This window comes from Oryctolagus cuniculus, chromosome 10 (genome assembly GCF_051225735.1).
Source record: "Oryctolagus cuniculus isolate XC-2025 breed Fujian yellow rabbit chromosome 10, ASM5122573v1, whole genome shotgun sequence".
Lineage (NCBI taxonomy): Eukaryota > Metazoa > Chordata > Mammalia > Lagomorpha > Leporidae > Oryctolagus > Oryctolagus cuniculus.
In genome coordinates this window covers 23,420,559-23,997,274 of record NC_142876.1, presented here as the reverse complement: position 1 = coordinate 23,997,274, position 576,716 = coordinate 23,420,559, and the positions used below count along the sequence as shown (strand labels likewise).

The 576,716-nt window shown below is 39.4% G+C and overlaps 6 protein-coding genes across 17 annotated transcripts; 5 read left to right on the top strand and 1 right to left on the bottom strand.

The window, feature by feature from the left end:
* Positions 1–36,473: 36,473 nt before the first annotated feature.
* On the top strand, positions 36,474–58,798 carry LOC103349386 (uncharacterized). Its single transcript, XM_089304905.1, has 5 exons — positions 36,474–36,599; positions 40,152–40,316; positions 45,322–52,933; positions 53,075–53,926; positions 56,251–58,798. Exons 1-5 carry the CDS (start codon positions 36,543–36,545, stop codon positions 56,592–56,594), a joined length of 9,030 nt encoding a protein of 3,009 aa, XP_089161031.1. The 5' UTR covers positions 36,474–36,542; the 3' UTR covers positions 56,595–58,798.
* Positions 58,799–88,711: 29,913 nt separating this feature from the next.
* LOC100346538 (uncharacterized) lies at positions 88,712–101,508 on the top strand. The gene is made up of 3 exons (XM_089305118.1): positions 88,712–89,378; positions 92,640–92,804; positions 98,110–101,508. The coding sequence occupies exons 1-3, from the start codon at positions 89,229–89,231 to the stop codon at positions 98,596–98,598; spliced, it is 804 nt and encodes a 267-aa protein (XP_089161244.1). The 5' UTR covers positions 88,712–89,228; the 3' UTR covers positions 98,599–101,508.
* Positions 101,509–131,513: 30,005 nt separating this feature from the next.
* LOC108177176 (uncharacterized) lies at positions 131,514–138,965 on the top strand. 3 transcript variants are annotated; one of them, XM_089305105.1, is made up of 4 exons: positions 131,514–131,648; positions 132,181–132,279; positions 134,944–135,015; positions 135,855–138,965. In XM_089305105.1, exons 2-4 carry the CDS (start codon positions 132,223–132,225, stop codon positions 136,236–136,238), a joined length of 513 nt encoding a protein of 170 aa, XP_089161231.1. In that variant the 5' UTR covers positions 131,514–131,648; positions 132,181–132,222; the 3' UTR covers positions 136,239–138,965. The 3 variants fall into 3 exon arrangements, with proteins under 3 accessions (XP_089161231.1, XP_089161230.1, XP_089161229.1); XM_089305104.1 differs by having other exon boundaries at positions 132,181–132,288; XM_089305103.1 differs by lacking the exon at positions 131,514–131,648 and having other exon boundaries at positions 131,670–132,288.
* An 89,028-nt stretch (positions 138,966–227,993) lies between these two features.
* RAB27B (RAB27B, member RAS oncogene family) lies at positions 227,994–418,161 on the top strand. Of its 7 annotated transcripts, XM_070050167.2 has the most exons (8): positions 228,001–228,070; positions 228,203–228,277; positions 274,185–274,251; positions 401,569–401,740; positions 403,454–403,539; positions 407,812–407,915; positions 410,674–410,797; positions 411,770–418,161. In XM_070050167.2, the coding sequence occupies exons 4-8, from the start codon at positions 401,588–401,590 to the stop codon at positions 411,957–411,959; spliced, it is 657 nt and encodes a 218-aa protein (XP_069906268.1). In that variant the 5' UTR covers positions 228,001–228,070; positions 228,203–228,277; positions 274,185–274,251; positions 401,569–401,587; the 3' UTR covers positions 411,960–418,161. The 7 variants fall into 7 exon arrangements, with proteins under 7 accessions (XP_051707156.2, XP_069906268.1, XP_008259554.3 ...); XM_051851196.3 differs by lacking the exon at positions 274,185–274,251 and having other exon boundaries at positions 227,994–228,070; XM_008261332.5 differs by lacking the exons at positions 228,001–228,070; positions 228,203–228,277; positions 274,185–274,251 and adding an exon at positions 346,451–346,772.
* Positions 418,162–420,762: 2,601 nt separating this feature from the next.
* On the bottom strand, positions 420,763–471,567 carry CCDC68 (coiled-coil domain containing 68). 4 transcript variants are annotated; one of them, XM_017344193.4, is made up of 14 exons: positions 471,398–471,527; positions 468,420–468,549; positions 462,683–462,770; positions 462,313–462,408; positions 460,255–460,388; positions 458,710–458,796; positions 455,024–455,164; positions 454,179–454,304; positions 451,923–452,051; positions 447,377–447,459; positions 434,355–434,460; positions 432,987–433,070; positions 426,594–426,670; positions 420,763–423,783 (listed from the first exon to the last, which is right to left on the bottom strand). In XM_017344193.4, exons 4-14 carry the CDS (start codon positions 462,392–462,394, stop codon positions 423,726–423,728), a joined length of 1,107 nt encoding a protein of 368 aa, XP_017199682.4. In that variant the 5' UTR covers positions 462,395–462,408; positions 462,683–462,770; positions 468,420–468,549; positions 471,398–471,527; the 3' UTR covers positions 420,763–423,725. The 4 variants fall into 4 exon arrangements, 3 of the variants coding, with proteins under 3 accessions (XP_017199682.4, XP_008259557.4, XP_008259556.4); XM_008261335.5 differs by lacking the exon at positions 468,420–468,549 and having other exon boundaries at positions 471,433–471,567; XM_008261334.5 differs by lacking the exon at positions 468,420–468,549 and having other exon boundaries at positions 471,398–471,542.
* Positions 471,568–550,217: 78,650 nt separating this feature from the next.
* Positions 550,218–560,484, top strand: LOC100347058 (large ribosomal subunit protein uL13-like). The gene is made up of 5 exons (XM_089304904.1): positions 550,218–550,647; positions 550,921–551,078; positions 552,178–552,208; positions 556,186–556,248; positions 560,351–560,484. The coding sequence occupies exons 1-5, from the start codon at positions 550,218–550,220 to the stop codon at positions 560,482–560,484; spliced, it is 816 nt and encodes a 271-aa protein (XP_089161030.1).
* The last annotated feature ends 16,232 nt before the right edge of the window (positions 560,485–576,716 follow it).

Here is a 576,716-nt window from a genome sequence, read left to right as displayed (position 1 = left end):
CAGGTCATCAAAGAAGGAGGTACCTTTCTCTGAAGGGAGGAGAGAACTTCCATTTTGACTATGACCTTGTCTAAATATGATCAGAGTCAGTGAACTCAAAAGGCTTCCATAGCCTTGGCAACTCATGACAAGAGCCTAGGGTGATTACTGACACTATAAACAAGAGTGTCAATTTGTTAAGTCAACAACAGGAGTCACTGTGCACTTACTCCTCATGTAGGATCTTTGTCCTTAGTGTGCTGTACATTGAGATTTAATGCTATAACTAGTGCTCAAACAGTATATTTCACTTTGTGTTGCTATGTGGGTGCAAACTGTTGAAATCTTTACTTAATATATACTAAACTGATCTTCTGCATATAAAGAGAATTGAAAATGAATCTTGATATGAATGGAAGGGGAGAGGGAGCAGGAAAGGGGAGGGTTGTGGGTGGGAGGGAAGTTATGGGGGGGAAGCCATTGTAACCCATAAGCTGTACTTTGGAAATTTATATTCATTAAATAAAAGTTAAAAAAATAAAAAAACAAGTTGTATTGTTAAATATTTGATACATATTCAATTTTTTTTGGTTAAAATAATCTACTTGTTTACCTTTTACATTTGTGTATTTATAGAAAAATACTGAAAGACAGCCTATAAAATATTGGAATTGCAGGGTGGACCTTGTAACACAGTGGGCTAAGTTGCTTCTTGAGACACCTACAACCCATAGCAGAATGCCTGGATTGGGACCTGGCTACTTTGCATCTAATCCAAGTTCTTGTTTATACACATTCTGGAAAGTACAGGTGATGGCTCAGGTCTTGGCTTCCTGTCACCCATGTGACAGACTTAGATGGAGAGCCAGGTGCCTGACTTCAGACTCCCAACCCCAGCTGTTTGTACATTTGGGGAGTGAACCACTTGGTAGATAATATCTCTTTCTGTCCCTATTGCTCTGCCTTTCAAAGAAATAAAATAAATATTAAATAAAAATTACATAAATATTAAAATACATGAATTTATAGTATAAATAATATTTACCTGGCATTCTGTGTGTGTGTGTGTGTGTGTGTGTGTGTCTTTCCCCAAATTTCAAATTTTTAGGGACATATCATATTGGATTAAAAGATCACTCTATTCCAATACAGCCTCATCCTAAGGTCTGTAACATTATTAATAATATTCACTTTAGAATATTAATGGATGACAATTTATAATGAGAAGATCTTTATTTTACCTTATACTATTCTTCATTGTTTTGATACTATTTTCTACATTAAAGGAGAAGGCTTTAAAATCATTTATTTTTATTTATTTGAAAGACATAGAGACAAAGGGAAAGAGAGTGACAGAGACAAAGATCAAAACAAAGAAAGAGATCTTACATCCACTGGTTCACTCCCCAGATGGCTTTAACAGCCAGGGATGGGTCATGCTGAAGCCAAGAGTCGCAAGTTCAATAGGACCTCCCTTGCAAGTGGTAGGGACTTAAGTACTGGAGCCATCGTCTGTGCCTCCTAGGGGGCACATTAGCAGGGAGCCAGAATGTGAAACAGAGCTGCGACCTGAACTCAGGCACTACAATATGGGATGTGAGCATCCCAAGAGGTATGTTAACTATTGCGCCAAACATCTGCCCCAAGACTTTCAGTTTAATGTAAAAAGTAAAGTGGAAGTTCAATGTAAAGAAGGATAAAAAAGAAAATTAATAAGTATTCCCGAGTCACCCAGTTCATAATGGCAGAGCTGTAGTTCCAGTTCCATCCCTGTGACTCCAAAGTTGTTGGTCTTCTCCCTGATTCCACTTTCTGGCATCTACAACATGATTGAACAATGGCACTGCTTTTCCTCCATCACATGCATGTGTACATATTTGGAATTTTGTTTTTCTTGTGAATTATGTAACACAACTTGCTAACAAGGAGATGGAGTCTTTATTTTCCAGCTTGTTATCTTTTAAAATTTTTTCCAGCTTATTTTAATTTGCAAATTGTTGTCAGAATTTGACCCTGCAGTGGCATGAGACAGTGCGATGCTTTTTAATGAAGGCTGAATGATTTTGCTTCTTCTTTAGGTACACTTGGGTAAAGGCAAGTTTATAGATCTTTAATAAGCACTTACGTGGGCCTTAAGTTAATTTGCAGTCATTTAATTTGGGTAATGATTGTTACCATTACTTCTTCACAAAAACAAAAGCAATAGTTTTATAGAATATTAAAATAAAAGTGACAGCTATTACCCTACAGTGAAGAATACTGGCTGTGATGGACTGAGTTTTTTGGGCTTCACCTCACTTTCATGCTAGTTTGTATGTTGAAATCCTAAACCTCAGGAATCTCAGAATGTGATTTTAGCTGGAAATGGGGTCACTGCTCATGGAGTCAATGAAGTCAGGATGAGGCCATACTCATGGGTGAGCCTCCAATCCAATATGACCCATGTCCCTATTAAAAAGGGATGTCTGGGGGTAGACACATGTGCACTGGGAAAGCTCCATGTAGAAATGAAGGCAGAGGTTTGATTGATGCCTCCAGAAGCAAAACAACACCAGCTCCGAGGGCACCCACACTGCTGACACCTTCATCTTCTGTTTTGAGCCTTCTCAGTTTGTGGCACTGTCACAAAAGCTTTAGCACACTGTTACACTGGGTGTCAGAGTAAGCTGTGAGAGAAGCCAATGGAGTGGAGCTGAGGGGTCCAGGCAGGGTGATGATGGAAATTTCTTAAGAGCTGACAGTAACTGTCAGTGAGGGAAGGGGCAGGATTAAAACTTGCCAGTCAAGGAGAGAGAACCAGTGGAACAGAAATGTCTTTGCTCTCCTTGTCTTCTCTCCTCACAGAGAGGAACAGGGAGAAAAAGCAGGTGCAGACCTCAACTACTGTCTGTCATCCTGAGAGACCTAATCCTGACCCCCATAATCCCAATGCTCAAATCTTGAAAGATCAAAATTCCTTTAAGTCTATAATCCTGAAAATCACAATCCTTAAAGATTAAAATTCCAAATGTTGAAATGCTGAATGCCAAAATTTGAAAATCCTTATCTCCCATGAATGAAAAAAAAAAAAGGTTATTTAGGAGGAGTAAAAGGGGAAGGGTTTGGTCACATGATGCAGTGAAGATGAAAACTTCAGTTTAAAAATGCATCATTTGTCTGCATTGGCATTTCTTCCAGCCAATATTCCAGGAGCTTTTGATTAATTAAAGTCACATTTACCTGAAGAAGCCAGAGAAGTTACTAACTGGTTATGTGCATGGAAAGGTAAGAAGACGCTTAGGCATTTGGGCAATAGCATTGTTTGATCACCAGTATCATTTCCATTAAATCTGTGGTCTGAATGAGCACATGTGGAAGGCATTTCCTCGTATCCCAAACAACATAAGAGGATAGCACAGAATGTGGGAAGATTGACGAGGAAATGCTTGTGTCAGCATACATCAGATCATTGAAGACTTTCACGAAGAGCAGCACCAAGGAGAAAATGAATGTGAACCTGTTCTCTGAGAAGAGTCATGCCCTGGAATAAAGCAAGCCACCGTTCATCATGATGCAAGACTTCAAAGCAGAGTTCATGATCTTGAAAGTCTGCCAGCTCCTCTGGACTACCCTGCAATTGCCCTTAATCTGTCTGTAATGCACTTTTTCACATATTCACGTATTTTCTTCTATTTTTGTTAAAGTTTTTTCCCATGATTTTAAATTGTCTCCATTATGTTTTATAATTCCATGCTCTCTCTCTTATTCTTGTCTCATTTCTAATACTTGAGGTACACACTTTGTAGACTTTCAGGCAATTCTAATTTGCTTTGTGTTTTTTTTTTTTTTTTTTGCAAATTTGAATTTGAGAAAGTGCATTACAGTGTTTACTTTGTGAGTATTGTGGTATACCTAAAAATGTTGAAATTTCCTCCATAAATGAAGAGATGGCTTTTTTGTGCACTTGTATTTGTACAAGATAAATTGTCTCAAGATTGTGGCTCTTAGGCAACTGCACAAGTTGGGACAACTCATTTCAATTTTTGATTGATCCCATCAAAAGAGAGGTTGTTGTCATGGAATTTCAGATGAAATTATAAAGCTGGGTGCACATAATTATCAACCATAGTGATATGTGTTTATTCACTTCACTCTTTGAACCATTTCTTTGTGAATGTAGCTCATCCATTCAAAGCTGTTAAAACCCATGATTTTCATGACTGTTGTTAGCATATTTGTGTCCATGCTTGCAAAAATGTGTTACTATTGCCTACTTTATTATATAAAGCAGCTAATGTTGTGTTTTTATGTTTCTCAAATAAATTCCCTTAAGAATGTAAATAAATTTGAAGAATTTTAAAAATTATTTTTCTAGGATTATATTTTTGGGATATTGAACTTTCAGGATTCCAACATTCGGGATTTGGGCCCAAACCTGGTCTCACCCACTTCCATCTATGGCAGTCTTCCTGCTATAGCCAGTTTTGTCTGGGACAGGAAAGGGATTCAACCTTGTATCATGTTTAGAGTTCATTATATGTGACTGCGTATTCTGATTGCTGAATTGGAATATTATTTTAAAAAATAGTATTTTAAAAAATACTTATTTTTAATTTTACTTAAAGGGCTTAGAGACAGACACACACATACATACACACACACACTGACAGAGATTTTCTATCTGACAAATTCATTCCCCAAATGCCCACAAGAGCCAGAACTGGACCACGCTACAACCAGGAGCCCAGAACTCAGCTGAGTGTATCCTACGCTCCTGTACCGAAAGGAACCCAGTACGTGAGCCTTCACCTGCTGCCTCTTAGGATGTCTATCCGCAGGAAGCTGGAATCAGAAGCAGAACCAGGATTTGAACCCAGACACTGCAATAGAGTATGCAGGCATCCCAAGAAGGTCTTAACTGCCGTGCCAAATGTCTGTCCCTGGAACAGTATTTAGAGCCAACTTCAAGTGACTCTGTGATATTTTATTAATTAAAAGAGTGATTACAGAAAACCATAGTACTGCCTTAGCTATCATGTAAGTGCAGAAGAAGAACTATATCACTCCCAAGATAAGTTACAGGCAGGGGGATGCAAAATAAGATTGTGTTACAGTTGTAACCTGGAACATGTGCTTATTTGATACACCTATCTTATTATGCAAAGACTTTGAACTGAATGTCCTCCGACAGCTCTAGATATTACAATATATTATTATTAGTGACTTGCCATTAGAATTCTAAGCCAACTCAAAAAATTTGCTAATCATTTAGCCTTTGCCCAACTTCTATTCATGAATACCATGAATACTAGAAGGTTCTCTGAAGCTTTGAAAATTAGACTAGAATACCCATATTACAAGGTGTACACATTTGAAGCAGTATTTAACCATGGGGTAGGGAGAGTATGACATTTCAAATCTTTTCTTTCTGGATAGTGAAGAAAGAAGTCATGTCCCTAAATAGCTCTTAGAGTAAGAAAGTACAACTAACAGGCCCATTGTTTAGGGACGTGTCCAGTACAATGACTGCTAGTCTACTTTATCTCTTTAGAATTCATGTATGCTTAGATGCTGTGTTACAGTTGACATCCAATTGAGTGTTCCCTTCCGCTAATTGAACCCTATAAATTTGAGTGGAAAAGGACAAGTGCTGGAGTTGCTTTCAGCATATTCAGGACCTGAGTGTGGACAAGAAATATAGACATCAGTGAAGAGCAACTGAAAAGATTGCTAGTAAATTTTTTGAAGAAATATTTACATTTCTTATGTACCTATTACAGTTTACTTCTCTGGTTTTCAGTATTTCCTTTCTCCCTTCTTGTCTTTCTTTGGTTTTCCTTTCTACTTTACCAATTTGATGGAATGAAATAAATAATGCAGCTCCTTTTTTTCACACAAATGACTACCTGACAGGTAGTGATAAAAGTATTTTGAAGTGGTCACAAATATTAATAGAGCTTTGCATATTATTTTAGTGTTGACACAGCTGTCTTCATAGTACACTAATTGTTAAAATAATGAAACATTTATGGCCATATTTTGAAAAAAAAAAAAAAAACCAAAGTATTTTAAAGACCTTAATCATTAAGTGTTAGTAGGTGAAATGAAGTCATTGGTTATCTGATTAAATAAAATTATATAGTATTAACAAATACAGGCTTTATAATCTCATATATTTGGTATAAATCCCAAGATTATCAATCATTCAGAGAGGAAGTTCCTCAATCTTTCTCTTCCCTATTTTCCTTATCTATCACAATTTGATAAGGAAACCTATTCAATGAAAAGCAAGCTAAATAATGTACATAAAGAAATTAGTGCAGGGTACATAATGTGTACTTAATCAGTGATAACTGTGTTATCATTACATGCTAGCTAAGCAGGAACAAATAAAGTCTCCACACACTGAATACTCAAAATATTGCTACACCTAGACCACACACACACACACACACACAGCAAAAGCAAAAACAAAAACTCTGTATTTCTTATCTGCTCTCCACTGTTGGTCTTTTCTGTCAGCTCATCCCCTTTCTATGGTCTGCCATTCACTCCTTTCCCAAAATGTCCACCTATGCTTCCTCTTCCTAGAAATGAGTTTCCTATCCTCTCTCTTATGCCAGTTTTATACCAGAATTATAGTGTCATCAGTAATAAGCAAAAACCCTGTGGGTTAGAAGGGATAAGGAAGAAAAACTTTCTTTCATTTCAATTCAGGAGCTTTAGGTTCTTGGAGATATGGGAACATCGTGACATTAAATATTGATGTTGACCTTGTGTTAACAACAAATGAGACAACCATTAAAGTGGATCACAGTAGATAATTAATGGCTCTTGTGATTCTGACTACAAGGTTGAACCTAGGCCATGTAATTTCCTGGGAAGGAATTGTTCTAGGAAGTTTTAACACATTGTACTTCAATAAAATGTTAATCTTGTAGGGTATATAAGAATTCCTTTAAATTTTTCTCCTATTCTCCCTCCTTTCTTTGGCACTTACTGTTTTTGTGCTGGTTTCTACTAGTTCAGAGAGCTTGTCCAGGGCCCTTGCTTTATTAGTATTCCCATCATGGAAACTTGCCCATAGATTTTGTTGAGCAATTGAAATTAATTTTTAGAGATGAATCAATGCCATGGTAATAGTGATTTTTTCTGGATGAGTGTTATTCATAAAGGATAACACAGTTCCTTGGAATAAGATGTATAGTATCATATATATATGTGTATATAATATACAGATATATAGAAAAAGATAAAAAGATAGATGTAGGTCAGTGTCCTTAAAATCTACTGACTCACATCCTTCACCTTCTTTACATTAGGCATTACCTTCATGTGTCTTCCAGAATGACCAACCCATTTGGTTTGTGATCTCCCTGCTGGCTGTCCTCAAACACCTTCCTGCTCTTCCCCTTGGCCTCTTCCCACTGGAGTGCTCAGAGTTGAGCCTTTAGTCTTCTTTCTCATTGAAATTCATACTTGTGGTGCTCTCATCTGGGTTGTTAAAAAAGGTGTTGGTGAGATAGAGAGAGAGAGAGAGAGAGAGAGACCCATCTGTTGTTTCATTCCTCAAATGTCTGCAATGGTTAGTGTGGGGTGGGTGGGGATGTGAAACCATGAACCAAGACCTCAAACCAGGTCTCCCATATGGATAACAGGAACCTAGTTCCTTCAACTATCACTGCTGTCTTGCAGGGTCTACATGAGAAGGTTATTGGGGGAAAAGCTGCTATAATCCAAAAGTTGTACTTTGGAAATTTATATTTGTTAAATAAGTTGAAAAACAGTATATATATTTATTATATATAATAAAATTCAATATATATATATATAAATATAAGAAGGATGCTGGAGTTGGAATCGCAGCTGAGTATCAAATACAGGTACTATATATGGTTCATAGGTGTCTTTTTTTTTTTTTGACAGTCAGAGTGGACAGTGAGAGAGAGACAGAGAGAAAGGTCTTCCTTTGCCGTTGGTTCACCCTCCAATGGCCGCTGCGGCCGGCGTGCTGTGGCTGGCGCACTGCACTGATCCGATGGCAGGAGCCAGGTGCTTCTCCTGGTCTCCCATGGGGTGCAGGGCCCAAGGACTTGGGCCATCCTCCACTGCACTCCCTGGCCACAGCAGAGAGCTGGCCTGGAAGAGGGGCAGCTGGGACAGAATCCAGCACCCCAACTGGGACTAGAACCCGGTGTGCCAGCGCTGCAAGGCAGAGGATTAGCCTAGTGAGCCGCGGCGCTGGCCTCATAGGTGTCTTAATGGGAGTCCTAACCAATAGGCTAAATACTTGCCCTTTCATGTGGTTTTCTTTCTTTCTTTTTTTTTTTTTGACAGATAAGAGTTAGACAGTGAGAGAGAGAGAGAGAGAGAGAGAGACAGAGAGAAAGGTCTTCCTTCCATTGGTTCACCCCCAAAATGGCTGCCACGGCCAGAGCTACACCGATTCGAAGCCAGGAACCAGGTGCTTCTTCCTGGTCTTCCACGCGGGTGCAGGCACCCAAGCACTTGGGCCATCCTCCACTGCCTTCCCGGGTCACAACAGAGAGCTGGACTGGAAGAGGAGCAACCAGGACTAGAACCTGGTGCCCATATGGGATGCCAGTGCTGCAGGTGGAGGATTAACCAAGTGAGCCACGGTGCCAGCCCCTGGTTTTATTTCTTAAAAGTCCATCTAGAGGGGCTGCCATGGTGGTAAAGCTGCTTCCTGGGACACTGGCATCTCATTTGGGCATTGAATTGTGTCCTGGTTGCTCCATTTCCAATCCAGGTCCCTGCTAATGGCCTGGGAAAAGCAGTAGAAGATATTCTGAGTGCTTGGGTCCTTGCTGCCCAGGTTGGGAGACCTAGATGAAGCTCTTGGCTTCTGGCTTCAGCTTGGATCAGCCCCGACCATTGTGGCCACCTGGGGAGTGAACCAGCAGATGGAAGATTCTCTCTCTCTCTCTCTGGAACTCTGACTTTAAAAATAAATAAACAAATCTTTAAAAAATTTATCTAGAGGACAATAATTATTAAATTTATATCTCTAGGCTAACCTCTCTCAAATTCCAGACTCATTTTTCTCACTACACACTCTGCATTTTTACTTGGATGGCTCACAGAGTTATTATTTTTTTTTGAAAAAGATTTATTTTATTTATTTGAAAGGCAGTTACACAGAGAGAGGGAGAGACGCAGAGAGAGGTCTTCCATCCACTGGCTCACTCTCTGAAATGGCTTCAATGGCTGGGGCTGGGCAGGTCTGAAGCTAGGAGCCAGGAGTTTCTTCCACGTCTCCCACATGGGTGCAGGGGCCCAAGCACTTGGACCATCCTCCACTGCTTTCCCAGGCACAGTAGCAGGGAGTTGGATTAGAAATAGAGCAACCAGACACAAGCCGGTGCCCATATAGGATGTTAGCGTTGCAGGTAGTGGTTTAACCTGCCACACCACAGTGCTGGGTCCCAACAGAGATCTTAAATTCAGCATGTCTCCAAAGTAAAGTCTTACAACTCTGTGCTCAGGAAAGGGAGGATGTAGGTGAGAGGACTTCAGAGACTAGTGCCCAGAGTCAGAGCAAGAACAGGTGAGGGGAAGGCTGGGAGTGGTGAAATCTGTCCTTTCCAGTGATTGGCTGAAGCAAGTCAGGAGTGAGAGATATGAACTGGTGAGAATGTCAAATATGCTTAGAATATCTCAAGGAAAAGCAGTTAGTACCACAAAATCAATAAATATACGAATTTCTTTGCGTCACCAATTTGTATTTGTGACAATTTGGTCACGAGGTTTCTTCTGTAGTACTTGATCATGGTAGCGATCTTCATACCATGTGGTATACCAGTATAGAGCAGTACAATTTCACATCAATTTCATGGCTTAGAACTTTTCATCAACAAATTATTAAAGTGCCAAAAGTTGTTGTGCAGCAATGTCCCAAACAAGCACAACTGAAACAAATTCATCAGTCTGCATTCTTAAAACAAAAACAAAAAACAACACCTCTTCTAAACTCAGAGTCACCAAACCTGTCAAAACTGAATCAAGGAAATGTGATCATAGTAATTAATAGTAGTAAAAATCATAAAACCATAAACAAATCAAGCTTTACAGTACCACAAGTGCTATTTTGAGTGCTTTGCCTATATTAGTCATGTGATACTCGTTCCATGAAGGAGGCACTGTTCTCACCCCACATCACAGATGAGAAGTCTTAGGTATGGATTAGCTCTGGAGTTTTCCCACCAACGTCATACATGGAGTAAGTAGTAGAGATTTGAGCTTAGGCTGTGGGATTCTAGAATTCACATTCTTATCCACGATGAGGGGACATGATGGGTTTCGGACCTGTTTGGGAAGATTTGTCTCTGATTAGAGGACTGGCCCGAGAAGCCTGAATGGAGGTTTTGATGTTGATATTTTTGCTGTATTCGCTGTACACTTTGAAGAGGATGCTCCTTCTCTTCACTGAGCCTCAGATTTTCTTTCTCCAAATAGGCGTAACTTTTCCTTTTCACCTAATATGGATTTAGTGAAGCGATTTAGAAATAAAACATGATGGGATAATTTAACATGAAAGGGGAAGAAGGCCACTATTTTAGGAGAAATAGCTCAAAGGTTTTAAGCCTGTGATTCTTGAAATTAGCCCATTTTCGAAAACACATTTATTTCCTGTAGAAGACAGAGAATGCCTGGCTGGCATGAAGTCTTTTTGGCTTATCTACTTGCATATATACCACCATGGAGTAAGAATTCTAGTGGGAATTTCTAGCTCATGGTAGAAGAAACTATGTTCCTTTATAACAATTGATCAAACATCACCAATTGCTTTTACTGTAACAACATCACAGAAATTGCGATCACAGACAAAGTAGCCAAAGACCTCACTTCAAGGGCTACTACTAGTAAGGCCTGAAGCCCATGCAAACTCTGTTTCAGCAGCCTCTCATAAACACAGTTTCTATTGAGGATATCCCATCTTCTGCAACCAGTAACACTCATCCTGTCTCCCAGAGATCAGCAGTTCTCTTCAAAATCTAACTTCCATCACCTAACACTTGTCCAGTTCTCCCTGTACCCCATCACTAGCACCAGCAACAGAGCAGCCAGGACACCATCTACCATTCAATGGGAGACATGAAAATGAAGTTAGATTACAACTACAAGGGAAGGGCTCACAATATCTATTGCTAGCATGTTTGTGAATTAAAGTCAGACTGTACCTTTTAAAAAAAAAAAAAACACCACCAATGAATAAGCAAGTCACTATTTCTTCTAAAGGAAAAGAAAAATTGGCTAATATGATTAATCCCCATATAACACTAAGGGAATCATCTCTAGCCTCTATTAGTGACTCCATTGCAACAACAAACCCAATAAAAATACCTGATGGGGTCACATCAAGTACAGCAAAGACTGACAGAGAAATGCACCCAAAACTGTCATTTCAGAAGTCCACACCACCCTCTATCACATTAATACTCCATCACCTTTGCTAACAAATGAAACCAAATTAAAAAGCATAACCATTATGGAATATATACTCCTTACGACCTTGATGAGACATATGTGTCCTCTGGTGCATCACTGCCAACCAGAAGTATTGCAGCCTGCACCTCAGTCTCCATTCAGTGGATGCTTCCAGAAAGGTTTGCCACAATAGCAAATGGAGCCTCTAAGATAACAGCAATATTAGTCACTACTCTGGCCACTGTGTTTCTTCCTTCAAATGTGACCAGTCCTCTAACAACCTCTAACACTGGTAACAAAAATATCACAGGTTTGGCTATTGGCACTAAAAACATGCTATCAAGCCTAATCTTTCAATAAAGTCAGAGGCAGCCAGTGTATCTCTGATTTCTGGCTCCAGTACTGCAAAGGAATTCCAACAACAGCAGCAGAAGGTCTCATTTCAGGTCCTGCTCAGGGGGCTATGGGAACTGTGCTCACCTCCAACATGGAAGCCTCTACTCTCTCATCTCCTAGTGAAACCACACCAATGTCCCAAATAAGCACAACTGAAACAAATTCATCAGTCTGCATTCTTGAAAAAAAAAACAAACCTCTTCTAAACTCAGAGTTAACAAACTTGTCATCTCTTACATCACTTACTAGTAGTAACACACCTACTAGTACAGTGTTGACCATTACGCAGATCTCTACTGAAAAGTCCACCATGACTACAGAAACACCTATAACAGGCACTATTACAGTCACAAAAAGTTACAATTATTCTTTTGAGTACTTTATGTAAGATACATTTTGTTGTTTGTGATTTTGTGTGCCTAAGACATGATATGGAAGACACTGCTTTAGAATGGGAAAATATGAATATGTGCAGGTCACCTGGGCAGTTTTGACATAGACCCCAGTATTTCCAAAGCACATGACATAGGCATTTGAACCTCATTAAACCAAACCCAAAGTTGAAACTATTAGGCTGCAAAGGAAGTTTCAAAAATTAAAAAAATCAGTACTACATCGACAATGCTAATGACCACAATGTAACAAAATAGGAAATAAAAAATATAAACAAAGTTTAAAACAACTCCCACAAGATGGAAACAAAATAAAATACTCATATAATGCTTGGGTTAATCATAGGTGAAATCACAGAATATTGAGATGGGAAAGGTTATAAAACACAACATATTGAAATTGTGGGAGCAAGTAGAGTAGCACTTAAAGGGGGATTTATGCAATCAAGGTACTTATCAAATATAAGAAATAATGAAAACAAATATAGTAAGCATTAAAATTAAGAAGTTGTAAGGTTGGAAAAGATGCAACAGGGTGAACCCAAAGAAATAAGAAGGAAGTAAATAAAAATTGGGTAGAGCAGATTTAAATGAAATAGCAAATAATTATTTAACTGGCAAGGTTAATGAAATAGAAGTTGAGTGTTGTAAATGATTAGATAGATATGTTCAGGACAGAGGGACCAAGAGAAAAGATGTAAATGACAATTCAGATTCAAGGGAATACCAGTAAGTGCTCATTAGTGGTAAAAAGAATAATAAAGAGAAATTATGAATAACTCTAAACCTATGTAGTGGATAACACAGAGTTTTGGAGAAACACAGAGTGCTGAAACTGGCTCAAATAAGCCACACTTGAGTTGCCCACTATTACTACAGAGGTTGACAATATAATCAAAGATCTCCCCTAAAAGTCTTGGACCAAGTTAAATTTACCAAATTTTCAAAAAATACATAATTACAATTAAATTTATTTCAAAAAACAAAAGCATAAGAAATGGTGCCCAATTCAATTTTTGGCAATCTTGATTCATACCCAGTAAGGGCAATATCTGCAAATAAAATATTTTTTCAACCCATTTATGAAAGAAAACCCAAAAGCTGAAATAAAACAAGTGAATCAAATAGTATATTATACTAAAAATAATGTATCATGATAAAGTTGAATTTATTCAAGGAACACAAGAATACTTGCACTTTGATAATTTGTAAACTGTGGCATAAATGCTTTCTCTCTGTCTCTCTCTCTCACTGTCCACTCTGCCTGTCAAAAAAAAAAAAAAAAAAAACTGTGGCATAAATGTAAAACTTTCAAATTTCTATAGGTGAAAATGGAAGTAATGGAAGTTGTTTAAATATGTACATGCCTGTATAAAATTACAGGGAGCAGCAGGGCTATAAATACTATGAAAATCATAGTAGGGGTTACATGGAGGCAGGAGGTATACCCGTGATCTAGAAAGCATGTGAAAGGTGCCTATGATTCCAGTAAATTCTTATATTTCAGCTTGGGTTGTGATGAGGTGGGTGTTAATTTTACCATTCTTTGTTAACATAACCTGTATACTTAATGCATTTCTATGTGTGTATATTGTATTTTTTAAGAAGGTAATTAAATTTAAAACTTTTTAAGACAAAAAACAAGCAAATAATCTCAAGGTAGAAATATTTGGATTCCAAGAAGTTTATTTGGTAAAAACAAAAAAGTTGTTAATGGACTTGAAAACCAAGTCACTCACACTCAGCAGCAAGTGTTTACTGAGGGCCTTTATCTTCTGGGTATTTTTCTAGAACTTGAGATGCTTTAGGAACAGAGCTAACAAAGACCCCAGCCTGTGGATTCCAGGGGTGGGAAGAGAAACACAGCAGACCAGTTTCACGCCTCTCCTGTGATGTTTAGTACTAAAGAGGGAGGGATCAGGGCATCTAATTCCTTTATAGAGACACCTATAAGACATCGGGTTTGGTTTATATGAGACTTATAATCAAAGGGGTAGCTTTCAATCCCTTCTGTTTTAAGAATGATAAAGTTAATGAGCAAAAAATCACTATAATAATAAGAGGAAGCATCAACTTCTGAGAACATCTTCAGAAGTTCATCTCAGAAAGAACTTGGCAATGAAACAAAGGACATGCAAATCAGAAACTGAAAAAGTACCTCCAGCTTTGGTATTCTTTCATAAAACATAATCCAGAGCTCTAGCAGAAGCACAAAAGATACTTGTGCTAGGAATACAGGAAATAAAGGAGAAAATGCTGCAGGGGAAGAGAAACTGAATTTCAGATGTGTTTCAGGGGATATCAGATGGACAGTGTGGGTCCCTGCTTGGTCTGCTAGGATCTGGGTTCCGCGGGCTGGCTGGTATCCCACAGAGTAGAGTTATAGGAGACTCCTTCCCCAGGTGCTCCAGCCTTCCTTAGTGCATCTCCCTCCACAAGCAGCTCACAGCTGAAGGGCTCTCCCGAAACCATCACCCAGCAATTCATTAAAAGAGTCATCAAAGAAAAGATTTCATCCAAGTTGTTTAGTGGCTTAGAGGCAATTCAGGGCACTGAGAGGAAGCCATACCAGTGGGGCAGAAGACAGAGCACATTAGTGATTCCAGATCCAAGGTAAGCCTGAAAATTCAGCTTCATCTTTCAGAACCCACTGGCTCATTCTTTCATTTTAAATTATGATCTCTCATTATGTATGCTGTGCCCAAAGATCATGATGTGCTGAACAGAGCTCCAGATGATGTCTTCTTTCATGGTAAATTGCTTTTAGCAGAGTCTGGCTGTAAATCACAGTCCATCAGATATCCAAATATGTGCTCAAGGAGGGTGTGCTATAGATTTTAAGATTTTATAAGTCTTAGGGTAGGCATTTTGCCTAGCAGTAGGAATACCTGTTTAGACACCATTATCCCACATCAGAGTACCTGGGTTAAACACTTAGTTTTGGCTCCTGGCTCCAGTTTTCTGCAACGCAGCCTTGGAAGGTGGCAGTGGAAGCTCAAGAAATTTGGTTCTTGTACTCCATATGGGAGACCTAGATTGAGTTCCTAGCTTCACTGGGGGCATTTGAGGAGTGAACCGGAGATGGAAATGCTTTTTTGTGCTTTCCCTCTCCATCTCTCTCTCCCCCTCTCTCCTCAAGTAAATAAATACAATTAAAAAAAAATTAAGTCTTACTCTTATCCTTAATGTATTTACAGGTTAGTTAGGGAGCCAATATATTCATATATGTGTACAATAACTAAAAACAACAACAGAATCTATAGCAATTAAGTGTTAATTTTGTGATACACACTGGGACAGGGAGATCACAGAGAGTTGAAGCTGGTGAAGAGGGCTTCATGGAAGTTTGAACTTGCACCTGGATCATGAGCGTGGATTTGCAGGTAGTGTTTAAGGAAAGATGAGGGGCAGGTATTCTAAGAAGAGCAATGCTCAGAAAGGAGCAAACACCTGACATGCAGGTATGGAGCAGTGAGCTCCGAGGGACACACAGCAGCTCAGCTAACCGGTTTCTTTGATGATGATGCCAATGCTTATTATTTTGTTTGCTCAGAGAAAATTAAATTCTTGTTCTGAACACATTAAACTGTTGTGTTCCTGGAGTCTAAGTTTTTTTTTTTTGAGGCTAATTTCATTTTAAGAATAGTCCAGAATACTTTTTTTCTGGAAGCCTATCTCCTCTGGTGTGCAGAATAATTCCACTACTATTCTTTGTTTTTTTTTTTTTTCTTCCTGAAGTTTTTCTTGAGCTCAAGTAATCAGAGTAGTCAAGCACAGAAAATGCCTTGCTAGTATATGGAAAGCATAAAACCAATTCTAAAAGTATTAATTCTGCTCAGTCAGAATTGTCGGTCACAGAACTCTAGGGGTATAGGTAATGTGATTTTCTCTGTTCGTCTTCTAGTCCTGTCATGATCCTCTTTGAAATTATTTTTATTTTAAAATATCATATATTTATTGATTTGGCTTGGGCATACCAATTTATAAAATGTTAATAGCTGAGTTTCATTAAAGACACATAGTAAGTTAGTAATTACAGAATATTAGTTTAAGGAATGAATTAATGTAAAAATATTGTTTTGTGAACTAGTTTATTTAAAAATCTAGCATTTTCTATGGAAGAAAAACAAAGGGAATTTTTTTTACCTGTTCCTCTTTATAAAAATTGCATATCTTAAAATCTGTCAGCAAACATCATGCTGAGTGAATTAAGCCAGTCCCAAAGGGACAAATATATGTTCTCCCTGATCGGTGACAACTAACCAACCACAAAAAAAAGGAAACCTGTTGAAGTGAAAGGGACACTATGAGAAACAGTGACTTGGTCAGCCCTTGTCCTGGCTGTTGATGTACAATTTAATACTTTATCTCTTTTAGTATTTTTTTTCTAGTTAATACTATTGGTTGAACTCTGTAATTAACACACATTTATTCTTAGGTGTTGAAATTTAACTGAAAAGTGATCCCTGTTAAATATAAGAGTGTGAATAAGAGAGGGAGTAGATGTACAGTTTGACACATGCTCACTTGGACTTACCCCTAATCATAGAGCTAGAAATGTGCCAGGAGATTCCAATTTAATCCCATCAAGCTGGCATGTACCAATGCCATCTTACTTGTTAAAGTGATCAGTTTAAGTTCATAATTGATTGAAAAGATAGGATTAAGTCTCAAAGAGATTACATAAATAAGACCAGTGTCTGCAAATAATAATTGATAGAATTAAAAAGGAGAGAATGATCCTGCCTGGGAAGCAGGATACACAGCAGATTCATAGAATGGCAAATGCCCTAAATAGCACTCTGTCCTCAGAATCAGCCCTTAAGGTATTCGGATCTGGGTAAAAAGCTGATGAGAGTATTTTAGGCATGGAAAGCCAAGACACTGTGACAAAAAACCAAACCAAAACAAAAAAAACAACCTAAATGAAAGATCTCTGTGAGTGAGATCCCAGTGGAAAGAACGGGCCATCAAAGAAGGAGGTACCTTTCTCTGAAAGGAGGAGAGAACTTCCACTTTGAATATGGCCTTGTCTAAATAAGATCGGAGTTGGTGAACTCAAGAGGCTTCCAAAGCCTTGGCAGCTCATGACAAGAGCCTCGGGTGACTACTGACATCATAAATGAGTGTCAATTGATCGAATATTTACTTCAGTTCCTTCCAGTCAATAGGAAATTGTTGGCACTGGTTATTGTGAATCTCTTAGCATGCCTGAGTCCAGTAACCATAGAGGTGAGGATGGTGCCTGTAGTGATAGTGGAAGAAGAAACACAAATCTCTGTGCTCTTGCCTCCGTCTCATCTGGTGAGGTTGTGGGATACGGCAGCCAGCTTGAGCCTGTTATTGGGGAAACAAGGGACTACTGTGACAGTGAATGGACTCAACACTTAACATTGAAGCTGTAACTGCCATTCTCCAATTAGTCATTGCTGTTGCCACTGACACTCAAAGAGCCCTTTTTTCGGGGTAGATATTTAGCTTAGTGGTTAAAATGTCTGCGTCTTACATCAAATTGCCTGGAATTGATTTCTGCCTTCTGCCACTGAATTTGGAATCCTACAAAGGAAGGTCCTGGGACAAAGCAGTGATGGCTCATGTGATTGGGTTCCTGTTACTCATGTGGGAGACCTAGGTTAAGTTCACAGCTCCTGGCTTCATCCTGGCTCAGCCTCAGTCATTTCAGTCATTTGGGGAATCAACCAGCATATGGGAGCCCACCCCCTCTCTGTCTGCCTGCCTCTCAAATAAATATATTTGTTTTAAAAATCCTTTTTTTAAATATTTCTATTATAGCTTTTTTTAAAACTTTTATTTAATGAATATAAATTTCCAAAGTACGATTTATGGATTACAATGGCTTCCCCCCCATACTGTCCCTCCCACCCACAACCCTCCCCTTTCCCACTCCCTCTCCCCTTCCATTCACATGAGGATTCATTTTCGATTATCTTAATATACAGAAGATCAGCTTAGTATACATTAAGTAAGGATTTCAACAGTTTGCTCCCACACAGAAACATAAAGTGAAAAATAATAGATGATTTTTTTAAATGATGATGAAATCAGATCAGACCTATTGTCATGTTTAATCCCAGTGAGAGTCAAGTTGGGAGTTGATAATTTCTTTTTTTTTTTTTTTTTTTTTTTACAGAGGATCAGTTTAGTATGCATTAAGTAAAGATTTCAACAGTTTGCACCCCCATAGAAACACAAAGTGAAATATATTGTTTGAGTACTCGTTATAGCATTAAATCTCAATGCACAGCACATTAAGGACAGAGATCCTACATGAGGAGTAAGTGCACAGTGACTCCTGTTGTTGACTTTACCAATTGACACTCCTGTCTATGGCATCAGTAATCTCCCTATGCTCCAGTCATGAGTTTCCAAGGCTATGGAAGCCCTCTGAGTTCTCTGACTCTTATCTTGTTTAGACAAGGTCATAGTCAAAGTGGAGGTTCTCTCCTCCCTTCAGAGAAAGGCACCTCCTTCTTTGAAGGCCAGTTCTTTCCACTGGGATCTCACTCACAGAGATCTTTTGCCAGAGTGTCTTGGCTTTCCATGCCTGAAATACTCTCATGGGCTTTTCAGCCAGATCCAAATGCCTTTAGGGCTGATTCTGAGGCCAGAGTGCTATTTAGGACATCTGCCATTCTATGAGTCTGCTGAGTATCTCACTTCCCATGTTGGATCACTCTCCCCTTTATTTATTCCATCGGTTAGTGTTAGCAGGTACTAGACTTGTTTATGTGCTCCCTTTGACTCTTAGTCCTTTCATTATGATCAATTGTGAACTGAAATTGATCACTTGGAATAGTGAGATGGCATTGGTACATGCCACGTTGATGGGATTGAATTGGAATCCCCTGGTATGCTTCCAACTCCACCACTTGGGGCAAGTCAGCCTGAGCATGTCCCAAATTATACATCTCTTCCCTCTCTTATTCTCACTCATGTTTAACAGGGATCACATTTCAGTTAATTTTCAACACTTAAGAATAACTGTGCATCAATTACAGAATTAAACCAGTCATATTAAGTAGAACAGACAAAAAAAACTACTAAGAGGGATAATGTATTAAGTTGTTCATTAACAGTCAGGGCTATGCTGATCAAGTCACCGTTTCCCATAGTGTCCATTTCACTTCAACAGGTTTCCTTTTTGGTGTTCAGTCAGTTGTCACCGATCAGGGAGAACATATGGTATTTGTCCCTTTGGGACTGGGTTATTTCACTCAGCATGATGTGTTCCAGATTCCTCCATTTTGTTGCAAATGACTGGATTTCGTTGTTTCTTACTGCGGTATAGTATTCTAAAGAGTACATATCCCATAATTTCTTTATCCAGTCTACCGTTGATGGGCATTTAGGTTGGTTCCAGGTCTTAGCCATTGTGAATTGAGCTGCAATAAACATTAGGGTGCAGACTGATTTTTTGTTTGCCAATTTAAATTCCTTTGGGTAAATTCCAAGGAGTGGGATGGCTGGGTCGAACGGTAGGGTTATCTTCAGGTTTCTGAGGAATCTCCAGACTGACTTCCATAGTGGCTTGACCAGTTTGCATTCCCACCAACAGTGGGTTAGTGTCCCTTTTTCCCCACATCCTCGCCAGCATCTGTTGTTGGTAGATTTCTGCATGTGAGCCATTCTAACAGGGATGAGGTGAAACCTCATTGTGGTTTTGATTTGCATTTCCCTGATTGCTAATGACCTTGAACATTTTTTCATGTGCCTGTTGGCCATTTGGATTTCCTCTTTTGAAAAATGTCTATTGAGGTCCTTGGCCCATCTCTTAAGTGGGTTGTTGGTTTTGTTTTTGTGGAGTTTCTTGATCTCTTTGTAGATTCTGGCTATTAACCCTTTATCTGCTGCATCGTTTGCAAATATTTTTTCCCATTCTGTCGGTTGTCTCTTCACTCTCCTGACTGTTTCTTTTGCAGTACAGAAACTTCTCAATTTGATGCAATCCCAATAGTTGATTTTGGCTTTGACTGCCTGTGCCTCCCGGGTCTTTTCCAGAAATTCTTTGCCTGTGCCAATATCTTGAAGGGTTTCTCCAATGTTCTCTAGTAACTTGATGGTGTCAGGTCGTAGATTTAGGTCTTTAATCCATGATGAGTGGATTTTTGTGTAAGGTGTAAGGTAGGAGTCTTGCTTCATGATTCTGCATGTGGAAATCCAATTTTCCCAGCACCATTTATTGAATAGACTGTCCTTGCTCCAGGAATTAGTTTTAGATCCTTGATCAAATATAAGTTGGCTGTAGATGTTTGGGTTGATTTCTGGTGTTTCAATTCTGTTCCATTGGTCTATCCATCTGTTTCTGTACCATGCTGTTTTGATTACAACTGCCCTGTAGTATGTCCTGAAATCTGGTATTGTGATGCCTCCGGCTTTGTTTTTGTTGTACAAGATTGCTTTAGCTATTCGAGGTCTCCTGTGCCTCTATATAAATTTCAGCACCATTTTTTCCAGATCTAAGAAGAATGTCTTTGGTATCTTGATTGGTATTGCATTGAATCTATAAATTGCTTTTGGGAGAATGGACATTTTGATGATATTGATTCTACCAATCCATGAGCATGGAAGATTTTTCCATTTCTTGGTATCCTCTTCTATTTCTTTCTTTAAGGTTTTGTAATTTTCATCGTAGAGATCTTGAACGTCCTTGGTTAAGTTTATTCCAAGGTATTTGATTGTTTTTGTAGCTATTGTGAATGGGATTGATCTTAGAAGTTCTTCCTCAGCCATGGCATTGTCTGTGTATACAAAGGCTGTTGAAAATCCTTTTGTTTTTTAAAGATTGGCTTTATTATTTGAAAGGCAAAGTTACAGAATGAGAGAGAGAGAGAGAGGAGAGAGAAAAGAGAGAGAGAGAGAGAGAGAGAGAGAGAGAGAAAGATACACACAGAGAAGAGAGAGATCTTTCATCTGCTGGAATGGCCAAATGACCACAACCAGCCAGGCCAAAGCCAGGAACCAGATGCTTCTTTGAGTCTCCACTGGGTGCAGGGGCCCAAGCACTTGGGCAGTCCTTTGCTGTTTTCCCAGGCACATAAGCAGGGAACTGGATCAGAAGTCGAGCAGCTGGGACACTAATTGGCATCCATTTGGGATGCTGGTACTGCTGGCAGTGGCTTAATACACTACACCCCAGTGCCTGCTCAAAAAATCCTTTCAACATTCTGAAAAGTTTTTATGGATCCAACAGGTGGTTTTTTTTTTGTTTTTTTTTGTTTTTTTTTGTTTTTTTGCTAATGACTACAATTTTATAAAAATGGTTTATTTATTTTTTTTAGTGGAAAAGCAGAGTGATAGAGTGAGAGACAGAGGGAGAAGGAGAAGGGAAGGGGAAGGAAGAGAGAGATAGAGGGAGAGAGGAAAAGGGAGGGAGGGAGAGAGAGAAAGTCTTCCATCCTCTGGTTCACTCCCCAGATGGCTGCAATGACAGGTGATGTGTCAGGTTGAAGTCAGGAGGCTGGAACTATATCTGGGTTTCCCAAGTGAGTTGCAGGGGCCTATATACTTGGGGCCATTTTCTGTTGCTTTCCCAGGTGTGTTACCAGGGAGCTGTATCAGAAGTGAAGCAGGTACTTCAACCTGAACTCTGATATGGGATGCTGGCATTGCATGTGCCGGCTTAACCTGCTGCACTGTCCCCATTTCCATATTTTTTTTAACATTTCCCTAAACACAAAATAAGGAAATAGTCATTAATTACAATGTTTTTCATGTAAACCTACAAGTCTTATTCAGAAAATGAAATATTCTTAAAAGTTTGGAAAATTTTGATTTTCTTTCATTTTGATGAATTTTATGGTTAGTGAATGGAAAGACTAATAAAAGAGTTATCATAGTCACAGCCAAATACTAGACACAGCCTAATCGTTATAACTGAACAAATTATCAACAAATTCATGAATAGTATTTACTAAATTGACTTTTTTCCGAGAAGAAACTGTTTAACAATAGACTCACAACCTCACTCTTAATTTGAGGGATGAAAATTGTTACTGAACTTGGTTTCAGGAGTTTGATTGCTAGAGTCTAAAATTTCTCGTGAGTGTAATACAAAATAGTTAATGTTTACCTCAATTACAGTTAAGATAAACTTGATTTTATCAAATAATTATTCATTTTTATTTTGGAGAAGAAAAATTGTGAGCTATACTTCTATGATTCATGGGTTTGATATTCTTCCTCTGTGGGGATTGGGGACTTATACCTCAGTAGAAGTTGTTTGATTGACCTTTTTCCCATTTTCCCATAATCTTCTACCCCATACCTTATGTTAAAAAACTCAGTGTTGAAAACTTTCAATTTTTCTTCTAATTCCAAAGTTGAGATCGAAAAGTGGGACAGAGGAGCCATACTTTATAGAAGTGTCTAATTTCTCCATCCACTATGAATTCATAGAATTATCCATTAGGAATATGATTGCAATATCTTGACATGTTCTTGGAGTTACCTTTGTGAGTCTGGGATCATAAACATCCAAAGTGTGATATATCAGAAGAAAATTATGAGTCAAAGTCCTGTCCTTTCAGTGTATGCTTTAGATATTCTCAGCAATTATATTTCTAGCAGTTTATGTAGCAGATCCAAGAAACTGTTTCAGAGAATTAAAAAAGCACCCCCTTCCCCCATACAGTTTAACTTGGGGCTCTTTGGCCTTTGTCTCTCAGAAGAACTCCAGGCAGAAGGGAAGCTGAAGAAGGAATTCTCAGATTCATCAACTTGGCTGCACATTGAAATCATCTGGAGACTTTAAATATCCTGATTCCCTGAGTTTTGCCTTCATAGGTACTTAGGTGGCAGGGGTAGGATGTAGTCCAGTGTTGGAGTTTTTGGAGCCATATCTCAGACATTGCTGTAGATCTTTGGATTTTCTTTGTATTGGTGGGTAATATATTACTTAGCACAACACCTTAGAGCACAGTTGGAGAACCAAGAAATGTCTCATTTATTGCACTGTCTCCATGCAACCTAAAGAATTTGCACCCTGAACAGAATCTCTGTGCATGTCCCCAAACCAGTTTCAGATGGTGTGAATATTCAAAGCCCAGATTAGCTGCTGGGCAACATGGAGGAAGATAAGATCTTGTCCTTGCCAGTTCACTTGTAAACAGGCAGAGTTCTTTACCTGGCAGCTACTTGCAGAGTTCTGTAACGTGCTGGGGCAGGGACAGTAATTGACTCCATTGGCTGTCAGTCAGTGATGACAGAGGAGCTTCCACCGTAACAGCTGCAAGGCACATCGCTCAGTGATTGGCATCAGCCAGCTGGCAAGCGCAGACAGCTAGCCAGCCAAGAGAGTGCTTACCAACAGAGGCACCGAGCAGTTGCTCCTCCTGGGTCTGCTGGTGCTGGGTGGTGATAGAGGAAGCATCACTTGGGTAAGGAGGAGATGGATTCCAGAGAGGATTTAGAAAACCAAAGCGTTGTGCGTTGAGATAGGTGTCCTAATCACACTATCCCTGAAGCTAGCGGAGATTGTCCCTCCATCCTGGTGTTCCATATTTCTGTCGGAAGTATTTTCCCCTTTTTTAAGTTCATATCTGATCATAATTTTAACTTGCTTTAACCAGGTAAACGTTCAGGAGAACAGTTAATTAACAAAGGAAGTTATGTTTATCGTGAGTTACCCAAGAAAAAAGCAAATTAAAACAATAATACAATACTTTACACCCCAGCTTCTTTACCCTGGCTGTGTTTTAGAATCAGCTGGGAAGGTTTTAAAATCTAGCACCCATGTCCCACACTGTGGGGTGAAGATCTAAATAGTCAGGGTGGGGCTTGGGCATGGGTTTTATTTAAAAGTTTCTTAGGTGTTTTTCCAAGGATGGCACAACAAGAATTGAAATCTTATTGCACTGGAAAAAAAAAGATTGTGAAGCTGGATGAATGCTGTCCATGTTGATGACGGGTCTGGAATCATCTGCTTGGTCAAATTTTAAGGCTACAGGAGCCAGTGCTGTGGCATAGTAGGCTAAGCCTCTGCCTGCAGAGCCAGCATGCCATATGGGCCCCGCTTCATGTCCTGGCTGCTCCTCTTCAGATCCAGCTCTCTGCTATGGCCTGGAAAAACAGTAGAAGATGGCCCAAGTACTTGGACTCCTGCATCCACGTGGGAAACATAGAAAAAGCTCCTGGCTCCTGGCTTTGGATGGGCCCAGATCCAGCCATTGGGGCCATTTGGAGAGTGAACCAGCAGATGGAAGACCTATCTCTCTGTCTTTCCCTCTCTCTAATTCTGCCTCTCAAATGAATAAATAAAATTAAAAAAAAAAAAACAAAGTAAGACTACATATATGGCCAAGTAATTCTGAATTTTAGGCTTTTTGAAAATTTCCTGAAAAAATTGATTTAAAGGATAAACTTATTTTGGTGCCAAAAATTGAAATCCGTGCGTTGATTCTGTAGTGCCATATTGATGGGTCTTACAAGCATAGCAAAAACAGCTGGAATAAATATGTCATTCTCATTTTGTATAACCACATAGAAAACAAATTAGTATGTAAGGTAGAGTGAAAAGGAGAAAAATGTGAAGATAAAGGTGAAAATAATATCAAAGAAGAGTCTTGCAAAGATGAGACTGTGTTTTGGACTAAGGGTTAGATTCACTCAGTCCTCTGCTTGATTTAAAAGAAAAGAAGCAGCAAAATAAATGTGTGGGGACAGCAAGGAGTGATGAGGAAAGCAAAAGGATTGAGAAGGGAGCCCTCAAGGTGATGTGAACTTAGGGCAGTCCAGTGGAGATCAAATGCAGGATGTACTTTGGGGGGGAGACTGGAGTATCTTGCTCCCAGCAGGAGCTCAAACTTCCAGTCAAGTTTATCTGCATGCAAGGGAGAACTCTGCCAGCCTTAAATTCAGAATTGAGGTGGAAGAGACTTTGAGAGCAGGCTTCAGAGGGGAGACCCTCACATTGGGTCAGTCTTCAATAGATAGAAAAGGAAGGCCATCCCAAGCGGTGCAAAGGAGCACTGTATTGGAATGCACACAAGGAGGACTAAGGGCGGGTTTCCAGGCAGCACTGAAGGGATGGGCTTGGCTTGGTTGAGCGACACATAGAGTAGGAAAGGGAAGTCATCAAAAACACAATCGACCAGAGGAGCTGGGATCACCGGTCATTGAAAGGCAGGAAGAGATATTGGAACTCAACCCATTGAGAAGTAGAAAAATTGTTGATGAAGCATGAACCATGAAGACCATTGTATGCAAAAAGGTTTGGCAAGGAAATAATTAATAGTTGACTTGGGGGGAGATAGATTGGTAGCTGGGAGGCTCCTGAGGTAGCTGCTGGAAACTGAGAAAGAGGGACTTTCTTGAGCTGGGACATGGGCAGGGGTAAAATAGCGGGATGGGGCCCTTTTACAGGACCTGTTGGACAGGCTAGACTGAAAGCATCATTGAAAGTGATAGCAGTGTTTGATGAATTTGGGACACTATCGTAATATGAAAACATTACGCTGTATGAAGATAGGATGCAATATGAAATTATGGTTAAAATAAATGGACTCTGAAATCAAAGGGATTTGGTGCAATTTTTACCTTGCTGCTTCCTAGCTGTGTGACTTAAGTGAGATGCTTAATTTCTTTGTGCCTCAGGTTCTTTGTAAAGTCAGGAAAATAATTCCTTGGACTGTTAGGATTAAATGAGCTAATATTCATAAAGGGTTTAGAAGACTTGCCTGATGTATAGTAAGTGCTATTTATGAGTTAAAGCAATGTAAAGAAGTGATTCTCTTTCTCTAGGTGTGGATACAAGTTCCTTCTGATCCCACTTGATGACTGTTGCAGGAGAGGTCCTGTTCTAGTAGGGGGTGTCCATTCCTAAGCATTGTGGGGTAGGTGACACAGTTTCTGTCTCCCTTTTGGATATGGGGTCCAAAGTGTCTCCAAGACTGAGTCTTATTTCTAGGACCTGAAGCTCAAACACCCAAACCTGTGGTAATTCTCATGTCCTGGAATTTTATCCCTGCCAAGCTCCTCCCTTAATCCCTGGGAGCAAGTTCTTTTTGTGTGACTGCCCTAGGTTGTGTGGCAAGTGGGCTTACTGGAGAAAGTGTGCAGCTCCACCCTCTGAGATGACAAGCATCTGGGTGGCCCTGAGGGTGGTGTGGGCATGGGGTGTGGCAGCAGCTCATGCATGGAACCTGTTCTTGGAGGAGAAGGGGAGTCATGACCTGAGCTCCTTGCACGGTGCTGTAGGTGAAGAGCACTTTGTCTCCTGCCAAATTTTAACTGTGTTCCTTTTCCACATGTAATTAAAGCCTGAATCATTTTTTTTTTATTTGACAGGTAGAGTTATAGACAGTGAGAGAGAGAGAGATAAAGGTCTTCCTTCGATTGGTTCACTCCCCAAATGGCCACCACTGCCGGCGCTGCATTGATCCAAAGCCAGGAGCCAGGTGCTTCTTCCTGGTCTCCCATGTGGGTGCAGGGGCTTGAGCACTTGGGCCATCCTCCAATGCCCTCCCGGGGCACAGCAGAGAGCTAGACTGGAAGAGGAGCAACCAGGACTAGAACCCGTGGCCCATATGGGATGCCAGTGCCCCAGGCGGAGGATTAACCAAGTGAGCCACGGTGCCAGCCCTGGCCTGAATCATTCTTACCCAAAGTGCCAGAGAAAAAAAAAAGAAAACTTCCTCTATTATATTTCCTGGATGTCAGTAAGTGTGTCATCCACCTTCATCTTCAGCTTACTATTTTTTTTTTTGCTAATAAATAATGGTGTAAAAATACACAATTTTGTTACCATTTCTCTCCTTGAGGAACTTAAATTTTAGAAAGGACAGATCCAAAAAGAGACACCCAGAAATGGCTGATCCAGAAGCCATTCGGAGGCAATACTGAAGGCATAGAGAGCGAGAAGACAGAGGCAGTGCTGTCTGAGGCTGGTGCAGAGGCCACACTGAGGAGCAGCACTCAAGGTGGGTTTTGATGCAGGGGTAGAAGTTTGCTAGGAGGAAAACTGATTCCCAGTTCCTCCCTTGCTGTGTGATCTTGGGTGGATTCTTAGATCTCAGAAACTCAGTTTCCTTGTGTATGAAATGGAAACACTGGCATTACCTGCTTATAAATGCAGTGCTGAGGATTAAATGAGAAAATGCTTATGAGATATTTTACACAGGCATGGCACGAAGAAGCCTCAGGAAATACTGGTTGAATGTGTGCATGCACGAATGAATGTGTGTGCAGGTGCCCAGTCATGAAAGTTCAAAGAAAAGCTGTGACACTTTTATCCAGTTCTCTTAATTTAAAAATGTTTGTCATGAAGAATCTCTGCACTCAAAGGTCATAATTGAAAAATACTCAGATTCTTTTTTGCCCTGTATTCTAAGTGCTTTTTATGGATTAGAATTGGAGTTTTAACTTGATCAATTTGGATGCAGGTTTGGATGCTGTACTCATTGGGTCTCAGTCAGTTCTGGAAAATGTTGAAAGTGAGCTGTGGAACTTCTTTAGAAGTTCTTCAGTAGCTTTAAAGGCACCAGCTTTTATGGACAGTGTTATTCACTGAGAAGGATTAACTGTCAGTAAGCGTTACCCCAGATGAGGCAGGTGTTTGGTCTAATGGTTAAAACGTGAATGGGGAAACACACATTCCATATCATACATTTTATTCAATAAACTTTTTTTTTTTTGAGAGGCAGAGTGGACAGTGAGAGAGAGAGACAGAGAGAAAGGTCTTGCTTTGCCGTTGGTTCACCCTCCAACGGCCGCCGCGGCTGGCGTGCTGTGGCTGGCGTGCTGTGGCTGGCGCACCGCGCTGATCCGATGGCAGGAGCCAGGTGCTTCTCCTGGTCTCCCATGGGGTGCAGGGCCCAAGTACTTGGGCCATCCTCCACTGCACTCCCTGGCCACAGCAGAGAGCTGGCCTGGAAGAGGGGCAACCGGGACAGAATCCGGCGCCCCGACCGGGACTAGAACCCGGTGTGCTGGCGCTGCAAGGTGGAGGATTAGTCTAGTGAGCCGCGGTGCCGTCGTCAATAAACTCTTGTAGTGTGTCCACTATGTAATGCGTGCTGGGAATAAAGTGATGATAAAAAAAGTGACCCAGTCCTCACCTTTGTGAAAATTTAGATACAGAACAGATAATGGATATTAACAAACAACCACAAAATGATTATTGAATTGCCAACTGAAATAAGTCCTAAGAAAATACTTAGTCCTGGGCAGGTTATGAAAGTAGAAGAACTCGGTAAATTGGAGAGTAAGACTTAAACTGAGACTTGAATGATGGAGTCTGCATTTTCTGTGGCTACTATAACAAGTGCCACAAACTTAGTGACTTACAGAAATACAAGTTTATGATCTTATAGTTCTGATTATAAATCCTATTCAGAGTCTTTCTGGGATAAAACATATTAGTTGAGCTATGTTCCTTCTAGAGACTCTAGGAGAGAACTGCTTTCTTGCTTTGTCCAGCTTCTGGGTTCCACCCACACTCCTTAGCTCATGACCCTCTTCTTCCTTCTTTGAAATCAGCAAAAATGCAATCTCTGACCATTTTAGTTACATCCCTTTCTGTGACTCACTCTTCCTTCCTCTTCCAGTTTTAAGGATTCTATAATTACATTGGTTCCATTTGCATAATCTAGGATAATCTCCCTATTTTAAGGTCAGCTAAATAGCAACCTCAATTCCACCTGTAATGTTAATTCCTCTTTGCCATATACCTAGTATGTCTGTGAGTACTACTAGGTGAACACCTTTGGGAGGGTCATTATTTTGTCCAGATGGATAGGAATGACCCTGGGGAAGGTAGACTAGAAGAGGGGAAGAAATCTCAATCAGAAGAACATAGACATGCAGATATTTTGAGACAGGTTTTTTTGTGGAATATATGAAAAGCTGGTGAATGAGGGAGTAGTGGTACGAGCTAAAGCTCTACAGATAGTGCAGGCCAGATTTTTTTTTCTTTTGGCCTCTGTGAAAGGTGTGGGATTTTATTTACTTTTCCTGAATGCATTAGGAATCCATTAAGTACTGAGCAAGATCATGGGATGAGTTTAAAGATCACTCAGTGCCCTTGGAAGGGAATAGGTGAGAGAGTTCAGTAATGAGGCTGGTGTAGATAAGAGTAAGAGGTCATAAGAATCTCTAATACAGGGCCTGGTGTTAGGAGGAATGTCGCTCCCCCTCTTCGTGGAGGAGCAACACAGGACCCTGCGCTGTTCTTTCGTCTGCTCGGCCCTCCCCGGGTTTGCTGCTGGTTCTTCCCGGGTTGGCTACTATCCCTTCCACCTCCGTGGAAGGGCAGTTCCCCCTGGCCACATTCCCCACTTCCGCAGGGGAGCGGCACACCGCCGGCCGGCTCTTCTCGGGGGCTGCACAGGTGTTCCTTCAGCTAGATGTTCCCCTTAGATGTTCCCCATAGATGTTCCTGGTGCATGCCGTCTCTCTCCTCCTTTATAGTCCTCCTCCGCCAATCCTAACTCGGCTGCCCACATGCCGAGTACGCTGCTCTCCTCCAATCAGGAGCAAGTCCTACAGTTTATTGGTTGAACTGGAGGCAGCTGTGCGGAAGCTGTTTACTTCTCTCCCAGCGCCATATTGTGGGAGAGCAGATGCATAGAATAAGTCTTAATTCCAGTAACTCAGTCTAGTCCGGTTTGCTCCCCACAGAGGAAGTCTCATGTCTATAGCTTTAAAAACAAAGGTGCTTTTCACTATTTCTATCACCAACACACATTATTTTTCACACTTTAATTCTCTCTCCAAGGCTTTCTTTTTAAGTGATGCCTGCCTTTTCTCTCTTTTCCCAACACTTATTTTCCTTTAAGATCTGATCTGAGAGGACAGCACTGTGGTACAGCAGGTTAAGCCACAGCCTATAGTGCTGGCATCCCATATGGGCTCTGGTTCATGCCTTGGGTGCTCACTTCCCATCCAGCTCCTTGCTAATGAGCCTGGGAAAGCATAGGAGGATGGCCTATGGGAGGATGGCCCACGTGCTTGGGGCCTGCACACATGTGAAAGACCCAGAAGAAGCTCCTGGCTTTGGCTTGGCCCAGCTCTGGTTTGGAGAGTGAACCAGCGGATGGAGGATGTCTATTTCTCTGTCTCTCCATCTCTCTCCCTGTAACTCTGACTTTCAAATAGATAAATAATTAAATCTTTAAAAAAAAAGATCTGGCTCAAGATTCACACCCTCCAATAAGCCTTCAGTGACTGGCTTTATTCCCCATTAGTCACTGTCTTGGCTCTGTGTCTATACAAAACAACTCCACTTCCAACATGTTTAGTCATTTTCAACATATTCTTTCTTTCTTTTTTTTTTAAAGATTCATTTTATTTATTTGAAAGGCAGAGTTACAGAGAGAGAGGGAGAGACAGAGAAAAAAAGATTTTCTCCCCAGATGACTACAACAGCTGGGGCTGGGCCAAGCCAAAGCCAGGTGCCAGGAGCTTCTTCTGGGTCTCCCACATGGTTGCAGGTGCCCAAGCACTTGGTTGTGCTTTCCCAGGCACATTAACAGTGAGCTGGATAGGAAGTGGAGAAGCTGGGACTTGAACCAGCATCCATGTGGGATGCTAGAGCTGCAGGAGGTGGGTGGCTTAACCCCCTATACCACAACACCAGTCCACACCATATTCTTTGTATCTAAGTCTATTCCAGCACCCCACAGTGCTTACGCCCTGCCCAAATTCCAAAGTCACCATGGCTCAGAAAAATTAACTTAATAGTTCAAGTCCCAAATTCGAATATTGAAGGGCAGAGGTTTCTATCAGCTACTATGCCCTGATACTCATGTTGCAGGCTTGAGGTGCTGAGGTCTGATGTCTCATTGCTGACCACTTGGGTCACTGTGTTAGTCTGGATTGACTGGTTTTTGCTGCACTAATAAACATCACGAAGGGGCCAGCGCTGTGGCGCAGTGGGCTAAAGTCCCGGCCTGAAGCGCTGGCATTCCATATGGGTGCAGGTTCTGGTCCCAGCTGCTCTTCCAATCCAGCTCTCTGCTATGGCCTGGGATAGCAGTAGAATACGGCCCAGGTTCTTGAGCCCCTGCACCCATGTGGGAGACCCATAAAAAACTCCTGGCTTTGGACAGGCGCAGCTCCAGCCATTGCAGCCATTTTGGGAGTGAACCAGCAGATGGAAGACCTCTCTTCTGTCTCTACCTTTCTCTTTAACTCTGTCTTTCAAATAAATAAAATAAATCTTTAAAAAAATAAGCATCATGAAGATTACAATGACTTATGACAACAAAGGTCTATTTTTTGCGCATGCTACATGCTCATTCTACTGGTCACTAATGTGCTTGACCCCATATATGTAATGAAACACAGTGAATGTAGTAGAAATTTAATAACCAGTTCTTGGGTGAATGAATTGGTAGCCACAAACTTATCTTGGGACTCATAAGTTATCACTAAATACTTTGGTATTTCATCAGGAAAACAGGCTAATGATACTTAATGAAGAAGGAATTAGTAGGATTAGATATGATCAGTGTGGTATGCATCAAATGTGGTAGGTATCATTCAGAGAAATATCAATGATATTAATGCCAAGATGCAAATTAGTCAGAGGCCAGTGTGGAGAGCACCCACGTAGTGTGCCCTAGTGACATTCTTCAGCACAGGATGCAGGTTTTGTTTTCCTTCCTCTCACCTGCACATGAACTGTCCTCCTGTAGCCTTCTTTTTATGTCAAGAAAAAGTAATACCCTAGTTTACTGAAGTCATGTTTTGTTTCTTACTGTACAGAAGCCTTTGAGATCTGGTATCTATTTGGTTACCACTTAATCATTCAACACAACATGATGAAATATAATAATGCTCTGGCCTAAAAGGCTGCTGAAGATGAGAGAGTTGGAGCTGTCATTTTGGTTCTCATCACCTTAAAAGACCAAAGCAGAGATACAAAGATGTTTTGATTACTCTGAGGTCATGGTGAAATTTCAGCCATGGAAATGTTTGATGTGGGTAATATGATCAATAAATTAATTTTTTGTCATCTTTAAAGCTATAGTGTGATTCACTTTATAATGATCGATGACTTATATTAACAGACTCTGTGTTCTTTTTGCTAAAAAATGATGTATTGTTAAGGGATTTTCAAACATTTTCAACCATTATAGACTTCCAAATTCTTTTGGCTTCAAACTCTGTAGTTATAAAAAACTTTCCTAGGAGATATTCAGCATTCCAGTGAAAGCTCTCTCTGTTTCCTTTGCACATTGTAATAACACAGGTGTGCTTTGCTCTAGCTGCTGGCCTGGAATGTAATAAGTGCACAAAAACATTCCTTAGAAAAATAACGCTTGAATTTTATATGAGAAATTTAAGTACATGGTAATTTACTTTTCAGTCTTGCTTTAACTATTACAGCAGTTAATCAGTCAATGACAGTGAAGGTGGGATTTTGATATTGTTTTGCCAATGACAGAACTGTACACACACACATTCCATGTATTATTTAAAGAATGGCACATATTGGTGGAATTTCACTTACTTCATAGTTATGGAACTGCAGTGCAAAACTGAAATGTGTGTTTCAGTACCATGCTATATTAGATTTTTGAAAATTTCAAGAGAAATATATATTCAACAGAAGCATGTATTCAGTAGAAATACTAAGTTTATTTACAATTCATGGTCTCATCTATTGGTCATGGTTAGTACTAGTGAATTTTCAAATTCATGTGGGTTCCAGCTGAGTGGCCACATGTCCTGGTTTGCATGGAATACTGTTGTCATTATAAAATTATTGGTGCTACCTCCTTTTGCTCTCTTTTGTATGGGTGGTAAATGGTATGATCACACTAGGTATACAGTCCCAGAGGCCTTTTCATTGGCTTAGTTTAACATGAGGGGGAGGGGGTGCTGTGGCACAGCGGGTTAATGCCCTGGCCTGAAGCACCAGCGTCCCACATGGGTGCTGTTTCAAGACCTGGCTGCTCCACTTCCGATCCAGCTCTCTGCTGTAACCTGGGAAAGCAGTAGAAGATGGTCCAAGTCCTTGGGCCTCTGCACCCATGTGGGAGACCTGGAAGAAGCTCCTGGCTCCTGGCTTTGGATCAGCACAGCTCCGGCCATTGTAGCCATTTGGGGAGTGAACCATCGGATGGAAGACCTCTCTCTCTCTCTGCCTCTCCTCTGTGTAACTCTGAATTTCAAATAATTCAATAAATCTTAAAATAATAACATGAAGGGGAAGACATTATCTCTGATAATTCCTTGGAAGAAGTCTCTTCTATAGCTTTTTCATATGCATTTTATGTTCTGTAGACCCAGAGCTATTTTATTTCACTTTCACTGGATTACAATGGAAATTTTTATCTAAAGAGTACATTTAAAAGAGGATTTTAGGGGCTGGTGTTGTGGCACAGCTGTTGTCTATGATGCTGGCATCCCAAAAAGTGGAGTGCCAGGTTGGGGCCTGGCTGCTCACCTTCTGATCCAGGTTCCTCCAAATGCATTGGGCAATGCAGCAGATGATGGCCCAAGTCTTTGGGCTCCTGTCACCTGTGGGGAAACCTGGTTGGAGTTTTTAGCTCCTGGATTTAGTCTATCTCAGCTCTGGCTGTTGAGGCCCTTTAGGGAGGGAACCAGTGTATGGAAGAGGTCTTTCTCTCTCTGTCTCTCTGCTTTTCAAATCAATGAAAATTATCTTTAATAAGAGAACCTGGGGGCCAGCATTGTGGTGTAGCAGATAAAACTGCTGTCTGCAGCCGGAATCAAATATGGACACTTATTTGTATCCTTGCTGCTCTACTTCCAATCGAGCTTCCTCTAATGTCCTGAGAAAAGCAGTGGAAGATGGCCTATGTGTTTGGGCTCCTGCCACCCATTTGAGAGAGCTGGATAAAGCTCCTGGCTTCTGCCTGACCCAACCCTGGCAGTGCGGTCATCTGGGGATGACCCTTTCTCTGGAACTTTGACTTTCAAAGCCTTCAAAAATAAAATAGAAAGAGCTGTTTAGATGGGGTAAAACCATTTAATACATACTATGTATTTACCATGCTCCAGGAGGGCAGGAATCTTGACTCTGATTCATCATCCTTTACACTCTCAGCACCTTGTATGATATTTGGGTCTGATGAATGCTCCATAGGTGCTTTTTAAATTAATAAGCAATTAAAAACTTAACCATGTTTTTTAATTTTTTTAAAATTTTATTTAAGTTATACAAGTTTCATATATTTCATATATACAGATTTAGGAACTCCTCCCAAACTCCTTCCTGCCCTTGCTACAAACCTTCTTCTACCTCCCTCCCCCATTCTGACTTCTAACTTTTACAAAGATCTATTTTTAGTTTACTTAATGATCCTAACGTTAACCCTACACTAAGTAAAAGAGTTCAACAAATACAATGAAGAAAAAAAATAACATTGTTCCTTAGTGGAAGAGACAAGAACTGTAAACAATCATCAAATCTCAAAATGTCCATTTTAGTCCAATATGTTACATTTTAGATACTCTGTTAGTTACCTCAAACCAGGAAAAACATATTATATCTGTTTTTTTGGGACTGGCTTATTTCACTAAGTATATTGGTTTCCATTTATGTCCATATTTTTGCAAAAGATGAGATTTCATTTTTTTCTACAGCTGAGTAGTACTCCATACTGTATATATGCCATAATTTCTTTATCCAGTCAACAGTTGATCCACATCTGGGTTGATTCCATATAATACCTATTGTGAATTGTGCTGCAATGAACATGGGGGTACAGAAAACTCTTTCAGATGCTGATTTCTTTTGGTTTGGGTAAATTCTCAGGAGTGGGATGGCTGGATCATATGGTAGGTCTATATTCATATTTATGAAGTATCTCCATACTGTCTTCCTCAGTGGCTACACCAGTTAACCATGTTTTAACTCGAGAAAATTTAGGTATCTTTACATACACAATTTTCTTCCGAAAGATATTAAGGTATTCTACAACCGTCCTTGGAATCATTGATGAGTAAAACATATCTCAAGCTTTGAGTAAGAATTACCTGGCAGTGGGACACCAAAATCAGGCTCTCAGATCCTACTCCTAAGAGTGATTCAGTCTCAGGTGACACCAGATATTAGGAATCCCATGTGGGATCCCTTCTACAGCCATATCTTTGAAACGTTTGTCTCAATTTTCCCTTGATCTCACCAGTATATAAGGTAGTTGGGGGAGAAGACATTTGAATGAGCAAGAGCCAAATTCCACCATACAACTAATTTTTGTTGCTTCCGCTCTCTCTGGGCACAAATTTTCTTGTTTTTAAAATTAGATGATTGAATTGCAAGATCTCTTATCATTCTCTTTGAAGTCTGATAGAAATCTGGTCAGATAGTGATAAATGAGACATTTTCCTCAGAAAGCCATACATATTTGCTTCTTGCTGGTTCATTTGCAGGAAATTATTTTTGGGCTAATTACTACTAAAGAGATATTTTTACACTTTTAGGTTATTTAAGCACCATTCTTTACATACACTTTTCTGCAACAATTTTATTTAGGATTTCCAGATGAAAGTGTTGGGAGCCAACTAATAACTTCATTTCGCAGGTTAAAAGTCCTCTCATAATTCTTGCCAGTTATCTTTGAGAACTTGCCAAATTTCTATGGGTAAGAGAAAAGTCTTTTGCTTTAGAAAATAATTTGCAGAAGTTGGAAGAGCTCTGCCTGAATTAGTGCACTGATACTAGACAGCAAGCACGATCAGGAGTACTCATCTGGGCAGCCATGCACGCTAGCCCACGGGACAACCGGTGAAAGGGGCCTTGGCAAATGCATTCACAGAGACTTGATTATCATATTAACTATCTAATTGGCTTGGGGTTTGAGAAAGCCTCAACCAAGTAAGATTTTTTTTTTCCAGAAGCAGAGAGGATAGACAGGAAAAGTTTCAGACCATGAGAAAGAACCCAAGAAGTCATGAATTCTAGAAGTTTCTGCCCATCCAGGAAAAGATGGTCATGTCTGGATGTCTGGTTGGAAAAGAACCAACAACATTCACTTAGTTCAGAATGCTGTCCTGGCCTGTTTTTGATGATAGAAGGAAAGGGAGAATTGCATATCATTGCAGAGTTGTTGTTTTTTTTTTTTTTTTTTAAACTACGAGGTAGGCCACCAGGTAGAATACCATTGAGAGCATAGTCACAGAGATGGCATTGGTTTTCTTCTATCTACGCAATTGCTTAACATCCACTTCTTCCTGTAAGGTGGATCCCATATAAAGAATAATTATTTATTATTTAACCTAATCCACACTGGGACTGATGTCTCATACTAGATTTAATATTAATCAACTTAATTATTTCTCAAGTTTGCAGGTATAAAGGGCAATGAACAGGCTGAAAAATGTTTCTGGAGTTAAGCTGGTGACACTGACAGCTCAAGAATGCACAGTAAACAAGGGAAATACGTAGTGAATATTGAACACCCTGAAAATCAGCCAGTGAGTACTGGGGGCACCAGTTTGGTATTTCTGATAGTTTTGAGTCTAATTTTCAATATTTATGGATATTTATGCAACTTTAATACTTCTTTACAATATACTTTATTCTAAAAAGGAATTTTAATCAATTTTACATGGAAACAATTTTATCTATTTTATGACTGCTAATTAAGAAAATTCATATTTTTATATATTGATATATGCATGGCTGAGGTTTGTATTTTCAATATTAATTAATTGAAGGAATTAGCAATTTTGGGGGTGATAATTTACAAATCTATTCAAATACTGCTTTATAGGTATCATAATTCAAGCATAAACCAAGAAATCTGATTTTGATTGCATTAAAAATTGTTTTGAAAATATGATAGCTGGATTTGTGTGTTAATTTTCTATGTTTGTAGTGTAATGTCTAGAGTTCTCATAACTCAGATTTCTACATATTGTTAAAAATTAGAAGTCACTTTGTGAGTGAAGTTCTGGCCTCGGAAGCAAATTACTTAGCAAATCCTTTAGACTGACCTCTATATTATCACTTATTAATTCTTTTGTGGTAAAGAATTGCATTGAGAACTTAGAGTTTAATTCAACTGGCAATGTCAATATCCACGTAGGATTGAGTGTAATTAATATGTAACACATTTTATGTAAGACATTTATAAACCCATATTAAGTATACAGTTTGATGAATTTTTGCACAAATTCCCATACATACGTATATCTATCATGTGGATACTTGTATAACCACTACCCATTTCAAGAACGAACACATTTATAGCACGCAAGAAGATCTCCTTGTGCCTGCCCCGGGTCAGTACCAGCAGTAACCACTCTTCTCATGTGTATCTCCATGATTTCATTCTACATTTTCTTGAACTTCACATATACATAGGATTATACAGTATGTGTTCTTTTGTGTGTGGCTTATGCTGCTCATTCTTATATCCATAATCAAAGCAGGAGAAATCTTTCTATTCCACATCACTGCCAGTCTTAGTGCTTTGTCTTTTTAATTCATTTTTGTGTGTGTTTTGGTGTCTCATTATGGTTTTAATTTGTGTTCTTCTGGTGAGTAATGATGTTGAGATAGGTTTTCAAATGATCATTGAAAATTTTAAAATCATTTTTGGTATAGGTCTTAAGTTTTAAGGCCTTTTAAAATAGGGTTGTTTGGATTTTGCTTAATAATTTTTAGTAGCTCTTCATTTAATGGGTATGAGTCCATATTTATAGTGACTATTTCTTCCACTGAATGGATAACTTTTTCATTTTCTTAAAGAATGTTGTTTTGATGATAAAGTATGTTCTTTATTTTTAAAAAGATTTATTTATTTATTTGAAAGATTCAGAGAGAGAGAGAGAGAGAGAGAGAGAGAGGAGAGAGAGAATCTTCTGTCTGCTGGTTCATTCTCCAAATGGCCACAATCGCTGGAGCTGAGTCAGGCTGAAGCCAGGAGCCAGGAGCCAGGGTCCGGGGTCCAGGAACTTCTTAGAGGTCTCCAATATGGGTGCAGGGGCCCAAGCACTTGAGCAATTTTCCGCTGCTTTCCCAGGCCATCAACAGGGAGCTGGATTGGAAACAGAGCAACCAGGACTTGAATCAGTGCCCATATTGGATGCTGGCACTGCAGATGGTGGCTTAAACCTCTGGGCCACAGAGCTGTCCCCAAGTGTGTTCTTAATTTTAATGAATTTTATTTATTATTTTTTTCTTTTATTATTAGGCTTTCAGTGTTATATTTAACAAATATTTTCCTACCAGAAGGAATGATGATATTCCACATTTTTATCTGGAAGTTTGATTGTTTTACTTACACATTTAGGTCTATGACATTTGAAATTTATCCCTGCGTTAATTACTCCAGCTTTATCATTAGTATTGAAATCTGATAGTTCTTCTCCAGTATTTTTTCCTTTAAGATATTCTTTGTTACTCAAGGTCGTTTTGCAAGTATTTGTAAGTATTTGGTCTTTATAAGTATTTGGAATCAATTCTTTTTATCTACAGAAATATTTTTGGAACTTTGGGAGAGTTTTGAGTTTGCATATCAATTTGTGAGAATTGAACTCTTGTACTATCTAACTTCTATCTATAATGTGGTTTTATTTCTCCATTCATGTTTGTCTTCTTTAACTTTCATTAACAATGACTAGAGGTTTCAATATAGAGATAAAATATATTCCTCTTTATACTTATTCCTGATAGTTTTGGTGATGTTTTAAATGATATTAAACTTAATTTCAAATATTTATTTAATTTTTATTATTTTATTTTAATATTTAATTTCAAAATATTCCTTTATTACTATATGAAAATCCAATTAATTTTTACAGATTAATCTTGTATCTGATGGTTTCATTAATTCTATTATTCATTTCAATATCTTGAAAAACAGTTGTGGATATTTATTGAGTACAATATGATGTTTTGATATATATTTTATTGTGGGATGATTAAACCATGCTAGTTAGCAAATCTATCATTTCACAGGCTTACAATATTGTTAGTGAAAATATTTAAAATCTTTTCAGCAATTTTGAAATGTCCAATGTATTATTATTTATTATAATCAACATTCGGTGCTATATATCATTAAACATTGTTCTTTCATCTAAGTTACTGTTTATCCTTTCACTATCTACTATTTTGTTTACAGATTCTATTTTTTAATAGATTTACTTACTAGGGTTGGAGCATGGATGAGAGGGAGGGTAAGGTGGGAAGTAATACCATGCTTCTAAATCTGTATATATGAAATACATGAAACTTGAATAACTTAAATAAAATTAAAAACCAACAAAAATATGCAGAGACTTCAGAGTTCCTGTAAAATGGGATTAGAAGTATAGATTTATTTTGGATTAAAAAAATTTGAAACCTGTGCATTCTTTTTTCATAATAAACATTTCCCACAATATTATGAAAAATATACCAAAACAAAGTCATACTTTTAATTTCACATTTTCACATTATCTGAAGTATTTTCATGTATGATGATTATTGTCAGAGTGGTTCAAAAGGTAGCAATGTAGCTCATTACATTAACATATGAAAGAGAGAAATCATCAAATAAAGATTTAATTATTTATTTGAAAGGCAGACTGACATAGAGGGAGAGACAGATCTTCCATCCTCTGGTTCACTCCTCAAATGCCTAAGAGAGCCGATCCTGGTCCAGGGCAAAGTAATGAACTATAAAGAGAACATATTTCATGTATTTCATAGATATAATTCCAAGAAGATAACCATACTTCAGCAGTTTGCAACATAATTATACTTAACAAATGTATTAAATATGATTTTAATGTAAATACTTAAATAAAATAATTAAGAGCAATTTATGATGACCAAATGGATTTCCTTTTTTTTCTTTTGAGAAGATTTACTCCTTCAGTCTCCTTTAGTCATATAATCAAATGATCTTCATGTTTCATCAAAACAGACCCATGATGTGTCACAGTCTGACTTAGGTTTGTGAGGATTATATTACTTTAGAAGTAATATTCAGTACCTTCCTATTTTTCTTATCTTTTTTTTCTTTTGGTCTTCAGCCATTCCTGAATCCAACCATCTACAGAACTCACAACTCAGCATATCAGTTTTCTACATCAACGGCTGCAACTGGTGATACTGGTACCAATTTAACTGATGTCTGCACCAACACAGGGTCCCTTGGACACTCCGAATTTCCAAACAGAGAATTCCTACATGGTCAGGTAATATTTGGGGGTAATGCTGTTTCCCTGGTTTAAGATGTAATCCACATGAAAATACTCTTGATCCAGTGTATGTCAGTGGAAAAATGATCAACATTAACAATTTCATTTTTTTTATTTTTTTTATTTTTTTTTAATTAATTTATTTTTTTTTTTGACAGGCAGAGTGGACAGTGAGAGAGAGAGACAGAGAGAAAGGTCTTCCTTTGCCGTTGGTTCACCCTCCAATGGCCGCCGCGGCCGGCGCGCTGCGGCCGGCGCACCGCGCTGATCCGATGGCAGGAGCCAGGAGCCAGGTGCTTTTCCTGGTCTCCCACGGGGTGCAGGGCCCAAGCACCTGGGCCATCCTCCACTGCACTCCCTGGCCACAGCAGAGGGCTGGCCTGGAAGAGGGGCAACCGGGACAGAATCCGGCGCCCCGACCGGGACTAGAACCCGGTGTGCCGGCGCCGCTAGGCGGAGGATTAGCCTAGTGAGCCGCGGCGCCGGCCAACATTAACAATTTCATTTTAAAGATCTATGATATCGTCTGAAGTTCATGAAGGGAAATACACGAGAGGTAGAAGATTGTAGGAGCTCTTTTTTTGAGGAGTTAATTATCTTTATTTAAATATTTGTATGGAGTTTAGAGAAAATACATGAGAGTTACAGGAAGCAAAGAAATCTGGTGTTCTTTTTGGAGTAGTGAACAGGTGAGAACCCTGCCAGTATATAGACAGTGAATGGCGTTTAGGTAAACCCCGCTCAGGTGTTAAGCTGCTGGCCCTAATCTGTGGGCATGATCTGTCACACTCTGCTTCCCTGACTGCCTCGGACCCTCACGGTGGCCCTTCCTTTAATCTCCTGGCTCACAACTCACGAACTTTCAACCTTGACTTGGAAACTGCCCATTCTCTGTGTCTTCTACCTTGATTTGATACCAGAAACAGATATCTTGTATTGCTGACCCTGCTTCTTGTTTTATTGCATTCTCCTCACCTTACAGCCTGATCTCCCAGTCTTCCTCTAGACTTGATAGTGCTCTGCAGTTCACTTCAGTGCTTCTGGTCTGGAATATAACCTTCCTCCAAGGAAGCCTGCTATAGAGTCAGTGTGAAGAGATTCTGAAAAGCTAAGTGAATAAAACTCTATTATGTAAAGAGGTAATGTGGAAGAATGCTTTTCACTGATAGGGATTATTTAGAAAATATGTTTCTGATGACTTCAAAGAATCAGACTGATCAGAGAGCTGAAATTAATAGCTCTTCTTTTAAAATATTTTGAAAATTATATATTTGAAAGACAGCCAGCCAGCCAGACACACACACACACACACACACATACACACACACACACCCTATCTGATGGTTCACTTCCCAAATTCTTGCATCAGCTGGAGCTGAGCTAAGGTCAAAGATGGGAAAAAAGGAACAGCAATCCAGGTCTCCCACAGTTGGTGGCAGGAACTCAGTTACTTGAACCTTCCCTGATGCTTCCCAGGGTCCACATTAGCAAGAAGCTCGGATCAAGAGCTAGAGCATGACTGGGGATAGAACCCAAGCTCTGCAGTGCAGGACCTAGACACTCTAACGGACTTCTTAACTGCTAGGCCAAATGCTTACCCTATACATTGTTTTCTTTTGTACTATTATTTACAAAAACTTTATGAAATAGGTGATATTCATGTGAGGAAATTGAGGCTTTGCAAACTAATGCAAATTACCAAATATCATCATACATCTAGTGAAAGGAAGAGTCAAAATGTAAACCCTGGGGGTGGGCCTTGGCATAAGGAGTTAAGATGCCACGTGGGATGTGCACATTCAGTTCTGGAGTGTCTGAGTTCCAGTCCTGACTGCTCCGATTCTAGCTTCTTGCTGAGGCACACCCTGTGAAACCTCAGGAGGTGGAATAAGTACTTGGGTCCCTGACAACCACATGATGAGGTTCAAATGGAGTTCCAGGAGCTGGCTCTGGCTTAAATAATTCTGGATGTTGCAGATATTTGGGGAGTGAGCCAGCAGATGGATGTTTCAAACAAAAATAAATTAATTAATAAATAAAAATATAAATAACCATACCCTCTGTATTTATAAAAATAAAATATAAATTTTTTTTAACTTTTATTTAATGAATATAAATTTCCAAAGTACAGCTTATGGATTACAATGGCTTCCACCCCCCCCATAACGTCCCTCCCACCCGCAACCCTCCCCTTTCCCACTCCCTCTCCCCTTCCATTCACATCAAGAGTCATTTTCGTTTCTCTTTATATACAGAAGATCAGTTTATCATACATTAAGTAAAGATTTCAACAGTTTGCTCCCACACAGAAACATAAAGTGAAAAATACTGTTTGAGTACTAGTTATAGCATTAAATCTCAATGTACAGCACACTAAGGACAAAGATCCTACATGAGGAGTAAGTGCACAGTGACTTCTGTTGTTGACTTAACAAATTGACACTCTTGTTTATGGCATCAGTAATCACCCTAGGCTCTTGTCATGAGCTGCCAAGGCTATGGAAGCCCCCTGAGTTCACTGACTCTGATCATATTTAGACAAGGCCATGGTCAAAGTGGAAGTTCTCTCCTCCCTTCAGAGAAAGGTACCTCCTTCTTTGATGACCTGTTCTTTCCACTGGGATCTCACTCGCGGAGATCTTTCATTTAGTTTTTTTTTTTTTTTTTTTTTTTTTTTTTTCCCCCAGAGTGTCTTGGCTTTCCATGCCTGAAATACTCTCATGGGCTTTTCAGCCGGATCCAAATGCCTTAAGGGCTGATTCTGAGGCCAGAGTGCTGTTTAGGACATCTGCCATTCTATGGGTCTGCTATGTATCTCCCTTCCCATGAAATATAAACCTTAAAGTCGTTAGGCTCTAAAATTCATGGTATTAGCTGTTATGTTTTACTGTCTTACGTAAACATTTAATTATGGAGGACACTTCTTATTAACTAGGTTTCTCAATAGTACTTTCAGGTAGATATTACTAGCTCCACCACTGACATAAGGCAAGTTAAGAATTAGACAAACTGAGGAATTTGTTCAGAATAATACTCATTGATAGAGGATTGAAATTCAAGACTCTCAAATCCTAAGACTTACGTGTTACATACTATGCAATACTTCTTCTCATATAACACTAACAAATAATACAAATCTTAGCATAATACTTTAGAGTTTACAAAGTAATTTTACTCACACTAATCCTTATTCAAATCTTATCATAGTCTTTAATGGATGAAAGAATAGTATCCAAGAGGCAAGCATCTTACCTAATGAAAATCATTGGTGGGGGCATAAGCTGGATTTCAGCAAATTTTTCAGACTCCAAATTTCATGGTGCCAAATGATAAATTGAGAGAAAGGTTAGCTAGAAAATTTGAGAAGTCATTAATTAATGTAATTAAAATGAAAAGCTCGAAAGTAGTAGGTTGAGGGTAGAATTACTGATAATTAACTGGCCTAAGAGGGAGAAAAATTTAATTAGACAACCCTTTGAGTAACTCAAATTGCTATCTGCAACCATCACTAAATATGTGCAGATACTTCTTTTGAAAGTTGGAGGTATGTTGATAGATGGAGTTGATAGATGGAGGTATGTTTCTAAGAAAACATGGGGCCGGAGCTGTGGTGTAGCAGGTAAAGCCACTGCCTATAGTGCCAGCATCCCATGTGGGCACCAGTTTGTGTCCCAGCTCCTCCACTTCTGATCCAGATCTCTGCTATGGCCTGGGAAAGCAGTACAAGATGTGTCAAATCCTTGGACACCTGCATCCACATGGGAGACCTGGAGGAAGCTCCTGGCTCCTGGTTCAGACGGGTGCAGCTCGTGCTGTTGTAGCCTTCTGGGGAATGAACTAGTGGATGTAAGACCTCTCTCTCTTTGTGCCTCTGTCTCTTTGTAACTCTGCCTTTCAAATAAATAAATAAAGGTGATACTCGTGTGAGGAAATTGAGGCTTTGCAAACTAATACAAATTACCAAATATCATCATACATCTAGTAAAAGGAAGAGTCAAAATGTAAACCCTGGGGGTGGGCCTTGGCATAAGGAGTTAAGATGCCATGTGGGATGCGCACATTCAATTCTGGAGTGATATAGACACATGAAGATATATATACACATGAAGATATGTAGAGATATAGACACATGAATCAGAAAAATGAGAGGTCAGTGGAATTTTCTTTTTGCTCTAATTGTAGGGAAAACACAAGGAAAATGTTTTTCCTAAGAAAAACTAAAATTTGAGCTCAGCAGTTATTATTGAAGGGTAATTATTATAGTCCTTGTTCTTATACTTTCTAGTTTAATTTAATTTGAAAGGCAAAGGGCAGGAGAAGAGAGAGAGAAAAATGGAGAGAAAGCTTTCATCCATTGGTTCAATCCTCAAATGCCTCCTAAAGCCAGGGCTGTGCCAGGTAGAAGCCAGGAGCCCAGGGACTCAAGCACTTGAGCTATCATCTGCTTTCTCTGAGCACACATTAGCAAGAAAGTAGATTGGAAGTGAAATAGCTGGGGCTCAAGCTAGGCATCCTGATATGGGATGTAGGCATCTCAAGCACAGACTTAATTGCTGTGCTCACTGTTCCTGTTTATACAATTTATTTAAATGAAGTAATTTCTTTCAAAATCAACTACAAACCGATAATAACCAAATAATGATGGTACTTGCATTAAAAAAGGTAATAGACCAATTGGGTAGAATACGGTCCAGAAATCCATCCCTGCACTTATAGTCAATTGATTTTCAACAAATGTGTCAGGAACACACAATGGGAGAAAGGACAGTTTCTTCAACAAATGACTTTGGGGAAACTGGCTGTACACATGCAGCAGAATAAAATTGAGCCTTTTTTGTATGTATCAGGAAACATACAAAAACCAACTCCAAATAGTTAAAGACAACCTTAAGCAGTGAGAGATCAAAATTACCAGAACAAAATATAGAAGTGTAATAAATGGCATTAATTTTTCTTTAAACTTTTTTTTGTCTTTTGGTAATAATATTAACATACTTTCCAGGTAACACAACATTTCTACAATGGTTGGTCTTTATGGAAAATCTTCCTAGCTTGTCTCTTAGCTGGTGTGATAACAACAGCATTTGGAGTACTCATAATGTCCTTGGTGTACAATGGGAGAAATAACAATACTTCCATTGTTATTCAAGTTCCTCAAAGCCAAGGGACATCCTCATCTACTACTGGAACATCTACAAGTTCAAAACCTGTAGCCACCACTACATCTACCTCAACATCCACTTCAACTCAGCCTACTAGCACAATAACAATGGCAGGTGGCTCAACAGAACCTACCAGCAGAGCAACCACCACTAATACTACAACTGAAACTACCACAGCAGCAGCCACCACTTCCACAAAAGAAACAAGCAGCCAAAACAATTCAGGCACTACAACAAGCACAAGCACATCTACAACCACAGAGGCCAGCACTACTGCTTCAACTGGGCCTACTACAACATCTGCTTCTGGCAGCACTGCTTCTACTGCACTATCTAGTACTGCAACTCCTGAGACAACAGCAACTACAGTCACTTCACCTGAAACTACAACATCTACTTCCAGCACCACTGCTTCTACTGCACCATCTAGTACTGTAACTCCTCAGACAACAGCAACTACAGAGACAACAGCAACTACAGTCACTTCACCTGAAACTAAAACTTCTGCTTCCAGCAGCACTTCTTCTACTGTACTCTCAAGTACAGCCACTCCAGAGACTACAGCAACTACAGTCACTTCACCTATAACTACATTTGCTTCCAGAACCACTACTTCTACTGCACCATCTAGTACTGCAACTCCTGAGACAACAGCAACTCCAGAGACAACAGGAACTCCAGAGACAACAGCAACTACAGTCACTTCACCTATAACTACACTTGCTTCCAGCACCACTGCTTCTACTGCACCATCTAGTACTGCAACTCCAGGCACAACAGCAACTACAGAGACTAAGGCAACGACAGTCACTTCACCTGAAACTACAATAAATGCTTCCAGCAGCACTGCTTCTACTGTGCCCTCAAGTACAGCAACTTCAGAGACTACGGCAACTACACTCACTTCACCTATAACTACCACATCTACTTCCAGCACCACTGCTTCTACTGCACCATCTAGTACTGCAACTCCTCAGACAACAGCAACTACAGAGACAACAGCAACTACAGTCACTTCACCTATAACTACTTTTGCTTCCAGCACCACTGCTTCTCTTGCACCATCCAGTACTGCTACTCCTGAGACAACAGCAACTACAGTCACTTCACCTGAAACTACAACATCTACTTCCAGCAGTACTGCTTCTACTGTGCCCTCAAGTACTGCAACTCCAGAGACAACAGCAACTACAGTCATTTCACCTATAACTACACTTGCTTCCAGCACCACTGCTTCTCTTGCACCATCTAGTACAGCAAATACAGACACAACAGCAACTACAGAGACAACAGGAACTACAGTCAGTTCACCTGAAACTACAACGTCTTCTTCCAGCAGCACTACTTCTACTGTTCTCTCAAGTACAGCAACTTCAGAGACTACGGCAACTACACTCACTTCACCTGAAACTGCCACATCTACTTCCAGCACCGCTGCTTCTACTGCACCATCTAGTACTGCAACTCCTGAGACAACAGCAACTACAGAGACAACAGGAACTACAGTCACTTCACCTGAAACTACCACATCTACTTCCAGCACCACTGCTTCTACTATGCCCTCAAGTACTGCAACTCCAGAGACAACAGGAACTCCAGAGACAACAGCAACTACAGTCACTTCACCTATAACTACACTTGCTTCCAGCACCACTGCTTCTACTGCACCATCTAGTACTGCAACTCCAGAGACAACAGGAACTACAGAGACAGCAGGAACTACAGTCACTTCACCTATAACTACACTTGCTTCCAGCACCACTGCTTCTACTGCACCATCTAGTACTGCAACTCCAGGCACAACAGCAACTACAGAGACTAAGGCAACGACAGTCACTTCACCTGAAACTACAATAAATGCTTCCAGCAGCACTGCTTCTACTGTGCCCTCAAGTACAGCAACTTCAGAGACTACGGCAACTACACTCACTTCACCTGAAACTGCCACATCTACTTCCAGCACCGCTGCTTCTACTGCACCATCTAGTACTGCAACTCCTCAGACAACAGCAACTACAGAGACAACAGCAACTACAGTCACTTCACCTATAACTACTTTTGCTTCCAGCACCACTGCTTCTCTTGCACCATCCAGTACTGCTACTCCTGAGACAACAGCAACTACAGTCACTTCACCTGAAACTACAACATCTACTTCCAGCAGTACTGCTTCTACTGTGCCCTCAAGTACTGCAACTCCAGAGACAACAGCAACTACAGTCACTTCACCTATAACTACACTTGCTTCCAGCACCACTGCTTCTCTTGCACCATCTAGTACAGCAAATACAGACACAACAGCAACTACAGAGACAACAGGAACTACAGTCAGTTCACCTGAAACTACAACGTCTTCTTCCAGGAGCACTACTTCTACTGTTCTCTCAAGTACAGCAACTTCAGAGACTACGGCAACTACACTCACTTCACCTGAAACTGCCACATCTACTTCCAGCACCACTGCTTCTACTGCACCATCTAGTACTGCAACTCCTGAGACAACAGCAACTACAGAGACAACAGGAACTACAGTCACTTCACCTGAAACTACCACATCTACTTCCAGCACCACTGCTTCTACTATGCCCTCAAGTACTGCAACTCCAGAGACAACAGGAACTCCAGAGACAACAGCAACTACAGTCACTTCACCTATAACTACACTTGCTTCCAGCACCACTGCTTCTACTGCACCATCTAGTACTGCAACTCCAGGCACAACAGGAACTACAGAGACTAAGGCAACGACAGTCACTTCACCTGAAACTACAATAAATGCTTCCAGCAGCACTGCTTCTACTGTGCCCTCAAGTACAGCAACTTCAGAGACTACGGCAACTACACTCACTTCACCTGAAACTGCCACATCTACTTCCAGCACCACTGCTTCTACTATGCCCTCAAGTACTGCAACTCCAGAGACAACAGGAACTACAGAGACAACAGCAACTACAGTCACTTCACATATAACTACACTTGCTTCCAGCACCACTGCTTCTACTGCACCATCTAGTACTGCAACTCCTCAGACAACAGCAACTACAGAGACAACAGCAACTACAGTCACTTCACCTATAACTACTTTTGCTTCCAGCACCACTGCTTCTCTTGCACCATCCAGTACTGCTACTCCTGAGACAACAGCAACTACAGTCACTTCACCTGAAACTACAACATCTACTTCCAGCAGTACTGCTTCTACTGTGCCCTCAAGTACTGCAACTCCAGAGACAACAGCAACTACAGTCACTTCACCTATAACTACACTTGCTTCCAGCACCACTGCTTCTCTTGCACCATCTAGTACAGCAAATACAGACACAACAGCAACTACAGAGACAACAGGAACTACAGTCAGTTCACCTGAAACTACAACGTCTTCTTCCAGGAGCACTACTTCTACTGTTCTCTCAAGTACAGCAACTTCAGAGACTACGGCAACTACACTCACTTCACCTGAAACTGCCACATCTACTTCCAGCACCACTGCTTCTACTATGCCCTCAAGTACTGCAACTCCAGAGACAACAGGAACTCCAGAGACAACAGCAACTACAGTCACTTCACCTATAACTACACTTGCTTCCAGCACCACTGCTTCTACTGCACCATCTAGTACTGCAACTCCAGGCACAACAGCAACTACAGAGACTAAGGCAACGACAGTCACTTCACCTGAAACTACAATAAATGCTTCCAGCAGCACTGCTTCTACTGTGCCCTCAAGTACAGCAACTTCAGAGACTACGGCAACTACACTCACTTCACCTGAAACTGCCACATCTACTTCCAGCACCGCTGCTTCCACTGCACCATCTAGTACTGCAACTCCTCAGACAACAGCAACTACAGAGACAACAGCAACTACAGTCACTTCACCTATAACTACTTTTGCTTCCAGCACCACTGCTTCTACTGCACCATCTAGTACTGCTACTCCTGAGACAACAGCAACTACAGAGACTAAGGTAACTACAGTCACTTCACCTGAAACTAAAACTTCTGCTTCCAGCAGCACTTCTTCTACTGTACTCTCAAGTACAGCCACTCCAGAGACTACAGCAACTACAGTCACTTCACCTATAACTACATTTGCTTCCAGAACGACTACTTCTACTGCACCATCTAGTGCTGCAACTCCTGAGACAACAGCAACTACAGAGACAACAGGAACTACAGTCACTTCATCTGAAACTACAACGTCTTCTTCCAGCAGCACTACTTCTACTGTTCTCTCAAGTACAGCAACTTCAGAGACTACGGCAACTACACTCATTTCACCTGAAACTGCCACATCTACTTCCAGCACCACTGCTTCTACTGCACCATCTAGTACTGCAACTCCTCAGACAACAGCAACTACAGAGACAACAGGAACTACAGTCACTTCACCTGAAACTACCACATCTACTTCCAGCACCACTGCTTCTACTATGCCCTCAAGTACTGCAACTCCAGAGACAACAGGAACTCCAGAGACAACAGCAACTACAGTCACTTCACCTATAACTACACTTGCTTCCAGCACCACTGCTTCTACTGCACCATCTAGTACTGCAACTCCAGGCACAACAGGAACTACAGAGACTAAGGCAACGACAGTCACTTCACCTGAAACTACAATAAATGCTTCCAGCAGCACTGCTTCTACTGTGCCCTCAAGTACAGCAACTTCAGAGACTACGGCAACTACACTCACTTCACCTGAAACTGCCACATCTACTTCCAGCACCGCTGCTTCCACTGCACCATCTAGTACTGCAACTCCTCAGACAACAGCAACTACAGAGACAACAGCAACTACAGTCACTTCACCTATAACTACTTTTGCTTCCAGCACCACTGCTTCTACTGCACCATCTAGTACTGCTACTCCTGAGACAACAGCAACTACAGAGACTAAGGTAACTACAGTCACTTCACCTGAAACTAAAACTTCTGCTTCCAGCAGCACTTCTTCTACTGTACTCTCAAGTACAGCCACTCCAGAGACTACAGCAACTACAGTCACTTCACCTATAACTACATTTGCTTCCAGCACCACTGCTTCTACTGCACCATCTAGTGCTGCAACTCCTGAGACAACAGCAACTACAGAGACAACAGGAACTACAGTCACTTCACCTGAAACTACAACGTCTTCTTCCAGCAGCACTACTTCTACTGTTCTCTCAAGTACAGCAACTTCAGAGACTACGGCAACTACACTCACTTCACCTGAAACTGCCACATCTACTTCCAGCACCACTGCTTCTACTGCACCATCTAGTACTGCAACTCCTCAGACAACAGCAACTACAGAGACAACAGGAACTACAGTCACTTCACCTGAAACTACCACATCTACTTCCAGCACCACTGCTTCTACTATGCCCTCAAGTACTGCAACTCCAGAGACAACAGGAACTACAGAGACAACAGCAACTACAGTCACTTCACCTATAACTACACTTGCTTCCAGCACCACTGCTTCTACTGCACCATCTAGTACTGCAACTCCAGGCACAACAGCAACTACAGAGACTAAGGCAACGACAGTCACTTCACCTGAAACTACAATAAATGCTTCCAGCAGCACTGCTTCTACTGTGCCCTCAAGTACAGCAACTTCAGAGACTACGGCAACTACACTCACTTCACCTGAAACTGCCACATCTACTTCCAGCACCACTGCTTCTACTATGCCCTCAAGTACTGCAACTCCTCAGACAACAGCAACTACAGAGACAACAGCAACTACAGTCACTTCACCTATAACTACTTTTGCTTCCAGCACCACTGCTTCTCTTGCACCATCTAGTACTGCTACTCCTGAGACAACAGCAACAACAGAGACTACGACAACTACAGTCACTTCACCTATAACTACATTTGCTTCCAGAACCACTACTTCTACTGCACCATCTAGTACTGTAACTCTTGATACAACAGCAACTACAGAGACAACAGGAACTACAGTCACTTCATCTGAAACTACAACGTCTGCTTCCAGTAGCACTGCTTCTACTATGCCCCCAAGTACTGCAACTCCAGAGACAACAGGAACTCCAGAGACAACAGCAACTACAGTCACTTCACCTATAACTACACTTGCTTCCAGCACCACTGCTTCTACTGAACCATCTAGTATTGCAACTCCAGGCACAACAGCAACTACAGAGACTAAGGCAACGACAGTCACTTCACCTATAACTACTTTTGCTTCCAGCACCACTGCTTCTCTTGCACCATCCAGTACTGCTACTCCTGAGACAACAGCAACTACAGTCACTTCACCTGAAACTACAACATCTACTTCCAGCAGTACTGCTTCTACTGTGCCCTCAAGTACTGCAACTCCAGAGACAACAGCAACTACAGTCACTTCACCTATAACTACACTTGCTTCCAGCACCACTGCTTCTCTTGCACCATCTAGTACTGCAACTCCAGACACAACAGCAACTACAGAGACAACAGGAACTACAGTCACTTCACCTGAAACTACAACGTCTTCTTCCAGCAGCACTACTTCTACTGTTCTCTCAAGTACAGCAACTTCAGAGACTATGGCAACTACAGTCACTTCACCTGAAACTACAACATTTACTTCCAGCACCACTGCTTCTACTGCACCATCTAGTACTGCAACTCCTGAGACAACAGGAACTACAGTCACTTCACCTGAAACTACCACATCTACTTCCAGCACCACTGCTTCTACTGCACCATCTAGTACTGCAACTCCTGAGACAACAGCAACTACAGAGACAACAGGAACTACAGTCACTTCATCTGAAACTACAACGTCTGCTTCCAGTAGCACTGCTTCTACTATGCCCCCAAGTACTGCAACTCCAGAGACAACAGGAACTACAGAGACAACAGCAACTACAGTCACTTCACCTATAACTACACTTGCTTCCAGCACCACTGCTTCTACTGCACCATCTAGTACTGCAACTCCAGACACAACAGCAACTACAGAGACAGCAGGAACTACAGTAACTACACCTGAAACTACAACATCTGTTTCCAGCAGCACAACTTCTACTGTTCTCTCAAGTACAGCAACTTCAGAGACTACGGTAACTACAGTCACTTCACCTGAAACTACAACATCTACTTCCAGCACCACTGCTTCTACTATGCCCTCAAGTACTGCAACTCCTGAGACAACAGCAACTACAGAGACAACAGCAACTACAGTCACTTCACCTGAAACTACAACATCTACTTCCAGCACCACTGCTTCTACTATGCCCTCAAGTACTGCAACTCTTGGGACAACAGCAACTACAGAGACTAAGGCAACTACAGTCACTTCACCTGAAACTACAATAAATGCTTCCAGCAGCACTGCTTCTACTGTGTCCTCAAGTACAGCAACTTCAGAGACAACAGCAACTACAGTCACTTCACCTATAACTACAACATCTACTTCCAGCAGTACTGCTTCTACTGTGCCCTCAAGTACTGCAACTCCAGAGACAACAGCAACTACAGTCACTTCACCTATAACTACACTTGCTTCCAGCACCACTGCTTCTACTGCACTATCTAGTACTGTAACTCCTGAGAAAACAGCAACTACAGAGACAACATGAACTACAGTCACTTCACCTGAAACTACCACATCTACTTCTAGCACCACTGCTTCTACTTCACCATCTAGTACTGCAACTCCAGAGACAACAGCAACTACAGTCACTTCACCTATAACTACATTTGCTTCCAGCAACACTGCTTCTACTGCACCATCTAGTACCGCAACTACAGAGACAACAGTGACTACAGTCACTTCACCTGAAACTACAACATCTACTTCCAGCACCACTGCTTCTACTGTGCTCTCAAGTACAGCAACTTCAGAGACTACGGCAACTACAGTCACTTCACCTATAACTACAACATCTACTTCCAGCAGTACTGCTTCTACCGAGCCCTCAAGTACTGCAACTCCAGAGACAGCAGCAACTACAGTCACTTCACCTATAACTACACTTGCTTCCAGCACCACTGCTTCTCTTGCACCATCTAGTGCTGCAACTCCAGACACAACAGCAACTACAGAGACAACAGGAACTACAGTCACTACACTTGAAACTACAACGTCTGTTTCCAGCAGCACTGCTTCTACTGTTCTCTCAAGTACAGCAACTTCAGAGACTACGGTAACTACAGTCACTTCACCTGAAACTACCACATACACTTCCAGCACCACTGCTTCTACTATGCCCTCAAGTACTGCAACTCCTGGGACAACAGCAACTACAGAGACAACAGGAACTACAGTCACTTCACCTGAAACTACAACATCTACTTCCAGCACCACTGCTTCTACTGTGCCCTCAAGTACTGCAACTCCAGACATAACAGGAACTCCAGAGACAACAGCAACTACAGTCACTTCACCTGAAACTACAACATCTACTTCCAGCACCACTGCTTCTACTGTTCTCTCAAGTACATAACTTCAGAGACAATAGGAACTACCGTCACTTCACCTGAAACTACAACATCTACTTCCAGCACCGCTGATTCTACTGCACCATCTAGTACTGCAACTCCTGAGACTACGGCAACTACAGTCACTTCACCTATAACTACATTTGCTTCTAGCATTACTGCTTCTCTTGCACCATCTAGTACTGCAACTCCAGACACAACAGCAACTACAGTCACTTCACCTGAAACTACAACATCTACTTCCAGCACCACTGCTTCTACTGCACCATCTAGTACTGCAACTCCTGAGACAACAGCAACTACTGAGACAACAGGAACTACAGTCACTTCACCTGAAACTACAACATCTACTTCCAGCACCACTGCTTCTACTGTTCTCTCAAGTACATAACTTCAGAGACAATAGGAACTACCGTCACTTCACCTGAAACTACAACATCTACTTCCAGCACCACTGCTTCTACTGCACCATCTAGTACTGCAACTCCTTAGACAACACCAACTACAGAGACAACAGGAACTACAGTTACTTCACCTGAAACTACAACATCTACTTCCAGCACCACTGCTTCTACTATGTCCTCAAGTACTGCAACCCCAGACACAACAGCAACTACAGAGACAACAGCAACTACAGTCACTTCACCTGAAACTAAAACGTCTGCTTCCAGCAGCACTGCTTCTACTGCACCATCTAGTACTGCAATTCCAGAGAGAATACCAACTGCAGTTACTTCTCCTGAAACTACAACATCGACATACAGCCCTACTAATGTGCCCTCAAGTACAGTTTCTCCAGAGACAACAGCAACTACAGTCACTTCACTTGAAAGTAGAATGCCTTTCAGCACCACTGCTTCTACAGCCTCCTCAAGTCAGCAATTCTAGAGACAACACCAACTACAGTCACTTCAGCTGAAACTACATTTGCTTCCAGCACCCCTGCTTCTACTGTAGCATCTAGTACTGCAACTTACAACATCTTCCAGCACCAATACTTCTACAGCCTCCTCAAGTACAGCATCTCTAGAGACAATGGCAACTACAGAGAAAACAGCAACTGCAGTCACTTCACCTGAAAGTACAGTGGCTTCCAGCACCACTGCTTCTACAGCCTCCTCAAGTACTGCAACCCCAGAGACAACAGCAACTACAGTCACCTCACCTGAAACTATAGCATCTGCTTCCAGCAGCACTGCTTCTACTGTTCTTTCAAGTACAGCAACTCCATAGACAACAGTAACTACAGTCACTTCATCTGAAACTACAACATCTGCTTTCAGCACCACTGCTTTTACTGTTCTCTCAAGTATAGCAGCTTAGAGATAACAGTAATGACAGTAACTTCACCTGAAATTATAACATCTGCTTCCAGCACTACTGTTTCTCTGTACACTCAGGTACAGCAGTACCAACCACTTCAGCCACAGTGACAACAGCAACTACAGTCACTTCACCTATAAGTACAGCATCTGCTTCCAGCAGCACTGCTTCTACAGTGCCCTCAATTACAGCAACTGAAGAGACAATAGCAGCTACAGTCACTTCACTTATAACTACAACATTGTCTTCCAGCACCACTGCTTCTATGTGCCCTCAAGTGCAGCAGCACTGACCACTTCAGCCACAGTGACAACAGAAACTACAATATCTGCTTCCGGCTGTACTGCTTCTACTGTGCCATCTAGTGTAGTAGCACCAACCGCTTCAGTTCCAGTACAACAGCAACTACAGTCCTTTCTGTATATACAATCAATGTGGCCAGCAGTTACCCATCTAGTGTGCCCTCAAGTTCAGCAGTGGCCACTACTTGAGATCCAGTGACAAGATCAACTATAGTAACTTCCCCTCAATCTATATCCACTGTGGTCTCTGTACTGCATCTATTGTGTCCTAAATACAACAGGTGCCACTTCTTTATCTTGAAACTATAGCAACTGCTTTCATTTTCCCTGAATCTAAAACCACTTTGGCCAACACTATCACTTCTAATGTTCTTAGAATCACCACTACAGCTCTTACTGCTACTCCCCTAAGACAACATCTGGTGATACTTCCTTAGAATCTGCATATGCTGTGACCAGCAGTACTACTTCTACTCCTTCAACAAAAACAGCACCATCTTCTGTTTGAACTTTGCTATCTATAACAATTGAAGGCACTTCCAGTAATCCTCAACCACTGTGTTTACTAACCTATTTTCTAGTCAATCTACAACAACAGGAGCAGTCACCACTCTACCTCAGCCAATATCTGTATTTGTAGTCATTTCAATCTTTCTGTAAGTATAGTATTTCTCAGTATCCCTACTACTTAACACACAACCATAACAATGGACACTACTTCATTAGGACTGACTACTACACCTACTAGTGGCACTTTAACTGGTACCACTGTCTCTTCTACTGTGCCCATAATCAGATCAGCAGTCATCTCTTCAATTCCATTGACTCTAAGAACTGCAGGTGGTTCTGCTGAGCCTATAGCAATAGTTACTATTGCTAATGTTTCTACTGAATCTGTAACAGTCAGCACCACAACAGAACCAAATACCTCAACTGCATATTCTTCCATTGAAACTACAACCACAATGCCCACCACTATATTTTCTACTGAATATCCCATAGGCCAGTCACCATTTTTTTTACACCATCTGTCAGATTGACTGTGGGCACATACAATTATGCATCATCTACATCACCCCCATTACTGCTTCTCTTCAATCTAGACCCATAAGTGCAACCACTCCTTGACCACCACAGTGATTGAAAGCACTTCCACTGAGGCTGAACTCACTGCAGTCAACAGTTGTACTTTTGCTTAGCCCACTACTACAATAGAAGTGACCATTTTCATTGAACTGAGCACACCACAACTGTCAGTAGTTCTGAAGCTACTACAACTTGTACTACAACAAATTTTCCTTAATCTACAACCAGAGTAGTAGCCACTCCTCAACTGAGAAGTCATAACTACTGTTTCTATTGAACTGACAACTACAGTAGATAGTATCACTTCAACTTAGTGGATACCACACCAATCACTGTAGGTTGTTGAGCCAACAGTCACAGTGGTCACCAGAATCCTTTTAATAAACCTGCATGGCCACCATTTTAATGGTGCTTACTGCAAAAATCAAAGCTGGCTTGTAACTGCAATTGCTAGGATTGTATCCTGTAACTACAATTATTAAGATTATTGCTTCAGTAGAACCAACTACTGATAGCAGCCATTCTTCAACTTAACCACAATCACTTGATTTGCCAGCACAAATTCATCTTTAGCAGAGTTTGTATGCAAAACTGGTAATTCTAGCATTTTAAATGAACTAATAACACAGCAACAGCCTCTTCTTCACTGAGCTTACTACCAGCACCAGCAGCACTTCATTTGAACCTATCTACACAATTGTGAGCACAATCTTTTAATCTCAATTTACTACCATAACTCCAAATGTTGCTCCTTCAACTGAATGCATCACAACAACTGCAATAATCTTTCAACTGGGCCTGCAGCCATGACCACAAGATTCATGTTAACTGATTCCATGAGAACCATAACATTTCCTGTGTTACTATCATGAGAGTACAGTAGCATTTCAACTGATTGGTATGCACAGTCATCAGAAGATCTACTTCCGTTGGAGTTCCAAACATAGATTAATCAACAGCTTTACCTCAAACATGAATTATGCCTATTTCTAATCAATCTACAGCTTTTTACCACTTTAACAGAATCTCCAAGCACTAGTATACACCCTTTAACTGAATTTACACATCCCATAATAGCTATCTCATCTCAGTAACTGGTTCTATTCTGTTTCTAACACAATTAAAACTCATCTTTACAACTCAACCACCAGCTCTTCAACTAGAAATAAATCCAACATGTGTACTACTAAATCATGACTCTTCAAGAACAATATAACAATGCTTTAATTTTTAATCACCATAACCATAAATACCTGTTAATAGAAAATGCAAACACAACCTCCATACACTGTACCATACTGCCAACACATCTGCTTCCCCTACAGATATGTCTGTAACCATAATATCACAGTAACAAAATGTGCTACCACCATAGTTCCTACTGAAATTTCATAATAGGACCCACCATGTCAATTTATCTTACAGTGATACCATCATTTATACTGCAACATCATTTATATAATATCATCATTTTTATATACATACCTCAATAATAGGCAAAACCTCACTAAATCATTCCATAACCTATTATGCAAATCTATAAATAGTACAACCATAATTATTTACATCTTATTTAAAGCCATCCAATACCTATTCATAAACAAAATGCTGTCACTATTTCTAATAAATGTGGTAAGTCATACCACCACTATTTGACAAAAGTTACAGCTTTGTAATAACCTCTCCATTCAACTGTAGTTAGAATACCTGAAAATTAAGCTTATCTGCTAGTTACACACCAGCACTTGGCATACAAGAACTGTCAGTACCATATATGAGTGTATAGCCAATATCACAGTCAATATATAACCCCAGCAAATAGCAAATAATCAATTCTAAAATAAGATTCATATTGAATTCTACTATCTCCATAATAACAATGAATTTTACCCACAAAACTACATTTAAATTTAAAAATACTACTTCATATATGTGAACATTTAATGTGGAGTTTCTCTTTTTGTGAAATTTTAGAGAATATAATGTAGGTGTAAAGTAAATCTTGGGCACTTGTTCTGATTACACAAATAGACAAATACACTAGATGTGGGTATAATCTTTTATTATTCTGAAGTTTTGGCATTTAATACATAAATTCCCATGTAATAAAGACATTCTATATTATAAGTGTATGTTAAATAAATTTATGTAGTACCAATTTTTTTTTCAGATTGGTGGAATTATTTCTATACCATAATTTTCTCTTTAAATTATTTCACTAAATAGTATTTATAAATATGTTTTCACAATTTTCAGTCTTTAAAATATTTTATGCTACTTTCCAGTAATCTTATAAAGATACTTAAATATTTTGTTATTACTATGTGCCTACTATCTGCTGAAATACTGAAGAAAATTCAGAAAAAGAAAAATATCAATGCAGATAACAGTAAAAATGTACAAATCTGGATGCTGTTGTTTAGAATCCTTGTTAACTGACGGGTTTATGTTAATGTTGATGGTACATGGATTCCTCTACAGTCCTAACTGAAACAGAACCAACAAGCTTAGACAGAACTCTGTGTTTTTTAGAAAGGTGCTTCCAGGGCTCATAACCTCCAGTTGAAGCTTTGAACTCAAAAGGACGTAGTGACAGTGGGCATTTGTGGAACAAGTTAAGTAGTCACTTGGGATACCTACATCTTCTATTGTAGTACCTGGGATCAAATCTTACCTCTGTTTCTGATCAGCTTATGCTACTGTGCATGCTGAGAGACAGCAGTGATGACTCAAAGCACTTGAATCCATGTCATTCATGTGCAAGATGTGGATTGAATTCCAGGTCCCTAGCTTCAGTCTGGCTCAGCCCTGGCTGTTGTGGACATTTTGAGAGTAAACCACCAAATAGAAGCAGGCACTCTCTTTCTCCCTACCACCCTTCTCACCCTTCCTCTGTCTCTCCCCCTTCAAATAAATCAAAAATAAACAAATTTTTTTAAAAAGTAGTGTAATTTGTCATATTTTCTTGCATAGTGTTGATGATATTGATACAAAGCAACTGATACTTTTTTTCAGAATCAAACAAGTACCATTTGTTGGTGTTAGTTCTATATATAAAGGATTGTTGTATGGTGTATAGGCATTTGAGCACATTGTTGCGGGGTGAGAATTCAAATGTTTACTTGACAAATGTAAAAATGTGTTTTGAAGCAATTTAAAACAAATAATTTTATGGCCACTGTGCTAACTAGAGACCATTTTAAACTACCCGTGGTGGAATGAGAAGGGCATGTCAAGCTAACTGCTGACAAGCGAGCGTGTTACTCAGGAATGGCTTCAGAAACCACCCAGGAAACCACCTGGCAATGGAGCCTGCTTGGCAACAGACTGTGATTGGTTAGGGCATAAACCACCTCTTGACTGGATTGGCTGCCTCGGCTATATAAGCTGCTGTACCAACTGAAATAAATGAGTCTGTGGGCTGCCCGCCTCTGGCCTGCTTTCACCTGATTCCCAGTGTCTGTGTGGTGACTGCACGCCTCTTGCCCCCACTGTGCTCCTCCTCTCAGAACGAATCCAAAGCAACATCTTTCCATGTCAATATTTTTTTAAAGATTTGTTTGTTTATTTGAAAAGTTACACAGAGAGAAGGAATGGGGAAAAGAGAGAGAGATCCTTCTGCTGCTTCACTCCCCAGACAACCACAATGGCCAGGGATGAGCTGGGCCAAAGCCAGGAGCCAGTAGTTTCTTGCACATCTCATGTGGCTGGCAGGGGCCCAAGTACTTGGGCCATCATCCACTGCTTTTCCAAGGCCATTAGCAGGGATCTGGATGAGAAATAGAACAGCTGGGATGCAAACTGATGCCTATATGGGACACTGACCCATAGGCAGCAGCTTTACCTGCTGTGCCACAATGCTGGCCCCTCCATGTCAATCTTACAGAAGTATTTTCCCCTCATTTTGCTAGCCTGGATACTATTAATTATAGGCAATTTATATAATATAATAGCATTAAAATACTTTGATTCTATTTAATTCACTCCTACATTTTATTTTCAACCAGTAATGATTTGTATTACAAATTATGACTGACTGGACTTTTCTCTCTGTGTTAAAGAAGATGTAGCTTTCACTATTTTCCAGTTATTCTACATTCTTGCTTCTAATTGTACCCATCCTTTCTAATTGGGATGGGAATGTTATGGAGTAAAGAAATATGTGTTTGTTTAAAGGATGAGAGGTTTTCCACCAATCAATTTATTTTTCCAGTTTAACATTATTTTCTTAATAGATATTTATTTTTCATATGTCTATCCAGTGGACTCTACATAATTTATTTTATTTTAATTTTACAATCATTAAGGAAACTGAAAATAGATCTTTGTAAAGATTAGGAGTGGGAATAGGAGAGGGAGAAGGAAGAAGGATTGGAACATGAGTGGGAGGGAGGTTAGGGTGGGAAGTATCACTATGTTCCTAAATCTGTATATTTGAAACACAAGAAACTTGTATAGCTTAAATAAAATTTTAAAAATATGGTTAAGTTTTTAATTACTTATTATTTTAAAAAGCACCTATGGGGCTTTCATCAGACCCAAATATCATACACATACTGAGAGTTTGAAAGATAATGAATCAACCTTTAAATCAACCAATTAAATATATTTATTTATTTATTTATTTTGAAAGTCAGAGTAAGAGAGAGGAAGAGACTATCAACTCGCTGGTTACACTCCCCAGATACTCGAAATGGCCAGGGCTGGGCAAGGCCAAAGCCAGGAACCAGGAGCTTCATCTGAGTCTCCTATATAATTGCAAAGGGCATAAGCACTTGGACCATCTTCTGCTGCTATCTCAGGCCATTAGTAGGGAGCTAGATTGGAAGTGGAGCAGTCAGACACAAATCAGCACCCATATGGGATTCTGGCATTGCCTGTGGTGGCTTTAAACTATGCCACAACACCAATCCCTACATCATTTATTTTAAATTGTATCCTGCCCCACTTCTCTGGGGATGTCTCCTTGTTATGAATCATGTGTTCCTACCTTTCAACAGAGAAACTTGTCTTCTTTTATCTTTAATTAATTAATTGATTAATTATTTCTATGTGTAACCAATGCCCCATCTGTGCTGTTACTCCATCTCTAACACAGGTACCCTTTTCTCCCCATTCAAACTACAAGATCTAATGTGGGTTGTTTCTCATGTCCTGCTCACCCTCTTCAGCCTAGTGGTTTCATATGCTATCAGAGTAAATGCATGCCTTGTTCTGTTCCACTTACTGGGATAGAAGTACTCAAGGGAGGACAAGGAAGGAAGAGAAAGAGCAATAGAGAAAGAGTGCTTGATATATTTTGATGTTTTGTAGTTTTCTCCATTCAAAGTTGACTTCAAACTTTTCCTTTTGACAAGGAAATTTCCATAACTGTTCCTGATTTGAAAGAAACATATCTCCATGTGGTAGAGATTTACTTATGTTAATGTGGTTATCTATCTTTTATTGATTCATATTTCAATGCTCTTGAATCATTGGCTTAATGTTCCTTATTATTTAGTTTGAAAAATATTAAACCCTTCTATTTTGAAATATTGCTCTGTTTATTCTCTCATCCTTCTTTTTAAAGATTTATTTATTTGAAAGAGTTACACCGAGAGAAGAGAGGCAGAGAGAGAGAGAGAGAGAGAGAGAGAGAGAGAGTCTTCCATCCAGTGGTTCATTCCCCAATTGGCTGCAACAGCAGGAGCTGCGCCAATCCGAAGCTGGGAGCCAGGAGTTTTTCCAGGTCTCCCACATGGGTGCAGGGGCCCAAGTACATGGGCCATCTTCTGCTTTCCCGGGCCAGATCAGAAGTGGATCAGAAGTGGATCAGAAGTGGAGCAGCCAGGTCTCGAACAGTGCCCATGTGAAATGTCGGCACTTCAGACCAGAGTGTTAAACCACTGTGCCAGAGCTCCAGCCCCTCTCATCCCTCTTTTGAGAGGACTATGTTTACATCTTGTCCATTTATACTATTATTGCTTATCCTTTTTGTCTTTCTGTAACTTTTCCTTTTTTGAACAGTTTTCTTTTTAAAGATTTGTTTTATTTATTTGAAAGACAAAGATACAGAGAGAGGTAAAGCCAGAGAGAGAGAGAGAGGTCTTCCATTCCACTGGTTCACTCCCCAAATGACCACAATGGCTGGAGCTGAGCTGCTCCAAAGCCAGAAGCAAGGAGCTTCTTCCAGGTCTCCCACATGGGTGCAGGGGACAAGGACTTGGGCCATCTTCTACTGCTTTCCCAGGCTATATCAAAGAGCTGGATTGGAAGAAAAGCAGCCAGGACTCCAACTGATGCCTATCTGGGATGCCGGAGCTGCAGTCTGGGGCTTTAACCCACTGTGCCATAGCGTCAGCCCCCTCTCTGTATCTTTCTGATATATCTTTTAGTTCATTTAGTTCATTAATAACTCTCTAGCTGTATCTAATTTGCCAATGAAAGCATCCATTGAATTCTTAAAGTCAAATTTTTTCAGCTTTATATTTTAAAATGTTTTATAGTTTCAGGTTTCTGTCAAATTTATTTTTGTTCTTAATATCTTGACAATGGTAATGGAAATCATAGAAGTTTTTAGGGTCTATATTTGAAAAATCATCAGAATGGTCATACTACCCAAAGCAATTTAAAGATTCCTGATCAAAATATCAAGGATCTTCTTCTCAGATCTAGAAAAAATAATGTTTAAAGTTCATATGGAAATGCAAGAGACACTGAATAGCTTAAGACTTAAGCAAGCAAAAAGCTGGAGGCATCACAATACCAAATTTCAAGACATACTTCATAACCATTGTAATCAAAACAACTGGTACTAGCACAAAAATAGACATACAGATCAATGGAACAGAATAGAAACACCAGAAATTAATCCACACATCTACAAACAGCTAATCTTTGATTAATGAGCTAAAATCAATCCCTGGATAAAGAAGTCTCTTCAACAAGTGGTGCTGGTAAAATTGACCTACACATAAAGAAGTATGAAACAAGACCCTTACTTTATACAAAAATCCACTCAAAATGGATCAAGCATCTAAATCTATGACCTGATACCATCAAATTACTAGAGGAAAACACCAGAGAAACTCTGCCTGAGCAACAAATTCTTGGAAAAGACCCCAGAAGAACAGACAATAAAAGCAAAACTAGACACATAAGAAAAAGTAGATATATGAAGCTAAGAAGCTTCTGCACTTCAGTGAAAACACTCAACAAAGTAAAGAGGCAACTGACAAAATGGGATAAAATATTTGCAAGTTGTACAATTGATAAAGGATTATTCTGAAGGATCTATAAAAAAGTCAAGAAACTCCACAACAACAAAACACAGTCCAGTTAAGAAATGGGCAAAAGACTCGAACAGGCATTTTTCAAAGGATGAAATTCAAATGGCCAACAGGCATATGAAAAAAAATGCTCAAGATCACTATGCATCAAGGAAGTACAAACAGAAACTACAATGTGTTTTCACCTAATCCCAATTAGAATGGCTATCATCCAAAAACCAAAAGACAATACATACTGATGAGGAGATGGGGGAAAAGGTATACTAACACACTATTGATCATAATGTAAACTAGTACAACCATTCGGGAATAGAGTCTGAAGATTCCTCAGAAATCGAAAATAGATCTACTCTATGACTCAGCAATCCCACTCCAGGGGATTTACCCAAAGGAAATGAAATCAGCATATGAGAGTTTGCTATGCCTTCATGTTTATAGCAGTTCAACTCACAATAGCTAAGGTAAGGAATCAGCTCATATGTCCATCAACTGATGATTGAATAAAGAAAATGGGATATATATATATATGTATATATATAAATATATATATGAAATGGAATATATATATTTAAAATGGGATATATATATATTTTTTTTTTTTTTGACAGGCAGAGTGGACAGTGAGAGAGAGAGACAGAGAGAGAAAGGTCTTCCTTTGCCGCTGGTTCACCCTCCAATGGCCGCCGCTGCAGCCGGCGCACCGCGCTGATCCTGGCAGGAGCCAGGAGCCAGGTGCTTTTCCTGGTCTCCCATGGGGTGCAGGGCCCAAGCACCTGGGCCATCCTCCACTGCACTCCCTGGCCATAGCAGAGAGCTGGCCTGGAAGAGGGGCAACCGGGACAGAATCCGGCGCCCCAACCGGGACTAGAACCCGGTGTGCCGGCGCCGCAAGGTGGAGGATTAGCCTATTGAGCCACGGCGCCGGCTCGAAATGGGATATATATTTAATGGGATATATATACATATACATATGTAGCAGGAAACCATTATGCTTATTGAAATGAACCAGTGTCAATGAGATGAATATCATATGTTTTCTCTGATATGTGGCAGTTAATACAGAATACAAAAAATGTATAGGAGTGAAATGGACACCTTGTGATATGATCATCATTTTCAGCCCTTGTTTATACTCCTGTGGAATTGTGGTCTTCCTACTTTTTACTTGCTGAATATTATGGCTAGTGGTGGATTAAGCCTGTGATTATAGATTTGATTAAAATTATGTTTTGGCAAAGACTAATGAGAAAAAAAGAAGGAAGGGAAGGAGGGAGTTGGGGGAAGGAGAGGGTAAGGGAGCTAACTATGGTTATCTTCATAGAACTTTAAAATACATGAAATCAGTTCTCTTTGTTAATTAAAAATGCTTATCAAAAATTTGATATGTCATCAAGACATGGGGATAATAACCTCACCTCTTAGAGGGACTGTGATCTTAGAGAGGCACTCCTACCAATAAAATAGGCACCTTTCCATAGAAGATGCCCATAATAGTACCTACTGGAGAGCTGAAAGTGCAGCAGATGCTGTCTGGGAGCTAACACTGTTAGGAGAGTGCAACGACATTTCCCAACAACAGATGGTGCTATTTGTTTTCTTATGTCTCCTCCATTATCCATAATTATCAGACTTATGTAATTAATATTCAAATAGTTAATTTTTATTCCTTAAGCAGTTGTTTTTTAAAATTTTGAATAATAAGGAGTATGTTTGTGATGCTAAAGTAATTAAGAACTACTTTTTGGAAGAACAATTTGGTCTGTTTTGTGTGTCATACTAGAAAAGAGAACCAGGCTAAATAGGTTGGAGTTACTAAGATGGCTTTGACTTAAAGTATAGAATATGATCAAGCAGTGAGAGTTACTCTAAAGGAAATGCTGAACCCTAAAATATGGATAGACTCATGGTCATGTCAATTACATATAGCGACCCTTACGTATAGTAAGGGTTCTCTTTCACTCATTGGAATCTAATCTTGGGGCTGGAACTGTGGCATAGTGGGTAAAGCCGCCACCTGAAATGATGGCATCGCGTTCGAACCCGGTGCTCCACTTCCAATCCAGCTCTCTGCTATGGCCTGGGAAAGCAGTAGAAGATGGCCCAAGTCCTTGGGTCCCTGCACCCTTGTGGGAGTCTCAGAAGAAGATCCTGGCTCCTGATTTCGGATTGGTACAGCTCTGGCTGATGCAGCCATCTGGGGAGTGAACCAGCAGATGGAAAACTCTCTCTCTCTCTCTCTTTCTCTCTAACTCTGACTTTCAAGTAAATAAATAAATCTTTATTAAAAAAAGCAATCTCATCTTAACGTTTAGCATACTTTTAAAACATGATTCATGGGGGCTGGTGTCGTGGCGCAATAGGTTAATTCTCCACCTACGGCGCCAGCAGCCCATATGGGCACCTGTTCTAGTCCCGGCTGCCCCTCTTCCAGTCTAGCTCTCTGCTATGGCCTAGGAAAGCAGTGGAGGATGGCTCAAGTGTTTGGGCCCCTGCAACCGCAAGGGAGACCAGGAGGAAGTAACTGGCTCCTGGCTTCAGATTGGCTCAGCTCCGGCCATTACAGCCATCTGGGTAGTGAACCAACGGAAGGAGGACCTTTGTCTCTGTCTCTCCCTCTCACTGTCTGTAACTCTACCTCTCAAATAAATAAATAAAATCTTTTTTAAAAAAGACATGATTTTTACATTTTTATATGCAAGAAATGAGTATTATTAATAATGAAACACTATTTTAGGACATTTGCCATTCTATGGGTCTGCTGTGTATCTCACTTCCCATGTTGGACCATTCTCTCCCTTTTTTATTCTATCAGCTAGTATTTGCAGACACTATTCTTGTTGATGTGATCCCTTTGGTTCTTAGTCCTATCATTATGATCAATTGTGAACAGAAATTGATCACTGGGACTAGTGAGATGGCATTGGTACATGCCACTTTGATGGGATTGAATTCGAATCCCCTGGTATGTTTCTAACTCTTCTGTTTGAGGTAAGTCAGCTTGAGCATGTCCCGAATTGCACATCTCTTCCCTCTCTTATTCCCACTCTTATATTTAACAGCGATCACTTTTCAGTTAAGTTTCAGCACTTAAGAAGAATTGTGTATTGATTACAGTATTCAACCAAAAGTATTAATTAGAACAAACAAACAAAAATACTAAGAGGGATAACATATTAATCTGCTCATCAACAGTCAGGTTGAAGGCTGATCAAGTCACCGTTTCTCATAGTGTTCATTTCACTTTAACAGGTTTCCTTTAAACTTTTAAAAATTGTATTTATTTATCTTATACTAGCCTTTTTATTTCAGAATACTTTTAAAATCTACAAAACAGAACTTATAAAGTAGTACAAAAAGTTCCTTTCTATGCCACACCTATCTTCACCTATTATTAACATCTTAAGTTAGTATAATAAATTTTTCACACTTGATAAACCATATCCAGCTTCCTTTATTATCTCATATTAGTGTATTTTCCACAATTATTGAACCATACTCAATTTCCTCTCTTTTTTTTTAAACCAAGCTCCCTCTGTCCATTTCACCCCTCCCAGCCTTTAGTAATCACTATTTCTGTGTTCATACTGAGTTTTTTTTTTTTCTGCCACATATGAGGGAGAACATATGGTATTTGTCTCTCTGTGTGTCTGGATTATTTCACTTAACATGATGTCTGTCCTTTTTTTTTTTACTACCAAAGATAGGTTTTCATTATTTTTTTCTAACTGAATAGTACTCTCTCAAGCACAGATGCCATATTTTCTTTATCCATTTATCTCATTCATATTATGATGGACACTTTGAATGATTTTGTATCTTGGCTATTGTGAACAGTGCTACAACAAACATGTTGGAGTAGGTATATCTTTGATATAATGATCTCATGTCTTTTGAATATGTACCCAGTAATGGGATTGCTGGATCATATGGCAGTTCTATTTCCAGATTGTGAAAAATTTCCTTACTCTTTTCCATAGTGACTGCATTAATTTATGTTGCCACCAACAGTGTATGAGAGTTCCCCTTTCTCCACATCCTCACCAACACTTGTTACTTTCTGTCTTTTTGATAGTGGCCCTGCTGACTGGTGATGTCAGTGGTTTTGGTTTGTATTTCCTTGATGGCTAGTGATATTGAGCATTTTTTCATATATTCATCTGGCCATTTATAGTCATTCTTACAAGAAATGTCTATTCAGTTCCTTTGGCCATTTCTTAACTCCATTGTTTTCTTTTTGTTGTTGAGTTTTCTGAGTTCCTGTAATATTGTGGATATTAACCCTTTGTCAGGTAAGTAGCTTGCAAATATTTTCTCTGATTCTTTCAGATTCCTCTTTACACTACTGATTGTTTGTTTATTACTTAGTTTATACTTACACTGATATATTGGAGTTGATAACATGGTAACATCAATCAACTCAATTGTTTTTCAAGATTCCAGGTGAAAATGGCAATGCTAAAACTGAAAATTATTCCTGGAGTGGAATGTGAGGTAGCGTTTTTTCAAGAATGAAAAAACACAGGCACATCTAATGAATATCAACCCTTCTGAAACATAACCAGTAAGTTGATTTTTCCTTATCAATTGCTTTCTTAGGTAAGTCTTATATTCATTCTTTACAGAAAATTTTGACAAGTTGTTAAACTCCAAATCAGAGATGCATATCCACTGTTATTAAGGAAAGTCAATTATGGCCGGTGCCATGGCTCACTTGGCTAATCCTCCACCTGCAGCGCCATCATTCCAGGTTCTAGTCCCAGTTGGGGTGCTGGGTACTAGTCCTGGTTGCTCCTCTTCCAGTCCAGCTCTCTGCTGTGGTCTGGGAGGGCAGTAGAGGATGGCCCAAGTGCTTGGGTCCCTGCACCCACATGGGAGACCGGGAGGAAGTACCTGGCTCCTGGCTTCATAGCGGCCATTAGGGGAGTGAACCAATGGAAGGAAGACCTTTCTCTCTCTCTCTCTCTCACTGTCTAAATCTGCCTGGCCAAAAAAAAAAAAAAAAGGAAAGTCAATTATTAACTTTTCAGCTACTAATTTTCAATCACAAATTCTTTAAGTAATATCAGTACTTGAATAATAAAATATTTGTAATATTTCTTAATCTAAAATAGGTGCAATTTTCTTGTAAAATAATTTAATAAAATTTAAGATAGATGGCTATGGTCATAATTCACAATAACTATGCAATTCTGACTTAGTTGCTTCAAATAATTTAATTGCTTTAAAAAGTTTCATGTCTAGATTTTATTATATAATGCCTAGTTGTTGTTTTCTGGTACAAATTTCAGATCAGAATACAAATATTTCCAAATCACTGAAAATCAGAAGCTAATCCTTGATATGGTCCCCAGATCTATGAATATTCTTGTCTCACTATCTTGTTTTAATTATATGAAACTTGTTTAGATGACTATATTCTTATACCAGAGTTAACATCAACTACTTAGTATTTATGACTACACTTTTGGCAAACCTAATCAATTTTCTCCCTAAGTTGTAAAAAGTATAAATATTATACACATATGTGAAATAATAAAAATGCACTTGAAAATGTACAGTCCAAGTACACTTAAAATATGTGTTGTATGATATAGTTTCTGATCCAAGAGACAGACAAACAAAGCTATGCTTTTTCTCAACACCATCAACTAGAAAAATTCCAAGTCATACCATCATAACTCCATGACTGTCTGCACATTTTTGGTACTTTTAATTTTTCTTTTAGGTCAGTTGGCATCCTCCTCTGGTTGCCTTTTGTGTCTTGTTGACAGAATTCTACCAGTCTGACAGATCCTTTGCTGAAAGAGGGAATCTCCTAGGATTGTCTTCTTCTACTTCCTGGGCTTTGGAATTAGAATCAGCTACTTCTCCAAATACCCTTATTTTCTTTAGACAAGAATGATAGAAGGGCTAGTGTTATGATATACCAGGTTAAGCTGTGGCTTGTGACACCAGCATCCCGTATGAGTGCCAGTTCAAGTCTTGGCTGTTCTACTTCTGATCCAGCTCCCTGCTAATGCACCTGGGAAAGCAGTGGAAGTTGTACATGTACATGGCTCAGGTACATATGTCCCTGCCTCAAACATAGGAGACCTGGGTGGAGCTCAAGGCTCCTGCCTTCAGCTTGGCCAAAGCCCAACGATTGTAATATTTGGAGAGTGAACCACCAGATTGAAAATATCTCTGTCTCTCTCTTCTCTCTGTCTCTCTGCTTTTCAAATAAGTGAAATGAATCTTAATGAAGGTGAAAATAAATAAACAAAAAATAAATTAAAGGAAAAAAACCCTCTCCTCTGAGCCCTTAACCCTAAAATTAAAGAAAAGATAAAAAGGATGATCAAGATCCAGTCCTTTTCTAGACTTTATGATCCTAACCATGATGTTTTAAAACTTATTTCTCAGCCGGCGCCATGGCTCAATAGGCTAATCCTCTGCCTGCGGCGCTGGCACACCAGGTTCTAGTCCCGGTTGGGGCGCCGGATTCTGTCCTGGTTGCCCCTCTTCCAGGCCAGCTCTCTGCTGTGGCCAGGGAGTGCAGTGGAGGATGGCCCAAGTACTTGGGCCCTGCACCTCATGGGAGACCAGGATAAGTACCTGGCTCCTGCCATCGGATCAGCGCGGTGCACCGGCCATAGCACACGGGCTGCAGTGGCCTTTGGAGGGTGAACCAACCGCAAAGGAAGACCTTTCTCTCTGTCTCTCTCTCTCACTGCCCACTCTGCCTGTCAAAAAATAAAAAAAAAACTTATTTCTCTGTGTTTTCCACTTTGTTTTGTTCCTCAGATTCAGTTCTCTCACATTTCTGAACTTCTGTTAGTTCTTATATTCATTTCATCTGATAACATGATCCCTAAGCCTTCAGCCCTGGCAGAAAATTGGCATTGCTTGCTAGATGGCCTGCTTGGCAATTTATTGGATTATTCTGGATCTGAATCCATCTTTCTTCTGTTCTGGACAGTTGTGGAACGTTTTTTGGAGGGTCTCAGTCCTGGTCTTTGATAGAAAATCATAAAATATCAACTGTAGCAGAATGGAGGCAATGTGAAAGGAGGGATGAGCCTAAAGAGAAGTAGAAGCAATGTTCACATTGCTGCATTGTTTGTGAATACAATAAAATATCTAAATTTCCATAAGGAAAGTGATTTTAGATACCATATAATTCAACCTCTTTATTTAATAACTGGGAAAAAAATCCCTTGAGGAGGTTGAAGTTTTTGCTAGAGATTATACACTCTAGTTTGAGTATTCCCTAATCCAAAAAAACCCAAATCTGAAGTATTTCAAACTCTAAAAGTTTTTGAGCACTTACATGACACCACAGGTGGAAAATTCTGTACTCAACTGCATACATAAAATAATCCTTAAGAAACTGGACACGAAGGATAAATACTGTGTACCCCTGAGTGGTGTAGGCTATCCTGATTGCTTCTGGGCTCTGATGGAGACTAGTGCCTGATCATTGGACACCAAGTGACTATCTGACCTGAGCTGTCTGTGATGAACTGACCTACCATGTCATGGACACGAGTGTCCAAATCTTCAAAGTACTGTAGCCATCCAAGTCTTCAGTGAAAGCAAATATTCTCTTACCCCTTGTGACCTAGAGGATCCAATGGGGCTTCAGGAGATTGTAGAAGGCTAAAATGTAGAATGTAAGCTCTGGTAAGACCCAATCAAAGAACCACAAGAGTTTTGGAATAAACTATGTCCTATTCTGCAAGCAACTCCCCAGTATATGGGACAGCTGCAGTAATATCTATCTTACAAGTGTGCACTGCCTCACCTGCCAAACTTCAATGACTTGGTAGATGAGATAACAGCTATTCAATCTGGCAGTCTAATGATTTAATTTACTTGATAAATTAGCACTCTAGTTAGGATGTTTAATGTCTCCCAAGGGATCATCTGTTAAAGGCTTGAATCCCACAGCAGAGTTCTTGGGATGTGGTGAAACATTTAGGAGGAGAGACCTAGTGGAGGGGCCTTATGTCACTAGAGTATATTCTCTGAAGGTAGTTTTCATGGAACTGCTTGGCACGTCTCATAAGAGGATTGTTATAAATGCCTGAATTTGCTACCACCTCCTCTCTTTCCTAATTCACAATGTGATCCTTACTCCATGTGGGTTCAGCCATTTGCTATTGAGCTTTAATCAGAGCAGGTATCATCCCATTTGGACTACCAGTTTCCACAACTAATTAAACCTCTTATTCCTACATAAAGATTGTCTCAAGTCTTTCAATGTAGTTACAAAAAACACCAATACAAATGCTTAAAGAAACACATTAAAATAGTCTATGCTAAATTCAAAATTCAAAAAGGTCCACCAAGAAACATACTACTGACTAGTGGAAGTAGTGAAAGGTTTAAACTAAAGCATCTTTTTTTTATTGACAGGCAGAGTGGACAGTGAGAGAGAGAGACAGAGAGAAAGGTCTTCCTTTTCTGTTGGTTCACCCCTCAATGGCTGCTACTGCCAGTGCACCGCGCTGATCTGAAGCCAGGAGCCAGGTGCTTCCCCTGGTCTCCCATGTGGGTACAGGGCCCAGGGACTTGGGCCATCCTCCACTGCACTCCCGGGCCACAGCAGAGAGCTGGACTAGAAGAGGAGCAACCAGGACAGAATCTGGCACCCCGACTGGAACTAGAACCTGGTGTGCCAGCGCCGCAGGCGGAGGATTAGCCTATTGAGCCGCGGCGCCGGCCAAACTAAAGCATCTTGACTTTTCCCTGTAGACTGCTGTCACCTGTGCATTTACTCAGCCCACAGAGCTTTGCAGGGACAGTGCTGCTACCCTCACTAATGGCATTTCTCACTGCTTGATGAAGGGCTTTTTTTCTGGGTCTCCCAAGAGAAGTAATGATGGCGTGGGTGAGAGACTCACTCATAACAAATCCAGTGAAAAATATTTATTCCTAAACTTTTGGCTTATGTTATATCAAAGAAGTTGCATCATTTCATCTCCATTAAATGTAATCACCACTATCCAGATTTTATCTAACTGAACAAGCTAGTCTGAGCTCTAACATATTGAATCCAGAATTTTGAGAAAATCTACCCATATGAACATATTTTACCCAATTCAGTGTATTGGAACCCTCAGAATATGTATGTCCTATGCTGATGTTTGTATTATTTAGTAAAATATTGAAAATATTTTATTGTGGTTCAGGTTCATATTTCTCCTTTTGAAGCACGCTGGAATTGGACTGTATTTTGAGGCCTGCAGGGAATTATGATGATACTTCAATTCTTAGGGCTAACTGGTGCATTAGGATTATCCAGAGAAACAGAACAAGTACATATTTCAAATATATATATATATATATATATATATATGAGAGAGAGAGAGAGAGAGAGAAGGAAGGAAATTTATCACAAGGAATTGGCCTCTGACACTTGCAATTGGCAGTCTGGAGTTGTAGGAGAGCTGATGGTAGAGTTCCAGTTCAAAGGCTGGTAGCCCTGAGAGTCAGGAAGAGCTGGTGTTCATATTGAGTTCAAAGGCAGAAACAAAAGGATACATCAGTTCAAAGGTAGTTGGACTGGAGGAATCTCTCTTGTTTGGTGAAGGGTCAGCAACTTTTGCAATACAAGCCTTCAGCTGATTGGATGCGTGCCAGTAATATCAGGGAGGGCAATCTGCTTTTCCTAGTCTATTCATCTAAATGGTAAACTCACCCAAAAACATTCCCATAGAAACACAAGAAATAATGTCTGACTATATATCTGGGCTCCTGTGACCCAATGAAGTTATCACAAAATTTGCAACAACTGGCACGGATATGAATTTAGACTTGTAATTTCACACACGAAGGATCAGAATTTCAGTTATAGAATAAGTCTTGCAGCTATGGGTTATAACAACATTTTTTAGGGCAAATACAATAGCTTGTGCAGGGTTAGGCCTTTGGTTGATTGTTAATATGCCTATGACCCATAGCAGAGCAGCTGGGCTTAATATCTGGCCCTGTTCCTGACTCAAGATTCCTGTTAATGCAGGCCCAGGGAGGCAGAGGTGATAGCTTCAGTAATTGGGTTCTTGCCACCTATGTGGGACACCTGGATTAAGTTCCAAGTTTCTGGCTTAGTCCTTTCTGAGAATGAATAAGCAGAAGGAATCTCTCCCCCAACCCCTTATGAAATAAATACCTTGAGACTTACTCCTTTCTTTATGTTCTCTTGTGCATTCAGAAAGAACCAGCCAAATCCACAGTCTTGGAAGTCAATTTTTTTAACACCCTTGAAGTATATCTTATGTTCTTTTTGGTCTTCCAAAGCCTCTATGTTCATGGACTTAAAGTTTCCTGTTCTCAGTTGAGAATAAGATCATCAGGCTTCAGACTCAACAAATTCAGACAGATGATCAGTCCAAGATTCTCATCTTCAAAGATCCGTTTTCTAGAACCACTCTGTTTTACTAGGTACCTTTTAGGGAAGTGGAAATAAGTTTAGGGAATACAAGCAGAGAGGAATGTAGTTATTATTTAATCAGAAAGAAATACAGCTTTCAATGACCTCAATTATTGGGAGTCCTGGAAGAGTAAAAAAGAGAGGGTTATCTCTGGGCTTTCCCTAGCCTGTCATGTGGTGCGACAGAGCAGGAAACAAAGTCACACACAGGTTCCTTGGGGGTCAAAGCCATAGACAGAAAGATAGAGTCCAGTTGGACACCGTAAAAGCTACTGTCTGTTGAAGGCTGCAAGTGTCAGATATCCCCTGAAGGCAGAGGGACTTCCATTTCCCTTTGACTATACAAATTGAATATATCTCATTGGCCAAATCTGGGCGCTCTTGGAATATAATTTCTAGGATTTCAGCTGTTGGAGTATAAAGGCTTGCTAAGAAAAGACTGAGGATTAAATAACTAGCATATTCTCTAGGGGCAAACATTACTTAGAACCTAGTAGTATACTAGGCAAAAGCACACAAAATATGACTATTTACCATATTATAGGAATATGCCTACAGTTAATAATAAAAATAAAAATGTACTCTCTTTTTAATTAGTATCATATTTCATATTTTACTTAACAGTGCTAATCTTGTGTTAAACATGTGCTGTCAATATTTTTGGCAAATGAAATTTTACAGCATTTTGGAGAGCAGTTTGTATTTAGGGTGATGAAATGTCTATACCTTTTGGCTGTGTAATCTCACATTTTGAGAATTAGTCGTTGAAAAATAGGCCAAAATATAGACTATAACACCCTCTGGTATTACTCATAATTGAAGACACACAACATCCTGGAAAGGCATATTAGGGTACAGATTAGCTCAACTATGTCACACCCTGAGTGATATAATTGCATTGGCATTAAATACATTGTCTTTTAAAAGATTTAAAATTATTGGGACAAGTGCATATATTAAAATGCTAAGTGAAAAAAGAGGTATTCTATGCTTTTCTTTATGTGTATAATATAGTAAATAGAGAGAGAGAGAGAGAGAGAGAGAGAGAGGAAGTTCCTATCCACTGGGTTCATTTGGTTGCACTCCCCAAATGCCTGCAGAACAAGTCTTCCATAAGGATGGCAGGGACTGAACCATCACCTGTTGTCACCCGTAATCTAGCAGGAGCCAGAGCTGGCACTTGAATCCAGCAATGACAATATAGGATATGGGAATCCCAAATGGCGGCCTAACTGCCAGGCTTAATAGATGCACTTATGTGCAGCTATAACACAATAACTTTCTGAATGTATACAAAATTATGACAGCTTTCTCATTTCTGTACCATGAAAACAACTACCTAGTTCTGAATCTCCTCACATTTATTTTTTATTTTCAATTAACTTTATTTTTCCCCAGAAACCTTTTATTTAAGGAATACATACTTCATGCATCTCCTAAGTACACAGTGATTCCTCCCGTTGTACTCCTCTGCTTCTGATTCAGCTTCCTGCTTATGCATCCTGGGAGGCAGTGGTGATGGCTCAAAGGCTCGAGACCCTGCCTGCCACTCAAGGGGAGACCCAGATGGAAATCCAGGCACCTTCTTTTAACCTAGCCTGACCCTGGTTGTTGCAGGCATTTGAGGAGTGAAACAATGGTTAGAGATCTCGCTGTCTGTCTCTCTTTGCCTTTCAAGTAGTAGATTTAAAAGCAAATCTTCAGGGCCAGCATTGTGGTGTAGTGGGTTAAGCCACTGCCCGTGACACCAGCATCCCACATTGGTGTTGTTTCTTGTCCTGGCTGCTCTACTTCTGATCCCGCTCCCTGTTCATGCACGTGGGAAAGTAACAGAAAATGGCCCAAGTACTTTGGCCCCTGCTAGCTGCATGGGAGACCCAGATAAAGCTCCTGGCTTTGGTCTGGCCCAATTCTGGCTGTTGCAGCCATTTGGGGAGTGAACTAGTGGATAGAAGATTCTCTCTCTCTAACTCTGACTTTGAAATAAGTGAATAAATCTTAAAAAATAGGAAATCATAAAATTAACAAACTAATAAAAAAGAAGCCCTACAAGTTCCAGCTTATGTGTAATCAGGATGAAAAAGAGAGAAACAAGGAAGATACTTTTTAGACTATACGCATTAGTAAAATTAAAAATTTGGTAATATTGCTAGTACTTATGAAAATATGAATACTCTTACAAGAGTGAATATTCATATAACTTTGGAAAACATTTTTGGAAGTACAGAACAAAGCTGGAAAAACACACATTTGGTGATCCAGGAAATTCAGTGCTACTTAGACACCTAGAAATATTTTAAAATACATCTCTTGGGACCAGTGTTGTGGAATGGTGCGTAAAACCACTGTTTGCAATGCCAGTACCATAAGGATGCAGGTTAATGTTCTGGCTGCTCCATATAGAATTTAGCTCCCTGCTACTAGCTTGGGAAAAGCAGCAGAGGGTGGAACAAATCTTTGAACCCTTGCCACTTGTATGGGAAACCTGTATGAATTTCTTGGTTCCTGGCTTTGGCCTGGCCCAGGCTTGGCCATTGCAGCCATCTGGGGAGTGAACCAGTGGATGGAAGACCTCTCTCTCTGTCCATATATATGTAGATAGATATAGATAGATATAGATGTATAGTTACATCCGTCTGTCTCTGTAACTCTTTCAAAATAAGTAAATAAATGTTTAAAAATAAATTTCTGCAAGGACATAAGCTACGACATTCATGGCATCTTGTTCATAATAGTTAAAATGAAACCAATCTTATTAACAGGTGAATCAAGGTATAACTTTTAGCTAGTCAATCAATGAAATACCATTAGACAGTGAAAATGAAGCAAATAGAATTAGAAGTGTCCAAGTAGTTGAAACTCTGGGTAAAAGAAATCCCCCTATAGTGCAAAAATACAATATCACAAGATTTATTTAAATGTTAACACATGCAAACCTATATTTCTATAATATATTTAAAATGGGGAATGTATCAAGCTAGAGAGAATTAGGGAGAGTGACAGCTTCTAGTAGGAAGGGAGACAAAAGCAGAAGCTTATTTGTTCAAAAACAAATATAGATATGGCTATAAGTGTACATATAAGAAGGTTCTTTTTCCTCTCAGTAATGCAAATTTTATCATTTATCAGGTTTTTTTTATGCCTTTCTGTGTATTTGAACTGTTTATTAACACATTTTTAAACTGTGAATCTGGGTACAGTGTGTGATGTGTACACAGTGCAGAATGAGAATCCAGAGACAGAGACCAGAAAATTCTGACACTTGTAGGCCATAGAAAGGGTTTGGGATTTTATTAAGGGGATTTAGATGCCATTTAGGGGTTTCGAGGAGGACAGTAGAATGAGCAGGTTGACACTTTGGAAAAGTCTTCTACTTTGTGAAAAACGATTTGGAGGCCGGCCAGTGTGGAGGCTGGGACACCAGCTCTGTTTCAGTCCCTGCAGGAGTGATGGGGGGAATCCCTGCTTGTACTTCAGTACCTGCTCAGAGCAGGGGATAAAAAGGCAGCTCAATACAGACAGCGGTATTATCATCAGAATTCATAATATTCATAATCTTTCTCTTTTAAAAATATTATTTACTAATTTGAGAGGGAGTGTGCACACTCCCATCCATTGGTCAAGTTTCCAAATGTCCAAAATGGTCCCTTGACCCCAGGCCCTCCAATATGGGATGCAGGTGTCTCAGATGGCATCTTCACCTCCATGCCAAACAGCTGCCTCAAAATGCTTTATTTTACTGACAAAGTGGCTGCATGCTTAGTTATCCCAAATATAATTTTCATTTATTTTCTTGCCCCAAAGACTACTATTTTGTTCATTTTTTTGATCTGTACTTTGAGGTTCACAATCTAACATTTACATCACTGTGATCTAATTAATACCTTTCTGGTATTCCAGCCTCACAGTACATCCAGACGACTCTTCCTACGTTCCCTCAAGGCTATGCCTCTGTCTGTCTGTCCTTGTTTGTCTCTTAGCTCTCTTCCACAATCCCCCGCCCCCTTCCTCCTATCTACCCATATGCGTGCATTAAGGATCTTTAAGCTGTGAATCTGAATTTGCAGATTCCAAACCATGACTGTCCCAAAAGATTACCTCCTTAGGTGTCCTAATGTTTTGAGCATCTCCCTCAGTGGGTTTTTCTCATTTTATCTCACTTGCTCATCTGCCCCCACCTCCAGCATCTCCCCGAAGCTGCATTTGCTTCAGCTCTCTTGGATACTGTTTCAGACCCGTCATTGTCCCAGAGCCAAACCCTACCCAGTAGGGAGTTCTAGGAGCTACCCCACCCCCATAAGAGCTCAGTATTTACCACCCTACCCTCCACCTCAGGAAAGGATGAGAAATTAAGCGAAGTTCCAACTTGAATGTTAAGACTCTTGGGTCTGCCCTGTCGAGTACTGCAGGCTGAGTCAGGCTGTAGTGTTCTACCATTCAGCTTTGGATATCACCCTAGACCTGGGTGCAGAGTTGATCCCAATCTGGGTCCAAGATCAGATATCCATTTATGGTTCTGGACATCACAAGCCTCCATTTCTCTCTGCTCTGCCTTATGGAACCGAAAATTTCTTAAACTTCCATCTGAGTTCCCATTCTAATAATCAGTCTATTTGCTGCAATTTTTAAGTGACGCCTGGGTCCTTGCCTTATTCTTTTGTGTCCCAGCTGTTGTCTTCTTGGAAGGTGAGCCTCAGTTCACACTGGACTTTGTGCATATCCTCACATTTGTCAGATGCTTGGGCAGAACTTTCAAGGTAGGAAGGTTGTTGAGTCATTTCTCCACCCTGGTTGTTACTAAGTTTTTGCTGTTTTTTGGCACCTGAATTCTAGCAATCCCTGTCCTTCAGGTCTAATTCCAGGTGGCAGCACTACCCTGGCCTTGCTTCTAGTAAAATCTGTACTTCCTTGATTATTCTTGACATCCATGCTCAGAGAGTCTCTGAAGTTTCTATAGAGGTATGGTCTTTACAATGGCTTCAAACTCTAAGCTGTCTGTCATCTTTTTCCCTCACCCTTCCTAGGCCATAGGGTGACTCAATTAGACAGTTAATAAATAAGTGACTATAAATGATAGATGGACAGCCTAAAAGCCACATACTCTGATCTTAATTTAGGGGTTATAAAGTCATTGGAAGCATGCATGTGTCATCAGGAAAATGGGGATAATAATAGTTAATTCTTGTAGTTATTAGAAGGATTAAGTAAGCAGTGTGGTACACCCACTGGAATTGGCATAAAAATCTATATAATGTCAATAACATTATGTTAATCAAATCTTATGTCAGAGGCTGCCCTTGCTACTAATTATTCAACAATTTAACCATTTAACAATGGTTAAAACTATTTTTTAAAATAGACTTTATTTTTAGGGCAGTTTTATATGTGTATCAAAGTTGAGTGGAAAGGATAGAGCAGAAAAATATGCTTTGATGCCCCCATACATGTACTGTATCTCTCACTGTTAACATCCACAATAAGACTGGTATACTTCTTGCATTTGACGAACCCACATTCTATTCCTCTTATCCACATTGAAAACATGTCAGTCATCAGAGTTAGTTTATGAAATAGAGTTTCAGATGAATAAAAATGAAAAAAAGGAATAATTGTCTTTAAAAAACTGGAAGATTTCTGGGGCCAGAACCATGGAACAGTGGGTTAATCCTCTGCCTGCGGTGCCGACATCCCATATGGGCATGGGTTCTAGTCCCGGCTGTTCCTCTTTCAATTCAGCTCTCTGTTATGGCCTGGGAAGGCAGTAGAAGATGGCCCACGTGTTTGGGGTCCTGCACCCGTGTGGGGGACCAGGAAGAGGCTCCTGGCTCCTGGCTTTGGATCAGTGCAGTTCCGGCCATTGCAGCCATCTGAGGAGTAAACCAATGGAAGGAAGACCTTTCTCTCTGTCTCGCCCTCTCATTGTCTGTAACTCTACCTCTCAAATAAATAAATAAAAATCTAAAAAAAAAACCTAGAGGATTTCTCTAAACCCACAATCTCTCATATGAAAGTCTTGGGTCAGGTAGATTCAACAATGTAGTTTTTAAAAAAAAATTATAAAGGTAGTAATGTGGACATATAATCTACACATATAATCTACCTAGTAGTTTGTAATGTATATCAGCAGTTTTGTAATTGAACATATGAATTAGCAAGTTAAATTTATTAAATACTAAAAATAGCCTATTTGATTAACTTTCACTGCCAAATAAAGTGTGGCAAACAAAAATAATTTTCAGTTTTCAAAGCCTTTCTGGTATTGGAATTTTGCATAAGACACTGAAGACCTGTATTATGAAGAAAAAATGGTTTTCTTTTGGGGTATGCCCAGGTTGCAGGAGCAGGAGCTAAGTCAGCAGAGGAAACAATCTGGCTTAGCAGGAAAAGGCACTTTCACATGTTGAATGTCATCCTACGTGGGAAATCACACCATAAAAAAGTCATAAGTTCCCAGGCACCATAATTTATGCAGTTCTCCCTTATTCTATAGAATTTGACATATATTTATGATTATAATCCTTCCTCCATATTTCCCTAACATATAGAAAACATCTATCTTTAAATTATGCTACAAAAGAAGTTTCTCCTTGATTATGCAAAAACATTACATTTTAAATAAATTTGAAATTTAAAATAAAAAACCCAAACATTCAATAAATATAGATGAGAGTATAAGCAGGGGTCTTCACTGTCTTTACTGATATCTTTTACATATCACATGATATATGCTCATTTGCTAGCGAGGTTCCAGAAAAATTAACTGTTACGTTCACACTGAGCAATTGGGAATAAATAATAAAAGACATGTCAACATGATCCTATTTAAAACAAACAAGTAGACTTTAAATTTGGAATTAGGAAATTCAATAATATTCATCAAAACATGTTTTTCCTCCTGAAGCTTCTGAGTTGAGATAATTATTCTTATCTATTATACTGCTTAAACACTCGTAGGTTACTATTGATTTAGGGAAGGAATACCTGCATATAGATATTGGCTCAATTTTATTAAGGAATAAAGGACACCCTGATAGTGTTACAATATCACATATGTAAATTTGTAGAATGTTTCAGTTTTCATTTTACATTTGACTTTTCATTATTCCTTTGATAATTTTGATACAGGCCGGCGCTGCGGCTCACTAGGCTAATCCTCCGTCTTGTGGCACCGGCACACCAGGTTCTAGTCCCGGTCGGGGCGCCGGATTCTGTCCCAGTTGCCCCTCTTCCAGGCCAGCTCTCTGCTGTGGCCAGGGAGTGCAGTGGAGGATGGCCCAAGTACTTGGGCCCTGCACCCCATGGGAGACCAGGAGAAGTACCTGGCTCCTCCCATCGGATCAGCGCGGTGCGCCGGCCACAACGCGCAGGCTGCAGCGGCCATTGGAGGGTGAACCAATGGCAAAGGAAGACCTTTCTCTCTGTTTCTCTCTCTCACTGTCCACTCTGCCTGTTAAAAAATAAAAAAACAAGAATAGTGTCTGCAAATACTAGCTGATAGAATCAAAAAGGGAGAGAATGATCCAACATGGGAAGTGAGATACACAGCAGACCCATAGAATGGCAGATGTCCTAAACAGCACTCTGGCCTAAGAATCAGCTCTTAAGGCATGCGGATCCGGCTGAAAAGCCCATGAGAGTATTTCAGGCATGGAAAGCCAAGACACTGGAAAAAAAAAACAAAAAACACCTAAATGAAAAATCTCGGCGAGTGAGATCCCAGTGGAAAGAATGGGTCATCAAAGAAGGAGGTACCTTTCTCTGAAGGGAGGAGAGAACTTCCACTTTGACCATGACCTTGTCTAAATATGATCAGAGTCAGTGAACTCAGGGGGCTTCCATAGCCTTGGCAACTCATGACAAGAGCCTAGGGTGATTACTGATGCCATAAACAAGAGTGTCAATTTGTTAAGTCAACAACAGGAGTCACTGTGCACTTACTCCTCATGTAGGATCTTTGTCCTTAGTGTGCTGTACATTGAGATTTAATGCTATAACTAGTACTGAAACAGTATTTTTCACTTTATGTTTCTGTGTGGGTGTAAACTGTTGAAATCTTTACTTAATGTATGCTAAACTGATCTTCTGTATATAAAGAGAATCGAAAATGAATCTTGATGTGAATGGAAGGGGAGAGGGAGTGGGAAAGGGGAGGGTAGTGGGTGGGAGGGACGGTATGTGGGGGAAGCCATTGTAATCCATAAGCTGTACTTTGGAAATCTATATTCATTAAATAAAAGTTTAAAAAAAATTTTGATTACAGACATAGGAAATTTTTCAGTTTCTGGTCTTGTTTTGTAAGGTTCATTCATGCATTTGAATTAATTGTGTTGAGTTTCGGTATTTTACTGGGCTTTGAAATTCTGCATTTGGTTCTTTGGTTATAAATTCAATAACACAATGAAAAATGAAGTATAATAATTTCTTCGCATAGAATGTTATCTGTGCTGAAGTGGTTGCATTGGGTTTCAGATTATTAATAAGCGAAGGACATAAAAATCAGGGCATATTAAAGTTTCATGCAAGGACAAAACCTCAGATTTGCCCTTTCCTTTGAGATAATCATGCAATCTGCTTCTCCATTAGATCACTGAGAAACAGTCTCCCCAGTTTTCCACTCCCAAACTCTCCAAAGAATGTTAGCTATCAACAAGTTCTCTCAGCCACCGGCAAGTCAACAAGACACTCTGATTTCTTTCTGGCAACAGGTGCTGGTCAGATTGAAGATCTAAGATTCTGATAAGATAATGATGGTGCTCATGCTCAGTGCTCATTAGAACAACGTCACTGTATCTGATTTTCCTCTAACCTTTGGATTGAAACATTCACAGAATTGTTCATAATAGACGCTGCAGAGTTACTCTTTGCAAAGTAAAGAAACATTTTCTTGCAAAGTAAAATCTGATTTTTATGTGATAAATTCAACCCTAGAGTAATGTATTTTATTTTATTACTGTTTTTCATTTTACTTATTTTCCCTCTTCTTCCAAATGTTTTGAATGAATTGACCACTGTGTGATGAATTAGAGATTGTGATGTTGAGACTCAAGAGACGAGTAATCTCTCTTTATGCCATTGATGTGTTGCATGGATGCAGTCAAAAGTGATGTGGTTTTACTTAACACCATGGCTTTGTTACCTTAGTGCCAAACTAAAATAAACATCACTCCAGAATAAAATTAGAGCAATGTTTTAAATAAAGTAAAGCTAAATTTACATCAGTTTTGATGATATATCATTCTGGTTTTCAAATAAATCAGCTTTATTTGAAGGTTATGTTTAATGTTTTTGATAGCTTCAGCCCATGCCTGCTGTATGTATCTTATGGCCATACTCTTAGGATGGTGACCTTGGCTGTGTTTCAACAGCAGTAAATCACTGTATTATTTTTCCAATCCTGTTTTTATTGTAACAAAATTCACATGATAAAATTTATGATCATAACCATTTTAAGTGTGCAGTTAAGTAGTACTAAAAATAAAGTCATAGAGTTGTGCAATCACCACTGCTGCCATCTCTACAACTTTTCATCTTACAAAGCTGAAACTATGTACTCACTGAGCAGTAATTCCTCATTCCCTGCTCCTCCCATCCTCTGGAAACCACCATTCTACTTTCTGTCTCTGTGAATGTGAAAGACTTAGGTGCCTTGTAAGTGAAATCATGCAATAGTTGCCTTTCTGTGACTGGCTTATTTTACTCAGTACAATATCCTCAAGGTTCATTCATGTTGCAACAAGTCATCATGTATTTAACTCCTCTTTAGAACAAATGCCATCCCAGCTTCCTAATTCTTCACCAGTTTGTTTATGTTCTTTCTGTTCTAAGGCTTGAGGCCATTTCACTTCAGTTGATCCATTAAAACTCCTCACACTGAAAGCGTTGAATGCATTAATATGAGATATTTTAAGGGATCAAACTTTTGAAAAATAATTCTGACTTCCAAAGTGTCAAGAACAAAGAGGATAGAGGTATGGTCTGTTTCACTTCTTGCTGATTTTTTTGCACTAAGAAAAATTTCCTGACACATTTTAGAAACTCAATCATCCTATCCATTGAGTGACCAGTATAAGACAAATTTCAATTTAAGGTCAAACATATGAAAAAATAGTCAGAATCACTAGCCATCAGGGAAATGCAAATCAAAACCATGATGAAGTTTCACCTCACCCCCATTAGAATGGCTTTCATACAGAAATCAATAAACAACAAATGCTGGCAAGGATGTGAGAAAAGATATCCTAATCTATTATTGGTGAAATGTAAACTGGTACAGCCACTGTGGAATACAGTATGGAGATACCTCAGAAATATGAATATAGACCTACCATATGACCCAGCCATCCCACTCCTGGAAATTTACCCAAGGGAGATGAAATCAACATATGAAAGATTATTTGTACCCTCATATTTATTGCAGCTCTAAGACATGGAGTTAGCCCAAATGCAACTGAAGACTGGAAAGAAATTATGGGATATGTACACCATGGGGTAAAAAAAAATGAAATCCTGTCACTTGCAACAAAATGGATAAAACTGGAAGACATCATACTTAGTGAAATAAGCCAGTCCCAAAAGGAAAAATACTATATGCTTGCCTTATCTGTGATAACCAATAGAGCACCTAAAAGGTTAACCTATAGAAGTGAAATTGACACTTTGAGCACTTGTCTCAACTGTTGAGGAACAGTGTTTTTTTTTTTCATACTATTTGTTGAACTCTTTACTTAGTGTAGAATTAATCGTATGGGTATAAAGTTAATTGAAAATAGATTTTAGTAAAAAATAAGAATAGGAATAGGAAAGGTGGGAGAAGGGTGGGAGTGGGAGTGGGAGGGTGGGTACAGTGGGAAGAATCACTATGTTCCTAAAGTTATGGAATGCATAATGTTTGTATTCCTTAAATAACAGGTTTCTGGGAAAAATGTGTTATTGCCAGGGCAGGAATTTGGCCTAGTGGTTAGGATAGCATTTGGAATGCCCACATTCCATATCAGAGTACCTGATTCAAGCTTGACTCCTCCACTTACAATCCTGCTTCCTACTAATGCACACTCTTGGAAAGGAAGCATGTGATGGCTCAAATAATTGAGTCTCTGCTACCCACGTGGGAGACAAGATTGAGCTCCAGGCTCCTGGCTTTGTCCTGACCAAGCTCTGGCTGTTGTAGGCATTTGGAGTATGAACCAGAGGATGGAAGGTATCTCTCTGTCTCTCTCAAATGAAGTGAAAATAACTTAGAATTTTTTGTTCTAGTACTATTGGTTGAACTCTGTAATTAACACACAATTATTCTTAGGTGTTTAAATTTTAACTGAGAAGTGATCACTGTTAGGAATCTGGAAAACATTATGCTGAGTGAAATAACCCAGTCCCAAAGGGACAAATATCATATGTTTTCCCTGATCGGTGACAACTAACTGAGCACCAAAAAGGAAACCTGTTAAAGTGAAATGAACACTATGAGAAACAGTGACTTGAACAGCCCTTGCCCTGACTGTTGATGAACAACTTTTTTTTTTAACTTTTATTGAATGAATATAAATTTCCAAAATACAGCTTATGGATTACAATGGCTTCCACCCCCCCATAACTTCCCTCCCACCCACAACCCTCCCCTTTCCCACTCCCTCTCCCCTTCCATTCACATCAAGATTCATTTTAATTTCTCTTTATATACAGAAGATCAGTATAGCATACATTAAGTAAAGATTTCAACAGTTTGCTCCCACACAGAAACATAAAGTGAAAAATACTGTTTGAGTACTAGTTATAGCATTAAATCTCAATGTACAGCACACTAAGGACAGAGATCCTACATGAGGAGTAAGTGCACAGTGACTCCTGTTGTTGACTTAACAAATTGACACTCTTGTTTATGGCCTCAGTAATCACCCTAGGCTCTTGTCATGAGTTGCCAAGGCTATGGAAGCCCCCTGAGTTCACTGACTCTGATCATATTTAGACAAGGCCATGGTCAAAGTGGAAGTTCTCTGTGGGGAGCAACTCGGACTAGACTAAGTTACTGAAATTAAGACTTATTCTATGCATCTGCTCTCCCACAATATGGCGCTGGGAGAGGAGGAAACAGTTTCTACACAGCTGCCTCTTGCCAACTTGACAAGCTGCAGGAGCTGCTCCTGATTGGAGGAGAGCAGCATACTCGGTGTGTGGGTAGCAGAGTTGGGATTGGTGGAAGAGGACTATAAAGGAGGAGAGAGACAACATGCACCAGGAACATCTAAGGGGAACACCTGAGGAACATCTGAGCAGCCCCCGAGAGAGCCGGTTGGCGGTGTGCCGCTCCCCCGCGGAAGTGGGGAAAGTGGCAGGGGGAACTGCCCTGCCACGGAGGTGGAAGGGATGGTAGCCAACCCAGGAAGAACCAGCAGCAAACCCGGGGAGGGCCGAGCAGACAAAAGAACAGCGCAGGGTCCTGTGTCGTTCCTCCGTGAAGAAGGGAATGACAGTTCTCTCCTCCCTTCAGAGAAAGGTACCTCCTTCTTTGATGACCTGTTCTTTTCACTAGGATCTCACCTGTGGGGATCTTTCATTTAGGTTTTTCTTTTCTTTTCTTTTTTTTTTTTTTTCCCCAGAGTGTCTTGGCTTTCCATGCCTGTAATACTCTCATGGGCTTTTCAGCCGGATCTGCATGCCTTAAGGGCTGATTCTGAGGCCAGAATGCTGTTTAGGACATCTGCCATTCTATGGGTCTGCTATGTATCTCACTTCCCATGTTGGATCATTCTCTCCCTTTTTTATTCTATCAACTAGTATTTGCAGATACTATTCTTGTTTATATGATCCCTTTGGTTCTTAGTCCTATCATTATGATCAATTGTGAACAGAAATTGATCACTGGGACTAGTGAGATGGCATTGGTACATGCCACCTTGATGGGATTGAATTGGAATCCCCTGGTATGTTTCTAACTCTACCGTTTGAGGTAAGTCAGCTTGAGCATGTCCTGAATTGCACATCTCTTCCCTCTCTTATTCCCACTCTTATGTGCTGCTACACAGCAGACCCATAGAATGGCAGATATCCTGAACAGCACTCTGGCCTCGGAATCAGCCCTTAAGGCACATGGATCTGGATGAAAAGCCCATGAGAGTATTACAGGCATGGAAAGCCAAAACACTCTGGCAAAACAAACAAACAAACAAACAAAAAAACCCAAAAAACCAAAACCTAAATGAAAGATCCCCGTGAGTGAGATCCCAGTGGAAAGAACGGGTCATCAAAGAAGGAGGTATCTTTCTCTGAAGGGAGGAGAGAACTTCCACTTTGACTATGACCTTGTCTAAATATGATCAGAGTCAGTGAACTCAGGGGGCTTCCATAGCCTTGGCAACTCATGACAAGAGCCTAGGGTGATTACTGATGCCATAAACAAGAGTGTCAATTTGTTAAGTCAACAACAGGAGTCACTGTGCACTTACTCCTCATGTAGGATCTCTGTCCTTAGTGTGCTGTACATTGTGATTTAATGCTATAACTAGTATCAAACAGTATTTTTCACTTTATGTTTCTGTGTGGGTGTAAACTGTTGAAATTTTTACTTAATGTATGCTAAACTGATCTTCTGTATATAAAGAGAAATTAAAATGAATCTTGATGTGAATGGAAGGGGAGAGGGAGAGGGAAAGGGGAGGGTTGCAGGTGGGAGGGAAGTTATGGGGGGGTGGAAGCCATTGTAATCCATAAGCTGTATTTTGGAAATTTATATTCATTCAACAAAAGTTAAAAAATATTTCAAAGTAAGACAAATGATTTTTCAGTAAAAATATAGATCTAAAACTTTTCAATATTCTATCCTACTTTTGCAATATTGCCTAGGAAATAGATTTGAATCATTTTTAACATGCATGAATTGCCTGAGCAACTGACCAAGTACATTTCAGTGACCCACACAGGGACTAAAAAGCAGTGTCTGTAAGGCCATGAGTGCCTGAAATGTGGCCCAACATTGTGAGATAATGCATTTTCATCCTTGAAGAGAGAAAAAGAAACAGCAAATGTCTACCTCAAAAATGTTTTCTTGGGTTGATCCTAAAACAGAAGGCAGGTGTCTAAAAGAAGGGAAGGAAAAATGATCAAACTTTTCAGGTTTTTTGTGTCAGGAGGTTGCTGTGAGGGCAGTCGTGATAGTTCTGAGACTGAGTAGATTTTCTGTGTCTTTCTGTAGCTAACACCTCATTTCCTTTTCCAAGGTGGTTCCCATTCATAGTGAATAATTATTTCCCATTTAGGTTAATCCATACCTGTACTGTTGCATCACTGTTGATTTTCTACCAGATGTTTTAATTATTTCTCATGGTTGCAGATATAAAGGGCATTGAACAAATGGGAAAATTATTCTTGGTGGTAAATTTGTGATATTGACATCTCAAGAATGGACAGAAAGTATGGAAAATACATATTGAATGTGGAACACTCTGACAACCCGCCGGTGAGTACTGGTGCTCCATTTTAATATTTTTTTTTTATCTCGCAGTTTCATTGTCAGCATTTGAACCCTATCTAGTATGCTTACTATTATGGAGTCAAGATCATAATTTTACATTCTCCCAAAGCAAGAGTATTCCTGTAGCTTTTTTGCTTCAAATTTCATTATATATTTTGCTATAATATAGACACTATGAACCATTTTTATAGGTGTAAATATTAGGAATGTTTCTATGTGTATACATACAAATCACCATCATAGCAAATAAAACTACAAGGGTGTCCTTGGTTTATTTATTAAGTTATGTTTTTACAATTTGATGGTTAGACTTCTATCTATAATTTCCAGATCTGCTAGAACTCTAAAGATTTATAAATATGCTGACCAGATTTTAATCCTAGAAATTGTCTTTATGACTAAGAAAGAAATCCTATAAAAATACCTGCTTCTTATAAAACATATGCTCATTTTTGTCTTTTTTTTTAATTTACACCAACAACCAAACGTTTGCTCTGTAGTTACCATAAGTACTTTGATGTATATGGTTATATCTTACCAAATAACCTTTGATATGAAAACAAAAGAAGGTCATAGGATGGAGATTAAAATGGTGAGTTAAAATTCATTTCCTGAAGAGCAAATGGAAGTCATATGACGTGTTTTGCCTTCTCAATATGGAATGGTGGCAATCAGCCTATATTAATCACCTACAAAGTAAAGCAAAATAGAAAGTCTTGTTTCTTAGTAAATCTTGGTTGAGTAAAAGAATTCCATAGAGGATTCCTGGTTCACCAGAAAAAGGGAGTTTGTATTTCTCAGTCATCATTGGATCCTCCTGAAGACATTCTCTTGGTCACCTTGGAATGACTCTCAATATCTGAATCCTCAAGATGCCCAAATACTCAGTTGGAAATAGAAATTCATTTTAGGCAGGCATTAATCATCTGCATTATTTATGTAGGTTAATAACAAACTTGAAAACATTTACAAGTATTATTTTACTGCATTATATCTGATTGAACAAAGGTTTTCCTTTATTATAGATACTTAGGCATGATTACAAAAAACATTTTTCTTGAGACCAAACTCAATAATGAAACTTAAAAATTATTTGAAGATTATGAAAACACAAAAATATTTTTAAAGTTTTTTTAAAAATGTAGTTTTTAACAGATTCAGTGTGCTTTGTAGATAAAATTCTAAGAACATAATATTCTCTTCCTCTCTCCCTGCCTGCCACCTCTCCATCCGTACCTCCTTCCTTCCTTCTCCCTTTCTTTTTTTAAAAAAAATTTGAGATAACATTTTAAATTTATGATATAAAAGAAAGGCTTAATACTTCAGTGAATGAGAAGCTTAACAAATTAAAAGCAAAATAAGAAATTTAACAAGTAAAAACTAAACAGACCCGAATTTAGTGGGAATATAGACAACAGCTATGAACAGCAATTTCATGGAAAAATGACCATTTCATATCGACCCAAATACAGTAAAGTTTAAAGTAGCCACAGATCATTAAAAGTATAGTAACATAACGATCTTAACCATTGGTTTGACAAAGGCATAAAACAAAGTTTTACAAAACTCCATTTGCAGCAATACTGATACACACAGGCATTTCTTTCTTTTTTCTTTCCTTATTTTTCTTCTAGAAACACATGAGATTTAAGTTAATCCTTGTAGAGTTAGGAGAAACAAATCCTGTCAGACTTTCTTTGGTAAATAAAGCTGATACACTTCATTTGCCAAAGCCATTATTAGCTAACACTGATGACCTGATGAAACATTATTAATAGTTCTCTAACTATCCCCATTTTGTACAGAAACGTAAAGACTCCCCTAAGAGCCAGAAAAACAGCACAGTCAAGTTACTACTTAGGTTGCAATAGCACTTCAAAGCCGGACCCGGATGACAGGTTCTCTATGGGTATAGGCCCACTCATCATCAGCTGAAAAGGTTAGGATCCCAACAGGGTCAGATAATTCTGGAAAACTGGCTTGCCAAGTTTACTTTGTTTACAAGGTAAGTTAAAATATCCAAGTTCTTCAGTCACAGGCAACTGGATATAAATGAAAAAAAAAGGACTCAGCACTAAGGAAAAATATGCAAGGTGTTAATAAAGGTAAGTACAACTTTCCCCAAAAGTGCCTAGCAAAAAACAGTTAGGATTTGGTATAATTTTTCAAATAAAACACTTGTTATTATTCTTAAGTATTATACTCACATAAACATTTAACTTAATTATTTTACTGCTAAGGGTATTCTATCTTATCTATATTTAATGACAATTGTATTTTCTGTGTATTTTTAATGATAACTCTTAATGGGCCAATGGCTACATGCAATTGTAGTTTGATAAGTTTTTGGTTGCCTTATTTCTGTTTTATTTCTTGCAACTGCACATGAATCTATAGTTACTTCAAAATAGTTTTTTCAAAAATGTTTTACTGATATATTACTTGTATCCCTTTATGGGGCACAGTGTAACATATCAACATATGCATACAGTATAAGTTTGATAGTTTTAATAGAACACACTGGTAGCATGGCCATCATCTTTGATAGTTATTTAGCAATGGGTTATGAAATCAACATGTTCAAAGACAACTACTAGTACAGGCAGCAGTAATAAAAATTCTAAAACCACGACTAACAATAATGATTATTAACACTTACTGAGTGCATACTAGGTGATAAAGATTTCTGTAAACATTTTGAAGTTAGTGACTCAGTGGTCATCCCAGAAAATCTACAAGTGTGTCATTTTTGTGTCCCCCTTTTTCAGAGGAGCAAAGAGCACCACATGCCTTTGTTCACAGCTAGAAAGTAAGCGTTATTATCCTATGAGATGAAGAGCCTAGATAATTCCACATTATTTTTGAGATGTAGCAAGCTTTTTCCAAGATCCATACATTATTAAACCTATTTCTTTTTTTTTAAAGATTTATTTTATTTATTTGAATGAGTTACAGAGAGAGGGACACAGAAAGAGGTCTTCTATCTGCTGGTTCACTCCCCAGGTGGGTGCAATGGCTGGAGCTGCGCTGATCCGAAGCCAGGAGCCAGGAGCCTCCCCCGGGTCTCCCTTGTGGGTGCAGGGGCCCAAGGACTTAGGCCATCTTGTACTGCTTTCCCAGGCCATAGCAGAGAGCTGGATTGGAAGAGGAGCAGCCAGGACTAGAACCGGCACCCATATGGGATGCTGATGATTCAGGCCAGGGTGTTAACCCAGTACACCACAGTGCAGGTCCCTATTAAACCTATTTCCTTCTTCTTTTTACTTTATTTTATTCTTCCCCTTCTTTTAACAACTGTTTCCCACAGTCTTTTCCACTGAACCCACTCTTTTTCAATCCTTATACGTCCATTTTTTCTCAGTAATGTTGTATAAGGATTGCATTATTTGATAATTATATATAAATTATCTTTTATCTCACTTGAAGCAAATATGTTCCTTGAGTACTTATTGTTCTGAAATGTTTTTCCCCTGCTCTACGCCTGAGAGAAACCCTGCAAAGAACTCTTACAAAGTGGAAAAATGATGACTTTTGTGTCCCTGTCATGGAATCACAGATTCTGTTGTATTGATCATGATATAAATTATGGAAAGGAGTCACTCTAGGAAGTTTTTATGAGCATAGTATAGTATAATACACTATTACATATAGGACATTGGCATGGTATATCCTAACAGTATATTTATATGCAGTGTAGTGCAGGGTAAAGAACAGTGGCCTTAGCATTGGGTGGTCTGGGCTCAATGGCTTGCTGTTATATCATTTAAAAAGTCATATTCTTATTGTTTTTGACAGTTTTATTTTAGAAATTTAACAGTATGATGTACTATTCACTTACATTTCATCTCTGTAGCCCAACACATGTCCACATGACCAGGAGGCTCACAGATCTGCATGTTGCTGTCCACCTTCAAATGATGTAACCACTGATGTCTCTTCCAACTTACCTGGGGTCTGGGTGAGCCCAAGAATCTGTGCACATTCAGCATGCTCACGTGCAGAATTACCCGATGTGGAGGTAATGTCTGGTGTAGTAGCTTTTGCCAGGTTCTATGAGGGGTCTGCTTGGTCTATTCTTTCCTGGAATATGTAATTAATTACTCAATTGATCTATATTCATGTTAAGCATTTGCCCTATTCTTAATTCTGTTACAAGTCACTGACAGCAATTCACAAGGAGAAGATTTGACAGTTTCTGTTTTCAAAGAGCTAACGTTCTAGTTTAGGGTTCCAGTATTTACAATAGAGAACATAAAATGAAAGGATGAGTGTGAGGTGTGAAGGCAAGGTTTGGGAGGGGGCAGGGGAAGAGATATGTTGGCAAAGGGGGTTTAATTAACTACTTAGACTCTGATGGGAAAATATCGCATTCAGAGCTGCATGAATCTTACTCTGTGGGTGATAAGCTTATTTGCTAACACTGTTGAAGATTCTGAACCTGCACACGGCAGTTTCTTTAGCTCTCGTGTGCTTGTGTCTTGAGATAGAAATGTAACTCTTCTCTGGAACTTCTTTAGCTTTGGACACCTGACTCAGCTCTCCTCGCTTCCTGACCTCATGTCCTTGGCTCATGATTGTGTCTTTAAGTCTTCAGCCCTTGTGTAGAAAATTGGCCTTGACTACAAATTACTGATGTGGTTTGGCAGCTGGGTTGGGTTCCTCAGTCGCTGGAATTCCTGACCTTCACTGCTTCATCTTGCTGTGGAAGCTCAGAAGAAAAATTGAGCCTTGTTTCTTGATTTGGTAGAAAATATAAACTATATTGTTTCTGGCAGCAAAATGAACGAATGAATGGGGCTCCATCGAATGGAGTTAGAGAACATTTCTTATTTGTAGAGGTAAAGTGAATCACATCTATCTAGTTGAAAGAGACATTGGATGACATGTAGTCTACTGACTCTTAACCCCTGTGCACTTTGGAATTACCAGGAGACTAAGACACACAGGAACCAATAGCTGAGCCCCATGTTTAACCAATCAAATCAGGAACTCTGGGAGTGAGACACATGCAATAATAGTTTTTAAAGGCTATCCAGATGTATCTAAAGTGCAACTAGTGATGAGAAAGACTGATGTAGTTCTATTCCAAAATTAAATTTTTCAAAAATCTCTTAGAAAATGGAATTTAAAAAATAAATTTAATTTTGTGCCCAACATTTTTGAAGTTCATGCATACACATATGACTAAGGGAAGCCCAGAGATTTTTTTACAGAACTCATGTAGCTTTTGCCAGAAGGATCTAAAGCAGCAGGAGCACTTAGGTTCCTGGATGTGTGGCTATGCACTTTATTTCTGTAAGGTGCTCCTCTTAAGTTTCTGTAAGTTTCTATTATAGACTCCTCCAAGGTGTACATGAGCATTTCTGCCACTTTCTTTTCTTTGGCCTCCTTTTTTTTAAAATTTATTTGACAGGTAGAGTTATAGACAGTGAGAGAGAGAGAGAGACAGAGAGAAAGGTCTTCCTTCCCTTGCTTCACTCCCCAAATGGCCACTACGGCTGGCGCTGTGCTGATCTGAAGCCAGGAGCTAGGTACTTCTTCCTGGTTTCCCATGCAGGTACAGGGGCCCAAGCACTTGGGCCATCTTCCACTGCCCTCCTGGGCAACAGCAGAGAGCTGGACTGGAATAGGAGCAACTGAGATTAGAACCCAGTGCCCATATAGGATGCCGGCACCACAGGTGGAGGATTAACCAACTGAGCCATGGCGCTGGCCCCTGGCCTCTTTTCAATAACACCACCAGCCAACATAGAGATGTTTTTTTATCTGAGAACTAACTTGATCTTAGTGGCCCTTTTTCCTTCTTCTTGGTGACCATTGCCCTCATTCGGCTCCTGTCTTGGTGCCACCACCATTTATATGAAATCCTGGCCTTTCAACAAATACTGTAACTCATATTTTATAATATTTAAGACCTACTCTAATCTACCTGGAAGACTGACATTTTGAATGCATTCTTTAAAGATCTTGATCTTATTTAGGTGATAATGAAATAATCTGTTGGACTAAAAAGCACTTGTTACTAATTTCTACATTTCACTAAATCCAAAATAAAGATATTACTTTGGAAACCTTGTGACTTTATATATATTATTACTAATATCCTTAACGAGAATTTGAGATAGATATTGTTAACTCTATATTTCAAGGCAAGGAAACTTGAGACTCAAATAAAGAAAATTGTGTAAGATTTGACGTTGTGAAACCTATATATGCCTTTCTTATTAAAAAGATTGTCTCTTTTTATTTCATATAATCTAAGAATAGTGACACCAAATATCTGTGAAACCACCTTAAAATGAACAAAGCAATTCAATTTGGCAACCCTTGAGGCAATCCAGTAAGTCATAAGCCATTTTTGTCACCAGTTCACAGATTATGAAATAGGAACTCAAAGATGTTAAGCAATTTTCCTATAGATTCCAATGCAGGGTTTTGAATTCCTCATTTCATTTTTGTTCTTTTAAACCATGCTGGCAAATAACCTAATCTATGATAAGATGGTTAAAAATGAGCAGGATTTTGACTTACCTTGTGAAAATGCACATCACTAGAAAAGTTTTACAGAACTCTTTTTGTTGTACAATTTCAAATTGTAAGCCTGGGAAGGAAGTAACACATGCAAGTGGATTCTCTGGCTCTTCTGATTTTATTAGGTCTCGGGAAGCTACCTACATGTGGAATGGTAGGAAGTTACAGTGGGTAACTATCAGGAGTTGACTCATCACCAGATGATCAACATTACTTAAGGAATTGACCACTCATGGAATAATTATGAAAACTATCATGGTAACTCATTTCTATGCTGAGAACATAATTACTGATCAATACTCAGATAGAGGGGCAAAGATAGTACTTGCAGAGACCATGCTGTACTGAAAGTGAAACATGCAGTGTTCTGGGTGTTCAATGCAAGCTAGAAAAGGCATTCTTAAGTGGCAGAACTATTTACACCAAAGTCCTGTTTTAAAATAGGCCTGGTGCACTGAAGAAAACGAGTGGAGGCCAGTTTGCTCTGAGGCTATTACTCAAGTTCAAGACTGAGACTGAATTTCATGACAGTGAAATTGGCCAAAATGGAATAAAGTTCACAGTATTGAAAAAAAAAAGAAAAATGCTTAAGATAAATTTTAAAGACCTTCATTTGGGAATTTATCCAAAGGAAATGAAATCAGCATACGAAAGAGATATCTGTACCCCATATCCCAGATGTCCATCAACTCCTGACTGGGATATGCAATCAGAAATACTACTCAGCCATAAAAAAGAATGAGATCATGTTTTTCGGAGAGTTCAAATCTCATTTTTTTTCCATGAGGCTATTGAAGTGCCTTTGTATGATTTCCAAATTTGAAAATATTTACTATCTTATCCTTTACAAAAAACCTAAAGACCTAAAGTGAAAGGAGACCAGAGATTGGGAATATCAGCAATAAAGGTTGGAAGTGAATAGTGAGCCTTCAAAGAAAAGAAGATTCTGGGGAACTGTGGAGCCAATGAGAGTAGACGCTCACAGAAGAGAAGGAAGGAGACGGTTCAGAAGACAGGCGGAGGAATAGTATCCAGCAGCATAAGTGGCCGAAGGATTCAGTAAGACGCAAGCAGACGTCAATTAGATTTTAATGAATAAATGCAAAGGTTGCTTTTTCAGTGGTATGGCAGGTGCAGAAGTCAAGTTGGACTGGATTGAAGAATGTGTAAATGTAGACATTGCATTTAGACAACTCTCAAGAAATTTCAATTTTCAGAAAGAGAGAGGGGATTTAGTATCAAGAGATGTTTTATGTAAGTTGGGTGAGAATTGAATGTGTCTAAATGAGGATCATAGTGCAGTATTTAGCCTGAAAGTAAATGTAACAAAAAGAGAAAAGTTGTTAGGAAAGGCAAACAGGATGGGATCCAAAAGATTAGCTTCACACAGAAGCAGTGATAGCTCTTCGTATGCCAGTTAGGAAGGAAGAGGGGTTGTGTACAGGCATGTTTGGGTTTACAGGTTTGGATGCTGGTCTCTACTAAAGAGTTTTAATATGATGGCTTCAAGTATTCTAGTGAAGTAGGAAGAAAGTGAAATAATCATTTGCTGGCAGTGAGGAAGGACAATTTGTGTGTGCATATTGCTGGAAAAACCTAGGATTGAGGATTGAGAAGGTTGGAAAAAATTTTTAAATGAGGGGGTAACAATCTGAGATACATACTAGGGTGGTGGAGAAATGTAGAAACTCCACTTGAGGAAGATGATGCTACAATTATATTGTTTCTAGTCTGTCCAAATATTTAATGTTCTTCTACACTGTGGCTGCTCCAGAGACACTCCAGAGAAAGAACATAGTCATTAGGAGATGAGAAGAGGGAAACGCAAGAAATGTTAGGGAATTAGCAAGAGTGTTGAAATAATCGGCCATATCCACAAAAAGTGGATAAGGAGGAACATAAGCAAAGTAAGAGCTGCTGAAACAAAAGTTTCAGTAAAATTGATAAAGGTCATCATGGAATCAATGAAGAAATAAGCTAGGAGGAGAGAATATCATAGTCAGAGGACAGAATTCTAGAACAGTGATTTTTCAAAGTGGAACATTTTGAGGTAATGACATTGTATAGTGGCAGATCCAGTGGGGGAGGAGGGAAGTATAGTTATCTTAGAATTGTATCTATGAAATATATGAAACCTACTCTGCATATTAATAAAGATAAAATAAAACAAAAAGAATTTTCCATTTAAATGTTTTCCTTTGCTTTCATGAAAATAAAGAAGATAGAGAGAGAGGGAACAACAAATGGAAACCAGAGGATTTTTAAGGCAGTAAAACGACCCTGTATGATACTATAATGGTAGATACATATACATGAGTACACATTTGTCCAAATACATAGAATATAAAATACTAAGGGTGAACCCCAAATTAAACTGTGGACTCTGGGTAATAGTGGTATGTCAATGTACACTCAACAACTGTAATAGAGGTACCACTCCAGTGGGGGAATGTTGCTAACATGGGAGGTTGTATGTATATGGGGACAGAATGTACAAACGCTAAATCTATATATTCCACTCAGTTTTGCTGTAAACCTAAAACTACTCTAAAATTTGAAGCCTATTAGAGAGAAATAGAATAAGAGAAAGTAAGACACTGGCATATTTGTCTTTTTCTAATATTAGCAAAAGTATGAAATAACTTCCACCAGGGCGAAAACCTGGACTTGAAGTTTAAACATCAGTGATATATAGTTTTAAATAATGATAGTACAATGTTATAAATAATACAAAAGATCTGATAAATCACAAGTTTTTTTCATTACTGAGTTTTTATTTATGCTCTTTTTAGTTGAATGAAAATTGCTGCAGTGACTGGTCTCTGTGGAAAGTTTTCCTGGCCTGTCTCTTGGCCTGTGCTATAACCACAGCTATTGGAGTACTCATACTGAGCCTGGTGAATATTAAGGGAAATAATTCCTCCATTGTTATCCAGCTACCCACAAACAGTGGACAGCCCACAGTTATTGTACCTGGAACAACCTCTACTACTTCTCAATCTACAGCAACTACCACTTCAGCTGCACCTACAACCACTGCGACAGCTTCAACCATCACTTCAACTAACTCTACAGGCTCTACTGCTTCCACTCCACCTGCCACCACATCAGCCACCTCTCCCTCTTTAAGTGAAACCACAGCTGCCGCTACTGCAGCAGCATCTACGACCACGGCTACTACCACGCAGTCCTCAGCTGCAACACGCGCAGCCACTTCAACTGACCCTGCAGGCTCCTCTTCTGCTTCTATAACGGGTACAACGGCCACCTCTAGAAAGTGAAATCACAATTGCAACTGTTTCAACAGCATCTGCGACTACTGCTACTTCCATTTAATCTGTAACCACAAGAGCCACTTCTCTCTGAAACAGTGCAGTCACAACTACATGGCCCTGAGGATTCTATTTGAATGACACCAAATACTTCTACAAGTTAAATTAGCTGACAATTGAAATAATCACCAAAACTACAACCACTACCCCTTCCCCTTACCATACAACTACTGTAGCTTCCACTTAGCTCACAATAACAACAGTAATCATGCTCCTTCAATGTATAATCTTCACCTATTCATCCTGCAACAAAAATGACTCCATTACCCCCTAATCTTAATATGACTATCATCAATCATCAAGTTAACCTTTAGATACCACCTCAAAAATTAACTTACAACTAATCCACACACTGACTTTTCCCCCAGTTGAAACTGTAGCTATCTCATCTATATTTGCTAAGTCTATATCATTGCCAGTCTTATGTTATACCATATCAATTACTGTGATGCCACTAAAAGAAAGATAATTTGGACCATGAATAATGATAAAATTACTACAGTTTTCACAAATACCAACACTTAGGACTTTTATAACCAACAGAAATCTTTTCATTTTTTAAAATGAACTAAACATTTAAACTAAAAAAATCTGCCATTGGTTCTATTATTTAAAACAATGTAATTTTATATAGAGAATCCATTTTTATTTAGAAAATCTTTAAGAAATTTTATATTAATTATATAATAAGATTAGACATTTAGATTTTAATATGGATTGGTTGGTGTTTACAATATTGCATTCCTCTGAACACAAATTATATGCATAAAGGACAGAGATTTTTATATGGGAGATATTTGGATGAATTTATGTACAAAAATATGGAATTTATAATTGTTTCCTCTACAGTAAAATTTGTTTTTTTCTCCTATTCCTTAGATTATAATTGCCTTTAAAGTAACATTTCATTCACACTAATATTATTAAAGTACATTTGAATCTGTGTTTTTGCAAACTTTTACTTCAGAATAGCTTGAAATTTACAAAACAATGTTGCTGATGTAGGGTAAAGATTTTCCATATATTCCATATGAAGCTTCCCCTATTATTAACATTTTATATTAGTATGAGACTTTTTTAAGATTTATTTTATTTATTTGAAAGGCAGACTTACAGAGAGAGAGGTCTTCCATCCTGGTTCATTCCCCAAGTGGGCACAACTGCCAGAGCCGAGCCAATCTGGAGCCAGGAGCTTTTTCCAGGTCTCCCACATGGGTTCAAGGGCCCAAGGACTTAAGCCTTCTTCTACTGCTTTCCCAGGCCATAGCAGAGAGCTGGATCGGAACAGAGTAGCCAGGACTTGACCCAGCACCCTTATGGGATGCCAGTGCTTCAGATTAGGGCTTTAACACACTATGCCACAGTGTCAGCCCCTAATATGATACCATTTTCACAATCAATAAACCACATCTAGCTTCCTCTAGTTTTTTAATAGATAATCTGTTTGTTTCTCCTACCTTCCCTTTCTCTAGCAATCAGCGTTCTGTTGAGATGTTTTCCCCCCTGCTTGTTTGTGTGTTTTTAGCTCCTACATAAGAGAGGGAACAAGCAGTATTTGGCTTTTTGTATCTGTCTTATTCCACTTATCAATCTGTATTTTAAAATAAAATAATTTGCTACAGTGTTATAAGTTATTCAACTAAATGGTATTCCTTCAGTCTCAATTGTGTGCTAAAATACTAAACAAGGCACATCAGAAGAAAATAGCCATACAAATTACCAATTGAGTTTACTGATTTAGAGTCTGTTATTTTTAATTCTTAAATGATTCTGACAGGCTTAAATTACAATTGAAGATGCTTCACCTTGCTAAATCAGGATATTCAGATTGGAACTACTCTTATACTGTAATCTGTAATTTAAAAGATCTGCAGCTGTTGGTGATGTCCAGGAAGATTGGAGAATCATGGGTTCAAAGGTTATAGTTCAATGACACCAGAATGATAAAAATTATAATTACAAATCTTGAAAATTAAAATCATACATAAGGCATTTAAGAAAAAAACTTATGCAGGTGGGAGGGAGGTTATGGGGGGGAAAACCACTGTAATCCAAAAGCTGTACTTTGGAAATTTATATTTATTAAATACACATTAAAAACAAAACAAAACAAAACAAAACAAAACAAAACAAAAACTTATAGGCATAGCTATGAACACAAACTTATTTAACCAGTCATATATAATATTGAAGGGTAATGTTTCACTCACCAATTGGTAAAGAAATATTTTCAACAAAAACTGTGAAATTAAAGTTTTTGTGCAACTTTTAAATGATTTCATCTATTGAATTTGGACCTAAAGAAATACTCACTGTTTAGTTTTACTAGCTGAGTCATTTTAATTCTATTTGCTTGTAGTAATGATTCAGGAAACATTAATTTGGATTTCTAATAATGTATGTTGATCTATTCTTCCTTGCCTGGTATTTTGATTAAGAATATTTTATGAGACATTTAAAACATCACTGCTGAAACCACTCAATTTCTGATTTGAGGTTAACATTTTCAAATTTCTCCACAGCCCCACTAGTCATCAGAATTATAAATGACCTGAAGTTTACCCATACTCATAAATGAATACATGTATAACTTATTATATAGAGTGATGATTCCCTTAGTCTGTGACATAATTGGTGCTTAAGAAAAACACATTGAATAAATGAGTAATTTGTAGGTAATTTATCCAGTATCAGATTCATAAGAATAAAACCTCCTTATCACTTATTATTGTAAACATCTAGCATATAGTAAATGGCAACACATATCCTTGAAATGAACGATAATTTTTAAGGAATGATTCTACAAGAAAAGTCTATTTAACCTCTTTAATGGTAGCAGTAATAAAGCATTTTAGCCCATTTTTGTTTAGGTTGAATTCTTTCTTTAACCTTTTTCACAACTTATTTTCTGTCTTTTAATAATGTACTTGATTATTTTGTGACTCCTCAGCGGTTTAAAAAATTTGGAGTTCATAAATTCTCATAGTACACAATTAAAGCTTTGGATCACTGTTGTTCACTGGAAAAGGAGCTACGGTGGTGTCAGTTATGGTAGGAAACAACAGTGATTTAAAATTAACTACCAAATATCAGCCAGGATTATAGGAATATTAATACATTTGGATCATATATTTTCTTTTTTTTTTTTTTTTTTGACAGGCAGAGTGGATAGTGAGAGAGAGAGACAGAGAGAAAGGTCTTCCTTTTGCCGTTGGTTCACCCTCCAATGGCTGACACGGCTGGCGCGCTGCGGCCAGCGCACCGCGCTGATCCGAAGCCAGGAGCCAGGTGCTTCTCCTTGTCTCCCATGGGGTGCAGGGCCCAAGCACTTGGGCCATCCTCCACTGCCTTCCAGGGCCACAGCAGAGAGCTGTCCTGGAAGAGGGGCAACTGGGACAGAATCCGGCGCCCCGACCGGGACTAGAACCCGGTGTGCCAGCGCTGCAAGGTGGAGGATTAGCCTATTGAGCCGCGGCACCGGCCCATATATTTTCCATAGTGTAATTTTTACCATATTGTCAATTTTTGACTCACTTTTTGTCTCAATACCCATCCCCCATTTTAGTAAATGTCAAACAACTAAGGAGATTTCTATTACAAGCTTCTGCAATTTTCTTCTTAACTTTAATATATTTAATGAACATAATATAGAAGTTTTCTCCTTATTTAAACTATTTGGAAATGGTTGTTTTGATTTATAATCTTATAATTCCTAAATTGATCTAATAGAAAGGTGCAATGGGTGTTACAGAATGAGAACAGTGTCTTCAGCAAATAGGAGAAAATAACTTATATCTACTTTTAAATCACCTGATAATTTAGAGAAGTTAATCTTATTTGTCATCCTTTATTTAGGTGAATCAATGGTGTTGTTTAAATGATGAACTGGCAGACAATTCACCACTCAAATTAAGGTTATAGTTTATGTTTTACAATCAACTCCATGCAAAGAGCATGATATGTATTCCCTTTAGTTGCATTTAAATAACTGAGTATTTCTGATCAAATAATTTTAGATCTCAAAGTGAAAATAGAAGAGTATTAAATAATTAGGTCCAATTGAAATAGAGTATTTATGCACCATCTGAAAAGTTGGTCCAATGCTTTTTATTCTGTTCAATGAAGATCTATGATTATTAATAAATACTTACATGAGTAACTAAGGAGCAAACCAATAAAGAATATCATGTTGCTTCATAAACAGTTATTGAAATAATTAATCTCAAAGAAGACACTTTAGTCTCCAAAGCAAAGACTGTATTTGTGACTCCCATACAGCCTACCTTCATCAGTGGAAAGATCATCCAGACAAAAGCGTCAACAAGAAAGCCTCGGGGCCAGCATTGTGGTGCAGTGGGTTAAAGCCCTGGCCTGACGTGCCGGCACCCCATATGGGCATTGGTTCGAGACATGGCTGCTACACTTCCAATCCAGCTTCTGCTATGGCCTGGGAAAGAAGTAGAAGATGGAAGTCATGGGCCACTGCACCCACATGCGAGACCTGGAGGAGGTTCCTGGCTCCTGGCTTCAGGTCGGCATAGCTCTGGCCTCTGTGGCCAATTGGGGAGTGAACCATCAGATGGAAGACATCTCTCTCTCTCTCTCTCTCTCTTTGCTTCTCCTCTTTCTGTGTAACTCTGACTTTCAAATAAATAAATAAGTCTTTTAAGAAAAAAGAAAGCCTCAAAGTTGAATATATAATAGACCAAATGGACCTAAAGGATATTTAGAGAACATTACATCTAATAGCTGTAATATACACAGTCTTTGCATCTATCTCTGGGATAGATCCTGTATATAAGGTCACAAAACAAATATTTATAATTTAAAAAGTAGTAACCATATTAGGAATCTTTTTGACCACAATGGAATGAAACTTGAAATTGACAAAAAAATTAACTGTAAAAATTATACAAATATATTGACAAGAATAGCAAGATCCTGAGATAAAATTGATCATTGAAGAAATCAAAAGGGAAATTTAAAAATTCCTTGAAATACAGAGAAAAGTAAACACAATATGCCAACCTTATGGATACAGAGGTGAATTGAGAACAATAAGCACATACATTAAAAAATAGAAAGATATCAAATAAACAACCTAACTATGCATCTCAAAGACATAGAAAAGTAAAAACAAACCATACCCAATATTAAAATAAAGAAAGGAATAATAAAGTTAAGAAGTAAATGAAATAGAAACTAAAAAAATACAAAAGATCAATGGAATAAAGAGCTGATTTTTTTGAAAAGATAAATGAAATTGATAAGTATTTAGACGGACTAAGAAAAAAAGACACATAGATGAAATGAGAGATTTAAAAGGAGGTATTACAAATGATATGACAGAAATATAAAGGATAATTAGAGTTTATTATGAAAAATTATATAACAACAAATTGGAAAACCTAGAAGAAATGCATAAATTTCTTTATTGAAATGACATAAAGATTGAATCACAAAGACAGAAGACCTTATCAAATCAATAAGGAGTAATGCAATTGAATCAGTAATCAAAACTCCCTTCACAAAGAAAAACCCAGGGCTTTCCATAGAGGGAGAACTAATACCAATTGCTCTCACACTATTCTAAAAAATAGGAGGGAATATTTCCAAGTTCATTCAATTAGGCCAGCATTTACTTTCATCCAAATCTAGACAAGGAGGTAACTGACAAAGGAAGCCATAGACAAATATTCATCATGCAGACAAATTCCTCACAAAAATAGTAGCAAATTGAATCTAACATCACATCAAAAAGATCATTCATCATTATCAAGTGGGATTTACCCCAAGGATGCAAAGATGATTTAACATTCATGAATCATTAAATATAATTCACTACATCAGCAGAATGAAGGGTAAAAATCACATGATCATCTCAATAGATACAGACAAAGCATTTCATAATACACAGCATTCCTTCAGGATGAAAATGTTGAACAAAATAAATCTGGAGGAAACATGCTTCAGAATAATAAAAGCTGTGTATGATAAACACACATCCAACATCATATTGAGTAAGGAAAGGATGAAAACATTTCCTCTAACACTGGGAACATAACAAGGACACCTGCTCTTATTTTTCTGAAAAAGCAAAGAGTAACAGCCTTACAAACAGGAAAAGAGGAAGTCAAATTATCATTTTTTGCAAGATAATATAATTTTATATGTGGAGAATACTAGATTCCACCAAGGGACTTCAGTTATGATAAGCAAATTAAATAAAGTTGCAGGTGACAATATGAACCCTCAAAAATCAGTTGCATTTTTATATCAAAGCATTGGGGAAGAAATTATAAGAGCAATAACATTCACAATAGCCACACACAAAAAATAAAATGCCTTGGAAAGAATTGAGTGTGAAAGATCTCTGCAAAGAGAAATACACACACTAATCAGGAAATTTGTAAAAGATATTAAAAATGGAATGATTTCACATATTTATGGATTGAAGAATTAATATGATTAAAATGCCTATACTATCCAAAGCAATTTACAGATTCAATGCAATCTCCCTCAAAATATCAATAACATTTTTCACAGAAGTAGAAAAAACCCTAAAATTCATATGGAATTATAAAAGCCCCTGAATAGACAAAACAATCTTGGAGAAATATAACAAAGTTAAAGCATCACTATTCTAGATTTCAAGACATACTACAGAAGTATTAAAATCAAAAAAACATGGTGTTGGCATAAAAACAAATAGATTTAATGGAACATAATATGTAGTCCAGAAATGAATCCATACCTTTACAGCCTACTGATTTTTTATAAAGATGCCAAAACCATGGCAATGGAGAAAATAATCTCTTTAAAAATTATGTCAGATATGTACTACATTTTCTTTATACAGTAATCATTTGATGAACATCTGGGTTGATTCCATATTTTAGCAACTGTGAACTGAGCTGTTTTAAACATGAGGGTACAGATAACTCTTATGCTGATTTCATTTACCTTGAGTATATTCCCAAGAGTGGGATGTCTGGATCATATCACAGATCTATTTTCAATTTTCTGAGGAATCTCCAGACTGTTTTCCACAATGATTGTACTAGTTTACATTCCCATCAACAGTATATGAGGGTATCTTTTTCTCTACATCCTCACTAGCAATTGTTATTTTTAAATTTTTGTATGATAGCCATTTTAACTGAGGTGAGGTAAAGTCTCATTGTAGCTTTTATTTGCATTTCCCCGATGGATAGTGATCCTAAGCAATTTTCATGTGGCTAGTTGTATCTAATCCTTTGAAAAAATTGCCTGTTCATGTCCTTTGCCCATTCCTGATACTGTATTGTTTGTTTTGTTTTTGTTGAGTTTCTTGAGCTCCTTATGTATTCTGGATATTAATCCTTTATCTGTTGTACAGTTTACAAAAAATTTCTCTCATTCTGTTGGTTGCTCCCTCACTTTGTTGAGTGTTTCCTTTGCCATACAGAAGCTTCTTATATGATAGCATTTCATTTGTCTATTTTGGCTTTAATTGCCTGTGCTTCTGAGGACTTTCCCCATGCCAATGACTTGGAGTGTTTAATCTATGTTTTCTCTAGTAATTTAATGGTTTGGGGTCTCTGATTTAGGTCATTTATTCATAGTGAGTTTATTTTTGTATATAGTGTAAGGTAGGGGTCTTATTTCATACTTCTGCATGTGGAGATCACGATGGAATATTATGGAGCCATAAAAATGAATGAAATCCTATCTTTTGCAAAAAATGGGTGAAACTGGAGATCATTATGCCTAGTGAAATAAGTCAGACCCCAAAAGACAAATACCATGTTTCCTCTGGTTGTAGCTAGCATATGGAGTACAAAAACCCCATAATATATATATTAAACCAAACTGACATCTTGTGATTTCATTATTTTCTATGACACTGTGGAACAATGGTCTGTCTACCTTTTACTTGTAGAGCTCTTTGTTTAGAGGAACATTGAGCCTGTAATTATGAAGTGAATTAATACATGTTATTACAAAAAATTAAAAGAAAAAAGGAAAGAAAAGATGGGAGATGAAGGGAGGGAGGAAAGTCTCATTGTAGTCTTGGAATAATATTTATGAAATTAATGAAATATGTTCTCTATATATTAAATAAGTAAAAAATTGAAGCAGTCAAAATATTATGCTGGAAAAACTGGCTATCCACATTGAGAAGACTGAAACTTTACCACTGACTCTCACCCAAAACAAAAATAAACTTAAAATGGATAGACACACAAGACTTGAAACTATGAAATTACTACAAGAAAACAATGAAACACTATGAGACATTAGCATAGACAATGTCTTTTTAGATAAGACCCCAAAAATATAGGCTCCCGTGGCAAAAGCAAATAAACGGGGCTATATCAAACTAAGAACTTTCCACACAAAATAGGAAACAATCAACAGAGTGAAGAGACAGCCAACAGAATGGGATAAAAATTTACAAACTATTCATATGCCAGAGGATTACTATCTTGAATATATGAGAAACTCAGAAAACTCAACAACACCATAAACAATCTAGTTAGTAATTGGGCAAAGGATCTGAATAGACATTTTTCAAAAGAAAAAATATAAATTACAAGAAAATATGTGAAAAATGTTCAACGTCATTAGCCATCAAGAAAATGCATAGGAAAATCATTAGACACCGTCTTCACATGAGTACTAATTAAGCAATAAAACATCAAGTTGCTATACCTCACTGAAACTAAATGTGATCACTTGGTGAGGATAACTTCTTCAGACTTCATCATTGTAAATGTGCATTTGATCATTTATTTTAGAAAATGTCTGTTTAGGGGCTGGTTTAGCAGGTAAAGCCATCACCTGCAGGGCTGGCATCCCATATGGGCACTCGTTTGAGTCCCAGCTACACCACTTCTGATCCAGCTCTCTGCTATGGCCTGGGAAAGCAGTAGAAGATGGCCCAAGTCTTTGGGTCTCTGCATCTGTGTGAGAGAACTGGAAGAAACTCCTGGCTCCTGATTTTTGATCGGCCCACCTCCGGCCATTGCAGCCATTTGAAGAGTGAGCCAGTGGATGGAAGATCTCTCTCTCTCTCTCTGCCTCTGCCTCTCTCTAACTAAGCCTTTCAAATAAATAAATATATTTAAAAAGATTAAAAATATCTGTATAGTGATATTTTGGTATCATCATATACACTCTTCCCTTTCAACTTTTCACCTAATGATTTTAGTATCAAGTAATGATCTTTGAATTTATTATTTCAATGTAATTGGGAAATGATATTTTCTACCTTTCCTTCTGTGTTTATTGTTTTTTCGTGCTATGCATTTAAAATCACAAATATTTTTCTATAGTGTGCATTTTTCAATGTCATACATTTAAGATACAGCAGTTAAGACAGTTACTGGAACATGTTACTTCACATGAAGAGGGGAGCAACTCCAGTTTCTCAGAATGTCAAAAGAAACACAAGAGAAACAAAAGCATAAAAAAAACCAAGAAAGACAAGAAAAAAAAGGAAGCATAAGTTTTCCAAATGAGAGTTCATCATCTGAGTGACAAGATGCTAGCTTGTTCAAGATTCTCTTCTCAGCAGCACACGCTGCAACCAAAGAACAGAGGGAGTTGCCATCTGAGAGTATAACAGGACAGACACCCAAGAGAAGAGAGATGTGAATTCTTAGCCCCATCCAGAGAAGCTCTGACGTTCAGGAGGGTGAGTTGTCATCTTTCATGATATCAAACCAATCATGGCAGTCCTCTTCCTCAGTGCTTATTTCTGGGTCTTAGGGATCAGCTAGAGGTTATAGGGGTCACACTATGATTCCCAGGTGACTTTAGGCTCCAAGGTCATTGTCTCCCCTAAACAGGTCCCAGGCCTGAGCTTACAGTTACTGAGCTCACTCAAGGGTCGTGTTCTTGCACTTGGTCTGGCTCTTGGTGCACATACTTCCTCCTCATGGTTATCTTTTCATTGGAGCCTTTGTAACCCTTCACTGTCTCCACAGCAGCAAGGCTATTAGGGGTAATTCCTCACTCGTGGGTCATGGCCTAGTTGCTATTACATGGATCTCCTCAGAAAAGCTCCAATCACAAGGGACTCCTTTTTCCACCAGACTTGACTGTACCAGCTTGGTAGGAATTTGACGGTTATTTTCAAGGTTAGTCATGGAGGGCATATTCATTCATGCATGTTTCACCAGCATTGGCCCCTGGTGCCACAGTGTCAGCCACTGGCTCAGCCACAGGCTCTCCCACAATGTCATTTGGCTCTAGGATCTTCAGCATTGGCATCCAGTTCCTAAGACTCACCCTTCCATTCCCAGGTTTAATCCATTGCACAATTCCTCCTCCAAATCCTACTGAAGTGAGGAGAGTGTAGAGTTTAATTTTTATTCCAGTCCTTGCCTTCTGCTTGGAGAAGCATTCTAAGTACCAGCATGTACATGGTGCAGAATTCAATAAAATTCCTTTAAAATGTGAAGATGCAAACACACATATGGGTATAGGTGAGGACTGAGTGGGACAGAAGGAGAAAAGGAAGGAAAATAGAGAGGGCACCTTCAACCTTCTTGTCCAGGTCTACAGAGAGTGAACAGGAAAAGAGGAGGGGCTATACATATGGCACCTGCCCCCAAGATCCCAGGTGAAGGAAAATATATCCTGGGAAGGGGTCAGTTTGATTTACAAGTAGGTGTGTAGAATTACCCTTCAACTCCTGGTCCCTTATCCCATATCACCATGAATAGCAACCCCCCCAACAAGTCATCATAATCCCCTAGCCAGGGTAGCATCTTGGGCAGCCAAGCCTCCCACACAGGCTCCTGGAGTCAACCCTGGCTTCCCAGGTGTCTGACACCAGCTTCCGGTCACATCAAACACAGCACACATGGCAGATTTTTGAAGGAGGCTCCAAAAATCTTGTATTGCACTGGATTCCTATATTCACTTTGGTTTCAGTAAGGTCCCACTAGAAGTGATTGGAATTGTGGTGTGGGAGACAGGAAAAAGGGCCTTCTCTCCAGGAGCAATTCAGCTGCTTTCATCCTCATCATCCCCACTCCTAGCGCCTTAGCCCTTGAGTGGCTCCTTCTCTTCTTGTCCCAAGTTGTCCCACGGCTTGATTCTCTCACCGTCCAGCTCCTGTCACACCGTCACCTGGTCCATTTTGGCTCTGTTGCAACCCAACTGGATGAGTAACTGAAATGCAGGCTGTAGTCACTGAGCAGGAAAAATGACTTGTCTTTCAAAAAGTGCCCTTCATGGACACTTCATAATATACAACAGGGATCCTCCTCTTCTTCCTCTCCAAAAGAAGACTTGTCCACTTAGTGCTCCCCTTCAGAGTCCTCACCCCGAGAATCTCAATCAGGCCATGTACAAATATATTCCTTTTTCAAGGCACATTGGACACTGTGTGCACTCTGGTTTTAGTAAACACCTTCTTGACGAGCTTCAAAGAGTGTCTGGCCCCTGATAGGACTTTCTTAGAAAATCAGTCGAGGTTTTTGAGGCACCAAGAGCATATCCTCCTCCTCTTCTTGGAGGGACCCCTCTTCCAGATACACCCACGACTCCCACTCCCAGGACTCTTCTTATCAAAGCTCTCCACCGCAGATGCTTCTGCCTACCTTCTCCCCTCTTCCGATTCTTTAGATCATAACACATTTATTGTGAAGGGTTTGCCTTCAACTATGAAATAATCTTGCTAAAAATGTTTACCCTAAATATAATCAATTTTAGACCCAATTCACAGGAATCCATGGAACAAGTTATATATCCCAGTTTACAGGAAATGGTAGAGCAAGTTATGTAACCTAATGAGAAAATAGACATGTATGGATGGTGGTCAACTAACTTGACTTCCTACAAAAGTGAATGACACTTAAAAAATAATGAAAAGTGAGAGAAGGTATACTATTTAAATATCAAAGCAATTAAAGAAATTTAAGAATCAAATGCAATGTGTAAATCATATTGTTTTGCCAATGAAAAATCACTCATTCAGTCAATCCTCACATGAATCAAGACATTAGGTCAGCTCATTTGCTTTTAATTAGGATACTGGCAGGCAAATGAGAAGTTTGCTCTCTCTCTTTTTAAAGCAGGTGTGAGCTGACATATTTTATCCACACAATGTTTTGGAGTTGTGAGTTTTTGGGAGGAAAACTAGCACGGAAAGAGGTTCTGGCAGTTGCCAGTAGAATTTCTAATACAGTAAATCTTTAAGAGAGAAAACCTCCAAGTTAACTTTATTTCTCAAAGGTGTCTAAAGTTGCATTTTATTTTTTTTAAATCTTGAAGAATTACAATTTATGTTTTTTTAAAAAATTCATCATACATTTCACATTGTTTTTGTACTTGATATATTAGCTACAACTAACTGGAGAAAATGTATTTTTGTTTTGGGGGTTCTGACTTACTCCATACAGTAATTATACCAAAGGGCTTGGAATTTTTCTAAAACAAATGGTCTATCTCTTTATTTTTCATTAAAATATTTTATTAGTAATGATTATACACATTTACACTTTACAGTGTGATATTTCCTTTTCTCTTTGGGTTCTTAGAAGCACTCTTTCTTTCTTTTTTATTTTTATTAATATAAAGAGAACAGATTCCATGTATTTCATAGGTATGGTTCTAAGAAGATAAGCATGCTTCCCTCTCTTCCCCTCTCCTTCAACCACATCCCCTCCTTCTCATCTTTCTTTTCTTTTAATTAATTTTTACAAAGTCATAATTTTAATCTAATATATAACCATAGGCTTAATTCACCACTAACCATAATACTTAAGAAATAAAAAGTAAGAAGACCACAGTTCCACAGGAGTATAAACAAGGGCTAAAAACCACAATCATATTACAAGATTTCTGTTTCATTAATTTTGTTGTATTCTATATTGACTGACACATATCAGAGAAAACATAATATTTGTGTTTTTCAGATGGGCTTATTTCATTAAGCAAAATGGTTTCCAGTTGCATCAGTTTGGTTACAAAAGACAGGATTCCATTCTTTTTTATGGCTAGGTAATATTCCATAGTGTATATATACCACATTTGCTTTATCCAGTCATCAGTTAATGGACATCTGGGTTGATTCCATATCTTAGATACTGTGAATTGAGCTGTTTTGAACATAGGGGTACAGATAACTTTTATGTCATTTTCATTTCCTTTGAGTATATTCCAGGAGGAGGATATTTGAATCATACGGCAGATCTCTTTTCAGATTTCTAAGGAATCTCCAGAATGTCTTGTAGTTTACATTCCCATCAACAGTGTGTTAGGGTACCTTTTTCTCCACATCCTTGCTATCAGTTACTATTAATTTTTGGATAATAGCCATTATAATTGGAGTGAGGTGGTTTTTATTTGCGTTTCCCTGATGGCTAGTGATCTTGAGCATTTTTTTCATGTGTGTTACTTATTTGTATTTCATCCTTTGACAAATGCCTGTTCATGTCCTTTCCCCATTTCTTAACTTATTAGTTTGTTTTGTTGTTGAGTTTGTTGAGCTCTTTATAGATCCTGGATATTAATCCTTTATCAGTTACATTGTTTGCAAATTTTTTTTCTCATTCTGTTGGTTGTTTTGTCACTTTGTTGAGTGTTTCCTTTGTAGTGCACAAGCTTCTTAGCTTGATTTAATTCCATTTGTCTATTTTTGTTTTTATTGCTCTTGTTTCTGGAGACTTTTCTAAGAACTTTGCTTATGCCAATCTTTTTCAGAGTTTCCCTGATGTTTACCTCTAGTAATTTGATGGTATCAGATGGTAGATTTAGATCCTTGAACTATTTCATTTTTGTATGAGGTGTAAAGTAGGGGTCTTGTTTCACACTTCTGCATTCTTTGATCCAATGATTGGCATCTGGTGTTGAAGAGACTGTCCTTTCCCCAGGGTTTGATTTTCGCTCATTTGTAGAAGAATACTTGGTTGTAGATGTGTGAATTAATTTCTGGGATTTCTATGCTGTTCTATTCATACTACTATATTGATAGGAGAAATTTTACAGTCAATTTATTGCTTGGGAGACCCATAAGAAAGTACCTATATATTATACCAGTAAAATTGTTTGACAGAAAATATATGCTTCAAAGGTTTAGCCTATAATAAATCATAATTATTGAATTGTATCCACCCCTGGATAGATATATCATACTTAAGTTAGTGTGAATTAAATCTACTACTTTCTGAAATTAGCAGCTATAAAAGGTGTTGCACAAAATGACAAATATTGGCCAGCGCCATGTCTCACTAGGCTAAGCCTCCACCTGTGGCGCTGGCACCCCAGGTTCTAGTCCCGGCTGGGGCTCTGGTTCTGTCCCAGTTGCTCCTCTTCCAGTCCAGCTCTCTGCTGTGTCCCAGGAGTGCAGTGGAGGATGGCCCAAGTGCTTGGGCCCTGCACCCGCATGGGAGACCAGAAGGAAGCACCTGGCTCCTGGCTTCAGATCAGCACAGCGGCTGAGGTGAACCAATGGAAGGAAGCCCTTTCTCTCTGTCTCTCTCTCTCACTGTCTACCTCTGCCTGTCAAAAAAACAAATAACAAAAAATGACAAATATTTCTAACAAGTGGACTTATGAAGTTGGTTTTCCAGGAATGAAAGGACAATTTAGGTCATATGCTACACAAGTTGAACAAAATTTCACATCTAAACAATGGGTAGTGTATGTATTTTTTTGATTTCAAAGATAGAGTTAGTGAGAGAGAGAGACACAGAGAAAAGTCTTCCTTGCATTGGTTCACCCCCCAAATGGCTGCTACGGCCGGAGATATGCCAATATGAAGCCAGGAGCCAGGCACTTCCTCCTGGTCTCCCACCTGGGTGCAAGTGCCCAAGCATCTGGGCCAACCTCCACTGCCTTCCCAGGCCACAGCAGAGAGCTGGACTGGAAGAGGAATAACCCGGACTAGAACCCGGTGCCCATATGGGATGCAGGAGCTGCAGGTGGAGGATTAACCAATTGAGCCACGGTGCCAGCCCTCAAATGTATGTATTTCTAAGTCTTACTTTTAGCTTATCTTTGAGCTTTCTACCTCTCATGAAATCTTTCTATTGGTATATTAACATACTTTATAATCATTGTTTTTTTTTAATTAATCTTAAAATAGGCAAAATGTCATATTATCAGAAATGCCAATGCATTTCTGATCTGTGACCTATAGGTGGTCATCATTTAGATATATTATATGATGATAATGTTCTATTTCAACCGTTCAAGAGAACACTTTATTTAGGATACAGATTCAATGCCACATTTCCACAATATTCAGTATGTGAACACAATCAGGCTTGATTATATGTATTTTTAATGAATAATTTCCAGAAAGTTCTTCAGGGCATAGCTAAATTCTTACATGATGCTTTCAAATTGAATATATTTTTACAGCCTAAACAGAAAATCTACCAAGAAATGATTGGCTTATTTCAAATGGTGCCACATATTTTATACATATATTATAAACATATTACAAAACACGACTGAATTTTCTAGGCTATTTTTTTCTGCAGGAATACTTAGGATCTCCATATAAACCACTCAGGAAAGACATTAACGTGGCAATGGAGGGAGCCTTATCCTGGAGTTGAAGTAAGATATGTGAAAAGCAATTCACTCAGTGTTAGTGTATTATTGGTGGATGTCTTATCCCCTTTGTAGCTGCTTAGGTGAGTTAAACTTCAACAGGACAGGAAGAATTTTCAAAGCTGCTGACCGGGAGAGATTGAGGGGTTTTAATGTGTGTGTGTGTGTGTGTGTGTGTGTTTGTGTGTGTGTGTATGATGTGAAATATTTCTGATATTTTCAGTTTCTAACCTTGGATGAGTTCAATAATATCTAAATATTGTCGATAAAGTAAAGTATATAGAGAGAATGGCTATTATGTTTAGTGAGTATGTTGGAGTTATAAGATAGCTGTGCTCATAGTTTTAAGGCCCAGATACAAAAATGTTTAATCCATAGGGCTTAGTGTATTGCTGAGCTCAGAGCATATGGTTAGGAAATCTTTTCCAAATATGCTGAATTAGACTTCGACTCATTCTATCAACATCTCACAATTTGGAGTCCTAAGAAATCAGGCCCTGACTTGTAAGGCACTGAAACTGTTTTAGAGTGTTCCTCTGAACCTTAAGATCTGCAAATTCCACTGTGTTGGGATCCAGGTGAAGCCCTTGTCACCAAAAACCTTTAATCTAACTCCCATATCCACCTTGCTCTCTACTTCCTCTTCCCAGCCTTCACTTATTTTCCTTTTCCCTAATCTTTTCGACTGTGCCCCATGAAATCTCTACTACCAAGTAAAACAATCTCAGTGCCTTCATTCTCTATAAACAATGTTTCCATTATTTTGTGCCCTAATGGAAGCTATCTTTTTCCCATGAAATGTTTCCTTTTGTCTTCTTTGTGACAATTTTTCTCATTGATCTATATCATTTGTTGCATATTTTATTCATATCAAGATTGGCAGTGGGGAGTAAAGGGGAAAATAAATTTTCTAGTTCCCATTGTTGCTAACAAAACATTACTCATCTTTGCTCATTAAAAATGCATTATTTGTGGCTCTTGCTATTCGATTCTTCCACCTTCTACCCTTCTTTGTTGCAGCCGCCTTTCAGTTGTAGTCACACAATACACTCTCACATTCGTGGCTTCCAAATAAATTTTTTAATAAAAGAATGTTTTTGAAGTTTTCTCTTCCAAAATTGATAATCTGCATTAGTTTTCAAGTCCAGCATGGTCTGCAACCTGCATGCATTTCCAGTCTCCCTTCCTCCTCGCCTCCTCCCTTTCCGTTCCCTGTGCCTTACTACTCTGTCCCAGTGGCTTTCTACCACTTCCCAGGTATCACATGTCTTCTCCTATCACTCTTCTATAACACATGGGCTCCCACCAACTTCAAGTCCACTTCTCCACCATCTTCTCTTGAATAATTCCTAGCTACCTTGCCTTATGTTTAACCCCAAAGAGTATCATAGCATACAATGATGCAAATATTAGTCCAATACCTCTACATACAGAAAGTCTCCTACTGACAGCTAAAATGAGAGCAATTGTCTAATTATTAATTTGATATATTGACTTTTAAAAACTTTCTTTGCCATTAGTAATATCTTATATCAAGAACCTTGACAGGACTATTAAATTTGGGAAAACAACTCCATTTAGTACAATAATCTTTTAAGAATTTTCATTATTGCACAATTTTCCAATGTGACAAAGGAAACAAAAAGTAAGCTTCTTTCCTCCAAGAGAGAAATTCAGGCATGCGTGTAAAAATAATGAATAAAGACAATATTTATAAACTCTTAGTCTATGGATAAACAAAGTTCTGGGAGTTGCAAAGAAGGGATTGCATTATTTACATTGGATGGCCTCATCTGTACTTTCTCTCTGAAGTCATTATCTTGCCCCAGTGGCTGAAAGTACTGAATGTTTCCTGAAGGAAACTGTGAGAAGGTCAAATTGATCCCCACTCAGTCCACAACACTTCCATCAGTCCGCATCATGTCTGGATGTGCCACCTTTGAAAGAGCTAACACACTTTCTGAATCTCCTATAGCAATCCACACACAGACCCGTCCTGTGGCTACTCTCTAAGCCACGTTCCATTTGGAATAGAGCCACCACACCCACATGGAACATCAAAACAGGAAAAGCTCTGTCACTAGAAAATCACCTGGCACTTTGGTTTCACCTATAGAGGGTAACATAAGGACCCACCAAAGCAGCTGATTTTATGACAATAATTGCCCCCATTTAGCACAATATCCACACAGAAGCCTGCCTCTCAGGAAAGATGGCCATGATAAATGATCTAGGACAGTCATTAGTACACCTAAACCTGGGGCAGCTACTGTCCTGAACACATATGCTGAACAATAATGGGACAACTTATTGATATATTCTTTGAAACATGTTGCACTTACTTTTTGTACCAACCATCACTTTTCTTCACCTAAGTGGCTAGACTAAGTCATTTTTGACACAATCATTGTGGTTGAAGCTGAACCCATCGTCCTTATTGTCATTATTTCAGCTACATCCCTGTCTATTGGAATTTCCACCTGTGTGTCAAATTTTTGACTCATAAAGAATCCTGCCCTCCCCTCCCAAACAGCACAGTACAATCAGCACACTGAGTCAGCTAGAGGGTCACATTGCTGAACAGGGCAGGAACTTATGAACAGCCCAAGTCCACAAATCACTGAAAGCCAGTTTGCTAAGTCATCAATTCATGAAAAGACTCATCATTCAAGTTTTTTTTTTTAGTTATTTGTAACTTTCAGTTATTTGTGACTTTGTTCTTGTGTCTCTTTATAAAGAATTTATCTTACTGCTATATACTGGTTGCTTATGTCCCACCCCACTCCCCCAATCCATATCTTGAAACCTAGCCTCTCTGTGGTAGCATTAGAAGGTATGTGTGGGGGTTTTTGGAAGGTGAATAGAGTATGACGGTGGAGCCCTAATGAATGGGATTAGTATCCTTACAAAAAAAAAAAATACTCCAGGGAGGTCCCTTTGCCCCTAAAAACATGTAAAGACCCAGAAAGAAGGCAGCACCTGTTGACCAGGAAATGGGCCTTCATCAGATACTGAATCTTTCAGTACTATAATCTTGGACTTCCCAGCTATCAAAACTGTGAGATAAATTTCTGTTATGTATGAGACATCCAGTTTATAGTATTTTGTTACAGCAGCCTGAATGAATTAACAGTCTTTTCCCTTTGTTTCTGCTCAAAACTTAATTTGCTTTAGTATATTTGTTTCTGTTAAATTCATAATTTATTTATCTAGTCCTTGACTTTGCTAACATATGCTTTTTGGTAGATTTAATCCTTCTGTGAATGGTCCTTTTGCCTCAAGATTACTCTCTAGCATTCCGAGTCCTCACTCTTATCTCCCTGACTTTCTCCAGTCTTGGCTAGTCTCAATGGCCTGTGATGCCTTAGAGAGTCCTAGCGAGGTGTGCCCTAAGTCTTTCTATGGGGCCCACCCCACCATATGACCACAGCAGCCATCACCACATCCAAATTCCACTCCCTCTGATCACAGCACCAGGGAAGTCACAGGGCTGAACCCGCAGTTTCTATAATATATACCACCGCTTGCTCCTGGGCTTTGAGCACTCCTTACCCCCACTCTCTTTTTAGGGAGGGGAATTCTGAAGTCACAGGACATAATTAAGAGTCATTTTTTAAAAATTACTGGTGGGTTGAGATTTCACCCTAACTGTGACTTTTTTAAAATTTTTTTTAAAACCAGAGTGATACCTGGGACTACTCATAATTTATTTCTCACATCCCCCTTCTCTGGGTGCTCCTTTTGGTGTCTTATTCCATTTATGTCAGAATAACAGGTTTCAGGACCCATGCTACTCTTATATTAAAGCTGCTTGGATCAGCTCTGTAGCTTCATTCTTAGATCTCTGTGGACTTTCTTCTTCTCTCCCTCTCCTCCTTCCCTCTTCCCCTTTAGATTTCCCACCTTTCTCTCTCCCATCTTCCTCTCCCTGTCTCTCCTCTGTCTCTCCATTTGGTGAGAGTGGTGAGTGCCTCTTCTCCAACCATTCAACATCAGTGTTTTCAGAGGAGGACGAGGTGTCCATGAAAGCGACAGAGAAGGAGTTGTTAACGAGGTAGGATGAGCAATTTAGAGCCGGTGGTAGGATGAAAACAGGGAAAGCCTCAGAAAGGAGTCTTCAGTATTATCAGATCACCAAAAGGGCACATACTAATAAGGGATAAATGCTATTAGATTTAGCAATGAGGCAGTGATTAAGAAAATAACAGAGCAGGGTGGAGGCTTGCTGGGAGGAGAAGGCAGTCCCAGGGTGGAAGAGCAGGTAAGAGGCGAAGTAGAGGACATAGCACACTCAGTACCTTTATAAAATCCCAGGTTACAAAAGTTGGAAAGAGATAGAACAACTAAAGGGAGATGCAGCGCTATTGTAGTCTTTGTTTTTGTTTCTTTGTTTCAGATGGCAGAAACTTGAGTATGTTTGTAGACTTGGATGAAGGAATGAATTGGAATATTTTTGCATTTATAGGCTTTGTATGGCATGGCCATCAGTGAAGTCTTTGTACAGAGGAAATTGATCCTAATCAGCCTTTAAAGCTATAGGTCATGAAGTAAATAACCAATGGTTACTTATTATATGATTGTCAACCATCATACAACCTAACAAAAAAGTAAGTAAAAGAAAGCCACTGATTGTCCATTGAGGATAAGTGCTACGGGGAAAAATCAAATAAATAAAATGAAGGGATTTCAGAGTGCGAATAAGTGCTATTTTACATAGAATTTTTTGTAAGGGGAGATCTATATGAAGGGACAACCATGTAGGTAAATGTGGAGAGTGTTCTCCTTAGAGCCAACAGCAAGTGCAAAGAGCAGTGTGGCTATAGCAGTGACTGACAGGGACAGTGAAAGGGGTGAAAGTCAAAGAATAGGTGGTGGAGAGGTAGACTATGTTTTGTTTTTTTTTTTAATAAGGACTAACTTCTTTTCTAAGTGAAATGGGAATCCATTTGGAAAATTTTTCGCAGCGCAGTAATGTGCAATCAAGTGAATGGCCTGCAAAGGGGCAAGACTAGACGCAAGAGGACTAGTTAGGAGGAACTAAAATAAATCATGTGAGAGATGGTTAAGATCAGCAGTGCAGATGATGAGAGGTGAAGAAAAAACCATCAGACTTCACTCCTGGATTGGTTAAGAAAGAGGATGATGTCATATGCTTTGTTTTGTTCAACAAAACAAATACAGTTGTCATTTAGTAAAATGAGTGAATATATTAAAACTACCCTAAAGTCTTTTGTGATGTTTGGCTGCTGACAGTTTTTAAGCACCACCATTTCCCCTCTTCCTTCTGGTCCACATCTAGGCAAACTGATGCGAGAGCCCTAGTGCTTCATCCTCTGGCACCAACACGAACTTCAAGCCAAGGTCACAGCCTGTACCCAGAAACCCTCACTTCCACCACACCCTCTAACCACAGTATAAGCCAAACATTTCTCCTTTCTCTCTCTTCCAAGCTATTTTTAGAACTACTTGCAACCCTGCCTTAATCTCTCCAGAAAGTCTCCTTGTGGAGATTTAAGTTCTTGTGGTGTTTGTGTGCTATTATCAGTCCTGGCATCCAGTGCAGAGGTACCCCCAACCTGCACAAAAATCTGCAAGAAGAACAAATATGTTTTGTGGGATGGGGGAAATGGATGATAGAGGAATAAAGAATTCATTTATAAGCATATAAATTTGAATTGCCTGCTAGACGTGAGTGACATTGTTGGGCAGATAGACATAAAGATCTTCAGTTTCAAAGATAATTCTAAGCTTTACATAGGAATTTGGGAGTCATGAATGTGTGTATGGTGTAATCACATCATAGACTTGATGAGATCACCCAAGGTATGAAAGTATTGCTAGGAGATAGTCCAAGAACTGAAACCTGGCATTCCAATAATTAGAGGGTGTGCAGATGAGGATGAACTGGCAAAGCCATTAGAGAAAGGGTGTTTGTCTTGTGACATCAAAAGGGCAAGAAAAATATTGACCATGAAAGTCAAGGAAATATGTTGTATGTTGAAGAGAAAAGCAATTAACAGGATCGAACAATGTTACCAGGTCATTGTGACCTCTTTCCAGACAGATTTATTCAGTAGGAAAATAAAACTCAAGCCATGGGAAATGCATTTTGTCATGAATAAATTTAAGACAGCCAAGCACAGCATTTTGAAGGATCTCTCTCTCTCTCTCTCTCTCTCTCTCTCTCTTTTGACAGGCAGAGTTAGACAGTGAGAGAGAGAGAGAGAGACAGAGAGAAGGTCTTCCTTCCATTGGTTCACCCTACAAATGGCCACTATGGCCGGCACGCTGTGCCGATCCAAAGCCAGGAGCCATGTGCTTCCTCCTGGTCTCCCATGCGGGTGCAGGGCCCAAGCACTTGGGCCATCCTCCACTGCACTCCCGGGCCACAGCAGAGAGCTGGACTGGAAGAGGAGCAACTGGGACAGAACCGGCGCCCCAACTGGGATTAGAACCCGGGGTGCCAGAGCTGCAGACGGAGGATTAGCCTAGTGAGCTGCAGCGCTGGCCGGATTTTTCTCTTATCACGCTATCGCTTTCCATTACTTTATCTAGTCTAGTGACACTTATTGATATCCAATAAGGTACTCTGGCTCTGAATTTTCTGTTCTTGTCTGTTTGTTTCTTTAAATAATAGAAACCTTCTGTGCATGTCACCAATTTGGCTTAAGAGCATGGCCTGAAAATGGTTGGTTGGTGATACATTGCTGCTTTGGGCTCCCAAGACATCTTTCTATGCTCAAGTTCAGCTGACTCCCAGGGCTGTCCTTCAGGTTAGGATGTGAGTGCATAGCTATGACTGTGGTTTCCCTATGGATGGTGGTGGAAGAGACAGTTCTTTTTCCTGAGTTGTCTGACTGCTGGGTGGTATAGTAGCTCCTCTGGGTGACTCTGTTGGTAGCCATGATTATCCTTGGCTGTCTAGGTTTCTAGTTCCCAGGCTAACAAAAGAGCTCCTATCTCTTGTCTATCCCAGGCTCTGGGATACCAGACCCCTGTTTTCTTCAGGTAATACTACATCTTCTCTATTTTATTTCATACTTCAGAGAGGTTTCTGTAAGAGCCTAAGTGACTCAGCCCTTTCTGATGTTACCTGGAAAGGCCCAGGACAAAGCTCTAGGGTGGAGTGGAGAATGAGGAACAGATCTGGTGGGATACATACACCCTCTTCCTGTCCCCACCTGTATTCATTTTGTTTTTTCTGCCAAACAAGGTCTTTGAAGGGGGAAGCCTTCCTTCCCAATTGATGATATTAAGAATAGGCAATTAAAGAGAGGCAGAATGATTTATTCTTCTCACTAAAAACCATAGTCCACAGTCGTGTCTTCAATCCTGTATTTTGTCACTCCTTTCTTTGTGCTGCAATCATTGCTCTCTTGCATGTATATTGTAAACTTTGACAATTCTGAGGATGTATTCATTCATTCACCTCTTCAACTATCTATGAAATAAACACTTTTCAAGACAAGAACTTTTTGTATATTAGTCCATTTTAAGTGTCAGATAAACAGGAGTCATCAAGACTCAGGGTATTCCTTTCGAGGGAGACAGATGATTCAAATATCAGAGACTGCATTGAAAGAAGTGAATTTGCCAAGAAAACAGCAGAGCCATTACATTAGCTTTTGTCTATTTCCTTTTCAGTAAAATGTAAAGCCATGGAATGGTTTTAGAAACAGTTACCTTTGAGTCTTGAGATAACAGCATTAGCTTCCTTGTGAAGATACTTAATAACTATAATTCAAGCTCAATTTATTTCAAATGGAGAGTTACAGAGAGAGAGAGAAAGAGAGAGAGACCTTCCAATCTTCCATCCAATGGTATAACTCTCCAAATGCCTGTAATGGCCAGGGCTGGGCCAGGAGCCAGGGCTTCATCTGGGTCTCTCACATGGGTGGCAGAGGCCCATGTACTTGGGTCATCTTTCATTGCTTTCCCATGTGCATTAGCAGAGAGCTAGATTAGAAATGAAGCAGCCGGCACTGGAACAGCACCCATATGGGATCCTGGTGCCTCAAGTAGAGCTTAACCTGCTATGCTACAGTACCAGCACCATTGTAAATGTATATTTCAATCTTGTGAACTGATAAAGGTCAAATTCTTATTGCCTAGTTTTATTTAACGTCAGATTGTTTGGGTTTCTCTGATTTGGTTAATTAAAAATCTGAAGAAGGAATCTTCAGCAAATGTCTATTTAGTATAATTCATGCTGACATGCCTCTTCTTTAATTGAAAGTAGATTCCTAATCCTACGTCAACTCTTCCTAAGCCTCCTAATTGTATTTTTCAGAAGAAACTAGACATATTTTCAAAGACATTTGGGGGGGCTGCACATTACTGTATAATAAATATTAAAATAGGGTAATGTATTGCAAACACTGAGGAACCAGTCAGTAATTTTTAGGGTCTGACTTAAATAGGAATTTTTGTCCTAAAAGGAGCCTATTCTTTCTGGTCCACCTGATTAATCAGCAAATATTAACTGATTGCTAATAATTACAAGGCATGATATCATGTTTTAATGTGAACTATTCCTAATATCATTCCCTCTATTCCACTAACACTAGTTAGCTATCTGCTACTTGCCTAACATTGTGCTAAAGGCTGATATTCTAAGAAAAATGTGATTGGAGGAATCAACTATTTTAAAACTGAATGATAAAGGCCATGCTAGATGTAAGCCCAGGATGCTACAGAAACATGCAAAAGAGCTGCAGCTAACTGTGAAGTAGATACTCACTTTTAATTCTGCTATGTCTAGAAACAAATGCTCTTCATCCTAGTAACATTAGTAAGGTACTTTTCCCTGTTAGGTTAAGACCTCACGTGATCATTATGGGAGGTTGAATTATGATGTCCATGTTCCGATTCCAGGGATCTATAATGTAATGACAAGTGCTTTTATAAAAGAGAGGTGTAAGAGTCAGAGTTAGTAGTAGGTGAGATGATGGAAGAAGATAGTGATGTGTGGAAGGGGCCATGAGCCAAGGTATGCAGGAGTTCTCTAGTAGGGTCTAAAGAAGGCAAGGGAATGGATTGTCCTCCATAGCCTACAAAAGGAACACAGCGATCCCAAAATCTGAACTTCATCCCACTGAAACTGACTTTGGATCCCTGACTTTCAAAACTGGACAACACATTTGTGTTTTCTTAAGCCACTACATTTGTAGTAATTTGCTACAGCAGTAATGGAAACTAATACAGCAAGATGTATAGCAGTCATGGCCATGATAAACATTTTCTTGACTAGCTAAGAACAAGGAGGGCAGGACAAGAGGCAGAATGTGGGAGTTTCTTTTTTGAAGTGGATCTCACAACTATGAGAAGAGGGTAGGAATAATAGTGCAATTCTTTGGGAACTCTTGCAGCCCACACATGCCCACATTTTGTTTCTATAAAGCCTATAAACTGTCATTTTTGTTGTTGACCGAGTGAGTTACCCAGAATGTAATCTTGTATTTTTACATAAACTTCAAAGTCATGAGAGAAAAAGTTTGAATAGAACAGTTTATGTAATGGTACGCAGTATATGTCAGCAATATATAATAATAATTAAAATGTATTTGCTTGAGATGGGTAATTCAGGGAACACAAAAACAAATCTATTATTGATTCTGCTCCTAAGGGATTTAAAATTGCCAAATGGAAATTTTGTGTGTTCATAATTGAATTTCATTGAAAGTAAGATAAGCTGAAGTAGACTTGTTGAAAACAGAGACTGCTAATGAAGGAATCTGGCTTTTTTTTTTTTTTTTTTTTTTTTTGCAAATGGGAGTCCACTGAGTCTTCACACCTGTATTTAGGGCCATTATCCTAAAAGCAGTTAAAAGAATGGATTGGTGAGCAACAAGAGAGCAGATGAGCAGATGGAGAGAATCATTAAGAGCATACTGACATCACTCAGAGCCATGGTGGTGGAAATGGAAAGGAGAGCACACGCAGCTTCAATGTCAGGGAGTCTGTGACTCAGGCAACTCACAAATAAAACAAAATCCAAATGCAACACACCAAATCCTTTGGCTGGTGTTAGTCAAAGTAACTATTTGAAATAGATGTCAGGTGTATGAGATAGAAGAAAAAAGAGCACATTTGTAAAAGATAAAGACCTTAGCTCACCATACTCTATTATGTATTTTATGAATGTCTGGAAGAAAGCAGCTTAAAGTGGGCATAATGCAGTGATGGGGAAATAGAACTGTTGATTTCCCTGATTTGATCAGAACATCTTCTTTACTGTAATTAATGTCAATTTTATTGTGTATATTTAAAGTTTATATAATGTGATGTTCTGGGATCCATGTAGATAATATAGTAAGTCAAATTAACATATATAACATCTTACATAATCACTTTTTTGTGAAACAGCAGCTAAAATCTACTTATTTAACAAAAATCCCAAATACCATATATTTTATTAACTATAATTCTCATTAGAGACATGTGCCATTATTGTGTATCAGTAACTAATCCGTTTGATCATTACACATTGTGTACATATAAAGTGTCACACTGTACCCCACAAAATGCAGCAAAATGGATGGGACTGAAGATCATTATTCTAAGAGAAATAAGACAGACACAGAAAGACAGATATCACATGTTTTTTCTTATATGCCGAAGTTAATTTATAGAGTATAAAAAGTGTGTATGTTATATTATTTGCTATAGAGACAGTCATAAATACTATCTTCATCAACATGATAATATACCCTTCTTTCTACCTTCTTTCTACCCTTCATCTACATGATAATATACCCTTCTTTCCTCACTGTGTTATCATTGCCATAAACCCCATATTTATGATATTAATATCCATGTTTTCAAGAAAAAATCTAATATATATGTATGTATATAATATCTATATATTACATGAATATGACAAAAATAGAAACTTAAAAATAAATTCTTGGGTCGGTGCCGTGGCTCAATAGGCTAATCCTCCACCTAGCGGCGCCGGCACACCGGGTTCTAGTCCCAGTCGGGGTGCCAGATTCTGTCCTGGTTGCCCCTCTTCCAGGCCAGCTCTCTGCTGTGGCCCGGGAAGGCAGTGGAGGATGGCCCAAGTGCTTGGGCCCTGCACCCCATGGGAGACCAGGAGAAGCACCTGGCTGCTGCCTTTGGATCAGCGTGGTGCCCCGGCCGCAGCGCACCAGCCGTGGCAGCCATTGTAGGGTGAACCAACGGCAAAAGGAAGACCTTTCTCTCTGTCTCTCTCTCTCACTATCCACTCTGTCTGTCAAAAAAATAAAAAATAAATAAAAATAAATTCTTAAAATTAAAAATAAATGAACAAATAATTAAAACCAAAATAAATTTAATTGTCAACCATTTAAATGTCAAGTGAGATGTTTCACAATTAAATAAAAAAGTGATAAAAGAAACAAGACAGTAAGTTAGGGTCAGTGAATAATAGAAACCAAAGTACACAGAATGATGACTGTAGTCTCATGTGTGGATAGTTTGATTCAAGTAACATCACTTGGTCTCTAAGCCTGGACTCTTACTGATACTTTATCCTCACTTCACATTCCTGAATTTATTTTTATTTTTTATTCCTATCTCATTGGCATAGCCATTTAGCACCTGTTGAGCATTCTACTCTTTTTCTTGTCCTGGTTTCTGCCATGCCACTCTTTCCTACTCCTCTTACCTCCTTGTATACATTTCTCCTTGTATTTCTTAATTGCCACTTAACCATGCCCATGCATTACTGTTATTTCTTAGCCTCTGCTCTTTGCCTCAATTCTCTTCCACCTCTATGTGCCCCTTTGAGACCAACTTACTGACTTTTCCTATCCTTAAGAGTGAGGAGCATCTATTCTCTCACCCTATTCATGGCTCTAATAATGTAATCACAAGCTGGGAAATAATTGTTGAGATTTGTGAATTATTGTGAATGATCAGATCCACAGCTCAACTCAACCAGATGTAGTAATTATTAGAGCAATTCAGGATGTTTTGCAATGTCTCTTAGGAATTATAACCATCAAGATTGGCTTTTCCTGAGACCTTTGGCCATTGAGGCCTCCTGCTTCGTGCTCTAAGGAAATATAAATGGCCAGGGCTGGCATTGTGCCATAGTGCGTAAAGCCACTGCCTGTAGCACTGGCATCCCATGTGAACACTGGTTCTAGTCCAGGCTACTCCACTTTTGTTCTAGCTCTCCGCTAATGCACTTGGAAAGCAATGATGGATGGCACAATTGCTTGGACTCCTGCACCTACATGGGAGACCTGGATGAAGCTCCTGACTCATATCTTTGACCTGGCCTAACCCTGGCCACTGCAGCCATTTGTGTAGTGAACTGGCAGATGGAAGATCTCTCTCTCTTCCTCCTTCTCTCTCTCTCTATAACTCTGCCTTTCAAATATATATATATATATATAGCCAATTAACATCTCATACTGAGACAGACTTATTAATTGCTGGAGCAGTACAAATTTCTCAGTCACACTGAGAAAGTTTACATCTACTAGATTACAAAAATATGCTTTAAAAGTCTGAAAATCTGAAACATTGACAGTGATGTAGAACAGTAGACATTCTTATGCACTACGCTTAGGAGTGCAGAATAGTATAAACAGGACCATATTTAGGAATTTTCAGTAAATTTGAAATATGCATACCCTGAAACACTGAGACTCTATTCCTAGACATTCATATCTTAGAGAAGTGCCAGGAAACATGTACAAGACGTTTATAGTACCATTATCTCATCAAAAATAAATAAAGAAATAAAGCAAAGTCCAGAGGCATACAGCTTGATATCTGTATCACTATTTCATATATATATATATGAATGATTATCAGTGTTGGTTATTTTTGGGCAGTTGTGGGGGAGGCTATTACTTGGGAAGTAGTTACTTGGACTTCAATTGTAACAGTAATGTCTGTTTATTGTGATAGGCAGTAGATACACAGTGTCTTATTATTCTTATAGCTCTATTGTTTGATTTTTGATGAGTACCTAAAAATATAATTAGCAAATATAATTACCCTCCTGCATTCTCCAACTCATGCATTCATATGAAAATGGGTTGGTTGAGTCATTTTGCATGGGCGATTTTAAAATTTAATGGTAGCTATGGGAACAAGGGTCACAAAATTTCTAGGTTCCATTGTCAGGGGTACGTTGTTCCTTGCTATTGATCAGCCAGAAGCACTGATAGCCATATGAGAGGATGCAAGATTGAAAACTATCAATACAGGGGAAATGAGAGCTTGACAGCTGTACTTTAATGAAAAATGTTATGGGATGGATATCAGAATTTAAAAAATGACACCCAATATTTGCAGGCACTAATTAACTGTGTACTCCAAGTCTCTTGGCTGTCATGTAGTCTCAGAAGAGAGATTGTTTATAATTATCATAAACCACATATTTTTGCAACTTTGTAACCCTGAACCAGTAATTTATCAGTTAGTCAACCAGTATTAATTAAGTTCTTGTAAATTGTGTGGTTGGTTACTGACCACTCAGGAAATTCTTTTCAAATAATAGGCTCCACTCTAGAGGAACTAATATTATAGTATTTTAATTATAATTGCTTATGTTCAATCCTATGGCATAGCTAACCTGAGACTTAATTATCTACAGAGAGAACTGAGAGTCAGAGGATAAAAATGAAGAAATGCAGATGGTAATTGAAGTGAGGACACATATTCAGAAAAGGTCAGTGTGAAAAGAATGGACACTCATCAAAAGTTATGGGTCTACCTTGTTTAACACAAATCAAGAAAATTATTGTGGGAAATAGAGGGCAATCAGATAAATAATCAATTAATAAACTATAAGATAGATATATAAATTGATTCCCTAAGTCTCAAAGTTTAGATATTCATGTAAAATCTGTCAAAATATTTTCTGTGAATGAAAATATTTATTCACTGTATATAATAATCAAAATGTCCAAGAAACAACTTTTAATTGTCTTATGCACCTGATCAAATAATTAAATTATTCATCATCAGGATAAATCATTTATGAAAACTTGACTAAATAATGTACAACTGAAAAACTATTAACAAATTGACAGGAAAAGTTACAAGGTAAATATTCTGAGAAAATTTGATAAATATTTTGGGGAAAAAGAAATTGATTTCAATTGCATTGACAATTTTATTGACAAAAATAAAATATAAAAATAAGAGATAATCTAATGTCCTAAGTGCTTAAAACATCTATAATTTAAAAAATTCTAAAAACAAAAATCTAGGAAAAGGGGCCTGAGTTGTGGTACAACAGATTAAGCCACTGTCTGTGATACCAGTATCCCATATCAGAGTGCTGGTTCCAGTCCTGGATACTCTGTTGTGATCTAACTTCCACCTAATTCACTTGGGAAAACACAGAAGTTGGCTCAAGCACTTGGGTTCCTGCCACCCATGTGGGAGACCTGGTTGGAGTTTCTGGCTCCTGTCTTCAGATCTAGCTGTTATAGCCATTTAGGGGGGAAATCAGCAGATGGAATCTCTCTCTCTCTCTCCCTCTCTCTCTCTCCCTCTCTCTCTCTCCTTCCCTCCCTCCCTCCCTCTCCCTCTCTCTCTGTTTGTCCCTCTTATTGTTCTTTAAATGAATAAATAAACCTTTGAAATTTTTTAAAACTCTATGGAAAATGTTTATAGCACATAAGGTATCTTGATGCACAAAATGTTCATTAGAAAAAAAGGAAACTGGGGACTGTGGCGTAGTGGGTAACGCTACCATCTGCAGTGCTGGCATCCCATATGAGCTCTGGTTCAAGTCCCAGCTGCTCTACTTCCAACCAAACTCCCTGCTAATGCACCTGGGAAAGCAGTGGAAGACGGTCCAAGTCCTTGGATCCCTGCACCCAAGTGGGAGACCCAGAAGAAACTCCTGGCTCTGGCTTCAGATTGGCCCAACTCCAGCTGTTTGGCCATCCGGAAAGTGAATCCACGGATGGAAGATTTCTCTATCTCTGCCTCTCTGCCTCTGCCTATCAAATAAATAAATCTTTACCAAAAAAAATAAATAAAGACAAGAAACTTTTTAAAAAAAGAAAACGAGGACAATGAATAGTAACAAACTTCAATAAAATATAATATGGACATACAAAATTGAATACATTAGTAAGCATGGGTATTCCATTCAATGTAGAAGGAGTCATATTTTCGTATGTATTATATAATTTAAAAAATAATTTATTTTAGGGTGTTTTTACTCTTATTAATTGACATAATTTTTATTCCTCATTCTACTGAGCTTCCATGTAATTTACTAAAACTTCTATATTTATCTAATAGAGATTTCATTACCAAGCCAACATAACAATAAGAGAGTATAAGAAATTGATCTTCTTTCTTTGACTTCCATCTGATCATCAGAGCCACAATAGAAATCCAATTATTAAGGAAGATGAACATTTATTTAATGCAGGAACATAAGAGTATAAGGCATGAGAACTTATGCCAGGCTTATGTGTAGTATTCAGGTTCAAGGTAGAGGATTTATAAGAATTGGTATACTTACTGAACCAACAAAGAAAACAAAGTGAGATTTGCACATAAGATAAAGATTATACAATGAATGATATGAAGAATATGAGTCCCCAAACTTTGTCCACTACTGGGAGACACTAAAGTGTTGTCAGCACTTTTTACAAGGGAGACTCCTGGATTAGAAGCCATCGAGGCTGGTGTTGAGCGAGGGTCAATCATCAGTCAGATACGAATCCTAGTTTTCTTAAAGCAATGGTACTTTTTTCCAGGCCACATATTTATCATCTAGTTTATTTTGTATTTTATCTCTTGACGTGTTATCAAACTTTAAAAATGGAGGTTTCAGTGTAATAAGCCTTATAAATGAATGCACAAGACAAATAAGTGGAAAGATATCCATATTCATGTATTGGAAAAATTAATATTGTTTAAAGTTCACACTAGTCAAGTAATAAAAATCTCCAAATTTGTTTGGGATCATGAAAGATTCCACATCACCACCAACACAGTGGTGAGGAAAAAAAAGCAAGAGGCTTTGTTGCCTTACTTCCAAATTTACTACAAAATTGTTATAAAGAAGGCAGTCTTGCACTGGGGTAAAAACAATGACATTTGTCATTTTATCCCAATTGAATGGGATAAAAAAAACCACAGAAATTCATACTCAAAACTCATAAACTTATCGTCAATTGATTTCTGAAAAATGTGCCAAGACCCACAATGAGGAAAGCATAACTTATTCAATAAATAGTGCTGGGATAAGTGGTATACTCATACATAAAATGAAAATGGGCCCTTATATCACCTGATGTACAAGAATCAACTCAGAATGGATTAAAGATTTAAATGTAAGACTCAAACCTGTAAAACTACTAGAAGAAAATATAAGAGAAAACTCCAGAACACTGGTCTTGGCAATGATTTCTTAGAATGGCCTGAATAGAACAGGCAACACAAACAGAAATATGCAAATAGGATTGTATCAAATTAAAAAGCTTCTGCATAGGAAAGTTAACAACTGACAGAGTGAAGAAACAGCCCACACACTGGGAGGAAATGTTGCCAAATCATACATCTAACAAGGGAAATATATCTAATACACACAAGAACTCAAAAACTGAATAAGAAAATAGTAAACAAACCTATTTTTTTAAAAAATGTGCAAAGGTCCTGAATAGACATTTCTTAAAAGATATACAAATGGGTCATATATCTGAAAAAAGTTCAGCATTATTAATCATCAGGGAAATACAAATTAGAACCATGATGAGAAAATACCTCACACCTGTTGAAATAGTTATTATCAAAAAGAAAATAAAAGATATCAAGTGTTGGCAAGGATACAGAGAAAAGACAGAACACTTATGCATCTTAGTGGTGATGTAAATTAATACATGTCATAGGCATTTCATAAGGCACTGTGGAAATTCCTAAAACTAAAATAGTATTATCACGTGATCCAGTCATCCCAATTCTGAGTATATATTCAAATCAGTAGGTTGAAGTACTATCTGCACTCTTAAGAAGACATATCAGACTTGCATTTGGATATGAGTGTAAGTCCATTAATGCTTTGGAAATGCACATCACTAGCATTCTCAAAAGTGGTTGGTCTATAAGAAATGCATGAATGAGAAGAGTCCTTACAGTCATTTTTTCCTTTATTGTCTTCTACATTGCCACTCTGGCAAAGGGTATCAACAATCAGACTGATAGGAAATCTCACCACAATTCTGCCTGATTTATCATGCACACTTTCCTTTGCGAGAAGCGGAAAAGTACCAAGGGCATTGTCCCCTGGTGTCCCTCCCTGATTCTTGCTGATCCAAAAGATTAGGAGCTGTGAGAAACAGTACAATAATTACATGGTTTAAAAGAAGATATCACAACATAAGAAGCAGACAAGACTTACTTTGGATAACCCTTGATTCATATAATCAAGAGCTACCGAATTGTACAGATTTTTTTCTTATCTTTAACTCCAGGTAAAACAATTTTCATTTTTTTCCTTGTACATCTCAAAACAACCAGCCTTCAGCAGTACAGTAGCCTTTACTCATCATTCATGATAATTTACCCTAATCTAGTAATCACAATATTTTCTAATTTTGGGACAGTTTTGAAATTAGTCATCACCATAATCCTTCTATTTGCTTAGCCATAGAATTTCGCAATATTCATAATCAAGGAGTGGCTTTGTATGCTTTTAAGAAGTGAAAATTAAATCCTTAACCTATGAGAAATCAGATTGAAACAATTTTAAGTAAGTTGCTTGAAATAAGGAGGGCAGGAGCTTATACCTGCTCATAATTCTGGAGTTATTCCTACAGATGAGATTATATTCTCTGTGCCATTTATGAAGGGAGCACATATTTCCTTTTCTCAACCTATCATAAGTTGTACAATTCAGATTGAATAGAAACTTTTCTGCAGTTTTCATAGTCCACATTTAATAAACACACAATTATTAACATAGCATAAACATAGGATTTCTTCACTTCTAACCCATAAATTCAGTAACAGTTTTGGAGTTGTGCTTGCAATACCAGCTTTCTTAGTATGAATGGAAAACAACGGCGGTATACTCTGGATACTGAACAAAACGAGGCTGAGCTTGTGAGTATGGTAAATACCTTTTCATTGTTTTCATGTCTAATTTGTTGCTATTGACCTCTGACATTTAACCCTTCAAGACAAGAAAGTTGCATTTGGTATGATATTTGTTATAACAGAATGAATGGAATCTTGAATGTCATAAGTAATCATAAGGTTGAAGGAATTGTTTAATATATAAAATAGTGCTTTCACATCACTTAAGGGCCATGTGTTAGACTTGTGGTTTAAATTTTGATATTTCAGAAACCTACTGTAAGGTACAACTAGACAAAATGTTGGTAGATGATTTGAAATGTCATGTTTATAGCAAATATTAAAAATACTACTTTTTTATGTATTTGAGTCAAACGAAAATGTTTATGATAGTTTGTTCCTCAGTAACTGTGGCCTACTTATATGAACAAAATATCCCAAAGTGGGGGAACTTGTGCTTATAATGTGTTATTCTACCAAAATACAAATACATATTTTAGGACCCTAATGACACAGTTGTAAAGGTCACAATTCTCATTCAGATGAATTACTTCATTTTACACATGAGTAATTTAGAATATTAGGAGCCTACATAGCTGGTAGCCAAGTCAGAAACTGGATGCAGGTTTCTCATGTATAATCTTCTTGTTATAAAAAATTATTTTTCCAAAGTCTTGATTATATGCTTTTAGCAAAGAAAAATAAATTCTATGATTAACTCGAGGTTATAGACAAAATAAAACAAACAGGATTTTATATAAGAATTATTTTCCAACTTGAAGTTTGTATCTCTGGTCAGTTTGAAGATTCAGTAACTAGACTACAACCACTTCATTTATATCTGTTTCATATTCCATGAAAGCTACAAAAAGTCCTTATTTTAATGACATATGTCCATCGTCATATTTACTTCTCTTTTTGCTAATGTATTAGCTATCATTTATGGTGTTTGCCTACAAAAACAAAATATTTGTGGATTCAGTACAATAAGTATAATAATAAGTTAATTATGCTAAACAGTAAGATGAACTTCTGAGATTATAAAGAAAAGGAAAGGAATGATAAGATCTTCCCATTTTTTAGTAACCTGACAACCTATAATCTCTGTTTATCTCCCAAAACTAGGTGCAGATTTCCTTTGTGCAAATATCAGATGAATGTTATGTGCTATTTTAGAACACTTGGAAAATATGGAAAAATGCATAGAATAAAAACACTCATCATCTTGTCCAGAGAAAATTCCTGCTAATATCCATCTGTACCACATGTAATATAATTTTAGCCTTTGGGTTACTTTATTTTGCCATATGAAGTTCTTATCTAATTACCTAAGCTTTTCCTCCAAAATGTCTGTGAGAATCTTAATTAGAAGTTAGGGAATTGATAGATTATAATACTGAAATTTTTATGAGAATATTTATCCAAGTTCCCTTTTTGTTGTTCTGAAAAGTTGTATTATTTTCTTTATACAAGTCCTGTGACATGTATATACTTTATTACTACTGCAAAGCAATACGCATGCCCATACACACACACAAAACATCTGCTGTTATATGTTCGTTGATAATTTTATAACTTGCCAACTTAATGAATTATTGTTTTCTTTTTCTTTTTTTTTTTGACAGATAGAGTTAGACAGTAAGAGAGAGACAGAGAGAAAGGTCTTCTTTCCATTAGTCCCAAATGGCTGCTGCAGCTGGCGCTGCACTGATCCAAAGCCAGGAGCCAGGTGCTTCTTCCTGGTCTCCCATATGGGTGCAGGCGCCCAAGCACTTGGGCCATCCTCCCCTGCTTCCTGGGCCACAGCAGAGAGCCGGACTGGAAGAGGAGCAACCGCGACTAGAACCCGGTGCCCATATGGGATGCCGGCACTGCAGGCAGAGGATTAGCCTAGTGAGCCACGGCGCCGGCCCCGAGTTATTGTTTTCAATAGATAATATGGTTGAGTCTTAGTTTCTGACGGTACACTATAGTATAACTTGCATTTAATAATAATTTTGTCTTCATATTTTCGTTGTTCATACGTACAATAACACTTCAAAAAGTTAGTGAAAAACTGGACTTGTAAGTTCATTTTGGTACAAAACCTTTTTGAAAACCATGCATAAATTTTTCATCATAGACATTTTCCACAAGCATTTTGAATATACCTTAGATGCATAGAATTCAAAATGTTCACACCAAAAGTATTTTAATTTCATTTCCATGATCTTTTGAAGTAGCCTGCTATTATCCAATAATGATTATAGGAGAAATTCTTCACTCTTTCTGTGTGTAACAACTTATTTTTGTGCTGTATATAATGTTGGTCTTCCTTCTGAAGTAAACATTCTTTACAGGAATTATTCATTTACTTTTATTGAGGTTTATTTTGTTTTTTTTTTTTTGTTTTTTTTTTTTTTTTTTTGCTTTTGAATGCTGAAATACATTAAATGATACTTGGGTAACCATTAAGATGATTATTTTATTTTCCATATTGGATCATTTCATATGAAAATTATAATGTATAGTTCATATCATTAAACCATTATTACAGTTGCAAATTCTCCTAGAATTTGATTACTTCTTTGTTTTATGTGTACTGGATTTACATTATTTTATATTCTTATGTTCCTGCATAAGATAAATGTTCATCATCCTTAATAATTGGATTTCTATTGTTTATTTATTTATCTACTTATTTCACTTCAGTTACCCAGAAATCCATACAGCTCAAATGGAGGGACACACTGTGGTTGCAGAGTGACAATCCAGCCACAATTGGTAAGGTTTGGGGACAGAGCAGGGGAAGGGATGGCTTTCATTCTTTGAAATAATGGTGGAAATAGGCCAGGCGCATCTTCTCCGTCAACCCCTCTGCAGGGCTTGAGTTGCTACCATGTGATCGCTAACCTGGGACCCAAGATCCCTAACAGTGCATCAGTTCTGGATTCTATTCCTTGAAGATTCTTTCTACTCCACAACAGAGCTAATTGCTTTTTTCTGTTTTGATATATTTTTCAAACTCAATTAAATTCCCTTGATTTGTGTTTAATGGATAAAACGTATTTAATAAAAACTGTTCCAATTACAAACTTTCAACTTGTAATTCAAAAATTGAAATAACATAATGAGCAAAACAAAACCAAACCCTGACATTTTCCATTACCCAAATATGACCAATCTAAATGTCTTGATATGCCTTCCCATTATTTTTCTACCCACTTACACTAGTTAGATAATTTAATTTATATTGAGATGTTAGTAGCTGATAATAACTTAATGTAATATATTCCCGAGGCAATCTATTTATATTCAAAAATGAAGACTTCTTGTGGTATAAGAGGATAACAAAGGAGATATTTTGTCCCCAAGATGCATATGCATCTTTGTGTCTACATGTCCTGAACATCCACACTCTTGTGTTTGTATATGTGGGTGTGTGTATGAGAGAGTTAGAGAGAGAGAGAGAATGCGAAAGAGAAGGAAACAGCTGAAAACTTTGTTTTAAATAACAGCATTTGAATTAATAAAAAATGTTATTTTTATTGCAATTGAAAACAGTTACCTAAGTCACTACAATGGAATGTGATGAAGCATCCACTTTTTATAAATCTTTGCAGGTTACAGAAAATCCGTGGTCACTCTTGAAAACATTCCTAGTGTGTCTGTTGGCCTGTCTAATCTCCACAACACTTGTGGTTCTTGTAGTGTATTTTGTCCACTTCGGCAGGCCCACCAGCAACACCACCATCATCATTCAGCCAGATGGGAAGTCCAGTCAAGTGACTTTCACCCCTGCTTCTACCCCATCTGCTGCCTCCTCACCTCCACCTGCTGCTTCTACCCCATCTGCTGCCTCCTCACCTCCACCTGGGTCTCAGAGCACCCCGCCTTCTACTCCCGTGACCAGCCAGAGCTCCTCTACCACCGCAGCCCCATCTACCCTGGAGTCAACTAAAACCACAACAGTGGACCACGAAGTTATCATTGACTATGACAAATGACATGTTTGCACAGTCACCCTGCTCAAGCCGGTCAATGCCCTCACCCTGAAGAAGACACGCCCAAACGTCTCTCTTCCCTGTCCTGACATTCTAAAGAATTTGGCTTTGTGAGATACTGCCCATTCTGCTCAGTTCTTTGCTTGTTCCCCGTAGGATGATGACTCAGTCTTGGGCACGGTAATGTTCAAATAATTGGAACAGAAAAAATTCAGTGGAGCCTGGGAAACTGATCAAAGCTAAGGCACAAAGTATTCTCTTCCTCTGTCCTGTCCAACCAACTTGTTCTCACTAATGAGGACTTCTCTTGATGCAGAGGCTGCCAGGCGGGCCCTGCTCTACTCAGCTCCCTCTGTGCTGGCCCCAAAGCCAGTGGTTACCATGAGGCTACTATGGATTCTCTTTCAGTCTCATGTACTTCACTGTTTTTAGTATTTGCATGCCGGAAGGGAAAGAAACAAATGTTCAATTTAAGCAATTAAATAGCATGATTTATTCTCATACTTTCTAGTCATTATAGAATGTTTCCCTCTATCAGAGAATTCAGAAACAGGAAGCCAGTATGGGTAGAAATATTCAAGGAGGATTTCAGAGAATGTTTACCTTGGGAGAAAGGTTGAAGGCTCAGTTTTATATAGAAATCATTAGAACAGAAAAGAAGAGTGCCAAGGTTTTTAATAGAATTGAAAGCAAAAGCTCTCTCAGAAAATGGTCAAATGGTAGCAAGTGACACATTTATATGTATCTGTACCTTCTCACGTATATTGTCATATTATTTTCCATATTCTATATTTGGCTTAATCTCTAAACTGCTACTTAGAATTTTCTTTTTATTTTATTTTGTTAATTTTTTTTTTACAGGCAGAGTTAGAGAGAGAGAGAGACAGAGATAAAGGTCTTCCTTTTCCGTTGGTTCACCCCCCAGATGGCCACTACATCCAGCGCACTGCACCGATCCAAAGCCAGGAGCCAGGTGCTTCCTCCTGGTCTCCCATGGGGTGCAGGGCCCAAGTACTTGGGCCATCCTCCACTGCACTCCCGGGCCACAGCAGAGAGCTGGACTGGAAGAGGAGCAACCAGGACAGAATCCGGCGCCCCAACCAGGACTAGAACCTGGGGTGCCAGCACCGCAGGCAGATGATTAGCCTAGTGAGCCACAGTGCTGGCCAGAATTTTCTAACATTTAAATTATTTTAGGCTTCATACTGTAACGTTGGGACTACTTTGCTCATAATTTCTTGTGAAACACAAAACTTATTCAATGTTACTTACATTCTTCTGACTGTGTAATACTTAGTAGAAGCATGTACTTTCCAATGTGGAAAAGAGTTTAGAAATAAAGAAACCTTCCTGTCCTCCCGTCCATCTCTCAACTCTACAGAAGGGGAAGATTGTTCCAGAGAAGTGGTGCCCCAAGCCAAAGGCCCAGCCTCCATGAGTCCATACTAGAATCCACATTTCCTGTTTAGACCTTCTGATTCTCTTGTCTACCCCCTTAGAGGTCCAACACAGGTTCCAAACGCATTGTTTTGTTATTCAGGATTTCCCAGAGCAAAAGATGTTGTGTTCTATAAGTACTAGATTGGCTTGCTACAGTCACTACCAGGCCACTTAACGTAGACCTTGAGGTCTCACTGAGTAATTAGGCTTTGCAAAAGAAAGATGAGCAGTGAGTTCATTCTTTAAATAGTTGTTATTTGTGGGCAGCTATTTTATTTCTTAGACATTGGTAAATAGAAAAATTTGAGTCTTAGAAGAATAATTCTCTAGGTCACTATTATAGCAGAATTTAAGAAAGATGAGAAGTATTATATAAGTTTTAGAAATCTCATTAAGCTTTAGATAAAATTAGTAAAGCTCCAGATGAGAATTAATAAAGCACAGTGGCATAAGAGCATGTGCATTTTTCCTGAGCCATTTTAAAACAATTTATTTTATTGTGCTATGTACGTCCTCATGAGGAAGAAAGCTTACATTCTCTGTGTTCAAATGTACTTCCTTATATAGGTTAAATGTTTTAGTATGATATGAGTCAAAAAAAGTTTTATTAAAAGGTCCTAAATGTATTCCTATTAAAGAGGCATTTTGTGTTCGAGTAGCTATTCCAGATAACCAGATGCTGTGGTAAGAGCTGTTCCCATCCCTTACTTTCAGCTGTCAGGCAGCATGCAGGAGGGTAATGCAGAAGCCGACTGTCAGAGGAGCATCAGGTCCCAACAATCCATCTGCAAGGTCAAATGCTGGGTTGCAGGAGACTGTGATTAAGCTTATCTGCGATGATCAGGCTTCCTGCGTTTTATTAAATGGAAATGTGAAATCGCTCTTGAATCCTCTTTGTTTCACTTTAGGGTTTATAGTCTAATAAAATAATACAATAGTTGACAGAGTTGTGGAAAATGTCTTCCAGGTTAGAAACTCATAACTTGAATGAACATTTTACAAACTATTATGAAAATTCTAAGTGACACGCACATATTCAGTAGATAAGTAACTACCCAGTTCTAATGCTTTATTCAGTAAATATTAAAACCATTATATTCTAACATTTATTATTACAATGTTTTTCACTGAACCTGAATGGAAATAATATGTCTTATATTTGTATTGAAAATATCTTTTATGGGCACTGTTTTGAGTCATCATTTGTTTTTAGATACAAGAGCTTTGTTTCAGATATTCAATTTTTGTATACATCTACATCAAATAAAAGTGTAATTCCTGTCTTTACAAGCTTTATTGAAAAAAGTTCTGTTAGGCATTTGTTTCAAAAATTGATCCATTTTGCTACAATGAAAATCTGCTGTAACAGGTACTCCTGGTCTACAATGATGTTCACAAATATTTTAGGTAAAACCTCTTGCCTGGTATATTAATCTAAGCCACTCACTTTGGTACTGTATATTTTCAAAAGATTTTTTAACCATCTGTATTTTGTAACAAGTTATAATTTGTGGACTTTCATCTGCTTAGTCTTTAAGTTTTTCTATAACTTCCGAACATTTGATTAATTACCAGTGTAGTGAGAGACATTCCCCATTGTGTCCTTCTCATTTTGTCACATCTCTTGCTGACTTTGCCATAGCATCATGAGGCCATTTACCAAATATTGCAGTAGTTTTCTTTTGTCATTAAAAATGGTCACCATCATAAAGCATTTATTCTTAAAACCACTTGCAACATTTATAATTTTCCCACCATTTTGAATATTTTAATTATTTCCTCTCTTTGCATTTACATCAAATACACTTTCCTCATCCTATTGCTCTTATGCTAATAAAAAAGACGAGTTTTTAAATGCTTATAAGGAGAAACGAAAATGACTATGCACAACAGTTCATATCTGACTTTCCTCAGCAGAAAAGTGCCCTGAAGTGTAGTTTGGATCACAGAGATTCTCTTAAGCATAGCTTATAATATATCTGTTGTATTTGCTTCTACACTTTCATCTGTATTAAACAGAAAACATAAGTTTATTTTTTCCATAGAACAAGAAACTTCAAACCATTGCTTACTCCTTACTGTGCCAAGGACACTTGTTTCAGTTAAGAAATAATCAACTGTAATTCACAGATGTTCCTAAATGATAGTGAAGGTGCAAAAGTTATTGAAAAAATAACCATACGGAGGCTTCTCTCACATTCATGTTAAAAGACTGAAGGTGGCTGTCACTTGGTTGAAGAAAGTACTTTCACAATTGTCAGAATCCTGAATTTCTTTATCTTATTGCACCACAAACCCTGACATGGTTTCTTTTTTATGGTTCGAAACTGCTGCAGAAGCTCCAGTCATTATGTCTGTATTCCAGTCAGCAGAAAGGAAGAGGGCAAAGGGCTTGATCCTTTGCTTTAAGACTACTTCTCAGAAGTTGCATACAACAAACCCCAATGTATACCATTGCTAGGCATTAGTCAAACAGCCACACCTCACTGCAAGAAAAGCTGGGAGTTCTTCTGGATGTGTCCAGAGTTCTATTTATGGGGAAGGCACAGAAAATTGATACTAGGGGACAATCAAGGGTTCCTGCCATAATAATTATATCAAAAACATTTTCAAGGAAGAAATAAGCATTTAACTCCAAATTTCTAATCCCTTCATGAGCCACAGGTCCTCTTTAATACTCTTTTATAAACATGCTGCCAGTTGCAAAATCCTAACAGTGTCTAATAATCATGAGTCAATCATAGTGTCCAAGTGAGCTGGCACCTGACCTACCTCAGCTGCCAATGTCACTGGCAGCTGTGGATTCATGGCTCCAGGAGATTCACCTGGCACAGGTGAGCATCAAGGGCCACTCCCAGGAGTGGATTATACCTTCTGCTTTTGTGTACCCCCACAGAGCTCAGCCCTCAGCCTGGCAGGAAGAAAGGACAAAGCCAGCCTTTTGTGTCATCAGGGCATCAGGAACACCACAGAAGCGTCACACAGGAAGATCTCGGAGTCTATCCAGCCCAGTAGTTTCATTTTAAATGAAGGGAATAGAACAACTTTTGGCAAGACCTGGGTATATAAAGCATAGCATAAAGTTCTTTAATCCTGGATGATTCTGAGGCCAGAGTGTTGGTAGAGCAGGCGGGACTCGAATCGGTGTCCCTATGCGATGCTGGCACCGCAAACGGGGGATTAACATACTGCGCCACAGTGCCAGCTCCTAAGTTTTTTTTTTTTTTTTTTAAAGTATGTGTAAAAAGATCTTGCAATGATTGTCAGTGAAGTGTGAGTGGGAGATCTTTTCTCCTGCAAGAGAAGCAAAGTAACAGTATCATGCACTAAGTGCTTACCTGGTGCCTGTAGTTGTCAAGTATCATTAAGGTTTTCTTTTTTTTCACTTTTTTTTCACCTTTTACTTAATAAATATAAATTTCCAAAGTACAACTTTTGAATTATATTGGCTTTTCCCCCCATAACCTCCCTCCCACCCTCAACCATCCCATCTCCCACTCCCTCTCCCATCCATTAAGGTTTTCATTTTAAATGCCAGAGCTGTAATTTTGCCTTAGGTCTCCTCCACAACAAAATTGTGGGAAAGATGAAATTTGTTTTCAGTGCTACTTCACCTTTCTAAAGTCCCTTTTCCTTTTGATTGCACTCTACTAGATGTGCCGCTGTTCTAACCTGACGCACTTGCTCCCCGAGACATCTCTCCTTGGATGGGGCTAGAGTGCTTTGCCATGGCAGCAAGGGATGCTGTGGACAAGTCTGACATCAAGGTGACCTCCTCTTAGAGTACATTATCTCTGGTCTTTTGAGTAGACTAAGACAAGCCCAATACATTTGAATGTAAAAGAAATTTTCAAGGTTTTCACTGATTTGCAAATGCTTATAAATTATTTTCCCAGGAAAATATTAGAGTTATCCCTGTACCCTGAGGTTGTCTGCTTCTCTTTAGGTCACTATCTACTGAATCTCTTTAAGGAAGAAATCATTATTTATGATTCTGCCTAATACACAGTTTGAATTGACCTCTTGGTCATTTCTCATCACCCGCAACCCATATTGATCTCCTATCTTCCATGTCTCCTGGCTAAGTCAACTTTGCTTTTTAGGAGGAGAGGCGTCTTTGTTCTCCTTATGTGACATCTACAAGCAGGTTATTAATCTCTATTTTATCCATCTAATGAATAAGAGATTTCAAAGGAAGACTTTTTCAAGCAGTTACTGGACTATGGGAGGTTAGCAGCTGAAGAAGAAACTACAGCATTGGGGAACTGGAACAAATTAGTAATGAAAGAGGCACAACACTCTGGGGCAGAGCATCGCCATGGAGGCCTCCATGAAGCCTTGGAATCCCACAAAATCAGCCATCTGGGACTTTGTCCATCACTCTATACTTGAGGCAAAAATTGCTAATTTCCCATAAACTTCCAAAATGTTAAGAAACCATAGGAAATGGGGACTAAAACATGAATTGGGAGATGTAATTTGCTACCATGCTCTGGTTGGTGAGTCCTCTACAATAAGCAGCGGAGACTGGAACACAACCACAGCCTGTTTATGTAGATGTGTTAATTTCCCTCCATGAAATTCCTATCAGTGGCTCTGATACAGATTATCATTTCAAGCTCAGCAGCCTACATATAAGGGCTCTTCATGATTCAGCCTACATATAAGTGTTCTGCAGAAAATTGAATTAAATATAATTTTATTTGGGTCCAAAAAATGAAATCTGTGCATAGTTTTTTCTTTTCTTTTCTTTTCTTTTTTCGACAGAGTGGACACTGAGAGAGAGAAAGAGAGAGAGAAAGGTCTTCCTTTACCATTGGTTCACACTCCAATGGCCACTGCAGCCAGCAAGATGCGGCCGGCGCAACACGCTGATCCGAAGCCAGGAGCCAGGTGCTTCTCCTGGTCTCCCATGTGGGTGCAGGGCCCAAGGACTTGGGCCATCCTCCACTGCACTCCCGGGCCAAGGCAGAGAGCTGGCCTGGAAGAGGAGCGACCGGGACAGAATCCGGCACCCCGACAGGGACTAGAACTCGGTGTGCCGGAGCTGCAGGCGGAGGATTAGCCTATTGAGCCACGGCGCCGCCTAGTTTTTTCTTAATAACTGTTTTCTATAAATTTTTTGAACAACTCTATTACTTCTTGAGGTAGAAGTGATATTCTTGCTGAGGGGTTTATAAAATAAAGATTATCCTGTTTGATTCTCAGCCTTCTGGAATTTGCAGAATTACATGATGAAGACAGAAGTTAGTTCCTAAACCCCAGTGAAGCATCTTCTTATTGTAGCCAGTACCTTTGAAATAAAAATAAATATTCAATAAACACTTTTGACAGATGAATATGTCCAATGCCTGTCCCTTGCCTTCAATCAGGAGGCATGTTTTGGAGTCCAATGAAGATGCTCTAGGAACAATATGAGGGCATTTTCAATTTACTACATTAAGAAATCTGGTGAAGTGGAATGGATACTATGAGAAACAGTGACCTGATCAGCCCTTGTAATCACTGTTGATGTACAATTTAATACCTTATCCCTTTTAGTATTTTTTTGTTCTACTTAATACTATTGGTTGAACTCTGTAATTAACACACAATTATTCTTAGGTGTTTAAAGTTAACTGAAAAGTGATCTCTGTTAAATATAAGAGAGGGAATAAGAGAGGGAGGAGATGTACAATTTGGAACATGCTCAAGCTGACTTGCCCCAAATGGTGGAGTTAGAAATGTGCCAGTGGATTCCAATTCAATTCCATACAGGTGGCATGTACCAATGTCATCTCACTAGTCCAAGTGATCAATTTCAGGTAACAATAGATCATACTGATAGGTCTAAGAGTCAAAGGGATCACATAAACAAGACTAGTGTCTGCTAATGCTAACTGATAGAATTAAAAAGGGAGAGAATGATCCAACATGGGAAGCAGGATACACAGCAGACTCATAGAATGGCAGATGTCCTAAACAGCAATCTGGCCTCAGAATCAGCCTTTAAGGCATTCGGATATGGCTGAAGAGCCCATGAGAGTATTTTAGGCATGGAAGCCAAGACACTCTGGCCAAAAAAAAAAAAAAAAAAAAAAAAAAAAAAAAGAAAAACAAACAAACCTAAATGAAAGATCTCTCTGAGTGAGTCCCAGTAGAAAGAACGGGCCATCAAAGAAGGAGGTACCTTTCTCTGAAGGGAGGAGAGAACTTTCACTTTGACTATGGCCTTTTCGAAGTAAGATCAAAGTTGGTGAGCTCAGGGAACTTCCATGGCATTGGCAACTCAACTAGAGCCTGGGGAGATTGCTGACGCCTTAAACAAGAGTGTCAATTTGTTAAGTCAGCTGGGAGCCAAGATGGCGGAATAGTGAGGGCGCGCACCGATAGTCTGGGAAAATTTAGTTTAATAAAAGGGGAGTTACGGTAGCCTCAGAAAAAAGAACCAGGAAAATATTGCAGACAAAACTCTTCTGGATCCAGTGGATGTGAATCGGAGGACCTACTGGGAGAACAAGGTCGCCCACCGCGCACGAAAGCCGAGCCGCAGGACCGAGCCGCGGGACTGAGCCGCGGAAGCCGAGCCGCGGGACTGAGCTGCGCAAGCTGCAGGGTCTTCGCGCAAGTGCTCGAAGGGGAGTGCAACAGCGGGGAGACTTGGGACGTCCAGGGCTCCGAGTCCACACATCGGCGCTGGAAGGGGAGCAGACCTGCGTGGAGAGCGTGGGAGCCCACAGTTCGGGACATCAGCGGCAGACTCAACACACCAGCGCTGGAACGCGAGGTGAGCCGAACCTCAATAACCCGAGACACCGGCAGGCAAGCGGAGAGAGGAGACTAGAGGGAACGACCCCCGGGGCGGGGGGGACTTCACCAAGCTAACTGGAAGAGAGAGAGAGGGAAAAAAAAAAAGGTGACTGGTACGGACACGGGTTTCTCTCTCTCCGCTCACCTCTCAAGGGCGAGCAAGACAAAGAGCAGGCGCCATCTTGGACATACGTCATAAGCAGAGCGACCTCAGGTCTGCACCGGCCCTGAGCCTAGCAGTAAAACCTGACTCTGGGTGGGGCGAATTAACAGGAGATTAGGACTTAGTAAATTTATGGTGCTACTGAACTGAGACTGTGAAAAAAGAGACGGTGGGGGAGAGAACTCACGGAATTCACGTGAGCACTCTCCAGAGACGCTACAATTCCATAACTTTGGCAACCCAGTGGGAGACTGAAGGAGAATTTGAGCCCACTCTAAGGGCCGAACAGATTCCCTGTGTAGTCCTTGGGAAAGAGCTTCTGATCTCTGGCTCCTGTGGGTATATCATTTGCCTGCTAACTACCTCCAACTTTGTTCAGCTGTGCAGAATAACGTCCCTTTTGAATCAAAAAAAGAGAGAGAGAGAGAGAGAGAGAGAGAGGTTTACCACGCCTAACCTGGGAGTGTCACCTTTGGCACACCAAACAGAGCTCTCAGGCCACACCCATCTCAAGCCCTAAGGCTCCATCAAAAACAGATAGTCCACTTAATCTAGAGTCATAGTATAACAAGAAAAAGCACCACAGTGAAGAAACCAAATATCTCCAATATGCCAAATAACAAACGCAAAAACCAAGGTAATAAAAACAAGGAAGTCACCATGAAGCCCTCAAATGAAAAAGACACCCCAATTCAAGATTATGAGGATGATGACATAGAAGAAATGCAAGAAGCAGATCTCAAAAAATTGATAAGAACATTAAGAAGTTCTCAAAAACAAATTCTTGAACTACAGAAATCCTTAATGGACAAGATAGAAAATCTCTCTCGTGAAAATGAAATATTAAGGAGGAATCAAAATGAAACGAAACAACTAGTACAACAGGAAACTGGGATAGTGACTGAAGTGAAGAATTCAATAGATCAAATGAAAAACACAATAGAGAGCCTTACAAACAGAATGGGAGAAGCAGAAGAGAGAATATCGGACTTAGAAGACAGAGAACAGGAAAGGATACAGTCAGACCAAAGAAAAGACGAGGAAATTAGAAATCTAAAACATATTGTCAGGAATCTTCAGGATACTATTAAAAAACCCAACATTCGGGTTCTAGGAGTTCCTGAAGGCATGGAGAGGGAGAAAGGATTAGAAGGCCTTTTTAGTGAGATATTAGCAGAAAATTTCCCAGGTTTGGAGAAGGACAGAGAAATCCTAGTACAGGAAGCTCACAGAACCCCTAATAAACACGACCAAAAGAGACCCTCACCACGACACGTTGTAATTAAACTCTCCACAGTGAAACATAAAGAAAAGATCCTAAAATGTGCAAGAGAGAAACGTCAGATTACTCTCAGAGGATCTCCAATCAGACTCACAGCTGACTTCTCATCAGAAACTCTACAAGCTAGGAGGGAATGGCAAGATATAGCTCAGGTACTAAGAGAGAACAACTGCCAGCCCAGAATATTATATCCTGCAAAGCTATCATTTGTGAATGAAGGTGAAATAAAGACCTTTCATAACAAACAGAAATTGAAAGAATTTGTTGCCACTCGTCCAGCCCTGCAAAAGATGCTTAAAGATGTGTTACACACAGAAACAAAGAAACACGGTCATCAATATGAAAGAAGGTAAAGGAAGGAAACCAAGGAAGGAAAGCTCACAGCAAAAGATCACAGGGAATTCAAAGCATATATTAGAACTTATCTTTGGCAAATGGCAGGGCAAAGTTACCACTTATCATTAGTCACATTGAACGTGAATGGCCTGAACTGTCCAGATAAAAGACACCGTTTGGCTGATTGGGTTAAAAAACAAAACCCATCTATTTGCTGCTTACAAGAAACACATCTTTCCAACAAAGATCCATACAGACTGAAAGTGAAAGGCTGGAAAAAGATATACCATGCCAACAGAAATGAAAAAAGAGCAGGCGTAGCCATCTTAATATCAGACACCATAAACTTTACCACAAAAACCGTTAAGAGAGACAAAGAGGGACACTACATAATGATTAAGGGATCAATTCAACAGGAAGATATAACAATTATCAATGTATATGCACCTAACTACAGGGCACCGGTTTATCTAAAAGATTTGTTAACGGACTTAAAGGGAGACTTAGACCCCAATACAATAGTACTGGGGGACTTCAATACTCCACTCTCAGAAATAGACAGATCAATAGGACAGAAGATCAACAAGGATACAGTAGATTTAAACGACACTATAGCCCAAATGGATCTAACAGATATATACAGAACTTTCAATCCTACAGCTAAAGATTATACATTCTTCTCAGCAGTACATGGAACCTTCTCTAGGATTGACCACATACTAGGCCATAAAGCAAGTCTCAGCAAATTCAAAAGAATTAGAATCATACCATGCAGCTTCTCAGACCATAAAGGAATGAAGTTGGAAATGAACAACTCAGGAATCCCTAGAGCATACGCAAACACATGGAGATTGAACAACATGCTCCTGAATGAACAATGGGTCATAGAAGAAATCAAAAGAGAAATCAAAAACTTTCTGGAAGTAAATGAGGATAACAGCACAACATACCAAAACTTATGGGATGCAGCAAAAGCAGTGTTAAGAGAAAAGTTTATATCAATAGGTGCCTACATCAAGAAATTGGAAAGGCACCAAATAGATGAGCTTTCTATTCACCTCAAGGATCTAGAAAACCTACAGCAAACCAGACCCAAATCTAGTAGGAGAAGAGAAATAATTAAAATCAGAGAAGAAATCAACAGGATTGAATCCAGAAAAACATTACAAAAAATCAGCCAAACGAGGAGCTGGTTTTTTGAAAAAATAAACAAAATTGACACCCCATTGGCCCAACTAACTAAAAAAAGAAAAGACCCAAATCAATAAAATCAGAGATGAAAAAGGAAATGTAACAACAGACACCACAGAAATAAAAAGAATCATCAGAAATTACTACAAGGACTTGTATGCCAGCAAACAGGGAAACCTATCAGAAATGGATAGATTCCTGGACACATGCAACCTACCTAAATTGAACCAGGAAGACATCGAAAACCTGAACAGACCCATAACTGAGACAGAAATTGAAACAGTAATAAAGGCCCTCCCAACAAAGAAAAGCCCAGGACCAGATGGATTCACTGCTGAATTCTACCAGACATTTAAAGAAGAACTAACTCCAATTCTTCTCAAACTATTCAGAACAATTGAAGAAGAGGGAATCCTCCCAAATTCTTTCTATGAAGCCAGCATCACCTTAATTCCTAAGCCGGGAAAAGATGCAGCACTGAAAGAGAATTACAGACCAATATCCCTGATGAACATAGATGCAAAAATCCTCAATAAAATTCTCGCCAATAGAATGCAACAACACATCAGAAAGATCATCCACCCAGACCAAGTGGGATTTATCCCTGGTATGCAGGGATGGTTTAATGTGCGCAAGACAATCAATGTGATACACCACATTAACAGACTGCAGAAGAAAAACCATATGATTATCTCAATAGATGCCGAGAAAGCATTTGATAAAATACAACACCCGTTCATGATGAAAACTCTAAGCAAACTAGGTTTGGAAGGAACATTCCTCAATACAATCAAAGCAATCTATGAAAAACCCACAGCCAACATCCTATTGAATGGGGAAAAGTTGGAAGCATTTCCACTGAGATCTGGGACCAGACAGGGATGTCCACTATCACCACTGCTATTCAATATAGTTCTGGAGGTTCTAGCCAGAGCTATTAGGCAAGAAAAAGAAATTAAAGGGATACAAATTGGGAAGGAAGAACTCAAACTATCCCTCTTTGCAGATGACATGATTCTTTATTTAGGGGACCCAAAGAACTCTACCAAGAGACTATTGGAACTCATAGAAGAGTTTGGCAAAGTAGCAGGGTATAAAATCAATGCACAAAAATCAACAGCCTTTGTATACACAGACAATGCCATGGCTGAGGAAGAACTTCTAAGATCAATCCCATTCACAATAGCTACAAAAACAATCAAATACCTTGGAATAAACTTAACCAAGGACGTTAAAGATCTCTACGATGAAAATTACAAAACCTTAAAGAAAGAAATAGAAGAGGATACCAAGAAATGGAAAAATCTTCCATGCTCATGGATTGGAAGAATCAATATCATCAAAATGTCCATTCTCCCAAAAGCAATTTATAGATTCAATGCAATACCAATCAAGATACCGAAGACATTCTTCTCAGATCTGGAAAAATTGGTGCTGAAATTTATATGGAGGCACAAGAGACCTCGAATAGCCAAAGCAATCTTGTACAACAAAAACAAAGCCGGAGGCATCACAATACCAGATTTCAGGACATACTACAGGGCAGTTGTAATCAAAACAGTATGGTACTGGTACAGAAACAGAAGGATAGACCAATGGAACAGAATTGAAATACCAGAAATCAACCCAAACATCTACAGCCAACTTATATTTGATCAAGGATCTAAAACTAATTCCTTGAGCAAGGACAGTCTGTTCAATAAATGGTGCTGGGAAAATTGGATTTCCACGTGCAGAATCATGAAGCAAGACCCCTACCTTACACCTTACACAAAAATCCACTCAACATGGATTAAAGACCTAAATCTACGACCTGACACCATCAAGTTACTAGAGAACATTGGAGAAACCCTTCAAGATATTGGCACAGGCAATGAGTTTCTGGAAAAGACCCGGGAGGCACAGGCAGTCAAAGCCAAAATTAACTATTGGGATTGCATCAAATTGAGAAGTTTCTGTACTGCAAAAGAAACAGTCAGGAGAGTGAAGAGACAACCGTCAGAATGGGAAAAAATATTTGCAAACTATGCAACAGATAAAGGGTTAATAACCAGAATCTACAAAGAGATCAAGAAACTCCACAAAAACAAAACCAACAACCCACTTAAGAGATGGGCCAAGGACCTCAATAGACATTTTTCAAAAGAGGAAATCCAAATGGCCAACAGGCACATGAAAAAATGTTCAAGGTCATTAGCAATCAGAGAAATGCAAATCAAAACCACAATGAGGTTTCACCTCACCCCGGTTAGAATGGCTCACATTCAGAAATCTACCAACAACAGATGCTGGCGAGGATGTGGGGAAAAAGGGACACTAACCCACTGTTGGTGGGAATGCAAACTGGTCAAGCCACTATGGAAATCAGTCTGGAGATTCCTCAGAAACCTGAAGATAACCCTACCGTTCGACCCAGCCATCCCACTCCTTGGGATTTACCCAAAGGAATTTAAATTGGCAAACAAAAAAGCGGTCTGCACCCTAATGTTTATTGCAGCTCAATTCACAATAGCTAAGACCTGGAACCAACCTAAATGCCCATCAACGGTAGACTGGATAAAGAAATTATGGGATATGTACTCTTTAGAATACTATACCGCAGTAAGAAACAACGAAATCCAGTCATTTGCAACAAAATGGAGGAATCTGGAACACATCATGCTGAGTACTCCACAAAAACAAAACCAACAACCCACTTAAGAGATGGGCCAAGGACCTCAATAGACATTTTTCAAAAGAGGAAATCCAAATGGCCAACAGGCACATGAAAAAATGTTCAAGGTCATTAGCAATCAGGGAAATGCAAATCAAAACCACAATGAGGTTTCACCTCACCCCGGTCAGAATGGCTCACATACAGAAATCTACCAACAACAGATGCTGGCGAGGATGTGGGGAAAAAGGGACACTAACCCACTGTTGGTGGGAATGCAAACTGGTCAAGCCACTATGGAAGTCAGTCTGGAGATTCCTCAGAAACCTGAAGATAACCCTACCGTTCGACCCAGCCATCCCACTCCTTGGAATTTACCCAAAGGAATTTAAATTGGCAAACAAAAAAGCGGTCTGCACCCTAATGTTTATTGCAGCTCAATTCACAATAGCTAAGATCTGGATCCAACCTAAATGCCCATCGATGATAGACTGGATAAAGAAATTATGGGATATGTACTCTTTAGAATACTATACCGCAGTAAGAAACAACGAAATCCAGTCATTTGCAACAAAATGGAGGAATCTGGAACACATCATGCTGAGTGAACTAAGCCAGTCCCAAAGGGACAAATACCATATGTTCTCCCTGATCGGTGACGACTGACTGAACACCAAGAGGGAAACCTGTTGGAGTGAGGTGGACACTATGGGAAATGGTGACTTGATCAGCATAGCCCTGACTGTTAATGAACAACTAAATACATTATCCCTCTTAGTAGTTTTTTTATCTGTTCTACTTAATATGACTGGTTTAGATCTGTAATTGATGCACAGTTATTCTTAAGTGTTGAAAATTAACTGAAATGTGATCCCTGTTGAACATGGTGGTGGGAATGGGAGAGGGAAGAGAAGTATAATTTGGGACATGCTCAGGCTGACTTGCCCCAAGTGGTGGAGTTGGAAGCATACCAGGGGATTCCAATTCAATCCCATCGAGGTGGCATGTACCAATGCCATCTCACTGTTCCAGGTGATCAGTTTCAGATCACAGTTGGTCATGGTGAAGGGACTGGGAGTCAAAGGGAGCACATAGACAAGTCTAGTACCTGCTAACGCTAACTGATGGAGTAAATAAAGGGGAGAGTGATCCAACATGGGAAGTGAGATACTCAGCAGACTCATAGAATGGCGGATGTCCTAAATAGCACTCTGGCCTCAGAATCAGCCCTAAAGGCATTCGGAGCTGGCTGAAAAGCTCATGAGAGTATTTCAGGCATGGAAAGCCAAGACACTCTGGCAAAAGATCTCTGCGAGTGAGATCCCAGTGGAAAGAACAGGTCATCAAAGAAGGAGGTACCTTTCTCTGAAGGGAGGAGAGAACCTCCACTTTGACTATGACCTTGTCTAAACAAGATAAGAGTCGGAGAACTCAGAGGGCTTCCATAGCCTTGGAAACTCATGACTGGAGCATAGGGAGATTACTGATGCCATAGACAGGAGTGTCAATTTGTAAAGTCAACAACAGGAGTCACTGTGCACTTACTCCTCATGTAGGATCTCTATCCTTAATGTGCTGTACATTGAGATTTAATGCTATAACGAGTACTCAAACAATATATTTCACTTTGTGTTTCTATGTGGGTGCAAACTGTTGAAATCCTTACTTAATGCATACTAAACTGATCCTCTGTAAAAAAAAAAAAAAAAAAAAAAAAGAAATTATCAATTCCCAACTTGACTCTCACTGGGATTAAACATGACAATAGGTCTGCTCTGATTTCATCATCATTTAAAAAAATCATCTATTATTTTTCACTTTATGTTTCTGTGTGGGAGCAAACTGTTGAAATCCATACTTAATGTATGCTAAACTGATCTTCTGTATATTAAGAGAATCGAAAATGAATCTTGATGTGAATGGAAGGGGAGAGGGAGTGGGAAAGGGGAGGGTTGTGGGTGGGAGGGACGGTATGGGGGGAAGCCATTGTAATCCATAAGTCGTACTTTGGAAATTTATATGCATTAAATAAAAGTTTAAAAAAAAATTTGTTAAGTCAACAACAGGAGTCACTGTGTACTTACTCCTCATGTAGGATCTCTGTCCTTAATGTGTAGTTCAATGTGAATTAATGCTATGACTAGTGCTCAAACAGTATTTTGCACTTTGTGTTCTGTGTGGGGGCAAACTGATGAAATTTTTACTTAATATATACTAAATTGATCTTCTGTATATAAAGATAATTGAAAATGAATCTTGATGTGAATGGAATGGGAGAGGGAGCAGGAGATGGGAGGGTTGCAGGTGGGAGGGAATTTATGGGTAGGGAAGCCATTGTAATCCATAAACTGTTTTGGAAATTTATATCTACTAAATAAAAGTTAAAAAAAGAAAAACAACAACAACAAAAAAAGAAATATGTATACTAGGCTAGCAGGAATATTTTACATAAGGAGAAGCTTATGCAGCCTGGCCTAATGCCTCATTACAGCTCATTTCCTTTTAGGTAATTAGTTTCACTTCTCATTAAACATCCATCATTCATGCATTCAAATAAAATTTCTTTGCTTCACTCAAGTTGCATTAATGAATACAAAGGTGGAATGTGTGGTTTTCTAAATCGTATGATCTTAGAAAGCCCTGTAAGCCCTAAAATATTCCCCTCTGAAGACACTAACTTTAACGAAATTATGTCTTATGAAAACTAAGTCAAAGCTTGTCTTTAAGTTTATTTCCTAACTGAAAAGACAAAAGCAGAGAGTTACTGAGAGCTCGGGGGGTCAGCAGCTGGTGAGAGAGATTGGGCAGCTAAGTCAGAGTTCTACAGCCTAGAGCCTAGAAAAAGGAGAGACCCTAGCTTTGAATTTACATCAAGTAATTTGAGTAGGAAAGAGGGAATCAAAAGAGATCAGTGCTAGTATAGGACTTATAAAGAGAGCAGGGCAAAGCATAAAACCAAACTAGAATGCAAGAGACATTATGCTTTCAGAATAAGCAAGCAGGTTATCAGGAGGTCTAGCTTCATAATAAATAATTAGTGGAATTTTCCCCCTCTAAGCTGGTGGTTAACAAAGCAGGGGACCTCCTTATCAGCAGCACCACTGACTTCTCAAACTTGCAAGAAATGCCACTACTGGGGATCCATCCTAGAGCCACTAAATCAGGATCTCTGGGCGAACATCCCAGCACTGTTTTCCAAGTGCTCCTCCTGATTCTGGTGCCTTCTGCTCTACATCACCCAGAAGAGTCAGTAACTCATGGGCTTCAGCCCTTTTCTTCTTAAAAATATCTTCCTTCCTGAAAGTAGACCAAATTTTACATTTTCTCTACCTGGTTTCCAATCAGTTCTCAAATGTTAGAAGTCAATTTTGTAGAAAAAGAGAGTTCTTAGCTTCCAGAACCTACTGACTCCTTAGTGCTGGTTGTAGTTTCAATTACTTCTGTTAAGGAGGCTCAGAATTACAGAACACCTAGGAAAGAATGTTCAGGTTACAATAGAGAGAGGCAAGGGGACTAGAGCAAGAATTCCTGATCAAATATAGATTGGAGGTGGGAATTTGACTTATTGGCAATGTGGGGCAAGAACTGCCTGATGGAGAACACTACTGTTTATTATTTTTTATAAACTTTTTGTTATTATTATTATTATTTTTTTTCGAAATGTCATCTTCATGTTTTTCTTTTTTTTTTATCTTTTATTTAATGAATATAAATTTCCAAAGTACGACTCATGGGTTACAATGGCTTCCCACCCCATACCGACCCTCCCACCCACAACCCTCCCCTTTCCCACTCCCTCTCCCCTTCCATTCACATCAAGATTCATTTTCGATTCTCTTAATATACAGAAGATCAGCTTAGTATACCTTAAGTAAGGATTTCAACAGTTTGCTCCCACACAGAAACATAAAGTGAAAAATAATAGATGATTTTTTTTAAATGATGATGAAATCAGATCAGACCTATTGTCATGTTTAATCCCAGTGAGAGTCAAGTTGGGAATTGATAATTTCTTTTTTTTTTTTTTTACAGAAGATCAGTTTAGTGTACATTAAGTAAAGATTTCAATCGTTTGCACCCCCATAGAAACACAAAGTGAAATATATTGTTTGAGTACTCGTTATAGCATTAAGCCTCAGTGTACAGCACATTAAGGACAGAGATCCTACATGAGGAGTAAGTGCACAGTGACTCCTGTTGTTGACTTTACAAATTGACACTCCTGTCTATGGCATCAGTAATCTCCCTATGCACCAGTCATGAGTTTCCAAGGCTATGGAAGCCCCTTGAGTTCTCTGACTCTTATCTTGTTTAGACACGGTCATAGTCAAAGTGGAGGTTCTCTCCTCCCTTCAGAGAAAGGCACCTCCCTCTTTGAAGACCTGTTCTTTCCACTGGGATCTCACTCGCAGAGATCTTTTGCCAGAGTGTCTTGGCTTTCCATGCCTGAAATACTCTCATGGGCTTTTCAGCCAGATCCGAATGCCTTTAGGGCTGATTCTGAGGCCAGAGTGCTATTTAGGACATCCGCCATTCTATGAGTCAGCTGAGTATCTCACTTCCCATGTTGGATCACTCTCCCCTTTATTTATTCTATCGGTTAGTGTTAGCAGATACTAGACTTGTTTATGTGCTCCCTTTGACTCTTAGTCCTTTCATTATGATCAATTGTGAACTGAAATTGATCACTTGGAATAGTGAGATGGCATTGGCACATGCCACCTTGATGGGATTGAATTGGAATCCCCTGGTATGTTTCCAACTCTACCAATTGGGGCAAGTCAGCCCGAGCATGCCCCAAATTATACATCTCTTCCCTCTCTTATTCCCACTCTTATGTTTAACAGGGATCACATTTCAGTTAATTTTCAACACTTAAGAATAACTGTGCATCAATTACAGAATTAAACCAGTCATATTAAGTAGAACAGACAAAAAAAAATACTATGAGGGATAATGTATTAAGTTGTCCATTAGCAGTCAGGGCTATGCTGATCAAGTCACCATTTCCCATAGTGTCCATTTCACTTCAGGAGGTTTCCTTTTTGGTGTTCAGTCAGTTGTCACTGATCAGGGAGAACATATGGTATTTGTCCCTTTGGGACTGGCTTAGTTCACTCAGCATGATGTGTTCCAGATTCCTCCATTTTGTTGCAAATGACTGGATTTCGTTGTTTCTTACTGCGGTATAGTATTCTAAAGAATACATATCCCATAATTTCTTTATCCAGTCTACCATTGATGGGCATTTAGGTTGGTTCCAGGTCTTGGCTATTGTGAATTGTGCTGCAATAAACATTAGGGTGCAGACCGCTTTTTTCTTTATCAATTTAAACTCCTTTGGGTAAATTCCAAGGAGTGGGATGGCTGGGTCGAACGGTAGGGTTATCTTCAGGTTTCTGAGGAATCTCCAGACTGATTTCCATAGTGGCTTGACCAGTTTGCATTCCCACCAACAGTGGGTTAGTGTCCCTTTTTCCCCACATCCTCGCCAGCATCTGTTGTTGGTAGATTTCTGAATGTGAGCCATTCTAACCGGGGTGAGGTGAAACCTCATTGTGGTTTTGATTTGCATTTCCCTGATTGCTAGTGACCTTGAACATTTTTTCATGTGCCTGTTGGCCATTTGGATTTCCTCTTTTGAAAAATGTCTATTGAGGTCCTTGGCCCATCTCTTAAGTGGGTTGTTGGTTTTGTTTTTGTGGAGTTTCTTGATCTCTTTGTAGATTCTGGTTATTAACCCTTTATCTGTTGCATAGTTTGCAAATATTTTTTCCCATTCTGTCGGTTGTCTCTTCACTCTCCTGACTGTTTCTTTTGCAGTACAGAAACTTCTCAATTTGATGCAATCCCAATAGTTGATTTTGGCTTTGACTGTCTGTGCCTCCCGGGTCTTTTCCAGAAATTCTTTGCCTGTGCCAATATCTTGAAGGGTTTCTCCAATGTTCTCTAATAACTTAATGGTGTCAGGACGTAGATTTAGGTCTTTAATCCACGTTGAGTGGATTTTTGTGTAAGGTGTAAGGTAGGGGTCTTGCTTCATGCTTCTGCACGTGGAAATCCAGTTTTCCCAGCACCACTTATTGAATAGACTGTCCTTGCTCCAGGAATTAGTTTTAGATCCTTGATCAAATATAAGTTGGCTGTAGATGTTTGGATTGATTTCTGGTGTTTCAATTCTGTTCCATTGGTCTATCCATCTGTTTCTGTACCAGTACCATACTGTTTTGATTACAACTGCCCTGTAGTATGTCCTGAAATCTGGTATTGTGATGCCTCCGGCTTTGTTTTTGTTGTACAAGATTGCTTTGGCTATTCGAGGTCTCTTGTGCCTCCATATGAATTTCAGCATAATTTTTTCTAGATCTGCGAAGAATGTCTTTGGTATCTTGCTTGGGATTGCATTGAATCTATAAATTGCTTTTGGGAGAATGGACATTTTGATGATGTTGATTCTTCCAATCCATGAGCATGGAAGATTTTTCCATTTCTTGGTATCCTCTTCTATTTCTTTCTTTAAGGTTTTGTAATTTTCATCGTAGAGATCTTTAACGTCCTTGGTTAATTTTATTCCAAGGTATTTGATTGTTTTTGTAGCTATTGTGAATGGGATTGATCTTAGCAGTTCTTTCTCAGTCATGGCATTGCTTGTGTATGCAAAGGCTGTTGATTTTTGTGCATTGATTTTATACCCTGCCACTTTGCCAAACTCCTCTATGAGTTCCAATAGTCTCTTAGTAGAGTTCTTTGGATCCTCTAAGTACAGAATCATATCGTCTGCAAAGAGGGATAGTTTGACTTCTTCCTTCTTGATTTGTATTCCTTTGATTTCTTTTTCTTGTCTGATGGCTCTGGCTAAAACTTCCAGAACTATGTTAAATAGCAGTGGTGAGAGTGGGCATCCCTGCCAGGTGCCAGATTTCAGTGGAAATGCTTCCAACTTTTCCCCATTCAATAGGATGCTGGCTGTGGGTTTTTTATAAATTGCTTTGATTATATTGAGGAATGTTCCTTCTATACCCAATTTGCTTAGAGTTTTCATCATGAAAGGGTGTTGAATTTTATCAAATGCTTTCTCTGCATCAATTGAGATAACCATATGGTTTTTCTTCTGCAGTCTGTTAATGTGGTGAATCACATTGATTGATTTGCGAATGTTGAACCATCCCTGCATACCAGGGATGAATCCCACTCGGTCTGGGTGGATGATTTTCCTGATGTGTTGTTGTATTCTATTGGCCAGAATTTTATTGAGGATTTTTGCATCTATGTTCATCAGGGATATTGGTCTGTAATTTTCTTTCAGTGCTGCATCTTTCTCTGGCTTAGGGATTAAGGTGATGCTGGCTTCATAGAAAGAATTTGGGAGGATTCCCTCTTTTTCGATTGTTCTGAATAGTTTGAGAAGAAATGGGATTAGTTCTTTAAATGTCTGGTAGAATTCAGCAGTGAATCCATCTGGTCCTGGGCTTTTCTTTTTTGGGAGGGCCTTTATTACTGTTTCAATTTCTGTTTCAGTTATGGGTCTATTTAGGTTTTCGATGTCTTCCTGGTTCAATTTAGGTAGGTTGCATGTGTCCAGGAATCTATCCATTTCTGATAGGTTTTCCTGTTTGCTGGCATACAGGTCCTTGTAGTAATTTCTGATGATTCTTTTTATTTCTGTGGGGTCTGTTGTTACGTTTCCTTTTTCATCTCTGATTTTATTGATTTGGGTCTTTTCTCTTCTTTTTTTAGTTAGTTGGGCCAATGGGGTGTCAATTTTGTTTATTTTTTCAAAAAACCAGCTTCTCACTTGGCTGATTTTTTGTAATGTTTTTTTGGATTCAATCCTGTTAATTTCTTCTCTGGTTTTAATTATTTCTCTTCTCCTACTAGATTTGGGTTTGGTTTGCTGCAGTTTTTCTAGGTCCTTGAGGTGCGCTGAAAGCTCATTTATTTGGTACCTTTCCAATTTCTTGATATAGGCACCTATTGCTATAAATTTGCCTCTCAATACTGCTTTTGCTGTATCCCATAAGTTTTGATATGTTGTGTTGTTGTCTTCATTTACTTCCAGAAAGTTTTTGATTTCTCTTTTGATTTCTTGAATGACCCAGTGTTCATTCAGGAGCATGTTGTTCAATCTCCATGTGTTTGCATACTTTCTGGGGTTTCCTGAGTTGCTAATTTCCAGCTTCATCCCGCTGTGGTCTGAGAAGCTGCATGGTATGATTCTAATTCTTTTAAATTTGCTGAGACTTGCTTTATGGCCTAGTATGTGATCAATCCTAGAGAAGGTTCCATGCGCTGCTGAGAAGAATGTGAAGTCTGTAGATGTAGGGTTGAAAGTTCTGTAGATATCTGTTAGATCCATTTGGGCAATAGTGTCAATTAAATCTGCTGTTTCCTTGTTGATCTTCTGTCCTATTGATCTGTCTATTTCTGAGAGTGGAGTATTGAAGTCCCCCAGTACTATTGTATTGGAATCTAAATCTCCCTTTAAGTCCCTTAACATATCTTTTAAATAGACCGGTGCCCTGTAATTAGGTGCATATACATTTATAATAGTTACATCTTCCTGTTGAATTGAACCCTTAATCATTATATAGTGTCCCTCTTTGTCTCTCTTAACAGTTTTTGTATTAAAGTTTATTTTGTCTGATATTAATATGGCTACACCTGCTTTTTTTTGGTTTCTGTTGGCATGGAATATCTTTTTCCAATCTTTCACTTTCAGTCTGCATGCCTCTTTGTTAGAGAGATGTGTTTCTTGTAGGCAACAAATAGTTGGGTTGTGTTCTGTGAGCCAGTCAGCCAAACGGTGTCTTTTAACTGAAGAATTCAGACCATTAATGTTCAATGTGACTATTGATATGTAGTGACTTTGCCCTGCCATTTTCCCGGAAATATTTTCTAGTATATGCTTTGAGCTTCCCATGCTCTTTTACTGGTAGGTGTTCTTCCTTTCCCTTCTTTCATATTGATGGCCGTGTTTCTGTGTTTCTGAGTGTAGCACATCTTTAAGTATCTTTTGCAGGGCCGGACGAGTGGCAACAAAGTCTTTCAATTTCTGTTTGCTATGAAAGGTCTTTATTTCACCTTCATTCACAAATGAGAGCTTGGCAGGATATAATATTCTGGGCTGGCAATTTTTCTCTCTTAGCACCTGTGCTATGTCTCGCCATTCCCTCCTAGCTTGTAGGGTTTCTGATGAGAAGTCAGCTGTGAGTCTGATTGGAGATCCTCTGAGAGTAATCTGACGTTTCTCTCTTGCACATTTTAGGATCTTTTCTTTATGTTTCACTGTGGTAAGTTTAATTACCACGTGTCGTGGTGAGGATCTCTTTTGGTCATGTTTATTGGGGGTTCTATGAGCTTCCTGTACTAGGATATCTCTGTCCTTCTCCAAACCTGGAAAGTTCTCTGCTAGTATCTCACTAAAAAGGCCTTCCAATCCTTTCTCTCTCTCCATGCCTTCAGGAACTCCTAGAACTCGAATGTTGGTTTTTTTAATAGTATCCTGTAGATTCCCAACAATATTTTTTAGATTTCTAATTTCCTCTTCTTTTCTTTGGTTTGACTGTATGTTTTCCTGTGCTCTATCTTCTAAGTCCGATATTCTCTCTTCTGCTTCACCCATTCTGTTTTTAAGGCTTTCTAATGTGTTTGTCATTTGATCTATTGAGCTCTTCATTTCATTTTGATTTCTCTTCACTATTACACTTTCCTGTTCTACTAGTTTCTGAGTTTCATTTTGACTCTTCCTTAAAATTTCATTTTCACGAGAGAGATTTTCAATCTTGTCCATTAAGGATTTCTGTAGTTCAAGGATTTGCTTTTGAAAACTTCTAAATTTTCTTATCATAAATTTTTTGAAATCCGTATCTTGCATTTCTTCTATCTCATCATCTTCATACTCTTGGCTTGGGGTGTTTTGCTTATTTGGAGGCATCATAGTGTCATCGTTGATCTTGCTCCCTCTATTTCTGTGTTTGTTACTCGGCATAGTTAATTCTTCTTGAGTCACTGTGCGTTTTTTTTTTTTTTTTTTAATACTGTGTCCGTGTTAAGTGGACTGCCTGCTGTTGGAGGAGCCTTGGAGGCTTGAGATGGGTGCGGCCTGAGAGCTCTGCCTGGTTCTTCCTGGTTAAGGGTGTGCAAAGGTGACACCCTCAGGTTATGCGTGGTAAATCTCTCTCTTATTATTTATTTATTTATTTATTTTATTTATTCAGGGGGTAAGTAACACCTCAGGGCAGGGCTGTGCAGAATTGATGGTATTTAGCTTCCAGTCTTTGGTTCCTCTGGACTCCCACTGGGTTGCCTAGGCTACTGAATTGTAGTGACTCAGTTCCTTAGCTCTCCCCCATTGATATGTAAATCCAGAGAGGAGGCCTGCTCTTTGTCTCATGGGAATTCTTCAAGCCTTGCAGCCTTGTAACCTTTGCAAGGTTAGGGGGAAGAGAAACCCCAAAGCTTTTTTTTTTCCTTCTTTCCGGTAGTGAGTTTGCTGCACTTTCCAGCCCCCCTCTAGATTCTGACCCCCGTTTCCCCACCAACGTCTCGGGTTATTGAGCTCACCTCCCCTTCCAGCGCCGATGTGTGGACTCGGAGCCCTGAGCGTCCCAAGTCTCCCCGCTGTTGTCTGTGTGGCATGCACTCCCCTTGGAGCACTGTCGCGCAGACCCTGGGGCTTCTGCGGCTGGGTCCCGCGACTTGGCTTCCGCGCAGTGGGCGACCTTGTTCTCCCAGTAGGTCCTCCAATTCAAGGCTGCTCCATCCAGAAGGGTTTCCCCTGCAATTTTTTTTTGGTTCTTTTTTCTGCGGCTACCGTAACTCCCCTTTTATTAAACTAAATTTTCCAGGACTATCGGTGCGCGCCCTCACTATTCCGCCATCTTGGCTCCGCCCCCTATTATTATTATTTTTTGACAGACAGAGTGGACAGTGAGAGAGAGAGACAGAGAGAAAGGTCTTCCTTGTCCATTGGTTCACTCTCCAATGGCCGCTGTGGTCGGTGCACTGCGCTGATCTGAAGCCAGGAACTAGGTGCTTCTCCTGGTCTCCCATGCGGGTGCAGGGCCCAAGGACTTGGGCCATCCTCCACTGCACTCCCGGGCCAAGGCAGAGAGCTGGTCTGGAAGAGGAGCAACCAGGACAGAATCCGGCGCCCCGACTGGGACTAGAACCCGGTGTGCTGGCTCTGCAGGCAGAGGATTAGCCTATTGAGCTGTGGCGCTGGCCTGTTTATTATTTTTTACAAACTTTTATGAAATAGATAAATCACTATCTTATTCATAAAATCCAATTTTCTACAAAAGCAGTTTTTATTCATTATTTACTCTACAAAACTGAAAATAGTAAACACTTAAAGATTTGACTATGGTAGAGCTATCGGCAAGGTATCTCCAAGCAATATAGATCTTCTGTGACCAAAAAAATATTCTCTACAAGGGCAAAAGAGCTAAAGGAAGGACAATGATTACTGTAATGCTTCCCGAACTCACAGGCTGATGACATCATTTGGGTTTGAGTTAAAGCCATTTTACATTTTCTTACTATTTAGTGGCAAGTTGACCAAGAAAACTGCCTGTTGCCAGGACAAAAAGAAAGCAAAGGAGGAGCTGGGTTAAGTCATCCAAGTGCCTGTAGGTCAGCATGCACCGTTAAACACAAGGAATTACAAATCCTTCTCATGGCTTGTAACTCCTTCCAATGCCTCATGTCCCTCTTCAGCTTGGCCACCCATCCTCTCCCCTTGCTCAATATCAGTTGCCATATTGGCATTCCTCCGGTATTTTGAGCACTCAAAACTCTTTCTCACCTCATGGCCTCAGTGCTTGATTGCTCTCTTGTAGGGAACACTCTTTCCCTATTCTACTTACACCTGACTAGTTCCTACTCTTCAATAAGATCTTTCCAGACCCTACAATACAAACCACATCATTTATTTTATTTTACAATACCCTGATCTGTACAATTATAGCACTTGGCATACTTTGTAATTTTTAATTTGCTTGTGTAACTACTATTTAAAGTTTATATTCTACTTAGATTGTCAGTTTCGTGATTACTTATTTCCATGCCCTATTAAGAATATTAGTTATTTTAACCTATTGTTATTGATTAATTGCACAGATAATCAGTATGCATGTTCACAAGTCCATGTCAACTCTGGTGTCCTTAGTGCCTCCCCAACTGACTAAAGGATCAGTGAGCAGCCTAATAATAAAATCTGTGTATTCTGGTAAAATCTCTCCCTTCAATTCTTTGTGGCTAAAAATTAGGGTAGATGGGAAATATTTATAGATTGATAAAATGAAATATTTTTTTCAAAAGACAGTATGGATAGGTATTTTGAAGAATGCTATGGTTGTATCTTTTTTTGAAGATTTATTAATTTATTTATTTGAAAGTCAGAGTTACACAGAGAGAGGAGAGGCAGAGAGAGAGAGAGAGAGAGGTCTTCCATCTGCTGGTTCACTCCCCAGTTGGCTGCAACGGTCAGAGATGCACCAATCCAAAGCCAGGAGCCAGGAGCTTATTCTGGGTCTCCCATGCAGGTGCAGCGGCCCAAGGACTTGGGCCATTTTCCACTGCTTTCCCAGGCCTGATCAGAAGTGGAGCAGTCAAGTCTTGAACCGGCACCCACATGGGATACCGACACCACAGGCGGTGGCTTTACCTGTTACTTCATTGTGGCTGCCCCTGGTTGTGTTGTACCTGAGTGAGTGCAAACAAAGGAGCTCCACACGTTGATGAAATTTGATGGTCCTTTATTGCCGGTGGTGGAGAGTGGGTTTATGCCCTAAAGAACTCTCGACCCTGAAGCCCAAAGCAACAGGGTTTATAAAGGCAAAATCCACAAAATCAGGAGGGGAATTCATGGTTGCTAGAAACAGGGAGGAATATATGGTTACTGGGGTCAAGCTGACCTAAAACCTATGAGAAGCTAGTATCAGTTATAATCTTGACAATACCAGTTACAATCTTAACAAGTCCAATTATAATCTTGACATTAATCCAGGTATTGGTTTTAATCATATGTAGGACATAGACAAATTACATTTTTATCATTAACCCAGGTGCAGCCTATCCACTTCCATGCTTGGGCGATCATGCTAGGGGGTTTCTATTCTCTGCCGAGTGTGATGTAGTGGACTGCTATTGTCCATCTGTTTTAGATCATAGTTTCAGACCAGAGTCTCACGGTGTGTGTGTGGGGGGGGGGCACCTTCCCAGAATGGAGTCTCAGGTTCTCCAAAATGGAGTCCCTACTGTCAAGGTGCTACTTCAGTTGAATCATTTTTAAGAATTTATCTATTTATTTATTTGAGAGGCAGAGACATAGAAAGAGATAGAGAGACAGAGAGAGAGACAGAGAGACAGAGAGAAAGAACATTGCAATACACTAGTTCACACCTCAAATGCCGAAAATAAAGAAGGTTGAGCTGAGCTTAAACCAAGAGTCAGGAACTCAATTCAAGTTTTCCACAGGTGGCAGAAACCTAATCACCTGAGCTATCATCACTGCATTCCCATTAGCAGGAAGCTGGAGTCAGGAGCTGAAGCATAATGTGAAACCCACTCACTACTACAGGAGATGCAAATGTCTTAACTGGAGTGTTAAATGCTGGGCTAAATGTCTGTTCATTTTTAAATTGTAATTGACAGATGGTGATTGTACATATTGGTGGGGTACAGAGTGACATTTTGATACATGTGTGATTATATTTTGATACATGTGTGACATTTTGATACATGTAATGATTAGTTTAGGTGATTGGAATATCCATCATGTTAGGCATTTGTCATTTCATATGTTGAGAATAGTAAAAACACTCTCTATTAGCCATTTTGAAATTTACAATTAATTGTTATCAGTCATGGTTATCCTACTGTGCTATCAAATATTAAAATTTTATACTCCTATCCAACTACACTCTCCCTTCCAAGGTTCTGGGAAAACTATTCTGCTCTATTTCTATGAGGTCAACTTTTTACTAACCAAATGCAAATAAAAATATGTGGAATTTTTCATTCTGTATCTGACTTATAAAACACTTAACAAAAATCCTCCAGTTTCATCAATGTTGTTGCAAGTGACAGAATTTCATTTTTATGGCCAAATAATATTCCATTGTACATATAAGAGGGATCTTCAAAAAGCTCATGGAGAGTTACTATTATGACAAATCGATCCATGAATTTAAAACTTTTTGATCAAATTTTTCTGCTGAAAAAGTTTAATTAAAAATTAAGTTTTATTTTGGTGCCAAAAATCCTTTGAAATCCCTGAATAGGGTTTTTTTTTTTTAGATTTATTTATTTATTTGAAAGGCAGAGTTACACAGAGAGAGGAGAGGCAGAGAGAGAGAGAGAGACAGAGAGAGAGAGAGGTCTTCCATCCGATGGTTTACTCCCCAATTGGCCGCAACAGCTGGAGATGCGCTGATCCAAAGACAGGAGACAGGAGCTTCCTCCGGGTCTCCCATGTGGGTGCAGGGGCCTAAGGACTTGGGCCATCTTCTACTGCTTTCCTAAGCCATAGTAGAGAGCTGGATCGGAAGAGGAGCAGCCGGGTCTCGAACCGGCACCCATATGGGATGCTGGTGCTTGAGATCAGGGTGTTAACCAGCTGTACCACAGTGCTGGCCTCCTCAATAGGGTTTTTTTTTTAATACATATATTTTTTTTTAAATGCAGAGTTAGAGAGACACCTACAAGTAATACACACACACACACACACACACACACACACAGATCTTCTATCTGCTTGTTCACTTCCCCAAATAGCTGCAACAACCAGTCTGGACCAGGCTAAAACAAGGATCCAAAAGCTTCATCTGGGTCTCCTACATGGGTGGTGGGACCTAAACAGTTGGATCATCTTCCACTGCTTTTCCAGGTCTGTAGAAGGGAACTGGATCGGAATGGAGCAGCTAACACATGAACCAGCACCCGTATTGCATGCCGGCATTGCATGTGGTGGCTTTACCCACTAGGCCAAAACATTGGCCCCTATAGGAGAATGTTTTAAAAATTTAAAAATTTATTCATCTCATTTATTTGAAAGAGGGCAGGAGAGAAAGAGAGAGGAGAGAGAGAGAGAGAGAGAGAGAGGGAGGGAGGGAGGGAGGGAGGGAGAGAGGAGAGCATTTCAATTTGCTCTCCCAAAGCTCGAAAATAACTGGAGCTTGGTCAGATTGAAGCTAGTCACCAGGAACTCAGTCTCAGTTGTCTATGTAAGTGGCAGGGACCCAACCAATTAAGCCATCATCTACTGACTCCCAGGGTGCACATTAGCAGGAAGCTGGAATTGGAAGCAGAACTTGGACTCAAACTCAGGTACTCCAATATGGGTTGTGGGCATCATAGGTGGTGTCTTAATTGCTGTGCCAAAAGCCCACCTCTGATTTGTTGGAAATTTTAAATGCTGAAAAGATAAATCTCTTGCATTTCTAGACATATATGAATGTAGACTTTAATTATGCCATGTCATATAAAGTGAAACTGAATTTGCTTAGAGTTCTGGTGTTCAGAGAAGCAGGTTTGTTCATTCAGGCCCTCAGTCATTTAACAGATATTTATGGGTGATATAATTTTTCTATGTTCAGGCATCATACAACCTAAAACAATGGTTGCCCTCAAGTTTTTAACCAGAAATAGCAAATTATCATGGTTGCTCACCCACAGCCACTTCTAAGAATTGCTCTGCTCAGAGCACAAGTTTGAATATATGTTTGAAGACTTTACATTTTGTCCTATAGTGGCATTTTCCTTACCATAACTCCCCCTTCCAGCTACTTCCTACAGGAGTATGCTCCTCAACTAGTACACTGACTATTTGCAATTTGCACAGTGTTTTTTAATTTTTTTATTTATATAAGGTGAACAAATTTCATGTATTTCATATACGGATTTAAGAGCATAATGATACTTCCCATGCTATCTGCTCTCCAACCCTTGCTCTCACCCTACCTCCTCCTTCCTTTTCTAAATTCTTCTTTTGATTTTTATCATGACATAATTTCAGTTTATTTTATAGGCACACATTTAACCCTCAACCAAATAAAGAATTCAACAAATAGTAAGTAAAAAAAAAAAAAAGACACTGTCCCTCAAGAGTATAGACAAGGGCTGTAAACAATCATCAAATCTCAAAATGTCGACTTCACTCACATTACGTTTTTTGTGCTCTGCATGTTAAATACCAAAAATCAGGAAAAATATACCGTATTTGTCTTTTTGAGACTGGGTTATTTCACTAAGCAAAATGGCTTCCAGTTGCATCCATTTTGTTGCAAAAGACAGGATTTCATTTTTAATGGCTGAGTAATGTTCCATAGTGTATATATATCACGTTTTATTAATCCAGTCATCAGTTGATGGACATCTGAGTTGATTCTATAAGTTAGCTATTGTGAATTGAGTTGCTATGAACATGACTCTACATTAGGACACAAAGCAAGCATCAACAAATTTTTTAAAATCAAAGTAATATTTTCTCAGACCACAATGAAATAAAATGATTTATGGTGCAGAGGAACTGTGAAAATTAGAAAAATATATGAAAATTAAACAAAATGCTCCTACCAAGTCAATGGATCACATTTACTAGTCTTATCAGCAATGACTAGGAGTGCTACCCAGAGCAATTAAGTGAAAAAAATAAATAAGGACATCCAATTTGGAAAGAAAGAAGTCAAATTGTCCCTGTTTGCAGTTGACATGATCCTACATACAGAAAAACTAAAGCCTCCATCAAAAAAAAAAAAAAAAGAAAAAACTTGTTAGAACTGAAAAATGAATTCAGTAAAAATGCAGAATACAAGATCAGTTTGCAAAAATCAGTAGCATTTTAATACCTTAGTAACAAATTAGATGGAAAAGAAATCAAGAAAGCAGTCCCATTTACAGTAACAGCTGCAAAAACTAGAGAATACCTTGGGATAAATTGAAACAAGAAAGTTGAAAAGATCGAAGAAAGTCAGCCCATGGTCATAGATTTGAACAAGGTCATAGATTTGAACATTTGACCATGCATGGACATTTTCCAGAAAAGCTACCCTAGAACTGACACACAATTAGGGCACTGAAGATGAGAACCAGGGTTACCACAGGGGCAATTCAGGCCCTTGAGGATTTTGTCACATTGGAATTCTGTTCCTGATGTACATGGTGCTTGTAAAAGATTTGAAGAACTGGGTGTCAAATTTATGAAGAAATCTGTGGATGGTAAAATGAAAGGTCCGGCATTTATTCAAGACCCTAATTGCTACTGAATTGAAGTTTTGAACCCTAACAAAGTGGCGGCTAACACTTAATTGTGTGGGACTGGTCCTTTGAGATGTCAGTGAGAAGGAGATCAGAAAGAAAACAATGGGATTCAAGATGCTCAGATACTAAAAGTCTTTGGGACTGATGCAACACAGTCCCAATTCAAATTATTCTTAATTTTGTGTCCTTGGATGTAGTTGTATGACTTCTATTTTTTGGGTAATAATCAGAATAATTCCCTTCAGAAGGTGGAAAAAATCTGAATAAACACATTTTTCTGGGCCAGTGTTGTGACATAGCAGATTAAAGTCACCACCTACATCCCATAAGGGTGCCACTTTGTGTCCTGGCTGCTCCATTTCTGTTCCAGCTCCTTGCTAATGGCCTGACAAATGCAGTGAAAGAGTACCCAATGTTTGGACCCCAGAAATCTATGTGGGAGACCCAGACTAAGTTCCTGGCTCCTGGCCTTGGCTAGACGGTGCTGGCCATTACAGCCATCTGGAGAGTGAATCAGCTGATGGAAAATCAATCTTTCTCTGTCACTCCCTCTCTCTCTGTAACTCTGACTTTCAAACCAAATAAAAGTCTTTAAAAAGCACACACTCACACATGCACACTTTCTCTTCCATGAATAAGATTATGCAATAATATCTCACTATAATTGTTGATAAAAAATTATCACCCATTTTAATTACTTTATATGTATTTGATTAACCAAACATAACAATCTGTATCTAAACCATTGAGGCTGAATGTAATGATTGCATTCTTTGTAATTTTCTTAAATGTTTCAGTGACTTCCCATTTCTACAGCATCCATTTCAATGATTTTCTCAATAACCATGTCCAACCTTAGGTTAGGCTCAGTGCTGCTGTGACAAATTGACTTGCCGGTAGCTACTTGTTAATTATCTCCATAAACTTCTCATAGTTTATGCACATGCTTTGCCTTAAGGATTTGTCCTTGAATGTCATGAGCCAAGGACACCTAATATAAAAGCCAGGAGATGTCAAATAACAGCTTTATGTAGATGCAAAGATAACTTCCCATCTTGGAAATAGTCCTCCTCAGGCTTCTTGCCATGAATTAATCTTAGCCATTTACAGGTACAACTTGGAAAAGTATTCGGTATGTTGCTGGGGGAAATTTAGGGTCTACAGAGCTGCTGTATGTTGACTGCCTCAGGGCTATCATGACACAGCTTGACCCCAAAATGAAATCACTATATTTAATAGAACCACTACATGTCCTCTGTAAATTATTTCTTGGATTTTCACATGTTCAGTGGCTTATTTCTTGGAGTTAAAGTCATATAAACCCATTAAACATCTCCCAGGTGTGTGACACCACAAGAAAGAGAAAACATAATGGGTTTGATTCATTTTTAAAACAATGGCAGAATGACAACAGCTTTACTAAGGTAAATTAGAATTTCATTTCATGAATCATTGGAAAATCTAGGTTCTACATCAAAAGTATAAAATGTTGCTTTCTATTCAAAACTTTAGTCCAATGAGTATTTGATTAAAGCCATTTGCCATTGTGATGCTTGATATTGCTGTCAACTGTTACAAAATCTGCATTGGAGACTGGTTGCTTGAACTTCAAACTTAGCTCAATCAACAGAGATTTATAGGGAGCAGAATACAGGTATTACTAATTTCCAACTTAGTGGATAGGCACAAAACATTATAGTAACTCATTGACAATGGGGTAGATAATATTTCACACACACAAAGACTAGATTTAAGGCAAGATTTAAAGGATATCTAAAATTTTCATAAACAGCAACAGTGTCTTTTTCCCATCTCCTCTCCAAATAACATATTTTGTGAAAATTTTCAAAACAGCAAAAATATGGAAAGAAGGAACACCTGTTTATTCTTGATCTAGATTCCCCCATTGTCATTATTTTGCCACATTCACTTTATCTTGTCTCTCTCTCTCTCTCTTTTTTTTTTTTTTTTTTTGGCTACATCATTTGAAAGTAAGTTGTAGATCTTCTAACACTTGACCTCTTAATATTTCAGTGTATATCTCCCAAGACAGGATAACTATTATTTTACATAAGAATCTTTTTAAAAATCCATAATAATTTAATATATAATCCATCTTGAAATTCTCCCAATTGTCACAAAGTTGTTTTTCACAGTTTTCTTTAAGGGGAGAGGAGTCCTAGTAACAATTGTAGACAAGCCTTTGGTGCTTACCAGAGTGGTTATTCCAGTCCCAGGTGATTCTCAAGCAGGTAGAGCCTTTCAATCTGGATTTCTACACATGGAAAGATGGGACTTCATCAGTATTCAAATTAACTGCTTTGGGGGGGGGTGGTAAAAATCCTCTTAATTGGACTCTCATTTGATAGGACATTCTAGAAAAATTAAACAGGAGATTAAAACAATTACTCATATACTTCACTTTTTAAAAGAAAAAATCATGTTAATTTTCTGATAATTGAGGAGATAAAAAGGGGGAAAATGGTGGGGGAAGGATGATTGCTTTTTCTTTAATTATCTGCCTAATTGTTTTCATTCTCCAACTGCATTGTCACTGATGATCCAGGTTTAGCATTACACTGGGAATACAGGTGGCCCATAGGTAAATATTGTTTTTCTACTTTCTGTGGTTAATTTGAAATAGTTAGAAACATAGAGACCTATTTCCTTTCTCTTCCTGCATTTTTGTTGTAGCACATAGATCACATCTCCTTGGAAATAATTAGATTAAGTAATAATGCGCCACAGCTGCTGAGTTATTAGCCAAATGCTCACCAAATGGGAGCTCTCATTAGGACTCATGAACAGGTAATCTTTTTTGATAAATGAACTTATAATTTTTGTATTCATTTATACACTACACAGATATGTCCTTTTATATTGGCTTCTAATGTCTTGGCACATAGGATGGTATATTTGATTTTCCCTTTTAAAGAATGTAAAATCATTACTGATACTTGATTAAGCTGTTTTACAAAATGGCCCAGGATCTCCTAGGAATTAGATCCTATGGATAGAAATATTTCATGCATTGAGAATCAGATTTTATTTTAGTTTTAACATCAAAGGAAAGTCATATCTTCTGATGAATAGTGTGATAATCACCATTAAGCAAATCCAAAAATTTTTTATTCACATAAAAAGAAATAGTTCTCAATGTCCTTATTTAACCAAAGTTGGTGAATGTTAAGTTAAAATTAATCTACAAATGAAAACAAGTGAATGTGTTCATGTTTTATTTGAATCTGACCCAGATTATTTGAAGACCTAAACTACTCCCTGTTAGCAATTTAGGCACTTTGGGCGTGAACAGTCTTTTCTTGATAAACTGAGAGAATTTCAACGGCTTCCTTCATTGCAAGAAGAAAAAGTTCAGCTCGTTTGCAGGACTTAATAAATACACCTGCAGCATCTCCATTGTTTTTCTTCATTAAAAGACTGTTGAGCCCAGCGTTGTGGCATAGGAGGTAAAGCCGCCACCTGCAGTGCTGGCATCCCATACGGGTGCTGGTTTGAGACCCTGCTGCTCCACTTCCAGTTCCGCTATCTGTTATGGCCTGGGAAAGGAGTAGAAGATGGCCCTGCACCCGTGTGGAGATCCAGAAGAAGCTCCTGACTCCTGGCTTCGGATTGGCACAGCTCAGGCCATTGTGGCCATCAGGGGAGTGAACCAGCAGATGGAAGACCTCTCTCTCTCTGCCTCTGCCTCTCTGTAACTCTGCCTTTCAAATAAACAAATCTTTAAAAAAAGATAGTGTTGAAATTGAATAGTATGAAATGTTCATACATTGTTGGTTGCAATGTAAAATCGTAGATGCACTAGAAAACAGCATGGTTAATGTAGTAATTATATGACCCAAAATGCCATTCCTAAGGGTGTACTCAAGAGAAATGGAAATACATGTCTCCATGAAAACCTGTATATGATTTTTCAAAACAACATTTTTCATAATAGCAAAAAAATGGCAATAATCCAAATGTCCATCAGTAGATGAATGGAAAAATAAAATTTGAAACAATCAGACAATGGAATGCTTTTCAGCATCAATGTCATTTAGCAATAAAAAATAATTAATATTACTACATGATTGAAAATAGCAAAATCTTGAAAACATAGTGAAAGAAGCCACCCATAGAAGAATTGTATTTTATGATTCCATTTATAGTAAATTTCTAGAATAGACAATTCTATAGAGCAGAAAGTTGATTAATTGTTCCTTAGAATAGGCAGGCTAGGGGAAAATGGATAGTGACTGCTAATGAGTACAGAGATACTTTGTAGGGTGATAAAAGTGTCCTAAAATTAATTGTGATGATGGTTGCACAACTCCATGAATATATTAAAAATGATCAAAGTGCATACTTTACATGGGTCAATTGTATGGGTATAGGAATTACATCTCAATAAATCTATTTTATCTATGATTAGTATGTGATATTTTAATATATTACCTTACATTAATTAGGTTATAATAAAATGTAATATTCATATATAATTTTTTTTTTTTTGACAGGCAGAGTGGACAGTGAGAGAGAGAGACAGAGAGAAAGGTCTTCCTTTTGCCATTGGTTCACCCTCCAATGGCCGCCGTGGCCGGCAAGCTGCGGCCGGCGCACCGCGCTGATCCGATGGCAGGAGCCAGGAGCCAGGTGCTTTTCCTGGTCTCCCATGGGGTGCAGGGCCCAAGCACCTGGGCCATCCTCCACTGCACTCCCTGGCCACAGCAGAGGGCTGGCTTGGAAGAGGGGCAACCGGGACAGAATCCGGCGCCCCGACCGGGACTAGAACCCGGTGTGCCGGCGCCGCTAGGCGGAGGATTAGCCTATTGAGCCGCGGCGCCGGCCTTCATATATAATTTTAATTTCTTTCTTAGGATGTAAATGTGGTATTTGATTATCATTCTTTCAAAAGGACAATGCAAAAGTTATTCATTACATAATTATTACCATTTTTGGAAAAGTATTTTAGAAACAGTTTTATACACCACATTTAACCAATTAGTATTTGAAGATAAAGCACAAATACTATGGTTATATTATCTATTTATCTATCATCATATGAATGGAACAGACAAACTGAAGATCAGCTCTCCATCAACAATGATGAATAAAATTGAAATTGCCTTTCTAATAGGCTCTGGGTGCTAGAATATCCTTGGATGATGCTAGTTTTTACCACATGAACATTTGTATTAGGAGTAAAATTACTAGGTATTTCATTGTTCTACTGAAACCTCTTTCCTATTGCTAAAGATGCCTCAGGCTGATCTCATAAATTTTTGTTTATTTTCAATTTTTTTAATCTGAAAAGCAGAAAAAGAGAGCTCCCATCTGCTGGTTCATTTCCCAAATACCTACAGTAGCAGGGGTTCAGCCTCAAGGTTGGAAGCTGGGAACTCAGTGTAGGTATCTTATGCAGGTGACAGGAACCTAATCACTAGAGCCAACACCTGTGCATCTCAAGGTATATATTATCGGGAGGCTGAAATCAGGAACTGAAGACAGGTATTGAAATCAGCTGCTTCATTGTGGGAAGAAGGCACCCTCCCCTATAGATTTTTTATTCACTCTTTGAAATAGAAAATTTAAGTTAAAACATCTGATCTTATCATCTTCCATCTCAGACTTGATATGAAACTCCTAAAACATGAAGGAGAGAGGAAACTATAGTAATATGGTCTCCTAAGTCACCTCTCTCCTTTAGCTTGTTCTAGATTTTCCAGGAGCTAGAGGGAAGATGGACAGTGGATGATGATGGTGACAACAAATATGAACTTATTTAACTATATAAGGAAATGGCATAATTTGTGGCTATGCTTATGTAGTTATGCTAATCAATAACTGTTCTTTGGCAAGTGTCCAAATGCTGGCTATCTCCTGGGGCACAGATATGATTTCAGAGAACATTGCCCATTTCTTGGTATATCAGATACAACTGACTAAGTATTGCTGTGGTACAAACAACGCTGTAAAATTAGTGGTTTAAAAATTAGAAAGTTTTGTTTCCCTTTTCATTTTATATGCCTAGCATGCATTTTACACACAGGAGCCAGAGAATTCACTCCAATTCTTGTCATGGGCCCCTGGCTACTGTAAAATCAAACATGATCTCCACTACACAGAACACTGGTGGCTATGATATCAAAAGCTTATGTCCAAGTTTTCATAGCAGAGAGTATGAGCAAATCTTTTTTTTAAAGGTTTATTTGCTTATTTGAAAGTCAGAATTACAGAGAGGGAAAGACAGAAAGAGATCTTCCATCTGCTGGTCCATTTCCCAAATGGCTGCAATGGCCAGAGCTTGGCTAAGCCCAAGCCAGGATCCAGGATCTTCATCTGGGTCTCCCACATGAGTGCAGAGGCTCAAACACTTGGACCATCTTCTGCTGTTTTCCCAGGCATATTAGCAGGGAGCTGGACTGGAAGTGGAGCAACTGGGCTTGAACTGGTCCTACTATAGACAGTGGCTTAACTCACCACGCCATAGTGCTTCTTGATGGGACCAAATGATACCTCTTTGTTATTGCATGATCACATCCTTCTGCAGAATAAAGACGCCCAAGAATCCCAGTTAAAATTCACCTATGGCTTGCTTGGTTGGATTTTGTGATTTTATATCTGAACTTTCTACATCTTCAGAAAGAGTTGTGAGCAATACGTATATCAGAGGATAAAAGACAAAAGAGATAATATAGTCGATGCCATAGAATTATAAAATATCCAATGATTTGTAAAAGCAAATTCAGTTGCTGCCTCACTTGCTATAATTACTATTCATAAGTTTTTCTTGTTGATTGGAACTGAACCCATAGCTCCTCAAAATACTTCTAACTTTATCTTTTTTAAATAATATTATTGTAAAATAATTTTTGTATGGGTCTACATCCTAATATTATTCTCCCAAGGCACTTGGCTAAAAAAGTCAAGTCTGATTTCTTAGCTAGTAGACATACTAGTTCAGTGTTTCTAAAGCTATTTTATTTAAAAAGATGAGTAATTTTTCTCTTGGGTCTTAAGTTTAAACCTAGAAGAAATGGATAGATTCCTAGACATATCCAACCTACCTAAATTGAACCATGAAGACATAGAAAACCTAAACAGACCAATAACCAAAATGGAAATTAAATTAGTAATAAGAAACCTCCCAGCAAAGAAAAGCCCAAGACCAAATGGCTTCATTGGTAACTTCTACCAGACATTTAAAGAAGGACTAACTCCAATTCTTCTCAAGCTATTCAAAACAATCCAAAGGAGGGGGGGGATCCTCCCAAACTCCTTATATGAAGACATCACCTTAATTTCTAAACCTGAAAATGATATAACAAAGAAAGAAAACTATAGACCAATTTCCCGGATGAACATAGACTCAAAAATCCTCAGCAAAATACTAATACCAGCCAATCGGATCTAACAGCACATCAAAAGATCATTCACCTGGACCAAGTTGGATTTATACCTGGTATGCAGGGACTGTTCAATATTTACAAATCAATCAATGTGATATATCGCACTAACGAATTGAAGAACAAAAATCATATGGTTATCTCAATAGGTGCAGAGAAAGCATGTGATAAAATACAATACCCTTTCATGAGAGAAACTTAAAGCAAATTGGGTATAGAAGGAACATTCTTCAACACAATCAAGACAATTTATGACAAACCCACAACCAGCATCCTATTGAATAGGGAAAAGTTGGAAGCATTTCTACTGAGATCCAGAAACAAAGATGACCACTCTCACGAATGCTAAATCAATATAGTTCTGTGAATTTTAGTCAGAGCCATTAGACAAGAAAAAGAAATCAAAGGGATACAAAATGGGAAGGAGGAAGTCAAACTACCCCTATCTGCAGATGACATGATTCAAAAGACTCTTGCAAGAGACTATTGTCAAAGTGGCAGGACATAAAATCAACACACAAAAATCAATAGCCCTTGTATACACAGGCAATGCCATGGCTAAGAAAGAGCTTCTAAGATCAATCCCATTCACAATAGCTACAAAAAAAAAAAATCAAATACCTTGGAATAAATTTAACTAAGGATGTTAAAAATCTCTATGATGAGAATTACAAAATATTAAAGAAAGTAGTGGAAGAAGACATAAAAGAGTTGGAAAAAATCTTCCATGTTCATGGATTGGAAGAATCAATATCATCAAAATGTCCATTCTTCCAAAAGCAATTTACAGATCAATACCAATCAAAATACCAAGGATATTCTTCTTAGATATAGAAAAAATAAAGCTGCAATTCATGTGGAAATACAGGAGAATAGCTAAAGCAATCTTATACAGCAAAAACAAAGCCAGAGGCATCACTACACCAAATTTCAAGACATACTATGGGCAGTTAGAATCAAAACAGTCTGGTACTGGTATAAAAACAGATGGATAGACCAATGGAACAAAACAGAAATGCCAGAAATCAAGTCACACATCTACAATCAACTTATCTTTGACAAAAGAGGTAAAATCAATCCGCAGAGCAAGGACAGTCTCTTCAACAAATGGTGCTGCAAAAACTGAATCTCCATATTGAAAAGCAAGAAACAAGACCCTTACCTTACACCTTACACAAATATCCACTCAAAGTGGATTAAAGACCTAAAACTATGATCTGATACTATCAAATTATTAGAGAACATTGGGGAAATTCTGCAAGATAATGGCACAGGCAAAGAGTTCTTGGAAAAGACCCCAGAGGCACAAGCAAAGTCAAAATTGACAAATGGACATAAAAAATGACATAAAATTGAGAAGCTTCTATACTGCAAAAGGAATATTCAGCAAAGTGGACAGGCAACTGAAAGAATGGGAGAAATTATTTGCAAGCTATGCAACTGATAAAGGATTACTATATAAAGAAATACATAAAGAAATCAAGAAATTCAACAACAACAAAACAAAGAACCCATTTAAGAAATGGGCAAAGGACTTAAACAGACATTTTTCAAAAGAGGAAATTCAAATGGTCAACAGACACATGAAAAAATGCTTAGGATCACTAGCCATCAAGGAAATGCAAATCAAAACCACAATGAGGTTTCACCTCACCTTCATCAGAATTGCTTTCATACAGAAATCAACAATTGGCAAATGCTGGAGAGGATGTATGGGTAAAGGTACCTAATCTACTGTGGGTAGGAATGTAAATTGGTACAGCTACTGTGGAGGACAGTATGGAAATGCCTGAGAAATCTGAATATAAACCTACCATATGACCCAGTCATCTCACTCCTGGAAATTTACCCAGGGGAAATGAAATCAGCATATGAGAGAGTTATATATACTCCCATGTTTATTGTAGCCCAACTCACTCTAGCCAAGATATGGAGTCAACCCAAGTGCCCATCAACTGAAGACTAGATAAAGAAGTTATGGGATATACATACAACATTGAAAACTACATAGTGATAAAAAAAATGAAATCCTGTCATTTGCAACAAAATGGATGAAACTGGAAAGCATAATACTTGGTGAAATAAGCCAGTCCCCTAATAACAAATACCATATAGTCTCCTTGATCTGCGATAACCAAGAGAGCACCTAAAAGATAATCTATAGAAGTGAATTTAACACTTCAAGATGCAATGTCTGAACAGCCCTTGTCTCAATTGTTGAGAAACAGAGTTTTTTTCCATATATTTTTTGAACTATTTACTTAGTATAGAGTTAGACGTGCATAAAGTTAATTGAAAAGAGATGGTAGTTAAAAATAAGAATGGGAATAGGAGAGGGAGGTGGAAAAGCAATGAGAGTGGGTGGGAGGGTCAGTACAGTGGGAAGAATGCCTATATTCCTAAAGTTGCATTTATGAAAAGCATGAAGTTTGTATTCCTTAAATCAAAGGTTTCTGGGGAAAAATCTGTGATATAGGATCAGGCATCTGACTTCTGACACTGTACAATTCTTGTAAATTAAAAGAATGAGTAATTTTATTTATATAATTTTCAAACATAAAATTTGAATAAAACATATCAGGAAGAGAAAAAGAACAAATGTATGGGTTTTAATTTTTTATACCAAAGTAAACATCCTGTAATTCCATTTTACACAAACTTTTTGAAGCACCCTCATATTTAATTACTTATTTACTTATTTAGGGAATTTATTGAATATAATCTGTATGGAATTTACTGACAGACCTTGGGATAAAACACAAATAGTGTGGGAAAAGTAGAGGTAGATTAAATATTGAGGTTGCCGTTAATTGTTATCTTAGCTCAAGTTTCTAGAACTATTTAGGAGAGTACTCCAACAAGTTTTTTTGTAAGACTTTATCCATACTAATGCCAAGATTTCATTGGGAAACAGGACTTCTTCTCTTACAGCTTAACGTACTAGCCAGTATTCCAGCAAATCATGCTAAAGTTACATAGCCTTTTACAATCTAGCCTAAAAGTCAAATAATATTATTTCTACTGAGTGTCCTAGTTGAATAGTCACTAAAATTGGCCTAAATGAGACAATGCTAAAGAATCTGTGGGCATCATTAAAACACCTGCAAGTAAGAACTGAATGGTCTTATGAATTAAGTTAACAGTAGTTTTAGTTTAAATTAAATTAAATTTTTGGTTTTAATTTTAAAACATAATGGAATACCACTTAACTGTTTTAAGCAGAGGAATAACAGGATTATTGTGCATTTTGCAAAGATAAGTCTGAATATTAGGGTAGCGATAAGAAAACACAGGATAAACAAAGAGAAGCAAGGTTCCTGAAGTAGAGCGATGTTAGGCCTTTGGATGAAGGTGCTAGTCTTGGAGATTGAGAAGTGGGCTCGGGAAATATTTCAAAAGTAAAAGCCACAAACTAAAGAAGAGAGATGGCTATCAGTTTTTATTGGGGAGGAATAACAGAAGCTGACCAGGTTTAAAGGAAGACTCCATCTTGGACATGTTGAGTTTGAGCTGTCCCTAAGAAATAGTAGAGGAGATGCATGATGTGAAACCCGATAGAAAAGTCTGGAACTCTGAAAGGAAGTCTGAGTTAAAGATGTAAACTTTTGACTAAAATGAAAATAAACATATTTAACAGAATATTAAATAACACTTTCTCTGTTGACTCATTTCTAATGAAAAGCCCAAAGCTGAGCACGGTAGGCATGAACTATGCTCTGCAATGCTTATATTGTAGAGCACCAACTAGGATCCAGGCATCCCTTCAGGTCTTACAGATAAGTGCAGTGGCCACAGTGGTCCTGTGACTACCTGTCTCTTATCTTCTCTCTCATATGTAAAACTAGAAATTTTAAAATAGTGTATCACAATTGGGGATTATCAGCATCTCCTAGTGGAGCAAGTGCAGGGTTCACAATGAAGAAGTTTATTCTTCCTCCTCCCTATAGGACAGAGAAGAAGGTCATCCTCCCCACTTCAAAGTCATCTGGAGGAGCTCTAAGAAAAATCTCTTGGAAATATTATGGATATGAGTAAGAAGCAAGCAAGAATGGGGAAACTGACATCCCATCCTCTAGTTGGATGTTTACTTGGCATTATTTGGTGAACTGCTCTGTGCCTCCTTACATGATGGGAAACAGGACCATAAAAAGGACTGCAGAACAGTGTGCTACCCAGCATTCCTGTTTTCCATCAGTACAAGGGTGAATGTAAGAGATTATGAGCAAAGTTTAGCAGGGAAAGGAGCCAGGCATGAGCCTTTTATTCATATGGATATGCATGGCCTCCACAGCAAAGGATTCACAGACTAAGGTTCTGTGAATGACCTGGTGGACAAAGCTGGTTCAAAAGACTCCTCCAGAGCCAGAGACAGGTTTCACAGTGCTGGAGGAAGGTCCCTAAAGCTCTGCCTTCCCCTAGAACTTCATATATGCAGCATAGAAGAGCAGGCTTTGGGCACCTGCCACTAGGGGGTTTCACCCAGAAAAACGGCAACACACCTCAAATGATTTTACAGTCTCTCCTGCTGTTAAGCAAAAATCCACTGGCCTTTTACTTCCAGATCTTACCCTCCCCAAACTCCATGGCCAAACAACTGAGCTAAAATCAGATGACAAAGAAAGGGAACTAGAAGAGGAAATGATTTCCACTTCTCTTTTACTGTCAACCAGGAGCTGGGGAGACGGGAAACTCTTACCTGGAAAGAAAAATGCCTTTAACTCTGAATAGATCAGCTTGTTTTAAGTAGGTTGTATTCTAGTTGATATGAAAGTATTACTTTTTCAACTGATAACCACTTCTTCAGGCAAATGCTATCTTCAACACTATGCCATAGGTTAGGGGACTGAGACAAAGTTTAATCAACGTTCTTGAGATCAGACAACTGGAAGATGCACACTAGATAGCTCTTAGGTCCCCATTTCAGCAACTACATAATATGATCTTTTTGTGTGTTAAGGACTAAAGAAGGAGATTTGAGAGTGTTACTGAAATGGTTCTAAGTGGAAAAATGAATAAACTAAGCCATGTACTGTAAAGAGATCTTCATAAACGTCACGGAAAATGTGTATTATGAAAAGCAATGCATGGATTTAGAAATCTTTTTGTGCCCAAAGCAACTTATCATATAATTATAATTTCCAGTGACCTTTTGATGTACTCTCATAATTGCACATCCTTAAGAATCAAAAGGTAAAACAGAGTTACCCTCAACACCTTAGGCTGCAGGACAAGGGAGACCTGGCTGCAGTCACATATACCCGATAGAGCTTTTGCCCCTGTGCAGATGTGCATTCCTTCCCCAGCATATGTTGAAGTCCCAGCAGGCCCCAAACCCTCTACATCCTGTTATTTGCTGGCTGAGAACTATAGTTGTCATCAGAGCAGAACTTCCCCCCACCATCACCTCCCAAATCCTCACTTTCCCAACAATTCCTTGGTTCTGGTTCCCTGCCCAGCTTCACCTCTTTACTGAGACCTTTTGCTTTCCCTGCAGTGTTTGGTTATCAGAGTCCATCCTTACAAGACAGGCATTGCCCTGCCCACACCAATCTAAACTTTTAGCAAACAACGGATTCAATCTCCTTCCCGACCTGTTTGGAATCTGTTAAGACCTCAGAGCACACATCCAGTTCAGCTGCTTGGATTTGTCTCTATTTTATTTGAGAGGTAGAATCACAAACAGTGAGAGGGAGAGACAGAGAGAAAGGTTTTCCCTCCATTGGTTCGCTCCTCAAATGGCCGCAAAGGCTGGAGCTGCGCCAATCCAAAGCCAGGAGCTTCTTCCCAGTCTCCCATGTGGGTTCAGGAGCCCAAGGACTTGAGCCATCTTCCACTGCTTTTCCAGGCCAAAGCAGAGAGTCGGATTGGAAGTGGAGCAGCCTGGACTAGAACCAGCACCCATATGGGATGCCTGTGGTGCAGGTGGACAATTAACCTATTGCACGACGGTGCTAGCCCCCAAAACTACTGTTCCTTGATTGATTTGTGCCCCAGTTTCTCTTAAGAGTCACAACTTCAGACAGGCTTGTGGTGTAGCAAGTAAAGCTGCCATCTGTAATACCAGCATCCTGTATGGGCAGCATTTCCTGTCCTGGCTGCTCTACTTCTGATACAGCTCCCTGCTAATGTGCCCAGGAAAGCAGTGGAAGATGGCCTAGTTCTTAGATCCCTGCCACCCACCCAGGAGACCAGATGAAGCTCCTGGCTCCCTGCTTCAGCCTGGGACATCCCTTGCCATTGCAGCCGGATGGAAGATTCTCTCTCTCTCTCTCTCTCTCTCTCTCTCTCTCTCTCTTCTTCTTCTTCCTCTTCCTCTTTCTCTTCTCTGTCTCTCCCTCCCTCCCTGCATCCCTCCCTCTTTCCTTCCCTCTCTTACTCTGCAACTATGCACTTAAAACACAAATAAATGTCTTAAAAATGGTCATGGAGTCAGTATTGTGGAATAGCAGGTAAAGCTGTCACCTGCAGTGCTGGCATCCCATGTGAGCGTGGGCACCAGTTGCTGTCCTGGTTCTTCCTCTTCTGATCCAGCTGCCTGCCAATGCTCCTGGGAAGGCAGTAGAAGATGGCCCAAGTGTTTGGGCCCTTGCACCCATGTGGGAGCATGGAGAAGGCTCCTGGCTCCTGGGTTTAGTCTGGCTCATCCCTGCCTGTTGTTGCCATTTGGGACTTGAGCCAACAGATGGAAGATGTCTCTCTCTGTCTCTCCCTCTCTTTCTGTAACTCTACCTTTCAAATAAATCTTTAAAAAAAAGAGTCACATTTCCAACAAGTTCAGAATGGTCTGAACTGGAAAAATGCATCTATGCAGTTACATGCATATGAATTATTGGAGATGTTCACCCAAATATTAACAATATTATCTACTAAGGCAGAATTGTAACTGATTTTGTTTTTCCTAGTATATTTTAGTATTTCCCCCTGAAATTTTCTGCCATCAATCAACACATACACTCTTATATATCAATTAAGAAAAATGCAATAAAAATTATTTAAAGTTACTTGTTAAATCTAAATTCCAAATGCACCATTTACCACCTAATTACTTTTGCTGTTTGTAATTCAAGTGAGAGATTTTAATGAAGTTACTACAGTCTTAGAATTTTCTTCACAATTGGTGAGTCAGAGATAGAAATGATGACTTCCAGGCAATTCTGTTAGGGGAAGACCATGTTTGTCTGTACTCAACATATGTGAGGCACCTAGAGTAGGCTGCCATCTAGGAACCCCTGTGGATCTGGTGTCATAGGCTCAGTGGCTCGGTTGTAATGGTCAACTACAGTGCCCAGTACACATGGTGACACTCAGTGACGGAAGTACCTAGGACACCACTAGGTACCCAACAGGGATAGCCCTGAGAGGAAAAGCAGAAAGGCAGAGCGTTCTGTGGTAACTAAGCAAGAGAAAAGTCTTTGTAGATCTGCATAAATCTTTTAGGAGGAATACAGATTTCATGGAGCTAAGGCCTTAAATGTACAGCATGGGACAAAATGGAGTGACATCAAGGGTAACTACCATCAATACATTATCCCATCTGTATACAACAAAACAGGGCAAGGCGTCGAATGCATGATTTGTGAAGCCATCTAGTGCTGGACGGTGTCTCGTGTGGCTAACATCAGGATCCAAATGAGTCAATGCACTCTTCGTACAGGATAGCACATGTGGATATCTTAGCTGTTATCCTACACTTGGAGCTTCTGGCAGAAGTTTTGGCATTGGGTAGATCTGTTATAATATGTCTAATTTTATGAAATAAGTTAGAAGTTCAAGTCCCTGGACACAGATTGGTCTAAATGACGGAATATTCTAAAGAAGTGGAAGTGTTTTAGAAAAAATTTTGTCCACCAATCTTTGGTCAAGAATTATAATTATCAGTTTACATTGCATAAAAATTGATTCTGCTGGGATCCTTTTTTTATTGTTGTTTAGTAAACTATTCATTCACTAACACTTGGTCAGAGAGTGAAATCTTTATGAAATTAAATTAATACAATTTAACCATAAGAAACATTAATGTTTTACCATTAGTATTTTTAAGATCTAGTTCTCGCCCCATATGTGTATCATGTAGTAACCAGCTGTTTGCTGTACATCACCTTATAGGCAATTTCGGGACATTGAGACTAGATCTGTCAGTGACAACTGTCTGATCAATCATTAGGATTCCTAGGCTGTTTTATTGACGTGGTAAAAAGTTACTGCTGGAATATTTTTGGCGGTTGTGTAGTGCCATCTGCTGGGTTGTCTGTGGTGAGATAAATATCAAAATGCTTTGCTTAACAAAAAGTGTTGTATTTTAATATTTAAAAGAACTCTGAATATACATTAGATTTATTTCAGGTTTTATAGATTAGGGCATAATAGTACCATCAAATTTTAGAATTACTTGTTATTGCATTAAACAGATGATTTTTAATTAGCTATCAAATACATTAGATTGTCTAAATAGCTTATGATCTCTCTTTTATCAAAATTCTCAAACATAATTGAGAACTCTATGACACATGTTCCTCATTAATCAAAATTTTTATATGTGCTGTTCAGAAGTGAGTGATAGTGCTATTAGGTGTATAAATGTTAATAACAAGAATGTAATTTCTTAAAGAATTACTTAATGTGGGGAGCATATTATAACAAATAAATATATTAGGAAAAATAATCAGCATATTTTAGCACAACATTTTTATGTTGATTTGGTAAAATTTTGTTCTTCCTTAGTTTCAGAAATAAGACACTAGTTTATTTTCTGACTTTATTAAATAAAATTCTTTTCAAATGATCTTTTTTGAGCTTAACACAAAATATTAAGTGTGTACTTATTGGTCAACATCATTTATTTAATAATAAGTGCTCTGGAGTCCTAAATGCATGGAAAACATTTTTGTCAAGGATGCTGGTACAAGAACACAGAGGAAAATACAGAATGGTGCAACTGGAGTTCATACGTGTTGACTTTCTCTTGTATTTATCGCAGAGACCTTGGTAATAATGGGAGGCACACGACATTGGAATGGATTGCCTTGTTAAATACAGAAATCTCTTTTACTAGACATATTCAAATAGTTGGATGATGATGTTGAGGAGGATGATGGCGATGATGAGGATGAAGATGATGACGATTCCAGGAAAGAACCACGAATACTTAATATGTACCAAGAACTGTTCTCATTGCTTTTCATTAATCCTCTCCACAAACATGGGAGTTGGAAGCATCAGCTTTCCAATTTTACAAAATATAGAAAAAAAAATGTTCAATGTGTTGAACCTCAACAGTTTTTTCTCTGATGTTCTTTTTCTATTCCAAGCTGACTAAGGGATATTTGGAAACTCTCTGTTCTATTTTTGCAACTTTAAAATTAGTTGAGAATAAAGTCATTTTGAAGTACCAAAAGAATATCTGAAAAGTTTACAAGAACAAAAATAATGTTTTATTTTTTCCAAGTGATGACTTGGAATAAAATTACATAAAAAGAGTTTTAAACACACACTTTTAGTAGAGAAACTCTGAAGCTAGTCTGCCCATAAACACTTACTAAAGAGTTGCCACGTATATTTGGCATAGAGCAGGAGCTGAACAGCGCAGGCAGTATTTTCTAGACTCAAGTTAGCCTAAAAATTTTAAACAAACTCTGTGCCAATCTCATCCATCCTCCTATTTTGCATTTTTAAAATTGTATTTAATTGGCCTCTTCTGCTTCTAATCCTTTTGAAGGGCACTTGGTGATGGATTTTCTAGGATATCACTTTCTCTATGTCTGCCTCTTGCTCCAAAATTGTCATTGCCTTTGCATCATCCACAGGAACACTTTTCGCCCTGTAGCCCATGGACCACCTGCAGACAAATCACCTGGAATGCATGTTCATAATGCAGATGCTTGGATGGAGCTTCAAACCTACAGAATCAGAATCTCTGGATTCTGGTTTTGGCAACTTAAAAATGCAGGCAAATTTCTTCTCTAATTGCCTGCCTTCCCATTCCAAAAAGCCCAATAGGTCTAACTAGTAAGACCTACAAGATGCAGTTTAATGATCTATACTTGATGTCCAAGGCCCTCTTACCATCCTTGTCTCTGTGTTCTTTCTCTCAGTGGGCCTGCAGCAGTGTCCACTGTCTTCAAACAATCTAAGAAAATGGTCTTGGAAATATTTTTGGCATCTTACAACATTTGCATGCTCAGTTAAATTATTTTAATTAAGCCACAGATGATACCTTTCTCATTAATTTCCTCTATATTTGACTTGCAGAAACAGAGTAGGGAAGGCAAGACAGCAGTAGTGACATGATCAGATTTCTCAACAAGCAAGTGCTAAAAGGACTCAGGAAAAAATTTTATTTTGTCATGTAAATTAAGCAAAAAGTAAAGACATTTCTTCTTATCTGAGTTTATGTTTGCAAAATGATGTCTGTTAAATGGGTATTATGTGTCAAAACATAGGACTTACACATTTTAAGTTAAAAATAATAATATTCAAAGTTGATTGAAGTCAATCTGGATTTCAGTATCAGATAGATAATGGCCTGGGCCCTCCATTCACGACTTCCCAATCTGCACACACAAAGGCAAGGCGAGAAATCTGAGCTTCTGAAAGGAGAGTTGAAATGACAGGGAGTCTAAGAACAGCAGAATGGATTCAACAGCAACAGGAGATAAGATGCAAGGCTGAGCAGGCATGCATACCATGTGGCCTTCAGGGAGGTTGGGGTTAGAGCAAGCAGAACATCATCAGGTGCACATGCCCTCTTTGAATCAGCATAATTGAGGGCCATAGCAATGGAAGAAAAATTAAAGAAGAGTTTTATTGGTTTTTCACCTTGTACCATATAAAGGATCTATATAAAGGCAAAAACAGAAGTACGTTTTGTATGTATGTATCACTAGTTGCTTGATAGGACCTGGCTTTGGAAATGTATTGTTTTTAAAAAGTAACAGTACTGTATTCTGTTTTTTTTTTTAAAGATTTTATTTATTTATTTGAGAGGTAGAGTTACAGACAGTGAGAGGGAGAGACAGAGAGAAAGGTCTTCCTTCCATTGATTCACTTCCCAGATGGCCGCAAAGGCCGGAGCTGTGCTGATCCAAAGCCAGGAGCCAGGAGCTTCTTCTCGGTCTCCCATGCGGGTGCAGAGGCCCAAGCACTTGGGCCATCTTCTAATGCTTTCCCAGGCCACAGCAGAGAGCTAGATTGAAAAAGGGGCACCAAGACTAGAACCCGGTGCCCATATGGGATGCTGGCGCCTCAGGCGGAGGATTTACCTACTGTACCATGGTGTTGGCCCCTATATTCTGTGTTAATGATATAGTTTTAAAAGATCTATATATTTGAAAGGCAGAGTGACACAGAGAGAGGAAGAGAGATGATTCAGTTATTGATTCATTCCCCAAATGCCTGCAACAGTCAGGGCTGGGCAAGGCCAAAGTCAGGAGTCAGGAACTCCATCCACTTCTCTTAGGTGGGTGACACAGACTCAAGTACTTCAGTCATTTTCTGCTGCCTAATAAATATGTTAGCGGGAAGCTGGATTGGAAATAGAGCAGAGGGGAATTGAACCAGGTATTCAGTGTGGAATGCAGGCATCTCCAGTGGTGACTTAACACACTGTACCAAAACACCTGCCTCTACTTTAACTGACAAAAAAATTTCATACATATTTTCACAAAAAATATTAGCCTATGACTTGTTGAAGAAATCCTTATTTTTCTCCTTCCCCTGAAATAGATAATATAATTCCATGCTCTGTAGGGAATCTTGATTTCAAAGAGATAACTTTGGATGGTTCCAAGAACAACGCTTGTGTTTGTTCACATAGTCACTGGGCTGTCACATCAGCACGTGCATAGTCCATCTTCCCAGCTAAAATGTGAAAAGAGACCACAGATTGGCCCCCACTCATGGTTAGCCAAGGGTGAAATAGCGTTTGCTCCTCTGTGGAAAATTTCCACTTCCCGGGCTTAGCATTTGGAGGCCTAAGACAAGAACATTTATTTCACAGCAGTGGGCACTTAATTTTTAAGACTGTGTTTTACTCGTGTTTGTTTGTCATTGGATAGGTCCCCAATCTCATTTGAAAGCAATGCTGCAGAAAAGAAAATATGATTTGGCACAACATAGACTAATACATCATTGCATTTTAATATATATCTGCAATATCTCTTACATGGCCTCTTTCCTCAGTTTTGTAGCCGTATGTAGTCTAAATTTCCATGCCCATGTATTTGTATTTCCCCTGGCCCTTTTCACATTCTAGTTATTTTATACAACATTGTTATTACTTTTAAATATAATATTAGTATGATGTATAAATGTAATTGAACACTTGGACTCTGAGTGCATAGATATGTGGATTTGAATCTTTGTTCAAAGACTTACAGGTCATGTGACCTTGGACCTGTCTCCTATTCCACTTGTGTAGTGGGGATGAAGATTATCGTGTTACCTTTAGGGTAACTGTGAGAGTTAACTGAAAGTTAAGCATCTGATGCAGAGTAATTTCCCAATAAATATTTGATTATCATTGCCTCTCTGATTTTTAATATTTTAAAAATAATTCTCATTTTAATGTGTATTTTAAAGTTTATTTATTATTTTTATTTGAAGGGTGGAGACACAGAGATCTCTCATCTGCTGATTTACTCCTCAAATGCCTGCAATAGCTGGGGATGGGCCGTGCCAGAACCCAGTATGGGTGTCTCATGTGGGTGGCAGGGACTCAATTATGTGAACCATCACCTGCTACCTCGAGGGTATGAAACAGCAGAAAGCTGGAATTGGTAGTGAAGCTGGAATTTGAACTTGTCACCTGGTATGGGCATTCCAAGTGCTGTCTTACCTGCTGTGCAAAATACCCACTCTCCAAAAGCAAAACTCATTTTTTTAGGTCATGTAGTATTGTAGTTCCCTGTGGGCATAATGTCTTAAACAATGTAGACACACAAAACTAATTTTGAATTGGTAAGAGAATGATGAGACCATGAGATTAGGAAACATGAAAAGAGCATAGAAAAACAAAAATAAAAAAAAAGAAAAAAAAAACAAAAAAAATTAAAAAAAGACATAAAAAAAAACAAAAAAAAAGAAAGAAAAGAGCATAGAAAGAAAAAGCTCATGACAGAATCTTTTTCAAGAATTCGCATCATATTTGGCTATGTTACTGGTTCTATATAGAAATCCTTATTTAAATCAACATGGCCCAGAGAGATATGAATATCTCTATTTCCTTTTAAGAGGACACCAGATTAAATAATTTGACTAATTTCTCCAAGATCACTGTCATTAATGAGTGATCAGACTTAAAGCCAAATACTTGTTTATAACCCTTTCCATCCAAGTAACGTTTGCTTCTGTATTTACTGGCTCATTTTGTCCTAGAAGGACTGCATTTCTAGGGCACGGGCTCTTTGCTTACCTTCTCTGAGTCCTCAGGATTGGCCTGAAGGGTGTTGCATCACACAGGGTCCACCACGGCCAGTAGGATTGCTTAAGGTCTCATTTGGATGCTGCATGCTTAATCCAATCAATTGTGTGCTTAATAGGCCATTAAAATGGCTGACAACGCAGCCCCCTGGATGCTGTGGAAGATTCATTGGTCACACACAGGGGCTGCTTTTGTACTTCATACAAAGAGGACTATTTGGAAAAGCAAGAGAGAATAACAGCCTTCCAATTCTCTATTCCTGCACTTCCTTTTTTGTTTGCTTTTAGCTTTTGACGATTTTTGTTTTAGATATAGGCAATTCTTTTCTAGTGTTTAGATCTAAGGCAATGCCCCAAATTAATCTCTGAATAAATTTAAGGAATACATTAAATGAAATTTCTGAGCACTGCCCAAGTACTTCAATAGATATGATGTATAGCAAATCCTTTGAAAGGTATGTAAATTGTTAAGAAAATTCTGACTATATTATGTTATCGTTCTCCATTAAAATTAGTCACAATTAAATTCACATTTATGTAGACATACCATATAAGGGGATTTTCCATGAGTTAATGGAAATTTTGTATTATCGTTTAATTCCATTTTCCATTAAGTTTTTGAAATGCCCTCTTATATCCCGTATAAGAACTCAGAGATATAAATATTGGTAGATGTTAATAAATAAAAGTCTTTCCATAGCCACAGAGAACACAATAAATCAAGTCAACAACAAACTGGAAAAAATATTTTCAACATATATGAAAAAAGTTCTAGATTTTTTAAAATGTAATGAGTACTTAAATTTTAAAAAGATACTTAGAGATACCCAAAAATAGAGATAAACATAAGAAAAAAATCCCAGACATGAATATAAAAGAAGGTAAAACACTTGCCCTCACTAGTGATTAAATACATAGAAACTATAGTAAAAATGAAATATTTTTATTATTAGATTTAAATAAATTTCTTAAAATTAATACATGTTAGAAGCGGTACTGATACTTGGTGTTGGTGGTTCACTATACAAAGGACCATACCTTTAAGAACACATATTTAAATTATACTAGACATCAAAAAATAGTGTCAGTGACTCCGTTGACGTCCTTGCTCATTGGACATGAAGACCTCGGACCACATTCCCCCCATGTTTCCCCACTTCCCCACTCCTCCAGGATTAGCCACCAGCTTCAATGAACATGAAGCCAAAGCCTGTAGAACTTTCAAAAGAAAAGTTTCATTTTGGGTCATTTGGGATAGTCTTGAAGAAAATCTCCCCCTTCAAATTTTTTCCAAAGGCGTAAGTTAACATTTCAGACAAAGACATTTCAAGCAGAGTGTGATGATTGTTTCCAATGACAACCAGGCGACTTAATAGTTGAGTTCTTCTGGGCAAGCACTAAGCTTCAGTTTTCTGATTTCTTCAATCATTCTTTTAATCGAGAAACCTGCACATCATTAACTATAAGCTTCAAGATGACAAAACTCATTTGCTGACTCATGTTCGTGCAATGTGCAACAGAGATCTTCAAATGCAGTATCTTACATTCTGCCTATTGAATGATTTCATGAGACAAGGTGAGAATGAATCCCGGTACCGTGGGAAGAGACTGCCCATCTACTTGCTGGATTTAGAGGAAAATATATTGAGGCAACAGAGAAGGAGGCTCACATCAGAGCTAGGAAAAACTGGAAAGGACCCTCAACAGGAAGGCCATATCCTCTGATAACAGCTTTGGGTGAGGTAACACTGTCTTCTCAAACTGGAAATAAGGAGAGCTAACATCTGGATAAATAGAGAATGCATTTAGAAAGCACGAATCAGATATTATCCAAGTTACAAGGAAACATATCCTGAACACAAGTAGTTTAGAAAAAGTAAGCAAGCAGGTGACATGCAAGCACCCTGGTATGCTTTCATATTTTTGAATGTGCAATCTCATGGAAGTGTTTTTCTAGAAAATGGTAGGATAATAATTGTTTGAATTTTTAGAGTGGCTATATCCTGTTTTCATAATCAGCAAAACCAGTAGGACTCTAACCTCATGGTTTATACTTATGGCAATATGATCAATTCTAAACTTTATTTTAATAAACCAAAGGAAATGTGCTTCCCTTTTGTGTGCCTCTTCGTTTCTCTTCTGCGAATCAATACCAATGTGCTTTTGTTATAAACTAATGGAGATACATTTTATATGAAATCTACTGGACAGATAATGTTTCTTGTCTTTAGTTCTAGCATAAACCTAGGGGAAAGAGAAAGGGAAAAGCCACAGGGATTGATCATAACTCTTTTTATCTAGGCCTATGATGATCGAAGATGCATGAATCACCTCCTATGTTCCAAATTCATCCTATAATTAAATCAGAATCCAACCCAATATTGTTCAGCTCAGCTTGTGCTGTCATTGTTCTCCACAGTTATATTTGAAAAAAGTGTTTTCTGCAGTGAAACCTAAGAAAACAAGGACTGCAGAGATGTTCATGAATCATAAAAATATAGAACAGTTGAAAATACCATGAAAAGTCAAAGTGGGCTTACAAATTTTACCTATTTTATTTTATCATAAGGCAGGGACCATCAAGGTCATTATGCCTTTCTATTCAAGAGGTTATCCCCTTCCAGGGCAGAGCCCAGTAGTCTTGAAAACTAGTTTTTCCTCTTGAAAATAAAGCTTAGGTTCTCCGCTTTAAATGCAGTTCTAAGAAAATTCTCAGGTAAGGATTTTTAACCTTTTACAATTTTCATCATTATTGCCTACTTACTTAGAGATAGTAAATACTTTATGAGAAGACTAGATTGGCATCTAAAGATTTTTCTAAGTGGGTCATACTTGTGAATTTTCCTGTCTGTGCCCACCCTCTGCCTCTCTGGATGGACTTAACAGGCTTGGCTTTTTGCCAGTCTGGCTTCCGAATGCTATAAAATCTCTTGGAGTGTGTGTGATGGAAAGATTGCACTGTGAGCTTGTCAGTCCCTCCAGATTTCCAATTAATGGGCCCATGTAACTAGGCAATATGTCTACATAGCTCTATTATACTGTGCTTATATGCAAAGCTGAACGGTGCTGTTTAGTGACAATTCCTTATGACACAAACCAATCTCTGGAAAGCCAGACTAGAAGAAAAGAAACCAACCAGTAGATGTCTCTGTGGTGCTTCATTTCAGACAGATTGTTGCATGATTAGGCACAGATGTCTGTGGGTTCTGAAACTCAATGGCACAAAATTTGTATCTTTTATTTTGGGGAGAGGGACTGAAGCATCATAGATATATACCAAAACTCTTCAACATACATTTTCTATGCTTTATAAAAATAAACTCAGGCATTAAATCTTTAATTCTGATGTCATCTTTTTAAAAAGTGTGTTTTACCTACAAAGATGAGCAAGTATGAAACTTAAAACATATTTTTATAATATCACATTAGTAAATTTGGACATGTTGACCCAGGTGAAAAAAGTTGACCTCAAATGAAAATATATTGTTTCCTACTAAATGGCTCCAATCATTTTTAAGTAATTAGATGACAGATAATAGCTGTTTTCTAAGAAAATATTATTTATTTATTTGAGAGGCAGAAGCAGAAAGAGAGAGAGAGAGAGATGGAAAAGTCAATCTCATCTACTGGTTCAGTACCAAAAGGCCCACAACTACCAAGCCTGGGCCAGGCTGAAGCCAGGAGCCCAGAACACAGTTTAGGTCCCCATTGTAGACAGCAAGAATCAATTTACTTGAGCCTTCACCTGTTGACTTCCAAGAAATGCAGTAACAGGAAGCTGGGATTGGGAGCAGAGCTGGATCTTGAAACTTGGTACTCTGATATGGGAAATGAGTGTCTTAGCCTTTAGGCCAAATGCCTACCCCTGACTTTGAACAGCAGGGAAGTGGCACTGTGGAAGGAAACAGTACACCACTAAAGGATGTTTGTGGGGAGCAACTTGGACTAGACTAAGTTACTGGAATTAAGACTTATTCTATGCATCTGCTCTCCCACAATATGGCGCTGGGAGAGGAGGAAACAGCTTCTACACAGCTGCCTCCAGTTCAACCAGTAACCTGCAGGAGCTGATCCTGCTCCTGATTGGAGGAGAGCAGCGTACTCGGCGTGTGGGTAGCAGAGTTGGGATTGGTGGAAGAGGACTATAAAGGAGGAGAGAGACGGCATGCACCAGGAACATCTAAGGGGAACATCTATCTGAAGGAACACCTGTGCAGCCCCCGAGAGAGCCGGCCGGCGGTGTGCCGCTCCCCCGCGGAAGTGGGGAATGTGGCCAGGGGGAACCGCCCTTCCACGGAGGTGGAAGGGATGGTAGCCAACCCGGGAAGAACCAGCAGCAAACCCGGGGAGGGCCGAGCAGACAAAAGAACAGCGCAGGGTCCTGTGTCGTTCCTCCGCGAAGAGGGGGAGCGACAGATGTTCACCAAGAGTGTAGTCGAACAGAGCAGTTCTGGGACAACTGAGGGCTCCGGCTTCCTCAGCTGTTTTATCTTTCCAGCACCATCCTGCAGTGATGGTCGTAAACCCTAATGCTATCAGTAATAGACAAGTCATAAAGAACTACATCATTCATGAATAAATTATACCGTTATACTCTTTTGCATATGACAATACTTATTTTCAGACTATAAGAACACACATTTTATCAATATTTTGTTAACCCTATGAGTTTGAGGATTTTTCCTCCAGGCAATCAAAACTTTAAATCTCTGGTTCCATGAGACAGTTACAGCATTCATTTCTTTGGTTAAACAACATGTGTTGAACACTGTTGCATCCTCCTCCTACAAAGCTCACAGCTCCAAGTGTTGTGGGACATGGAGAAAATGTGGACAACATGCACTCTATGCTTGCAAAGAGCAAAAGTTGCATTGCAGGAAACAGACATTTAGCAAGTCTTTAAAATACAAGTTAGCATTAAAGAAACACTAGAAGAGATACACAAAGAGTTATGGGAACACAGATTAATGATTAACTCAGGAAGAGGATTTACAACTGGGAGACAGCACAGGAGCTGAGTATGAGAAATGAACAAAAAGGTTCAGACATGGAGAATGAGAAGAGAGAGGATATCTACTTTATTTTTAAGAAAACTATAAAAATTTACACTTCAAGCTGATTACTGGAGCAGAACAGATCACCAAGGAATAGACCCAGACAAGCATGCTCTATTTATGTTTTTACAAAGATGCTAGAGCAATGATATCCACAGGATTTTCCTTAAAGGAACCTTGACCAAAATCTATACATTATACAAAATTAACACAAAATGGATCATAGAATTAAATATAAAATACAAAACTAAAATATTAGGAAAAATAAGAGGAAATCTTTGGGATGCAAAGCTAGGCCTAGACAGCTTTTATATGTTATACCAACAGTATGATTCAGGGGCTGGCACTGTGGCATAGCAGATAAAGCTGCTGCCTGCAGTGCCATCCCATTTGGGCGCTGGTTCGGGTCCTGGTTGCTCCACTTCTGATCCAGCTCCCTGCTATGGCCTGGGAAAATAGTAGAAGATGGCCCAAGTCTTTGGGCCCCTGCACCCGCGTGGGAGACCTGGAAGAAGCTCCCGGCTCCTGGCTTCAGATTGGCACAGCACAGTACTGGCTGTTGCAGCCAACTGGGGAGTGAATTAGAGAATGGAATACCTCTCTCTCTCTCTCTCTCTCTCTCAATCTCTCTCTGCTTCTCCTTCTTTCTGTGTGTAATTCTGACTTTCAAGTAAATACATAAAATCTTTTAAAAAACCCAGTATGATTCAAAAAAGGGGAAATTGATAAATTGGAACTCATAAAAATTCAAGAAAAATTCTCTGTGAATGCTCATGTGAGAGGATGTAAGACAGATACTTGCAAACAACATATCCAAAAAAAAAAAAAAAAACCCAATATCTGGAATGTATAAAAATTTGTCAAACTCAGTAAAACTCCCAAACAATGCAATGAAAAAATAGACTAAAGGCATGCAGATAGTTTACTGATGAGGCGAAATACATGGAAAGTAAGCGTAAATAAAGATGCTCAGCACTAATAAGAGATGTGATTAAAACCAAACTAGTTATCAGTACACACCAGAGTTAAAATCAATAGTGATGCTTGACACTGGCACAGACACAGAAAAACTAGATCACTGATATGTTAGGTGGGAAGTCAAAATGATACAGTCACTCTTGAAAACAGTTTAGAAAGTCACTTACAAACTAAACATACTCTATGACCCATAAGAGCATTAATTTCAGAGAAATTAAAAAATACGTTTACAAATACCTGTGAATTCTCATGGCAGCACCATTTGTAATAAGAGCATACTACAACCTGTCCAGATGCCCTTCAATGGGTAGTTGCTAAACTGTTGTACACAAAATTTTAATCAGCATTATAAATATTTATTAAAAAATTCACTGAGACAAATAACAATTTGAATGAATTTCTAGGGAATTATTCAGAGCAAAAACCACATTTTTATTTAAAAGCTTTCTGACTTTCAACTTCATGTTTTCATTTTTTTTCTTTCTTTTTTTTAACTTTTATTTAATGAATATAAATTTCCAAAGTACGGCTTATGGATTACAATGGCTTCCCCCCCATAACGTCCCTCCCACCCGCAACCCTCCTCTTTCCCATTCCCTCTCCCCTTCCATTCACATGAGGATTCATTTTCAATTCTCTTTATATACAGAAGATCAGTTTAGCATACATTAAGTAAAGATTTCAACAGTTTGCTCCCACACAGAAACATAAAGTGAAAAATAATAGATGATTTTTTAAATGATGATGAAATCAGATCAGACCTATTGTCATGTTTAATCCCAGTGAGAGTCAAGTTGGGAATTGCTAATTTCTTCTCTTTTTTTTTTAACAGAAGATCAGTTTAGTATACATTAAGTAAAGATTTCAACAGTTTGCACCCCCATAGAAACACAAAGTGAAATATACTGTTTGAGTACTCGTTATAGCATTAAGCCTCAATGTACAGCACATTAAGGATAGAGATCCTACATGAGGAGTAAGTGCACAGTGACTCCTGTTGTTGACTTTACAAATTGACACTCCTGTTTATGGCATCAGTAATTTCCCTATGTACCAGTCATGAGTTTCCAAGGCTATGGAAGCCCCTTGAGTTCTCCGACTCTTATCTTGTTTAGACAAGGTCATAGTCAAAGTGGAGGTTCTCTCCTCCCTTCAGAGAAAGGTACCTCCTTCTTTGAAGACCTGTTCTTTCCACTGGGATCTCACTCACAGAGATCTTTCATTTAGGTTTTGTTTTTTTCTGTTTTTTTTTTTTTTTTTTTTTTTTTTTTTTTTTTTTTTTTTTTTTTTGCCAGAGTGTCTTGGCTTTCCATGCCTGAAATACTCTCATGGGCTTTTCAGCCAGATCAGAATGCCTTTAGGGCTGATTCTGAGGCCAGAGTGCTGTTTAGGACATCCGCCATTCTATGAGTCTGCTGAGTATCTTGCTTCCCATGTTGGATCACTTCATTTTTTTTCAAACATTTGAAATTACCGAGGCCAGTGTTAACAGCATAGCTGATCAAGCCACCACCAGAAATCACATTTAGGCATCAAATGGAGTGATCTGGCTGCTCCATTTCTGATTCAGCTCCCTGAAAATGGTCTAGGAGAGCAGTGGGGGATGGTCAAGTTTTTGAGCCCCTGCCACCCACATGGGAGACCCAGATGAACTTCCTGGCTCCTGGCTTCAGCCTGACTTAGCCCTGGCCATTGCAGCCACTTGGGGAGTGAACCAGCAAATGAAAGACCTCTCTCTGATTCTTCCTCTCTCTATGTGACTCTGACTTTCAAATACATAAATCTCTAAAATAATTGTAATTAATAAATTATGTGGCATAAACAAAGTCAGCATTAATTGTATTACTAAGCAATAATTCACTCTTTAAAATTTTTCTTCTTGAAAAAACATGTGCTTATATATTCATTTGAATTGAATCTGGCATGTATATACATATAAGTATATATTTTAAATTTAATATTATAGCATAAGTATATCTATGTATTCAATATTTTCAAGAATGTTATTTTAATGGCTAATATTTCATTCTGTGGATATTCAGACAATTATGACTCACAGTTATTCCTATGTTATCAGACACTTAAGGAATGTGCAATTTTTCATTTTGAGTTGGATTCTTTGGCTCTAAATAGTAACAGATTTTAACTAACATAATCACACAAGTAATAAATGATGCATTAGAAGGAATCTGGAAACCGAGTAACTTGTTAAATGAGCAGGTCTAGGAGGGTCAGAGACTGGTTGCTCTCGAAATTGCAGAGTCCTTGGACCTCTGTGGTTGGATGTCACTGTCATGTGCCCGAGTTTCAGTTACCTTCTATGTAAGTGAGCCTCATTTCAAGTTAGAAATTCCTAAGCAAAGCCTGGCTTGGAAAATTTCCCTGCCCCTTCATCAGGTACAAGAGTCTATTCAAAAACAGGAACAAGGAAACAGAACATGCACAAGATACAGACAAGAACAAAGCAGCTATTTCGGCTTTCATCTCAGCTGCACTCCGTTCTTCTTCCCCAGTCTCATCCTAAAATAACAGCCGCACCCACATCGAATCTTAACAACACTCACCTTCTTATCAAAATCATGTCACCATAACAAACCTAGAGCTGGCAAAGGAAATTTATACAATATGAGTGTGAATTGAATTCTCAGAATGGACCCCGAGGAACAGGGTTTGTAGCCCAACGGGTTGAGCTGCTGCTTCTGATGCCAATAATTCATATAAAAGTGATGTTTTGGAACCCAGCCATTGCACTTTCGATGCAACTCTCTTCTACTGTGCCTGGGAAGGCAGTGAAGGATGGTGCAATCACTGCCATATGTGGGAGACCAGGATGGGGTTCCTGACTGACTCCTGGCTTCACACTCACCCAGCCAGGGTTATTAAGGTCATTTGGGAGTGAACCATTTGGGATGGAAGATTGCACTTTCCTGCTTGCTCTTTTTCTCTCTGTCTCTATCTCTTCTTCTGTTGCTCTTCCAAATAAATAAATATACTTTAAAAAAATGGACCCAGAATCCCAAGATTATTTGTGTCCCAGGAAGATTTTTCACTCAATAGATGCCAGACATCCTCCTTCTTTGGCTACATCTATGGGTCACTGGAATGAAGAAAAATGTTACAATTATGGCAGGAATGGAGGCTACACTTGTCATCCATTTGGTTTGTCCCAAATGCCAGTAATGCCCACATTTACAAACATAGGGTACAATCTGAATTTTATAATCAAAATATTCCAGGTTTCCTGGATGGGCTAGAATTGATGTCCTAGCTATTTGTATTTTCTTGCCTAACCCCAAAGGCAGAACATTTCAATACAGGGGAGGCTCTAGACTCTTTTTTTTAATTTAGTAAATATAAATTTACAAAGTACAGTTTATGGATTACAATGACTTCCCCCCCCATAATTTCCCTCCCACTTGCACCCCTCCCATCTCCCACTCCCTCTCCCATTCCATTCACATCAAGATTCATTTTCAATTATCTTTATATACAGAATATTGATTTAGTATATCTTAAGTAAAGATTTCATCAGTTTGCACCCACACAGAAACACAAAGTGTAAAATACTGTTTCAGTACTAGTTATAGCATTACTTCACATTGGACAACACATTAAGGACAGATCCTACACGAGAAGTAAGTACACAGTGACTCCTGTTGTTGGCTTAACAATTTGACACTCTTGTTTATGGCTCTAGACTCAAGAACATTTCTTCATCAGACACTCCCACATTCTGTGTCCACAGATTTATTTCAGATTAAAGGAGGAAAATAAACCAACTTTAACATTTTACTATGAGAAACGTTAAGTATATTCAAAAGTCAACAGATTTTAGGAACCCTCATGGAATAACCACCAAGCTTCAATGATCAGACCATTTCTCCATACTTTTGACAATGACTTTAGCAGACATCTGTAATGCTATCTGGACTGCTTGTATTTTAACTTTTCCCAATTCAGAACACATTTTGTTTGAATCCTGTACGTGGCGGAAGCAGCAAGGACAGGTGGGCTTGAAAATGGATTGCTAACTTTCTTCTACTGTGAAGGTACAATATCTATAGGCAAAGGAAGAGTAACAGTATTCCTGGAATTTGCCTCTCCCATTTTGATATTTGCTTTCTTTATGTCTTATGTCTTTTAAAATATTCTATTCTTTCATCACTTACTTTATTATGTATTAAATAAATATGTTCTAATGTACTATATTAATTATCTTGTAAGCATCAGATTGTATTACCAATCAATAACAGAAAGAAATTTGAAAAATTCAAAAATTTATATTAAATAATGCAATTCTGAAGAATCAATAGGTCAAAGCAGACATTGGCAGGAAAATTATGATTTGATTGAAAATAAAAACTTAAAAATACAACAAAAGCAGTGCTCAGAGGGAAATTTATAAGGAGTCTTCAAAAAGTTTGTGGAGAATGAATATTATTTTAAAAAGTACATGAATTTCAAGATTTTTAATGAAAATAAATTTATCTTTTACCTATATTTTCCGAAAACATCTAAAAGTACCATCATATACCTGAAAATATATTTAAAAAGAAGAAAGATCTCAATTTAAATAGTGTAATTTTCCACCATAAGAAATTAGAAAGGGGAGAGACATGGCCTGGTAGTTAAAATGACACTTGGGATGACCACATCCCACATCCGAGTGCCTGCGTTTGAGCCCCAGCTCCACTTCTGATTCCAGCTGTCTGCTAATTTTCATCCTGGGAGACAGCAGATGATGGCTCAAGTACTTAGGTCCCTCCACTTATGCAGAAGCCTGGAAGGAGTTCCTGGATCCTTTTAAAAGAAAATAAAAAATAAAGTTTGTTCTTTGAAAACTGAACACAATTGACAATTATCTATATTGAACACGAAAAGAAGGGAGAAGATTTCAAATGATTCTTCACCAAAAGTGAGGACATTGCTACTGGGTTACAAGAATGAATGATCATAAGGAAGCACTATAATTATATGACAAAAAATCAGACAACTCAAGAGAGACATACAAGGTCTGAGAAAGGCAGAAAACTGAATCAAGATTAAATATAAATATCTGAATACAGAGAATGAGTTAGTATTTTTTAAAAAGTTCCCAAAAGGAAAAGCCTAAGACCACATGGCTCTACTAGTGAATCCCACGAATCATTTAAAAAGAATTGATACTAGCTGGCACCGCGGCTCACTAGGCTAATCCTCCACTTTGTGGCGCCAGCACACCGGGTTCTAGTCCCGGTCGGGGTGCCGGATTCTGTCCCGGTTGCCCCTCTTCCAGGCCAGCTCTCTGCTGTGGCCAGGGAGTGCAGTGGAGGATGGCCCAGTACTTGGGCCCTGCACCCTGTGGGAGACCAGGAGAAGCACCTGGATTCTGCCATCGGATCAGTGCGGTGCACCGGCCACAGCACGCCAGCCACAGCGGCCATTTGAGGGTGAACCAGCGGCAAAAGAAGACCTTTCTCTCTGTCTCTCTCTCTCTCACTGTCCACTCTGCCTGTCAAAAAATAAAACAAACAAATAAATAAAATAAAAAGAATTGATACCAATACTTCCCAAGCTGTCACAAAATATAGAAGAGTATGGAGGCTTCCCAACTCATTCTATAAGGCCAACATTCTGCTAATACCAACAAGGACATATCTCACACATACACACACATACAAATACACATGTGGACACACACACATAACTGAAGACCAATATCCTTTTTAGATATAGATGAGGAAATTCACAATGAAAAACTAGACAACTCTATCTATCACATATAAAATGGATTATACACAATGTCCGGTACGATTTATCCCCATAGTGCAAGATTATTTCTACCTACAAAGAAATCAATTAAGGAAACACTTTATATTAGTGTAATGAAGAAAAACGTAACAATCAAAATAAATTCAGAAAAAGTTCTTGGAAAAATTCAATAACACTTCAAAATTTAAAAACATTATAAATAAGATTAGAAAGGAGATTCCTCAAGTTGATAAGGAGCAGGTACAAAAGAAGCACCTTCAATGAATGTATTCTTGGCCAAGCAGCAACAAGCAGAATTCTTCTGGCCTCTGGGTGCACAATGATCTTTTTTATAGTGTGCTGCCTTAAAGAAAGAATTTTGAGGTCAGAATGTCTTGTTTGTTTCCTCTTCTAGTCATGATGCTCCTAATCACCTTGAAATTGAACTTCCCGTATGTCCCTTCTGGGCTAATACACAGCCACAGGTTACTATAGACGATAACGTGATTGACTTTGTCTCACTGCTCACTAAGGATGCCATTATCTTTTCCCAGAATACAGCCAAATATGTTTCTCTTTATCCCTACTGTGATTCTTTAACCCACCCAAAATATTGCCAAATCCCCAAAGGGAATGTTCTTATATTGCACACTATGATCCTAATTTCTGTGTAAATCAAGATTTTTTTTTTTGCAACAGAAATTCATTCTATGAAATTTATACCAAAGCAAATAAATTAGAAGATTCGTTGACCTCCAGGAAGTTGTAAACATCACAAAGGACTAGCGGATTAAGTATTGGGAAAGACAGGAAGCAGAGAGGCTGTAGGATCCACTGTAAATAGAGCTCAGCACACTGGAAACTCTCTAGAGCAATGCTTTTGAAGACTCAGTTATCATTCACCCCTGTGTTCAGTATCTGTTTTCAAACCTCACATAGTCTACAAGAGAAATTTCAAGAAACTACAGGGATCATGTGTACCCTTGTGGGGTAGTGGAAGGGAAATATAGAGACAAAATGCTGCTAAGGAGACAAAATTTGTAATCATACCCTTTATTACTGCAACTCTGTGATGGTCATCCTTGGACTTAGTTCCTTGTCTGAATGTTATTTGATTGCTAAGAATGGATATCCGGAAGTGAATTTGTTGGGTCAAGATGTTGGGAAGTAAAATGAATGTGTTTTCAAACACTTGGTCTCATAACAATTGTCCCTGTGAAGGCTATCCCAATTAATCAAGATTCAAAAAGTACAAGACAACCATTTCGTTGTGCTTTTTTTCCTTTAAAGTTTTTGCTTGATTTTTATGTTAATGTGATAGTAATACAAAAAGAACATAAATACTCAATCATTATATTCTTAGAATTGTATCTATGAACTTCATCAAATACATTCATGTGCTTTTTATCAACAGCAGTCATTACTATGAAAAAAATTGGCAGTTTAGTCGATTTTAACTAATATAATTTTGTTATTTGATTTAGGACTAGCATTGACTAGTCCAAAACATAATGTAAGATACTTAAATATTTCTGTTTTAAGTTTTTATTTTTTTAAAAGAAAGTTTATATTCACATATTATGAGTCCTCACATTTAAAATAAATTATTTTATTACATTTAATTATGTTTCAATGTTAATTCATGGGGGATACAAATAATTTTAGCTTCTAGTATTCATTTTTCAGTGCAATTTATCAAGTGGACACATACATTTTATGGGTAGTTTTTCAAGGATAAAGCATTAAATTAAATGTTATCATTGAAATTTAAGCTCTGTCTAGAAAAAATCCAAAATACAAAACAAGAATTAATGTAAAAAGACAATACTGGTTGAGTAACTCTTAATCAAAATATTTGAGATAAGAAGTGTTTCGGGATTTTGGAACATTTGCATATACATAATGAAACTGCTTGGGACCGATACCCTAACCATAAACTCATTTGTATTTCTTATAAATTTTATAACATAGTCTGAAGGTAATTTTATACAATATTTTTAGTGTGCCTGCATTTTGGTTTGTCATATAAGTTAATTCAACATGAAATTTTCTATTTGTATCATCATGTTGGTGTTTAAGAAGTTGCAGTTTGGGAGGATATGAGATTTTTCAGGTTGGGATGCTTAATCGGTAAATTATGTATGATCCTGAAATTGTTTTAGGGCTTCCTGTGCAACCTACATTCAAAATGGACATTCCACAGTGAGGGAATGGAAATTTTAGAAGTCTTAATGGCTTGACCGTGATAATGATGCTAATATTTAATGAGAAAGGAGGAAAATCAGAGAAGACATGGAAACAGAAGGCTCGTTACAGAAAAGACCAGAAACAATCAAGAGCAAAAATCTCAGGTCTTGGGTCCTATAACAGATTGTCAAAACCCAAGATTCAGAGCCACATTTACAGAATTTTGGAAACAATTTGCTTCAAATTGTGGCTAAATGAAAACAAATAAAACAAATCATCCATCTGAGGAAAAGCACAAGCTTAGTAAAACTGCCTCCCAGGACTGGTTGCATAGCAACCAAATAGGGATGTGGTAGCAGCAAAGGTCTAAGTAGGGACGGAAGCAGGTCAGTGGGAGTGGAGCGGTGGAAGAATTTCCACAGCAACAGGGCAGCAGCTGCGGCAACAGCAGCAACATTTCTGAGGGAAATGACTTGACAGGAAAAGCAATGGCGTCTTCCAGTGGAAACACAATTGTCTTAGCCCATTTTGTGTTGCTGTAACAAAGTATCCCAAGATAAAGAAAAGGGGGCTTATTTAATCTTTTTTTTTTTTTTTTTGACAGGCAGAGTGGACGGTGAGAGAGAGAGACAGAGAGAAAGGTTTTCCTTTTCGGTTGGTTCACCCCACAAATGGCCGCTGCGGCCGGCGCACCGCGCTGATCCAAAGCCAGGAGCCAGGTGCTTCTCCTGGTCTCCCATGTGGGTGCAGGGCAGGGCCCAAGGACTCAGGCCATCCTCCACTGCCTTCCCGGGCCATAGCAGAGAGCTGGCCTGGAAGAGGAGCAACCGGGACAGAATCCGGCACCCCGACCGGGACTAGAACCCGCTGTGCTGGCGCCACAGGCGGAGGATTAGCCTAGTGAGCCACGGCGCCGGCTAAAAAAGGGGCTTATTTATGTCGTGCTTCTGATGGCTGGAAAGTCCAAACAGCATGGCACCTTGTGAGGTCCTCTGGCTGCATCACAACGTGGCAGATGGCGTCCCATTATAGGAACACGTGTCAGAGGGACAAGTTCACCTATTGAGAGACCTCTTCTTGGGTGACAACCTGCTCTGGTGGAAACTAATCCCGTTCTTTGAAAACTACTTGAATCCTTTATGAGGGTGGCACTTCCATGATCTCATAATCTCTTTATGTCTCCACCACTTCAATACTACCACACCGAGGACCAAACCAGACCACATGCCCCTTTGGGAGACACACTCAATCTTATCCAAACCACACAACAGTCATAGATACCAACCAGGAGTGATCCATCTGTTGAAAATTAGCTTCTCTCCACATTTCCTGAAAAGGGACGTAGGTTTGGGGAAAAAAAGTAGATTATGGGATTGTTTAGGCAAAGATTCTTGTCACACCAAATATAAACATAAATATCTTTGAAGAAATTATATGGACCATATTAAAAGTGGGTAGACCCACTGAGGGTGTTTTGGTTCTCACCTTAAGTGAAACTTTTATTCCATGTCTAAAATGTGGAAAGAAACAAAAAAAGTCCACCTCCCAGCACACATACTCTTATAATCACTTGTTGTGAGGCAATCTATTCAATAAATATTTAATAGTTACTTACTGTATGTAAGTGTGTGGAATGGAATGAAAGCCACAAAATGAAATATAAGACCATCTGCCATCAAGACTATTGCAACACAACTGGGAGGCCATGGATCAAGTAGATGGAAAGTTTGAACAAAGGATAATAGGGAAAGAAGTGAAAAAACATTTATCAAACATTCCACATACTCTGCTAGAAACTTTCATGGCTTGATTTTTTATACTTTTTTTTATATTTTTATAATTTTAGCAATAATTTTTATACTAAAATGTTTTGCTTTTGGTCATGATCTCCTTTGAGAATTTGATGAAAGCTTTGTGTTTAGTAAAGGGAAAAAAGGAAAATATGTACATAAATAAAATTTTTCTTCAACCTTCAGATTTGAGGAGTTGGTGAATTTCATCTTTGGAATTCAAGTGAAGTAATTCTGCTGTGAGATTCATGTAGCATTACTCTCAGTTAGCTCGGGATGAAACAGCATTAGAAATTCATCTGCAAGTGTGGATTTGAGGTTCAAACTTCTTTATTACATATAGGAAATTGCTCTATTTAATAGGTCAGGCAATAAAAAGAAATAAGAGGTACTCATAAAAATTATCGTATGCCTTGCAGAATATATTTGAAACTTTGAAAAACAATCCTAGAGCATCATCAGGATGTTATTCCTCTACGACAGCTTGCCTATTTTTCACTAGAGCTTTTCTGTATTAAGTATTGATGAAAGCCTTCAGAAAGATGTTAACTACAAGCTTCTGTGGGTGCTTTTTCCATTCAAAGTAAGAGAAATTCATTCATACTAGCTGAAGCAGGTCATTCAATCAATTAATTAAAGAGTGTTGAAAATAAATATAAAAAGGCATTTTGCAGAATAAGAGAAAATTGAAGTCTGGAACACCTGGAACTAAGAATGGAAAAGGTATCAAGGGACCAATGATTCTGCTCTCTCACTCTGGTTCTTAGATTTCCTGCATCTCTTCTTCACCTACATAGTAGACAATGGCCAACTTAGATGATATTTTGCACAACAGCAATTAGAAATACCTGGCATATATATCTTGAATCTTAAATTTTACTTCAATTTCCTTGCAGAGGTATTTGAATTTGGATCCGTTTTCAACTTTCTTCTAATTATGCATTTTGGAGAAAGAACAGAAATTGGAAATAAAAACCTGATGCTGGGGACCCATCTGATGCAGGCCTAGGAGATGGGGGACATTGCCTCTGAAAGGTTTCCATAAAAAGCTGATAGTAGGCCGGCGCTGTGGCTCACTAGGCTAATCCTCCGCCTGCGGGGCTGGCACTCTGGGTTCTAGTCCCGGTTGGGGCGCCAGTTCTGTCCCGGTTGCTCCACTTCCAGACCAGCTCTCTGCTGTGGCCCAGGAAGGCAGTGGAGCATGGCCCAAGTGCTTGGGCCCTGCACCTGCATGGGAGAACAGGAGAAGCACCTGGCTCCTGGCTTCGGATGGGCGCAGCATGCTGGCCATAGTGGCCATTTGGGGGGTGAACCAATGCACAAGGAAGACCTTTCTCTCTGTCTCTCTCTCTCACTGTCTAACTCTGCTTGTCAAAAAAAAAAAAAAAAAAAAAAAAAAAAGCTGATAATAAATATTTAGAGTTTGTGTGCCAGATATCCTTTGTGGCAATACTCCACTCAGGATAGCATAAAAGCAGCGATTCTCAGTGCATAAACCAAAGACAGCACCTGTGTTCCAGCAAGATGTAGGAGGTTATTAGGTCATTGGGGGGATGCCCTCAGAAGGTAACTCTAACAGATTGTATGTAAAGACTAAGTGAGGCCCAGCTGCTCTATGTGCCTCCTAGCTTACCATGGGATCCTTCTGCCTGTGCTCTGATCTTCTCTATCTTCACCCAAATCAGAGGCCAAACCAATGGGTCCACCTGATCTTGAATTTGGATTTACAAACTCATTGGCTGAAATATACTCCTTTCTTCCAAAAAGCTGACTAACACAGAACATTGGTATCAAGGAGTGAGGTGATCGTTATAACAATACCTGAAGATGTAGAAGAGGATTTCGAATTGATTTATTGGAGAAGGTTGGAAAAGTGGATAGAGCAGGCTAGAAGAAATCTGTAAGTGGAGCACAAAAGGCAATTCTGGCAAAGACTCAGAAGGCCAGAATGCTGGTACAGACATAGACAGTTGAGATCATGCTGATGAAGTCTTAGATGGAATTGAGGATTCTGCTAGGAACTGGACAGAAAATCACTCCTGTTGCACTGTGCCAAAGAACCTACCTTTGTGTCCATACCCAGGGACTTTGTGGAAGGTAAAACTTAAAGATGGTGAGTTATTGTATTTGGCAGAGGAGATTTCAAAACAAACAAAAAAAAGCATTCAGACTGATGTGGGTATAACTGGCTGCTTTCAGTAAGTGTCACAGTGAGAATCAGGAGCAAAAAATCAGGGCATAAAAACCTGGAAAATTCACGGCATGGCCAGAGGATGAATGGCGGAAAGGTATATTTGGGACAGGAGAGTGTAGTGGAGAAGTTGCTTGCTTAACAGAGTATCACAATTGAAAGTGAACCGTGTGCTAATCAGCAGAGCAAGGAGAAAAGGGTCTCAAGGCTATCTCAAAAATCCTTGAAGCTCCCTTTCTATCACAGAGGATTACAAGGACACAATTGTTTCATGGAATCCCTGGACACTTTCTGGGGGCTTGTGCAAGACCCTTGTGGGATTCATTCCTCTGTGTTCAGTCAGAAAATCCCTCTCCATCTGTAACTGTGGCTCAAGGGGGCCCAGACGGCACTTGTGCAGACAGCAGACCTTGATACTACCTACACGATGCTGGTTTTCTAAGTGTGGAGAATGCAAGAGTTATAAGGTCATGGCTTCCAGTGAAATTTCAAAGTGAAGTCTTAGAGACCACGGGTGTGCCACAAGATTAGAACCCCTATATGGAGCCCCTGATGGTGTAAGAGTGAAGCTGATTTGAACTGGAACTATGGTGTATGCTAACGTCCCACACCGCCATCAGTTTATGTCCCGGTTGCTCCACTTCTGATCCAGTTCCCTGCTAGCCGCCTGAGAAGAGAGTGGAAGATGGCCCAAGTGTTTGGTCCTCTGCCACCCATGTGGGAGACCTGAAAGAAACCCTGGCTCCTGGCTTTAGCCTGACCTAGCACTGGCCATTGTGCCCATCTGGAAAGTGAACCAGTGGATGGTAGATTCTCTCTCTCTCTCTCTCTCTCTCTCTCTCTCTCTCTGTATCTCTGGCTTTCAAATAAATAAATAAAAAACAAACAATGAAATCGATATGGTGTTTCAAAGAAGGTAAAATGGTCAGGAAAATGCAGCACTTACCGGGGAAGCCCCTGACATCAACATGCAACCACGGAGAATGGCTATGTGGACAGAGACCAACAGAGTCTGAGAGGTGAGGAAGGTTCCATCTGTGTTTCAAAGGATGTCCCGGCAACCTAAAGCCTGGGCAGAGACCTGTCACAGGGATGGAGCCACTGCAAAGAACCTCCACCAGGGCAACAGGGGAAATGTGGGGTTTCAGCTGTAGAGATTCCCCAGTGGTGCTGCAGAGATGAGATTTCAGCCAGTGGGAACTGAAGCATGAGGTGTGACCAGCAAAGCTATAGGGGCAGGGTTGCCCCACCACAGTTGGAACTTTAGAGTTTAATGTTTGTTCTGTTGATTTTTGGCTTTTCTTTGGCCAATTAATTCTTTTACTTGTCTGATACTCCATATTGGAATGGAGGTGTATAACCTGTGCCAGTTCTGTCATTGCCTTGGATGTACATTACTTGGGTTTTTTGTTTGTTTGTTTGTTTGTTTTAACAAGTTCACATCTGGAGTTTGCCTTGAGTCTCAGATGACATTTTTGACTTTTCAATTAGGGTGGAATTGAATGAATACTTTGGAGCTAATGGAATGAGTGTATGCCATATATGAGAAGGACATGAGTTTTTAGGATTCATGGGCAGAGTACTGTATTCTGAATATGATTTGGCTCCCAAACACATGCAGCTCTTTAAGTCCCAAAGTCTCAAGTTAATAATACTAAGAGGTACAAAATTAATCTAATTTTGGTATTTAGGAGCTGGCTTAGTTATGGTCCTGAGATCACTGGGGCATGTCCTTGGAAGGTAATGTTCACGAGAGGCTTGGTTATAAAGCCTGAGTAACATCAGGCTTCTGTGTGTGCTTCCTGGGTTGCCATGAGATTTTCCTTCTGCCTGTACTCCACACTCCACCATTGCCACCCTGACCAAGGCCAAACCAACGAGACCACCAGCTCTTGAATTCAGACCTCCAAAACCTCCTTCCTTCATAAATAGCTTGACTCATGTATTCCATTGTAATAACAAAAAGCTGAGTAATAAAGTTTGCTTGGAGCTTTTCTTCTTATTTGATTAAAACAAAAATTTTAGTATTCCTGGGTAATTAAAATTCTCCACTGATTGACCTCATCTCTCTTATCATTCCAGTATGTCGCTCCCACTCTTTGCAGAGGAACGACACAGGACCCTGCGTTGTTCTTTTGTCTGCTCGGCCCTCCCCGGGTTTGCTGCTGCTTCTTCCCGGGTTGGCTACCGACCCTTCCACCTCCGTGGAAGGGCGGTTCCCCCTGCCACATTCCCCACTTCCGCGGGGGAGCGGCACACCGCCGGCCGGCTCTCTCGGGGGCTGCTCAGGTGTTCCTTCAGATAGATGTTCCTGGTGCATGTTGTCTCTCTCCTCCTTTATAGTCCTCTTCCACCAATCCCAACTCTGCTACCCACACGCCGAGTACGCTGCTCTCCTCCAATCAGGAGCAGGTCCTACAGTTGATTGGTTAAACTGGAGGCAGCTGTGTAGAAGCTGTTCACTCCTCTCCCAGCGCCATATTGTGGGAGAGCAGATGCATAGAATAAGTCTTAATTTCAGTAACAGTCTAGTCCGAGTTGCTCCCCACACCAGTATACAAACTTTGAATCACATAGACCATGTCTGTAGCATCTCTGTTCATTACTGATATTTTCCTTTACTTTTCTACTACGTAAAAGATCTTTCCAACATTACCATCGTTTTCTGCCATGACTCATCTTATATTTAATTCAAATAAAATTTTACATTTCCGTACCCTTAGAAGACTTACCAGATTAGCCTGACCTTATGAAACCTGTTCCTAATATTGATTTGCTCATATTCTCAAGGATCTGAATCATCATAATGAAGTGACACACATTTTATATAATTTATTTAAATCCTATCTCCTTATTTAGGTTTTAGTCTTCTCAGTGACAGAGATAGCCTATTTTTTATTTAACACAAAATATATTATGCAAAATTCTCTTGTGTTTGGATATTAATCACTCAGCATAAAAGAAAGGTCACAAATACTTTCATGTTTCACATTTTCTAGAAACAAAATTGGTATTAAATATTATTTGTTCATGTGAATTTAAAAGAAATTGATTTTTATGAATCAGCTACTGAAAAATGCAATCTAGATGACAGATGGCCAACGCATTATGGGTGCACATGAATACCATTTGCAAATATTTAATTTAAAGATTTACTCACAAGAATGAGGCCAAACCTGCACATGCATCACTTTATGGGGAACACTTTGCAGCACAGCACAAATATTAGATGTAGCTGACGTGTAGTTTTAAAAATTGACACTTTTCTCCATGGATTATTTTCACCTCCTTAGAAAATAAAGTTGTGATCAAATTTATTCATTTTCTTACTTAGAGAAGACAAGAGTTACAGTGAGGTATATCCAGATAATAGCTTTTATGAGGCAAGATAGAACCCAAAAGGAGAGCTATAGATCACAACACAAGGAGGATGACTTAATAGCTAAGCAACATGCTGTAGAACCAGGGGCTGTAAATTGTAATTACAATATCTTACATTGGTTTATACATTTCTAGCTGAGAGCTGAAAGTATACCTTGACTAACAACATGGTCCTAAACCAAGTTATTCACACTCTGTTCAGCCATCTGAAAAATGAAAATGAAGCAATGACATACTAACAATTATACAGATAATTTTGACATAGAAGAGAGATGAAAGAATTAATTCCGGATATGAGCAAGCCTGGTGACTCAATATCAAAATGAAAGAAAAAGAAGAAATATAGGAGATACTAAAAAAAGGCTCTAATCTATGATTTCTAAAAATTCCCTCAAATTGCTTTAGAATCTCATTTCAATGACTTCTAATGATGTAATTTCAGAAACTGTTAGCTTTCACACATCTTGGTCCAATAGGAAGTAGTCTCAAGTTTCATAAAGAATCATACAGAGAATTTCTTTTGAAGGATAAGTGAAATCCCTTTAGGGTTACTTGAAATACATACCTGCTAAAAGAGAAACATTTTTATGAGCAAAATAAAGGACTGGTTTTAAATATAAAAATACATCATTCCCATTTCTGCACATTTGTGCTATAGTTAACTGAAAAGTACTGATTTTAGGACCAACATCAACTAAGAAACTAGGTTATCTGGCATTCATTGGCTTCATACCTTTGTTTCTTAACTTATTTCCTTAGTTATAAATTGGGTTGAACATCTTTGCTTATATCATCTCCTTTCCAGCATTAATCATTGTGGATGTGTTGAAATACCTTATTCATTCATTCAACATTTATATATTGATTTATTGGGATTTAGTATATGCTAAAATTGTTTTCTTTTTACATTCTTATCAGAGTATTTTGATTTTCTCCATCATAATGAGAAGGAAATTTCAGTAACTGGAGAGATATTCTTCCAGATTTGTCACAATATACTACTTCTTTTTAAAGAGTAATGGCTGGGGCCAGAGTCGTGGTGTAGCAGGTAAAGCTGCCACCTGCAGTGCCAGCATCCCACTTCTCTGTCTGTGTAACTCTGACTTTCAAATAAATAATTTTTTTTTAAAAAGAGTAATGGCTAAAACAAATTCAGGTATTTCTTTCATTGTTCTCCAACCTTTATCTGAAGGTGGGAAACCTTACAAATCTGAATTGTCTTGGACTTATAGAAGCTGGATAAATTTCTCATAAACGGGGTTCAGAGCAAGATCAAGAGGTTGGCACTTGCTCTCAACTAAATCTCTGTAGATTCAGACACCTTTATAGCACCCCCAGGGGCTCTGTGACTCATTGTTGTAACTTATCACAGGGGTGTGATCTCCTCCCAGGTAAAATTCCAGTAGACTTATTATTTTATTTAGAGAAAAAGAGACAAGTCTTCTCTACAGAAATCTATAGCTATATATTTTGAAGAACTAACACTGTAGGTTTTTCTTTCTTTCTTTCTTTAAGATCTATTTGTTTATTTGAAAGGCAGAGAGAGAGAGAGAGAGAGAGAGATCTTCTATCCGCTGGTTCACTCCCCAAATGGCTGCAACAGCTGGAGCTGGGCTGATCCAAAGCCAGGAGCCAGAAACCAGGAACTTCTTCCAGGTCTCCCATGCAGATGCAGGGGGCTAAAGCACTTGGGCCATCCTCCACTGATTTCCCAGGTGCATTAGCAAGGAGCTGGATCAGAAGTGGAGCAGCTAGGACTCAAACCACTGTCCAAATGAGATGCTGACACTTCAGGCTGCAGCTTTACTAACTATGCCAAAGCTCCAGCCTCCAGTACTGTAGGTTTTTTAATCTACAGAATATCCTGTTAGATATTGGCATTTTATATCCATCCTTATAGAGATACGCAGAAACTCTTCAAGACAATCAAAACTACTTGTATGAGGAAGTCTTCCTGGATTGTCATTGATTATAAAGTAGAGCACCTGTGGCCAGCATTGTGGTGCAGTGTGTTAAAATGATGCCTACAATACTAGCGTCCCATATGGGCACCGGTTCAAGTCCTATCTTCCAATTTAGCTACTACTAATGCACCTGGGAGGGCATAGAAGATGACCCAAATCCTAGGGCACCTTTTACCTACATGGAAGACTTGGATGGAGTTCCAGGCTCCTGGCTCAGTCTCAGCTATCACAGTCATTTGGGGAATGAACCAATATATGAAAGTCTCTCTGTCTGTTAACTGTCTTTCAAATACATAAATAAATATTTTTAAAAGAAAGTTGTGCACAGAGCTCCATTGTCCTCTGATGTCCTTATTTTTCTATTGCTCTAAAATCTACTTTATCTTCATACTGTTTGCAATTATCAAAAATGTGTGTGTGCATTTTTATGGTTATTTTCCATCTCTCCAGAATAGAATGTAAATTCCACAATAGCAAAGACTTTATGTATTACCAAGACTAACGTTTATTAATAGTAGATTCTTAATATATATATATATATATATCAAATAAGCATACAAATGGATGGATGAACATAAGGAAAACAGTATTTGGTAGGCTCCAAAAGCATGACAAAATCCATGTATTCCACGGATGCTACTGTCTACCATGTGAATGATTAATAAAGTAGCATGGAAGACAGAGGACCTGAAGTTGGCTTTGAAAAAGGTGGGTAGTTGAGGATAAAGGGGAGAGAAGCTTTTTAGAGAAGAGAGTATTTGATCATGCATATGCATGTGATCCATAAAGCCCAGAAGCAATCATCAGAGTTTGTGCAAGGGAACCTTGTAAGTGTTTGTTAGGAAAGTACTTCAGATCAGTTATGAGTTTCATTGCCCTAATAATGGAGAACCACTGATAGTTAGTGAGCTCAGAGAAACAACATAAAGAATGGACACATTGAAAAACAGTTGCAAATATGTAGGGTACATTGGAGGTATATGGGGACTACAGAGAAAGTGTAGTTAGGAGCTGTATCAATGACAAATACCCAAATGATAAAACGCTATTTTTAAAAAAAAAGAAGGATAAAATTGAGAAATTTTATACATGGAAAATCAAGCAAATCAATATAATTTCTTTCCAAACTGTTAGGAACTCATCTTTTTCAATAAGACACTAAACATATTTAATCTTATAACACTTTACAATCATCACTTAACAAGTTGGAGTAGTAAGAAGAATTAAGAAAAACATAAACTTATGTAGTGAAAAGGAAAGTATTTTCCTAGCTTACGTTAGTGATTTTTAAGTACTGTTTCTAGTCCTCATAGTTTATTTAGTCAAAATAAAAAGCAGAACCAGATAAGTATGCTCCCAGTGCTGAAGCCCTGGCAAATTGTCATACAGTCAGGATTGGTTCTCATATTGCTCGGGTGTTTGTGAAAGATGGAGAGAATGAAGCTCTAAAATCTCTTTGAGCTCTATGAATCTGTGAAACTCCAAACAAAAACATCACCAAGCATTATGAATAAAATCACAAAATAAAAAAAAAAAACCTGATTTCTTTCAGTAACGTTCATCTATCATCAGATCCTTTTACTAATCCAAAAAAATATAGGAGCAGAAATTTTTTAAGGATATAAAGAGTGTTAGCCGGCGCCGCGGCTCACTAGGTTAATCCTCCGCCTTGCGGCGCCAGCACACCGGGTTCTAGTCCCAGTCGGGGCGCCGGATTCTGTCCCAGTTGCCCCTCTTCCAGGCCAGCTCTCTGCCGTGGCCCGGGAGTGCAGTGGAGGATGGCCCAAGTGCTTGGGCCCTGCACCCCATGGGAGACCAGGAAAAGCACCTGGCTCCTGGCTCCTGCCATCGGATCAGCGCGGTGCGCCAGCCGCAGTGTGCCAGCCACGGCAGCCGTTGGAGGATGAACCAACGGCAAAGGAAGACCTTTCTCTCTGTCTCTCTCTCTCTCTCTCACTGTCTACTCTGCCTGTCAAAAAAAAAAAAAAAAAAAAAAAAAAGATATAAAGAGTGTTTAAAGTAAGGAAAAGAAGGTCTGGCGTTGGAGTCCTAGCTGCTCCACTAACGATCCAGCTCCCTGCTAATGTGCACAGGGAAGCAGAAAATCACGGTCTAGGTGCTTGGACCCCTGCACCCACATGAGAGACCCAGAGAAAGCTCCTGGCTCCTGGCTTTGGCCTGGCCCAGTCCTGGTCATTAAGGCCACTTGGGGAGAGAACCAGGAGATGGGTGATTTCTCCACCTCTCCCTCCCTCTCTCTATAACTCTGCCTTTCAAATAAATAAATACATCTAAACATTTGTTTTCTAAATTTTTTAAAAGAATAGCAGAGAATAAGCTTTCCAGTTTTCACCAGATAAATCTAGTATGATTTTAATTTTAATTCTGGAAGAAAATTGTCTTTGAAGTCTTTTTTTGTGTTCTATATAGTGATGAGCATGTCTTCTTTGTTCTCAGGAGAGTGGATATAAATATGAAGATAATATTTTTGTCAATGAATTTAACTCTGCTTTCCACAAATACCCATTCTTGTACTTTTGAGTTTTATAGTCAACTGGCAATACATTTCACTTAAAATTCTCAATATGGAACTTAAGTTTATAATACAACATGGGAGTAACATATACCCTCCAAGCAAGTTCATATCATAAGAAAGAACTGACTTTCACAATGAAATTCTGTTGATGATAAGTGCTGTGGTTTTTTGGTGCTCTTAAAACAATTTATACATTTTCCTTTTATTTGAAGTTCATAGCAACAGAAAGATCTTCCCTTTTATAGTTCACTCCCCAAATGGCCACAAAAGCCAAGGCATATTTCACTTTGTGTTTCTATGGGGGTGCAAACTGTTGAAATCCTTACTTAATGCATACTAAACTGATCCTCTGTAAAAAAAAAAAAAAAAAAAAAAAAAAAAGAAATGATCAATTCCCAACTTGACTCTCACTGGGATTAAACATGACAATAGGTCTGCTCTGATTTCATCATCATTTAAAAAAAAAATCATCTATTATTTTTCACTTTATGTTTCTGTGTGGGAGCAAACTGTTGAAATCCTTACTTAATGTATACTAATCTGATCTTCTGTATATTAAGATAATCGAAAATGAATCTTGATGTGAATGGAAGGGGAGAGGGAGTGGGAAAGGGGAGGGTTGTGGGTGGGAAGGACGGTATGGGGGGAAGCCATTGTAATCCATAAGTCGTACTTTAGAAATTTATATTCATTAAATAAAAGTTTAAAAAAAAAAAAAAAAGAAAACTGAGGTCCACAGAGATTAAATTAAATAAAAGTGCTAATAAGAATAAAAAAAAAAAAAAAAAAAAAAAGCCAAGGCTGGCCCAGGCCGCAGTTAGGAAGTCTATCCATGTCTTCAATGTAGGTCTCAGAGACTCAAGTACTTACAGCCATCATTTGCTGCTTCCGTGAACCCACATTAGAGACCAGCCATTCCCCTGCTTCTCTTCCAGGTGCATTAGCAGGTCCTCTTTAAGCTCTAATATGCTGTTTTATATACGTGTATGTATGTGTGTGTGTGTATATGTGTGAAACTTAGCCACTAAAATGTTTGAACAAGTAAGTATGATGAAGAGCTGAAGGTGGTACCACTGTCAGAACTACTAGTTTAAGGAAAAGAAGCAAAGCAATCTGGAGAGAACAGATACTTGCAAAATTTGCTGTCCTAGTCAGAAAACTACTACGAGAGGTGGTGATTTAATCATGGCTCCCACAAAAGTCGCTGAAATAGCACCACGGTAAACATAAACATAATGAGGAAGATTGAATAAAAACTCAGGCAAAACATGTGGCCCTTCCTGAAAGCATCCTTGAGAAATCCATTAATTTCTGCTTCTGACCAGGGCGCTGTATCTACTTCACTGCCAGAAGCCCAGAAGCCCAGCTATTTCTGAACAGAAACTAGCATATTTTTCATATTAAAGAATTCCTTTACAGCTAACTGGCTTCTAAGAGGATTTCGTTTCCTGGAATGCTAAGTCCTTCCCAGATCAACCCTCTGTGTAAGCCACTGAACAATGTGAGTTCAGTTTTTGGTAAGGAGATAGAGGCTAAAGAAGGCTTCTCAACAAAAAGCTTTTTTTCTTTTTTAAAAAATTTTATCTACTTGGGCCAGCTCTGTGACTCACTTGGTTAATCCTCTGCCTGGGGCACCGGCATCCCATATGGGTGCCGGGTTCTAGTCCCGGCTGCTCCTCTTCCAGTCCTGCTCTCTGCTGTGGCCCAGGAGGGCAGTGGAGGATGGCCCAAGTGCTTGGGCCCCTGCACCCGCATGGGAGACCAGGAAGAAGCACCTGGCTCTTGGCTTCGGATTGGCGCTATGCCAGCTGTAACAGCCATTTGGGGAGTGAACCAATGGAAGGAAGACCTTTCTATCTGTCGCTGTCTCTCTGTCTATAACTCTACCTGTCAAATAAAAAAAAAAAAAACTTGTTTGAAAGGCAGACTTACAGAGAGGAAGACACACACACACACACACACACACACAGAGAGAAAGAGAGAGAGAAAAAGTCTTCTACCTGCTGGTTCACTCCCCAAACCCCAAACAGCCATAGAACCAAGGCTGAGCCAGGCTGAAACCAGGTGCCAGGAGCTTCATCCAGGTTTCCCACATGGGTTTCAGGGGCCCAACCACTCAGGCTATCTTCAGCTGCTTTTCCAGGCCATTAACACGGAACTGGATCAGAATCGGAGTAGCCGGGACACAACAGGCACCCATATGGGATGCTGGCAACCCAGGTGGGGACTTTACATGCTACCCCACAACACTGACCCCAACAAAACAAACTTTCAGTGGCAGTCACATCATATAACATAGGATTTTCTGTGACAGGTTTCACATGTCGATGGAGTTATTGCCCTCCATTCTGTACCTGTGGTGACAAAGAATTCAGGCATTCAGAGATTCACTTTATCTTATTTTCTTTTGTTTGCTTTTTACTTTTATTTTTAAAAGGTTCTATTTAAGCTATACAAATTTCGTGGATTTCATACACACAGATTTGGAACATAGTGATACTATCTACCCTACCTTCCCTCCCACCTAAGCTCCATCCTTCTTCCTCCTCTCTCTCCTACTCCCATTCTCACTTTTTACAAAGATCTATTTTCAGTTAGCTTTATTCTCATAAGATTAACCCCAGACTAAGTAGAAAGTTCAACAAATAGTATGAAGAAAAAAGTACTGTTTTTCAACAGTGGAGACAAGAGCTGTTAAAAATCATCTCATCTCAATGTCAATTTCACTCCTATAGATTACCATTTAGGTACTCTATTAGTTACCACAGATTAGGGAGAACTATGGTATTTGTGTTTTGGGGACTGGTACCCTCATGTTTATTGCCGCTCAATTCACAATAGCTAAGATATGGAATCAATCCAGAGGTCCATTAAGACTGGATTAAGAAATTATGGTGTATATATATATATGTATATATATATATACACTATGAAATATTACACAGTAATAAAAAATAAAATCCTGTCATTTGCAACAAAATGGATGCAAGTGGAAACCATTATACTTAGTGAAATAAGATTCTTCACTTTATTAGTAAGAAAGTTGGAATCCAAAGAAGTGAAATAACTCACCCAAAGCTATACAACTGGACAAAGAAAGATTCTAGAGAAAAATGACTTGTGCAAATTGTTTTCTTCTCTACATTTTACAAAAGAACCTAAAGCTGATCTTCATACAAAAAATGTACAAACATGGCAATGTACCATACTGGGAAATTTCTTTCACATTCTCCAACTGTGAATATTTTCTTACTGCCTAAGGCTATTACAGTCCATAGGTAATATTCATAATAAACACTATAGTTGTCCCTCTGGCATCTAGGACTTTCTGAGCAAGTAAGTATTTAACATCACAAGGAACTTACAAAAGAAAACCACCATCTAGTTTGTGTCTAATGTACTGACCTACAGTAGAGAGAGAAGTCCATGCTATTACTCAATTAGGCAAGTGGTCATAGGTTGTTAAGTAACATACCACACACCACCTATTCAGTGAAACAGATCTGAAGAAACTGTGTTAAGTACAATTTGATAAACAGGAGCATTTCTGTTTGGTTTGATGTAATAGTGCTTTATTTTTGATATATTGTGAACTACATATATTGTGTCTAATAAGAGCTTCTTTTTACATGAGTGAATAGTAGAAGCATTGGTGTGAAGGCTGTGCAATACTATTAGAAAATGTTAAACCCATATTCTCTGGTTTTTATGCCACTGCTGGATGTATGACAAAGCATTGAGCTACCCTAAGTATCTGTGCTGAGCTAATGATCAGTTCATTCATTTAGTCATTCCTTACACTGTAGAACCCATGGCATAATGAGGATTCAAAGAAAAAGAAATCACAAGCATGTAGTAATGTGGAGCTGAAACAAATATCAACATATAATATTCTCAGAAGTCATTGTGTATGAAGTAATGACAGAGAAATATAAAAACATAACTACCATAGAAAAATCATGGAAGGAAATTATATTTTTTGGCTGATGGGATGAAGGAAAAGTTTTATAATTTAAGCTTTGAAAGAATGGGTATGGGGGCCGGTGCTGTGGCACAGCAGGTTAAAGCCCTGGCCTGAAGCGCTGGCATCCCATATGGGCACCTGTTCTAATCTGGCTGCTCCACTTCCAATCCAGCTCTCTGCTATGGACTGGGAAAGCAGTAGAGGATGGTCCAATTCCTTGGGTCCCTGCACCCACGTGGGAGACCCGGGGGAGGCTCCTGGCTCCTGGCTTCCGATCGGCTCGGCCCTGGCCTTTGCGGCCGACTGGGGAGTGAACTTGCAGATGGAAAACCTCTTTCTGTCTCTATCTCTCTCTGTAACTTTGTATTTCAAATAAATAAAATAAATCTTTAAAAATAAGAAAGAATGGGTATGATTTGACAAATTTGGAAAGGTATATTAGAATAAATGGGAAAAAATTACAAATATAGAATTCAAAAAATACATAAGGCTTAAATAATTCATGATTAGTGAATACAGAATAGATCAATTTGGTTAAAGTTCAGAGCTTAGCAAATGAATAGTAAAGGAATTTTAGATTATAAAGATATGTTGGGGCCAATGTGAATAGTATTAAACAGTATTGGAAGGAATTTTAACTTTATTATGTAAGTAATATAAATTTGATAAATACTTTGAACAGGAAATTAAAGTAATTGAATTTTTGAAAAACTTAATATGGCCAGAGTATATAAGGAAAAATTCTCTTTTTTTAAAAGATTATTTATTTGAAAATAAAAGTTAGAGAGAGAGAGAGAATCTTCCATCAACTGGTTCACTCCCCAAATGGCCGCAAAGGCTGAAGCTGGGACGGTCTGAAGCCAGGACCCAGGAACTTCTTCCAGGTCTCCATGTCAGGAGCTGAAGGACTTGATGCCCGGTCCATCAGCAGGGAGCTGGATTGGAAATGGAGCAGCTACAACTTGAACCAGTGCCCCTACAGTATGCTGGCATTGCAGGCAGCAGCTTTACCCACTATGCCACAACACTGGCCTTGAAACCAAATTTTCTGAAGAAAAAAATAGATGTGACTGTAAGCAGATCAATAAATAAGCAAACTGTATCAGTAGTCTAGTTTAAAGGTGAAGTATGTCAGAGAGAAATTTGGGAGTGATAACTGAAAATTATGAAGTTAGTTTGAAGAAAAGATCCAATGTGAGTACTGAAAGAAAAGAGAATGTAGACAAAGACTCAGCACCTATTCTTGGGAAATTTCCACCAATAAGATACTCAGGGGCTATAGTTTGCATGTGGTATGTTCCTCAAAAATTCATGTACAAGAAGCTTGGTCCTTAGTGCGTCAGTGCTGAGATGTATAGAACCTTTTAGGGCATTTGCCATTCTATGAGTCTGCTGTATATCCTGTTTCCCATGTTGGATCGTTCTCTCCTTTTTAATTCTATCAATTATTATTAGCAGACACTGGTCTTGTTTACAAGTGAGTTTAGTGCAAGGTAATTTGGTCACTAGGGGTTCTGCATATGGCCATTTCCCTTTTTTGCTCCTTCACCATAACCAAAGGGTCTTCTATCACAGACAAAACCAACGGAACCTCCAAATTTTTTGCTTTCAGCCTCCTAAACCATGAGCTAAATGGAACATTTTTTCCTTAAAAACTACACAGTTTCTCATATTTTATTATAGCAACAAAAAAATGGTCTAATACAAACACATAAGAAGAAAAAGAAGGATCAGACAGAGCAAAGAAAAAATAGAAAAGTGAAGGGCAGTAAAATTCAAGAAAACAGGAAGGTCAGAAAAAAGGTTTAGTTATGATAAAGATATGAGAGAATTCAAGAAAAATAGACCAAAACCAAGTCATCAGTATTGTGACTCAGAGAGAATTAATAACTACCAAGAGCAAATGGTCAAAAGTAGGTGCTGAGAATATGTATACAGCAGATGCAAATATTCTTTCGAGAAATTTAGTTGTTGTCGCTCCCCCTCTTCGTGGAAGAACGACACAGGACCCTGCGCTGTTCTTTTGTCTGCTCGGCCCTCCCCGGGTTTGCTGCTGGTTCTTCCTGGGTTGGCTACCGACCCTTCCACCTCCGTGGAAGGGCGGTTCCCCCTGCCACCTTCCCCACTTACGCGGGGGAGCGGCACACCGCCGGCCGGCTCTCTCGGGGGCTGCACAGGTGTTCCTTCAGATAGATGTTCCTGGTGCATGTTGTCTCTCTCCTCCTAGTCCTTTTCCACCAATCCCAACTCTGCTACCCACACGCCGAGTACGCTGCTATCCTCCAATCAGGAGCAGGTCCTGCTGTTTATTGGTTGAACTGGAGGCAGCTGTGTAGAAGCTGTTTCCTCCTCTCCCAGCGCCATATTGTGGGAGAGCAGATGCATAGAATAAGTCTTAATTCCAGTAACTTAGTCTAGTCCGAGTTGCTCCCCACAGTTGTGAATGTTGATGATGATAGCAATAGTACAATTTCTGGAGGAAAATACAGCTACATGTTCTTTTTTTAAAATATTTATCTTATTTATTTGAAAGAGTTAGAGAGACAGGTAGAAACAGAGGGAGAGGTCTTCCATCTACTGGTTCACTCCCCCAGATGGCTGCAACAGCCGGAGCTGAGCCAATCCAAAGCTTGGAGTCAGCAGTTTCTCCCAGGTTTCCCACGCAGGTGCAGGGGCCCAAAGACTTTGGGCATCTTGTACTGCTTTTCCAGGCCATAGCAGAGAGCTTGATTGAAGAGGAGCAGCAGAGACTAGAACCAGTGCACGTATGGGATGCCAGTGCTTCAAGCCAGGGCTTTAACCCACTGCGCCACAGTGCTGGCCCCAGCCATATGTTCTAAAAGTCTTATATGGGGCTGGCACCGTGGCTCACTTGGTTAATCCTCCACCTGCGGTGCCGGCATCCCATGTGGGCGCTGGGTTCTTGTCCTGGCTGTTGCTCATCCAGTCCGGCTCTCTGCTGTGGCCCGGGAGGGCAGTGGAGGAGGGCCCAGGTGCTTGGGCCCCTGCACCTGCATGGGAGACCAGGAAGAAGCACCTGTCTCCTGGCTTCGAATCGGCGCAGCGCCAGCCGTGACAGCAATTTGATGACTGAACCAACAGGATGGGTACCATTCTCTCTGTCTCTCTCTCTCACTGTCTACTCTACCTGTCAAATAAAAAAAAAATTAAATAAATAAAGTCTTATATAAGACATATTATTTGTCTAATGGCTTTGTCTTTAGAGTGATTGCAAAGAATTACGAGGCAATATGGCCATAATGGGAAAAAATTGAAGGTAGACAAAATGCATAGTAACAGGAATTAATTCATAATATATTCATAAAATGGATGAATAAATAGCCCCTATAATATATATTTTGATAAGGGTTGGCACTTTTTTTGCAAAGAGTCAAAAAAATTTTTAAATCCATATCTATGAGGAGTGTTTGAAAAGTTCATGCATATTATGAAAAAAGCTATATATGAATTTCAAAATTATTTTGTGCCAAAATAAAATCTTTTAATTACATTTTACAGAAACTCTTCGAAGTGTCCTGGTATATTTCATATCTGTGCCTACTACATGTCTAATCTGCTATTACATTGATAGATTTAGATATTATAGTAACAATTATATCTTATTTAAAAAACATCATTTTCCTAAATTAAGCTGTCAATTCATTAATTATTTTAGCTTCTTTAACCACAAAATCATTATGTCCTTTATTTCTTTAGGTATAAAATATATACTTTTCTCATTCTGTAACTGTTTCAAATAAGAGTTCCCGATCATCTAAATATCATCATTTGATCATTCTACCTATTCTCCATCATAGTGACTTTTTATACGCATTTTATAATATTTAATCCTGCATTACTGCTTTATCTTCATCACTGGGAGTGCTGATTTGCTAAATTGGAAATTGAGAAGCTTTCTCCCAGAAAGACTTTGTTCCTGTTGAAAAAAGATAGGACTTCATATGCACAGATGGCCCCAGGATACTATTGGAGATGACCCAAAGATCAGTGTCCTTCTCTGGTGCTGGTCTAGGGGCAACGCTCTTGACCCCAGCCCCTATTTATGTGATTTGTTTTGCTTTGTTATTTATTCCATATTCAGCAAAGATGATATTCCAGGATATCTGTGGAGACTCTTCAGTCTGCTGTGCACCCACTGGTACACTGGCAGGTAACAGTGCATGTGGACTTAAAATACTTTAAGATTTTTGACTTTCGATGCTACAGTCAAAAGTTGACCACCAGTTTTTCAAGATAAACTACACATCAATAAAATTTTGTAAATGAAGTGGAAAAAATAGAAAAAGATTAGTGTAGACTGCAAGTCAAAAGGGGTCAGAATCATTGTGTGAAATTTTGTTTTAACTTTATATATGATTGTGTTTATATGGTTATTGTAATTTAAAATATATGTCATGTGTATGTGGTTATAAAAGAGTTTGAAAATTACCGGTCTAGAAGGATCAGTCTTTGGCCTCCCTCCTTTTCCTCCATGAACTCCTTTCCATTCTTCAAATGTCAGCTCAAATGTCATTTCTTAAGGAAAGGCTTCCTTGTCATATCCATATAGATTCAATTATATTGTCAATTACTTTCAAGATTCATTTTTCTTTCTTTAAGTCCTTATCTCAGTTGTAACTGCATATTTCATTTATGTGTGCCTCCTACAGCAGACTCTGAGCTCCATGAAAATAGATCATCTGTAGCTTTATCATTGTGTTCCCAGTGTCTAACCACAATGCTGAAGCGGAGCAGCACTTAACAAGCATGTGTGTAATGAATGAATTTGTGTGCCCATCAATCTTCCTCATATCCAATTCGTGACACCATCGATCTTAGAACACCATGTTAAGTATGATGTGCAGACCAGGGACATGTTGTCTTGCTAAGTATGCCAAGTCTTCCATGAATTAACTCTGTAAACCACAAAGTATGCTGTTAATTTCAAGAAAGTTGGGCTAATGATTGAACACAAATGGAATACAAATACTTCACACTTTGAAGCTCCAAGCAGTCCAAAGTAAAATTTGATAATTCTTTTAATAAATATATGCAATTTAGCTTTCCTAATAGAGTGAATGCCATGTACAACAGAGGGTACTTTTATGAACTAGGATCTTTCCACAAAATCTTCCACCCCAATTTTTTGTGAAAGCAAAAGCTTTCTTGTAAAGAAGCAATAACTCATATTCACTACAGAGTCCTTAGTAATAATTCTATAATCATGACAATTCTGAAAAATATAAAATAACGTCAACAACTTTAACAAGGAATCTAGTGATGATGAGAAAATGTTTTGGGAAGTAGGTTAATTGTTGTTACACCATACCAATATTCATTTTGTCATGTATTTATGGCAACTAGTTATTATTGCTACAGATACATGATACATAGACAAATAAACAGGTAGGTAGATGATAGTTAGATAGTTAGATAGTAAATATATGAGATTCCTCACCTAAAACTTCTGAATCCTGGGGCCAGCGCTGTGGTGCCGCTGGTTAACGCCCTGGCCTAAAGTGCCAGCATCCTACACGGGTGCCTGTTCTAATCCCGGCTACTCCTCTTCCGATCCAGCTCTCTGCTGTGGCATGGGAAAGCAGTAGATGATATCAAGTCCTTGGGCCCCTGCACCCGTGTAGGAGACCCGGAGGAGGCTCCTGGCTTCTGGCTTCGGATCGGCACAGCTCTGGCCATTGCGGCCATCTGGGGAGTGAACTAGTGGATGGAAGATCTCTCTCTCTCTCTCTCTCTCTCTCTCTCTCTCTCTCTTTCTCTGCCCCTTCTCTCTCTGTGTAACTCTGACTTTCAAATAAATAAATAAATCTTTAAAAAACAAAACTTTTGAATCTAATACAACTCTGTGGATTTGCAGTTATGGGAATAATGAATGAGTCACTGCTGACAGCTGATCAGATTATTCTTACCATTTCATCTTCATATTCACAAAGGTTTTTAAAAGAGATCTATTTATGGCCGGCGCCACGGCTCACTAGGCTAATCCTCCACCTTGCGGCGCCGGCACACCAGGTTCTAGTCCCAATCAGGGCGCCGGATTCTGTCCCGGTTGCCCCTCTTCCAGGCCAGCTCTCTGCTGTGGCCAGGGAGTGCAGTGGAGGATGGCCCAAGTGCTTGGGCCCTACACCCCATGGGAGAACAGGATAAGTACTTGGCTCCTGCCATCGGATCAGTGTGGTGCACCGGCCACAGCGCGCCGGCCGCGGTGGCCATTGGAGGGTGAACCAACGGACAAGGAAGACCTTTCTCTCTGTCGCTCTCTCACACTGTCCACTCTGCCTATCCAAAAAAAAAAATCTATTTATTTATTTGAAAGGCAGAGCTACAGAGGCAGAGAGAGAGAGAGAGAGAGAGAGAGAGAGTTCTTCCATCCACTGGTTCAATCCCCAAATGGGCACAAATGCCAGAGCTGGGCTGATCCAAAGTCAGGAGCCAGCAGGTTCTTCCAGGTCTCCCACGCGGGTGCAGGAGTCCAAGGACTTGGGCCGTCTTCTACTGCTTTCTCAGGCCATAGCAGAGAGCTGGATTGGAAGTGGACCACGCGGGACTCGAACAGGTGCCCATGTGGGATGCCAGCTCTGCAGGCAGCAGCTTTACCTACTATGCCACAGCGCCTACCACTGTATTCACAGGTTACAAGGAACGTATTTTCAACATATTCTCAAGGTGACTTTCCTTCTGTAGAGTATTCCCTTTTACCATTAAGCAAAGAAACTGGGTACTGACCTCCTCAGGTCAATAGTTTGTGTGTCCTGCCTATGAGCATTTCCTGGAGTCTGCTTAGTCGCTTGATAAGGGCTGTCTGTGCTATATGATGAAAAGCATTTGTTGTAGATGCCACTACTTTAATTTCTGTTATTTACAGAGTAGCAGAGCCCCTTGCAAGGGCTTTTCTTTGGTCCTTGTGATTGGCTTGGTTCAGGCCTGTGAAGCTACTAAAGTTGCATCCATATAAAGCACACAATATATTACAAGGGAAGTATGATATGATCAGAATACAACTTGGTCATTTAACAAAAATGTTAGGGGCCGGCAATGTGCTGCCAATTGTGATACTACCACCTCATATTGGAATGCTGGTTCAAGCACTATCTACTTTGTTTCACATCCAGCTTCCTACTAATGGACACGAAAGGCAGTGGATGATGGTGCCCTATCACCCATGTGGGAGACACTGATGGAGTCCCTGGCTTCTGGCTTCATCCTGGCCCAGAACCAAATGTTGCAGCTATTTGGGGAGTCAATCAGTGGATGAAAGATATCTCTCTGTCTTTCCTCATTTCTCCCTGTCTCTGTGTTGCTCTGCCTTTCAAATAAATAAATAAATAACTTCCAAAAATTACTAGTTCTGTTAGAAACCATTTATATGTATATGTATATATATATATGTATATGTTTACCTTATGCATCATACCTCAATTTAAAACATTTAGGGATTTGGACTTCATGGTGTGTGGGTTAGGTTGCTGTTTGAGACATCAGCATACCATAGCAAAGTGCCTGGGATCAAGTCCTACCTCTGCTACTGACCCACCTTCCTGCTAATGCACCTTGGAGACAGCAGATGACGGCCTAAGTACCTGGGTTCCTGCCACTGTCCTAGGAGACCTAGATGGAGTTCTGGTCTCCTGGCTTTGACCGGCCCAGCTGTGGCACTTGCTGGGTCCATAGTGTTGCCATTTTCCCCAGCAACAACCACAGCTGCTTTACCCACGTGTAAATTAAGATCATTCTAGTTGATTTATCTCCAGATTCTTAGATCATGAGAATTACAATTCCCTTCCACCTTGAGGTCCATTGGCAAGGTCTAGTTCCTGATGCTGGCATCCTTCTGCTTTTATGGCTGAATGTTTCTCAGTTGCCCCACATTTCCTCCCTCCACCTGGTGTCATCATGCAGATGACACATCAATGTGTTTCTAAGGCCCAAAGGTGGACAGGGTGCATGGTTCCCCAGTTGCTCTCCAGTATTCATGAAAATCAATGAGAAACAATTGATAGAAGGGCACTGACCCCTTACATGCCAGCCACAGGCACTCCTCTGTTACAGTCCATTCTGTGCACTGTTTGTCCTTGCAAGAATCTCTTGAGGGCACACTAGCACTTTTTGCTGCTGGTCAGACTTTTTCTTGTTTGCTTTCTTCTTTTTCTTTGTATTTGATTTTAACAGCACATTCTCATTTAAGCAAACATGCTGAATTGGAAAGAACTGGAAAGAAGTGCTATGCATAAGCAAATCCCAATCCTCTGAGCTCAAACTAATTGAGGCAGAATCACTCCAAGTTAATCTGACTCTGTAATGACCCACATGGCTCCATAGCCTTTCAGTCTTCCTCAGCAATAACCAGAGCTGCTTGACCTGCATGTGAATTAAGATCAATCCAGCTGATTGATTTCCAGATCTTTAGATCATAAGAAACACCAGGGTCCATCATTGTTTGGCTTAGTCTGGTCCTGTGCCTCTTGGGGTTGCACCTTCCTATGAGAAAACCTCACCTTGCATTCCTGGTGCTCAATCTCCCTTTGATCTTTATCCTCCATCCCCTCTTGGACACCAGATCCTCAGCCATCTTGCCCACAAAGTTCCACAGAGGCTGACTGTGTATCACAAGGTATGTGCTGCCACTCCCCGATCCTGAAGGCAACTGACTTATGGTGAATGTGATTGCCCTCCTGCTGACTATATGCCAATGGGATGTTTTGATTCTGGGCACAGCAACTCTATATGCACACCCACTCTCCACCTATTTTAGAACCTGTGTTTACTAACAAATCTTACTGGTGTTAACTTTTATAACTCTGCTCTTTTCTGTCTACCCACTGCCACCAGATCCTAACTGTCATATATACTCAGGGAAAGAAGAAATCAGTGCTAAATTCTCAAACCCAACTGGCTAGCTTAACATCTTACCCAAAACATCGAATCACAGAAGCTCCTAGCTAATAGTACATCCTAACATATAGCCTGTCCTCTTACGACAAGTGTTTTATGTACATATAACTGATTATATACCAATATTAATATCTTTCTCTACATTTAAATTATAAGCTCCTTAGAGGCAAATGTTTGCTTAATACAGTCCCTTAATTAAAGCAGTTGCTTAGAGAAGTACACTAAATTGAATTTAATCAAGTAAGGGATTAACTTCTGTACCTGTATTCTATGGTGTATTTTCATAGCTTACTTTCTAATTCATTATTTTTGTAAATAGTTATTGAAAGCCTACTGTGTGCTGGGTAATATTCCAGGAGTTATTCTATCAAAGAAAATAGAACAGATTCCCTCACAGATATTATATTGCAGTGGGGGAGTGCCTGGGACTTGATCCCAGACACTTTGCTATGTCGAAAAGGTGCTACAAAGAAAACACAGAGGAGGAAATAAAGAAAGAAAGACAAGGGGGTGTTTATATGAAGTGGCACTTTTATGTTGTACTTCTATTAGAAAGTTTCTGTGGTCTTCATTTTTTTTCACTTTTACATGTATTTTTTTTACATTTTTGAATGGAACAAGCTAAACGTGGACTTCTCAGGTCCTTAACAAACACTTTGCCTATGATGAGAAAAGATAGAGCACTCTTTAAAAATTCCTACACTTCTTTATTCTGTTTTCTCTTTCCATGTTAAATGAGTGCATGCGTGCATGTGTGTGTGTGTGTAATAAAATAAATGGATGTTTATAGAGTATATATGCAAATTACTTTTCTTTCTAACAGCTCTTTGTCTTTAATGTTTGTATGAGCATTGTTTATTTAACAGACAAAATCGTTTCTAATCCATTTCAGTTTCGACCAAGAACATTCAGATGATATTAACATTTTCTGTTTATCTATTATTTTTCCCAAACCTAAATCCCACTGCTTTAACAGATGAGCTACAACCCTGGGAACCTTTGTTGATAAAACTAGAAGACTCACTAGATACAAAGAGCTTCTTCCCAGTTACCTAGCGTGCTAACCTGGAGCAGGCACTAGGACCGCCCAGACGCCAATAGGCAGCCGCGCTTCACAGCCTGTCAGAAGGATTGAGCCGCCTTTGCTGTTACACAAGAAGAGAGCAGACAGAGCCTCACGGCTCAGCATCCGTCCCCCCTCGGGTTCCTTAGAAGGTATTTACTTGCTATTTATCACTCAGGTTCTGTACGCCGTCAATGTGCCTTTGGTGTTCACTTAATCTGATGCTCTGCAATGCTGGCCAGCACTGATCAGGTTAATTTATTATTTCATGTTAATTTCCACAGCTGATGGGAGCCACACTGCCATAAAGAAATGGGCTAGGTATTGCCAGAGGCTGAAATCTGGAGGCATTTGGAGGTGTAAGTACATGGATCACAGATCTCTAATGTGCTGGCTGTATTAGTTTTGTCTCTTGATCTTCTTTTTCCTCACTGAAAAAGCCAATGTAAGATGCCATCTGCATAGTTCATTCACTAAGGAAAAGCCACTAGACAGTAACAGAAACTGCTAATGATGGGCCTGAAACTCCACTTTGGAGTGGTTGTGGTTCCCTCTTCTAGCCTGTGGGTTTGCAACAGAGTTTGGATGGCAAAAAGATTTTGCTCAGGGCTGCAGACTGCCCGCTTGGCTTCTGCTTTCTGTTTTCAAAGCTCAAAGACAGTCCTTTCTAATCATCGCTGTGGTGCAGTCTAGGAGCCTCTTAATGCTTTCTTTATTTCCGCAGTCCAAATACTGTTGTCATAAACGTGGACTTCCAGAAAGCTGTTGGACATTCTGTGCCTCCCACAGAGAAAGGGAGGCCTCTGGAGAGAAACGTAGTGTGCTCTCTCCTGACCTCGCCATTCTCACAACAACAGTTAGAAGATTACCCACAAAACATTTGAAAAATGAGCAACCTGAGATTCCCTTTTCCTGTTCAACAATAAATTTATGTGTAATATGGAAGAAGTCTGCTATGTAAAAGCCCAAATTAATATGACTTTGTGGAGATAAATGGAAATTTCATTTAACTATTTTGCAAAGCAATTGAAAGGCTTTTTCAGGCCTTGGTGCCAATTTCATGCACCAATAGCTCATTGAAAACTTTAAGACCTTGTCAAATTGTGAGCTATGGCCATTACTTCAGTAATTAACCTATGTCTCTTTTACCAAAATGTAATATATAAATGTATTCACAAGTTGATAAAGTATCACGTCACATTAATTGTCAGTTCATGGGAAATTTTAAGATAAACAGTGTCCTTAAACTTCATGTCAGGAAAGAAAATGCCTAACTTTGACACAATGCAAGCATCGGTAATGAAAATGTGACTTCAATGAAACAATTTATTAATGAGTTTTAAAGTACTTTCAGTGGTTCAAAACTATATATTTAAGTTTCCTATAATTATTATATTGAGATGCCATAAATGAAAACATTTGAAAATATATTTATAATTCTCTGAAAATTCCTTGTTTGGTAGGATAAGGAGGAACAGAGGGGAGGGAGAAACTAAGTTTGACTTTCTTGTTCTACATTTTTCATGCTTTGAATATTCTGGTCTATTATTTATGTTACATATATTTTATATATGCTATATATATATTTTATATATCTTAAATGCAAGTGATATCACAAATGGTTGTAACAGTTAACTACACTATCCTTAAGACACAAATGAATATATGTAAAAAATAACATTGATACTGCTAGATAATTATTTCTTAGGCAGGGAAAATCTTTTTTGAGGATAATAGCTAGCTTCTGAATGAAGCTATATGACTTTCATTATTTCTGAAGCAAATATTTTAAACTCATTTTTGAATTGGTTTAAGAGTATACTTCACAAACGTTCTGTTAATATTTCATCCTAGTCTTTCAAAAACTTGTTTATCTATTCCAAGTCTAGGAAGATGACTCAATTCTTGAAGCTAAAGCTTAGTTTTGAAAATTCTTGCCCAACATAATGATTTCCAGCTTTGAACTTGAGTTCCATGTCATATTTGAAGTAATTTCATTGTATGTTGTGTCTCAACACTCGATTGATTCAGGGAAGAGAGGGAAAAGTATCTCTAGAACATTCACTTTATTCAGAAGTTGTCACTGTTTGCAGAACATGAACTTGCTTCTGAATGTTAAGTGCTGAAATGAAGTCCACTGGTTAGCTGTTAATGGACTGAGGACAATTGCTCAGTGCTGGGGTAGCTGGCAAATTGGTGGGAATCAAACTAAGGAATAAAATGTATAGCTTAAGACAGATTTGATGAAGTGAGAAGTGGTGATTATCTGATCATCTGGATGCCTTTTCTCCTAAAAGACAGAAGGTATTTCCTAGAGGGGATTTTCACAGAAATAGGGTACATCTAAGACATCTTTAGAAAATAGCTTTGCCATTATTCTGCATGGGAAAAAATAGCTTTTCCATTGCTATACCAGTTGGAAGGAGCTAATGTAAAGAGAGTAGAGAGGCATCAGCAAAAATGGTTCTGGTATTACAGTTCACTTCTCTTGTTTTCTTCTGAGTACCTATGCTTTGAGTAAGTAAGGAAAAAAGTCTCTTAGTGGAAGCCCCAGAAAAATGCAGCAACTCAACCAAGAGCCAACTCCCAATAGTAAGCCCATGGGAGACACTTATGGTTTGCTGAATGGAGAAAGAAATGTAAAGAAATGACAGATGGCCCTTCAAGTTTCATCCAGAAAGATAATTACAATTCTAACATAAATTTTTAAGATTCTGTTGGCTATACAAACAAGCCACAATAAATTAAGTCCATGTAATTTGAGATTTTCTTTTGAAGTCCCATTATGATATCTCCTTGTAAAATGAAAGACTTGAGAGAAGAGATGAGAGTATATTAGTAGTATACCAGGCTCATATGGATTATAGTTGTATGAACCACGAGGGTAAGTTATGTATTTTGTCACAGTTTAGCAAAAAGGAAATGTGGGGAAGAACATTTTCTTGGAAGGAAAGTTCTTGTCATTTCCAGGTTTAGATATCATTTGTGGGGAAAAAGGTTTGTAGGAACAAAATAATGTTTAAATATATGAGATTCAGTATTTGGGTATAAAAGAACAATTAGCAACCTGAAACTAGTTTCATCCATTTGTTGATAAGCAGGTTTATTCAAAATATAGTTTTTACTTGTCCCTCCTGGTTCATACAATTATAGGCCATGGAATACCACTAATAAACTCTCATTCTCTTCCCTTTAAATCTTTAATAAGTAGGCAGTTAGAAAAAAATCTAGGGAAATTTGTTGATAAATATTAATCAAGATCCACAGATGTATAAGTTACAAATAAGATTTATTAGTCCAAATAATTCAGCATCACCATTATAAATTGGATTTTGGTATTAGTGTAAAATTTGATGGACACAGCATTTTAGATCTTTTGGATTACTTTTATTTAACAGATACTTCCTAATCCTCACGGTATCCCAGGTATGAGAATGACAGCAGTAAACAAGATATATCCCACCTTTCAAGCCCTCCATGATCTATATGACTAGCCAAATATATTGTTATTAGAAATTATTGTAACAAATTAAATTAACCAGTATTAATCTAGGTGCTAATATGAAAATTAAAAGAGATTGCTTTGACGAAGGATGGCTTTGTAGCTGTTGTAGATGAAATTATCTGGAAGCTTCCATGAACACCATCAGAGATCCAGGTAAAAGAGGCAGCCAGATAATGAGAGGCAGTGTGCTGTGACAGTGAGTACAGACTAGTCACCAAATCTGTTGCATTTTATATCCATCCAGCAGATGGACGATCTCCCCTCCCCTCAAATAAATAAATAAATAAATCTTTTAAAAAAGAAACAAGTTTACTTGAGTACAAATATTTTTGAAATCCATGGACAGTTTTTCATAATATGTATTTCATGAACTTTTTGAAGACTCTTCGCATGCATGGCTTTCAATTTTTTTTGCATCAAAATAAACTCATCTTTTAATGCAGTTTTTCCTTGAACTTTTTGAAGTCCCCATGTATATTCAGTGGTTAGATAATATCTGGAAAAATTTAATTTTCATTTTTTTTACTTAAGAATTGTGGCAACTTTATGGATTCACTTCTTTGAACATTTAGCCAAGTAACAAATATTCGCCTATTTAATCACTCCTGTGCCCCTTTCTTTAAATCATTTTGATGATTCTTGCACAGAGTTGAGGGGAAAACAGACACTCCCACAAGCAGCACAGAGACTTAGTCCTACATTTTCTAAAGATCAAACCTCAGTTGAAATCTTTGGTAGATGCAGTTGTAAGTTATTTTGCTCATTTTCTCAGAAGCCATTGACATGGTAGTTGATGGGATTAATTCTTCTCAGGGAATGCTGGATTGAGCTGACTACACCCATGTCCCCTGGCAGGACTGTGCTTAGGGCTCATCCCATCAAATACAGCCTCCTGAGAAGTTCAGTGAGATGAATATGTGAACACGACAACTCATAGTCCACAGCCCAGGGTTCAGGCTACAGTTGAAGAAGCACGTTCATTGATGAAAGAAGTGGTTCACTGGGACTGGGAGCAACACATATCTACACTCTTTGGTTTACCATCTCATTGGTATACAGCCATAAATACATACTGATATGTGATCACATGTGCCCCCTAACAATTGGTGTATTTCATTTTTTTTTTTAAGTAGAATGCTACTATAGCATGACTTTTAAGAATTTCTCTTCCTGCAGTTCTTATAGTTAAGAATAAGGGATAAGTTGTTCAACAATGTTTTTCTCCAGTTGTTTAAAAAGGAAAACATTAACCTGCAAGCTATTATTAGCTAGATGTAGTTGAAGCTACTTCATCAGACAAAATCCAAAATAGGAAACTGAACTAAATTTTTAAAAAATTTTAAGACTGGCATGGGGAAGAAATACAGTTGACAGAAAAAGAATATTAGATGAGTCTGGTCTTGATTTGGTCAACCTCCTTGTCTAATAGAAGAAAATGAAATACTCTAGAGTAGCAGCCACAGACAAATTCAGACTAAATTTTTTCCTTGTGCAGGACCAGGAAAAGACCTTGCTGAGAGTAAAAATAAAATAAAACATAAACAAAAGCAATGGGAGAAGGTGACATTAGGAAGCAAAATTTAAATTCATGACACTTTGTGTTGCTACTATGTAAAACTACACGCAGTTCTGGCATGCTCCAATCTGTGACCCTGCAAATGTAACTTGATCTACTTGGATCATAGTTTCTTTAATGCCATGTGTTGAGATTGGATTTTATTATAATCAACAATATCAACAGGTTATTTTGTCATTTTATTTAAAATGATCTATTATTCAACTATTATACTTGAAATAACTGGAATTTGTTTATTTTAAATATAATACAATAAATCTAAAAGGAATTGTGATATCACTAAGTCTATTACTTCCATATACAATATAATCCTAAACATAGGTACTAATGTTGAGCTTAAAAGAGTTGGATAATGGCCGGCGCTGCGGGTCAATAGCCTAGTCCTCCACCTGCAGCGCTGGCACACCGGGTTCTAGACCCGGTTGGGGCACCAGATTCTGTCCCGATTGCCCCTCTTCCAGTCCATCTCTCTGCTGTGGCCCGGGAAGGCAGTGGAGGATGGCTCAAGTCCTTGGGCCCTGCACCCGCATGGGAGACGAGGAGAAGCACCTGGCTCCTGGCTTTGGATCAGCGCAGTGTGCCGACCGCAGCACACCAGCTGCAGCGGCCATGGAGGGGTGAACAAACGGAAAAAGGAAGACCTTTCTGTCTCTCTCTCTCACTATCCACTCTGCCTGTCAAAAAAAAAAAAGAGTTGAATAATAAAAGTCATGTTATTAATAAATTATAATTCAGAGATAACTAATAGAGTTCCCAATTACAATACAATCTTTAATAATGTATAACTAGCAGCTTCCATAATTCTTTTACCCACATTTTAATTCATAGTCTATTAAGTATTTGAAAAACTAAGAAATTACAACTTCGCTGTAATCATATTATTATTATGATACTTTTCAATGTCACCAACATTTTAGTCTTTTTCCTAAAACAATAAGGTCAAAATATCACAAAGATGAAATATTTGTTTATACAAACATTCTGGTACAAGGATGAAGCTGTAATACAACCGCTGGCTAAAGCAGAACCACATGTGTTAGCAGAAACATACACTCTTTGTGAGACATACTTTTGTTTGTTAAATGTTGCCTTTAGTGGTGGGTGAGATATGTGAAAACATGGGAGCTTTTTACTTAAAGTCAAGAATTGGATGTCAACATGAACATGAATAAAGTGTAACTGGTTGAGGCTCAGAAAGTAATACTGATTAAGTAGAGCATTTGAGTTTTTAAAATAAGCATCTACATATATAACCAAGTTAAAAAAAAGGCATAACTAAGTGACAGCAAACATTGAAATCAAGATAGTTTGAATTCTCAGTTAACTCACTATGAGTGGATAATGTGTTGTGACTGCTAGAAAAGCTAAAAACTGTCTTATGCAAAACAAAGGAAGCAAATAGCACTCTGTTCACTCGGAGTGGGTCACCCTGTGATTCTGTGTTCAGATCTGGGCTCTGCACCCTATGAGAGTTCTAGACTCATTAGAAATTATGCCAAGGTTAAGAGCATTCAAAAGTTTCAAGCCTTTTTGAAGGATGAACAGAGGATGTTTTGTTTGAGAAAGAGAAGGGTTGAGAGTTCCTACTCATGACTGGTCTTCAACAATTTGAACAGTTGTGATATGAAAGAGGAATGAAACTTGTACTCGAGGGTACAATAAAAGACACCCTGTCTGGGCCAACAGTGGAATCCTAAGGGATACAAAGTCAGTGATCCCTACTGGGGATGGTGAGACTTCTGGCAGAGAGGTGTGTTTTGCAGCAATGTGGTGTGGTGAGAAGAACACGGTTTGAGAAGTCAGAGAGAACTGTAGTCAACAACTCCCACATGTAACTCATTCCTGATCCATACTTCCTTAAGAATAATGTGAGAGAACACCTTTCAGGGCTGCAGAATGATTACACAAAATAATATATGTAAAGCACTTAAAATATAGTAAGTATCCAATAAATGCTAGCCCCTTTCTTCCTCCTTTTGTCTCTAGCAATGATTCGCCTTTGAGTGTCTACATTTCACGAAGAGTATACTAAGGATTCAAGGTTCAAAAAGGCAGTTGAACTAAATAACTTTTAATGAATCTTACAACAATGAAATTCCATCTAGAAATACTGGATTTCTTTATAGGTGCTATATGCATTCTTAAAAATATATTGTTTGTAGTCTATGGAAGGCGTTAGTAAAAATTGTCTTACAGGAAACTTAAAGAACTCATTTTATTGATAAAGTTTTTTTAAAGATTTAGTTATATATTTTGAAAGCCAGAGTTTCAGAGAGGGATGGAGACAGGAAGAGAGAGCAAGAAAGGAACAGAGGGAGAGAGAGAGAATCTTCCATCTGCCGGTTCACTCCTCAAATGGCAACACCAGCTGGCACTGGGCCAGACTGAAGCTGGAAGCCGGGAGCTTCATCTGGGTTTCCCATGTGGGTGACAAGGGCCCAAACACTCAGGCCATCTTTTGCTCCTTTACCAGGCCATTAGCAGGGAGTTGGAACAGAAGTGGAGTAGTTGGCACTTGAACTGGCTACCGTACAGGATACTGGCATCACAGGTAGCAGATTGACCTGCTGTGTCACAATGCCAGCCTCAAAGAACTTCTAAAAAGACTTCATAATTGGCTGATTCATGGCCAATAATCAAATGTCAGAGAAAGGTTGTATTGTATTGATACTTCATGATAGTGCATTGGTTCCAGTCTATTGATATGTCATAGCACCTTGTAGCATCCTTCATCAAGTGTGTTGGTTCTCAGGTATTCTACTTATGACACCTCAGCAGGGCAGCCTGTTGATATCCTGAAAGTAACAGAGGAAACAATTTTGAAACATTTCAGCTTTACATGCAACAGGCTTGATTTACAGAAGCAAAGTCTAATATATTGGACTTTTATCCTTTTTATGTTAAGTGGAATAATAATTCAAATTGGGAACACACCAGACCTACTCTTTCCCTAGGTCATTCAATAATTTGCTGCATTTTCAATAAAAACTTCATGAATCTTAGTGTTGCAAAGTACATTGAGTCTTCCTGTGTAAATTATCTAGGGTCTACTGCTACCAGACTCGTGATTATGACATGAAGAAGAGATGCTTCATCAAAGGGAGTGTAATCTCACTTTTAAGCTGCTTGTTTTCAGATTTCCAAAAAAAAATTATGATCCTTAGCAGTAAAACTTTTCATCCAGTCTGCTATTGAAATCCAGCCTGTGGTTAGTGAATGTGTATATCATACTGACCACATGGCAATTCTTATTTTTCAACTTGTCAAAGCAAAGCTGCTTTTCAAATTGTTTTACTAAAAATATAACCTTCCTAAGGAAGCTCCATCTCTTATTTTGCAGTTGATTAAAATAAACACCAAAGCAATCGTATCACTTATATTTTGAAGGGCAAATAGATGCAACTTTATAGTAAATATACTTCAGTGAACACTGTTATAAGGCTTTGTAGAATGTATTTTACTTGGTGTCATTTTTATACGAATTCTTCTACCATCTATTACGAATTAACTTCATTAATTTCTCAGAAATAGCATTCATTCTGTAAGGGCATTCTCATCTTTTTAATCCATTTCCTTTGCAGTTAAAAAACATGTACATCTTTTATAGCCTCCAGACTATTATAGGATTTTCCCTGTTAGCAAATACACAGCAAATAAATAACTAAAAACCATTTTTATTTCTGTGGCCTCTATTGTAATATCAAAAAACTAATATAAAAAAATCCAGAGTTTCTATCTAAAAAAATCTAAATTCCTTAAATATTAATTGACAGAAAATAATAGAGGGGAAAGTGTGAACATAATTGGAAAAGGAAAATTTAAGTCTTTCAAGATAGAAAATTATGGGAAGCTAGCTGTGATTTTAAATTCAATTTACAAATATTTATTTGATGTTTTCTTAGTGGATGAGTAAAAGGAGATAATCAGATCTTTTCCTTAATTTTCAAGAACTTTTGTGCTGCTAGTTGGATGCCTCAAGAGAGATAGTAGAAACGGTCTACATTAAGACATATTTGTAGCCGGTGCCGTGGCTCACTAGGCTCATCCTCTGCCTTGCGGTGCCGGCACACCGGTTCTAGTCCGGGTCGGGGCGCCGGATTCTGTCCCAGTTGCCCCTCTTCCAGGCCAGCTCTCTGCTGTGGCCAGGGAGTGCAGTGGAGGATGGCTGAAGTACTTGGGCCCTGCACCCGCATGGGAGACCAGGAGAAGTACCTGGCTGCTGGCTTCGGATCAGCGTGGTGCGCCAGCCGCAGCGTGCTGGCCACGGCGGCCATTGGAGGGTGAACCAACGGCAAAGGAAGACCTTTCTCTCTGTCTCTCTCTCTCACTGTCCACTCTGCCTAAAAAAAAAAAAGACATATTTGTTATAAAGGATTTGTGAGACATGAAGCTAAATATTTATGGGTAAACCCACAATGCTAAATAAAGATGTTTATATACTATTTTAAACCAATTTAGATTTGTCCTTTAGATACAAACAAATGCATCACTATAAATTAATTTTTTCCTTTCATATAGTCAGGAAGAATCTACTGCACTTAGCAGCAGCATAACCTGTCTGAGCTTTAGATAAAATTTATTTGTAGTTATACATCTTGTTTGAGCTAAAGTGAGAAAATATGCACCATCATACTACTGTTTAAAATGCTGGTGCTGCTTTATTTCATGTAATGTCTTATTGTCTCATCTGTGAGATATAAGAGCACTTTAACAGCTGGTCAGATGACATAATCATGCTCCACACTATAGCTCCCTGATCACAACTGGAAACCCTGTGCAAAACACACAAAGGCAATGCTGCAGGACTCAGGTCCAGAACAGAGGACAAGAACAAGGGAACTACTTACAGAAAAAAGAGAGAGAGAGAGACTGAACAGCAGGTTCCATGGGGTTGCATTGACTCATATACTTCCCAGCTTGGGCTCTCCAACAGTGTGGAACGCTGAGCTTTGAATGGGGGTATATAAAAAAAGGATCTTGAAAAGTCTACTTCCTCCAGCCAGAAGACAGGTGTGTGGTGAGGGCATCAGGGGCTGTCAGAGTCTTCCCACTTTTCTCCATCATCTCCCACCAACACCAAAGAAGAAAATAAAGAGCCACCTTCCTCTCCTCACTACTAAGTGCACTAGTGGTGGTCAGGGTCCTTGAGTCATGAAGTTCTTGATACTCTCATCCCGTTCCTGTCGGCTAGAATGGCACTGCAGACCCTGAGAGACAGAGCTCAGGGAAACTATTGATTCAGAATCCTACATGTAAAAAAAAAAAAATCTCTCAGAAATGGAGGCAAATTAAGGACATTTTAAAATGAAACCGAAACATGAGCGAATGTTATGGTGCAGCAGGTTCGGCCACTGCTTGCGGTGTCCACGTGCCATGCAGGAGTGCCTGGAATCAAGGCCCACCTCCACTTCTAATCCAGTTTCCTGCTAATGTACCTGGGAGGCAGAAAATCATGGCCCAAATACTTGAGTCCCTGCCACCCATGTGGGAAACCCAAGCAGAGTTCCAGGCATCTGGCTTCAGCCTGACCCATCCACAGCTCTTGCAGGGGAGTGAACCAGTGGGTGAAATATTTCTCTCTGTCATTCTGCTTTTCAAGTAAATGAATAAATAAGTGTATGTTTTAAAAAACATGAATGAGGTAGGCCATTTTAAAAGAAATGCTGAAGGAGTTCTTCAGGTCAAAAGGCAGGGCCCAGTTGGAATTTCAATTAAACTGAATGCTTGACAATTTATCATGTGGTATTAATTGATATTCATGATAATAACCAATGCATTACAAAATCCTAGGTGCCTTGTAAATTGCCAAAGTCAAAATAATATTTAATCTAATTTTAATGCTATGTATGTTGACTATATTCTCATTGCAAACATAGCATAAAGTTGCATCTTTGAGGGTGAGTTGGGATCGTATGAGGCACAGGTATGAGGAATAAAGCAAAAATAAAATAGTCAAAATACCTTTGGAAATTATTTAAATTGCTCATAAGGTCCTTAAGCATGTTTTTTTGTTTGTTTGTTTGTTTGTTTTTTGACAGGCAGAGTGGACAGTGAGAGAGAGAGACAGAGAGAAAGGTCTTCCTTTACCGTTGGTTCACCCTCCAATGGCCGCCGCGGCCGGCGCGATGCAGCCTGTGCACCGCGCTGATCTGAAGCCAGGAGCCAGGTGCTTATCCTGGTCTCCCATGGGGTGCAGGGCCCAAGTACTCGGGCCATCCTCCACTGCACCCCCTGGCCACAGCAGAGAGCTGGCCTGGAAGAGGGGCAACCGGGACAGAATCCGGCACCCCGACCGGGACTAGAACCCTGTGTGCAGGAGCCGCAAGACAGAGAATTAGCCTAGTGAGCTGCGGCGTGGCCAAGCATGGTTTTATAAATGAGATCGTGTGTAATAATTCTGATGTTTACTAAGATTTGAGAATAACTAAACCAGGTAAACTAACAAACAGGGAAGAAGTGGAGGGCAGGAAGATGTTTCTAGGAGATGTTTGGGCATTTAAGTTGTTCAGCATGTATCAAATTCCTATGTGGTGAATGAAAAATGAAAGGAGAATCCTAGTGTCCTGTTTGCCTGACTGTATAGTCCTTTTGATTTGATGTAAGATCTCTGCCACCTTAACGTATATGAATAGAGGTTTGGTTAGTGTGTGTGTGTGTGTGTGTGTGTGTGTGTTTGCTGGCCAGAGACAGCAACATATAATGGAGTGTTTAATAACTGAAGTCAGTGGACACATTATATAGAGGTTTAAAATAGACTCACTTGGTAGTAGAAGCAAATGGGATTTGAGATATTCCATAGTTAGCACTCGCTAGATTGAAAGTAATAGATGTTCACCAGTAATAAAGCAATGAAAGAAAAAAGAGGAGGATATTTTAGAAGGCTTTGGGGTATAATCAAACCCACATGTAGGGAGGCAGATAAGCCTCAGGACTGAACTGGAACCAGGAATTTGAATATGCTCCAAACAATTTCTTTTTAGTGCATTTAATTATCCCTTCCCTTCCCCTGTTGCTGTTTGTTTTCCATGGATTTTTATTATATTTTCAAAGGGTTCGAGAGTTTTAGAAAAGCTGGGGATTATTGCTGTTGTTTCACTACTATTTCAGAAAGAGGGAGGAAAGGGAAATAATATTAAGTAACTATCTACTCCTTGATTAAGGGTTTTGTTTGATCTAAATCGAGAACTGCCAACTTTTTATTTTCTTTACCTGATGGATTTCGCAGATGTCATCACACCAGATCAACATTTAGAATCTAGCACCCCAGAAAGTACCGTACGTTAATCCCACCCCAAGGGTAACCACTAGTGTCACTTTATCTCTAGAATGATGGAATGCATAAAGAATTAAAATGCATTTGGAATTTCAGTAGATATTTCAGTAATTCATGGCTAGAGAATAAATGTAATGAAGTTACCAGTAGCTGTTAGTTTTTTCTGAACATGAACTACAGTAAACAAACAAACCTTTGTTTACTATCATGCCCGAGGGCGTACACACTAGTACATTCACCCGTTCACTCTCATGGCTGGGATCTATGGGAAGAATGGCTTTCTCTGATGCACTGCTGCATAGAATGAAAAGCATGGTGCCATGGACTGAATGCTCTTGGCTCTCAATATTATTCGTGTTAGATATCCTTACCCACAACAAGATGATATTAGGTGGTGGGGCCTTTGGGAGAAAATTAGGTTATGAGAGTAGAACCCATTTAAGTAAGACAAGCATCCTTATAAAAGAGATCCAGACAACACTCCAGCCCTCTTTATCCACCAACTGAAGATAATGAAATATTGAAAGTCTGCAACCCAGAAGTGAGCTCTGATCTTAGACTTTAGTCTCTAGAACTGTGAGATATAAGTTTGTAATGTTTGTGAAAATTCAGAAAAGAAAGAAAGAGAGATCATCAGAAATAATATCTGAGTAAACAATCTAGGTATTTTTAACCTCTTACATTCATTATAATACATAGGACTATTGAAGGCAAAGATGGATGGGATTGTGTATGCCGATGGAGTACATCTGACAGCTACATCATAAACAGGACTATCTGCAGTGACTGATGCTTTTGTAAAGTTTTTATTGCTAGTTGAATAAATAGAATACAAACCATTACTATAAAGAGATTGGTAAAACTGAAAGGGAGGTTAAGGGACATGGAACCTCAAACGAGAAGTACAACTTTTATCTGATAAGAATTCTGGGGACAGAAAATAGAGAGTAAAGGAGAGAAATTATATTTGAAGGTTTACAGGGCAAGTTTTTCTGAAGAAAGCTACTCAGTATACCTAATCCCAAGCAGGCCACAGAGAAAGGAGGCCATGTACACGTATATTCAACTTACAGTACATCAATGGTAAGAGGCAATGAGTTTAAAAGTAAAGTGGAGCTAAAGTACTGGAAAACAGTATCATGAAAAATGAATATGATGTGATTTATAGCAATCTAGCACTTTACATAGTTTGAGAAATAGATAATTATGTCAGTGAAGTTCAAGCTTTGTTGAGCAACAAGTTTATTAAAAGGGATTAAAGGGAATTTGAAAACCTGAATAACCAATAGAAAGCAGAGAAACAGTAAAAGCTAACAAAATGACAATAAAAACTTAGGACACAGAAAGCATAAAAGATTAGTGCATACGCTATTATAAATGGATTAAACTCATTTTGGATTTTTATAATAAAATCCACTTGCATGCTTCTTATGTAAGAAATAATACTCTTAAGACATAATGACATCAAGAGGTTGCAGGTAGAGAAAGCCTCGTGTATCACTCTCAGTCCACGGCAGTTCTCTAGAAGTGACACTAATTTACAGTACTTTCCCCTCCTTGGTATAACACACTAAATAAGCTTGCAACAGGAAGTGATAAACTGGATTTTCTTTTCTTTAGGCAAAGACGTGTTTATAAGCTTACTAGAAATAACATTTTCTGGTTAGAGAACAGTTTTATAAATAAATTCCCAGCCCCTAATTCCAGCTCTAGTTGGGGTTTGGGTAAATCCAAAACAAAGGGATACAGAGGTGACATCTGAGACTTTTCAATCTGCCCTGTGCATTGTTTTCATGGACTTAGAAGTACTATTGTGTTCAGTCTTTATAATGCTTCCTAATGCCCTAAAGATGTTATTTGGGTGGATACTTTTATTTCCAAGAGCTTTTTGAATGAAAGATAATTGTGCATTCTCAGAAGTTGAAAAAGAGGTGCAGAAGTAATACTGCACCTCTGACAAATGAACTTTCTTCCACCAACCACTTCCTGTTATTGTCTTACTTCTGTATCAGGCACAGTACATCTTCATTCTGCTATAATTTGTGCATATGCTGTATTTATTTCTTTTTAATTTATTTCTTAACTATGTAACGTTGATTACATTGTTAAGTTGATGCATTTTTTAATTCATAAAATTGTTTGAGTATCTTGGGTTAGGATAAAACACATATAATCATTGCCACTGAAATAATGGCAGGGTTTTTTCATTTAAAGTTATTGAATTTAACAACAATCATTTTAAGAATGGATTAATATCATCAAGCAAGGCATAAGCATAATATTCAGCTGTCTAGCAGGGAGGTACTGAATAAAAGCTGAAGCAGCAATAATCAGAGCAGGAAAACAAATTTTAGAGTAGACAGGACAATTAGGATTGAGGAGGTAAAATGATATTAAAAAGTATAACTCACCAGTAAGACATGTTCATCCTAACCTGGTAAGCACATAACATAACCTAAAATACATAAACACAATATATAAACCAAGAAGAAATCGACAAATCCACAATCATAGTGAAAGACTCTCTCAGAAAACAAGCAATTAAGAATAGAGAAAATTTAAACACCACGATTTAAATTTTTATCTAATGGATATATTAAAAATCTGCTATTATGAAACTATTACTTATATGCATAAACTTTGCAATATAATTTACTAGGTCTCAACACAAAAGAAGTTTCAAGAAAAGACAGATGAATATAATAAAATTAATATCATTTAATCACAATACTAAAAATTATTTGTATCACAAATGTAGCAATTCAAGTTAGTCATATACAGTACAACAATATAATTTAGACTTAATCTAGAAAATAGTGTTCAGATTTAAAAATAGTGATTAATTCTCATTTGATCACATGAGAAAAAAAACTCTTTTATCCATATATCTCACTGGGGTTTTAACCAGGCACATTTTTTCCATCTTTGATCCCAGTGTACTATGTAAAAGTTTAGGTAAAACAATCAAATTCCTAAACTTAAAACCTTTATCAATTGGCCCCACCTAACTGCCCCTGCATGATTATCGAATAAACTACTGAGAGTAATGTAAAATTTTCTGGCTTATGACAAACCCACAATTTTGACTCTGATGACAAATTTCCAGGGAGTCTGCTCTGATAACTGTCATGCCCCATGAGCAAATCCTCGTTTTCAAAGCTAGAAATTACCCATAGCTAGATTCAAGATGGTCTGTGTTGCAGTATTCCTATTTTCTTAACACAGAAAATCTTTCAATCACTATATAAAGTAACTACCAACCAAATCCATTATTGATAGAATCCCAAAATGATGTATTATGAATATTATAGGTGTTATACTTGTGTATATATATATATATAATTTATTTATTATCTTGCCTTTCTCTCCTTTTATCAACTATCTTTTTTTTCTATTTATTTTGGAAGACAAAATCACACACACACACACACACACACACACACACACAAAGAAATAACACTCTTCATATGGTCACAGTGGCCAGGGCTGAGCCAGGCCAAATCCAGGAGCAAGGAGCTTCTTCCAAGTCTCCCACATGGGTGGCAGGAGCCCAAGCATTTGGGCCATCTCCTGCTGCTTTTTCCAGGCCATTATCAAGGAGACGGAGCGGAAGTGGAGCAGCCAGGACCTGAACTGCAGCCCATGTGGGTTGCCAGTTTTGCAGGTGGCAGCTTTACCCATTGTACCACAACACTGGCCCCTTCTATAAACTATATTAAAATAATCTTAAAATATGAAAATTTTTGTAGCCCTTAACAGATCATTTCAATCCTTTTCTTTGGAATGTTTTAGTTATTTAGGATTTTCCATTTATTTAAATTCAAATTAGATCAAAATTCCATTTCAGATTTATAACAACATTGTTGTTAGCCTAAGAAAGGGTGCAAAAATTTACTATTTGACCATAGCATATGCTCTTTGGTAAAGAATGACCTTGTTTTGTGTCTTGGCAAGAAGAAAATGCTAAGAGGACATAAATCTTATATCAATCTATGCTGGTGCCAAAAGTTGTCTATAAGAAGAACAAATGGCGCAATTAAAGGCAATCACTCCTGTCAGAGGGCTCATTTAGATGGTGCTTTTTCATTTAGAATGGACCTAACATTGCAATGAGAAGACTTAGTATACTCCAAAACATTTTGAGTCCTTTTCAGAATATTCAAATACCTTTATTTCAGTAATATTCTGCCTTCACTAACAGAGTCAAACTTTTTTAGAATATTTACAGTGAAATCTTGGCCAACACTCTCAGTTTAGAAAGGATAAGCCTGAATTTCCAAGTGGGCAGGTTCAAATTCTAGGAAAAGAAATCATGCCTTCTGAGTGTTAATCTGATGTTATTATACAGCATATAGTTTTGTTTAAATATAATTTCAAGATAAAAATTCACACTTAGAGCTGTTGTTGTGGCACAGCAGGTTTGATTTTGCAGGCAATGCCAACATCCCATTGGTGACTGCTCAGTTTCCAATCCAGCTTCCTGCCAATGTGCCTGGGAGAGTAGTGGATGCTAGTGCAAGAACTTGAGCTCCTGCCACCCATGTAGGAGACGTAGATGATGTACTAGACTCCTGGCTTCAGCCTGGCCCAGGCCTTGTTATTTTTGCCATTTGTGAATGAAACAGAAGATAGAAGATCCTCTGTCTCTCAGGTTCTCTCTCTCTGTCCCTCTCCATCTCTGACATATTGCCTTTCCAAAAAATAAATTGTTAGCAAATCATAACTCTTAGGCAAATACATAATGAGAATGTATAAAAGATATTTTAACCCATTAGTTAATGAATGGTATCAGTAAGACATAATGACCAGTTTAGAGAGAATTTAAGAAATTAAATATTTATTAGCAATTTTAAAAACAAACATCAGCAGGGGATTACTGAAATAAAAAGTTTAGTCTTTGGGGTTATCTGTTCAGCAGAAAAAAAATATTTGTGTTTACAAAGGACAAAATACAAACCAACAAGTAGAAGTCTGAGACTTTTAAGAAAAAATAAATAATAATGAAATAATAATAAATAATAATAATAATGAAATGAATTAAGTCCTTACCTTAGACAACCTGGAATGGCATTTCATCTCCATATGTTATTTAAATTACTCTCTGTTCTTTCTTTGCTTTATGTCCATTATTGTGATCACAGATCTACCAGTGAAGCCTGCATGATTAATCCAACACATCACATGTTTCATAGATGAAGTCTTATTGGAGCACAGATTTGATCTGATTATTTCCATAGGTTCATCAGGAGCATTAATTAACCAAATACAGTTCTCCCTGAGCTTGTTCTGCCAATCTAGAGCCTTATAGTATTGAGCAACCTCTAAGACCACAAAATTAATTTCAGTCATTTTTACAAGGAATCTTGGGTTGTTCTATCCTACAGCTAGGAAGCCTGACCCAAAACACTCTCATCACAAGATTTAATCTGGTGTATCTATATAGTTAGATGAAATATTCTATTCTAGAAGTCCTTTTCTAAGATCCTTAGCTTGACAGAAGTAACCTTTTTATTAGTCCTTGTGCTGGGACTCCAGAAATAGGTCCTAGAAAAATGTACTAGAAGGGTGTTGTAGGCACCAACCCCATATATGTTCCTTAATGATGTGCCACCATATGCAATTAAATAAAAATATGACGTTCCAAGTATAGACTGGTCTGCTGCTTGGATTTTTGCCTCTATATCCTGGTGAAAATGGAAACAGATTCTTACTAATCGTATGCAAATAGCTTATTACTCTAGAACATAAGGAAACAAAAAACCTTTGCTTCTAAATTCTAAGGGGGTCAACGAGACTAAAATTACCTCTTAGAACATCCAATTTCAGTGTCTAAAAACATATGCTGCTACTCAGGAAAGTCTTAAAGATGGCTTAAGAAATAAGATTAAGTATTTCCTTGTAAATTTCTTTAAAAATAAAAGGTTAAAACAATGCCAATCATATTTCAGACAAATACCCACAATTGAATTTTCCTCCTGAGCTCATTTAGCCCTGATGATTAATCCTGGTTGCCCTGGATCTAGGGTCAGCAGTCTGCTTTCATGTAAAATGCCTGCCAGTGGACTAAACAGAGTCCAGGAAATCTTGACTCACTGTACTGATAGAGTCTGAAAATTGTCTTAGCCATCTGAGTCTGGAAGCCCATAACCAACAGTCTGTCTATGAAGAGTACTTGGTACTGTCTTTTCCATGAAGCTCCAGTACTGCCTTTCTTTGTTGAAGATACCAGTTCTGGCTTTAAGATCAGTCAAGCTTATGGGCAGTGAGCCTTCAGGCAAGCACCAAGAGCAGACAATCATTTGATGATGAGACTGGTCGGCAGTGGCTAATTTATTCCAATAACCAATCGTATTAGAATAGAGGGCAGTAAAATTCCCTAGTATGTTTTCATAATAATACGACAAATGTTTTCCCTGAGGGTAGAATCACATTATGAAAGACACTGAGAAATCTCCAGCGCCTTCTTTAAAAACATATATTTCTGAAATATTGATCTTAATAGGTGACTTATATAAACATAGCCTAAGGAAATCTGAGCATCTCGTCTGGTTCCACAATTCTTCTCACACAGCTCTTACAATAGTATTAAACAAGTCAGTAAACAGGAAGGCTCAACCAACCTAATTATTTTATTCCTTTTATATGGTGGAAAAACAACTCTGATTTCTCAGGTGCTCCCTGAGAAATATCAAAAAATAATTCTATCAGTGAATTTTAAAGGCCGTAGAACATGATCCCCCACCCCCCACCCCACAAACTACTAAAATATGATTTCTAGCTCATGGAGCTTGAGCAAATATAAAATATACATATTTATATATTCTGTATAACATTATTTAATGAGGCAATCAAATGTAGTGAGTGGTTCAGAAAAATGTGAAAATTATATGTATATTGGCAATTTAACAAAGATATTAGAATAAAATTGCTGAGTTAGATTAAAAAACTGGCCAGAGTCTACTGAGTCATAAATCTTTAGTGCTATTTGTTTAACTAGGCAAAAATCATTTGTATATATAATGGAAAAATTCTACAAATTAACAAACAATTGTTCTAAGTCTGGGACCTGTAATTATTAACAAAAAAATGACACAAGTACATTTAGACATAGACCTGTGTTGTCCAATAGGGTAGCCTTAGCTATTTAAATATAAATTTAAATTAGTTAAAATTAAATATAACAAAAAGTTCCTCGTTGCACTCTCCAGTTTTCAGGTTTTCGTAGCCACACTTGCTGAATGCTTACCACCTGAGTAGTATTTCCATCATTACACAAGATTCTGTAGGACACACATGCGCCTACAAAGGGAATGTTTTGGGGGCTACAGCCCTTTATTAAAGGGCCAGGCATTGAGGCTCGGTGGGTTAAGTTGGTACTTTGGTGCTTGCATCCCCTTTTAGAGTGCCTGGTTCAAGTCACAGCTACTCTACTTCATACACAGCTTCCTGCTAAAACACCTGAAAACAGCAGATGGTAACTTAAATACTTGGGTTCTTGTCACCCACCTGAGAGACCTGAGTGAAGTGCTGGGCTCTTGGCTTCAGTTTAGTCCAGCCCTGGCTATTGGAGGCACTGGGAAATGAACCAGCTGATGGGAAAACTCTCTTTCTCCCTCTTTCCTGCTCCCTCTCTTTCTGTCACTCTGACTTTCAAACAAATAAATGAAATCTTAAAGTAATAAACTGCCCAACTGTCTGCCTTATTTCCAAGTTTCAGACAAGTTTTGGACTGTTTTAAATATGATAGAATTCATAACCATTTAAAACTGTATACCTGCTAAATGAAAAGACTACATGTATCATGACCATGCCACACTGGGTAATTGTATTAGTAAACAAGGTAGTATACAATACATTTAATTAGTATTATATTTTAGGAGTGGACACTTGGCCTAATGGTTAAGACACTGACTGGCACACCTATGCCAGAGTGTCTGAGTTTGAGTCCTGACTCTGCTCCTAATCCCAGCTTCCTCCTAAGGCAGACCCAAGGGAGGTAGTAGTGTTGGTTCAAGTAAATGGTTTCCATGTAGAAGAATCAGACTTAGTTTCCAGCTCCCAGTTTCTGTCTGGCCCAGGCCCAGCCCTTGGGGGCATTTGGAGCACTCTCTCCCCCTAACCCTCTTCCTCTCCCTCTGTCATCCTCCCTCCCTCCTTCTCTCAGTTGCTCTCTCTCTCTGATTCTCAAATAAATACATTTAAAAAATGTAACTAATATTTTACTGTTTAAATTTTAAATTAATATAAAAAATCTTTTTTTTTTATTTATTTTTTTTTTTGACAGGCAGAGTGGACAGTGAGAGAGAGAGACAGAGAGAAAGGTCTTCCTTTGCCTTTGGTTCACCCTCCAATGGCCGCTGCGGCCGGCGCGTTGCGGCCGGCGCGCTGCGGCCGGCGCACCACGCTGATCCGATGGCAGGAGCCAGGAGCCAGGTGCTTTTTCCTGGTCTCCCATGGGGTGCAGGGCCCAAGGACTTGGGCCATCCTCCACTGCACTCCCGGGCCACAGCAGAGAGCTGGCCTGGAAGAGGGGCAACCGGGACAGAATCCGGCGCCCCAACGGGGACTAGAACCCGGTGTGCCGGCGCCGCTAGGCGGAGGATTAGCCTAGTGAGCCGCGGCGCTGGCTAATATAAAAAATCTTTACCAACTTTTGCTTCACACAAGACTTCATATTTCTCTGCTCAATTATGATAAAATGGAATTACACATATATCCACAAAAGTAAGTAGAGCCTAGATTTTATAATAGGACTCAATAGGGTATTAACATTATCTAATAAGATGTTATTAAAATCAAGAATTAATTTTATAACAGAAAATATATAATTTTATCATGGATATATCATTTGTAGAGTGAAACATTATTTCCTTGAATTTCATTATTGTTATAAATTTCATCGATTCATAAATAGCTATTAGATGCCTATTAAATAAGATATAAATGATATAAACAAGATAGAAATGATAGAAATCAATAAACTAATAACTGAAAACTAATTGATGGCAAACATTCTAAATTTTATGAAGATGTACACTGAGAAAAAATGAAGGGAACTCTTTCCTAGCCTGTCAGGGTGAAGGATGGATGTGTATGTGAAGGGACGCTGTAGAGGAGGTCATCCCCAAGAAACTGGCATCCAAATGAGGACCTGCAGGACAAGTAGGTGTTTTGCAGGTTTAAGGGCAGTCATGGAGGGAATGGTGTGGGAAATTTCAGGGAAAAAGCACCATGAGAAGGGCCCTGACAAAGAGAAGTATTAGCCTGAGCATTGCAGTTTGCAGTTGGACAAGACACCACTGGAGTTGCAAGGGCAACATGCAAACAATAAGCTTGTTTCCCAAAGAGAAAGCGCACTCACACATAGACACTTTATCATCAGGCCTAAAAGCTGTAATGACTTGTTTCTATCATTTCCTTTGTTGGCAAAAAGAGAAAAAGCAGACTGACACAGATTATCTACTAGCAAATCACAATCAAGGAAACACATAAGTAAATATAATCTTTGTGACCATCTTCTCATTCAAAATTGCCAAAATATTGTGCCAGTGTCTGAAAGAATGCTACCCAGATCGTCACCTTAAATTTCTACTAAGTCAGTTTCTAACGACAGTGTAATTTCTGAGTTCACTATTGACTCTCTGGTTTGCCTTATGCAAACAAACGTTCTTTACTGTATCAGGGTCTGTCCTTGGAAGGCCTTGTTGACTTTAGGCAAAGCTGTGGGTGTGTAAGTCATCAGAAGTCAAAGAGGGTTGGTCCTCTTGCCTGGGAAAAGAACCACAATTTTATTGACCAAATGAGTCAACCTTTATTTGTAGCATCAGTTATACAGTATTCATGCTCAAATATATAAATGGTATTAAAATTAACTGCAGAATTTTGTATTAGTTAATGAATATTTTGATCAAAATTTTATTTCTGGACATTACCTTGGCATTGTCTTTCTCCCTTTCCACATACCTATCGTTACATATTTATGTCTCTGTTGTAAAAATTTGTGGCTGTGAAACTTAACTGAAAAGTGATCCTTGTTAAATATAAGAGTGGGAATAAGAGAGGGAAGAGATGTACAGTTTGGGACATGCTCAATCTGGCTTGTCCCAAGTGGTAGAGTTAGAAATGTGCCAGGGGATTCCAATTCAATCCCATCAAGGTGGCATGTACCAATGCCATCTCACTAGTCCAAGTGATCAATTTCAGTTCACAATTGATCATAATGATAGGACTAAGAACCAAAGGGATCACATAAACAAGACTAGTGTCTGCAAATACTAACCGATAGAATAAAAAAGGGAGCAAAAGATCCAATATGGGAAGCGGGATACACAGCAGACTCATAGAATGGCAGATGTCCTAAACAGCACTCTGGCCTCAGAATCAGCCCTTGAGGCATTCGATCCGGCTGAAAAGCCCATGAGAGTATTTCAGGCATGGAAAGCCAAGACAGTGTGGCAGAAAAAAAAAAAAGAAAAAGAAAAAGAAAAAGAAAATGGAAAAAGACCTAAATGAAAGATCTCTGTGAGTGAGCTCCCAGCAGATAGAACGGGCCATCAAAGAAGGAGGTACCTTTCTCTGAAGGGAGGAGAGAACTTCCACTTTGACTATGACCTTGTCTAAATATGATCAGTGTTGGCTAACTCAAAAGGCCTTCATAGCCTTGGCAACTCATGACAAGAGCCTAGGGTGATTACTGATGCCATAAACAAGAGTGTCAATTTGTTAAGTCAACTACAGGAGTCACTGTGCACTTACTCCCCATGTAGGATCTCTGTCCTTAATGTGCTGTAAATTAGAAGGCCTTTTTAGTGAGATATTAGCAGAAAATTTCCCAGGTTTGGAGAAGGACAGAGAAATCCTAGTACAGGAAGCTCACAGAACCCCTAATAAACACGACCAAAAGAGATCCTCACCACGACACGTTGTAATTAAACTCTCCATAGTGAAACATAAAGAAAAGATCCTAAAATGTGCAAGAGAGAAACGTCAGATTACTTTCAGAGGATCGCCAATCAGACTCACTGCTGACTTCTCATCAGAAACTCTACAAGCTAGAAGGGAATGGCGAGATATAGCCCAGGTACTAAGAGAGAAAAACTGCCAGCCCAGAATATTATATCCTGCAAAGCTATCATTTGTGAATGAAGGTGAAATAAAGACGTTTCATAACAAACAGAAATTGAAAGAATTTGTCGCCACTCGTCCAGCCCTGCAACAGATGCTTAAAGATGTGTTACACACAGAAACACAGAAACACGGTCATCAGTATGAAAGAAGATAAAGGAAGGAAACCTCACAGCAAAAGATCACAGGGAATTCAAAGCATATATTAGAACTTATCTTTGGCAAATGGCAGGGCAAAGTTACCACTTTTCATTAGTCACATTGAACGTTAATGGCCTGAACTGTCCAGTTAAAAGACACCGATTGGGATTTGCTTTTTAACCTGATGCAATTTTAAATGATGCTTAATTTTGTTTTTAAATTTCAAATCCTAGCTCTTACCCATACATGGAACAACAATTAAATTGTACATGTAATTCGCCACTTTGCTACACTAACATTGTTCCAGGGGTACTTATGATGTACTTTTGAATTTTCTATACATGCAATAATGACATTTGCTAGCAGTTTTATGTCTTCCTTCCCAATATGTATGCATTTTGTATCCTTTCTTTGTGTTACTGCACTGTCTAGTAATTCCACCATAATATTGAAAAGTAGTGGTGAGAAAAAGACACTTCCCCCTTTCCCCAACTTAAGGGAAAACTGTCCAATTTCACTATTAAAGTTGGTTTTGGTAGATATTCTTTATCTAGATGAGGAATTTCTCTTCTGTTTCTTGTTTGCTCAGTTTTTTTATGCCAAATATCTTTTACAAAAGTTGATGTAACCATTTAACATTTTTGCAGTTTGTGTAGTATGTCCAATTTATTGATTTTTTAAAATGCTGACAGCCTTGCTTACGTGGGATAAATACCACTTGCTTGTACTACATAAAATTGTTGGATTTTACCTATTATTTAAAAAAAAGAGAGATTTCTAAAGGCAACCCAGAGGAATCCTTAATCCAGTTCTTCATTAGAAGAGATGTGCAGTTCGGGACATGCTCAAGCTGACTTACCTCAAACGGTAGAGTTAGAAACATACCAGGGGATTCCAATTCAATCCCATCAAGGTGGCATGTACCAATGCCATCTCACTAGTCCCAGTGATCAATTTCTGTGCACAATTGATCATAATGATAGGACTAAGAACCAAAGGGATCACATAAACAAGAATAGTGTCTGCAAATACTAGCTGATAGAATCAAAAAGGGAGAGAATGATCCAACATGGGAAGTGAGATACACAGCAGACCCATAGAATGGCAGATGTCCTAAACAGCACTCTGGCCTCAGAATCAGCCCTTAAGGCATGCGGATCCAGCTGAAAAGCCCATGAGAGTATTTCAGGCATGGAAAGCCAAGACACTCTGGGGAAAAAAAAATGAAAGATCTCCACGAGTGAGATCCCAGTGGAAAGAACGGGTCATCAAAGAAGGAGGTACCTTTCTCTGAAGGGAGGAGAGAACTTCCACTTTGACCATGGCCTTGTCTAAATATTATCAGAGTCAGTGAACTCAGGGGGCTTCCATAGCCTTGGAAACTCATGACAAGAGCCTAGGATGATTACTGATGCCATAAACAAGAGTGTCAATTTGTTAAGTCAACAACAGGAGTCACTGTGTACTTACTCCTCATGTAGGATCTTTGTCCTTAGTGGGCTGTACATTGAGATTTAATGCTATAACTAGTACTCAAATAGTATTTTTCACTTTATGTTTCTGTGTGGGAGCAAACTGTTGAAATCTTTACTTAATGATGCTAAACTGATCTTCTGTATATAAAGAGAATCGAAAATGAATCTTGATGTGAATGGAAGGGGAAAGGGAGTGGGAAAGGGGAGGGTTGCGGGTGGGAGGGATTTTATGGGGGGCAAGCCATTGTAATCCATAAGCTGTACGTTGGAAATTTATATTCATTAAATAAAAGTTTAAAAAAAAATAAAGTGAAAAAAAAAAAGATAATTAAAAATGAATCTTAATGGAGAATGGGATGTGAGAGGGTGTAGGAGATGGAATGGTTTGTGGGTGGGAGGGTGGTTATTGGGGGGAAACCGCTATAATCCAAAAGCTGTACTTTTGAAATTTGTATTTATTAAATAAAATTTTTTTCTGAAAAAAAAAAAAAACAAAAAACATGGGCATATGGGGCAGGCATTGTAATGTCGTGGGTAATGCTGCTGCCTGAGATGGCTGCATTCCGAATGGGAGCTGGTTCACATCCCAGCTGCTCCATTTTCAATCCAGCTCCCTGCTAATGGCCTGAGGAAAGCAGCAGCAGATGGCCCAAGTGCTGGGGACTCTTCACCCATGTGGGAGACCTGGGTGAGGCTCCTGGCTCCTGACTGCAGCTTAGCCTAGCCCCAGTCACTGAGACCATCTGGGGAGTGAACCAGCGGATGGAAGACCTCTCTCTCTCTTTCTCTCTCACTCTCTCCCACCCCTCTCTCTCTCCCTCTATCTTGTAACTCTTTCAAAAATAAATACATCTTTAAAAAATGCATGGGGACATAATTATCTGTGTATGTTCACTACTTAGCACAGTACCTGGGAACAAGAGATGCTCAATACATGTTTATTCAGAGACTAAAGTAGTGCATAAATGAATGGTACTAGGTCTGTGAATATACCAAGGGAAAAGGAAAGAAAGGGCTTTAAAGTATCAGAATGATTCTATCAAAGGATTTTTTATTTGAAAATAATGCGGCAATATTTGAAGAGGCAATATTTTTTAAAAATAAGAGTATCAGTATAATCATCAACACTGCGCGGTGCTGTGGCATAGCAGGTTAAGCCGCCATCTGCAGTTTGAGTCCTGGCTGTTTCACTTCCAATCCAGCTCTCTGCTATGGCCTGGGAAAGTCCTTGAGCCTCTGCACTCATGTGGGAGACCCAAAGGAAGCTCCTGGATCCTGGCTTCAGATGGGACAGCTCTAGCCGTTACGGCCAACTGGGGAGTGAACCAGTAGATAGAAGACTTCTCTCTCTCTCTGCCTCTTCTCTCTCTGTGTAACTCTGACTTTCAAGCAGCGCGCCGGCCGCGGCGGCCATTGGAGGGTGAACCAACGGTAAAGGAAGACCTTTCTCTCTGTCTCTCTCTCTCTCACTGTCCACTCTGCCTGTCCAAAAAATAAATAAATAAATAAATCTTGAAAAAAAATCATCAACATCATCAACACAATGTTCAACTCTCATCGAATATTAGTATGCACAAATGAACCATAATAAAGGATTCAGACATGGTTCTCACCTTATGGAAATTTGTGACAAGGTTGAAGAAATTAAAATGGGTGCTTACCAAGGTAAAGGTCAATAAAGGAAATGTATGTTAAACGCTAAGCAAGTCCAATACAAAGTGAGATGCCAGATCACAGAACACAACCCAACTATTTGTTGCCTACAAGAAACACATCTCTCTAACAAAGAGGCATGCAGACTGAAAGTGAAAGGTTGGAAAAAGATATTCCATGCCAACAGAAACCAAAAAAAAGCAGGGGTAGCCATATTAATATCAGACAAAATAAACTTTAATACAAAAACTGTTAAGAGAGACAAAGAGGGACACTATATAATGATTAAGGGTTCAATTCAACAGGAAGATGTAACTATTATAAATGTATATGCACCTAATTACAGGGCACCGGTCTATTTAAAAGATATGCTAAGGGACTTAAAGGGAGATTTAGATTCCAATACAATAGTACTGGGGGACTTCAATACTCCACTCTCAGAAATAGACAGATCATCCGGACAGAAGATCAACAAGGAAACAGCAGATTTAATTGACACTATTGCCCAAATGGATCTAACAGATATCTACAGAACTTTCAATCCCACATCTACAGACTTCACATTCTTCTCAGCAGCGCATGGAACCTTCTCTAGGATTGATCACATACTAGGCCATAAAGCAAGTCTCAGCAAATTTAAAAGAATTAGAATCATACCATGCAGCTTCTCAGACCACAGCGGGATGAAGCTGGAAATTAGCAACTCAGGAAACCCCAGAAAGTATGCAAACACATGGAAACTGAACAACATGCTCCTGAATGAACACTGGGTCATTCAAGAAATCAAAAGAGAAATAAAAAACTTTCTGGAAGTAAATGAAGACAACAACACAACATATCAAAACTTATGGGATACAGCAAAAGCAGTATTGAGAGGCAAATTTATAGCAATAGGTGCCTATATCAAGAAATTGGAAAGGTACCAAATAAATGAGCTTTCAGCGCACCTCAAGGACCTAGAAAAACTGCAGCAAACCAAACCCAAATCTAGTAGGAGAAGAGAAATAATTAAAACCAGAGAAGAAATTAACAGGATTGAATCCAAAAAAACATTACAAAAAATCAGCCAAGCGAGAAGCTGGTTTTTTGAAAAAATAAACAAAATTGACACCCCATTGGCCCAACTAACTAAAAAAAGAAGAGAAAAGACCCAAATCAATAAAATCAGAGATGAAAAAGGAAACGTAACAACAGACACCACAGAAATAAAAAGAATCATCAGAAATTACTACAAGGACCTGTATGCCAGCAAACAGGAAAACCTATCAGAAATGGATAGATTCCTGGACACATGCAATCTACCAAAATTGAACCATGAAGACATCGAAAACCTAAATAGACCCATAACTGAAACAGAAATTGAAACAGTAATAAAGGCCCTCCCAACAAAGAAAAGCCCAGGACCAGATGGATTCACTGCTGAATTCTACCAGACATTTAAAGAAGAACTAATCCCATTTCTTCTCAAACTATTCAGAACAATCGAAAAAGAGGGAATCCTCCCAAATTCTTTCTATGAAGCCAGCATCACCTTAATCCCTAAGCCAGAGAAAGATGCAGCACTGAAAGAAAATTACAGACCAATATCCCTGATGAACATAGACGCAAAAATCCTCAATAAAATTCTGGCCAATAGAATACAACAACACATCAGGAAAATCATCCACCCAGACCAAGTGGGATTCATCCCTGGTATGCAGGGATGGTTCAACATTCGCAAATCAATCAATGTGATTCACCACATTAACAGACTGCAGAAGAAAAACCATATGATTATCTCAATTGATGCAGAGAAAGCATTTGATAAAATTCAACACCCTTTCATGATGAAAACTCTAAGCAAATTGGGTATAGAAGGAACATTCCTCAATATAATCAAAGCAATTTATAAAAAACCCACAGCCAGCATCCTATTGAATGGGGAAAAGTTGGAAGCATTTCCACTGAAATCTGGCACCAGGCAGGGATGCCCACTCTCACCACTGCTATTTAACATAGTTCTGGAAGTTTTAGCCAGAGCCATCAGACAAGAAAAAGAAATCAAAGGAATACAAATCAAGAAGGAAGAAGTCAAACTATCCCTCTTTGCAGACGATATGATTCTGTACTTAGAGGATCCAAAGAACTCTACTAAGAGACTATTGGAACTCATAGAGGAGTTTGGCAAAGTGGCAGGATATAAAATCAATGCACAAAAATCAACAGCCTTTGTATACACAAGCAATGCCATGACTGAGAAAGAACTGCTAAGATCAATCCCATTCACAATAGCTACAAAAACAATCAAATACCTTGGAATAAACTTAACCAAGGACGTTAAAGATCTCTACGATGAAAATTACAAAACCTTAAAGAAAGAAATAGAAGAGGATACCAAGAAATGGAAAAATCTTCCATGCTCATGGATTGGAAGAATCAACATCATCAAAATGTCCATTCTCCCAAAAGCAATTTATAGATTCAATGCAATCCCAATCAAGATACCAAAGACATTCTTCGCAGATCTAGAAAAAATGATGCTGAAATTCATATGGAGGCACAAGAGACCTCGAATAGCTAAAGCAATCTTGTACAACAAAAACAAAGCCGGAGGCATCACAATACCAGACTTCAGGACATACTACAGGGCAGTTGTAATCAAAACAGCATGGTACTGGTACAGAAACAGATGGATAGACCAATGGAACAGAATTGAAACACCAGAAATCAATCCAAACATCTACAGCCAACTTATATTTGATCAAGGATCTAAAACTAATTCCTGGAGCAAGGACAGTCTATTCAATAAATGGTGCTGGGAAAACTGGATTTCCACGTGCAGAAGCATGAAGCAAGACCCCTACCTTACACCTTACACAAAAATCCACTCAACGTGGATTAAAGACCTAAATCTACGTCCTGACACCATGAAGTTATTAGAGAACATTGGAGAAACCCTTCAAGATATTGGCACAGGCAAAGAATTTCTGGAAAAGACCCGGGAGGCACAGATAGTCAAAGCCAAAATCAACTATTGGGATTGCATCAAATTGAGAAGTTTCTGTACTGCAAAAGAAACAGTCAGGAGAGTGAAGAGACAACCGACAGAATGGGAAAAAATATTTGCAAACTATGCAACAGATAAAGGGTTAATAACCAGAATCTACAAAGAGATCAAGAAACTCCACAAAAACAAAACCAACAACCCACTTAAGAGATGGGCCAAGGACTTCAATAGACATTTTTCAAAAGAGGAAATCCAAATGGCCAACAGGCACATGAAAAAATGTTCAAGGTCACTAGCAATCAGGGAAATGCAAATCAAAACCACAATGAGGTTTCACCTCACCCCGGTTAGAATGGCTCACATACAGAAATCTACCAACAACAGATGCTGGCGAGGATGTGGGGAAAAAGGGACACTAACCCACTGTTGGTGGGAATGCAAACTGGTCAAGCCACTATGGAAATCAGTCTGGAGATTCCTCAGAAACCTGAATATAACCCTACCGTTCGACCCAGCCATCCCACTCCTTGGAATTTACCCAAAGGAGTTTAAATTGATAAACAAAAAAGCGGTCTGCACCCTAATGTTTATTGCAGCACAATTCACAATAGCCAAGACCTGGAACCAACCTAAATGCCCATCAACGGTAGACTGGATAAAGAAATTATGGGATATGTATTCTTTAGAGTACTATACCGCAGTAAGAAACAACGAAATCCAGTCATTTGCAACAAAATGGAGGAATCTGGAACACATCATGCTGAGTGAAGTAAGCCAGTCCCAAAGGGACAAATACCATATGTTCTCCCTGATCGGTGACAACTGACTGAACACCAAAGGGGAAACCTCCTGAAGTGAAGTGGACACTATGAGAAATGGTGACTTGATCAGCATAGCCCTGACTGCTGATGGACAACTTAATACATTATCCCTCATAGTATTTTTTTTTGTCTGTTCTACTTGATATGACTGGTTTAATTCTGTAATTATCACACAGTTATTCTTGAGTGTTGAAAATTAACTGAAATGTGATCCCTGTTGAACGTAAGAGTGGGAATAAGAGAGGGAAGAGATGTGTAATTTAGGGCATGCTCGGGCTGACTTGCCCCAATTGGTAGAGTTGGAAACATACCAGGGGATTCCAATTCAATCCCATCAAGGTGGCATGTGCCAATGCCATCTCGCTATTCCAGGTGATCAATTTCAGTTCACAATTGATCATAATGAAAGGACTGAGAGTCAAGGGGAGCACATGGGCAAGTCTAGTATCTGCTGACACCAACCGATAGAATGGATAAAGGGGAGGGTGGTCCAGCATGGGAAGTGAGATGCTCAGCAGACTCATAGAATGGCGGATGTCCTAAATAGCACTCTGGCCTCAGAATCAGCCCTGAAGGCACTCGGATCTGGCTGAAAAGCCCATGAGAGTATTTCAGGCATGGAAAGCCAAGACACTCTGGCAAAAGATCCCTGTGAGTGAGATCCCAGTGGAAAGAACAGGTCTTCAAAGAGGGAGGTGCCTTTCTCTGAAGGGAGGAGAGAACCTCCACTTTGACTATGACCGTGTCCAAACAAGATAAGAGTCGGAGAACTCAGGGGGCTTCCATAGCCTTGGAAACTCATAACTGGTGCATAGGGAGATTACTGATGCCATAAACAGGAGTGTCAATTTGTGAAGTCAACGGCAGGAGTCACTGTGCACTTACTCCTCATGTAGGATCTCTGTCCTTAACGTGCTGTACACTGAGGCTTAATGCTATAACGAGTACTCAAACAGTATATTTCACTTTGTGTTTCTATGGGGGTGCAAACGATTGAAATCTTTACTTAATGTACACTAAACTGATCTTCTGTAAAAAAAAAAAAAAAAAAAAAAAAAAAAAAAATTATCAATTCCCAACTTGACTCTCACTGGGATTAAACGTGACAATAGGTCTGATCTGATTTCATCATCATTTAAAAAAAATCATCTATTATTTTTCACTTAATGTTTCTGTGTGGGAGCAAACTGTTGAAATACTTACTTAAGGTATGCTAGGCTGATCTTCTGTATATTAAGATAATCGAAAATGAATCTTGACGTGAATGGAGGGGGAGAGGGAGTGGGAAGGGGGGGGGTTGTGGGTGGGAGGGACGGTATGGGGGGGGAAGCCATTGTAACACATGAGTCGTACTTTGGAAATTTATATTCATTAAATAAAAGATAAAAAAAAAAAAAAAAAAAAAAAAAAAAAAAAAAAAACAAAGTGAGATGCCAGAGTTAGCAGGTAAATAGCAAATAACATCTCATAAATCACAAAGGAGGAAGGAGCTCATAGTACCAGACTCTTTTGATTGTTCTTCGGTGACTAAACTCTGACTCATAATCATGTCATTCTGTATACATTACTCGGTGTTTATTTTATAGATGATCGCCTTTGAAGACATTACTTACATTTTCCATGTAAGAAAAACTGGACAGAAGAGAATGTAATTATTACTTTTAGATCACCTACATAACCCAGGCTTTGCAAACAGATTTTTCCATAATTTACCTTCATCTTACAGCCCTGTTTAGAACGTTACAGCATTTATAAGCTTTTTAATTTAATATGCATCTTTTGCAAATTGTGAAACAGCACATGAGAACACTTCTTCATAAAATAATCTTCTTGTGATATACTTTACATAAAGTAAACTCATCTATTTTATGACTGAATGAGTCTTGGAAAATGTATAATTCTGGATAATCATAGGCACAATCAAGAAAGATGCTATTGTTTTCATCTCCCAGAATTTGCTCTAGGCTTCCTCTGATATGCTATTTATCACTATAAATTACTTTTCATTCTCTGGAATTACATATAAATGGGCTCATACAGTGTGTCATCTCTTGTGTGTATGTCTACTTTAACTCAGTGTAATGTTTTTGAGACTCTCCTTTGTCCTTGCATGTGTCAGAAATCCAAGTTTTTCTTTTATTTTAATTCCTTAGTAGTGATCTACTATATAAAATATCACCAGTTGTCTCTCCAATCTCCAACTGATGGAGATTTTGATAATTTCCATTTTTTTTTTTTTTTGGTTACTGTGGCTAAAATTGATTAGAGTCTTAATGTTGAAGTCTTTGTGTAGATGTATCTTTTATTTGTCTTGGTGAATAAGAGAGATTGGGATGACTGTGCCATGTCACTAGTGTACCTTTAGCTTTGTACAAAGCTGTCAAATAGTTTTCCAAAGTGGTTGCATTTTACTTTCCCTAGCAGAAATACATGAGAACTCCACATCCTTGCTAGCACTTGATATTGTTGATGACTTTAAATTTAGCATTTCCAGTGGGTGTGTAGTGATATTTTGTTGTGACTTTAATTTGCATATCTCGGATAGACTATTGGTGTTGAATATTTTCGTGTGGGCTTATCAAACATACTTATATCTTCTTTGGAGAAGTGTCTGTGAAAATCATTTGCCCAATTGGATGCGTAGGAGTTCTCTATTCTGATTATAAATCCTTTGATATATATTACAAAAATGTTCTCTCATTCTATAGTTTGATTTTTCAATTTTGTATCAATGTCCAAGAACAAAAATTTTTTATTTAATATGGTTCTATTTACCTGGGTCTGTTTTTTATGGTTTGTCCCTGGTCTATTGACAAATCCATCAGGCTAAAGAAAGAATTCATCCCATGGTTACTATTATTAAAGTTCAGTAAACTGTTTGACTCTGCATTAAATAGTGATATTAAGGATCTTTCTACTAGGGTGATTTTTTTTTAAAAAAAGATTTATTTATTTATTTGAAAGGTAGAGTTACACAGATAGTGAGAGAGAGAGAGAGAATCTTCCCTCCTCTGGTTCACTCCCCAGATGGCCACAATGGCTGGGGCTGGGCCAGGTCAAAGCCAGGATCCAGGAGCTTCCTCCACGTCTCCCACGTGGGTGACAGGGGTCGAATATTTAGGCCATCCTCTGCTGCCATTCCCAGGCCATTAGCAGGGAGCTGGATTGGAAATGTAACTGCTGGGACCTGACCTGGTGCCCATATGGGGACACCAGCATCAAAGGCAGAGGCTTTACCTGCTACGCCACAACACCGGCCCCAAAGAGTGATTTTATCTTGTACATTTATTAACTAGTTCCCTGGATAATGAAACAATTCTCAGACACTGTCCTCACTGCTTAGATGTCCAAATAGAAAGAGTTAGAGAGCTTTAGGCTCAGGAAGAAAATGAGAGATGTTCTTTCCATCTCAACATTGGATACACATTTTAGCAGTCAGATCATTTTTCTACTGCACAGTTCCAGAACCTATTTTCATTATGGGCAGCAATGTAGCATAACTCATCTGAATGTTAGCACAAGAAAGGAAACAAGGAGCTTTTCTCACATTTCTCATTTGTAGGACGCCTGCCTGAGTTTCCACGGCTTGGCAGTTAAATGTCTCCAGTCAACATGTCACTTTCTCTCAAGGGGAGGCTTGCCCTGGGGTTGGCTAATGTGGCCCTCATGAGGGCAAAGTAATTACTTTCTAATCACACAGATTAATGCTTGGTGCTGACTAGGGCCTGTGGGCATGTCACGTCAATGTCCTGAACCACCGTTTCCCATGGACATGAGAATAGAGTAGGTCTTTACTAAATAGTAACTTTCAAAAAACTGATTGGATGGCCGGCACTGCGGCTCAATAGGCTAATCCTCTGCCTGTGGCGCAAGCACCCCGGGGTTCTAGTCTTGGTCGGGGCGCCGGATTCCGGATTCTGTCCCAGTTGCTCCTCTTCCAGTCCAGCTCTCTGCTGCGGCCCGGGAGTGCAGTGGAGGATGGCCCAAGTCCTTGGGCTCTGCACCCACATGGGAGACCAGGAGAAGCACCTGGCTCCTGGCTTCAGATCAGCTCGGTGCACCAGCTGCGGCGGCCATTGGAGGGTGAACCAATGGAAAAGGAAGACCTTTCTCTCTGTCTCTCTCTCTCTCTTTCACTGTCCACTCTGCCTGTTAAAAAAAAAAAAAACTGATTGGTGATATTAAAAAATAAGAGGGAAGTAGAGTTATTTTTTCTAGTGCATTCTTATTAACAAATCAAAGGGGGCTGAGAAATTAATGGAAAAAAGATGGCAAGATTAAAACTTGTTCTTTATTTTCAATAAATTTCTCCTGTTTTTAGTCATAAAATCTAGTTGTGACCTCTCTTCATAGCAAGCATATTCTTTTGGAAATTGTGGGTACTGAAAAATGTCCCTGGCATAAAAACCTGAAAACTAAGTGGTATCACAATTATTCTCAAAGGTTAGACAAAAACCTAGTTAAATATTATGAAGGGCGACCCCAACCCTCTAAGGGACATATGAATCTTTGAGTATATGCAGGTGCAATACTTAACAATGTTTACACGGGGAACACACATTTAGGCAATGTTGTTGTTTCCTGCATATCACAGAGTGCACTTGCACAGACCTGGATGGAGTAGCCTACTGCGCCCCCCAGGCTATCTGGTATCCAGCCTCACGTACACGGTCTGCTGCTAATGAAACACCCTTCTGTGGAATATGACTGTATAATGCAAAGCTCAAGCAGTACTAAAAGTCTGAACAGCACCTAAACAGATTTATTGCCTACTCAGTGCTCCTTTATGCCAACATAAACACGAATACAAATACTTCCTTCCTTTTGTTACACAAAAGTTTGTATACTGCGCACACTATTATGCATCTGACTTTAAAAAGTATGGATGCATGAATAAGAGGGTCACCACTATAGAAGGAGCCAGGCTAAACTTCAAGGCCTTATCCCAACCGTGTGTTGTGTGCTGCTGAAGCAAATCTTGGCTTGGTTCTCCTCTAGCCTAGAGGCAGAAGGTGGCAGTAGGGAGCAATGAAAGGCCTCTGTCATTTGAAGACTTGTTTCCTTGTGAAAACAGCTCTGGAATTCTAACATTTTTCCCTCTGGCAAAATCAGTCTTGAGGGATTGGTTTTAGCCTGAAGGCTTTTGCTACATATAGAAGTGTGTTTTTGCATGAAAGTTAATGCAACTATTCACTGGAGAGTGAATGTTTTATAGGTAAAGCTGGAAAGAGAAAAAGAATGTAAAGCAGTGCTTATTTTTCTGATTAGGACAGATGATAGGGAGAAGATCCTTCTCCAGCACTTGCATGTAAAGGTGACTTAATTTTAACCCTGGAGGCAGCTCGGAGCTCCTGTAACAGTCTCCGAAGAAACTTAGATGAGAGGTATTTCTAGGAGTTACAGTGGGGGTGGAACATGGGTTGACATCTCTATCATAAGTGAGGTTTGTTTTGTAGCAAAAATGTCTGCTTGCAGCTTCATCTTCCTAACTTTGTAAGTATGTGAGCTTATTTCATCTAAGCTAATTGTGCGCATACAATGACCTATACTTATTAGAATAGAGGGTATGTGGAAATTAGGGTCAAGGACAGACATATTAAAAGTATAAGGCTGCTTAAATGATTTGTAATTTAATTCCTAAGAGTCTAGTTGCCATTCCTACAATAGATTTACCTTCATTTCTGTGTTTTTCTTCTGCTAATATCCAAATTTATTTGCATTTTCTGAGCATCAAACAAGTAATTATAAGAACAGTGCCCTGAGGACAGCTGGGTGGTGGGTGGAAACCAGGCTGTCTTCCACATTTTCCATGTTTCTAGGTTGTGACAGAGAACACAGCAAATCCCTGGAGTGAAACCACAAGGAGGAGGCTGCCAACTTGAATACCAAGACCAAAGGCTCTCAGCTGTGTAACATTCTAGTTTCTTCTGTAGATGTTGGCCATATCCCAGGACACTGATGACAGGCTCATCCCCTTATAAGCATGCAGGGCAGCAATGTAAATTTTATATTCATCCATTCCAAGCTGTGGGGACAACTTTGACAGGATGATCAGACCATGTGCTAATTTTGGAAGCCTACAGGATACAGGAGCTGGCAGTCCTCAAATTTTGTCTCCCAATTTGGGACATGATTTGCAGCAACCTAGAAACAGAAAAATAGCTTTTCTTCCAGGTCCTGTATAACATAATCTCAGGCATACCAGGACACTAAATGTATCATCTATGCCAGTTACTCCACATCTGGCCCTTAATTCCATACTACCACAAAACACCCCCTTCAGGTATTGTACAACCAAACTTGTACAGATGGTAATTTTAACACTTTATGTCAGTGCATCAACATAGCTGAATTACAAGCTCTTTTAGTGGAGGTACTCCATTATTTACTCAGCACATATTTATCGAGTATGTAGTGTGTACCAGATCCTCTTCCAAAGGATGTTAATAGAATCCATGTTGTCCTGGAGCCTTGGACAGCACATTGGAAGTACATCAATGCATCTGTAATGCGTTAGGTGGGAACAAGTAGTGAACAGCAAGGAGTGAGAAAGTGTAGGCTGATTTAGACTGGATGGTGACCACATGGTCTTTAGGCAGAGACCTGAGTAAAGTAAGTGAATGAGCCTGAGCCGTGCAGACAATGAATACAGGAAAGAGCAGTTAAGGCAGAAGACGTGGTAAGTCACAATGTGCAGTTTCTCAGAGGAGTATTTGGCACAATCAAGGAAGAGCAAAGTGGCAAATAGGGTTAGAGAAGGGGAAAGTTAGTAGAGTAACAGGAAGTGAGGTCAGCTCTGGAGCAGGAAGCCAGCATGAATAGAGTGATCTCTTGGAGGACTGTGGCCTTTTTGCCCAGTGAAATGGGAAGCCATTGGAGGAAGGTGTGGCAAAAGAGAGAGAGATCTTTGTTACTGGACCATTTAAAAGGCTCTTTAGAGAACTAGCTGTAAGGGAGCCAGGACAGAAGCAGAGAGAACAGTTACAAGGATGTTACACTAGTCCATATAAGAGATGACAGTGACTAAGTCAGTGCCAAGATGTAATTGAAATCCATTAATTATCTCTCAAGAGAATTTGGGCCAAGCAGTCTGCCTGAGTCTCTTAACCACTGCAAAGCTTCTCTTAGAGAAAAACAATGAATGACTGTTGTATTACAACAATAGGTTGAGTTTATTCATTGGAAGGTTTTGAGCCATATCTATCTGTAAATCTTTTAGATTGCTTGTATGGGATCCAGACAATAAGACTAGGGTACATGGATGCTTAGTATTCTTTTCACTTTTCTCACCTCAAGACGAAAGTTTTAGATATTTTCACTTCAAAATATGACAAGGAACTCTTCTAAAAATTATTTTTCCTTTAAGATTGGGGGCTTTATTATGATATTAAAATTGGGAGGCTGAAGTGTTAGCTGACTCTATCGCCAGAGATCTAGACCTAAGAATTTGTATAAAAGTATATAAAAGTATTTACAGTCAACACCATTGCTATCTGAGGAAGAAAGCCACTTCAAAAATAGACATCAGAAGTACTCGTGCAGTCAACTTATAAATATTATTTTGTTACAGCAGTATGTAAACCATTATGGTGGTAAACATGGATACAATGATGAATCAGTGAAATTGTACCTAAATCTACAGCTACATACAAGTGTAATGAAAGTCGCAGGATACAGATGTGCTGGGTGCTGCAGGAGCATCCAGAAGGCAGGTGTCTCCTTCTATGTGTGAGAGAAGGGGTGTCAGCGAGTGCCAATGCGTGAAATGAGTCTAGAAGGAGATTGCTAGCTAGACAAAGTCATCCACTGATGAGTTTTAGTTTGGGTCTGAGAAGAGGAAAGTTAGTGGAGGCTCATTCTGAAAAAAGAAATATTGCCCAACTGCAGAAAACTTTGAAGATTATGCCATTGTTTCAGATGGCAAGACTATCCATTGACTAGGCTCCAAGTATGAGCTGGGACTCCTAAGTGTCAGTTGGATGGAAAAAAGCCAGAGAGTTGACTTTGATTTATGGATAACAAGAATATTATTAGGGCAGGCATTTGGCCTACAGGTTACGACAGCAGTTAAAGCAATTATGTCCCACTTCAGAATGCCTGGGTTTGACACTCTGCTCCAGCTCCTGACTCCAGCTTCCTGCTAATGCAGACCCTGGGAGGCTCAAGTACCTGGGTTCCTGCAACTCACATAGGAGACTCTGGTTTTGTCTGGGCTCCTGACTTTGACCTCCATTTGGTTGCAGACATTTGGGAAGTAAACCAGTAGATGGGTGCACCCTCTCTTTCTCTATGAACATTATTAAATGCAGTTGCCATTGAGAGAATTCCTGGTAAGATGTGAGCCTTCTGTGATGTTAATAATTTCTAAAGACCTGTTTTGAAGTATTTCCACATGGGCCACACTTTATCCCACAAAAATATTCCTGACATTATGAAAGAATTGTTTAGAAATAAATCTGACCTTATTTTCTATGAATTAGAGAAGCTTATAAGCATAGGAGTTTTACAATTGGTACATCCTAGGTATTTAACCCTCATTTAGTTTTTGTAGGTATTCAATCTTGCAATTAAGATAGAGAGGTTTAGAATGAATCATGTTTGAGTAAAAACCTAGGCTCTATCACCTATCTATAGTCCTTCTTTACCTTCTTTAGCATCTATTTTATATTCCAAAAATTGGGAAAGTAGTGCCTTCATTGTATGTTTGTAATGAAAACAAAATTAGCATATGTAAATCACCTAGCAATGTGGTTGGAATAAAAGTGCTGAATGCCCAAGTGTTGTTATTATTATAGTAAATCCCCAATTCACTTTTTGTTCACTTGCATTCAAATAATTTATACTAGCTTTTTAAACATAAAACAACCTTTATCTAGAATATTGGCTTGGATGGCATGAGGGAAATACACTTCCTGAGAGCAAAGAGAAACAGCACAGAGATTTAATGTGGACTTGAAAGTAAACCAGTCTCCTCTTGAGCCACCCACTTCTCAGATTTACATGTACTTAAGAAATGTGTTTCTGCTTCAGACTCTTTCGTAACATCTCACTGCGCCAGTGTGAGACAGGATTTTTCTGTTTGCCTCTGGTATCCTCCACGCTACTCGCCATTTAGTGGTAGCCTCTCCCCATAATCTCAGCTATCATCCATGTCACTACTGGATTGTCTCCAATGCTGATTATGAAAGAACTCATCCATCCTGTAGAATTTTTCCTCTTCCCTCTCAATATCAACATTAACCAGCCCAATGATTCACTCTTTCTTCAAATTTTTATAAACATTTTAATTAATATAATAATAATGGTTAAGATCTATCATTACTCCTTCATGGTGATACAAATAAATTAATAATAACCTTTTAATGCATATGTGTGGGAGTATGGCCCCTGGCTAGATTTGATCCAGATCTTTGTCTCCATGTGAGAAAGAATTCAAAGAAGAGTCACAGATAAAGATGGGCAGAGAAGCAAGACTTATTCAAAGCAAAGGGAATGTATACACTTAGGAGGGAATATGGGTGACTTTGAGAGACAAAATGCTGCCCTTTACAAGTTTTGAACCTGTCTTTTCATACTACTTGGAGGCAGAAGGAGTGGTTTCTGTGCTAGGTCTTAACTGAACACTCAAAGGAGGCACAATTTGGGGCAGGGCTTGAGTACCACCCATTTTGTACCCAGGTTTGGAAATCTCGGAAGAGACGTGGCATGATTTCCTATTCTTCTCATATCTTGTCTACCAAATAACATATTCCAAAATATGCATCCATTTCATGTTCGTTTTCATGTTATGATATCGGAATTTGCAACTTTAGTATTTTATATTCTCTTAGATTAAGACTTTGTTGGTGGTCGATCCTATCCTACTTAACTTTATAATGGTATATTATACCCACAAAATCATCTGAGTCTACAGTCAAATCTGTAGTATAATATACTTTATAATGGTATATTATACCCACAAATATCCGTAGTATAATATACTTTATAATATACTAGATGTAAAGTATATTATATAGTGTATATATATTATATTATAATGGTATATTATACCCACAAATCATCTGAGTCTACAAATTAGCATATTTCCTTTGAGGATCACATCATTAAAAACATGCACTCTTCAAGGGCAGGCCTTTGGAGTGCTCTGAAGAAGTTAGAATGATCATGAAGGGATTCAGTGAGCCAGATCCTTCCAGAACCTCACAAAAGTTCTCACCTCTGTGCTGTAGCACTGTATGGGATTTCCTATATGGGATTTAATGTCCCAAGTATTTCCTTGCTAGTAAAATACAAAAATTTCCAAACAAATTGCCTAAATTTTAATGGATTTAAGGCCCCGCCTAAAATAGTGTGGCAATCAGGACTGTGAAGGTAACAGGCAAGCATTACACATATTTTATGTTGGGCTTAAAACAGATGGCTTCGGACTGTTGTTTGACTCTGAGTCCCCTGGGTGAACTGGTACCCATCCCCCAGGGAATCTGCGACTGTAGCTCTGGGTTGAGGCAGACATTTGTGTCTTCAACAAGCAACCCCAGTGATTCTAACACAGGTGCATGGAAACCACATTTTCACAACTTGGCCCTTGACTTCAGCAATACCAACCTGTCTCAGCCAGATCTCATGACTTTCTTCCACTCTGAATGTCTTGTTCTAGTTCCCTGTCTTAAGACTTGCTGGAATGTGTTCTCAGCCAGAGGAGTTTTGGCTCACGGAATCTAACTCCTCCTGACAGGTACCGACAGCTGCAGTTCTTAGCATGAGTCACCGTCCTCTTCAGCTGTGCTATCAGAGACTGTGCAGGCCTTCTTTAGATTGTATTCCACTCCCACCTACAAACAACAGTAAAGAACATAGAAAAAACAATCTTTTCATCTCCAAAAAGAACATGTTATGTGAAAAAGAAGTTACGAAATGACTGGGCTAACACTGTCCAAAGACAGCTAGAATTATTAATGACTTATCTGGAAGTGAGGAGAAATGACACAAAAGGAAAAAAGGAACAAAGTGATTGAACATTCCATAGAATTGCTGTTTAAAAAATTGTAGCTTTCTTTCTCTCTCCCTCTTAGAGATAAAACAATGTTAATTATATTTTCAGTACTAGTTAATATTCTTACTCATTATGCTGTTTGTTTGGGGCTTTTAAAATGTCTATTGTTTTAAAATACTACTGACTACTTTTCTTGAATCTTTAATTGCTGATGTTTTAAGGTTTTGCATGAATTAATGTCATGTTTTCAACAACATTGTGCTTGAGCTAAAAACATAAATGACTCATGCTGCATGTATGTACAATGTAAGTTCCATTTTTCTTCATTACTCATTCTAGCGTGTCTCTGCCCATTCCACATGCAAAGGAGCTATTTCCTTCAATTTTCAGTCACAGGAATTGTTGATCCCTTTCAAAATCTTATAATGCCCCAATCTGGAATACTGTGAGATACATATTCTATTTACAGTCACCTGTGGAAAGATGTAACTCTTTCTTAAAACTTTAGGAATCAGGCTGGCGCCGCGGCTCACTAGGCTAATCCTCCACCTTGCGGCGCCGGCACACCGGGTTCTAGTCCCGGTCAGGGCGCCGGATTCTGTCCCGGTTGCCCCTCTTCCAGGCCAGCTCTCTGCTGTGGCCAGGGAGTGCAGTGGAGGATGGCCCAAGAACTTGGGCCCTGCACCCCATGGGAGACCAGGAGAAGCACCTTGCTCCTGCCGTCGGATCAGCTCGGTGCACCGCTGCGGCGGCCATTGGAGGGTGAACCAACGGCAAAGGAAGACCTTTCTCTGTCTCTCTCTCTCTCACTTTCTACTCTGCCTGTCAAAAAAAAAAAAAACAAAAAAACACACTTTAGGAATCTTTGTTTCATTTGTTTGAGTAAAGAAGTTAGGGAAAACATTATGAATTTTACTTGAATTTTTATTCTTTAAAGTGTTAAGATTGCACTGAATGATTATATGGGAATTGTGCTTTCCCTCCTTTTTCTTTTCCTCCTTTCTTTTAGTTGTCATTGGTACAGCACGTATTCTTCAGGCAAAATCACAGATGAGTAACACTCAAACTTTGTCAATTCTCTGGCGTTAATCACCTAGTTGAACAGATAGAAAAAGAGCACAGTAAATACAATAGGAGGTAATAAGTACTGTGGAAGCAGTATGTCCTGAGTATAAAAGAGGAATTCATTTGTAATTCAATAATATTGTATTGAGTTCCAGGCTCTGTCTAGCTGCTGCGGATAGAAAGCACACTCACAGAATTCAAGGAGCTCACATTATACAGAAGGGTGATGATTAATTATAATTCAATGTTGTGAATACAATGATAGAGAATTTCCCAGGATACTCTGAAAATGAAGAACTACGAGTCAATGGAAACCAGATGCAGTTTCCTGGAAGAGGATGTAACAGAAATGAGTCCTGGGTGATGAGCAGAATAAGCCAAAAAAAAAAAAAAAGGCAGAGGCCCAAAGGCACAGAATACAAGGCAGATCGCAGGGGGAATGCAGAATGTATCATTTCTGGAGAGTTGCATTCTAGATAGAGGTTGTAGTGTGTTCTTGGTGGAGAGGAAGGCAAGGGCCAGTCCACAGAGGGACCCATGGGCAGCTGAACAGATGAGACCTTCTCCTGTCCTAGGGAGACACTGAAAGCTAAGTGGGCCTTTCAACAGTTTGGTTTACCTTTGAGTTCTTTTTTTTAAACAACTTTTTAAAACATTGATAAAGGTGAACTAACTTCATGTATTTCATTTATACAGATTTAGTAGCATAGAGATATTTCCCACCCTACCGTCCCTCCCATCCATGCTCCCACCCAAGCTACTACCTTTGAGTTCTGTCAGGTGTGTTGCTGACTGTCCCGTGAGACCTGGCTAGAAGACTGGGCATTTCTAGTAGTGGTGCTTGTGCGAGAGCAGGGCCAGGTGTGCTGAATAGGAAGGTAGCCGGGAAATACACAGGAGGTGAAATCAGCCGCTCTTGGGGATGATAGGCAGAGGGAGATTGATACAGGAAGTGATGAAGAGGGCAGAACTCCAGAAAACACCCGCAACTCTAGCCTGAATGACAAATGAGAGGTGGTACCAACTGTATGGAGAAATAGACATAAAGATGATAACAGATGATATCGATTTGGCTTTGGACCCATTGAGTTTGAGTTGCCTGTGCCACTTCTAGGGAAGTCTTCTTAGGTCATGAGACATTTCTAAGTAAAAGGGAGTCTGAGAAAGTGATACAGATTGGGAGATCACAAGATCATAGGGTTCATTGGGAAAAAAAAAATCAGAGTTCCACTTTGCACTCTAAGAATGTAGGAAACCACCAGAATGTAGCTCCAAAACCCAGGTTGAGTGGAATGTGTGTTTTAAACCAGCAGCCTAACCATGGACTGTATTTCCCTCAGGTTACAGAAAATATAATTGAGTAAATGATTCCATCTAGCCAGATGTTGGAGGAAGATACAAAAGGTGAATGAGAATTCACAAAGCACAAAACACAGATCCTTAAGAAATCGATCGCCAGGGGCAAGCATTTGGCCTGACAGTCAGGAGGTTCACAAGCCATGTAAGAGTTCCTGGGTTTGAGTCCTGTGTTTGGCTGATGACTCCAGTCTCCTGCTAATGCAGATCCTGATAGGCAGCAGCCATGGCTCAAGTAATTGGGTCCCTGTGGCCCACATGAGAACCTTAATTCAGTTCACCACTTTCCCCATCCACCCCTGCCTGTTACAAGCATTTGGGCAGTGAAACCAGCAAATGGCAGCTCATGCTGTCTCTGTCTCTGTCAAATAATTAAAAAAAAAAAGAGGGTCACATCTATTAGAGTGTGAGAAAGTACTGAGGGAGTGACACAGTAGTTTAGAGAAAATACTGAGCTGGAAAATGTGGTTCCTAAAATGAAAACTTCTGTGCATATCCTTTTTCTGGGGATATAAAAGAACAGGTTCACATTTATTGGGGGAACTTAGTCTTCTAGTGGGGTCCCAGCAGGCTCATGTCCTTGGATCTACATTGTGAGGTTAAGACAAGGACATGGTTCTCCCAGCCACAGAATTTATTCTTCCCTGCAGCCATTCAATTTGACACTTCATAGCACACCACTGGGGCTTTTTTTCTCTACCTGCCTCATGTGTAAATTGAGGCCACGGGGAACACAGTAAGTGGTCAGCCCACTGTTGGTTTAAGCCAGGAGCTTCAGTTCATTCAAATTTAGGGCATGACTCAACTCTGGTTACTCACTAGAATCATCTGGGGAGTTTTATAAAAGACCATGGGGCAACCAACCCCTTAGAGTGGATTTTAATTGCTTAGGGGGATCAGGCTTTAAATTTTACATCCCCCAGGTGACTCCAGTGAGCAGACAACAGGAGAACCACACACAGTCGTAGTAGCTGGAAAGACATGAAATAACTACCCTGTGTGTGATAGTATGACGTGGTGAGAGGGCATTGAGGAAGGGGGGATGATAGAGTTGTAAGAAAGCAGCCAGAAAGAGGTTTTGATGCGGGTTTGTTTTTCTTTTTTGACAAGTAGACTCGAACAGTGAGAGAGACAGAGAAAGGTCTTCTTTCCGTTGGTTCAGCCCCCAAATGGCCGCTATGGCTGGTGCAGTGCGCCGGCCCGAAGCCAGGAGCCAGGTGCATCCTCCTGGTCTCCCATGCAGGTGCAGGGCTCAAGCACTTGGGCCATCCTCCACTGCCTTCCAGCAGAGAGCTGGGCTGGAAGAGGAGCAACCGGGACAGAATCTGGCACCCCAACCAGGACTAGAACCTGGGGTACTGGCACCACAGGTGGAGGATTAGCCAAGTGAGCCAACACCCGCCAGTTTGTTTGTTGTTTTTAACCACTGAAGCTCCCTGTGGCAGGGTAGGCCATTGGCTCAGATATCAGGCAACCTAAATGTTTCCCTGTACCTGCCAGCACTCAGGAGTTGTGGTGGAGCAGAGCTGAGGGGCGGCTGTAGCAGCCCTACTGTACCACCCCCAGCCCCACCATGGAAGAGGCTGTGCCAGTAAGTGTTTAGAGTTGCCAACCTGGGAGGTTCTCCCCCTTTTTCCTGCTTTCCATGCTATCCAGTTGGCACTCTACTTCCAGTGCACATCTCCAGACAGTGCATTCGCAGACTTGTATTATAACACACCAGTGCATACTGGCTGCAGAATATCTGTGCGAGCTTGACCATTTTATTATAATCCTTCTAGTCTCCATTTCTTCCTCTGCATGTGTTTGCTGTTTTTTGGAGAGTTAAATCTGGCAATACATACACCTAAAGTTCTTCCCTTAGTGCTAAGCCAATTATAAGCTTCAGAGAAAATGCTGATTTTTTTCAAATGATTTCTTTTTGGGGGGGATAATTTATTTATTTATATTTTAATTTACACATAAAAAGTATACATATGTGTATTTGTGGAGTACCATGTGATGATTTGATGCATTTACTGATATACATTGTGTAGTGTTCAAATTACAGTACACACATTTCTCTCCTGAAATATTTATCATATTTTTATGGTGAAAATGCTCAGTCTCATAGCTTGTAAAAAATACTTAGTACTATAACTTAGTAACTTAGTACTCGTTAATCAACCTATCCTGTTGATTTGTTTTTAAAATCTCAGGGGCAATAAAACAGCAACCTTTAGGTAAACAAGATGGCACTGCAGTTCTATACATTACTTACACTTTTTTCTTATTTGTTTTTCTTTTCTACTCACTTAGATTTTCCCCTAATGCAAGAGTCTCTAAGCTTTCACAGGTGAATTCAATATACTGAACAGAAGAACAGGTAAGGTAATTCCCACATAATTTATTTCAATGTGTGGTTTAGATCACTGATTCACATCCAATAGTTCCTGTTTTATAAAGTACTAAGTTAATTCTCAACCCACCAAAACCATATAAATACATATACACCTGGCATTTACAAGAAAGATTTACACCAGCAAGTGGTTGTTTTTATGGATTCTCTATTGCCACTTATAGAGGATAGAACAAGGGAATGGCGCTCTGTTTATGGTGATGGCTGAATAAGACTATTCTTCTTGGACAGGAACCTTTGTTTTAAAACACTTGCTCTGTAAAGTGCATTAGCTGTATGAAATAAGTTATCACTATGGTTAAAATGAAAAAGGCTGAAAATAGATATTTTCAGTATGGAACATACTGCTTTCTCAGCACTTTGAAACTGCTTGCTTGCTTACTTACATTTAAAAACACCACTTAAAACTTTCACCCACAGGCAGGTTTTGGATCCAGAAACAGTTTCTCTAAGGGACCAGGCTACGATTGGCTTATAAATCTCTAGAATTCTTCTCCTAGTAACAGTGAGAGAGCAATCATTACAACTGCACACTACATTTAGATGCCAAACTGGTTAATTTTCCCTTCTAGTTACTTGACATTTAACCCTCTTCAGAGTTACGGAGAGCTCAAATCAAACTGGACAACAATATGGGCCACATTAGATTGTCAGCGATAGTTTTGCAAACAGTTCACCTGACCCCAGATCCCCATCTTCATGAACACTCTTTTGACTACTTGGTAGGCAAAGTCAATATGAGCAAATTCTGTTTCTGCACAGGCATCTGAGTTCTCTCAGTCCCAAATGTTGTGAGGCTTTGGACAGAGATGCTTCTCTATGGCTTACAGTTAAGCAAAAACAAATATGAAGAGGGATGAGTGAGGATGGAGGCAAGAGACCCAGATAGATTCTGAGACCAACTTCTTACAAGTGTTACTTATTTGAAAAAGCAACAGAGGCATGGAGAGCTAGTGGGGGAGGGAAAGAGAAAGGGTGAGGGAAAGAGGTCTTGAATCTGCTCATTGATTCTTCAAATGGCTGCAACAGGCAGGGAACTGAGGACGCAATCCTGGTTTCCCTCAGGGGTGGCAGAAATTCCAGAACTTGCGTCACCATCTCTTCCCTCCCAGGGTGCACTTTAGCAGGAAGCTGGATCAGAAGCAGAGATGGGACTGGAGCCAATGCATCCCGAGTTTCAGCTTAACGATTGTACCGTAAGGCCTGCTACCTCTCATACACACTTTTGTCACAAATTCACTCACTGTCACTATGGACAAACAACTTACTCTAATAACATCTCTTTAAAATGAAGGTGTTGGATGATAATTCTAATGTGTACAAGTGCTAAAGTGTTACCAAATGTGAGAGTAGCAGAGGGGAGCTTGGATGTCTCATCCCTGGGAATCATTAATTAGCTTTGTGTCACTTATCTGCTCACTCCTTGGTGCTTCATTTAATATGAAGCTGATAGAGCAGTCTTTATTCTTGTGCCTGGGACATCTGCACCCAAGGTAAGAGTACCTGGGTTTGATTCCTAGCTCTGGCTCCCAACTGCAGCCTCTTGGTAATGCAGACCCTGGGTGGCAGTGGAGATGGGTCAGTAATTGGATTTTTGCCACCGATGTGGAAGACTTGAATTGTGTTTCCAGCTGAGGTCTCAGTCCAGACCCAGCCATTGTGAACACTGGGGGAGTGAGTCAACAGCTGGCTCCCTCTCTCCCTCTCTCTCTCTCTCTCTCTGTCTCTCAAATATAGTTTTAAAAAATTTACAAATAAGTCTTCTGATGTATCTCTACTGCTCTGAAATTATAAAACTGAATGTAAGCATGGCAGCAATGTTTGTTATTTTCTCACAAGAGGTAAAGAAATGTTCCCTCTTAACTATTTTCATTTTGTATTCTACTTGTGAGAAGCACTAATGTTTGCAGATAGTAGTTAGTCCATGTACACATGCTGAGTCACCAGTGGTGTCAAGAAATAGGCGTACAAAGTGCTCAAGTCACTGACTGATGTTGCAAATGTTCAACACAGTGTTTACATGTGGCATATTCTGAGGGAGGTAAATGCAAAGATAAGTAGGAATGCTGGATATGATAGAATATGTATCAGTAGAAATTGAGGGTTATTTGCTCATTAAGCAAACAGTTGAGTTAGCCACTACTCTGTGCAGGGTGGCCTCCCAGACACTTGGAGACAATTCATGCTAACTCCATCGTGACCCTTTAGTACAATCCCTCAAGCATACAAGCATACTTATAAATGAAAAACTGAAATTAAAAGATAAGTCTGTTTCATTGCAAAAAAATACTGAAATCTGTGCATGGCTTTTTCAAGTACACATTTCCCACAAACTTTTGACATACCATTGCATATTTTAAGCTATGTGCTTAAGTGCTATGAAAAATATGGTAAGGAGCTATGAAGGCATAAATTAGGGTACCAGATATAGTCTGATGGCATGGAGAAGTATTTATGAGGATATGAAGTTTGAAATGTGATCTAAAGGATAAAGAGAGTGAAACTTGGAAAGAGAATTATTATTTCAGGTAAGATGATGTGGGTGGGAACCCAGGCACAGAAAAGCAGACCAAGAGTGAATGACTTGTGTTGCTGGTGGAGGTGAATCTGGAGCTATGGAGAGAACTTGGAATTTGACACTGTTATGGAAAGCCAGCGGAGGAATTTTAGAAAAAAATAATGTAATTCAGTTTGTTTAGAAAATTCCATTGTAGCTTTTATGTGGTGAATGACCACAGGGCCCAAGGATGGAAGCAGGGAGTTCAGTGAGGAGACTATTGCGTTAGCCCAAGCAACAGACGGAGACATGAGATGGACATGGCAGGACTATGAACATTTTAGTAAAAGGAGAAATATGTGATGTGTGTGTGTTGATGTCACAGGACAACACAAATCAGACAGGAGGTGAGATTCAAACAAGATCATGAAAAACAGAACAATTGTGTAAGACAGGGACCCTCCATGGACAAGAATGGTAGAGCCTGAGGGGCAAAAATGACAGTGCTCTGTCTGGGGGACACTGGGTGGCTTTAAATGAATCCCTGCATTCTTTTATGGAGAAGGAAAAAGCATGAGAATTAGGTAAAAGGTTTTGAATAAATCTTAGACAAATGGGGGGGATATTCCTTAGATAAAATCTAACCAGAACCACCGTTGTATCAATGGACAAGGTCCATGAAGAGGCAGTTAGTTATGAGAGGCATCTTTATTCTCTATTTTGCATTGAATACCAAGAGATGTGTTTGCAAATCTTATATTGGGTATAATTTATCATATTTCATTTCTTTCATTTTCCCTGAATGTCTTGTCTCTTGGGAGTTGTATCTTGTGAAGAAAATCGAGATTTCAGCTTAAACTATTACCAAAGCACTCATAGGTTCATATTAAGTCTCATTATTGTTTTTCTGACCCAGCATGCCTCCTAAAGCTCTTTAAGATGCAATTCCTTGCTTTTCTCTTAGATGAGTAAGATCATTTTCCTTCCTCTGAAGAGAAATATTTTCCTTCAAATAGATATAGTGAATCAAACCATAGAGCTGCTTAGGTGATGGGGTTTGCATAAGAAATCCACAGTTACCAATCCCTGCTGTGTGCATACATTTCCTATCTTGAGAACAGTTTATTTATGTTTAAAATTTTGCTCTATCTGAATTGCTGCAAAACATGTTAAGCCATAGATATTTTTTAAGGTTTATTTGTTTTATTTATTTGAAAGGCACAGAGAGGGATTAAGTGAGGGAGAGGGAAGAAAGGAGAGGAAAAAGGGAGAGAAATCTTCCATCTGCTGATTCACTCCCCAAATTCTGCAACTGACATGTGCTTGAGCCATTGTCTGCTGCTTCCCTGAGTGCACATTAGCAGGAAGCTGGATTAGATATGGAGGTGGTACTCAATCCCCAGCACTTTAACATAGGATGCAGTTTTCCCAAGCGGTGCATTAACCCGATGCACCACAACACCTGCTCCCATAGACATTCTTAATAAGAAACATGAAACAATAAAGAAGGAAAAATTCCCTATTTCCCCCACCTTCATACAATGGTTATAAACCATAACTCAGATTCATCTTCTGTTCATCACAAACTCAAGCAGGCAATAACACCTACTGAGCTTCCACACAGCCACCTCTCTTCCCTAAGTCAATATTTCTCTTATTTCTAAAGCATTGGAGAAGAAAATCTCAACTAGTATGTCAATAAATTCTATTGAATCTATTTAAAAATACAAGGATGCTTCAAAGATTGTGGATAATATAATTTTAAAAGTTTATTTTGATGCAATATACTTTTGAAATCTGTGAATCATTTTTTCATCATATGCATTTTCCATGAACTGTTTGAAGATCCTTCTATTCAAAAATTTCAAAAGAATTTTGCACCAAAATAAATTTATCTTTGATTCCACTTTCTCACAAACTTTGTTAATTCTCCCCATAGATCTAAAATAGGGGGACTTATTATCACCCCAACTCAAGCCACTTAATCCATCTGACATGTTATTGAAATAAGAACCACCTCCTAACTGCTTTCACTGCTTCCCTCTTGCCCACGCACAACCTCGGGATGTGACCTTATTTTGAGTAAGATCTTCGCAGATGTAATTGGGAAAGGATGGAGATGACATGAGAACCTACCGGGTTCTCATGGGCCTAAATGCAATGGAAGAGTGCTTGTAATAGAAAAGGAGAAGACACAGAAACCAGAGAAGAAAGGTGTGAGGATGGAGACAGTGGTTGGAGAGACACATCTATAAGCCCAGGATGACCAACGACTGTCAGCATGAGAGTGTCTCCCAAGAGCCTCCAGAAGGAACCAACCCTGTGCACACTTGGATTTAGGACTTCTGAGACGTGCCTGTTGCTTTAAGCTACCCAGCTTGTGGCGCTTGGCTGAGGCAGTGTATTCACTTCCTTGAAGTCTAGCTATATTTCCTTTTACTACCCTGCTTGCTCAGTCTGCGTCAGCCACAGTGACCTCTTTGCTGTGCCTCAAACAATCAAGCCTTGATCCTTGCTATTCCTGATCTTGGGAATATGCTTTCCTCAGATACACGCATAGCTCGCTCAGTCATGACCTTAACCTTAATGCTTTTCTCAGTTCTTCCCTGATGACTTTTAAAAGACCATTTAAGTTATTTACCTTCCTCCTCCCTTACCCCCACATGCTCCTTATCCCTCCTACCTACTTCATTGTTCTCCCCAGCACTTATCGCTCTTTGACAAACATTTTACTCCTTTATTTGCTTATTGTATGACTCCTTCATGGAGCTGGCAGGCTGTTCGGGTGGGGATTTTTACTGTTGTGCTTATCCCCATATGCCCAGCACTGTAAGAGTATATTTCAGAGTGAGCATACCCAGGCATAGACGAACAGATGCACAAGTCATGAAAGTTTATTTTATTTTAAATTTATTTTTTCTCAGTAGTGCATTTATTCATTTATCAAATATTTATTTCATCTCTAAATTCAGTACTTTGATGAATATTATGATGTAGAAAAGTTCACGCTTGCCTTCAGGGACCTTACAACTTAAAAAGATAAATCATATTTAAAATATCTTAGCAGGGACGGCCATTTGGCACAGTGGTTAAGATGCCCACATTCCATTCACAATGCCTGGGTTCAAGTCCCAACTCCACTTCTAATAGAACTTCCTGCAAGGAAACACCTTGGGAAGCAAGATATCTGGGTATGTGCTACCAACTTGGGAGACCAAGAAAGAGTCTTTGGCTCCTGGCTGTGACCTGTTCCAGCCACGGCTGTTGTGGGCATTTGGGGAGTGAACCAGAGGATGGAAGATCTTTCTGTCTGTCTCTATTACTCTGTCTTTCAAATAAATAATAATAACCTTTAAATATTTTAATAAATTCATATTTTTATATATAATGTTTTCTCTAAAGTTATAGTACAGACTAGTGAATGACAGACTTCTAATACCATAAAGTGTCATAGAGGCCAGGAAGGGAGAGGTCATTTCAGTCCAAGGTTTTCAGGTAAGGCTTCCTGGAGGAGATTTTATTAGAGCAAAATTATGAGGGGCTGCAAAATTTGCAAGTGGAGATTATCAAAGCATGTTCCAGGGATAGCACATAATATCAGTAATCTGACAGATGTGCAGTGTGGCCTGTTTCAGTGGGAAAGAAATGTGGGCAACAGACTCTGAGACATCCTGCCTACAGTACTATTTTCAGTCCATTCCTCCAGTTCTGTTCGAGGGAGAGAAAAACAGGGGAAGGAAGAATTTTTGTCACTCAAGGAAGAATTTTTGTCATTCAAGTAAATTTGAAAGCTATGGCTTGGTCTTTGTGTGCTTTAATCTCTAGATATCACTTACTTCTCCTGTGGGCACATCCACTTTATTTTATTTATTTATTTTAAAAAAATCTTATGCTTTTTGGCCAATACTTTTTTTAAAAAAGCAAGATTTATTTCTTTATTTGAAAGTCAGAATTATAGTGACAGAGGGAGAGAAAGAGAGAGATCTTCCATATACTGGTTCACTTCCCAAATGGCCACAACAGCCAGAACTGGGCTGTGCGGAAGCCAGGAGCCAGGAGCTGCAGGGGCCCAAATACTCAGACCATCCTCCGCTGTCTTTCCAGACACATTAGCAGCGAGCTGGATGGGAAGTGAAGAAGCTGGGACTCAAACCAGTGCCCATTTAGAATGCTGGCACTGCAGATGGTGGCTTAACCTGTTATTCTACAGGGCACACACCCACTTCAAATACAGAAGCCCCACCCTCGATCCAGGATTCCAGCCAGGATCTTGTCCTAGTGGAAAGGGACATACTGAAATATTAATTAATCTTGGTTTTCATTTTTGTTTGAGCCAAGGACAGCAGTAATGAGAAAGGACAACTCTGAGTTCTCGTTCCCTGATTGTCACCTCCAGTCAAACCATTGCTCTGTCTGAAGTTTCTTGCACTTTTTCATGTGCACAATCCTTTTCAGTCAACCCACATCTATCTTGCTCAAAGTAGGTCCTCATGATGCAGAACTTCATGATTTTAATGCAATGCAGCTGATTTACTGATTCTTCTTTCTTCTTTTTCACTTTCCCTAAATGTCAGTCCTTGACCTTGCACTTATCACCTTCCCATTGCCTCATTGTGTCACAGAGCCAAGAGCAAACAAGGTACTTTATTGACACTCATCAAGCTGAATTCAATTATTGAATACACACTTTTTCCACTATTCAATTCTCATACCTAAATCAGAAAGTTTCAAATTCTTCTCTCTTTCTCTCTCTGTCTCTCTTTCTCTGATCAGAATTTTTCATTCAATCTTCCATCTAAAGTGAAACATCGCAAAAAGGACATTGAGTGTAGAGACTGACATGATGCAGCAGTTTGAGCTTCCACCTGTGATGTAGCATCCTATATTGGAACGCCGGTTCAGTGCTGGCTGCTCTGCTTCTGGGCCAGCTCCCTGCTAATGCGTGTGGGAAGGCAGTGGAAGATGGACTAAGGACTTGGACCTCTGCAACCCACATGGGAGAACTAGATGGACGTCCAGGCTGCTGGCTTTGGCCTGGCACAGCTCAGGCTAATGTGGTCATTTGAGGAGAGAACTGTAGATGAAGATCACTTTCACCATCTCTCCATCTCTGTGCCACTCTGACTTTCAAATACGCACAATAAAATCTTGTGGGAAAAGAAGAATACTCGATGCAAAATCAAAAGATGGAGACTATAGTCTTACTTAGGCTCCCTGCTGAATGTGTGTATTTAGAGCAAACACCTGATATTTGGCTACTCACCTTTCTCATCTGTGAAATGGGGATGATAATCACATCTGTATCTCACTTGGAAAATGATCTAGGATGGGTAAGTGCTTCTGCTTTCCCTGTGTCATCCTCTGGTCACAGCACATCTCCCACTGGATATTTGCCATGATACCCTGACACTGCGTCCCTCTATAAATCCTAATCCCTCTTGGAATTCTCCTGTTCCTACTAATGAAACTGCCACTCTCTTAGGTTTCAACTTGGTTGCTATTTTTTCACTGTCGATTCTCCTTTGTGACCGATCTTTAGTTCTTCAGGCTTATTGATTCTTCGTTCAAAACACACTTCAAATCTATCCACTCCACAGGAAAGGTTTGTCCTTTATTCCTCCCTTTGTCTTGAAGCAGATATGCACTCTCTCTCTATCTCTGGTTTCTCACAGTCTCAACAGACATTCCTCAGATGTCACCGACCTTATTTATTGTGAGAAAAGACTGTCATCATCTTGCTTTCCAAACAAAAATCTTCCAGCTGTTCCCTGTTGTGCTTCTTTTATTCATACACATTCATTTGTTCTATTCTATAACATTTTTACATGTCCATTTCATACTCAGGCTGTGTGCAGGATTTGAGGAGTAAACCAGTAGATGGAAGATCTCCCTCTTTCTCAGTCATTCTGCCTTTCAAATAAATAAAATTAACTTTGAAAATATTTCAATAAATTCACATTTTTATATATTATGATTCCCTTGAAGTCACAGTACAGACTAGAGGTGAACAAGTGAAGACTCACAGCTTCCGGACAGCCTGAAAACACACATTAGAATTCACTTCTGTTACATCCCAATGCTCCAATTGTCCTGTTCCCTATAGCACAAACCCACCCTCCACCCTGCTCCAGGTATCCTGGATGTTTCACTCCTCCCTGAATAACATGTTACACAAAACTTGCCTTCAAGATTTGGTTCATACTGTCTCCTGGAACAGCATGACCTTTCGTGGATCAGCAAACATGTATTGATCCCTTTGAGCAAGGTACTTACTTTCCTTTTCTCCATATTCTTCAGGGACTCATGTAAAACAAACTTTGTCCCCATATCTCACCTGTGTCTTTTGAGGATATAGGACTTGAATTATCCTCAGCCTATGATTCTGCCTACTTGCTGATTGCCTTGCTTGTATGCAACTTGAAGTCTAGAGTTGTTATTAACGTCTTATTACCTCCTTCTTCTTTCGCTCTCCTCATACGCATACCTCCCTCACAATGAGATACCTATAGGGAACATTTTGTGGATACTTTTTAATAAAATAAAATACTGAGGGACTACATGCTTGCTCATACCCTATTGTTCACTATTAAGTTTTGTTATGTAGAAGATAGTCTGGTCAGACATTGGTGTTAGACACACATAAAAAGAGCTTCCTTATTCTTCTAAGTGAGGATTAAAGTTAAACCAGTTTATTTATAGCATGACTTTCAGGTCCTTTAATATATTAATAAACATTGATTTCTTATAAAAGGAGCTATAGTTTTCCAATCTGATTTAACTTCAAAACACAAACTTTTTTGTTGGGGTGGGTTCTCGGCGATCACAGCTCCAAAATTAAGTTTTAGGACTCAGCACATCTAATTCCCTGTATCTCAGTACCAGATTTCTTAAGAGTTGAGTGGAACAACACAAGGTTTTATGTCTGTCACCATTTTATTATCTTCCTCATAGACTTCAGGGTCTATCAAAAGTAAAGTAAGCATGGAACATTTTAAAGTGGTCATGTTGATGACAGAAATGCAGCAGCGTTCCTAAGCATTTAAACAGTAGAGGTTGTTTAGTAGGTAAAAGCAAGCAGGCACGTGCAAAGAGCGCCATAGACCTTCAAATCCTTCCAGTGGTCCATGGAAAATTGAATTAAAAGACAAGTTTCTTTTGATACAAAAACGTTTTGAAATCCATGTATATGCAGGGCCTTCAAAGAGTTCATAGAAAATACATATATGAAAAAGTCATGATATTCCAAATATTTTGCATGAAAATAAACTTATCTTTTAATTCTATTTTGTTTATGAGCATTTTTAAGTCTCCTCATGTTAGGATTCAGGGGACCTGAGTTCCGTTCCTTCCCTGGGCTTTAATTCCCCAAATTTTGAAAGACACTTTGATGTTTCCACATCTTGTGGGTTCCCCCCACCCCCACCTCATAAAATGAAAAGTTTAGATTATATAAATACTAAAATATACTCCAGATCTAATGTCTATGGTTCTATAATGTAGATTCTCTATATTTTATTTAAGCTTTACTTCTGCATACAAACTCATAAAATGTTCCCAGTAACATATTCATATAGTATGAAATTGGCAGAATCATGACCAGATATATATTGGTGACAGGCTTGTATTCATATCCTTCCTGGTAGCTTGTGAGCTTGTTCTTCAGAGATAATAAGCTCAGGGTGTTAGTATCGAAATGTCATTTCAGTTACTCATTCTGAAATGAAGAAGCAATGAGTGCCTAGGGAATGTTTAATGTGAAACATGGAGCTAAATTATTGTTAATGCCTCATAATGTCATTTTCCTAATGACTCCTTTAGACACTGTTACTGGTTCATCTTTGCCTCTTCCTTTAATTATGCCAAAGGACAAGAATGCTTGGTCACAGCTGACAAGGGACTTTAGAAGACTGTCCAATTCACTTAATTTGTGAATGAGTACCAATTTGAACTTTCACCTTAGAGAAAGGTCAAATATTTTTGCTATATTACAAGGATTTTTCCCACTGAAGACCCAAAAATTTTCATTTCTTTTCTTTTGCACTTTTATCATGTTGCCAAATGGCAATGAAACACTGAACTACTTTCTTCACTTCCTCTCTGAAATGTTTGCTCTAATACTCTCCTAACAGGTTTCAGTGTAGATATATAACCTTGCAAAACAAATAACTCCACACACACCAAAGTTTGCCCAGTGGCTCATGCCAATGTGAGGTGGGCAGTATTGATTTTTCAGGAGTTACCCAGCTGTTCTAATATGGTTAGTGGTCATGGTATAGTTCTCTGGTGAGATAATGGCCATGAGTACATGGAATTGTTATCATTATTCAGCTGTCTTTTGAAAGAATCACAATTAGATGCTGACTGACCAATGCCCCTTTTAAAAATAAGATCCTTATTTAAATAAATTTGAGAAGGAACTCTTTATACCAGAGTGTTCACAATTAGGAAGTCACTTTACTTTTAGATGATGACTTCGAATACTACAAAGTCACTGAACATTGTTTATCTTGAACTTTTATCTTAGTGTACAATCATTTCATTCTGTCAGCAACATGATGAAGGAGGAACTTTTCTTCCCTATTTCTCATGAGAGCACACAAAATAACCACAAGAGCCACGCTTTGCACACGAAGTGTTGTTGTATTGAATGACTGAGCTTTGGCTCTTGTGTGGATGCAGTCATATCAGCGTTATCTCCATAAAGAATCAGATTGTAAATAATGCTTTGCTCTGTAAAAGTTACCTATCATCAAGGGGAGGCCTGTCGTGGGGAGCTCCTGGGAAGATTAAATGACCATGGACATAATGATAAATAAGACACGGTTCCTTCTTCCAAGATCTGCAAGTTACCCATTGTAGAATAGGAACAAGGACAGCATTAGGAGATTGTATGAATATCCTGGAGGAGGTAAAACTTTAACTCACACTTGAGGAATGAGTAACAATTCATGAAGTAGTCAAAGAGAAAATCTTTGCAGATTTAACAGCAAATCCAAAGAAAAGATAAAATTGCAGAAAGGGACATTTAGTGACAAAGCACAAATATTCCCTATGGACAAAACATAAAAGTGCTATAAAAATGTAGAAATAAGACCAGAGTAATAGACAGTGGCTACATGGTGAAGGCACTTGAATGGCAAACAAATTTTAATTTAAAAAATCACCTGAAGATAATAAAGATCCACTGAAAATTTTTAAATGTTCTTTCCTAATCTCAATTTACATGTAATCTGCACATACTTGTATGGTAGATGCGTTCATGTGCAGGCTTCCTGTGTTGGATTCTACCTTTGCCTCTCATCTCCTTCATCTTCATCATTAAGCTACCTCTTCGGGCCGGCGCCACGGCTCAATAGGCTAATCCTCTGCCTTGCGGTGCTGGCACACCAGGTTCTAGTCCCAGTTGCCCCTCTTCCAGTCCAGCTCTCTGCTGTGGCCCGGGAGTGCAGTGGAGGATGGCATAAGTGCTTGGGCCCTGCACCCTATGGGAGACCAGGAGAAGCACCTGGTTGCTGCCTTTGGATCAGCGTGGTGTGCCAGCCACAGCGTGCCGGCCGCGGCGGCTATTGGAGGGTGAACCAACGGCAAAAGGAAGACCTTTCTCTCTGTCTCTCTCTCTCACTGTCCACTCTGCCAGTCAAAAAAAAAAAAAAAAAAAAAAAAAGCTACCTCTTCAGGATAATCAGTGTTGGCAGTCTTATATAACCTTTACATTTTTCTCAGGATTCATGTAATTATGCATGATCATGTAAAAAAACATGCAGAGACATACAGAGATGGATTTGCCATTGTTTTATAAAAATTTTTTGTATTAGAAACTATTTTTGCATTTTTAACCACTTAATGCCTCTTTGAAATTCTCCCAACTTATATTTTTATGTTTTCATTATATGTAAGTGTGCCATATTTTCCCCATTTTAAATTAATATTCACTTATTCATCTATTAATGTGATTTTTCTATGTGTTCCACATAGAAAATATAATATGGAAACATAACATAGAAAATATAATATGGAAACATAACATAGAAAATATAATATGGAAAATGCATATTATGAAAACTATCCATGGGTTTGAAATTTTTTTTTTTTTTTTTTTTTTTTTTTTGACAGGCAGAGTGGATAGTGAGAGAGAGAGACGCAGAGAGAAAGGTCTTCCTTTGCCGTTGGTTCACCCTCCAATGGCCGCCGCTGCAGCCGGCGCACCGCGCTGATCCTGGCAGGAGCCAGGAGCCAGGTGCTTTTCCTGGTCTCCCATGGGGTGCAGGGCCCAAGCACCTGGGCCATCCTCCACTGCACTCCCTGGCCATAGCAGAGAGCTGGCCTGGAAGAGGGGCAACCGGGACAGAATCCGGCGCCCCAACCGGGACTAGAACCCGGTGTGCCGGCGCCGCAAGGTGGAGGATTAGCCTATTGAGCCACGGCGCCGGCTGAAATTTTTTGCATCAAAATAAATTTATTTTTTTAATTTCATTTTCCACAAACTTTTCAAAGTCCCCACATGTATCCTTACAAACTGGTATTTATATGTCTAGGATAAAGACTTGATTTTAATAAATTTCCAGATTATATTCCCTTAAAGGCACGCGTTTTGCCAGTGGCATATTAGAGCATTTTTTTATTCCACAACCTTTCCAGCACCAGAAGATACCATCCTTTTTTGTTCTGGACAGTCCATAGAAAGTCAAATGTCATCTTATTGCTACATGAGAGCACATTTTCTTCTATTTTTTTTATTTATGGTGTTGGGGAAACCTGGTCATTAATTTAGGCACTTAAGAGAAGAAAATATGCCATCTCTATTGCTTGATGGAAATAAAATACTTTTACATTTAAACACATGCATTCACACACATGCTATCCCCCCAGACACACGGGTTTACTTAGAAGCTCCTTTTCAGTTTCTCCACATTGCATTTGCTTTTTGGTGAGCTGCCATGTTTATTTCTAATGATGAATTCCTTTAGGGAATGTGTCTCTTCACCTCCAGTGATAATATTATCTGTATAGTCACATAGAGGTCCTGGACGGGGACTGCTTTGTTAAATGACACTTGGCAACTGACTGATGAGAGTTCGCCAACTGTCATGCCAGATATTTAGTAGCATAATGTATCACGGGTGAGATGCCAATGGTTCTTGGACCATTTCCTCTCAGTGCTTTCGTGCTGTGGACCCGGGGGTGAGGAACAAAGTGGCACCCTTTATTCATCTGTGAATAACGGCAAGTGCAAATGAAGCTTGGGAATTAGAGCTCTCTTGCCTCTGCTGGAGAAAAGAGAGTGTTTTGGTGGTTCATCCTTAATTCTGCATTGGCCCCTAGGCTTATCCTTATTGATTGTTCCCACATTTCCATACAGCAATTTGAATCAAAATGTGAGATCATTTTAACAGTGCTCTGTATCCAAACTTCCATTAGAAATCCAGCAGGAGCATAAGAGATGGTTTCCATTGAACCAATGGCATTGAAATGAGAGTAAAATTTTCTACACTAAGCCTAGTCTCCTTTATTAATTATCATAAAATTATACTTAAAATCTTATATTTTGTGCACTGTCTATAGCATGTTTAATTCTATAAGCCATGCTTTTTTCCCTGTCATTTATTCAATAAATTTTTATTAAGAATGTACGATGTACAATTACCAGGCTAGGTGTTGTCCCTTCCTATGTGTTTATTACATTTCCTTTTGAATGTATTAATCTATTTCTTCTCCTCTTCATGTAATTTTATTTTGGGGAAGTACCTTCCAAACTGAAGCCCAGTAACCACAACAGTCTGCATTGTTGAATGGCTGTAGAGACAGAGGAGGTGGTTATACCAAGGTTAGAGACGACTTTGACCTGATCTTCCCAAAAGGAAACTTCCCAAAAGAGGCTCAGCCAAGGAAAGGGAAGAAGCTATTGCCATGGTGCTGAGCTCCAGTTCCATTCCATGATGGATGACTGGTGGGAGGCTCTCTCTCTTGCTGTGGCTATTGTAGACACAGGCATTTTTACCCTGGTTTCTGAGGTCAACATGACCTTACCTATCAAATACTTACCTTTGCCAGGTGCTATCTTAGGTATTAGAAATGCACATGAATAAGAAAATTCTTTACCATGAGAATTCACACTGTAGCTGTGGACCAGAGGATACAGATCTGTGTAGTCAGGTGCATTTCACTTCATTAGGACAAAGCGTGTTAACTAATTTAAATTCTAAATAGTAGGAAAATACTACTTCTATTTTTTTCTGTCATATAATTGCCTTCAAACAGTAAACAGAAATGTCTTCTCCTCACTTGATCAAAGGTTCCTTGTATTCTGTTGTTGTTTATGGCTGTGACCCCTAGAGCCTAGAATTGTGCCTTAGAGAAGCTTGGTATTTAATAAATAGCTGCTTGGATAAATACAAATGGGTCTATAGTTTTCATGAGCTGCCAGTCACTATCACTATTCTTGCATCCTTAGAAGAACTTGGCCTCTGTCTTTTTCACTGCATTTCACAGGGCCTGACCTTGTAGCAGGCCGTTCAGCTGTGCACCCAGGCAGGACTTTGGAGTGTTTCTGCCATTCTTTCCACTGGCCTCTTCCGGAGGAAGCCATGATCATGATGTCGACATAACACAGCTCTGAAATTGTATAAAACCCAGGAACAATGGTTGGCAAATCTTCACACTCCCCTTAGCTAAATGACAGAATGGAGCAGTTGCACATGAGGCCTATTCCTTGGTTCTGGAATGGATGCCAAATTAACAATATTCCATCCATTCCTCTTTCAGAAAACAAGTTGAATTTCTTGGCCTAATTTTGTCCTCTTGGCATCATATTGCCAAGGAAAGAGCATCCAGGGATTTGTCTCTGAAAGCCTGCTACCCCAGGCAACGACCGGTCCTTTCATCATGTTGGAATCTCTTTCCTATTCTGTCAACTGCCAAGTTTTGTATCCTGGCCTTTGGGATACTAGTAATGTATGTGTACAATGTGGCATCTGATCTCAGAACACACATTTGTTGCACTGAATTGAACCTGACATGCAATGCCCTTGCAGTCTTACCCTTTTCTATTTCTTCTTGTTTCTCTCTCACCCTCTGCTGATGGGATGACTTGTGATTTACTCCATGTCTTCTCTGCCACCTCAACTCACAGCTCCTACTCACATTGCCTCCTCTCCCTGGAACGCTCATAACACCCTTCCTTAGTCACTTGGCCAATTTCCAATCTTCTCCTAACATCTTCCCTGATGCATACACCACCCACATCATCCCATGGCCTGCCTTGGATAGTCATTCCACATCACATACCTATTGCCTCACAGCATGCCAGACACCAGAAGAATAGTGACATTATAAGGTAACCATGGACAAATCCCAAGACCTGCTAGCATCTCCACAAATGATCTCTTGCTGAACAGATGCTGTAGTTAATATTCTGTCATCATAGCTTTTAAGCAAATTACTCCAAGATTTATGTGCTACTTAAATCAGAAGATAGGCCATATGTGGCCAAAAAGCAGAACATGTAGTCTGGAAATTCCTTGGTATAATTCTTATTTGTTTGCAAATTGGATGCAGTCTTTTTAGAAAACAGAAGAGAAACTGGCTTTTCAGTGTTTCCAATGAGGAAAGAATGTTGACCGTAATTTTGGCTACCGGAAAAGAAGGCTTAGAACACCCCTCCTCTTGGGAATATCCTCCCGCTTATCTCCTGCAGACAGAGTTCCCATACATCCCCACATACATCCATATGCCACCCCAAAGACCTAGTAAACTGAGCCTGCTCTGGGGCCTTGATCACTCATAACACCAAGCTCCCCATGTTCAGACAGAGCAAGAGCAGCCCGAGTCACATGGGAGTATCACTGGGCTCTGTATTTCATAGGCTACAGGGGCAGTAAAGACCAACTGGCTGGTCTCTAGCCCTTGGTTTCCCAGAACCTTCGTCTCTTGTGGTTGAATGAATCATTGTAAGGACAGTCCAGAAGAGAAGGGTCATTGCATCTGGGGGAGATTTCAAAAGCAGCAGGGAACTAAACAAATTGCCTCCTTATCATCATGGAGGATAGATTGTAGGTTGCCATGATACCCGGTGCAGACTTCTGTGTGGTCCTTCAACATGGTTATGCAATGGTCTGTTCGTGTGTTCTTCTCAGACTGTGAACACCCAGCGTAGCCGCAGTGCCTAGACTGTGCAGCTTCAGCCACTCACATAAGGCAGGTATGCTGAATCTGATCACAATAATAACGATCTTATATAAAAACAGAATGCTCAGAAGCACCCTTTATTTGTCTACATTTTGGGAAAGGTCAGACAAACCTTCAAATTTATAAGGTCTTGCATAAAGTGAACAAAATATTACAGTGTCAAATAATTTGAACTTTGGTTTGTTCAAATGAAGGGGGCCAAGGCTGATGAATGGGAACAGTGAGAAAGGAGAAGAGAAAGTGGTTGGTCAAAACAGAACTCACAGATCAGTTGAGTATGGGGGTAGAAGCAGGTTATGAATGAAAAAGTCTTACTAGAAATACCTTGATGTGAAAACTAGTTCTTGCAGAGTTAGAAACAGGGGTTGTATTTCTGCAGCCCAGCATGCCAGCATGTTCTGCCTGTGTCTTTAAATTCAGTGGAAAGGTTTTTTTGTTTTATTTTTAACATAAATTAGAAGGATTTGAGACAGATGCATAAAAAGGTATGGATGAAATTTACCTTCTGTTTTAATTAGAGAAAGAAATATGAATGGACTTTGTGCACTCAATAAGTAATTATCTGTGCTCTTGGTTCAGTTCTTTAGGGTGACTATAGTTAGCATTAGATATTAATTTTGTTTGCTATTTGTCTTGATTTTCCTTTTTACCTCCATAAACATAGGTTTAAATTGCAAACTGTATTTTCTTATTTCCTTCATGCTGTAATAAAAAACAAGATCCTTCGCAAATTTAATTAAGAATTGACTGTTTGGGTTTTGAGTATTATTTGGACATAATAGACTGACATTCTCTTTCTTTCTCTCTCCTTCTTGCTGTAGTGTATGGGCTCTCACTTATTCCCTCCCCTTGTAGTCTCTTCTTTTGCTCCTAATTTAGCTCTTAATTTCACTTGCTAACTGTGGTTAAGAAAACACCAATCTTGTGAGACAGGCAAACTCTCCCACCAAAGTCAACGTGTACAGAACTCAAGGCCCAGGTGAAGAAGTCCCCACACTGCCATTTACTAGAACAACTTACAACCTTTCAGGATCATGCATGAAGTCTTGCTCTCACAAATCCTCAGCCTGATGTTGATGGAACCTAGAAGGTTCCATGTGGCCAGTCATGTGCCCTTTCTCGACTTTACCTCAATGTCATGATTGCAGTTCCTTTCTGTGACCTTGGTCCAGGGTTAGCATCTGGGTGTCTTGCCATCTCCTCCAACTGAACTCCCTGAAAGCCACATTACCATCTTTTTTCCAAAACAATGGCCTTGCCTGATCTCAGTAACCTCAAACCCTTCATTGTTCCTCCACTTCCTGAAGCATAAGAATCTGTGAAATGAAGGTTCCTGGTCTCTATATCCCACAGTTCTGGAATCAAGTCTGCCTGTAATTGTTGGACAATGTAACTCATTTTTTTAAATTATCCCTTTAAAGTCTCTATCTCCAAATACAGTTTATTCTAAGATATTTCCAGTTGAGACTTCAACATATAAATTTGAGGTGACACAAGGACATAACACTTATTGAACCAGAAACAAGGTGGGAGGTTCAAAAATCTTTGTTTTAACAAATCCTCCATTAATTCTGATGAGCACAACATTTGAGAATCACGAAATAAACCACATGGATAATGAGTTATATATTGGGAACAATATGTAGGTCAATGGATTGTTAGTAATATTCTGAATAGCTTTATATTCATATCTATGGTTGTATTATACCCTGACCTCCAGGGTTGGGAGAAAGTTTGCAAATCATTGGGGTCATGCTTAGATAACTATGGAATGAGATTCTTCTATCCATAGAGCGAGGTTAAGGCAGCCTAACTTGAGCTGCCTATCATTTCTCTAACCTCTGTGGAACAATGAGTGCCTAACTAGTTGGGTGACTGTGGCTCCCTCCAACTCACCAAGCAGAAGTAGAACTACTCAAAAATGACTCCAGGCTTGCTGTCTGGTTGAAATCAACGCAACGCAGTCTTTGTATCTTATCACATAAGGTCAACCTGCCTTCCCACTTGCTTTTCTGCTTGGGTCCTTATGGTAACTTTCCTCTGACAACTGGAAAAGGGCAGACAGCAGTAGGAAGGGAGATTGGAGTCTATCCTTGACCTTCCTACTTAGTTCAACAAGCTTTCATCCTTGGCAGGATTCTTAGTTGCTCAGGATTCAAGGTCTAGATATCTGGCCAAACACTATAAACCCTTCTTTTCCAAAAGTCTCTATGTTACACCCAGTCCTGCCCCTCCATTTCAGTCACTATTTATTTGCTGCTTGCATAGACTGGAATTAAATTTGCTTCTTACACCTTGAACTTGTGATACAGCATTTGGACTTTTCCCTTTTGGAGTTTTCATCCATTACCATCTGGCTCTATCCCACTTACCTTCCCTTGCAGGAGTTCCCTGTATGCTGTTCATAGGCACCATGCTGTTGATAATATTGCACACAACACATGGTAGCTTATTAACTTCCATATTGGTTAAATGGCAGCTATATAACCAATGGGAAAACATTATAGCATTATAATAAGGTCATTTACCCATTTGTTTACTTAAGAACAAAAAAACTTACTAATAAAGACTACTCTGAAATGTTACATCATTACCAGAGATTTTCTTAGCACACAAAAAGGAATTGTTAGACATCATTAAATTCATAAAAGTAGAACAGGTGACAATTCTAGTGGTCGCTAGCATTTTAAACAAAATATTCATGAGTTCAAAAGTCAAGGTGCTTTGAATTTATTACAGTGATATTTTATTCTGAAGTGCAAAGAGTAGGATTGCAGAAAATTAATGACAAAAATTATTTTACCTTGACTATCATATTCAGCAAGTTAACATCCAATTATACTCATATAAAGATGTAAATGAATTACTCTTTGAAATTAATCCAAAGAATGACTAGTATAACAAATATCAAGCACAATATGTAGTCATTCTGACATTCACGAAGTTTACAAGAACATAGTAACTATGAAGCCAACTGATAGACCATTTTCATATTTTGTTTAACAAAATTTATTGGAATTTAACTTTGAGAAGGACCTGAACATGTTATAACTCATGTTTGGAAAGCTTATTGGTGAAGCCTAATAGCTTCATTGTAAAAATAGTAGGCAAATCAGTTAATTAATCTCTAAAGAAACTGCAATGAGGAGATGCTTTTGGTGGGCCACTATGAAAAGAAGATGCTATTTTTGCAACTATAACATAGAATGCTTTAAATTCTCCAGGAACTTTCTGGTCTTCCCTTGTTCATTCCTATCTCCACCATGATAAAACAACACTAATATACAGTCATATGACTATGTTGATATATTTTTGACATTGATTGTCATATACATACTATAGAAATTCCAGGAAAACATCCATAGTGATTTTCAACTTTTTTCAAAACTGAAATTATTAGTTGAATTTGATTGTAAAACCCAAACTATTCATACATGTCCAATTTTCTGAGTAGAGGTGGTATTGGCTCTTGTACAACTTCAGAAAACCATAGTAATAAATCAGTGGGGAAATTGTGGACAGTAGATTAAGCTATTGCTTAATCCCATTAAGCTACTGCTTAATGCCCATCTCCCATATCAGAGTGCCAGTTTGAGGCCTGCTACTCTATTCTCAATCCAGCTCTTTGCTAATACACCTGGGAAGCAACAGACGACAGACCAAATACTAGAGTTTTTGCCACCCATGGGAGAGACCCAGATGGAGTTTCCAGCTCTTGGCTTTGGCCTGGCCCTGTCTCAGCTGTTATGGCTATTTGAGGAGTGAACCAGAGGATTGAATCTGTCTCTTTGTCTTTCTCTGCCTTTCACATAAATAATTTTTAAAAGTTCAAATCAATAAATAATAAATAAGACAGCATTTTAAAAAACAAACAAACAACCTGGAACTATGAGACATTTAACTTGGTCCCATGAATGAAGCAAACATAAACTGTCAGAACCCTATATGAAAACAAAACAGAAGGAAAAGTAAAACTGACATAAAGTCAAGGGTGTGAAGGAGTTCTTAAGATAACATCGACAATATTCTCATGCTAGCTTTCTAAATGCTTTTGAGAACATGCCAACCTGATTATCATTATCTCAATTCTCTGAGTTTGAAGAATGTGTTTTATCACCTCTCCTGTGATTTTTTGCAGCTCTGATAGCCATTTCTAAAAAGCATTTTGATAGTGGTAGTTGAATTAGTAAATATTTTCCTTACAGTTTTAAAATGCTAATCATGAGGCGTGTGGATGTATGTGTATCTATATGTAGTGTCATGCACAGTGTTTGTTCTACTTTTAGATCTCTAGTTGTCATACCAAGCAGTTATTTGAAGTTTTATGGGTGTGTATAATTATAACAAATTGTTCTCATAGTAAGAAAAAAGAATTTATTGTGAAGATATAAGGGTGTCTAGTAGGAAGCAAGGGAGCTGGCCCACAGAAATAGTCTGGAGGCAAACGTATCTGCTTTCCTGCAATCCCGTAATTACTTCCCTCTAGATATGGTTATCATTCTCCCCCTTCTCAGGAAACCTATGTCTTCATGGTGGAACATGGATGTCAATATGCATTGGAAGTTTACACCTCAACTTTTCAAGAAAGCAGTCCAACTGTTAACTCTTGTAATTACAAATCCCTTGGGAAGGAGCCCATAGGGTCAGCTTGGGTTGTGCCTGGCTCTGTGATCAGTGACCAGTGGCAGGGCCAACATTAGTCAAATATGTTGGCTCCCACATGAAAATACAAAAAAGAAAGAATTGGTGGATGATTCTTAGAGACAAGGGCACTAGGACTGCTAGCTATAAGAAATCTACCACACTGTGCTAATTTGATGATATTCTAGAAAATGGTTGCTGAATTAGGGCTGGAAACTCAGAATTGACTCAGGCAACCAAGGCAGAATTTGGACTGGTAGCCAATGAGGGAGAGATGCCTCTTATAATTCAGATATGTAGTTTGAGCTAAGTAATCAAATAATTTCCAAATTTCAAATTTCCATAATAATTGGCCTTTACCTCCTTGCCTTCCATTTCAATGTAGCAAACAATGCGATGCTCTTAAAATATGTGCATTAGCTCAGGTCACTCCTCCATTTAAAACCCTCAAATGGTTTCTCCTCTCAGGGTGAAAGCAGGTCATGATCTTTCCTACTACTACCTTTTCAACTGCATCTCTCAACCCTCTCTCCTCTGCTCATTTCTGTAGCCACAATGATTTCCCTGGTCTACCAGCTGGACATATCCCTGCTTTTGCACTTGCTCTGCCCTCATCTTCTTCAGATCTTTATTATTATTATTATTATTTTGAAAATGCCACTTTATCAGTGAGGACTTAGTTAACCAACCGTTCAAAAACTTGATTCACCCATCATGACTGTCTTCCTCCCTCTCTTAGTTCTCTTGGAAACACTACTCTACAATGCAACTTGCTTACAGTATATTTATTTATTTTGTTAATGACTATCTTCTGCCATCAGAGTTTTGAGTGTTTATTTATTTTGTTCTGTGCTATGCACAGAGTCTAGAATAGTTCAAGAGACTTAGAGGGTAGTCAATGAACAAGTAAATGAATCAGATGATGTGTGCACTGTCGCATAGAAAGAGGGAAGTGGAATGCATGCTTGTAAACAGTTATGGACCAATTACTCTAGTAGATTGCTCCAATAATTATTCATCAGTAATCTAAGACCAAAGCAATGAATAAAAATTTCTTTCCATCTTGTAGTTGTGATTATGGAGACCCAAGAAGTAAACGAGTTGTCTAAGCTGAGCATTGTTATGAATGAGATGTAAACGTAGGTCAGTTTCACAGACCTTTTCCAAAAACACATTCTCTCTACACTTTCAGTGGCTATTCTGCCTCCTCTTCTACTTTATCTTCTTTCTCCTCTTCTTTTATATTTACTACTATTGTTCCTCCTCTTCTCCTCTTTTCTCCTGTAAACTGTTTCCCCCTTCCTCAGACAATATGTTTTCCTTCAACTTTTAAAAATGTCATTTTATTGAGTCTTTCCCAAATTACTCTAACCAATTCAGAGTTGTTTAGAATAAAACACCATCAGCAGTAACTTGCTTTAGACATCATTTCCTGCCTTTTCAGATGTATTCTCACTTTTTATCTATGTGTGTAAATTGTAATCTGGATGGAATCAACCCCACTGAGAGCAACAAGGATCAAACATTCATTTCTGCCTAACTGCAGATATCACTTTGTTTCATAAACAAATCAGCAATAAGACCCAGCTCTCCTAAGTACCATGGAATGACCAAGTTAAATTAAATAATAGCTTTCAGTACTTAACTGAGTAAAATTTAACTCTACACACTCATTTTGCATCTATAACCCATGCAGTGGACTGTGTAATAATAGTTCGTAAGTTGATTTGTGAATTGATGCCATATGAAATATTAATATAAAGTGTAAGAGATTCAAAATCAGAGAGCTAATGTTCAATTAATTACTTTAAAAAATTTCTGACACATCTTTATTGTGAAATGAAGTATTTGAAATTCATCAACTTCAATAGGAGGAAGTATTTCATAAGTAAATGAAGTAAGCTATTGAGCTGAAATAAAATGGACCTACAATTTATTGTAACATGTGTATCCTGAATTAGAACTATTAAAGCACATATTTCTGCATCAACAGAGATTAATACAGGTCAGTCGTGCTTATATGAACGGATCGGTAAGAAACTGACTCAAGTTCACTTGCTTTGCCTGAGGCAATTTAACATTTGAAGATATGATGGATATGCTGAATAGGAAAATCCAAGAATGTAGTTCTAGTACTAAAGACGGAGTAAGTGGCATGTAAATTATTTATTTAATGCAAGGAGAGTAAGTAGAAAATAATTAAAAGCTTTTCTCTTGTCCTCTGTGGGTAAACTCTAAACAGCAGCAGTAAGAGCATCAAGATTTAGGAAACATAATAGTATGTAGAGAAAATCTAAAAATTAATTCAAGATTTCAGAAGGAAACATTGAGTGGTTCAAAAGTTGTCGAAAACTTGGCATTTGCTAGTGGAGATAGTCAAGTGAGGTACTTTAGTACAAAACCAAATTGTTAGTAACTCATGCCATATGATTTATCCACATTGATTCTTTTCAAATCAGATTAATCAGTCTAAAGTTCCAGTAGAAGAACACATTCAAGCAATATTGAACCCTACCTATCTGACTCTCCATGGTCCCCAGTTGCCACCCAGAAGTCACTATTCTGGGATCCAAGGAAAAGACAAACATTTGCATGTGTGCCTAGAGTAGGTGCTCTCTGTATCCTCAGTATTTCTCTTCCTGTGGTCCTCTTTGTTTTATTTTTTCAGTAAGTCCAGAAAAATAAAAGAATGGCCAAAGAAATACCCCCAGATTGAATTTAAAAAGACCCACCAGACCAGTTTTAACTACTGAGATTTCACTGAAAAAGGTGCAAGTTTAGAGACTTCTAAGGTTTCCAAGGATTTTAGTATTTCTATGAGCAATTGCTAGTTGTATGTAGTGCTAACATGTGACTATTGGCTGACTTTTAAGATCACAGAGAATCCAACCATGGCCCTTAGAAATCTTTTGATTTTACCTTTCAGTCTCCTTCAACCTTAAAAAAATTAGGAGAAAAGGAAAGAAAAAAATAACTCTTATATTTCATTTCACCCCCCTACTCTGATTCTCCCAGGTTTCTCACAATTCTGGGGCTGGCACATTTTCTTCTTTCCCTGGCTCTGACCTTTAGCATTCTCTTCCATCAAAGCAGAATCCTGTGGCAACCAGCTTTCTATTTCCTACTGAAGAACATTAACAAAGGGAGTGGCCTTGGCAGAGGAACTGTCATTTAAGAGTTCAGTAACTCAATGGCATCTGCCAATGGTGACATCTGGGAACCTGCTATTTGTGAGTAGAAACCTCTGTTGCCACTCCCCAGCTCTCGGTCAGGAAATTAAACATAACAAAGGTGGCCAGCATCTCAGCTCTTTGCTCAAGGCTCACATCCCAAGGAACTCAGTAGTCCAGGAATTCTCCTTTGGAGGAAAAGCATGCTGGTGATTCGGAGCACAGAAGTCACTGAAATTGCAAACCACAGAACCCTTAGACCTTGCTTAATTCTTATCCCTTTTTAACTGTGACCTTTTTTTCCCTGACAATATTTATTCTAAATATTGGGCCCAATTATCTTACCAATAAAGGATATTTTAGCCAGTTGGCAAAAAAGAAATTCTTTTTCTAAGATCACATTTGAAGAAATATAGATCAACTTGTCCAGTGATATACGAAAGTTTTCAGTTCTTATATATGGAGATATCCTTGGCATCCTTCTAATTCTGTTAGAAGCTAAAAGCTCAGGCCAACTTTGACGTGTTTTACTTTTCTATTCATACAAGCGCTTTTAGTTTATGCCATACTAATATTTTTAGATATCAAGATCAATACGTAAAGTTTATCATAATACACTTTTCGCCAAAGTGGCCCATATTTTCTAAACTGCTGTCTGGCATGGCATACCATTTAAATAACATTGTATATTTTTACTTTATTACATTTCATTGACAACTACACCAAATGCCCCCTAATTTTTCATTTTTAAATTAAAACAAAATATTAAGAAGCTAATTGAATATTATTGCCTCAATAATTTATATGATTGAAAAAACAATAAAAATTCCATTTTGTATATTTATACAGATTCATTTGAATATGTTATTGTCCAAGTATAGGCTTCAGATATCTCTCAAATTATTTTACACTTGAACTTAATAAGATGTTCCAAATGACTGTTATTAGACAAAACCTACGCTAGTGGCTTTTTGTATTTTTCATATGGATTTTTAGATCAAACACTCTCTGTGATATAATTAGCATATCAGAAGGCCTGGTCATGTTCCAATTGCCTTCTGCTTACTTTCTACTTCGTTAGCAGAACTGCAATTAAATACAATGAAGTAATCTGTTACTAGGACTTGTCAAGTTAACACTCCAGGCCTATCCCAATCTGTTCTTCATTTATAAAGGCTTTGTTTTTCCTTTTGCACAGTGGATTGTTGTAATTGAATTTGAGATCAATTGCATTGTATTTTGACCAAACTGTGTAGTTGTTTCAATTGATGCATCAATTAAAACTCACTCAATTCATTCAAAGTGCTGCATTTCCTAGCTTCTTCTAGATGAAAACTTTGGATTCAAAGAAAATACATGGAGAGAAGCAGTGAAGCACTGATACCTGCTCATTCTTTGACTGTTAAGAAAGTGAAAGATAGTCTTTAAAGATTTCACCTTGGAAAAACACACACAAACCATTTAGTGATATTACAGAGAATTCCCCTGAGTGTTCAGCTCTCTAAATGAACTGTATCAAACTGAGTATGAAGCATGGCATAATTGAAAGAAAAAAAAAAGACCTAAGTACATAAGCCAGATGGTTGTAAAAGTGAATCTAAGCTGCAGTACTAAAAGACAGTATCCAAGAAACATTGAAACTGTTTTTCAAAAATAATGAGTATATTTGTCAAAAATTATGCCTTCCCAAATATTCTGAATCACCTTTTCTGGTCACTATCATAACCATACCACAATTTATTTTGAATGTGGACTACATAAAGGCCATCAGTGATTTAATCTTGTGTGATCAAGAATGTTAACACCTTAAGATTATCTTTCATATTAAAAAATTGAGGAGAAAAATGAAGAATTCAGAAACAGTCATGTATTTTCAAGGAGCCAGATAATTAGCATATATTCTTAATAGGCAACAGTTTCAAATAAGAAAAAAATTTACTTTTCTTGAAGATTTTTTTTGTAAGGTATCTTCATTCTTAAAACATTATCTAGAGATGACTCCAACATTTATCGTTGCAGAATAGTTATGTCTAGTAGGCTTTTCTTTTTTCTTTTTTAATAGGAATCATACAAGAATTTAGAAATCCAAATGACCACTATCCCCTAAAAAAAATGTTGCCTGAGGTGGGCATTTGACACAATAATTAAGACACCAGTTGGGTTACCAGCATCCTATTCCTGTGTTAGAGTCCTGGTTCTTCTTCTAATTCCAGCTTCCTAGCAATGTATACCCTGGAAGGTAGAAGGTGATGATTGAAGCAGTTGGGTCTCTACCACCCGTGTGGGAGACCAAGATTGAGTTCTGGGATCCTGGTTTTTAGCCTCACCTAGGTTGGGTTGTTGTAGTCATTGGGGAAAGAACAAGTAGAGGGAGGAACTCTATATATATTTCTGTCTCTGTTTCCTTCTCTCTCTCTCTTTCTCTCTCTCTCTCTTTCTGCCTATAAATAAATTTTAAAATTAATAAGTTAAATAAATTAATGAATAAATATTGTCCTAGAAGTATTTAAAATTTTTCAGTAATCCACAACTTTGGTAAAACATTTTAGCTATAATAGAATTATCTTCAAGGTTTATTTTAGAACCACAAGAGAATGACATAAGTCAACTTCTCCAACTCCTATATTTGCCACACTTGATTCGTAATAGTTTTGCCTTTTTCTAAATATCAAATTCAGCATCAAAGTACCAAGATTTCCCTAATGCTAAGACCATTACAAAGATACATACAGCAATTTTAGGAGTAGAATTTCAAAAACTTCTTGAACAGGAACATTGCAACAAGAATGTGTCTCAGATGACTAACTTAAGAAAGTATCATTTGTCATTTAGACTTTAAAATCCCATACTGTATTTTTATAAAGTTCTTTCTATTACTGAATCACCTTATTTCATAATAAAGTGATTTAAAAGAATTTCTTAAAATGAAACTTAAAATCTATTTTGATAAAAATATCAGACTCATAAACAAATTTTGACTATGCACCCCAAAATTGTTCTCCCTACATGATCAAATAAATAGCAGTCTAAACCCCTTATTAAACTGCAGAAACTGAATAAAGGCAAGAGATAGTAACTTAGATGATTACCTGTATTAATGAGCAAGAAGAAATATATTTACACATATAAGAGAATGGATAAATTAAATAGATCCCAGTTCTGGAAATTCCATTTGTTTCCAATATTTTTTACTATAATTGATATTTCTGTATTAATTTATATTCAAAACAAGAAATAATTTTTCATCAGTGCTCTATTGAACAATACCCTTTACTCGTTATGGAACCCATTAATCCTCCATTGCATTACTGCCAGAAAGAAATTTATTCTACAAGTCTCTAACAGAAAGTGGGCATTCTAAAGTATGGGTAGTAGGTACAAAAAAGAAAAATACTTTGCATAAGAGCTTTGTAAAATTGTCACTGGTGTCAATGGCATATATAGTTGTCTTTTTTATTGACAGCAACATAATGACTTCTGACATTATTACATGAAAATTGAGATAATCTCAGTTCCTGGTACAAGTGCAGCAGATACTTGGTAAGTTAATGGACATTTAAAATACCCCTTAGCCTTTGAACAAAAAAACTCTCAGTAGAAAAAAAAAATAGAAGCAGAATCCTGTGTATTTAAGATGTTTTAACTCTGTTACCAAGAGAACTGGGAAAAGCCAGTGGACGTGACTCTCCATTTTCTCCTCTGAGAATCATCTATTAGGATGGACAAGCTCCTTCAGGGAGTGCTCAGTATGATGAGAAAGAGGTATAGATAAGTGACAAAGGAAGGGGATTCCCATTTACACAGATTCAATGGTCAATGGAGAGATAGATATTCTGCTTCTCCCTTGTTTTTCCAAAGTTCTCAGCTGAGAGCAGTTTGAGCCAGATGATCTTTATGATCTTCCGGTTTTTGTTTCTTGGGATTTTTTGGAAATATTTGAAAGGACATAGCAAGTGAGTCAATTAAGTATTATCATGAAGAAATAAAGTCTTCCTTATGTGGCAGTTTGGACTGAAAACACTACCACTGATTTGTACGGGATTCAGGAGACCATACACTGTAATGTAAGAACTAGTTACGGGTTTATCTATTTATGGAATTATGGAAATGCTGAGTCTGTTATGATTACCATGGTTCACACAAAGATGTGCAATCATTCAGCTATTTAGTAACTTAAATTTGGAAAGCGGATGGAAGAGGGATTAACATTGAACTCCAGAGAAATCCCTCTTGATCTGGGACATGTACTAGCTATGTGAGAAATTGGACAAAATACTGAAATTTCTATGACTCACATTTTGTATATGAATGAGGATGAAACCCGTACCTATGCCAGGTGGTCATGAGAACTAAATTAATATATACAAAGTAGTATACTACCTGGAATCCTGAATAGATATTAGTTATGATCACACACTCTAGTCCTATTAAACTCCCTATAAAGTTTAAGTGCTAGATGCACACATTGTATATCTTTCTGAATGCCGCTATCAATGACATTTCAGTAGTGTTGCATTTTCATTAAATAAAAGTTGAGAATAATCAATGGGAGCTTCTGTAGCTGTGTTAAAAGGCATGCCTTTTGCACGTAATTAATTAGGAATAGTGAAATGCCACCTAAGTTTTGCATGAGCTATTCTGGAATAAAAAATTCTATAGTCTTTTTGAGGGATGAGATTTGAGTCTTACATGTAAGGTAGTTCTCAGTTGAAAAGTATTAAAATGATTTTTTTTTTTTTTTTGACAGGCAGAGTGAACAGTGAGAGAGAGAGACAGAGAGAAAGGTACTTCTCCTGGTCTCCCGTGGGGTGCAGGGCCCAAGCACCTGGGCCATCCTCCACTGCACTCCCTGGCCACAGCAGAGAGCTGGCCTGGAAGAGGGGCAACCGGGACAGAATCCGGCACCCCGACCGGGACTAGAACCCGGTGTGCCGGCGCCGCAAGGCGGAGGATTAGCCTAGTGAGCTGCAGCGCCGGCCCTAAAATGATTTTGATAGAGGTCACACACTGTGTGTGTGTTTGAGCCACATAATGCTGGAAAAATCATTGGAATGGCTGTTATCATTGATTCACATAGCAATCTTGATTCCTGGCTTTTCAGAGAGAAGGAAAGACCTCATAATATACCTCCCAACAGTGGTCAGGTAGAATTGGGCAGAGGTGATCCTTTAGAGTGTAGGAGTTTTCTCCAGAACTCCACAGTTTCCAGCATTCCCCATTGCGTTTGTGTCTGTGGCTCCTTATTTTTGTATAAAATAATGAAAAGTAGAGAAAAATGACCAGCAATCCTGTCGTATGATACACAAGTGGTAACTTCCTCTGAATTACATGGATGACTATCAAAAATGTTTTTTATTATTTTGGCTATTTCTACTTATTAGCAATTTTAAGGTTGGTTTTTTTGTTGTTGTTGTTGTTGTTTTTGTTTTTTTGACTTTTTTTTCAAGGTAAGGCTTTCCATTCCTTACTGCAGCATGGCAATCTGGTCTGTTTCTTGGATCAGCTTCCAAAATTTCTATCTTTATATCAGGGTAGAAATTGAGCTTTTGGATAATTTTTTAAACTTTGCCAGTTTGTATTAATATTAGAGAATTTCTGATGTTACTGTGATATGACTGTCACTTGCCTGAGGCCCCTTCTGGCTGGGCTGCAACTGTTCTAGGTCCCCAGTGCTGATGAGAGAATTTCATCATTCACTGGTAAATCCAGCCCACAGCTACAAGGCCAATATTATATTGTGTTTGTACACGTATGGATGGAAGCATAACATAAAAGTTAATATTTCACATTGGAATCCAATGTGAAAGTGAGTTGCTACAGAAAACCTACATTTGTTATTGTTGACATTTTTATTTAAATAGCTTTACTGAGGTATAATTGAAGTACAACACACTGCACATATTTAAAACACACAACTTGATTAAGTTTTCGAAGGCATGTACACCATGAAACTATCACATAATCAAGATAATGACTGCCATCATAAGTGCAAAAGTTTCCTTGTGTCCCTCTGTCCTCAGGCAAACCTTGGTCTGCTTTCTAGCACTACTGATTAGTTGGCACTTTCTCAGATATCACAGTATGGACTATGAAATCATATAGTATGGACTATGGAAACACAATATGGACTACTTTTTTGGCCTCAGCCCTTTCACTCAATACATGTATGAGATTGATCTAATGTAGCATTGTGTATCACTAGTTAATTTATTCTTATTTCTGAGTAGCATTCCATTGTATGAATGATACCGATTAGCTGATCCACTTACCTATTAGTAGGTATTTGAATTATTTCCATTTTTTGGTGCAGTGAAAAATATTACTATGATCATTCATGTCCATTTCTAACTATAGATGAATGCAAGCTTATAGCAGTATCTCAACTTCATTCCAACGTATAGGAATCCTCCTGGCCCTTACCAAGTTCATACCTGTTAATCTTTCTCCAATGCTTAGGGGAAAAAAAAAAAAACTGGACCAGTTTTTCAAATCTGGCCTGAATTCAAAATTATTAACTAAATTCTTGTTTTCATTAATGCTAATGCCATCCTTGTCCAGATCTAATATCATGCTCTAATAAAAATTATTAAGTGTTGACTGATCAAAAAAAATGGGTCAAGGTAAGCATTTGGCTTAGCATTTAATACATGAAATATGAAGCCCTGTATCCCTTATCTCAGTGTCTGGGTTTGATTCCTGCCCCCAGCTCGCGATTCTAGTGAATTTCTGCCAAAGCAGACCCTATGAAGCTCAGTTATGTGGTTCCTGCTATCCACAAAAATACTCTTGGGTTCCGGGACCGGCACTGTGGTGCAGCGGGTTAAAGCCCTGCTCTGAAGTGCCAGCATCCCAGATGGGCACCAGTTGTAGTCCTGGCTGCTCCTCTTCCAATCCAGCTCTCTACCGTGGCCTGGGAAGGCAGTAGAAGATGGCCGAAGTCCTTGGGCCCTGCACCCAGAAGAAGCTCCTGGCTCCTAGCTTCAGATTGGCGCAGCTCCAGCCATCTGGGGCCATCTGGGGAGTGAGCCAGCGAATGGACGACCTCTCTCTCTGTCTCTACCTCTCTCTGTAACTTTAACTTTCAAATAACTAAAATAAATCTTTAGGAAAAAAAAAGATTTTTGGGTTCCATTCCTGGCTCTCGACTTTGGTCCTATCCCAGTCATGACAATTGAGGTCATTTGGGGAATGACCCAGAGGATAGGCACTCACTCTGTCTCTCTGCCTTTCCATTTTTTTTTTCTTTAAAAAACAGGTAAGTTCAATGTAAGAAGTTGAGTTCAAATATCTGTTCCCAGGTATTTTATCTTTTAAAATTTATTTGTTTTAATTTATTTGAGAGCGAGAGCAAGCTCTTCCATTAGTTTGTTCACATCCCAAAGGCCCACAGCAAGTGGGGCTGCGCCAGGCTGAACTCAAGACCCCAGAATTCAATCCAGATCTCCCACGTGGTTCAGGGACCCAAGTACTTGAGGTGTGACTCGCTGCATTCCAGGGTGTTCATTAGCAGAAAGCTGGATTGGAAGAGGAAGTGGGACTCAGCCTCAGGCACTTCAAAATGGGATGCAGACATCCAAGGGGTGGCTTACTCCACTGTCACACGATCTCTACCCCATAAAATTCATTTTTGTATTTGAAAGGCAGAGTGGTAATAAGAGGTAGAGAGAGAATAAGTGAGATGTTTTAAACAATCAGAATAGTGCTTGGTGAAAGCATGGTCTCACACAGCCCTTCAGTCTGTACCTATCGTGTAGAAACTCAGTTATTTCAGAGGCTCTGAAAATTTGACAGAATAGAGGAGTGTGGCAGTTAAGGTAACAGCTTTGCCACAGCCGCAAGATAGTAGTCCTGAGGAGGGTAGAGAGACAGTTATACTCTACGATATCAGAGTCTGAGGGGAATTACTGCAGCCTTTGCTCTGTTTTAGAAACAAGGAGGTAGACTTTTTATCTACCCTGCCCATTTTCTAATATGAATAATACCTTTGATCGTAACCACATCAAGAGAATATATTCCAGGCCCATAAAACTGTGTGCAAATGACTCATAGGCACATAAAAGCAAGCAGGCATTTGAGTGTGCAAGTCCATAGGGACTGAAATCGCTTATAGGGACACACCGCTTCTTAAAAATGTGGAAATGTTTGATTCATTCCTTCGTTCTGAACAGTTAAGTGTAAAGTACAGCCTTTACTCATTTATGGTGACAGACTAAATAATCTGTCTGTACTTTCCAAAGGCCTAAATCTAGAATCTAATAAGGAGCAAATGTTAAAGTCCTGCGTGTTGCCAAATGGCCTGTTGGTTCTCAATATTGACTGCCCAATATACTGATTTAAGGAATGCAATAGAGTTTCCATATAACTCAAAAATAGCTAGAGGCCAGCACTGTGGCATAGCCAGTAAAGCCACTGCCTGCAGTGCTGGCATCCCATATGAGTGTCGGTTCAAGTCCCGACTGCTCCACTTCTGATCCAACTCTCTGCTATGGCCTGGGAAAGCAGTGGAAGATGATCCAAGTCCTTTGGCCCCTGAACACACATGGGAGATTTGGAAGAAGTTTCTGTCTCCTGGCTTCGGATCGGTCCAGGTCCAGCCATTGCAGCCATCTGGGGAGTGAAGGAGTGGATGGAAAACTCTCTCCACCTCTGCTTTTCAAATAAATAATCTTGAAAGCAAGCAAGCAAGCAAGCAAGCAAGCAAGCAAGAATGGAAGGAAGGAAGGAAGGAAGGAAGGAAGGAAGGAAGGAAGGAAGGAAGGAAAACTGACATTTCTAAATTCAGTGATTTTTTAAAAACACTCTACCTAGTGATATTTCTAAATAGATTGATTTACTTCTTGCCTCAGATAATACTCTATCTGCCTTGCGATTCTCAATACTGCCCATGCAATAGAAATACATGGGAGACTTATGTTTATTCTTGTTATAAATATTACTGTTAGCTGTCCCCTTATAGATTCTTGTTTGATTGATTGGAATAAAGCTGAGCATTGCTAGCTTTCTCACCAGTGCCTCGGGGGCTCTAATGTGAGATCCACTGATCTATCCTGTAATTGAACAACTGAATTCTCTTCTGATTTTTCTTTCTTGTTTCTGCTTCTCTTTCCCATTAATGTTCATATCAAGTGCTTATTTGCCTTACACATTGCTTAGGAATTCCTTTCCTGTTTCCTGAGAAAGCGTCAGAAGCCTACTACACAACCACCCATCCCAAAGGCTGTTGAATTTGGGCGACCCTCTGGAAGGCTGAGAGATGCTGAGAAGGTCTGAGGAATACAGCATGCATGTGAATCCCTGGCCCTGGCCGAGGAGCTGCAGAGTGCTAGGGCTTCAGGGACCTCAGCTAGGCTGTTATGGCACTCAGGTGTTTTACAGAGGATGGACTGAAGCATGACAACGTAGGGAATACAGAACTAGTGATAGGAGAGCCTAGATGAGACCCATGGTCATGGAGCAGCCAGGCTTTCAATGCCTCTCTTCCATCCTGAGGCCAGCCCTGCCACAGGACAGTATACAGGCCTCTTCATATCTGTGTCCACACAGAGATAAGTCATTTTGCTCAGTGTATGTGTGATTCAACCCATGTTGGTGCAGTTTTTCTCTGTGTCGAGGCCTCAAAGAAAGTAGAAAAAAGTATTCTGACAGTCGCAACATTTCAAAGCACCATTAGCTGTGAAGTAGATAGGTCTTGTATGTTTTGAAACTTCCAAGTTTTGTATTATTCTATGAGCCAAAGTTAATATTAAGGAGCCACCCACTGTTCGAACATTTATCACTAGTATTTATTTATAATTCCAGTGTTTTCACCCATGTTATTAGGTATAATTGTAGTAAATCTCTAAAACATAAATTTCAAAATATTAAATATCTATTTCTTGAGTGAATTATTGAAATTAGGAGATTACAAAAGCATGGAACTGATCAAGAAAAATTAGATGAAAGCACAAATTAAATTGTACATTTGTTCAAAGTTGCATTTAGTCACTATAGGATTAATTACTTAAGAAATGATTTTGTTCATTTTTTCTGGCTATTGACAGGTAATTTCTCTTTTGAAGTAATTTCTTATTTTAGTTTACATTCAACACTAATTTAAAAATTAGCCTTTTCTTAGTAATAGATTGAAACTCATTTTTAAGCTGAAACTGTGACTCATTCACTTCTAAACTGATGTTTATTGATGTTGCTAGAATTGTGGGGGAAATATCATATTTATTTTGTTTTCTTTGGGCCACTTAATTTATCATCAAGGACAGAAAATCTTTCCTTTTCTAACTTGATGACACTTTTGCTTTTACTAACCATGTGTTTTTCTTGTACTTGGAGAGACACAGATAAATCAACTAGAATTTTCTTAATTCTTAAGAGACCAAATGAAGTCTGTTGTTGTTAATTTTATAGGTCATAAATACAACTTAATAATATAAAAATTACTACATAAATTTTCCTTTACCTTTAAATATATATTGTGCTTCAGATTGATTTATGCATGAAAATAATTTGTTTATCTGAAAAGCAACTCATTATTTTTTATTACAAAAACAAGGTATAGTTTAAATACACGCAGGAAAAATAACACAGAATGGAGAAAATTATTTTTTTAAAGATGTATTTATTTGAAAGTCCGAGTTACACAGAGGAGAGACAGAGAGAGAGAGAGACAGAGAGAGAGAGAGAGAGAGAGAGGTCTTCTGTTTGTTGATTCACTCCCCAATGGCTGCAACGACCAGAGCTGCGCCGATCTGAAGTCTCCCATGCGGGTGCAGGGGCCCAAGGACTTGGGCCATCTTCTACTGCTTTTCCAGAGAACTGGATTGGAAGAGGAGCATCTGGGAATAGAATCCGGTGCCCATATGGGATGCCGGCACTGCAGGTAGTGTTTTGACCCACTATGCCACAGCACCAGTCTTGAGAAAATTATTTTTAAGCTGGAATAAATATTATCCCACTACCAAGAGAAAGCAGTGAGAACATCAACCAACTGGAGTATAAATGAGTAAGAATTTCTCTTTCAAAGACCTTTCATTCACTTTCTCAGGTTTTCCCATTGATTATATTAATATTTTTTAAGATTTATTTATTTGGAAGGCAGAGTTACAGAGAGGCAGAGGTAGAGAAAGAGAGAAAAAGAGAGAGAGAGAGAGAGAAAGAGGTATTCCATCACTGGTTCACTCCCCAGTTGGCTGCAATGTCTGGAACTCTGTCAATTTGAAGGCAGAATCCAGGAGCTTCTTCCAGGTCTCTCTTCCAGGTATAAGGTCCCAACAACTTGGGCCATCTTCTACTGTTCTTCCAGGCCATAGCAGAGAGCTGGATTGGAAGTGGAGCAGACGGCACTTGAACTGGTGCCCATATGGGATGCCAGTGCTGCAGGTGGCAGCTTTACCTGCTATGCTACAGCACCAGCCCTTGATTATAGTCATTTATAATATTTTATCTTTTTCTTTTACTTAAGATTATGATCTCTCTTCCCACCTTACATGTATTACCTTAATCTCTTTCACAGCAGTATAACACTACACTGTGCAATTGTTTATTCTATTTATTTAACTTAATTTTTATAAATGCACATTTGTTTTTTCCAATTACTTGTTATTATAAACCAAGTTATAATGAGCAGAATTGTGTGTTTGTCTCTATTCACCAGTACAATTATTTCCTTAAGATAACCGTCCAGATGTGAACTTCGGCCTGAAAGAATATATAGGAGATTTCTAAATCTAAATGTCTTTACTTATTTGACAGAGAGAGAGTGCACTACCATCTGCTGGCTCACTCCCCAAATGCCTGTACCAAAGCGAGGAGCCAGGAACACCATCCAGGTCTCTCCTGTGAGTGGTAGGGACCCGGATATTGGAGCCATCACTGCTACTTCCCAGAGTCTGCATCAGCATGAGACTGAAATAAAGACCTGGGGCCATGTGGGGCAACATGAATGCAGGCATCTTAAGCAGTAGATGGACATCCCCATATTTTAACGTTGATACAAATTCTATATTGCAAAGAGAGCTTATATTTGCCAAAAGTGTGTTAGTGTGTGTCAGTCTCTGTCTCTCCCCATCTCAACAATGCTGTGTTCTACTTTCTACTTCACCTAATTTATGAAGACTTTCTTATTTTAACTGTGTCTGCTAGAGTGTCACTGCAAAGTTCGCCGTTTGCAGCTGTTTGAAATCTTTGAGATACATCATTTTGTATTTGTGTCCACTGTCTTCCTTGCAGTATCTATCTGAAATACTGTTATAGATGGCAGATGTTATGGCTTTGGCCCATGCTTACCTCCCCAGAGTCATCCATAATCTCCCTAAAAATATGATGTTATTTAAATTCGTCTCTTGTTTATATGAGTAGTTTTTCAGTTGTAGTCATTTTCTCTGGTTATTACTCAGCTTGATGCCCACTTTTAAATGACTATCTATTCTCATAGGTGCTCGGACTTTATTGCATGGTTATTGTTAGCTCATACATAATAAGTAAAATACTGAATCTGCAGCAGCAGACCAGAAATCCATCAGCTGACCCAGGCCATTGACCATTTTCTGGTTCAAAATGGTTTAATTTTTTAATTCATTTTGCTTCTGTATTTTAATTTGGTTTGTTTTCGTATTATAAAATTAATTTTCAACATTTATAAACATCATTATAAACCTAGTTAAAAACAATATAAATTCCTATTAAAAATATGGAGCCTTTCCCTCTCTTCAAAAATTAGAAAATCTGTCATCATTGTGTTCACTGCTGTGCCCAAGTGCCCTATTGCTTCATGAACAGCTTCATATTTCTATTGCACACATGGGCCCATTGACCTTGGAGCAGAGTTTCTCAGCCTCAGAACTGTTGACATTTTGAGCCAGATAATTCATTTTTGGGGTTAAGGAGGTTGTCCAGGACATTATGGGATGACCAGCAGTATCCCTGGCTTTTACCCACTAGATGCCAGTAGCTCAGCCTCTAGCACCAAGTACTGATGACCAAACGTGTTTCCAGACTTTGCCGGAGAAGGACTCTGGCTTGTCTATGAGAACCAGTGCTTCCAAGTTAGGACTTCTACCATAGACTCCTTAAAACCTGCACAAGTTATAGACTCAGTCATTCATTTTTTCTTATGCTCCATTAAACAGATCTCCCCTGGCATTCTGTGGAGTAGGGTCTCAGGGAACTGAGGATGAGCTCTGATTTGGCAAGGGAGAGTATGCAGAGAGCCAAGTACCAATGGACTTCCCTTCAGAATACATAAGCCAGGAACGATCAACTATTAGGCATCCTGGTATTTCTCATTAAGATACTTTTTAAAACTTTTTATTGCTGGCGCCGCGGCTCACTAGGCTAATCCTCCGCCTGCGGCGCCGGCACACTGGGTTCTAGTGCCAGTTGGGGTGCCGGATCTGTCCCAGTTGCTCCTCTTCCAGGCCAGCTCTCTGCTGTGGCCAGGGAGTGCAATGGAGGATGGCCCAAGTGCTTGGGCCCTGCACCCACAAGGGAGACCAGGAGAAGCACCTGGCTCTTGGCTTTGGATCAGTGCAGCGCACCAGCTGTAGCGGCCATTTGGGGGGTGAACCAACGGCAAAAGACCTTTCTCTCTGTCTCTCTCTCACTGTCTAACTCTGCCTGTCAAAAAAACCACTTTTTATTACTATATAGAAGACATATTCATGTACTTCATAGATACAATTCTAAGACAACTATACTTCCCTCCCAACCTCCCTCCCTTAATCCTCCCTTCTTCTTTCCTTTTTTTCCCTTAATTTTTGCAATAGCATACTTTCAATTTACTGTATAGTCACAGGCTTAATACACCACTAACAATATGTACAATAGGTAAAAAGTAAGAAGACCAAGAATAAAGACAAGGGTTATAAACAATAATCAAAACACAAGATGTCCATTTATTCTTATATATTGTGCGTTTTTTTGTGCTCTATATTAATGACCACAAATCAGAAAACATGTGATATTTGTCTTTTGGAAACTGGATTATTTTATTAACATAATGGTCTCCAGTTGTATCTATTTTCTTACAAAGATAGGATTTTGTTTTTTTTTATGGCTTAGTAATATTCTATCATGTATATATACCACACAAATTACTTTCACATGCTAATTTCGTTTCTTTTTGGTAAATTCTCAGGAGTGGGATGGCTGGCTAATATGGCAGTTCTCTTTATAGGTTTCTAAAGAATCTCCATTCTGTCTTGACTTAAAAATTCTCTAACCTGCAACCTCCGTGTCAATCAGCAGGTCTACCACAAAGAGAAAAGCCAAGGATCAAAGTTATTCAAGGTACAATGCAGCCAGGCCCTGGCGATTTTCATGGAATCCTTCATTGTTAGTGGATAATTAGTCCATTTTAACAGAATCACATGGGAATATGTTTTCCTTTCCAGCAAGAGTTTCCAGTGTTAGTTAAGAAATTGCCAAAGAGGGAGAGAACTGAGGGCTTTACCCCTGGGTTGAGTTGAGTTGCCTCCTTTACTCCTTAACCTTGGGACATTGACTTTTGCTCTTATTTGGGAGATAGTCATTATTATCTCATTTCTGGTGGTCTTTGCCCACCAGCGTGGTGCCTGCTCTTACATCAGGTGTGTGGTGATTCAAGATTTAACTGTTTCCTAGGACTTTTCACTTAAGTTCCAGGAGAATCCTTTTTGTGTTGATTGGATGTACAGACGGGTCAGCATCTGAAATTTCCTCTCAGGCCAAATCTGTCATCTCTATATGTACTTGCAATGTCTGAAGGTTTCTTGTGCAATTTTACCCTTCCTTGTTTTCTTACTTCTAAATTCTTTAGTTATTTTACTATACAAAATATAAAGCCAAAACATAACGCAAAGCCCAAAATAAGTAGAAATGTGTAGGCTCAATTCACCACCTTGAAACCAGGAGAAGTTAGACAAAATTCCCTGTCTGGAATGGGAGACTGAGGGATGTCTTCCCTTTGGATCATGAAAGCCAGCTGGACTAGAATCAGACTAATTCCTAAACATAGCAAGGATATTGATTATGGATTGTACAGTACTCAATGTTGTTTCAATCTAAAATCTATATTGATGGGGCATGTGCTGATTTGGAAAGGATATGTTGATAGTAAGAAATCATGTGAGGAGAGATATCATTACCAGTTATTCAACATAACTCCTTTGCTCACATAAGCATTTTGATTTAAGGCAGCACTCATTTATTCATTGATTTACTTAATTAATATTTATTGAGTGTTTATGTTATACTTGGAATAAGAGCTGAAATACCTGAAAGAAAAAAGAAATACAACGTTCCTTGTCTTATGAATTTACATCTGGAAGGGGAAGAAATGCTAATCAAGTATGCAAATAAATAAATAGCATAATTTCACATAGTGACAATGGTTATGATGAGCATATAGGTTGGGGAGATGAAACACAGAAACTGGGGAAGAGGTTATTTCAGAGAAGGCATCAGGACATCCACCTAACAGATGACTTTGGAGTGAAGCTGTGAATGACAGGAAATAGTGAGCTAAATAAAGATAAGAAGGAAACACATCCAAGATAGAAAAAGCATGAACTTGGCTGATCAGAGAACAGATAAGTAGACCAGTTTGACCAGGATAGAGTGAGAAGGGTCAGGAGATGAGAGAAATCTCAAGCTGACAGAAGAAGTCAACAGTTTTGGGGTATGTTTTGGAGATAGACCAATGCTGTAGGTTGATGGGGAACTGACTGGGGTGAGGTCTTGGTTTTGGACTTAAACTGGTTGGATGATGAAACCCTTCACTGTGATGATGGCAATTTGATCAGGGTAGCATTGGAAGTCCAGTTAAGAATGGGGGCATCAGTACTCCTGGAAGTCTGGGATTTCCGTTGGTGAAATCAAACACTTTTGGAAGGTTGGATTTCTGGAAATGACAGAATTAAACTGTCATCAAGTTTTGATGAAAGGGAAGGTGGGTAGTCAGTCTTATTTAGATCCTTCTCTTCTTCCTTGGTGTCTACGGGATCTTGCTATTCAAAACATAGCCAGCATCATTCGTGACCTGGGGGCTTGTTAGGAATACAGAACTTTGTATCTCACCATAATCTTATTGAATCAGAATTTGCATAATAACAAGATTCCTCTTGCGATTCCTGTGTACATTTTAAGTTTGACTAGTAAGAACTGAATTTCATAAAGTGGAAGCATCAGATAAATCCAAATAGAGGAAGATTCTCCAAAACAACTGTCTGCTCTCCAAAAATGTCAAGGTCATGAGGAGTCTACAGAGCAGTTCTAGATTTTACAAAGCGATGTAATAACTTTGTGCAATACATGATCCTGAATTCAAAATGCATCCATCTGTGCTCAAAAATATTTCTGAGACAGCTCACCGAACTTGAATGGGGCCTCTGTGCAGAGGCAAATGATGTTTATTTCTTTTATATCCACTCTTTTTAGACTGAAGGGCTTTAAAAAGTTTGTGGAAAAACAGAATTGAAAGAAAATTGTATTTTATTGCAAACATTTTTGAAACCCATGTGTAGTTTTTTCATAATATGCATTTTCTATGAATTTTCTAAAGATCCCCTGTACACACTTGAAGAGTGTTTTTGGAAATTTGTGTTTGTTTGTTTTTAGTTTTGACATTTATGGCGTCTATGGGGCATTACATGTGCCAGAGTCAACAGGAGGAAGGTTTCTGGAGGACTCTTCATTCCCAGGATGGGCACTTTGAGCTAGTGGGAAGCAAAGCATGTCCAGGAACATAAGGCACTCCAGCATAAGCCACCCTCACATTCTATCCTGGTAGTGTCCCAAAAAATGAAAGGAGATCATATTAAGTGTCAGAGACATAACCAGAAAAAAATCATATAAACTTAGGGATCATTGGGATCTTCATTTCCAGAGAAGAATACACCAGAAAACACTTTAAAAACATGTACAACTCTGTATCCCTTTGTGTTGTGATTCATTTTATAAGATAGAAGATCGTATAATGTTAAAAACTTTATAATTGCCTTTTACTGTGCTAGTCAGAATTTGTGTCTTTCTATTTAAAAATCATCATAGTACTAACCAGATATATCTCCAAAGCACAAAGATAATGTTTAGAAGCCAATAGTACTAGAACAAAAAAAAAATACTAAAAGGGATAAAGTATTGGTGATTCTATATGCTTTGGGAATCCATAGCATATTTGTCCTGACCTCAGTTTGGTTGAAAACCAGTTTCTTAAAAAAAAAAATCCTACAATTCAATAAGGTTGATCTGAAAAATTCTACCGTAAGTTATTTGTAAGTTTAAGGATCATGCGTTATAACACACTGAAAAATGGAGGGCAGAGAATTCTTAGGAATCATTCCTAGAGCTGATTATTATCAACAGGTTAATCCCGTATTTTCTAAGCAGGTACTTTTAGCTATTGGGTGAAATTTAAGTTCCTAAATTGACGATGAGATTTCAAGAGACTAGATCTCATGTTGAATAATAAAAGCCCTTCACAGATGTATTTAAGTTACACTCTCCTGGAAATTATAATTCTGATTCCCAAATATACAGATTGGATCAAAGTCAGGCATTTATTATAAGTTGTGGAAAACTCACTATGTGTGAAAGTGCGTGCTCCTTTTTTCCAAGTTGCCAATTGCGGAACATCTGATTTGGCTGCTTCATCATGACCCATGGTGATAAACACAAATGATGTATCAGTCCATCTGATTTGCTTGCAAGCTGCGGATTTCCTTCAAAGATATGAGACACTTTTCTGCAGCTTCCCTTTTTGTTCTGATGCCCACATCCTATGCTCTGTAGAGAGTCACAGTTTTTGAAATATTTTATCAACCGGCACAGATAAGCAATGCACTCAGCCTTAGGTCAAGGACTAGAGACTGTGACCAGTGTTTGAATCATCTTTGAAAGGCAGAATCCACCTCTGGGAGCCCCATTGTGTGAGACCTTAGGAGGGGTAAAGAAGGCTTTGCATAAAAGAGCAGTGTATTTCTTTTTTCTCCTTGCTGCATTTTGATTTCAAATATACAAACATTGAGCACCCAAGGTGAAACACAAAACAAGGTACCATCCCTTGGACACTGATATTTATTTCTCATTCAGATTTTTAAAAGCTTTATTTCATGCCTAATTCAAAAGTTATTATTACAGGCATTATCAGAATGAAAGCTATTATAATGATGGTTCTGCAGTTCCAGTTCTTTCTTTTTTGTTGGGTCTAAGCAGCTTAGCTATTTAAAATGCATGTGTTCCTTTCATCAGATACTTGAAAAGTTGGGTGACCGAGACATGCAGAATGTGGTAGGAACAGGGTCACAGTCACCTGCATGTACCTAAAGAAAAATAAATATTTTCTGAGACTTCTGTCAAAGAAGAGAGAAGTTATAAGAGACTTGTGGCGTGGCTGATGGGATCTACTTGGTGTCATAACTGCTTCTGCTTATTTAATGTAATTTTAAACATATTGAAAAGTTTTATGTGAAAAGTTTTGAAGATTTCTTGCTTAATCAAATGGTTGAAAGAGCCTATTAAAATTATTTGAAAGGTAGAAAAACAGAGAAGGAAAGAGAGAGAGAGAGAGAGAGAGAGAGAGAGAGCTTCCATCTGTGGATTCACTGCCCAAATGTTCACAACAGCCAGGGCTGGGTCAAGCAGACGCTGAGAACCAGGAAGTTAATCCCGTACGTGAGCCATCACAGGTTGTCTCCCAGGGTACACATTAACAGGAAGTTAGAACCAGAAGCAGAGCCCAGACTTAAACCCACCCACTCTGATATAGGATGTGGGCATTCCAACTAGCATCTTAACTGCTGCACCAAACATCCTGCCCAAGTCCTGAGAATAAATTCTGTTGAAGTAAAGATATTTAAAATATTGTATATTTTAAGAATCTGTGGCTTTTGTTTTGTTTTTAGTTGAGGGTAGATCACAATTTTTTTTTCCTTTTTTTTAACTTTTATTTAATGAATATAAATTTCCAAAGTACAGCTTATGGATTACAATGGCTCCCCCCGCCCATAACTTCCCTCCCACCTGCAACCCTCCCCTCTCCCCTTCCATTCACATCAAGATTCATTTTCAATTCTCTTTATATACAGAAGATCAATTTAGTATATATTAAGTAAAGATTTCAACAGTTTGCACCCACACATAAACACAAAGTCAAAAATACTGTTTGAGTACTAGTTATAGCATTAAATCACAATTTACAGCACATTAAGGACAGAGATCCTACATGAGGAGTAAGTGCACATTGACTCCTGTTGTTGACTTAACAAATTGACACTGTTGTTTATAGCGTCAGTAATCACCGTAGGCTCTTGTCATGAGTTGCCAAGGCTATGGAAGCCTTTTGAGTTCGCCGACTCTGATCATATTTAGACAAGGTCATAGTCAAAGTGGAAGTTCTCTCCTCCCTTCAGAGAAAGGTACCTCCTTCTTTGATGACCTGTTCTTTTCATTGGGATCTCACTTGCAGAGATCTTTCATTTGGGTCTTTTTTTTTTTTTTTTTTTTTTTTTTTTTTTCAGAGTGTCTTGGCTTCCCATGCCTGAAATACTCTCATGGGCTTTTCAGCTGGTTCCAAATACCTGAAGGGCTGATTCTGAGGTCAGAGTGCTGTTTAGGACATCTACCATTCTATGAGTCTGCTGTGTATCACACTTCCCATGTTGGATCATTCTCTCCCTTTTTTTTATTCTATCAGTTAGTATTTTGGAAGCATTTCCACTGAGATCTGGTACAAGACAGGGATGCCCACTCTCACCACTGCAATTCAACATAGTTCTGGAAGTCTTAGCCAGAGCCATCAGGCAAGAAAAAGAAATTAAAGGGATACAAATTGAGAAGGAAGAAGTCAAACTATCGCTCTTTGCAGATGATATGATTCTTTATTTAGGGGATCCAAAGAATTCTACTAAGAGACTATTGGAACTCATAGAAGAGTTTGGCAAAGTAGCAGGATATAAAATCAATACACAAAAATCAACAGCCTTTGTAAACATAGGCAATGCCTTGGCTGAGAAAGAACTGCTAAGATCAATCCCATTCACAATAGCTATAAAAACAATCAAATACCTTGGAATAAACTTAACCAAGGACGTTAAAGATCTGTACGATGAAAATTACAAAATCTTAAAGAAGAAATAGAAGAGGATACCAAGAAATGGAAAAATCTGCCATGCTCATGGATTGGAAGAATCAACATCATCAAAATGTCCATTCTCCCAAAAGCAATTTATAGATTCAATGCGATACTAATCAAGATACCAAAGACATTCTTCTCAGATCCAGAAAAAATGATGCTGAAATTCATATGGAGAAACAGGAGACCAAGAATAGCTAAAGCAATTTTGTACAACAAAAACAAAGCTGGAGGCATCACAATACCAGATTTCAGGACATACATCAAACCAGCATGGTACTGGTACGGAAACAGATGGACAGACCAATGGAACAGAATAGAAACACCAGAAATCAACCCAAACATCTACAGCCAACTTATATTTGATCAAGGATCTAAAACCAACTCCTGGAGCAAGGACATTCTATTCAATAAATGGTGCTGGGAAAACTGGATTTCCATGTGCAGAAGCATGAAGCAAGACCCCTACCTTACACCTTACACAAAAATCCACTCAACGTGGATTAAAGACCTAAATCTACGACCCGACACCATCAAATTATTAGAGAATATTGGAGAAACCCTGCAAGATATTGGCACCAGCAAAGACTTCTTGGAAAAGACCCTGGAGGCACAGGCAAAGCCAAAATTAACTAATAGGATTGCATCAAATTGAGAAGTTTCTGCACTTCAAAAGAAACAGTCAGGAGACTGAAGAGGCAACCGACAGAATGGGAAAAAATATTCGCAAACTATGCAACAGATAAAGGGTTAATAACCAGAATCTACAAAGAGATCAAGAAACTCCACAACAACAAAACAAACAACCCACTTAAGAGATGGGCCAAGGACCTCAATAGACATTTTTCAAAAGAGGAAATCCAAATGGCCAACAGACACATGAAAAAATGTTCAAGATCACTAGCAATCAGGGAAATGTAAATCAAAACCACAATGAGGTTTCACCTCACCCCAGTTAGAATGGCTCACATACAGAAATCTACCAACAACAGATGCTGGCGAGGATGTGGGGGAAAAGGGACACTAATGCACTGTTGGTGGGAATGCAAACTGGTTAAGCCACTATGGAAGTCAATCTGGAGATTCCTCAGACACCTGAATATAACCCTACCATACAACCCAGCCACCCCACTCCTTGGAATTTACCCAAAGGAAATGAAATTGGCAAACAAAAAAGTGGTCTGCACCCTAATGTTTATTGCAGCTCAATTCACAATAGCTAAGACCTGGAACCAACCCAAATGCCCATCAACAGTAGACTGGATAAAGAAATTATGGGATATGTACTCTATAGAATACTATACAGCAGTGAAAAAACAATGAAATCTGGTCATTTGCAACAAAATGGAGGAATCTGGAAAACATCATGCTGAGTGAAATAAGCCAGTCCCAAAGGGACAAATATCATATGTTCTCCTTGATTGGTGACAACTAACCGAGCACCAAAAAGGAAACCTGTTAAAGTGAAATGGACACTATGAGAAACGGTGACTTGATCAGCTCTTGCCCTGACTGTTGATGAACAACTTAATACTTTATCCCTTTTAGTATTTTTTTTGCTGTTCTACTTAATACTATTGGTTGAATTCTGTAATTAATACACAGTTATCATTCAATGTTGAAACTTAATTGAAAAGTGATCCTTGTTAAATATAAGAGTGGGAATAAGAGGGGGAAGAGATGTACAATTTGGGACATGCTCAATCGGACTTGCCCCAAATGGTAGATTTAGAAACATACCAGGGGATTCCAACTCAATCCCATCAAGGTGCCATGTACCAATACCATCTCACTAGTCCAAGTGATCAATTTCTGTTCACAATTGATCATAATTATAAGACTAAGAGTCAAAGGGAGCACATAAACAAGACTAGTGTCTGCAAATACTAACTGATAGAATAAAAAAAGGGAGAGAATAATCTGTGGCTTTTTAATGATTGACTAACAAAATTCCTAATAGTAATTATTGAAATTCTTGCAAAAAAGTGTATGATTTTCACACTGCCATATCTAAGCATTTCATTTTGATTGATATGCTTGGCTTTTGGCCACATTGATAAGCTCATATGAGTTCCCTAAGAGTCTGAGGGAACAATTGATAATTAAGACTGAATTGACTTTCTCTTGGGATAACTAGTTCAGCTACTGCTTCTGATAGACCTCAAAAGAAATTCAATTTCTTTTTTGCATTCTTATATCCAGAAATAATATTCATTTAATGATTTTTTTTGCATCTTCTGCTGCTCAGTGAAGAGCTTGGCATTCTCCCTCTATTTACTAAGTCTCAGGAAAACAAGAAGTCACCAGAGGTGGCTCAGGCAATCAATGAATCAATGAGCAATAGTAATTCTATTCCCAATCAGCTTTCCAAAGTCATACCAATTAAACATGCTATCTACAGAAAAGGCAGTGTTCCATTTTGCATGCTCAGTGGGGGAACTGGTAGAACAGCTCGCTCTTCCAGAACAAGAGTTGATTACGTTTACTCAGGCATCCAAGGTAAGTGCTCTGCTATGTTTCTGATAACTCTTCCTGAATATTCTCAGATCACACCTTTGAGCAGCTATGTGTAACATTCCTCCTGCTAGGACCATGTCTGTATAACCTGCAAGGGGAGAAAACCCTAGTAAGCCTGAAATAATTCAGATGTTACATGATCAGTTTCACATAGGGTCTGTTATTGACAGCCTCTTCCAAAGAAATCTGTTTTAGAAGGCAGGGCTTGATCTGAAGCTATAGGAGTATAGGGATGAATCGAGTTTAGTATTATGAAGGGGAAAGCAACCTGGACATGACATAAGATATCAAAGAGGAAAGGAATGTACTCCAGTAGCTCTGAGGAGATGGGTCTGATTGATGTGCATTTGCATTAGAAATTACAGTATAAAGAACAACCTATTTTAAAAGTGGAATGCAAATTGTTTTTAATGTAGGAACTAAGAAATCATATTCTCAGAAATGACAGAACATGATAAAAATTACAAGCAAATACTAAGATAATTGAAGACAACCACAATGAAATTTATATATTGTATTTATTTATTCCTTTGAAAGTCTAAGCTAAACAGATAAGTCATTGCTGTAAGGTTGGGGTAAGATACCATGGAGGGATTTGGGGGAAAGAATAGACTGTTCTATCTTGATTGTGGTGGTGACTAAATGACTGTATACATTTACCAAAACTTGCAGAATTGTACATTAAGATGAATGAATTTTATTGTGTTTTAGTTATACAATTAAAAAGTAGAAAAATAATATTTACCAACACATTTGAGGTGAAAATGGAAATGAATGCTCTAGGGACAAATGGAAGGATTACTAAAATTCAAACCTTCAAAACATGAACCAAAACCTATTGAGGAAGACAACATAAATAGAAACTGCATAGGGGCCTGCACTGTGGCATAGCCAGTAAAGCCAGCGCCTGCAGTGCTGGCAACCCATACGGGCACCACTTCTATTCCTGGATACGTCACTTCCAATCCAGCTTTCTGCTATGGCCTGGGAAATCAGTAGAAGATGGCCCAGGTGCTTGGGCCCCTGCACCGACGTGAGAGACCTGAAAGAAACTTTTGGCTCCTGGCTTTAGATCTAGGCAGCTCTGACCGTTGCAGCCAATTGGGGAGTGAACCAATGGATGGAAGACCACCCCTCTTTCCCTTCTCTCTGTGTAACTTTGACTTTCAAATAAATACATAAATCTTTAAAAAAAAAAAACAGAAATAAACTGTATAGAAATGTCTCAGGACTACATTCATGTAATTTTGTGTCATAACATCTTTCTGATATAAAAAGGACAGATTAGTTTCCAAGATGTTTCGCTACTTATTATCAAACTGAGAGATGGTTAAATGAATGGGAAACATGAGTCACTAACACCCTGTTTAAAATGTTAACGACTAGAAAATATAGCATAACATGAAAGAATTGCACAAATGCAACTCAATGAAAATAAGCATTCTGAAGTGTTTAATAGCAAAACTGAGTAAGTTTAAGCCAAATTTTATAATCAATTAGATATTAAAACTCATTCTGAAATGCAGGACCACTTTTGTGGTTTTGAAAATTTAAGAAGCATTTGATTCTAATTTAACTCTCCTTTTCCTGCCTTAAGATATCACCCATCACACACAGTGTCTGTATTCAGGAAAGAGTCTCTGCCACAGTTTGTGGGCACTGATTTTGAAGCTAAGCCTTTCCTTGAGGGTTAAACTTCTCTGCAGAAGTTGTGGTAAGTTTCATTAAGTCTTCACGTTGATGCTCTAAGAACATAATCTCTGGAAGTAGAAGCTTTATAGAATTGACCAAAAAAACTTGACTGGACTCACTAAGTCCCCAGACTTGGATAAAACCAGCTGATTTATTTCTTCCATCAATATGAGTATCATTTGACTGCAAGCTACTACAAGCCCATGTGACTGGTGGTGAACACGTGGAGATAATGCTTCCTTTGAGAGGGTCACGTAACACCTGTGATTTCTTGTTAGTGATGTTTCTGTAGCTTCAATGTCGAGTGAGAAACTGACCAAGTTTACCACACCTTGGATACCAACCTGCACTCAAAGGCGAATCCAAACATGGGATATTTCAATGCTGGCTGAGCACACCAATTGTGTAAACCACTTTCTCCGAGCTACTGGGGAAAGAGTTCATAAAATGAGTGAGACATTGAAATGTGCCTTTTTTGCTTCATCACCTCGGGGGATATCATCTATCTCTGAACACAGGAATATGTGGTACTTGGTGTTGATCATTTAGATTTTTTTCTTGGCCCCAGTCTTAATAATTTGAAACTTCTTGATTTTCAGCATTTCTTCTATTAAAGCTTTAAGAATAATTGATCTGAAAATATACAATGTGAGAACAAATAGATATCTTCAAAATAAAAATGGAACTAGGGGCCACAATGGGCCTCAATGCTGAGTTGGAGGGAGAGGAGTTAAATTAAAAAATTTTGGTGTCTTTCCTTTAAAGTGTTGATATTATGCCTCATTTTATGTCTGTATTTTTTGTGACAGCTTTATTGAAATATAATTGACATATAATAAGCTGCAGGTCATTAAAATGTACAGTTTGATATTGTTATCACATGAAAATACTCATGAGGCTGTCACCACAATCAAGATAGTGAACATATTCATTATCCCTAAATTTTTCTCCTGTCCATTTGTAATCCCTCACCCATTCTCTGTTCAGTATTGGTAGAACTTACATTTTCAGATTCCAGTGTGAAGCCTATCATTTAGTATGCTCCCAATCCATTTGGTTAAATGAAACTTAATTCTACAGAAAATTGTGTGCGTTTATTTATTTTCTTATCAAAAATACCTGTCAAAGTGTATCTGGGACAAGTCACCCAATGAAGTAGTCGTTATTATAATTATTCTTGTTATGTAAAAGGGAAAACAAGGAATTAGAGAGGTTATAGCACTTTTCTGATCTAGTATCTTTCTGAAATTGGAACTCAGCCCCTCATAAAGTTTGTAGGTGCACATCAAATACCTGTGGAATGAATGACGGAAAAAATCAAAAATACTCTAGGATCCCTCCACTGTAGTTGTAAATTCCTCCACTAGGAATCATGACTTCCACAGGAACTTTGCTATTGGATGGCCTCTGTATCTCCAGCATCTAGTCATTTTTACATAGTTATTACTTTAAATGGTACCTGAAACAAGTGCGTCTCCTAAGTAAAAAATATTCATTAGAATCTTCACTGTTTTATCACTTTTCAGTTAGCTTAATGCATTCTATCACCCACCTCGGTTGTTTCCTAACATGTTTGGTGGGGGAGGAGGCATGCTACATAAATATGTTCACTCAAACCCATATTTCAACATCCTATCTCACCTGATAGTTTTTGAGGCACATGGTGTTTCCAGAGCCTGAGCCTTTGTGTGGATTCTGAGTGAATCTGTCCCTCTCCTCTGTGTCTTCCTCGCAGGGTCTTCAAGTGAATCTCTTATGGTCTGCTAAGGTAGAAAGCACTCTCGCACCTGCTTCCTGGTGTCAAAATACCTGCTGCACCTTTATCCTGCTATGGCCTTCCTGAATAAACACCTTTCCATATTCTTCATTGATGGATTCTGGAGTTCAAGAATGGGGAAAAAATAAACATGTAGTCTTCAATAGGGTTTTAGAATTTGGGTAGCATTTTGATCAGTGGTTGATGAATAGAAATGAATTGAGAATATGAGCTCCTGAGTTCAATGCTTTATTACATATCTTATATTTCCTCATCTATAGAATGAGTGCCTTACAAGAGATGGAAATTTACAGAGGTTCTGGGAATAACAATTTTAGTTGTTGAATTGTTGTAAGTAAAAAATTTTATTACCAAATTACTAGGATGAGACAGGTTAAATAAGAAGAGAGAGGCCTCGTGACTTCAGAAACTTTACTGCTGCTTGTTGTGGATTCTAATAGATAGTAGTGGGAGAAGCACTCCCTAAGTAGTCTGACCGTGGAACCATTCACAGGCACATAGAGTTATTACTACCTCTCAAATGTATTGTTCCTGAGTTTGGAAAATCAGTCCTAAATGATTGTTTTAAAATTTTGCGATTCTGTGGCTCCAATTAAGCAGTAAGGATATTTTAGGAATTAATTTTGTTAATAACTTTCATTTTAAAAAAAGACTTATTTATTTATTTGCGAGTCAGAGCTATAGAGAAAGGGAGAAACAGGGAGAGAGATAGATCCACTTGTTTACTCTCCAAATGGCCACAATAACCAGGCCTGGGCCAGGCCAAAACCAGGAGCCAAGAGCTTCACCTGGGTCTTCCACTTGGGTGGCAGGGATCAATAGTTGAGCCATCTTCACTGCTTTCCCATGTCTTTAGCGGGATGCTGGGCTAAAAGTAGAACAGCCAGGACAGGAACGGATGCCCATGTGGGATGCTGCCATTGCTCGCAGTGGCTCAACCTTCTGTGCCACAATGTGGACCCTTGCGGGTTTTGTTTTGTTTTGTTTTACTGTTTCCTATCGCCTATTGGAAGCAGAGGTAGGAGGAGAATTTTAAAATATGGTATATCTTGATAAGTATTGGGCATTATATTAGAACTTTTTCACCCTTCATTTTATAATTAAATCCCTACATAAGACAGAAATTATTATGCTAATTTATCCCAACAGGTTTTGGAAGGGGACAAGAGCAATCTGTATTTTAACATCTTTGGTTATAAAAAAGAACATAGAGCAGGAGAGTAAAATAAGTTATATTCTCTTTTTTTTTAATTTTGCAAGTGATTTTTAATTTAATTTAGCCATAATTTTCCTGGTTCTTTACATTATGACATCTTTTTTAAAACATCAGACACATAACTTGTTAGAAGTTAAAAAGGAAAAACACATTCTTTCTTTGCAATAACATGACATAACATTCTCATACAATAAATCATGGATAAGGCCATAAATGGAACTTGGGACGCTCAGGCCTGACACCGGAATCTTTCCTCTCTAGGCACCAAACACAGTGCCGAGGGACCCTGTGTGTACTTAACAAAAAGTGGCTTATACCTTCCATGCTCTTTTTAATCGCTTAGTGCATATGCATTATGAATCTATTTTCATTTAATTAAGCATTCTTTTACAGTGATATTTTAATAGATTCCGTCTGTGCTGAATGGATGCACAGCATTTAATTGAACCAAATCCTCTATTGTCAGAGCTGCCAGCTTTCACTGGAGAGGGCCAGAGAGGGAATGTTGCAGACTTCTGGGCTGTAGGCAACCACATAGGCACAGCAACCCTCAACTCCATCATTGCAATGGGAAAGCAATTCAGATCTATTCTGGGGGTATTAAGAAGACTGTGAAAATATTTTTAATTGAACTCAGGATATAGCGTTGTACAGAGTAGGGGCATGTGTAATTCTTTATGTGTTTTCGCTTTGTTTCGTCAGTTACGGTAAGAAAACTGTTCAAATCAATCCTGCACAGCGATCCCACCTCATTTGAGCAACTCAGTACTTCTGAGAAGATTACCCTTGCTGGATGTTTTTAAAAAATTTTTAACAACTAGGCCGGTGCCGCGGCTCACTAGGCTAATCCTCCACCTTGCGGCGCCAGCACACCGGGTTCTAGTCCCGGTCAGGGCGCCGGATTCTGTCCCAGTTGCCCCTCTTCCAGGACAGCTCTCTGCTGTGGCCAGGGAGTGCAGTGGAGGATGGCCCAGGTGCTTGGGCCCTGCACCCCATGGGAGAACAGGATAAGTACCTGGCTCCTGCCTTCAGATCAGCGTGGTGCGCCAGCTGCAGCGCACCGGCCGCGGCGGCCATTGGAGGGTAAACCAACGGCAAAGGAAGACCTTTCTCTCTGTCTCTCTCTCTCACTGTCTACTCTGCCTGTAAAAAAAAAAAAAAAGAAAAAAGAAAAAAAAATTAACAACTAACAAGACATGCATCTTGGGTGAGCATTCCTACTGCAGAAATAAAAAGACAAGGATTACTTAGCATTGGGTACAATTTCTTTTCTTGTCATAGGAATGGCATTATAGAACAGTTGCCAAGTCAAAATGTTAGTATTCTAACAACAAATTCACCTTTTATTTATTTATTTGACAGGCAGAGTTAGACAGTGAGAGAGAGAGAGAGAGACAGGGAGAAAGATCTTCCTTTTCCGTTGGTTCACCCCCGAAATGGCCGCTATGGCTGGTGCGCTGCGCTGATCCGAAGCCAGGAGCCAGGTACTTCTCCTGGTCTCCCATGGGGTGCAGGGCCCAAGGACCTGGGCCATCCTCCACTGCACTCCCAGGCCACAGCAGAGAGCTGGACTGGAAGAGGAACAACCGGGACAGAATCCGGCGCCCCGACCGGGACTAGAACCCGGTGTGCCGGTGCCACAGGCGGAGGATTAGCCTAGTGAGCTTCAGCGCCGGCCGAGAATATCGTCTTCAAATAGTTTATATTAGAGGATATTGGATGAGGTTATGCTGAGCAAGTTAAAAAGTTTACATGTCTGTGAATGCTTCTCTGAGTGGGGGGTAAAGGAGAAGTTCTGTTATCATTTTGTTCTTGGCATTTATTCAGTTACATCAGTGTTTCTCAGCCTTCACCACCACCATCTTGTGCCCGCCCCCATTACTACCCACTTAAGACATTTTTTCCCAATTAAATTTTTATATCAGATATATTGTATGCTTATGCACCATATGTATATCTGTGCTTTATACATAAAAAGAGTTAGATTTTTTCACCCTCCAAAAACAAATTTTATCTCCTGAAAGGCAATATCATTCCCATTAAAAATCCATGGATTATGCTTATCTCAATTTTTTTCAAGAGATTGGACTAATACTCCATGATGTAGAACTTCAGCAGTGGTATCACTGCTGAGAGGACCCCAGAGTGCTCGCAGAGGGTCCTCCCTTTGTGTAACTGTGGTGAGAAACAGGAGCTCTTCTATGTACACACGTAATCAACGTCACACTTCTCAGCTGTCATGACATGACATCCTATTACCTCCATTGGCTAGAAGACACAGATTTGCATTTCACCAGCAGCACAGAGTGGCTGCTTTCCAAGTACTGATGGGAAATTTCCTTGCCTCTGGATCTAACAAATCTTTTTCGATAGGGGCCCATGTTGTGCCATAGTGGGTAAAGACGCTGCCTGCAGCGTTGGGATCCCATTTATGAACACTCGTTCATGTTCTAGCTGTTCCACTTCCAATCCAGCTCACTGCTGGGAAAAGCATCAGAAGGTGACCCAAGTGTTTGGGCCCCTGCCATCCACATGGGAGATCTGGATGAAGCTTTGGCTCCTGGATTTAGCATGGCCCAGCCCTGACCACTGCAGCCAGCTGGGGAGTGAACCAGTTTATTATGGATGCAGTGAATCCAATCTATTTGATTGCCTAAACTTAACAAATGTAACTAAGTTTATAGAAGGTTTTTTTTTTTTTGTAACAATCTAACTTCAGAATTAAACCAGTCTTTCACATTCTTTTTCATCTTAATTGGAATTTGACTTTATATTTCTGTTAAATTATATTTAATATACTTAGGGAAATTTTGATGAAAACAAAAATACAATGAAGTATATACCAATCATAAGTGTAAGGCTATGACTTCTTAAAACAAACCCACCTATGTTACCCGTACAAAAGAACTAGAACATTACCAGAAGTCCTCTTGTGCCTCTTCTTGGTCATTACCATCTGACCCCACAAGATAACCACTATCTCCACTATCTCATGGTCTAATGCCATGGACTACTATTGCCTGACTTTAAAATTTATATTTATGAAGACTGACAGAATGCATTGTTTTGTATATGGATTTTGCCATTCCATAATACTCCTATGAGACTCAATAATATTTTTGCATGAAGGAAGAGTTTATTTTCATTGCTGTATGATATTACTTCTGAATATATGTTAACTTAAATTTTATTTTATTTTTAATGCACATAGTTATTGTATTCAGTTTGCAGTTAATACATACCTTTTTACAAAATATTTCTGGTGAACATTTTACAAAGTTCGGAGGCCATTTATTTAAGATAAGCCATATCTCTGCTTGAATTCAGTTGTCCAAAACAGTCAAATCAATTTACACTCCTGCTGGCAGTGAACGAACGTTTTAGTTGCTCCATGTCCTAGCCAGTGAATAGTTGTGTGGTTCCAGCTTTAGCTACCCATTGGGGAATTTCATAGAATTTACTCTGAGTGAGCTAAGAACTGTCGAACATGGGCAATATCACTTGAGAAACACAATCAGTAACAATAATCTTACCTCCAGTATTTCATAGAATTTTTATTATATAAATTGCTATTCTTTTAAAAATATCTATGTGCTAAAGGATAACTAGCAGAAGCTATGTTTTTACTTAACTTGATAACTTATTTAAAATGTCATTTACATTTACTTCTGTAGATTAGTCACAACATAGATTGGGTGTCCTAAATTATGGCTTTAGTAAAATTAATCAGTGTAGAACTAGGAACTCTGGTTATAAATGAGTTGAAATAGCTAACCATAATGTAATGGATAACTACACGGAACTATTTAATAGATTGGAATACATCCTATTTTAATAGAGAAAACATGTAGGCATGAAAAATGGTCAAAAGTAATTCAGAGGACTCCAGAAGACAGCAATGATGATACTCAGAACATTTCCAAAAAAGAAATTTATCCATGATTCTTAACAAAGAAGTATTTATTAAAAATAATATTTCTTCCTTACAAAAACTTGAAAATCACAGGAAGTAGTCACTCAAATTTAACTGAATTTCTAAAAACTGCAAGTAGATATTGAGTGAGTAAAGAACATTACAAAGGGATACTTTAAAGAACAAACAAAGAAACAAAGTGTTTTTTGTTGAGGATGAATAAAGAATTTAGATCAATATTTTAGCCAATGAGATTCAAAATGTAAATTTTAATTTTCAAGGCTAAAGTGTATGTTTGACTTCCATTATATCATTTAGGGGTTTGATATTCTATGCAATATAATTTATTTATCAGCTAATTAAAATGCACTCATTTAAGTATTAAATTTGAATGTTTTTATTATATTTGAATATCTAATTTCTGATCTTTAATTGGTTTAGTAGATATAATTTAATTATTTATGTGATGTCATAAACTCATCAATGTGAAATTCGCTATTTTAATATGCTAAGATGTAAGTAGCCAACAATTGTGGAATTACTGTGTGTAATAGAATTGGTTGTTTCATAATGTGACCCAAAGTATTAGCTCATATTGCAAGAGCATTCTTTAATTAAGGTGCTTAAAATGATTTCTGGTCACCAAGGACCAAACTGAGGGTAAAAAGCCCAAACCAAATCAAGAACAGATGAACTATAACAATAGTTGGTAGGCATGAAACATGGGATCATGAGGTCACAGTACTATAGGTGGATTCAAATTTGGGATATTTCACAAATTTTCAATATTTTTGAAGAACTTTATGATATTTTAAAATCAGTAACTATATGTCAAAATGACTGAAGGATTGATGTGTAAGGAGTTGTGTATTAAATTTTTTTATTTTATTGCATGGCTATAATAAACTATTAAATAAAACATGTCATTTGTATTTTATTTTAAACTCTAAAACAGAAAAGATTTAAGAACAACTTTATTTTGCCAGTGATAATCTCAAGGAAGAAGATGAGGTAAAGTTAAAAACTTGTGCAGTTAGTTGGAGAAAGTGGAGTTCAAATTGTGGTAACCCATGATTAAAAATCTTACAGGCAACTTTGTTAAGTGCAAGACTGAGTCTTATATTTTCTGACTATCACTAGTCCAGTTTCACCAGTAATGAGTTGAGACAAAGCCAACGGGGTCCAACAATAGCCAGATCACTCCTGTGATTTTTTTTTTTATCTCTTATATTGAATAGTAGGAGAGAGGCTACATTATGTGTATTTTAAAGTGTGACATAAGGCTATAATAACAAGTGAAAAGCAGTCAAACTTTGTTTTCCAAATTTTCATTGAGAAAACATATGCACATTTATACCCTTGCATGCCTCAAGGAATTCCCTTTATTTGCTTGTAGACGCTCTCATTGAAAATCACATCTGTTTTGAGAATCCCTTTTATACAGAGCTTTGAATAATTTTCACTAATCCTTATTTCCAACTTTAATATCTCAGTTATAAAAATTAGATATACTGAACTATAAAGCAAAGAATGGATAAGAGGCTTTAATTCCCTCTCCCATGAAATCTTCCTTGTTAAGAATTTTAGGTAATTAACAGATTTATTCATTTGCTAACTTATTCAATAAACATTTATTCTTGGGACAACAGTAATGGCATTAGTCATGGGGAACTTTTATAATCAGAGTATGTTAAACCTCTCTGTTTTTAACATGTAAGGTCAAACAAAGCACCACAAATGTCTTTGGATAAAGCTTGGAGTAAAATCCAAGCCTTTAGATTTAAAGTTTGTATCCAGTTTAATCTATCGAGACTTTGAGAAACCGTCAATTCTATAATTTTACATATCCAGGTTTCAAAATGATATGTACATTCTACTACAGGTAAATCTTTTATCATATCTCCTTGGCATAAAGTTTAAGAAGCAGAGGTGTTTGAAACCTGGATTAATTAGAAAACCTTACACCCATCCAAGTATCCCACTTACTAATATCCTTATCTAAGGGGCAATCTTTATGATGCAGTGGGGTAAGCTATTGTTTGTGATGCCCACATCTCGTATCGTAGTGACTAGTTTGAGTTCTAGCTACTCTGTTTATGATCCAGCGTCCTGCTAATGCACTTGAGAAAGCAGCCTGGGTAGATGGATGCCACCCACATGAGACACCTGGATGGAGTTCCTGGCTCCTGTCTTCAGCCTGGCCCAGCCCTGGCTTTTGTGGGCATTTGGGGAGTGAATCAATAAACGGAAGATCTCTTTCTTTGTCTTTCCTTCTGTATGTGACTCTGCCTTTCAAATAAAAATTTATGTAAAACTAAAGAAAAAAACACAATATATCTATTTGGTTAGTTGTATTAGTTATCATTGAAGTAATCATTTAATAGATCTTATAGATATCATTGTCATTCCTGAAGACCCATCTACCTTCTACATGAAACAATGTGGAGAATCCTGTAGGGATGTGTTAGGGTTCATCATGCTTGAATCATTCAGTTCTTAACGCTGTCACTATTCCACTAATCTCCGCAGTATTTTCAGAGAATGACTGTTCTATTGAACATATTCTCTTTGGTTATGTTGCATAGTTTCTGTATCTCTAAATTCACTCTCATATAATAGCTTCCATTTATTTATAGGTCAGGGTGGAATAAAAAGAAAAAACAGAAAAACATGACATGAATCAGAGTCTCCTATTGGTTTCACTATGGGGAAAAATTTGGTCAAGGCATAAATCCTCACTCTAATCTTTGGATTGCAATGACTTTCTTGTTACACAGCTATTGGTGGCATCTCAGCATCGATATTCTATTACTCTAGAAATGTTCAGTTTGTTGAGAGGGAGCCATTCAGATGTGCAGTATCCTGCATCACCCATGATAAGGTGGCTCCACCTTATCATTAATTGTTGATCAACAATTGTTGATCAAAGCCAATTGTTAACAATATATGATTCTGTCAGTTTGATGTGTCCCAGGAAAGGTGCTTGTAACAGTTAGTGTTGGTCTGGTGGAATATCAGGCAGCAAAATTAACAGATTTGAGATTATTGGTGCCCAAATGGCCTAACAAATCTAGCATTTCTATATGTGTAAATGTATGTGTGTGTGTGTGCTTGTGTGTATAAAGAAAACTTTTGGTGTTATATAAAAAAGGGTCTTGGGGGAGGGGAACCAGGGAACAGGGGTGAAGATGGTCTCAATTGCCGCTACCTGCTGAAAGGGGCATACACAGGAAAGTGGTTCCTTTTTTCTTCAGTGCTGAGACTGTGGTCAATGAAGCAGTGGCTGGTATTGGATGCCTCTGAGCAGGAAGATGTTGTGGATATGGGTTTGAACAAATCATCTCAGTGACTGAGGAAGGCATGCCCTGGAGCTATAGGAAGAATTATTATGAGGGGAGTGAGAAGAGGCACAAGCCAAGGTAGCCATGAGGATTTTTGAATCCTATTGTTTCAAAGATCATCCACTGTCAAATGTTGGATGCTCTGTCAAACAGCTTGCAAACAGCATGCCAGAGGAGACCGGATTGGTTGATGTAGAACAATGCTCTTCCTCTAAGAATAAACAGACACTCCCCTTTTCTGTTGTTAACAGATCAAAGCCCCATCAATTTTGTAAAATTACTACTGACAAGGAGTTGATTTTTGTCTTGAACCTGGAAAGATCTTGAGATATTTCATCTAAGCTGTCTTGCATATCTTTAGAAAGGGTATGCTAGTAGGAATTGGATGTGGTAAGTCCTCCTACCCATCATGCCTACTGCAGCGGCAATTCCCAAGCTGGCTAGGAGGGTATTAGGGTGACAGCTCTTTTATGGTGAATATTTGTAGTTAAAGTAACTGGTAGAGATTGGTTATTGGGAGCTTCCTTAACATTGGGAGACAGAAAGATAGGAGTGCAAGTTTCAGTCCAATGAGTGGAGAGAGGCAGAGGTAAGTGTTTATTTCCACAAGGGAAAAAGATACCCTCTTTATGTAAGCAAATTGTCAACTGAGTGGAAAACAATTTTTGAAATACATAAGTGTCTCATGCTGTTCCTGGTTTGTTCTCCCAGAAGTTGAGAGTTGCAGTGAAAGGTTGTAGTGGGTTGTGTAGTGATTTATTTTCATAAATAATAAAATGTTTGTAGGTATTTTATGAGGAGCTAATTAGCAGATTTTTTTTTTGACAGGCAGAGTGGACAGTGAGAGAGAGAGACAGAGAGAAAGGTCTTCCTTTTTCCATTGGTTCACTCTGCAATGGCCACTGCGGCCAGTGCACCACGCTGATCTGAAGCCAAGAGCAAGGTGCTTCTCCTGGTCTCCCATGCAGGTGCAGGGCCCAAGCACCTGGGCCATCCTCCACTGCCCTCCCGGGCGACAGCAGAGAGCTGGACTGGAAGAGGAGCAACCGGGACAGAATCCGGCGCCCTGACCTAGACTAGAAGCGCCGCAGGTGGAGGATTAGCCTAGTGAGCCGCAGCGCTGGCCTGATTAGCAGAATTTTTATACATGTTTGGAAGAAGACACTATGTCATCTGAGTTCCTGAGATGGGTTACTAAGGAAAAAACCCAGAGTGATGGCATGCACAGAACTGGAAGTTAGGTTTGGAGGACTCAGACTGAGAACACAATTGGTTTTATGAATTTGCCAGTAGCCTTGGGGGAGATACAGTAATTTACTCTGTGTTCAGAGGGGACAATAATCTTGATCATGACTTCATAAAGCTCAAAAGAAATATCCAACAGAGTGGCACTGCCCTGGAAGGGAGTCCTTGTGCTGGAAAAAGGAAACTTGGCTAGGAATGGTGTATGATGGTAACTGGGCCAAGGATCGACACTTCAATATAAATTTAGAGAGTCAGAGATGCTTGAGATATCATCCTCAAGAAGCCTAAAGGTCCATTCCACCTTGCCTGTGGGATAATTTTGGAGGAGAGTTTCTGCTACATCAGAAAATGCTTCTCTTTTTCCACTTCAGCAAAGAAGTGTGCTATGGTGTTGACCCAAGTAGGCCGTGAGGCAGAGACCATAATATAGGTGGGGGATGATAGGCAGAGGCATAGCCAGCAGTCCGTTGGGAGATTACTTAAAAGTGAGAAGGTGAAACTGAGTGTTGAGACGAAGAGGTGTGTGGCAAGAAAAGTTCTGTAAGGAGACTGGACAGGAGGGTGATAGGGCAGAGGTCAGGAGAAGCTGCATGAGAATCTTCTTTGGGTATGAAGGTTAAAAATTGGTGGAACAACTCATTGAGACAGAAAGGTACTCAGAAGTATAATCACGAAAATCACCCTAAAACAGAGTCCCAAAGGAAAGCGAAGATTTCTTGTTATGGTTCGAGAGGGAAATGGCAGCTTTTGAGGAGGGCTGGGACAAGATCATGAAACTGCCCAGGATGAGGGATGGGTGGGTCGCATGCTTTTTTGAGCAGTTGTGTCTTCCTCTCTAGAGTCCACTGGAATCGTTGGAGCTTGTGATCGCCACCTGCTCAGGGCCTTGCCCTGGTTGTTATCTTCCTGGGTCAGGGTGAGTTTTAACTTGGAAAAGTGAATCCAGGAGGGAAATCCTTACAATTGGCAGCTGTGTGGATGGTTAAAAGGACCAAACAAGGCCCACTCCAAGAAGGTTGAGTTGCAGTGACTTTGGGGTGACGGCTATTAAATAAACCCAATCTTCCGGACTAACTTGTAATGGAGAGTGTTGGGGGAGGGTTTAGGGAGAGAAGAATCCATGAAGCAGTATAGGAGTTGGTGTGTCAGAGCTGATGCTGGAATGTACTCCCCAAGAGAAGATGAATAAGGAAAGTCACCTAAGATGAAGGTGTGCTCATATGTGAGTTTGAAAGCCCTTATCTGGTGTAGGAAACAGGGTGTTATAAGGGAAGTTAGTTGGCTTAAGTAGTCATGCTGATAACGGTCTAGTAATTATAGGTTGAAGCCCTTGTAAGATGTGTAGTTTGATGAATTATTGAGGTTTGTTATGGAATAAGAAGCCTTTAAGGGATATTTGTATAGGGTATGGTAAAGGCAACCAAAAGATATTGAGTGTCCCAGATGCAGGGGTCTACCTGGTTGGAAAGAATATCTGAAAGGCCGGCGCTGCAGCTCACTAGGCTAATCCTCCACCTTGCGGCGCCAGCACACCGGGTTCTAGTCCTGATTGGGGTGCCAGATTCTGTCTCGGTTGCCCCTCTTCTAGGCCAGCTCTCTGCTGTGGCCAGGGAGTGCAGTGGAGGATGGCCCAAGTACTTGGGCCCCGCACCCCATGGGAGACCAGGAGAAGCACCTGGATCCTGCCATCGGATCAGCGCGGTGTGCTGGCCGCAGTGCACCGACCGCGGCAGCCATTGGAGGGTGAACCAACGGCAAAGGAAGACCTTTCTCTCTGTCTCTCTCTCTCACTGTCCACTCTGCCTGTCAAAAAAAAAAAAAAAAAAAAAGAATATCTGAAAGTAGTAAAATGTTTGGGGTCTCAGGAGAGGAGGCTAGCAGTAGGAGAGTACAGAAATTTACAGTCATATCTGCAATTCCAAGAATCACCCTAGGCTATCCCCTTAATATAGGTGCCCTGGTGCCCCAGCTGAATGAAAGGTTTCTTTAGCTCAGGGCCAAAAGGTTTTGTGATTCTAATCCAAGAGTCCTTCAACCCTCTGGCAGTTTCATCGTCCTTTTTTGTAAGTTAAGACAGTGCCCATGAGGAAAGCTATATTCTTTTAGTTACAATAGAACATGCCATTCATATTATACCATCATCTATGCATTTAACAGGGTTGTCATGGACGTTCCATCTCTCCCTTTATCTGATTTAGGTCTTGCATTGCAAAGGAGATTCATTGTTTGATGGGGGCATTTGGTTTTGCAGTCTCCTGTAGGTTGTACACTGTAACAGCTTCTATGCTCTGGGCTGAGGGCTGATTTTAACAAAGAATATACTGGCCCTAACCACAGAACACAAAGATCTTAAGTAGGTTGACAGAGAAACATTTATAGTTCAGCGAGCAAGAAAATACAAACCCTCTGGGTCAAAGAGGCTGGGAGATTTGCCCTTGTTAGTATAGAAAAAGCTTAAGAGGGAGTTGAAAACATGGATTTGTAGGGGGTCTATGCAGTGGTAAAAATAGCAGTCTAAGACAAACCATCTTAAGATCATTTTTGGCCAGTTTTTTTTTTTTATTTTTTCAAATAGTGACAAAGGAGGTAGGGGGAAAGAAGCAGGTGGCATCCTTTAGTAGGAAAAAGGTACAGATCCTATAGAGACAAATTGAGACCAGGCACTAGGCCTCCTCTGTGGAATATAGATGACTTTCCCTCCCTGTCTCACCCCTGCTCGCATTTGAGACTGAGTGAGAAGGGGATGATGAATGGGAAGGAGAGAGAGTGATTGAGTGTGTACAGCTCTTGTGAGATATTCCTGACAGTGGGTGAGTGTGGCAAAAAGACACTCAAGAAAGGCAGATAGATTAGGGAAAGGCCAGGGTGACTAGTTCAAAGGAAGAAGTGGACAAGCCTCAGTCTCCATGAAATATTGGCAAAGGGATTTTGGCTGCCACTAGAGAAGACAGGAGAAAGGATAGAAGTAGGCTAGGTGTGGAGCATTTCTCAGTATGAGGTTGCCCAGGACTTATCACTGGTCTCATTTCTTTTTCCTGGATGGCTCTGCCAAATATGTTACGAGAGAGAGAGAGAGAGAGAGAGAGAGATGTCATTTAGACTGGGATAAGCAAGGTTACATAGTGTAATGGACAGGATACACCTGAAACTACAGGCGGGCATCTTAGGAAAGGATTGAAGGTGGCCGCAGCCCAGATGTGGGTTTGTTTCTTTTGGGTGTAGTACAAGAAGAAATAATAACATAAACATCTGATGGGTGAGGTCATAGGAGTGAGTGAGGTACAGGATTGCCTTGGTGTATTGGAGGGAACCCATGGTGTAGAAGTGTTAGCAGTTTTCAATTTGAGCCAGATCAGAAAGAGAATGGGTCATGGACATTGATACCCTCCATCTTAGCCACCTGATGCAGGAGCAAGATAGAGATGGGTGCTGGGGGATGGGCAGCTGGAAGCTGCTATTCTGAGTGTGACTGGGTGGGAGGGAAAGAGAGCAGTAGAGAGAAGGGGATTCAGAAGGAGAGAAGGATTCTTCCAAGGGCAATTTTTGGGAGCACAGGTGGGTAGTAGGGGGAGAGAAGGGGAGGGAGCAGGGAGAAGAAGGAGGCTGAGATGAAGATGAGAAAGACTTTACAGAAGATGCAGAGGTAGGGGGCCATAAGGAAGAGGACAGGGTTGAGGCTATGATCAGCAAGACCAAAGTCAGGCTCAAACTGTAGATGCTTAGGGGCTAGAGGTTTGTTCTTTTCCCTAAGCGGTTCAGGGGTTGGAGGTTTAATCTTTTCTCTGAGTTGGTGGTGCAAGATGGATAGGGTGAAGGGTAATTACAGAGAAAGGAGAAGCCCATACATAGGGAACCTCAGACCACATTCCACTGCAAAAAGTGGGGTAGAGAGAGTGTCAGGTATCCCCAGATCTCTCAGTCCACTCAAACATGAGGAAACCAGACATCCATGGACAGAGAGAGAGAGGTTGGGCCAGAAAGGCACAGTTCCCCTGGCTGGAGGAGGGACCTTGACTAGGCAGTAGGATTTTAGAGATGAGATGACAGGAGAAAATACCAGGTCCTCCAGGGAAAACTCAAAAGGACTCACCTGGACTCCCAGAAATGTGACTGGTGTGGTGTGTTGAAAGAGTTATGGAGAGGCAGAGATTAACCATGCTCCAGTTGCTTCAAACATCACCTTCTGGGTTTCAGCACCAAATGTTAGGTTTGGGATTTTTGGGTCTGACGAAAGGAGTGATAACCAGTTAACAAAGGCACTCAAGGCCGGCGCCGCGGCTCAATAGGCTAATCCTCCGCCTAGCGGCGCCCGCACACCGGGTTCTAGTCCCGGTCGGGGCGCCGGATTCTGTCCCGGTTGCCCCTCTTCCAGGCCAGCCCTCTGCTGTGGCCAGGGAGTGCAGTGGAGGATGGCCCAGGTGCTTGGGCCCTGCACCCCATGGGAGACCAGGAAAAGCACCTGGCTCCTGGCTCCTGCCATCGGATCAGCGCGGTGCGCCGGCCGCAGCGCGCCGGCCGCGGCGGCCATTGGAGGGTGAACCAACGGCAAAGGAAGACCTTTCTCTCTGTCTCTCTCTCTCACTGTCCACTCTGCCTGTCAAAAAAAAAAAAAATAAAAAATAAAAAAAAAAAAAAACAAAAAAAACAAAGGCACTCAAGACTTTCTGTTAGAAATTAAGAGCGTGGTAGAACGAAGTAAGGGTCCAGCCTACATGGATAGCAGGAGGGGGGTCTGAAGTGAGTCCTTAGTCTGCCATGCAGCAGGCAGAGGTCCTATTTAAGCTGCTTGTTGACTTGCAGACTTGCAAGACTTGCAGAATGGCACGCTGTCTGTAATAAGGTGGACTTGAATGTGCAGACAGCCCCGCTGCCACAATTTACAAAATATGGCTCTGTCAATCTGGTGTGTCCTGGGAGAAGGGCTTGTAGAAGTTGGTGCTGGTGTGGTGGAATACCAGCAGTCAAATGATCACATTGGAGATTAACTATTAGTATGACAACAGCCTAACAGATCCTGACAGCAGCAGTGGAGACTTTAGGAAGCTTTGTTTCATAATAGTATTTAGATTTTTCATGCAATTTTGAAAATAGTACATTTAACTGTATTTTTTGTAAATATTGTGCAAATTCATTATAGGTCTATACTTTTACCATACTGACATAAAGACTAGTAAATGTTGCACAAAATTATACTATAAGGCTAATTATTAACAAACTCTTACTATTTCTTGGAAAAACAGTTTTAAAAAGTAACCATAAGGCATGTGAATCTTGACTATGATCAAACTTTTGTCTACTACTTGTTATTTTTATATTCTAACCTCATATAAGAGTATCTCAGAAAGTTTGTGGAAATGCAAGTTTGAAAGTCATGCAGAATTTTTTCATAATATGCATTTTCCATGAACTTTTTGAAGACTCCTCATACCTGTGAATTCCCAATTTTATGCACCAAAATAAAATAATCTTTTAATTCTATTTTTCTGTGAACATTTGAAGTATCTTCAGATCTGACCAAATATGTCAAGATCATTTTTTTTATTATATTTTTAAAAAGAGATGATTACCTTATGTTGGAGTCTACATAGATTTCTTTGAAGGGAAAATTCAAGAAAGTATTTTCATCTGATTAAAGTATATTTTGGGGGAAGAGAGAAGACATGAGCCTGATATTGTGTCAATCAGTCCCAGTTTCCATGCCTGGAAAGATCATCCTATAATTCATTAAAAGGCAGACAATAGGATTTAGGAAAGATCGTTTCTGAGTATATGCCATCACAATTTAAAGTGTTTGTAATTAAATAGCTCAAATAACAAAAACACTGATGTTCAGTAATAACCTTTGGGAAAATGAGGGAATCATCATATATTCGTTTACACTCACACATAGGTCTACCATTATACTTCATTTTGTAGTTCACTGTGAAATTAGCAACAAAGCCAATGTATTCATATGTTTTAGTATGTGCTTGTTTTATACTTACGTTTCTCATACAGTTATATATATTGAGACTGTGTGTATGTGTGTGTCTACGTATTGGCATAGCGTCTGCTAGAAAATACATGATGTTCTTTCCTATATGCTTAATTTTCATTAATATGATGATTTTCTTTTTCTAAACAATTTGAGACACTGGTTAGACATGTTATGATTATTCCATCATTATAGCATTTTGTCTTTATAAAGGTCAACTATCAGTCACAGACAAATCATGGCATAGCCACCCTACCATGCTTCTTGGCAAGTCTGGGCTTGCGTGAGGGCTATGTGTGAACATACTCTTGAAACCATTTAGACCTCTTCCATAGCATGTTCGTTAACACAGGAAGAAACAATGAGACTAAATTGCGATAATCTCTTCACAAGGTAGAAGTATACCTTAAAGTCACATTCCAAGAAACTGAGGCAAAATGAGGTTAGAAAAGTGCGAAGGTTAAGACCTCACCATTGAGTAAATATTCTAGATAAAACGTGGGCATATTTCCAGTTTAATATACAGATGACTGAAGTGGGCCTTCATGTGGAACACATTTAAAGCAATTTTCTAGAAGCATGTCTCCCAGCAGATACACTTGTTGAAGTGACATCTTCAAAAGTAGGAAAGCTAGCGTGACCTGGCAGTCCAGTCTCATGCCTTGTTAGTCATGCTTCCTGGTTTCTTCAGATGGGGAGGGGTTGATTTTATTTGTGATTAGAAAGACTGCACATAAACTGAAAATCAGCAGGAGGTGAAGGCATACTCCTTGGCTTGACTACCAGGCGAAGCCTTCTCGGCAGTCACAGGAAATGGGTCAATTAGGAAACCTCTGATCTCATCAGTTTGGGAGCTCAGGGAAAGAGACATTTTGGAAAGCATTTTGAAGGACGAAAGACAGTATCATGAATGAAATGTCAGTGGCTTATGCCATCAAGAACAAGAGGGAAATTCCCAATGCATTTGTTGTTTAAAGCTTAGACATGCTCCTGTCTCTCACAGCATATCTATTTTTCCCTTGTGCTTTAGACTGGATCCCCATGACTTGCAGAGTACCAGGCAGAAGATGCTTAATAAATCTTTGCTGAATGAATGAATCATTGTGCTAACCACTCAAATCTATCTTCATTCTGCATCCCAACTTCATTTTCTCCATTATTTATAGATTGCTATATTAATATATACAAATGCTTTGATATAATATGAGGCTTTCTCTACTAAGCGAGCACCCTTGGTTTCCTATGTATATTTAAAGCTATTTTTAACATGAAATCTATTTTTATGAAGGTAATACAGCTCATATTTTGAAAAAAAATAATGTTAAAGCAGCCACAGATCTCAAACATTTGATTCATCATTTCTTACTGTTCTTGCACATTTCTAAATGTTTTACTTATCATGCTATTTCTCTATCAATTTTGCACATTATTTATGGACATTATGCTATAATTGTTGAGGATTTATCTATCTTCTACACACATCTACAGGGCCAGTCTCTGTTTCTCTGCACCTTCCATGTCCAGTTTTACTGCACTTGAGAGTTATTTCAACTGTCAGTGTTCTCATTATTGTGATTATAGCCACATCTGAACAAAGTGGCATGCTTTATTTCTCTCACAACTTTTTGTTTTCTGGGAATTCCTTTTAAAATTTGTTTAGCACATGTTGTACCTCCTGTAAATTATTCACAATTGCCTCCAAATGATCGTTCAAACCCGAACAGTCAAAATAGCTCAACTGCTCTAACAAGAAACCCTACAACCTCCGTGACTCCGTGCAAGTTCATTTCTTGCTCATGTCACAGTCCAGTGTGGCAGCTGGGGTTTCTATGTCACAGAATCAACCTCAGCGCCCCTAAATCCTCACAGCTCTTCATGCAGTTTTTGCATCTAGATATTAATAAGCACCAATAGAAAGAACACAGGTTGGGGCTGGTGTTTGGCCTGGTAAGTAAGATGCCCACATTTCATATCAGAATGTCTGGGTTCAAACCTCTGCTCTGCTTCTGATTTCAGCATTCTTAATAAAGTGCACCCTTGGTGGCAGCAGTGATGGCTCAAGAAGTTCGGTCCCTGCCACCCACATGGGCTCCCCTTCCTGCCCAGCTCCATCATGCTGGCATCTGGGGAGTGAACCAGCAGAAAGGAGCTCTGTTTAACTCGCTCGCTCTCTGTCTCTGTCTTTCTCTCTCTCTGTCTCTCTTTCTTGTGTGTGTGTATGTGTGTGTGTGTGTGTGTGTGTGTGTGTTTACCAAACAAATGAGAATTTAGACAGCATGGAGGCTGGCACAAGTCATTTTACGGGCATGTTCCACCAGTTGGAACTCAGTTACATGCCTGTGCACCTGCATGGGGCTCAGAAATGAACACTAGTAGGGAGCTCATGAAAAGCACTGGCAGTCTGCACTGTACAAGCACTTATCAGTTTTTAAATACACCCTTATTTCAAATAACCTGTCATTCCCACCCCGCCCCCTGCTTTTTTTTTTTTTTTTTTTTTTTTCTCTTGGAGAACTTCCTATTGCCAGCCATTCCTCTGCTTCTCTTTGGTCCTGCCCCACAGTCACTGCTCTGGAGAATTCCTTTACTGTCTCCTGTGTTGCACCTGAGTTGTCTGGGTTTTCAGCTCTTCCTGTTGATTGATTTATCATCTCATTTGGAGGACCTATTCTTAAAAATGGCACACGGAAAGTGTATCTTTTTGAGTCCTTGCATGTCTGAACGTGTCTTTGAATACATTAGGCTGACAATTTGATTGGATATACAATTCTAAATTCAAAATAATTTCATTTGAGAAATGGGAAGGCATTCATAGACACTTCTGGATTCGTGATTGCGCTTAAGAAATCTCTTACTATTCTCCTCCTCCATCTGATCTGTTTCTAGAAGATGGTTGGCTTCCTCTCCTGGTTCTTGTGTTTCTGTTATTGAAGAATGATGTAGGTTGGTATGTTTCATTAATGCATTAACTCATTTAAAATTTTATACTCCTGGAATTTTAGGGGGGTTTTGATCTTTAAATTTCATGGTATTTATTTCTGGATAATGTTTACATTGTTTCTTTTATTTAATTTTTCCATCTCTTTCAACACAAAAATAACTCTTTTCTGTAACTTTCTGGTATTTTCAAGCATCAGGAAAAATTTTTCTCCACTATTTTTTATTTATGTAACTTTTAATTATATTTTCCTGAAGATTTTTTCAACTTAATATTCCATACTGTCAACAATATACTTTCAATTTCAAGAGCTTTTTTTTCTTGTCTTTGTATATGATATGTTTCCTTTATTTTCTCTACGAATGGAGTAAAAAGGCATGTGTTCTGTTCATCTTGTTGAACCACAAATTACTCTAGTTTATTTTCTCCGGAAAATAAACCTCTCATCTCCTGGAATCTAGATTTAGCAGATGGAGGAGCTTATGGTTGGTTGATTGAATGGCAGTGGGAATGGAGTTTTCTGTACACAGACATCTAACCAAACCCCTATGTTTACCCCACCACCTGGCCTCCTTCTATGCTGGTATTTCTGCTCAGGTTTTGAAGGGGGAATTAGTTTCTTCTTGTTCATAACCCTTCCTGCAAGTCACACAGTGTGTAAAGTCTGCTCTTGCAGATTAGGAGCCGAGCAAACCTCCATCTGATGCATGCTCTTCCGAACATCATCTATTGATGTCTCCTCTCCTTTTAATTGTCTTTATGGCTTATTTAATATTTTAAAATTCCTTTATTGTTGTCCTACAAGATTTCGGGGAAAGGAAAAGAACACTTATCGTCCATGTGTTATTTTTAACCGGAAGTCCTACGTGTCCATTTATATATCTGTTTATTACCTCAATGCTATGTTGATTGAATTGGAAATCACATCTATTTAATTAGTGCACATAAACTCCATACACAGGAAGCCGTCACTATTATTATGACACATAATATTGTCACCTTGTTTTCCCTGGTTCTCCAGGATGCTTTTTGTGTTCTCTCACTGGGTTAAGGTAGCCTTTGCGAAGCAGCCAAGCCATATCTTCTCATAGGCTCCCACCTTGTTCCCTTCCCGGGAACCCCTCTTCCCACAGGGAGGGACATGTTCCACCACTCCTGTGTAGTGTCACAGCATTCCTGGCTCTGAGCCTCGCAACCTGAAAGACAGGACTGTGTGTGGTAAGGCCTCCATGAGACCTGTCTCTGCATAAGCAGAACCTAGAAGATAGGTGACACACCTACCTGGGGAAGAGGGACAAGGAAAGTAAATGATAAATGTGTGTGTGTGTGTGTGTGTGTGTGTGTGTGTTGGACTTTTCTCATAGCAGGAATTTTTCCAGAAATAGTAGGGAGGCAGCACAATACAGTGACTGCCAAGAGCACAGCGTCAGGATCAGTAAGTTTTACCTTTCCTGGCCTTCATGAAAGCAGGTGAGTTATCGGGATATTTTCAACCTAGGTTTCCTCATTTTTTAAATGGAGACTAAAAATAGACTCCTTGCCTATTTCAAAGCAATACTGTGAAAGTCACATGCGATGATCTATGAGAAAGGGCTTTATAAACACTACTGACACAGAAACAATAGATTTTTGGATTAAATTGAGTAGTAGATACATTAACTAGGTCAGGAATATAATTATTGTTGCATAGCACAAAGAATTATTTTAAATCAGTGTGTTAACAGTGGAATAAAGTCAAAAGGTAGTTATGCTCTCTTCTATCCCTCCCAAGGCCCATGGACACACACTTGTAATACACATAGATATGGCTGATGGTTGCAAGCTGTCATCAATATGGATTCCCAGTATATACATTTTGAAAACCTACAGCCTGAATCTTCTGTACTTTCACCTAGTAGAGCTAAAACAAGTTTTACGATTTAGACTGCACTTTGTCAGACTGGAGTAGATTGAGAGGCACCAAAATACTAGGGACGGCCCATAAGTCTGTAGAACTTAAAGGCGTGCTTCTTTACTGATATGAACTCATTACTCACAGAAACCCCAGGAAGGCATTGGTATGATGCCTACTTTCAAGATAGGAACAGTGGAGGTACATAAAACAAGACTTCTCCATAATTGTCCAACAGAATAGACAGATTTCTGTAGGAGCCAATCTTTTCTCGAAGACTCCTCTTTCTCGCTTTGCTGCTGTTTGAGTGTATGATTGAGGCTTGGTTTGGGGTGTTCCCTTGCCTCTTCCACAAGAAATGCCCTGGGAGATGCTGCCTAGCTGGTAAGCTCACCACCCCCCGTGCTACACTGCTAGGGCATCAGGTCCGAACTGAGGTAAACCACTGACATTTAGTCAGTCATCTCATTCTTTTTCAAGGCAAATGCAAGCAATAGGTTTGGAACTTCTAAGTTTTCTTCCCATGGCTATTAAACTGCTCTATATCCAAGCTTGTTTTCTTACATTTCCCATCCATCTATAAATTAGAGATGGTGGAATATGCCCACAATGTGATCCCAAGAGGGGCAGCCAAGGTCTTTGATTTGTGGGCAAAACAGAACAGGGCTGCCACCCACCAGGCACCTTGGCCGTGTTTGTGTGTGCTCATTATTTTGTTGAATGGTAACCTGTTGATCTCTGAAGTGAATTCAGGAAGCAAGGCTAAAGATGATGCATAGTGATTAATGGGCTCTTGTGAACACATCCTAACTTTCAAAACACCAGTTTCTTACCAGCTCCCCTTTTATTTCCTGGAGGCCCTTCTCTACCCTCCACTTGCAATTTAGCTTCTTGCTGTCTGCATAGACGAGACACCCACTCCGAGCAAAGGAGAGCATGGCGGGGGCCCCTTGAATAAGAGATATCCAAGAAGACATTGAGAAACAAATGAATAAAAACGAGCTTGCTGCTAGGGTTAGAAATCCCACAGTGTGTGTCTTATTGCAGCGGCTGAGTCACTGGCCAGATTAGCCCGAGGTGAGCTGGGCACATCCGCGTTAGGACTCGGGGACACGCCTTCTTCTCACACAAACCTCCCAGAGCCCAGTCGCCTCGGCGGACTCCGAGGGGTGGTGCTACCAGCTCTGACACTTGCAGTCCTAACGCGAAGGGACTGGGGACCGACCGGCGTTGGGCCGATCGGGCGCCACAGGTTGGAAAAAGAAGGAGCTGACCCCATGACTGTCGCCCTGTGAAGCAGATCCTGGGTCTTGGCTGCAGGCAAAGCGCAAGGAGTCGCGGGGCTCTGCAATTTGCCCCCAGCCCTCTCGGCGCGGAAACTTCGCAGGCTGGTGAGTCGGGGAGGGCGGCCGCCGCCGCCGCTGGAATGCGCTGCCACCCGCGCCGGGGCCCCAGCGCCGCCTGCGCCCGGCGGGCCTGGGTCGGTGCCTCGGGCGCCCGGGCTCGTGGGCGGGCGGGCGTGCGCGCGTGGAGCGCGGTTTCCTGCAGAAAGCCCCGGGAGGAGGCAGGGGCGGTGTGCGCCGCCGCTGGCAAACTCGAGCTGGCCCTCTTTGTTTTAGGGTTTGCTTACCCAACAGCTGGCCAGGACACAAAGCAAAGCAAAGCAAAACTGGGCACAGCCATACGAATTTGCGTCCATTGCTTCTCCAAACACAACCACAATAATGCTAAGAATAAGAGTGATGATGATGTGTTTAGAGTTTCATTCCAGGAGAGGTGACTTGGTGAGGCAAGGCAAGCAGCTGACAGGTCGTTTCCTTAGCCACCAGAAATCATAGAGCAATTCTCGTGTTCCAATTTCTTGTTCTACTATCTGATTCCAAGTGTTGCAATGCCTAGGCTGTGAAGGTGTGTGTGCTTGTTCAAATGGTCACAATAAATTAGCTTCCAAGGTATTCCCACCCAGTGGAGCGCTACCTAATTAAGCCTCTGAAAACTACTGTAGCAGGTGAGCTGCGAGCAGACTGGGTTCCTAAGAAAAACTCGTGTTTGCTTAAAGCCATCATGCATGTTTACCAGCCTTTATGTCCAAATCTAAAACTAAAGGAGTAGCATTCCAGTTGTTTAAATGGCACATCACTACATGAAGCCCAAATGCATAATACAGAGTTTACCAGCAAGAAAAATATTATTTAATATAATATAGCAGTGAATTTTGCTTTAGTTTTGTTTAAAAGAAAAGTATTTATGGTTCTTAATATTTAAATTGAGGCATTCAGCTCAAGATATGTATAAATAGATTTAGATTAATTTTATGGTTACAAGTTTTGAAAAACTGATGGAGAAGATGGACTTCTGCATGTTTATAAAGTTAGATATTTAAGTTTATTGACTTTCTAGGCTATTATAAAGTCCAAATTATAGAGTGAGAGCCATACTTATACCCTTCAAACACCCCCTCCCCCCAGTATTTATCTTTCATAGTTTCCTAGTATAATTGTCTGCCCAGACAGCATGAGCCATTCTTGAAGGCAAGAAGAGATTCTTATGGATGACCAAAAAAGGATAATCTTAAATTGTCTTGACAGATATTGGGACAAATAGTTTGATATTAATGAGTTTTTTCCTCTTAAGAACTGACTGTGGACTCCCAATGTTATCATTATTGCTTTCAAAAGGAAAACAAAACATTGCAGATGAAACTGGGTGAGCCTGTTCTCATGGTTGCCAAGAAGGAATAAAGAGAATCTGTCGAATGTTAGCAAACCACAACTCTCCTTTCTGGGAGGCATTTCTGAAATAGGCATGTTTGACCTGGGAGAGTAACTCTACTAGAAGAGAACTGATCTAGTGGGCTCTTTGGTATCCAGCTGAATCGCAGACTGCCTGCTGGGTTCTGAATTGCTGTTTATTCATTGAACTCTTCTTCTGGAAAAAGTGGGCGATATCTGAAGTCCCTGGTGGTTCAGAATAGAAATCTGCTCTTTGCTCACTCTCACCCTTAGACACCTTTGATTAGGTTTCTGGTCTCACTAACCAGTGGAGCATGAAGCATAGACAAAATATTCACGTAAAGCTCATCTCACAATTAATCCAGTTTCTTGTGTTGATTCATCAAGGCAGGTTAGTCAATAGTTCAGCTCTTGAGCAACTGGTTGTAATGTTGAGATGCAGGAAAATAATGACAGTGAAGATCAGTACAAGCCAGGTGTTTGCCATGAGAGTATGTCACTTTCTAAAGACTGATGCCACTGAATGCCAAAGTGGGTGGTGATTCCTTATTCATTTATATATATATATATGTATATATATAAGACATATTTTGTGTGCATTTATGGGACTTAAGTTTATACTATAATAGTAAGAAACAGCTGTATCTCTAAGTGTAATATGAATCTTAGTGTAAGTCTCCTATTATGAAAGCATTACTTAACTTGTTTCACACCCTTGGCAGCCAGTTATTCATGTTCTCCAAATATGTTTTCCAACCTTTTCTCACCAGATTTATTTAAATGACCAGAACTTGTCTATATTACCAGTAATAACATTCCACTTAACAAATGGCCCCAAAAAAGCCTTCAATAGGTTCCATGTTTTCAACTAATCAACTGCTCAGTATCTGGAGAAAAATAAGATACTATATTAACTTGCTTGCTCATTTATTCAATAAATATTTATGAAGAGTGTCAAGCACCATTCTAGGCTTTATATTGGACAAAAATGAACAAAATAGATAAATTCATGCTGCCATTGAGCTTGCCTTTTATTTGGGAGGGAAAGAGTAGGTAAGATGTGCAAGTTAAAGCTATGGGACAATAGAAGTAAGTGCTATGGAGAGAGTAGAAAGTAGAGAAGGCCTGCAGAAAGTGTAGGTGAAATGGAACAGAGGGTATAGAAACTTGTGGTCAGGTGCCCCTAGCAAGCCTTGTTGAAATGGTATCTCAGTCTTGTTCTAAAGCAAGAAAGGGAGTGAGCTGTGTGAATACAAGGAGGAAGAACATTACAGAATGAAGGAATAGCAAGCAGAGGTTTGCTTGGTACCCTCCAGGAACAGCAAAGAAGCCTGTGCACCTGCAACACTAAAAGTGAGGAGAGGGGGACAAGAAATGGAGAAGAAGCCATAATGAGGCCAAGTGACAGGGATGCTTTAAGGCTTTTGGTTTTTATTCTGAAGGAAATAAGAAATCATTATGGTTTAGAGATAGCCTGTTGAACATTTTTCAGTGAGTAGTTATTGAGTATGCTACAAATTTTAATAGTCTAAGTACTATGGATTAGATGCCAATATAACATAAAAGAGCTGTGCTATCACAGGAATCCCCTTCTAGTGTGGGGAAGTAGACACACACATACATAAACAAATGAGCACTCTGCAAATTTCAGTGTTCTTAAGGAAACCATGTTAAAGATTTATTTATTTATTTGAAAGGCAGAGTTGCAGAAAAAGAGAGGGAGAGACACAGAGAGATCTTCCGTTCATTGATTCATTCCCCAAATGGTCAAAATGGCCAGGAGCTCCTTCCAGATCTCCTGTTTGGATGGCAGAGGCCCAAGTACTTGGACCATCTTCTGTTACTTTCCCAGGCACAATAGTAGAGAGACGGGTTGGAGTGGAGCAGCCGAGACTTGAACCAGTGCCCAAATGGGATGCCAGCATCTCTGGCAGCAACTTAACCCGCTAAACCACAACACGGGCTGCAGGAAAACATGTTAAAAGGTTAAAATATTAAGTGACCTAGAGGAAACTGCTTGTGATTCAGTGAGTAGGAAAAATCTCAGGGGAGGTGATACTTTTTCTTTTCAGTTTGATTTTATTTTAAATTAACATGGAATAATTCAGTACTAGTGGGGTTTTTTGCGTGTGTATGTGTGATAGTTTAACACATGTATACAGGCAACATTCTGTGTCTGTGGGTTCTGGATCTGTCAATGCAACCAACTTCAGATTTCTTTTTTTTTTACTTTTATTTAATAAATATGAATTTCCAAAGTACAGCTTGTGGATTACAGTGCCTTTTTCCCCCCATAACTTCCTTCCCACTCACAACCCTCCCATCTCCCACTCCCTCTCCCCTTCCATTCACATCAAAATTCATTTTCAATTCTCTTTATATACAGAAGATCAATTTAGTATATATTAAGTAAAGATTTCTACAGTTTGCACTCACACAGAAACACAAAGTGTAAAGTACTGTTTGAGTACTAGTTATACTATTGATTCACATAGTACAACACATTAAGGACGGAGATCCTACATGGGGAGTAAGTGCACAGTGACTCCTATTGTTGATTTAACAATTGACACTCTTGTTTATCGTGTCATTAATCACCCTAGGCTCTGGAAGCCTTTTGAGTTCGCCAACTCTGATATTATTTCGACAAGGACATAGTCAAAGTGGAAGTTCTCTCCTCCCTTAAGAGAAAGGTACCTCCTTCTTTGATGGCCCATTCTTTCTGCTGGGATCTCACTCACAGAGATCTTTAATTTAGGTTTGGTGTTGTGTTGTTGTGGTTTGTTTGTGTGTTTTTTTTTTTTTTTTTTTTTTTTTTTGCCACAGTGTCTTGGCTTTCCATGCCTGAAATACTCTCATGGGCTTTTTAGCCAGATAAAATGCCTTAAGGGCTAATTCTGAGGCCAGAGTGCTGTTTAGGACATCTGACATTCTATGGGTCTGCTGTATATCCTGCTTCCCATGTTGGATCATTCTCTCCTTTTTAATTCTGTCAGTTAGTATTAGCAGACACTAGTCTTGTTTATGTGTTACCTTTGACTCTTTTTTTTTTTTTTTTTTTTGACAGGCAGAGTGGACAGTCAGAGACAGAGACAGAGAGAAAGGTCTTCTTTTGCCATTGGTTCACCCTCCAATGGCCGCTGATCCGATGGCGGGAGCCAGGTACTTATCCTGGTCTCCCATGGGGTGCAGGGCCCAAGCACTTGGGCCATCCTCCACTGCACTCCCTGGCCACAGCAGAGAGCTGGCCTGGAAGAGGGGCAACTGGGACAGAATCCAGCGCCCCGACCGGGACTAGAACCCGGTGTGCCGGCGCCGCAAGGCGGAGGATTAGCCTAGTGAGCCGTGGCGCCGGCTCCCTTTGACTCTTAATCCTATCATTGTGATCAATTGTGAACTGAAACTGATCACTTTGACTAGTGAGATGGCATTGGTACCTGCCACCTTGATGGGATTGAATTGGAGTCCCCAGGCACATATCTAACTCTACAGTTTGGGTCAAGTCCGATTGAGCATGTGCCAAATTTTAATCTCCTCCCTCTCTTATTCCCATTCTTATATTTAACAGGGATCACTTTTCAGTTAAATTTAAACACCTAAGAATAATTGCGTCCAACCTCAGATTTCAACCATTTGAGAAATGATTGTGTCTGTACTGAAGGTATACAGACATTTTTTCCTTGTCGCTATTCCCTGGACAATACAATATAACAATTCTTTACATTGTATTCGATAATGTAAGTAAGATGTAGATGATTTGAAGCATGCGTCTGCATCTTTTTATATCTAAAAGGGTCCTAAAACCAATCTGTACATTGTGTAATGATCAGATGAGGATGTTTAGCATATTAATCATCTCTTATTGTTTCTTTGTGGTAAGAACAGTCAAAAGCTAAGAATTTTTTTTTTTTGACAGGCAGAGTGGACAGTGAGAGAGAGAGAGAGAGAGAAAGGTCTTCCTTTTTTCCGTTGGTTCACCCCGCTATGGCTGCTGTGGCTGGCACACTGTAGCCGGCGCACTGCGCTGATCCGAAGCCAGGAGCCAGGTGCTTCTCCTAGTCTACCATGCGGGTGCAGGGCCCATGGACTTGGGCCATCCTCCACTTCACTCCCGGGCCACAGCAGAGAGCTGGACAGGAAGAGGAGTGACCAGGACAGAATCTGGCACCCCGACCGGGACTAGAACCCAGTGTGCTGGCGCCGCAGGTGGAGGATTAGCCTATTGAGCCACGGCACCGGACAAGAAAATTTTTTTTTTAAGATCATTCCAGCTTCCTAGAAGAGAACGGGTTGCCAGAAGACCAGAGTAGAAGAGAAACCACTTAAGAGGCTGTTCCAGCAGACCAGAGAGGATAGTGGCATAGAGTAGGATGAGCTGTGGTTCTGGAGAGACGGATTCAGGAAATATCTGAGGGCAGAGCTGACAGAACTTGCTAATGACTTGGATCAAGAGTAGGATGAAGGAAAGGAAGGACCAAAATGATCACTAGGATTAGTACTGTAGATACTGGGAAGATGGTCAAGTCAGTTCTTAGGATGGATAAAGCTAAGGAGGACATAGATTTGAAAGGGAAATGAAGCATGCATTTACAGCCCATTGAGATATTTTTATGCTTCCAAATTGGGCTTTTGCAAATATGAATCTGGAGCAGCACTTAGAGGAAGTCACAGCTGAATATAGACATTTGGCTATGGATGCGTTGGGACCTACGGTCTTGAGCACATCTCCTAGAACGATTCTAGAAAGAGGAAATAAATAGATGTCCAAAGACCAACCTTTGGGCTTCTCCAATATTTAGTGGATGCAGTAAAAAGACAGTCAACTTGGAAGTAACCTAGAAGAGAGTGTCATGATGACCCCAAGCCAGGAAGTTTTTCAAGCAGAGAGTAAGAGTCCATGGTGTCAGATGTTGCTAAGATGAAGAGTGAGACAATACGGAGTCACTGGTGACTTTGATAGGAGATGGAGTTCTGAAAATAATATGTCAGGAGAACTAACTTTTATAACTTCTGAAAATACTGCTTTACCTAATCACAAAAGGAAACAATAAAGAGACCACTAGAAAAACTGATGAGGCTGCATGGAAACTCCAATACAATCTGTTTTTAAAATGCCTTGTAGAACTGATAAACAAAGGAACATGCAATTAGCAGTAATTAAAAAGGTATCACATGAACTGTCAGCCTAGTTTAAAGAAGAGTAGAACCCAGAGTGGGCTGCAACGTGGAAAAAAATGTGAAGAAAAGAGAAAGATCCTTTTGGTATTATTCAGAGCATACCAGTAAATTCAGAATGGTCATCTGACATCATGGTAGTGGACATGAGAGAAAGTGAAATAACTCAGTTTCTATTTTGCTTCCCTCTTCTTTCTGTATAAAAGAGAATTATGATCAACAATGGAAGCAATAAACAACACTCAAAGTTACAATCTAAGAAAGTTGAGAAGTTAGTATGATCTACATAGCTTCTTTAAATTGAAAAGAATAATGAGTGGAGTGGTCAAGAGAACCTGCATGAGGAAATAGCATTTCAGTTGAGAACTAATGGATGCCTGGGTACTAGTCAGGTGAACTGGGATAAAATAAACTGAGGGGCAAACACATCTTCCAAGGTCCTAACCTGGAAAGGCTGGTAACCAGGAGAGACTTGAGTCACTACTTAGGAACTCATTTCAGGGAAGGGAGAAGGGGAGGAAGACCAAGAACTGCCCTGACCCTGGACTTGCTTGTCTGAGATGTTGACAGGATTGTACTGAGAAACTGAACTTCATGATCTTGAAACTCTCTTCCAAAACTGTGACAAATACAAGAGCACAATTTGTTCAATATTTTATAGACATTCTACATCCAAATTTAAAATTGATACTGAAAGTCATAAGAAATAAAGTACATCAAAATAAGTTAAGTAAACTGTAATTGTTTAATATACAGAAATTCAGGAGCATTTTTAGGTAGATAAAGAAATATTCAAGGATAGTCCACATAATTTTGGGAATAATTCCATAGAACTCAGACATACATGTCATAAACTGATGGGATTTAAATCAAACAATTAGGGGAGTAGGCTTTAACCTAGTGCTTAAGATTCCACATCTCACATTGGAGTACCTGGGTTCAATTCCTGGATCTGACTTCTGACTCCAGCTTCCTGCTAACACAGGCCCTGAAAGGCAGCCGTGATGGCTCAAGTAATTAGGTCCCCGCCACAACATGGGGGACCTAGATTGAGTTTTCAGCTCCTGGCCCTGGCCCTACCCCAGCCTTGACCACTGTGGACACTTGGAGAATGAACCCGCAAATGGAAACATTCTCTCTCTCCCCTCTCTTCTCTCTCTCTCTCTCTCCTCTCTCTCAAAATGAATAAAATAAAATAAACCAAACCATTAGGAAGATCAGGAAGTCTACTATTAATCAAATGCTGTCAGTGTTAAATAGATTTTAGCTATGGAAATGGCATTTAGTCTCCTTAAGATCTCGGTTTTCTGTTGTGTAAAATAAGAGGTACAAATTCATTTTTTAACATCTCCACTCTGTTGCTCTATGCCTGGGTAACCTATAATTCTTGCATTCTTTCCCCCTCTTCCATCCCTTTGTGCACCTATACATTTAAATGGTTGGACAGATAGATGGATAATAGATAGATCAATAGATAGAAAGATTATGGATGAATGGATGGATAGACAGATACAAAGAAAAATTCATTTAGAAAGTTTAGGAAAATATGTAAGACTTTATTTTAGGCTTCTTTTCTGTAGCACATAAATCGATTCTCAATTATACTGAACTCAGGGTCAACCCAATCTGTTTTCTTCTTGTTTCTCCTTAGTTTATTCAGAAAAATAAAACTTTGTGTTAAATCTGACCTGAGGGATACACCAGAATAGGAATAATTAGAAAAATCAAAACAGTTTTTTTAACTGTATTTGTTCAATCTAATTTAGGTAAGGTCATGAGAGCCTGAGAAATTAATATAAAGATTTACTTAGTTCCAATGTCTATGGTTCAGAATATGTCATTTTCACAATAAAATAGATTATTAGTAAATGTTTCTGATCATGTCTAAGTATTATAAATATAGAATTAGATTTATCAAAGAGGGGGAAATAAAACTAGGCATCTCTTCGTGCTTAAAAAAATTAGAAACTTTTTCTGGTGTCAATAGTTGCCACATATTGACTTAGGTATCTTCTTGGATTAATTTAAGCCTCTGATTTTTTGAAGTTTATCCCCAAATGCTGCAAAATACATAAGCAACATGATCAGTTTGTTAATTTCTTATTTCCTTGAATGAATTGAAGATAGACACCAAAACTAACCACATGAAAACTGTTATTCCCAGCTCATATGCCTACCCTATCCCAGGAAATCTTTGCTCTTGATAAGCCCTAAGATTACTAATACTTATACTCAAATTGCACCTGTCAAGGTTCAGAGGCAATGGGTTCTATTATAGAAGCCATGCAGAAAACAATGCTACAAACCTTAGGGGAAAAATTACTGTAGTGAAAATATTATCATGTTTATAACTAAAGTTAAGACATAATGAACAAGGTCAATGGGTTATCATATAAAAGGCCTATTTAATCATCAGTTGGAAATGGAATGCTGGTTGATAGGGACTAAATAGTACCAATAAAATGAAATGAGCAACTTTGGCTTTGCTTTTCTCCTGAGATCCCATTGGCCATCCTCAGATGCTACTTATTTTGAAACTGGTCCTTACAATTTCCCCTCACTTAGATTTTAATTTTTCACCTAGCTACTAGGAAAACCAAGCAAATAAAAGTAGAATGTGGACCTCATTAGCACTACTTCTGGACACCTTAAATTCTAGTGCCCTGTCCCTGCTGCAAAATTTACATACTTAATGAGAATTTGTTCCATCCGAAACTACAAAGAAGTGTGGGAGGGTGAAATGGAAAGTGGAATGTGAGGACTCTCGTTCAGTACAGCTTGACCTGCAGTGGTAGTTACAGTACCTGGCAGGCTGTTCTCCTCTGCACACTTTTCTTCGAAGAAGCTAAGTATGCATCTGTTTTCTTATGCAAGTGCTAAGGGACTCTTTTAATTCTATATTGTGTTTTTTGTGTAAAATGACTACAAGATAATAATTGAGTTTCTATGAAGATGAATTTCCCTTGAATTATAATGTTTTGCTTTCTAATTCCCAACTGTTTTTTGAATCAAGTGTTCTTTCATGGTTCTGACTCAGCATCCACTCGTTTCAAGTACATTTTTAACTTTTAAAGTGAACTAGTGCATAAGGTCAAGGAACCAGAAACTAGTTCTCTTCCAGTTTCTAGCAGATGTGGAATTAGAGTGACTTTAGTGAAACAAAGGTTGCGGTGTAGCAGTAAAGTTGATTCTAAAATCAATACAGTAAATATTCTAGCACGTAAGTTAGGTATTGGTTTGACATCTTGAGAACAGAGAGCTAATTCAAAATAGAAAACAAACAATTAAAACTCATAAATGTTAATTATATACTCAAAGAAAGTTATTCTGTTTGTACTACAGTATTTTGTAACCAGTAGAAATATTTTTGTTTATCTTGTTTTTCTGGGAATCATGTTTATTAAAATTGTATAGAAATTAGAATAGGACCGGCGCCGCGGCTCACTAGGCTAATCCTCCGCCTTGCGGCGCCGGCACACCGGGTTCTAGTCCCGGTCGGGGCGCCGGATTCTGTCCCGGTTGCCCCTCTTCCAGGCCAGCTCTCTGCTGTGGCCCGGGAGTGCAGTGGAGGATGGCCCAGGTGCTTGGGCCCTGCACCCCATGGGAGACCAGGAGAAGCTCCTGGCTCCTGCCATCGGATCAGCGCGGTGCGCCGGCCGCAGCGTGCTGGCCGCGGCGGCCATTGGAGGGTGAACCAACGGCAAAAGGAAGACCTTTCTCTCTGTCTCTCTCTCTCTCACTGTCCACTCTGCCTGTCAAAAAAAAAAAAAAAAAAAAAAAAAAGAAATTAGAATAGAAAGGTTAAAAATGGGTCAAAACTGTTTTCTAATTGTTTTTTTTTCACAGTAAACATGTATTATACTGGTCACTTGACCCAAAGATATACTTGAAGAGATAAATATATTTATGTTGATTAAACATTGCATAATGTAAACACCTATCAAAACATCATACAATACCACATAAATATGTACAACTCTTGTAAGTCTGTGGAAATTTTTTTTAAAAACTACATAAGAGGGGCCAGTGCTGTGGCTCAGTGGGTTAATGCCCTGGCCTGAAGCACCAGCATCCCATATGGGCGCTGGTTCGAGACCCAGCTGCTCCACTTCCTGTACAGCTCTCTGCTGTGGCCTGGGAAAGCAGTAGAAGATGGCCCAAGTCGTTGGGCACCTGCACCCACGTGGGAGACCCAGAGGAAGCTCCTGACTCCTGGCTTCTGGCTTCAGATCGGCACAGTTCCGGCCATTGCAGCCAATTGGGGAGTGAACCATAGTATGGAAGACCTCTCTCTCTCTCTCTTTCTCTCTCTCTCTGTCTCTCCTCTCTCTGTGTAACTCTTTCAAGTAAAATAAATAAATCTTTTTAAAAAAAAATTATGTAAGAGAAAGAGTATAAGAAATCCAAGAATTATTGATATTTTTTGATGAGTATAAATTCTGACTTTTACAATAGAAACTTTAGGGAAAATGTCAAGTTGGTTAAAGTTGACAATAGTATTTATTACAATAAAATATCTATTCACTATGTTAAACCCTGATAATAAGAATTTACTCTCTGGTATAACTTTTGTCTGTTTGAAGCTTTTATTTTAAAAATTCCTTAAGTGTGTACTGTGTGTCTAACCACATTTGGTACTTTGGTTGTAATGATGAATATGTCATATGAATTTACTTCAAAAAATTCATAAAAATGGAATTAAAATATAGGTTTACTTTGGTACAAAAATTAGAAATAGATAGGTAATATTTTTATAATATGCATTTTATATAAATTTTTAAGAACTCATCATATTTCCTACTCTTAAGAACTTAAACTGAGAAAAGATACATGAGCACATAATTTTAATATGAGCTTGTAAGATTTGGTTTAGTGATTTGAATGCAGATTGTGGTAATAAAGAGGAGGATAAATTTAAAGGAGTTTAAAACTCTACAGACATGAGGTAGGAGTGGGAATTTTAAGAGTCTGAAGTTTTCTCAGTGACTGCAAAAGTGGGAAAAGAGAAGTTAGATTGGAGAAATAATTAACCAGAGTGGGCATCCACCAGATATATGGGGAAAGGAGAAATTGTTTTGAAGTCTAAATTACTAGCTTTAAGAAGGCAACTGGAAGGGGAATAATGATCCTCAACATTGAAACCAGGTGTAGAATAGGCAGAGCAGGTTGAGGGAACATGTCCTGCTTTTGAGGTCTCTCTTGTCATTCAGTCGGATGCACTCATAAATTGGCTTCTGAAATGTAGACCTCTCAAGAGAGGCTAGGAATAGTAACTGGTAAATACTGATAAAATCCATGAGACCAGGTGCTGGATTTCAAGGAGACCTTGGAAAGAAGGAAGAAGAGGATAGAACTGATGACTTCCTATATTTTCTACAAACTCCTCTGCTTTTACTGATACTGACATTTAAGTTCTGGAAGGACTTAGAGGAAATGCAAGATTATTATCTAATTATATGTATTCATAATTAATGTTGTTCTTAAATTGAAAGGACGTATGCCTGTAGTTCTTAGTTTCTGAATATGATATAATTTTTCCCTTCCAAAGGGACAACCACATTAAATAACATTCCTTCCCTATAATTATTCGCATATATTCCTTCCAACCCAACACGTGAAAAATTAGAAGTCCCATCTCAATTAGGAATATGATCTGTACTTCAGAATGGAAGCCTAACAGATTTTTAAAGTAATTACATCTATTGATTCAGGCTCATCCTTATCATGTTCTAATAATTGACATCCAGCCAATATTATTTTTTGAAAAAGACATTTATTTATTTGAAAGGCAGAATAACAGAGGCAGAGGCAGAGGCAGAGGCAGAGAGAGAGGTCTTCCATCTGCTGGTTCACTCCCCAAATGGCTACAAGTGCTGGAGCCAGGCAGATTCAAAGCCAGCTTATTCCAGGTCTCTCACTAGAGTGCAAGGGCCCAAGCACTTGGGCCACCTTCTACTGCTTTCCTATACTGTAGAAGAGAGTTGGATCAGAAATGGAGCTGCTGGGACCTGAATTGGTGCCCAGATGGGATCCTGGCACTGCAGACTGGGACTGTAACCCACTGTGCCACAGTGCCAGCCTCCCAATATTAATTTAAGAGCAAATTTACTCCTACTGTCTTCATTTTACTCAATAGCTCTGTTTTAGCTCTGCCATGACTGAATTTATGACGTTTAACCTCAAAACCTACTTATTAAGGCATAGCAAAATGCATTTTGATGTTCTATAAGAATTAAAGTAATGATTTTTGGTAGGTTCCAAAATATGTAATATATTGTCAAGTGATTGACTTGTAAAAATGTGTCTAATGATTGACCAAATTAAGGAAAGTTTTATTTCTAAATCATCTTTGCCACTCCATCCTCATATTAAAAATTTTTCTAGTTCACTGTAGAATGTTGGAGAATGTTCTCTTACATTTACAGTAATTCTTTACACAACTGTTTTGGGGCTCCTTCTCACCCTCCATCATAAGTATTTCTGATTATTAAAGAATTACTATGAGAACATACTGCATGCTTGCATGTCTAATTGAGACATTCTCTGTTCTTTCTGGATTTCAGATGTGCAAAGCTTTCTTTGTTGTGGATTCATTATTTGAGATATCTGATTCTTAACAAATGCACTTTTCATAAAATCTCCTTTTAATATGCCAACATCCAAATTATTTGAGTTCTTATTATTATAGAGGGAAAAGCAAAATCTCCCCCAACTTTAAATGACTCATATGTGAGTGAGACATATACTCCATGTCTACAAATCTCTCAGTCAAGATTTTTGATTAGAACCATGTTGGCTTTAATCCTTCTTTTCTCCTCAAGTATTTGGTTACTTACATTATTCATTAAGTGACTACTCAACTGTGGTTCTTCTAAATTATGCCCAATTGTAAATTCATCAATATTTCACGTCCCCTTGGGAAAGATTAGTGCATTTTTTTCTCACTGAGTCTTGAGATAGATAACCTAATAATATGAGAATAAATCTCTTGTAGAATTTTTAGACTTATGTGAGTATATAATAACAAATAGGAAGAAAAATCACAAGTCCTCTTACAACCTATATGAACATTTGTGAATTTCTTTAAATGCTGACTGTTTGACATGGTTGTCGGGGGTGAAAAGTTACATTGATATTGAACCTTTGACTAAATAAGGACAATAAGCTCCATCATTTTCAGCTTTGAAGTGTTAGCACCCAAAGTATGCATCCATTAAATGGACCAGTTTTGAAGTGTAGGCAATTATGTAAGAACATCGAAAGCTTTATCATTGGGTTTTAATAAGCAGTTTTACAAATTTTTATTATTTTTATTTAAAATAATGTTTTACATATAATGGGTTAAAATTTCAGGATATTCACACCTTATACATGCAAAGTATAAAAAAGTTCAGAGGATTAAAGTAAGCAAATATTCTTCCCTTTCTAGCAATAATCTCTCTGAGTCCAGTTTCATTTAACACAATCACCGAAAATTGGGCTGGGATGACTTAAAGACAAAATTGAACCAAATGATATAGATATTGTGCTTTCTCCAACCTAGAAGGTCCCAAGGAAAAGGGAAGAAAAATGCAGAAATAAAGATTTTATCTAGTAAGGGCATTTGTACTGGGCTAATGTATTACCTAGCATCCTCAGACACTAACAGCATCCCTCAAATCCAGTGCAATCAAAGAAAAATCTCAGCAGCAGACTGGGTATTCAATAATATCATTTTGGCTTCCAGGCAGAAAATACCACTTCATTCCTTTCACTTTAAAATTACCTGGGTCTACAATGAACTGATGCTAGAATTAAAGAAAGAAGTGAATATTTTTATGATATCCACTCCAATGATGAGTTTCCAAAACTCTAAAGGTATTTATAAACAAATCTCTAACATTCTTTTTTAAAAAAAAAAAAAAAAAAAAGATTTGTTTATTTATTTGAAAGGCAGAGAGAGAGAGAGAGAGAGAGAAGTCTTCCATCTGCTGGTTCACTCCCCAAATGGCAGCAATGGCCAGATTTGCACTGATCCGAAGCCAGTAGCCAGGATTTTCTTTGGGGTCTCCCACGCAGGTACCGGAGCACAAGGACTTGGGCCATCTTCTACTGCTTTCCCAGGCCGTAACAGAGAGCTGGATCAGAAGTGGAGCAGCTAGGACTTGAACCAGTGCCCAAATGGGATCCCAGCATTGCCAGCAGTGGCTTTACCCGACATGCTACAGTGCTGGACCCTATAATATTCTTAAGAATAGTTGCTTTTGTCATGAAACTTTAAAATGTGTAAGCAAAAATGCTTTTTTGGATTTTTTTGGAGAAATTATATATTCGTAGCTTCTCCTGCTTAATAGGAAATAATGTAGCTTTTTGTTCATCTGCTTTTTATTTAATTTTTAAGGATTTTCTTATTTATTTGAAAGGCAGAAAACACACAGAGAGAGAAGACACAGAAAGAGAGCTCTTTCAAGTGCTTATTTACTCTCCTAATGACTACAGGAGCCAGTACTGGACCATGCAGAAGCCAGGAACAAGAACTCCATCCAGGTCTTCCAGGCCACAGGCAGGGACCAAAGCACTGGGGCCATCTTCCACAGCACTGCCAGGCACATTAGTGGGGCGTTGGCTCAGAAGTGGAGTATTGAAACTCAAACCACCTCTCTGGTATAGGTTGCTGGTGTTGCAGACTGTGGCTTAACCTGCTGAGCCATAATGCTGGCTCCAATAATAAAACATTTTATAAAGCCAATTATTCCCTAAGGTGCCTAAATTCCTGTCTGAACAAGCAATTTTATTATGCATCTGTTTTATCATGGAAGATCATCTTCTTGAGTCATTTCTCTTTGAGGTTCAATGAGAGTAGAGCAAAGAGCTTTCTTTTTTAGTTCAAATTATGAGTGAAATCACTCTCTCTTGCAACTTCATCTCAGAGCCCATCTGTTTTCTGTCTTTTGATATTTTTCTACGGTGCTTAGTGCCATTTGCTTCTTCCAGTGTGGGAAATTAGTGGCTCTTTGACCAATCTTTCAGATGAATTAATTTCTGCTAAAGTAGCTATGGCTAAAATGACTCATAAGTTACTGTCCCCAGTAAGTGCATTTGCAGGTATACATGTGAGGAATATTAAAACCAATGCCTAATGTTAGAAATTCCAGGCTTAAAAATAGTTTTAGAGAAACAAAGAACTGTATCAGTGAAAGCTAATGTGGCCTTTGCGGATGCTGCTCTTATGGCCTAGAATTTCTGGAGGAGCCTCCCCTTCAAGTCTTCCATTGCACCAACAGCTCTACCATTCAACAAGTATCTAGAACTCTGGGTCTGACAACTTGGTTACTATGCCCTCTTTTAGAAAGTTCTTGGTCTTTTTGCACAGTCTCTGAAGTCATCCTCAAGAAGTGAATTTGCCATCATAGACAATTTGGAGCTTCTTCACCCATGCTCTTCAAAATACTTGACTGTGTGTGTGTCTTGGACATTGCATTACCTACCATCTGTAGGTAAACATTGCAAGTGCATGTAAATACATTCAGTTGGTAAGGTGGCAAAGGCTGCAGTAATCTGCAGACTAAAGTACTTCTCATAGGAACTCATGAATCAGCCTGACCATTTTTTCATTAAGAATGGTGGCATTTTCCCCCAGAGCTAATTTCAGCTATCTAGAACTAGAATAATAATGGGCTTACATACAAATGCAGGATCTCCCAACAAGTCCACATTTGCAAACTAAATGGCCATGCTCACAGATTCATGATACAAAATGATCTTTTGTGGGATCAGCATTGTGACATGGTGGATTAGACCACCATCTACAATACCTGCATCCCATACGGGTGCCCATTTGAGTCCTGGCTGCTCTACTTCCAATCCAGCCCCCTGCTAATGCACCCACGAAGGCAATGGAGACTGGCTCAAGTTCTTGGGTCTGTGAACCCACATAGGGCATGTGGATGGGGCTCAGGGCTCCTGGCTTCTGCCATTGTGGCCTTTTGAGGAGTGAACCAGTGGATGGAAGATCTCTCTGTCAGTCTTCTCTTTGTGGCTCTTCTTTTCAATAAATAAATGCATCTTTAAAATAAAAAGAAAAGGGGGCGGCACCGCCGTGGCTCACTTGGTTAATCCTCCGCCTGTGGTGCTGGCATCCCATATGGGTGCCGGATTCTAGTCCCGGTTGCTCCTCTTCCAGTCCAGCTCTCTGCTGTGGCCTGGGAGGGCAGTGGAGGATGGCCCAAGTGTTTGGGCCCTGCATCCATCCACATGGGAGACCAGGAGGAAGCACCTGGCTCCTGGATTTGGATCAGTGGGGTGTGCCGGCTGTAACGGCCATTGGGGGATGAACCAACGGAAAAGGAAGACCTTTCTCTCTGTCTCTCTCTCTCACTGTCTAACTCTGCCTGTCTAATAAAAAAATAAATAAAGAAAAAGAAAAGAAAAGAATATTTTGTTTGATTTTGGAAATGTTAGAGAAATCCTTATCACTATAATGCCCTCTGAGTTATTACTTTCAGAAATAGACACTGATGTTCTATTCAGTCCAATTTACAGTCTACCAGCCATGAATGGACTTATATAATAAAATGATTTAAAATTGAGGATTTAAAAAAAATCACAGGAATTGCTAAGATAATACAGGTTGCAGAGTTGCTACTTTTTAAGACTTTGTGATAATAACCTGCCTATAATTTTAGGTTTTTGAATAAAGCTTTTTCTTTAGGAATGTTAAATTACCCAATATTAAGAAGATGCTTCTGACTCATTATAAATTATACTTGAGGTAGTTTTTTAAAATGGTGGCAGGGATATATATTTGCCCTCCCTTTTCTACTTTCTCTTCTAATTCCCCAGGGACTATGGTTTATATTAAACACAGTGAACAACTATCATGGCACCTGCTAATCAATCAAAGTAACAGGGACATTTAATCCAAACTGATGTGTATGTACTGCATGTCTACTGGGCCAGGGGACCTATGTCAAACAATTATAAAAGAAAGCATAGCAGACTAGCTTATTTGGAAACTACACACATTTTCATGACCAGGTCAATCTACTCAATCCCAGCACTTTAAAACACAATATGGTAACGTAGAGATTATTTCCAAACTAAAATAGGAGATATTTATGAAAGTCTTCTTGGAAATATTTTTTCAAATTATATAAAATTTGTCTGCACTGAAACTACGTATCTTTTTTCTCTTCAGATAATCCATTTTACAATGTTTTTATTAAGAAAAACACGAATTTCATAGCCATCATTCCCTATTTGCTGCTATCTGTGTGGATTGTCCATGCAAACAGGTATAGGATTACAGTCTAATGGAAGAACAGGAAAGGTAGGCGCCACCAAACAGGAAGAAATCATTCCATAAGCCTGAGATGGCTACAGAGAAGAGGGGCGTGGTGCCTATTAAACAGGGTGGAATCTGAGATAGAAAGGGTACAACTGCAAGAACTGAGCCAAGTTCATGAACAAAGCACAGCATATGATTATGGTGTATCTCTCCATTAATATTCCCTTCAGGACATAGCTTGGTGGAAAAATACATTGAATTAGTCACCAACCATAACAAGTGGATGAGGGTTAAAATACCTCCAGAGTCCTTCGGTGATAACAATTCCAAAAAATATTTTCACTGAATGAAAGACCCATGAGGTTTAACTAGTGTTGAAGACAAGGCAATCCAAGTACAGACAGGAAATCAACTGAATTTTCACTTACAAGCTTATTATTTTTAATTTAAGCTACTTCTTAGGTAGAAATTTGCTAAGAGCCTGCCATGTTGCAACACTGACTGAATAGGCTGATAGAGTGTCATTAGTCCTACAAAATTCATGTGTCTTTCCTAACCTGCCTTAGTATGAACTGTTGTTTAGGGAGCATTTTTATGTTAGTGTCACTGGGAAAACACAGGCTCAGAGGTGGGCGGGATAGTATAGTAATATTTTTCATTATCAGTGTTGCAAGGATTAATATCTACTTGAACCTGATGTGACAACTTTCACTAACAGGTTGGCCAAAGCTCATTATGTGTTACACCATTTCTCCTTTAGAAAAGAAAGCACCACAACACCTGGTTATATAGCCTGATGCATTTTTCTTCTAAGTTTAGGTTAAGAATCTATTTTGGAAGAAAAACGTCCTGAATTCCTCTAGCTGTGCCATAGTGGATGTAACAAAATAGTCACTTTGCAATAGCAAAGACGTAAAATTGTGAAATAGTTTAATGCCCCATCTTGTTTCTCCTGTTTGTTTGTTTTCCTCATGGACCTAAGCCCCTTTTGGAACTCCCTGACTGCTCTCCTTGGATCAGTTTCTCTTTTCTTTGCTTTGGCCTCTCTCCTGTTCCTAAAATGTTATCGAAGTGTAGCCAGCATCAGTTCCATTCCTACAAGTGCCTCCCTTCTACTCACTAATTAGTTAGAATATAATAATGCTAATTTTGACATAACATACTATGATTCATTGATTGCATGTGTGTGAATCTGCCTACTCCATACGTTTATTTGTAAACCCTGTATCAGTACTCAATTATTTGCAGACATGCACAAAAGGGTGAAGACTTTGAATTGCCCAATTCACAAGTTCTCAGTGGAGGACAGACAAACTGATGCTCTACATTTGTTTTAGCTCTCCTACTGTAAGGAAGCATCCTTTTCACGATCCACGTAATGCCTTACTTTTCACATTCTTGTGGTTTTGCTTCTTAAAACGGTCCACAAGTTTAGTGTGTCCAGTGTCTTTAAGGGCAAGGAGGCGTTGGTGTGCCTTTTGGAGAAAGTGCCTGTGTTAGACTAGCTTATTCAGGCATGAATTAGAATGACATTGGCCTTCAGTTCAATATTATGAAACAAAAAATAGATGTCTCATAGCGTCTTTAAAACATAAACACATTGATAACGTGATTACATATTGAACATCTGATGAAAGTGTTTTGGCCAGAGGCTCAAGAAAGCCCACCCTATATGTGTTCTAGGAGTCATGGTTCAAAATTCACCAATTCCATGTTTGTGTGGCTTCATGGAACACGGCTTCTGTGAGTAACAAGAATCTGTTTACTTCCTTCTCTGAAAAGATTTGTGAAAGTTTAGGGTTAGGGGCTAATCCTCAGCCTTGCGGCGCCGGCTCACCAGGTTCTAGTCCCAGTTGGGGCGCCGGATTCTGTCCTGGTTGCCCCTCTTCCAGGCCAGCTCTCTGCTGTGGCTCTGCACCCCATAGGAGACCAGGATGAGCACCTGGCTCCTGCCTTCAGATCAGCGCGGTGCGCGCTGCCCGCGGCGGCCATTGGCAGGTGAACTAACGGCAAAAGGAAGACCTTTCTCTCTGTCTCTCTTTCTCACTGTCCACTCTGCCTGTCAAAAAAAAAAAAAAAAAAAAAAAGTTTAGGGTTAGGGACAAATATGCAAATACCTAAAGGAAGAATAAAAAACAAGCAAGAAGCAAGCCTTGTAGTCCAGAAGTAGAAATAGGGAATGTAGTTCAACCAGAGAAACTTGGATGCCTGTTACATTAGAACAAAATTCTGAACTCTCAGTTTTCAGGCAAGGCAAGACAAGGAAGAGGAGTGCTATAACTTTCTATATCAGACTAATGAAAGTTTAACACTTGAGGGGCATAACACTTTTTCTATTAGTACATTCTAAGAGCAGCTTTATGCACAAAGTACATAATGGACAATGTTTCTAAACAGTTGATGTTTATAAATGAGGTAGAAATGGATTTTATATGACTGCTTTTTTATTGAGATAACAAAACCCAAAGCACAGATGCTATTTTGTTGTTCTCTGAAGGCATTTTTACAAGGGCAGTTATGCATGTTGCTGGGGCTATGACATTAAATGCCTTTCTATCACATTTTATGCTAGCATTTAAATCCAGAGTACATCCAATGACATGGTCCTAATGGTGGGAAATCTCAGTTCTCTGGTAAATTGGAGGGATATGTGTTGAGCAGACTGCTGTTTGTACCTCTAAACCAGTTGTACGAAAAACACATCTGAACTTGCCATGCATTAAAGAGTCAATGTGGTTACCCAGAGAAATGGGGCAGGCTGCGATATCCAACCCGTAACACACTACTCCAATAGGAACATGATGTTAGTTAGCAATATCATGTTAAGTATGAGGTTAGGTATATGAAACTCTTCAAAAAGTTTGTTTAAAAATGAATTTAAAAAGTAAGTTTATTTGGGTGGGAAAAATTTTTGAAATGTATACATGGTTTTTCATAATATGCATTTTCCACAGACTTTTGGTAGACCCCATGTATACATGGATTTCAATATTTTTGTATCAAAATAATCTTGTCTTTTAATTCACTTTTACAGTAACATTTCTAAGTTCCCCTGTATCTGAGATTTCCAACTCTAAGTCCTTGGTTCTTTTAAAAGCTTCTGTCCACTTTTAGTTTATTAATTTATCCTACTACTGATACAGAGGATGGTACAAAATACTGACCCAAATAGTTAATAATGTTAACATTTCTTGAAACAAACAAAAAAGATTGACCAAAATCTTATAAATTCATTTAAATCTTGTACATATTTCATGGATTGATTGTGATGCTGGAATGCTTGAGCTTAGATCATCCTCATTTTCCAAATGCAGTTATAAATCCAAATCTTTTCAGAGTTTCTAAAATTAAGTGTGTGTTTATAGCTGTCTCATAACTTAGCAATTTGTGTATAGTTTTTATATTGAGTCTTATTCCTTCATATCATTAAAATATTAAAGGGGGAAAATTTATGGAATTTATTCAGAAATAGATGTGCATATATTTCCTCAGACTCTGTGGAAGAAGACATTTAAGTGAAAACAGGCCGCTGACCTACAGGAAATAAAATATTAGGGCTTCAGAAAAATGGAAAACCATTTAAACCATCATAGTTCATAAAACATGCAAACAATTTGATTCCCTTATTTTGTTTAATCAAGAAGAGTAAACAAAAAACTTGATCCAATTAGATATAACAAATATGATTAAATGGAGATGCAATTTGATTTATTGGAATAATATATGAGTTTTATGCAGATTAATGGCAGGCAGTCCCTTACCAGGACTCAATGCATTCTGTAAAGTACCTACTGATCAAATATGTGAAAATAATCAAAAATTTTATGTTGGGGGTTGGGGGGTATGACAAGCTAATCCTCAAGTACTTGGTGATTATTAGACACAATCTTTAATGATATCCAGCACTTTATCTATAGTCTTATTTTTGTTCTTTAAAAAAAAAATGCTCACTTCTATAAAAAATAAAGAAGAAAATGGGTAGAAAATTCAGATAATGGCACAAACACTTGCAAGTAAAGATGGTGGCAACACTGCCTTATTAGCCATCAAGTGACCAGCAGCATGTATGAGGATGGAGGTGATGATGGGGGGGAGGCGTTATTTTAAGTGTTCATTAATGAGTTGATTTTTCTAAAAAGCCTGGATTTGAAGTCATAATACTTCCTGCTGGCAGTGTTGAAATGTAGTGGGAGAAAGCATAAGGATTGAATATGGGTAAATCAAAATTTGCCTTAAGCTCCCCATGCATTGTTCATGGCAGCTGGAAAACACTGGAAAAGGCTGGTTTTCTGTCTAAGGACCACTCCCATCCCAACCTTGGTCAGAATTCCCGACAACTATTCACACAGTGAAACTGTAGATCTCCTCTCAATGTAATGATAGCTTTTTATCAACTTGTTCTAAAATTGTTAACTTCAAAGGTGTTTCAGTACTAGTTTTCAATAGTCACATCCAAAAGAAACATCCTTCTTCACACTCCCTACATTCACTTGCATTATAAAGCAGGCAGATCACTTGGGAATGTATAGAATATACAGACCAAAAACAGAGTTTGGAGAAATAGAAAATAGAATAGAAAAATAGAAAATTAAGCCCTCTAGCACATTCCTGCCTCTGATAAGCTAGGAAAATAGTATTGCTTTGATAAGTTAAGGGACATTCTGCTTCTCCCTAGCCAATATTTACTTGTTCTTTTAAAACAATAATTATCTTAGAGGTAGGCTCAAGTTAGAAACTGAATCTAACTAGGTAAATCCTTCATAATTTAGGAAAATGTCCACTTCACATATAAACCACCAGTAATCTTTTGTTTTCAGAGCCCTATTTCTGAAGGGTGGTTAGCTAACTTCTAAATGATCTCATTTTGTATACTGTCTAGAACCAAGTGAATTGGGTTTGGTCATTTACAAAAATATCCTTCTTTCTGAAATAGCATTTAACAGATAATTGGTCTACAAAGCCCACTCTCAGTTTTATTCTAAATATGATTACATTTGCAAATATGTTATTTATAAATATCTTTACTGCAACATAAGCTTTGCACAAAATGAAGTATAATTGTATATTTACTTAAAAACAGTGAAACAGAAGATTCATCCCTGTGTCATTTATCTTTTCCTGCCTTCTTTCCTCTCCCTCCTCCCACCCTCACTCCCTTCTTTCCTTCCTTCCTCCCTTCGTTTCTGAGGCAAAGAGAGAGAGAGAGACAGAGGGAGAGAGTCAGAGACAGAGATACCCCGTCAGCTGGTTCACTCCCTAAATGACCAAAGCACCAAGAGCTGGGCCAGACTGAGTCCAGGGGCTGGGAACCATGTAGTATCCCATGTGGGTGTCAGGGAACTTAACTACTTGAATCATTCCTGGCTGCTTTTCAGGAAGGACTTTTTAGGAATACATATTCTGGAAGACAGCAAGAGTGTTGTGTTGTGTTGTGTTGTGTTGTGTTAAAAGTTATAAGTTGTGAATTCTGACAGATGTGTTTTTAAATCCCTCGCTTGCCAATTATTAACTGTGTGGTCTTGGACAAATTACATACTCTGTGAATTTTTGTCTTTTCATTTGCCAAACCCAAGGATTATTGTGAGGAAAATATATATATATATATGCCGAGCATATTAACTTACTGGAGGTTACTAATATTAATTTGAATTATAGTTTAGCAACTCAACAAGTGATTGTTAATATCAATTTTACTTACATTTAACTACATGGAAGAGTCAGAGTTTAATAAAATAAAGAATTTGGGCAAATTTCTATCAGTTGATTTTCTAAACATATAACATGTATTAGTTTTGTCTTCCCCATATTGATTTTTAGCTACTATTTGAAATTATTTTTTAAGTTTTACCATTTTATTTGTTTTATAAGTAAGTAAAACATCCATGTGGTTAAAAATTCAAAAGGTACACAAAGTGCACAGTAAAGAGTATTCTTTTTTCCCTTGTCTCCTGCCTTAGTTCTCCTGACCAGAAGCAAATATTCAAAAAAATCTATTTTATGTGTATTTAATATTCACTTAGGTACAATGCATTCTCATTTTCCCCATTTAAAAAAATATTTAATTTATGTATTTGAGAGGTAGAGTTACAAACAGAGAGAGGGAGAGATAGAGAGAAAGGTCTCCCATCCACTGGTTCACTCCCCAAATGGCTACAATGGCCTGAGTTGAGCCAATCTGAAGCCAGGAGCCAAGATTTTCTTCCAGGTCTCACACGTGGGTGCAAGGGCCCAAGCACTTGGCCCATCTTCTACTGTTTTCCCAGGCCATAGCAGAGAGCTGGATCAGAAGAGGAGCAGCTGGATTAGAAGCAGTGCCCATGTGGGATGCTGGCACTGTAGGCAGAGTTTTAGCCCACTACACCACAGTACCAGCCCCAATTTCCCCCATTTTTTTGTACAAGAATTAGCATACTATTTAGGATTGCAGAATAAAATGCAGGATATCTAGTTAACTGTGCAATATTTGAGACAAAGGCACACTCAAAAAATTTATTTTATCTGAAATAAGTTTAGCTGGGTGTCTTGAAATCTATTTGCTAAACTAACATCCCAGAATTACTATTCAGATTGTCTTGCATATTGTTTATCTGCTTTTTGTTTTGTTCCCCCCACCACCACCTCTATCTTCATTAGATTTGCCTGTCATAGTGTTTTTTATTTATTTATTTTTAATTTTTTTTTTGACAGGTAGAGTTATAGACAGTGAAAGAGACAGAGAGAAAAGTCTTCCTTCCGTTGGTTCACTCCCTAAATGGCTGCTACGGCCGGCGCTGCGCCGATCTGAAGCCAGGAGCCAGTTGTTTCCTCTTGGTCTCCCATGCAGGTGCAGGAGCCCAAGCAATAGGCCATCCTCCACTGCCCTCCCGGGCCGCAGCAGAGAGCTGGACTGGAAGAGGAGCAGCCGGGACTAGAACTGGTGCCCATATGGGATGCCAATGCCGTAGGCGGAGGATTAACCAAGTGAGCCATGCCTGGCATAGTGTTAAAACTCCCCCTGACCAAGCTGCTCACTCCAGACCAATTTCATCAAAATCTCATAGAATTGTTTTGGGAAGTAGCATGTTTTTCAATAATTGCTTTCAATTGAATAATTTGCACAACAAACACACCCATTTTAAGTAAATAGTTTAATGAGTTTTGACAAATATATACATTTGGTTTTATTTTGCAATATATTCTGATGATCACTTAAAAATCAGTACTTAAATTGTAGAATGTTTAGAGTAAGCATTACACATATTTATGTTACTTCTCTATTTTAAGTTTAATGCACAAAATGTGAAATGCTATTAATGAGTGTTTGCAATTGAAACACCCATTACTTAAAAATGCAGAATTTGCTAAGAAATATTTGTTGGCAGTAAATGATACCCAAAGCTCATCTCCAGCTGTTCCAGGACTCTCCACTGGCTGAGTAGCATGACAGGTGCTTCCCCTATGCTGTATAACCCTGCTCTCCCTACTCACCCCCATCAGGTGGACGGGATCTGAGGCAGGTGAAAGAGGTATTTGAGGACATGTGTATAGTATTAGAGGAGCTAGGGTTTGAAGCACATACTCCAAAGGAAGATCATATCCCAATCCGGCCTAATTTTGAGATTCCAAGTTTCTTAATGCTACTCAGAAACTCCTGTTTTTAATTTGAAAAAATGATTCTGAACAGCTGGTTCTCTTTCTCAGTGGATGACCATCTCAGCTAAAATTTCTTAAACAGGGAACTAGCCCAGAGAAACCACACAGGTAAAATCCTTCAGGTTCAAGAACCTTTGATCTCTGTTGAAGTCTTCACAAGGTACTTCTGGATTTTGTGTTTGTTAGTTCACCTGCTTTGGATCACCTGAACGTGAGGGTCTTTAAGTCGAATGGATGAATTGCAGATGGTGATTTAGGGGGAAAGGAAAGAATGCCTTTTGCTAATGAACCTTAGCATTCAGCTTAAGTTACATGTCTCCTATGGATGCCTTGATGTGTGACTAAAATGAAGGAATTGAATTAAGACACTTGATGCGGCTATCTTATTCCTCTAAATGCCAGGTATTTGCTTTGTCTTCGTTTATGGACATGCTTTTTGACATGCATGATATAGAGAGACCACAAAACCATTCTAGTTTCTACGTCAGAGAACACAATGTGAGTATCTGTTTCAAGGTCATTTCCTGATAATGATATCTTCCAGTAAACTCGAGGAGGAGAGAAGAAACAGTTCTGTTCCCAGCTCAGCTGTTTGTATCTCCATCTTTACAGTATTTTGGAAGCCTCTTGCATGTAGTTAATGTTCAGTAAATGTTTATTGAGTTGTCTTGAACTTTTCTTTTAAGACTGAAGCTATGTTGTATGCTGGGTAGTTGGCAATGTGAGAATGTCAGTGTGGTCAGAGTTGTCATGGGATCAGAGACTTTAGAGCTACAATAGGAGTTGAAATTATTCTCATTTTGATGACCTCAGTCTAGCATGAAGCTTATTTGGAAGATCAACTGAACTTGAAATCTTCACATTCAGTACAAAGTTGATAAGAAAGGACTCTTTAAGGTCCTATGAATTTCAGAGAAAGAGCTAGACATCTGATAGTTTATGGAAAGTTGTAGATCTGCTAAAAATAAAATCCATGAAACCACAACTTGAGTGACTCCACTAGCTTGGAATTGCGTCTTGGCCCAGAATCCAAGGGATAATGCTGTGACAGCAACATGGAGATTTTAAGTACTATGTAGTTTTCTTAAGGACTATGGTAGAAGTAGAGAGGTGGAAACTAGGTTAACTTTGTTGTATTTTGTTGCTTCTATTAATTGGTCAGAAGTTTCTTGAGTCTTGTTTTTGAATGATCACAATGTGTTCTCTTTGTGTGTATTATAGTTAGTGCACCTACTTTTGTTTGTAGGACTAGCTCTTACAAAATCGGAATGATGTGTAGTTTTTGTTGGGTGTTTGCAAAATCCTTATATTCCTTCCAGTGTTTTCACCTCATGTTATTATTTTCAGCCTGCTTTTTTGGGAATTTTTTGTAGCTGTATGCCTTTAGCTTCGATTACCTGTAGAATCATATGTCTACATTTTATATATCCTTTATAAATTCTAACTGAACAACTTGATATTACTCCCCTAACTCCTCACCATCTTTCAACCATAGCTTCAGACTTAGTGTGTTAGCAAAAATGCAGACTATTATACATTCAATTAAATGCCACTGGTAAAGGGCAGACTGGTTTGCCCAGGTTAATTATTTACAGCAGCTTTCAGACTCAGAATAGTTCAACAAATGTGGGCTGAGACGAGTTACAATACAGATATTTACAATTTGTAATGGCATGTTTTGGGTCAGCTAGGAACAAAATTGCAAGGGAGGGGAGATGGGGGCATCACACTTTTAAAAATTAAGTGTGTCTCCATATGGTCATTGAATTACTACATTAACTTTCTCCTCTACTTTCTCATTCAGAAATTTTAATGATAGAAACATTCTCTGTTCCAACCCATTCTTTGCCTCCTTGTCATTACCCAAACAAATATGCTGTGCCTATTTTCACTAGGTGTTCGATCAAAACTTGCTTTGGAAGTTTTGGTGATTGTGGGAGGTAAGGTGTTTGAGTTTACCTAATCAACACCGATGGCTGCAACTAGTTAATATATTCCTCCTGGGTGACTTCTTGCCCTAATGCATTTGACATCGCTTCTTTTCACGAGCTCTGTTAGGAGAGTCTATTTGGTGAGCACTTCACACACTGTATCCGAGAAGGTGATGGAGGCCAGCGAGTTCTTTAGTGTACCTCAACACACTCTACAGAGGCCCTTTTGGAAAGCAACTATGGAAAAACAACATAGGAAAGTACAAGAGGCTTTTCTGTCAGTTTGCCTTTGGATCACACATAACCTTTATTTTAAAAATAAGTGGAAATTGAAAAATAATGCAAGTGAACTTAAGTGCAAAATTTCCTGATCCACTCTAAGAGCTCTAACGTGTAGGTTCCAAGAACTGAACACTGGTGAAATTCACCCATGGATAGATCCGCTTTCAGAGCCCAGTTCTTTACCAGTTCATCATCTGTTGAACAATCAAGTAAAAAAAAAAAAAAAAAAAAAAAAAAGGAGCAAGAACAATGGCACTGCACACACTCCATTATTTACATTTTGTGTGACAACACATCTTATGGTGACAATGTTCTCTTCACTTCTTGAAATGTTAGCCATTTTTATACATGATTGTTACTTTTGTTTGAAGTGCAGACTTTTACTGTGTATCAAAAGTTAATGTCGAAGAAAATGTGATGTCTCATTAGTAGCAAAGTGGCCATATAACTATAGAAGTGAGGGATTCTGGCCTCATAATCAGCCCTTAAGGCATGCGGATCCGGCTGAAATGCCCATGAGAGTATTTCAGGCATGGAAAGCCAAGACACTCTGGGGGGAAAAAAACCTAAATGATCTCCGTGAGTGAGATCCCAGTGGAAAGAATGGGTCATCAAAGAAGGAGGTACCTTTCTCTGAAGGGAGGAGAGAACTTCCACTTTGACCATGGCCTTGTCTAAATATGATCAGAGTCAGTGAACTCAGGGGGCTTCCATAGCCTTGGCAGCTCATGACAAGAGCCTAGGGTGATTACTGATGCCATAAACAAGAGTGTCAATTTGTTAAGTCAACAACAGGAGTCACTGTGCACTTACTCCTCATGTAGGATCTTTGTCCTTAGTGTGCTGTACATTGAGATTTAATGCTATAACTAGTACTCAAACAGTATTTTTCACTTTATGTTTCTGTGTGGGAGCAAACTGTTGAAATCTTTACTTAATGTATGCTAAACTGATCTTCTGTATATAAAGAGAATCAAAAATGAATCTTGATGTGAATGGAAGGGGAGAGGGAGTGGGAAAGGGGAGGGTTGCAGGTGGGAGGGACGTTATGGGGGGGAAGCCATTGTAATCCATATTCTGTGCTTTGGAAATTTATATTCATTAAATAAAAGTTAAAAAAAAAACTAAAACAAACAAACAAACAAAAAAAAAAGAAGTGAGGGATTGAACCAATAATTCTCTTGAGTGGGGTTCGCTCCTCAGTAATCTTACCCTGGAACACTTAGATGAGGGGTTCTGCAAAATCTCTCCAGGAAAGAATGGTTAATAGGCAAGAGCCTGTGAAAATGGGAGTGGGGGAAAGTTCCATGCGGAGGGCACAGTGACTTAGCCATCTGGAGGAATAGAAAAACACTGGGCATTAGGGATTAGCAGGTACCCTGGCAGAGCCAGATCATACAGCATATAGTACATCCAAATGAAGACTCTTCTGAGGGTGAAAGAAGGCACCACGCCACGAACCCGACAGAAAGTATCAGTTGTCTTGAATGGAGAGGATAGGAGAGTGTTCTATGTCATTTCATTTAATCCCCACACTCTATGTGGCAAATGCATAGTAGGTGCCCAAAAGTGTTTGTTGAGTGAATTAATGAGTAAATGAATGAATCTGGGGGAATATTAATATTTGTACTTTATAAATGGTACTGTGTTACAAGTTTATTGTGAAGACTAATTCCAGTGACAAAATCCATAATCTATCTTCAATTCCTTAACTAATATCCCATAATTTTTGCTTTTGCAATGTTTTTCTTAACTATCTCACTTATTTTTTTCCATTTCCTTCTTTGTTTCTCCCTCTCTCCTAGATTTAGTGTTCTGCATACAGAGGTCTCATAAATTTATTTGCTGTACTAGTTCTTATCAAAGGCATAAATCAGAGACCACTGACAGCATGGAGTTCTAGGCAGTGGATTGATCTTTCCTTTGAAATACCCTGAACCACATTTAATGCCCAATCTCAGAAGGGCTGTACTGTCAGAATTCTTTGAACAAGGCTAATAGTATGTGGTATCCTTCTGGCACCTTTTACAAGGAATCCTAAACTCTGCCTTCTTTCTCAGCAAATAATAAATGTGTATATTTTATAACATTTTAGTGCAAATCGTATGTATTTCTGGTCTGCTCCACACACATTCAAAGCAGACACATCTGACAAAACAGAACACTAACTCTTAGAGTGTGCACCCCTAAACATTCTTGAGGTGCCTGTTTGTACATATGTGTATGTGCATGTGTTCATGCCATCATGCATGTGCAGTTGAGCAAGTGTGTGCACTCATGTGTATATGCATGCACCTGAGCAGGTGCGTACACTCACTGTGGCCCTTCCCATCCCTTCCGATCAGCACCCTATGCAACCAACCAGTGCTGTCACGTTGAAGAAAAAATGGTTCAGTTTGTGTCTTTATACTCATTTCTCCTATTTTATCCTATTTATTTGTATCAATTCTGAAAGTGTAAACCTACCCTAGATGAAGTATTTCATTTGATGAGATTGGTGATTATTCTAAGAAGGTATTTCATCTTCAGTTGGATTTGTAAAACTAGATTTTTTTTTTTTTTTTTTTTTTTTTTTAAGATTTTATTTATTTGAGAGGTAGAGTTACAGACAGTGAGATGGAGAGACAGAGGGGAAGGTCTTCCTCCTGTTGGTTCACTCCCCAAATGGCCGCAATGGTCGGAACTGTGCTGATCCAAAGCCAGGAACCAGGTGCTTCTTCCCGGTGTCTCCTATGTGGATGCAGGGGCCCAAGGACTTGGGCCATCTTCTACTGCTTTCCCAGGCCAAGCAGAGAGCAGGATTGGAAGTGGAGCAGCCAGGACTTGAACTGGTGCACATATGGGATGCCGGCACTGCAGGAGGAGGATTAACCTACTGCACCACGGTGCTGGCCCCCAATTTTTTTATTTCAATCCTAGAGAAAATCAGCTTTTTCAGATGATGTTGAAAGGTTTAAGGTGTACAACACCATAGCCCCAATCGTTGCTTGACTGGGAGGAAAGACAATGGACTTAATATTAGCTCATGTTTGTTGTTGTGTAAATGTGAACTAGATCAGTAACTGCTGAGTAACAACAGAGAAAGGCAGTGGTCTAATTCAACATGATGTATTAAACAGGAACTCATATTTAAAACAAATGTGAACCACTTTTATTTTGTTATTCTATGTGATTAGAATTTAAACTCCTGAAATTTACTACACAAGCACTTAACTTTTATAGTTATTCTTTTTTTTTTTTTTTTTTTTTTTTTTTGACAGGCAGAGTGGACAGTGAGAGAGAGAGACAGAGAGAAAGGTCTTCCTTTGCCGTTGGTTCACCCTCCAATGGCCGCCGCGGCCAGCACGCTGCGGCCGGCACACTGCGGCCCACCGCGCTGATCCGATGGCAGGAGCCAGGTACTTCTCCTGGTCTCCCATGGGGTGCAGGGCCCAAGCATTTGGGCCATCCTCCATGCACTCCCTGGCCACAGCAGAGAGCTGGCCTGGAAGAGGGGCAACCGGGACAGAATCCGGTGCCCTGACCAGGACTAGAACCCGGTGTGCTGGCGCCGCCAGGTGGAGGATTAGCCTAGTGAGCCGCAGTGCCGGCCCGTTATTCTTCTTACTGTAATAACAGCACCCATCAATATAGACTCATATTCCAGCAAGAAAATTGAGAATCTTAGAAAATAAGATAGTGAAAAAAAAATTTAGATTTTTTTCTTCTTAAAATTGATGGCAATCACATAGGAAGAACACTCTGACCTTGTAAGAATAAATTGATTCTCAAAAATTTCTTTGCTATCAGGGATCTTCAGTAAAGTGGAATGTATCAAATGCAGCCAACTGTCTTCTTTGTGGATTTTGTTTTCACTAAAATGTTAACATTTACCTTTTGATAGTTGATTTAATATGGTAAATTATATTTGTTCTTTTTTGCTCAGAAATATCAGAAGCTAAAAACATGTTTTAAAATTCTTTTTAAAAGATTTATGTATTTATTTGAAAGGCAGTGTTCCAGAGAGGCAGCGGCAGAGACAGAGGCAGAGAGATAGAGAGCTTTTCCATCCTCTTGTTCACTCTCCAAATGGTAGCAATAGCCAGAGCTGAGCTGATCCAAAGCCAGGAGCCAGGAGCTTCTTCCAGGTCTCCCACGTGGGTGCAGGGGTCCAAGCACTTGGACCATCTTCCATTGCCTTCTCAGGCCACAACAGAGAGCTGGATAGGAAGTGGAGCAGCTGGGTCTCCCACCAGTGCCCGTACAGGATGCCAGCACAGCAGGCAGTGGCTTTACCCACTACACCACAATACTGGCACCCATATAAAGATTTTCTTTTCATGGAAATTAGGGTCATGTTTTTCCTTGGCCACGAGCAGGCCTCTAGGAGGTGACTTTGGAGAGATGAGATGTCACATTGCCAGTCTGTGTTTCATCAGCAGGCCACAGACTTGCCTCTTCTTTTAGGTCAACTCCTAAAGGCACAGACAAAACTAATTACACAAGAACTGCTGTACAGCACATCTTAGTCTGTAAGAATACCAACTCTTGGTGTTTGTTTTTTTGCTGAATTTACAATTCTTTCTCAGTGCAGTAATCATGTGTATGAACCATTAAGAGAGTACAAGGGAATTTCAATACATTTGTGGGAAAATGTAATTAAGATAAAAGTTTATTTTGGTATAAAACATTAAACTTTTGAGTTCTATGTGTAGTGTTTCAAAGTGTGCATTTGCCATGAACTTTTTCAAGATCCCTCCTATATGCACATGAAGTTCCCCTTTAATTTAAGGAAAAGTTGGACAAAAGCATTCGGCAAGATTCTAAGTAGCAATCACTTACACTTCAGAGCATTTCCGCCAACTGTTCACACTTTTGTACACTGCATGACTTTTCTAAGCCATAAATAGTTATTCAGCAAAATTCTGTCCACCAACTCTAAAGCATATCCTAGAACTGAGAACCATGCTCCTTCTCTAGAGCTTTCTGTACATTGCCGGAACCTTAGCAGGCTCCGAGAGAAGCACACGAAGCTGCTCTCTGCTCTGTTCTGATTAAACTTTAAAATGCACCCTGCAGCTGGAGAGGTTGTCAAAGCTGTCTGTGTCTCTTCGCTAATGGCTTTTTCCTACTAGTAACAGCCAGGGGTGAAACTTGACAAAGACAAAACTATAAATGTTTTATATTCAAAAATGCTAGGTGAGTTTAAGGCATAGGAGAATCATTAGGTTACTGCCAAGAAGTAAACAATAGATTCATTAAAGCTGTAATTAGTCATTGTTGACATATTGCATTTTTAATCAGAGCTCAAGCAAGATAGGAAGTGGCTGAAATAATCCAGCGGCTGATAAATCCAAAATGTATCCATGCCTTTTCCTTGGGATTTCTATACTACCTTTGTTCTGAGAAATTTGGTGACTATTTTAGACTATAAAGTAGTCTATGTTGATTATGATTGCTTAATTATTTTGTGTTCTTGTTCCTTTCAGTTGTTGGTTAAAAGATATTTGGTTTCTTAAAGTGGCAAGTCAAAAGAGGAGAGAAATTCATGGTGCCTGCGTGCACTGAGCCAGAGAATTTACAGATTACGAGGACAGATTTAAGAGTCTTAGAACTCATGCTTGAGTAATTTGCCACACGAATGGTTAAATGGCTAAAAGTGCATCTAGAATCCCAAGGATGTGGGCCTCAGTGCCTGCCTCCTACTATGATGACGCTAGTCAAGACTCGACTGAAAATCCCATGTAGTCAGCCAAGGCTCCCAAACACCTTTTCTGCTTTCATCTAATCCAAGTCTCTTGTAGCCAATGACACTGGAGGCACATCCTGCCTACAGCAACAACAGTGCCTTACTCATTCCAGTCTCTCCACTTTCCCCATCAAACTTGAGCTCTCATCTCACCTCCTTCATGAAGCCCTCCTGATCATTTCCACCCCTACAAACAGATCCCTTCATGAAATTTTCTGTTTTCTCCTAACAGACTGGCAGCCCTAGATTTTTGGGGGGTGGGCCTCATTTCAAATAACTTATCCAGTGAAGGGAATTTGTCCCCTGTCACTTAAGAGGAAGAGCCATGTGTAATGGCCTTCTTTTTTCTCAGCTCAGCCTCAGATTATACATATTGCAGAAAAAAAGTTCCACTTCAGAAATTTCCACTCACATTAGCATCTATGTAAGATACAAAGAGCCCCTGAGAGGGAAGTAAGCAGTTTCCTTGGACTGACTCCATTCTCTGTAAAGATGTCTCCTTTGCAGTATATTTATTAAGCCCATAAATTATGTCCTATAAAATATCAGCTAAAACAATAACCAGCCAACGCTATTTTCCTGACGATGTCTAGGAAGTTTACAAATTCTATCTTTCTTTATTATTTGAGAGGGAGAGAGGCAGAGAGGGATAGAGGGAGAGAGGGAGGGAGGGAGGGAGAGAGAGAGAGGGAGAGAGGGAGAGGGAAGGGAGCACAATCCAGCTTCTATAATTTGGCTCAGTCTCCAGTTGCCTGCACACTAGGTCAGACTAAACCTGGAAGCTAGGAACTCAACCCAGGTGTCCTACGTATATTACAGGGACCCAACTACTTGAGCTATCAGCTGCCCCCTCCCAGAGTGCACGTGAATGGGAAGCTAGAATTGGAAAAAGACCTGCAACTCAAATCTAGGCACTCTAATACGGGATGTGGAGGCCTAACCACTAGGCCAAACACCTTTCTTATTCCTGAAATTGCATGGCTCTATGAGTTATCTCAAAATTCTGTTCAAGTGACAAAGTGGGAGTAATATGACACTTATCACATTTTCAGAGTTATCTGCCTATGAATCTGTAGGCGCTATCTAATTTGGCTTCCTCATATCTCAGGGAGGCAGAATTTGTGAGCAGATATTTTGATTAGTCTGCCCTTTCTCAGATAATGAAGCAAAGCAGTAGAACTTTGGCATGGCTTCCTCAAAGCAGCAGCCAGCTAGGAAAGGAAACCAATTTGCAAGATTATTAGACCAGTGTCTGAAAACTTAATAAAGCAACTTATTAAACTAGCATGTGAGATGTGGGAGGGAGAGGGATGTGTTAGTTAAAAGCTACAAAATTTCGGGTAGCTCTGAGTAATAAATTCAAGAGAACTATTGTACAACAGGGCGACTGTGGTTAACAATGTTTTGCATTCTTCGAAATTGCTGAGAGTAGACTTTAAAAGTTCTTATTAGAAGAAAATAAGTATATGAGGGAAAGCACATGTTAATTAGCTCAATGTAACCTTTTCTCAATGTTTACATATTTCAAAATTACCTGTTCTATACAATAAATGCCTATGAATTTGTCAAAATATATCTTTTAAAAATACAACGCAAAATATATATACTTAAAAACCCAAGAAGCATGTTTTTGAGATGCTGTCTTTTCTATATGAAGACACTGATTAACAGTAGACGCAACCATTTAAAGCACAAATGCAATATCCTTTCTTATATCACACAACTCTAGAGACACAGGGATAGAGTAGGGTAGAAGCTGATGATGTAGAGCAGGAAGTGTCCGTTACTGGTGCCGCATTAAAGCAGGTGTCAGTGGTAGGCAAGGAAACATCTTCCCATCGAGGCACTGGCTTAGGAAAAGATACATCTTCATGAGTATGGGCCGTTCTTTCTTAGCAGCTGTTCAGCGAGATGGACGGTTACCTCCAGTTCTTTGAATTGAGAATCTGTCACTGCTGTGAGGAGTCCCTGGGCAAAGAGCAAGAGCAGTGGACCTCAACCTCGGCAAGGGCGGGAGAGTCATCTGGGAGCATTAGAAGGCACAAATGTTTGTGTCTCAGCCCCAGGATTCTGGTTTTCTTGGTTTGGAATATAACCTAAGCGCTGGGGAATTTTGAAAACAGCCTAGTGTGAGAGCCTTTGAATTAAGAAACCCAGTTTCTGGGCTTGGTGTCTAATCTCAGGGAAGGCTTTGTCTTCTTTGTCTATATAAGGGGTCTTCAAAAGGTTCATAAAAAGTGAGTATTTAAAAAGAAAACTATGCATGGATCTCAAAAATGTTTTTGCAACAAATATATTCATTTTTAATTTCTCCATGAACTTTTGAAAGTGTCTTTGTGCTTTCTAATCTGTCAGTTCTGCTTCATTGCGTCAGAAGTTTTTCCATCTTGGAAAAGACTTATGCAAAAGATTCTTTGGATAAGAAGGCTTTGGAAAATTTCAAGGAGTTTATATGTTTTACATTTTTTTTCTTACTCCCAGCTGAAGTCCTGGCTAAACGGATGTAGGAAAGCATTAAAAAAAGGTTTGTCTGCCTTACAAAGAAGTAAGTCATACTGCTATTTACAAAAATTAGCAGGAAAGATTTTGTGGTCAAAACCTAAATCTTCCTCAAAGTTCATGAAACTTAGTTTTTTGGTTTTTTTGTTTTTTTAAATCCAAACACTTCTATAGCATCTTTAGTGCACGTGTTTTCAGTGAATAACATTGTAACATTTGGGGACTACTCTTAATTTCAAGGAAACAAAACAAAATATGCACAGGGACATATTTATCTGTGGCTGGGAAAGCTCGCTAACAGCATTGCCATAAGGGTTTTCAGTGGAGGGTTTATATACTGGGACGTATCTACATCATCTATATCTATATCCCTAGAGTGTATGTCCTTCTTCTTTTTCAAAAATATTCTTTCTTTACTTGAAAGGCAGATTCTATATATATATATATATATATAGAGAGAGAGAGAGAGAGAGAGAGAGCGCGCGCGCACGCACGTTATCTTCCATCTATTGGCTCACTCCCCAAATGGCCTCAATAGCTGGGCCTAGTTAAGGCCAAAGCCAGGAGCCTGGAACTCCATCCAGATCTCCCACATGGGTGGCAGGGCCCCAAGTGCTTGGGCCATCATCTGCTGTTTTCTCAGGCACATGACCAGTGAGCTGAATCAGAAGTGGAGTTGAACCTGTGCTTATTTGGGATGCCAGCGTTGCAGGAGACAGCTTAATATACCACAATGCTGGTCCCAAGTGTGTGTGCTACAGGCCACTTCCATTGGGTTACAGGTAGGTATTGTTAGGGTATGTGTGTTACTTACTAGTAAATGACTGCATTATAAACAAATATTGATAACATAATACCCAGCTAGTGGTGCTGAGGCAATAATTATGTGTGAACTTTAAGTTAAATATAATATTTATGGCTTACTACAGTTTTTAATAATAGCTCTATTGAGTACTATATATCTACATTTTAAAATATACAATTCAGTGTTTTTAGTGTATTTTCAAACTTGTGCAATCATCACTATCAAATCCAAATCATTTTCATTATTCACCCTCAAAGAAAATACTCATACCATTAGCAGGTACTCCCCATGCTTCTCCCCAATCCCTGGGAAACAGATTTACATTCTTTGTCTCTGCAGATTTGTCTATTCTTGACATTTTGTTTACCAATGAAATCATAAAGTATGTAGCCCTTTGCTTTTCTGGCTTCTTTCATTTAATTATATTTTCAGGATTCATCCCAGTTTTAGCCTGCTTCTTCCCTTTTTCTGACTAAATAACATTTCATTATACAGCATGCCACAGTCAGTACATGGATGATTGGTTTGTTTCCTCTTTTGAATTATTATGAATATTGCTGCTATGAACACACATATGCAACTTTTTCTATGGATATATGTTTTCATTTCTCTCTTAGAAGTGAAAATACTGGGTAATACGCTAAGCCTACATTTAAGTTTTTGAGAAACTGCTAAACTGTTTTTCTAAGAGCCTGACCCATTTTACATCCCACCAGCAACATTGAAGGATTCCATTTTGCCACATCCTTGTGAATTCTTGCCTTTGTCCATCTTTTTTGTCATTTCCATCCTAGTGGATGTGAAGTAGATGGGGGCTTTGACTTGCCCTTTTCTTTTTTTTTTTTTTTAACTTTTATTTAATGCATATAAATTTCCAAAGTACGACTTATGGATTACAATGGCTTCCCCCCCATACCGTCCCTCCCACCCACAACCCTCCCCTTTCCCACTCCCTCTCCCCTTCCATTCACATCAAGATTCATTTTCGATTATCTTAATATACAGACGATCAGCTTAGTATACATTAAGTATGGATTTCAACAGTTTGCTCCCACACAGAAACATAAAGTGAAAAATAATAGATGATTTTTTTAAATGATGATGAAATCAGAGCAGACCTATTGTCATGTTTAATCCCAGTGAGAGTCAAGTTGGGAATTGATAATTTCTTTTTTTTTTTTTTTTTTTTTTTTTTACAGAGGATCAGTTTAGTATGCATTAAGTAAGGATTTCAACAGTTTGCACCCCCATAGAAACACAAAGTGAAATATATTGTTTGAGTACTCGTTATAGCATTAAATCTCAATGTACAGCACATTAAGGATAGAGATCCTACATGAGGAGTAAGTGCACAGTGACTCCTGTTGTTGACTTTACCAATTGACACTCCTGTCTATGGCATCAGTAATCTCCCTATGCTCCAGTCATGAGTTTCCAAGGCTATGGAAGCCCTCTGAGTTCTCCGATTCTTATCTTGTTTAGACAAGGTCATAGTCAAAGTGGAGGTTCTCTCCTCCCTTCAGAGAAAGGTACCTCCTTCTTTGATGACCTGTTCTTTCCACTGGGATCTCACTCGCAGAGATCTTTTGCCAGAGTGTCTTGGCTTTCCATGCCTGAAATACTCTCATGAGCTTTTCAGCCAGCTCCGAATGCCTTTAGGGCTGATTCTGAGGCCAGAGTGCTATTTAGGACATCTGCCATTCTATGAGTCTGCTGAGTATCTCACTTCCCATGTTGGATCACTCTCCCCTTTATTTACTCCATCAGTTAGCGTTAGCAGGTACTAGACTTGTCTATGTTCTCCCTTTGACTCCCAGTCCCTTCACCATGACCAACTGTGAACTGAAACTGATCACCTGGAACAGTGAGATGGCATTGGTACATGCCACCTCGATGGGATTGAATTGGAATCCCCTGGTATGCTTCCAACTCCACCACTTGGGGCAAGTCAGCCTGAGCATGTCCCAAATTATACATCTCTTCCCTCTCCCATTCCCACCACCATGTTCAACAGGGATCACATTTCAGTTAATTGTCAACACTTAAGAATAACTGTGCATCAATTACAGATCTAAACCAGTCATATTAAGTAGAACAGATAAAAAAACTACTAAGAGGGATAATGTATTTAGTTGTTCATTAACGGTCAGGGCTATGCTGATCAAGCCACCATTTCCCATAGTGTCCACCTCACTCCAACAGGTTTCCCTGTTGGTGTTCAGTCAGTCGTCACCGATCAGGGAGAACATATGGTATTTGTCCCTTTGGGACTGGCTTATCTCACTCAGCATGATGTGTTCCAGATTCCTCCATTTTGTTGCAAATGACTGGATTTCGTTGTTTCTTACTGCGGTATAGTATTCTAAAGAGTACATATCCCATAATTTCTTTATCCAGTCTATCGTTGATGGGCATTTAGGTTGGTTCCAGGTCTTAGCTATTGTGAAGAACTAACTCCAATTCTTCTCAAACTATTCAGAACAATCGAAGAAGAGGGAGTCCTCCCAAATTCTTTCTATGAAGCCAGCATCACCTTAATTCCTAAGCCGGAAAAAGATGCAGCACTGAAAGAGAATTACAGACCAATATCCCTGATGAACATAGATGCAAAAATCCTCAATAAAATTCTCGCCAATAGAATGCAACAACACATCAGAAAGATCATCCACCCAGACCAAGTGGGATTTATCCCTGGTATGCAGGGATGGTTTAATGTGCACAAGACAATCAATGTGATACACCACATTAACAGACTGCAGAAGAAAAACCATATGATTATCTCAATAGATGCCGAGAAAGCATTTGATAAAATACAACACCCGTTCATGATGAAAACTCTAAGCAAACTGGGTTTGGAAGGAACATTCCTCAATACAATCAAAGCAATCTATGAAAAACCCACAGCCAACATCCTATTGAATGGGGAAAAGTTGGAAGCATTTCCACTGAGATCTGGGACCAGACAGGGATGCCCACTCTCACCACTGCTATTCAATATAGTTCTGGAGGTTCTAGCCAGAGCTATTAGGCAAGAAAAAGAAATTAAAGGGATACAAATTGGGAAGGAAGAACTCAAACTATCCCTCTTTGCAGATGACATGATTCTGTATTTAGGGGACCCAAAGAACTCTACTAAGAGACTATTGGAACTCATAGAAGAGTTTGGCAAAGTAGCAGGGTATAAAATCAATGCACAAAAATCAACAGCCTTTGTATACACAGACAATGCCATGGCTGAGGAAGAACTTCTAAGATCAATCCCATTCACAATAGCTACAAAAACAATCAAATACCTTGGAATAAACTTAACCAAAGACGTTAAAGATCTCTACGATGAAAATTACAAAACCTTAAAGAAGGAAATAGAAGAGGATACCAAGAAATGGAAAAATCTTCCATGCTCATGGATTGGAAGAATCAATATCATCAAAATGTCCATTCTCCCAAAAGCAATTTACAGATTCAATGCAATACCAATCAAGATACTGAAGACCTTCTTCTCAGATCTGGAAAAAATGGTGCTGAAATTTATATGGAGGCACAAGAGACCTCGAATAGCTAAAGCAATCTTGTACAACAAAAACAAAGCCGGAGGCATCACAATACCAGATTTCAGGACATACTACAGGGCAGTTGTAATTAAAACAGCATGGTACTGGTACAGAAACAGATGGATAGACCAATGGAACAGAATTGAAACACCAGAAATCAACCCAAACACCTACAGCCAACTTATATTTGATCAAGGATCTAAAACTAATTCCTGGAGCAAGGACAGTCTATTCAATAAATGGTGCTGGGAAAATTGGATTTCCACGTGCAGAATCATGAAGCAAGACCCCTACCTTACACCTTACACAAAAATCCACTCAACATGGATTAAAGACCTAAATCTACGACCTGACACCATCAAGTTATTAGAGAACATTGGAGAAACCCTTCAAGATATTGGCACAGGCAAAGAATTTCTGGAAAAGACCCGGGAGGCACAGGCAGTCAAAGCCAAAATCAACTATTGGGATTGCATCAAATTGAGAAGTTTCTGTACTGCAAAAGAAACAGTCAGGAGAGTGAAAAGACAACCGACAGAATGGGAAAAAATATTTGCAAACTATGCAACAGACAAAGGGTTAATAACCAGAATCTACAAAGAGATCAAGAAACTCCACAAAAACAAAACCAACAACCCACTTAAGAGATGGGCCAAGGACCTCAATAGACATTTTTCAAAAGAGGAAATCCAAATGGCCAACAGGCACATGAAAAAATGTTCAAGGTCATTAGCAATCAGGGAAATGCAAATCAAAACCACAGTGAGGTTTCACCTCACCCCGGTTAGAATGGCTCACATGCAGAAATCTACCAACAACAGATGCTGGCGAGGATGTGGGGAAAAAGGAACACTAACCCACTGTTGGTGGGAATGCAAACTGGTCAAGCCACTATGGAAGTCAGTCTGGAGATTCCTCAGAAACCTGAAGATAACCCTACCGTTCGACCCAGCCATCCCACTCCTTGGAATTTACCCAAAGGAATTTAAACTGGCAAACAAAAAAGAGGTCTGCACCCTAATGTTTATGACTTGCCCTTTTCTAGTGATGATTGCTATTTTTGCATACTTTTGTGTGCTTATTGGCCTATGGCATATGGTCTTTGGGTAAATTGCTATTCAAAACCCTTTTCCATTTAAAAAAAATTGTCCATGAGGGCAAGCTGAGATCCCAGAGGAGAAATGGAACTTGCTTATGTTTCTCACCACCTCAAACCTAAATGCTGCAGGTGAATTACCAAGGATGCTGGTTATTTCCCATGGAGTTGCACACATTTATGTATCCAAGTGGCTGTACAGCATTACATTCTCTCTGGTTATTAAGAGACATTTCAGGATGTCAAATTTAAAGATATTCCTCAATTACTTTAATGCATAAACAGAAGTCCTCAGAAAATTTCTCTGAATCTGAAACAGCAACTTTGTATAGTACTGTTTTGTTCCTACTGACCATTTTATACATCAGAGTGAAAAGTGTGAATTATTTTAACTAACCCTGAGATTTGGGTCTTGTCTGCTAAACAATGGTTTAAAAAATTTTTAATTTATTTCCACCTACTTCAAAGGCAGAGTGACAAGCAGAGGGAGAGAAGGAGAGACAGAGAGCCAGGGAACGAGGTAGAAAGAGATCTCCATCCCCTGGTTCACTCCCAAATGCCTACAACAGCCAGGGATAGGTCAGCTGGAATCCAAGAGCCTGAAACTCCCACATAGGTGGCAGGGACCTGAGTTACTTGAGCCATCTCTGCTACCTCTCAGGATGCACATTAGCAGGGGGCTGGATCATAAGTAGCCAGGACTCTATTGCAGGCACTGAGATATGTGGTGCAGGCGTCTCAAGTGGTGGCTTAGCTCAATGCATGACAGCACTCACCCCTAAGTCATGATCGTAAGCAAAATTAGGATTTTGTTTTCAATACCCATGGGTACATGTGAGCTTCAGGATAATGCTAGACCTTTGCTCTCATGTCCTTCTCAGAAAGGTTCTATTTAGAACACCTGTCAATATTGCATTGCAACTAGGGACAAAATAGCTTTGTGCTTTGCTAACCCTTGCTGAGTTGTAATAACACAGTAGTGGAAAAATACATGAAAAGAATTGATCAGAATACATCAATATTAGTAAACAGAGTGATTTAAAATCTTACTCAATTCAAGTGAAAATGTTTTAGGTCAAGGAGCTATCTTTTTTCCAGACCTGATTATGACAGTAAGAATGCTCCTTGGACATATTTGGGTTGTAGCAACATCAAGTCCAGAATTCCAAAGTCCACTAGAAACTGATGCCATAGCACCATTTCTCTTGGTGAATGTGTAGAAACTGAAGTGAAATTGCAGTGTGAGAGCTTATAACCAGAAAACTGGTGTGATTGAATTTAGAGGATAAAGCATAGGACTAGAAAGGACTGTCTAAGGGAAAATGGATGAAGGTAGAGTATAGGAGAGAATGAATGGCAAATGATATATTATGAAAATAAGCTTAGGATTATTATAAGTACTTTCATTATTCTTCAATGACCTTCCATAAGTAAATACAAATATACAGAAATATCAAATGAGAAGGAAATATGTATCAAAACAGGAAATTTTAAAAAATCATGAATACTTTGCACAAGTACTTTTGAATTCCTAGATGAAATGGTTAATATTTGGGGCTGGTGCTGTGGTGTAGCAGGTTAAGTTGCCTCCTGCAGTGCCAGCATCACCCATGGGCTTGTTTGAATCTCCCCTGCCCCATCTCTCGTCCAGCTTTTTGCTAATGTGACTGGAAAAGAAGTGAAAAATGGCCCAAGTCCTTGGGCCCCTGTGCCCATGTGGGAGTCTCAGACCAGGCTTCTGGCTCCTGGCTTCCACCTGGCCCAGCCCCTGGGCATAGTGGCCAGTTGGGGAGTGAACCTACGGATGAAAGACCGTCTCTCTCTCTCTGCCTCTCTGCATCTGTCTCTCCTTTTCTGTAACTCTTTCAAATAAATAAAATCTTTTTGAAAAAGGTTAATATTCTCCCAAATTGTAACTTTGCAAAACTGATCCCAGTAAAAACATGGTTAAATGGACCAATTACCGAAGAAGAACTGGAGAAGTTATTTTTTCAAAGTCCCCATTGAACATCACCACAAGAAGTTATTTTCATATACAAATTCTTTCAAACATTTAAAAATCAAAGCTTCACAATTATACTTAAGATATTTCAGGGCACAGAAAAAGAAGGAAAACTTTTGTATTCCATGTAGGGGATATCAAAGTTCAGAATCAAAGGTTATTTTCCCAGAAAAAGGACAAATTCTACTTGTGAATACTGATGAGAAAATTAGATTAAATATAAGAAACAGATCCCAACAGCACATTAAAGATGATACATAATGAAAAAGTGAAATTTATTTCAGAAATGTACTGGTAGTTTCTACATAAGGAAATCTGTTAAAATCAAACTAAGGAAAAAAATCAATTGGGAGATCATCTCAACAGAGGAAGAAGGGACAAGTTACAAAAATCAATTATCTCTTGTTAAAAGCAGCCAGAACCCTGCTAAATGGGAAAACATTAGAAAACTTCCAACTAAAATAAGGGACAAAGAAGTCCACTATCTGTGCTGATCTTTAATTGTATTATCAAATGGACAAAAAAACCAAAAGCATACAAATTTGAAAGGAACAATTAAAACTCTATTATGAAAAATATGATTGAACATCTGGAAAATTCAAAATAATGAATTGTAAAGCGACTATCATAGAAATAAAACTTAGCAAAGTATTAATAAAACCAATTCACAAGAGTTAATCTATATGTAAACAACACTAGCAAACAGAAGATGACAGTTGAGCCCCAAGATATGAAAGCAAATAAATATTTAAATGTAAAGTTGGCACAGCAGTTCAAACACCATTTGGAATGTTTGCACCCATATCAGAGTGCCTGCATTCAAGTCATGGCTTCACTGCCTATCCAGCTTTCTGCGAATACACACCCTTGAAGGCAGCAAGAGATGGCTCAAGTACTTGAATCCCTGCCACCTTTATGGAATACATGGATTGAATTTTGGATCTTGGCTTCAGTCTGGCCCAACATCAGCTACTGTGGACATTTTGGGAGTAATACACCAGATCAAAAATCTCTCCTAGTCTATTTCTGTCTCTATCTCTTTATTACTCTGCTTTTCAAATGGAGAAAATAATATTAAAAACTAAAAGAAAAACATATTGCTTGAGAGAAAAAATTGAGAAAAATATCTTTGGTTTTGAAATGAGTTTAATATGTGAGAATAATGACAGCATTTCAACAGAATCAATCAATTTTTTTTTATCTTTTATTTAATGAATATAAATTTCCAAAGTACGACTCATGGGTTACAATGGCTTTCCCCCCCATACCGTCCCTCCCACCCACAACCCTCCCCTTTCCCACTCCCTCTCCCCTTCCATTCACATCAAGATTCATTTTCGATTATCTTAATATACAGAAGATCAGCTTAGTATACCTTAAGTAAGGATTTCAACAGTTTGTTCCCACACAGAAACATAAAGTGAAAAATAATAGATGATTTTTTTTTAAATCATGATGAAATCAGATCAGACCTATTGTCATGTTTAATCCCAGTGAGAGTCAAGTTGGGAATTGATAATTTCTTTTTTTTTTTTTTTTTTTTACAGAAGATCAGTTTAGTGTACATTAAGTAAAGATTTCAATCGTTTGCACCCCCATAGAAACACAAAGTGAAATATACTGTTTGAGTACTCGTTATAGCATTAAGCCTCAGTGTACAGCACATTAAGGACAGAGATCCTACATGAGGAGTAAGTGCACAGTGACTCCTGTTGTTGACTTTACAAATTGACACTCCTGTTTATGGCATCAATAATCTCCCTATGCACCAGTCATGAGTTTCCAAGGCTATGGAAGCCCCTTGAGTTCTCCGACTCTTATCTTGTTTAGACAAGGTCATAGTCAAAGTGGAGGTTCTCTCCTCCCTTCAGAGAAAGGCACCTCCCTCTTTGAAGACCTGTTCTTTCCACTGGGATCTCACTCACAGAGATCTTTTTGCCAGAGTGCCTTGGCTTTCCATGCCTGAAATACTCTCATGGGCTTTTCAGCCAGATCCGAGTGCCTTTAGGGCTGATTCTGAGGTCAGAATCAATCAATTTAAAACTAAACTGTTTTAGAAATTTTACCCTTTCATCCCAGAGTAAGTAGACTGAACTTCAGTGCTCAATAAATTCCTAGTTCATCTTTTATTGCGTTAGATTCCTTGATCATAGAATGGAGCAAAAATGGATACCTTTGTACTTTTTCAAATAGATTTGATTGCTCCTACAGACATATTGACCAACTATAAGCTTAAGTGAAAGTCATTTGGTTGAGCTGACATTGATTTATACTTGCCATTTGGTTTTAACCTTCCATGTGTGTTCTTGCAAATTAATTCTAAACAGCCTCTTCACTGAATTTTCTTTTGCAGTGTAGAAGCTTCTTAGCATGAGGTATTCCCATTGGTCTATTTTTGCTTTGATTGCCTGTGCTTCTGGGGTGTTTTCCAAGAAGTCTTTGCCTATGTCACTATCTTACAGTTTCCCCAAAGTTCTCATCTAGCATTTTGATGATGTCGGGTTATAGACTTAGATCCTTGATCCATTTTTAGTTCATTTTTGAATAAGGTGTAAGACAGGCATCTTGTTTCATATTTCTACATGTGGAGATCCAATATTCTCAGCACTGTTTGTTGAAGACTTTTCTTTCTCCAGGGATTGGTTTTAGCTTGTTTGTCAATGGTTAGCTGGCTGTAGATGTGTGGAATGATTTCTGCAATCTCTATTCTGTCCAGTTGGTCTACATGTCAATTTCTTTTTCTTTCTCTCTCTCTCTCTTTTTTTTTTTTTTTTTTTTTTTTTTTTTTTTTTTTTTTTGACAGGCAGAGTTAGACAGTGAGAGAGGGAGAGACAGAGAGAAAGGTCTTCCTTCTGTTGGTTCACTCCCCAAATGGCTGCTATGGCCAGCACTGCGCCAATCTGAAGCCAGTAGCCAGGCGCTTCTTCCTGGTCTCCCATTCGGGTACCGGGCCCAAGAACTTGGGCCATCCTCCACTGCCTTCCCGGGCCACAGCAGAGAGCTGGAATGGCAGAGGAGCAACCGGGAAAGAATCCAGCACCCCAACCGGGACTAGAACCCAGGGTGCCAGCGCCGCAGGCTGAGAATTAGCCAAGTGAGCCATGGCGCCGGCCCCTTGTGTCAATTTCTGTGCCAGTATGAGGCTGTCTTGACTATAACTGTCCTGTAGTATGTATTGAAATGTGGTATTGTGGCCAGCGCCGTGGCTCACTTGGCTAATCCTCTGCCTGCAGCGCCAGCAGCCTGGGTGCTAGTCCCAGTTGGGGCGCCAGGTACTAGTCCCGGTTGCTCCTCTTCCAGTCCAACTCTCTGCTGTGGCCCGGGAGGGCAGCAGAGGATGGCCCAAGTGCTTGGGTCCCTGCATCTGCATGGGAGACCGGGAGGAAGCACCTGGCTCCTGGCTTCAGATCGGCATAGCGCCAGCCATAGTGGCTATTAGGAGAGTGAACCAACAGAAGGAAGAGCTTTCTCTCTGTCTCTGTCTATAACTCAACCTGTCAAATTAAAAAAAAAAAAAAAGAAATGTGGTATTGTGATGCCTCCGACTTTGTTTTTTTGTTGTTTGAGATTGCTTTAGCTATTTGTGTTTTTATGATATTTTTTTAAAGATTTTTTATTTATTTATTTGAGAGGTACAGTTACAGACAGTGAGGAGAGACAGAGAGGTCTTCCATCCATTGGTTCACTTCCCAAAGGCTGCAATAGCTGGTGCTACGGAAGCTGGGAGCCAACTGCTTCTTCCTGGTCTCCCATGCGGGTGCTGGGGCTCAAGAGCTTGGGCCGTCCTCTACTGCTTTCCCAGGCCACAGCAGAGAGCTGGATTGGAAGAGGAATAGCCAGGACTAGAACCTGCGCCCATATGGGATGCTGGCACTGCAGGCAGAGGATTAACCTACTGTGCCATGGTGCCGGCCCCTTCCATGAGAATTTTAATATCATATTTTCTAGATCTAAGAATACCATTGGTTTTTTGATTGAGATTGCATTGATTCTGTAAATTATTTTTGGTTGTATGGACATTTTGATTGTATTAAATCTTCCAATCCATGAACAAGAAAGACCTTCCCATTTTTTTGTATGTCTTCTATGTTTCTCTAATGTTTGTAATTTTCATCACAGAAATCTTTCAGCTCCCTGGTAAAATTTATTCCAAGGTTCTTCAAATTTTTTAGCTACTATGAATGCTACAGATCTTTCAAATTCTTTCTCAGCCATGGCATTATCTTTGTATACAAAGGTTATTGATTGATTTTTGTGTCTTAATTTTATATCCTGCCACTTTACCAAACTCTCTTATGAGTTCCAAATTTTGCTTATATATAGAACCGTGTCATCTGCAAATAGTGATAGTTTGACTTCCTCCTTCCCAATTTGTATTCCTTTGATTTCTTCTTCTTGCCAAATGGCTCAGGATAAAACTTCCCAGGACTATATTAAATAGCAAAGGTAAAAGTGAGAATCCTTGTTTAGTTCCAGATCTTAGTGGAAATGCTTCAAACTTTTGCCCATACAATGAGGCTGGATGTGGGTTTGTCATAAATTGCCTTGATCATGTTGAGGAATGTTCTTTCTATGCCCAATTTGTTTAAATTTTTTTTAACCATGAAAGGATGTTGTATTTTATCAAAGATTTTCTCTGTATCTATTGAGACCATCATATGGTGTGTATTATTCAAATTATTAATGTGATATATCACATTTATTGATTTTCATATGCTGAACCACCCTTGCATACCAGGGATATATCCTACTTGATCCAGAAGAATGATCTTCCTGATGTGTTAGTTTCTATTAGCTAGTATTTTGGTGAGGATTTTTGTACCTATGTTTTTCATGTGTCTGTTGGCCATTTGAATTTCATCATTTGAAACATATCTGTTCATGTTCTTTGCCCATTTCTTAACTGGATCAGGCCACTTTGTTGTTGAGTTTCTTGAGCTCTTCATAGGTTCTGGATATTAATCCTTTATCGGTTGCATAATTTGCAAATATTTTCTCCCATTCTTTCAGCTGCTTTTGAACTTTGTTAAGTGCTTTTCTTTCTTGCAGTGCATAAGCTTCTTAGCTTGAGGTAATCTCATTTGTCTATTTTTTCTTTTATTGCCTGTGTTTCTGGGGTCTTTTCTTAGAAGTCATTGCCTATACCAATGTATTAAATAGTTTCCCAAAGTTTTACTCTTATAATTTGATGGTATCAGGTTGTAGATTTAGATCCTTGAACCATTTTGAGTTCATTTTTTTACCTGTTTCATACTTCTGCATGTGGAGATCCAGTGTTCCAAGCACCATTCATTAAAGGGACTCTCCTTTACTCCAGAGATTGATTTTAGCTTGTTTTTCAAAGATTATTTCGTTGTAGATGTTTGCATTGCTTTCTGGAGTTTCTATTCTGTCTCATTTATCTACATGTCTATTTTTGTGCCAGTACCTGGCTGTTTGATTATAACTGCCCTGTAGTATGCCTTGAAATCAGTATTGTGAAGCCTCCAGTTTTGTTCTTGTTGCTTAAGGTTGCTTGAGCTATTCTGAGTCTCTTGTGCTTTCATATTAATTTCAGCATCATTTTTTCTAGATCCGAGAAGAATGTCATTGATATTTTAATTGGAATCACATTGAATCTGTAAATTGCTTTCCACAATACAGACATTTTGATTATATTAATTCTTCCAATCCATGAACATGGATGATTTTTCCATTTTTTAATGTCTGATTCTATTTCTTAATGTTTTAAAATTTTCATTGTAGAGATCTTTGACCTCCTTGGTTAAATTTATTCCAAGGTATTTAATTATGAATGATACTGACCTTATAAGTTCTTTCTCATTGTTTATTTATACAAAGACTTGATTTGTGTATGTGTGTTTATTTTATATCCTACAACTTTAATAAACTCTCTTATGAGTTCCAGTAGTCTCTTAGGGGAGTCTTTTGATTCTCCTATATACAGCATAATGTCACCTGAAAACAGGGATAATTTGACTTTCTCCTTTCCTATTTGTATTCCTTTGATTTCTTTATTTTGACTAATGGCCCTGGCTAAACTCCCAGAATTATATTGAATAGCAATGGTGAAAGTGTACATCCTTGCCTGTTTCCAGGTGTTGGTAGAACTGCTTCCAGTTTTTCTCCACTCAGTATGATGCTAGCTGTGGGTTTGTCATATATTGCCTTGAGTGTGTTTTGGAATGTTCCTTCTATACAAAATTTGTTTAAAGTTTTTATCATGAAAGGATGTTGTATTTTCTCAAATGTTCTCTCAGCATCTATTGAGATAATCATATGGTTTCCGTTCTTCAATTTGTTAATGTGATGTATCACATTTATTGATTTACAAAAGTTGAACCATCCCTGCATACCAGAGATAAATCCCACTTGGTCTGGGTGAATAATCTTTCTGATGTGCTGTTGTATTCAATTAGCTAGTATTTTGTTAAGTGTTTTTACATCTGTGTTCACCAGATTTTGGTCATCATTATATTTCCTATGGCTCTGATGGACTTGAATATATTGATACACTTAGCAAATATGTATTGAGCTTATTTTTGTATGCCAGGCAGTTTCTTGGGCTCTGTGTATCTGACAGTAGATCAAGATTAAGTCCTGTGCTAATATAAACTTATGTTGAACAAGAAAAGTCAGAGTTAAGGAGGTAGGGAAGGGAGAATCTCTGGAAAGCCTCAATTGAGAAATTCTAGGAATGAACATTGTGTTTTTATCAATACCTAGGAGAACACTCCCTCTCCCAGAGAGTGAAAGTATGTATAACTTGATCACATTTACCGTATCTTCAATTTTAAATTGTAATCAACAGGAGTCTTGGATTTTCCTTTGTTAAAAACTATTGTTGTCTCTACCATAAGTGATATAATTTTTCCTCACGTGACTTCTCATCTCAAAACTAAGGAGCTAGACCATGTGAGAACTCGGGTTTTTCTTTTCTTTTAAGACTCTGAATTCAACAGAGCTATAATGTTGGAAGGATTTCATTTATTTCTCTATTCTTTCCAGTCCCCTGCCTTCCTACAAAGCACTCTGGGGTTGACATTTTGGTTTCTGTATCCACAAGTCCTCCTCACCATTGTGATATAGCTTGTGACATCATGACAATGACTGAAGGTCAAGCACATTTCCTGAAACACCACAATGCAATCTTCTAGCACTTTCTTCCTATTTAGGTCCAAGGAACTAGGAACTGGTGAGACTATCAATCACTGTGAAGGAATAAACAATACTGTTAGGTTTGTCTGCCTTGATCTTTCCCAGGTCATTTTTTAGCACAGTTCTTAAAACAGGAAGCTTTTATTTTTCTTAGTAGTGCTGCATTTGCCTTGCCAATAGGTAGAATATTGAGGAGATATGATTTTAGGACTCAGGAAATCAGATGGTAATGAGACAAGCTGAAACAAATACAAAAGAATTACACATGCAGGATGAGTATCATTATCCAAAGAGTTTGAGACCATAAGTATTTCAGGTTTGGGTTATTTTCAGATATTAAGATATTTGCATATAAAAGTCAACTTCTAAAATTCATAGAAATAGAATTGAAATATATGGATTTTATAGTTCAAAATAATTTTGAAATCTACATGTATCATAAGCCTTCCAAGGTTCCTGGTAAAATTGTATTATGAAAAAAAAACTATGCATATATTTCAAAAATATCTTCATTGAAATAAACATATTTTTAAAAAATTATTTTAAAGGCAAAGAGAAAGAGCAAATGAGAGAAAGAGAGAGAGAGAGAATATTCCATCTGCTCATTGACTCCTCAAATGACCATGATAGACTTGGCTAGACCAGACTGAAGCCAAGAGCCTGGAGTTCAATTCAAATACCCCATGTTGGTGGCAGAGACCCAAGTATTTGAACCACCTTGTGTCTCCTAGGGTGTGCTTTAGTAACAAACTTGATTCGAAGCAAGAGGGACTCATAACCCAGGCACTCTGATATGGGATGTGTCATACCAAGCAATATCTTAACTGCTCAGCCAAACACCCACCCCTAAACTTATCTTTTAATTCCACTTTCCATGAACTTTCTTAAGTATTTTTGCATATAATTAGATACCTTGAGAATGGCACCTAAGCCTAAACACAACATAATATTTGTATTTCATCACAACTTAGAAATAAGCCTGAAGGTGATTTTATATAGTTTTAATGCACACTTTGACCCCTCACAAGACATCAGGTGTGGAATTTTTCTCTTGTGGCACCATGTTGGTGCTCAAAATATTTCAAAATTTGAGCATCTTGGGTTTTCAAATTTGGAGTGCTCAACATATATATTGAGACAGAGATGGGGAGATAAGTGTTTCAGAAGAAACTTAAAGGTATACTATCTCATACCTAGCTTAACATGTCAGTTAACCTACTGGAGACACTTCTTCAATGCCAAGATTTGTACTCAATTAGGTGGAATTTGTATTTGTATTAAATGACACTAAGTGTCTACCATCCTGCACTTAACACCAACAGATAGTAGGGACCATGGTGGAATTGATCTGTGTGATCCTGGATTGTTCTTTCTGGATTAGATCTTGACTGGGAGGTAGCCCCAGCATTGCCCCAGGCAAGTTTATGTATAAACAAAAGAGAACAAATTGGCTGCCAATCAGGAACACATGGTAGGTCATGTACCTGGCAGGTAGTAATAGTCTCATTCTGCAACATGCATTGGTCCTGTATCTTTGCTCCTTTTCCCTATGCTATAAGGTTGAATGCAAGTTGATCTTCCTCTACTAAGTCTCTTTGGATCATTGCAGTCTGTGAAGATCATTGTTTGTTTGAATTAAATACAAAACAGTTTGATTCATTTACCAATTTGGTTTGTTCTCTCTTGTAAACTGATGCTGTGTTTTCTTACAAATCTCTGTTTTGCCCATGCCTTGTCAGAAGCTAGAGTACCTGTTTTGATTTTCAACTTTGGAATTAACACTATATATTGAAGTAATTTAACAAAAATTGTTCAAGACAGCCTTTCTTGAGACTATCATAAAAAATGTTGACTTCCATCAAAATTTTAAAATATCTTGTTTTATCCCATTAACTCCATTCTTTTCATTTTTTTAAGGGAGCAACAGTATTCTCCAACTTTGTCTCCTACTTAGCCAATTAGTGGCTTCAATTTCATCCCTTATCATTAAGGCCTGTGCCTAGCAAAGAATTTGGCTCTAGTTACATCCTAGTTAGAATAAATTTAAGCTCTTTCTTTTCCTGAGAGAATTAACCATTTCTTTTACTAGTAAAGTGACAGATTTTGTCACCCTATGAAGAGTTTTACATGAGCAGTTTGCGGGACAAGAAAGAAGGTGGAGTGCTGGTGATGAAGGCCCTAACATGGGCCTATGCAGCCCAAACTGAGGGGTGTTAGACGTTGAGCTATAGAATCCTGGTGAGCTGTTATAACCAGCCAAACCCAGAACCAGTCACTTCCAAGGGGTCACCCAATGCAGACATTTTCCAAGAAGTATTTCATGTCAATACTTCAGGTATCTGCATCCTTTCAGTAACGGATGCTGGTTGTTGTTGGCTGCAGTGTTTCTTTTCCTAAGCAATGACTATGCTTCGTCTAGATAATCATAAAGGAAAAAGAGAATACTCATAGCAAAAGCCCACTTTACTCTTACTCAATAGAGAGTGTCTATCACAGGGGAGGAAAGTATTAAGGCAAAAAGTATATGTTGGCAGCTATCAAAACATCCTACGCCAGGAATCATTCATTAATGAAAGAAATGCATTCCTTACAGACTTAGTAGGATTTAGCAACAGTGTGGTTAAAATTTAGGAAAATCTATTACAAAAATTGTGAATTGGCGCCCGTGTTGTAGGATAATGGTTAAAGCTGCTGCCTATAATGCTGGCATTCTATACAGGTACTAGTTTAAGATCTGGCTGCTCCTCTTCCAATCCAACTCCCTGTTAATGCATCTGGGATAGCAGTGGAAGATGGCCCAAATACTTGGGTCCCCGCACCCATGTGGGTGATCCAGAAGTACTCTGGATTCCTGGCTTTGGTCTGGCACAGCCCTGGTCATTGCAGCCATTTGGAGAGTGAGTCAGAAGATGGAAGACTCTCTCTCTAACTCTGCCTTTCAAATAAAAAATAAATCTTTAAAAAGAAATGTGAATCTCACAAATAATATAATTATCCTGAATTATTTGATAAATGTGTTCTTATCTTATTCTTCATTATTAATCAAAGACATAAAATTTTCAATTTTGACTACTAACTTAAAAGACAAAGTAAAAATAAAAGTTTTGTTCCAAAAGTATGTGCATGTACATCATCTTCCTACTGCAGTAAGTTAGAATTATCTAGTTACTTTTAGATGTGTCCAGGGAATAGACTGTTGCTGAAATTTAATTTTCATCATTGCAGAGATCTTGAAGTCCAGTGTTTTCTGGATCTTCACAGCTGGGAAAATATTCTTCTTTCTCACATAATATTGAGAGAAATGTTTTCCATTCTAGAAAAATCTTCATAGAACTTCCTTTACATAGGATACAAAAAGGCCATTTCTATAACCCAGTGATCAGAAAGTAATATCAAATAGCAAATCTTTTTGCTAAACCCAAGAGCTGGAACTTCACCAAGTATTCAGTAAGTGATGGTGTCATTTAATTGAATGTGCAAGTATTCTTGGTGTTACCCAAGCAGGTGCTCTTGGCTCATCCTCATCAATAGTCGTTGTAACAACATAGTAAAGAAAGGTCAAGGCAGGAGCTGTCAGGGCACTGGAAGAAATGGCAAGTGACATTGTTCATTTAGGAGAAATATTAGCAGAATTACCACAACTCTACCTCTGAATAGGTCTTCCTATTTTTCAAGACCCGGAAAATAGCCAACTGTGCAGCCAAGCACAGCAGATCCGTTACTGGAATGCAGAGGTCTTGGTTTTCTAAAACAGAATAAATGTAAATATTGTTTTTGAAATGATTTCAAATGAAAGGTTTTCAATGATTGCCATACAAGTATTTAAATATTAAATTAAAAAGCTATGTTTTGCATACACATAATAGGGAGCTCATTCTGCATGATTAGATACTATGTCCTTAAGCTTTTCCCTTCCATTATCCACGTGTAATTGCCCTCTGTAGCATACTTGCAGCACCTTGCAGGGGGTTTTCTGTCCCTGTGACTCTCTTTCCAGTGTCAGCCTCCTAATCCCAAAGGGCTTTTTAAGTTCTACTGAACAAAACAAAAGTCTGGGGCTCTTTACACTCTACTATTGCTGTGGCAATGGCTGTCTTGCATATTTCATACTGAGGGACATGATGTAAAGCGATTTGTACTGAGTGAAATAATAAATAATAAATAAATAAATAAAGGTGCGCTCGCTCCTGAAGCTGCTTTGATCAAGTTAATTCAGAATTTGACAGAATCGAGGTATTTGATATTGTAACTTTAAAAATTAAATTTATGTTGTGTTTTGTTACAAAGCAAAGGAAAATCATGACATGCTTATATTTTCCTATCTACATAGGCCCAGCAAGACCATCACTATGACCGATGGGGACTATGATTATCTGATCAAACTCCTGGCCCTTGGAGACTCAGGGGTGGGGAAAACAACATTTCTTTACAGATACACAGATAATAAATTCAATCCGAAATTCATCACTACGGTAGGGATAGACTTTCGAGAAAAACGTGTGGTGAGTTAACCTTATTACTATCCTCCCATATAGAATAAGAATGAAATTGCTATGTTTCTTGCTTTGCAAATATCTATTATCACATGAAATCCATCATCTGTCACTTTAATTTTCCTTGGAATATTATTTACTACTTTTTCAATGATAAATAACATTTTTGGAATCAACTTTTCAACTATAAATAACATTTTTCAACTAAAAATAACATTCTTTGAAATATTTTCTACTTTTTTCAAGGATAAATAACATTCTGTCAGAAAAATATTGCGTGACAAATATTGGAGTGCTGTTGCCTCCAAATGCATGCTAGACAACTAAAATAAATAATTTTGGGACTTGTATGGTGTGTTTTCTATGAATCTTTTGGAATATTTCAAAGTTTTGATTTTTCAGAATCTAAAAACAGTAACTCTTTGAGTTAAATTATTCGATAAGAACAAACACTCATTTGCTTACTCTTAACAAAGAGGTTAAACATATGATTGGCAAATAGCTGGAACATGAGTTTTATCAGCTCTTGCTGCATTTTTTATTTATGTGTAGACTCAGCCATCAATCACTGGCTTATTATGAACAGAATGTGAGACCAACCATGCGATTTTCCAAGATAAGGGCATTTAAGTGAGAATCACAAGCACTTCCTGCTCCTATGCTAGACGCTAGTGACAGGAACAAGGATATTGTGACATGTGAGACGTGTAGCATAGGCACAGGCACATTGTCTCAGCCAGATTTACTGCCACCCAAGGTACACTTGACTGCCAACATGGCAGTGGCTTCCAGTAGATATCATGAGTCTATTCATTCCTTGAGGACTGGAAACAAAGAAAATGGTTGTTGGAAGACCATTACTGAGAAGTTGAGTCATGACCTCTGTAGCAGCCTGTACCTTATATAAAAGTCAATACATTGCAGTGTAGTCTTAGCAGACTTGCTCCCAGTCTCTCCTAAGCTGTCCTGAGTTCTTCCCTCACCACCCATGGTCCACAGTGATCTGGGTGTAAGTCCCAGCAAAATCTTCCCTTGCAAACATTTTCATTAATCCATACTTGGGGAGCTAATTAAAGATTAAAATGGGTCGCTTTGCTTAAGCTGTAAAAATGGTAGAATTTTTTAAAAAGCAAACTTATCTTTAAAAAGGCTTTGAAGGAATGGTTAGTAAAGGAAATCTGGAAATGTACTGTGTCAACTTATTCACAAATTCTGTGCATATTTCATAGCTAAGTCGTTTTAAAAGTCTATTTCACAGTAAAAGTTATTCAGTTATTTGCAGAGTACTTTGCTGTTTTTTTTTAATTATCCTATCTTTTATTGCATTTGAGTTTGAAGTTTATAATAACGCTGTAAAATAGGAAGACACTATGGATCTCAATTTGTAGGTTAAAAAGTAGAATTCGAAGAGATTAAACGAAAAGTTGATATTTGAACCCAGAACTTGGGTCCTAACTCTGATATTGGCTGCCTCTGTGAGGAAATGACAGAAGGTGTCTAATTTAAGTCTGCAGCATGCTTAAGTTGTGTTGAAAATCATACTTGTACTTGACATTTAAAAGTGAGAGTATATGTGATACTTCTGGGAAGAAATAGAGCAAATATTTATTCTGCACTATGAACTTTGAGTATAGTAATCAAGAAAAAACATAATGAACTTAGAGAACTTGAATGTGGACAAAATCCAAAGCAATAGTAACTGATGGAAACTGTATCTTTCAGGTTTATAATACTCAAGGACCAAATGGATCTTCAGGGAAAGCATTTAAGGTGCATCTTCAGCTTTGGGACACTGCAGGACAAGAACGGTAAGAATCCATCACTTTGTAGATACATAGAGCTTAGAGCAACTTATTTCAAAGTGAATGATATATGTGAACTTGAAAAGACATGAGATGCAACTCTTCTTCGGGTTTCAGGATAGACATTTGTGCCAGAAAATAAAATAAAATGATTTCTAGTTAACAAACCATTACTGACATTGTGTAGTTGTTGCAGATTTCAAAATCAGATTTTCAAAACTGTCCATGAGGATTTTGCATATGCCTGATCATTGCACTTTCTAGCACAAAAAAAAAAAAAAATTCTCCAGAGTTCAATTGAATGAAGATGGAAAATTAACACTGCTGTACTTACTACTTAAAGAGGGAGTTAAAGAAATGGCATTGATCTTGCTTTTTCTTTGTGTTCTCCACACAACCTCTTTGTCCCATGCCATATGACGCCATTTGTCCCATGCATTGAGCACACCATTGGCCTCCAGTTACAGCCTTTTACTTCCCTCCAACCTACTTTCTCTGATGCTCTGCTTTCATCAGGCCCACTTCAAATTCTACCTTGTCTGTGAACACTCAACAAAAATGCATCTTCTTCTAAACTCCTATGACACCTCTCCTACCACCCTTAAATTACTAAATTTAAATAGTCATTTTGCCATTGGATTATCGTTCATAGCCCTTGTCTGCATTTCTGCAAGACTGGGTCTTTTTGCTTTTTACTTGTTGAACTCTCTATTTACTGGAGCAGTAAGCCCTTGACTGCAATGTGAGTTGCAGGTATGTTATCTTAAAAGTGAGGGGGAGAAGAGGGAAAAGGAGAGGGAGGAAGGGAGATATTATATTCTCATAACTATATCTTTGAACTGTATTGAACCTGTTACAAAATGAAAAATTAAAACTAAAAATAAATAGATTATATACTACTTAATAATAAGGTGAATCTTCCTTATTTCTGTCTGACTGGTATTCATTGATTCACCTGTCCTCCCCATTCCAGCTTTGTAAGGGCAGAGACCTTGCCTGGTTTTTTGGCATCTTCTTTTGTATAATATTTGAGATAACAGATTCTCAGTAGACAGTAGTATTAATGACTTTGAGCTGGAGGTAACATTCCATTATTCAGTGAAAATGGGTTTCTATAGGATGCAAGGTTGCAAAGTGCTACAGACTCCATGGAATGAAGCTTTTCAGTATTAGATGAAATTAAAAATGGCAATGGATTGGCAGAAATGCTATTTAGAAAGCACATACCTCCAAATTCTGCATCGTATGTCTTAGAATGCTTCTGCTTGTAAACACTTGCTTTTTGAAATGCATCCAAAATGTTCTCACTTTTGCTAAGTGTAAACGCCAGGAGAGGTGCTGGGCCTCTCTGTTAGCTTTTCTGACTGTGAATCCATTTACACACACCCTTCAACACTGCTGGTCCCACTGCAGTCAGTCCTCACAAGAGTCTCTGTTCATATGTCAGTTTTGTTGTCACAAAGATGTATGTTTTACAGACCAATTTAATCTATTTTTGAAGAAGTAATCTGAGAAAATGTGAGCCCCATATGTCCTCACACATGATATGTCAGCCCAGTGTGATGGCAGGCTTCTCTCATCTGTCCCCTTATGACAGCTGTGCCATGAGGGAAATGGGAAATCCTAGGGGCAGCCTTTGGCAGGCTTAGATTATTCACCCCTTGAGAACTGTGCATTCTGTATATGTAAGGTGTAGCTAGGCAACAAGAGAAACAACACCTCACACCTCCATCCCGGGCCTGAGGGCATCTGGCAGTAGAATCCATGGTAGGTAATGGTTACTGATGAAAACCACATTGGGGGAAGAAAGAAAAATCACATAATCCTTATGTAAACCTACAGGATATGAGAACAGTGTTAGCTCTCAGTAGGGGAGACAGAATGATAAGGTGGCCCTGTTTCTTTGTGTGGTCCTAGCTTTTCCCTATTCTGAGCACCCATACAACAGAATAACATAGGTGGATGGACCTGGAAGTCTACTATTTTTCTCCCTGGGAGCATCAGGTGATAAAAAGGATACCAGGCAGAATGGTCCAGTGTGTAGCCTGCTCTAGAGCATGAGGGCTCTGTGCTGCTCTGAATGGAAAAATGTTTGTTCCAATAAGACCCCTACAAGAAGCATGTTTTTGCACAATTGTCCTTTACTATGGGCAATGACAGGGGAATAATACATAGTCTGATCCTCAAATGAGACACACACACATCAGCAAATCAACAAAGTAGTTTTCTTAGATATGGCACTATTATGGTTGAGTAGGAGACAATTTTCTGGGTACAGCTCGTCTCTGAAGGAGCCATCATTCAATGTACTGTAATCTCTGTGGGCTTCCATGGTAGAAACAAATCCACAAGCAAACACAAATGAGTCAATTTTTAATATTTTCTAACTATATTTTTAGATCATGATAATGTCCTACAAAGAAATCTTACATTGAAATAAATAGTAGTTAGTATTTCTTCTCCCTGCTGTGGTATTCAAAGAATAATTCCTTATTGAAGTCATTGCAAGTCTTTAATACTTTTTTAAATCTTTTACTATTCTGTTTATTTCTCCTACTCTCTTTAATTTCACAAGTGTTTAGGAAGCAAATACCAAGTCCTGGGCTATGATAATATAATAGATACATGTTAAAAGCATAGTTCCTTTCCCCTTATAACTTAAAGTCTAGGGTGGAATATGGACAAATAATTATAAGATAGTTTTAGAGCAGTAACAAGGAAACAGAAAGTGATATGTAGGCTCACCAGGAACAGATCACCCAGATGTGGCTATGGGGAAGGCTCCTTGGAAAAGTGATGTTTCCTCTGGTCCATAATGTAAATACGCATACTCACTGTAGAAGTGACTGTTATACAGACTACAGGATAGGGGAGGAGAAGTAGGAAGAATTAAGGAAATGTTCCCCCCAGAAAGACCAGCAGGTGCAAAATCCCAGGGTAGGGGGGTGAACTTTCTAACAACTAGAGGAAGATTAGCGTGCCTGTGAGTAGTCACAACGTGAAGCTGGATAAATGAGCAAGGGTCAGTTCCTGAGGAGACTTTGACAACTGATTAATGAGTTCAAGTTTTATCTTAAGGATAATGCATAATTATTAAAATATTCTAGTAGAGGATTAATAATAAGTAGTCCAGGGTTCCCAAAAATCGGGCATAGGAAGTCTAATGAGAAGGGTGTTGAAGTTATTTGGGCAAGACATTATGGGTTTAAAATAAGAGCGGTGGCAAAGGTAGATGGACAGAAATAAGGTCAAGAGATCTGTATTGAATGGATGTGGCAGATGAAAAAAAAAGGGGGGGGATTATGGCAACTAGGAGGAGGAAGAGGATACCATTGGCAGAAAAAGAAATCAAGAGGGGGAACCAGTTTGGTTTTGAACAGGTGAGGTTGGAGGTGCCTGACTTTCCTCCAAGTAGAAAGACCCAAAAAGTAATTAGATACAAAATGTGGAAACCAGGAAAGATCTAGATCTAAACATTTTGGCTTCCTCAATACCAAGGATATGGTTGAGCCAGGGAAGTGGATGAGATCATCCAATGAATACATGTAAAATGAGAAGGATCAGGACTAGAACGTTGATGAAACCAACACTAAGTTTCTACAAATGGGCTAAAAATAGGAGACCAAAGAATTAAAAGGACATTTAGGATAGGTAGTGGTGCCCCTCCCTATTTGAAAGTTAAGTGGCTTCCTAAAAACCCACTACCAAATTCGGATTTTGGTCCTTGTGGATAGTCTCTGCTTTTGCCCATTGCTAATGTCAGAGTAGATCTCAGCACGTGTTCATTGTCACTGAAGATATTAGTGGGCAGGAGGAAGAGCAAGGCACCAGAAGTCTTTATTTACTTTCTACACAGCAGAAAAGATACCACAAAATACCTCAGTAGAAATGAATGTTCTCACTGTCTTTCCTCAAGTACTGAGCCATGATGTCTCTCAGCTGATTTGGCCCTCACTATAGCTGAGCCAATGCTAGTCCACGCCCTTGAACCTCCAAAACTGTCTGCTAAAACAAACAACAGACAAAAAAGAAATGCTTTTCTTCACAAGTAGTCTCTTTCACTATTTCATTACAGTGATGAAAAGTTTGACTAACCTAACAGTTTATAGCTGAATCTGCTCACTGGACCCTTCTGCTGCCTTTGTGACCAGTCTCTGCATGATAATTCATAAGGGCCAGCTGTGGAGGCTTCATCTTTGAAAGGGAAGTTGTGTTATCTTCGCTGTCATCTTGAGTACCTGGACTAACTTTCAGAACCTCCCTGTGCTTTGTTGGCAGGTTCCGGAGCCTCACCACTGCATTTTTCAGAGATGCCATGGGCTTCTTATTAATGTTTGACCTCACCAGTCAACAGAGCTTCTTGAATGTCAGAAACTGGATGAGTAAGTGGGATTGAGTAACGTGAGAGATACAATCAGATGGGACACCACAACTTACTTTTGGAAAACAATGAGTGTAGTATTTGTTTTCTTTACACTGGCAACATGATGGCCTTTATGTGGGTCACTCAAGGTGGCTAGGAATTACATTTTCCTTTGACACTCTTACTGTAGATGTCCAGTGTGTCTTTATCAACTCCTAGAGTTCAGATTGTTACTATTATTCTTCAAAGACCATTCATTCCACTTGTTGGGATGGCTTAAAGGACTTCTTAAAACTGAGTCCTCTATCTGCTACATCAAACCTGGAGAGAGCATAGTGAAACTCAACAGTGCTTTTGGAGGGGGGACACAGGCACCTAGTATGTGTTCATGGTCTAATGGGTTAACCAGGCAAGAAAGTACTCCAGAACAGACATGGCAGTGAGGATAAAAGCAGCATGTTGGTCAGCTGACACTGGACTTTTACTTTAAAATAATTCAAATGTGAGGAAGTTTGTATAGAAAAATCTCTAGCTTCCATGACAGTGTCAATATAAAATTCAAATATTGTCAAATCAATTACTGAAGTCAAATTGATATATATCAATGGGAGTATTAGAATTTTATTTTATTTTATTTTAAGTTTTTTTTTTTTATTTGAAAGTTAGAGTTACACAGAGAAGAGAGGCAGAGAGAGAGAGAGAGGTCTTCATCCGATGGTTCACTCCTCAATTGACCGCAATGGCCGGAGCTGCGCCGATCCAAAGCCAGGAGCCAGGAGTTTCTTCCAGGTCTCCCACACAGGTGCAGGGGCCCAAGGACCTGGGCCATCTTCTACTGCTTTCCCAGGCCATAGCAGAGAGTTGGATCGGAAGAGGAGCAGCCGGGACTAGAACCGGCACCCATATGGGATGCCAGCGCTTCAGTTAACCCTCTGAGCCACAGCGCCAGTCCCTAGAATTTTATTTTTAATCATTATAGCACTGAAGGAATATTTTATTCATATTTTTATTGCAAATAAGAATTTTGACATCTAGGGGATATACACATGTTGGCACCAATGAATTGCTAGTGGTTCTGAGACTGCTCTTGTCATTTCCAGATTTGCTCTGGCTGTCTTGACCAGAATAATACTTTTTTTGAAACAAGATCATGTTGTTCTGCTCAAAGTCCTTCTGTGACTTCTCTCTCACCTGGAATAAAACACAGAGCTCTTCAATTCCCTACAAGGCCAGTGGATTAGGCACTCAGCCTTTCTAATTCACTCCCAGTAGGCTCCCAGCTCAGTGTCAGCCAAGCAGACTCTCATGCTGTTCCCAGAAGGAGTAACACATGCCCGCTCTGGGCCTTTGTCCCCTGATTCTGTTCTCTGTCCTGATTATTCTCCCAATTACAGACATGTGCGGGGTCCTGGGCTCCCTTCAAGCTTTCCGCCACGCCTCCTTTATCTCTTTAAGAGACGTTTGCTGACCAATCACCTCATCTAGAATAGTACTCTTCTGTCACTGCCACCCCCTGACATAATGTGGATCTATTTTTTCACTCTTTCCACCACTAGAATGTAAGCTCTTTGAAAGTTCAGATTTTCTCTATTTTCTGTCATTCTATATCTTAGACTGTGTGAGAGCCTGGCACAGGGCAATTTCTTAAAAATATAAGGTAGAATCATACCTCAAAAAATCCATGGAAAATGAAATTAGAAGATTTTCATCTTGCTGCAAAAAATCTTGAAATCCATGCATAGTTTCTACAAAATATGCACTTTTCTGGCCTTTTTGAAGTGTCTGTATTTCATACTACATATCATATAAGACAAATAATATATACATGACCACTTTCAATGTGAGTTCAGTGATGCAGTAGCAAACAATGAGGGAAAATATCACAAATTCTGATTTATTAAATTGCTTGTCCCAACCAATGTTTATCCTAGGATTTGTCTTTATTACTTTTTAATATTGTATATCCTTATCCAAATTGTGGTGGTATTAATAGATTCTGAGGAAACAAGGGGATAATAAGCTTGTTAGGTTCTTTCTGAGAATGTGTTTGTTTATCTTTTTTCAAGGCAGATGAGACTCTACCGTGCTTTTATAAGTCTCCAGACAGATATTGTAAGGATTTAAAATAATTAATTGCCATGACTAATAACACTTTAATTTCTAGCACCCAAACAATTTGTATTGCAGGCTAAGCCTTTGCTGTCTACCTCTGCTTCAGCCAGGTAGCACATAGCCTGCCTTAAGACGGGAAATCTTGCTTTCCTTCTTCCCTGCCTCCCCTCCTCTCCCTTTCCTTACTCCTCCCCTCTCTCCTCTAACCTTAGAAAAGAAAAAAACAATTTGCCCATTTTAAAATTGTTTCTGTGTGAATTCATGGTGGTTCCAAAATGGTCTACTCTCTAGATCATTGCTTTGGACATCAGGACAGGGAAATGTAGTAGCTTCTTCAAGGAAAAGGCAAATTACGAACCTTAAACATACTACTTCCACTTAGATTTGAGGATCAGTTGGCGAGACGCAGCATGCCCATCTGAGAGGGCCTTTCCCCAGATGTGGAAGAACATGACCAGGTGCTGAGACAAGGGGCTTCTCACTTGTTATTAGTCATCTTACAGATGAGGAAACTAAGCTTGAGAAGAGTGAGTGACTTGGCTGATATAACTAGTCAGCAACCAAACTGCAGATGAACAATTAAGTTAGCAGTCTGGAATATGAGCAGTCATTTGACATCACTTGTTTATAACTAACTTGCTGGCTCCATCTGCTTTCTTTCCAAGGCCAACTGCAAGCAAATGCTTATTGTGAGAACCCAGATATAGTATTAATTGGCAACAAGGCAGACCTGCCAGACCAGAGGGAAGTCAATGAACGGCAAGCCCGAGATTTGGCTGACAAATACGGGTGAGTCAGTTACACTGAGAATCAGCTACCAGTGGAGCAAGACACAGACTGATGTCAGGAGGAAACCCCTTGAATAGAGAATAGTGTGTGAATTTAAATGATCTTCCATAGGCATGTATGTAATGTTTTCATGAATTACTTTTACCTAACATTTACAGACTGCTTCTCTGTTAACAACTATTCATAGAGCTTAACTCATTTAACCTATTAGAAGCATCCAGAGGAGATAATAGAGTGATCCATTTTATATATGAAGAAGTGAGTTACAAAGAAATTAAGTAACTGATGGAAGGCCACATACTGAGAGCCGAGCTTAAATTCATTCCAGACGATCTGAGATCAGCACTCAAGCCGTTAAACATTATGCTCCCTGGCTTCGAAACCCTGAGAAATAATACCTCACAGGGATAAAATAGTGCAATCCTTATCCAGCTGAGCCTGAGTAGCAGCTAAAAAAAAACCTCCAAACCCAAACCAAGCCACAAAAACCCATGTAATTATAAATTGACTTCCATAGCAGAATTTGTCCTTACTTTTTAGTTTGAAGTAAATTCATATCTGCCAATTTTTTACTGAATGATCCTTGAGAGATTTGGCTTAAACATCTCATCATAGAACTTCTTATTCCAAATAAGCATAAACTGTATTCACATGAATACCCCTATTTAATGCACACACATTGCTGAGTCATATTTCTAGATAATAGATTGGAAGGGAAGTAATATTTTAGTGGTATAATCACCAATAGGCATTTTATCCTTCTACTAGAAGAAAACAGTTAACAATTATAATGTCCAGATTTCAAATTCCTGACCACCTCCCATATCATTTTCTTTGCCTAGAAAAGTGGTTATATAAACATCCTAAAGGGCAGTTCACCATTTTTTACTCACAGAGAAAAAAGTGAGGATGCTTATTAGTTCTTTTCTGATTTCTTCATTTCTTAAATTTTTGCCATCTTTTCTATGTTAGCATACCATATTTTGAAACAAGTGCAGCAACCGGACAGAATGTGGAGAAAGCTGTAGAAACTCTTCTGGACTTAATAATGAAGCGAATGGAACAATGTGTGGAGAAGACACAAGTTTCTGACACTGTCAATGGTGGGAATTCTGGAAAGCTTGATGGGGAGAAGCGAGCAGAGAAGAAATGTGCCTGCTAGACTCTACATAGGAACTGATAATCAAGAACCCTACCCAAATATTACTTTTAAACACAACAGCAGACCACAAAATTGTTGTTGAGTAGACCATGCACAATGATTTATCTTTGTTTTTCTGCTAGAAAATTTATTTTAAGAAACCAGAATAGTCAACAGTGTTCAAAAGAATTGACCAGTTATCCTTGAGGCCCCTCCAAACAAGATCAAAGATTTCCTAAGGTGATCTCACCATCATGGATGTTCCATTTTTGTTTTCAAAGAAAGAAGATGAGTACATAAGAGAGTAAACAAGAGGAAATATCTGTGAGTTTTGCAGTAAGTTGGAACAAAAATGACCTTGTCACATTGGAGAAGAGGATAGGCTACCATAGGGAGAACATAACTTTTTTTTAAAGGTTGGATTTATTTATTTTCTAGAATCTGATTATTACTTTCAGATTTGCATTTGGGAAAACATATTTGCTGAAATTGGAAACATAATGAAGAATTCTATGAGATTTATTAAGAATGACATACCTGTGTACACCCAATAACTGTACTAAGAATGATAGAATTACTAATAAGGTCGTGAGTGGGTGAATGTCACACTTGCACTAAAATGTAGTACATTGTGTAATAATGTCATTTTTATATTCTTAATAAATGGCATATAGACAAGAACAGGACTGTGACTGACAAAGTACAAGAGAAATGCCCTGGAGGGAAAAATGAAGTATGGGAACATGGCATTTGGACAGCTGAAATTAAATGTATCTGTTACAGATGTCTAAAAGAGTTACTTAGCCAAATTTCATTCAAGCCAATTAGAAGCTGACATTCTGAGTTGGGGCTAAGAGACTCTCCAAGGGTTTCCATTTCAAACAAAATTTTAGAAATCAATTTGGGTGGTGTTAGCTTTGCATTTCATTTTTTTTTTTTTTTAGCAAATGTTGATAAGTGTCACAAAGAGAAATTCACTGTTGCTGTTCACTAAATATCTCTTTTGAAAATTCTGTCAAGAAAAATTATTTAGCCTCATAAGTTGTTAAGATGAAAAATGCTATTAATATGAAACAAATAGCAACTATTAATTATGAACTTTATTTTATTTATAAATGTGCTAGAAACCCTAACACATTTATTCTCCCCAACCCATACCCATGCCTGGGTTTGAATCAACCACAGAAATACAGGCTTTTCACTTGGTAGAACAACAACTTGGTAACACAACAACAATAATGATGGATCAATTCTATGATCACTCTGATTTTTCATGTCATTAATCATATAGAATTAGTGATACCTCATTCTGTATTACACTATGTTTTCATTTTACCTAAGCCTTTCATTGAACTATGTTTGGGTGGGGAGGGAAAATATCTTATCTCAGCAAAATTTTGATCAATTATTTGATCTTTCACATAAAGCTACCTTTTCTTCTAAAAACCATCACATATGCATTTTCTATTGGCCTTATCTTACTGTTGTGTCTAAACTAATATGACATTACTTTTTATCTTAGTTTCTGATACACACAAGCCATACCAATCAAAATATTATTTAAACATGTCAGTTTTATCAATAACAAAGGCAACATAGTTCAAGTTAACTCTTTTTTAATGAATATGTTATTTTTGATGTGGCAGTTCTTTTCCTATAAAGTTTTTACAAAGTTAATTTTTCTGTACTCAGTGCATATTTTTTAACTTATAAAAATGGGAAACCCTAAAATTACAGTCCCCTCTTCAACCTCTCCCTATAATCTCGAGACTTCTACCATTGAATCAGTTTCAGAAACACAGACAAATCCAAAGGAGTATCTGTTTATAATTCTTAGGATGGAATAGATCCAGAAATGTGTCAAGCATCAGAGCAATTTGGAAGCTTTTATGGGATTAGTACCCAGCAAAATTCTCAGTTAACTGCCCAGCTCCTCTGATTTTTGTAACAATGTGCCAGCTTCGCAGATCAGTGGTGGCTGGGTATTCCAGTGGTGTTTCCTTAGGTATGCTCTTGTGACCTCAATGCCTGTGACAGGAAGACAGGATGTTATTAACTAACATTTATGTTGTTTCATCTTAGAGCAAATAGAAAAATATAACCATTTCTGGGCAAAATTTGGTGAACTTTTGTGGACATTCTTTCAAATTCTTCGTTGGGCTCAGATTGTGATGTCCCTAGCATTTCCATAATAAGGAATGCTCAGGCTTTTATAAAGCCCTCAAGGTATTCTATTTTGACATGTCTTTTGCTTCTATTTATTTTCCAGCTATATGATTGATTTACTTATGCCAAGAATCTGTCATTGTCAGTTATTTAATGAATATTTTTTCAGGGTTTACTTTAAAATTGTTAGTTGATAGCTGTAGCACAAAGCAGAGAATGCCCATGATTATGGAACTCTGCCTATAAAAATAAGTTACTGGGTAAAAAGAGAAGTCATTTAAGATATCATTCTATTTATAAATAAATGCTTGATCTAAAATGTATTTTCCCTGTAAAATTTGACATCTGACCCAAAATTACATTTAACCATTATTAAAAATTCCTTCTTTCATTATTTCAGGATTCATAGTTCTATGTAATTTGTTTTACAATGAAAATGTATCTGGTGCCATTTGTATACTGACTGCTTTAAGGGATTCCATATTCCCTCTGTCTCACAAATGCATGCATTTTTAGTCAAGCTGTGTCCTGTTGCTGATCATCTCTCCAATACTATAGTAGATCATCTTGTAGAAAATATTTAAAATGTATGTGACACTCCTTTCTGTTATAGGAACCATTTCTAGAGTGTTTACACAGATTTGATGTTTACATTGCTCTAACTCAGTGCCTCGGATACCTCTGTGACCAAATTTGTTTCCAACCATATAGCTCATTTCCTCTGATTGTATATTATAGGAAGGACTCACAGAGACATCAACACAGCTTAAGGTCTTATAAAATCTTCAGAAAAGGATGCAAGGATTTTATTGGAATCTAGAGGTTATGACCATCTTTTCTTGATCCCCTAACTAATGGAGTGGGCATTATTGCAGAATTTTAACTATGATTAGTTACAAAGTTAACTTTTAATGTAAAAATGTGTCAAAAATAGTCCAGAGAATATAATGCTTGTCTTGGTCTGATGATGGTAACAAGTCATGGATTTTCAGAGAAAATTCTGAATGCTAGGAGTTGAGCTTGTCTTTCCGTAACCATTTTAAAACTCATGCCAGTTACACTCCAGCCAATTTGCTATCATTTCCATTTTATCATCTACTGCACTGCAAAAAAAAAAAAAAAAAAAAAAAAAAAAAAAAAAAAAAAACCAGCATTTTCTAAAGTAAATATTTTATCTTTTACTTTTAAAGAGATGGGCCAGTCTGTATCAGTGGATGTCTTTGTCATGCTTCTACTATAAATTGTTCTTTGCCAATCTGTACAAATAGGTTAAACTGGATAAGAGTTTTAATCAGGCTTCCATTGTTCCTTTCGATGACAGAGAAACTTACCACAGAGAAAGACATGACTGCATTAAAATTAACACAACAACCACAATGTTCTTTAAGCTGTAACTTGAGTCCACAGGGAATCAATAAGTTGTAGGAAGCCCATATATCTTCTCACCAGTGCAGTGAGGGCAGCAGTTAGGTAGAGAAACACTAGGCATCATTTGTCATCTGGAAACTTGTGTCCATGAAACAAGAGCTCCATTTAAAGTACACATGGGACCGGTATTTAAGCTAGTGGTTAAGACACCTGTTAGGATGCCTACATCCTACTTTGCATGTGTTTTATGCCTACTCCTACTTAGCTGTGTTTTATGCCTCTCTGCTCCTGACCCAGCTCCCTAGCTGTTGCAGGCATTGGGGAGTGAAACAGAAGATGGTTTCTCTTTCTCTCTTTCCCTCCCCCTCTCATGTTTCTCTTTATTGGCCTCTTAAATAAATAAATGAAAAAAAATTTTTTGAAAATGACGCATGTGCTGTCCTAGTTGTATATCACACCATAAATTTGAGGGAAAATCATCATCTATGAAGGATTTTGAAATCTTAATAGGGACTCAAAGCATAAAGAAATAATATTTCAAGTCTGATTTCCTAGGATATATAATAACTATTTGAAAGGAAGATCTAAGAGCTGATGTGAGCCAAAGTTACAATACAGCTGCCTTTAACCCTCTCCTACCAAACATTAAAGCATTAGAAGAAATAAGTGTAGTTGAATATTTTAGATAAAACTTTTATTATTTTTTAAGATACAAGATGCTGTAAATATTTGAAATGCTCATTGTAAGGTATATTTTTTTCTTGAACTGTGAACAAGATCATGCAAGCTTATTTCTGGGAAGAGAATGAGTTCTTGAACATGAATGCATATAGACTATTATCTGAGTGTTGTCTCAATGCTTAAAGCCAAGATGCTGCTTGTCTCATAGAGTGGATACAAAATCATTGTTGGATATGTAAAGATTTTTACATAACTTACTACTTTAGCATTCTTGGTTATAGACCCAATCACAATGATATTGTTGGCCAAGAACTATAGATAAATAAGAGTTTAAAAGTTATCTAAATTATGCTCTTAAATACAAAAGGATATGTAAATGGCCATACATATATGATTTTTAGGTAGATTTTTAAAAGGCTTGGTAACAGTTTTTCTAACTACATCCATGGCAAACATTTATTCATTATTTTTATCTGTAGAGGTGTAGGCCCTTAGAACTAAGCTAATAAAAACAAACATCAGATACTTAATTGTTAACATCAGAATTTGGAATCTTGGAAACATTTTTGTTTATTACATATAAATCCAATTTTCCCATAAATTTTATATTTGATTAATTTTTCAAGAGCCCCAAAGACTCCTTTCTGTAGTATTCTTTGTACCAACAATCAGGTATTTTCCAACTTCATTTGTGGAGAGAAGATCACTAATGAAAACTAAATGAAGACTTTGGCACCAAAAAAGTGATACTATATAAAGGAGTATCATTTTGGGGAGGAAAATATACAACGGAATCATCATTGGACTTAATGGTTTAGTGGTTTAAATTTGATTTGCTTGTACCTTCCCTTCCCAAGAGGTCCTGGGAGTTGTAACCAACAACCCTAATTGACTTAGTCTTTAAGAATCATTAGCAAATTCTATAGGAGCCGGCACATCTGATCTTAACCTATTGGATCACTTATTTAACCAGTGGCTACTATCCTTATGTCTGTTGGCACATCAAAATAGTATCTGGCTTAGCAAACAATGTATGTATGCTTATTCCTACTCTGTTTCTAGGTGATTTTTCTTTTCAAGTATACTTTGAAAGAAAATGTACTGTCAAACAGAAAAGTCACCAGAAGGAACAATTCAGCGTCCATGGGACCTAAATAGATTAGTGGCTTCTCATGGAATTTGTAAACCCTGTGTGTTCATGGGATTCATGCCACATTCAAAGGAGAATCTGTATAAGAAAGGGATTTGTAAATTATGTTCCATGCCATAAAAACACTATTATCATAAGCTGTGAGTGAATAAAACCATCACAGACATCATTTAAACCACTTATTCGTTACAAAAGTCTCAGACCAGGGACAGCACACTTATTTTAATACAGGTGTTGGAAACTACAATTGGACAGTCACCTTAATGTCATTGTATTCGATTGAAAATGTTTAATACATCTTGTTATTGGAAAAATTTTGAGTTCTATTTCAATTTGTATGTATCTTGTACTTTTTTAAGGAAACCAATTTCATTCTAGATAGTACATTATAACCCAGTAAAAATCCTCCTTGTGCAAATAGGGCTTTGTATCCATAACCTTGTAAAAGACACTAATTATATCTGAAATTATTTTTAAAAATAAATTATCCTGCTCTCACTGATATGTTAAAAGCAGACAGCATTCTAACATAACACTGAATTGTTTCACTGTACCTCCACAGTGTACCTTTAAGTAATGTTGTCCTCACTTTTAAGCCAAGCATGTTTTGTCTAGTGCTATTAATGTAATTTAAGACTTTTAAACATGGAATTTTTATTCTATATTCCCCTGAATAAACTGTGGTTCCTGACAAATACTGTTAGGTAATTATTTTATTGTACCAAAGTTCTAATGACTACAGAAATAATAGCATCCAATGATTCTGTGGTGTATGGGTTTGAATATTATGGTTGAGAACTGTATTCAGTGATTGTTTCTTGCACACTTTTCAAATAAAAACTGCATTTTTATCAATTATCTTGCATACTCAAAACAACTATTTATTGAAATTGAATGCCTAGTGTTTGGGGAATATGAAATCAGTGTCAGCATGGGACTTGTATCACATTAAAAATGAGATCCATTCAGAAGTAGGAAATAAGTAGTCTGAACTCAGACAAGTGATTTTTATCCATGTCTCTAACCTTATTATCAAAGACTGGACTTTGCAAATAAAACTTTCTAATAATTTTGATGATGTATTTATTAAAATTAGCAGTTGAAGTATTCTATGGTACATAAACTCTTCCACATATTAGCACCTCTTTTTAGTCCCATAACTACAAAGCTTATGGTCTCTTCCTTAGAGATTGGTGTGTCTGGTGTTCAAGACCACAACTGTACAGCTTCCTTTCAAATGTTCACTTGCAAAGGCTGCCTTGTTCCCAGAGCAGATCTTCCTCCATATGTTCCTTAGATAGGCTTTGCCAAGATAATGATGAGTTTTTAATTTAAAGATAAACAACACTCCCACTGCAAGCAAATAAATCCTTGGCACCATTCTCTCAACTTCACTCCCCAGGAGTAGTAATGCTGTTTCACAGAGGCAGAATCTTTTGCCCACTGGGTTCATCCTAAATAATTCAAGATAAATCACTAGGAGCTTGCTTCCCCTAATGGTTTTATAGGATTTTTTAAAAGTCATAGCATGCCCCATGTTGAGGAGAAAGAAAGATACAGCAGCCTGAAATCCACTATCTGAAATGATGAGATTTCGATTTTTAAAACTATATGCAATGTTTGCATTCTTCACAGGGCTCTCTACCATGGAGAATTTCATTTTTAATATGGATTGCTACTTGTGGAGAGAGAATAATAAGGATGTAAACATTGCTGTTCTGTTTGAAACTCATTTCAATAACTTGCATGATGTCTTTGGAAATCAACATGATTTGACTAATGCTGTATTATAGGTACTAGAAATGTTTTGTGATAATAGATTTTTATAATTATTAATAGCTTTGGGCTATTTTCTTAGGTCTCTGAGAGAAAGAGAAAAGATACATGTTCATCAAATGTTAAGAAATAAAAAGCAACAGCAAGATTATACCAGAGGACTTCAATCTGTTTGATTCTACAGGGAAATTCACATTATGGTCTGATTCATGAGACAGCAATTTGGGTGGGCTAGCAGGATGATGAATGCAGCTCCTATTCCGGGTAACTCGTGTCCTTTCTCCTCCCCTTGCTTCCAAGAGAAGTTCTTTATGAGGCTTCTAGGACAAGAAGGTAAGTCAAGACAAGACTGTAACAGAACCATCTCAGAGCTGTTTCCCCTTCACTTCCCTGTCCAGAGAACAAGAGCTTTCTCAGTTTATTAGGAACACTAGACAAAGTCAGTAGTTGGAATAAAGAGTCCCAGCAATCATTAGCTTCTTGCACAGAATTCAAAGAGCTGGAGGGATTACTAATTGCATCAAAGGAATCATTACCTAAAGGAACTATGAAATACTATAGTGTATGGAAAAGGACTTAGACGAAATTGAGACTTCATGTCCAATCACCAGGGCAGCTGCACTGACCAGGGCACACCTGGTGACTCCTCTAGGGAAGTGGTGCACCTGCGTGGTATGCACTGCTCTCCCAGCAAGTCACAAAGCCACCCTTCTGGTCTTTGCTTAAATGTTGTCTTCCAAGACAGCATCATCTTTAAAATTACTATCCTATTTAAAGTAACAGCCTGTAGTTACCATTTGTTAAATTATCATCCCAAATAAAATTGCAACCACACCCTGTCATCCCTGGCAATAACCTAGCACTGTGTTCTTTTTCTTCCCAGTCCATTGGGCACCTCTGACTTCATTATCTATTTCTCCTCACTAAGAATGTGTTTCCATGGAGGTACAGTTTTTCCTCTTCTTTGTTCTCTTTCTTTTCCTCCATCCCGCCCCCATTGCCTGCAACTGTAGACCTAGCATCTAGAACCTGCCTAGCAACCAGGGGGAAATCAAGACACATTTGTTGAAAGAAGAAATGAGTGAAAACAATTCACTGTAATTATTTAAATCTTTATTGCATCCTTAAAAGTTTCTATCAAAAAATGGAAGGAAGGCAAGAAGGCAGGAAGGGAAAAAGGGAGGGATGGAGGAGGGAGGGAGGGAGGAAGGAAGGAAGGAAGGAAGGAAGGAAGGAAGGAAGGAAAATAGGGAAGGAAGGAAGGAAAATAGGGAAGGAAGGAAGGAAAATAGGGAAGGAGAGACAAAAAGAGAAGGAGGGAGAGAAGAGGAGGGCAAATTACAATGATTATGAAATTGGTTTGGGGAGTTCTCAGTTACAGTTGGATAGTGTAACTATTTGGATATTAATAAAGATTCTGTATTTATTTACAGGTCAGAAGAGAGAGAGATTTTCAAAGTGAAAAAATATGAAGTAATTTGAGGAGTATGTGTGTTCCTTTTGATTTCATAATTATTATCTTAAATTTAGAATGTAAACTTAATTGATTTGTTTTGCAGTTAATTTGGATCCTGAAGAAATTAGCAGAAAAAATAAGGAAGATGTTAAAGTGTCTGTTCACTAACAAAACATTCGATTTACTGTGTACTATAAGGTCATAATAAAAAACCTTATGAATAATGATTTTTATATAAAATAATTTTAATATAAAAAGAAATAAAACCTAAAATGTCATACAATAGAACATCAATTTTCTTTATCATGAGGCATATTATAAGCAAGTTTTCAAAATATACCTTATCACTTTCTAGACTAAACATTTCTTGTTCATTTATAACAACATATTTAATCAAAGAACTAAGTTAATTTCTTTCTTCCTTTCTTTATTTTGTTAGAGGTAGACAGCCAGATAGATGGCTCTCATCTGCTGGTGACACCCAAATGCCCACATGGCTGGGGCTAGGGCAAGCCACACCAGGGAACCAGGAACTCAATCCAAATTTCCCACATGAGTGTTAGGGACCCAGCTACTTGAGCCATCACTGCTGCTTCCCAGGATGCTTATTAGCAGGAAGCTGGAATTGGAAAGACAGCCAGGACCTGAACCTAGTAACTCCAATAACAAATACGGGCATCTTAATCTGCATGGGTATCTTAACTGCTAGGTTAAACACCCCACCTAGAACGAAATTTCTTTGCATTTCTAAACTTCATGTATGAACTGAAGGCCTGCTACAGACATTCTTACACAATTTGTTAATACAATTAAAAGTACAATTATTTAGAATACAACAGAAGTAGTAAGTTTTTTTTTCTATGTGTCCTTGGTAGTACCACTTTTAGATTAACAGATTTCATTCCATGTTGTAGTCCTTTGTTTCATCACTCTGAAATGTTTATTTAGATAAAACTTCAAGTGCAAAATAAATTAGGTCAGAGGAAATAATCCATAAATGACAAATAAATGAAATGGCTTCTGCTACAAATATACACACATTTGTATATGAGGAGTTCAGATCACACTGGGCTCCTGAAACTGTACTATTATTATTAGAAAATCCAAAGACATTCATTCCGTAACGAACCTGGAGACCTCTTGAGCAGTTCTCACTTACACTACCTCCAGCTGTACTCCCTGTTAAAAAGATGAGTGCAGTGAAACCTCAATAGAATACAACAGCAGCTTTCCATTTTTTACTTTAGAATAAATTATTCTTACAGTCATCGAGGCTTCTAGGTCAGTTAAACAAGTACATCCCCAAATCGCCGGTGTATCGTCATGCAGCAAGATGACTTCACTGAGCTACGAGAGGAGTAAGTGAACTACAAGTGATGGATTTTCTTCCTGCACTGCACATGCTTCAAGCAGAATTCATGATCCCAATTTCCCTACAAATGTGCCGAAAATGCAGTAGGAAGAAATTCTTCAGTGTCACATACAGTTACGAATAAAAGAACACAAACATTTGGATTTTTAGCAGGGAATTTTGCCTGAACTGCGTTCTCAAGTGCAGATGAAAGGCCAACTGATTTCCACAAAATAGCGATGTTTGTCATTAGACGTTCCTGACTATCATCCACAGGAAAATGCAGACAGCCATCGAGGAGGTTATGTACTCGATGAAGTTGCAAAAAGGAGGCATTTCTATTGCTGAGAAAATCCCAGACCACCAGTTTGCAAAGTGGAAGGAATATCAATAGCCAAGTTCAAATCCTGCTTCTCAGTTACCAGCTGAGCAAATTGGTTTACCATTCTTAGGATCGTCCTGTGACGCAGGCATGATGCTATGACTCGCTTCTGCTGGTTTGTGGAGAAATGAATCAGCACAAGTGAGGAACTTAGCATTGTTTCTGACATAGAGTAACCATGCTTTGTGTGTTACAAGATAACTACATTTTAACAATAAATAAGCAACAAAAATGTTTCCAAAGAATGCCATGAAGTGTAAAACTCACACTTGAGTTGTGTAACATTATCATGATTACAGGACTTAGATGGATCTATAAACATGTTACTTCATCTCATTTACATACATCTAAATAATTTATGTATAATACTGATATTTCCCATCCCACATGGAAAGGTTTGAGCCTCCTTCCTGAGCGAGTGTTTAGATCTGTATAGCAGAAAGGATGAACAAAGGCCCAGAGGGAATTCACCCTCTAGGGAGACTAAAGCCTCTCATTATTCATTTAACTGAAGTGTGTTCTACTTTCCTGAGTGTCAGTATGTTTGCATTTCTGCAAGTCAGAGTTTAGTTTTACTGACAGTGCCACAGCTGGACCTGTGCAGAAGATATTACCAAAATGTAAGCACTCTTTCACAAAGACACCAGACATATTGCTCTGATTTGTGAATTCAGATTCTTCCTGACTGTAAGCTACAACCACTGGCTACCAACATTATGTGCTCCACCTCTCCCCCAAAGAAATTTTTATTTAGATAACATTAATGAATATCAACAGTAACATTAGTAACAAAGGCCACATGAACCATGGGCTTCCCTGTGTGCTTATGTGTACCGGTTGCCCCTAACAACCAATTTTTAATCCCAGAACAACTGAAGAGCAAGGGCTTTCTTAGCTGTGCAAGGGCAGCCATTATTCTCAACATTGGAAAGCAGATGGGTTAGGGAATTGGCTAAAAAGAATCTTCTTTTTTCCCAGCCCATAATTTGGTGGAGAGTAAGTCTTCCATTAACAATGGGCCAGGAGATGAGCTTCTTGTTATGAAAAGATCTTTCTTATTATTCAAGGGTCAACTTTAAAATAAATCATTTATTTGGACATATCTACACCCTTTCTTCTACTTATATACTTAAAAACCACTATCTAAAGGTCGAACTTGACAATTTCCTTTAGCAAAACTCTGAAAACAAGATTTAGATTTCTTTTTACTTAAAGCAGATTCCATCTCCCATCTTGGGAAAGCACCTATTTGGTAAGTTTTGAAGAAATACATCTTCCCTTCAAATATACACCTGCTTGATTTTCTGGAATGTTATCTTCTTGAAAAGCTCATGATATGCAATGAATTCCATTCAAAAACTGGCATCACGCCATATTAACATGGACATTTAGAAAATGTTTCACGGGAAAAATAAGACCCACATCATCTTTCTTGATCAGATCTTCAGCCAGCCAGTTCATTTCCGTAACCTAATCAACATCAAATAGGGGGAAGTGCCTTCTGTCTTCAATTCGCTGTAAACAACAAAGCACAGTTATCAAGATGGAGTATTTGAACTCTAATGATATAATATCTGTACTGCCACAATTGACACCTCAGCTACTGCAAACTACCTAGTCAGAGCAAGTTTGCTTTGCTCTAATAGATGGCTGTTAATAGATTCATTCTGGCCATTTTTCCATGTGACACAGTAAACTTATATGGCAAAAGCTTTCAATCTATATAAATTTTGCTACAAGAGCAAAGGAAATCAGACAGGGTCCAGAATGTGTGTCTGCCATTCCCCTCAGGAATGAGAAGCACCAGATCGAGTTAGGGATGAGAAGACACAACCACTGTTCCCTCAGGATGTTCTAATTCCACGGGGTTCTCATAGTCTGAACTTCTTCCCTCACTGTGTGATTTATTGTGGAAAATCCTATGTATCCAAAACTAATGGCCAAATTTTCATTCAATTACCGTTTATACCCATTGTCTATAATCCCACTAAACTAGGACCCTTTTGCTTCTTGTGAAACTTATTTGGTGAAGTATTAAGCCTTTTTACTGCAATGTAAATTTAAAATATGTTATCTCAAAAACTAAAAAAAAAAGAAAGTTGGAAGGAAGATGGGAGGGAGGGAGGCAGGGAATATCTGATCTTAGACTTGTATCTACAAATTATATTGAATCTGTTAAAAATTAACTAAAATTAAAATTAAAAGAAAAAAGTGTATTTTGTTGTCATTGTTTGACTACATGGTCTCTAGTGTCACCAAAACACTTCTTTTGATATGAATTCAACTCAAGAAATATCCAGGTCTAAGTTCCAGTGTCCCAGAAAAAAATTATAAAGGCTTCTCTATACTTTCTGATAGACAGCATTGCACTATGCCATATGGGAGATTTGCCAAAGTTAAATTGTAAATGTATATGATTTTTTTGCATTAATGGCCTCTTTTATACTCCAGTCCCGTCTTAGAGTTATAATTCCTCTGTGGATGGCTGACCCCAGGCTAAACAAATGATATTGCCATCAACATTTTTAAAACAGCCAGTGGGCTATATTTCCCTTTGCAAATAAGAGGCCTACATTCACATCATTAATACTAGAATTTCCTCCAAAAATTACAAAACAATGAGAATATTAATCTTAAGAAGAAAAGTCTTTAAAACAGTAGACCCTTAACTATTAGTTAAATACTAATTAATAACTGCAGCTAAAGAATTGGCCAAAGAAGTCATTCTCTCCACCACAGCCTTCCTACAGCCAGCCAGAATCTCTGCAGCCAGTGCTGGAAGTGACCCCTAGTGGTTCCCTGCTCTGCTGCACTCTGGCCCATTCCCTTCAGGATCAAAGCCCTGGGCTGGTCAGGAAGTTTCAGCAGCCCACAGGGACCATTAGCTGGATGGAAGGCAGCACAACATGGGCCAATTGCCCTTCCCATAGAAACCTAGTCCAAGCCCTTCCCCCACTGCAGTAATGTCTTTGCCTTGCTTCTGAAATGTGAGCATTTCATCTTCTCTCAGGATACCTCTGGAGTTTAGTTTCTTTCTGTTTCTTTAGAAATTGTAGGACTGGTGGCCAAAAAGTTGATAACTGAGCATGTGGTGGCCTGCAGATTTTTAGGGACTTGATTCATAATGGTTTCCTCTCCCGTCTCTAATTACATACATCATTAGCAAAGTGAAACACTGTTGCAGAGAGTTCTGAAGAGATGAATTTGCCTGAATTCCTCGACTGATGCTAATCATAGTGAGTCTGATTTTTCCACCTCAGGCTGTGCTCAAGAGAGCTTCAGGAAATGAGATTCTGCCCTGGAGAGGCGAGACTGTGAAATTCAAAAGCTGCTAGGATAGGAAGTTTTTAATCACTTTTAAAATGATACATGTAATTATAGGCTGTGTTTTCTTTGAAGTGATAATTTCCTAGAGTTTATGGAAAGGAGATTTGAGCACAGATTCAGATTCTGCCAAGGAAAAAAAATTAAACATTAAAAAACATGATATGGGTGCTTGCAACCACCACTTCAATTACTTTAATGGGTCATTATCAGTGTTTGAAATGATTTGTGATTGGATCATTGTTCTTAGTACTGCAGAAAATAAAAAAGAAATACAAGCAATTCTTTCCATGGTGGTATTCGATTTGAGAGAGAAAACCACGGAGATTACAAAAAATACCAAAATTTCAATAAATATTAACAAATCATGATTAAAATGTCCATCATGAAAAATATGAGCCACAGAGGAAGAAGGACAATGGAGGAGAACATCTGTAATGTTTGGAAAAGCACTGAAGTCAAGACCAGGCTTCCTGCCACCACGGCTGGAAGCCAGGTGACCCATGGCCCAACCACTGGTGTCAGCTCCACCCCTATCCTAATGGGATTTGCTGCTGCTACTTCCTTGCCCACCCCCCAGCAAAGTTTTAAGAGAACCTGTTCCTGAACACATGGCTCTCTTTCTCTCCATCTCTTGGTCTCTCTCTTTCCCTCTCCCTCTCTCTCTCCTGCTTTCTCTCTTATGCTCTACTTCTCCCTCTTTTCCTTTTTCACCCCTTCCCTCTGGTCTGTCAGGTTTCCCCCAATAAACCCTTTCCCTAAAGACTGGCCTTGATTTAGGCAAAGGGGAGGAAAAAGCATATCTAAACTTATTCATTTGTATTTATACATTATGTTTTGAGGATTTAATGGTAAACCAGATTAACACAGTTCTGAATAGGAAGTGGGATGGACAGTAAAGAAATTCTTACATGAATATTAACAGGTTGGAATGTTTATCAAGTGGGTTGAGATCAACCAAGTTCAATAAACATGGAGCTTGAGGGTAAGAAAGACCTTACCTTGTAGAGACTGCCTTAGATACTTTTGTTTTAGGAATTTCAGACCAAAGTGCCACCTTGGTTTTTAGTTCTTTATTCTAAAATTAAAAAAACAAACAAACAAACAAAAACATGGAAATCAAATAGCTAGTTCATCCATTAGCTGCAGTCTTACTGCTTTCCTCCAACCTATCACTTGTCTGGTTCCTTGGCAGTTAAGTTTGCTGGGATTGTTGTTTTAGAACATGGAATACAGTTAGTTGAAATTCACTAAACATTATCTTTGAAGATCAAAATACACTCTGAAAATGCATAAAGTACCCAGGGATTAAATTTTAGAATTTTAAAATTCAACAGCTGACCTATGTTTGATTTTACAAAGTTTCTTTTAGATAGACAGATGAAAAGAACTAGAGTAGAGAACCTTGGTAAAGATACCCACAATATTAATTACACATTTGTCTTTCTTGTGCAATCTTTTGATTCCAAATCCCATGAAAATAGGCACCATCTGTTCTCTACTATACTATTTGTGGCATCTTTAGTCTCAATTTTCTCATTGAAGCTTTAATTTCTTTATTTCTGTAGTAGGAACAAATGATATACATCCTGCCTTTCTTGTATAAGTTATTGGAAGAAACACATCATATGATTATAATATTTTAAATCTGGGAGCATTGTCCTAATTCTAGGAGATAATGCAATGGCTAATAAAAGGCACAGTAAGAGTTTAAATTCTTAGAAACAAATCCAAGCACTGTTGATTATAAGCTTTGTGGCCTCATTTAGGTCTAATTTCCTTGTCTACCCAATAGATAGAATAGTAGCCCCTTCTCTCAGGTTTAAAATGAGATAGAAATTGCAAGATATTCAGCTTAGTGCCTGGTATAGACTCTAAGACTTAAAGGCAGTTGGTTAAGATTTTCTAGTCTAAGTTTCATTTTTATCACTGAAGGTTGAAGTCCAAAGACTATATGTTCCCAACATTATCATGGCAGAGGTGAGCATCAAGTTGGGACTTCTCAGTCTAGAACTAGTTTGCCAAGCAATTTCATTTCACAACACTCAGAAGTGAGACTAAGACAGTGAAAGACCGCGACAAAAGTTAAGTTGCTATTTGCATTCAAGCCAGAAGGACAAGTCTGGATAGACAAGTTTGGGGTTGAAATATGGATGGGTGGAATGATGACAGAGCAAACTGAGGTGTTAAAAGAACATGGCAGCGCCATTGCCGGTTAGAAAACTAAGGACTTGGAGAGTCACATAGCTAAAGTTTAAAAGGTATCTTCTAAGAGTATGGTGGTCTGTAGTAAGCTACTGGTTTGCAGCAAGCCAACAGGAACATTCATAGTTTTGAGAAATAGACGTTAGAATTTTGATGGAAACTGGATGTTAATTAGTATGAGTACCTAGCCAATGCATCATTTGTATTAAATAAATGAAGTTACCAAAATTCAAAATAACTAAGAAACTTTCCTCTGGTACTGAAGCCTATGTTATTTTCTATGCAGCCAGAGGAATTAACCTGGTCCTTTAATATTACAAATAAGAAAATGGTGATGTCCAGAAAACACAAAGATTCAGTAATTTTAGGAGGAGTCTCTGGTATGATAAATATAAACAAGAACTTTCAACAGGAAATTAATCAACTATCTCAACCATACACAAACACACACACACACACACACACTCAACTCTTCAATCCCTGCATGTCATCATCTCCAACACATGGGAAGGAGTGTGAACAGGCACAATAAAGCATAATATCTTCTCTTTCAGTACAACACAAGCATGTGGATACCAAAATAATAAAAGACAATCAGAGCAACTCAATACATGCCATACACGATAGGTAATTAATTACTGAAAAAAGGTAAGAGCAGAAATCAGTGTGACCAGAATAGGATAAAGCCAACATCCTCAGACAAATTAATCATTTCTCCATGGTATCACAAGAATTAAACACAAGTGTTACTCAGGAAATATATTTCAGAGTTAATAAATTGGTAATAACGATGTTCCTCATTTAATGGAGATAAATCTAATATACACTCCAAATAAGTGCAGGTCAAGTATGTGGCTGAGAAAAACTCCTCTCTGTTCAGCATTTCACAAATTAGGAAAATATTGGGAACACAATTTTATGATGACAATCATAAATGAAATATTATCTAGGAACTATTTGATTTTTTTCCAAAATACACTTCCACTTTCTTACATTGTTCAGTCCCAAATAATACAAAAGCATAACAGTGACTGTTACACTGTCCTTACTTTATTTCAACTTCTGTGCTGACTTGTTTCATCTATCAGACTTAGGTATTTATTCTTGATTCATATACATTTCTAGTTTTCTCTTTAACTAGAACAGACATATGCATGAGTTTTATTGCATCACTAATTAACAAAATTACAAAACCCTGGCCAGAATATTCCTACTATTATTATGACTCTGTCCAAGGGTAGTTTACTGACATCATTTCCCAAAATAACATATTTTTGCCTACTTAATCTATTATTAACTTACTTTGAGAGTCAAATTAAATTTAAGTATGATGGTGATTATACTATAAAGTAGAATCATCTTCAAAGTTTAGAAAATGGAGTAATTTTTGATGATACATTTCCATATGAGATCATTAGTGAAGAAGCTAGAAATGCATTAAAATAAAACGAACGGCAGAGTTGTAAATTAAGATGATGAAAGATATGCAAAAGCAGAAAGAATGTAAATAATTTCAGTAGAGTTAAGCAGAAATTTTCTGGTGATATTTAAAAGAAGATTGTGAGACTATGTTTTTTTTTTTTTTTTTAAAAAAAAAGATGGTTGCACGAGTAAAGTGTATGCTCCAAGAGGAGAGGTTAAAACACTGCTGGGATAAAAAGAACAAACAGGAAACAGATATTTGTTTCCAAGACTGGAAACCTTGAAGTGAAATTTTAAAAATATTTAATATAGTTGCTGGTTCAAGATCTAAATAAGTATAAATAATCATGCAATTTTAACATAACATTCACTTTTTTTTTTTTTTTTTTTTTGACAGGCAGAGTGGACAGTGAGAGAGAGAGAGAGACAGAGAGAAAGGTCTTCCTTTTCCGTTGGTTCACCCCCCAATGGCCGCTGCGGCCGGCGCATCGCGCTGATCTGAAACCAGGAGCCAGGTACTTCTCCTGGTCTCCCATGTGGGTGCAGGACCCAAGGACTTGGGCCATCCTCCACTGCACTCCCTGGCCACAGCAGAGAGCTGGCCTGGAAGAGGGGCAACCGGGACAGAATCCGGCGCCCCAACCGGGACTAGAACCCGGTGTGCCAGCACCACAGACAGAGAATTAGCCTATTGAGCCATGGCGCCGGCCAACATTCACTTCTAAACAGACACTGTATACACACATACATATGTATTTCACATGCACATACATATACATATTATGTACCTACATAAAATGTCCATATGTGTGTACACACATACATTCCATCAACCAGAATAGCTATTGTGGCGCATGAGGAGAAACAAACGCTTAAAATCAAGTGCACTTAAGTTCAGCTACCTACTAGCTGAGTGATTTTGATCAAGTTTCTTTGTAACTTTTTTGAATCACAGTTCCGTGCTTTGCAAAACACGGTAGGTACTAACTTTCTCCTGGAGTAGTTTGGAGGAAGAAACCAAATGAAATATACAATATACTAAAAGCAGACATGAATGGATAAGAAAATGGTACTGTCCGTAGAGTTTAGAAGGTCAATGGGTTGGAAAGGATTCTTCAAGCTCTGGTGCCCACTGTTCATGAATGAAATCAGTCTATCCTGTTAGTCAAAGAGTTCCAAAATACCCATCTTAAAGTTGCAGTGCAAGACACTTCACCCCTGCATATGTCATCCTAGTTAAAGAGCTTTGTAATAAAGCACTAATTAGGGATATGCTAGAAATGGAATCACTGTGCCTCAGAACTCCCTATATTTAGATAATTAGTGAAATACCACTGTCCAGGGATGTCCATGATGGTGGCACAAATTTCTTGCTCTGTCATACTACGCTTAGTGTGAGTCAGCAATTTGCTGATTTTCAAAGATTGAAGAAGAATACAATGGACCATGTAAATTTCCCTAGTGTGATTATTGGGCCAGCAGATCAATTAGACAATATGGGCTTATCTGTGTAAGTTGCCAGTTTATTTAGGGCAATAAAATATAATTTGGGGAAGATAAAAATAAACAGACACAATTAAAAAACAAAAAATTGAATTATAAGCACTAACCTATTGATACCTTAACATGTGATGATAATTGGCACTTAATCAGGTATGACCAGAGCCCTGAACCATAAGAAGGTGAAAAATCAGAGAAAGATGCCAACTCTAAACAAACTCTCCACTCTACAATAATTAAAGCAGTGGGATAGTGGAGCCAAAATAGGCAGGTCCCTCACTGGAACAGTTTCCAATGTAAATGGACATTTCCATTGCATTCATTAGCCAGTAAATTCTACAGCACTATGCTCATGTCTATTTCTTCAACACTGCTTTCCTGAATTTAGTATCTACATCAATGAAGCCACTCAACAAACACTTGTAGAACTAATTACATAATTAGTGATGTGAACAAATGAATGAAATGAATAAAAGTTTAAAAATACAATATAATAGGTATAGTATGATGCCATGTATATTCTATAACTTTAATATGTACACACAGATATGTTATAGGTGCTGATTTCCATGGAAATATGCACAGCTGTATTGAGAAATAAAGATACACAACCACGCTCAGTGATCACCCATGGATGATGCCTTTAGGAGTAATTTTATTATTTTATTTGCTTATAAATGTCCTAATTTATATGGAATGAAAATTATGTAAAACCATAACAAATACGCATAATATATTACTGCATAATAATATATGCAACAATATAAAAATATTATTTTATCAAATAAAATTTGCCCAAAGGCCAAAAGAAAAGTGGCAAAGATCTCCCTTTACAGAGCATTTCTTAGAATGAAAACGCCCAATTCAACATGAATCACATAATCTGGAGGTCCCCTGATATAAATTAGCCAGCCGTTACTGGGCACTTGAGTGAACAGCAGTTTTGAGCCAATCATTCCACAGTCACTGCATTTTCAGCTGTGCAGAGCTGTGAGCAAGTCTCAATCAAACCAACGGTTCCATAGTGCCTGCAGTGGATGAGGGCAGAAGGAGAGTTCAATGAGCTCCATCCTCCAAAATTAAAGAATGGTTCTCTAGGGAGGCAGAAATGGAAAAGAGAGCTACAAACGTCAAGCTATAAAAACATTCTCTGCCTCTTTGTGCTTTCATGACTTTGTATATTCTATTTGCGAAAAGAAGAAAGACCATGGTGTTGGGAGGGATGGTGTGGCCGTGTGCCGGTTCCTGAGAACAAGGTCCTGCTCACTGTCTCTTGGAAAGAAAGAAGTTCCAGAAGACAATGGAAGTTTCCAATAGACATCAGAGTACCTCCATATTCCACTGGAAAGGACATCTCTGGAGTAGGCAACTACAGAAAATCGGAACACTAAGGGATACGGAAGAAAAGGCAACCAGAGCGGGGCAGTTAGTGATGAGTCGTCTGTGAGAAACAGAGGGTAATGTTGAGTGAGAAGCAGAGCTGAGCAGGAGGCAGCCCTCCGAGGTGCTGGAACCCCAGCCGGATGTCACGTACTTCCTGCAAGGCATGGTCACTGCCAGTCCAGACCGGCAGCTGACAGCCGGCGTGGCTCTTGAGAAAAAGAGAAAAGAGTGGGATGGGAGAAAGTGGACTCATCACAGTGAATCAGAAGGTCAGAATGCTAAGTTTTACATAGTGAAAAATAAGATTCCAACAAGTTTCTAAATTGGGTGAGCCCTGAGGCAGGCTTCAAGCTATGATAGATGTAGAAGAAGGAGGAAGAAAAAGAACCTCTTGGGCCAGGAAAGAAACATTCGAGGGAATAAAAGCAGAAGATGGAGAACCTGGTCATCTGATAAGACAGAATGAACATGAGTGGTCTTGACCAAGGTTCCGATTCCATATAGAGAGAAGCCACATCTGTCTCCCCCATTAAACAAGTATTCTTGAAGCCCTGGATGACCTTTTAACAATTTTTAACAGTATTTATCCAATACATGTATTTAACATTAATATCAGTAAGTTGATAATATAACAAAATCATGTTAAATACTTAATAATTTAACGATTGCAAAGTTATTTCTTATGCATAAAAGGTACATATGCACACTCACAAAACAACACTCTTATACAAAAGGACACACGCAAAAAAAATTCATAGACACTTGGACAAAATCACACAACTTCATTCCCACATAACCATCCTCAGACGTAGTGTCATACTGTCACAAACACATACACACACACACATACACACACACAAATGTACAACCAATGCACTCCTTACCTGAGCTTCAAGTTTGTTAACTTTTTCTTTCAGATGTTCAATTTTTTGATCTTGTTCTTTTAAATTACTTTTTAATCCTTCCATCTAGGAATTAGAAACACAATTGAGAAAATTTTTGTCAGGCCACAGGAAATAGTTAATGAAGTCAGAAAGCATACAGCTGTCTGAGGTCACGTGATGTTCATCAGATAAAAACATGGAATCCTGAAGCATTAGCCAAACTCCACAGGTTACAGAGAATGGGCCAACGAGGCACCTAGGCATGGAAGCACTCAGACAGTACAGTGAAACATTTGGATAAACTATTTCTGCCAAGTTGAGCAGCAGTGCCTCCCAGACAGAAAGTAGCATGGTCCCCCTCTGCCATCTCTACAACTTCATGGCCTCATCCTGCAGACCCAGCTGCTGGTGTGCAGGACGCAAGGCCACTGTGCAGCATGGAGAGGTGCCCAGAGGTGAAGATCTTGTCACCCAGCCACATGACAGGGTGAGCCTGCTTTGCCAAGAGGCCATGTGGACGCGTGGGATGAATTGCAGAACACTGCAGAGAAAAGAGACATGAATTCTAAAGTCAACTCTGTGGCTGCCAGCTCTGCCTGTCATTGAACCCCTCTGGACCTCAGTTTCTTAGCTGCTAAATGAGAGTGCAGAAAGCTCCCACTCCCTCCAACGTCCCTGTTGCCTCTCAAATCCCACCACTCAATTGTCTAGATCTTTGGTGAAATCACAGCTAAGCATACACAAATGCTGCATGTATATTGGGAAAGTACTGGAATGTAAGTATTCTTTTGGAAATAAATATTAGTAAAAAAAAATGAATGGAGGCTGAGTTTAAATCTAAAGCAGATCCCCAAACAGATCAATACCTATCTTGAAGTAGATTTTCAATACGCATACAGTGTGCCATCTAGTTGGATGCTATCACAATTACTACTGCTTTCTCTGGCAGCCAGGATGTTCCTAGAGAGTAACGCCTAGGCTATCCTCTACCCTAAAACACCTCCCATATCAATTTACTGCTTATGAGCTTATAAACATGGTTCATTTCATACTCAAGCAGAAGATGGAATTTCTAATCTACAAAATCTTCTGAAGAAAAGTGCATTTTCTGAGAACACTCTACAGAAACACTGGAACATCTAAAAAGCAGCTCAGTATAGTTTCCCCAACTATCTTCAATGAGAACAGGTGTTAGCATTACAGACAAGAGAGGGCACTGAGAACTGGACCATTTTGCAAGAGAAACAGAAAGGATATGTCAGTGGGAGATATGTCTCCTTGTTTCTAAAAACCAGCCAAGACACTTGAACTTGGCCTCCACAGTATAAACACACCATCTACCAGAGAAATGCACTTAATTAATCTGACCTCCTGGATGATGCTGCGCAGGTTCTGATGCTGGGAGTGAATCACAAACTGCAGATGAGAGATCTGCTCCTGCAGAATGGAAATCTCCACTTGAAGATCCTGGCAGCTGAGAACACAAAGGAAAAAAGAGAGAGGAAAATAGTTACTGCTGCCTTCTCTGGCCATTTCCTACTTGCCTGTGCTGCCAGGCCCTCCTCACATTCTCCACTATTGGGCATCAGTTTGGTGATACCCCATGCTCCCATATGCCACATGAGACACACTGAAGATAAGCAGCTATGAAGTGGCCTCTCTTTTGCTAATATGTGAAGTTGAATGACATTATCAGTTCACATTAAACCTCACGTCTGACCATCTGCAGCTTTCTACATCAGACAGCTGAGTCAGGTTGTACTGACTAGGGCATCAAAATTGACTTGTCTATGAACGCCCTCAGAACCTGGAATCCACCAAAATCTACAGGTCAGGTGTGACTGCTTAACCTAGCAATTAAGATGCTTGCATCCCATGCCACCATGCCTGGGTTCAATACCCAGATCCTGCACCTGACTCTCCTTCTGCTAGCAAAGACCCTGGAAGGTAGCAGGAATGATACAAGTAACCAGGTTCCTGCTACCCAACTCAGAGACCTGGATTGAGTTCCCAGCTCCTGGTTTTAGCTGCACACAGTCCATGGCATTGTGGGCATTTGGGTTAGTGAACCAGATGATGGTGGACCTCTCTCTCCTCCCCGAAAATACATATATATTAAGTTCACAGATAAACACATGAGGAGAGTAGGATCAGAACATGTGAGCAGGAAAGGAGATTTTGGCTGGTTTCCAATGGTACAGGTTTAGTATTTGCTGGAGTCTGCTTGTGTTTGTCTTTTCCTTGTGTGTTTTGTTTGTTTTGCTTACTACATTTGGTAATTCTATCTGTAAGGAGGAAAGGGCAAAGAAATGAAAAGAAGTTAGATTCCTTAAATTCCAATTGACACTTTGAGTCTACATCAAACAAAGTAGAAAAAAAGGAGAGGAGGCAAGTTTGAACGTCGCTTTTTTAAAAAGATTTATTTATTTATTTGAAAGGCAGAGTTACAGAGAGGCAGAGGCAGAGAGAGAGACAGAGACAGAGAGACAGAGAGAGAGGTCTTCCATCAGCTAGTTCATCCCCCAGATGGCTGCAATGGCCAGAGCTGTGCTGATCCAAAGCCAGGAGCCAGAAGCTTCTTTCAGGTTTCCCACATGGGTGCCAGGGCCCCAAGGACTTTGGCCATCTTCTATTGCTTTTCCAGGCCACAGCAGAGAGCTGGATCAGAAGTAGAGCAGCCAGGACTCAAACTGGCGCCCATATGGGATGCCAGCACTGCAGGTGGCAGCTCTATCCATTACACCTGCCCCAACCCTGCTGTTATTTTTATTTTTTTTATGCAATGAGCATATACTACTTTAATAATAGAAGTGCAATTGAGATAAAAAAAAATCCACATTGAAAATTATCCAAGAAAAAGTAGATTAAAGGTTGGAGTAGCATTACTATTACAACAGAAGCTTGTTTCAATTGGTTCATTGGAGTCCCAGAAGGTTACAGTGAGGAGAGAAAGAGGCAAGGGTTCTACTGGAGCATAAGAGTACCTTGGATCCTGGAGAAGAGATGGAGACAAATGAGGGGGCTTGAGAAAAATATGAAAAGCAAAAGAGAAGGTAAAACAGAATGAGGGAACATGTGCAAAAATCAAGTGTGCGTGTCCTAAAAACATGTCAGATACAACTAAAGTTCACGTCAAACGCCACCTCCTCCATCTTAAACAACACTGCAGGCAGCTATCAAACTAAGAAAGGTAAAGCAATGCAGATTGTCAATTCAGAGTGAAGAAATACTACTAAATTCAATTGAGCCTTTATCTGTGTCTTCTACTCATTTAAGGGAGCCTGCCCTAACAGAAAGCTTACCCTGATCTTTCTCTTCTTCGGAGAAAGGCAATGGATAATTCAAACTAAGTAAATGAGCATCCCATATTTTTTTCTTTCCTTGGTTCACAGGAGGAAATTTTGAAGAAAAAAAAAAAGCTGGAAGTCTGAATTGAGAAATATATGCTGTGCCCTTGTGGTTGGAACAGGCAATAGAAGCACCTCTGAAATATTTCCTGCATTTCTAAAATTCAAGATCAGGGAATGGCTGCCTCCGCACCAGCCTACATTGACAATAGACTTCAGTCATCTCTGGGCTCCATGTTCAGAGGCTTCTTTTGCCAAGGTCATAGGACTCCCACGGGAATCTCAGGTTTCCCAATGGGTGAGGCTCAGGACACTCAGGACGGGAGACAGAGAACCCAGACTGCGGAGGTGTGCAAATGCTTCCAACAACAGTGAGAGGGGCTCACAACCCACAGACACTCTTCAGGGACAAGGAATCCTCAGAAGATGGAGGAGGTGGGCAGTGTGCAAGGGCAAGGGAGGAGGCTAAGAAACCGGGGATGGTGCTCAGAACATTTCGGGGATGGAGTTGCTGAGACCACTCAGAGGATGGGGAAGTGAAGAGCCTCCATAGAGAAAACAAGTCGAGGCTCCAGAAAAGATGACTTGAGGACATGAGGATCAAAAGAGCATGGATGAATAGGAATCTGGCCCACAGCTAGGGCTGAATGACAAAATTGTTCCAGGGAGGAAGGAAGAGGAAGAAAAGAAAAAAGAAGAAAGAACAACTTAATGGCCAGACACAAGATTTCCTAGGAAACAATGAGCAAGGCCCCAGGGTGCTTTGCAGAGGCCAGCAGCTTTGAGTAAGCACCAAATAGAAAAACATTGTGGGGGCCAGTGTCCTGGCTCACTTGGTTAATCCTCCGCCTGTGGCGCTGGCATCCCATACAGGTGCCGGGTTCTAGTCCTGGTTGCTCCTCTTCCAGTCCAGCTCTCTGCTGTGGCCCAGGAGGGCAGTGGAGGATGGCCCGGTGCTTGGGCCCCTGCACTCACATGAGAGACCGGGAGGAGGCACCTGGCTCCTGGCTTCGGGTTGGCGCAGTGCTGGCTGTGGCGGCCATTTGGGGAGTGAACCAACGGAAGGAAGACCTTTCTCTCTGTCTCTCTCTCTCTCTCTGTCTCTCTCTAACTCTACCTGTCAAATAAAAAAAAAAAAAGAAAGAAAAAGAAAAATACTGTGAACTGCTAAGGGTGAGTGCTCAAAATGGTTTCCATTGTGTCCCATGACCCAGAACCTTGAAACCAAAGGGGAAAATAAGCCTTCAGAGGAGGTGAAAGAATTGAGATTATGCTACCAAAAACCAAGCTCAGAAAAATTCCCCATGTGTTCCCTAAAGGTATGACCATACATTGCACTATAAATAAATAAAAATAATAATAAATAAATAAATAAATAAATAATAAAGAAAAATATTTTTAGAATTACCCTTGAAAACACAGGGCTTTGGGTTTATCTTGTCTCCATTAATATACCAGAATAGAGAGCAAAGGATATTGCAGAAAATCTCTATACGTTGATAATTCCTTATCCAAAATGCTTAGGACCGTAGGCAATTTAGATTTCAGATGGGTTCAGGTTTGGGAATATTTGTGTGTGTGTGTGTGTGTGTATAATGAGGTATTTCAAGGATAGAGCCAAGTATAATCATGAAATTCACTTATGTTTCATTTGCCTCTTCTACACATGACCTGCAGTAATTTTAAACAATATTTTGGGAACACCTGGTTTTTAACTGCATATGAAGTCAGGTGTGGACTTTTCCACTGGTGGCATGATGTTGTTTATCAAAAAGTTTTGGATTTTGAAGCATTTTCAGATTTCAGGTTTTTGGTTTAGGGATACTCAACCCGTGTTAGGATCACTCAATAAATCTGAAATGTAGTTATCCACTTAAGTTCTTTAAATGTCAAAGTATACACCCAAGTAAGCTGCTACTTGAGTTTCCTTTAGGCTTTGTTGCTTATATTTCCACTAATTCACTCCATGGCAATGATGGGATTCAAACCAAAAATGAAGGACAAAAATGAGGGGCTACACCTGGAAAAGGGAAGCAAAGCCCTTTAACAAATATCTGTATCTAGTTTTAAGCTCTCTCTCCCAATACATCAATATAAATGTTGATTAATGTTTTCCTCTACAATACGATAGGATAAAAACATGAAGTAAGTGCTAAAAATTAAAATAGAGTTGAAAGACTTCAGTTTCAATGAATATGTAGAAGACGTATTTCCCCTTTTTAAAGCCTTGGGCACTGTATATGAACACACATAGGAAAATTTTAACCGGTGAGAGAAGAAGGCTGATGGGCCCAGCCATCCTAGGAACCACAGAGTGGTGAAGTCCTTGGGTTTTCTTTTTGCCCAGACTTGGAGCTGGAAAACCTGACAGCCTAGAATGCTAGTAGGAACAGACCAACCAGCAATGAGAAAATTCAAAAAAGGGAGAACAAAGAGAAGCCCCAACAGAAAGAGAAGAGAGTATGTGTTCTCCCCCTTTGAGGGTAGGAACTGAGGATTCCTTCTGAACTCATCACTGAGGGAGGAAGAGATTACCATGTATGGCTCTTTCCCTATTACATTCCTTAGCTTTCAAGAAAGGAAGGCAATCCTATCATCAGCTTTCAGATATATGGAATAAATGGCTTTGCCTTTAACTAGCAGCACAGGAAGAAGCCAGGGTAAGTTCTTGACAATAAGTACTAACTCCTTCTCACTGCTGTCCAATTTCAGCCAAAATCCTGCTATAAGGAAACCAAGATGAGGGGGATTGTGCCTTCATTCATTCTTTGGGACACTCTAGGAGCTGTCTTTGGAGTAACTTACACAGAAGTACTTGCTACATTTCCCTCTGTCCCTTACTATCACAATGGCTCTGATTAAACTGTTTTTTGGCACCATGCTATCATTTTGTAGATGTGCTGAGGCAAAGATCTTCTATTTAATTATAAGGATGCAGTTCAAAATATTATTCAGGATTACCTTTGGACACACAGCCTGGAAATTTTTCTTCCTAGCCTTGTAGGTATATTAGAAACAACTGGACACCTCCCAAAGAACTCTTTGGTTGAAGACATGTGGTATTGTGAAATACAAAACTAGTCATAATTGAAGTACATATTTTATAGACCAACCGCATTATATGTCTGTTCTTGAATCTCCTTGGCCTCATAACCTAGTTCATTTCTAACTGAAGTGATCATGTTGTATCTTATACTGTTTTAATATATAACTTTAAATATCCATAGAACCCAGGATTCATAAATAAATAATTATGAAGGGCATGAACAGCATGAGCATGTCATATTTACATAATTCCACACTGTAAATTTTCTGGTTCATTAGTAAGGATATTTATTACCATAGATTCATGCAGTATGATGTTTATGGACGTGAAATTTCCAGAAGAAACTAAAAGAACTAGATACTGAGATAAACAAAGAGGTAAAAGAAGTAACTGGAAACTGTATCACATACCCAAAGATCTACTTATGGCAAACTATCCATTTTCCAGACTCTGGAAATATGAAAAATCCAACATAGAAGTCCCATAGAGAGGAGACAGTAAGATTAGAGGAACCTTAGAACATATTTTAAGCTACAAAAAAATCCAACTCCAGTCTATAGGGATACAGATTGCATACACTATGTCAGATATCATATTTCACTAGACCTCCATGACTGTACACAACACTGACTATTGGTACCCAGTGGAAAAGAGGTCACAAGAGTCACACAGTGAAATGAACACTATGAGAAACGGTGACTTGATCAGCCCTCACCCTGACTGTTGATGAGCAACTTAATATGTTATCCCTCTTAGTATTATTTTGTTTGTTCTACTTAATACTTTTGGTTGAATACTGTAATCAATACACAATTCTTCTTAAGTGCTGAAACTTAACTGAAAAGTGATCGCTGTTAAATATAAGAGTGGGAATAAGTGAGGGAAGAGATGTGCAATTCGGGACATGCTCAAGCTGACTTACCTCAGACGGTAGAGTTAGAAACATACCAGGGGATTCCAATTCAATCCCATCAAGGTGGCATGTATCAATGCCATCTCACTAGTCCCAGTGATCAATTTCTGTTCACAATTGATCATAATGATAGGACTAAGAACCAAAGGGATCACATAAACAAGACTAGTGTCTGCAAATACTAGCTGATAGAATAAAAAAGGGAGAGAACGATCCAACATGGGAAGTGAGATACACAGCAGACCCATAGAATGGCAGATGTCCTAAACCTCAGAATCAGCCCTTAAGGCATGTGGATCCGGGTGAAAAGCCCATGAGAGTATTTCAGGCATGGAAAGCCAAGACACTCTGGGAAAAAAAAAAAAAAACGAAATGAAAGATCTCCGCGAGTGAGATCCCAGTGGAAAGAACGGGTCATCAAAGAAGGAGGTACCTTTCTCTGAAGGGAGGAGAGAACTTCCACTTTGACCATGGCCTTGTCTAAATATGATCAGAGTCAGTGAACTCAGGGGGCTTCCATAGCCTTGGCAGCTCATGACAAGAGCCTAGGGTGATTACTGAGGCCATAAACAAGAGTGTCAATTTGTTAAGTCAACAACAGGAGTCACTGTGCACTTACTCCTCATGTAGGATCTCTGTCCTTAGTGTGCTGTACATTGAGATTTAATGCTATAACTAGTACTCAAACAGTATTTTTCACTTTATGTTTCTGTGTGGGAGCAAACTGTTGAAATCTTTACTTAATGTATGCTAAACTGATCTTCTGAATATAAAGAGAATCGAAATTGAATCTTGATGTGAATGGAAGGGGAGAGGGAGTGGGAAAGGGGAGGGTTGCGGGTTGGAGGGACATTATGGGGGGAAGCCATTGTAATCTATAAGCTGTACTTTGAAAATTTATATTCATTAAATAAAAGTTAAAAAAAAAAGGAAAAAAAAAGAGTCACACATTTGGCAGGCATTAGGCACTGCATTTAAACTGCCACTTGGGGTGCTAGCATCCCATATCAGAGTGCCTCATTCAAGTCCTGGGTACTCCTCTTCTGATTCAGCTTTCTGCTAATGTGCTCTCTGGGAGGCAGCAGATGATGGCACAAGTTCTTGGGTCCCTGCCACCCTCGTGAGAGACCCAGACTAATTTCCAGGCACCTGACTCTGACCTGGCCCAGCATCAGCTGTTACGGGCGTTTGAAGAGTGAACCAACAGATGGAAGATATCTCATCATCTGTCCTCTGTCTGCCTTTCAAATTCAATGAAAAAAAATAAATAAAAAAGAATTACAGGCATGAGAATGGAATAAGTCAGGTTCTAGCCATCTCCAGACTAGATCAAGGGAAAAAATCAGCTTCAATGTAGCTGCAGCTCAGGGAACTGTACAGTGAAATTCATGAATATATCTTCTCCTCTTTTGTTTTTTTTTTTTTTCAATTGTGGCACCAAGAGGTTGCTTGAGAGAACTCCCAAACTGCCATAGATTAATGTGAAATTTAAATTACAACAGCATGGTTTGCTCTGCGACCTCAGCTTCAAGACAACCATCTTTCTTGCTCTTAGAAATTTGCCATCCTGATGCTTATAAATGGAGGAACCAACACAACACTGTTGATTTTTACAAACTCCAGTTGGGTTTCCCCCAGAAGATGACTCTAAATGGGCCTGTGTGGTTTTGGTATAGAGGGACAAGCTAGGAAATGGCTCTGTTCATTGCTATGTGCAGGAAGAAGAAAACCAGGGCAAGGGCAAGTCTCCAGAAAGGACAGCAAAAAAGCCAAATTGCTCTGCTGCAGCAGAAGCACAGACGTGGCTATCGCTCGGGACACTGCAGCCAAAACTCCCAGTCATCTTTACAAGTTACTTAATCATTTAGAATCCCAGTCCTTCCTGGAAGGTGGACAGTGGGTGGAGGGATTCAATCAAGCAAGGCAGCTGGAGTTACTGTCAACCACTAAGCAGTACACATGTGTCCCAGAGGTGGCAATCAACATAGGGAGTCAACCTTATTTTTTTAAAGATTTTATTTTATTTATTTGTTTACTTACTTATTTACTTATTTGAGTGGTAGAGGTAGAGTTACAGACAGAGAAAGGGAAAAACAGAGAGAGAGGTCTTCCATCCACTGGTTCACTCCCTCAATGGCTGCAACAGCCAGAGCTGGGCCAAACCAAAACCAAGAGCCAGGAGCTTCCTCCGGGTTCCTCACACAGGTGCAGGGGCCCAAGCACTTGGGCCAACCTCCACTGTTTTCCCAGGCCATAGAAGGGAGCTGCATTGGAAGTGGAGCAGCTGGGACATGAACACTCAGTGCCCATATGGAATGCCAGCGCTACAGACAGAGGCTTAACCTACAGTGCCACAGCACATTATTTTTAAGAAAACAAACCCTGGGGCCAGCGCTGTGGCATTGTGGGTAAGGAATCTGATTCATACTGATTTCATTTTCCTGACACTTAGCAAAGTGAATGAATGGCTCTACACACAGCTCAGAAAAGGTAATAAGTGAGATAAGTATTTGTGATGCTGACAATCCATGAAAACTGCATGAGCTTGGATGTTCCAATAACTTTCTGGAAACATAAAATAACCATTTCCCTGAAGAAGTCTCTAAAACTTCCTGAAGAGCTTTTTGAGAATTCCTATGACAATTGCTCACCTATAATAAAACTGAAATTATAGATCAGTTTGGATTTTAAACTGTTTATACTGTTGGTTCAAAGATGAACAAAAACCCTATTGTCAATAAAAAAGAAATCAGTTTTTAAACAAAAAAAAATCAAATTCAAAGTCAGGTTGCCTGAACTCTTAAGGAAGGCATCTTATACAAGCCAGTATTTCTACGACATGGAAAAAAGAAACTGTTCTATTTAAGAAACAAAAAATAAGCCAAAGATTTACAAAGATTTAAGTTACAAGTATTTGTGATTCCAAAATGGAAGAATGATTTCTGCAGCTCTTCTTTCAATCTCTATAATATGCACGATGCTACAAAACTATCCTAGAAGTCTGGGACTATTCACAGTTCATAGGGAAGAAGATTTTAAAAGTTAATAATTACTGTTATTTCAGTGGGTTTCAAATATGTGTATATAACTACCATGGTCAGCTCATTTCTGGGCTATGTCATATGTGGGCCAAAATGCATGAATATGAACCAGACAGAAGGCCCAATATATGAGGCGAGATGTGAACAAGAAATAACAAGGAAAGAAAATGTTTGGAAGAGATCAATAAACTGAGAAAGAGAAACATTGGACCATATAATATGGAGGAAACGACTAAGAATTTAGCCATTCTGAGGCTCATAATAGTGTCTGATATCTTAGTGAACAACGGTTCTACACAGACAAGTTAAAATCTTGAAACAGATTTGACTTTGAACTTTATATATTTAATCATAACATACCATGACTATGGTGAACTTAGAATTCAAAAAGACAACAAAAATCTCAGAAAATGTGATGTGAGTTATTACATAACTGTCTAGAGAATTTGAGTCGTAGAGCAGTTGTGATATCCATAAATCTACTTCCACCTCCAGCACACCAAGGACTGAGACTGCTTATAAATTATGAGTATTGGCAGGTAAGTCAAAAGAGCTAAGAATGTTTTCTGTAGTTCTTCCTCCCATCTCTACAGAACTGAGGCACACCCAGGTAGCCGCTGCTGCAGGTCTTGTGTGTGCTGCACCTAGCAACTGGTGGGGACAGTCGCCATCTTGTCAGCAAAGGCAAATGCAGCAGCTCAAGTGCAACTAGTGGGGAGAGTCACCATCTTGTCAGCAGAAGCAAACACGGCAGCTCCGGTGCATAAAAGCAGCAACAGGCAGGGAGAAGGGACCGTTCCAACATTAGTACTGTCTGCAGAGACTCCTGTACGTGCACAGTACAACTGCGAAATGAGTAGGGCTGCAGCCAGCAGGCATTGCACACACATGTGATCCAGGGATTTTACTAGAGGGAGAAATCCGTGCTCCCCACTGACTTTGAGTCTGGCTGGGAGGATTGCCAGGGGGCTGGGCACCTACATATGACTGTAAGGTGGCCCCCAACTCTCAACATATCACAGGCTCCAGGGCTCCAGGGCTGAAACTACCTGGGTGGAGCACACATAGTCAGCTGGCTCTAGGAATGTCTCAGCCTCCCTGTGGCAAAGATGGGCTAGAGACGGAGAGTGCATCCTCTGTACCCTGTGACTGTGGGAGCCCTGAGTGCTGAGACTGTCAGAATTCTGTGACTGCAAGATGTAGCTAGGTCTCTGGGCAATCACTGTTGCTGCTCCACACTCTTAGAGCTCCCTGATTGCCTGGGGTGGGTCACTGCAGCGGGATGTGTGCTCACACAGAGGACTGAACAGATCCTTTGTGCAGTTCATATGGAGGCATAGATGAGTGTTGCACCCACTGAGGGCTAACACATAGGCACTGAAGAGAGGACATGAAGGTGCAACTATACCAACAGAGGGCTAACACATAGGCATTGAAGAGAGGACATGAGGGTAAAATTACACCAACAGAGGTGACCATAGCCCCCTTCTGTTAACAAGAGGAAGTCTACCACACCCTACTTGGGTGTCACCCTAGATACTTGCCCCACCCTGGAGCACTAATCAGAGCTCTCTGACCACACCCAGCACACACCTCTGGGTATTCACTGAAAGAGCAGACATTTCACTAAGCTGCAGAGGCATAGCCCAAAAGCCATCAGAGAAAAAACCAACAAGTATCTCCACAAGTGCCTAAAAATAAACAAAGAAATTCAATATTAAGGAATACGACATGGCCCTCCCCACACTCCAGAAGGAACACAAAAGCACTTCAGTATTAGAATGTGAAGATGCCAAGATTGATGAAATGCCTGAAACAAAATTCAAAAGATTAATCATAAGATTACTCAGAAGCAATGAGAAGGAAATCCACAAATTAAAGAAATCCATACATGACATGAATGAAAAATTTTCCCATGAAATTGGGATTTTAAAGAGAAATTAAAAGGAAATATTAAAAATGAAGAACTCAATAGGGCAAATAAACAATGTGATGGAAAGCATTAACAGCTTTGGTGAGACAGGAAAAGAATATCTGAACTAGAAGACAAATCTGTGGAAATGTTTCAGGTAAAATAATAAGAAATTAGAAAACTTAAAATAGTGTTGGGGATCTATGTGATACTATCAAACAACCCAACATAAGGGTCTTAGGACTTCCTGAAGGTGTAGAAAAAGAGAATGGATAGATATGAAGGCCTATTTAGTGAAATAATTACAGAAAACTTCCCCAATTTAGAGAAAGAAAGGGATATCCAAGTACAGGAAGCACATAAGAAGTCCTAATAGACATGACCAGAAAAGATCTTCACCATGACAATTTGTAGTCAAACTTTCCACAGTAAAACAGTTTCTAAAACATGCACAAGAGATAAGCCAGATTACTTTCAGAGGATCTCCAATTAGACTAACATCACAATTAGACTTCTCATCAGAAACTACAGGATAGGAGAGAATAGAGACATAGTCCAAGTCTAAAAAGAAGAAAAACTGTCAACCCAGAATACTATACCCTGCAAAGCTTCCATTTATGAATGAAGGTGAAATAAAGACCATCCATTACAAACAGAAATTGAAAGAATTTGTCACCACTCACTCACCCAGCTTTACAAAAGATGCTTAAGGATACGCAACACACAGAAATACAGAAAGATAGCTATCATTATGAAAAAACATGAAGGTAGAAAATCTCCCAGTAAAAGTACAAAGGAAATCCATAGTAAACAATAGGAATATTTGTGGGAAAATGGCAGGGCCGATTTGTTACCTATCAAGAGTAACATTGAATGTCAACGGTTGCAACTCTCTAGTTAAAAGATACAGACTGGCTCAATAGATTAAAAAACAAGGCCCATCTATTTGATGCCTACAAGAAACACACCTCATTAACAGATACACACAGAGTGAAACTGAAAGGAGGGAACAAGATGTTTCCTGCTGTTGGAAAGCAAAAAAGAGCATGTGCACCCACCCTAATATCAGACAAAATAGACTAACATAAAAACTGTAAAAAGAGACAAAGAAGGGTGCTTGGAATAAATCAAGGATGTTAAAGATCTCTACAATGAAAGGTATAAAACATTAAAGAAAGAAATAGAAGACATTAAAATGGAAAAATCTTCCACATTCATAGACTGGGAGAATTCATATCATCAAACTGTCCATACTATCAAAAATGATTTACAGATTCTATGTAATCCCAATCAAAGTACCAAGGACATTCTTCTCATCTAGAAAAAAAATGCTAAAATTCATATGGAAACACAAGACTCCAAATAGCTATAACAATCTTATACAACAAAACAAAGCCAGAAGCATCACAATATCAGATTTCAAGACATACTACAGGGAGTAACAATCAAAACAGCCTGGTACTAGCAAAAATAATCAAAATCAATGGAACAGAATAGAAACTCTAGAAATCAATCCATGCATCTACAAGCTACTTGTCTTTGACAAAGGAGCTAAAATAAATCCCATGACAGTCTCTTCACCAAATGGTGCTGGGGAAACTGCATTTCCACATGCAGATGTTTGAAGCAAGACCTCTACCTTACACTTTACACAAAAATCCACTCAGTATGGATCAAAGTCCTAAGTCTATGACCCAATGTCATCAAATTACTAGGGAACACTGGGAACATTCTGTTAATGTGCTCTCTGGGAGGCAGCAGATTATGGCACAAGTACTTGGGTCCCTGCCACCTCATGAGAGGCTCAGACTAATTTCTAGGCACCTGGCTTTGACCTGGACCAACACCAGCTGTTGCAGGCATTTAGGGAGTGAACCAACAGATGTAAGATATCTCTTCATGTGTCTGTCTGCATTTCAAATTAAATGAAAATACAGGCAAATTCAATTAAAAAAAAAAAAGAATCACAAGCATGAGAATGGATTAAGTCAGGTTCTAGCCATCTCCAGACCAGAAATCGCAGTTGTCCTACTTTCTTGGGAGGCCAAAAGCTTCCTGTCCATTGGCCAGAATACCAATGAAGAAGAAAGAAACCAGGAACTGATTTTACTTAGGAAGTAGATATGCAAACCTTTTAGTGCATGCAGCACTGGATTTGAGTTGCAGTAGCTTGTTTTCCAAAGATAGTTTTCTTTCTAGTAGTGTTCTCTTTTCCTAGGAGAAAACAAGATACAGTTTTTGCTTATTTCTGAGTGTGTGTGTGTGTGTGTGTGTGTGTTTGGTAAGGCATTCTTGCAAACTGTTCAAAAAGAAATTTCTTGTAATTTGAGCAACAAAGCTTGAACCGAAAAGCAAATTTCATGTAAGCAGTTACAACCCACCCCTGAGGAGGTGCACTCAGGCATTTTCCTGTGTTCTTCACAAGCAGCTCAATGGTAGGTAAATGGTGGTTGTCCTCACTCCGTTGCCCACCTGAAAAGCTTTGGCTCCTCCTCAAGCCCACTGCTAAGAAGCCTGTGCTAAAAAAGAAATCTCTCGCATTTCGCTCTGTCCATTGCATCCCAAATAAACAGCTTGTCCAGCCCTGTCAAGAAGTGGGCTCCTCCACTATTGCACACGCTCTGCCCACATTAGGATATGTTGTCATTCTCCAAGTACACTATTGCATTTATCCTGACACCTCTGCCTGGCCACATGGCATCTGTCAGAGAGTGGTTAATTAGTAACTGCATTTCATATGTAGGAACAAAGCCACAAATGGTAAAAGTACTACCTAATTAGTATCCAGGAGGAACTATAGCAGTAAGAAACAATACCTGAAGAAAATGCCTTAGCTTAATTAGGAAACCACACTTTTTCCAATCAGAACAAAATAGATAAGTCTAAGAAAAATCAAGCTAGGATGACTGCATTCATTTTAGATTTAAGGGTAACATAACAAAATAGGGAATTTAGAACTTTGGTTGGCCGATACAAGTTGTCAAGTCAGAGCATTGAGGAAGAGACAGGAAAAACGAATGGGGATGGAACTGATCGGAGAAGAGGCTTTTAAACTATCTGAAATACTCACTGCTATATTTATATGGGTATTACACAGGCAGCACTATATACTTGAATCAGAATGTCTTTGAACATGGACTGATCTGCTCTTGAAATTTTTGCCAAAGTTTTAACCTCTCTGGGCCTAATCACATCTTTGACCATCTGACCTAAGAATGTTAACTCTTGCAGAGAATTTCCTTGGAACTGACTTGGTTATTTGACTAGGGCCCAGATTCTGTAATGTTGTATGTGATTTTGTGGGTTTTTATCATGTAGAAAAGATAGTCCCAAAAGTTATGATTTAATTGCCTTCAAAAATATTAACCAGTTTTTCATCTAACCTGGTAATTCTACTCTGTATTTTTTTTTTTTTTGGCCTAGAAGTAGCCAGTTTCTAAAACTATTTTATTGAATCCAGCCTTATCATTTTATTGTTTCCCCCCAAATTGATGTGTAAATAAAACATCTGGCATGTATTCATTCTATATTTGTATGAGTCACGTTTCTTTCTGAACATCCGCAATACAGGAATAGGAATTCACTTATATTGAAATTCTGTGATGAATAACATATCCTGGCTCATAGTTGGCCCTCAATATCTAATCCTTTGAAGGCACTGACTTTTATGCCTTCTGTTACCTTTTGAAATTTTACTTTCTCAAATGGCTTGTTTCATTCTTGCACAATAGAAATTGTCTTAGGTTAGTCCTCACTGTGTTCAAATTATTTCTGAAGTATCACAGGTACAGCTCATGAGCTTATGATGCTGTTTGGATGATCAAAGAAACACATCACAGATAATGTATTTCAGTACGTAGGATGGGGGGAAGTGGTGTTTAACGAACACATTCTCTAATGTAATTGTACTTGATTATTTTCATAACGAGGATTCAAGCCTACCAGGCATCTGGTTAAACGAATGGCTTGGACTCGTCATGTCTCCTCTTTCACAACACAGAAAATCATTATGCCAGCTCGTGCTTCTTGGGAGCATCTTCCAAAGAAGGAAGGGAGCTCACAGCACCACAGAGAGGACAGCCAACTGTGGCCAAGGTCACACCTCTAGGGAGCTCAAGGTTTCCTGTACCCTTTTACCCAGCCTCAGAGAAGTCAGGGGCCTGGTGAAAAGGGTTGTGAACTAGAAACGGGACGATGGCAGAATCGTGTCTTGTTCACTCTGTCCTCATTTATAAAATGAAAAGAAACCAAGTGGCCCTAAAAGTGCCTTTGAGCTCTAAAATTGTAACAATGATTCTGGAAACAAAAATGATGCAATGGAATTGCACTGCTAGCAAAAGGAACATATGCCAGATTAAAATGCTCTTACTGGGCATCTTTGCTGCTTTTGCACTGTGTGTGGAATTCATTCTCACTGCATTCCTGATTACACTGCGACAGATGGGGAAGGTTTTAAGTAATGTGTTCATTACCAGACCTCATACCACTAATGGCTCTTTATTGGAGCATAGCCTGACCCATGTGAGGAGCCAAGGAAGCCTTCTCCGGGGTCCCCACAGCCAGGGCCCTATTTACCAGCTTTCGTGCAGATGTGCTTTGCTCATTTCCACCTCCTTTTTGCAGTCATGTCTTTTTTCACATTTATACAAAGGTTCAGTGTCCTGGCCTTTGATACCCGACTCCCATCAAGAAAGCTTTCCTTAAAGTCTCTTCTCAGTATTTCCTTAAACCAAGAAGATGCTGCCATGCTTTGCCTCTTACGGTTTTATTCATGAATATCTGCTTATTTCTTTTATAAACATAAAATATCTTTCAAGAAAACATTTCACCCCAGATCTGGCATAACAATGAGGCTATGCATGGCCAGTGTTGTGGCACAGTGCTCAGGCCTTGCCTGTGACACCAGCATCACATTTGGGTGCCAGTTCCCTGGGAAAAAACAGAAGATGGCCCAAGTGTTTGAGCCCCTGCCACCCATGTGGAAGACCTGGATAAAGGTCCTGGCTTCAGCCTGGCCCAGCAATGGCGCTTGTGACCATCTGGGGAGTGAACCAGTGGATGGAAGATCTGTCTCTCCCTCTCTCTGTGTTACTCTGACTTTCAAAATAAATAAATCTTTTAAAAATGAATCAAAATAAAATAAGACTATGACTGCTTCAACTACAAATGCATATCCAGCTTCCATCCCTACTCTGCAGCACGTGGTAGATGCTCAGACACTCACTGAATAAACAATCGAGTCAACACACCCCAGAATTCTGAAATGAACCACGTAGGAGAGAACTCCTAGGAAGCTGGATATAGAAATTACCTTCCACGGTTCTTTTTGAGTTGTTGTTGCTGTTATTGTTTTGCTAATTTTCAAGCACTGAGAGGCAGCTAGTGTTACTGGATTTGACATAGGGTGATCATGAATCTAAGCTTAAATTTCAAGCTGGTTAATCATGTTGTTTGGTTAAACAACGCTGTTCCCTTTCCAAAATTGTCTTCCTTTCCTAAGTGCAGACACTCTTCCTGCTATCTTTGTTAAACTATGCATCGCAGGGGAAAGTATTCTGGTGCTACCAAGTATTCAATAAAATATTACAGTTTTTCCAAAACAGGATCACTATATATTGATATGCCTGGATAATTCAAGCGAGCAAGGACATCGTAGCTCGGTAATTCTACTTAAGTATAAGAAGCAGTGATCCGCTGCATAATACAGATGTACCTGTGTTCTTATCATAAGATTCAGTTAAGTTTGGACTTAAGTCTCAAGATTTCCCCAGAGGACCTCCATTATGATGACAAACTCAACCAAATTCACAGCATTAAAAAAATACCCCTGAAATGTGGTAATTTTGAAATGAAATTTCTAAAACGACATAAGCCATGCCGAATCATATAACAAATTAAGGCTGAGAATAGCAGAGGCAAATCAGGGAGTTAATACAATAAATACGAGAATAAAATGTAACAGGCAGTCTTTCCTATTTTCCAAAGCCTATATTCTTATCTACTCCCAATTCAGTTTCTCTTGTTTTGCTCTTAAAATATACTGGCTCTTTTTAAAATCCTAAACAACAAGGCTTGCAAAATTAGGCTTCTGTGTACTTCTCGTCTGTGTTTGGAATGCCAGCTTCTTAAAGGAACAGAGCATGAAAATTTTATAATTTTTCTTTTTTTGCTCTTCTGTAAATCTATCTTTTGAAAGTTTCAATATCTATAGAATGACTCTTATTTAATGGGAAAAGCCTCTCTTAGTGCAGCCATAGGTTTTCGCAAATCCAAAGTGAACCAGGGTAGCCAAAAATGGATACTGCACTAACTCGAAGACATCAACACGCAATGGCTACAGGCTCCTTGTATTTTTGCTCTTAGTCGGTGAACTTTGTGATCTTTTTCATTATTTCCATTTACAGCTACACAGTTCTTCTTTTGCAACAATCCATTTACTAGAAAAAGGAAGTGCAGTCTTGCAGAGCACTAAATCAATAGCCATAATACAACTCATTAAATGTTTAAGAGGAGAAACTGATATTACTGGGTACTTCCTAAAACCGCATCCTGCAAAGAATCCTTTCCCTGACTATGATCTTACTTCATTTAACGTCCTATTTATTTCAGTATTATGTTTTTTCATCCTCCACCTATCCCTGTTGGGGAGAAGTTCTTTTAAATCGCCAGGGGCTGACCTTTTCCATTCTCTGTACAAGGTTCTCCAGTTCTGTGATGTGACTCTGCTTTTCTTCAAGTTTTTCAGCAATTTGATTCAGATTTTCAACATGTTGTTTTAACTTCTGTTCTTTTTCAAGCTTGTTAACCTTTGGTCAGAAAAACAGTTGTCAGACTCTTGTTTTTATTAAACTTATACACAAATTATTTCCTTCTAGAATGTTCTAATTAGCCTCCAGAAATAAAACATTCACACTTGTTGAGAAATGCGCTCTTTTGGTTGTAGTTTCCTTCAAGCTAAACCTGCTATATGTACCACACCAACATTAAATCAATAGGGAATTAATAATAATGTAAATATTATTCCTAGAATGTTTACATTTGTTACCATAAAATATACTTCCTGAATTGGTATAAGGAAAAGTGAAGTTTTTCTCAATAAAAATTATCTAAAAAAAATTTTATATATTCACTAAAAGTGTTTTATTTTTAATCAGTGTCACAAAAGCAGAATAGTTGTCGCTATGAATCATGAGGTTACTTTATAACCTATAGCAGGAGTTGTGCTGAAAGACCATAGAAGTGAACTGTCCATCTGGCAGCCCATAAACCATGCTGGGCATGTTTCAACTGACTTTCAACTGACACACACACACACATATCTCCATGTACATTTAACAGAACTCAAGGTTTCACAAAAAAATTAAGATGTCTCACTTCCCTTGAAAATACCAGGTGGGCATTCCTGCCAGGCTACTCCAGGCTGAAGCTGAGCACCCCCCCCACACAGTAACAGGTGCATCCTGTCACCACTCACACTGCACCATGTACGGTGCACCTGCCGGTCACATCGCCCAGTCACTTCACTCACTTAGGATTCATCTGCACCTTGCATACAGGTGAGTTTGTGACCAGCACCACCAGAACTGAGAGCATGAGGGGCGTCAGCTTTAGGCAGTAGATTGCTCCCAGTGGTCCACCAGGGACCTTCCTAGGCACGAGCTGGCGGAGACCCAGGGGCCCCTCCCAGAATCGACTTCCCTGGCAGCTGTTTCAACACACACACACACACACACACACACACACCACCTTTTTTTCTCATCTGGTCCTACCATAGGAGGAGATTTCAAAAAGTTTGTACAGTAGGGTAACTACAGGCAATGTTAATATACTGTATATTTCTCTATAAAAAATAAAAACTAGAAGATACATTTTGGCTGTTTTCAATATGAAAAAAATGTCTAAAGAGATACATATATTCATCCAGAATGGACATTACACAATGCTTACACCTATCAAAATATTACATAGTACCCCATAAATATGTATGACTTTTATATATCATGGGAAATGTGTATTATGTGGAAAAAGTATGCATGGATTTCAATAATTTTTCTGCCAATATAAATTTATCTTTTTTATTTGAGAGATAGATCTTCCATCTACTTGTCCATTCCCCAAATACCTGTTACAGGCAGGGCAACGTGGAGGCCAAAGCTGGGAGTCCAGAACTCAATCCAGATCTCCCCCCTACATAGCAGGAGCCCAGCCAGCTGAGCCTCACTGCCAGGCTCCAAGGTTAGCATTGATAGGAAACTGGGATCAGGAGTGGAGTCTGCAAACAGACCCAGGTACCCTGATATGGGACGCAGACGTCTTAACATCTCAAACACTAGGTGAAACACACCCCTTTTATAGAAATTTAGCTTTTAATTTTATTTTTTCCATGAACATTTTGATTTGCCCTCATACAGTTTTCAGTTTTCTTAGTCCTAGTATACAGACTTCAGATTTCAGAACAGAAATATGTATGTACAGATGTGTACATGTTTATACTTATTTATATATGAAAACATAAAAATAAATAATATATTTAAATATATATTTGCACACATATTTTTATGTATTGTTTGTTTAATCTGAAGAAGGTATTCTAGAACTAAAATAACTGGGAACCCGTAGGCCAGCCCTGTCGATCTAGAGATAGGGAAACCCGGGCCAGAAAGGCGGAACGATTCAATCTGGATCCACTCAGTCAAAAGCAGAACCCACAGAGCAGTCAGCAGCCAGTCTGTGCTCTGCAGGGACTCTGGGCGAGAACAGCAACACAGCAGCTCAGTGACCTCTGGCGTTGGCCTAGGCCAGCAAGGGGAAGTCAGCAAGGAAAACAGGCACCCTGCCCCTTCCTCAAGCCTGCCATGTCACCTGACCATTGCTTGTCTCACATCCCAAAAAGAGGGACTCCTTCACTGCTAGACAAGCTGCTGGCACGGTACCTGGAGTGAGTGTTTGCTGTCCTCATGTTTTCTCCTCGTGTCTTCAGCTTGTGTTTGGTAGTTATCAAACAACTTCTGGGCCACATTTCTCAGAGCTGCTGCTCCTGCTTCTCTGGAGGCTTCCAGCTAGGAAACAAAGTCACCCTTCAAAGACCTCCATGTGCCCAACAGCTGATCCACTTACATGCATGCCTTTCACTACTGACACCCACAACAGCACTGTGTCTTCATGAAAGAGAAGTGGGCCAAGGTTGGAGCATGAAGGGCAAAGAGCTGAAGTGTCACAAACTCTTAAAATTAAATATAAAGAAATAATCCAGGATGGCTGCAAAGATTTGCCTTCCTGGGCATTCACTACATAAAGTAGACCCCCAAAAGGAGAATGAGAATGTGAAGCCTTCAACAATAGATTAAACAAATGATGAGACATTTAACTGTGAAGGCTACAATTAGTACTCAGTGAATATATAAGCAGTTTTTAAAATGTATTGTGATAAGAACACTTGACGTGAGATGTACCCTTTTAACAAACGTGCAAGTGTACCGCAGGGTATTGTTAACTACAGCACAATGCTGTGTTCTAAATCTCTGGGACGTATTAGCACAAATGAAACTCAATCCATCGAAACCTTTGGAGGATTACCCCAAGGATGACAGTAGTCTCCAAAGCGACAAAAAAGCGAGATTCAATGTCTGAAACCTAAACATGCTTCTGCACGTATGTGAGAACCCACAGGTGAGTGTGGACGCTTCTCTGTCTTTACAGACCCAGGAATGTCCACAGCTATCTTCTTAGCTCAAAGGCTCAAAGTACAAACTGTGGCATTTCTCCTTAACAGTCCTACCTTGATTTTCAATATTTCATTCTCCTTGTTCATCTGTAGAAGCTGCAGATCTTTTCTTTTCATCTTTTCCCTGAGTAAATCCGAACCGCAACAGGTGGGGTCCATTTCAGAATCAGAGCCATTTGGAATGTTTCCTTGGTGCTGAAAAAATACAGAAATCACAGACCCAACGGTTCCTGCCCTCTACACAACAACAGATATCACTCAGTCCCACAAATACCAAAGCAGACTCAGGTCAGTACAAGCAGAATCAATCTTTGGAATTTCAAATATCAATGGGGAATTCAAGAGGAAGCAGCTGGCAACTTGCCTCTATCTTTGCTCAGATTTGCACAGATTCTTGTTAATAAAAGTGATAGAGCTACCTCTTTTATATTTCCCACAGTTTCAAACACATTGCTAAAAGTTTCTAGGTGGAAAATAATATTCACAAGGCCAAGGTTTTTTAAAAAGAAAAACCAAAGTTATGAACATAAATACATTTGATTTTTACTAAATTACAGACTAATAGATAGCATCAGGCCTAGCAGATGCAATATATGATACTCAATGTTAAATGATGCTTCTGTATAATCACCTCATACTACATTTCCAATCAGAGGTATCAGAACTATTACTGGCCATATAAATCTATATAAACTCAAGCTCATTGAAAATATACCTGGAGTACTAATTTCACCTGAAATCATGGACATACGTAGGTGGAAAGGACATTAGAAACCATCTAAATTAATCCATCCATTTTACAGATATGGAAACTGAGGACCAGTGCCCAAGATAATGCAGCAAGTGGGAAATCTCCTGGCCCTGGATGTATTGTCTGTCTGTGATTTTCGCTCTTTCCATTTATTTCCTAGTAGAGAAATTATGATGCGATCACACATACCCTGCAGTTACAGCAGCAACTTCTATTTGTTAAGCACCTGTCATGTGCCAGGTCAAAAACACTCCAAACACTAGAAGGTATTATGTTTTTCATAGATGATGAGTTTAGAGATGAGAGAGTTTAGTAAGACCAAGGTTATACCTAAAATGACTGCCAGAACAAGAATGAGAATCCAAGTGTGCTTAACTTTAGTTCTTTGTACTGCAATAGCCTGACTACACTGATAGACAAGGAAAATGAAAGGAACAGAGGGCCTGCAAATAGCATCCCCTCTCGTCATAACTCTGCCACGGTCTTGTTATATATGGTTCAGACCCCTTCGCATAGTGTCTCTCCCCACTGGCAGAAGGGACTTTCTTGTTTTAACTTGTTAAAGGACTCATGCAGAAGGGAGTTACTGGCCATGGTAGATGATGACGAAGGTCCTGGAACAGGGCTTCTAGAACTGCCCTATGAAGGAGCTGGTGAGAGGTCTGGTTGGAAATGTACATTCTGATGCAGGAGTTCCAGGACGCAGGCTTTTGATGAAGTTGCTTTTCTAACAAGCTCCCACGGATACTGATGCCGATAGTCCTGGGACTGCAGCTACACCTTGAGAGCAGCAAGGCTCTAGGTCATGATCGTGAAATCCCTAATGGGCCAGGGGGCTGCTGTTTTGGTGTGAGGTTGGTTTGCTGACCTTCCATGGTTTGAGGTGCCTTAGACAGGCACTTAGCAGATTTTTGTCCCGATCCCAAAGAAGCTTCCCTATCAGGGCCACCAACAATCCACACATCGCCATGTCCAGGAGTTGGTCCTCACTTGATTTAACCCATGGACAGCATTTGACAGAGTGGCCTGCCATCCACTCTGGAACCCTTTGCTCACTTGCTCTCAGTGGCTTCCTTCCTACTCTGGTTCCTGACTCACCAACCCCTCTTCTCAGCTTTCTGGGTTGGTTCTTCTGAACACCAAGACACCAGAAAACTTGACAGTCTTTGCATCATTTCTCTCTCTCTCTCTCTTTTTTTTTTTTTTTTTTTTTTTTGACAGGCAGAGTGGACAGTGAGAGAGAGAGAGACAGAGAGAAAGGTCTTCCTTTGCCGTTGGTTCACCCTCCAATGGCCGCCGCGGCCGGCATGCTGCGGCCGGCGCACTGCGCTGATCCGATGGCAGGAGCCAGGTGCTTCTCCTGGTCTCTCACAGGGTGCAGGGCCCAAGTACTTGGGCCATCCTCCACTGCACTCCCTGGCCACAGCAGAGAGCTGGCCTGGAAGAGGGGCAACCGGGACAGAATCCGGCGCCCCGACCGGGACTAGAACCCGGTGTGCCGGCACTGCAAGGCGGAGGATTAGCCTAGTGAGCCGCGGCGCCAGCTTCTCTTTTGTTTTTAAAAAGATTTATGTATTTATTTGAGAGAGAGAGTGACGGTCAGGAGAGACAGAGAGAGATCTGCTGGTTCACTCCCCAAATGCCAGAACTAAAACAGACCGAAGCCAGGACATGAATTCCCTCCAGGTCTCCTATGGGGGTGGCAAGAAGCCAAGGACTTGAGTCACCATTTGCTGCCTCCCAGATGCATTAGCAAAAAGCTGGATTAGAAGCATGGAACAGCCGGGACTGGAATGAGGCGCTCCAATAGGGATGCAGGAATCCCAAGAAGTGGCTTCATCCACTGCACCGCAATGCCTGTCCCTTATCTCTCTTTTCTTTCAACACTTGAATGGTAATTCCTTCCAATTTCAGAATTTTAAATACCATCCATGAAACACCCAGAAATATCCACCCAGTAACTATGACCTTGTAGCCCTGACCTTCACTGTCAACTCCAAACTTCTGTGTTCAGCCACCTATTTCTTGAAAGTCTAATAGATAACTCAAAATAGCCCAAACTGAACATTTATTCTTCTCCATCATTCCCAAACATAACTCTTTCCCCCACAATTTCATAGAACTTAATTTAAGAAAATAAGTGAAGCTCATTGTGGTAGCTTGGGAGATTGAGGATGAAAGGGGAGCAAGTTTATGCAGCAGACACTGTGTTCTGGTGTACTCTGGCCTCACTGTGTAGCGGATAACACTGATGGCTTACACTTGGCTCAGATGAAGATGAACCTCGCATAACCCAGAGAAGTCAAAATGCAGATCTCGAGACCTTAGGTATATGAGATCATTTCAAGAAGTTCATGGAAAATTTAATAAAAACATAAGTTTATTTTGGTGCAATATAAATTTGAAATCAATGCACGCAAGTGGTCTTCAAAAGACTCATAGAAATACATATTATGCAACTAGTTTGTATGCATTTCAAAATCGTTTTGCACCAAAATAAAATCTAATCTTTTAAGGCCATCTTTCCATGTCCATCTTGAAGTACCTTCATTTAAGGCTAGTCTTAGGTATGGAATTGCATTTAAGTTTGTTGACTGCCTGGCAAGGTCCTCACACAACTCAGGCCTAACTTCAACAGAGTGTCCCTTGGTGTGGCCCAGGTAATCCTAAGAGCTTATGCCTTTATCTCTTACTGGGAAACGTGGCTGCCCTGTATCCTGGCTGGGCCAACATCTTCCCATACACTTTAGATAAGTAATTTAATATTCAAATAAGGTCTTATCACCAAAACTGATTCTACTATTGATGTCCGTGAAAATACATTTCACACATATGGCAATTAACATCTTTAGATAGGTGCAAAATACTCTATCATTCATTGTTTAAAGCTTTGAAGAGAATAATAATTACCAAAAAGTTACTTAAATGAGACCTATATGGTTTTATGCTAATTTTCAAAAATACAGGAAAATTTTGATAAGTTCATTACCTTTGCATTTAATTTGTGATTTGTACTGTTAGGTCCTACTTCATTTTTAAACATTTGATTCCGGATCTTTTCCAGAGTACTTCGAATCTAGAGGGAAAAATCATTTTTTCAAAGTCATTTAATACCAAATGCTATCTGTCTGTATATCAGCTATAGAGTACTTGTTTTATCTATAAACTAAAACATACATTATCATGTCAGATATAAATAACTGCAATAAACTCTAACTTGCATTTAGGCTGATATTGCTTAGACTGCTGAAAATAAGCGTTTGGTCTTTATAACTCTTAAAAAAACTAAAATATAATCACTTAAATTCATATTATGCTACAAGATAATTATCATTGAGTAATTAGACTTAATGCAATGTATTTAGTTCTATTTTTCTATATATATGTAGTAATTTAGTACTAAATTACTGTTTAGTAATTACAATAAAACAATTACTATTTAGTAATCACTACAAAATAATTACAATCTAGTAATTACTACAAAATAATTACTAATTAGTAATTACTACAAAATAATTATTATTAAGTACTACAGAATAATTAATAAGAGGAGATCATACACATTTTTGCATGTATTATATGCCCTACGTCTTGACTGACCGATGGAAGGCACTCAGAGATGATTTAATTAATTGACCTAAACAAGTTATGAACGATCAATGTCAGAATTTATCCATCTGTTCCAAGAAACAGTTAATATGAATACAAACTTTTGTCAGCCCTGTCATCTCGGATTCTCTTAGGACTTCAGACTTTTAATGAAGTAACAGCAATAGCTACCCTGAGCTGAAAAGGGGCAAGGTGACGCTCAGCAGGAAACATAAACATCTACTTAAGAACACAGTGTCAGCCCTCATGAAACAAGTAGGGAACATTATAAAACCGTAGGAAATCCAGTACTGAATGGTGTGGCACAAATTAAGTGCTGATAGGTGTTTTGAACCCTCCTGAACCATTATTCAGTTTTACTAAGGGAAGAAAATCATTTTACTCCAAGTGTAGAACAGTTTCATCTCCTCAAGAGAAATGACTAAGCATGTGTTTAACTCTCAGCTATCAAGATTGTTCTTGTCCAAACTTGGTGTATTCCTTTTCATACGTCCTACGGAAAGGGAGGCAAAGTCCACCAATGGATTTCAGGATTTATCTTCTTTAAAATGTATTTAAAGGCAGACACACACACACACACACACAGAGAGAGAGAGAGAGAGAGAGATACAGAGAGAAAGGGAGTGGGGAGAGAAAGAGAGACAGAGAGAGAATCTTCCATCTGCTGGTTCACTTCCCAAATGCCCACAACAGCTGGGGCGGAGTGAGGTCACAACCAGGAGGCAGGAACTCCATCTGAGTGTCCCACATGCATGGCAGCATGTGCATTAGCAGGAAGCTAGATGGGAAGCAGAGGTGGGACTCGCACCAGGCACTCACGTATGGGATGCAGGTGTCCCGAGCAGTGGCTTAACCCATTGTGTCATAAGACTCTCCCCTGGAATTTATCTCAAACACTCACATCATGCTAGTGGCGTTCACATACCTTTTTCACATATTCAGTTTCTTCAATAATGTGAGCTGATGTGGAATCATACAAGGCAGAATTCTCTTCTGTCTTACCCCTTGCAGGAACGTCTGTGGTCACTGTGGTCACTGTTACTGTTGTCATGGTGAATCCTGGCATTAGGAAAACATAAATCCATTAAGTAGAGCAGACTTTTTTTATTACATGATTACATGATTGTATGGTTCATAAACTTAAAGAAGTTATTACTGAAACCAAATACACTAGCAAAATTATAAATCACTAGTGTATATTCATAAATTCAGGAATCAATTTAACTTAAAAGTGATAGCACCTGAAACCATCATTAATTAAAATTTTTTTGACAGGCAGAGTTAGACAGTGAGAGAGAGAGAGACAGAAAGAAAGGTCTTCCTTTGCCGTTGGTTCACCCCCCAAATGGCTGCAACTGGCCGGCGCACTGCGCCGATCCGAAGCCAGGAGCCAGGTGCTTCCTCCTGGTCTCCCATGTGGGTGCAGGGCCCAAGCACTTGGGCCATCCTCCACTGCCTTCCCAGGCCACAGCAGAGAGCTGTACTGGAAGAGGAGCAACCAGGACAGAATCTGGTGCCCTGACTGGGACTAGAACCCGGTGTGCCAGTGCCACAGGCAGAGGATTAGCCTAGTGAGCCGTGGCACTGGCCTATTAATTAAATTTTGAAAATTAAATAATCCAAGAAAGAAAAATGTGAGATTCCTCTTTTTATTTAGCATCATCTTAGTAAAACTTCAAGGAACTTTTTTATAGATTTCCTGTTAATAAATTCAAAAGGATTACTAAAATTCGCAAGCTTATATTTTGCAACTCCTTCTGAAATAATACATCTAAGCAATAATCATGAACCAAGGTTAAAAACATTAGGTGAAAGTTTAATGAAAAACACATTATCTGAGAGAGTTCACTAATCAATCTTTTTTTTTTTTTTTTTTGACAGGCAGAGTGGATAGTGAGAGAAGAGAGACAGAAAGAAAGGTCTTCCTTTTGCCGTTGGTTCACCCTCCAATGGCCACCATGGCCGGTGCACTGCGGCCGGTGCACCGCGCTGATCTGATGGCAGGAGCCAGGTGCTTCTCCTGGTCTCCCATGGGGTGTAGGGCCCAAGCACTTGGGCTATCCTCCACTGCCTTCCTGGGCCACAGCAGAGAGCTGGCCTGGAAGAGGGGCAACCGGGACAGAATCTGGCGCCCCGATCGGGATTAGAACCCAGGGTGCTGGCGCCGCTAGGCGGAGGATTAGCCTAGTGAGCCGCGGTGCCGGCCCCACTAATCAATCTTAACACAACTAAAAGTGACCATTAATTGTCTAAAAAAACACATGACCGTTAAAATATGAATGTTGTTTGGATCCTGACTTAAACAATTATTTCGGAGGCTAGAAAAGAGCTGATGATAAAGAATTGTGATAGTTTTGCTAGCCATGGACATTCTTGGAAAAGATCGTATCTATGAGCCACACATACCGAAATATTTGCAAGTGAAATGCTAACACATTAAGACCCGCTTTAAAATAATGGAGGAGGTGGGGATGGCATTTGGCACAGTGGTCAGGATGTTGCTCTCAACCATGCTGGGGTCCCTGGGTTCAAATCCTGGCTTCGCTTCTGATGTCAGCTTCAGGGTATTGGGCACCTAAGAGGCAGCCTGATAGCTTAAGGACTTGAGTCCCTGCCACCCACATGGAAGCGCCAAATTGAGTTCCTGGTTCCTGGCTTTGTCCCAGCCCTGCACAGGTTGTCATGGGCATTTGGGGAGTGAAGCAATAGATAGATGATCTCTCTCTCTCTCTCTCTCAAATAAATAAAAATAAATGGGAGAGGAGAAATGGGGTTAAGATAAATAGAAATATTGTAGCAAAATATAGGTAATTATGGAAGTTAGGTGATCAGAAGACATGTTCATTATACTCCGCTAACATTTGAAATTTCTATGACAAATAAAGAAGAATTAAAGAATAGTCTATGATAAAAGGTGAGGTAGGACTGTTAGTTTCATTTTAGCAGTAAGGAAACCAAGACTGCCACAGTTATGTTAACTTACCCCAGATCACAGTAAAACTAGCCGAGCTAAAACTCCAATCTTGTTCTTTTTGATTCCAAGTTGAGGGGTATTTCCATTGCATTAAAGTTGGCTTCCCTACACAAAAACAACCACAAGAAAAAAAAATTGTTTTAATCTAGCAACAACCTATTTTGCTAAAAGACACAAAGAAACTTCTTATTTGTCTGCTTCACTTTGAAACAGGATAGATTCTGACAATACCACAAGTCCTGCATTTATCCTTTAATCTTCAACGAAATTGACGAAGCACACCAAGAATTTTCCGCTTTATTATAAATTCTCTTAGACAGCCGCTATGTTTCTATGGGTTTATGCTGAAAATGGCCTGGCAGCAACTCTGCAAGTCTACCTGTGCACAATTAGAGTGGAAGTTCTCGTTCTCAGCCTCTGGATGTCCTTCCTGGGTTAAGTTCTCGGTCCACAGCAATGTTTAAAGGCTGGAAGTGAAAGAAACCATGAAGACAGTTTAGAATGTGCTTGGAAACCAGAAAAAGGGTGGTAAGGCCAAGGGCAGGGGTCAGCAAACACGGCCTGTGAGCCAATCTGGCTTCCAGCCTGCTGGTGCAGCTTGTGAGCTAAGGACGGTGTCAGTATTTTAAATATATATATATATATATATATAGAAAGGCAGAGTAATAATGAGATAAAAAGAGCATTAACTTCCATCCACTGATTCACTCTCCAAATGCCCACCAGGTCTCCCATGTGGGTGGCAGGGACCCAAGTACTTGAGCCAGCATCTGCTGCCTCCCAGGCTGTGCATTAGTTGGAAGTTGGATTGGAAACAGAGGCAGGACCCCAGCCCAGGCCTTCTGATAAAGAATGAGAGTCTCCCAAGAAGCAGCTTAACTTGGTGCACGACAATGCCTGCCCCAGTTCTGACACTTTTGAATGGTTGAAGGAAAAAAAAAAAATCAAAAGCATAACATTTCATCAGCTGTGCTGCAAATGCAGTGTTTTGTCGAGCTTTGCTTTAAATCATTGTCAAACAAATTGTTAAGAATGATCCATTACAAAAGCTTGAATGGTCTGTGACTATTTTAAAGTTTACCGCATATGAATGAAAAAAATTTAAATTTTTAAAAAACACAGTTTGTTGTTTGGACTATTAAGCTAAAAACCAAGATTTTCCTTTTGATAGACATTTTTACCTTAAAAAAAAAAAACAAACACAATGTGTTTACCTTCTTTGGTTACTGAGTCAAGACAAACTGTAAAATCGTTTTGATAAGATAACTCATGACAAGAGCCTAGGGAGATTACTGATGCCATAAACAAGAGTGTCAATTTGTTAAGTCAACAACAGGAGTCACTGTGCACTTACTCCTCATGTAGGATCTCTGTCCTTAATGTATTGTTCAATGTGAATTAATGCTATAACTAGTACTCAAACAGTATTTTACACTTCATGTTTCTGTGTGGTTGCAAACTGTTGAAATTTTTACTTAACATATACTAAATTGATCTTCTGTATATAAAGATAATTGAAAATGAATCTTGATGTGAATGGAATGGGAGAGGGAGCAGAAGATGGGAGGGTTGCAGGTGGGAGGGAAGTTATGGGGGGGGAAGCTATTGTAATCCATAAGCTGTACTTTGGAAATTTATATTTATTAAATAAAAATTTAAAAAACATAACTGGAATTACTTGACTATTAATTAAAAATTAAATAACGAGGAAAAATTATTTGAAGTTCAAATACTAAGGAACTTAAAGGAGTTCCTGGATAATGGAATTAAAGGATAAGTTTAGTTTGATGCAAAAAATATTTGAAATCCATGCATTCAAGAGATCTTAAAAAAATTGTGAAAAATTAGTATTATGAAAAAATTATTCATGGATTTCAAAACTCTTTTGCACAAAAATAAACTAATCTTTGAGTCCATTTTCCTATGAACCTTCTAAAGTACCCTCATATAGTTCCCATAAATGAAGCTTTACTATAACACATCCATCGCCACTCATCTGTCTGCACATTGTCCATGCTGCTTTGGCAGAGTTGAGTTGTGGTAATGGCTGCCCAAGGTCAGACAGAGAAAAAGAAACTTACCCTGGAAATGGAATGTGGGCCTTATCTGCCTGCCTATAAATTGCTTCAACTGTAGCTGTTAGCCGCTTCTATGTAACCATTATGGCTTCTGTTTGCTAAACCAAGCAATGGTGTTAACCCTTGCCAGACAGCATACAGCTCAATGTGTGTGGGGAAAAAAACACATCATCAGTAAGTATGTACCCATGGACAGTATTGTATTAATTCCTGTGGCTACCATGTAATGTTAGGATATCCAATCAATGTATGCATGCAGCCATAGAAGGGAGACAAAGAAGCTAAAACCATATGTAAGGAAATGCCCCTCTTTGTTCAGGGCTTAGCCTTTTGGATAAAATTCCAACTGGGTCTTATGCAGGCATCATCCTTATCCTCGTCATCATAAAAGACTGCTTCCTGGCCTTGATGTTTCATCTCTGTTCACAAAGTTCTTGCAACAGAGAAGACCTGTGCCAACACGCATGCTGGCCCCTCCAGGTTATGGTAGAACGTGGGGACAGGACCAGCGGGACGACAGAAACAAGGACAGCTATCTGTCTGGCCTGAGCTTGGTTTTTCCTCCAGTTCAGTCCTCCTTCAACTGCATCTAACTGACTTTTGTTTCTGTTTTAGTTTGCTGTGCGTTGTGTGCCCTAACAAATAATAGGTATTTCATCACAAGAAAGAACCTCTTTGAAAGGAACCCCACAGCTTTCTCAGCATCTTTCCTACTTTGAAAACTGCATTGACCTCATGTCACTTATCCTAAATTCTACGCCTTTCCTTGCCTTTCAGCATCAGTATCGAGGACTCCTGCTTCACAATCACTGATACTGCTCAAAAAATCCACCTCTTCCACTCATGAGTCGAGCCATCTAACAATCAGTTATGTAAAACCTTAGCCTTAACTTACATACCTGTAAAATAGGCCTACTAATATTTAGGGTTGTGAAAAGCAGTTTTTTTTTAAAAAAAAAAAAAACAGTTGGTTGCACAATGCACCCAGTGGATAGCAGCTATCAATACTGCTGCTTTTGTGTGATATTATTAATTACCATGGAAGGCACGCAGCCCATAAGAGGGGAGGTACTTCATGCCTTTCTGGTTACAATGCTTTACATCCAGATGAAATTAAATTCCATTCCTCTCGTAGGTTCATAAACCTTTGGTGTCCACAGTCCTTGATGTGTATGGGAAACCCCAAGGGGAACATAAGGTAGCAAAGTCCGAATTGCCATATGGCATTCGCATCCTGGGGAAACCCAGGCAAGCATTTTATTCCAGCCAGAAGCAGATTAAGCAGATAAAACTTTCAAAAGAAAACACAATCAGTTAATTAAAGTGAGGAAAGACTTTTATTTGCTTTATGCTAGAATGGATTGAAGAGAGTTTACAAGTGGCTTCACGCCAAGAGGGCTTATATCCCAGATCCGGCTTTGCAAGCCCCTTCCCAGGGAGGAGGGGCAGTGCTCAGCACACAGGGCTCTGTCACCTGAACTTTCACTAAAGCAGCTCTGCTTTGTTCTGTCTCACACAGAGTTTTTCCACGAGGCTTTCTCATGCAAAAGAACAAGGGTCCCAATAGCTCAAAGGTTTAGAGGCAGCCTAGGTTCACGGCCAACTTCTGTCACTAAGAGGCTGTGTGACCTTAGACAAATTCCTTAACCATGTGTTAAGCAACGTGCCTCAGTTTCCTTAAGAATAAAAAATGCAATCGGTAATAATTATTAACAATAATCATCATGGTGTTGTTCAAGCGTTTGGCATATGCAATGCATAATAAATGAGTTGTGCGTGTTTGTCTAATCAGTAAGTAAAATATGAGATTATTATCCACAATTAAGGTTAACAAGCAACTTGAGTGGCTTACTTCCCTGCAGGGGAGAACCAAGTAACATTTTAAGTAGGTTACACCTGAGTGGGACTACAAAAGAAATCTGCTTGGGAGGATTTAAGGCTAGTTCAACCATGATGCCGACACTTAATTGCTAATACATCAGGAATCTGTCAACATCCCCAAGCAACAACACTAACATTTAATGAATGGTTTACAATTTATAAAACAACCCATACACATGATTGTGAACTGTAATCCATGGCGTAAAGGAACACATCACTGGGCAATCAGGATAATGTCATTAAATCTACCGTTCGGTACAATGACATGAGAATAGCTGAAGAATTACATGATAGATACAGATAAGACAGTGTTACAGGCTGGGTTAGGCTGTAGTCCCATGAGAGACCTAGGTCATTGTAGATATAACCGGTTAAGCAGAGGTAAGGGCCTCCAGTGACATGTAAGACAAGCAGCCCAGATCAGAGGAGGTAACTCCATGCCTATCTGGTTGCAATACTTTATACCCAAACGAAATTCAATTCCATTTCTCTTTTGTCCATAAACCTTTTGTTGAATAAGACTGAGATCCTTAGAGAAAGGGGAAATTTGGAGAGAGATGAACACACAGGGACCACACCAAGTGAGCTGAAGGCAGAGAACAGAGAGATGCTTCCACATGCCAAGGTAGGCTAAAGGTGGCAGCCAACCCCCAAGAGTCAGAAGAGAGACCTGGAACGGATTCTCCTTCACTGCCCTGGGAAGGAACCAACTGCAGACTCACTGATATCAGTTTCCCAACCCCCAGAGCTGTGAGTTGACAAATTTCTGTGTTTACCTCACTGAGTTTATGGTACCTGATTGGAGCAGCTCTAGGAAACTAATACAGGCACTGACCACAGTCCCACAACTCAAACAAAAGTGTTCCCTTCTTTCTGTTTATCCTTTGATTCATTCATGCTTATGGTATTTATTGAATACTGCTGTTAGGAGCTGTGGCTGCAGCAGTGAGCCAAACACCTCACATTCACACAACTTTCTGTACAGAGAGGAATCAGACACTAAACAATAAGTAGAGGAAGCAGTCAGCACCCTAAAGACAAACAGATCTGGGTGACATGGAAAAAGGAGGTACTGTTCTGGATGGTGCTGAGGGAAGCCACTCTGAGGAGGTGGCATCTGAGCAAGATATGAATGAAAGGAGGCACAAGCCAGGTGTCTGCCTGGAGGAGAGGGTTCCAGGCACGGTGAAAGTGAGAGCAGAGGCTGCTGAGAGGAATGTTCTAGAACCAGGCATCACGCAGTCACCTGCCACCTTCTCTAATGTTGCAGGGTTTTTCTTTGCACGCAGATTGAAACTTGTTGAGATTTCCAGTTTATCTAAGGAGTTTTCTTTGTAGCCCTGGCTGGTCTGGCCCCCTACAGGCTGAAGGAAAGGCACGGTACAGCAAAGTCTGCCACAGTGTCCCATGCTGCAAGGGCAGCCCAACAAGGGGCAGTGAAGTCCAGCGGTCTCAGCTCCTTTCTGCAGGTGCACACTGCGCTCCCCCCAGTAGGGTGCTTGGCAGGTCTGGGCTGCCCAGTGCTTCGACCCCCTGCCCACAGGCACGGACTCACCATCTGTTCGAGCCTTGCGGGACAGGTCTCTCCCTCAGTGCTCCTTACTCGCTGGAGCACAGGCGTAACACCAGCCTCAGCAGGCTGGGTGCTCCCTCTGGAACCGCCACCCGGGGATTGGCCATTAAGCTTGTTGAAGCTGAAGGCAATGAAAAGCCAGGGAAGGGAAGGGGAGGAGTCTGATGAAGAGTGGTGCTTTGCATCAGGGGGCAGCAAGGCCAGTGGTGGCACCCAGTGACCAGTGGCGACGCCCAAAGCACGCTGACCTGCTCTTTCCACCTCCTGATCTTGCCAAGTGCTAATGCACCTGTCCTCCCCCTCTCCCCCTCCCCCCAGTCTTCCAGCTTTCCTTCCAATTCTGGGAGTTGCTCCACATCCTTCCTTTTCTACCAAGTCAGTCGGGGCCAACTTCTCAGTTTGCTACCAAGAGCTCACATGGATTCTGCAGTTCCTGTGTTCTCAGCTTTTATTTCTACAGCTGAGCTGACAGTACTGTGTCTTCCTTCTTGATCACTATTACATATAGATATCAGAAACTGAAAAAGTAAATTACAACAAAAGTACCACGAGGATAATTAGGTTATGAGGGGAAATGAGCTCACGTTATCTCCAAAGCCTTGAAGATGATGACCACGTCCTGAATATTAAGTAGCACACCTGCTCAGCAGCTGCATTGCACAGCACAATGGTGACATCCAGTGTCAGCTGGCTAAATCTCAGGTGACTGTGTACCTGAAACTCGTGCACAATATACCAAAGCATGCATGTTAACACGGCACCCAAATTCTGTTTTCAAGTAAAAGTCATGATTTTCTTAAGCAGCATTACATACATATTTATATTAGAAAACTCTTAGATATGAACTAAAAACTATTTTTTTGGAAGAAAAAGGATTGAAAAATTAGCACAAATACATGTATACTATTGACAAACCCCATGCATTTTACCAAAATTATTTTCCATACATTTTCAAAATTATCATTACAACATTGTGCTATAGTCATCATTTTCAGCATATGTACAGGTTTAATGTGACCAAGACACAGTGGAGGATGCTAAGTCTTCAGGATTCAAAATTGACCTCACCACTTGAAACCAAGTATTTTGACCCCAAGTCCAGATATCTTTGAAATGAGATAATCTGTTTTCCTAATCCAGTGGCACATATTGAAAAAGAAGCAGATGCCACAGACAGGTGTCAGAGTCACTTGCTGTTTTAGGTTTATATATTTCATAAGATTAAATCTGACTCCCAAGTTCTTCTGACTCCCAAGTTCTTCCCTAACTAACACAAAAGAAACAAACTTGACTGGAAAACCTAAGCTCCTCCACAACTGTTATCTTTCACTGTTTAAGTCAGTGTAAACTCCTCTAGGTTCAGTCACTGTCAGAAATGATGGATGCTCACTGATGCGGTTCCTATGCTGTGGTTTTGGGTTGCCCTGGAGGGCTTCAAGCTTGCCTAAATTCCAGGAGGACAGGAATGCGGCTTATTACACAAAGCTGTAATCCTCTGAGGAGACACAGCAGAGTCCTGTCCAATAGATGCTCAATAAACATCAGGTCACTGAATGAGCAAACACTCACAAACTCACAGATGCACCTCCTATGCTGTAAAGCTGCAGGTATGCGCACAACCCCCCAGGCGCACGTGCGCGTGCACACACCCTACACACACACACACCAACTTTTCTTTTTCAAACACATGTAGCTGGCTGCTTTTGTGCTTAGTAAGCTGTGAACCCATTTAAACATATTATTATTATTTTTTTGACAGGCAGAGTGGACAGTGAGAGAGAGAGACAGAGAGAAAGGTCTTCCTTTGCTGTTGGTTCACCCTCCAATGGCCGCCGCAGCCGGCGCGCTGTGGCTGGCGCACCGTGCTGATCCGAAGGCAGGAGCCAGGTACTTCTCCTGGTCTCCCATGGGGTGCAGGGCCCAAGCACTTGGGCCATCCTCCACTGCACTCCCTGGCCACAGCAGAGAGCTGGCCTGGAAGAGGGGCAACTGGGACAGAATCCGGCGCCCCGACCGGGACTAGAACCCGGTGTGCCAGCGCCGCAAGGCGGAGGATTAGTCTAGTGAGCCACGGCGCCAGTTTAAACATGTTATTAACTTCATAGTAACATTTTGCCATTATGAAATGTTTTCAATCAATAATTGACCATGTAAGTTTGAGATAAATATCTCCCAAAGACTTTTAAATTCCCTTCAAAATCTTCATTGTTTCCTTTGTCAGTCACTGTCCCAAACACAAGTATGCCTCATTTTTCACCTTTGGCCAAATTTGGTTCACAATACAAGTCTACAATAAACACAATACAAACAAAAAAGCTAACAATGAACATGCCTTATTATTAATTGACAAAATAGCGTCTGTATTTGTGTCAAAAGTCTCTTTCTAGTTAGGCCAGGCAGTTCAATTTGTTTTGTAAATGCCGAAGGATAAGAGCTTTATGATGTTTACCTAGATCCCAGGGAGTATAACCTGTTCTTACTCCTTCTGTAAATAGCTGCGCCACACAGGGATATCCCCTACCTCCGGCAAAAATTCCTATGTCAGGAGCCTCCAATCTCAAACTGTGGGTGTGGGGGAAGGAGAGAGGACAGCCCAGCCACAGCAGAACAACAGCAGCAATTGTGCCTGCCAGGGCACCTGCTGCCCCAGCCAGGCTCACATTCCTGGGAAAGCACACTCCTGTAATATTTGATCGCACTGGGACAGATTATCTTCTCCTTATTCAAATGCAGAATCATTGCCTTTTGTATTCGGATGCTCAATCTATTCTATATACTTTTTCAGCAAAAAACTAAGAGGAGTTGGGATTCCTGAAATAAAACAAGTAGGACACAATTGTGCAGAGACACAGCTTCAGTCGCCATCAGGGCAGGCTGCTTGTTCTGATCCTTACGTTCATTTTTTCCCCTTTTCTTTTTGAAGAAGTCTGAAAATTCAGTTATGTCACTTTTCATTCTAAAAGCCAGACCTGTACACGTGAATTAGCCTCGCTGTAAGATAACACTGTCCCCTTGCAAAGCTGCCCAGGCCTCTCTAACTGTCAGCTCCAATAGCCGGTGATGCCCCGTCAACAGAAAAGGCTGCAAAGTGTCCAGCGGCGGGCCGTCTCCCGTTACTACACCTGCCAGCACAATGAATGAAGAGCAAGACAAATCCCTTCATTTAACTTTGCTCTTAAACAGTGCGGGCGCAGGGACCTGTCCAGGCCACCAGCTTGGATTCCCTGACATTTTCCGGAGGGCTTTTCTCCAAGGCCCCTGAAATCAGCCGACAGAAATCGCGGAGACCACTCAGGACGAACGGGAATGTGAAATAAAATATCGGCCCTGCCTGAGGGATCGTATAACAGGCACCTACATAAGTAATCAGGTGTGCGCCGGGAGGACGGATAACTTTCTTGGAGAAAGGCGGCTCTTAAACTTCTCACCCCGGAATCCAAGCCCCAGAGTGAGTTTACGGCGAGGAATATCCTCTTCTCCCAGGACCTTTACCAGGAAATGTCCTTGGTGCACTGAGCTCCCAGCGGAAACCCGCTCCCGGCGCACCTGCACTCCCACTCACCTGGCGCGCGCCGCGGATCGCCAGCGCTCGCCTACCTGGGAGGGCGCTCGGCCAGCTCGGGGTCCCAGGCGCTGCTCCACCCTGGGCGCTCAGGCTTCGGCGCCGGCGTCGGCGGGCAGGGAGCTGCGGGAGTGGGCTCCGCCCTGCGGGGCGAGGCCAGGGCAGAGTCCGGCGCCCGGGTGGCTCCGGGGAGGAGCCTCGTCTCCTGTTGCACGCGGGACGCGCACGCCCAGTGCACCAGGACCACACACCGCCCCTGCACTGTGCTCGGGAGAGGTGTGTGCCGAAGGGGACCGTGGCTGCTGCTTTTCCAGAAGTTCTATTGGCACCCGAAATACATAAACTTTTGGATTTTGTTTTTCACAAAATTTTTATTTTGAAATAATTTGAGACCTACCCAAAAAAAGTTGGGAGGATGATACAAAGTTCTCTGTAGGTCTCAGCCGGTGTCCCCTAATGTCCACACCTTACATAACCACCGCACACTGTCAAAAGTAAGAAAGTAACAAAGGTGCTGACGGCTGACTGGACGCCCGGCTTCCTGCAGAACTCCCTGGCTTTCTGCTGAAGTGTTTGCTTGGTGCAGAATCCCACGGCACAGACCACACCGCACTTGGTCTTTTCGTGGCTTCCACAGCCTTGGTAGTTTTGTGGGAGTCCCTCATTTGGTTTTGTTGGATGTTTTTCTCACTGTTAAGCAGTGGTTACCGGGTTTGGGAGGGATGAGGTGATCTTCTCAGGGGTGGTGATTGATCTCTGCTGATGTTGACATTGGCTATAGTAGTGGCTCTTAGATTTTCTTACTGTGAAGTTACAATTTCCTGTTTTCCCCTACTCTCTTCTCTGAATTGAGTCCTGAACTCAGACCAGGCTCAGGAGAGGGAGGGAGTAAACTCCACTTCTGAGATGAGGGGGTGTCTTCAAACATGTCATTATCTGCAGTTATTCTATAAGGAAGACTTGTCCCTTTTCTGTCCCTTGTGTGTCTATTCAGTCATTTCTTCCTATCAATATGGACTCAGGTATATTTATTTTTGTCCTCTGGGCTATAAATCAATGCTCCATCATTTATTTTATTGCTCAGATTGTCCCAACTTTGACCATTAGGTATTCTCTCTGGTTGGTTACTGGGAAGGTTCGTAAAGTTTTAGGGCTTTGGATAAAAGGTAATGACTTCCACCACCTCGCCCACAGTTAGCAGGTTTGGAAAACTGCAACCCAAATCTTTCGGGACACATGGGCTTTTCAGAATCTTCCTGGGAGTCCCACAATTCTTCATTGCCACCACAGCCGGAGAGAAATTACTTATTTTCTTCTCAGCTAAGCTACTTGTGGACTGCAGCCCAATCCGGAGAAGTGCAAGTTGATGGTTCTTGGGTCGTACTTATTCAATTCATCCTTGTGGTTCTAGTGAATAAATATATGTGTATTTATGGACAAATTGTGTTCCGAATTTAGCTGTGGATGTTTATCACGGGTTTAAACATGGAAGAAATCCAGCTGCTGGGGACCATTTGTTCTGCTGCTGCAGTTTGGCGCTGTCTGCCTTTTCAGGTTGGTCCCATAAACACTACATTTCCTCCGTCTGAGCCTGGATCTTGCCCAGCATTTGAGGCACCCCTGCCTTCTGGTCCTGCCTCCCTCTCTTTCTAGCCTCTGTCCCCTTTGGAGAGGGAAATCAGTCATTAGCCCTGCTTATGCCAGGAAAACAAGACGGGTAGCCCAGTGTGTATGCCAGTACCACAGAGATAAGTGATTTTTTTTTTTGTCTTAGAGCTATTTTTTACAAAAGTACTAACAATAGTAAGAATTAAAGGCAAACAGTTTTTAAGTCTTAACCATATGTGCTGTAGACTGAATGTTGTGTCCCTCTAAGACTCATAGGTAATTAGGGGATGAAAACGGAACCCTCGTGGATGCATTCAGATATGACCTGCCTGTCATGTAAGTACGCAGCAGGAAGGCACCCACGTGCAAACCACACAGAGGGCCCTCACCAGACACCAGGTCTGCAGGCACCTTCAACTTGGACATCAGGCCTCCAGAATTATGAGCAATAAGTATTCATTGTTTAAGCTAACTTAATACCCAGTCCATGGTAGTTTGTTACAGAATTGACAACTAAGATACTATTCCAGAAAAAACTGACACTATCGGAGGGGAAGGTTGTATTTTGTGTACTTTTCTAGGGAGCAGAGGGAATACTGTAACTGAAGGTAATAATTCTATTCGGTATGAAATAGTGATTGCACTTCATAGTTGGGTGGGTATACTACTAAGTAATTTTAATAAATCTGGCATGGAAGGGAGTAGGAGACCACTCAGGATTAACAAGAGTGTGGAGTTAAAAAAAATATTAGCAGCATACACAGTGATACTCAGGTGACATGGTTTGGAGTTAAAGCTTTGGAGGTTGTGGGAGAGGGAAGGATGGATGTTTACAGACTTCTCCTGCAGCCTCAGTTTGATTTCTCCTCATGGAATACATATTTGTATATATTTGTACATATACAAATCATTTAAAATTTTCTAAAGCTGTCTTTCTTCACACTTTACCTAAGATTATCATATCAAGAAAAAGTATTAATATACTTTTAAAAAAAATTGGAATGACTTTGGTTGAGTCTGACAGAGCTCCAACAGAGTCCATCAGAGATCAGCTGGGAACTAAGACATCCCCAGTCTAAGCTTGGCACCCTCGCAGGATAAATCCCTTATCCTTTACCCTCTGTGTGGGGTCAACTAGAAAGTGGAGGGACTTAGGGTACAGCAGAGAGCAGCAGATGCTGGCTCCCTCCTGGAGCACAGTACAAATTATCACTCATGTTGAAAGAGGATTTGACTGCAAACAGAAAGCCCCACCTTGTAACATGCAGAGTTTCTACCTTGTGATATTTGGACCCAGGCTTATATTTGTAATCACTGTCTATTTCTGTGTGGCTGTTATTTTTAAAAGTTTATAGAAACTTTTCTCCTGTCATTTTAACTTAAGCATGCACATACACAGACCTTTCTTTGAAACACCTCATGACCTCCAGTTTAAAGCCTAAATCCCTCCTATGGGCAAGAAACCTCCCTCCCTTCCTGCTTGCTCTCTCGCTGAGTTGTCTTCCAGCGAGGCTAGAAGGCTTATCATGCTCCAAACCCTCCCCTGTTTCTGACTATATTCCTTTTTTCTCTGATTTCCTCCCCATTCTACCCCCATAGACCAGAATGTTCCTGTTATTCATCTTCTTGTTGGCAATGGAAACTCCTTTTCAATTTATTTTCTAACTGTAGGGAAACCTCCCTGATTGCCCCAGCTTTTGTGGGATGTCCCACTTAGGTCTTCCTTTAGAATGCTGGATACAGTGAACTTGAGATTGTATTAGTGTCCTATGGCTGCCCTAACAAATAACTATAAACCTGGTTGTTAAAACAATACAAGTTGGGGCCGACGCTGTGGCACACTAGGTTAATCTTCCACCTACGGCACCGGCATCCCATATGGGCTCCGGTTCCAATCCCGGCTGCTTCTCTTCTCTCTGTTGTGGCCTGGGAAAGCAGTAGAAGATGGCCCAAGTCCTTAGGCCCCTGCACCCATGTGGGAGACCAGGAAGAAGCTCCTGGCTCCTAGCTTCGGATTGGACAGCTCCGGCCTTTGCGGCCAATTGGGGAATGAACCAACGGAAGGAAGACCTTTCTCTCTGTTTCTCCCTCTCACTGTCTGTAACTCTACCTCTCAAATAAATAAATAAAATCTTTAAAAAAATGCAAGTTGATCATCATCAAATTCTGTAGGTTGGAAGTCTGCCACAATTCTCACTGACCTAAAGCCAATATAGACACATGGCTCTGTTCGTGATGGGTGCTCCTGGGAAGAATTTGTTCTTTTGCCTTTTCCAACCTTTCCTAGAGGCTGCCTGCCCTTCTTGGTTGCTGACATTTTTTTAAGGCAGAGTTACAGAGAGAGAAGGAGAGAGAAAGAGAGAGATTTTTCATCCTCTGGTTCACTCCCCAGATGGCTGCAATGGCCAGGCTGAAGCCAGGAGCAAGGATCCAAAAGCTTCTTCTGAGTCACCCATGTGGGTGCAGGGGCCAAGGTACTAGGGCCATCTTCTGCTGCTTTCTCAGGTGCACTAGCAAGGAGCTGGATTGGAAATGAAACAGCCAGGACTCGAACTGGCACCCATATGAGATGCAGGCTCTGCAGGCAGTGGCTTAACCCACTATGCCACAATGCTCAGCCCCAAGTTTCTGACCTCTTTCTCTGCATTTAAAACTAGCAGCATCCTCTCTCTGATGCTGACTAGCCCTCTTTTACTTGCAGTGATCTTTGTGATTTCATTAAGCCAACTGGGTAACCCAGGATAATTGTCCCATCTCATGATCACCAATTCATCACATCTGCACAGTCTCTCTGCCGCATAGCATACCCACAAGTCTCAGAGATAAGGATGTGGACATCACTGAGGACCGCTGTTTCACCTATAACAGCTGTGTTCCCAGCTCACCTCATAATTCAAACATTAATTTGGTTTGTTTATTAAATATTCTAATATCTAGCACACAAAATCCAGAAGGCTTTGCTAACTGTGGAGGAGGCATGCTCCCATCTTTTGGGTGGTGCCGCCACCTGCCTTCCTCTCGTGTCCTCTCACCTTCCCATGATGCACCCATATGCTGCCCTAAGGTGTGCCTGGTGTTAGACAGTTCTCCAGGTTCTTTCCTCTCCCCAATTCCTGCAGCTCCCCTAGGCTTCCTGGTAGTTCTTGGAAGGAGAACAGAATGCAAATGTGATAATTACAACATCCACTTTACAGAATTTAACTCTATGGAACCCTAGATCTTGCATACTGAGATCTAAGCTCACACTTGGATTGCTTGAGAAAATGCAGTGCACCAAAATGCCAATTATCCATTTAGAACAGTAATCCTTCTATGCTATGCCAGCTCCTTTATTGAGTGTCAGGGCCCATTTTTACCATTGTAAATGTCATAAGTATGCACTTTAAATGAATAGGTTATGCATTCATACATGGTAATAACTATAAATGCAGTTACATAATAAATTAAAATGTGTCCAAGCACCAAATCACCTCTGAGAAGCAGCAGAGCTGGTAAGAACTGGAAGACTAACAGACTGTTACAATCAGTTGATGTGCTAGGGAAGGCCTCAAGGGGCAGTAGGTTGAAGTTGGACTTTGAGTATAACCATTGTGTTAATCTGGGAGAGCACATTTGAGCATAATTATCTTGTTATTGTGGGAAGCCTTTCAAGGTCAGACAGAGCCTAAGGCAGAGAACAAATAAATATTCAGACAGACTGGGGAACCACCCAGGAGAACAGTACAATTTGACCATAGGAGATTAATGGGAGTTAGAGGTGGGAGCAAACATTTAGTAACTGACAAAAGGTCCAGGGAACGTGTTTTTGTTGTCTATCTTTGTGAAGAAAGGAAAGAGAAGAAAATCATTGTAGGAACTGAAACTCTGGTTGTTGTTCCGAGCTCAATGGTAAAACTCTTAGCAAATATTCATGGACAATATATCAGCATCTACTTGTATAGGCAAGACTGTCCAACCAGGTGTAGCTTTTTCTAAGGTTCCCTTCATGTAATGGACACAGAAACCATGACATAATCAATGGTGAGATTCAAAATGTGTATCTACTGGTTGAGCAGTGGCACCAACCAGTCAGAAAAACTGCCAGTTGTAAAAGACAGCTATTACCAACGAGCCAAATGCATCAGTGACAAATGAGCCCTGGACACTATTATATAAAACTGTTTTCCTCTTAGCAAAACTGGATGTTCTTTCAGAAACGTCCTTTCAAACCACCCGGAGGGACCTAATAAATTCTGATTTCTGCCTCCATTTTCAGCAGATGAATTCAGTTTGCTCCACTGTATCAATAGCTGCATGAATACAAGCCTATTCCTTCAGCACTGTGATCCCTTCTCCCAAATGAAGGAAACGTAGAGAAAGGTGGAAGGAGGCTTGACAACTGAGACAGTGATGTTAAATTCTTTTCTTGAGGTACATCTAAGTTTGCAGGAGGTAACTAAAGGCCAGAAAAGGCTCCTGGAAGATTGTGCCAACGTTTATTGCTTATTGGTTATACATGGAGCCTGAATCTGTTCCCCTCCTCTCCTTGGTCTCTCAATCTGCCTTCAGTTGGTAAGGACACTATCGATAGCGACTACAGCAATTCATGCTTCATTATTTGTTTATTTTTAATTTACTCTGCTGCAATAGAAGAAAGCCTAATGGATTCTCAAGCCACATGAGCTGAACTTTCCTACCTGCCTTTCAAGCCTGTTCAGACTCTTCTAGTTAAAAACCCAACATGGAGGATCCTTTTTGTTTGTATTTTAAGGCATTCTGTACAGGGCTATGGGATTTGTCTTCTTAGCCTTTTGTGAGAGCAGTGTTTCACATCCAGAACCTTGTGTCTGGGTTTCTTTTTTTTTTTTTTTTATGTTGTGTTTCTTGATAGTTTGATGAGTGGCTTGTTACAAAAATAAGAATTTTAGAAAAGAAAAAAATGAATGTCCTTGGGTTAGCTCAAAGCAGGCGAGAGGCACATGGTAATATGGGAGATGGAGCACTCATGGGATCTCGACACAGAAAACTGTGATGACTGAGTCTGCAAGAGCTTTAGAGTGTCAGTGAGAGCCTCATTCTCCTGCTCCACACAACACGAACCTGGCCTGGCTGCTTGCTTTCTTCACCTCTGCGTCTCTGAAGATACCTTCTTATGTCTTCCCACTATCAAAGCGCTGCCCTCCCCTTTATAAACCTTCAGGCTATGGGGTGTGGGGTGTAGCATTCAGGTTAGCTGGCTGACCTTAGACAGCTGGCATAAGCTCTGTGGTCTCAGTTTCTGGAAAATGGGCTCTCACTCCATGAATCCTTGCAACCACCATTGTGGCTCCTCCCTGCTAGATTGTTCTTGTTCTCAAGACTGACCCATCAGAGTGAGGGTCTTATAGAACCTCCTTCCTTCTGTAGGGTGAGTTCTTTCCAGCAGGTCATATCAAGGTCACTGGCCTGGCCGGGCTATGGTTGGACTGTCATTGGCGTGAGTGCTCATCACTCACTCTGTCTTCCAGAACTCAGTGACTGCACACTGGTTACCTATGAAGCTAAACAGGGCTGCCCAGAGTTCCTCCATCAAGCAGTTGTGTGTGCAGCAGGCCCCTAGAAGGGAACCTTGGTATGGACTCTCCCACCAGGGCCTGTCCTCTGAGCCCAGGCTCATGTTTCCAATCACCTCCTCAGTGTCATTCTCTGGCCATCTCACAGTCAAGTCAAACACTGAACTCATGATCTTAGCACAGACATGCTCTCCTCGCACTCTTCACCACTCAGTCGGTGGCAACTTTATCATCCCAGTTGTTGGGGCCCTGAACCTTTTTTTTTTTTTTTTTTTACAGGCAGAATGGACAGTGAGAGAGAGAGAGAGAGACAGAGAGAAAGGTCTTCCTTTGCCGTTGGTTCACCCTCCAATGGCCACTGCAGCCAGCGCACTGCAGCCAGCCCACCGCGCTGATCCAAAGCCAGGAGCCAGGTGCTTCTCCTGGTCTCCCATGTGGGTGCAGGGCCCAAGTACTTGGGCCATCCTCCACTGCCCTCACGGGCCACAGCAGAGAGCTGGCCTGGAAGAGGGGCAACCGGGACAGAATCTGGCGCCCCAACTGGGGCTAGAACCCGGTTTGCCGGTGTCACAGGTGGAGGATTAGCCTATTGAGCCGTGGCGCTGGCTGGGGCCCTGAATCTTGACATCATCCTTGAATTCTTTCCTCCTGTAGTATTTCCCACATGTCTCCTATTCTGTATCTCATCATTTAGAAACTACAATCAGCTCTCTTTCCACTCTGGAATAAGCTGGTTTTTTTGTCCATTTAATAATAACTTCCAGCTAGTGCCCCCTGCTCCCAGTACTGCCTGCTCTGGATAGAGCTCAGGTGATCCTCAAAAATGTGAGTAAGGTCATGTATCTCAGCACTTGTTCCCCATCTCTCGCCAGTAAAAGCCACAGTTCCTGCAGTGATCTACAAAGAGCTGCTCGCTCTCTGATCTTGCCTCCTGCTCTCATTTCTCCCTCTCCACCTCTGCCACAGCAGCCTCCTAGCTTTGCATTGAATGACGCAGGCACACCCTCACCTTCTGCCCTGTGCATTGATCATACCTCAGCCTGGAACATTCTCCCCTCAGGCCTGTCCCTGCTGCACTCTCTCATCAATTTCAAGTCTTGGCTCAAATGCCATCTTCTCAGTGATGTTTCCCTGACAACTTTATATAATGCTGCTGGTCTCTTTCCACTGTGCCCTCATTTTCTTTCTTATTTTCACTGAGACTGAGAAAATTAGCCAACATTGTAGAAGAAAAGCTAGACTAACGTAGCTCCAAAGTCTTACATTTCTTTGTATGTTTCATGACGTCATGAAGATAAGATTCAGAACTGGTCTATGAATTAATGTAACTAGTATCCAACCATTTAAATCTTATAAGTGTATGCTATCATGAAAATAAACTGAAAAATAATGTCTTAAAACTTAAGAAAAGAGCTATTTGAACAGTTCAAACAAGCAAATTGGTTTAATATCTGGCAAAAGGAACACATTTGCATCCTGTCCCTGAAAACAGAAAGTTATCAAAGATCACAGCTTATTTTTACTGGCAACAAGAGTCCCTTCTGTGTGCACCCACTGAGGCTTCAAATACCCCATGCTTGAGACCTTCAGAGACACTGCTCCCCTCTCGTCAACCTTAAAGACATTTGAAAATAGTGACATTTACTTAAAAAGTTAGCTTAACTCAATAACTACCAAATGTCTTTGGAGAGAACTGCTCTGAAAGACGCACTTCTGTCAGAGGCAAAATCCAAGCTGTAGGTATGGAGAGCTGCTCTGTCTGTTCTGAAACTGTTTTCTACTCTTGGCTTCCTGGGTACTTCCTGGGCTCTTCAGAGGGGTCTACTTACTCTCTGCTCTCTGATCTCTGCCCTCCCAGGGCCTCTCAAACTATGCTCCAGCTCTTGACTCACCAGAGAGAAGAGAGCTCCCGTGTCCTCCTGGGACTCCTGGTCTTGTCATGAGTTCTTGCTCTCTGGAAAGGCCCCCTCCTCACCAGGCCCACTCCCACTTTCCCCCTCTCTGTGTCTCTGTGCTGCACGGCTGGTCTGTGCCGCAGTATCTGCTGTCTCCTTTGAGGGAAGGGGGCATCTTCACTTGTTGTTCTGAGCCCAGGCCCCAGATGGTCCAAGTGGATGACACAAAGGTTGGTCCTCACTTGAGCTCCTGGGCACCCAGCCCCCAGCCCTTCCCATTTCCAACCTCTCATCTCTCTTTGGATCCTCCCAGTAAATTTTTCCCCAAAGCTATGAAAATGTCCCATTTTGGGTTTATTTGCAAAATACACATTACTGCTAATTCGTATGATAAGAGAATGACCTTTCTATGGAGTCCTAAGACTTACTCCAGTATTTAAGGAAATGATCCTCTGGGTTTGGCAACAGCAAAATGATTCAAATATGTCTTAAGTACAACATTGATCCAAATTCTACCAAATACAAGGGGTAGAAGTTGTTCCAGAGTTCCCATATACATTTTTTTCATTTAATGATGTAGCTTAATGTCCTGACTTGTACAATAATATAAATATGCTTTTGAAATTGAAACAAGAATAGCAGAATATATTCACTTACACTGCACATTCTTCTAAAAATAACTTGAAGTAGAATATCATAAATATTCCCAATTACATTAATAGTTGGAGGCAGGTAACATTTACTAAGAACTGAGAAATTAAAGTGAGGTAAATATCTGAGTGAAATTAACTCAGAAAGGAGGGGCTCCAAGTATTCAAATATTGATTTTCACTGTAAAGAAATACTGTGCCTGCCTTACAAAATTAATTAAGCTCTGTGTTAATTAATCACTACAGCTCTATAATGAGAGGCTGCCAATCACCCGTCAAATTGTTTACAGATGAAATCCTAGCCTAAAATTCATCTGGTTAATGATCTAAGTTAAATTTAACCCTTGTCTCAGGACCTCAGATGTGATTCCAGATCGCAGCCGTGTGTACAGCTTCAGAATCCTCTATGTGCCTCTACTTCTCCAGGGACATTGTCAAGCCCCAGATCTCACTGAACTTCTGGGCTCATGGCTGGGACTTCTCCGCACCTTCCTCAACTGTGAAAATAAAGTTGATATACAGAAAGTCTGTGAATATTATTAGTTAATTAACTTTATTTGACAGCAAGAGAGAGAGGGCGAGAGAAAGAAATCTTACATTACCTGATTCACTCTCCAAATGCCTGCAGCAGATGGGGCTGAGATTGAAGTTAGGAGCCAGAACTCAGTCCTGGTCTCCTAAGTGAGGAGCAGGGATTCAGCTACTTGAGCCACTACTGCTGCCTTCCAGGGTCCCCGTTACCAGGAAACTGGAATGGGAAGCAGAGAAGAGACTTGAACCCAAATGGGATGTGGGTACCCCAAGCAGCATCTTAGCTGCTGTACCACATGCCCATACCTGCACCTATTTATTTTCTGTCTTATAGACTAATGCATGTGATAAAGAAATTCTGGCGCCCTAGGTTCTAGTCCCAGTTGGGGCGCCGGTTCTGTCCCGGTTGCTCCTCTTCTAGTCCAGCTCTCTGTTGTGGCCCAGGAGTGCAGTGGAGGATGGCCCAGGTCCTTGGGCCCTGTATCCACATGGGAGACCTGGAGGAGGCACCTGGCTCCTGGCTTCGGATCGGCGCAGTGCCGGCTATAGCAGCCATTTTGGGGGTGGACCAACGGAAGGAAGACCTTTCTCTCTGTCTCTGTCTCTCTCTCTCATTGTCTAACTCTGCCTGTTTAAAAAAAAAAAGAAAAGAAAAAAAGAAATTCTTTTCTGTTATTAACCGTAAAATTACTAAACTATTTGACATCTTCATTGCTAAAAAGTTTCAAAATTTAGATAAATATGCCACCAGGCTATGACAAAATACCAATATGGCTTCTATTATCATGCCAAGTTTATATTTTCCTTAAAACTTTTGGCTTGTTGCTTCTTGGTGATATTTCTTCTCTTTTATTCACATTACTTACATAGAGTCAATTTCCTTGAAAATGAAAGCTACAAGATTCAAGAAATCTATCCTAGGAAACTGTCAATCTCTCCAGCACTTCTGATTTTAGAAGTAGATTAAACTATGCCCGAAAGGGACTTCTTGGACTGAGTCATTGACTAACTTCTTTATATGATAGAAAAAATCTGTGCAAAGGAAAAATTCAACGGACCCTCCAACATTTTAGCTAACAAAAAGATAGTTTTGAGTGGTACACATATGTGGGGCATTATTTTTGGCATGGGGGTTCCCTTCCAAGTGGTTTCCTCATGTAGCCATGACATAGGAGTGAGGATAATTAGAGCAGGGTAAGGAGTTCAGGAAAAGGAAAATGCCTGGGAACTAGATCATGTCTGTGGTCAAGGATGAGTAAAGGCTTCTATGGTGAGCAACCCACAGTCAAGCAATGTTTTCAAGTTCAGGGTCAGGTAATGAATTCAATGCAACACTGTTCAATAAGGAAGCCATGGGGCCAGCTTTGTGGCATAACCCGTAAAGCCGCTGCCTGTGATGCCAGCATCCCATGCCGGCTCGAGGCCCAGCTGCTCCACTTCAATCCTGCTCCCTGCTAATGCACCAGGGAAAGCAATAGAGGACGGCCCAAGTGCATGGGCCCCTGAACCCACGTGGGAGACCCAGAAGCTCCTGGCTTCTGGCTTCAGACAGGCCCAACTCCAGCCATCGTGGCCCTTTGGGGAGTGAAGCAGTGGATGAAAGATCTCTCTCTCTGCAACTCTGACTTTCAAATAAATAACTAAATCTTTAAAACATTAAGACAGGGAAGATAAAAAGATATCAGAAGATTTAAAAAATATAATAAGGAAGCTGTGAGCCCCCTGTTACTGAACATTTGAAATGTGGCTAGTCTAAATTGAGATGTGATATATGCACAGAATACATTGTGTATGGCTGATCCAGTCAACTTACATATGTATTTCCCCAGACCTTGTGTGTGTGTGTGTGTGTGTGTGTGTCTAGAGGACTCAAACAATACAATACATTGTTATTAACTGCAGCTACCATGTTGTGCTACAGATCTCTTGAATTTACTGCTCCTATTTAACTATCTACTTTTCAAGTCTCTGCATCTGTCGTATTTACTAATGTCTCATTGACTAAAGACAAGTCCAGAGTCAGTGCAAAAGGGACCACATGAAGGCATGGACACCATAATATAGTTCTCTGTCAGCACCAGAGGTGGGTAACATCAGGTCATTTATTGACTAAGATAGCAGGATGCAAGTAGAGAGATTGTAGGAAAGATGATCTGAAAAGTGTATGCCATGGTACTTTGGAATGCCTGACTCTCCACGGTGAGAAAAGTACAGGCAATTGGGCAGGTCACAGGCAATCACTGCATGCTTCAAGTAGAGATGTCCAATATGTATAGGCTGGAATTGTTAAGCTGGAGAATGAGTCAGTGCTCTTGGTAGCAGGAAACAGAAACTGTGCCCTAAACAGAAATATTTGAATTAATTAGTTGGAAATGGAACCAAGGGCAGAGAATCTGTAACAGTTTACTGGCCTGAGCTGAGTTTTCAGAGAATGTCCCAGCAAGTTCTCTTGCAACAATGTGCTCTTGCAACATTGTGCTCAACACCATCAAGAAAGCTGCAAGAAGCAAGTCTGAGTCAGCGTTTTCAACATCCATTGAAGGATGTGCAGAACACCAGCAGGAGGCCCCTTCTGCTCCCCTTTTCTACCTCCAGGCTACTCCCCTAACCTTTGCTAGGAAAGCCCTGGCAAACCACTTCTTGAGAGAACTGTCCCTTTCTGCTGCCTCCTCTGCTATCACAAGTAAATAAAGCTTTCCTTCGAGCAGCTTCTGCTTGAGGATCATTATTTGGCGACATCCACAGCAAACGGACTTCTTGTGTTTGCTAATGGGAAAAGCTCACAGAATGAAAGGAAAAACTGAACAGCCTCGTCTCTGGAGGAAGAGAAACCTGGATGGCCCTACTGGACTAGGGATCAATGAGCAGGAACCAGTGGGCATCTCTGCAAGGCCCAGTTATTAGAGTCAACTGCAGCTGTTTCTATTGCCTCCAACCAAGATTCAGATTTCCAAGAGAAGGAACCTTAGGGTCTATGTGTGTCAGTTTTTCATCATTTGACAAACACTGGAAAGAAGATCTAGGTCAACAGTCTTACCAAGAATGCATGCAGTGGGCACAGATCATTTAGCAAGAAATCCTTGAAGATAAGTTTGAGTGGGAAGGCACTGTAGCAGAATTCATGTACAGAGATGAGACACCAAGGCTTTTACCAGGAAGTAGTCCTTTATTATTATTATCCCTAGTATAATAATAATAATTATTATTATGCCAGTATAAGGCCTACTTGGATTTTTATCCAAAAGCCTGAGCTTGGAACAGTGAGCAATATTTCCTTATGTATGGTTTTAGCTTTTTTCTACATGCATACATTTGACTGGATATTCTAACATTACGTTGCAGCTACAGGAATTGATACAATACTGCACATGAGTTCAGAGTTACTTATATTTCTTTCACACACACACTGAGCTGTATGCTGTCTGCCAAGGGTTAACGCCATTGCTTGATTTAGCAATCAGAAGCCATAATGGTTACATAGGAGCAGATAACAGTTGAAGCATTCATTTAATGCCTTCTTGTTGCTCAGATCACATTCAGCACCAGTATCCCAACTTCTAGCCTCCAGTCCCATTTCCCATCAGGTCTTGCTGCCTCAGCCTCACCCTTTGTCTTCACAATGTGGCACAGTTTGCCATTGAAAACAGTTTGGAGATGTCTAGCCCACTGATTGGATGCACACGATTCATTCACCTGCCTCTGGAACTCTGCCAGGCAAGTCCCTTCCTGCCTGCTCTCCCCTGCCCATCCCCCTTTACCAAGGCCACTGCTCCAGGCCCCACAGACCCATCAAGCAGGATCTGCACAACCTGAGCAGAACCGTGCTCATAGAACGTAGGACGCTGTCTAGGTGGCTACTGTCTAAATGTGCAAAGAGTAGGGATGGAGGGGGTGTGGAAATGCCAGGCAAGTGAGAGCAGACCGTAGTCTGGTGGTGGCGAGGAGGACAGGAACGCAGCTCAGGTCACTGGAGTCTTGATCGAGGGGTTAAGGGCCGAGAAGGGTGAGGAATGGAAGCAAGGACTGCTCTTTAAAAAATATTTGGTGAAAGCAGTTGCAGTGAGATCTAAAAATATCGTCCATATGGTAGCATTATCAAAAATGATATATAAACACTTTGAGCATTTCGGTTTAACTAAAAACATGAGTGAATATTTACTCTCCATTATTTTTGCAGCAGGGCTCAAGTCTTTGAGTGACGGAACACCAATGCCTCATCTTCACCTTGATTCTAAATGGCACACTCCAAAGGGCGCAGTCTAAAATGCTCAGCTTCGGTTCTTTTAAAGAAAAGTGCAGCTCTTAAACCCACTTGGGAAGTAATCTAAGTGCAGGACCCTTGTAGATTATTATTGATTTTCTTAACTCATTCCTATTCTTGTCTATTCCTATTTTGAGAGAAGAGTTTTAAAACTTACTTTAATTGACACACAAAATGATATATTTTTATGGAGTGCGGTGTGATAACTCAATACATGCATGCCTGTGCTGTGTTGAAAGCAGGGTAATCAACCTTTCCACCTCCTCAAACATTTATTATGTTTCAAGTCTATGCTCGCCTCTCTTCCAGTTCTGTATTAAAGACAGAGGAAGTGGTGAACTGTAGGCACTGCTGTACTCACAAGGGCATATTCTTCTTATCTGACTATATTTTGGCACCCATTATCCAACCTTCTTCTATGCCCTCTACCCAGCCCCTTGCTAACCTCCAGTAATCACTTTTCTCTCTTATTCTGTGAGATCAAGCTTTTTATCTCCCTCATGTGCCTGAGAATATGCAGGACTTGAGTGTAAAAAGGTTTCAGCAAATTCACCTTTGAGTTCTTTTCAAAGCCCTCAACTTGTTTTTCTGGGTGAGCTTTGGCACAGTGGTTGAGGCACCACTTAGGACGTCCACATACCATATTGGAGTGCCTGAGTTCAAGTTCCAGATCCACTTCTCTGCTTCTGCTTCCAGTTTCCTACCCCTGCACACCCTCCGTGGCAGCTATGATGGCCCGAGCTCTTGAGTACCTGACAGTGATATGGGAGACCTGACTTGATTTCCAGACTTCTGGCTTCAGCCTGGCCCAGCCATGACTATTGTGCGCATCTGAGCAGTGAACCAGTGGATGGGAGATCTGTCTCTCATTTTCATAAAAATAATTACAGGGGTATTTTTCAGTTTACCTTATCTTTAAATTAAAAACTAAAAGGTGGAGTTGAAGTGCCATAACCACAGTTGGAGGGAAAGGCTGTTGATAATGCATAACCAACAACTCACTGGTGGGGTTCTATAGGGCTGGTGTCCTGGTCCCCAGATCCAAAGGCAGGAGGCAATCTTCAGGTGTTATCCATGGAGTGGGACAGAAGTTCCATTCTGTGAAGAATGGCAAAAAAGGGCCTGAGAGCTTCCTCTGCGGATGCTATGCTGGTCTCAGACTAGCAGGGTACCACTCCATGCATAGCTTAAAATGTTTACTGATTATTTGCAAGATCAGTAGTTATATTAAACCATACGGAATTTCTTCTTGTTGCTGTTGCTTCTGTTTACAAGTAAACTTCAATTCCAATATGTACTCTGTTTTTTTATTATTTATTTAAAATTTCCACTAGCGTGGTTTTCCATCAGTACAACAGCTACTGCAATTGTCCCAATCTGTTTTCCTGTTTGACTCTATGAGCAATTGTGAAGTCAACATGAACATCTATCTGCATCAGCACTGAATTCCTAGGCCTCTATCAGGAAGCTAAATATTTGTTTAATGAGCAATGATATACTTTGCCCTTGAGAAAGCCATTTCTAGCTCTTAGCAACTATACTTTCAATAATGCTAAGCCAGTTTAAATGTGTGAATAACTAATAGGTTATACTTTAAATAAGACTATGCTAATTAGAGCTTTTTTCATTACATAGTGACTATATCCAGCCCTTTTTTGTTTGTGATAATAAAATTCTTCGCATTAAATGAGGTGAATGTGTGTGTGTGGTCTCTCGGGATCCCTGGTACAAATTTAGACAGTGAGAACAGCAAATACGACAGCAGGTTGCCACCTAGTGGACATTTAATGAAATGTCTAAACATCAAGTTTTGCTGACACAGCCTCATAGCGCACAGCAGTAATGGGACCATAACGCACAGGACGCCCTCCTATACAGCTCTCTAGTTCCACACGATCAGCCGAGACTCTAGACTCATCAAAATTGAATTTTAAAATCAAGGCTTGAAATCAGAAGGTAAAATGCTTAACACTCATTGAGGACCTACTTTGTGTCAAGCACCGGCTAAAAGCTTTAGCAGAATTACCTCATATGATCCTGACAGTAACACTTACTTTTATAACCACCGGCCCCTCTTACAGAGTAAGAATCTGAGGCATAGGGCAATTCAGTAACTCACTCAAAGTCCCCTGGCCCCCAAACTGGGGAGCTGAGGTCTGAATGCAGACTGAGAGCTTCAGAGCCCAGGTTTCCTGTCCAGACAGAGAAACCTCCCTCAGTTACATGTGCAGAACACTGGCACTGGACCTCACTTTATCAAATACAGTATCTGGTGGGGGAGTGGCTTCGGGTTCTTTATTGAATGTGTATGATACTTGGAAGTTGCACTGGGCTTCCAAGAAAGCACTGGGTCCCTGTGCTGGAATTCAGTGGTGGCATGGGAGAAGCCACTGGCACCCTACTCCTGCCTGACAGAGCCGGCCTGACACCAGATTTCCAACTTCGTGGTTGCTATTTAGAGAATGATCAGCACCTTGTGAAAGGGTGACACTGAGGAAGGGTTGAATAAAACAAAGAATTGCCCTCAACACTGGAGATGGAATTTGTACTTGAACAAAGGAAGGGGGTACTTGCGCTCCAGTGCTCCCCCTATGCTGTGTCCAGATCTTTTTATAGCTCTTACACCATAACGAAGATTTTAGTCTCTTTACTGACTCCTTACCCTCACCACTGCCCCCAGACAAACTCCTCCATCAGCTACAGAAAGCATATTCAGAATCCAGACTTTTGGACCTAGTACTACTTAATACAGGGTATCTCTATGTGATACAGCTGACACTTCAAGCTTTTCATGCCCAAAATGGAACTCTTAGCCTTTCTTCAAAAACAACACAATTTCCTGTCTCAGCTAAGGACAGCTCCATCCTTCTTAGGTGCAAAGCCTTGAAGTCAACCTTGACTCTCTTTTTTCTCTCCTGTTCCACCTCCTACCCACCCACAAGTCCTCTATGAAATACCAAGAATTTACCTCCTTATCAGAGCACCATGGCACAGCTGCCACATGTCACCTGGATTCCTGCAATAGCCACCTCACTGGCCCCCACAGGGCAGATGCTCTGCACACAGCACACAGCTGGTCAGATGCTGGATGGTTGCCCACTTGCTCAAAAACCCACAAGGGCTCCCAATTTCCAAGTCCAAGGCAAAGCACTCATAATGGTCCTCAAGATATCAGAGAGTTCTGTCTCCAGGTACCCTTCTAACTTTTCAACTTCGCTTCCGGATAACAGGCAGAGAAGACTGACGTGTCTGAGAGATGTGCTCTCATGATGCACCAGCACTGGTGTGTCAGAAGCAACTGCTGAGCTACAGCCATAGATCAGTGCTCACTTTGCATGACTTTAGTGAAAAGCTAAAGTGTCAGCTCCTATCACAGTAATACTCCAAACCACACCATCTCACTAGTAGCCCACAACAAGGAGCAATTTTTTTGGCTTACATGTTTGCAGGGCTCACTTGAATGGACTGGGCTCACTGATCTTGGCTGAGTGAGTTTGCTCATACATTTGAGGTCTTATTTTTACCTTGGTCTTGTCTAGAATGATAGGGCTATTCAGTTCTGTCCCTATGACTCTGCTCCCCCAAGTAGAGCTCATGGCCAAAGTAGGGCAAGCAAAACGATTCCGGGCCTCATGGCATCCATAGTTGGACTGGCACTCTCTCTTCTGCTGTTTTCTATCGTCTGAAGCAAGTTATCCTGAATTCAAGTGGATAAAGGGATAGAATTTACATCTTCACTGAAACTGAAAAAATGACATGACAAAGGCTGTCAGTTCAAGAACAGATGAATATTTGGGGCCATGGACATGACCAACTATCGCACCTTTCCTGGCCCATACTCTACTCAGACCTTGATCGAAAGTCCTACTCAAGCTCAGGCTCAAGTCCCCCAAGCCGTCACCTCCCAGATTTTTACACTGGTCAGGCACGTCTGGGTTCAGTAGACTTCTGACCTCAGCTCACTGCTGTATTGGAATTAACCACACTCTGAAACTTGACACTGTAGTCATTTTTTTTTTTTTTTTGACAGGCGGAGTGGACAGTGAGAGACAGAGACAGAGAGAAAGGTCTTCCTTTGCCGATGGTTCACCCTCCAATGGCCGCCGCGGCCGGCGCGCTGCGGCCGGCGCACCGCGCTGATCCGATGGCAGGAGCCAGGAGCCAGGTGCTTTTCCTGGTCTCCCATGGGGTGCAGGGCCCAAGCACCTGGGCCATCCTCCACTGCACTCCCTGGCCACAGCAGAGGGCTGGCCCTGGAAGAGGGGCAACCGGGACAGAATCCGGCGCCCCGACCGGGACTAGAACGCGGTGTGCCGGCGCCGCTAGGCGGAGGATTAGCCTAGTGAGCCGCGGCGCCGGCCTGACACTGTAGTCATTTAACAACACTTGAATTGTCATGGAAAATACATTTAAGGGATAAACAAATACCTTGAGGAAGAGATGTTCGTAAGCATAACTTATGCCCAGGTCCATGGTGAAGGCTGGAAGAGGGATGCAGATGCAGTTATCACCAGACAACACATTGCTAAGGACCTGAGAATCAGTTGAACGACAGAGCCAAAGAAGGACTTTCAATAGACAAGAAAGAATGTACTACAGAATTCTGGCTGAACACAAAGAAGATAAAATAATCAAAAGACTTGAGGCTCACATTCTTGCAATCACCCCACAACCTACATATATACCCCTCTTTTGTGGTACACAGGTTCTGCACAAACCTGCACCATTAACACCTTCTCCTCTCCAGCAGCCTCCAATGTCACTTTCAATGACTTTTTTCCCTTTGAAATCTCTCTCATCACATAACGTTTTTTGGAAAGACTTATTTTACTTGAAAGGCAGAGTGACTATTAGAAGAGATAGAGACCCACAGAGAGAAAAAGCGACACACAGAGAGAGACGTCAAGAGATCTTCTGTCTCCATAAATGCTCATAACAGCTCAGGCTGGGCCAGGCCAAAGCCAGGAGTCTGTAACTCCAGCCAGGTCTCTCTCTTTGGGTGGCAGGGGCCCAAGCAGTTAAACCATTATTTGCTGCCTCCCAGGTGCTTTATCAGGAAGCTGGATCATAAGCCCAGAATAGCTGAGAATCAAACTGGTACTCTCATATGGAATGCAGGTATCCCAAGCTGCCTCTTAGCCTACTGTGCCGTGACACCTGCCCCTGTCCTACTGTTGACATTTGCATCAATTCTATGAAGAGAATTTGGGAAAAGCAATGTTATCAAGAGTATGATTTGGGAGCCATGTGGCCTAACAGTTCAGATACTGCTTGTTATGCCCACAGCCCATGTTGGAGTGCCTGAGTTTGAATCCAGGCACTTTTATATAGATAAAAATGTATATATGTGATTCTATATACCCTTGTTTTATAATCATAGAATTATGATTATAATTATGATGAATCTGGCTACCACAGAGTAGGGACCTGACTTTCAAAGAACTCATGATTGAGTTGGACTACCATGCATGAGTCCACAGTAAACAGGATGAGACAGAGTAGATGTGGAGCTAAATCCAATGGTGTAGACAAGGAGCTCTGGGGAGGAAAAGTACAACAATTAAGAAGACACAGTTCCTGCCCTGAAAATTAGCCACTACCCCAATGGATTTTAGAGTTGCAGTGCTAATAAATCATGTTTCAGACAAAACTAAAATCACCGCTTCTTGATTTCTCAGCCTCAGAAACTACGATGCACCTAATTCTTACAGCACTCAAAATCTGTACCACATAATTGAACACCTAATTGTATATTTTCTAGTAATGCTTGCTGTTTTTTCAGGATGGTTAGTCTTTTACTCCTACCAGATTGCAAAGCCACTAAGGCCTGGGAACATATGTGCCTACATAGAATTGAATGAGACCTTCGAGATCATTCTGCATAATTTTTTCATTTCTACAGCTGGGGGAACTGAAGACCAACAAATTGTGTTGTCCAAGCTCATACAGCCATTTTGGGCTTAAAAAGTCTTTAGTACTCTGTTTGTCTCCATCTCCGCTTGACTGATGTAGAAAGGAGAGTGTGCACAGCTTTTTCCAGGGATTTTGTGAAAGTAGATTGTTCAGAATTTACCTACCTTCGAAGCTGGAATAATAGCAGGAAGCTTGATGCTGTGGTTTTGGTAGGGATTGTCTTGAGAACATGGATCAGCATCACTTTGGTCAGTAAGACTTGAATGCAAATAGCAGGACTTGAAACCCTAATTAAACTTTCTCTCCCAGCACAGGAGCCACTAGCCTTTCTCCAAGTGAGACAGCTGATGGCATAAACTCTGGCTCTGAGTGAGACAAAGTGGTGAGGACCTGACCTGGGTTTGACAGACCAGGGAGAGAAGTGGGCGCATTCTATGAGACCAAGTCTGGGTCTGGAGGAGACAGTACTATGATTTCTCCTTAGAGAACCAAAATAATACATCTTGAAACACTAGTTTCCCTATACCTCTTCATAATCTGTTCCTACCATTTCTGCCCTAAGGTCTACACGCAATCAGGGATCTGCTTGAGTGTAGAACTCTGGGTTGGTGCACACAGTCTTGATTTTATACAAAAGGAATCATACAATATGTAATGCTTTTGCTTGAGTTCTTTTGCTCAGTTTAATCATTCTAAAATTTGTTCATGCTCATCATGAAATTCATTCCTTTTTGTTACAAAATAGTATCTCATTATATAGGTGCATTCTAGTTTGTTTATCCACTCACCTGTTGACAGATATTTGAGTTCCTTCCAATATTTGCTTATGAGTATGACAGCTAAACCTGCTACATGTATGAATGGATTTCAACCTTTTTCTTTGCATGAAAATAAAATTATATTTTGGTTTCATTTTCCATGAACTTTTTGAAGTCACCTTATACTCATTTGTACACAAGTCTTTTTAAAGTTTCCAAGTTGGAAATTCAACCCAGATCTCCCATGTGGGTGGTGGCATTCAATGACTTGAGCCATCACCACTGCCTCTGAGGTCTGCATTAGCTAGAAGCTGGAGCCAGGAGCCAGCTGGATATCTAACTCAAATACTCTAATATGGGACATGCAAGTCTTAACCAAAGTTTTAATGATTAAGGTAAATGCCTGCCCCAAAGTACAAGGCTTAGTACAGATATTCACTTTAATTTCTCTTGAGTGAATACCTAGGAGTGGAATGACTAGATCATATGGAGATTATATGTTTAACTTTTAAAGAAGCTGCCAAACTGTATTTGCAGATTATCGATATCATTTTACAATCCCATTGGCAGTTTTGCCTTCAGTTCTTCCTCATTCTTACCAACACTTGGTATGGCAGGTGTTAGTAGTATCTCATTATAGTTCAAACTTGCATTTATCTGATGACTAACAAGATTGAACTTCTTCTCACGAGCTTATTTCTAATATACATATTTTCTTTGGTGTATTATTTGTGTATTATCTGTGTATCTTTGGTGTATTATTTATTATTTTTAGTCCATTGTTGTTTATTTCCTTTATCAAATACATGATATGCAAACACTTTCTCATATTCTGTAGCTTGAGTTTCATTCTATTATCTATGTCTTTCCAAGAGCAGGAATTTTTTAAGTTTGATGAAGTCCAATTTATCACTTTACTCTTTTATGAATCATGATTTGGGCCTTGTGTTTTAAAATGTTTTTTAAAATCTTCTACCCCAAGATCACAAAGATTTTCTCCCATGACTTTTTTTCTTTTCCTGAAGTTTTATGATTTTAGGTTTTAATTAAGGCTATTATTCATTAAGATTTAATTTTTGTGTATGATATAGAAATTCATTGAACTTTTTTTGCATGAGGGTTGACAACTGTTCCACCATGATTTATTGAAAAGGCTTTACTCACTAATAAATTGTTTCTGTACTTTTGCTGAAAATCAGTCATCCATATATATGTGTAGGTCTATTTCTGGATTCTGTATTTTAGTCAAACTTTAGATGACTTTGTTTATCTCTATGCCAATATTACTGGTTTTGCTTACTGGTGTTTTATGATCAGTCCTGAAATCGGATGGCTTTAGTCTTCCAAATCTATTGTTTTGGCTACTCTAGGACCTATGCATTTCTATACAGATTCCAAAACCAGCTTGCCAATTCTTACTAAATATTCTGTTGGGATTTTGATTGGGATTACAAGAAATCTATAGATGAGATTGAGACAGATTTATATTTTACCATTATGAAATCTTCCAACCAATGAACCTAATACATCTTTTCTTTTATTTATGTTCTTCTTGAAGACTTTTCATTTAAGTCTTCTTGAGTTTCTCATGGTAATTGTAGCAGTTTTATTTGCATTTCAATTGTTCACTGTTAGTATCTCAACATGTAATTAACTTTTATATTTATTTCATACTCTGCTACCCTAGAAATAGCACTCCTTAGAATCTAATCTTCTGTATTATAAAATCATATAAATTCATAGATATAATATTGGCACCAGAGAAGTACAGTTTGTTTCTTTCCTTCAAATCTGCACGTCATTTCATTTCTTTTTCTAATTGTATTGTGCTACCTAGAATCTCCAGTAACATGCTGAAATCAACTGTGAGAGTGGGTATCCTTGTCTTTTTGTCATCTTAGGTGGAAGCATCTGGCCATTCATCATTAAATACAATGTCAGTGGTTGCATTTCCATAGATAATCCTTTTACATTTTATTCAATTTGCTACTATCCAATGCTCTGAGAATCATGAAGTCTTTCAGTGTTGTTGATGGGAACAAACACCATCCCTGACAAACCTGAAACTGCCCGGTGAGCTTTGGGCAATGTTCTATTAAAAAGCAACCACCTTTTACAGAGTTGAAGAAATTCTCTTCTATGCCAGTGAATTTTATTGGATGCTTTTTCTGCATCTCTGTATGTTATATTGTGTTTTTTCTTGTTTAATGTGCTAATATGGTAGACATTAATTGATTTTAGATGTATTTATATTTTCTTTTTTAAAGACTTATTTATTTAATTGAGAGGTAGAGTTACAGACAGAAAGAAAGGTCCTCCATCCATTGTTTCACTCCCCAAATGGTCACAACAGCCAGAGATGGCCAATCTGAAGCCAGGAATCGGGAGCTTCTTCCAGGTCTCCTGCATGGGTGCAGGGATCCAAGCACTTGGGCCATCTTCTACTGCTTTCCCAGGCTATAAGCAGAGCGTTGGATCTGAAGACGAGCAGCCAGAACACAAACTGATGCCCATATGGAATGCCAGCGCTGCAGGCAGAGGTTTAACCTACTATGCCACAGCAATGGTCCCTGATGCATTCTTTTTCAATATATAATTGGGCATCACTGTACAAAAAAGTTCTGAAGCCTCACTCAACTTCAGCAGGCAACAATGTAGCAAGTGATGAATGACGCCCGCTCCGGCCTGGAAATTAGAAGGAGTTAGGCTGCTCCTATGCCATAAAGTTGCCACTCTGCTTCTCCGTGGTGATGTCTTCCCTAAAGCTCTGCTTTCTTTCATCTTCCACCTTGCAGCCAGCAGCTCATCACTTCTGCCCGTGAATTCCTCACGTGTTCAGTGCTGATTTATGAGAGTACCTTGTGAGCCCCCAATATTACGTGAAGGTGAATTTTATTTCATTTTATAAGTTATTTAAAGGAAAATTTGTCCTCTGCTCAGTGCTGGGAGGCAGGGAGAATCTGATATACAAATTCCGGGCCTCTGAGTATATTGAGAAATGGGGCTCCCAGTTCTTCTGGATAAATGTATCGTTTGTTCCTGTTTGGAACCTATGGGGTGTGACTTATCTGGAGATTGATATGTGGTTAGTCTGAAGTTGTAGAGTGTTAACTAGATACTGGAGACAGGCAGTATTCATGCCTCCACCGCCCCTTCCTTTCTACCCACACTGCCGTTCCTAGGTTCACTGCAGAAAGCCACTGAGTGGGGAGAGATGTGTTCACAGTTTGTACTGCTGGAATTCAGAATGAATCTCTCCTATACTGGGGGCTTGGGACCATTAAAATATCTCTGAAAGCACTTTACGTTGGTGTATTGGAGTTCACAAGTTGTTTGTCTTGGCATCTGCCCGTTACCACCACCACTATTTCTCTGGGAAAACGTACAGCATGCTTCAAGTGACCAACTGAGAAGCATTTGTAGAACTCCACCCATTTGTAAGGTGGAGACAGTTTGAATATTGAATGGATGCATGATGCTGGGGCCAGCACTTGGCACCAAGGTTAAACCACCCCTTGCAATGCCTACTTCCCATTCTGGAGTTCCTCAGTTTCAGTCTTGGTTCCATGTCAAGGTCCAGTTTCCTGCTAATGCTCTCTGTGGGAGGTGACAGCTCAAGTAATTGGGTCCCTTCCACGGATGTAGGAGACTCAGCTTCAGTTCCTGGCTCCTGGTGTCAGCCTGGCCCAGCCAGAGCTGTTTCAGGCATTTGGGAAGTAAACCAGTGCATGGAAGACCTCTCTCTCTTTATTTCTCTCTCTCTCTCTCTCTCTCTCTTTCCCTCTCTCTCTCTTGCCCTTTTCTTTTCTATCTCTCCCTCTCTCAAAAAAAAAAAAATTTTAAATTAACTAAATGCTTAATGTTAATACATATATGGCTATGCCCTAAACATATTTAACAATATGTGAAAGTAGCTGAGATGGCAAAGAAAAAAATAAACTTGGGTTTCTTGTGCAGCAAAATGAAAGTTGTAGGCAAAAAAAAAAAAAAAAATCACAAACTGCTACTGAACTCTCTGAGACAGCTAAAGTTGAAATTGATTCTGGCAAGGCCATTACAGGGGTAATTGTCCAAGAGAATGTTTTCTTACACAGGAAATTAGAGACAGGGAAAACATTATTAAAAGTAAAAATTTGTAGATTTTTGAGTCTGCCAGAATGTGTAGCAGCTATTTATCTCCTTATGGGATTAACAAGAAAATTGAATTTTAGTGATTCAGAATATGAGTTGACTTTCAAGTTTAAGAACCTTTGAAGAGAGAGAGAAAAGGCAGAGAGATTCAAGATGTTGTTTAATACAGTGAACGTGCCCCCCTCCCCCAAAAAATCATGTTTTAAGAAGTTACAGAAAAAGGTAAAGTGAAGGGTTTTATTGCTTATATTAAATGAAAGATCAAAATGTTTTGATTGCTGCTTTTAAAAAATCTGGCCGTGGTTCTGCACCAAAACTCACCATATGTACGTGATTCTAGAAGTTTGATATGACAAGATATGAAAAAGATCTGTCACTAAATCTTATGATGAAACCCTGTGGCCAAATGGAGAATTGAGTCAGTAATTCAGGAATATAGTACATATTTGGGAGTGTGTATATTTGTCGTGTACGTGTGTGTGTGTTTTGAAGACAGAGAGTAGCAAGATAAAGGAGTTAATTTGAAATAAAATTCTTAAATATTTAGTTACAGAAATGTTTCATTACTTTTACCAAGTAATCAACTTACTTTTCCTTTGGTGGTTTGGGGTGGAGGAGGCTTTTTATCTATGTCCGTTAGATTTTCATTTTAACATGCAGCCATTTTTGTAACCACAGCCTTTACTTTGCATTGATTTCAAGGAATAATGATCATACTCTGTCACGTAGAGAGACATTTTTGGACAAGACAGGATATACATTCATTAACAGTTCATTTATTTACCATTATAAGTTTTGCATAAGTGAATTTTCCAGACAACCAAAATTAAACCCATTAAGTTTTTATTTTAATCATTTCAATGGAAAGGGCTCAACTTGCCTCATTTCTTAAAAGAATTCATTCATGTAGGATTCCAAATGAGGAGCAGATAAGTGTGAGAAGAAAATCCTGATGCCTAGCGGGCGGGAATTAGAATATAATGTGCCATTTAAATCATGCATCATAAAATGATACTTCTGCATGACATTCAAAGATATTGAAAATGGTTACTCTACAACATGGAATCTTAAGGGAAGGATGTAAAGCTGCATGATGTTGTCTCAATATTAATCTAGATATAAAGTATGTGCAGGAAAATATATAGCATATCAAATTAGTGAATTGGTTCTCTTTGGATGGAGAATTAAAGATGATTTTTTTTTCATTTTCCCTTAATCTTTTCTTTATTCTTCAGATTTTTTATAATAAGCATTTTTCATAATAAGGTTGTTTTTCCAAAGGTTGTTAGTTTTTTAAATTACGTCAGATAGCCTGTTTATCCCTTATATAGCAGAGCCTGTTACATATTAAACAATGAATTAGTGCTTTATGAGTAGAAGATGGTCAGAGAATATTCATTTTGCATGAAAACATTCTCTCGAAAATTCCGAGGGCACTTCCATAGCAGTCTGTTCTTGGACCATTTCACTTCAGAGAAAACTTTATTCTGCAGACTGAGATTTTTTTCCAATGTGCACTCAATTATCGCAGGGGTAAAGAAGCCAGGGAAAGATTTAATATGGGCACCTGCTTCCTCCTCTCATACATTCCATAAAGCAAAAGGAAGGGCATCCTATTCACAGTTACCAACCAAAGAACATCCTACAGCATGTGCTAGGCTAACCCAAAATTTCTTCAAAAGCTCGAAGTTCTCTGATTTGCTGCCTGCTCTAATCTTGTGGATGAAAAACTAAGCATTTACTTTGGGATCCCCATTGAATAATTTATGTTCTCTACTAGTGATTTGGTCTTCTGTTCAATTTTCTGTAGATAACCAAACAGTAGCAAGAGGGGGCAGGCATTTAGCCTAGCAGTTAAGATGCCCCCCGTGCCACATCAGAGTGCCTGCTCTAGATCCCCAGCTCAAGCTCTTGACTTTAGCTTCCCATAAATGTAGATCCTGGGAAGCAACCATGATAGCTCAAGTAGTGGAGTCCCCGCCACCCAAATGGCAGCTCTGGATTGCACTCCTGTTTCCTGACTGCCCTGCCACTGTGGGTGTCTTACAAGTGAAAGATGAATTCTCTCTCTCTCTCTCTCTCTCTCTCTCTCTCGCCCCAGGCACACAACCTTTATTTCTTTACCAAACAGCATATCAGGTGGGCACAGAGCCTTGCCCCCACTGAGCTCCACCTCTCTGACTCTGCTTCTCCCAATGCCCCCCTCTGCATCCCCCCAAACCTGCAAGAGCGGATGCAGGGAGGTTGAAGAGGAGGGACCCCGGAATGTGCAGCCCCATTGACTGTCAGGCAGGTTGAGGGGGCTTTTGATTCTAGGGGCCCGGACCAGGAAGGGTATCTTGATTGATATATAAAACAGTCCATTTGTACATGCTGGGGCAGAGACACACATGCTTGCTGCTGCTATGCCTAGATAGTTTCTCTCTCTCTCTCTCTCTCTCTCTCTCTCTCTCTCTTTCTCTCTCTCTCTCTCTCTCCCTCTCCCTCTCCCCCTCCCCCTCCCTCTCCCTCTCCCTCTCCCTCTCCCTTCCTTTTGTATAAATGAACATTATTTTTAGAAAAAGAAGACAGGAAGACAGCAAGGAATTTATCTTGGCTAAAATACTTGACCGTGGTTTCTGAGGGAGTGACACGTGGTCTTTAAGATCATCAAGGACTGACTGATCAGCAACAGCAGCACTGTCACTTCTTTGGCTAGAACTAGTTAGAACAAACTCGAAGGCCATTTAGGCCATGGTGCCACTGGGCTTATAGCCCTCTGCCCTGTAGTCAGTTTCAGTGTATAGAGACAGATTAGGGTTTCCAGGGTGGACTCTAGAGGTAGACAACAAGGATAGCTTTTATTTTGTCCAAATAGTCACTGTAAGATTAAACTTTTATTATTTATTTATATGATAGTGACAGATCAAGAGACAAAGAGATCCCTCATCTGCTTGTTCATTCTCTAAATGCTCTCAACAGCTGGAGTAGAGCCAGGCTGAAGCCGGAAACTGGAAATTCAATCTGTGTCTCTCCTAAGAATGAATGGAAGAGACCCAACTATCCAAGGCATCCTGTGCTGCGTCCCAGGATGCGCATAAGTAGGAAGGTAGAATTGAGAGCTTAGCCAAGACTCAAACTCAAGCACTCAGACATGGAATGTGGGCATCCCAGGCAGCTGCTGTGCCAAATACTCACCGCCAGAATTCCTTTTACCTTGTGTTCTTGAGCAAACTAAACTCTCTGTGCCCCAGTTTGCTTATCTCTAAAATAAACCAATAATAGAATCTACCTCATAATGCCTTTGAGAAGTTAAATGAGATAATTCATGTACCATGCATAACACAGTTCCTAGGTCATTTAAGTGTTTGAGAAATGTTATTGTTATTAGCTTTTCTTTATGAATAACAATGAACATAACTCTGGGTGGAAACATTTATTAATTTTTTATATTTTATTTTATTTAATGAACATAAATTTCCAAAGTACAGCTTATGGATTACAATAGCTCCCCCCCCATAACTTCCCTCCCACCCACAACACTCCCCTCTCCCACCCCCTCTCCCCTCCCATTCACATCAAGATTAATTTTTAATTTTCAATTATCTTTATATACAGAAGATCAATTTAGCATATATTAAGTAAAGATTTCCACAGTTTACACCCACACAGAAACACAAAGTGTAAAATACTATCTGAGTACTAGTTATAGCATTAATTAAACACCTAGGAGTAATTTTGTATTAATTACAGAGTTCAACCAATAGTTTTAAGTAGAACATAAAAAATACTAAAAGGGTAAAGTATTAAGATCTTTTTTTATATATAAATTCTTAATATGCCAAAAATGTCATGGCGTAACAGCAAGTCTGTCCTGGCAGATAGATAGGGGTACAGAACAGGGGCCAGCAAACCATGGCCTGCTCCCTCTTGGTACAAATAAATTGCTATTGGAACAAAGAAACATGCATTGATATACAGATTCTCCCATGTTTCTTTTGTGTTATAAGGAAGAAATTGAGTAGTTCCAACAGACTGCTTTGCAAGCAAAACCAAGCATGTTGACTCTGTGGCCCTTGCAGAAAAAGTTTGCCATCCCCTTGTCCAGACCATAAGGCAAATACAAAGAACATATATGGGAGTTAAAGGAAATGCAATGCTCACAAAAATACTAAAAGCAGAAAAGACTATGAGAAATTACCCCAATTCATTCATCAGCAAGCAAAAAGGTAGTAGTGGCAAGTAGTAACTGAAGTGAACAACATCAAGGAATGAATGTAATTGGCTTATTAGAGGCTGCAGGAAGGAATCCTATTGAGGGGAAAGATAAGAAAGAGGAACTCAACATTAAGGAAAAATACGGGAGCCAGCGTTGTGGCACAGCGGCTTAACACCCTGGTCTGAAGTGCCGGCATCCCATATGGGTGCCGGTTTGAGACCCTGCTGCTCCACATCTGATCCAGCTCTCTGCTATGGCCTGGGAAAGCAGTAGAAGATGTCCCAAGTCCTTGGGCCCCTGCACCCGTGTGGGAGACCTGGAAGAAGCTCCTGGCTCTTGGCTTCGGATCAGCACAATTCCCACCGTTGCGGCCAAATGGGGAGTGAACCAGTGGATGGAAGACCTCTCTCTCTCCCACTCTCTCTGCCTTTCCTTCTCTCTCTGTGTAACTCTGATTTTCAAGTAAATAAAAAAATCTTTTTAAAAAAAAGTAGGCCGGCACCGTGGCTCAATAGGCTAATCATCTGTCTGTGGCGCCGGCACACCGGGTTCTAGTCCCAGTCGGGGCGCCGGATTCTGTCCCAGTTGCTCCTCTTCCAGTCCAGCTCTCTACTGTGGCCCAGGAGTGCAGTGCAGGATGGCCCAGGTCTGTGGGCCCTGCACCCGCATGGGAGACCAGGAGAAGCACCTGGCTCCTGGCTTCAGATCAGTGCGGTGCGCCGCCACAGCGGCCATTGTGGGGTGAACCAACAGAAAAAGGAAGACCTTTCTCTCTGTCTCTCTCTCTCACTGTCCACTCTGCCTGTCAAAAAAAAAAAAAAAAAAAAAGAATATATATGGGGCTGGTGCTGTGGCATAGCAGGTAAAGCTGTTGCCTGCAGTGCCGGCATCTCATATGGCTGTCGGTTCGAGACTCGGCTGCTCCACTTCTGATCCAGCTCTCTGCTTTGGCCTGGGAAAGCAGTAGAAGATGGCCCAAGTCCTTGGGCCCCTGCACCCTCATGGGAGACCCGGAAGAACTCCTGGCTCCTGGATTCAGATTGGCGCAGCTCTAGCTGTTGCAGCCAGTTGGGGAGTGAAAGACCTCTCTCTCTTCCTCTCCTTCTCTTTCTGTGTAACTCTGACTTTCAAATAAATAAATAAATTTTTTAAAAAAAGTATATAAAAGCATTTTTTAAAAAAAGTACATCAAAATTGTTGGTGTTAGCTAAAAGATGACTAACACAGAGAAACTAGAATGCAGAGAAGTTAGTAAAATCTAGTTTTGTTGTCAGCCAAAAATAGATGACAACCTCAAGGGAAATATAAGAAGATAAAGAAAGTCCAGTCTGCCCAGATACAATGAATGGATACCATTTTATACACAGTTTTGAGGAAAAACATGGACATTAACACTTCCTCAAGACAAAAAAATATATAAAATATCAAGCCAGAGCTACTCTCCTGAGGAAGAAATCATTGGCTTCATTGGATAAAATTGCCAAAGCTACGAAGTCTCCCAGCATTTCATCCCACACAGGTGTCAACCATCCATGTATGAAAGCATCAAATTGTAACATTTAATAAGCAAACAGCATAATTTTTATGTATTCAAGACACAATCCTGCGTAGATGGCAGGGACCCAACTACCTGAGGCATTGCTTCCAGGTCCCCAGGGTTCACATTAGCAAGAAGTTGCAACTGGGGGTCAGAGTTGGGAACTGAACCCAGACACTGTGATGAGGGATGCAGATACATTAACCTGAGCCCGTATGATTCTATTCCATCTGTAATATTTAAGGCTGTCAACCATATCAGTTATAATTAATATAAGCTCATTCTCAAACATGGAATAACTTTCTTCACACCTCAACTGAAGGCCACAAGGGTCAGCTGGTGTGTGGACCCGACAGTCTAATCAGAAGCCAATCACACAGCACTAACTGCAAAGGGAGTAAGGCAGAGGTGCACTTGTAGATGTACCAACTGCTTCTGTAGAACTTAAACTTCCCACAGAATGATCAACTTTTCCCTCACTTGAACTTGTTTTTTCAGGAATCTTTGGCAAAAGACAAAGTAGCTCAGAGAGCAACTTATACATTAAACTAAGCTAATGGAATCAAAAGAGACATATTACTAGCTACTGTCTCCAGGGAAGAAAAATTCTTGCCATGTACTATATTCCAATTTTGGAACCAGTGGATACCTGCTGAGACATTCAGTTCACTGGATGTGTTCGGCACTGACACTAACTTGTGTGATTTCTTCATTGATACTGCTTTCATGGTTCCATCATCATTACAATGCACTTGGGAGAAAGACTGGGGAAGACTGTATGGAAGCTCTGCTCTGTCGCACATATGGCTGAACACATCAAAAGCAGTGAGGGATGCAAGGTTGAAATTAACTCTGTTTCGACTAAACCATCATCTCCTTTGGACTCAGAGTAAGATGCTTGAACGAGGGTTCCTGTAGAATGTCGTTGCTTCCTTTCAATCTGTGGGGCATGGAAGGAGGAATAATAATAATATATCCAATAATTGTTGCACTCTGGATATGTTAACAGTTTGCAAAAGTGTTGAATTAAATCCATACTTAGTGATGGGGATAAAAAAGACTGGAAGGATCGAAATTCATCAAAATGTGAAGATTTTGTTTTCTTTGGCTCATGAGAATGTAGATTTTTCTTGTAGATTTTTCAGAATTTCTCTAAGAAGCATATGTGTGGAGAAACATATATAATAACTTGTATTATATTAGTTTAATTTCTCCTAGCATATTTGTACAAAAGAGAGAAAGAGAAAATTAGCTTATTTCCTGATATGACAGATGGATGTCTGGGAACTACATTTTAAAAATGATTTTAATAAATGAGAGCAGGCAAAATAATAACATTTTTCTGGCATTTAAACCTAATATAAATGAGTAAAAAAGGCGCAGTCTTACCTTAATTAAATATTTCTGCCAAAAATCATTCATTTTTATTTGTCATGTGGATAAATAAGTGCTATTTTCTCCTACTCCTACCATTAATTCTACTTCTGTTCCCTTCCTGTCATTTTTACCTTTCTCTCTTTATTTCTCCCCATCTCTGCCTTTATTGTTCAGATCAAACAACAAGCACAATTGTTCAAATATAAAATAAAAATGTTTGCCTTTTGAGGTAAGAGGCTTACCATTTTGTACATTTATTTCTCATCTTGCTTCCTACTCATGAATTACATGTGTGTGAATTGTTCTATTTTAGTCATGAAAATGAAATAGATATTATACTAATTCTAGAAACAGGTAGTAACTAGAATATATTTGCAATTAATGAGAATTTTTCGATATGTCTACATTACAACTCAACATTTAAAAACACATTTCTGAGCATATGTACACTAAAACGTGTATTTTAGTCCATTATAAGAACTCTAAGTACAAAAATTGCTGTATCTAAAACAATTTGTACTTTTGCGTTTGCCATTTCTTGGTCTATTATAAACAAATGCACATTTTATAGAGCACATTTAAATGCATTATTTCCACACTTAAAAATGTACTCTTTCTTAAAAGAGCATTAAAAGAAGCGTTAATGTAGCCATCTTACTAATTTCATGCTGGCAAAGAGTGAATCAGTTGAAAGTTGGGAATTCAAATAAAATATTCTACCTGTGTTACCAACATAAGTGATCTGCACTTTCAGTATAACAGTGAATCAATTGGGTTGAAGATAATAGGACAAATATAATCAGACTAGAAGACCATATGCAATATACAGTATTAGTCCTATACATTTGCAAGCCAGAGAGATCTGTGGGCCCTGTCCAGCTGTATTATTCATTATGGCATCTTGGGACTGTTTCTGATCGACCCTAAGTCTTAGTTTTCTCCTCTGCTGGATATGAAAAACAGTACCCATGTTATAGGACTTCTGCAAATGAAACCATGCACAGAAACATTTGACTTAATCAGAGGCCTGTATTAAAAGCTCCCTAGGGCATCTATCACAGCCTTCTGTGGTTGCCGCCTTCTGTCAGTCCATAACCCAGTCATTTAGCCTTCAAAGCAGAGCCCAGCTCTTCCTGGACCATGTTCTAGCCTGCTGATCTACAACTCCAATCCCCTTGATTTTCCTGAAAAGTCTCCAAGCCAGCAACACAATGACACAGTCTCGACTCTGCACAGTGTCTTGATAGGCAGACTGAGTGAAAGGCAGAAATAGATTGATGTGACAAATAAACTTATTGTCTTCAAAATCAACCAATCTTTATGTAAAATTTCCAGCATACATCAGGCTCCTGACTCCTTCCCCTCTCCCTCTTACCTTGCCTACAAATTAATTTAGTCTTTTCCATTTTTATATTTAATCATCTTACAAGAAAGTTCAGTCTTAAAAAAATAATAACACAATCTGCCAGGCACTGAAACTTAGTAAAATGCTATTAATTTCATATTTTCCGTGTTAACTTCCTAAAAATAGTAGAACTCAATCACATTATAATTGCATGGATTTAACATTAGCCCAGCTGGGTACTTTTCTTCCTGCACACTTAGTAACCCCGGAGCCATGAAACTAATCCCATATTTAGTGGAGTGAACAGAAGGCACCAGAAACCAAGACATGCAGAGGTCCAGCCTCAAGCTGACCCCTCTGTACCACTCTGTACCAGCCCTCAGCCATGGGGCTACTCTCTCTGGTCCTCTGTTGGGGACTAACCGACTTTGCTGTGCCTGGGTCATTGCTTCAGTTACTTGCCCTGTGCTCCTTTCAAGGACAGGATAGTGGCTCCCTCCTGCTGGCAGCCTGGAAGTGAAAGTCTGCTTAGAGTTGTTTTATACACTCCCTCAACCAGACATGGGACACACCTACCTGGACTTCCAAGCAACATTTCATTTCTGATTCCTGGGACAGCTGCTACACAGTGTTGACTGTCTGGACTGTCATTCACTCCTGTTACTCTATGCTCTGTATGCCAAATGGCCTGAAGTGGCCGCACCTCTTTTGTCACCTTCATTGGTGTGTCATGCAATCTCCATGACCTCCATCCACCAAGAGTGCATCCATTTCTCACGCCTGAGCATTGCTCATTCAGCCTCTTTCCAGCACCTTGGCTTTTTTGGCTCCTTCTCTGACCCAGAGGATCCAAGATACAATTGTTGCCGTTACAGTTTTTGAGCCCAGGAGTGTCTCAGTCGACGAACAACTCAAAGTCTTACTGCTCTCACTTTAAAGACTTCAAATTATATGGATTTTTCCTCTCCATTAATTTGGTTCTGAATCTGTAAATGCCATCTGGGATTCTTTAAAAGTTTTCTCAATCAGTGTTTGTGGTTTAAAAAATACTCAACTTGCCTCGATGTTGGCTGTTCCGAGAACTGATGCTCGGATCTTTGATGCATTCTGCACGACCTGAGAAGTACATCTCTGCTTGCTAATACAGAGAACGCCGTATTTGTAAATGAATGAGAGGATGGGGAAAGTAGCCTTGAACCAGACCCAAGTAAAACAGGAAAGGGATGATATTAAGATTGCTAGAAAGGGGAGATCCAGAGAGATGTTTATGCTCCTTCAATCCAAATCATATATACACACACTGTATGTGTGTATCTGCCAGAACTTGAAAGCGAGCCATCTCTACCTTCCCTGAAGAAAAGGAGTTGGGGCCTCAGCAGGGGTAAATGAGCTTCCTGCAGGTTTAAGAATCTGTTCCCTGATCCAAACCGGGGTGCTTGAACAGTTCCGATAATGAAATAAAATGAATTTTCAACTGTTATCGAAATGCTGCTTAGCAGACCCAGACAGGCATCGCCATTGGTGCTCACACAGAAAAATGAGTTTGCCACAGATGTTCCACGTCTTAAAAGTCTTCCTCCTATTGTATTTTGAGCAACTCGCTCTGTAAGTGGGTCCTTGACAAGGTTATCCATGTCTGAGCAGTAGAAAGCGTGCTGAGCTGCCTCCCACCTTTCCCGAAAGCCATTGTGGTGGCACAACTGTTAGACTGGCCGTTGGACCAGGTTTGTGGTTGGGTGAGGCTAGGGCAAGCTCACCTGGGGAGTGATAGCCCACGGCCACCTGCATACACAAACACACACTGTGCCTCACCCAAACTATGTTAAGAACTTCCTGATTGGAAAGACGTATTCACCTACGCATCCACGTTTGTAGTTCTTTGCAGGTTCCTGGGATTGAACACATAAGAAAACTACGTTGCTCTAAGCAAAATAGCCACAAGACCGTATATGAAAGCTAGCCCTCAAGCTGAGAAAAACACTTGTCATAGATAGCAAAGCTTTATCACTCTTTTTTTTTTTTTTTTTACAGAAAGAGGCTGTTCCAATTATTAAAAACTTCCAATCTCTGCTTTCTCCTCATTGCACACAGAGCGAGATCTAGTCATTCACAAATGAAAATACGCAATTGGCCAATATGCACAGAAAATTATTGAATTCCTTGGGATTCACAAAAATACTATTTTCAAATTAAAGTGGTATCCATTTTTTATTGATTTGAAATGAAATATCATAAAATATTTAGTGCTTGTAAGTTTATAAATGGCAAGTATTCACTAACACTTCAAGTAGAAGTATATAAACTGGTTCTTCATTTTAGATGTCAATGTTGGGCCGATGCTGTGGCATAGTGGGTAAAGCCACCACCTATAGTGCTGGCATCCCATATGGACCCCAGTTCGAGACCCAGCTGCTCCACTTCCAATCTAGCTCTCTGCAATGACCTGGGTGGGCAGTGGAGGATAGCCCTACTCCTGGGCAGCAGAAAGCATGCTGAGCTGCACCCACATGGGAGACTCAGAAGAAGCTCCTGGCTCCTGGCTTTGGATCAGTGCAGCTCCGGCCGTTGCATTCATTTGGGAAGTGAACCAGCAGATGGAAGACCTCTCTCTCTCTCTCTCTCTCTCTGCCTCTCCTTCTCTCTCTGTGTAACTCTGAATTTCAAATAAAATAAGTAAATCTCAAAAAATGTTTATGTATTTAGTTTGAATATTAATTGATTCACTGGGTGAATATTTATTAATATGATAAAATGTTCACCTTATTACATTAAACATTTAAGCTCTTAAAAACATACAACCTGTTTGTTCATAATAATACCAATAAAAATTTATAATAAAAATATTCAAAGTAATAGATCAAAATACTATGGTTAATAAAAATTGCAGACTTTTGGGTGATTTTGTTGTTTTTCTTTCTTTTCCACATTTTTTAAATTGATCATTTTGTTTGTATCACAGAAAAATATGAAGCACTTTCTTTATATGTTTAAGAATATATCTATCTACTATAGTTTAATACAAGTGTTAGTATCTATTTGTTTAAATAGTTTTAAATCTCACTAATATTTAAACTGAATATGGGCAACAGAGATTTTCTGGCTGTGGCAACTTAAGTCTGTGCATGTGAGTTATGGAGCGTGACAGTCATATATGAACCAGCAACCTCATTACTCTGTGTAATTATATGTACTATTGTAAATCCTGGTTTTCAGTTTTCCCCTGGAGTATGTTTTTGTTTAAAAAGAAATCACCAGCACATCTCATTATACATGACACCGTCATTCTACTCTTTCAGAAAATGGCTTGAATTTTGAAACTGAGTCTTCTGTTGTAATTGTCCAGCCCTGAGTTTGTTGATATCCTGGGCACAAGCTGTATTTCAAAGCAAAATTTACACATGGTCAGAATGAAGATACTGCTAATGCCTGATTTTACAGAACTCTGCAATTTAAAGTGCATTGCAGAACTCCCACACTGAAGAGTGCACCTGGCCCAGGCTCGGCATGGTACAAATGAAATAATGCAGGAAGTTTCTACTCCTCGGATATGAGGATGGACTTGCAGAGAGCCTGCTGTGTTTCCAGAAGGTCTGATGTGACCTTGACTCACCAGACTTTATCTCCCACACACATGACTACTGCTGCAACTTTGAGCACCAGCAAACAGCATGTTATTGATTTTGGAGAAAACTGCTATTCATCTTTTACTATGCATCCTGAAAGGCAGTGATGTTCTGTCTCTGCATAGTCAACTAAAATCAATTCACTTACACAAGTGACTCTCTGATCTAGTTTTGGTGTCAATGTGAATTTCTGATTTGCTGGTCATTCAATATTGTGTGTGTTTCATGTGTATGTGTGTATGTATCTGTATATGGTTGACTATTTCCTAACTATTTTTGTTAATTCTTACGATAGTCTCTAATTTTACAGTTCTGTTATATATATAAAAAGGAAAACTTAAGTCTAGGCAGATGCTAAGTAATTGCCACAACTGCAGAGCTAGAATAGAAGAGGTTAAGTGGGCAAGTCAAATCCCAACTTCATCATTGACTAAAAACATGACCTAACCCCTCTGTGCTTCTCTCTCTTTCCATAAAGCTATGTGAGTTCTTGACATGATAATAGTTTACAAGACACAAAGCAGAGGCCCACGGACCTTTTAGAGTCTCAGCTCAGAACTGGGAGACTATCACTTCATCCACCTTCTATCGGCAAGACCAGCCCAGATTCTAGGTGGGGAGTGGGGATAAACAATGTGCTTCTTGGCTAGGGAGGTAACCTGCACTTAGACAGCAGCTGGGAAGGACTGTGGGTGGGCTTCCTTACAGGCAACCCATCATAGAGCTCACGTTGGTTACTAGGAAGAGAACCACCTCAGTGAGCCATCCTGCTGGACAGAGACAATTGATAGGACAAGCAGCTACCTTCCCGGGATCTTCAAAGAGACATAAATACTGTATCTAGAAGTGGTTGTGTCTTTTGTGCTCAGGAATTTTTTAAAAATTGTACAGAAGTTTCATCTTTGCATTATCTATGAGGGAGTGTGGTGATTCTGGGCCCACGTGGTAGGGGAGTAATAAAAATAAAGCAGTCTTCCAGCCCCTGCAGATGATATGCGAGCACATTAGCAGAGACACATGGGAAGATTGGAGACCATGTTGGAAATGAGCAAGGGCTACAACAGCAAAAGAAAATGGGTTATTAGATTTTGGGGGATAAGTTTTAAGCATTCTCCAGGGATTTTCAGAAATGCTGAGTAAAAGATGGGCTTCTCAGCTGTCAAGTAGACTGGGAGTTTGAATTATTGTGATTAAAGTGCTAGAAATGAAATTATCTTCTTGGGTTATTGAATTCTGGCATGTACTTGCCGTGTATGTAAAAAGTTGTGGGCAGTGTCTGGCTCAAATTAAAGACTCAAGAAATGGGAAAAGTCAAGAGTAGGGGTGGAGGGCTATAGGACTGGATTTAAACATTAGTTTATTTAAGTATATACTCTTATCACTTGTTTTTTAGTGTGTCATATGGTTATAAGAACTCCACATGGCTTCTTAGTACCCTTGGATAGATGAGTCACTGTTTTCAGTATTTAGGGTTAACTTACTGTCCTTATGAAATTCTTTGCAAGGATGCTTGTAAGAATGTAGAAGGAAAAGAAGCTCTCACTGGGGTAAGATTAAAGTGGAAGAGGTACAGAGATGTATCCCAAAGTCAGGAAGATGGTGACTTAAAACAGCCATGGTTTGATGTGAGAAAACCATAGTCTTATAGCTTATCTACAAATTAGATCCTGAACTCAGGTTCTAGTAATCTTTGAAAATTCAAGAAATTTATAGCAGCTTTTCTTGTACCTTATTGTAAATTGTAGCAATCAAATCTATTCCTGACTTCTCTTTCATGGACTGGGAATCTTAGGTTGAAAAGAAGCAATGTTTTAAAAGCTGTATCTAGATCTGATTGGGAGCGGACTTTGTCCAGTCTGAAGTTGTGGAAGTCAAGCAAGAGGTAGGAGAACTACTCACAAACCTCAGAAGAAGGCCAGAAAGCCTGCAGCTCATACAAGATCTCTACCCATATATTGATGACATGCATCTCCCAAGATTACTCATTTCTTAGAATATCTCTGGCTCACAAATCTGTCATTTCCAATCTCCTCAAAAGCCCTCCACCACCACTCCCAGAGTCTTCCCTTGCACACTTGGCAATATAAATCAGGTTCATGCATCACTGAATTGAGAGGATATATAATACATATACTTAATAGAAAGTATTGTCAGCACGTGTATATTCTTTTAAATTTATTTATGTATTTGAAAGCGGCCACACATATGAAAAGAGCAAAAGAGAGAGAGAGAGAGAGAGATCTTCCATCTGCTGGTTTACTCTCCAAATACTTGCAACAGCAAGCATTTGTTTGCTCCTGCTCCTGGCAGGAGCCAGTAACTCAGTTGAGGTCTCCCATGTGTGTGCCAGGGACCCAGGTACTTTATTCATAATCTGTTAGCTCTTACAGTACACATGAGCAGGTAGCTGGAATGGAAACTGAGGCAGGACTTAATCCCAGGCACAGTGATGTGGGATATGAGTTTTCCCAAATGGTGGCTTAATCTACTGTTCCACAATGCCCACCCAACATGTATGTTTTCACCAAAGGATACTTTTAATTGTATGTAAATTATATTTCAATAAATGAAACTTCAGGAGAAGTCTACTTTGGATGAAGTAGGATTTTTCTGTCTGCATTAAGAACATAAGACTGTCGTGAAAGTCAGTCTTGGGTAAGTAGATAGGCTCCTTTTTTGAAATTCTACTAGCTCTCATTTACTTATGCAGAAGGATGCCTAGTGAACTAGAGAATATTATATTTTTTCTGTAAGCAAAGAAGTAGGGGTTAAGGTGGGGGAATATGCAGTACTGCATAATGGAGAAACACTAGGTAGATTGATGAAGAGCCTGAAAGCAGAAAATCGTGGGAAAAGTCCTTACAATTAGCCTTGAGGAACCTCAAGTCTTGACAGGTAGGTGATTTGCCATATAAGTCTCAGAAGTATTCTTGCTCATAACGCACTAAGAGTTTAACCGCAAGTGACCCAGAAAGTTCCCTGATGGGAGGACTTAAGGAAGACAATGGATCTACAGATTTTGGGTCATAGAAGCAAAAGGCAAGGAACAGAACCCAGAATGACAGGGAACCAGACTGATGTTCAAGAGAACAAATGAAAGCAGGGTACCCCAATAGGGACCTCGCAGTGCAGACCACACGGTCATTAGCAGAGATCTCTGAACATCCACAGAAACTACCTGAGTATGGACAGGGTAAAAATCTAAATCACCAAACATTTGCTCAAGAGATCCAATGATCCAACAAAGACGACCTGACCTTCCGCATCATCCAGAAGTCTATATTTTCCCATAATTCCCCACCTGGCTCCAAGGAACACTTTCATGATGTCCAGAGCACTTGCTGTCCTGAAGGTGAAAGAAGCGAATGTTCTCAAATTCCTTGCAGCAGGAACTCACTGAGTTGGCACCAACCTTGACTTGCAGATGAAATAGCACATCTGCAAAAGGAAAAGTGATGACAGCTACATGATCAATCTGGAGAGGTCCTGGGAGAAGCATCTGTTGGTTGATTGTGCCATTGTCACAGTTGAAAATCCTGCTGATGTCAGTGTCACATCCTCCAGGAACATGGGCCAGAGGGTCATGCTGAAGTTGCCTGCTGCCATGGGATTTAGTCACTCCGATTGCTAGTCACTTCATGCCTGGAAACTTTGCTCACCAGATCCAGGTAGCCTTCTGGGAGCAATGTGGTTACTGATCCCAGGGCTGCTCACCAGCTTCTCACAGAGGCCAACTTGCCTACCATAGCTCTGTGTGAAACAGACTCTCCTCTGCTCTGTGTGGACATTGTTATCCCATGCAACAACAAGGGAGCTCACTCAGTGGGTCTGATGTAGTGGATGCTGGCCCAGAAAATTCTGCACATACATAGTACTATCTCCTGTGAACACCCATGGAAGGTCATGCCTGATCTCTACTTCTACAGAGATTGCAAAGAGATTGTAAAGGAAGAGCAGGCTGCTGCTGAAAAAGCTCTGATCAAAGAGATATTTCAGGGTGAATGGACACCATAACTCATGAGTTTACTGCTACTAAATTCCATGCTGCAGGCTGTAACACTCGGCCTGCCCAAGAAAACTGGGCTGCAGCTCCTACTTCTCAGGCCACTGAACTGAGTGGTCCTAAGATGCTTTTCCAGACAGGCTCTGAAACAAAATGACACTAATTCCTAAAAATATAAAAAAGATTATCTCAGCCTAAGGATTTTCAGATCCAGTTAATTGCAGAAATAATATCCAACTTCCTTTCTTGACACCTGGGAAGGTGAGTATTTATTTAGGAAGGTTATTAGATTAATTGTGTAAATTACAGAATATATCAAGCGAAGCTTCTGCACAAAAAAAGGAAGCACTCAACAAAGTGAAGAGGCAACCAACAGAATGGAAGAAAATATTTTCAAACTATACATCCAATAACGGATTAATATCCAAAATATAAAGAGCCCAAGACATTCAACAACAACAAAACAAATAATCCAATTAAGAAATGGGCTGAGGATATGAATAAGCATTTTTCTTTTTTATTTTATTTTATTTTATTTTATTTTATTTTATTTTATTTTACAGGCAGTGTGGACAGTGAGAGAGAGAGACAGAGAGAAAGGTCTTCCTTTGCCATTGGTTCACCCTCCAATGGCCGCCACGGCTGGTGTGCTGTGGCCAGCACACTGCGCTGATCCAAAGGCAAGAGTCAGGTGCTTATCCTGGTCTCCCATGGGGTGCAGGGCCCAAGCACTTGGGCCATCCTCCACTGCACTCCTGGGCCACAGCAGAGAGCTGGACTGGAAGAGGAGCAACTGGGACAGAATCCAGTGCCCCAACCGGGACTAGAAACTGGTGTGTTGGCGCCACAGGTGGAGGATTAACATATTGAGCCATGGTGCCGGCCATGAATAAGCATTTTTCAAAAGATGAAATACAAATGGCCAACAGACACATGAAAAAACTCACAGGATCAATAGCCATCATGGAAATGCAAATCAAAAGCCCAATGAAATTTCACCTCACTCCAATTAGAATGACTATCAGCCAAAAATAAATTGATAACAAATGCTAGTGAAGATGTGGGGGAAAAGGTACCCTCATAGACTATTGGTGGCAATGTAAACTAGTACAACCATTTTGGAGGAAAGTTTGGAGATTCCTCAAGATGTGAAAGTAGATCTTTGGTGCTCAGTTAGTTGTCGCCGATCAGGGAGAACATATGATATTTGTCCCTCTGGGACTGGCTTAATTCACTCAGCATAATGTTTTCCAGATTCCTCCATCTTGTTGTAAATGACTGGATTTCATTGTTTTTGACTGCTATATAGTATTCTATAGAGTACATGTCCCATAATTTCTTTATCCAGTCTGCTGTTGATGGGCATTTGGGTTGGTTCCTGGTCTTAGCTATTGTGAATTGAGCTGCAATAAACATTAATGTGCAGACAGCTTTTTTGTTTGCCAATTTCATTTCCTTTGGGTAAATGCCAAGGAGTGGGATGGCTGGGTTGAATGGTAGGGTTATATTCAGGTTTCTGAGGAATCTCCAGACTGACTTCCATAGTGGCTTAACCAGTTTGCATTCCCACCAACAGTGGGTTAGTGTCCCTTTTCCCCCACATCCTCTCCAGCATCTATTGTTAGCTCACTATTTCTGAATGTGAGCCATTCTAACCGGGGTGAGGTGAAACCTCATTGTGGTTTTGATTTGCATTTCCCTGATTGCTAGTGATCTTGAACATTTTTTCATGTGTCTGTTGGCCATTTGGATTTCCTCTTTTGAAAAACGTCTATTGAGGTCCTTGGCCCATCTCTTAAGTGGGTTGTTTGTTTTGATGTTGTGGAGTTTCTTGATTTCTTTGTAGATTCTGGTTATCAACCCTTTATCTGTTGCATAGTTTGCAAATATTTTTTCCCATTCTGACGGTGACCTCTTCACTCTCCTGACTGTTTCTTTTGCAGTACAGAAACTTCTCAATTTGATGCAATCCCAATAGTTAATTTTGGCTTTGACTGCCTGCGCCTCCAGGGTCTTTTCAAAGAAGTCTTTGCCGGTACCTATATCTTGCAGGGTTTCTCCAATGCTCTCTAATAATTTGATGGTGTCAGGTCATAGATTTAAGTCTTTAATCCATGTTGAGTGAATTTTTGTGTAAGGTGAAATGTAGGAGTCTTGCTTCATGATTATGCACGTGGAAATCCAATTTTCCCAGCACCATTTATTGAATAGACTGATTGGTTTTAGATCCTTGATCAAATATAAGTTGGCTGTAGATGTTTGGATTGATTACTGGTGCTTCTATTCTGTTCCATTGGTCTATCCATCTGTTTCTGTACCAGTACCATGCTGTTTTGATTACAACTGCCCTGTAGTATGTCCTGAAATCTAGTATTGTGATGCCTCTGGCTTTGTTTTTGTTGTACAAGATTGCTTTAGCTATTCGAGGTCTCATGTGTCTCCATATAAATTTCAGCATCATTTTTTTCAGATCTGAGAAGAATGTCTTCGATATTTTGATTGGCATTGCATTGAATGTATAAATTGCTTTTGGGAGAATGGACATTTTGATGATATTGATTCTTCCAATCCATGAGCATGGAAGATTTTTCCATTTCTTGGTATCCTCTTCTATTTCTTTCTTTAAGGTTTTGTAATTTTCATCGTAGAGATCTTTAACGTCCTTGGTTAAGTTTATTCCAAGGTATTTGATTGTTTTTGTTGCTATTGTGAATGGGATTGATCTTAGAAGTTCTTCCTCAGCCATGGCATTGTCTGTGTATACAAAGGCTGTTGATTTTTGTGCATTGATTTTATACCCTGCTACTTTGCCAAACTCTTCTATGAGTTCCAATAGTCTCTTAGTAGAGTTCTTTGGATCTCCTAAATAAAGAATCATATCATCTGTAAAGAGGGATAGTTTGAGTTCTTCCTTCCCAATTTGTATCCCTTTAATTTCTTTTTCTTGCCTAATAGCTCTGGCTAAAACTTCCAGAACTATATTGAATAGCAGTGGTGAGAGTGGGCATCCCGGTCTGGTACCAGATCTCAGTGGAAATGCTTCCAATTTTTCCCCATTCAATAGGATGTTGGCCGTGGGTTTTTCATAAATTACTTTGATTGTATTGAGGAATGTTCCTTCCATACCCAGTTTGCTTAGAGTTTTCATCATGAAAGGGTGTTGTATTTTATCAAATGCTTTCTCTGCATCTATTGAGATAATCATATGGTTTTTCTTCTGCAGTCTGTTAATGTGGTGTATCACATTGATTGTTTTGCAAACATTGAACCATTGGGAATTTACCCAACAGGAATGAAATCAGGATATGAAAGAGTTATCTGTACTCACATGTTCATAGAAACTCAATTCACTATATCTAAGATATAGAATCAACTCAGATGTCCATCAATTGATGGCTGGATAAAAAAAAATGTGATGTATATACATGATGGAATACTACTCAGCCATAAAAAATTAAATCCTGCTTTTTGCAACCAAATGAATGCAATTGGAGAGTATTATACTAGTGAAATAAGCCAGTTCCAGAAAGATACGTATCACATGGTTTCTCTGATTTGTGGCAACTAATATACAGAATCCAAAAATTGTAATGAGTAACATCTTAAGATTTGATTATTGTTTATAGTCCTTGTCTATACACCTGAGGAATAGTGGTTTTTCTACTTACTACCTATTGAATTCTTTATTTAATAGAGGATCAAGCTTGTGATTATAATGTAAATTGAAAGTATATCAACGAAAAATTAGCAGAAAAATAAGAACAGAAGGGAGAGCGAGGGTGGGAGGGTGTGAGGGAGGGAGAGTGAGAAGTATCTTATGGTCCAAAACCTTTACTTCTGAAATACATGAAATCTATTCCATTTATCTAAATAAATCGATAATTTTAACTATAGAGATATATCTTCTCACATTTGAGATGCCATGAATATAAATTTTTAAATAGATTTTTAGGATATATTTTGCCTACCACAAAGTGTACCCATTTAAAGTACAAATGTGCAAATTCAACCTCATCTAATACATTTAAAGAGTTGTACAACTTTCATGCAAATCTAATTTTGGAACATTTTTACTATTCCCAAGAGAAAGCTCTCACCCATTGACAATAAAAAATCTTGATGATTTGAAAAGAAAGAATTGAGGAGGAGGATACATTAAATGGGTTCATGGGCACTGAGCCTCATGGAGGAACAAGATCCAGGAACAGGCAGGTAATCGTGTCTCTCTGATGTCCCTGTTGTCTCTTGTATCTCCTCTGTTGTGTTTCCTTTGCCCAGAGACAAGATTCCCAGTCTATTCCATAGTCACTTGGCAGCAGCTTGGACATCTTTATACATAACAGTAGTTCTAATAATCTTCAAGAAGTCACTTGACTTTCTGGCTCCAGAATCTCAGGAAGCTAGAGGCAGCTAGCCTTTCATTACCACCTAGTGGTGGCTTGAGGCATAGACTCTTGTGTGGTGCAAACCAATCCAACAGGCCATTGACAAGTTGCAGAGAAGGCAGGCTGAAGACACTTTGCAATGGTTTACTCAGCATCTTTCTCAATTCTCTTTTTCAAATCTTCCTTTACTATGGAGGTTAAAACTCTAAAATCTTGCTCTCAGCCTCCTTTGCAATTTGAATTAACCTCCTGTTTGCAAAAATCCTTGAGCAGGGGAAAATGGCAAAAGAAAAGGGCAAAAACCCTGGAGGAGACAATGTCCTTTGAAGTTCAGCCGTGGCCTCTCATTCCCTTGCACCACTCCCTCTTTCTCTGCTCAGAATTCAGATGTGGTATTTATGATTGTGACTGCCAGTTTGTAATTAGGAATTTACAACAAAGGGGACAAAGACTACATCCCAAGAACTGCAAAGCCGAAACATGGAATGACCTTGGTCCCTCTGATGGTATTAGCCTGGCCTGAATTTCATGAAACAAATAAGGAAAAAGAAATCTCCATGTGTTTCTTCTGCTGTTAGATTTTCTTTTCTTGTAGCCAAAGTCACTCACAAAAAACAAAGAGGAAATCATTGCCATCTGAACATATCCTAGGTGATGTTTCTTATACTCCTGAATGCCCTTATAATTTTATTTATTAATGCATTCATCCAACAAATATTTATTGATCATCTATTTTTCTGAAAAACAGCCTGCAGGAGCTGGGGAAACATTGAGGAGCTAGATAAAATCTGTGATATTACCCCTTCTAGAAACTAAAGTCTGTAACCACCTCTTCCAGTTGAGCCTCCTCTTTGTTCAGTGTTCCCATCCTCATGTGATTCAATTTACAACATAAAGAGGGACCTGATTAGGGTTGATAAACCTCATAGACTTATCCTGAAGATAGGAAACTATAGTTTATACTTCTTTTATGCCTAGATTTTTGTAGTTGGTAGTTACACACACAAAAAAAAAGTTCTCATCAACTAACTTATTGGTCAAAGAGAAAAAAATTAAAATTTTGCCAAAAATATCTTTCCAACAGCCCCTACCTCATGTTCATCTATCACATGTCCTTCAAGGAGGGTCAGAAACTTGAATCAGGTCTCAGACTTTTCTGTCCATCTTGAGCCTGTTTCTCTGGCTTATTTATCCTACACTCATGCATGTTCAATTTATTTATACTGCCCTTGTTTGATTTTTGGGTTTTAGACTACTAGTGTTGGTAGAGTTCTGAAAAATTCCTCATGCTTAATGTCATTTTTTAAGCTATGCTTCAGCATAGAGCTCTCTTTGTTCATCAGAATTCTAATAGTATCTCATCACAGCTGCACACAACCTATACAGGAATGTGCCCATCACTTTTTCAAGGAGAAGGATACATGTGTGGTTTCCAAACCACTATGGAAAAATGTAAGTGTAAAAAAAAAAAGCTTACGTTGAGATTTTAGTTCCTTGATGCCAAGACAGCAGCAAAGCTGAATTAGAAATAACATCAGGATGAAGAGGAATTCATTTGCTTTGAGCAAAGTGTGGCAGCTCAGTATATGAAAGCAACCCACTGTTCAACATTGATTGACTATTAGCATATTATAATTTAACCTCATATTGCAAAGATTCTTCATGTAAATGGTTAGGAAAAATCTGTAGGCAATTATTGTTAATAACAAGCAATTTACAGCATCCAGGGATCACAAAACCTGTTACAAATTATTCAACAGTATCATTCAAAGCTCACCATCATGAAAGGGAAACACATAGAGATTAGGTTGTTTGACAAAGACGTCACTGCCTGTCACTAGGGACAGCACTGTGGTTGGGGATCCATGCAACTCATACTGGAAGCACCCAAATTCCTTACACCGTAGCAGTCCCGTTGATACTGTTCTCCTCTCTAACCTTCCATTCCCACACTAGACATTCACCAGATTTTTCTCTGTGGTCCATTAGCCTTCAAAGAGTTGAGCAAATGTATCCAAGGGCATCAAGATGGATACATGGAAATGGTGGGATGTGAACACCTGCATGATGTAATGAAGAAAAGAGAACTGAAAAAAGAACAATTATTCCCCAAATAACCGATGATGGTAATCAGTACATAGGCAACTAGATGCTGTTCACTTGGGCCCAAATGATTCTTTATGCTTCTCTATTATCTCCCTGTCAATCCATTTCTTTGGTAATGAGTCCCAAGTCAAAGAAAAAAGAAAGTAGTGGAAATGAAAATTAAGAGAATCTTAAAATCCACAGAAACAAAGGGAAGATGTTCGTATTATCCTGCAGAGAAAATGAAAAAAATCATGAAACACAGATGGATTTGTGGAGGATGTATGATGGCTGGCAAATATGAGGCATTTGCAGGGGGACCAGGGTCATAGTTTTAACATCAACAAGAAGGGCAATTATAGAATTAGGTACCATGTGTAATTAAGGTATTTAAGGGAGTGTCAGAAACAGAGAAAGGGCATGTTTTCACTAAGGGAAATTATTCATTACATCTGATGGCTAATCCACAAGTTGCATGAAATATGGAACTATTCTTATTGTTATTACTTATTTTTATTTATTTTAAAGGCATATCAAAGAGGAAACAGGAGAGAAAAGAGGTGGGGGGGAGAGAAAGAGAGAGAGAGAGAGAGAGAGAGAGAGAGAAAGAGAGATCATATTCAATGGTTCAATCCCCAAATGCCCACAACAGCCTGGGTTGTGCGTGGCCAAAAACGGGAACCAAGAACCCAATCCAGCCATCCTATGTGGATGGCAGGGACCCACATTCCTAAATCAGCTCTGCTGCTCAGGATCTGTATTAGCAGGAAGCTGGATGTAGGAATCAGAGCCAGAAAACAAACCTAAGTACTCTCATGTGAGACACGGGTATCACATCTTAACCTGAGTCTCAACTGCCAGGTTAAACACCTGGCCCAGGATATTCATAATTTGCCACTATAGGAAACAAGGTTAAGTAGAAATCTTTACATCACAGGACATCTCAGAAACTTTCCTTGGCTACAGTCCACTATGAATTTCAATGAGGAATATATTATATTCAATATTTTCCAAATGCGCCTGAAAATGGGACTCATTTTCAGAATGCCTTGTATGACTGTGGTAAGACATTGAATCCATCTTTCAAAGAATACGCAGAATGCAACTCAACTTCTGTCAGGCTGAGCATCATTCCTTAACATGTGTAAGTTGAAGTTTATAATAACTTTCAGCTCTATTTTTATTAAAAAAAAAAAAAAAACTTTGCTCTGCTTTTCAGCTGATGTGTTACTTTGGTCTTCTCTAAATCCACTCAGAACCTTCCCCTCCGATCTAATTATGTATAGTAGAGTTTGAGCACCACACATCTCCTATCTGTTTCCAGACTCTGTAGACACAGTAGGTTGTATCTAAAATTCTTTGGCATGATGGTCAAGGAATAATTAAATTAAATCCTGCAATATAAGGAAGCACATTTGGACACTAAGATGTATGCTGTCTGTATCATGCTGAAATACAGTGTATTTCAAAATAAATGGTAACAGAAACACAGAAAATCCTGATGGCCTTCCCCTCCCTCCCTAAGGAAAATTTCTTGTTTTCATGCTTTGTGTTGCTTTTTGCAACCACCTTGATCTTCATTATGCCTAACTCCCTTTTTTATTGAAGAATTAACATCAAAGCAAAATATCTGACAGGGTTCTTACTTTCAACAACTTTTTAAATTAAACCAAAAGAGTTGCTTTTTTTTCTCAAATTGAAAATATATGTGTTCACCATACGCCCCTGAGTTTCAGCATCTTCAACCACACACCCCAATGCTTATTGTTTTAAAAACCAAATATACTCACACCTGAAATAACTACAAAGGCTCCCTCCCCAGGCCATGCCCAATCAAACACGCCTGTTCTAATCTGCCACTAATTGATCACACGTGCTGTACACATGGAAACGAGTGCGTTGCTGTCCAGAGTTCTCTAATGACTTCCAGAGCTGGACTCTTCAGAATCACGGCAAGCATGTGTTGAGGTTATAATTGGAGAACTGTGCCTCTTAACTGTTATTTATTTTTAATATGGGCTCTTTGGAAAGGAATGTTTGCTGAGATCTCTGCTACTTTAAGCACAACCCTCAGACCAGCAGCATTGGCAAACCACATGAGCATGGTAGAAATGCAGAGCTGAGGCTCCGTCTGAACCTCAAGCAAAACCTGTAGTTCAACAAGAAGCTCAAGTGATTACTGTACTCATTAAAGGTGCAGAAACCCTGAGTTGTGTGCGACTATTGATCACATTTCCCATTCTAGGCTGAAAGACCACTCACATTTATTGTCCAATTAATGCCTTTTCTCCATCCTACCGAAATAAAAAATCTAATCAACAAATCAAGTTATTATATTGTGTTACTAAGAAATGTGGAAGAGCATGTAATAGTTTCAAAGTTCATTTAAGAAATGTTTGCAATCCAAAATTATTTACTTTGATGTGGCTACAAATTATGGAGATGCCTGTGGACTTCATGTTTTGCAATGACTTTAGGAAAATTCATCATTTCAGCCTCATGGAGAGTAATAAAAACAGTGAGAAAAAAATACCTTCTTTTCAGGCAGTTTCATCTTGACCTTCCTCTTCATCAAATGGCTGGGACTTTGGTGAAAAGATTATTGTAAGCCAAAGACTTGAACTGATGGGAGTAGTACTTAGAACATGTTTAACAACAGAGTAGAAAAGCCCACCGGTCTGCATCCCTTGGTGCGATGTTTCGGCTTCATGGTTTATTTATAAAAGTCTCAAATTTGGCCTGGCCTAAAGAAGAAAGTCATGTGCTGATGTGATAAAGCAAGGAGCTGAAAGGAACTAGACATCCTGTGAAGAGAAACTTTCAACTTCTAACAAACTTCAGATGCTGTTCATTCAGTTGTGTTTTACTCCATTCAGATTAGTTGCTGAACAAGGCCTGGATACCTTTATTCCTATGGTGCTGCCATGACCTGAAACAAAATTTTTTCTAACCCATCTTTGAAATCTGCCCTCAAAATGATCTCATAAGCATCACTCAGAAATGATGTGATTTTATTCTCATTAGCTGTTTTAAAATTTTTATAAGATTTATTTATTAATTTGAAAGTCAGAGAGAGAGAGAGAGAGAGAGGGAGAGAGAGAGAGAGAGAATCTTCCATCTGCTGGTTCACTCCTCAGCTGCAATGGCCAGGGCTTGTCCAGATTGAAGCCAGGAGCCAGGAGTTTCATCCAGGTCTCCCACATTGGTGGCATTGGCCCAAGCACTTAGGCTATCATATGCTGCCTTGCCCAGGCCATTAGCAGGGAGCTTGATTAGAAGTGCGGCAGAAAAGATACCAACTGGCACCCATATGGGATGCTGGTGTCACAGGTGCTAACATCACCCACTATGCCACAACACTAGCCCCTGTTTTATAACTTTTCAAAATTTTGTTTATTTAATTTATATGAAAGGTAGAGTAATGGAGATAGACAGAAAGCTATTTACTGATTTACCTCCCAAATGCTGACACTGGCTGGGACTGAGCCAAGCCTGACCCAGGAACCAAGAACTCAATCCAGGTGGGTGGCAGGTATGCAACTTGAACTGTCACCACTGTCACCCAGGGTGATTATTACTAGGAAGCAAAAATATGGAGCAAAACTGGAACTCAAACCCAGGCACTTCAATATGGGATGTGGATATTCCAAGATGCATTCTAAACACTATACCAAACCTGGTTGTTTGAAATACTAACTATTGTCATCCCTCGTATTTCACTTAGATTCTAGTTCAGACTTAGTTCAGGCTTCTAGTGATCTTGAACAACTTCTTACAAATGAGAAGCCAACTCTAACATAGAGCTTATGCCATTTGATTGTTTAATAGTTTGCATGCCTTGGGAGAGCATGGGGTATCTCAAAAAGTTCTTAGAAAAATTGAATTAAAAGATAAGTTTATTTTGGTGCACAAAATTTTGAAACCCATGCATAGTTTTTTCATTTCATGTATTTTCAATGAATTTTCTGAAGAGTTCTGATATGCATGGATTTAAAAATTCTTTGCATCAAATCAAAACTTACCTTCTAATTCAATTTTCTACAAACTTGTTGAAGTATCTTTGTACATGAATTGTCAATCACAACAAAGCCTTATGAGCATCAGCAAGGACATAAAATTTCTGAGAGTCCTGGGGTAGATCCCGGTGCAGCTTTTTAGAGTCCCAGGAATCTGGAGGAGAGCATGGTGGCCATTTACAGCACATCAAGACTCAGATAGCTCAGATGCAAATTTCAGTCCTGTGTAGTCTTGCAAGTACCACCCACACTACACAAGGAATGCTAAATATTTTTATTAATCACTTATCCAACAAGTAGTTAGGCTTCAGAGGACAGAGACATGAAGAAAATCCTTCTCTGTGATCATTTTTCTCAAATGATCAAAGCATTCACTCATTAGTCTCTTCCTCTGTTGCTAGATTTCAAAAGGTACTTTATGTGCATCCTCTTAATTCTCACAAGAGTCCCAGGAAACAAGTATTAATTCTACCTACTCAAAAGTTGAAGACATCATGGCTGAGAAGATTAAGCCACTAAACTTACAAAGTTGGTGAGTGTCAGAGATGGAGCTTGAACATGGTTGTTTTCTGATCTCAAAGCCTGAGTGAGTGCGTAACAAATGAGATCATCCAGTGGGAAGTGGAAGTAAGGCATGACACAACCAAGGTTCATAAAAGCTGGTTAAACACCTGGGAGAGCTGGGTACCATACAATCAGAGAAGGAGAAAGCCTATCACACTTGTCAGGCAGACATCAATGAGGTTGTCCTGAACTACGGAACGGCGAAGATGTATGGGAAGAGCTCTCTTGACAGAGAAAATAATACAAAGATTCAATAAGGAATTGCTTTTACCTTTCTCCACATATTTCAAATAATTACCCCCATGTTTTAGTCTAATTAGTTTTCTTCCCTATGAGGATAAAAATAGGATACTAATTTTAGTTTTTCATTTTCAGAAGAGGAAAATGACACTTGGAGAACTTAACCTTTCAAGATCAGGTAGACCATCAATAAAACAACCACCACAAATTTGAATCTGAGATTCCATTTTAATCCACAATCTGCTCACAATGGAAGCTAGTACAACCTCTTGGCTCTGTGTGTGTGTGTGTGAGTATGTGTGTGTGTGTGTGTGTGTGTGTGGTTGTGTGGGGATTGAACCTCTTGGTTATTTTAATAGCTGCTAGTGTAAAAATTACAGCTACATCATTTAACTGGCAATTGATCAAAAATTACCTTTTGATATTTCTTGCTTTTGTTGTCTTAAACTCATGTTTAAGGCATTAATTACAGTTCAATTTTCATGTATGTTCACATGTTGAATCTTATTTTTTCAACTAAGTTGGGAGCTTCTCTAATTGTAGACTTGTACTCATGAATTCAGCATATTCAAGCCTCAGTGATAACTCAAGGAGAAACTTAACTTGTGTTAAAAGTTAGAATGCATTTTTGTAGTGATATTCTGTATAGTTGTATACAGAGAGTTATGGAAAAGCAAGTTAGCAGGGGTTAAAGAGCTTGGTTTAAACCACTAACATGGTAGGTGAGTCACTATGCCTGTTTTCTCATCTAGATGAAAATAATACACATCAAATGATATCCTGGGTAGTAGTTACAATAATTAGTCTTATTTACAAATGAAAGAACTGAGACACAGAGAAAGTAAATGCCTCAAGACCATGTAGTTATTAAGGGTTGACAGTTGGATTCATATCCTTGTACCTCACACTCTTAGTGTGCACTGCCTCCTCAAACCATGGGAAACAAAAAGGAACATCAATTCTATTAGTATCTTATTATAAGAAGCCCAGGCCTTCTTATAGTAAGAGGAATATGATGTAAGTCATAAAAGAGCCAAATGTAAACCCTACAAACCTACATTGACCACTGCAGTTTTCCAGACATTTCAAATATGAAAATGGGGACATTCCATTCATTGCCTATATTTCAGTTTTAAAAAGCCATGATTCATTTTACACTTCTGATAAATTTGTTATTTTTGGCTTGTCTAAATTGGAAAGAAGTTGCTAAAGAAGTGAATTCTCAATCTGAGCTATTAGAGGTTTTCCTAATAATTATTGTAAAACTCATTATATATCATATTTTAGTGACTCATTTCTGACTATATATAATCATTGTTAAGATGTCCATACTATAGTCACAGCCTCTAGTAAAATCAGCTTAATGAAGAAAAATAATATTTCAATAATGTTGCTGCTAATGTCTATCAGAGACATTATGAAAGTATATATAGAGCCTGCACTGTGGGCAGTGTCATCATCCCATATGGATGCTGGTTCATGTCTCAGCTGCTCCACTTAGGATCCAGGTCCTGGCTGTTGGCGTGGGAAGGCAGCAGTGGATGGATCAAGTGTTTGGGCCCTTGCACCCACGTGGGAGACCTGAAAGAAGCTCCTGGCTCCTGGCTTTGGACCAGAGACTGGCTCTGGCTGTTGTGGCCACTGGGGGATTGAACCAGCGGATAGAATATGTCTCTCTGTGTCTCTGCCTCTGTTTCTTTCTGTTACAAAGCCTTTCAAATAAATAAACCAATCTTTAAAAAAAAATAAAATCCGTATAATTTTAGGAACATATGTTTATAAATAGTCAATATATTAAAATCCAAAGCTAGAGACAGTTCAGAGGTCATAACTTACATTTATAAGAATATTTGATATTCAGAGGTATATTATAGATTTATTTTAATAAAATATGTAATTTAAATGCTTATTCACAGATGCTAACATTCTGTGTAATTGAAACTGCACTAAAATCAGTTCTATTTCAATTGACAATCAGAATACAATAGCCCTATAGCGTTTTACGGTTGTATAAGCTTTCATAAGTCACCTGGCCTCTACTATCTATTTCATTCTCTTACAAACCCCAAGGAAGCAGTTGTGAGTCTCCATCCCTATTTCACAAAATGTCAAGCCAAGAACCAGAGAAGTAAAACATCTTTCCCCAGGCCCCATAGGCAATAAGTAACTGACCTATTTGTTCATGAGTCCCAGTCTCATAGTGTTCCTGATGTGTCATGATGCAGAATCTCCAAAATGTTAGCATAGGTCAATAGTAGAATTTGAGTCCCATCAATATTATTTGTACCAAGCTTTCCAGAAAAGGGCAAATGAGCAAAGCCTATAGTCTGCCTGTTGTATGCTACACTGTGTCCAAACACTTTTGTCCTCAGGCTATCAAAAAGCTGATGGACTGCAAAGGAACATACCCACTGATTCTTCTTTGAATGCATGTGTACAATCTATGGATGAGCACTGTCATTTACTCCAGAAAGTACAAAACTAGGGACAGAAACTCTAGATTTCTCCCTCAAAGACCGGGACAGACGTGCTAAAGGCCTGCTTTCTGATAGATGAAAAGAAGTCATGCTGAGACACACATTCCCTTTCATTAACTCTTCCAACAGCTTCATTCCTAGAATTAAATCTTGACTTTGGACCCTGTGGACAGCCAGGACTGGCTACACAAAGAAGTTGTCCCTGATGATCTGTGCTCAGGTGCAGAATAAACTAATGCTCTTCCTAATGTGTTCCCCTTTCTAATGATAAAGCAGAGTTATAATCATTGTTTAAGTAAGTTTTTCCCCAGTTGGATAAGTACAGTCCTTGAGTGAGGATCTCTTTAGTCCAAAGCACACGGTTCCTGCTTGTTAATGATCAACCCCCCTAGTTTGCTAATCACATGCTCATCTCTCTATGATGGGTTGATATTGGCACTTGGCTCACTTATAAAGACTTCATTGTCAATTTTTCAAATTAGCAGTTGATTGGCATTCAGCACAACTTCTTTTGAGGGGCGGGGTCTTTGTATACAACTAATTAAACTGAGGAATTCATCTGTTCAAAAGTTGCAAGAATTAAGACTGTGAAAAAAATAACATTTTTTGCCTCAAAATTGCTATACTCATATGTACAAAGTTTCTATATAATGTGATGAAATAATTATTGTAATTAGCATCTTAATTTGAATTTAGATGCAATTTGTTTTTTTTTCTTTTTAGAAATCTAAATTAATTCCCCGGGAAACTGATGAGAATTTTTCAAAGTAGAAATAAATGCCTGTAATAAATCAAGAGATAAGGGAACAGGCAGAGATTATTCTGCAATTAAAGTTTACTAAATTAATTCCACTTAAACTCCTTGGAGTTTAATGTGAAAAAACTAGAAAGTATGTATCTTCTTGTATTAAAAAATTCACACACCGAATATTTAAAAGCAAAGAAGGGAAAAGAATCATATAATCAATATTTCCCTAAACACTAATCAGAAAATAAATGTTAATATTCCTCTCACAGTTTGATATTAAAAATATAAATAAAAAGCACCAAACTTGAGTAAATTAAATGGAAGCTTGGACAGGTGATTGGAAGTTGAATGTGAATATTTGTTTTACCCAAATGAATGTAAATTTCATTAGTTGATAATTAAAAGGAAATTATATAGACATTACAATTACTGCCAATGGCATAAATTATGAAGTTGTATGGCAAAACAATTTAGGAACTCATATTGTTGTTACTATTGTCAAACTGGTTACCAGAGAAACCTAGGAAAAATAATATACTTTGTGACTATGGAAATGAGGCCTTGATGTGTTGCTAGGCTGTTAAAGCTAATGTCATTGTATAAAACAATAATGTTAAACATTATTAGTTTTTTAATTATGTCAGTTAATTAGAATTGTTCCTGTTAATTGCCTATGATTCATCTCCAGATGAAAAATGCTCAAGTAAGAGCTTCGGCTTTTTCTCTCCAAATGTACCATTTAGAATAAGGTCTGAATTTTGTAACTGAATTTCCTAAGTACTATTAGCCCAAGAAACAATAGGAATCATGGTCAAGCTCATCCATGATGAAAGGAACTTTATATATATATATATATATATATATATATATATATATGCTTTTAAAGGAAGGTACTCAAGAATAGAGAGTGTAATTTTACTACTCTGGTCTCAAAGCATGACCTTTGATTCTGAAATGCTGGTTTTATATCAAAGATTTTCACCAACAAGTCAAAAGCAAACACGATGAGAATAGACTATTTGACATGTGCCTAACCTACAAATAGCAAAACATCAAATTTCTTTTTTTTTTTTAAAGACATTTATTTATTTGAAAGGCAGAGTTACAGAGAGGCAGAGGTAGAGGCAGAGAGAGAACTTCTATCAGCTGGCTCACTCCCTAGATGGTGGCAACAGCCAAAAGTGGGCCAATCCAAAGCCAGGAGCTTCCTCCAGGTCTCCCATGTGGGTGCAGGGGTCCAAGCACTCAGGCCATCTTTCACTGCTTTCCCAGGCCATAGCAGAGAACTCTATCAGAAGTGGAGTAGCCAGGTCTCAAACCAGTGCCCATATGGGATGCCAGCACTGCAGGCAGTGGCTTTACCCACTATACCACAGTGCTAGCCCTAAAACAAGTTTCTATGAACCCGAAGCTACTTATCATATTTCTTGACTGTTAGGAATATTTATATTTTTAAATTTTACTTATAATATTCAATATATATTGTGTACCTTAGTATGCGTGATGAGTACTTCTATTAGTTAAACTCTATATAGAGAGTTTAGGCAAACTATGAATATAAGCTTTCCCTTGTGGAGTATTGTGTGTCAACTCATTGAAGCACCAGTATGCCATTTACAGTCATTCAAAATCTTCAAAACTTTACACCATACCATAGCTTCATGGCCAAAATACCAACAATCTAATTTAACTTCCTCAGTTCCTCCCTTCTAAAACATGAACAGGATACTTATTTATTCAGATCCATCCTTCACTGTAATTCTAGTGCCTAAACAACGGTTCTGAGTAGCTAGCTACTCACTCTGTTTACAGGATGGATTAGCTGACCATTACTGGGAAAGAAAATAGCAGCAAATAAACTTCTCAAGACAACTTTTGTTCCACTGATATTAGAGGTTTACAATATAGCATCAAGAGAGCTTATTATGAAGAAAAATCATTTGGGAACAAATAGACTAATTGTTCAGGGATATGAGAAAGGGAGACTCATGACTGACAGTGGAGCACAGAAGCTACAGAGTTGCAGGCAGGGGCTCAATACTATATGGGACCTTCCTGAGCCTCTGAGAGAGAAAGTAACTGTGGTATGTACATGTGAACCAATGAGACTAAAGGGCATTGGATGTAAAGCATCCCTGTGGATTTGCACAAATATCTGGGAGAGAAGCTCATCAGAAAATTAGTACTTTCTGGTGGTCAATGAATGGAGCCAAGGGTGTTCAAAGCATTAATATTTGTCCAATTCCTTTAAATCTGACTCAAACGATGCTCAGTGAAAAGTTACACCTGAGAAGCATGGATGTGCATTTTCTCTGTTAATTTCTATTTACCTTACAAGTTACATTTCTCCAACTAACTTGTTCTGTTCCTGAGTTGCATCTCTTTCCTCTCCATCCCCCAACATCGGATTCATGGATTTTTCCTGGATTGATTTACTAGTGTGAAATAAAAAAGCCCAAACAGCTACCAGTGTTCTGGTCTGTCAAAGAATTAACCATATTCTAACCTAAAATTCCTTATCGCCTTCCAATCACTGTTGGTAATCTCTCATTTTAAATAATGTTGACTGAGGATTTTGGGCATTCACATACACAATATTTCTTTGTCTGGAAATACCCCTGTCTTTCATCTCCTTCACCCAGTTCAGTCATACATTTAATCGTTCAACAAATATCTGCTGATTAGATCTCCCATAGGGCTTGGTGCAAAAGCTTCAATGAAAACAAAGTAACTCGGAAGGGGTCCCTCTTTTTTTTTTTATTTGAGAGATAGAATTACAGACAGTGAGAGAAAGAGACAGAGAGAAAGGTCTTCCTTCCAGAACAGAAGGAGCTGCGCTGATCCGAAGCCAGGAGCCAGGTGCTTCTTCTGGGTCTCCCACAGGGGTGCAGGGGCCCAAGCACCTGGGCCATCTTCCACTGCTTTCTCAGCCAACAGTAGAAAGCTGTATTGGAAAAGGAACAACCGGGACTAGAACCAGCGCCCGAATGGGATGGCGGCACCACAGGTGGAGGATTAACCTAGTGAGCCACGGTGCCAGCCCCAGGGATCCCTCTTTTCAGTAGCTTCTAAAGCAATTGGATGGGGTGGGGGTGGAATCAAAGTTAGTTATACAAACAAATATGTCATGAGATGTTGGGTATGTGTTACTGTGGGTGTGGGTAGTGGTACTTGACTAATCCAGGGAATTCGAAGATGACTTTTTTTGAGAGTCAAAGTATGGATATGGTTCAAAGGATAAGTAGGAGCATCTTAGACCACAGGGAAGAAAGAACATACCGAGCAGAAAATCTGTGTGTGCAAACTTCTTACAGCTAATCTGTGACTCTTGTCTTCAGTTAGTGCCCTGGTGAGGTCTCCCTTCTCCAACAGACTGGATCACTTATCCTGCCTGTTTTGCCTTCTTAAAGAACACTATACTTTTTTCTCATAGCTTCTCACAATGATTTGCAATCATGTATTTATTTATTTTTCTATCTCCTATATTCGCATTACATCCATGTTTGGCCCATAGCTGGTGCCCCTTGAATATTTGTTGCATTGGTTGTGAAATTATTTCATTGTGTCCTCCTTCAAAGATAGGTCTTGACTTACAGGATATTTTTGTTTTAACTCTATTGTGCCTATCCTGGTAGAGTAAATCAAATGTTTTCAACAACCCAGAATCTTCTGGAATTGTTTCCTTTTGGAAAAGCCCTAACTTTGGGGGGTATAGATATTCTCCAAGTGCCTTAGTTATTACAGTGTACAGAAGAGTTTTGAGTCCAATCATCAAATATTACAACCTAATGGATTCATAAACAACAAATCCTTATAGATTTTAACAGCAGGAAAGGGCTTAAAAGTTCATTTAGATCATAGCACTCATTTTAAAAATGAGCAAAAGATCAGAGTAAAACAAGTCTTTCCATTCTACCTGATATGTGCAAGTTACAGTCTTTAAAGAAGCCTCCAAAGGTGTTTGTCACACATCTGTGGCGTAGCTTGATTAAAAGAAGACCCTATTTCACAGATCCTTGCCCTGGTTCTGAACAAATCTGTCATCCTGACTGTTCTATTTCCATTTGGATCTCAATGGAAAGGAGCATTTTCTGTTTTTAAGCAGCTTCCTTGATTTGGTTACAGTGATTTCAATTCAGTGGCAGGAGGAACTAGGACAATGAGAAGATGCTTTAACACCTGCAAGATTTTGGAAATCTTCATTTGTCAAATCATTTATCTGGAATCTGAACTCCTAGGTTGGGACAGATGTGTCATTGAAGCTCAATATCCCTGCTTTACACAGGAAGCATTAAGGCTTCTTATTCAAGGAGAAAGGATTAGACAATATTAACACAAAGAATAATGAACTTTGTATACATTTGCACCTTTCTAACAATTTCCTAGCTTTCTCCACATGCTATTCAGTAGTCAAACTGCCAAACAGACTTTCTGTCCTTCCAAAGATGGTCTCATTCCTTGAAGTTTCAGTTTTTGTAATTTGGCTGATTGGAGAACTTGGCTGAGCAAAGCATCATCAGAGATGATTTCTCTTGTTGCAAATTCAAAAGGCTTCAGCACATAGCACAAATGATCCATTAGCATCCATTGTCTAGAGTTCAGGAAAACACCTTCTGCAGCATTGTGCACTAATGTGTGTGGCTTTTTTCTTTCTCTTTATTCTCCTTCTATGGGGAAAAGAACGCCTTCCAACCTATAGAAAGACTTGTTTTCAGTATGTGAGCACTTTGTGTATGACTAACTAAAGTTTGGGGAGACTGTCGCTTTTCAGAATGTCTCAAAGAATTCTGACAAAATGCAAGGCACAAGTTCCAAAGTGATTGGGAAGCTGCAGCATTTCTGAGTTTAACAGGAAATCATAAATCAGATAAAAGCACCAGAGGAAAAAAAAACAGCTTAGTATTTATTGCTCGTGGTAAAATATTTTCAGGTGTGCACAATCAAATAAAACACTGCCTTTGCCTTTTCCCAGTTTGCAATTTTATTGTAACAACTGAGCTTAAAATAATACATTCCGAAAACAGAAAAACAAAACAACTTAGACAAAAAACACAATTGGAGGACTAACACTATCTGATTTTTAGTATTAGTATAAAGCTATGGTAGTCACAATGGTGTGACACTTGGTGTAAATACAGGAGAATATATTGATGGATGACCATAAGAATCCAGAAAAAGCACATAGATCATGGACAACTGATTTTTAACAAAGATGCAAAGGCAATTGGTGAAGAAATGACAGTTTTTCCATCACATTATACCAGAACAAATGGATTTTCAGAAGAAAAGTCTTCTACCCATACCTACCACAATAAAAAATTAACTTTAAGGGCTCATAGGACTAAACATAATAAATAATGCCACAAAATGTCTAGAAAAAAACAGGAAGAAATCTTTGTATCACAGGTTTGGCAAAGATATCTTATATTCAATGCCAAAAGCATGGTTAAATTGATAAATTAGACATCACCAAAGTTTAAACTTCTGTTCTTCAAAAATCACTGTTAAGAATATGAAAAGATAAATCCAAGAGTAGAAGAAAGTATTTGCAAATCACATATCTGCCAAAGTATTTTCATACAGACTGTATAAAGAATTTTCAAAAATCAGTAGTAATAAAACAACTAACCTTGTTTTTAGTGTACAGAACCTTTGTGCTGACTTCATGAAAGCTATTAAAACAGTGAATAAGCACATAAAAAGATACTTGGCCTCATTCGTCACTAAGAAATGAAAATTAAAATCACAACGATACTACTGCATCTATTTTAATGGCCAGAATTTTTTTTTTTTTTTGACAGGCAGAGTGGACAGTGAGAGAGAGAGACAGAGAGAAAGGTCTTCCTTTTCTATTGGTTCACCCCCCAAATTGCCGCCACAGCTGGCGCCCTGCACCAATCTGGAGCCAGGTGCTCCCCCGTCCCCTGGTCTCCCATGCGAGTGCAGGGCCCAACCTCCATTGCCCTCCTGGGCCACAGCAGAGAGCTGGACTGGAAGAGGAGCAACCGGGACAGAATCCAGCTCCCCAACCGGGACTAGAACCCGGCGTGCCGGCACTGCAGGCGGAGGATTAGTCAAGTGAGCCATGGCACTGGCCGGCCAGATTTTTCTTTTTTCTTTTATTTTTTTTTAAAGTTTTTTTTTTATGTTTGTTTTTTTATTTTTTTTAAACTTTTATTTAATGAATATAAATTTCCAAAGTACGACTTATGGATTACAATGGCTTCCCCCCCATACCGTCCTTCCCACCCACAACCCTCCCCTTTCCCACTCCCTCTCCCCTTCCATTCACATCAAGATTCATTTTCGATTATCTTAATATACAGAAGATCAGCTTAGTATACATCAAGTATGGATTTCAACAGTTTGCTCCCACACAGAAAAATAAAGTGAAAAATAATAGATGATTTTTTTTTAAATGATGATGAAATCAGAGCAGACCTATTGTCATGTTTAATCCCAGTGAGAGTCAAGTTGGGAATTGATAATTTCTTTTTTTTTTTTTTTTTTACAGAGGATCAGTTTAGTATGCATTAAGTAAGGATTTCAACAGTTTGCACCCCCATAGAAACACAAAGTGAAATATATTGTTTGAGTACTCGTTATAGCATTAAATCTCAATGTACAGCACATTAAGGATAGAGATCCTACATGAGGAGTAAGTGCACAGTGACTCCTGTTGTTGACTTTACCAATTGACACTCCTGTCTATGGCATCAGTAATCTCCCTATGCTCCAGTCATGAGTTTCCAAGGCTATGGAAGCCCTCTGAGTTCTCCGACTCTTATCTTGTTTAGACAAGGTCATAGTCAAAGTGGAGGTTCTCTCCTCCCTGCAGAGAAAGGTACCTCCTTCTTTGAAGACCTGTTCTTTCCACTGGGATCTCACTCACAGAGATCTTTCATTTAGTGTTGTTGTTGGTGGTGGTTTTTTTTTTTTTTTTTTTTTTTTTGCCAGAGTGTCTTGGCTTTACACTGGGGTCTCACTCGCAGAGATCTTTTGCCAGAGTGTCTTGGCTTTCCATGCCTGAAATACTCTCATGGGCTTTTCAGCCAGATCCGAATGCCTTTAGGGCTGATTCTGAGGCCAGAGTGCTATTTAGGACATCTGCCATTCTATGAGTCTGCTGAGTATCTCACTTCCCATGTTGGATCACTCTCCCCTTTATTTACTCCATTGGTTAGCGTTAGCAGGTACTAGACTTGTCTATGTGCTCCCTTTGACTCCCAGTCCCTCCACCATGACCAACTGACCTCTCCACGTGTTGATGTGGATGTGGAATTACTGGAACTCTAACACTGCCAGTGGGAATGCCAAATTGTAGAATAATTTTTTGAAAACAGTTTGGCTGTTTATTTAAGAGTTAAGCATACATTCATCATGATTTGACTATTCCATCCCTAGGCATTTACACAAGAGAAATGAAAGATCATGTCCCTATAAAGAGTTGAAGATACGTATTCATAGTAGCTTAATTTCTAGTAGTTAATCTGCTTATCAACAGGTGAATGAATAAATCAGCAGTGGCATATCTGCACAGTGAAATACTGCTCAACAATAAAAAGGACTGAACCCAATAGCAGGGATGAATCTCAAATAATTATGCTTAGTGAAAGAAGGCAGACAAAAAAAATGCATGTTTTATTCAATTCATAAAAATTTCTAGTAAAAATAAAATAATCTATTGTGACAAAAAGCAAATCAGTGGTTGCTTAGGCAGTAGAGTGCAAGTATAGGCCAAAACACACACAAATCTGTGTGGGAGTAATAGATGAACCAGGATGATACATTCATTAGCTTAATTGTGGCGATGGTTGAAAGAACATACAGATAAGTTAAAAAATCAAAGTGCATGCTATAAATATATTCACATTTCTGGATGTCAATCATGCCTCCTTAAAGTTGGTAAAAAAAAAAATGATGAAGTTGGAGGAGGATAATTCAGAGAATGTGCTTTGTGGGAATTTTAATAGGACCAAGGGGAAAGTTTTCCACAAGAAATGAGATCTTGCACAAATCTGAATGAGTGAGAAGAAAACATAATACAGATTGGTTCCTCAAAAAGTATTTGAGTAAAGACTGTGAAAAACTTGGTGCTAGACATAGTCCCAATGAGCTTTCTGTCTAATGAGATAAGCAAATGTTGCACTTGAACATAATTTGGACAAAAACTGAGTAGATGTTTACACAAAATGTTGTGGAAGTGCAGTTGAAAATAGGTTAGCCCTACCAGGAGGCTTATGGAGGGCTTCATAAGACACAATCTAAACTAAATCTAATAGGATGAGAATGAGTTAGCTAGAGAAGAAAGACAAAGCCAGTGTTCCCAGTAGAAAGAACTTCAAGATCAAAGGTATAAAGATGTGTACAACACATCCCCTGAGAGAGTATGTCTATCAGTATTAACAGATAGTAAAAATGAGCTGGGGAGTTGACATTCACTCATCCACTCAGTCTGTCATTCAACCAATACTTATTAAGTGGTTTCCACAGACCAAACTCTAACAGATTACAAAACAGGAAAGGTGTCTAACCTCATAAAGCACCCATGTTGAAAGGCAGCTCATTCTAGCAGATACCCTTGCTACACCCAAAGAGGCCCAAGGAGACCAGATTCTGAAGTGCCTTGAATACATACAAGATGGCAACAGTGAGCCCTGGAGTATTTTAAACAGATGAATAGCATAGTCAGTGCTATTCTTAAGGCCATATTTTTAAGGCCATGAGGATTCAAAAGGGTGAATGGATTTCACAGGGACAAGAGCAGACAAAACCTCTTAGCTCACTGTTACAGAACTCAGATTGAAAACAGAAGAATGTATCAGAGGGCAAAGACAATGATGAGTTCAATTAGAGACTTGGTTTTGAGGCAGCCATGTGTCAGCTGGCCATAAGAAGGGCAAGACCTTAGTCTAAGACCCATTAGAAGGGCAAGACCTAGAGACAAAAATGTGTTCTTGAGAATCTGAATCAGGAAAAACACTGAAGACTGAACAGCCAAAATTCCCTGTTTCACATCCATTAGACATAGGTTGTTCTAGTTTTTTCCTAAGACATAGCTTACCCTGGCTATTCTCCATTCTTACTGACTAACCTCACATGGTAACCTCAGTTACAAGGCACTGCCCCCAGGAGATGCCAATGTGATGCTGCAGACCTAATATCATCAAATCAAGCAATCTTGGATCCAGAACTGATTCTAGAAATAATCCCACACATTCTCCTCACCTTACATTATTGCTTTAGAAATATTATTTTGTAATGTAAGCTCTATTAATATATAAGCTATCCAAAATGATCTTGAGTATAGAATTAAAGGTGCAAAAATTCTACTGTAGATTTAATAATTCCCCTTAAACAGTCTTTACTTATTTATAGAAACAAAGATAACAGACAAGTAGAAAGAACAAAGTATTATTTATGTGTGCATCTCTGCATATGAGGGAGGTGTTTTTCTTTATGCTCAATTCTAGGTCATAAAATTTAGACTCAGGAGATTGTATTGCTTGTCTCAAAGTTCTCTAAATTGAACAAAGATGCAAGCAGTCACCTGTGCTTCCCATAAACCTCAGACTTAAACTGCACATCAGGGCCTTCAGCTTTCTCCTCTTCCTCCTTCTTTTCTTTCTTCTTTTTTTAAGATTTTATTTATTTATCTGAGAGGCAGAGTTGCAGAGAAAGAGAAAGGGAGAGATATAGAGAAAGGTCTTCCACCCGCTGGTTCGCTCCCTAAATGGCCCCAGTGGCCCGGGACTGGGCCAGGCAGGTCTCCCAGTTGGGTGGGTGTTGTGGGGGCAAACACTTGGACCATCTTCCACCTCTTTTCCAGGCCATAGCAGAAAGCTGGATTGGAAGAGGGGCCTCCGGGACCCTTACCAGTGCCCACATAGGATGCCAGCATCACAGGCAGAGCCTTAACTTACTACTCCACAGTGCCAGCCATTTCTCTTCCTCCTTTTTCTCCTCCTTTGCTTCACCTCCTTCTATACCTCCATAAGCCTCTCTCATAACAGTGAAAATGTGGAGCTGTTCTCCAGCTTACCTAGTTAGAAGGACCCTAAGCAAATTAGATAATGCTCAATTCCAAGGCAACTCAAACACAATGCAACTATCAATTAGCTTCTCTCTCATGCAACCAATTACATTTTTCTGAGTCGATGTTAATCTGCCTGGTGACAAGTTTGGTTCTCTATAACCTTCTTATGACCATAAGAGTTGGAATACTTTATAGGACACTGAACACAGCTGACCCACAAAGATCCTAAGTGATTGATACTGGGAAGGCTGTACGTTGCAAGTTTGCTGTATAAAGTTACTGTTTTTGCTAATACTAGGGGCCTTCACACAGTTCGGAAAACAATGGAGTTGAAAGATAAGTTTATTTTAATGCAAAAAAACTTTTAAATCCAATCAACCTTTTTTTCATAATATGCATTTTGGATGAATACTTTGAAGACCCCTATAGGATAAAAAAAAGCCCCAACCTCCATCCTTCACTCTTGCTCTAATGGGAGAACAAGAATTTTATTCTCCTCTTCATGCTTAGAAGTGGTTCTCCTATTGCTATAAAAATATTCTCTCATTGGTTCTGTTGACTATTTTACAAACACAACTTGTTTCAAGTTCAGATGAGCTAAAGTATGTTTGCATTTTACAGTGTCTGTGACAAGATAACCACAATTCCTTTCTTAGCCTAGGACTCCATAGCAGAGAATGCTTCTGTACATTCAAGTAGTGATTGAGACCTTTGGGGAGTTGGGAGATTGTAACACTAATCAACCCAGAAATCAGGTGCAATGGTACTTCTCAGAGAATGTATTACTTCTCAATGAAGTAAAAGAAAATGCTTTGTTTGAATTCTTGGTTTCTGCATAGGCGCCACCACTGCTTTGCAAAGAAGTTCCGAAAATTTCACTACTCAGAGTGTGAATGTGGTTCTCGGAATTACAGAGAACCAAAAGGCATTAACTCCAGGAAGTACAGATGCTATTTTTACTTAACGTGGCAGGAGGAGACACACACCAGCTCTCCTGTGAGCTTATTCAATTACCAGATTGAGAATATCAGTCCTACAGTCATTCTAAGGGAAAGGTATCGTGTATCTTTAACACCTTCTGCAGCCAGGCATTCAAGGGGACAGCTTTTCATTGTTTCTCATAGATTGCCCAATACAACCCAGGCATTTTGGAAGAAAATGAAAGACTAAATAACTAAACACCAAATTGCCATTTCCATACTTCGATCTTCACATGCCACTGCCGCATTGGGCTCTTTAATATTCTACGACGCCTGTGACAACTACTTCTCCAAATGTTGGATATGCAATTTCGATCTCTTTTTCTCTGAGTCTTTGTACCTTTTAGTCTAAAAACAAAGAGGAACAAAGATCCTAATTATACCCATAATCATTATTATCTGAAGAAGTTCCCAGTAATTAAATTTTAAAGAAAATTTATTTAATGAGCTTTCCACAGTCACATCCAAGCAATACACATTCAAGTAGATAGTGATTAGGATGAAATAGCACTAATTTGAATGACTTGATAAAAGCTCCTACTTCACTACTATGTTTTTAATAATTGTGTAATTACATAGAGAATTATTCCTGTAAATATCGCTTGTTTTATATAGAATGGAAGACATGAAGATGTGTTCTATCTGGAGCAAATTTCCAATATTTTGAAGCTGTATCTTCTTGTGTCAGCTAAAAAGTTAATATGTACGTCTTAATTACACAAACACACACACTCTCTTGCATGGAATATACACCTTTCATTTGCATGAGTTGAGCATAAGTGCTTAACTTAGAAGAAGATGTGAAGGGAAAATAAATCCTCTCTGAGAAGTGCATGGTCATTACCTGTGAATGAAAACGAAAAGCATATTTCAGTGAACATCCCCTGATTATCCCATAAGAGAGGCATGATAATTGGCATAGACCACATCAATGCTGTTGCGTCTATATCATTTCCAGTGATTCACGCAACTCTAGAAATGCTATCGCGTAATATTATGTATTTGTTCTCTTTATTTCAGGACAAAATAAAATGCTGACTTTAAAAACAACTGTGGAAAGATGAAGTACAGCTCAAAACAGAGCTCATTCATTTGAACATTTGTTTCACATCACATGATGAAGAGTCTACAGGATATTCTATATACTCAAAAATTAAGGAACATGTATTTATAAAGGAAATATAGGTTTAAATCCCTGTTTTAACACATGGTGTGACCCTGAATCACTTGCCCTCCCTGGGCCTCAATTTCTTTATCTACAAAATGGAGCAATTAAAGACCTGATTTCTAAGGACACTTTGAATTTTCAACAATAATTTTCTTAATACCATGAGCTCTATGATACATCCCATTTATAAATAGGAACAACTTGCCTGATATACTCTTCTCTTTCTAAAATGAAAATTATACGGTGATTGTTCTTAGTTTCAAAAGGAAACATTTAAATACAAACCAACTAATACAGCTCAAGGTGCCAAATATTTATTTTTCAACAGCTTACTGAATACATCAATGCCACAACGTTATATTAACTTTTTAAATAGGCAATAGATACAATAAGGTGAAAATAGAAAACTAAATAAGACAGGACATAAAGATCTGATGTCAAGGAAATAAAATGTAAATGGTCTTGATTTCCTAACGTCCCACCAAACCCCAATTTTCACCCTTACACAATTGTACCCTTATGGAAGAAGAGGACAGATTAAAAGGAAAACTATAAAACCCTCTGAAGTTGGTGGAACCCAACTTCTCACGTGCTGGTATCTCATCAGAGAAAGTTATCAATCATCTTGATGTGATCTTTAACCTGTAAGGAGGTATAAATGGTTTCAGCGCTACTGGGCTGGGATAAAGAGAAGCCAAGTAGCTCTGATGACAATGCGTGGAACTCCATCCTAGAAGGAAAGTTAGTGGGGGCTCGGCCTAGGCAGCCACAAGATTCTTTAAACTGAAGGAAAAGTGCTGCTGACTGTAGCCTGACAATGTGCAATTATGCACTGGTAAAATTCTGCCCTGGTTACAATCAACATATCCTGACTATTGATGCCAACACAAGAGGATGGACATATTCAGATCTTCTGAGAAGTCCATGGTTTTCCTCAACTCAAATACAGGCTTAGTGAGAGTTCTTATTATTCTCCTTGACTTGTAGACAGAGCACAGTGACTGAAGTTGGGCCTTTACATAATTCACTTAGAAATTTCAGGAATCTAGGACTCAGCATTCAAATAGAAAATAACTCCAGGTTAAACTATCAGCAACACAAATCCAAGTTCATGTTGGATATTTTTGTAAGATTAGAAGAATTAAGGAATTCAGTTGAAGCAAGGTCAGCTTGTCCCCTCTACTATGGTGACTGAACTCTGATTTTTAAAACCAATTCAGCAACCACCTTAGGACTCCAAAGGCAAGCATCATTTAAGCCAGATTCTGTAATCAAAGTAGGGTGAAAGACCAGGTGATAAGGAAATTATTAAATTACTCTCTCAGCCATATTCATGAAAAAGGGGTCCATTTAGCTAAGCCCTCCAGTTTGGTATGATCCTTTGGTGGAAACTATGTAAGGCTGCATATAGAATATACCCTCAAAACTGAGCCAGGGGCAAGAGTCTGGCCTATTAATTAAGATGCTAATTAAGATAACCATGTCCACGTAAGAGTGCCTGTATTTGTCAATACGTGGCTCTGCTCCTGACTACTTTCCTACTAGTATAGTGGTGATGACTGAAGTAATTGGATCACTGCTTGGGTTCCTGGCTCTTGGCTTCAGTCCTAGCCATTACAGGCATTGGAGGAATGAGACAACAGATAAGAAAACTCTGTCTGTGTCTCAAATAAAATGACTATTTTTTCTAAGTCTGGGCCAGATTAAAAGACAAAAATCAATCTTTAGAAATTATAGATATTAAAAATTTCATGAAATATCTACCACTTAGAATTTCCTGCTTAAGTTCCCTTTCAAATTTATAGTTGAGAAAGATATTAAGTACTTTCAATCCAAAAATATGTTTACATTTGCTTTAAATTCCATACCTACCACATTTCACATAATTGCATTCCAGTCAGTACACTAATCTTCATTTTAAAGTATTTAGTGAGTTCTTAAGATGCAAAATAATTAACATATTATGAAAAGGGCAATTCATTTGGGGATGAAATTTGGATCAGAGAATTTTCTTTAGTAAATAGATTATTTGAACAGGCTAGATTCAGTATAAGTCATCCTCAGGTTTTCCTGTTTAATCTCAAACATAAAGAAAGCAACTTTAAAAAGAAGAAGAAAGATCTGAAAATAAGATTAGTTTGCTAGCAATTCATTGATGATGTTGAGGAACTGCCACTTTCCTGGATGATTTTATTTTCTATGCCCATGATGTGTGAGAAAAATGCCAGCGCACGAAAAAGAAAAGCTGAAGAAAATGGATTTTGATTAGTAAGGAAATGGTCCTGATTGTGAATTTCCAGTTAGTCTCATTCTTCTGGCTTTCTTTCAAGCGCTGTTTCTTTCATGTTTTATGCTCGCTGAGCTGTTAATGTACCCTAATTTGTGGGCTCTGCTTTCAACGCAAGCATTCACTACCTATACCTGTACTCTCTATCTCTTTTATCACTCTTTTGATGCTGATAATTATTTAGATATGCTTTTTATCAAGCCACCGAGGTTCCCTGAAAAGACACCTTCTTCCAGCTCATCGGGACACCTAATAGCACATTCAGCTTCGTTCAGCACAGTTCTATCAGCATTCACTAAACAGCCTACTATGTGCTAGGCAGCTGGTCAGCATCGCTGCAGCCAGTGGGATCTCAATTCAAATGCAAGTTCTTCTCAGTTCTGATTTCTACAGGATATTCTTACTTCCAATACCTCATTTCACATCAAAAACTTAATATTTTGGATAAATTACAGCTTAGCTCACTTAGCAATAAATATGTCTCAAAGTCATGTAGAGGCTGATTTTGCACTGTGAAATATACACAATGACCACAACCGTACAGCATCACTGTGTCAGTGTTCAAGTTCAGCAACTCAGTCATTTGGCATTTAATTAGTTAATAAACAGACCGTTTCATTGAGAGCATGCATTAGCATCTAACACCGGCTGGCAGACGAGCCTTCTTGATTGATTAAAATATACATTTAAATATATTCCCTTAATTTATATCAGTTGCAAAGTGAGGCAGTTATCTTTATAACTGAGAGCATTAGCGTAAATTATTTAGTATCTTCATTCTAATTTGCACCATATTATAATATCTATCTTGATCTCAGAACTAAATAAGTCATCTGTCCCAAATTATAAGCACACTATGAGTCCTGGGATTTTTATTTTGCTTTTCCATCTTTGCCTCACAATTATTGAAAGAGCACTAGAACACCAAGGAATAGCAGTGCACTATCTAAGTGAAGAAAAATCAGCTTCAAAAAGTGCTTGGCCATTCTCATATAAATGAGCAGCTTGGGATCTGATTTTTGTTCACTTAAATGTTTTTCATGAATTGAAAATAGAGAACAGACGGCGCTCTCTCAAGATGTAAGGGGTTCCTTTCAGTCATTGTTGCCATTTTTTTTCTTTATTCTCTAGAAAATCCTTTTGTCATCACTTATGAGAGTCAGTTATGCGACAGGCTTTGCACTAGGACCTCAGATGGGATGATGCAAAAGGAAACACAAGAGTGAGTTACAATCATGTTAGAGAAATGAGACATGCAAGCGATAAGAAAAATAAAATATCACACAGTGTTACTTGTACAAATATATATATATAAGAAATACATTTTAGAATAATTTTCATTCTTCTAAAAATAACACTTTTTTGCCAGCACCATTTATTTAAGAGATTATCCTTTCTCCACTGTGTAGTCTGCATACTTTTGTTAAAAATCAGTTGACTATATGCATGTGGATTAATTTCTGGGTTCTTTATTCTGAAATTATATCCCTACCTCTCACCATGTTCAAAAATCAACTTAAGATAGATAAAAAACGTAAATGTAAGGCTTGAGACTATGAAGTTACTGATAAAAAAATATAGGAGAAACACTTAAAGATGTGGGGGTAAGTGATGACTTCTTGGATAAGAACCCCAAAGCACATGTAAGAAAAGCGAAACTAGATAAATTGGATTATATAAAACTCAGAAGCTTCTGCACATCAAAGGGAACCATCAATACAGGGCAGATGCAGCCAAGAGGATGGGAAAAATATTTGCAAGCTACTTATTCAACCAAGTATTAGTATCCAGAATATATCAGCAACTATAAACACTCAACAACAACAACAAAATGCAATCAAGAAATAGGCAAAGGGGTTTAATAAACAGTCTTCAAAATAAGAAATACAAATGGCCAAAAAATGTATGAAAAAATTCTCAACATTGCTAACCACCAGGGAAATGCAAATCAAAACCATGGTGAGATATCACCTCACCCCTGTCAGAATGGGTACTATCCAAAAGACAGAAATTGACAAATGCTGGAGAGGATGTAGAGAAAGGAGCACTTTTACACACTGTTGGTATGAACATAAATTAGTTCATACACTGTGAAAACAGCATAGAGATTTCTTTAAAATCTAGAAATAGATTTGCCATGTAATACAGCAATCCTCTCCTGGGTACATACTCAAAAGATATGAGCACCTTGTATCAACGAGACACCAGCACCATGATGTTTATAGCAGCACTGTTCACAATAGCCAAAATTTGGAATCAACCGAGGTGTCTATTATCAGATGAATGGATAAAGAAAATGTGTGTGTGATTGTGTGTGTATGTATATGTACGTATAAAATGAAATATTATTCAGCTCTAAAAAAGAATGAAATCCTACCATTTACATCAAAACGGAGCTATTGGAGGACATGATGCTGAATGAAATAAACCAGAGAAATACAAACACTGCATGTTCTTCTTTATATGAGGGAGCTTAAATTTAAACAGAAAAAAAAAATCAAAAACAAAACAAGAAGAGAGAAAAATGAAATAAATGTTTTTGAATCAGTATTGCTGCAAACATAATTTTGTTAAATTTTGTCTTATATCTTTGTCAAACACATGATTAAAGATGGTATACTATAGTTTTAATTATCTATCATTATTTTAAATTTACTGCATATGAGTAAAATGGTCATGTTTTCATTGATTATTGTTTATAGATCTTACCTATATTCCTGCTGAACTATGGTTTTTGCACTATTTACTTTTGGAACACTTCATTTAGTGGAGCATTAAGTCTTTGACTATATTGTAAGTTAAAATTTGTGTTAAAGAGAGAGAGAGAAACAGTGAGGGAGAGAGGGAGGGAGGGAGGCAGTGAGAGAGGAAAAGAAGTATCATTATATTCTTATTGTATCTATGAACTACCTTAAGTTTGTTCTATTTATATTAATAAATAAGTGAATGAATAACTAGAAGAAAAAATAATTTTCATCCATAACAAAACACATGTTAACTGAAGAAAATATAGAAAAGTATGAAGAAAAATTCAATCATCTATTATGTCCTCATTCATAAATAGCCGTTACTGAAATTGTGTTATTTAACTCTCTAGATTTGTCTGAACATTTTGTTTTTTTTTCAAATTGAAATGATACTAACCTTTTCCCACTCAATGTTGTATCATGAACATATTAATATGTTGTTAAATATTATTCTAGAACATTATTATTGGATGAATGTCATTCCATCACATGAATGTAATGTCATTTAGTTAACCAGTTATCACAGCGGGATATTTTTATCATTCATCATTTGCAAATGTTTAATGCAGTGCTTTAATAGTTTAAGTAAATCTTTGTGCACATTCTGAATTAGGGAAATATATTATGTTAGACCTGACTAGTGCTCACTAATATCCAGTTCTCTACTGCATGGGAAATTGGAAGAGGACACTTCTAAACCCCTGCCTGGGAAGGAGCGAGTGACTCATTTGAATCAATGAAATAAAACATTTAGGGGCTCACTTGGTTAATCCTCCACCTGCGGCTCCAGAATCCCATATGGGCACCAGGTTCTAGTCTGAGTTGCTCCTCTTCCAGTCCAGCTCTCTGCTGTGGCCTGGGAGGGCAGTGGAGGATGGCCCAAGTGCTTGGGCTCCTGCACCTGCATGGGAGACTAGGAGAAGCACCTGGCTCCTGGCTTCGGATCGGCACAGCACCAGCTATAGCAGCCATTTGGGGGGTGAACCAATGGAAGGAAGACCTTTCTCTCTGTCTCTTTCTCTCACTAACTCCGTCAAATGAAAAAAAAAATGAAACATTTAATAGACAGTCCCTGATGTATCTGTCTTACTAGCATAGTAGCTGATAAGAACCTGTATTCAATACTGCAGTTGTATAGAGGAGCTTTACCTTCCTGGGTCCCTGAGTTCCTATTTTTTTTTCTCTTTTTTTTTGAATTTTTAGGGGCAAATGTTGTAGCATTGCACATTAAGCTGCCACCTACAGTTCTGGCATCCCATATGGGCACTGGTTTGAATCCTGGCTGCTCCACTTCTGATCCAGTTCACTGCTAATGTGCCTGGGAAAGCTGTGGAAGATGGCCCAAGTCCTTGGGCCCCTGCTACCCACATGAGCGATCCAGAGAAGCTCCTGACTCTTGGTTTCATCCTGGCCCAGCCCTGGCTGTTGTGGCCATTTGGGGAGTGAACTAGGGGATGGAAGATTCTCTCTCCCCCCCGCCACTCTTTCTTTTATATTTATTTATTTGACAAGTAGAGTTATAGACAGTGAGAGAGAGAGACAGAGAAAGGTCTTCCTTCCATTGGTTCACCTCTCAAATGGCCACTACAACCGGCGCACTGCGCCGATCTGAAGCCAGGAGCCAGGTGCTTCTCCTGGTTTCCCATGCGGGTACAGGCCCATACATGGGCCATCCTCCACTGCCTTTCTGGGCCACAGCAGAGATCTGGACTTGAAGAGGAGCAATCAGGACTAGAATCCAGCGCCCATATGAGATGCCGGTGCCACAAGGCGGAGGATTAACCAAGTGAGCCACAGTGTCGGCCATCTCTCTCTTTCTTTCTCTCTCTCTCTCTCTCTTTCTCTCTCCCTCTCTTTCTGTAACTCTGACTTTCAAATAAATAAATAAATAAATCTTTTTTTAAATGTATTGATATAAAAAGAACAGATTTCATGTATTTCGTAGGTGCAATTCTAAGAAGATAACCAAATTTCCTTCACTCACTCTCTCTCTCTCCTTCCTTCAATCCCCCTCTTTCCTTCCTTTTTTTGTTCTTTAATTTTGCAAAAACATAATTTCCATCCACTTTGTAATCACAAGCAGAGCTACCAGACAACTCATGTGGGACAGCGAGTAGAAGCAAGAAAGGCACAGTTACAGAGAGAGCGTGAGGGAGACAGACAAAGAGATCTTCCATATGCTAGTTTGCTCCCCAAATAGCTTCCGTGATCAACTGGGGCTGGGACAGGACAAAGCCAGGAGCCAGGAGCTTCATCTGGGTCTCTCACACGGTGTAGGGGCCTAAGCACTTGGACCATCTTCTGCTGCTTTCCTAGGTGCATTAGCAGAGAGCTGGATTGTAAGTGGAGCAGCTGGGACATGAACTGGGACCCATAGGGGATGCCAGCATTGCAGGTGGCAGCTTTACCTGCTATGCCACAACTCCAGCTCTGAGACAAACTCTTGTTATGTCAAATCACTGAGGAGTTAGGGTTGTTTTTTCTGCAACATCACTTAGCATAATATGTGCATTGATATTTTAATTATTAATATAAATCACATACCACTTTGAGACTGGGTTTCCTTTTGATGTTTGACAACAATCATATGAGCTGTAGGATTTTAATTTTCCCTGAAACTTGCTATTATCCTTAAAGTCCACATTGTAACAGCTTTCACTGACCACATACTATGTGGTAGACATTTTGTAAGCACAGTATGTGACAATCGTATCAAGAAGAAATTCATTTTTCCTTTCAAGAAATTATTTAGCAATTAAGGGCAAAGCACTAAGTTGTATGTCATGTAGCTTAAAATTTTTGAAAACACTCAAATCCTAAAGTATTTCCCAGCTCAATAAAATATTCACTTACACAAATGGCCACAAAGGTAAAGAGAATGTACTGCATCTCAAAAGGACTGCACACTAACTGCACACACACTGGTGGCATCTTACATGGCCTCATGGGGTAGGTGTTTCTCAAATGATATATAGGATTTTAACAGATGAAGTAATCAAGAGTTCTGGTCAGAGAATGAGTACCTGAACTTGCAGAATATTTGAGTACTTATATTAACAAGTGTTCTCAACCTGGTGGAACAATGGAGTCTCCTAGGGAGCATTTAAAAATCCTGATGCCATGAGCCTCCCACCCCAGATCCTGACATAATCATCTTGGGCGTGGCCCTGGGGCATTGGGATTGTTTTAAATCTCCCCAGGTGATCTGTGCACGCATCCAGGGCCAGCTGTTGACCCCTCTAGAAGGTGATTGAAACATTTCAGTTGTGACAGAGGTGAAGTGCTAAGTAGTACACTGATGCAAACAGTAAGGACAGAAAGCAGGGAATGGTGTCATTGACACTGTGAGTCCGAGTCCAGGAGAAAGAGACAATCCTAACAAATCCAGGTGACTCAGAGAAAGGAGCCTGCGTCAGGCAGAAGACAGCAAGTTGAGTTCCGGCTAACTTGGGAAACCAGACACGTGGAAGGATGAAGTAGGCACAATGCATTGCCGTGAGCTTTTCCCCTTGATGAAATCCAGTACAGCACACTTCAGGATTTCTTAAAACTGCTTTTTCTGCTGGGCTTGGAAAGGACTGGCCCTCGGGAGACCTTGGGTTTCATATCATTTGGCCTATTTGTGTGCCAGAGGCTTTTACACAAAGGGGCAAGAAGATGAAGGCTGGGTGAAAAGCATACATTTCTCTGGTAAAGTGCATCAATTTCCAAAGAGGAGTCAGGAAAGGCAAGCTAGCTCACCACACACTTCAGGCAGGGAAACTGCAGAAACTGTGGTTGTAGTTTGCCATCGGAAGAGAGAGTCCTTCAAGGCTGCTCACACCTCCGTGCCCCGTGGAAAACCCTTGTGTATTCCCCACATGGAAGTTTCTTGTTTAGATAAGGCACTGGCAAACTATAGCTTCTGGGCCAAATCTGATTCGTGTCTTGTCTTTGTAAATAAAGTTTTATTGGAATACAGCTATGTTCATTCATTTACATACAGCTGTATTTGCACTCTCACTAGCAAGGCTGTTGTAACAGCAAAATCTACATGGTGTTCAAAGCCTAAAATGCTTGCTCTCTGGGCCTTTACAGAAAAGATTGCTGACTCTTATTCTAGATATTATAAAATTGCAGTAAATGTTCAGATTAGATATAGAGAGCAAGAGAGAGAGAGAAATTCAGATTGGGATGGTGACACTAAAATGTGCTAGTTGGCAGAAAAAAATTTGGGAAGGTTGGGCTGGTGCTGTGGCTCACTTGGTTAATCCTCCGCTTGCAGCACCAGCATCCCATATGGGTGCCGGTTCTAGTCCCTGTTGCTCCTCTTCCAGTCCAGCACTCTGCTGTGGCCCAGGAAGGCAGTGGAGGATGGCCCAAGTGCTTGGGCCCCTGTACCCATGTAGGAGACCAGAAGGACCTGGCTCCTGGCTTCGGATCAGCATAGCTCTGGCCGTGGCGGCCATTTGTGGGGTGAACCAATGGAAAGAAGACCTTTCTCTCTGTCTCTCTCTCTCACTAACTCTATCTGTCAAATAAAAAAGAAAAAAAAATGGGGACGGTAAAGAAAATGGAAATTGGCAAAAATCTTTCTATCACTATATCTAACATAAAAATGAGGGGTCCATATGATAAACAGTTTAGCTCATGTTACATTTTACAGCCACATTAATTACATTTGAAGGAATTAGGCCTATACGTTATGTTTTAGTCAAGCAGAATGAGCTGTTAGAAACACATGCTGTCATCCAAACCAATAAATGGGTAAATTTCCCAATCACATGGCATTTCCTCTGAAAGTCTGAAAGTAGCAGTTGGCAGTGAATGAGCGCCTTAAGCAGGTTTTAATAATGGTGGATGTCTTCACTAATGCAACTAATTGATTCAGATATGAAATGCAAGCTCAGTAATGCAATCTAAGTGGTATTTAGTTTTCTGATGTGGCTCTGATTTCTTAGAAGACACTAGAGTATGGAGGTGACCTCCATCAATTTTTTTCTTCATTTTTTATCAGAATTTATAGTCACCCTTTCAATGCTTTCTTTCGATTGCCACTGAACCCCCTAACAACATCAGCAACACCAAAAGCAAAAACCACTAGTACTCCATTTATTTGAGCTAATTAACCAGTGTTGAGATAATTTTTAGAAACATTAAATATGACTTTCATGTTCAGGCAGTAAATAGAGCTAGACCTACTATATCTTAGCAGATGGTCTTAGAAAATCTCCTTTAATGTTATAGTTGGATTTACTCCATCACTTATAGCATTATTAACATTTATTAAAGACCTCCTACATATATAATATTGAGTTTATCTGAGTATAGAATGATGCTTTTGATCTGAGTATAGAATGATGCTTTTGAAATTATATCTTTTCAGCTGGCGCCGCGGCTCAATAGGCTAATCCTCCACCTTGCGGCGCCAGCACACCAGGCTCTAGTCCCGGTCGGGGCGCCGGATTCTGTCCCGGTTGCCCCTCTTCCAGGCCAGCTCTCCGCTGTGGCCTGGGAGTGCAGTGGAGGATGGCCCAAGTGCTTGGGCCCTGCACCCCATGGGAGACCAGGAGAAGCACCTGGCTCCTGCCTTCGGATCAGCGCGGTGCGCCAGCCGTGGCAGCCATTGGAGGGTGAACCAACGGCAAAAGGAAGACCTTTCTCTCCGTCTCTCTCTCTCACTGTCCGCTCTGCCTGTCAAAAAAAAAAATTATATCTTTAAAGTTTTTCCCAGGCAGCTGCTGAAGATGGCAGAGGGGCAGGTCCTGGTGCTGGACGGCCCAGGCCACCTCTTGGGCCGCCTGGCGTCCATCGTGGTCAAGCAGGCGCTGCTGGGCCGCAAGGTGGCGGTCATGCACTACGAGGGCATCAACATTTCCGGCAATTTCTACAGGAATAAGCTGAAGTACCTGGCCTTCCTCCGCAAGCGGATGAACACCAACCCATCCCGGGGCCCCTACCACTTCCAGGCCCACAGCCACATCTTCTGGCAAACCGTGCGAGGCATGCTGCCCCATAAGACCAAGTGGGGCCAGGCTGCCCTGGACCGCCTCAAGGTGTTGGACGGAATCCCGCTGCCCTACGACAAGAAAAAGCGGATGGTGGTCCCCGGGAGGCTCAACGTCGTGCGGCTGAAGCCCACGCGGAAGTTTGCCTGCCTGGGGCGCCTGGCCCCAGGTTGGTTTCTGGAGAAGCTACTATAACCTAGGACTGAGAGAGTGTGTCCACGGAAGAACTCACTAAACAGGCCTGAGAAACAGATCTCACTGAAGAGGGCATGGCTGTGGCTCACTGATTAGCAAGAAGGAGCTGAGGCACTCTGCAAGCAGAATTTTCTGGAAGTCTGTCCTCTGAAATGCTGGGGAAGCCATCATGGGTAAGTGTCTGGCTTTGGAACTCACCAGAAGAGTGTTGGGAGATATTGTTCTTAGCCTGGTGCCTTGCTGGCAGCATCAGAGTCTGAAGTCAACAGAGGAGGTTCCAGAGAAACTTCTGGCTGCTCTGGGTCAAGTTCAGCTGCAGATATGGGGCTCTGTGACCTACTTCCTCTACAAGAGAAAGTGCTGGAGAATCTGTACACTGCACAGGAATTTGACAAGCAGTGCACAGTAAAACTCAGAAAAAGAAACTCCTTTTCATCCAGTGTGAGGACAAACCAATAGGACAACAGGTACCACTGTGCCAGATGACAAAAAAAATACTTGCAAAGTTCACTTTTTTTTAATTTTTTAAATTTATTTGACAGGTAGAGTTACAGACTGTGAGAGAGAGAGACAGAGAGAAAGGTCTTGCTTATGTTGGTTCACTCCCTAAATGGCCACTACAGCAGGCACTGCGCCGATCTGAAGCCAGGAGCCAGGAGCTTCTTCCTGGTCTCCCATGCGGGTGCAGGGGCCCAAGCACTTGGGCCATCCTCTACTGCCTTCCCAGGCCACAGCGGAGAGCTGGACTAGAAGAGGAGCAACCAGGACTAGAACCCAGCGCCCATATGGGATGCTGGCACTGCAGGCGGAGGATTAACCAAGTGAGCCACGGCACTGGCCCCGCAAAGTCCATTTCTATTAGTAGAGAACAGCATGAAAGTAGGGGCACTGGAGAAAGAGGTAACAATCCATCAAGAACTGGCACACTTGACCTTCATAAGTGAGCCTTCAATGTACCATGGATTTTCATCACAGCTGAAATGAGAATTTCATAATCACCCGTTTCTCTGTGTTTTTTGTTTGTTTGTTTTTTGACAGGCAGAGTGGATAGTGAGAGAGAGAGACAGAGAGAAAGGTCTTCCTTTGCCGTTGGTTCACCCTCCAATGGCCGCTGTGGCCAGCGTGCTGTGGCCGGTGCACCGCGCTGATCCGATGGCAGGAGCCAGGTACTTATCCTGGTCTCCATGGGGTGCAGTGCCCAAACACTTGAGCCATCCTCCACTGCACTCCCTGGCCACAGCAGAGAGCTGGCCTGGAAGAGGGGCAACCGGAACAGAATCCGGCACCCCAACCATGACTAGAACCTGGTGTGCCGGTGCCACAAGGTGGAGGATTAGCCTAGTGAGCCGCGGCGCCGGCCAACCCCCGTTTCTCTATGTAACACTCCAAATATGCCTGTAGGACTCTTGGTAGTCATTCACTCAGCAAGCATCAATCAAGTGCCTTTTGTGAACCAGTAGTGTCCTCAGAAGTCAAGAGTAAAAGATAAAAATTTGTAATCAAGGTCATCAAAGATCAACCCAATGAGTTAGAAGGTAAGTGCGTAAGTTAGGGAAACAACGGGCTGGACGGTCCATCAGAGGTGTGTACCCTGGGCCTTGTGAACCAGAGGAGAAGCTGGCAACTCCTTTGTATCTTGGAAGATGACTGGGGGTTTTCCAGGAAGGCAAGAGTGAAACAGCCCCCACTCTGAGGGAGCTGTCCATGCAAATGCTCAAGGTCAGGAAGATAAGGAGTTTTTGGCTGAAGAGCTTGAGATTTCCTGAGACTGCCAGCAGCCAGATTGGAAAGTCCTTGTTTGGACAGAAAAACTAAGTCTTGACTTTAAATATTATCCTTTCTCTGTTTTCTGGAACATTTTTAGAGAAATATGCTACTTTTATTTGTCATCCTGAGGACTTGAAGACAATAAGATGAAATACTTGGATCTTTACTTTTTAGAAGAAATCAGAGTGCAAAAGAGAATAAACAGTATTTAAAAAGAAGTGACTCGTTAGCCTCATGTTCTCTCTCCCCCCTCCCCTCATCACTCCTCTCTCTCTCTTTCTCTTCCTCTCTTCTTTTCTCTTTTTAATTCAAATGTGACTCTGGAGTGCAACCAACATAATATATTGGAGGATTAGAACATCTGAGCCACATCACTGATGAGCTTGCTTTTCATCCAAAGCAAAGGGAAAAATTACTGGTGAGTTAAATGAGTGACTCATGGAAAATGACTGAGCATGTAACATTTGGGTAAATGTGGCATGGCCACTGTACTGAGCTATAATTCAATTTTGAACCACAGTGGAAGCCAATACAATTCCCTGGTATTACAGCTCAGAATTTCAGGAGAGCTGGAGAGCTAGCAAAGGTTGAAGAGGAAAGAAACCCTGAAAGATGGATTTTGATTGTCAGAGAAGGTTCTGTTCCCTTCTTTTCTTGGCTTTAGGGAGAATCTACATCCTGAGAACTTAGTGGCTAGGGAGGAAGCTCTTAGACCTGAAACTCTTATCAGACCTAGAAGTCAGGTCCTGCAACAAATCTTTATCTGACATAGGCGGGTATTGTCTCCAGTACTTCTGCATGGTTTCTGGGAAGGCCCATCTAACCAGCCATAAAGGCAGGCAGGGTTCAAGGCTGATTTTGAGCTATAGCTAGAGCAGGCAATCACTTATATGGTATAGTTTGAAAAACAACCCTTTTCTCACAAACCACTCACTAGAATAAATATGCTATCCCACTTCCTGGCATTTCACCATATCACACATTTCTTTATGTATGCTATAAAAATAGATTGTGTGATTGGGTTAAACTACTGCCCTCTAAAGAGATCCCCTACTCCAAAATACAAAAAAAAAAAAAAAAAATCCACATATCTCTAAAAGAGCTAGCAATGGCTTACTGGGCATGTACTAATTCACACTTTGTCTAAATTGCTTTTTAAAATGCTCATTTAGCCGGTGCCGCGGCTCACTAGGCTAATCCTCCACCTTGTGGCACCGGCACATCGGGTTCTAGTCCCGGTCGGGGCGCCAGATTCTGTCCCGGTTGCCCCTCTTCCAGACCAGCTCTCTGCTGTGATCAGGGAGTGCAGTGGAGGATGGCCCAGGTGCTTGGGCCCTGCACCCCATGGGAGACCAGGAGAAGCACCTGGCTCCTGCCATCGGATCAGCGTGGTGCACCAGCCGCAGCGCGCTGGCCACAGCGGCCATTGGAGGGTGAACCAGCGGCAAAGGAAGACCTTTCTCTCTGTCTCTCTCTCACTATCCACTCTGCCTGTCAAAAAATAAAAAAATAAAAAATAAAAAAATGCTCATTTAGTTATTAATTTAAATTATTTTAAATAATCCGTTTGCCCAATGAAAGAACGAATGCACAGAGAGGTTAATTTTCCTGTTGAACGTGATACTTGCAGGCAGCCTGGCTTTGCTGTCCCAAGGTCTTCTACTGACTGTTCACTTGCCACTAGGAACTTCATTAGAGTTGTGTTGTAAACAAGACCATGAGGTAAGCACTGCTCTAAGCATTTGATACACATTATTTCATGTCTTCTTCAAGTCTAACATCTTCTAAGATAGAAAAAAAATCAGATGTATTTTATGAGAGGTAAAGCTGAGGTGCAGAAAAGTGAAGAAATGTTCCAAGGAACTCTGTTATTAAGGGCCACAGCCCACTTGGCATCTAGTTCTGTCCAGTTCTCAATCCCACAACTAGAGCAGCTTTCTCAATTCTTCCAACCACTGACCACTCACCGCTAGGTATCATACACATTTTCGCCATATGTATTCTTATGCTGACCATTTTATGGAATTTTATTTTTTTAATGTTCTTAAAGATTTTTTTTTATTTATTTGAAAGTCAGAAATACAGAGAAAGAGAAAGAGAGAGAGATCTTCCATCCATCCTCTGGTTCACTCCACAAATGCTGCAACATCCAGGGCTGGGCCAGACTAAAGCCAGAAGCCAGGAGCTTCTTCTGGGTCTCCCATATGGGTGCAGGGCTCCAAGCACTTGGGCCATCTTCTGCTACTTTTCCAGGTGCTTTAGCAGGGAGCTGGATATGAAGCAACAGGGACTCAGACTGGCACCTGTATGGTCACAGGCTGTGGCTTTACCAGCTATGCCATAATGTAAGCCCCATGAAATTTTCAGATGTAGAGTAGCAATGAAGTTGGAAATGGGGAGCAAAAGACTTTTCTTAAAGGTATATTTGCATAACAAGCCCATTGTGTTTGGTGGGACTGATCTCAATTCTGGGAGGGAGGTTAAAATACCACTGAAGCAATCTCTTAGTAGCTCCATATTTTTAGAATGCTCCTCCCTGTATCCCCTTTCTTTCTAGTTGAGGGCAATTTTCCATCTCCCATCAAGCAATTTTGACCTCTTTACTTCAAGATACCTACTCCTCTTATGAATGCATAGATTTTATTGATAAACCCATCAATTTGAACACTATTCTGCATGTAGAAAAAGAGAAGAGAATAGCTTTTCTTTAAGATTTATTTGTTTTTATTTGAGTCAGAATTACAGAAAGGAGAGAGACAGAGAAAGAGAGAGAAAAAGAGAGCTTCCATCTGCTTGTCCATTCCCCTTATGACTAGAATGGCCAGGGCTGGGCCAGGCTGAAACCAGGAGCCAGGATCTTCTTCTGCTTCTCCCATGCAGGTGCGGGGAGGACCCAAGGACTTAGGCCATCTTCCATTGCTTTCCCAGGCACATTATCAGGGAGCTGGATTGGAAGTGAAGCAGTAGGGACTCGAACCAGCACCCATATGGGAGCCGGCACTGCATATAGTGGTTTAACCTGCTACACCAGAGCAGCAGCACCCATCGAATAACTTCTAAAGTATCTACTAACTATTGGGTGAAATGCTGTGTTATACGGATCTGAATCTCATGGATTCTACCACATTAACATCTCTCATATCTGATGCTCCTCACAATTCATTGTCTGACACTTTCTGTCATTCAAGCAGTAGTCATGACACAATAATCATTGTTCAGTTGTTATCCTCTGTGGTAGAAGGGCAGGACAATTCCAACCCCTGGACACACAACACAATTTACACTTAAGGGCCAAGTGAAGCATGGAAGGAAATTCTGATTGGTTTTTGGAAAGGTTTTTTGACACCTCAGTATCACAACTTGAACCATGAGTAGGAGCATCATGGGAGAAATCTCACACATGAATAGAACATTCTTTGAGGAACTGCTATATCATCATTGCCACCTCAGGCCTAGGGGATGATGCTGTAGGAGAAGCACAGAGGTCAACACCTATGAGACAAAAAGTAGCAGTGAAAGGTCAGATATGCAGGAGTCCAGGAATGTGTAACATACTTACTCTTCTCTTCTATATTTTCCTTTTATGTAGGCCAAGAATCATACTTCTTCCTAAGTGAGCAAAAACAACAACAACACTACTTTCAATCAGTGATATGTTAGATTTTGCAACTGTCTTAGTGGAGGCTGCTAAATTGCCACAGTGTGGATGCCTTAAAGAACAAGGATTTATTTCTCATACTTCTAGATGATGAGAAGACCAAGATCAAGGTGCCAGCAGGTCCGGTGTCTTGTGAAGCCCTGTTTCCAGGTTTGTATATGGCTATTTCAGGCAATCAAAGCCAAAATTGACAAGTAGAATTACATCAAAATGAGAAGCTTCTGTACTGCACAAGAAACACTCAGGAAAATGAAGAGGCAACCGACAGAATGGGAGGAACTATCTGCAAACTATGCAACTGATAAAGGTTTAATAACCAGAATATATAACGAGATCAAGAAACTCCACAACAAAACAAACAATCCAGTTAAGAAATGGGCAAAGGACTTAAGCATCTTTTTTTTTTTTTTTTGACAGGCAGAGTGGACAGTGAGAGAGAGAGACAGAGAGAAAGGTCTTCCTTTGCCGTTGGTTCACCCTCCAATGGCCGCCGCGGCCGGCACGCTGCGGCCGGCGCACCGCGCTGATCCGATGGCAGGAGCCAGGAGCCAGGTGCTTTTCCTGGTCTCCCATGGGGTGCAGGGCCCAAGCACCTGGGCCATCCTCCACTGCACTCCCTGGCCACAGCAGAGAGCTGGCCTGGAAGAGGGGCAACCGGGACAGAATCCGGTGCCCCAACCGGGACTAGAACCCGGTGTGCCGGCGCCGCTAGGCGGAGGATTAGCCCAGTGAGCCGCGGCGCCGGCCTAAGACTTAAGCATCTTTCAAAACAGGAAACCCAAATGGCCAAAAGACACGTGAAAAATGCTCAGGATCACTAGCAGTCAAGAAAATGAAAATCAAAACCACAATGAGGTGTCACCTCACCCCAGTTAGAATGGCTTTCATACAGAAATCAATAAACATCCAATGTTGGCAAGGATGTGGGGGGAAAGGTACCCTAATACACTGTTGGTGGAAATGTAAACTGGTAAAGCCACCTTGGAAGACAGTTTGGAAATATCTCATAAATCTTAATATAGACCTACCATATGACCCAGCCATCCCACTCCTGGTAATTTACCCAAGGGAAATGAAAGCAGCATATGAAAGAGTTATCTGCACCCCCATATTTATTGCAGCTCAATTCACAACAGTTAAGACATGGAACCAACCCAAATGCCCATCAACTGGAGATTGGATAAAGAAATTATGGGATATGCACTCTGCAGGATACTATACAGCAGTAAAAAGAAATGAATTCCTATTATTTGCAACAAAATGGATGAAACTGGAAAACATCATACTTAGTGAAATAAGCCATTCCCAAAAAAACAAATACCATATGTACTCTCTGACTTGTGATAACTAATAGGATTCCTAGAAGGTAATCAATAGAAGTGAAATTGACACTTTGAGAAGCAACAACTGTGAACAATCCTTGTCTTGATTGTTGAGGAACAGCTTTTTTTCCCCATACTATTTGTTGTACTCTTTACTTAACACAGAGTTAATCATATGTGTATAAAGTTAATTGAAAGTAGATCTTAGTAAAAAAAAAAAAAAAAAAGAATAGGAATAGGAGAGTGAGGAGGAGGAGAGGTGGGAAAGTGGGTAGGAGGGCAGGTATGCAATCACCATGTTCCTAAAGTTGTGGTTATGAAATGTATGAAGTTTGTATTCCTTAAATAAAAAGTATTTGGGAGGGAAAAAGTAAATGGCTGTCCTCTTGCTGTGTCCTGATATGGTAAAGAGTAGAGTGAGAACAAGCTCAGTGCCTCTTCTGATAGGGCGGTTAATTTCATCATGAGGGCTCCCCCCCACCTTCCTGAACCAAAAGCCCCACCTCCAGATCCCATCACCTTGGGAATTGAAATTTCAACATACAAATTGGGAAGGATAGGAGCCGGCACTGTGGCACTGTGGGTTAACGCCCTGGCCTGAAGTGCCGGAATCCCATGTGGGCACCAGTTTGAGACCCGGCTGCTCCACTTCTGATCCAGCTCTCTGGTATGGCCTGGGAAAGCAGTAAAAGATGGCCCAACCCTTGGACTCCACACCCACGCGGGAGACCTGGAAGAAGCTCTTGGCTCCTGGCTTCAGATCAATGCAGCTGTTACGGCCAATTGGGGAGTGAACCCTCTCTCTTTCTCTCTCTCTACCTCTCCTTCTCTCTGCGCAACTCTGACTTTCAAATAAATAAATAAATCTTTAAAAAGAAAAAAACAAATTGGGAAGGATAGATTCAGCCCACAGGAGAAAAATATGCTATACATATTTTAATCTTCATGATGACACTAACAGGCAGGTAGGTATCATTGTTTTCAGTTTAGAGAAGCAATAGAGACTGCCTAGTGAGTCCAGTCTGAGCCTATGCTGTGTCAGACCTTGTAGTCCTGCTTTTTCATCACTCCATGTGGCCCTTACAATGCCTGGAGATCAGCCAGTTATCAGTTTTGTGCATTTCACTGGCCTGGGTTTCAGTTTCCAGTTCTATAAAATGGAGATGAAAAAACCTACAGTACAGAGTTGCTGGGAAGATTAAATGGGATCAGATTTCACATCCTTTCAAACCTGTAGCTTTGGGAGACACCAGCCTTATCATGCCACATGGGAACTCTTGAAATGCCTGCCTTTTGTTAGATCCTCATTAGACATTTTCTCATGTGAATGTTCAATCTCAGCTAGATGGTCAGCACTTTGAGGACAGGAATTTGCTTTTGAAATAAATCTGAATTGCTTACAGCATACTATGCACCCGACTGGCATTGCATGAATGTTTGTCTAAATGAACAAGAAGCATTTGAGAAGTTGTGAAGCGTTCAATGCTACTGATGTTATTGCCTGTGAACCTGTTGGAACAGAGGACAGGCTGGGAACAGCATATGTTGGTGATGATTTGGCTGCAAAAAGAGTGAGACTTTTTAATAAAACTGCACTAGACCACATTTTCTCCCAAGATGATATTTATGACATTTTAGGTAGCAGGAGATGAAGACTCTTGTGAGAGGAAATAATGGAATAGGAGATAGAACAAAGAGTTGGAAACACTGATTTTTTTTTTAAGACTGTGTGACTAGGGGAGAGTGCCACTTGCTCTGTGATTCATGACTTTCTGTCGTGTATTGAGTCATCTGAGACTATAGAGAAGGAGCTTTTGTCCTTAGGAAGCAATTTTCAGTCAAGTTCCAAAATCATGTCAAATAATTATCTTTTTAAATACATGTTTATGTATTGTAATTAACTCTAGAATCAGTGTTTCTAATCCCCAGTGCCTCAGAAATTCCCTGGTACTAAGTTAGTTATTTAGGGAAGGGCATTCATTATGGGCCTGTAAATTTTATTTAAAATTGAGCCGTCTTCCTGCTGTTTGTTTAACAGTCCCTGTGTTCTGTGTGGGGAAGTAATGCGTCTCCCCAAATGCACCTAACTCACTACCAGTGGATGAGTAGGACACAGGGGCCTCCATATGAAATACCAAGAAGAAATTTGTGTCTACGGACACATGCTGACAGTGCAGAATTTTTTTATAGCCAAAATATATGTGATTTTGCCTTCTGGAGCTCCTCAGCCCAACTTAAGACCCATTCCACAGAGAGGGTGCCTTGAAGCTCACATTCTTGGTTGCTGAATCAAGAGTCTCCGCAATTGTTCCCATTTGTGGAGTACTTAGAAAGGTGTTAGTAAGTACAGCAATGGCGAGTCGGGATTTGTTTCATAATTCTGATGTATTACAGGATTGGGGCTCTATATGGAAATAGAAGGGAATTGAGTATGAAATATGATTTGAGGAATGGTCCCAAGTCCTGGGGTCCCAAATGCTTTCACTATTTGCTTGCTTTTACTTTCAAATTCCCCACCATGAATATCATTCCTTTGGATAAGGTCCTCTTTCTCATGTAAAAATGACACAAAAAGCTAAGTATAAAGCTTTAAATGAGTAATTTCATGTTTATTTATTATTTTTACTTCTATCTAAAAGGCAAAGTGAGAGAGAGAGAACGATTGATTTTCCATTCCATCTACTACTTCATTTTGCAAATGTCCGCAACAGTCAGACCAAACCAGGAACCTAGAACTCCATTTGGATCTCCCACCTGGGTGCCCAAACACGTGGGCCATCGTCTGTTGCCTCCCAAGATGCACATTAGCAGAAAGTTGGATGGCAAGTGGAACAGCAAGGACTTGAGTGGACCCTCCAATATGGGAGGCAAGTATCCCAGGCTTAACCTGCTATGCCACAATGCCTACCCGTGTAGTTTTTATCACGTAGTCGTGAATGATCATGAAAATGTTTCCCTTGCATCAGACCTAGGACCCTTTGAGACTGGTCCAGAAATTAGATACATGTTTAGATTAAAGCTCAAAAACTGGAGTGGGATAAGGGACCCCATTAAGGAAGACTGACTCAGTTAGGGGAGCAGCTCACCCTGGGATCCGTGAGAGACTTCTGGATGGCAGAGAGTACTACAATAAGGAGAAAGTTGAGCAGCAAAAAACAACTCGATTTCTTTAACAAGCAAGGCTGGCTCACAGATTACACATTCTTTTGAAATAACAATATATAATTCCAGTGGGTGACTGTGGTGTCTTGGTTTGCAAGTGTTGCAATGCAATATTAAGATAATGGGAATTCATAGCCCATTTCAGTAGTAGGGTCAACCCTGACAGCAAATAACAGCCACACACAACCCAGTCTACCTTCCTGGATGGTGGAGTACTTGCAAAACCAATTACTGTAGGCTGTGCTGCAATACAGAATTCAAAAGCTATAACCAATTGTTATAAAAAGAAAATTGAGCCACATGCCACAGTTTTTTTTTTCTTTCCATTAAATCATAGCAGAGTATCTTTGGCCTAATGTCCCCTGTGAGACGAGTTGGGGTGATTTGTGTAGAAATTCTCACTTGACAAGCAGCTGTGAAAGCAAGCTTGCCGGGTTGACAGGCAGAGCAGCGCCCCATCCACCCAATAACTCAGGAACAAAAAGCAAATCAATAGACATAATATTGCAAAACACTGCAGCAGGATAAACACAGCTCTCACATCTATTTGATTTTTCTCCCTCATCTGTCAACACAATTGAGAAGTCGCGCTTGCTAATTGTCTTCAATTGGCAGACTCTGAGACTTTGACTGGAGCTGCGACACTTGGATGTCACAGTCTTTGCCGCTCATGGTCGCCAGCCTGGCAGCCTTGGAAGCGGCCTCCATTTTGGGCGGGCTGCGTTCATCTGCACGACTTCTCTCTGTCTGGATGAGGCACACTCTCCATTATGCAGTTCTTCTCATCATTAGCACCGACTGAAGAATCTGTGCCATGTTCTCTGTATCCAAAATATTTGAGGGAGGCAAAGAATCTCAGGAAGTCAATGAAAATGCGCTTCTATTGCCAGCTCGCATTTGCAACTGCCAGACTTCCTTGCATGCAAATTAGATTACCCAGCAGAGAAAGGACAGAGAGGGACTGGTTTCAAACTAAGCTTTCTTTTGTGGCTAAATGGCTATGTTTAAAAGAGTACCTGGATTCGCTCCCTAAGAGGTCATGCACCACTGACTCCCTTGTTCACCCTTTGCAAGGTCCTAAAGACATCATCAGATTTTAAGCCCCCCAAAGACGATCACAGTGAGCCCATCCTCTTCGGTGTACCTGAGCACTGTGCTCAGCAAACAGCTGAGGTTTGACAAATAGTGGCTGTCCTGACCAAGAGGTGTTAGAACTACAGAAAACAAAAGAAGATTGGCCCAGGAGCGCATGGACCTGCAGTTTTCTAGGAGAAGGGTGAGAGCACTGGCTCCCGCTCTCTTTAACACCCTGGAGAGTATCCTGGCACTGTGTAAATGTGTTTGGCAGTGCTTATCCAAACTGTCTTTGCAAGGTCCTAAGAGGTACATCTGTAAGAACTTGACAAAGAATCCAGATAAAACAAGCTTGATAGGTGAACTAGAAGTAGGCAGTCTGGCATCCTCCGTTAGTTGTGTTTGCACTCCACCACTTCACTTGCCAAGGGTCTTCTCCTAACTTCCAGGAGTGCTGCTGGAAATTTCCCTGCTCATGTATGTGCTCCCTTCACATTCCTGAGGTCACAGAGCAGGTAACTTGTTGTTGTTTGGCGAATTGGTGCCTTGAAGCCCCTGCACTCTCAGGACTCCTCCACTTTTCCCAGACCCATTTGCCTCACAACCTCAATCCCTCTCTTTTTCCTTCCATCTCAATCTTTATGAATACACACACACACACACACACACACACACACACTACCTCTTATAGGCAATTCCAAACATACTAGGGAGACACAATGTCTAACTAACAGCCATGTACTCAAAGCCAGCATCAACTAATATCAGCCCATGACTAACTTATTTCACCCACTTGCACCTCTTACACTGATGATATCATTATGAAGCAAAGCCCAGACACCATATCATTTCATTTGCAAATATTTCAAGATCTACCTCTAGGAGGAAATTAAAAATCATCTCCCAGAAATCCCTAAGCCCTCCAGAGAGAGTTTGGCCTCCCTGCTTTGTGCTTTTGTGACACTGTGGCTGTTCCTACCTAGAACAAAATTGGTTTGTTTCCTGATCATCTCCCTTGCTGGCTAGTAAAGCCCTGGGAGCATGAGTGGTCAGTGTCCCAGGCAGCTCATTGAATTGCACTGCATTGAAAAGATCAGTCCTGCGGGATCCCAGATGCTCCCTGGTCAGCCCCTGCCAGCACAGGCACTGAGGGAGGAGTCAGCCCCTTGGAGATAAACTGTCCAGACAGGGTGAGGCAACAAATCACATGTGGTTTATAGACTGCTGGTTCTTATGGGTGGGTTTGTTTGCTTGTTTGTTTTTCAACTAACCACTGTTTTAGTGCCTGGCCCCAAAGGTGGTGGCAATCGCCAGTTCCATTTCCCGCATCCTGCGGTGGACCTCATGTTTTCGCACTTCGGATCCAGGCACTGAATTTTTCTGCCAGAAAACACAGCTTTCGGTTATAAAATTGCAACCACTGAAACTAACCGCTGCCCATTCCCATCTAGATTTCTCAGCTGCAAAAATCATTGTCTTTTTAGGTAGTGTTTGTACATTTTATCAGTAAGCAGCCACCCTGTGCTTTCCATTTTTGATTTTGAAAAAAAAAATAGAGAGGAGGAAAAAAATGGCTTTTATGAGTGTTCAAAGCTTTACATTGCAAATCTGATACCTAGTTGTAATTGTCCTGGTAGTAATTCTCCTTAAGTTTTAATACATGGCAAATGACTTGGCTATAAAATCACAGAGTGAAGAACAATTTTGATACTCCATGTTACAATAATCATTTTACATAATAACCAAGGAGATGAACTGTGGTTTTGTTCTTAAGATTTATATGTGAAACAGAAAAGGATGTCTTCAAATGAGATCTATGAGAAATGAAAGAAAAATAGTTTTTTTTTTAATCACTGATTATAGACGGTTGTCCACAGGAAATTATGTAGAACACCGTGTTGTAGAATGGAAATTATTCAATCTTGTGAGACCCAGGTTCAAGTGGAGAAGGGGCCCAGAGTGGCTCTGTGACCTTGGACATGGCCCCATAAGACCCTGGGTCCAGGGTTGCAAGGTAAAATGCAAGAAGCCAAGTTCCAGTTGAATCCAAGCTAAACAAGTAATACCTTATCAGTATAAAAATATCCCAAATATTGAATCAGATAAATGTAACCTTAAAAATTATTTATTGTGTATCTGAAATTCAAATTGAAATGGGCATTGTATATTTTTATTCACTAAATCTTGCAACTCAACATCAGTTTCAACATCTTCTGAAGCCTGCAGTTCCAGTCCTAACCATTCCTTTATGTTTTCCTTAATCAATTTGCTAATCTGAATTTAATAAATATTTAAATTGTTAAATGCTATTTCTATTTCTGATTAATTTTAAAAGGTGTTTTGAATGTATCACACTCTTTCTGAATATGGAATAATTTCTGGATAAAAATCTCAAAATATTGGGATTTATTATTTCAAAATGAATGCCCCAGGTTATTTCAGAGCTATATAGTTGAAAACAAATAACTAAACCTTTCCTTTTGTAACCATTTCTCCTTAAGTAAACAGCCATATGAGTTTTGTTGCCTGTCCCCCTAAGTTCCAAGAGCAGTGAGGAGATTCAAGCTCAATAATTATTAGTAAACATCATCATTACTAAGGGAACAGAAATTCATGGCCAAAGTCTAAAAAAAAAACAGCTCAGCACAACATTAACTATTCTCTATTTGCTATTTAAACCATGAAGCTAATTGTACATTGTTTACTATACCAGTTATATCTCAAATTTAGTAAATTTTAACACTACAAGAACTGTTGACTTTTAAATTTTAATTTTTCTGGTCTTATAGTCCATTCTAAGCTGTTTGCATTAGTGACATTTATAATCAATGATAAATTGTGCCTACATAGAAAATCTTGAGAATTAAATAACAATTAGAACAATATTTCCATAAGGTCTGTTTTGTGGTTCCCCTCTCCCACTATAGAATATGCTTTGTGATTTGCTCTTAATCATAATTTGTATCCTTAGTGTTTGAGCACCTAATGGATTATAGAACAGGTTTTATTTATTTTTTTGGAAGTATTTATTTCTCACAAAGCTAATGGATACCAAATGTGATTTTCCTAATTCTAAGAAAAGTAAAGCTTGTATTGTGTTCATTTAGTGTTATTGGAGAGAACGTTATTGAGACATCCTTGATCTTTGTATTCTAAAGATTCAAAATGGAAATCTAAGCCTCATCAGGACAGGTGGCAAGTAACGGAATCTTTCCCGAATTCTTGGTTTTAATGATATTTTAAATTCTGTCGGTACCCCAGGCAGAGAAGGATAAAAAACAAGCAAAGTACTGATGGTGTATGAGTTAATGAGAGGATAACTGATAAAATTAAACCTTTGCAACCTGCTGAGCTAACCCAAACTTGCTAAGCTACTAGAACATTAATGAGTAAGAGATCTTAATTAAATTGTTTGTAATTAACTCTCCCAAGAGTAAAAAGTGTAAAAGTAGCACAAAGTGAAATACCTGTGGCACTTACATGCAATAGAAAAAGTCATTTTCACACAAATCATATGCAGAGATACAGATAAAATGTATGTATGCATATACGTATATCAGTGCTCTACAAACTCTGGTGATTTCTTTTCTTTTGAAATTCCTCCAAGCTACAATTTTGGAATGTTAATATTAATATCTGTTATATAATGTAAATGATACATCCTGTCTTGTCAGTGACTACTGTGAATCCTAACATGAACTAGGGGTTTCCAATTAAAGGAATAACATTTTCTATCTAAATTTCATGAGATTTAGATCATCTGTAGATTGTAAGACAAATTTACACAACAGAAAGCCCTGGTTAGGAAGGGACTAATGGGTAGTGATGTTCACCTATGTGTCAAAAGGATCTCTGTTTTTTCCAAAGGTTCAGTGCAGCCAGTCCAGTGGCAGTTGCCGCATCCAAGTCTAATGACAGCCTGGCATGACACGTGGATCAGAACCCACCAAGACAACCAAACGCACACCATACCCTGAATCATGAACTGCTTATACGCAAGTTCAGGCGTTGCAAGAGGTGCTGAGACACAAAAAATGCAAAAGGCCTGGCCCTTGGCTTAAGCACCTTGCAGGCTAGCAGACTAAAAGATAGAAGGGTACAAACCTTGACCAACAAAGCTCAAAGTCTTAAAGCTTTTTTTCATTTCTGTGTGTTTTAATATGTATTTATTTGTTTGAAAAGCAGAGTTACAGAAAGCGAGGGAGAGACACAGACACACAAACACAGAGAGAGAGAGACAGAGAGAGAGAGAATCTTCCATCCCTGGTTCACTCCCCCAAATGACCCAATGGCTGGGTTGAAGCCAGGAGCCTGGAACTCCATCTGAATCCCCCACAAGGGTGGCACCAGATGCCCAAGCACTTGGGCCATCCTCTGCTGCCTTTCCAGGCACATTAGCAGGGAGCTGCATAGGAAGTGGAGCATCCAGGATTCAAACTGATGTCCATATGGGATGCTGGTATCACAGGTGGCAGCTTAACCCAGAGCCCCACAAGACCAGTCCCCATTTCCGTGTTTGCTACACGTTTCTATTGAAACTACATTGCTTACTATATGAAAACTTATAAATTCTGATCAAGTGAACAGTAATGTAAGTGGCTATGTTTTCTGAGCTATGAGAGTCTAATGTAAAGTCTTAATATTATGAAGGTGTTAGGGCCGGCCCTGTGCCGCAGTGAGTTAAAGCCCTGGCCTGAAGGGCCGGCTTTCCATATGGATGCCGGTTCAAGTCCCAGCTGCTCCTCTTCTGATCCAGCTCTCTGCTATAGCCTGGGAAAACAGTAGAAGGTGGCCCAAGTCCTTGGGTCCCTGTACCTGCATGAGAACTGGAAGAAGCTCCTGGCTCCTGGCTTCAGATAGGCGCAGCTCCGGCCATTGCGGCCATTTGGGGAGTAAGCCAATGGAAGGAAGATCTCTTTCTCTCTCTCTCTCTCTCGCCTCTCTCTGTGGTGTAACTCATAGTGGACAGTAACCAAGGAAAGTCTCTGAGATGCTGTGTGTGTAAAGATTTCTATTTAACCTTGTTTACCATAGTGATAAATTATGAATATCCTGGGCTAGGTGTTTAACCTGGCAGTTGAGACTCAGGTTAAGATGTAATACCCGTGTCTCACATGAGAGTACTTAGGTTTATTTTCTGGCTCTGATTCCTACATCCAGCTTCCTGCTAATGCAGATCCTGAGAGGCAGCAGAGCTGACTTAAGAAAGTGGGTTCCTGGGGCTGGTGCTGTGGCGCAGCGGGTTAAAGCCCCAGCCTGCAGCGCCGGCATCCCATATGGGCGCTGGTTTGAGTCCCAGCAGCTCCACTTCTGATCTAGCTCTCTGTTATGGCCTGGGAAAGCAGTAGAAAATGGCCCAACTCCTTGGGCCCCTGCACTCATGTGGGAGACCTGGAAGAAGCTCTTGGCTCCTGGCTTCGGATTGGCACAGCTCTGAGTGTTGCGGCCAATTGGGGAGTGAACCAGAGGATGGAAGACCTCTGTCTCTGTCTCTACCTCTCTCTGTAACTCTGTCTTCCAAATAAATAAAATAAATCTTTTAAAAAATATATTTTGAAGGTGTGACCCAAGCCACCCACTATCTCTGACCTTGACACTGAGGTAAGCCAGATCCCTCAAACCTGAGCAAGTCTGATAATGCATTAAGAAACAGCATATGGAGCTGGGTAGACTTGGCTAATGTGGGCCCTTTCCTGTTCCCTCCCTCTGTCACCATTGCCAGAATAAAATTCAAATGGTCACCACTCTCTCTGTTCAGTGGACCCTTCACTATCTCTGGCCTCTAGAGGCCACTGAGCTTGTTCTTATAGATACTTGAGAGCCAAGGGTGACCTCAGGGAACCGTATCTGCTCCATTTTTGACATCATTACTTTTGATCTCAGTACTATCTTTTGCATTAACTGTTGACTAAAGTAATGCTAAGCCAGAGAGAATAGATCCTTCTTGGGGTCCAGTGAGCAGTCTCTCTAATCTGGGAACTTGCTGGCTATCAGTCAAAGATGTTTGGGAAGCAGCCTCATTGCCCTTCTATTACCTTCAGTTAAAAAAAATGAGCAATGCTCTGGCATATCAGATCAGCCAGCTATAAAACGTCTTTGAGTGCCTGTTGTTTTTTAGCAAAGGAACCAACAAAGTGCTCTCCCTGCTGCAGAACCACAGTGCATTTTGCACTCTCAGATTTCAAGAGTATGTGCTTCTCTGAGTCATCCATGTCTGCACTCCCAGGGTGCTTCAGGCCTGTCCCACGGTCCTAGCTCTCCTTCCCCAAAATCTACTCAAAAGCCTGTGTTCATCCACAACTTTGTATTCCTGGATCATCTCACCTCTCAGGTTTCCAGACTCAAGTGCCAAGCTCATTTTTTTAAGTTTATCTTTCTAGGGGAGTTCTGTTGCCCCTTTTGAGCATCTGAACTTTGGCCAGGTGAGTTGATGTCCCCAACTTCATCTCTGACATTGAGAAAAGCTGTATTTCTGACTCCCAATGACTTGCTGTGACTTTGAATGGCATTGTCCACGCACTTTACTTCAATGCAGTCTGCCAATATCACTCATTCGTGTCTTTTGCTCATTTACATTTAACTTGCTGAGTCTCAACTCATCTGTTGGAGGCATCAGTAGGCTATAAGCCTGGGTAAGAAAGATGAAGATTCCTTCTTTTGCCTGAATGTATTCAAGCTTGGATGTCTGTCTTCTCTGTCTTTAGATTCTAAATCCAACTGGAATTCATACAATTGGCTTTCCTGGTTCTCAAGCCTTTGGACTCAAACTAGAACTATGCCACTGGTTCTCCTGCATCTGTACTTCTAGCATCTGGAATCTTGGGAGCCAGTGCTTTATAATGACACTCTTTATCTACCTGTCTCTATCCACATCTATCCATCCCTCCATCTACCCAATTGGTTCTGTGTCTCTGGAGAGCCCTAATACAACACTGCAGGTGTCTTTAGGCTTTTGCAGGAATTCTTTATGATTATTGTTATAAATATTTTGTCCAGATGGTAGTCTGGCTTTTGATCTTACTAATTTTTTGTTTTGACATTGTAAGCTAAATATTTTTATATAGTTACCTACATTTTTCAAGACTCCCTCTTACCATCTGTGGAACTGAACAAATAAATTTTATTAGTTTTCTAATGATTTATATACTTTATTATCTTATACTTAGATTTAAAAAGAGATCTTTTTCCAAAGATCTACCCTCTGATTTTTTATTTTTGTAAATTTTACCACAGTGTTAATAGTCTAGAGATAGAAATTATAAATGTTCACCTCAAACAATGTTTAAAAGTGAATACACATATGTAACAATCACACAAATCAGAGACTAAAAATAAAAACAGGGTCAGGTACTGAGACATGGTGGGTTTAAGATGCAACTTGTGATGTCCACCTCCCATATCACAGAGCCTGGGATTGCATCCCACCTCTGTCTCTGCCTCTGTTTCCAATCCAGCTTCCTGCTAATGCCCCAGGGAGGCAACAGATGATGGTTTACATACTTGAGTTCCTGTCACCCACGTAGCAGACGTGGATGGAGTTACTAGCTAGCTAACTAGCTAGATAATAGATCTATAGATCTTTTCTTAAATGTTTAAAATAATAGAACTCTGGAAACCTGCTTGTGCCTGCCCTCAATGGTTACCACTCTCTGACTTCTAACAGTATTGATCACTGCCTGCCTTTAGCCTCCAAGTCAATGTAATTATATGGTGCATGCTCTTATGAGGTTTGCCTCTTCTAGTCAGCATTATACTTGAGAGATTCAGCCAGACTTCTTCTCATTGCCATGTAGTATTACCTTGAATTGATAAACTACAATTCATTTATCCATTTACCAATGATGCACTCTTGGGGTGATTCCGTTTTTGGTTGTCAGGAGCAGTGCTTATGTGAATATTCATTCCAATGGATGTCTTTCATGAATGCATGTGTGCATTGTTGTTGAGTAATTGCCAAGGACTGAAATTTTTAGGTCAAAAGGTACTTCTCCCTTTTTTTCTCCTTTCAACATAGTTCTCCTTACAGATTTCATCAATAATCACATATTGGATTATTCTCTGAATGTGAGCAACTTTTCACTTTAGATCCTCCCCTCTCTGTTTACTTGAGTACCAGTGAAATGACGCACTAATCATGAAAAACGTTGTCGAGTCCTATAGTTCCTGGACTGCTTTTTTTTTTTTTTTGACAGGCAGAGTTAGACAGTGAGAGAGAGAGACAGGTCTTCCTTCTGTTGGTTCACCCCCCAAATAGCCGCTACGGCCGGCGCGCTGTGCTGATCTGAAGCCAGGAGCCAGGTTTTCCCTCCTGGTCTCCCATGGGGTGCAGGGTCCAAGCACTTGGCCATGCTCCACTGCCTTCCCAGGTCACAGCGGAGAGCTGGCCTGGAAGAGGAGCAACCAGGACAGAATCCGGCGCCCCGACCAGGACTAGAACTCAGAGTACCGGCGCTGCAGGCATAGCCTAGTGAGCTGTGGCGCTGGCCAACTGCTAGCTTCTCTGTGTAGACTGCCTCCCCTGGTCCCTTTCAGAGGCAAAGGAAAATTACTTCCACCTAAGTTTGGATCCAGACAACTCCCTAGTCTCCACCTGTTTGGCCTAGCCTGCACTGCTTGTAAAATGCAAAGACTACTTGTGTCCATTTAGTTAAAGCCTAGAGGCAGATGAGGGAAGAATGAGAGTCTCCTCTTTCTGGAAAGTCACACCCTGGTCCCTGTCTGGCTTTCTAAGGGGTATGTGTGTATGTGTGTGTGTGTGCACGCATGTGTGTAGGGTGGGAAGGGTTTAAAGATAGAAAGGAATGCCTCCATTGTGGGAAAAATCCCAATGCCTGCTTTACCACACCAGCTGCATGAGAAACCAGTTCTGAGATGGAGACGATTCAAAGAGGAAATGGTCCCTACATGCGGAAGAGAGAGCACAAACCACTCCGCTCCTCCTTGAGCCTTTTCCCCAAATGCCGTGGTCTGCTTAAGATTCTGACCGCATCAGCCCTGCTTCTTCGGTGGAGGGTGGGGAGAGGAGCTCAGGTTTCACCCATACCGCTAACCAGTAGTTCACAACGTGTTAGCACTTACCCGGCACACCTTCAACTTAGCATGTCTAAAATCAAACCCTTATCTTTGCCCCAAACCAAATCCCCTTTCAGACTTCTCAGTTTCTGTCAGCTGCAAAAAGCACAATCACATGGCTCAAAAAACAATTTCAGATTCTTTATCTAGTCAGTTAAGAATTATTTTTATTCTTCTTCAAAACTGTCTGTCTTAAAATGCCTATTGTGCTGACTTGGTATCATTTTTTACTACCTCAAAAGTGGATTACTGCCAAAGCATCCTATCTACCTACCTGAGCCTACCACTCCATTCAGCTTAGCTGCCACCTTAACACGAAGCTTTAAAACAAGGGTGACTTCCTCATGTTACTCATCTTACAACAAAGCTTTAGAGCCTCCATCAGAGTAACAAAAGCTAGCAGGACTTATGGACACTTGAACTGTTAATGAGCAGCTATAATTAATATAATGAAATTATGCTTTTCAAACACAGTATAGATAGGCTGCTGTTGAACAACGAATTCTAGAATAATCAAGACTAGAAGCTTTTAACCATTTTAGAATTCAAGTTTATAAGTACACTTTAGAAAACAGTTTCAATAGAATGTTGTGAGCAAAAGCTTGATTGCAGATTGTGGAGAGTGAAGAAGAAATATCTTTGGGGCAGCTGGAACGCAGGCCTGTGTAGGCTATGCAGGCAATGAGTTTTGAATAATGTGCAGAAGCAAGCATTTTCCTTTATGGACTCTCAAAATGTGTCCTCTAGCACTGCCTTTCTTCAAACAGGGCATAAACCTGAGTATTTAACCAAATTTCTCCAGGATTAAAATAGGCACTCCCTGTCTGTCTCTACGGCTTATGTCCAAAGCCGATCCAGCTAATCCAACCACAAATACACTCGCTCCCTGTCAGTCTCCACTTGGTTCAGATCTCCTGATTCAACCCTGGCACTTCTCCCCTTTTCCATTCCTGATGCACATCCCACCATAGATCCAAGCAGGGAGTCTATTGGGAATTCTGCAAGGAACGAGAAAGATATAGCTGCCTTCACTGATCCTGTCTTTCTTTCATCCAGCTTCCTGAAGACATACAGCATCTACTCTATGTTAAACACATTACCATGCACTTTTGTGAAAGGAAAAATAAACATTATATATTGCTTATCTTCACAGAACTTACTCTGTAGATAGCGGTTGAAGATTCTCTAAACTCTTTCTCTCTGCCCGCCCCCCCAAACATCCAAGTCTTTAATTTTGGGATTAAATATCAATTGCTTCTTGTCTCTTTTCCAATTGTGCCTTATGTGGGTATTATAAGGTCAAATAGGCTGTGGACTGTTTTGAACCTAATGGGCCTCACTAGCTTTAGGTTTCTGCATGTAGAGCTATCTTCCCAGGAAATCCAGACAGTTCGGAAGACTCCAAGCAAGGTGAAGCATGATAGACACGTAGAGAAACAAAACAACAAATAGAAGCACCAGAGGAGGGAAGCACCAAATCTGATCCCCAGTTGTCCAACATTTTATTCTAGAGCCAATATTTTAGGAGAGGTATACTCAAATGGCAGAGAGTGGTGGTATGGCTTAACTTCTGATGGATTCTTTGCCCTTCTAGACTACTAAGCTTATATTTCCATTTAGGCCTCCTGAGAGACTCCTAGACCACAGCGGGACACTCTGCAAGAGCTCAGACTTTGGTGCCTCTCAATAGAGTTTCAGCCACAAAACACGCAAAGAGGTAACTATGAATATGCTCCAGGGAATGCCTCACACACACCATCAGTGAGCCCTGGAAACAGAAGAGTCAGGAGTTGAAGAAATGTATGTTTCCTTTATTTCCTTTGCCACTCAAGAGCTGGCAAGGCATAGTAGTGTCATTGTGCTTTAACTACCGTCCACCTCTTAATTATCTTCCAATTAACAGTTGAGGTCTTTGAACACTCCCCTTGAATCTGGGGGCAGGAGAGCTTTGTGACCACATTGATCCATAGAGTCTGATGGAAATAAAACTTGTGACTTCCAGGGTTAGTCATAAAAAGCCAAACAACTCCTACCTGGCTCCGTTGGGATGCTCAGTATGGGGAAAACCAGTGATCACGTAAGGAATAGTTGAGCAACCTGTAACCTTTGTGCTAAGGAGACTACATGGAAGGGCTTTGGTCAACAGCCCTGGCTGACCCCACTTTCCAGCCATCCCAAAGTCATCCACTGTATGAGTGCGATTTTCCTGGTCCCTTCAGTCATCTAAGAACCAACAACTGACATTGGTAGAGACCAAAGGACAAAGAAACACTCAAATGAGCTTTGCCTGAATTCCCGAACTAAAGAATCCAAGCAATATGAAAATATAGGTGTCATATGGCCTCTAAGTTTGGGGGTAGTTTGCTATGAGGGAATAGTAACCAGAAGAGAAGGACATACAGCCTGAGAATACATGCAAAGGCCCCATTGGGGTGATCTGGGGCAGAGAGGTTCACAAGTTGACGTTGCTGAGTGGGCTTTACTCCGCTGGCTTTTGAAATAGCAGTAGTTGGCCGGCGCCACGGCTCAATAGGCTAATCCTCTGCCTGCAGCGCCAGCACTCCGGGTTCTAGTCCCAGTTGGGGTGCTGGATTCTGTCCCGGTTGCTCCTTTACCAGGCCAGCTCTCTGCTGTGGCCCAGGAGTCCAGTGGAGGATGGCCCAAGTCCTTGCGCCCTGCACCCACATAGGAGACCAGGAGAAACACCTGGCTCCTGCCATTGGATCAGCGTGGTGCGCCGGCCACAGAGCGCCGGCCGCGGCGGCCATTGGAGGGTGAACCAACGGCAAAGGAAGACCTTTCTCTCTGTCTCTCTCTCACTGTCCACTCTGCCTGTCAAAAGAAAGAAAGAAAGAAAGAAAGAAAGAAAGAAAGAAAGAAAGAAAGAAAGAAGCAGTAGTGTCACACCCCCTTACACTCTCATGTTCAGTGATCCTACAGAAGTAGCAGGAAAAGATCTCAGAAATCCTGTTTTGTGTCTCTACTCTGTTGTTTCAAGACTGTATTAGTTTGTAAGGTTGCCATAACAGAGTACAACCAAATGAGAGGCTTCAACTGTAGAAAACCACGGTCTCGCCGTCCTGGGACCTGGAAGTCTAGGTCAAGGTGTCAGAGGCATTGGTTCTTTCTTAGGACAGTGAGGGAGACTCTGCACTTGGCCTCTTCCATGGCTTCTGGGGGTTGCTGGTATTCTGTGGTGTTTCTGGGCCTGCACAAGCATCATCCCAAACCCCCCTTCATCTTCTTTTGGTGTTCTCCCCATGCACAAGTATATGTCCAAACCTCTCCTTTAACAAAAGCACCAGCCATCTTGAATTAAATCCCACCCTGATGACTTCACGGTAATAGCAAATTACAATGGCAGTAACCCTATTTCCAGATAAGGTCACCTTCTTAAGTACTAGGGATTAGAATTTCAACATACAAATTGCAGCTACAAGGACACAATTCCACCCATACCGTGGGCTGTGTAACCACGTTCTACTATGAAAATTAGCAATAGCACCCTCACTATCACTTCCGAAAGATGATATGAGAGTTACATAATGTAGGCACACTGGAAAAGACTGTGTTGGGTGTCAGTGCATGAGTGTCCTTGCTCCCACCCCAAGCAGTGCAGCATACAAGGTGCGAGGAATGATGGTCCACATGCCAGGGGCTCAGATGCTGTGCCTGCGCAAGGGTGTGGGCTGAATGGGAGTCTCAGTGGCATTTTGTGAGGGGATTTTTTTGGCTGGTGTTTCTGTGCTGCGTGGGATGGAGTGCATTTATGTTATTTTCACTTCCTACATTAGCAATGGCAGGTGCACCATTATGGAGAACTTCATCCCTCTTTGTGTGCCTTGGGGTTTTGTGTGTGGTCAAGTGGTACTGAAGAAAAGTTATGTGTTGAACACAAGGGGGCACACAGCAGCAAAAAACTCAATCCAGGTTTCTCCCTCAGCCTGTTCTGCTGGGGCTTGGCAGGCTCAGGAACAGTCGTGTCTTTACCTTCGGGGATCCTAAGGCAGGGGTCCCAGAGATCAGGAGACAGAGGTGACTGCTGGAATTCATCACCTGCAACTATTTCCATTCTGCCTCATCCCTTGTCCAGTGGACACATAACCCCCACAGCCCCAGCAGCAGGTGCACAAACTAAGAGTATATCTGTGACTGCCAGGGAAGAGGTGTTTATGAAGCCTTTCCAGAGGGGCCTGAATTTGCAGGGAAAACCCCACTACAAGAACACAGATAGGCATGACTTTTTCATTTTACTGAAGCCAAGCTGCTTCTGAGCCAGTGCCCACTGACAGCCCAAACAGAGCTCAGATCCGTGCTGAAAACCTGGGCCCAGTTCCCTTTCAGGACGTGTGCACCACCTAGATGTCTGAAAATCAGAAAATCTGAGTCCATCGATGAAATCAGCCTGCATAAGAACATCTGGCTGCCCTGGCTTGCGCTCTTCCAAGGAGATTCATCAGAATTCCGGGCCCTGAGGCTTTCCGTGGAGTTTCCCTCCAGCTTCATTGGGATAAATTGAAGATGAGATGACTGGAGCCACAGCTCAAGGAGAAGGCGAAATCTCAAGGAATGGTACTTCAGCTGCCATACTCTGGGGCTGTTATCCCAACACTGACATCAAGAAATGGAGAAAGTCAACTCATGAGTAAAAATTAAATCACCAATTTGAATCACAGCATATGCACTTGTCCCTTATTTTCTCCAACTAGGTGGGCATCCTTCTGTAGCTTTATATAGCCTCTCTTTCTTCCTATCCCTCTCCAGAGGTAGCGTCTATTTAGGTCCATGGTACTCAAAGTACCATGATCCAAGGACCAGCAGCAGACTTCATTAGGAAGTCTGCACTGTACCCTGGACCCATTCAGTCAGCCATTTATATTTTAGCAAGATCCTTCCTCCTACCTCGACCTTTATCCCCAGGAATCACAAAAGCATCTATTAATTAATCCTCAAGGATCCATTCCCAGGTGGCCCTCCAGACCCAGAGCTTGGTCTCAGGATCAATGACTCAAGAAGTATTTTGGCCAGCTGGCCTTGATTCCTATCTAATTTCATCTGGGTAAAAATAACAAATAGATTACACAAAAGGTTCTCTAGCCTCTGAATTGTCAGCCTCATATCTCCCCATCCCCATCCTAAAATCGCCTTTGGACTTCCCATTTCCTCATTTTTGAAGCACAAAGCATCACTTATCAGAACACAAATAGAATCATTGCATGGAACAAGAGACCCAGCTGCATCTGCTCACATATGGTCTAGCACCTCCTTTCGAATGTGGCTAATATCGTTTCTTGTGGCCTCACATTAACCTTCCAGAGAAACATTTGTACATGCATCAAATGCCTATGAAGTGGTGAAGAGAAACTGATGGCTTCAGAGGGAGAAAGAATGAGAGGCTTTGGAAATAAGGGTGAATGAGATGTCTCCCTGTATTCCCATTTGTAACCTTTGAGGTGTGAACCTTTACAAAGAACAAGATCAATTTAAAGTAAAAATCTAACTGAAAAATTATCCCATCTCTTCATTATCCTATTCAAAGAGATTTGCCAGCTCCCCTCCCTGTTCCATGGTTGTGAGCGTTTTTGTTGGTAAACCAACCGTGCTTGCAGTGTGTCACTCAGCCCCGGGGGCGGAACCAACCTTTGTGTATAGATGAACAGATGCATTCTTGGAGGTGGAAAGAAAATTAATTTGAGGATGGTAAAGGAGGAAAGATGGATAAAAAGGAAATAGCATCTATCTCAGCACAAAGATTTAACCTAAAAAGAGGTAGAGGTTTCTACAAAATGGAATTTGTGAGCTAAGCTTCTCTACTTGCCCTCCTATAACCTGTGTTCATTTTCTTCCAAAAACCACTGAATGATGCTAACAGAAGCCAAAATGTCTACAGTCACCCGAACCTCATCTTCCTTGGATAGCTCCCCAAATGCTGCCCCAAATCATGGCTAAGCATTTGGAGATTCGCTGAAATGATCACAAGACCTCTAG

Bases quoted from the DNA above. Each gene is read 5' to 3' on its own strand.
- LOC103349386 (XM_089304905.1), top strand. From the start codon at position 36,543: ATGCACAGTAAACAAGGGAAATACGTAGTGAATATTGAACACCCTGAA. The intron at 40,317-45,321 runs GTAATATTTGGG...CATACTTTCCAG, and splicing joins GAGAATTCCTACATGGTCAG to GTAACACAACATTTCTACAA. The intron at 52,934-53,074 runs GTACTGCAACTC...CATGAACTACAG, and splicing joins TGCTTCTACTGTGCCCTCAA to TCACTTCACCTGAAACTACC.
- LOC100346538 (XM_089305118.1), top strand. From the start codon at position 89,229: ATGCTCATTTTTGTCTTTTTTTTTAATTTACACCAACAACCAAACGTT. The intron at 89,379-92,639 runs GTGAGTTAAAAT...TCATCTCTGTAG, and splicing joins ATAGGATGGAGATTAAAATG to CCCAACACATGTCCACATGA. The intron at 92,805-98,109 runs GTAATGTCTGGT...TGCTCTTTTTAG, and splicing joins CAGAATTACCCGATGTGGAG to TTGAATGAAAATTGCTGCAG.
- LOC108177176 (XM_089305104.1), top strand. From the start codon at position 132,223: ATGAATGGAAAACAACGGCGGTATACTCTGGATACTGAACAAAACGAG. The intron at 132,289-134,943 runs GTAAATACCTTT...ATTTCACTTCAG, and splicing joins AGGCTGAGCTTGTGAGTATG to TTACCCAGAAATCCATACAG. The intron at 135,016-135,854 runs GTAAGGTTTGGG...AAATCTTTGCAG, and splicing joins TGACAATCCAGCCACAATTG to GTTACAGAAAATCCGTGGTC.
- RAB27B (XM_089305099.1), top strand. The intron at 403,540-407,811 runs GTAAGAATCCAT...CTTTGTTGGCAG, and splicing joins GACACTGCAGGACAAGAACG to GTTCCGGAGCCTCACCACTG. The intron at 410,798-411,769 runs GTGAGTCAGTTA...TTTCTATGTTAG, and splicing joins GATTTGGCTGACAAATACGG to CATACCATATTTTGAAACAA.
- CCDC68 (XM_008261335.5), bottom strand. From the start codon at position 462,394: ATGCAATGGAAATACCCCTCAACTTGGAATCAAAAAGAACAAGATTGG. The intron at 458,797-460,254 runs GTATGTGAACGC...TTTTCCCTCTAG, and splicing joins AAACTGAATATGTGAAAAAG to ATTCGAAGTACTCTGGAAAA. The intron at 434,461-447,376 runs GTTTGCATATCT...TTGTGTTCTCAG, and splicing joins AGTGCTGCATGCACTAAAAG to CTGCCAGGATCTTCAAGTGG.
- LOC100347058 (XM_089304904.1), top strand. From the start codon at position 550,218: ATGGCAGAGGGGCAGGTCCTGGTGCTGGACGGCCCAGGCCACCTCTTG. The intron at 551,079-552,177 runs GTAAAACTCAGA...TTTGTAATCAAG, and splicing joins AATTTGACAAGCAGTGCACA to GTCATCAAAGATCAACCCAA. The intron at 556,249-560,350 runs GTTTGTATATGG...TTTATCACGTAG, and splicing joins TTGTGAAGCCCTGTTTCCAG to TCGTGAATGATCATGAAAAT.